The sequence below is a fragment of the Plecotus auritus genome, assembly GCF_963455305.1.
Source record: "Plecotus auritus genome assembly, chromosome: 6".
NCBI lineage: Eukaryota > Metazoa > Chordata > Mammalia > Chiroptera > Vespertilionidae > Plecotus > Plecotus auritus.
The window spans coordinates 114,422,637-114,964,111 of record NC_137773.1 but is presented as its reverse complement, the minus strand read 5'-3'; the positions used below and the strand labels follow the sequence as shown (position 1 = coordinate 114,964,111).

The window sequence follows — 541,475 nt, the reverse complement described above, 5'->3', positions numbered from 1 at the left end:
TTGGATAGTATAGATATTTTGATGATGTTAATTCTACCAATCCATGAACATGGTATATTCTTAACTTGTTTATGTCTTCCTCTATCTCTTTTTTCAACATTCTATATTTTTCTGAGTATAGGTCTTTTACCTCCTTCGTTAAGTTTATTCCTAAGTATCTTAATTTTCTTGTTGCAATTTTAAAAAATATTTTTATTAATTTCAGAGAGCAAGGGAGAGGGAGAGAGAGATAGAAACATCAATGATAAGAGAGAATTATAATTTTCATCTCTCTGATGATTAGTGACATTGAGCCTCCTGCACACTGCCCACTGGGGATTGAGCCCAAAACCCAGGCATGTGCCCTGACTGGGAATCGAACCATGACCCCCTGGTTCATAGGTCAAAGCTCAAACACTGAACCACATTGGTCAGGCTTTTGCTGTTGTTGTTAATCCTCACCATGTTAATCCTCAATATTTTTCTATTGATTTTTTTTTTAACAGTATAAGTAGTGACTTTATTTTTTTAATTATTTTGAATCAAAATGTCTTTTTTTTTAATTCTTTATTGTTTAAAGCAGCGGTTGCCAACCTTTCAGACCTCACAAACCACCAGTTGGCAACAGCTGGTTTAAAGTATTACATATAATATTACATATGTTTCCTTCCCCCCACCCCCCCCCAACCCCCATTTCCATTGATTTTTTTAGAGAGAATGGAAGGGAAAGGGAGAGACAGAGAGAGAGAAACATCGATGTGAGAGAGACACATTGATTGGTTGCCTCCTGCATGCGCCCTGACCTGGGCCGGGACCAAGCCTGCAAGCGAGGCATGTGCCTTTGACCAAAATCGAACCACGACCCATTAGTCTGCAGGCCAATGCTCTAACCACTGAGAAAACTGGCTAGGATGCAATTTTAAATGGGATTATTTTTTAATTTATCTTTCTGAGAATTCATTATTGGTGTATAAAAATGCCAGTGATGTCTGGGTGTTGATTTTGTATCCTGCTACATTACCAAAATCACTTATTAAATCTAGTAGTTTTTTGGTGGTGTCTTTAGGGTTTTCTAGGTACAATATCATGTCACCTGCGAATAATGACAGTTTTATATCCTCCTTTCCCATTTGGATGCCTTTTATTTTTTCTTCTTGTCTGACCGCTGTGGCTAGGACTTCCAGGACTATGTTGAACAGGGCAACTCTGTCCTGTTCCTATTCTTAGGGGAAAAGGTTTTAGTTTTTGCCCATTGAGTATGATGTTGGCTGTAGATTTATCATAAATGGCCTTTATCATGTTGAAATATGCTCCCTCTATTCCCTCTTTATTGAGAGTTTTTATCAAAAATGGAGCTGGGCCCTAACCAGTTTGGCTCAGTGGCTAGAGCGTCAGCCTGCAGACTCAAGGGTCCCAGGTTTGATTCCAGTCAGGGGCATGTACTTTGGTTGCAGGCACATACCCAGTAGGGAGTGTGCAGGAGGCAGCTGATCGATGTTTCTCTTTCATCAATGTTTCTGGCTCTCTATCCCTCTCTTTCTCTCTGTAAAAAATCAATAAAATATATATTTTAAAAAATGGAGCTGGGTTTTGTCAAATGCTTTTTCTGCATCTATTGATCATGTGATTTTTTTTGACTTTCGATTTGTTCATGTCATATATCACATTTATTGATTTGTGGATATTGTACCAGCCTTGCAACTGTGTAATAAATCCCACCTGCTCTTGGTGTATTATCTTTTTAATATATTGCTGGATCTGATTTGATATATTGTGAAGGATTTTAGCATCTATGTTCATCAGGATATTGGCCTGTAATTCCCTTTCTTTGTAGGGTCTTTATCTGGTTTTGGGATTAGGATAATGCTGGGCTCGTGAAAAGAGCTTGGAAGTGTTCCTTCCTCTTGGATGTTCTGGAATAGTTTGAGGAGGGTAGGTGTTAGTTCTTCTTTGAATGGTTGGTAAAACTCCTCTGTGAAGCCACTGGACCAGGGCTTTTGTTTGTTGGGAGTTTTTTTTATTCCTGCTTCTATTTCCTCAGTTGTTATTGGCCTATTCAGGTTTTCTGATTCTTCCTGTTTCAGTTTTGGGAGATTGCATTTTTCTAGGAATTTGTCCGTTTCATCCACATTGTCCAGCTTGTTGACACACAGTTGTTCATAGTATTTGCTTTCAGTCCTTTGTATTTCTGTGGTGTCAGTTGTTATTTTATCTCCTTTGCTTCAGATTTTATTTATTTGGGTCCTCTATCTGTGTTTCTTGATGAGTCTGGCTAATGGTTCATCAATCTTGTTTTATCTTTTTAAAGAACCAGGTCATGGTTTCAGTGGTCTTTGTATTGCTTTTTAAGTCTCTATGTCATTTATTTCTGCTCTGATCCTTATTATATCCTTCCTCCTACTCACACTGGGTTCTTGTTGCTCTCTTTCTGGTTCTTTAAGTTATAGGGTTAGTTTATTAGCAATTTTTCTTATTTGTTGAAGTAGGCCTGTAGTGCTATGAACTTCCCTCTCGTGACAACTTTTGCTGTGTCCCATAAGTTTTGGGTTGTAACTAAATTAACAATTAAAAAACAAGCCAGCCCAGCCTATGTGGCTCAGAGGTTGAGCATTGACCTATGAACCGGGAGGTCACAGTTCAATTCCTGGTCAGGGCACATGCTCAGGTTTTGGGGCCTGATCCCCAATAAGGGGTGTGCAGGTAGCAGCTGATCAATGATTCTCTCTCATCATTGATATTTCTATCTCTCTCTCCCTCTCCTTCCCTCTCTCTGAAAATCAATAAAAACATTTAAAAAAGATAAATGTTTTAAAAAACAAACAAACCAAAAACCACACACAAGCCACAAGTGTATAAAGGGAAAAGGTCGTTTTTTCACTCAGCTCCCTAAAGTCTCTGCCTCCCGGGGACAACCACACCTCCTCAGTGAAATGCCAGTGGTTCTGCTCCGGCTGGCAGAGGTTGGTGACAGGATGGCCGGTTGTCCAGCCTTGGGGAAAAGGCATCGCTCAGACCCATGCCGGGAGCACTCTGGTTCCCGGGAGGGAGTGAGACTCCACACCCCCACGCTGGTGCCCGCTGCCCCTCAGCAAAGCAGACCTCACGTTAATGGAGTTGATTTGTAAACAGCACCTCCTCCCCCCTCAGCTCCTTGGCCAGACTCCTGCTCTGCTCAATGCACAGATGCGGCTTTGAGCTGACTGGCCAGGCGGGTGAGCGGCCAGCCCAAGGAGGGAATTAATGAAGGGGCGAGTAATAAAAGAGCTTGGGACAGCCTAGCTAACTCACTCCAGCAGTAATTAACTTTCTTTTTTAGCTCATGAAGATAAATATGCCCGCGGCACTGGCCCAGTCTAGCTCTTCTTTATTAAAAAGGAGCCAGCAGAGGGGTTCACGGGGAGCCGAGGCTTAATCTGTTTTCCCCCAAGAAGAGCAATTTTAAATTACTCGTGGGATGTGTGGACAAACTGGAGATGCCCAGATCAGAGACTACTCAGGCGGAGGGAGGAGAGGCAGATGAGGACAGTCTCCGACTAACAGCAACAATCGTCCTCAGCCTGAAAGCAGCTTAAAGGGTCTTTTAAGGGTTTTTAAATCTTTTTTTAAAGTTTGCTCTTCTTCCCCCCAACACGATGAGCTCCTGCTGCACACAGCACACAGCACACAGCACCCAGCACACAGCACAAAGCGCACAGCACCCAGCACACAGCGCACAGTACCCAGCACACAGCACCCAGCACACCGCACCCAGCACACAGCACACATCACACAGCGCACAGCACCCAGCGCACAGCACACAGCACACAGCACCCAGTGCACAGCACCCAGCACACAGTACACAGTGCACAGCACACAGCACACAGTGCACAGCACCCAGCACACAGTACACAGTGCACAGTGCACAGCACACAGCACACAGTGCACAGCACCCAGCACACAGTACACAGTGCACAGCACCCAGCACACAGCACACAGTGCACAGCACCCAGCACACAGTACACAGTGCACAGCACCCAGCACACAGTACACAGTGCACAGCACACAGCACACAGCACACAGTGCACAGCACCCAGCACACAGTACACAGTGCACAGCACCCAGCACACAGCACACAGTGCACAGCACACAGCACACAGTGCACAGCACCCAGCGCACAGCACCCAGCGCACAGCACACCGCACCCAGCGCACAGCACACAGCACCCAGCGCACAGCACCCAGCACACAGCACACAGTGCACAGCACCCAGCGCACAGCACACCGCACCCAGCACACAGCACACAGCACCCAGCGCACAGCACACAGCACACAGCGCACAGTGCACAGCACACAGCGCACAGCACCCAGCGCACAGCACACAGCACACAGCGCACAGCGCACAGCACCCAGCGCACAGCACACAGCACCCAGCACACAGCGCACAGCACACAGCACCCAGCGCACAGCACACAGCACACAGCGCACAGTGCACAGCGCACAGCGCACAGCACCCAGCGCACAGCACACAGCACCCAGCACACAGTGCACAGCACACAGCACCCAGCGCACAGCGCACAGCACATAGCACACAGTGCACAGCACACAGCACCCAGCACACAGCGCACAGCACATAGCACACAGTGCACAGCACACAGCACCCAGCAAACAGCACACAGCACCCAGCGAACAGTGCACAGCGCACAGCACCAAGCGCACAGTGTACAGCGCACAGCACACAGCAAGCAGAGCACAGCACACAGCACACAGCAAGCAGAGCACAGTGCACAGCGCACAGCACACAGAACCCAGTGCACAGCACTCAGCACCCAGCACGCAGCACCCAGCGCACAGCACCCAGCGCACAGCACACAGCACCCAACGCACAGCACACAGTGCACAGTGCATAGCACGCAGCAGTGGGTTCCAGCACACGGGCCTCCGACGCCCATGTCCGTGGGGCAGGGACAGCTCCACTTTCTCACGCCGCCAGCTCCCAGGATTGGAGACTCGGTCATGAAGGCACCTGATGATGTGGCGCTTCCATCTCTTGTTGACACAGAGAAAAGGGGGACAGGGATGCAACCTGCTTTCAAAATAAAAACACTGGCCCTGGCCGGTTTGGCTCCATGGATAGAGGGTCAGCCTGCAGACTGAAAAGTCCCAGGTTCAATTCCTGGTCAGGGTACATGCCTGGGTTGCAGGCTCAATCCCCAGTGTAGGTCCTAGGCAGCATATCAATGATACACTCTCATCATTGATGTTTCTATCTATCTCTCTCTCCCTTCCTCTCTGAAATCAATAAAATATATTTTTTAAAAACAAAACAAAACAAAAACCCCACCTGTTAGTATATGAGGTACATAAGACAGTCAAGTTCATAGGCACAGAAGCACCACAGTTGCCACGGGCTGGAGGAGGGGACAGGTGATTGTTTTATGGGCACAGAGTGTCCATTTTGCAAGATGAAAAGTTCCAGAGATTGTGAATACACTTCATACACCTGGACCGTAAACTTAAAAATAATGAATGATGACTTCTTACAAATCACTTTAGGATGGCGATAGCCTTCGAGCATGAAACTTGTGTTGTGTGGCCAAAACATAAAGGGCGCTTATGACCGAGTCTTCACACTGTTCAGAGGTGAAGCCCTTAGTCAGTTCTAAGACTTTTTCTGCTACAAATATAATCCTCAGATAAATACGCATCCATATTAATTTGTGTGTGACCTTATGCACTGACAGTCATCAAATCTTAGTGGCTTTTATTTTTTTTTTTTATTGATTTTTCTGTTTTTAGAGAGAGAGGAAGAGAGAGGGAGAGAGAGATAGAAACACTGATGAGAGTATCATCGATCGGCTGCCTCTGCACTACTGGGGATTGAGCCCACAACCTGGGCATGTGCCCTGACCGAGAATCAAACTAGAGACCTCTTGGTTCCTAGGTCAACGCTCAATCACTGAGCCACACCAATTGGGCTCTTAGTGGCTTTTAACTCACACGTTTGTCCCCCTCGGGCAGCGCCCACGGGAAGCTGGGTGTCCCCAGGGCCACTGCTTCTCACAGGGTCACTCATAAGCCCACGCTGCTTTGATGCTCTGACTGAGGGGCTGGGCATGCCCAGTGGGTGAGAGCCTCCAACACAGGCGAGACTGTGGCCATCACACCAGCAGGTGCGATGAGGTTCAGTGGCGGCTAAGAGGAGGAGTCGCAGAGAATGTGCAGATGGGAATGATGAAGCATATCTCCCGGAACACACACGCGTGTTGCCTTGTGGGGGGGGGCGCTGTCAGGACAAGGTATGTTCTACTCCCACAGGGACGCATAGCTGACGGACAGCCTCCCACAGCCGCCAACGATACAGATTCTGGGGGACACAGTGAGGGTCCCTGGGTCGGGCCAGACCCGCCGTGTTCAGTTTTGCTCAGAGACTCCTAACCCTTCCAACATGCTGACAACATTTCTAAAATCCCAAATGGGCCATCAATACAGAAGCGTTGCAAAGCCCATGGATGCCCCCGCGTCCGAGATGCTGTAACAACCCTGGCCAGCTTGGCCCAGGGATAGAGGGTTGACTTGCAGGTGGGGTTTCAGTAGAAGTAAAAGGTTGTGCCAGGCCGGAGTTCAATGCTAGGGGTCTTAATCCAGCATCTAGAAGGGTTCAGGAATCTGGAGAAGGCGCTGTGTGTAAATTAATCAAGAGTCCAGAGATGAAACATAATTTTGGAAGGCATTTGGGGAGCCAGAGGAGCTTGGCTAAAGAAACCAAGTTCTTCCATCTCTCTGGACCCCTTGCTTTTTATTAACACAAATTGTCCTCAGACCAGGGTTTAGTATACAGAATCCATTGTCAGATTGGAGAAAAACTGCCTTTGGCTGTTCAGGTGTTTGGCCAGGAGGAGGCAATAACATGTAGATTGAAATGCCCTTAGCTGTCTGGCAGCAAGCAATCATTTATGCATCCTTTTCAGGTTTGGGGAAATGTCCTCAGCCATTTCCAGATGATTCAGCCCTGCTGACATGCTGGAATTGGCTTCCAGCAGGAGTTCCTCAGTGGTTGAACATTGACCTATGAACCAGGAGGTCATAGTTCAATTCCTGGTCAGGGCACATGCCTGGGTTGCAGGCTCCATCCCCTGTGGGGGGTGTGCAGGAGGCAGTTGATCCACGATTCCCTTTCATCATTGATGTTCCTATATCTCTCTCCCTCTCCCTTCCTCTCTGAAATCAATAAAGATGTATATTTTTTAAAAAGAAGCAAAGGTTGAAAAAATATAAAGTCAAATGAAAGTTCTCTCAGGAGCCCTCATTTTTAAACTATTTCCATGCACAGCCAGATCCGTGTCTAGTGGGAAGAAAGCAGTGATGGCGTCCAGGTTTCCCCCCAAACTCCGTAAGATACTGCACAGGGAGCCCATAGACACTGCACAGAAAGCCCGCAGACACTGCACAGAAAGCCCGCAGACACTGCACAGAAAGCCCGCAGACACAGCACAGGGAGCCACAGACACTGAAAGGGAGCCCACAGACACTGCACAGAAAGCCCACAGACACTGCACAGGGAGCCACAGACACTGCACAGGGAGCAAAAGACACTGCACAGGGGGCCTGTAGACACTGCACAGGGGGCCCGCAGACACTGCACAGGGAGCCCACAGACACTGCACAGAAAGCCCGCAGACACTGCACAGGGAGCCCGCAGACACTGCACAGGGAGCCCGCAGACACTGCACAGGGAGCCCACAGACACTGCACAGAAAGCCCGCAGACACTGCACAGGGAGCCCGCAGACACTGCACAGGGAGCCCACAGACACTGCACAGAAAGCCCGCAGACACTGCACAGGGAGCCCACAGACACTGCACAGAAAGCCCGCAGACACTGCACAGGGAGCCACAGACACTGCACAGAAAGCCCGCAGACACTGCACAGGGGGCCTGTAGACACTGCACAGGGAGCAAAAGACACTGCACAGGGGGCCTGTAGACACTGCACAGGGAGCCCACAGACACTGCACAGAAAGCCCGCAGACACTGCACAGGGAGCCACAGACACTGCACAGAAAGCCCGCAGACACTGCACAGGGAGCCACAGACACTGCACAGGGAGCAAAAGACACTGCACAGGGGGCCTGTAGACACTGCACAGGGGGCCCGCAGACACTGCACAGGGAGCCCACAGACACTGCACAGAAAGCCCGCAGACACTGCACAGGGAGCCCGCAGACACTGCACATGGGGCCCGCAGACACTGCACAGGGGGCCCGCAGACACAGCACAGGGGGCCCGTAGACACTGCACAGGGAGCCACAGACACTGCACAGGGGGCCCGCAGACACTGCACAGGGGGCCCCAGACACTGCACAGGGAGCCCACAGACACTGCACAGAAAGCCCGCAGACACTGCACAGGGAGCCCACAGACACTGCACAGGGGGCCCGCAGACACTGCACAGGGGGCCCGCAGACACAGCACAGGGGGCCCGTAGACACTGCACAGGGAGCCACAGACACTGCACAGGGGGCCCGCAGACACTGCACAGGGAGCCCCAGACACTGCACAGGGAGCTGCAGCCACATTTTAAAGGGAGGAGGCCCCTTGTGCACAGGAATTAGGCTTTATTGCCAACTGCTGCCATGGGAACCGCCCTAGGTCCAGGCTTATTTGCAAAGTCTGGTGTCTATTCTGCTTGGATCTCAGCACTTTTCCTCCCTTGTTTTTCCTCAAATAAACTAGGTGAGAGCTGCTGGTTCTTAGGATCTCCCTGAGCGCCCAGGTCCCTGGGGAGGAGGAGAGAGAGGGAAAGGGGGTGTGGTGGGAATCCTGCGAAAGGGCAGAGAAAGAAGACCCTGGAGACAGGGTTTGACCTGAATCCACCAGGATTGGGAGGCATTTATCCCTGAGCCCTTGAGCCCCTGGAGGACCGGCTGCCCAGCCCAGCTCGGATGTGTGTCCTTTGAAACAACTTTAACGTTTTGTCTCTTGGGCCCTGGCATTCGTGTTCCCTACAGTGACCGCTGGAAACGGGAATCCAACCAACATGAACCTCGGAAAGTGTGCTTCCATGGGGGGACGCGGGGGGGATGAGTCCTGGACCCCAAGTCCTTCTGTTTCTTAAGAAACGTGATGAGTTTCAGAGAAACCAAGATGGCGGCATAGGTAAACACCTAAACTGCTGCCTCTCACAACAATTTCAAAACTACAACTAAAAGACAGAACAGACACCATCCAGAACCACAGGAAAGCAGGCTGAGTGAAAATTCTACAACTAGAAGGAAGGAGAAAAGCTCACAGAGAATTGGAGGTACAGCAAAGGGGCTTTGTGCGCGCAGAGAGGAAGGGCAGCTGAGAGCCTGGCTGACTTCCTCTGGCGGAAGGGGGAAGGAAGCCTCCGACCGCACTGAACCCCAGTTCTGACTGCACTGAACCCCAGTTCCGGGCGAACCCCTGGGGACCCACGCTCTTGTGGGGGGAGTCTGGACTCTCGGGCGGAGACGCGGGAGCCGGGGAAGGCGGAGGACTGAAAGTGCACACTCGCGCGCGCGCTGGTGCGCACAAAGGCTGCGGGGGTTGCCACAGGCTTTCCCTAGTGGAGGGGAGTCAGAGGAGTCTGACTGCACTGAGCCCCAGTTCTGACTGAAGTGAACCCCAGTTCCAGGCGAGCCCCTGGGGACCCACGCTCTTGTGGGGGGAATCTGGACTCTCGGGCGGAGACTCGGGAGCCAGGGAAGGCGGAGGACTGAAAGCGCGCCCGCGCCGGTGCGCACAAGGGCTGCGGAGGTTGTCGCGGGCTTTCCCTGGTGGAGGGGAGTCAGAGGCTCCTGACGGCACTGTGCCCCAGTTCTGACTGCAGTGAACCCCGGTTCCAGGCGAGCCCCTGGGGACCCACGCTCTTGTGGGGGGAGTCTGGACTCTCAGGCAGAGACTGGAGCTGGGGAAGGCGGAGGACTGAAAGCGCACGTGTGCGGAGGGGCGGGGCTGACAGGAAGCCAAGACTGAGGCTCCACCCCATCCAAGCTGAGCACAGAGGCTATTGCAATTTGGCAAGTCTAATCCTATAGCGCTGTCTCCAGCACCGGGCTTCTCCCAGCATAGACACAGCTGATCCTTACAGCCAACTGACCCGGAGGTCAATTCTTCCCAGTGATACCAACAACAATAAAGACTTAATTACAACAAGGCTGTACACACAGTCCACAAAGGGGTGCACCAAGAGTGTCCACCTCAGGTTAACTGGAGAAGCAGACCCACTGGGCCATATTGGAAACCTAGCACAAATATCTACCTTACCAACTCAGGGAATCAATGAAAATGCGGGGTCAAAGAATCAGATCACAAACGAAAGAAATGGAGGAAAACAAACGACTGGATATAGAATTCAAAACCACCGTTATAAGACTTTTTAAGAATATCCTAGAAAAGGCCGATAAATATAACGAGACCCTCGAAGATATGAAAAAGGACCAACTAGAAATTAAACATACACTGACTGAAATAAAAAATATTATACAGAGACCCAGAAACAGAATAGAGGAACACAAGAATCAAGTCAAAGAATTGAAATACAAAGAAGCAAAGAACACTCAACCGAAAAAGCAAAAAGCAAAAAAAAAATCCAAAAAGTTGAAGATAATGTAAGAAGACTCTGGGACAACTTCAAGCGTACCAACATCAGAATTATGGGGGTGCCAGAAGAAGAGAGAGAGCAAGATACTGAAAACCTATTTGAAGAAATAATGACAGAAAACTTCCCACACCTGGTGAAAGAAATAGACTTACAAGTCCAGGAAGCCCACAGAACCCCAAACAAAAGGAATCCAAAGAGGACCACACCAAGACACATCATAATTAAAATGCCAAGAGCAAAAGACAAAGAGAGAATATTAAAAGCAGCAAGAGAAAAACAGTTAATTACCTACAAGGGAGCACCCATACGACTGTCAGCTGACTTCTCAACAGAAACTATGGAGGCCAGACGGGAGTGGCAAGAAATTTTCAATGTGATGAATAGCAAGAACCTACAACCAAGATTACTCTACCCAGCAAAGCTATCATTCAGAATTGAAGGGCAGATAAAGAGCTTCACAGATAAGAAAAAGCTGAAGGAGTTCATCACCACCAAACCAGTATTATATGAAATGCTGAAAGGTATTCTTAAAGAAGAGGAAGAAGAAAAAAGTAAAGAGAAAAATTATGAACAACAAATACATATCTATCAACGAGCGAACCTAAAAATCAAGTGAATTAAAAACCTGAGGAGCAGAATAATCTGGTGAATATAATAGAATCAGGGGCATAGAAAGGGAGTGGACTGATAATTCTCAGGGGGAAAGGGGTATGGGGGGTTCATGAAGAGAATGGACAAAAATCATACACCTATGGATGAGGACAGTGGGGGGGAGGTAAGGGCAGAAGGTGGGGTGGGAAAGGGGTGGAGGGGAGCTATGGGGGGAAAAAGGAGAAATAATTGTAATAATCTGAATAAAGATTTATTTAAAAAACAAAACAAAACAAAACAAAAAAACAAAAAAATAAAATAAAATAAAATCTACCCACAAAAAAAAAAAAAAAAGAAACGTCATGATTGGGAGACACTGGATACAAAGAGAACCAAGCGGTACAGTTACAGCCTTGAGCAGTGACAAGAAGGTGAGTACAAGGACCCCACCGGAGCCGTGTGTGCGCGGCGGCAAGGTGTGCGGGTGCCAGCGGGTACCTGCGCGGACGGCTTAGGGAGGGAGGGGGAAGGAGAGAGAGAGGAAGGCGGAGGGGGGAGGGGGAGGAAAGAGGAGGGGGAGGGATGGGGAGCCGCCGCCTCTCCTGTCCTCCCAGCGCTTGGTCCCGCAGGTGAGCGAGGAATTGGCACCTGTCAGGCCCTCCACCCCGTCCCGTGGATGCCCAAGCTGACGAGCCCCCAGCACTGCGTGGCTGTGAGGGCCCTGCCGCCGCCTCCCCCTCCGTGACCCGGCATCATGCGGACCACAGCCCTTCGCCGCCCGGTGTCCCACTCTGGCCCCAAACGACCGGGCCCCACTCCTGTCCTATGGGGACCCCTGAACCCGCTGAGGTGCATCCCTGGGACCTGGACCCCCCTGAGGACCGGATAGAGCAGCGGCGCACCTCGGAGCCGACACACGACAGCCCCGTCCGCTGGGAGGACCCAACCGGGAGAGGAGCTGGTGGGGCAAGGGGACGCCGCCTCCGGGCAGCCCCCCAGGATGCGCACCCGCAGACCTCGGCAGGACTCGGAGCTTCCGGAAGGGAGGGGACAGCCCGCCTCCGCGTGGGCCGCGCGCGCGACCCTTTGGGGAACTTTTCTTACATTAAAGCAGGTCCTTGAAGGAAAGGAAGCGCGTTGACCGCTCCAGGGTCCGCGCTGTGCCCGGAGCCCGCCGGAGCCGCGAAGGTGCGAACACCCACTTTTTAAGAATAAAGTGGGGGGACTGTTTCTCACACATGAGCCCCCGCGCGCGGGAGACCACGGACCGGACGCCCTGCCGCGCGCGGCCGGGGCGCGGGGCCGCGGTTTCCTTCCAGGACTCGGACGCCGGACCTTCAAGCTCCCTGGCGTGGGCACACCCAGGGCGCGGGGTTCATTTAATTGTGGGGCAGGGAGCCGGGAGGCGGTGCCGTCCGCGGGCCAAGTGTGTGCGCCTGAGCGACGCCTGCCTGGAGCCCGCTCGGAGGGTGCAGTCGAGCCCCGTCGGGCAAACTCCCCGCCGAGCCCGCTGGAGCCCGGCGCCGCCTCGCCGCTCCTCCCCGTCCCTCGGCGGCAGCCCCCGCGTGGACTCAGGTGAGATCCGCCGAGAGAGTGAGCGGCCCGGCCCGGTCTGGGCCTGAGACCCGGGACCCGTCCGCGCCGCGGGGACACTCGGCGCCGCGTTAGAAGCGAGTTCGCACCCGGACAGACCGGGGCAGGACGCCGCGGGGATCAGCGCCAGGGGAGGAAGAAGCCTCCTTCGTAGACGCTACCAGTGACCTCAACGGCACCGACTCGGCGTCCGTGAGGTGCAGGTCACAGGCGCCACCGGCTGCAGGTGCGTTTGGGAACCTACCTGCCTGGACGCTCCCTGGACGCGGCTCGGTCGTGGGGGTCACTGGGCCACCTCCCACCCCTAAACCCTCAGGGTCACCTGGAGGTTGTGGCCACAGACCTGGGCCTGGAACTTTCTTCCCAAGTTTCCAAAAGACGGAGCCGGAGCGTCAGCACGCGAGTCGCTGTGCAGCGTTAGAATGACGATGGAGTAACGCTCTCACTCCGGCTGCTCTGCTTGAGAGTCTGGCTTTTTAAATATGTCACGTAAATGTGAATAAAGGACAAAGGTCACTTTCTCTCCTGGCAGATAATAAGACCGCCTACGAATAGGACAATCAGTGGCTGAGCTTCGACCTAGGAACCAGGAGGCCACGGTTAGATTCCCAGTCAGGGCACAGGCCCAGGTTGTGGGCTCCATCCCCAGTGTGGGGCGTGCAGGAGGCAGCCGGTCCATGATTCTCTCTCATCATGGGTGTTTCTCTCTCTTCTCTCCCTCTCCTTCCTCTCTGACATCAATAGAAATATATTTAAAAAATAAATTAGAAGTGATTTTCCAACAGGTCCCTTAGGTCCAACCATGAAAACCAAGCAAACCATGAGTTGGTTCTTCCTTGGATAAAAATGGAGTTACTAGTACACACAACATTAAACAGTGTTTCCATGTGGGTGGAGAGGAGGGGTTTTGCAGAGACGTCCCAGGGAAAGTAAGGTCCCTTTGTGCAGAGGGGAGGGTGAGCCCAAACCAGAAGCAGATAGGAATGTATGGGGCAGCGGAGGCTTAACAGGCGACTTCCCTTTGCAGATGTGATTTATTGTAGCTGTGTTGCCATGGACACCCTCCCTCAGAGGGCTCAGACCTCCAATGTGGCCAGCCTTCCTTCACTGGCCATCTTTGACCCAAGGCCAGTCAAAGGTCATGTGTTCCTGCTTTGGGACTGAGGTGCTGGGCTTAGAGTTCTGTGTCCAGGAGTTTAGGAAGCCATTTCTGCCTTTGGAGACATGTCCACTCCGCAATTATTTTAACAAAGATGATTGGAAAGCCGAGTGGTTCTGGCAGCTCACGCTGAATATTTTCTTTGCTCTGGGAGTTCGCCTTTCAAACCAACAGGCTTGTTAAGATAGCTGATACTGCCACAGCTTCCAATAACGAATTTATAAATAGTCAGGTATTCCGGGTGCTGAGAGCCCTTGGAGAGCCCGAGGAGTCCCTCAGCTCAGGGACGATGGGGGAAGCCCAAAGAGTAACGTGAAGAGCCACATTTCCCCACACTCCACCAAGAAACCTCACCCTCACTGAGTTTTAAAGTCAGGGTTTGTGAACTTTGAAGCTTATTGTGACTTCATTATTTAAATTACCCCCCTTTTTACTTGTCTTGTTTACCCAAAAATTGCTTTCTTAAAAACCCAGTGTGTTGCCCTGAGAGTTGCACCCTTCAGTCAGTCAGTGTTTCAAACATAATCTAGGCTTTGTAGGCCCGATGTGTGTCATTGTATACACAGACGTGGTGGAAACACAAGGACTCACTTTGATATAGAAAATGTTCCAGAAAAATATAACGTACTCTTCTTAAAACCACACAAGCAAGAAAAAGTTACCACTCCGTAGACAAAGATTATGAAAATTACATATTTTATTTATAGTTTAATCGCAAGAACAATATTCTTGTTTTCCCCCCAAGAGGTAAATACTACCAGAATAAACTCTGTAGAATATACAAAAAATACATAATTTTCCATGAACAGTTTCTTTATAATAAATAGAAGGGAACGCGTGTGTGGCGACCCGAGGAGCTCAGTGCCGGCTTCAGGCCTCAGTCTGTGGGTTTATGTTTAATCTCTTCAAAGAGCAGGGAGTTCCCTCTCCCCTCAAAGGTCGCGATAAACAATGCACGAAGCGAGGCCCCCTTTGCCCTTTCCTCCGCGTTTTTTCCTTTCGGTGGAGAGTTCAGCCTAGATTTCCACGCTCGCATTCAGTCGGCACAAAGCCTACAAATTATACAATGACTTCTAACCTGGCCTCCAACTCAACGCCGTCTTCCCTTATAAATCATAAGGGACAGATGGCGACGTGGAGAAGCAAAAGGGAAGAGGACGGGACAATGGCGCTGGGACGAATCTGGCCGCAGAACAAAGTGCACGTCAGGCCAAGTTGGGTTTGACAGGCGAAGTTCCAGCAGCCCGGCGCAGGGAAGGCGGCAGATGCCGGGCCTGCGGGCCGCGGAGGATGGTTACCGGCGTCGCTCCCAGGCCTGGCGCTGCTCTCCCCTCGACATTAACATCTCTATGCGGACAACCGCGCCCCCTGGGACGCACTCCGACTGCGAGTCCTCGGCGCTCCGGGGTGGGAGGGGGGAACAGCCGCCACAGCCGCCTCCTCCCCGCGCCTTTCCGGCCCTAAGAAGCGCCCCCTCCCCGCGCCCACCATCCTCCGGACTTGGGCTCCGTCTCCGCTTCAATAACTCAGAGCCCATCTGGATAAAGGAAGTTCCTCTCTGGGGGCACCGACAGACCGCCGACCAGCCGGGCAGACGTCTGTGTCTGCCTAGGACTCGAGCGGATTTCCAGGGCCGGGAAGTGGGGCGGAGAGGGCGCTGCGTGATGGCGGGGTTTGCACCGCGAGCGAAGCTGGGCGCGCGGCCTAAGCGCACCCCCCGATCGCGGGGCGGCGAGGCGCGCAGCAGCGCTGGTCAGGCGGCGCCGGCGGCCAGCAATCTCGGTCCAAGCCAGCGGGGCTTGCGGGGGAGAAGGCGCAGCTGTACGGGGAGGTGCAAGCGGACGGCGCGGAGGAGGGCGGCGCGGGGCTGTCGGTGCCGCTCCACGTGGACGCGGGCGACGGGCTGTCCCCCACGCTGCCCAGGGCGCCGCCCGGGCTCGGCAGCGTGGGCTCGGGGCGCAGCGGGCCGGGCAGGCCCCCGCCGCAGTGGTCGGCCAGGCGCAGCGTCTCCGTGAGCGCCCAGATGTAGTTGTGCGCGAAGCGCAGCGTCTCGATCTTGGTGAGCTTGGCGTCCTCGGGGAACGTGGGCAGCACCTCGCGCAGCGCGTCCAGCGCCGCGTTCAGGTGGTGCATGCGGTTGCGCTCGCGGTTGTTGGCCTTCAGCCGGCGTGTCTTCTTGAGGCGCTGCGCTGTCTCGGCGGTCCGGGCGCCGCGGGGAGCGGCCCGCGCCCGGGAGGGACGCCGCCAGCACTCGTGCCCCAAGCCCGGAAGCCGCGTCCCCGGTGCTGCCCGGCGCGGCCCACATGCCCCACCCGGCGCGCCCGGCTCCCCGTGGTCCTCGTCCGCGCTGGACCGAGGTGGGGTCCGCGCCACCGCCGGGGAGGCCACGCCGAGCAGCGCCAGCGCGCCCGCCTCCTCTTTCATCTCCAAAGCCTCGGACTTGACGAACATCCTGCCGGAGGGAGCGGGAGGGAGACACCGAACTGTCTGTTACACAGAAGCCAGGGCACGTGCGTGGGGTCCCCGGGACGCGCGCCCGAGAGAAGCTCAGCTGGGGAGGACCCCCGTGCCCCGCGCGAGCACCCGCGGCCAGCCCTCAGGGCCCCGCGTCCGCCCGGGAAGAGGCAGAGTCACAGCCCCAAAGCTCGGCGCGGGCCCAGGGCGTGTGCGCACCGCGGGCTGCGGACCGAACCCCCCTCCGAGCTGGTCACTTACTCGGCTGGTTTTCCAGCGCGTGCGGCCCGGGAGGGTCCCGTGTATGCTCTCGGGGTGCGTGTCCGTCTGTCACTCAGCCCCCGCCCGGCACGCGACCCCCGGGCACTCTAGTTAAAGCGAAGCGGCTTGGGGTTCAGTGGCTGTGTGTCTGGCACACGACTCTCCTTAAAACCCTTTATATACCCCCCGGGAAACAATCGGATCGCCCCCGGCCGCCTCCCTTCTCTCCCCTTCCCCCTCCCGCCCCTCCCGCTTCTCCTTTCACTGCTTCATCCGCATTCAGTCCTTTCTCCCCGCGCCCCTCCCCTCCCCCGCCTGCCATCCATCCTTCTTTCCGACCCGCACCCCTCCATCTAATCAGCATAAAATGGTTTCAGAGCCCCCGCCAGAGCTCCGGGCTGCGGCGGGTCCGCGAGCGAAGACCCGGGGGTCGCCACCGCCTTGCGCCCTGATTGGCTCTCGCGCTCGGCCGGAGCGTGCCGCTAATTTATTAATGAATGGGGGGGCGCGGGCGCAGCTGGCCAATCCCGTCGCCCGGGACCTCGGGAGGCCAGCGAGCCACGCGCGCGGAGCTCGCTCCTTTTCAGCGGCTCCACGGGGGCCGGGCCCGGGGGCAGCGGGACTCCCCGATCCCTAGGCGAGGGTCCGCACCCCAGGAGAGCGGTCGGCCCTGGTGCCGTTTTAAGCATCACTCGGTTGTGGAGGAGCGGGGTCTGAGTAGCGCGCTGTGGGAACCGGGGTGCGCTGTGGGAACGTGTGGGGAGAGGGAGCACTGTGGGTTCATGGGGGCAGCGTGCCCGGCTCCTCAGAGACCAACGCCAGAGGGTGAAAGACATACGTGGCAGGATTCACAGAGGCGCCTCCCGAGAGGAGCTGGAGAGCGGAGAGCCGGAGGGGCTATCTCAGGGCGTGTGACAAACCGGATCCGGCCACGACACGGACCCTTTTCAGGGCGACCTCAGTAGCCGGCGGGGGGACAGCAGGAGGCAGCAGCCGAGCCCGGGAGCCGCCGACTCGCCTTCCGAAAGCGCGGGCCTGCGCTGACTTTCGGTTGACCCCTGCTCCGCGCTGGGGGCGTGGTGAGGACGTGAGGCACGTCCTCCCGGTTCTCCAGGCTTTTCAATAGGAAAAAAGGGCTCAAGGGCGCAGGGATCCCAGGAACTTGTTCCGAATTGTTCGCCCGCTCCTTGCTGCTCCGCCCGCGCTCACGCCCACCCTCCTGTCGACGGGGCTGACTTCGAGGGACCAAGCCAGGGGCCCCCAGAGGACTGTGCGGGCGGGTGGGAGACGCGCCGGGTGGGCCCGAGCCCCAGCTCGCCGGGCAGCCCCTAGAGGCCCCTCTGCAAACTAAATGGAGGCCGGGAGCACCTGGATGGTTAAGGGTTGAAAAGCGTCCCATTGGCTCTGTAGGCATTGGAGACACGGTGTGTTTCCGGAGGGAGAGGAAAGGTTTGATTTGTGTGGCGTTTTCTGCAGGGAGGTAACAGCAGGATTGGAAGGAGCAAAGTAAAAAGTGAAGATTAGAATCACCCGAAGCAGATCTCCAACCTCCAGACTTCCTTCTGTCTTTTTTTTTTTAATATGTTTTATTGATTTCAGAGAGGAAGGAGAGGGAGAGGGAGATAGAAACATCAGTGATGAGAGAGAATCATGGATTGGCTGCCTCCTGCACACCCCACACTTGGGCTGGAGCCTGCAACCCGGGCACGTGCCCTGACCGGGAATTGAACCGTGACCTCCTGGGTCATAGGTAGACGCTCAACCGCTGAGCCACACCTGCCAGGCCCTTCGGTCTTGAAATTATGTGAGAACTGCCAGGATCTCCACTTAGTTCCTGGATATTTGTGCTTTGCACCTCCCCTACCTTTTAAAACAAATTCCCTAAGTTTAAAAGCATTATTTCCCTACCCCCTCTGAATCCTTTCAGAACAGCTGATTTCATTGGTCAGCAGTGCAGGCATCTAAAAAGGAAGGAGAGACACGCCCAGTGTCCCCTCTCTCACTTCCCGGTCCGTCTGCATCGTGAACGTGAGTCAGAATTTCACAAAAGCCTCGAATCCAGGGCGAGACCAGACAGGGTGAGACACCAGAAGGGTCCACTGGGCGACATGCACACGTCAGCACTTCCTTTACAGGGGTGACCCCTCTGGACAGCCCCCCCAAAACCCTTTGGGGTCTTGGCTCCCAGGCAAAGATGGAAGGAGCACCTGGAATTGCACAGGACTTTGTGTTGATTTGAAGGAAACAGAAGGAGAAAGCGGGTTGTGAGGACATGCTAGGAGGAACCGTGCACATCTACCTCTCACCGCACGCAGCACAGAGCACTGTGGGTGCAGGTGGTGGGAGCACTAGGGTCGGCCGGGAGGTGTTGGCTGGTCTGATGTGGAGGCTTGAGGAACCCCATGGAGCCTCGTCCACCCGCAGGCACAGAGACGGAGCTGTCCGGAGGCTCAGCCGGAACACAGGGACCCTTAGTTGACTGTTAACACATTGGGGGCTCACCACCCCTGCGGGTTCCCTCTTCTCCCAGGACTGTATGTCCCAGGACTGTCTTTATGGTGCCCTGAAGGATGCGTGCTGTCCCTCTGAGGTCAATGGTGCACAGTTAAGTGTGTCCAGCAATGAACAGTGAAGTATTGTCCGGGTAAATCGCACGTTTCTGATTCCAGAGAGTTCCTTCGAATGGAACAAGTATGCCAAGAAACGTAAGATTTCAAACTTTGACATGAATCACTCTGTAAATATAAAGATATGGTGGAGCTTATAAGACGTTATTTTTTCAATAAGGCCTTCTTCGGGGGCTGCAGGGAAGGTTGCCTGGGAAGTACAGGCCTTTGAGAAACCACCCGAGACCACCTTGCATGTGAGTCTAAGAACTGTGGTTCTGTGTGTTGTAGCTTTTAAGAGAAGCATCACCTTTGATGCCAGGACACTTCGGGAAAACTTCCTGTGAAGGGTATTATTTTACAGGAGAAACGCTGCCATGAACAGGGTTAGAACCTAGTGCCCCAGGAATGCCGCTCACACAGCCCGAGTGCTGTGATCCTCAGCGATCCACTGGGTTTTGCTGAAAGAAGGCGATGGGCTTGCCGCCCGATGGGCAGGATCTGACCAGCGCCGTGCCCTGAGCTGGACTGTCCAGGCCCCTGTAACTGAAGTGAACTCAAGAGGCACTTGTGTGGTCCCCAGATTGTTCGGGCGCGAAGGGGCTGAACCCGGGAGGCGGGGCGGACCGGCTGCAGCCAGGGCGGTGACCAGGGCGCTCTGTCCACTGCGTAACCTGTCCCAAGGGGTCAAACTGCTCATCCCCAGCCCCTTGCACGGCGCGCTCCCCCTCTAAGGGAACAAAGGCGGGGCGGTGGTCGGAACAGGGAAGCCATGATTTACACCCCGGGGCTCCAGAGGGGCTGCGAGGGCACCTCGTAAAGTCTTTGTTGCTCTGAGAAGCCTGATTCTGCAGCAACCAGTCCTGCGGGTGGGTGTTGCTGCGGGGCCACCAGGACATGGCGCCCATACTTCACCTCACAGATGGCCAAGGAATCCGTCCAGGCAACAGGCTGGGCTGGTGCAGGTGCGGGGGGGGGGGGGAGGGGGCGGGGGGGGTGGGGGTGGTGGTGGTGGTGCGGGTGGCTTTATCCAGAAAGTACTGTGGTCCCGGAGCCAGTCCCCAGCCCCAAACCTGCAGGACGCGCCCTCCCAGGGCTTTGTGGCCTGAGTTCTGGCCCCTCGGATGGAGGGAGCAGAGGGGAGGGAGGGAGCAGAGGGGAGGGAGGGGCACTGAGGGGAGGGAGGGAAGCAGGGGGGAGGGAGGGGAGCTGAGGGGAAGAAGGGAGCAGAGGGGAGGGAGGGGCACTGAGGGGAGGGAGGGAAGCAGGGGGGAGGGAGGGGAGCAGAGGGGAGGGAGGGAGCAGAGGGGAGGGAGGGGCACTGAGGGGAGGGAGGGAAGCAGGGGGGAGGGAGGGGAGCTGAGGGGAGGAAGGGAAGCAGGGGGGAGGGAGGGAGCAGAGGGGAGGGAGGGGCACTGAGGGGAGGGAGGGAAGCAGGGGGGAGGGAGGAGAGCTGAGGGGAGGAAGGGAGCAGAGGGGAGGGAGGGGCACTGAGGGGAGGGAGGGAAGCAGGGGGGAGGGAGGGGAGCAGAGGGGAGGGAGGGAGCAGAGGGGAGGGAGGGGCACTGAGGGGAGGGAGGGAAGCAGGGGGGAGGGAGGGGAGCTGAGGGGAGGAAGGGAAGCAGGGGGGAGGGAGGGAGCAGAGGGAAGGGAGGGGTGCTGAGGGGAGTGAGGGAGCAGAGGGGAGGGAGGAGAGTTGAGGGGAGGAGGCGCAGGGGGGACACAGAGGCAGAGGCAGAGGTGGTGGCTGGTGGCTGGGCCAGTAGCCCGCCCCCGCCATGGGCCCGCTGGTGCTCCCCTCCCCCACGTGGGGACCTCCTTCTCAGGTGACAGGTGTGCTGGGACAGGAGACCCCTCTGCCCTCGGAGGGGATACCACCCCAGGGAGGCAGGAGGGACAAACGAGATTAGCGGAGGCCCAGCGACAAAGCCGAGGATTTAGGGACGTTAATCCGAGTCATCTCTCCCGGCCTGTAGGGACCACGCACAGGGCCTCTCTGCGGCTCACCCGGCATCCGGCGGGGGTGGAGGGAGGGTGGGGGGGATTACCTGAGTCCGGAAGTCCCGTGGGCACTGTCCCCTTTGCGCCCTAACGGGACAGCTGCCCCTCGTGTCCCCGGCAGCCCCTCCAGTGCCTTCACGCCCAGGACCTTCCTGCTGGCGCCGCGGTGACAGCGCGTGGTCCGCGGGGAAGGCCCATAGGAGCGGGCCTGTCCGGTGATGTCCCGCGTCCCCACAAGGTGACATCGCTGTGGACACGTGGGACTGTCCACGGAGAAGGCTGTGGACCTGCCCTTGGAGACAGGACGCCGGTCACTAGGGCTGACCCGCGGCTCCGATGGGCACCCCCACCGGGATGGGCGCAGTGGCTGCCACCCACCCGGGAGCCCACGCGTGATGGTGTCCGAGAACCGAGGTGGAGATGGGCGGCGTGAGCCCGGACAGGGCGGCCGCGCTTCCCTTGCGTGGCCCAAGGTGGCAACTGGTCCTGAACATTCGGGCACCTGGCAGCTGAGCGTGTCATCCTGTCGCTCCCAACACCAGCGCCTGTGCTGGGGCGCGGGGGGGGGGGGCGGGGGGGCCTAGGCAGTGGGGGTGCAAGAGCCGACGCCACTCCATCCGCGAGATGACGCCATCGCTGGCGTCACACTAGATGATGGCGAAATCGGGACACGGCACTGCTAGTGTGATGACGCAATCGCCGACAAGGACTGACTTGCGTGCCCAGCGCTGGCGGGGGGGCGGGGGTGACGTGTTCCCACGCAGGCGGGCCGAGCCTAAGGGAGGAGGCGGCAGTCCAGGGTCTCTAGGTGCTCCCTCACACCAGGAGGCCTGTGGCGAGTGCCCGCAGCCTAACACCTGGACAGCCCAGACCCCCCAGCCCTGGCGCCCAGACCTTTGCCCTGAGGGGGTTGCCCTTGGCCCAGGAGGGTGCCTACTTGGCCTGGCATTTTTGTTCTGCTAAGTGGCAGGCAACACCAGTCTCAGCGTGATGTCATGTGTGTCAGATGCAGGGCCTGCAGGGCGCACGCTGCCGGTCGCCTTAGGCCCTGCCCCCTGGCCCCAGACGCCACCCCCCACCCCCTTTTCCATTGCTTTCCCCCAAATTTTACTCTCCTCCACGTTCTCAGGCAAATTGTGCTTTCTTTCTTTCTTTTTCTATTTTTATTGATTTCAGAGAGGGAGAGAGAGAAACATCAATGATGAGAGAGTATCAGGGATCGGCTGCCTCCTGCACACCCCACACTGGGGATCAAGCCCGCAACCTGGGCACCTGCCCTTGACCGGAATCAACCCCCAGACCCTTCTGTCTACAGGACGATGCTCTATCTACTGAGCCACACTGACCAGGGCCTGTATTTCACTTTCTTGTCTGAATCTTCCTTTGGCCTCAGTCTCATGAAATTGGCATCAGCAATGCTTACTTTTCCCCATTCGTATGCTTGGAAACAAGTCATTTGTTCAACATAAGCTAAGTAAGGAGTAGCGTCTAATTAAAATAACAGCCTCCCCCAACTCAAAAGCTCAGTGCGTTTCCCTTCCTCAGAAAATAGGATGAAGGAAAACACGCCACAAAGAATTCTAAGCCAATAATAACCACACACACAGTCTGAGAGGAAGTCAGTCATGTCCCGGTTCCAGGCATCAGCCGAGGGAGAATCCTAGCAGTTCCCATCAGCTTGCTGGCCATTGGATTCTCTCTAACTCCGTGTTTAAGAGGAAGTAAATCCAGAACTCGGGACACGATGGCCTTCATCCCCATAGGGCACAGTCAACACTCAGGTCAGCGTGGCCGCTGCCAGGCAGGACGGGGCTGGACCCAGCTCTCACCTGTGCCACGTGCCCTGATAAGACTGTCCTTTGAAGAAGTGATTTCTTTTGCAGTTTTTCTCAGTTGTTTAGGCTGCAGGGACGGCCGGCGGCAGTGTCTGGAGCACGTGCAGATTCCTGATGAAAACGGAGGAAGCAGGGACTGCTTGGTGTGCAGGGAAGCAGACTGCAGGGGCAGGCGCTGAGCCAGGGCTGGGCCTGCGGGGAGCCATCCAGTTCGTTCAGTCCTCACTCGATCCCCAAGGATGACAGCCATTTCACAGATGAGGAAACCACTGCCCAAGGTCAGTGCTGACCAAGGTTGGGCTCCTGCTGGCATTCCTGTGCCCTTTTCTAGAGCAGTGTGTCGGCCCTCTGAAAAGGAAGACTCTCTGTGGCCCCTTCGTGCAGAGGCCACGATTGTTCCCCGAGACGTACAGACATGAGCCTGGTGTGAGCGCCTATGCTTCTCTCTCATGCAGCCATGAACACCAACAAAACGTACATGAACACAAACACAACTATGCATGAAGGCAATTCCATCCAAATTGATACTGAACTGAAGTGGTAGGTCATGCGCAAATGCAGGCACATCTATTCTAAATTACCTGGAGACACTCACGTCTGGGTACCTCTCACGTCACTGGGTACGGTGTGACTGCAGCCAGCACTTTGCTGTCAGATGCTGAGAAATCTACAGTGTCACTGGCTGTCATCAAGTGTCAACAAATGATGTACATATTAAGTTGCCTTTGTTTCCTTCTTATTTGCTTTTAAGTCACTACTTTCAGTCGTGATCAGAAACATTAAGTGCAAACAGGTCACAAATATCTCACGTGACCAGTGGCCACGGAGATCCCGTGTCCTCACAGACACCTGTGCTCAGGCCTATGGCTCCACACACGCTGGGAACACCCTGAAATGATGAAAATACCTCACCCGAGTCCAAGACATTCCAGGAAATGGGTTTCTCCTGACAGGACTGAATGGGGCCCCTCTGAGGACACAGCGAAGACGAGACGGCCCTTTTCCTACAGGACGGGCCCCCAGCTGTCAGCGGGGTGCTGCTGCCCAAGGGGAGGCTACAGCTCTCGTCTTGCCAGGAGTGGTCAGTACCCAGTTCTGATGATGAGGTGGGACAGAAGTGGTCTATACAATTGCAGTCTTTTTTGTTTTTAAAATTAAATATATTAGGGTGACATTGGTTAATAAAATTATGTAAGTTTCATGTGAACATTTCTATGATACATAATCTGTATATTGCATGGTGTGCCCACCACCCAGTCAGATCATCTGTCACCATATAGTTGGCCCCCTTCCCCCTCTCCAATTCCCACCCCCTTCCCTCTGGTAACCACCACACTGTTGTCTGTGTCTGGTCACACACATACACTCATCTACACACACACAACCTACACACACACACTCACCTACACATACACTCAGTCACACACACATACACACACTCAACTACATTCATACACACTCACCTATACATACACTCACATTCACACATACACACTCACCTATTCATACACATACACTCACCTATATACACTCACAGTCACACATACACACACTCACCTACACATACACTCACACACACACACTCACCTACATTCATACACATACACACTCACCTATACATACACTCAGTCACACACTCACCTACACATACACTCAGTCACACACACACTCTCACCTACATTCATACACATACACACTCACCTAGACATACACTCACAGTCACACACACACACACACTCACCTACACACACCTTCATTTACTGTAAAGTTGAACTAGCTTTGCCCAGTCAGAAAGGAACATAGTACGGAAAATCAATAATTAAGACTAAGAGAAGAGCTCACAAATGCCAACCTCACTAGTGTTTCAAGAGGAGCTCGCGGTGGCAGAGGCATTTGGTTGTGTTGTCCCTTTACTTTACAATGACAGTGTGCCAACATAAACCAAAAGCACAACTTGAAATACATTTCACTCATGACTAGTTGTAAAGCAGGCATTTCAAATCAGCGTTAAGCCAATGTTTTTAGAACAGTTATTTAATTTTCAGGATCCAGTATCTGTCAAGTAAATCACCAATTTCCGTTTAATTCTTGTTGAATGTGGAAGATTGAGTTAGCACCCAGCTATTCACAGCTGCCTTTACACTAGCAGCGGAGCAGGCACCACAGGGCTGGCTGTGCGTCTCCAGCTCACTCTTTCGTTCAAATAGTAAAGAATTCCCAAGCTTACATTTTATTATGAGTTTAGGTTCCATCTCAGATTTTAATTTGATTTTTCACAAGTAACTCCAAAGCTGAAATGCCTGTTCATGAGGAGAGGTTGGCTGAGAGCTGAGAAACATATTTTCTAATGGATTGTTGATGTGAAAAGAATCACCAGCTTAGCTATTAACACATTTCTGTTATCAGTTTTTCTTGCAATAACTAGCAAACTGGATCTTCTTGTAGAAAATGCAGACCTTCACACACTTCCAAAGGGAAGTCAGTAATGCCACTTCTCTAGTGAAATACACTTTCCAGGAAGGTGTATAGACTGTGCCAATGAATAGACAAGGGCTGGTTGTGAGGGAAGCTGTGGGAGTGTGGGTTGGGTCGGAGGCCCAGGCGTGGGGCTGCGGCTCACCTCCAGGTGCAGGCGGCGGGCGAGTTGTCAGCTGCTCTCCTGGCAGGTCAGGTGGGTCTCACTTCGATGTCTGACCTTGGCCTCATCGGTTATAGTGGATAAGTGCTGTCCTCCACCCTCGGGGAGAAGGCCTGGCTCCACCATCTCCGTCTTCCCCATTCACCCACACACTCACCTCGGCCTCTTTTCTGCAGGGCCTGATGTGGCCAGCATACCTGGCATCCTCAGCCCAGAAGCGATCCTGGCAATCAATGCTGTTCTGTTGATTAGGCTTTAGAACAACACTGGTTACACTAGAACTCACTCACCATAAATTACACAGCTAATGCCCCATGTCACTGCAGCGTCCGTTACAGCCCATGAGCACTCCAGGTGTCCACCGATGGGTGAGTGAATAAAGATGTGCATATACATTATATATGTACACACACACACAATGGACTATCACTCAGCTATAAAACAGAATGAAATCTTGCCATTTGTGACATGGATGAACCGTGAGGGCATTATACAAAGTGAAATAAGTCAGAGAAAGACAAATTCGTTTGACCTCACTTATATGTGGAATCTAAAACAAACAAAAACAAACACATAGACACAAAGAATGGTCTGGTGGTTGCCAGGGCTGGGGTAGAAATGGGTGAAGGGAAGGGGTCAAAGGGTAAAAAGAAAACACCTGAACGTCAACTTATCAAAAAAGAAAAAAAAAAGATTTTGCTTTAAAGAAGAAAAAATATGTACATATACTATAAATAGAAAGAAAAGTAGTAATTGTAAGACAGAGCCACTCCCAGGCCAAAATAGTCCTGTCCGCCTCTGAGCCCCTTACATGCCATAACATCTGTTCTCGGCAAAAACATCATTTGAAAAGATAGGAGTCCTCTAAAGATGTCAAGGTGTTCCTATGCAAAAGGCGTCGCCTCGCAGTGCCTGAGACACACGGGTGTTTGCAGCTCAGAGCTGACGCCCGCCCGGAAAGGTGGAGGGTCAGAAACTGAGGACGATAACGAGCTCCCCTGCCCCGCGCCCTGTGGGGGCCAAAACTCAGCTGGATGCTGACCCCTCTGGGTGCAGTTGCCTCTTTGGAAACAGGTGGGAGGCTGGGCCCGGCTACTCAGGACACGTGGCAACATCTGGGGACATTTGTAGGTGTCACAACGTGGGCAAGTACAGTGGCATCTAGTGGGCAGAGGCAGAGGTGCTGCGACGCCTCCCAAGGCCCAGGGCAGCCGCCCAGAGCTCTCCCGCCCAGTGTCAGACAGGACATAGCACCTCCCTTCGCAGCAGAGAGCACTCTTCTTGGAAACGGGGCAATGAGGCGCGTGGGTGAACTGATGACAGCACCACCAGTGTCATCAGACTGGACTCCGTTATCCAGCTGCACCTGAGAAGGAGCTCAAGTGTCATCAGATGTCAGGTGTGGCCAGGGATTCCTGGGGGGTCCCTCAGGCTGCTTCCTGTGATGCCACAGAAACACCCTCCTCTCCACATGCAGCCTCCAACCTATCCTGTCCAGACTCTGCTTGGGAAAAAGTACTGGAGATGCCAGGTGCTCCAACCGGCTAAGAACGAACTCAAAATTAAGAAATACATCGGGGAGGGGTTTGGGCAGCAGCACTCAGGACCCAGGATACATGAGTCCTCTGGACGCCAGCTCGTGGGAGCGGCTATGCAGCCACCCATCTGCTTGGGCGAGGGCTGCCAGAGCCAAGTGTCTGTCCCAGCAGACACACGCTTGGGACAAGGAGGGGGTTATGAAACAAGTCTTGTTTGTCGGATTTAAGTTTTCCCCAAACATAAAAGATGAGTTTTATAGAGGTTGATCATTTTTTTTTTAAATATATTTTATTGATTTTATACAGAGAGGAAGGGAGAGGGATAGAGAGTTAGAAACATCGATGAGAGAGAAACATCGATCAGCTGCCTCCTGCACACCCCCCACTGGGGATGTGTCCGCAACCAAGGCACGTGCCCTTGACCGGAATCAAACCTGGGACCCTTCAGTCTGCAAGCCAACGCTCTATCCACTGAGCCAAACCGGTTTCGGCTAGAGGTTGATCATTTTTATTGCAAAGTAATCCAAGTAGCAATTTTCTGCATCTTTACAATGAACACTGAGTCCCAACATTGGCTCAGTGGTTAGTGCTGGCATGCAGACTGAAGGGTCGCAGGCTGTATCCCCGGCCCTGGTCAACCAATCAATGTGTCTCTCTCACATCCATGTTTCTCTTGTCTCTCCCCCTCCCTTCCACTCTCCCTAAAAACCAATGGAAAACATATTCTTAGGTGAGGATTAACAAAAAATTAAAAAATGAATAGCTCTAGCCGGTTTGGCTCCGGGACTGGGTTCGATTCCAGTCAACGGCACGTACCTCAGTTGCAGGCTCTAACCCTGGCCCTGGTCGGGGTGCATGCAGGAGGCAACCAACCAATGTGGTCTCTCTCACGTCAATGTTTCTCTCAGTCTGTCTCCCTTCCCCTTTCTCTAAAAATCAATGGAGAAATTAATACTCTGGTGAGGATTAACATAAACAAGTAAATAAATCAAGACAAATTGTTTAATTTACGCACACACACATATATAGAACATAAGCATAGAAAAAGGATGGAGGCAATAAATTAGCAATGGTTTTCTGTAAGCAGACGAATTCTTTTTATAAGTATTTTTTAAAATCGACTATATACTATATATACCAATAACTATATTGGGCAAATAAATGCATAGGGAAAAGGCTAGGAGGAAATAAGCCCAAGGCAGGCATTCCTTCCTTCCTTCACTGTCCACCCCAGGGACACCCATGGCCTGGCCTGGGCGCTGCCTCTTCATGAGTGAACTCCATGCTTCTCCTTAGGGACATATCAAGCCACATCAAGAGCCCTGCTTGCTTATCGCGTAGCAGGCAACAGGTTCAGGCTGACGGAGCTATCACTCGGGAGGGTGCTGGCAGAACCAGGTACGTGTTCTCACAGGTGAGCCTGAGAACTTCGCTCACTTTTGAAGCAACATTGGAAAGCCACGAAGGCTTCCCCTGCCCCATGTAAAACTTATTTTTTAAGCAAATTCTTAATTTTTAGAAAAAAATGTTTATTATAAGCTTTTATATCACCATCAACAGCTTATCTTAGTGTAAGTAATGTAGACTCTTGCAGAGTATTTATGTGCATTTATCTAGTGTGACTTAAATACCATGAGTCTTTTTTGAGAATGGGTCTGGGGTAATAAAAACAATGTGAGTGAGGTGGGCCTGCGTCGCTAACACAGAGGCCCTACTCCAGGCCCATTCGTTCATGAACGAGACCCATCTTTACTTTTGTCTCTCCCACTGGCTTTCTTCTGCTTTTCTTCCGCAAGTTTCTCAGCATGCTCCTCCAGGAGCCGCCTCAGCTGCGGCTCGCACTGGCTGGCCTGCTGCAGTCCGTCCTCCCTCCCTACAAGGCACACGTGAGGCAGGTTACAGCAGCCCCAGCCTCAGCAACTCCCGCGAGGCAGGCGAGCTGCTCCCCCCAAACCCGTCAAGCACCAACCCCGAGGCCAGATTTCATTCCAAGGGCTCAGGTGACCCCTGTCCCAGCACCTTCGTGGCGCAACACCTACCTTGGCAGTGCTGGATCACGCGGCCCCACAGCCGGTTCCTCCTCAGGCAGGCCAGATGTCCCACGATCAGCAGATGCCGCCTCCCTCGGGTCAGGGCCACGTTCATGCGCTGCTCTGAGTCGATGAAGCCCACCTGCCTGGTGCGCACGCAAGACAGAACGACCACCTCCTTCTCAGCCCCCTGGAAGGCGTCCACGGTGGACACCTGCACGGCCGCGAGGTGCGAGCGGTCCAGGTCCACGGCCCCGAGCAGGTGGCACAGCTGTGGGGAGAGATGGGTCACGCATGCAGGAACCGTGGGGAAGCGGCCGAGCCCTCACAGCACGTTTTAACCAGAGTGGAAAGTTCACTGTCTTCTGTGATGTGCACAGATCTGCCTGGTTCTAAAATAAGTACATAACTAGATGACAACATAAATCATGAAACAATGAATAATGATTTATCTATTGCGGGGAGCTCATTTGGATATGCCAATTTCGGGTTGATAAACTAATAATGAAACATGAAAAGTACTAAAAAATTAAAACAAAAATGTTATAAGTAATGGACTCATATGTACATGATATCTGGTGTCTATCTTTTATTTACTGGTAAAAGGTAACAATAATGAGAGAACAGTTTGGGAAACAGAGATCCAATCCCATCTGTCCCAAAAACACAAAGCACACGCCACATTTCCTTCCCTCTAATTTTTTTATTTGCATTTTTGCCCTAACAGCTGTAAACGGAATTTTATTAAACCTTGTTAGGTTTACATTTAATTATACAGAAAAAAAGCCAGACAGACAAAACTCAGAATGCTTCTTTCTGAATGCATTAATTATGATCCCAAAAGATTTTCAAGCACCAAGTCAAATCCTTACAAATATAATATCAAACGCTGTGATAGAAAACGATAATATTTGGTACATGATGGGACGCAAACCTTGCCCAGCTGGGACTTGTACAGCGTTATCACCCCGATCATGGTGCCTGGGATTCCACCTGCAACCAGAGAGCGAATCAGCATCAGGGTAAAAGCGGCTTCCGCCTCATTATGAAAGCTGTTACCTCCTTCCACCTGGAATGAAAAACAGACCCAAAATTACATTTCCCAGAAAGGCGAGGAAAGACCGAGAAAATCACACCACCACAACCACAGATAACAGGACACAGGGCTGTGCTGGCTCCCGCCGGATGGCACGTGCCTGCTCCTGCCCCAGGACGTTGTAGAAGCACAGGGTGGGCAGCCAGGCGAGCAGCGGGCCCCTCTCAGCCTGCGAGACGCCGTTCCTGAGGCCGCCGCCGTAAAACAGGTCGTTAGCCACAGCAGCGATGGCCGGGTGGCAGCGGTACTGGGTTCTCAGCAGGACCGGCTTGTGGCCCTAAGAAGTTTAAATGAAGAAAAGTAAAAACTTAAAACAGCACTTTTTTCTTAAGGGAAAAAAAGATAATATTTTGAAAGTTAAAAGTATTGCCATATTGTGCTCTTACTAAATGAATCAGAAACATGATAGAGTAGACAGTAAATAAAATTTTTTAATTACTAAAAATATTCTCGTGGTCAATGACTACCACACCACAAAATCATAAAATATAAAACATGTCAAACCTTAGACTCATGATCTAACAAGCAGGGTGAGGAAATCTTCACCTCCGATCTGCCCTGCCCGCCATGAACCATCCCTTCGCTCAGCGGGTCCCCCTGCGGACACCACCCGCCCACGAGTCACTCAGCCTGTTACCCAATGGGCTACCACAGTGCCACGGGGCTCGTGCTCACGTCATCCCGATTTCCTAATAATGGCCCCAAAGCAATCTGCATATGCCACAGAGGAGCCATAAAGCGCATGTGTGTGCAGGAAAAAACACGGTGTACGTAGGGCTCGGATCGCAGTGGCAGGCATCCCTGGGGACTTGGGGCGTACTCTCTCGGATAAGGGGAGACCATAATGTAACAGTACGATATGTGCTACAATGTGGAGGAGCCTCAAGGACGTGCTGAGTGGAAGAAGCCAGACACAGGAAGTCACACGTGTATGGTTCAAGCTGCCTGGTGTGAGGGTGGTGAGTGTGAAACATGAAGCACCCAGAGTAGACAAGTCCACAGACAGAGCAGACAGTGGGGGCTGGGCAGGAGGGAGGCGGGAGGGAGGGAATGTGTTTGGGACCAGACAGAGGACTGGGAATGTAGTGAATGCCACTTAGGTTAATGTGGCTAATTCTATGTTATGTGAACGTCACCTCAGTTATAAATAGATAAATGATTCATTTGTTAAATTTTTAATGTGAAGTAGAGCTCTAAAAACAGGGCATGGATAATAGAGCATAGGTGTTTATTTTTATTTTAGAGTAAAAGCTATATACTTTCTTCCAACTACTAAAATATATAGGAAAAAGGCTCATTTTATAAAGGAGCACTTAAATTATGGGGTTCTACTTTTCTTTAGGATGAGTGCTTTATTTTTATTTCTAAATTTTTTTTATTGATTTTAGAGAGGAAGGGAGAGGGAGAGCAAGATAGAAGCATCAACGATGAAAGAGAATCATGGATCAGCTGCTTCCTGCACGCCCTCCACTGGGGATCAAGCCTGAAACCCGGGCATGTGTCCTGATGGGGAATCGAACCCTGACCTCCTGGTTCATAGGTCGACGCTCAACCACTGAGCTATGCCAGCTGGGTGAGATGAGTGCTTTCTAAACAACCAAGGTCTTCTTTCCTATCAGCCTACGCAGTTAGACCAGGATGGGATCATGCTGTGAGTCTGGCGGTAGTGCCTACCATTAAGCAGAGTCGATCAAACAGAGTTTGCTCTAACCCGTTTTCATGAGACGCATCCGATCCCTGGATAGTGGGGGGAAGCTGCTTGGGATCCCCAACGAGAACCAGCTTTTCACACTCAAACCTAAACACAGATCCAAAAGTTAGATGGAGCGACAGGAAGCACTGACATATACTGTTTTCTAAAATTCATTTCAAAGAATCCGAGGACCATGCCGCTCCAAGAACAAGGCTTCATGGTGCTAAGTGTATTCAAAGGCCCCGAGGCTATGAGTGAAGAAACCCTTTATATAACTTTATTTTCCCACATAAGCCCTACTTAGTGTACCCTCCTTTGCACAGAACCAGCATTTCATAGAACGCGCTCTGAGAAAACAGTGATTTCAGAATCTATAACTGTAGACTTAGGAGCTTTCCTTGGGAATAATCTGGTTTAAACTACTGCAAGGTGATATTAGGCTCTCGGGCTTAATGTCCTTCCAAATAGGAGTAAAGTGGGGAGATGGGAATGGGAGAGGGGATGCCCATGTTTTGTGGAAAACATGTGGTATTGTCAGTTACCAGAACCATGTATGTGGTCACTCAGATGACCACAGTCTGTCATACGTATTTGGTCTCACCCACAATTCCTGCTTGTGCCCTGGAAACCCTGGGAGTTTCCCAAGTGGTGAAAGGGATCAAGTTCCTTTGTTCTGTGTATAAGGCGACCTTAGCACAGCACCGAAGGCGGGGCTGGTTGCCAGGGGAACCCTGGGAATGGAGGGATGGAGCTTCCAGTCCCAGCCCCAACCCCCCACCCCCAGGGAGTTGACTGGATCCCCAGTGGTCATCGAGCTAATCAATCACGTGCAGGTGATGAGCCTCCATGGAAACAGGAGGGTTCGGAGCTGGGATGGTGAGCACAAAGGAGTGGGGAAGCAAGAGAGGGTGAACTGGGGATCAGGAGATAATATGTTTTTCTGAGTTCTGCAAATGCTCTGGCAAATTAATGGAACCCAAGAAAATCAAGGGAACCTCTGGTTTATGGCCAGTCGGTCAGAAGTTCAGGTACCAGCCTAGACCTGGGACCGGCATTGAGTTGGAGGGTCACTGGAACCTCCGTCTGCACCCAGTTGGTCAGCAGCCTAGGCCTTGCCCTGGCATCAGAAGTGGGTCTTGCAGGACAGCCCTCAACCTGCGGCTCTGACACTGCCTGCGGGTGATCATGTCAGAGCTGAGGGGAGGTTTTGGTTCTCCAGCTGGTGTTGGGAGGGCTGCTTGCTGGAGGGGTGGGGAACCCTCCCCCGTCCCGCACCATATAGGAACTGGGTATGGGAACCCCTATTTCAAAAACCTATATTCACATCCCAGCTCTATGACTCTCTATAAACACGGCAGGTTATCTAATGTGAGCATTAGCATTCATCAGTGACCTGGATGTGACCAGGCCTTGTATGGCTGTGGTGAGGACGTAATAAAGCACATGGATAATGTGTTAATATTCAGTAGGTGCTCCAAAGTGTGACTCCTCCACCCTCTATGCATGGCCTTAGCGCTCCTCTGTCCCTGGCTCCTGGTTGGGGAGACTAACTCATCCTCCTTCGTTCAGGACAGTCCCAGTGTAACAGTGAGAGGCCCTGGATGCAGGAACCTACTCATCCCGGCCAATTGTGATGCAGGAACCTGCCAATCCCGGCCAATTGCGACAACTGGGACCAACGCCCCCCTCACCTGGGGACAGGCCCGCTGAGTCCAAGTCCAGGCCTCCTCCCGCCACCTCGGGATTCGTGAGTGAGAGATGTTTTAAAAGCACCATGTTTCGGTGGCTGAGATAGTTTAGAAAATGTCAGTCTTCTACATTTTAAGACAAATTGTCATTTTTTATTTATTTTTATCTACTTGATATCCTTTCATAATCTAAAAACTATTTTCAGAAACTAAGCATGGGAGTGAGATGAAGAGAGGCAACTGAAGCAGAGCTGGGTTCTCAGATGGTGGCTAGAGGCACCTTCCACAGTGAGCAGCCCGGAGGTGCAGGGGCACTGGCTCGAGAGCCATCCTCTGGGAGCCTACATGCCCCCTAACAAAACACTGGTACATTAGCCCCCCAAATCCCCCTCCCCCCGGGGTTCTTTAAAACGTCAGTGTAGCACTTGAATTGCCAAGGATTTCCACCAGAGCCTGGGAGGAGTGGTGCTGAGCCGTGCCCGGCGGTTACCTGGCGATGGGGAGGAGAGAGGCGGGCTCTGTCATCTGGCTGCTCTCGTCCAGCACCACCACGGGGAACCGCAGGCCGGCCATGCAGGGGAACGGGCAGGCTGCGCAGGTGGCGCCCACCACGCGGACCTGGGCACAGGGATGTGAGCGTCATCAGCTACTTAGAAAACAAGAGGGCGTATTTACCAAAGAGCCTGCAGGTGGAATCAGAACTGAAGGTGGGAATCCCTGCAATCAGAGACCACAGGCCACTATGTCCACTCCCCACTGTCCCACCTGAGAAATGGGAACACAGGCACAGCTCCCAAAGCCACAGCTTATTGGCAGAATAAAGGCACACTCGGACACTCAGAAGGAAGCTGTTATAATACAGGATCTTAAATGTCAGGGATCACACACACTTTTTATCCTCTAGCTGAGGCTGAATAAACAGCACAGGCCGCGTTCTCCACGGATGCACTGGACACGCGGGCGAACGGACCTGCTCACGGTCAAGCACACTCCTAACTTGACTCACTAATAAGGAAAGGTCAGCTGACTCATTCCAACAACAGTATATTCCATGCACTGGTAGTTGTAAGTTTATTTGAATCTCACAGACTTAGATATTATACCAGAATACCATTATTCCCAAGGCAAAATGCCTGATAAAAGCTGGTATTTAATCTCTGGATCTAAATATAAAAAAGAGGAAAATCAATGAATTTTCTAATTGGATGTGGTCACTGGCCTCCATCAGCAGGAATAAAAGGAACCTGAGGTTTCTGTAAACTCAGACCAAAGTGAGGCTGGTCCCTCCCCCACCCCAGCAGGTCCCTCCCCTACCCAGCAGGTCCCTCCCTCACCCCAGCAGGTCCCTCCCCCACCCCAGCAGTCCCCTCCCCTACCCAGCAGTTCCCTCCCCCGCCCAGCAGTTCCCTCACCTGCCCAGCAGTTCCCTCACCTGCCCCAGGAGGGTCCTGTTGGTCCCCAGTTTATGCTGCTCGATGCTTCTCCTCACATAGACTCTTTCCATGGGAGTCAGGTCTTGTTTCATCAGCACATGGAGTTCCTTCAATTGCTCACTGGCATTTTCTGAACCAGCATGCAAGCTAAGAAAGAATGATATAAAATACCCTTCTTCATTCAATTTCCAAAACATTACAAAAAAGTGAAAAACAGATTTCCTAAGTTAACCAAGAAAAAGATAAAGCTTTCTCTCTTCTTCCTCAAAAAACATTTAAGGTATGAGTTATATAACATTACTGTGTTTCTGTGAGCACGCTGTGACTTTGGAATTATGATTTCTTACCTGTAAGGTAGGACCGGCTTGGCAATCTTTCTAACACTCCCCACTCGGACAAACTTTTCAAATCCAAGACTGAGAAGCCTTTAAACAAAACAAGGTAAAAGAGAATCTGGTTGTTTAGAAAGCAGAGTATAAAACAAAGTTTCATGTAATATTTATTAAAATTAATTCTGTGTAACAGCATCTTTTAGTTTTGTAATTCAATGTGAAATGCTTAAACTCAATGTAAATGCAATATGGCTGAAAGAGTTTTAATATAACGCATTCTACAGAGGACTTAAAACATGCATTCTTACGTATGAAGTGCAAGCTTGCTTGCACAGTATATTCCTATCTTTTATTCTAGGCCAAGGACTTTTTCCTCAGAGAAAATCAGAATCGGAGACAAAGATTTATGTTTGAGGATCTTTGTCACCATGTTATTTATAACTAGAGGCCTGGTGCACAAAATTCGAGCATGGTGTGTGTGTGTGTGTGTCCCTCAGCCCAGCCTGCACCCTCTCCAATCTAGGACCCCTTGAGGGATGTCCGACTGCCCGTTTAGGCCTGATCCCACTGGATCCCTCTCACAATCCAGGACTGCTGGCTCCCAACCACCTGCCTGCCTGCCAGCCTGATCGACACCTAACTGCTCCCCTGACGGCCCGATTGCCCCTAACTGCCCTCCCCTGCCAGCCTGATCGCCCACAACTGCCCTCCCCTGCTGGCCATCTTGTGGCAGCCATCTTGTGTCCACATGGGGGTAGCCATCTTGTGTGTTGGAGTGACAGTCAATTTGCATATTACCTCTTTATTATATAGGCCTAGTGGCCCTGTGCATGAAATTCGTGCACATTAAAAGGGAATTAGAGGAAATAATTTAATATTGCTATTTGCCCTTTCTCTATAATAGAAGTATCAGAGATGAAAGAAAATTAGTAAAATGTATACGAAAACCTTCCCCTGTCAGAGTCTGAGGCACACCACGGGACCCAGAGTCAAGTCCCTGCTCACCCACATGTGCCTCAAAATTGTGTGAGACCCAGACCCAGCAGGCCCCACCCCCATTGAGCTAGATCCAGACCCAACCAGTCCCATCCTTGTCAAGCCCCGCCGGGCAGAGGGCGTAGCCTCAGGTCCCCTGGCCCCGTGCCAGGATGGGGGGCGTGGCCTAAGGTCCCCCATCAAGCCCTGCCAGGTGGGGGACATGGACTGAGATCCCCTGTCAAGCCCTGCTGGGTGGGGGGCGCGGCCTGAGTTCCCCCGACCCAGCACTGGGGATGCACCTTGAGGTCCCCTGACAAGCCCTGCTGGGTGGAGAGCACAGCCTGAGGCCCCCTGTCAAGCCCCGCCAGGCAGGGGGGCACAGCCTCAGATCCCCTGGCCCGGTGCCAGCGGTGTGGCCTGAGGTCCCCCAGCCTGGTGCCAAGGTGGGGGACACAGCCTGAAGTCCCCTGTCAAGCCCCACCTGGTGTGGGGCGCAGCCTGAGGTCCCCTAGCCCAGCACCAGGACAGGAAGGAGACCTTGAGGTCCCCCATCAAGCCCTGCCGGGCGGGGGGCATGACTTCAGGTCCCCTGGCCTGGTGCTGGGGCGGGGGTTGCGGCCTGAGGTCCCCCAGCCCAGACCAGGGCGGGGGTGTGCCTTGAAGTCCCCCATCAAACCCTGCTGGATGGGGGGCATGGCCTGAGGTCCCCCATCAAGCCCTGTCAGGCAGGGGGGCACAGCCTCAGGTCCCCCTGCCCAGCACCGGGAGGGGGGCGCAGCCTCAGATCCCCCATCAAGCCCCACCGGCAGGGGAACGCGGTCTCAGGTCCCTCATCAAGCCCCGCTGGGCGGGGGGGCATGGCCTGAGTTCCCCCGACCCAGTACTGGGGGTGCACCTTGAGGTTCCCCTGTCAAGCCCCACTGGGTGGGGGGCACGGCCTGAGGTCCCCTATCAAGCCGTCAGGCAGGGGGAAACAGCCTCAGGTCCCCTGGCCTGGTGTTGGGGTGGAGGGCGTGGCCTGAGGTCCCCCGGCCTGGTGCCGGGGTCGGGGGCGCGGCCTGAAGTTCCCTGTCAAGCCCCTCCTGGTGGGGGATGTGGCCTGAGGTCCCCTGTCAAGCCCCATGGGGGCGGGGGAGGGTGTTGCCTCAGGTCCCTGCTGATTGCTCGTTAAGGCTCCTTATGGGAACTTGGCTTCAGCTGTGGGTGCAGCCATCTTTGTGACAGAGTGATGGTCAATTTGCATATTCCCTCTTTATTATATAGTATGGGGAATTACTTCTCCTAATCAAACTTTTCATTTAAGTTGAAATTCAGATGATTAAAGATGGGTGAACCGTATGTAATCTTTGTTTGGGTTTTCAATAGATTCTTAAACAACCACAAGCACTTTGCAGAACAGGCCGTGCTATTGCTTCCTCAGAGCCTCTCACTGAGCCAGAGGCATAACTCAAGCTGTTCAGCTCTGCAACATCTTGTTTGTACACCTGCATTTCAGTTGCTTCTGGTCTCAGACCCAGAGACGTAGGGCTTCCACTCACGGCACAGGCACTGCCTCCGAGTCCTATGGAGGGCAGGGGTGTCCCAAGGGAGCCCCCACATGCAGCAGCCTGGGCTGTCGGAGGAACAGGAGCATGGGGACCCACTAGTTTAGACGTGACAAGCAGTGGGCAGGCTCTCTGTCCTGAAGGGAGGCCCCAGCTCCTCAGTCAGGGTGCAGGCAACTGGCACGACCCTGAGCCGAGGCCTGTCTGGGGTTAGGAGGTCAGGGCCCCAAGTCCACCTCTCAGCCCATGTGCTTCCTGCTGTACTCAAGTTTTGGCACGGGTGGACATCCTATCCTTATGCCAAGGCTGTCAGGTCTGAAATCTGATTTCCTACAACTTACAAACGAGCAAGGTAGCCTGTTACTGTCTCATGGATATGGCTCGAGTCAGAGACAGAGGTCTCACATCTGGGCCCAAGGTAGATGGCCCCTCTCAACAACAGACCTCCACCACCAGCTCCTCATGCTCACGTGTCATACCCACCCGAGGAGTACTCTGTCCACAGCTACGTTAGTGGAAGAAGAAACCAGCACTTTCCACGGCCGTGCACTTCCCGCAGTGGGAGCGTCACTCTTTTCAAACAGCTGCACCAGAAACAGAATCACCACTGCCAGCAAGTAGCTCTTTCCTGCTCCAAAAACTCCTACTTGTTTGGAAGGAAGGGAAAAATAAAGGCGGAATCATAATTTCTGAAAGCACAAGAAATAATGTCACCATCTCCCTCTCTCCTTCATTTAATTAATTCATTAAAAAAACATGAACAGAGTGCCCAGTTTGTGCTCAGCACCAGGATAAATAGATGAATAACCCAAAGATCTCTTAGTGAGACCACAGTGTACTTAGGAAAACAGCCAGAGAAGAAACAGTAATGACATGACATGTGGGGGAAGAAGTGGCCAAAGGGGTCAAATGAGTGTGATGGGAGGAAACTGGACTCAGCACACAAATGTCAAGTGACAACCTGTACACCTGCACCTTATGTCATGCTATGAGTGTTGCCCCATGCATTTAATAATAAGTAGTTAACCTGGGAAGTAACACCATGACTGCATCAGAGAAGGAACACCTAATTTGGTGGAGGTGGGAACGCTTCCCACAAACAAGCAGAACTAAGTCGCCCAGAGTAAGACACGCAGACCCCAGAAGCCAAGGTCCTTTCAGCAGAGGCTGGAGAAGCTAACATGCCAGAGGCGAGGCTGAGAGGAAGGCGAGGGGCAAGTCCCAGAGTTCTGCTTGCTGTGGGTAAAAAATGAATTTTGTCCTGAAGACGGGGGAGTCCCTGAAGGATCTTAAGCAGGGGAACTGACTTACTCAGAGTGTTTTGGTAAAACTAGTTGAATGGAAATATGAAGTGTGAATCCTGAGAAAGAAAACAGCTACTAAGAAGTGCTCCTGGCGGCTGGCTCAAAAAAAGAAAAGGGAAAAAAAAGAGCTTTGCAGCCATTTCTACAGGGGCTTTCCTGAGCACTGCCCTTCAGGGAGCAGCCTGTCCTGGGCCCTGCAGCTGAGCCAGCCCTTATAAAGTACTTGGCTCTCCCCATCCAATCAGAGCTGAGCAACTCTGACCAACCAGTGTGGCTCTATTCTGACCAATCAGGACAGTGCCTTTTGGACCAGTCACACTTTGAGGATTTGAGTCCTCATTTGCATGAGAACGAACCAATCAGGGGTCCACAGAAGTCACTTCCCCTCTGGCTCTGGGAGCCCCTTTCCCTTTCCACCCAACACTGAACAGCGGCTCCCTGGCTGAGCCAGGACGTCTCAGAGCTGCTGAGCCAGAGGGCCTGGCCCAGGGCTGCCTCCGAGTCACTGTTCTCACAGCCCAGCTGTATCACCATTGAGCTGTTTTCCCTGAAGGAAGTTTCCTTCTCCACCGCATCCCAAAGTGGGGATTCCTGTTGGCACTGAATTGGTACCAATGACCATGGGTTGACAGAAGGGTAAAACTCAATTAGAGCAGTGTGAGGTGATCATGGCGATAACACATGCCCACTTTACCAGGTGCCTCCCACATGCCAGGACCGGCCCAAGACTTTATCTAAGTCAACACATCAGTCCTCCAACCAGATGAAACAGAGGCTCTTACTAACCCGTGTACAGAGTAGGAATTAAAGCCACGAGGTGAGTAACCTGCCCAAGATCGTAGCGCTAATAGATGATGGAGCTGGGATGGAGTCCAGGATTCCCGCTCCAGGGCCTGGTCTCACTTACTAGGAATGTGGAGGTAGGTGGAGGCTTGGATTGAGGGGTGCACATGATCTGATGGGAATCACCATAAAAGACAGAAACAACACATCTCAGCGACTCATCTGATGGGGAGGGATGAATAGGAAGGAGGGTTGAGAGAAAGTCACTTCATCAGCGAGAAAGACTCACTGAGGATGAATCCCAGGTGTCCAACTTGGTCAACAGGGTGAATGTGATACTAACCTTCAGAACAGGACAGAAAGTTGGATCACTTTGGGGTGCAGGTCTGAGAAGGGAAAGGGTTAAGCGAGGACAGAATCCAGATGGAGTGTTAGCTCTGAGGCAGAGAAAGTCAAGCTCCTCATGGGGACAAAGCCCAGAAACAAGAACAGGGCAAAGGTAGGTGCATAGGAGTCTGCTTTGAGCTGCATGTCCTGTTTCAGGGCTGGGGCAGGGGCCAGCATGGCCAGGAAGGAGGAAGGTTTGGGACAGTTGCTGGGAGGATGGGGAGTGAGCTGAGCAGGAGTTCATAACGGCTTTGCTCATCAAAACAGACGCCCACCATGACAGCCACACACTGGCATCGCTGTGACGGCTCCGGGCCGATGTCTGGGTCAAACTTGAATATGCCAGTGATGGGCACAGTGCTACTCATGCCCATGCTGCTCTTACAGCTTCTAAAGTGGGTCCAAACATCTCTTAAGAGTCCTCCTGGGATCGCATTTGACTAGGAAGGGACAGAGGAGCAGACCAAGTCACAGAGACTTGTATATGACCAAGGGCTGGTTGCAGGGGGTTCCATACAACCAGGTGTTGCCTGGCACCCTCCCCTGACCCTCACCGTGGACGATGGTGATAGGGAGGGTGCCGGGGGGCAACCCCTTCCCTTCCTCGGCAGGCCCGCGCGATGCCACCATGCATGCTATCTGGGTGAGAGCTGAAGCTTGGTCCTCGTTCAACTGGTATGCCTGGATGAACTCACTGGCTAACTGCAGGGCTGCTCCTGGGCCGGGCAACTCACAGTTTGTGTTGGTATTTGAGAAGGCCGGTGGGACAAATTTTCTTTTATCCACTCTCTTATTGCTAACTGTGGTTGACGAAGGCCTAGTAAAAAGGAGAAATAAAATCAAAGAAAAATGAGGGGCTTTTGAAACAGGGGAGTAGACCTGTTTATAACTTAACCTTCACTTTACCAGCACCTCAGAGAACGTCCTTTTATGAGCACAAAAGAGAAAAGAACAAACATTGTTGAATACCTACTACGTGCAGACACTATGCTGAGTATTGCACATATTCTTTATTGGGATCTTCACAACGCTAGGAAGCAGTTAATCTACCCAAATAGAGATACAAAAATATTAAATGTTTCTCCCCACAAGTACCCAGCTACTAAGTGGTGTATTGACACGGACCCCAGGCTTTATTATGCAAGCTGGCTCAGGAAATTAATACAGCCTCTACTTCAAGTAAAACTGTCAGAGATAAGTTGGCTTTAGTACTATAAAGACTGAGTTCATTTCAAAGTAGAAAAATAAAATATTGAAAGTACATGGATTTTTTTAAACCGAAGACTTCATTGTGGTAAGAAGAATGAAACCAAATAGACCATAACATTCCAAATTCAAAAATAGTTTTGTCATTTTAAGTAATTTAACAATATCACTACCAATTTTTTTAAAGAAGGCATGATACTTGAGAAATTAAAAATGAGATAAAGATTATGTCAAAAATAAAACTAGTACCAATGTACATTCTGGATTCAAACTGTAAATAATTATTGAAAAGTTTAGTCCGGCTGGTATAGCTCAGTGGTTGAGTCGACTCTGGGTCAGGGCACAGGCCCTGGTTGTGGGCTCATACCCAGTGTGGGGCGTGAAGGAGGCAGCAATCAATGTTTCTCTCTCATCATTGATGTTTCTCTCTCTTTCTCTCCCCGCCTCCATCTCCTCTCTGAAATCGATAAAAATATATATATATATAAAAAGATTTTTAATTGAATAAATCTGACATATAACATTGTAAATTTAAGGTGTATAACATGATACTTTGATAATGTAAAATTATTCTTTTAAATGTTAAATAATTTATGGAATAAAAATACATAAGAATAAAAAAATACTCAAATGATCCTTAAGAAATTATTCTGACATGGGAAAATAATTTGCAGTAGCATCTATTAGCCCAACCACAATGGGCGATAGAGGAACGGATGGTTGATGGGAAACAATGTGTGCCTCCCAGGCAGTCCTCTCATACTAGTATTCTCTGAGAGACAATTACAATTTTGTTGCAAAATGTACGGGATGTACTTTTCCTGGGTACCCACGCCCCACGGGGAAGGACTTACATGGCCAACAGGTGCTGCGTCAGAGGCAGGGTCGTGGGGTTAAAGTGCTCCTGCATGTTTCTCAGGGTGGTCAGCTCTGTGCTGGCATTGCAGACCCACAGCGCGTGGACTCCTGCTGCGGAGAGGGCATGGAGAGGAGCGTCAGTGCACACAACAAAGACCGTCAGCACCTTAGAGAGTGTCCACGCAGCTCAGAGCCGGTGCTGAACCAGTCCCAGGCTGCAACAAGCCCTCGGCACACGCGCTCCGTCCTGCCGTCTGCACAGGCACACTGTGTGTGGGTCCGTGACTGTACCCTGAGGGGCGTGGGCCACACACAGCAGTCGATGGACAGATTAACAGACACTGTGGAGTCACGTGGTTGACATGCACAGCTACCCAGTCAGCACCCCGCCCTGTCCCTGCAGCATCTGTGTCATTTCTGAGCACTTTGCTGCATTTCATCAGTTACTTCATAGAACTATATGGGAAGCAGGAAATTAGACACTGATATTGGTGAGGACTCTGAAGTGACCAATGTTCACTTCACTAGACAACTCCAGCTATCTACTCAGTTCCCACAGAAAATATGGAGTTAGCCTGGCCGACAGCTTAGGGCTTAGAGTGTCGGCCTGCGCACCAGAGCATCTTGGGTTCCATTCTCAGTCAAGGGCACGTACCTGGGTTGCAGGTTCCATCCCACCCCTGTGGGGTGGGTGCGGGCGGCAACCAATCGATGTGTCCCTCACATTGATGTTTCTCTCTCACTTTCCATCCCCCCCTTCCACTCTCTCCTCGGGTGAGGATTAACACACACACACACACACACACACAAGTTAAAACATATATGAAATACTTGAATGAGTCACTAAATGTTATGTCTTTAACTAGTGGCCCGGTGCACGAAATTCATGCACATTAAAAGGGGATTAATTAGAGGAAATAATTTAATATTGCTATTTGCCCTTTCTCTATAATAGAAGTGTCAGAGATAAAAGAAAATTAGTAAAATGTATATGAAAACCTTCCTCCTGTCAGAGTCTGGGACACACCACGGGACCCAGAGTCAAATCCCCGCCCACCCACATGCGCCTCAAAGTTGCGTGAGACCAAGACCCAGCCGCCCCCCATCATTGGGATAGATCCAGACCTGGCTAGTCCCACCCTTGTCAAGCCCCGCCGGGCAGGGAACGTAGCCTCAGGTCCCCTGGCCCAGCGCCAGGACGGGGGGGCATGGCCTGAGGTCCCCCAGCCCAGACCGGGGTGGGGGGGCATGCCTTGAGGTCCCCCATCAAGCCCCACCAGGTGTGGGACATGGCCTGAGATCCCCTGTCAAGCCCCGCTGGGTGGGGGGCATGGCCTGAGGTCCCCTGTCAAGCCTCGCCAGGCGGGGGAGGGGGGAGAGTGCAGTCTCAGGTCCCCCCTGGGCAGGGGGCTCGGCCTGAGTTCCCCCAACCCAGCACTGGGGGTGCACCTTGAGGTCCCCTGTCAAGCCCTGCCAGGCAGGGGGGCACAGCCTCAGGTCCCCTGGCTCAGTGCTGGGGTGGGGGTGCAGCCTGAGGTCCCCCGGCCTGGTGCCGGGGTCGGGGGGCGCAGCCTGAGGTCCCCTAGCCCAGCACCAGGGCGGGAAGCACACCTTGAGGTCCCCCGTCAAGCCCCGCTGGGTGGGGGGCGCAGCCTGAGGTCCCCCAGCCTGGCGCTGGAGCAGGGGGAGCAGCCTGAGGTCCCCTACCCCAGCACCAGGACAGGAAGTGCACCTTGAGGTCCCCTGTCAAGCCCTGCCGGGTGGGGGGTGTGGCCTAAAGTCCCCTGTCAAGCCCTGCCAGCCTGAGGTCCCCTGTCAAGCTGCACGGGGGCGGGAGAGGGCATAGCCTCAGGTCCCTGCTGATTGCTTGTTAAGGCTCCTATGAGAACTTGGCCTCAGCTGTGGGTGCAGCCATCTTTGTGACGAAGTGATGGTTAATTAGCATATTCCCTCTTTATTAGATAGGATTAGTCATGGGCCAAATCCCAGATGTCAGAAATTATCCCAGAGCAGCCAATGCAGGAGACGCCCAGGTTCACCAATGGGTGGCACTGGCCCTTCAGTGAATGAGGCTGACGGCCTGGCCTCACCAGGAGCTTCCCAGGGCCAATGGCAACATCCCTCCACATAAAACACCCTCTGCTCAACTGCTCTCAAAATTCCTTGCAAAATCTGAGAACTTCTTGATATGAAAGTAATTGATTTGTTTACAATGTGCCTGACTAGAATAAAGAACCAAGGGAATTAAGTAAACCAAGAGAATAAAATTTAATACAAGAAATTATTTGACAAAATTCTTATTTAAAAATCAGGTATATGTCGTGTAAATGCAACCTCAACAAAGTACCTCAGTGAGGGTCAGGGTGTTTGGGTGTCGATAGCCCTCTGGGGCTTGAACTGCAGAAACATTTACAGTGTCATCTGTCACACGTGTTTCCAGGGACACAACGCAGGAAGCAGAAGTGGGTACTTTTTCTTGGCTCTAATCAAAGAACCCACACAAGTCAGCACTCCAGCTCGCAGCGCGCTCACACCTGTCCTCTCTTTGGTAAACAAGGCGTGGCGATACTCACTGTCCGTGGGCCACCGGGAGGGGAAGAAGCCTTTCAGAGGAAGCAGCTCCACCTTGTTGGCAGACGACGGCCCGAAGAAAGTGCTGCAGGCAATGAACGTGTCCAGCTCGAAGTCCAGGGTTTTGGAGACCACCCACAGATCGTCTGAAAGCAGACATGGAGAGGACTCAGGACTATGCTCAATCCAGAACTACTTAGATTTCTTAGGTGCCTAGTCCTACACTATTTTTCAAAAAACAAAATTGGTTATTGTCATCTGCAAGATTCCACCCAAATGAGGACCTGAACATATACCACTTCTTTTCCATGTTTTTAACTAGATTACTTTCATGGTTTTAAAGTTATTATAAAAAAGTGTAAATAAAGCAGACAACATCTAACTCATCTCTTCTAGAACAGCCTTATAGCTACATCAGACTTTCTCCAGGTAGACTATTAGTCTAGAGCAGCGATTTTCAACCTTTTTCATCTTATGGCACACATAAACTAATTACTAAGATTCTGTGTGGCACACACAAAATATTTTTTGCTGATCTCACACAAAAAAATAGGTTACAATTTTAAATCACTCACACTGGATGGCTATTGTTGGTTGGCTGTTGTCAATTTTTATCTGACAATATGAGGGAGAAGAGGTCAGTGACCCTGACTCAATAGGCAGGAATGCATGTTTTAAACATTCTTGCGGCACACCGGTTGAAAACCGCTGGTCTAGAGAGATGCTCTGCGGTATAGTGGTTTCCATGCTCAGAAAAGGTTGGCAGTCCATGGGGATGGAATGCATTCTCTTCCCAGACTTCCGCTAGCCTGAGTCTGCAGAGAATGAACAGTTTGCCTTCTCTCTGTAGAGCCTGCCCACCCATCCCCAGAGCACACTGTGACCCTGCGGCCAGCAGGCCACTGCACGAACGTCTGAGCACAGTTTCTACCACCAGCAGAGTTAACGCTTGCAAAAAGTCAACTCTAGCCCTGGCCGGTGGCTCAGTTGGTTGAGCGTCACCCTGTGCACTGAAAGGTCAGGGCACACATCCAGGTAGCGGGTTCGATCCCCAATTGGAGTGCGCACGGGAGGCAACTGATGAATGTTTCTCTCTCACATCAATGTTTTTTTCCTCGCTCTCTATCTCAAAGCAATAAAAACATATTTTTTTAAAGAAAGTTAAAAAAGAGAGTCAACTTTATCTGTCTTTTTTTAAACTGCATTTGTTCTAAAACTTATTTATACCAGTTGTATCTGTTGTTATAATCATATAACTTAATCATGTATTATTTCAACCATTATGAATATGAAGAAAAAAACTGTTTTAAGAAAACCTAAGCGAACAATTTAGAAAGACTTAATTTAAAGGATTTGCTAAAGAAAGGGACCCAGCCCTAACTGGTTTGGCTCAGTGGATAGAGCGTCAGCCTGCGGACTGAAAGGTCCTGGGTTCGATTCCGATCAAGGGCATGTACCTTAGTTGCGGGCACATCCCCAGTAGGAGGTGTACAGGAGGCAGCTGACCGATGTTTCTCTCTCATCAGTGTTTCTAACTCTCTATCCCTCCCTCTTCCTCTCTGTAAAAAAGCAATAAAATATATTTAAAAAGAAAGGAAGAAATGAACCCAAAACACAAAAAACCACTTCTGACTCTAGTACAGAGGAGATCAGTGTAAAACATGAGAAAAGAGAGCAAATGTAAATTGCTCTCCACTCAGACTGCTTCCAAGGTGTCTGCATCCTTGCCCAGGTGGTGGGTCAGACGGCACGTTCGTGGGCGGTGCACTGTGGGGATGGTTTATACGAGAACAATGAACGGATCTCCAATCAAAAACCCACATTCTGAACAAAAGCCTTGACTGTCAAAATTTCATTAAATAAAAATGTTCATCTATTTTAAAATAAAATGCTTACTGTTCATATGCATTATTTATAATCCGGACTCTAAACAACTTCTACAATTAACTGATCCAGACGAGTCTCATCTGCCTCAGGAAAGACAGCTCGCGGGCACAGTCCCATCCAGGAAAGCCCAGCACACAGCAGCACACGCAAGGCTTGAAGGCCTGGGCTGAGACTGTGTTTAACTTGGCACTTTCCCAGTCTATCCAGCCACAGGCCCCCTTTTCTTTACATTAACTTATCAATGCCTCCTGAGAACTATTATTTTAGTCAATATGTTTAGGAAACTATTTTAGAAAAAGCTGAGCTACACTGCGGTATATTTTATACCTAACTAATTTAAAAGTATTTTCCAATTGAGGTAACATATCTAAACAATTTATTTCCATTTGCTAATATTTACTTTCTTCAACATTTGCCACAATTTGTAGAAAGATGTCTAATTCACGACAGCTGACAGGAGAAGTGTGTTCCCGCTCCGTTCTCCTACGTCCCACTGCAATGACCGTACAGACCAGGACCGCGCGGGAAGGCCACCCCCACTTCTAAGAAGGGAGATTCTTATGGAATGATAAAATCTACAAAGCTTGGAAACTACTAATCCCTGCAGATGATAGGGAGGAATACTGGGAGGAAAAAGAAAAGACAGAGAGAGAATTTTCTCAGGGGACTTCAGGAAACCCTCAAGCTCAGCAGCCACAGGAAGCTGTGGCTGTGGGTGTAGGAAGTGAGTGGGGCATCACTCCTGAGCCGCTGACTCCAGGGTCTGTCCTGAGATTGAAACTGGGCATGTGACCCTCAACACAGAGGCTCAGGGCCGACTCCAGGGGGCAGTGACCAGGGAGGGATCTGAGTGAGAAGGGGTGGCCACGTGCATGAGTACTGGGCACCATGACCAGGGAGCAGATCAGTCATCTGCAGGTTTCAATCGATGGGGGTTTGTTGTAAGGAAGACACAATAGCCTATGTTATATTCTGGGTCAACAGACACTGTAAATGTCAGGTAGGTATTATTATTATGATTCTCTGGACAGAGACGTTAAGTAAATTATCCACAGACAGAGGCCATAAACGGAGGCCTGGGACTGAGCCACCTCCCTGAGTCACGGGAGCACCGAGCCCGGCCGGCCTCCCCGGATGCACTGCCAGAGAACAGCTGAGATCCCAGGGGAGCAGGTCACAGGCCAAAACAATGAACCACTGAAGGGGCACAAGGACCTGAATAGAAAGCCCTGGGCCTCGGAGTCCTTCAGAAAAGGAGACACCAGACAGATGGACAAAGCAGGAAGTGAGCCTGGGGAAGAGGGGAAGTGAGGGAAGGTGCAGCAATGCAAATAGGAGCAAGAACCACTGAAAAGGAAATGAACAACAGTATTCGTGTGGGAAAATATGGTAATTAAAGTAATAATCAATGGGATAAAAAAAAGAATGGATACATTAGAAAAATAAGCAATTTAGAAGGAAGACAGAACAAAAACCCAGACAATGTAAAAGAAATGTGAAGAGATTTAGAGATTAGATTCAGAAGTGCTGACATCTGAATAATAAAAGTCCTAGTGAAATAAATAAAAAGAAGAGGGAAATTATCTGAAGAAATAATGGAGATCGGCATTTCCCGATAAGCACATGTCGATCAGGCCTTCCGCTGCACTTACGGTTCAATGATGATGCCATGAAGTGACTCAAAGGGGGTTGACTTTAAACACCTTTTAGAGAAAATCTGTAGTTCTGGGACTTGGAGAAAAAAGACCAGGGAGCCAAAATACCGGCAAAGAAACCAGGAAATAATTCAAAATAAAAATAGCCAAGATGCAGCCTGGACCCGAAGCCATGGCCATTCCAAATCCCCCACTTAAGCCTTGGACAGGACTCTGAGTTCCCTCTGAACCCCAGAAGGCACTGCTGACCCAAAATGGACATGTGGCATCACACAAAGAAGAGTCCAGCAGCTCACCGGGGTAACAGTGATGGAGAACTACCTGGAGGGGGAGGGTGTTGGTGACAGCGCAGAGGAAAGGCTAACCAGGCCTCCCTGCCTGAGGACAGTGACTGTGGTGACATCTTCACTGGGAACGTCAAACAGACATGAAAAAGGAAAGCAGTTGCCAGTCTTCGGTTTTGGAACAAAAATCCCCCTAAAAAGTGTTCCCTGAAGGAGACATACTTGAAACCCGTCAGGGTATAAGAAATGACCAAAACAAGCCAGTGAAGAAGCGAGGAAGTTTGAATCAGAGCTTTTCCACTCACCTGGATCTAAAAGCTCTGGAAGAAATCAGAGAACAGGCTCCAAAAACAAAACCCAGGTTTTCAGGAAAAGGAACCTCAACTCAAGCGTCAGCTTACCAAGAGCACAGAGGACCTGGACACTCAAAACAGACACAGCTCCTTCTGCCCTTCCTGGGGCCGGCAGGAGGCGGGAGGGATGGCATCAGAACTTGCTATGTTCCCAGGGAAAAGCCACATGTGATGACTGAACTTTACCATCTAAAAATTCTTTTTCTGCCTTTGTTTTTTTAACCAGCCCATTATTTAAACTCGTATTTGAATAAATCTCTTTTGAGGATAGAAATATTTTACTTTTTAAAGCTACTCATGTCTTAAAAATATATATTTAATTAATTTTAGAGAGGAGAGAAAAACATCAATGTGAGAGAAACACCTATCCGTTTTGTCTTCTGCACACAACCCACCACTGGGCACTGGGGATCGAACCCACAACCTGGGCATGTGCCCTGACCTGGAATCAAGGCAGTGCATGGGCCGACGCTCAACCAACTGAGCCACCTGGTCAGGCAAGCTTGTTGTCTGTTTCTTTTTTAAGTGTGTTCAAGTTAGGTTTACATAAATTTTCCATAAACCAACTACATAAATTTTTTCCATTTCCCTTTTTATTAAATTTATTGGAGTAGCATTGGTTACATAAATTGATTTTTAAAAATATGCCCAGACTGTTCCCTTTATAAAAAAATTGTAAGGTTATAATTCTTATTTCCTCATCTGTGCTTATCATGAAGTGAATTAGGTCTGTGTTTCTTTGCCTTGAAAATAAATGTTGAGATACATTTAAAATAATAATGGAATATGAAGAAATTGTAGCTATTTAAAATAGATCACCTTTGCTAAAAGTTGTTGTTAGCAAAACTAAGATTAAGATAATGTTTATTATGAGTATACAGATAATAAATTATACAACTAAATATTAATTTTTATTAAAGTTTTAAATATTTGTGATTTTGTACTTTTTGACAAAGGCCTCCCTGCCTGAGGACAGTGACTGTGGTGACATCTTCACTGGGAACATCAAACAGACATACTTGAAACCCGTCAGGGTATAAGAAATGACCAAAACAAGCCAGTGAAGAAGCGAGGAAGTTTGAATCAGAGCTTTTCCACTCACCTGGATCTAAAAGCTCTGGAAGAAATCAGAGAACAGGCTCCAAAAACAAAACCCAGGTTTTCAGGAAAAGGAACCTCAACTCAAGTGTCAGCTTACCAAGAGCACAGAGGACCTGGTAAAAGTGATCACTACTATTTTAGTTTTCCAGGACAATTTTGGATTTCTAAGTTATAGTCCAATTATTCAGGCAACATACATTGTTTAAATGTAGCAACACAACCAAAAATTGGTTTTATATTTCACTGTATATAAATATTTCTGTTAAATCAGAATGTACAACATCTAATTATGCGGCTACATGCACTTAGAGACATTTTGAGGAGCCATAGGTTGGGATTCAGGTGCACAAACTGTGTGTGGAGGGTGGGATGGGGGGAGGGCATGCCCACTGATAGCGGAGGTGGCTCACTGAGGCAGGGACTGCACTACGCATCCTAGTCCTGCTCATAAAAGGAAATAGGACTTTAATCCCTTCCAAAGTCACTTCCGCGGCTCTGCGGGAAATTAACGGTTCTGGTTAATTAAGTAAAAGTAACAAAATTGGAAAGATAGAGAGTTTACAGAGCCTGAGGCATCGACACGATCAGACCAACCTACCTTTGCTATAAGCCGAAGAACTTTCCTTCCGACTCAGCTTGAGATACAGTTTGCTTTTAGGTTCATTATACAATTCAGGATTTACGGTTGCAAACTTCTTTAGTTTGCCACACTGTTTTCTTTGAAAATCAAATCCTTTTCTGCAAAATGAGTAAAAAAGCAAAAATGAATTTGAATATTAAGGTACAAATTTTTTGTTGATTGAAATATAATTGGCACATACTTCATATTAGCTTCAGGGGTACAGCGCAGCAATTCTTATAGACAGTGACATGACAACTGTGGTAAGTCTAGATAACATATGTAGCTACACATTTTTTTCTTGTGATGAGAACTTTTAAGATTTATCCTCTTAGCAACTTTTAAACAGACTATATACAGTATTGCTAACCATAGTCACCATGCTGTACATGACACCCCCAGGACTAATTTATTTTATAACTGAAACTTGAAGGCACAATTCTTTTAAAATACAGTAGGCAAAGAACCAGGATGTATGTATGCTCATGTTCTTTCATACATACATACAAATAAAAACATACTGCGTCAAAGGAAGGAAACAGCAGCCCTCACAGAATTACCATTGTTTTACAAGAGACTGAGATAGAAAAAGCATCTCAGCAACTAAGGAGTGTGTAACTGTAAAATGGGAATAACAAGTTAACCCCTGATTTCCATGTCTTAGAGGTGAGTATGTTGACTGAATAGACACTCAAAGTGCTTAGCAGAGTGCCTGGCACATGGGAGCTCCCAGTGCACGCTGTTCTTACTAAGTTATCACGCACATGCTCAGTATAGCTCCCTTTGGGGCAGTCCTACTGCTATGAAACATATTTCCAAACGCAGCACTTGCTACCTGCAGTCTGGGCTGTGGCAGGCCACCACCTATGGCCGACCCTGCCCTCATCAAAACCATGCTGTGGCTGCTTCAGCAGGGTTTCCCTTGGGATTGGGATTATGTATAAAAATGATTAGAAAAATGGCATTCCTACAGTTACCTGGTATTGCTTGATGCAGAGAGGGGCCAACACAGCTTTAGGGCACTGTTCCCCTCAGCAGGAAACACGAGGTGTGCTTCTAGGTACCTTATCTCCTCAGCCTCTCTCAGAACTTAGGGGACTCCTTTCTGATTAATGAGACACTGTTTGTTATCAGAACACACCTCACCGAAAGCTGACATTCCTCATAGAGGTCTATGTTCTGGCTTCTTAGGTACAAGCCAATGCTCTTCACATCACTGAACACCAGGGCAGGTAGAGAGTCCTCCTGTGTGACGTGTCCTGGGGTCGCTTCTTCAAACCACTTAAAAAAGTTACACCTGTCAGCTCTGGGTGCATCACAGGTATAAAAGAGACGACCCTAAGGAGAAGATAATACAATTCAGTGAGAAAAAAATGTTTCTACTTTATACTGTTTTTTTAAAAGGAAAGTCCTTTTTAAAAAATTTATTGATTTGAGAGAGAGAGGAACGGGTGGGGGAGAGGAAGGAAGGGAAAGGGAGAGAGAGGGGGGAGGGGGGGGAGAGAGAGAGAGAGAGAGAGAGAGAGAGAGAGAGAGAGAGAGAGAGAACCGTCAACTTGTCTTCCACTTATTTATGCACTCACTGTTTGCTTCCTGCATGTGCCCTGACCCAGTATGGAGCTTGCAGCCTTGGCAAATTGGGATGACGATCTAACCAATGAGCAACCTGGCCAGGGCTTGTATTATGTTTGTTGAGACTTTTCACAAAGGTTGCTTGGCATTAATGCACTCCAATAAGTTAGTCATTACACAACTCAATCTTTTCATTAGTTTAAATAATAAATTAAAATTTAAAACCAGCTCGTTTTCCACTTGTTTTTTCCTTATCAAAAAGTTACATGTTATATTATTCTGAGAATATAAGCTTATTTGAAAAATAAAATGTACTTTTTTTCTGATTTAAAGTGATCACTACTGACAGCCAGCCTGTGAGCTGGCCAAGCGGCTACAGGTGTGGGAGCACCTGGCGCACTTCTCACAGCCTTTCCCGCTCACTGACCTGCACATGCGCACACGATACATGTGTGTAGATTGCTCTGCTCTTTAAAGTAAAACTCAGACCTAACCCTTATACCAACAACATACTACTAGTATGATAACTATGTCATCAAATAATATTTTAAAAAAATCAGTAACTCTATAGCATTTTATTCCATGGTTCTAATATTGTTTATGAACTCTTAGTTTTGACAACTATATTTAAACCAAGTTTACGTGCTCAGCATGCAGACAACGGAGGAAAACTTGTTACTGAGCGAGCCTGGTCTTACAACGAGAACGCACCACACACCGACACACAGACGTTTCAATGACGTCTCCCATTACTGTGCATATTTAGCAAAATAAACAAGTCGGGGTGTGTTCTGTCCCTCTGCCCTGTGGCAGCTGAGTTCCTTCCTCCCGACCTTCAGGCTCTCCCTGGGGCTGGGCGTGTTCCTCCTGCCTTACCTGCCATGGTGTAACCTTTCTTCCATCCCTCTCCACCCACCACTCAGCTTTCAGTTCCTCAGCGACCTGAAGGTGGACCTTCATTCATAGTTTTGTATCCCTGAGCACAGATCATCCTTCGATGTTATTATCGTTTGGGTTTGTTAGTTACCAAAGCCCAGGTGGAGGCTCCTGCACCTTTAAGGAGACAATGTTCATAGACAACAGGAGGGAAGAGGGAGCGAGACCTTGTTGGGACCCTCCTTCTTCACTATGACGAGCTTCGCAGGCCGCTGATGGCAGCAGGATGGCACACTGTTTCCCACAGTGCTCCCTCTCTCTCCGTGTGACGATGTGTAAAATGATATGTCGACTGTAGAAAGAGCTTTGTGCAGCCTCTGTGCCAACCCGCACAGCAGTATATTCAGATGTTCTACAAAAAGCAAGGTGGAAATTAATCACAAAACAACTGCATGTTTGCATCCCATAGTGCTGCTTGTTAAACTGGAAAAGAGCCTGTGAGCAGAGTAAACTATAACCTAACACTGAGCTTTAAAGGCACAGCTTGCCCTTGGACAGCAGAACGAGCCATCCAATCAGGCATCATACTTAAAACTTCCTCTTAACAAAACCACCTGTAACACTTGGAGTTTAAGAGAAAATAAAAAACTATAACTTGAAAAAGAGAATACTTTTTCCCATTTCTAAAACAATTTGGATCTGATATTAAGTTACTGTCAAACTCTGGAGTAAACATGGGAGATAACACACTCCAAGGGGAAAGTTTACCACAAAAGCTCACACCATATGACACTGCATAGTTCACAGCCACACAACCCAGCACAGAAAACAGAAAGGCAGCAGCCATACCTATGAGACAGGAGGTGAAGACCTGCTTGTAGTGAGCAGGAGACTGGAAGGTGGCGGGCACGCAAGTCTGCCTTCGGCGAAGAAGAGCAGACTTGATCTCCCGCCCACTGGGGAAGCACAGCTCAGAGACATTTATCTCCTGAAATGGAGTAACTCAGGTTAATACAACAACTAAAAAAAATGCTAATTACTAATGAGTAAGTTATTTCCTATAGATATGTTCAAGAAAATAAGCAATTTTTAAAACTTTTCCAGAAACCTTGAAAATAATTTCCTAAGTTTAAATGAGAAACCAGTATGGCGAGAATGGCCACGGGGGGTACTGTTACTGAATACGACTGACTTTTCTTGTAGGCCCCTCAGTAAGTTTTAAATAGTTTTTGCGAGGAAAAAGTTAGCAGATGTGAATGGATCACTATGTATCTCCATCTTTGCTACAATTGTAATAAGAATTGCTGCCTGGCTGGTGTGGCTCAGTGGTTGAGCTTCAACCCATGAACCAGGAGGTCATGATTCCTGAACAGGCCCATGCCTAGGTTTCGGGCTCAATCCCCAGTAGCAGGCATGCAGGGGGCAGCTGACAGATGTCTATCATCATTTATGTGTTTATCTCCCTCTCCCTCTCTCTTCCATCAATAAAGATATCTTAAAAAAAAAAAAAAAAAAGAATTGCTCACATGTGTGTGAGATGTACCTTTACCTCAATGATGATCTGATCAGTGAATGGAGCTAAAATAAAGTCACAGTATGGCAGTACCTTGGGTGGCGTGGAGCAGTCGGAGCTATGGTTAAGAACCCAGTGTGGCCCAGCCGGGTGTAGCTCAGTGGTTGAGCGTCGACCCAGGAACCAAGAGGTCACCGGTTCAATTCCTGGTCAGGGCATATGCCCAGGTTGCAGGCTCGATCCCCAGTGGGGTGGGGGGGGGGGGCAGTTGCAGGAGGCAGCCAATCAATGATTCTCTCTCATCATTGATGTTTCTATCTCTCCCTCTCTGAAATCAATAAAAATATATATATTTTTTTTTAAAAAAAGAACCCACTATGGCAGGGGTGGGCAAACTTTTTGACTCGAGGGCCACAATGGGTTCTTAAACTGGACCGGAGGGCCGGAACAAAAGCATGGATGGAGTGTTTGTGTGAACTAATATAAATTCAAAGTAAACATCATTACATAAAAGGGTACGGTCTTTTTTTTTTTATTTCAATAGTTTTATTCATTTCAAACATTTTAGCAAGAAGAATGTAAACACTAATTATTATAATTTGAAACTTCAAAAAATGGAGGAATCATAGCACAATAACATACCTTATATTGAAGATGGCAAAGGCAAAATAAAATTGCCTAACAAAGGAAAGGTACAAAAGCCTTTCAAATTAAACTTAAATATAATAAAATAATTTAAAACTAAAACAAATAGAAAAGAACAAAATGTGTAAACAGTAAATTAAACATTTTCTTTAGTGCAACTTCCAAATTATGCCCGGGACGTAGATGTAGATGGCAATGTAAACTAGGTTGAAAGGTTTTTGGTCTTTAAAACATCAACTTCAGTGGGAACAGTGTTGTTTGTCTCCTTTTTTAGCTAATGCATCAAAGTCTGGAGTTAGTTTTGTTGTGGCTATTCTCAGGATAGATCTGAGGTGTTTGTCAGTTAAGCCGGATCTGTGAGGGGCTTTGTTGATGTTCATGACGCTAAATGTCTGCTCACAAACATAGGTTGACCCAAACAGCACCAGTATCTTCTGTGCCATCCTCCGGATGTTTGGAAAAGTGGCTTCATTAAGTGAAGCATAAAAGTCTCTTAGTTCAAGAGAGCTGAATTTCTCCTTTAGGACAAAGTCAGACTGAAGATCGATGAGTTCCAGTTGCACCTCTTCTAGTGTTGTTTCAGGGTTTTGTGACAAAGGACAGGCCACCAGTTGAAGTGACTGGTCAATTTTTTCAACATCAGAAAACCGACGACAGAATTCTGCATGCAGGTCATCCAGTGATTTGCTGTATTTCTTCATGTTTTGGACGGTCTCCTTCTGTGTGGCTAGTGTGGCAAAATGAGTGAAGACTTTGTCTGAAATTTGTCTGGAAAAGAAAATCAGCTTCGATTTAAAGGCTTTCACATTAGTGTACATGTCATGTACATACTGATCTTTTCCCTGTAGCTTCACATTTAGCTCATTCAAATGTGAAAATATATCTACAGCAAATGCAAAGTCACACAGCCAATTCTTGTCACTCAGCTCAGTAAATTCATCAGACTTCCCCTTTAATTTCAAAAATGCACCAATCTCTTCTTTGAGCTCCCACACTCATTGGAAAACTTTGCCCAAACTCAACCAGCAGACACGAGAGTGGTAAAGTAAGACATGGTGATCCACATCAGTTTCCTCCAGAAACTTAATAAACTGACGGTGCTTAAGTCCCTTTGCTCAAATGAAATTAACAAGCTTTACAACTGGATTAACAACATGATTAAGTTGTAATATAGACTTGCACAATGATTCCTGGTGAATAATACAGTGAAGAAAAATAACATCTTGGTTAGGGTTCTCCCCTTTCACTTTATCCTGAATTCTTTTTAGCAGTCCAACATTTTTTCCAGTTAAATTTGGAGATCCATCTGTCGTGATATTAGCAAGTTTACTCCATGGTAGCTTCATTTTCTCGATGACAGTAGACACCTGGTCATACAAGTCCTCTCCCCGTGTTTTTCCTTTCAGTGGCTCCATGGCTAAAAACTCCTCCGTAATTTCAAAATTGTCACTAATCCCTTGGATAAAAATTAAGAGCTGAGCAGTGTCCTTTAGTCATTACTTTCATCCAATGCTAGTGAATAAAACTTAAAGAACTCTGCCTTACTATTTAACTTGCTGGCCAAGTCTTCATCAATCAGTTCCACTCGACGAGTCACTGTCCTGCGCGATAAGCTGAGTTTTTCAAACTTGCCTTTGCTCTCTGGACACAAGAGACCTGCTGTCTCTATCATACATTCTTTCAAAAACTTGCCTTCAGAGAGAGGTTTGCTAGCTTTTGCTAATTTGAATGATAGCATAAAACTTGCTTTGGTAGTTGTCTCTTGAATTGCAGTTTGTCTGTGAAAGACATTTTGCTGAGCCTGTAATTTAGCCATCAACCTCTGTGCAGTAGCCTCCCGTTCTTGAGGTGACTGCTTGCTAGCATAGTTGCCATGCTTTGTGGCAAAGTGACGGCTGAGATTGTACTCTTTAAAGACTGCAAGTGTTTCCTGGCATATCAGACATACCGGCATTGATCGGACTTCGGTGAAAAAATATTTTGTTGTCCACTCCCTCTTAAACACTCGGCATTCACTGTCCACTTTCCTTTTCTTTGGTCCACTCATGTTTAATACTGGGCTAAAACCAACCGTTCTCTTATTAAATTCTTTACTAAAATAAGACAGTAAAGTATAAAAACAAGTGATTAAATTTGCTCTACTATAACATTTTTGTCTTCTAAAAAATATATATATATAACAAAATCATCTGAAAAAGTTCAGACATGGGACAGAGGCACACCCTGACCATAGAGAACAACCCCTTTCCTCCATAGGAAACCTGTGTATCTTTCACACAGGCCCTTTGTTTATGGTAACACACATAGCTGCACATTGCTGTGTCTTCCAGACACACTTGTATGGGAGGTACTAGGGCAGTGCAAAACATGGGTAACCAGTAGTTACCACTAGCACTTCCGTTACTGGCAAAAAACAGCCGCAGTGCACATAGTGTGAAAGAGCCCTTATCAATGTCAGATTGCATCCACTGGACTCTATAAAAACAACCAAGTGCCACTTTTAAATGCCCATTGCAACAGTTTTTCTTATTAAAAGCTGGAAATGGCAGGATATTTATATATATATACCCCTACTGTGACAGCCTGGCAGAGCATTACAAAGGAGAAAACCCTTAGAGAGAAAAATGGCGGCGGAATAGACAGACGTGTTCCGAGCCTTGTCCCGGAGCAGAAAGAAAGAACAGCTGAGGGTCGCACTAGGAGTGTTTGTTGGCAAGTTGGGGGACAGCTGAACTCCAGAAGAAGGCGGGAGACTGCTAGACTGGGTTCCCCTGACCTGGCAGCTCCCACTGCGGCTGGGTCCCCTCCCGGAGCTGCGGGCTTGGACGCGGAGTCTGCGCCATCTTGGACCGGAAAGTGGAGCTTATCGGAAGCCTGAGAATCCACAACTGCGGCACCCACAGAACAGCTGCGAGCCCCAGAACAACGCTCCCCAATTGGCGCATACACACGGGTTCAGAGGAGCTCTACACTCCACCACGGAAAGGTCAGATTTCGCCTAGGATAAGGTGAGGTCTCTGGTCCCGGCGGCGCGAGAGAGGAACGCGCGTTTTGTGGGAGCTGGAGGACCAGGGAAGTCTGTGCCTAGAAAAATCCGTGGCTGCTGGGGCTGGCGTGATCTGTGAATGTGGAAGGGGGTCCTCAGAGCTGCTAACAGAAGGGCTCTCTAAAAAGCAACCCATTTTGATCTGACGTGCAGGGACACCCTAAGAATTTCAGGGGTGTGCTAGACTTACGCGCAGCCACGGAGTACGCACACTTGGGCTTTTTCCTCTTGAAATTCTTGCTTCTGATTACTAAGCCCAATACATAGGATAACCCACTTGGGGACACCCTGGGAGACTGCAGGGGAAAGTTGTTTTTCTGGAACCTGGGGATTGGAGCGGGGAGTGACCATCGGAGAGCCAGCTCTGAGGCAGCCCACTCCCACAAACCGGTAGTGAGTGCCACAGGGAAAGAAGGCTCTAACACTGCCTAGAGAGGCCATAGATAGACCCGGAAGTCAATCCAGAAACACTGCCACCCAGGGGCTGAATCACAAATTGACTCTTGTGTAATCAAAAATAAAGGAATACGAATTAAGACACACCGCCTGCTTAAAATCAGGACTGGCTTACATCACTGAAGAGCAGTGGAACGCAGGGAACTGCAATACTGTCCGGACTGAGAAACAGGCGCGCCAAACAGAACAACAGAGGAAGTGAATGACCTTCACTACTCCACATCTTATTTTTATTTTTTATTTTTTTTATTTTCATTTTTTGCATCTTTTACTCAAGAAACTAATTTTTTTTCTTTTTTCCTCACTTGATTTTACCTTTTTAATTATTACATTTTTATTTTCAATCCGTATTATTATTACTGCTATTTTATCTTTTTTTTTTTTTTAAGTGTCATTTTATTTTCTCTTCATTTTGTTTTGGGATTAATGTTCTACATTCTATTTTTATCGTTCCTTTAGCATCATTTTACTCTATCTCAACTCTACCTTTATGCCATCACTCTCTTCCTCACTTTTCCCTTTTCGGTGTCCTGTTTATCTTACCCATTTCCTGCTTTAGATTTTCCCTATTCTTTCTGTTTACCCCCGTTAAAATTTCACCCTACTTATATATCTAATCTCCAATCCCCTGCTCCAAGTCCATACACACCTCTCTCTTCGCTGTCTTAACTATCCAAAAATTGTTTTTCTCTCTGTCCTTTTGTTGTTGTTCGCTTGAATGTAGATCATATCGAATTTTTATGCTTTTTTGTGAGATTGTTTTGCTTATTCTTCTTTTGTTTATTTTTTTGTTTGTTTAGTGCTTCTGTTTTCCCTTGCCTCACTCAATATTAGTTGGTGTTGTAGTTTGTATTAATCCCCAGGTACTTGTTGCTGGCATTTGCTGGGATAAGTGATTGCTCTATTGGAGTTTTATCCCCAATATATATAGTCTGTTTCCCTTTCTCTCTTAGTCTCTTTCTTGTCTCTCTTATTTTTTTTATCTTCTTTTTTACCCTTTTCGCAATTTCATTTTGACATTCCTTTTTTTTTCTTCTTCTTTCTTTCTTTTTCCTCTTCTTCTTTCTCTCCTATCCCCTAATTTGCCTTTCTCTAGTGGTCACCTTTATTGGAGGTTATTAATATCGTGAATACATTTCTGTTCAGTGCCTTGTGTGTTGTACCTGGTAGTGCTGTATTTTGTGCCTTTAAATCAACGCAGGAGAGAGAGAACTACATAACCAGACACCCAGAGAAGAGAGACCATGGGGAGACAAAGACACAGCCCGCATATGAAAGAAAAGCAGGCATCACCAGAAAAGGAAGTAAACGAAATGGAGGCAAGCAACCTTCCAGAAAAAGAATTCAGAGAAATGGTCATAAGGTGGCTGAAAAGAATGGAAGACAAATTCGACAATATGAGCAAGAACCAAGAGGAAATGAAGAAGAACCAAGAAGAAATGAAAAATGACATCGCTGCTGTAAAGAACTCAATAGAAAGCATCAAGAGTAGACTAGAAGAAGCAGAGGACCGCATCAGTGAGCTAGAAGACAAGATGGAAAAAAATACCCAAGTAGAGCAACTTCTAGAAAAAAAAAATAAAAGGCAGGAGGAGAGCCTAAGGGAACTTTGGGACAACACGAAACAAAACAACATCCGCATAATAGGGGTTCCAGAAGGAAAGGAAGCTGAGCAAGGAATAGAAAACCTCTTTGAAGAAATAATGACAGAAAATTTCCCTGATATAGAGAAGAAAAAACCCACACAAATCCAAGAAGCTCGCAGAGTCCCAAGCAAAATGAACCCCAAAAGACCGACGCCAAGGCACATTATAATTAAATTGGCAAACACCAACGACAAAGTAAGAATCTTAAAAGCGGCAAGAGAGAGACAGAAAGTTACATACAAAGGAACCCCCATCAGACTAGCAACTGATTTCTCAACAGAAACTCATCAGGCCAGAAGGGAATGGAATGAAATATACAAAGTCATGCAAAGGAAGGGTCTGAATCCAAGAATACTGTACCCAGCAAGGCTATCAATCAAAATTGAAGGTGAAATCAGGAGCTTCACAGACAAAAAAGGACTAAGGGAATTTATTACCATCAAACCAGCAATGCAAGAAATGCTAAAGGGTCTACTGTAAAAAAAAAAAAAAGAAATAGGAAGCGAAGAAGGAACACAGGTGTAAAGAATAGGAATGGCGACAAATAAGTACCTATCAATAATGACTTTAAATGTAAACGGATTAAATGCCCCAATCAAAAGACATAGGGTAATGGATTGGATAAGAAAACATGACCCATATATCTGCTGTCTACAAGAAACCCACCTCAGAAAAAAAGACGCACACAGACTGAGGGTGAAGGGATGGAAAAAGGTTTTCCAGGCAAATGGAACTGAAAAAAAAGCTGGGGTAGCAATACTTATATCTGACAAATTAGATCTCAAGCTGAAGGACATAACAAGAGATAAGGAAGGCCACTTCATAATACTAAAGGGAGCAATCCAACAAGAAGAAATAACTCTGGTAAACATATATGCACCCAATACAGGAGCACCCAAATACATAAAAAAAAAGCTCCTGGAGGATATCAAGGGAGAGATTGACAGCAATACAATCATAGTAGGAGACTTTAATACACCACTATCACCATTGGACAAATCCTCTAAACAAAAAATCAGCAAAGAAACATCAATCCTAAATGACTCACTAGACCAGATGGAATTAATTGACATCTTCAGAACATTTCACCCCAAAGCCACAGAATATATATTCTTCTCAAGTGCACATGGGTCATTTTCAAAAATAGACCATATGTTGGGACATAGGCAAAGTCTCTTCAAATTCAAGAAGAAAGAAATCATATCAAGCATCTTCTCCAACCACAGTGGCATAAAACTGGAAATCAACTACAGTAAAAACAACCCAAATAAATCAAACACATGGAGGCTAAACAACATGCTATTAAACCATGACTGGGTTACCAGAGAGATCAAAGAAGAAATAAAAAACATCATGGCAACAAATGACAATGAAAACACAACAATCCAAAATCTATGGGACACAGCGAAAGCAGTCTTGAGAGGGAAGTTCATAGCTCTACAAGCCTACTGCAAAAAACAAGAAACAGGGGTAATAAATTACCTAACCCAACAACTCAAAGAGTTAGAAAAAGAGCAACAAGAAAAGCCCAGGGTAAGCAGAAGGAAGGAAATAATAAAGATCAGAGCAGAGATAAACGACATAGAGACCAAAGAAACAATACAAAAGATCAACAAAACCAAGAGCTGGTTCTTTGAAAGGATAAACAAGATTGATGAACCTCTAGCCAGGCTCACCAAGAAGCAAAGAGAGAGGACCCAAATAAACAAAATCAGAAATGAAAGAGGTGAAATAACAACAGATCACGCCGAAATACAAAGGATTGTTAAAAATTACTATGAACAACTCTATTCCAACAAACTGGACAACCTGGAGGAAATGGACATATTCCTAGAAAAATATAACCTTCCAAAACTCAATCAAGAAGAATCTAAACAGCTCAATATGCCAGTAACTATGGAAGAAATTGAAGCAGTCATCAAAGAGCTTCCGGCAAACAAAAGCCCGGGGCCAGACGGCTTCACAGGAGAGCTTTACCAAACATTCAAGGAAGAACTGAAACCTATCCTCCTCAGACTATTCCAAAACATTCAAGAGCAAGAAACACTTCCAAGCTCCTTCTATGAAGCCAGCATCACCCTAATACCAAAACCAGATAAAGACAACACAATGAAGGAGAATTACAGGCCAATATCCCTCGTGAATGTAGATGCCAAAATCCTCAACAAAATTCTAGCAAATCGGATCCAGCAGTACATCAGAAAGATCATACACCATGACCAAGTAGGGTTTATCCCAGGAATGCAAGGATGGTTCAATATCCGAAAATCAATAAATGTCATACATCACATAAAGAAATTGAAAGATAAAAATCACATAGTCATATCAATTGATGCAGAAAAAGCATTTGACAAAATCCAACACCCTTTCTTGATAAAAACTCTCAACAAGGTGGGAATAGAAGGATCATACCTCAACATAATAAAAGCTATATATGATAAACCCACAGCTAACATCTACTCAATGGGCAAAAACTAAAACCATTTCCCCTAAGAACAGGAACAAGACAAGGATGCCCACTCTCACCACTCCTGTTTGACATAGTACTGGAAGTATTAGCCATTGCAATTAGACAAGAAGAAGAAATAAAAGTCATCCAAATTGGAAAAGAAGAAGTAAAGCTGTCCTTATTTGCAGATGACATGATATTGTACATAAAAAACCCGAAAGACTCCATCAAAAAACTAACAGACTTAATAAATGAATTCGGCAATGTAGCAGGATACAAAATTAATGCCAAGAAATCTATGGCATTTCTACACAAAAACAGTGAACTTACAGAAAGAGAGACTAAAAAAGCAATCCCATTTTCCATTGCACCAAAAAAATTAAGATACTTAGGAATAAACCTAACCAAGGAGGTAAAAGACCTATATGCAGAAAACTACAGGACAGTGAAAAAAGAGATAGAGGAAGATGTAAACAGATGGAAGAACATACCATGTTCATGGATTGGTAGAATCAACATCATCAAAATGTCCATACTACCCAAAGCAATCTATAGATTCAATGCACTCCCCATTAAAATAACAACAGCATATTTCACAGACCTAGAAAGAACTCTCCAAAAATTCATCTGGAATAAAAAAAGACCCCGAATAGCCACAGCAATCCTGAGAAAGAAGAATAAAGTAGGAGGGATCTCAATACCAGATTTCAAGCTGTATTACAAAGCCACTGTCCTCAAAACAGCCTGGTACTGGCACAAGAACAGACATATAGATCAATGGAATAGAATAGAGAATCCAGATATCGACCCAAACCAATATGCGCAATTAATATTTGACAAAGGAGGCATGAGCATGCAATGGAGTCAAGACAGTCTCTTCAATAAATGGTGTTGGGAAAATTGGACAGATACATGCAAAAAAATGAAACTAGATTACCAACTTACACCACACACAAAAATAAACTCAAAATGGATACAGGACTTAAATATAAGACGGGAAACCATAAAAATACTAGAGGAATCCACAGGCAGCAAAATCTCAGACATATGCCAAAAGAACTTTTTCAGTGATACTGCCCCTAGGGCAATGGAAGCCAAAGAGAAAATAAACAAATGGGACTACATCAAAATAAAAAGCTTTTGCACAGCAAAAGAAACCATCAACAAAACAACAAGAAACCCCACTGCATGGGAGAACATATTTGCAAATGGTATCACTGATAAAGGTTTAATTTCCAACATCTACAGGCAGCTTATACAACTTAATAAAAGGAAGATAAATGATCCAATAAAAAAATGGGCAAAGGACCTAAATAGAATCTTTTCGAAAGAAGACAGAAGGAAGGCCAAGAGACACATGAAAACATGCTCAAAGTCACTAATTATCCGAGAGATGCAAATCAAAACGACAATGCGATACCATCTCACACCTATCAGAATGGCTATCATCAACAAATCAACAAACGACAAATGTTGGCGAGGATGCGGAGAAAAAGGAACCCTCGTGCACTGCTGGTGGGAATGCAGACTGGTGCAGCCACTGTGGAGAACAGTATGGAGTTTCCTCAAAAAACTGAAAATGGAACTCCCATTTGACCCAGTAATCCCACTCCTAGGAATATATCCTAAGAAACCAGAAACACCAATCAGAAAGGATATATGCACCCCTATGTTCATAGCAGCACAATTTACAATAGCTAAGATGTGGAAACAGCCTAGGTGCCCGTCAGCAGATGACTGGATCAGAAAACTATGGTACATCTACACAATGGAATACTATGCTGCCATAAAAAAGAAGGAATTACTACCATTTGTAGGCACCTGGATGGAATTAGAGAACATTATGCTAAGTGAAATAAGTCAGTCAATGAAAGAAAAATACCACATGATCTCACTCATTTGGTGATAATGAAAAACATTATAAACTGATGAACCAAAAGATAGTTACAGAGGCAGTAAAGCATCAAACAGACTGTCTAATTACAGCGGTAAGGTTAGGGAGAGGTGGGGGAAATAAGAGATCAACTGAAGGACTTGTATGCATGCATATAAGAGTAACCAACAGATGCAAAACATTGGGAGGGGAGGGCATGTATGGGAGTGGGGTGGGGGGACAATGGTAAGATATGTACACATATAATACCTTAATAAAAATTTGAAAAAAAAAAAAAAAAAAAACAAAGGAGAAAACCCAGCATCTGGTGATGTCCATAAGTATAAGACTTCAGGCTGTCATTACCAGGAAAGGGTTTCATCCAAGTATTAGATATGAACATTTGATTTTCAGTTTTTCATTTGTCCAATTACTTCTGAAACCCTGAAATTAAGCGATTTTGTAATAAAATCTTTAGTTCATCACATTTCTATACAATCTTTTTGTTCAACCCACTGAATTAGGGTTCGTTCACACTAGCCGTGCTGCCCTTGCAGTGTGGTGCAGTACTGCAATGCAGCGCAGCTAGGGTTAATGCAGGGTACACAGGTTTCCATCATGTTTGCGTTGATGCTAATGTGCAGTGGTGCATGTTAACACAAATGCCCTGTAGCACGCATTTTTACAGGCACAAGGGGGAGAAGCAAATGCAGCGCAAAATGCATTTGTTTTGCCGCTAACACATGCAGTTAGTGGCCACAGTAGCGTTACTGATACCACATCCGTATCAGCAAAAAAATGCAGCCGCAGCATGGCTAGTGTGACATGTCCTCTGTGTGTCTTTCTCCCTGCTGCGCGCGTCCACAGTGGGGAAAAATACTGCAGTGGATACAAGCCCTAAAAGCTGAAAGTCTTTGTTGTTTTATTAACAAGTCATTGTGATGTACAGAATGTGGGAACAGGAAAAAATTGTGTTTGAGTAGAGCTCTTAATCTTACCTCAGAAAGGCTCTAATACTGTGCTCTCCAGGGGCGTGTCTCCCTACATCACCACAATAACGTGTCTACGCATTCCCAGGGTGATGTCGGGAGACGCGTCCGCAGGCATTACAAGGAGCCTCTGGAAGATTGAGAGGTTGTTCCTTCTACTGAATGGGCGGATTTATATCAGAAGAAGGAGCTGCGGCCGTGTTTCCCGACGTTGCCATGTTAACACTGCTGCTGGTGAAGGAGCGGAGGGGAGAGCAAGAGAACCCTCCGCTCTTTTGGCTCCGCGGGCCGGATAGAACAGCCGAACGGGCCGGATCCGGCCTGAGGCCTAGTTTGCCCACAGCTGCACTATGGCTAAATGCTGTACCAGACGCTTCCCAATGTGGAACTTCACTCAACACTCACAACTACTAGGAAAGACCTTAAGTCATAGCAGATGTTATGGAAAACTCAAAAACACAAAGCCATCGGCTCCAAGAGTAAATCCTTTCTCTGTTGAAATTCAGACAATACCTACTGGGAGCACTAGGACATGTCCTCACCTGTAAGCCTGTGGCACACGCAGACTTTTCCCACACATCGGACGCAGACTCCAGCCTCAAAGACAGTGCTTTCCTTCTGCAAACAAAGTCCCGCGTGCCGATGCCCTGCCGCTGCTGCTGCCGCTGCCAGAGCTTGCCTCTCACCCTCTGCAGAGGCGTGGTGCCTGCAGAACTGTCCCCAGCATCGCTGCGTCTCTCACCTGCATCACCAAAACACATCCCCATGGCCGTGGCAGGGAAGCCGTCGGTGACACTCGCCTCAGGTTGGCTTGGAGTCAGCAAGGCACACTGGGGTGTGTTTTGGTATTTCAGCCACTTGCTTTGAGCAGACATTCGATGGAGAAGTGAAAGACCCCCTGGGGTCGCTTCCATGGACGCTTGACACAAAAGGATTTCACTCTGGTCCTCAGGCCCAGAGCTGGGAGGAAGAACGGCTGGCTCCTCACACAGGCTGAACAGGGGAGAACCAGGAGACGGCTGCCAGCCCCAGGTGGCGGCACAGGCCCCAGGGTCTCCGTCAGGTGGCCCAGCAGCTGGGGGCACAGTAAAGAAGGCAGCTCGGGCTCTACTGAATAAAGGAAGCCTTGGAAGGTGCTGGTTCTCCAGGGAACTGAATCTTTCCATTCCTGGAAAAAAGCCAATTATTTAAAAGTGTATTAAGTCATTGCCAAGGCTCTAAAAAATTGTGGGTATCTACACAAAACAGCAAAAAATACTAACTTGCCTTTTAAAAAAATCACATTTAATTTTATTTCTTTTTAAAATAAAATAAAATTTTAATGGTTTTAGTCTCAAGGAAAGATTTCAAAGATGAATTAAAAGACTCTGAACCTGGCTGGTATGGCTCAGTGGTTGAGCGTGGACCTATGAACCAGGAAGTCACGGTTCTATTTCCAGTCATGCATATGCCTGGGTTGCGGGTTCTATCCCCAGTGTGGGCGAGCAGGAGGGAGCTGATCTATGATTTTCTCTCATCGTTGGTGTTTCTGTCTCTCCCTATCCCTTCTTCTCTGAAATCAATAAAAATATATCTTAAAAACATATTTTAAGAAAAGACTAAAACTATTTTAAGGTTGATGAACTTGAAACTTTTTCTTTTTCCCTTCAGCTAACGATTTCCCCCCAATTAATACATTCTATTTACATGGCACTGAATTTTTCAGAGAACTTTCAGTCAAGGAAATCATCACCCATTTCACAGATGAGATAATTGAGGCCCAGAGGTAACACGACCAACTGGCACTCAGGATGAGAACCCAGACTAGACTGTCCTCAACTTTACATTCCTTCTCCGGAGACTGAAGTTTGGGATTCATTTATCCTTGTCACTGTAACTTCCTTTACATATTTATTACACTCACTAATTAATATGTTGACCGTAAGGGGAAAGATTTTTAGCTTTAGTTTGATCTATTGCAATGGTTCTCAACCTTTCTAATGCCGCGACCCTTTATTTATTTATTTATTTATTTTAAATATATTTTATTGATATTTTACAGAGAGGAAAGGAGAGGGATAGAGAGTTAGAAACATCAATGAGAGAGAGACATCGATCAGCTGCTTCCTGCACACCTCCTACTGGGGATGTGCCTGCAACCAAGGTACGTGCCCTTGACCGGAATCGAACCTGGGACCTTTCAGTCCGCAGGCTGACGCTCTATCCACTGAGCCAAACCGGTTATGGCATGCCGCGAACCTTTAATACAGTTCCTCATGTTGTGGTGACCCCCAACCATAAAATTATTTTCGTTGCTACTTCATAACTGTAATTTTGCTACTGTTATGAATCGTAAATATCTGTGTTTTCCGATGGTCTTAGGCGACCCTGCTAGCGGTTCTCAACCTGTGGGTCCTGACCCACAGGTTGAGAACTGCTGCTGTAGAGAATAATTTTATGGTTGGGGGTCACCACAACATGAGGAACTGTATTAAAGGGTCGCGGCATTAGAAAGGTTGAGAACCACTGATCTATTGGTATGTGATATGAGTTCGTGTTTTGGCAGATTTTGGCTGAGTGTTAGTAATAGAGCCCTGAAAATGTAAAAAGCAATAATGTGTTGAATAAATAAACAAATGAATAATGCTGTGTGAGAACATACAAGCTTGAAGTTTTACCAGATAGCGCTGTTTCCTATTTGATAATGTGCCTCCTTGGCAGTTCCTGTTTTTTGGAAATAAACTGGAGTTCACTTGGAAAGCTAGAAAAGCCAATGGTACTCTTTCAATAAGCCATCAAGCAACATGACGGAGAAGGTAAGACCAAGGAAAATGCAGAGGCTCCTGGTGTGACTATGGAGGCACCTGTCACTCTACTGCCACTCACCTGTCTCAGACGACTCTTCTGTACTGTTTGCTCTACCAGCCACACCCACAAAACCTGCTCCCAAACACCAAGGCACATTGCAAAGCTTTTTCATATCATCCACCCACGACAAAGTAACAGCCCATGACTGCACGCCTCACCCAGAACTTCAGGACCAGGAAGATGCACAGAGATCAAGGGAGAGGTCAGGGTGCGGGAACCAGGCTGGCACGCCAGGGCAGCAGCAGCTGGAGCACTGGCTGAGCCTGCCAGGACCCCAGAGCAGAGGAGGGAAGCCGTCATGCCGGGTAACTGATGGTATAGACCAGACACTCCCAAGGGGCCGCAGAGGGAGGGCTCTGGGTTACTGCTGGGGCTTCTGGGTGCCCAGGAGCTGAGAGGAACCAGCGCCAGAGGGAGGGGTGAGCCACCTGCCACAGGAGAGCCCCAAGGAAGGCAGGCAGGCGGGGAAGGCTTCAGGATGACATGGGATCTGGTTCAATGTGTTCTTAGTTGGTAACAATCTCTCAAATAGAAAGCTTCCTTTACACGGCAGATAGACATCAGAGCTTCTGGAACAACTCTGCAAGCGGAGGAAGGAAAGGCCACCTGGTGAAGGTCTTGCTTGCAGGGCCCCTTCAGGGACTTCTAGCAGGAAGGCCTCGTCTTGTGAGCCCAGAGAGAAAGCGGATGCGGGGCTTGGTGCTGAGCTCTCCTGTGCTTGCGGGGGCACCTGTCCAGAGAGAAACAAGGCTACAGACCAGAGGCCCGGACTGCACTCCCAGGCTGAACGAGCCAGTGATCCACACTGTGAGACGCTGCCTCGGCCACACCATGCAAACGGAGTGCAGTGGGCAGACTCTCCCGCGGGACAGGGCAGAAGAAACTCATCCAAATCAACCAGACTCTGGGGCCCAGTGAGAAAGGCCCCGAGGGCTGGGAACCCTGAAACCATGGATCACTAGTTCTGCTCTGAGACATGTTTATTACTACACAGTTTTTCTGGAAGCTCTGCAACTACTCCAAGAATGGAACATGCTGTAAGCAGACCCCAGGCCCACGGTGGCGGAGCCGACACAGCACGCTTTACGGTGCCTGGGACAGCCTGGCTTGCTGGCACCTGCTCCAGCACAGCTGGCACTCACTGCTCCTGAACACGCACATGCTGTTGTGGGCTCTGGGCCCTCAAAGGAGCCTACAGTGCAAAACTCAGATACTATCTGCAGAAAACCTTAGTTGACTTTTTTATGGTATCCAAACAGGTGACACTGTGATCGCAAAAAGCCCAAAACCAATACTTTGTAAGAGTGATTGGTTTGGAAGGAGACAAGTCAGAAAGTGCTGAACTGCACAATTCCACAGGCCCAGGGGCTATGGGCCTCTCCATTATGCCCTAGAGCAGTGGTCGGCAAACTGTGGCTCTGTTGACTAATGAGTTTGCAGACCACTGCCTTAGGGAAAAACACTTAAAAAACATTTTAATAATGTACTAATGTCTTTAACCTGAAGTCAAAACTTCTGGGTAAGGGTAATGTCTTAGCAGTGGTCGGCAAACTCATTAGTCAACAGAGCAGCAAACCGCAGCTCGCAAGCAGCATGTGGCTCACAAGCCGCAGTTTGCCGACCACTGACCTAGAGGAGATTCGACCTATGAGTGATTTGGCATTTCTTCTGATGGCCCTGAAGAAACAGTTCATTTATTTATTTTTTAATATATTTTTATTGATTTCAGAGAGGACGAGGGAGGAAGATAGAAACATCGATGAGAGGAAATCATGGATTGGCTACCTCCTGCACACCCCCTTCCCCGCAATGGGGCCAAGCCCGCAACCCGGACATGTGCCCTGATTGGGAATCGATCAGTGACCTCCTGGTTCATAGGCCAACGTTCAACCACTGAGCCATGCCAGTTGGGCATAAGGCCCCAGTTTCTGATGATTAGCACACATTTATTCTTTTCATTTCATTCCTGTCTCCTGTTCAAGTGAAACGATTGCCACTAAGACCATGTACTTAGTACTTACTAATACACTATTTGCTACTTAAAAAACACTACTAGAAAGTGAAATACAGAACGTAAAACCTGTTGGGTTTCCTTGAAACAAGACAGACTCTGACTTGAATTGACTGGGTCATGTCTGAGGATCAATGTCTAGCCTGAGGGGCTTAGGCCGAGACGTCCTGTCCGGAGCAGGAAGACCAAGGACTGAGCAGCTCCCATGACATCCTCAGGCCTAGAGCTGACCTATCGTTGACCTAAACTTCAAGGTACTGCTCCCAAATGAGTGACCTTTTTGGATATGTCCCAGACCTCAACAGTCATCTTCTTCACTGTTACTCTTTAGAAGTCTTTAATTTTGTTGTCGCTTTCAGAAATCAATCACCTTAAAAATCTAACATGGCTGATGTATGGCCCCCCCAAATTCATGTGGAAGCCAAGTACGTGTGCCTATATTTGGAAATAGGGCCTGTAAGAGGTAATAAAGCTAAATGAACTCACAGGCTAAGTGAGGGTCCCTGATCGGAGAGAATGAGTGCCTCCCCCAGCCCCCAGTCCACACACACAAGGAATGGCCGTGTGAGCGCACAGAGTGGGCAGCCACCTACGAGCCAGGAGGAGTCCTCAAGAGAAAACCAAATCAGCCAGAACCTGGAGCGTGGACTTCAGCCTCAGAAATGTGAGCAATAAATTTGTGTAAAACGCGCGGGCTGTGGCCCTCTGTGCAGCAGCCGGAGCTGACCAACATCCCTCCCCTTACTCACCTGGGAACCACCTCGGTCCCCACCTCTGGAGTCAGGAGTCTCTCTCCCTGTCTTCCCCCGACCCTCCACATCCAATCCAGCAGCATCCACACATCTCCTCCGAATGACACCTGTGTCCCTGTCAAGTCCTCTGCACGCTTCCTGATACAACCCGCACTTCAAGTCAGTCACCCAGGCTCCCTGCTCCCACTGCTCACCCATCAGATCCCCCACGGCATGTAAATCAAGTCCCAGGACTTTCTGCTGACACCCCTTCAGGGACAACCTCACACTGTTACCCTCACAGGCAGGACTTGGTATGTCTGGTCCTGCTCCTATTCCCAGTCGCCTCCCCTCTCACTCACCGTCCAGCTGGGGGCACCCACCCACCAATTCTGCAATCTCAGGGAAGCAGGAGGCCTTGTCCCCTAAAAGTGAGACAGGAAATCCCGCTTCTGGGATCATGTGACTAACAGAAGATGCCATGTGGGCATGTGTTCACGACAGCACATGGATGTTCACAACGACATGAGCCACCTGAGGCATGGATGAGCTAGGGGCATTCATACAATGGCACACGCGCCAGCCCCAGGAACGAGTAACTACACCCGCAGGCAACAGCAGCAATGGATTTCAAGACTGCCCGCTACTTATACACAACTTTAAAAGCAAAACTGGGAGAGGAGGCTGCTGGGAGGCTGGTCATGCTGTTTCCTAAGGGTGGATTCGCACTGAGATCATTCCTGAGCTGTGTGCTTATTCTGTACGTGTATGATGGTTAATAAAAAGGGAAATTTAAACATTTCTTTAACAGATACTGCTCAAATACACCCAGGCATGACTTCTAGCTGGTAGCAATGTGAGGGACTTGGTGTCATACTTGGGGGGGGAAATAGAAGAAAAAAAATCTTACCAGCTGCTAAACAAATGTAACCTGCCTGTACAATATTGTCATAAATTCCCAGTCTTCTCTGAAGTGAAAAGCGATCCTTTAAATTCCTGATCCTACAAAAGCAGTAAATCTTTCAAATAAAATATTTTTGCCCTATTTAGTTTGATTTGAGATGTTATGTTTCTTGTCAATTTACTAAATTCCTTTTCAATTTACAACTGTACAAAGATTTAAACATACTCCCTTTATAAAATTTAGCACTGACATATAGGAAATGATTTTGGGAGATGCAACTATAAAAAGTTTTTTACTGGGGCGGGGGGGGGGGGGGGCTAGAGGGAGTCAATGGGGGCAAAAGGAGAACATATGTAATACTTTCAACAATAAAGATTATAAAATTATAAAAACAAAAACCTTTTTACCTGCAAGAAGTCAACTTGCGCACAAGTGCGAGGCAGCTCGGTCGCCCAAGCACAGGCGTCGGCCGTGGAGCTGTTGTGCTCGGGGTGACCCGGGAACTGGCTACACCCCAGCGGCGGGCAGTGCCCTCGGACCATCACAGCACTGGTCGCAGATCCTTGCACTTGGTGCCCTTGGAACTCAACAGGCTACAGGGAAGTTAGTAACAACAGGCACATATGTTTCACAATGTAATTATACAGAGAAAACAATACCTAAGTCAGCTTTCTGTTAATATTATTTTTTTTAAAACATTTTATTGATTTTTTACAGAGAGGAAGGGAGAGGGAGAGAGTTAGAAACATCGATGAGAGAGAAACATCAATCAGCTGCCTCCTGCACACCCCCTACTGGAGATATGCCTGCAACCAAGGTACATGTCCTTGACCAGAATCGAACCTGGGACTCTTGAGTCCGCAGGCCGATGCTCTATCCACTGAGCCAAACCGGTTAGGGCTCTATTAATATTATTAATGTAAATAAGGACGCAAGGACTAATGCTCTTATCCTACGACTTGCTAAAGGTAACTGAAGTGCACTGATTTAACTGGGCTCCAGTTCAACAGCAACAAGTGTGTATTTTATTATGACACAGAACTGCACTCATAATGAGCTAACTGAGCCAGGAGCACACGGCTGCCCCTCTCTCTGCCCTTCACCACCCACTGCAGGACGTCCCACTGCAGACCTGCTGGTCACTATGGCAAGTTTTTGCTACCGGAACCAGCTCTGCTGGAAGCAACTGAGGACAGGCCCTTTGCTTCACTGGTGTCCATGAAGTCCTCATACCAAGCTTGGCAGAGGCAGCCAGCAAGAAAAACAACAACAGAAAGGGAAGGAACACAAGTAGCATTTTTCTTGAAGTTTTGTAAATATCAGGCTTCACTCCAAGGATCTGCCTCCCAAAGATTTATACCCTGCTCGGAGAGCAAAGACCTGATCGTGACCCCAACAGAGGCAGCAGGCTCTCAGGCTGCAGGGACAGCAGGGGGCGCCGCCCTGGGGGATGGCTCTCAGGCTGCAGCCTTCTCTGCTGCCCCCAGGAGGACCCTGGCGTTTTCACACCAGACCGAGCCTACCCAGAACTGGAAAAGTACTAGTAAGAAGGCTAATGGAGCCAAAGAAATGTACCTAGAGGACGAATTTATTTCTAACTGATAAATGAACAAAATGACCATGAGGCATATGAATATTCTCCTAGTTAAAAATGAATATTCTAAGTCACACATTTGTAAGGAAAATCAAATCTAAAATGTCCCAGGACTTTTGTTGAAAACATTACTCTGAATTTTATAAATACACATTCCAATGTATAAAGTCTGCTGTGCTGGGTGAAGGCACGTCTCCACAGCACACAGAGGCCTTGTTCTCTGGTGCCTGTGGCTCCCTCCCCTCCTGGAGTCGCTGGGTGTAGGAGTAGAGTCAGCTGGAGGCCAGGCGGGGATGCTGCCTCTCCAGCGTCCCCAGCGCTGGGCTATGGGCACCTGTGCTCCACGTCAGCCGTGTGGGCGCTACAGGTCACGGCTGTGAAGAACTGTCATTAACTGCACTTCACAGCCCTTCATGGCCAGCCCCTCGGGCCTCCTATGCACACGCATCAGTTAGGTCACTAGTAACACAGAGAGGGCTCAAGACTAAACACGGGTCAGAACCCTCCCGTTTCTCTTATTCTTAAACCCAGGGGTACTCATTACGCTCACCAACGTCTGCCTATGAAAACTCTAAAGATTGTGTAAAAAACCGCAGGAAAACACATTCAGTTAGAAAATCAATGTTCTTCACAAGTTTTACCTGAGGGTCCCAGATTGTTCTCTCTATTTGTGTAGGAGTAACAGCTGGAAAAATGGTCTCTTCTCCACGTCCCAAGGAAAATGATTAGAATAAAAGACCAGTAAGTGTGTTCATGAGTTTGGTGGGAAAATGCTCCAAAACTGTAAGTTAGGTTTGCCCTTTGAAATACACTTGTCATTTCTATCTTGCTTCTTCCTCTCTAGACATGTAACAAGCCACCCCTGGCAAAGGGGTGCTCTACAGAGGAGGTATCATGCTAATTAACCTTAAAACGCATGGGAAAATCCTGATTCTAAAACTTTAATTGAACCTTTAACACTAGAAAAAATTACTGGTTACAGTATAAATCAGTCATCAAACCTAAAGCTGATGTTAATGAGAATTATTTAATTCAAAGATTAGTATGAAATTAAAGGAGGAAAAACTATAAACAGTATAACAGTTTATTTAAAGAAGGAATCATCTAGCAACCAAAAAACACAAGATATTGGCAACATTTTAATTTCAAGATAGCTGTAGTGAGTGTAGTAAGAAAGTAATTACAGAAATAAAGATTAAAATTTTACTTTGAAAGACTGTAAGACCTTTCCCATGACTGTGAGATTACAACAGATTTCTAAAAAAAATAAAACATGCCCAGGTTTCTGGTTCGACCTCCAGTAGGGGGTGTGTAGGAGGCAGCCAACTGATGTTTCTCTCCTTTACTTTCCTCTCTCTCTAAAACCAAATATATATATATCTTAAATGGCAACCTATTCTGGAGGAAAATACAGTGATGGTGTTTATTTGCAGTTTATACTTGGTAATAACTGTCCTTGAAAAAATTTAAACCCTATTTTTTTCCAGTGGGAAAAAAAACCAACAGGAATGTGATCACTTGTAAGTTATATGATGCAATTGCTGACTGCCTATGATCCTATCATATATGGTGTTAAGTGACCAAGTCACCACAGCACAGATTTGTTTGTCCTGCTTGGTTTTAGGCAGCAGAGCTGTGAGTGCAGCTGTAACCGCCAATGACGATGTGTGGATCAGGTGATGCTTGTGTGTTTGCAAAATTAGCTTAATGAAAAAGACTGGCTATTTACCTAATCCTATAGACAACACGGGACATTTACACAAAAGACAGCAGGTTAAGCTAAGTGAGTATAACCGGTAACTACTTACAAGTAAGTTTGAAAACTGACAGTGTAAAAGACAAACATAAAATTATATGCCACGTCCACATGCACAAATGTAACTTTGGCAACATTGCATTTTATAAGTTAACTCGCCTGCAGAGACTGCAGTGGTCCACTTTGGTCAACGTCACTTTCTCTCATCATCATGGGAGCAGAACACTATTATAAGAGAAACCAAAGGCAACAGCAAGTTACAAACAGCACACCAACTTTAGACATAAAGGTGAGAACACCACAATAATCAAATGAATAAAAACTAAATTTGATTAAAGACTACTTTCACACTGCAAGAATTTTAAATGACTTCAACAGTACTGATGAATATGAAGTTAAATATTCATATTGTAAACAGTAAGTTTTTTAGACTTGACAATTTATATCAAGAACCTAGGAAAGTTGTTCTTAGTCTTTCAGGTTAGTTACACTTCTGGGAATCCAATCTCAGAAAATAACTTAAATGTAAACAGTGATTTGTGTGTAAAAACCTTTACTAAAGTAATGCTGTACATCAAGCATGTCAAACTCAAAGGCTAACATGGACCAAATAAACAAGGTTTAAGTTTGTATGGGCCGCAAAAAAGCAAAAGCTTCAATTTTCATAGAAACGTAGGTTTATTTCGATAGAGACATGCTGAATACAAAGGGCTGAAATAAATGAGTAATCGTTAACATAAAATAACATTTTAATAAAAATATTTTTTCTTGAACATTAATTTACCAGATACTGAATAAATGCACAAATTAATAAGTATAACGCAAATAAACCTATTTTTCTTGTTCCCCGAAAGAGAAATATTTCCTGTTGTGCACACCAAACAAGTCAGTACAAGACTAATGATGTGGCAACTGGCTGCTAAAATATTCGCTGCTAGTATTAGTGGAGAGAAATGGTGTGCCTGCGCATAAGGTGCACAAGGCAAATGAATGCAACATTATAGTAATCAGTCATTAGTAAACGTTGTAGTTCATTATTAATAATCCTATATAATAAAAGCCTAATATGCTGTGTCCAGTCATCTGTTCGACCAATCAAAGTATAATATGCTAATGATATGCTAAGGCTGCTCAACTGCTCATTATGAAGTTCACTGACCACCAGGGAGCAGACAGTCGACTGGTTAGCCAGTCACTATGACATGCACTGACCACCAGGGGGCAGACACTCCGACTGGTAGGTTAGCTTGCTGCTGGGGTATGGCTGATTGGGACTGAGCGCGAGGGGCCGGACACGCCCTAAAGCCCTCCTGCTGGCCAACCCCCGCATCCCTCCCTGGCTCCGATCGTGCACCAGTGGAGGAATCGGCCTAGCCTGCGCCCTCTCGTAATCCGGGACCCCTCAGGGGATGTCGGAGAGCCGGTTTCAGCCTGATCCTGCAGGCCAGGCCAAGGGACCCCGCTGGTGCACAAATTTGTGCACCAGGCCTCTAGTCCTATATAATAAAAGGCTAATATGCAAATTGACCAAACAGCAGATTAACAACCAGGGGGCAGACACTCAATGCAGGAGCTGCCCCCTGGTGGTCAGTGCGCTCCCACAGGGGGAGTGCCGCTCAGGCAGAAGCTGGGCTCACGGCTGGCGGAGCACAGCGATGGTGGTGGGAGCCTCTCCTGCCTTTGCAGCAGCACTAAGGATGTCCGACTGCTGGCTTAGGCCCATTCCCCAAGTCAGTCGGACATCCCCTGAGGGCTTCCAGACTGCAAGAGGGCACAGGCTGGGCTGAGGGATGCCCCTCTGAGTGCACGAATTTCGTGCACCAGGCCTATTATGTATAATAGGATATTGTAAAAATTAAGTTAAGAAATTTTCATTAAAACATTTCTTATATACTGTTATATTGGCTGGGCTGCAAAAATATTCGTTGTGGGCCGCATGCGGCCCATGGGCTGCGAGTTTGACATGCTTGCTATACATAATCAAAATGTTCAAAAATAGTGAACTGTTTGTCCAAAGCATAGAGTAACCACAGGATGAGATGCTAAATAACCTGTGAAAGATATTTATGGCCCTGGCCAGGTACCTCAGTTGGTTAGAGTGTTGTCCCAACACGCCTAGGTTTCAGGTTCACTCTCCGGTCAGGACACATACAGGAAACAACCAGTGAGTGCATGGGTAAGTGGAACAACAAATCATTTCTCTCTCTCTAAAATCAATCAATTAAAAATAAAATAAAAATTCTCTTTAAAGGAAGAAAGATATTTTTAAAGTTTTTAATAATGTGAGGATGGAAAGGATATAGAACTATATGTACAAATCAATCTAACCATATTTTTAAAAATAGGCCCCCAAAAAGCTGGAAATGTTAATAATTAACTCCGAATTTAAAAAAGGGAGGGAAATCCACATGAAAAGAAAAAAGACCAACATCATGAAAACTAGAGTAAAATACAAAACAGGGACAAGTGGAACATTTCACCTTTGTTCTCAATGTCTGCTCGGAAGAGCAGTGCCATGTAACGAAAAGAACTGTCCTCCAAAGGTGCTGAGGGTCCCCACTGAGAGCGCTGATCTAGATGACAAATCCCAGAACTTCGATTCATCCTAGCTAGTGCAGATACTTTTTTGTTACTGCCATGGTTCCCATAATAGTACTTTGGTTTCTGCAGATGTTTTACATTTGAGCGAAGTACAGCGTCACTCGACATGTCAGACACTGAGAAAACTAACTCAAGGTCAGATCTCACGTCATTTCTTTCAATGACATCACACCCATGTGAAGCTGGGTTTTAGGAAATTGCTATAAAAATCAGTTCCCATGCGGGAATCAATGTGGAGCAAGAAATCTAACCTGGTCCCAGGTTTGAGCAGCTGTGCAGTGCCCAAGTGCACACATTCCATTAGAAACTGTGTCTATTCAAAAATAAAACGCTTATGGTAATCAGTTCACAATGTACACATGTACCACATTATCTTGCATTCCTCCTACTAATGCAATGGTACATGTCAATCATACCTCAATAAAACATGGAAAAAGAAAAATGCCTACTGAGTTACTAGGACACCAACTATACAATAAGTGAACTGCTGGGTATTTCTTTTGGCCGAGGGATGAAAACATTATTACTGAGATACAAGGTGAGGTCATGAACCTAGCTTGGGATTCTCTGTATATTATAATCTCATTATAACTACAGAACATTCTATATAAAAATAAAATATGGTGATAGAAAAAGTAACGTACCAGTTGAGAATCCTGGTTCAGATGAGAAAACTGTGGAACAGCTGGCGAAACTACTGGAATCAATGGCTTCCCAGCTATAACAGACAATGCCCAATGATTTTACTCAACATACATACAGCAGTGCTCTAACATTTTTTTAAAACTTATTTCTAAAACTGAATGAAACAAGGAATAAAATTTAAATTTTAAGATGTGGCAAAATCTTGATAACTGTTAAAAAAAATCTTCAATGATTTTCTATGCCCTGTGTGCCAGGCATTGGACAAACAGTGTGACAAACAAGGTCCCTCAAAAAGGGAGGGACACAGAAAATAAGTAAACCAGGCAGTCAGACTGAAATACAAAGGTTCCCATCAATGAAGTATGAAAGCGGTTGTAGATAGATGATGGGAAGACCTCTCATGGGGAGTAACACTGCAGCTGAGACCCGAAGACATGAAAATGCCAGCTGTGCAGATGGGTATCTGCTTAAAAATGAAACTTTTTTCTTAAAATGTGCATACTCAATCACCTCAATTTCTATGAAATACACCAGGAAGACTATCATTTTAAAGTGTTTATCATTGTAAAAAAAACTCATAGCTATAACTTCATTTTTAGCCATGTTTCATTATTTTCCTGTTGAAAACATTAAGTGAAACAAATACATTAAATGAAACAAAAATAAGTGGATTTTAGAACTTGAAGCTATTTATTTAAAGAGCTTTAAAAAGGAACTAGACACCCCAATAGTGTTGCTTAGTTGGTTGAATGTCATCCTGTGAACCAAAAGGTTGCCAGTTCCATTCCCAGTCAGGGCACAGGCCTGGGTTTAGGGTTTGATCCTGGTCAGGGCTCATACAGAAAGGCAACCGATTAATGTTTCTCTCTCCCACCCATGTCTCTCTCTCTCTCTCTCTCTAAGCATGTCCTCAGGTGAGGATTTTTACTAGTAAAAAGGCAATGGATAAAAACTGTTTTTCCTTTACCAATTTCACCCAGGGAAAAAATTCTAAATTAGCATTTTGACTTCTTGTTTCAGCTCTTCTACTGTAAACAGCGTCTTTCTCCTGGTCTATTTTCCAATTTTTATCATAGTGCTGTTGGCTATGACTTCGATGTTAATGAATCAACAATGTAAATTATAGGGTCTTTAACACACTAACACAGGACTTTGTATTGATGGGCTCATGACAATGTTCTGACCTGAGGTGTGAAGGAACCTAAACCTGTATTTTCCCTGGAAGGCATGGCTCATCGGTCACTAAGTGTTTGCGGTGACTTTATGTAACATAACTACGCACATAAAGAGAATGACTGGGACCCTCTTTTCCACCTTAATGAGGAAAAAAGAGATTTCCCAAAATTAAATTCTCAAATTCTTAAATCTTCATAGTAGGAATTTATATCCTTATGGCATTATGTAATTGTATCTACCCATATTTATTTTTCAGGCTTTTTCCTGATTTTTAATTTTTTAGAAAACAAACTGCAATGATCATCATCAAATTTAACTACATTTTAAAGAAACATTTAGCAGTTGTAATAATTTATTCCTATTTTTCTCATCAATTCCTTGAACTAGCCAACTAAGAGTCAATTTTAACTTTTCTTTGAGTATCGTAAAGTACACCATTCACATTCAGGTGTACATAATATTTACTGTATTTACTAATGTTCTGTATTATTTCTTTTTTAAAATACTGTTGTTGGCAACATACCAAAAGCAAAGTAAAAAGACCAATGATATACTGAAAGAAAATATTTACAACATAGGTATATCACAGATAATGGGCTAATACATAATATATAAAGAACATGTGTAAATCAACGAGAAAAACCACCATTAAAAATCTGACAAGGGGTAAGACATGAAAAAAAAATATACAAATGCTGCTTACATATATGAAAAGTGGATCCATTTCCTTTGTAGTAATAGAAACACAAATGTAAATGCACTGAAATGCCACTTCTCACCCATTAAACTGGCAAGGCTATGGAGAAACAGACGCTGCCAGACATGCGGGGGGGGGGGGGGGGTGAGAAATGGTGTGATTGTGAAGTATTTATAGACATTTCCACCCAGCAACCCCACTGCTACGTATTTGCATACTTCCAACAATATGCAGAAATCCCACATACTTATATGGACACATAAGGTGACTTATTGTCACATTATTTGTGACAGAAAACACCAGAGACCGGTTGCATAAATGATGGCCCATCCACACAGGGGCCTCAGAGCTGTAAACAGAACGATGAGGCCTATGGATGCGTGACTTCCAGGAGGCACTGCCAGGTGAGAAGCAAGGTGCCTTCTGTTGAACAAGGGACAATAAGATCCTGTGGAGCTGTTTGTTTGCAAAAGGAAGCACGGGTATGACATAGAGGCTACCTACAGCAGCAGCACAGGAAGGGTGGAAGGCATAAGGAAGGAGCACACACCTTCATATGGCTTTGACTTTTGAACCAGGTCAATATTTTACATAGAAATAAAAATAAAGCAACAAGGATGGCCAAAAAAAACCCTCCTGCTGAATATAAACAATGAACTTAACTATATTTATATTGAGTAACATAATTACCCAGAAGAGAAAAAAGTAACCCAAGCAACTACTGAACATAATACTCAACTCTGCACTCACAGTAGAATATAGTCTAAAAACAAAAAACTGCAAAGGATTTTGTGCTGCAATGATACTGGTGTGGCAACCTGGAAGCCATTTGGTATAGAACTGTGGAAGTGAATAGACTGATGTGGCTGGGAACCTGGCCTTTTCTCACTGTGGGAACAATGGAACACATTATGGAATGGAGGAAAGAGAACCCTGAGGTGTAGAAGTGGAATTAGAGATAATCACTATAACCTCACAACTTTTTAAGAATAGTAGCTCCTGCCCTAACAGGTGTGGCTCAGTGGATAGAGCGTCGGCCTGCGGACTGAAGGGTCCCAGGTTCGATTCCGGTCAAGGGCATGTACCTTGGTTGCGGGCCCATCCCTAGTGGGGGGTGTGCAGGAGGCAGCTGATTGATGTTTCTCTCTCATCGATGTTTCTAACTCTCTATCCCTCTCCCTTCCTCTCTGTAAAAAATCAATAAAATAAAATAAAATAAAAAAAAGAATAGTAGCTCCTAGCACATGTCCAAAAATGTATGTCAGGAATGGCCTACAACACACACACATTTGCTTACATGTGTCTTCAGACATGCGGAGGACCCTTCTGGCGGAAACCGCACTGAGCGGGCTGAGGGAGTGTTATCCTCTCAGCCTATATTATCCTCTTTTGGAACGGTTTACCAAGGACATGTATTACCTATTTGAATACTATGTAATTCCTTAATGTAACCTCCAGAGCAAGGGTCTTCTCATCCTTTAAACTCTAAAGAGAACAATCCAAACCAGACATGCCATTCTAACCTTCAGGGCTGCTCTCTGGCATTGTCTCCAGTGTTCCTTGTTTAAAGGCAGAATTTTTCTTTTTCAACACTTCCAAGCCTTCTAAAGCTGTACTGTGTTCAGACAATGACTTTAAAAGGGAAATACTATTTACTAATCCAGAAAGTTCTGAAGAATTCCTAGGACGATTCCAGTACTGTCTGCTTGCTCCAGCAGTATCTACTTCAACATGGTCATGGGGTAAACTTGGAATCCCTCCCAAATCTTCAGATTCAGTATTATGTGCTCCTGTGTCTTTGGAAATAGGATGCTTTCTTCCCAGAGGGTAAAACAAAGAATTGGAAACGTGGGGGTTTGATTTATCAAGAGCAATACATTCGTCAAAGTGACTCTGACTGGCATTTAATCGTTGGATACTGTCGTCACTGCCAGAGGTTGACATTAAAACCTGTTCATCATTTGTATCTAAGTCACATCCCATAAAAAAAGGCTGAGATTGAGTCTGTTCTAAAAATAGGTTGCTTTCAGGAGTTTGGTTAGTGTCTATGTTTAAAAAATGAGGAATATATAAATTTGAATTTATACCTTTAGATTTATTCGGGAGTGAAGCAAAATCACAGTTACTTCTGACTTTTTGGATAGGGCTATTAACAGCTTCATTACCTGAATACACATCATCGGTCCACTCTACAGTGGAGTCACTACACCCGGCTACTTCATCTCCAGTGGGTCCAGCTGTACCACAAAGCTGTGATGGCAGGGTCTCTGGGGTAGGAAACGGCTCTGTAGGTTTACCTCCAATAGATGTTAAGAGAGGCAAGGGTGCACAGTCATCCTCCTCACAGCGCATACCCTCACATCTCCTCTGAACCCCTGAACTGCAGGCATCAGCCAAGGCCTCCCTTTCCCAATCCTCTGGGTCCTGGGACATTTTGTTGCTTTGCTGGGATTCCTCTTCCGTGTCACTGGTTTCAAAATTGTTCAGATTAAAATTTACCTCCAAAACTGGCTGTGTTACATTACTCCCGGGTCCATGAATACTAAGACTTTCACTGTCATTATTAGCCCTAGAAAACGTGTCAGGAACGGCTTCAGAGATCTTAGAGCTGTCACTCAGTGAAGATTCAAGTTGTAGACATTCGGATTCTGGCAGGTGAGACAATGCTTGTTTATACTCCCTTACTGGCGTCCCACATGTATCTATCTCCTGAACATTTTCTCTAGTAAGAACGAACCTTTTTATGTACATCTGGTCATTTTGATTAACAGGCATTTGAATATTTCCTTGCATGTCAGATCCTGACACTAAGCCATCCTTTCCCAAATTGCCACAGGTAACAGATAAGCTTTTACTGAATAAGGGAATTTCCAATTTTACTTCCTGATCCCAGGATGAATCAGCATCGTCTATCAGCTTTTCTCCATTAAAGTTTTCCACATTTTCAGCACCTGTTTCGAATAACTGGATCCTTTTTTGTCCCAAAAAGTCTCTCAGATTTAAATTGACGTCATCTCCCTGAGCCTGGGGCTTCCTTTCTAGCTCATCTCCAGCTACAGTAGAAGAATGAGCAGGTGAAGGCTGTGAGGATAAGTACACAGCCCACCAGCTGTCACTGCTCCCAGTGTTTTCTGATGGTCGTTGGCACTGTAAGCTTTCTGTTCTCCCCGCAGCACCCACTCCCTGTTCAACGAAGCACTTTGGTTTAGTAGGAATCTGTAAGCTTCCTTGTGGTTGTACTCGAGGGACATGTCCTGACATCTCAGCATCCACTTCCTCAGACATACTGGCTGGCTTGGACTTCAGAAGAGCTAGGATCTGTGCTTTGCTCCTGATGTTTTGTGCGACGCCTAAACAGCGAGGTGCCAAGCGATTTCCTTTTGTGGGCTCGTCAGGCAGTAAAGAAATGGTGGCCTTGACTGCAGAACTGACAGGAGAGCAAAGATGACCCTTCTCCCTCAGCCTCTCGGGGTCACTCCTGGAGGAGGGGGCAGAGCCAACGGGAGAAACCAGCGGGCCACTCCTCCCCCTGTCCTTGCGGACGACAATGTTCCTGAGGTCTGCTGGCACGCTGTTTACTTCTTTCCTGCCAGCAGCAGAAAACAGAGGAGTGCTCGAGAACGAAGAGAGAAGAGCAGGGCCAGGGGCTGCAGCCTCAAACGATGCGGCTGATTCGCCATTATCCGTAGTAACCATTTTCTTTGGCTCTTGCCGTGGACCTTGAAAACCCTAAAAATATTAAAACAATTATTAGCTGTTCTATTGCCTATAAAGAAAATGTGAAATGTACTGGCTGGAAAAAAAAAAAAAAAAGAAGAAAAATGAATGTGTATGTTTTGTAAGGTAAAGTAATAATTAATATATAAAATTCACAAAGTTGAAATGTAAACTCATTTTTATTAAGATTTTTCCTAATTAGGGTTTACTTTCTACCTAAGCATATACTATAAAGTACCAAACTAATGAGATTACAACAGCTTCAAAATTCACGACTTCTTGAAATGACTTACAGGTATATATTGACTTGTTATTTTCACAGAGAAACTTACAGTAAACTTCCTTTTCAAACCGGCAGGGTGACACCCGAGGGACCAGCTGCAGGGCATGGACCGCAGTGGACGGGGCCCTCGTGCTTCCTGAATGTCCTCCTGGCTAACAGCTGTGCTTCCAGCAGCTCTAGCCTCCTCCACTGTGATTAAGTATCGCTCACTTTCTAAGTCGTCTCCAGGTTTTACCTAGATGTTAAAGAATAAAAGTCAAAATCACACACACCTAATTATTTGATGGTCTATGAATTCTTGTAAGCTTATAGCACTAGTAAGACACAATGGATATTCCATAAAGTTATTGGATGACTCAATCAATAACAAATTCTTTACGTATTATTATGTACTAGTTAAGTACCAACACGCACAAAAAAGAACAATAATACAACAAAAGTTTCACTAATTCATTTATTCAACAAACATATTGGGGACCTAGGTGAGGTCCTTTGTTACTTGCTGGGGATTCAGACAGAAGCAAGAAAAATATGCCTCCAAGGACCTCTTTTAGAATCCATACAACTAAATGTAATTTTTAAAAATTAGAGCTTAATATCAATTATATATCTTTAAATATCACAAGTTAAATACTATTATAAATTAGTAGTTGCTTAAACAATTGTATCCCAAAAAAAGCATCTTAGTCACCTAAGTATAGCACTTGCCACCATCTCTGACAGCAGCATAAAAATAATCAACCTAGTTGATAAAAATCTGTGTATTATCACAGATAATGTGCTTAATTAGTGAAATTATTCTAAGTGAAATAATAACAATAGTTACCACCAATGAATCACCTATTAAAACAGTGCTTTTAGACCCTCTTTTGATAAATATAGAAATACCGTAAGCACTATTAGTGTCATATAAAATTTAAAAGTAGATTTAATACCATGGCCCAAACCAGCACAATAACAAGATGCATCTTAACACTTCAGAGTCATTGCACTAAACAGCTGGGCACCTTACATGAGCTCTTCCCAGTGCGCAGCCCAGCGTCTGCCCATGCCTGCGTGTCACAGCAGAGTCAGATGCACGACTGAGCTGCAGGAGTATCTGAAAGTGGGAAATGACCTGGAACGCACTATCTGCTATCCTTACTCATTGCACTAAAAATGCTTCTAGTTCCCCTCCCTTCTCCTCCAAGAGGGAAAAACACAGGATCAATGCATGAGACAAGATTTTAAATAGGAATAATTCCACAAAACAGTTCCCACTGTGGTTCTCTGCCTATCAAAATCACGTAATAGAGTCGGACTAAAGTCACACCTGGGCCCACCCAGCCCCACCACGGCCACGCTAATGTGGGCAAGCTACCTAAACTTCAGTGTGGCACTCCTAACCTGCAATCACAGGGCTATATAAACATCAAATCAGACATCTAAAAGCTTTTAGCACAGAATCTGGCTAATAATAAATGCTCAGTAAACACTACGAAGCACTTTGGTTTAGTAGGAATCTGTAAGCTTCCTTGTGGTTGTACTCGAGGGACATGTCCTGACATCTCAGCATCCACTTCCTCAGACATACTGGCTGGCTTGGACTTCAGAAGAGCTAGGGGCAATCAGGCTGGCAGGGGAACTAGCTATAATTATTAGTATTAGTATCTTGACTATACTTTTTAACATTCATAAAAAAATACTTAAAGAGATACCTTAAAACATAACTTAAAAATAAGTAGACAACCATGGCCAGGTAGCTCAGTTGGTTAGAGCATTATCCCGATACACCAAGGCTTCGGGTTCGATTCCCTGTCAGGGCACATATAAGAATCAACCAAAGAATGCATGAATGGTGGAACAATAGATCAACATTCTCTCTCCCTCCTTCCTCTTTCTAAAATCAATAAGTAAAAGTTAAAAAAAAATAAGAAAGACACATTAAAATACCTCAAGGCGCGTCAGAAATAAACTCTCCAAGCATTCTCCTTTGTCATCATATAAAATTGCCTATATTAAAACAAAATAAACGTTAAAATGGGGCACAACATAATTCTGCTTTTCTTAAACATCTTCAGTAGAAAATCTAAGACTGTTCTATAAGTAAACCATGTAAGGAAAGGATCGCCCAGACAATGTGGCTCAGTGGTTGTTAACATGTGACCCAGGAGATCATGGTTCGATTCTGGGTCAGGGCACATGCCCGGGTTGCGGGCTCCAACCCATGCGGGGCATGCAGGAAGAAGCAGGAAAGGATCATCCACTTTGTTAACTTGGGTTACAAAGTGTGCCTGTCTTAAATGTCCCCCACTCTGTGAAGAGAGCTTCAAAAGCACACACGAGAGAAACTAAAAAGTTAGTCCCTACCCAGATCTTGGGGTGGAACTGGGAAGCACACAGAAGAGGAATGTGAGAGACTGCTGCAGTCGAGGGGAGAGCAGGATGAAGACAAGGGCTTGCAGGAAGTCACTGTGTATGAGGTACTCATAGAACTTGTGCATGGGGACAAGGAGAAAAGGAAGCCAAGGAGATTTCTCCTTGTGTCTCTCTAGCCATTCACAGCAGTTTCTCCACTAGCCCTTTAAATATTGCTGTTTCCATCACTTTGGGAGTTTGACAGTTCTTTAAACAATTAAACACAGAGCAATTCCACACCTGGGTAGGTAGAGAAATGAAAATATGTTTTCAAATAACTTGCACAAAGATGTTCACAGCACAGGACGGGGGGTGTCCCTCAGCCCAGCCTGCACCCTCTCCAATCTGGGATCCCTCTCACAATCCAGGACTGCTGGCTCCCAACTGCTCGCCTGCCTGCCTTCCTGATTGCCCCTAACTGTTTCTGCCTGCCAGCCCGATCACCCCCTAACCACTCCCCTGCCAGACTGATTGATGCCTAACTGCTCCCCTGCCAGCCTGATTGCCCCTAACTGCCCTCCCCTGCAGGTCTGGTCACCCCAAACTACCCTCCCCTGCAGGCCTGGGTCCCTCCCAAATGCCCTTCCCTGCAGGCCCGGTTGCCCCCAACTTCCCTCCTCTGCCGACCTCGTCACCCCTACCTGCCCTTCCCTGCAGGCTTGATTGCCCCCAACTGCCCTCCCTTGCAGGCCTGGTCACTCCCTACTGCCCTCCCCTGCTGGCCTGATCACCCACAACTGCCCTCCCTTGCAGGCCTGGTCCCTCCCAACTGCCCTCCCCTGCTGGCCATCTTGTGGTGGCCATCTTGTATCCACATGGGGGCAGCCGTCTTGTGTGTTGGAATGACAGTCAATTTGCATATTACTCTTTTATTAGGTAGGATAGAGGCCTGGTGCATGGGTGGGGGCCAGCTGGTTTGCCCTTGAAGGGTGTCCTGGATCAGGGTGGGGGTTCCCTTGGGGCGTGGGGCAGCCTGGGCGAGGGGCCTGTGGTGGTTTGCAGGCCGGCCACGCCCCCCGGCGACCCAAGCGGAGGCCCTGGTATCTGGGATTTATTTATCTTCTATAATTGAAACTTTGTAGCCTTGAGCGGAAGCCAGGGCGGGTGGGAAGCTTGGCTTCCTCCATTGCTGAGGAAACCCAAGCCTCCTGCTCGCTCCGTGGCCGCAGCCATCTTGGTTGGGTTAATTTGCATACTTGCTCCTGATTGGCTGGTGGGTGTAGTAGAGGTGCAGTCAATTTGCATGTTTCTCTTTTATTGGTATAGATAGCCAAAAAGTGGAAACAACTCAAATGTATGTCAGCTGATGAATGGATAAGGAAAATGTGGAAAATCCATATAATAGAACATTACTCAGCATTAAAAAGGAATAAAGCATTGATACATAGTCAACATGGATGAACACTGAAGCATGACAACAAAAGAAGCTTGCAAAGGTCCGCATGGTCTGTGACTGCAGTCACATGACAGGCCCAAAATAGGTAAAGCTACCGGCAGTGAGTAAATCAGTGGTTGATTAGGGCTGGAGTCACTTACTGACTACCAATGGGTATGGGATTTTTTTTTTTTTTGGGGGGGGGGGTTTTTGACAAAAAATGCCCTAAAATTATATCATGATTGCAAAGCTCTCTGAATATACTTAGACCCATTGAATTGTCTACTCTAAATGGGTGAATTGAAAAGTGTGTGCCCCGGCTGGTGTGGCTCAATGGTTGTCAACCTATGAACCAGGAGGTCACAGTTTGATTCCCAGTCGGGGAACATGCCCAGGTTGTGGGCTCAATCCCCAGTGTGGGGCGTACAGGAGGCAGCCGATCAATGATTCTCTCTCTCATTCTTTCTATCTCGCTCTCTACCTCTCCTTCCTTTCTGAAATCAATAAAAATTTTTTAAAAAGAAAAGTGTGTGAATTATATGTCAGTAAAGCTGTTAAAAAAACTGGTGTTTCCAAGGGCTTTCTCCTCTCCCCTTTCCATGCTATACCCGCCCTGAACATCATCACCCACACACATCAGATGCTGCCACGTTTCTGCTAAATCCTCCCAGGGTCACCACAGCCCCCGCAGAATGAGAGAAGTCCTCACAATGGCCAGTAAAGCCCCCAGAGTTCCTTCTATGTCAGCCATGGGCAAACTACGGCCCGCGGGCCGGATCCAGCCCGTTCGGCTGTTCTATCCGGCCCACAGAGCCGAAAGAGCGAAGGGTTCCCTTGCTCTCCCCTCCGCTCCTTCACCAGCAGCAGTGTTAACATGGCAACGTCGGGAAACATGGCTGCAGCTCCTTCTTCTGAGTGGGTGGATTTATATCCGCCCATTCAGTAGAAGAAACAACCTCTCAATCTTCCAGAGGCTCCTTGTAATGCCCACAGATGCGTCCCCCGACATCACCCTGGGAATGCGTAGACACGTTATCGTGGTGAGGTAGGGAGACACGCCCCTGGAGAGCACAGTATCAGAGCATAGGCTAAAAAGGAGACCAACAACACTATTCCCACTGAAGTTGATGTTTTAAAGACCAAAAACCTTTCAACCCAGTCTACATTGCCATCTACATCTACATCCTGGGCATAATTTGGAAGTTGCACTAAAGAAAATGTTTAATTTACTGTCTACACATTTTGTTCTTTTCTATTTGTTTTAGTTTTAAATTATTTTATTATATTTAAGTTTAATTTGAAAGGCTTTTGTACCTTTCCTTTGTTAGGCAATTTTATTTTGCCTTTGCCATCTTCAATATAAGGTATGTTATTGTGCTATGATTCCTCCATTTTTTGAAGTTTCAAATTATAATAATTAGTGTTTACATTCTTCTTGCTAAAATGTTTGAAATGAATAAAACTATTGAAATAAAAAAAAAAAGACCGTACCCTTTTATGTAATGATGTTTACTTTGAATTTATATTAGTTCACACAAACACTCCATCCATGCTTTTGTTCCGGCCCTCCGGTCCAGTTTAAGAACCCACTGTGGCCCTCGAGTCAAAAAGTTTGCCCACCCCTGTTCTATGTCCATTTCGCCCTTGCTCCCCTACTCCTGGTGGTTTGCCTAACCCACTAGACATGCTGGTCCATCTCCTCCATGTGACTTCCACGAAGTCAGGGGTTTATCTTTGTTCCCTGCAGCATCCCTCAGAACAGTGTGTAACTCAGAACAGAAGCTCAAAAACTGTTGAATAAATGAACCAATGAATCCACTCCAGGAGCTGCAAGCATCACCCAAAAGCCACACACTCCCTTCAGCTGCCCGGACTCTCCTGAGTCCCAGGTCCCCAGGCCAATTACCTGAATGTTTCCATGACGGTGAAATTCAGTACGTTCAAAACAGAACTCAACATCTTCTGAGTTCCCTCCAAGCTGGCATTCTCTTTGGAGATACCCTAACTAGTACATTAATCATACAGAAACCGGAAACTAATTTTGGAGTCTCCTTACTTTCTGTTTCGAGACCTTAAGATTCTATGATCTTTTCCTAACTTCTTGCTAGTCACCTCTCTCTCACTGTCACTTAGTCAGACCCCATCACTTTCAGTCTATATTACTGCTGTCCCTTCACTACAACTGTTTCCCTAAGTCCAGTCTGACTTTCATCCTTCAGAACTTAAAAGTTCTGTTTGACACTGTTGCCAAAATAATTTCCTAAAATAAAATATGGTTGTCACTCTTCTACTGTTCTTCCCTACTCCTCGAGCTGCGCTGTCCGTCCATCATGATGTGGCTGCTGCCACTGCCCAACAAGGGCCTCACTCCAGCCACAACCTTTGCCTGTAGCTCCCCACACATTGCCTACTGGTCTGTACCTCCGTGTTGTAGCTACAGCACCATCTTCAGCCCCTCTTCCCTCAACCTATCAATTTTGTGTACAAGGCAAACCCTTCATCTGGAAAGACTTCTAAACCAGAGTCAGATTTTGATGTCCCTCCTTTGTAATCAGAGCCCTAAACATATATCTGTACATGGTATGATCCGTATGCTCTTAGATAAAAGTCCCCTAAAGATAAAAACTATAGTAACAGTTACCATCCAATGCATGCTTACAACGTGCCAGATACTTTGTTAGAGGTTTACATGTTTTCTCATTTAACCCTCTGGACAAGTTCACAAGGTATCACTGTCCCCATTTAGAAAGACACTAGAGGCCTGAGAAGCTAAATACTTGCCAAGGTTACACACCCACCAGGTGGAGAGCCAGGCCGCCAGCGAGGTCTGCCTGGCATGACAGCTCTTTACGCTGACTCCATGGCTGACCCCACTTTCCCCACCGCCCACCAGCAATATGCTTGCTGGGTGATGACGCCATTAATGGGAGACAGAAAGGTTTGGATAGACAGAGAAAAGGCATTATGAGAGCAAGAGAAGCATTGCAAGCAGTGGCTGAGGATAGACTGATATTATTACCTCTCCTGGGTCAGAGAATCTCTGGTGCTCCCTTGAATTCATCTTGTTTTCCTATAACCTACCAGTATGAGGTGTACAATGGACACAATAAACACATGTGACAACTGAAGATAAAGTTGGATACCACTAGCCTGACCTTAATAGTATGATTCTGTATCACAAGAAGACATGATGGATATTCAGAATCCAATTAGATATATATAAAAGGCTAGGCGACCGACTGTCCGTCCAACAGAGCGATCAGCCGGTACATATGACAAGCACTGGCAATTTAAAAATAAACAATGACTCGCGTATGGCGCCAATCATATGCGTGTGCTTCGATCTGTCATTGTCGATCATGAATTTGGTTGACACTTCTATTATAGAGAAAGAGCAAATAGTGATATTAAAATATTTCTTCTAATTAATTTCCTTTTAATGTGCATGAATCTGTGCACCAGGCCACTAGTTTTAATATAAGACTAAATCTGTAATATTTTGAAGACTTGACCCTAACCAAAAAGAAACAATTACACAGAATAACATCAAACAGTGAATGAATGTATTAGTTTATGATAAATGAATAAAAAAATGTAGGAGGGGGAAGGCTAAACATTCATCTATTTAAATGAGAAGAATTAGCCCTAACCGGTTTGGCTCAGTGGATAGAGCATCGGCCTGCGGACTGAAGGGTCCCAGGTTCAATTCCGGTCAAGGGCATGTACCTTGGTTGCGGGCACATCCCCAGTGGAGGGTGTGCAAGAGGCAGCTGATCGATGTTTCTCTCTCATCGATGTTTCTAACTGTCTATCTCTCTTCCTTCCTCTCTGTAAAAAATCAATAAAATATATTTTAAAAAATAAATAAATAAATAAATAAAAATAAATGAGAAGAATTAACCAATGTTACCCCAATAAATTCAATTAAAAAAATGATAATAACATGACTTGAACGTGGAGATGTCCACTATGGGACTGACCCTCTCCATAGGGCATGGCCTCGTACAGACTGCTGTTACTGAAACTAAACACAGCTTTGGATTCTGTCCTTGGCTGCTTTGCACTTACTTTGTTTCCTAGGTAAGCGATCTTCAAAATCCCATCTTGCCACACTTTTGACTTCTTCATCTTCTGATGAGTATACAGTACCTATTTCCAAGTATAAAGTGAAGAAATGATTTCTATCCTATATAATAAAGAGCTAATATGCAAATGGTCATCACACCCTCACGCCATCACACCATAACAGCTCAGACACTCAACACTGGGGAGAGAGGAATGGGGACCAGACAGACACAAATGAGTTCGCAATAGAGGAATGGGGACCAGCCAGGCTGTGGCCCGGGAGAGGGACAAGCTGCCCGCCCCACGGTCCCAGGCACCAACAGCTGCACCTGTGCCTACGGCCTGGGAGAGGGACAAGCCGCCCACCCTGTGGTCCCGGGCGCCTGAGGCTCGGGCAAAGCTGCCCGCCCATGGTCCCCTGCAGCTGTGGCCGGCCCAGGCGAAGCCAGCCTGGGTCCTGGGTGCCTGAGGCCGGCCAGAGGGAGGGAAGCCCGAGTCCCAGGTGCGGGATGAGGCAGAGGCGGTTAGGGGCGATCAGGCCAGCAGGGGAGCAGTTAGGGGCTATCAGGCCGGTAGGGGAGCAGTTAGGGGCAATCAGGCAGGCAGGCAGAGGTGGCTAGGGGTGATCAGGCAGGCAGTTAGGAGCCAGCGGTCCCAGATTGTGAGAGGCAGTCGGACATCCCCCGAGGGGTCCCAGATTGGAGAGGGTGCAGGCCAGGCTGAGGGGACACTCCCCGTGTACAAATTTCATGCACCAGGCCTCTAGTGTATATATATTAAACATTTCATATTTTATACCCTTCTACCAAAAAATATATTTAAGACATCTTTTACCAATATAAAAGCACAGACAGCACAATATTGTTATATTGTTAATATAACAATAACCAAAAAAATCCATTAAAAAAACAAACTAGGCAGTAAAAGGCAAGGGGGTGGAGAAAGGAGAAGCAAATTCTAAATAAAAACTGAAGTTAACTGGTAACAAAAGTAATTTGGAGCTTCTTAGTCATCAGTGGGAAAGGGAAAATGTGTTGGGTTACACAGCACTCATGATCTGTGCAGTTCTCCAAGTGTAGTCCAGAGACGCCTGGAGGTCCCCAAGACGCCTTACGGGTCTGTGAGGTCAGAACTATTGTCAAGAAGCTACTTGCCTTCTCTCTCTCATTCCTTCAGGGAAGCACAGTGGAGTTAAGTGCAGGTTATTTACGAGCAACAGTGTAAGATTCAATTTCAGATTTCATGCAGAAGCAGAGAATTAAATCCAATGTTAAAAGGACATGCAAAAAATGTACATCAATGCTACTCTTGTCAATGTTTCTTGGTTATTGTTTTGGAAAATATAGCTATTTTCTTTAAAAATGTAATTTATGTTAAATCGAATGAGTTTATTACTTTTAGTAAATGAGTATTTTTTAAACTTTCTGTTATAATTTCTAATATGAAAGACATCAATATAATCCCCATAATCAAAAATTATTTGGTTGGGGTCCTCAATAATTTTCAAGAATAGAAAAGGATCCTGAGACCAAACAATTTAAGACCACTAATGCACATAAGAGAGGCACGTCAGTTCTTTAAGAGAAAGATTATTTCCTGGTCCCAAGCTTCCTGAGATTTTGTTCCAAAGAACTTTGTATAACAAATGTGAATAGGTGACAAGAGATAGGGTTGCCAGTTAAAATACAGGGCAACACTTGAAACATACACACTTATACTAAAAAACTTTCACTGTTTATCTAAAATCCACATTTAACTGAATGTCCTGCTTTTAGGTTTTGGGTTTTTGGAGGGTTTGTTTGTTTGGGGGATTTTTGTGTTTTGTTTTGTTTTGTTTTGTTTCTCATCTGGCAACTCTAGCAACATTTGTAAAATGTGGCAGATAGAAAAAAATAGTGGTAAGACTTACAATAAATTCTTGGCTTTCCATTGTTTCTTCTGAAGTTATAAACCAGTCAGGTCCAGAAATAATCAGTGGTTATTCAACTATTTATAACACCTAAATTGAAAAATGAGAAAGAATATTCAACCCTGATGAAATGAATAAGTATCAAATACAATTTCCTCACAAACTCTTGACTCAAGAGAGGAATCCGAGTTCTAAGACTATGTAACTATCAAGGGAAACACAGGTGCAGTCCAATTACCTGCCACTGAGGACACGGTGATACCACACCGTGGGAAAGGAATGTGTCAGGTAAGAGGAACAAAGTAGAATATGTAAGTGATGAGTAGTCAGCACCAGTTCTCCCCAGTGCCTTACCATGTATCAGAAATGATTCCCCTGCCCCACTGGGTTCCTGATAGAATGAGCTTGGGTTTTTAGTTTCTGAATTGCTATGGTCACCACAAGAGGGCCCCCTTGTTTTTTACATTTTTCCTTTTACAACTTACAGTCAACATAGCAGTATCCAAGACCAGATATACATAATTCCTCTGCAAGGAAAAAGATCTTTTCAATGCCGTTGCAATGAGTTCTGTAATTATTCCATGCCTCGGGATAAAATTGTTATTGTGGGTAAATTTGGAAATCTAAAATCATTGCTGGCGAAAAAGTAAATAGAGATGATAAAAGAAAATGATTTTTTCCCTAAAGTCTTGGTTGCAAAGCCCTTACACCTGGACCAACAGCATCAGCATCAGCTGGAAACTAGTTAGAAATTCAAATTCTTGGGTTCCACCCGACTTACTAAACAGGAAGTGTGGGGTCAGGCCCCCGCAATGTCTCGAGAAGCCCTGTAGGTGCTAGTGATGCACGCTTGAGTTTGAGCACTGGCCCTAAAAGCCCTAGGAGGGGTTCCATAAAGCTGTGATCTGCAATTCTGGATTCCATTTCTCATTTACACATGTAAAACAGACCACCTACACATTACTTATAAATTAGATACATTTATTTAGCTCTTACTAGGTGCCAGAGTAAAATGAACTAAACACCATTCCTAACCTCAAGAAATCCAGCCAGTGTTGCTCAGTGGTCAGGCCCAGGCCCAGGTTGTGGACTAGATCCCGTGTGGGGCATGCAGAAGGCAGCCAATGAATAATTTTCTCTCATCATTGATGTTTCTATCTCTCTCTCCCTTCCTATCTGACATCAATAAAAACATAAACATTTTTTTAATGTGACAGGCGGGCAACCCTCTTGGGTCCCCTCCCTGCTGTAGGTAGCTTTTCTGAAATAAAACTTTGCTTTTGTTTAAAAAAAAAAAAAAAAGTGGCCCTGGCCTGTGTTGCTCAGTGGATAGAGCGTCAGCCTGTGGACTGAAGGGTCCTGGGTTTGAGTCCCGGGCAAGGGCACATGCCTGGGCTGCTGGCTCCATCCTCACTGTGGGGTGTGCAGGAGGCAGCCAATTGATGATTCTCTCTCATCACTGATCTTTCTATCTCTCCCTTTCTCTCTAAAATAAATAAAAATGTATTTTAAAAAATAAAATTCTATATAATAAAAGGCTAATATGCAAATTGTCCCCTCTACCTTAAGTTCGACCAGGGTGGGGCCCAGCCAACCAACTGCCCACAGCCCCTCCCCCCGGCTGGCCCTGCAGGGCCAAAGGGCTGGATGACCCCCCCCTCCCTGCATGAATTCATGCACTGGGTCTCTAGTAAAATAATAAATAAATAAATGTGACAAAAATGAGCATGGGGGCTAGGGCATCAAACAAGGCTCCCAGAACGCAATGTCAAGCTGTAGGCTGAAATCACCACTAACCAGGGAAGAGCAGGGCAGGTTTTTCCAAACAGGAATCAACACGGACAAGGCCCACCATTAAGGGTCAAGGGTAAGACACTAGCAGTGAGAGGAGACTGAGAAAGTGAGGAATAGGACTCAAAGGCCTGTCTGCTATTATGAGTGGCCTGGACTTCCCCTTGAAGACAGTAGGAGGCCCCGGCAGGGTTTTTGGAAGATGGCCGTCTGACTTCGGTTTTACAACTGCTGGGGGTTGGGGAGAAATGAAACAAACACTTCTCCATGGCCTCGTTCTCGGGACAGGACGCAGGCCTTTCAGAAATGTTACCCCCATATCCTGCATACTATGCAGGGGAGGTGCAGGAGGACCGTCCCGACAGTCCCCGGCTACCCACATCTGCCTGCCAGGCGACTTCAAGGCCGCCCCACCATTAATAAGTTTCCCAAGGGGTTAGGGGACCCATGTTCCCGGAGGACCACAGAAGTGAGAGCGCCCTGCACGCCCACGTGGCTGTGCTCTCAGGACATCTCGGCCACTGTTCCCGGCCGGGTTTGTGGTCTTCCTCCCCAACCTATAAACTGTCAGAGCCACGAACCCAATGTCCATCCCGCCGCCAGTGTGGCGCCATGGTTGAACTTCAACCTATGAACCAGGAGGTCACGGGTGGACTCCAGTCAGGGCACATGCTGGGGTTGCAGGCTCCATTCCCACTGGGGGGCGTGCAGGAGGCAGCCAATCCATGGGATCCATGGTTCTCTCTCATCACTGATGTTTCTCTCTCCCTCTCCCTTCGCCTCTGAAATCAATAAGAAATATATTTTTTAAAAACCCAAAAACTACAACTTTAAAAAAAAAAGCCACATCATAATAAGGAGAAAGCCCCATTTCATTGGCCGAGACCCTGTGTAATCGGTGACGGTGAAGACGGACCCTCCCACCTCAGACATCCGTGGGCTGCAGACCCGGGACCACCGGCCGCAGGGCGTCCTCACCGTCCGCTCGGGGGCGGCTCTCTCGTCCCTTCCCCAGTTCAGGGACGCCGGCTCGGCTCCGCGCCCTCAGTCCCGGAAAGCAGGGAACCGTTCACCTTTCCCAAGCCCGACGCAAAACCCGCTTCCAATTCTCCCGCCAAACGTCGTGACGTCGCTACCCCGGGACACCAATAGAGCCGGCCAAACGCTCCGCTCGCGCCGCGGACTCCGCCCGCCAATCAAACTCCTCATTGGCCGCGTGCCCCAAGGCCCCGCCCCGCGAGCCGCACGCCAGAGACGTAGCGACGCACTGCGCCTCGGAGCGTCTAGGAAGCGCCCGGAGAGCTGTGTCGCGCGTCCTATGACGCTTCACACCCACGACTGTGAGTTTCGGGAGACGGAAAGGGCTGGAGGACGCAGGCTCTGGCCTGTATTTTGGAGACTGAACCGAGTAAGTTCCGAGGGGACTTTGGGGCCGCCGGGGGGAGCTGAGGTCCGTGCGCCCTGCCTTCTGTCTCCCTCGTGCCCCGCCCCCTCCCCGCCTCCCCTCGAGCCCGTCAGTGCGCACGCGCGGAGTCGGTGCGGAAGGGCGGCCTCCGTGCGGAGGGGGGATGGTGGGGCACGCGGAAGTTACGTTGCGTCACGGACTTGAGCTTTGGGCGCTAGGATTATCGGGGGGGGGGGGTGGGGGGGGGGAACCCGTGTCTTCTAACCAAGTCCTTTTTTTTCCCAGGACCTGGGCCCTTGTCCTCATGAGCGCTGCGTGCGGGGCCGGGGACCCTCGCGCACCTGCTTGGGGAGCCGTAACGGGTCCGAGGGCGGCGCCCCGCGGGGCAGCCGCAGACCCGGGGGTGGGTCCAGGCCTTGGAAGCTGAGCTGAGGGTGAGAAGGCGGGTCACCGGGGCTCGGGGCCAGGGTTCTCAGCCTTTGAGCGCACCATCTCCCTTAAAAACCATCCAGGCCATGGATGGGCCTCCCCGGGGAAATGCTTGCAGGTGTCTATAAACACTGTGCACACAATTTGTCAGCAAAAATTGTGAGCCTTTGGAATGGCCTGGAGAGAAAAATGCTGGCTGTCTGGTCCAATGCTCTTCCCGGGCCTGGGTGCCTCGTTCTCCTTGGGCCGCTTTGCCGCTGGGTGACTTGTGGAAGACGGTAGCCACGAGTGGGCCTTGCAGCTAATTCTGCAGAATAAGCCCTGACCAGTTTCGCATCCATTAACTAACTTATTTCTGCCTTCAGATACACTGCTTATATTCGTGTATCTGGTTTTTTAATTTTCCTTTGAACTGGTTTTAACACTTAACTAGTTCCCTAGTTGATTACTTAAAAAATCGTGGACTCGTGTTCATTTTGTATGTGTACAAGACTAGTGACTACCTTTTCATTAAAATGTATCATGTAAGAAGTTCATGGGATTCCCAAGAATGCCTGAAATGCCTCAAATTCCAGCCATAACACGGACTGAAGGCGTGGGGGCTGGAGGCGATGTGGGGTGGGTTCCCCAGCTCCTTGAGCTGTGTACTGTCTCAGCCTCGAGCCTCTGTAACAAGAAGTTGGAGGAAACCGCTTGTGGGATTGTGAGGAGTTTATTCCTTGTTTAAAGCCTGTGTAGAAGCCAGTTAGCTGTCACTGCTTCATTTAACAGTTTTGGGAAAATACATATTCTGCTATAAGATGGTGCTAAGGAATTTCTAGTGAATGTTTTAACATCCAAGTCACACCGAGAAGTGCGTTTTAGTTGCACAGCTCCTGGGAAGAACGGACGCCGTTAGGATAGTTTATAAACTGTTACCGTGTTACAGTGACAGTGGTTGCGGAGAACACTGGATGCACATGAGAGCTGTTCCCCTGGACACATTGCTAGGACATGGGGAGACAGATTGCTAAATGATAAACGATAATGGTTCCATGTTTTTGAGCGTGTGCTATGTAGCAGCAATTTGAAGTGCTTTATGTACACTTTTTAAATACATTTTTATTGATTTCAGAGAGGAAGAGAGAGAGAGAGAGAGAAACATCAGTGATGAGAGGATCATTGATCAGGTGCCTCCTGCATGCCCCAACTGGGGATTGAGTCTGCAACCCAGGCATGTGCCCTTGACCAGAATTGAACCTGGGATCCTTCATTCTGCAGGCTGATGCACTATCCCAGTGGTCGGCAAACTCATTAGTCAACAGAGCCAAATATCAACAGTACAACAATTGAAATTTCTTTTGAGAGCCAAATTTTTTAAACTTAAACTTCTTCTAATGCCACTTCTTCAAAATAGACTCGCCCAGGACGTGGTATTTTGTGGAAGAGCCACACTCAAGGGGCCAAAGAGCCACATGTGGCTCGCGAGCCGCAGTTTGCCAACCACGGCTCTATCCACTGAGCCAAACTGGCTAGGGCACGTGTACACTATTTTGATTAATTTTCATAAAACCCTACTACATAGGTATGGTTTTTATCCACATTTTATATAGCTCATAGAGAGAGAGATGAGGTAACTTGCTCAGAATCCACACAACTAGTAAATAGTTTGGCTGATTAACTCAGCAGACTATGGATCCTTAAGTAAGAAGAACAGGCCTGAGTAGGAAAGATGATTTGGAATGGGATGGATGTGACAACACACCTGTTTGTTATCCCAGGATAATGAGCAAGTAGGCTTTGAGGATCAAGCAAGTCTGTGTAGCTTCTGGTCTTTCCCAGCCGTTGTGTAGGGACGGTAAATTGTACCAGGTTGTTGCCTTCTGTTTAATCCATAGCTTCCTCTAAAGTGAAGGCATATTTGTTTATCTACAGAGTACAATTGCAGGTATGTATTATGTACCCAGGCAAGAGTTTCTGACTTGATTCTCCAAGCCCCAATATGAATCCTTAGGAGAAGGAATGAAGGAGATTCTCTGGACTGAGATACGAGGATGGTGGGAAAAATCTGGTTTCTGGGAGAATTGTGACTTTCTGTGCTTGTGCAGATCTGTTGCTACTTCCTCAGATGGCAGCTTTGACAGCAGAGGAATTGGAGAGCTGGTGACCTGCCCTTTGTAATTTCTAGTTTGTTCAGAAAGGGAAGTTAGCCCTGGATCCTGCTGTAGTGATAAGCTCAGACTTCATTTGAATTTTACTTATAATTCTGCCCCCCACCCCTACAAAAAGAATTTGTAATGCTTAACACTTGACGGTTTGTAAAATCCTTTAAAATACATTATTATTCAACAGACGCATAGGTTGTGGCAAAGCTCAAGTCCCTGCCCTGACAGTGTTTTCAGTCTGTGGGAGACAGACAGAATTGTAATTCCAGGTGATGATAAGAGGAGACAGGATCGAAAGTGGTGACGGGTTGTGTTAGGGTTAAGGTTAGAAGGGAGGGAATATATTAGATTTGGTCGAAGAGAAAGTCTCTGAGCAGGTGACCTTTGCAGGGACCTGAATGAACCGGGAAGTAATACCTGTGGATGTGCAGGCCTTGAGTTGGGAATGGCCTTCGCCATTAAGCCCCATGTCCTGGTTGCCATGAGCCTGCTGGAAGCAGTTGTAAGAGATGAAGTTAGAGAGACACCCCCAGGGCAGATGGGCCTTGTAGGACACCGTAAGGGCTGTGGGTTTTATTCTGAGTGTGATCTGAAGTCTGGAGGATTTTGTGCAAGAGGTAGATATGCCCTGCTTTACATACTTAGATGCTTATTTTGGCTGTTGTCTGGTGGATCGGTGCTAATGGAGGAGGCAGAAGCAGGCCTTGGTTTAGGCGCCCTATGTAGTTCAGGCAGGGCACATGCTAGCTTGGCCCTGGTGGTCCTGATGCTGAGGAGTTGTCTGTTTGCTGTGAGGAGAATTAGGACAATTCAAGGGCTTTGCCCTCCTGCCGTTCTTACTTGGGTTTCTGAGGTATGGGACACTAGACAAAACAAAAGTTTGTTAAAACTTGAGTTTAATTTTTCCCATTTTAAATTTGAGATGTAGTTCGGATAAACAAGTAGAGACATCGCACAGACAGTTGAATATTAGAATGGGGAGCTCAGGGGAGAAGTAAGGGCTGGAGAATTTAGATTGTAAACTGTCAGCATAGAGTCAAGCATCTTAAAGCTGGGACCCTCTGAAAGGATTCCTGTGAGTCAGAAGGGAGCCCAACTGAACCAAGGGGGGCAGGGGGGAAGGTCCAGAAAAGGAAATTGAAGGTTGAAACCCTCCTCAAGCTGCATGAGGAAAGTGGCCTCAAGGGAATTCTCACCTCAAGCTGCTAAGTGTCAGACGGTGGATCTGATGTGTCTTCAGTGTCACCTGAATGGGCTCAGGTGAGATATCAGGTGAGGTACTAGGTGAGGGATGAGGTTGCAGTGCAGCACTAGGACACCTGATTGTTTCTGATAACTAGTTCTGACCTGGAGCTCCATTTTTGTGTGATGCTGGCATCATGTAAATTAATACTTACATGTCTGCGTTAAAATCCACACTTGGCTGACTGATCAGGAAGCCTGTTCTAAGAGTGCGAGTTCTCTCTTGTTGACCTTGGAGAATGAAGGGGGCTCTGCCTGCTGTCACTGCATCTGCTGCCCTCAGGGATAGGTTCTGGCTGAGACTGAGGCCAAAATGGGCTTCCATCTAGTGCAGGGGTGGGCAAACTCTTTGACTCGGGGGCCACAATGGGTTCTTAAACTGGACCGGAGGGCCGGAACAAAAGCATGGATGGAGTGTTTGTGTGAACTAATATAAATTCAAAGTAAAGGAGCAGATGGGAGAGCAAGAGAACCGGATAGAACAGCCGGATCCGGCCCACGGGCCGTAGTTTGCCCTCAGCTGATCTAGTGCCTCGTTTACTGAGCTTTACAGGAGGGCACAGAGGCAGCACATAGAGCAGGGGCAGTGTTTTTCCTGCCTCAGGGAGGCCTGCCGGCCCCAGCACTTCCCCAGTCCAGCACTGCACCCACATCCACTGGCCCTTACCTGCCACAGACCTGTGGCTTCCACAGATAAAGGCCAAAAGTGTTGAGGTGAAAGCTTTAGCCCCCCCTTTACCCTCCAATCTATTATGTCATTCTGTTCATGTAGGCCCAAGGCCTGCATGCCAGCTAAGAGGGGCTAAAGAGACGTGTGTCTTTAACTCTCCTGTTTCCAAGAAAACCATCTTAAGTGAGACTGGTTATTCTCAGGCAGGCCTGCATCATCCCAGACCCAATGGTAAGCCTTTGCTCGTGTGTTCATTTGTGTGCATGTACCTCTAGTGACTTCATTAAGAAGACAAAATTCAGTCTACGAACATTTGAGTGACTCTTATGTGCCAGGGACTGGGGATGGATGCATCAGTAACTAATACAAAAAGCACTGATTTCCTCCATCCCACACTCGAGGGAGGGTACAGAACAAACAAGTAAACTGGATGCAATGGGCAGTAAGGGTGGGGAGACAAACTGTCCAGAAATTTGTGGTTTTAAATATAGTTGTGGAAGGAGACCTCACTGAAGAGGTTTGAACAAGACTTCAGCAAGTGAGGGAGCAAGCCATGTTACCTAGGGGAGTGTTTCAGAGCAAGAGCAGCCAAGGACTGAGGCTGGAGCCCAGGGGGCAAAGGAGGCGGTCAGCATAACTTGAAAGGAGGGGTTTGAGAATTGGTGCCCAAGAAGTAAATACTGGAATGGGATGGTCACCTGAAAAGGGCTGATTCTACAGCTTACCTGGTAAGTTCTGCTTATAGTGAAGAGAAATAAACATTTTAAAAATTCAAAATCAGGAATCAACTATTTCATTGGAGGTTGTATTTAAAAATTAAATTTGAGGTCTCTTGAGATGAAATGTCTGAGTTCCTTAATCTTACACTTTCACTTAGTGACTTAAAAGTGTAGCTAAGTGATAAAGATTTTATATAGAATAATCTAGTCCTGCAGTTTAAAAGGCCTAAAAAGTAAAGGTATGACCTATGATGTCTGAAGCAAGATATTCTAAAGCTAAAAATTTTTAAATGAACTGCCAGCCAATGAAAGTTTATTCAACCGATTAACTTTTTATATTACCAGACTTACGTATTTACCTCTTTAATTCACAGGAATGGAAACTGAAAGAGGAAAACAAGAGAAGGCGATGGAAGAGGAAAGTACTGAAAAAAAAGAGGTAGAGAAAAAAAAGCGGTCTCGAGTAAAACAGGTGCTTGCAGATATCACCAAGCAAGTAGACTTCTGGTTTGGAGATGCAAATCTTCACAAGGATAGATTTCTTCGAGAGCAGATAGAAAAATCTAGAGATGGATGTAAGTTTGCTTCAGTATATAATGGAACCAATTTTCAGCTGTACTGCATTTGATGTACTAACTTGTTTACTTCTGAAATATTATGTATTTGTATTAATTGGTGTGTACCGTTTTTCTTACACTATTCTTCAGTATTACTGTTTTATGTATGGTGTATATACTATGCTATATACACTATATATATTTTTTAAAATATATTTTATTGATTTCAGAGAGGAGAGGGAGATAGAAACATCAGTGATGTGAGAATCACTGGCTGCCTCCTGCACGCCCCCCACTGGGGACCGAGCCCGCAACCCAGGCATGTGCCCTTGGCCAGAATCAAACCTGGGACCTTTCAGTCCTCAGACCGACGTTCTATCCACTGAGCCAAATCAGCTACGGCTATATATTTTAAACAGTGTGCACACTAGACTTGATTAAAAAGTGAGTGGAGATGGGGGAGGTACAGAGGGTGTGGACATGGACAGTGACTCGATTTGTGGAATTGTGCATCTACGATAAGGACTCTTAAGAAGTCATTCTAAAAAACCAATTAATTCACCCACTGAGTGTATTTCAGTGCTAAGATGGAGTGTATTTCAGTGCTGAGATGGACAGGCACTAGAGGCATGTCCCAAGAAAACAATTTACATATTACAAAATCGTAAACTTATTAGTTTTAAAAGGAGGTACATAAGAATTCAAATGGGACAGGGATTTTCAACCATGACTGTAACAGGAGCAGTTTGAAATTTCATTTATGCTCACTTTTACATTTTTATTAGATGTTGATATATCACTTCTGGTGTCTTTTAACAAAATGAAAAAATTGACCACTGACAAAAAGTTAATAGCCAGAGCACTGAAAAGTTCAGCTGTCGTAGAGGTAAGAGGTTGTTTTCTATCACATAAATTCCCACACAATCACACAAACTTCGCAGCTCACTAACTGTGTGCTTTGTAGCTGGACTTGGAAGGCACCAGGATCAGGAGGAAGCAGCCTCTGGGGGAGAGACCCAAGGATGAGGATGAGCGGACCGTATACGTGGTAAGCCTGTTCTGGAATACAAGTAAACACGTGGTGACCATGAGTAAGAATAGAGAATCATTATTAACAATGTAATTAATTTATTGTAGGAGTTACTTCCCAAAAATGTGAATCACAGCTGGATTGAGAGAGTGTTTGGGAAATGTGGCAATGTCCTTTACGTGAGTATCCCGCACTACAAGTCTACGGGAGACCCGAAGGGATTTGCCTTTGTGGAATTTGAGACAAAAGAACAGGCAGCAAAAGCTATTGAGGTAGGTCCAGAACCTAAAAAGAAAATAATTAGCAAAAGAAAATTATCACGCATTTTAATTAGACAAAATTTTTGCTGATTTCATTTCAGTTTCTTAACAACCCACCAGAGGAAGCACCAAGGAAACCTGGGATATTTCCTAAAACAGTGAAAAATAAGCCCATTCCTGCCCTGGGAGTAGCTGGTGAGTATTTAGGTAAACATATTGTAAGTGGGTGTACATGCAGTCAGGTGAAAACTGATGGTAGCATTGTTACAGAAGAAAAGAGAAAGAGAAAGAAGAAGAAAGGCCGGGTGAAGAAGGAAGACAGTGGCCAGGCCAAAGAGGCACACGTGGACACAGGCAAGGAGAGCAGCTCCTGTGAGGTGAAGGAACCCAGGACCACGTCGGACGGCTCCGAAGGGGAGGGCGCTGAACCCCAAAAGCCACCCTCAAAGAAAAAAAAAAAGCGGGTTAGAGCTGAAGCGGCCGGTTTACCTTCGGTGCGAGCAGAGAAGAGGAAGCGAAGTAGCTCCGAGGACGCAGGGTGCCCGGCTCCCAGGTCCAAAGTCAGGAAAACGGCCCAGAAATACAACCTGAAAAAAGCCTCCCAAGTGTCCAAAGAAAACAAAGGTATTTCTGGCTTTACTTAAGATTAGGGCTCGACAAATACAGTTGATTTTGACATCTGATTTCTGTGTTTTTCTTAAAGATGTAGAAGTCTCCACTGAAGAGGAAAAGGAAGCTGGAGATATAAAAGACGGATCACTCTTAAAAGCAAAGAGGAAGCACAAGAAAAAGCACAAGGAGAGGCACAAGATGGGAGAGGAGGTCATCCCCCTGCGCGTGCTGTCCAAGTGAGTGGGGCCGGTAGGTCGGAGCAGCCCAGGCCATCACCATTGCTAAAGTGCAATTCCAGTTTGTGTAACAGAGTTGCATATTAGCAACAGTCATGGCCTGCAGCCCAGGTCTGTGCACAGCAGGACTGATGGGTACAAAGCAACAACCACACTAAAACATGGAAGCACTTATTTCCATCTGTCAAGCAAATGCCTCCATGTTAAAGTGGTGGGTGTTCTTAAGAGATGTAATGGTTCCGCTCAAATACACCAGACTGCAGGTCAGGCTTGTGCGCTTGGGAAAATGCACAGCAAGACTTACCATCACTGAAACATGGAAGCACTTACTTTTTTGATTCCAAAGCAAGTACATCCACGTTTAAGTGGTGGGGAGCCCAGTCCTGGAGAACCTTGCAAACCTGACCTGGCTTTAACCTGTAAAGTAAGTCTAGAACACAGATTTAGGCCCCAAAACGGTGTGGGTTTGGAGACACCTCCACTGAAACATGGAAGCACTTACTTTTACTTTACACAGCAGGTGCCTCCAGGTTAAAGCAGAGGAGTCCCCGTGGCCTCTGGAAACAGACTAGGTTCCTGTGTGGCAGCGGAGGGATCATTGGACTCACTTCTACTAAAACATGGAAGCACTTACTATGTAGGCCACAGAGAGCATTTCCATGTTAAAGTGGAAGGGAGCCCCTGGACGCTAGGTGGGAACCAAGGAGGACAAAGCAAATGGCATACCTTTCAGAAGAAAGTTGTTCCCAAAGTCCTGTCCTCCTGGGAAGTCTAAAAGGACTTGGGACTCCTGTATTTATAGGATCCTTAGCTCTGAATTCCTTCTGCCTTTATCTTAGGGAATCATTAAGGGCCTTTTGTTATTCTAATGACTCAGCTTAGGAAGGTAGGATCCTGGGTGGGTTGGGACTTTTTTTTTTTTGAAGTATACAGATGCCAATGTTAACAGCTAAACCCATCACCAGCAGATCTCCTCCTCCTTAAACTCTGCTATCTGCGTGTTTGAGTGCGTAGATTAGGGCTAACAATGAGCGCTTCCAGGAGCCCAGAGGGCCATTGTGTTCCTCTCTGGAGGAGCTCAAGCTGTTTGAGGAAGCATCCACATGTTAAATGCATGTAAATAAGTTGCTTCCAGGGGGTGTTTTTTCCCTCTTAGAAATTCCTTTTCATTCTAGTAAATACTAAGGAATGTTATCTCTGAAATTGGGAGCAGTTTAACAAGTAATCCAAGTCATCTTTAAATTTCAGTCTATCCTTTTCCCCCAGAGACAACTGTTGTAGTAAATGTTATCAGTTAATTAATTCAAAACCTTCATTTCCAAAAGTTCAAATCATTGAAGTATACTCAGGAACTGACCTGGCAAATTGAAGCCTATCCATCTGGGTGCTGGCCTGGGCCCCTCCCTTTGCCTGCTTGCTGGGTGATGTGAACTCAGAATCATTGTGAGGGGACCTACTTAATCATCTGTTATTTCTAATGTACTTTTCTTTTATTACAGGAGTGAATGGATGGATTTGAAAAAAGAGTATTTAGCCCTGCAAAAAGCCAGTATGGCTTCTTTAAAAAAAACAATATCCCAAATAAAATCGGAGTCAGAAATGGAAATAGACCATGAAGTAACTAATAAGTCTGGACTGAAAAATGAAAAAAGTAAAATGATAGTTTTTGTAACATTATATTATATACTAAAATACTATTTCAGAGTTATAGGCTGAACTTTAATTTTTAGAAACTTAATTATACAATAATCATTACAGAAATTACGGATTTGGCAAGTTATTTGGATGTGAGACTTATTCTTGATATAAGAACATTTGAAGGGCTCATTTAAACAGTATGTTTTCTAATCAGTTATTTAAATTTTCTCTAGTTCTCATTGTTACTCAGATTTAGTAATGAGTGTCTACTTTATCTTAAGTTTGTAATTTAATTACAAAGGTTGTAATTTTACACTTGTAAATTCATTTCATAGTATTAACCACAAGCAGAAATAACACAAAATAAGATTCTTAGGAAATTTATATTAAGATATATGTTAAATTCCTATAATGAAAATTAATTTTCACATCTGAATTATTATATAGAAAATTCTGTAGTATTCCATGCCTGTTTATCTATCTACTTTTATTAGGTACTTTTTGGGGTTTTTTTGTTCAGGGAAAATGGGCATTTTGGGGGGAAGACGTTACAAGTGTTATAAAAGTAACAGTTTGCATTTACAGTAATTATAGTTTTGTATTTTATTTCATGGTAATCTGCAATAAGCAGTGTGATTTTTGTCCGGGAGGCCTATTCCGAGCCCCAATGATCTACAATGTATAACTTCCTTAGTTACATAAATTAGGTTACAATTAAGTTTTAAATTAAGTAAATTACTTTTTTTAAGTAGCCTAAGAAATAATGTCGGTGTAAAGAGGCCCAAGTGTTAAATGACTAAGTGTGATAGTTCTTTCTGGTCTTTTTCTACCCCATGAGCAGTGAGCAGTGAGGAGGGCCATCCCCCGGAGAAGGCCCAGGCGGCGGGGCCGCAATTCACGGCGGGCGTTATTGTGAAGATCGTCAGCCCGGAGCCTCTGCCCGGCAGGAAGCTCGTCAGGGTGAGCCTGAGCGTCCCGGCTGCTTGTACTCTTTCCTCCTCAGGACTCCCTGTGAAAATGTGTGGCATTTGGAAAACACAGCCAATCCAATTAGAGCCTGTTCCTCTGTGGTCAAGTCCTTGCAGGGTTTGATTCCAGAACGACTGAAATGTGACCGAAGCAGAATCCAAAGACTGAATTCTTGGGGGATGACAGTGCTGTGAGCACATCCTCCTGCAGGAGGCCTACAGTGTCTGTCTGTCCACGACGCCTCTGGCCGGTGGCTGTGGGCTGAGGAAGCCACTCTGTTCCTCCTTAACGGAGGGCGGGAGGCAGCAGACTTCCCTGTGCTCCTTTCTGGGGCTTTTTGTTTTCAGAGAAACGGGTTTTAGAAGAGTAGTGCCACATGTGCTGAAGATTCCATCAGCAATAGAGGGTCTGAAATTATTTTAAAATCCTAAGCCTCTGCTGTCAGATTTTGGAACAAACTAGAGAATTGGTGATTTGTTTTCATTGGCGCTCAGCTTTCAACAGACTCCTCAATTTTCTTTTGCCTGAAGTCAAAACTGTTTTGGAATAAAAGAGATAATATGTGTATTTTTTTTCTTTGCATGAATTTAGTTTATTTTTGTCTGTTAATGAATTGAAATTGAACATGTTTTTCTGAAAGAAATGTAGGGTGTTTTGAAAAAAAGCCTTTTCTTAATTTTGTGTTAACTTTTTTTAATATTTTCAATCCATGCCGATTGTTTAAGAAATTTGAAACAATTACAGAAAAGTGTAAAGTATTTTGAAAAACTACAGAAGTTTTGCATGCATGTGCAAATATACCCAGAGTTCTACATAATTTACATGGCAAATACTGTTTGACAGTCTGTCTCCTTTTTTCACTTTCTATGATTTACCTAACAGCCTTTTGTACACCAGTACAGCAATATTTCTCTCTTGTTCATAATGTTCTATTGGGAGGCAGTACCATATATTATTTACCCCTAGCCTGCCACCCAATTAGGTGAGACACTGTCTTTTCAAACCATGTAAAGCCTGCTGTAACATAGCAGACGTATTTACATTTTGACAATGACTTTCCTCCTCATACCAGTCACATTTTACCTGCATAACCTTTGAGGTTGCTCAATGTGATCAGGTGTAAACGCTTTCCTGAAATTCCGCAGCTCTCACTAACACGTAGGTGAGGTTCTCCCAGGCTGTGGATGAGGGTGCGGTCAGTCCCACGCGGATACTCCAGCTTGCAGAGCATTGTGGCAAAAGAGAACTTCACACACAGGGATAAGACTGAGCTTGGAGATGCTGCTGTGATTGGTGTGGCTGGTTTAGTTGGTTGGTTTTTCTATTAAGATTTAATAGAAAAATCACTTGGTTTGTTATTTGGAATGCATAGCATAAATTTATATCGATTGCAAATTCTTCATTTATGATCATTGAAATCATAAAATAACTATTAATCAAGTTCCTAGTTACTTACAGTTTGCTGGAACAAAACTGAACGAGGAGGATGGTGGCGGCAGTTTGTGCCTTGCCCAGTACGATTCCCAGGCTAATTGTCATTCTAAGGTTACCCTGACATTATGATGGCTATTTAGTAAATGTCTTTTGAAAGGTACTACTATAAACCCGTCACATAAATCAATCACGTGGCATACTATCATTGAAGAGTCAAACTTTTTCAACTTGAAACTGATTGTTTTTCTTGCTTAGTCTCTAAATTTAGTACTGTTAACTAAAGAAATGGGAAGAATTGACAAGTATATTGGTTCTCTTTTTTTTATTGAATTAGCAAACATTAAGTACCTCTTCTGTGATAGGCAGGATGATAGGGATGGGATGAGTTAAGACTTAGTTCCTATTTCTACAGACTCACAGGTTTTTATATATGTAAGCTTCATTATTAACTAATAAATTTTTCTCTTATTCTGTGATGAAGTAATATTTCCAGGAGTTTCTCAGTTCTGTGTAAATCAGACTTTAAAAATCCAACATCTAAAAGTAACCTAAATTACTTGTGGCTTGAATTTTTGGGTCAAAACTGAAAGGGACGAGATGTATAAGGCCCTGTTTTTGGCTGGGAATCCTTAGTTATTTGTTTAACTTCATGAATGGAGACTGATAAATTAAGACGTGGTAAAACATTCCTGCATAATCGCCTGTGTTTGCTGAGGAGCCTGCTGTGAATGCAGGAATCTTGTTAATTTGCCCTCCCAGCAGGCAAGGTGGGGAAACTTCTCCTGGATTTGGGTGACACAACTTGTTTAGCAGAGGTTATTTAGGTATTTCATCAAAGAGGAAGAGCTTTTGAGCTATATTTTCAAAGACCCACTCAGGAACCTAGAATTTGTGTAGGTTCACTGAAACTTTTTTTTGCATGAGTTGTTATAAGAAGTTGAATGTTTTCATATATATTTTAAGTCAGAAGTCATAAGTGTACCGGTGAGGGGTAACACACCTCTTCCCCAATCCATGGAGGCTCTTTCTATTTTGGTTTTAATCCCAGCCCTTATTCTGACTGCTCCCGGACAGGACACCCCTCTTGTTGATGGCGGGAGGGTGTGGTGCGCTCTGCTGCATGTCTGTGCTCCACAGACAGGTCTCCCCTCCGTGAGATGTGAAGGATGTGGTTGAGTAAGGGAAGATATGATTAGAGGCGATATTGAATGGGTTCTCAGGTGTGTCCGTGTTAGGTTTTTAAGAACATTTGTATATATTTCAGAAGAAATGTTAATGTAGGGTAGTTCTCATTTAAGCTTCAGATGGCATAACACATTCTGACATAGCCATGGGGAGCATGTTAGCCGCGGTGTGAGACGTTTTATTCATATTCCCTCTCTACTGTGCGGCAGGACACGCTGGCCACTGTCTCAGAAGTAGTGTATGTGGATTTGCTGGAAGGAGATACCGAGTGCCATGCCAGGTTTAAGTCTCCTGAGGATGCTCAAGCCGTCATGCACGCATGTGCAGAAATTAAAAAGAAGCACTGCTGGAAACTCGAGATTCTCTCTGGTAAAACTTCATAGACCTTCCTTTTCAACAAGCCGATTGGGGGTGACTGTGTGATGCTTTCTGAGTTTGGCTAATGAGACTAGTCTTTTTTGTGCTCTTACATGCATAAAGTTTAAAGCATTAAACTTTAGTTCTATTGAGAGCATAGTGCCCTGAGTGTGTTTCTCCTTTGTGCCCTTGTATGCAGAGCTCCATGTTCTGTGTTTTTCAGGTGACCATGAACAGAGGTACTGGCAGAAGATTCTGGTAGACAGGCAGGCCAAACTGAACCAGCCTCGCGAGAAGAAAAGAGGCACTGAGAAGGTAGCTGGCTGATTTTATTTAGTTTCGTTATTCTTTGCTTGGTCTTGGGGGGCTGAGGGGCAGCCTAAGCTTTTCCAAAGGCTGACTCACTTCTGAAAGTCATGTGCAGGAGTAAAATAGTGCTGGTTTTGCAGGAGGTGGCGGGTTTACGTGGCGTGCACTGAGCTTTAGGTTGAGAGGGAACACTTATTCTCTAGATTTTGAGATACACAAAATTAGAATTATTTTCCCCATGAGGGTGCATGGTTTTAATTTGGAGTCTTCCCTTTGGCCTTTCTCTTTGTTTAACTTGTGTGCTGACTTAAAGCAGTTCTGCTTCTGGCTGCTGGGTGGTAAGCGATTCTTTAAACATTCTCTTAAGGTAAAAAACATAATGTATATGGAGTGTGGTCTTTAAGGACAGGAGCCTCCAGAGATAAGAGTGAGAGCCTTTATACATGTCGTTCCCTAAAATGTGATAAGCTGTGTTACTTTTTCTCTGGATAGTCAAGTGATATAAACAACTTTAAATACCTTAAATAATTTAAAGCAAGCTTCTTATTCAGTAATTTTATTTTAAATGACACTGAGTAATTTATTAAATCATTATTGTTTCTAGTGAGATGTCAAGCTTATTATTTTAAAATAAATTATTATACATGTAAAGGTTAGTGCATCTTAAAGTGCTTAGAAAAGAACAGGGCACATAATAACTAAATTACTATTATCAAAATTTTTGAATGTATATTGTAAAAATCAGAAAAACCTACAAAGACGTACATTATTTTGTCATTGGTTAGCACTTGAGAAGTCATGCTTTCTGTACTCCAGGTTTGATGGCTTGGATTCGTATTTATAAAATTCTTTTTTCCTTAACCTTAAAACTCGAGTGTTTTTCAGCCTAGCATCGCCTGCATTCATTGGAATGTAGATGATTTGGGGGGAGGTGTCCCCTGGTCTTTGTGAATTCTGTCTCTCAAGGCAGAAGCTGCTCCGAGGGGGCCACCTTCCTTCCTGGGGGTGCTCAGCTCTGTGAGGTGTTAATTTGAAAGCCTGCTTGAGGCTATTTAAATGTTAAAGTAACTAATCCTGAACTCGGCACTGAAATGAAACCATTTTGTTAAATATTTATCTTCCAATTGGTGTGTCATTTTATTTAAATTTTATGTTTGTAGAACTAGGAATTAGTATTTTTTTTTTTTCCAGAAAGATCCCATTTTCCTAAGTTTGAGGCGAGGAAAAAGATTGACTCGGGCGTTTTGTGAATGGGCTTGGAGCCCAGCGAGGGCTGGCGCGGAGCATGGGCTCTTTTCCAACCTTCTTACCTGCTGCACCTTCAGGCCACATCCAGCTCCTGTCAGGGAAGCAGCCAGTGGGCTCTGTCCTAAGCAAAACAGGAGCCACACAAAGTCGCTGTTCAGAGGAGAGGCTACCAGCCGTGGGCAAACTACCGCCCGCGGGCTGGATCCGGCCCGTTCGGCTGTTCTATCCGGCCCGCGGAACCGAAAGAGCGGAGGGTTCTCTTGCTCTCCTCTCCGCTCCTTTACTTTGAATTTATATTAGTTCACACAAACACTCCATCCATGCTTTTGTTCCGGCCCTCCGGTCCAGTTTAGGAACCCATTGTGGCCCTCGAGTCAAAAAGTTTGCCCACCCCTGGCATGATTAGTTTGCCAGCCACCTTTTTTGGTCGTTCATTTCGTTAATATTTTCGAGTGCCCGTTGGTGTTAGCCACTCATGAGGACACACCACGAGTGGCTGCGTAGTGGGTGGCGACAGTGCTGTGCGGAGTAGACGAGGGCCTGCGTGGCTTCACACCCAGTGGGCTGGTCCCAGGCGTCTCTGCGGCCTCAGCAAAGGAAGCCGGGTTCCCAGGAGGCCTGGGGCAGTGCCGCTGGGGAGCTGGAGCAGGCCTCGGTCAGGGGAGCTGAGGGTTCAGAGAAGGTTTGCCAGACAGTGAGACAGAGACCTACTGACAGCCCAGGGTCTACAAGGGAGAGAAAAGCGCTACTGTGAATACTGGTCTTCATTTTCACATTATGGTGCAGACACTGGGGACAGTTTCCTAAGTCCTGGTCGGCATAGGTAAAGACAGGAGAAGAAGAGGTAAAGAAAATTTTACTTTCTACACATGGATTCCTACGAATAAGAGTCTAGTGCGGGGAAAGAAATGAAGAGCTCTCACAGGTCAGTGAGAGGCTAGAGAGAGCTGCCCACACAGCCTCCTCATTGCTGCCAGACATGCATGTGGGGGGGCCCATCACTTTGAGCACATGATACAAAGTGAGGCTTCTCTCCTTTCCCTTTAGCTTTTAGAGTATATTTTAATCTTTATTGTTGAAAGTATTACCTTTGTCCCCTTTTTTCCCCCATTAACCCTCTCCAACCTGCCCCCATCCCCCACTCCAGGCCTCACCGCCTAATTGTCCATGTCCATGGGTTATGGACATACATAAGAGGTCTTTGGTTGATTTCCTCCCACCCACTCACCCTCCCTATTTTAATTTTGTGTTGCTTTTTATCAAAATGGGTTTTTTCCTTACACAACTGGTATGTCAGACATCCAGCAGGTAAGAGCATAGTTCATAAATTCGTGAAGAACACCTGGGAGGGACAGTGTTTACATCTTGCCTCGCCTCAGGAGGAACAGGCTTTCAGGGTAACCTAAAAGCGACTTCCTGCCAATGGCCACATGTCACCAAACACTTCAAAGAAACTATGTTGTTGGTTGATTACTCATTAGAATCTGTGTTTTTATGAGAATAAGATTTTCATTTCTTCCAAAGCTAAATATTGTAAATGTTTTTATCAAGAAAGCTTTTGGGCCCTGTCCAGTACTGCTAAGTGGTTAGAGCATCGGACCGCACACAAAGGGTCAAGGGTTGGATTCCTGGTCCAGGGCATGCACTGTGTTCCAGGCTCAATCCCTGCCCTAGTCAGGCACATGTGGGGGCAGGCAGTTGATGTGTCTCTCACAGTGATGTTTCTCTCTCCCCCTCCCCCTTCCTCCCTTCTGCTCTTTCTAAAAGAAGTCAATGGCTGCCCTAGCCAGTTTGGCTCAGTGGATAGAAGTCAGCCTGTGAACTGAAAGGTTCCAGGTTCGATTCTGGTCAAGGGCACATGCCTGGGTTGTGGGCTCGATCCCCATTGGGGGACTTGCAGGAGGCAGCCAATCCATGATTCTCTCTCACCATGGATGTTTCTATCTCTCTCTCCCTCTCCCTTCCTCTCTGAAAGCAATAAAAATATTAAAAAGTCAATGGAAAAATCCTCTGGTGAGGATTGAAAAAGAAAGCTTTTGGAATATTTAGATATTTTAAATGATGTTCATGCCACATAACTTCATGCCTTCTTTGAAAATATTAATGTGTTTGTATTCTGTAGTAATAAGTACTTTCAGTAGCAGACGGTACTTGTGACATATATACATACATACATACATATATACATTTATTTATTTATTTATTTATTTATTTATTTATTTATTTATTTATTTATTTCCTCGTCCGAGGATGTTTTTATTGATTTTTTTTTTTTTTAAGAGAACGGAAGGGAGAAAGAGAGACAACAGTGTGAGAGAGAAACTTTGATTGGTTGCCCAGCCCTGACCAAGGATCGAACTCGCAGCCTGACTGGGAATTGAACCTGCAACCTTTGGGTATATGGGGTGACACTCCAACCAACTGAGCCTCCCAGCCAGGGCTGTGTTTGAGATTTTAGTTTCAAGTTTGTAAGCAAACCTTTGTGTAAGCACTCTGCTGGAAGTACGCCGTCTCGTTCCAGTAGCACATGATTCTCAAGCACGGTGTCGTGACTGACCATAGAGCCTATAAGGAGTGACTTAGTGGCCAGGACTGACACCGGGGGTAGGAAGCAGCCAGTAGGGTGGGTCCTGACCCGCAGGTAACAAAAGTGGCCTACACGGAGTGTGGCTCCTTTTAATTGAAAAATGTTTCGTAATCTGGAACTAAAGTGGGAGGGTTTTGGATAATTGAAAGATTGAGTACCTATTATACTATAAACCATACCTGATCATTCTTTCTGTGATTGATTTGGCCTAAGCCTAATTATCTCATTTGTCTTCCTCTCCCCCTTTTGGAAATATTTTATTCAAGCTGATGATAGTTGTGAAATTTTTTTAGACATAATTATATTTTGTTTGTTTTTAGGTATCCTGTACATTCTAATTTCTGATTTCTTTCTTCATAGTTAATCAGCAAAGCTGAAAAGATTAGACTCGAAAAGACTCAACAAGCAAGTAAACATATTAGATTTTCTCAATATAATTGAAAAAATTTTGGTTCACCTCTTAAGATTTTACTGGATGCTGGAGCTGTTGAAGAAATCCATTTTTATTATGCTAGGAATGCCTAATGAATGTTTTTTTTAAAACCCACATTTACCTAAAATAACTTGTTAATAAGATTTTTTTCTAGAGACAAGTACATTGTATACTAGCATTTTTTCATTAAACATTTTATTTGTTGAAATGCTTACATAAATCAACCCCATTGATTTAGTAAGTGCTTTGAACATTATCATTAATTTTTTTTATATTACTAAAACAATAACGTGCAGAAAAAATCAGTACTACATTAAGATATAGTTTAGAAAAAATGTGTAGGCTCTCACTGTACTTAACATTTTGTAGCTTTTTCCACTTCCAGTGTCCTGGGTGTCATGTCAGGCTGGTTTGTGCAGACAGATGTGTGATCTTTTTGTTCTGTGCACTGTTCTCTGCCCCTCTGTGTTCCTGCTGAACAGGCCACATGAACTGTTTCCAATTAAAATGCTAAATTTTAAAAGTACTGAGTTTGTATTCCATAAATGAAGACAAAAATAAAATGTTCAAACGCTATTAACTAACCAGTTAACTGCCACGCATCCAAAATGGAAACCATCCCCACACGCCAAGGTATTTTTAATTTAATTGCATCTGTAGACGCTGATGGCATTCAAAGGGTTATGAAAACACTGGGGGGGAAATGGAGGAATCTGCATGAGGCCTCACTGAGGGACTCCCAGGCTGGAGCGAGTCGCCCCCCCGCCCCAGGCCTTTGCCGGCTGCCTCTCCTGTCTCCCAGTCTCCCACCAAGTGTCAGGGCATGCCCTGCGCAGCCCGGTCTCACTCAGGCTGCTAACCCCGGTCTCCTCAGGCTGCTAACTCCGTCTCTTCGGCTCCATCCAGCGATGGCCCTCCATCTGGCTGCCTCACACAGGAGCCTGTGGTCAGAGCTCTGAGAACATGGGCCACCTCTTGTTGGGGCGACATTAGCTTTACTACCACAGAGAGGTGTCCTGGCAACTCACCCACTCGCCTCTCCATGAAGGAAAGCCAGCAGACACTCTGCTGGCTAAACACTGAAAACTGGCGATATACGCGCTCGTTGACCCAGAATAATCTAGTAAATGAATGTTTCAGGAGTTCAATTGCCCTTAGGAGAGTCTACAGAGACTGGAGAGCTTACCAAGTAAGATTTCTGAACCCTCCCTGCCGTTTTTACGGCAAGACAAGTCTCCGTGGGCCCAGGCTCCGGTCCCTCTCCTGGGGCTTGTGTCCCCGGGCAGAGGCAGTAAACAGAGATGAGTGAAAAGTACAGTTGTTAGATAAGTCCCAGGGACAAGCTAAACAGTGGAAGGTGAGAAGCCCCCCTCGCTTATGCTTTCATTTCTTTAATTCACTTAATTGAGGGAAACTAGCCCCTGCTGCAATTGGACACTGACAACACAGGCACTCTGAAAGCTGTGCCTGGAGTCCTAGTGAGGGGGAGGAGTCTGCAATTGCGGGAAGGAGATGCTGTGAGAATCCCAGGCGGCTCACGGACCTCAGGGGCAGCCGCAGTGAGCTCCATCCCCAGGAGGGGCTCCGGGGGACAGGCCTGTGTGGGTGTACTCAGGTCAGTGGTGGCAGGAGGGGTGCTCTGAACACTCACCAGGACTACAGTTGGGAGAGTCATTTACTTGAAAGGCGACCCTGTTGTCAGCTGAGCACTGACCCCCTAATTGCAAGGGAACAGCACGTGTGAAACACTAAAGGAAGCATGTGCTTGGCGTGTGTGTGTGTGACCCAGCAAAGAAGCTCTGCAGCTGGGGAGGCTGGTGAAAATGGAGCAGGAAAGATGAGAGATGGAACAGGTGCATCAGGATTAGAGAGAGAACATTTCAAATGTCAGGCTCATGAGCGTTTTAAAGGGAGATAGGCCCTGCTGGTGTGGCTCCGTGGTTGACCATCAACCTATGAACCAGGAGGTCAGGGTTCTATTCTGGTCAGGGCACATGCCCGGGTTGCAGCTCAATGCCCATTGTGGGGTGTGCAGGAGGCAGCGATCAAGGATTCTCATCACTGATGTTTCTCTCTCTCTCCCTCTCCTTCCTATCTGAAATAAAAACAACAACAACAAAAAAAAACAGCCCTGACTGGTTTGGCTCAGTGGATAGAGAGTTGGCCTGTGGACTGAAGGGTCCCAGGTTCGATTTTGGTCAAGGACATGTACCTTGGTTGCGGGCACATCCCCAGTAGGGAGTGTGCAGGAGGCAGCTGATTGATGTTTCTCTCTCATTGATGTTCCTAGCTCTCCATCCCTCTCCCTTCCTCTCTGTAAAAGTCAATAAAGCCGAAACCGGTTTGGCTCAGTGGATAGAGTGTCGGCCTGCGGACTGAAGGGTCCCGGGTTTGATTCCGGTCAAGGGCATGTACCTTGGTTGCGGGCACATCCCCAGTGGGAGGTGTGCAGGAGGCGGCTGATCGATGTTTCTCTCTCATCGATGTTTCTAGCTCTCTATCCCTCTCCCTTCCTCTCTGTAAAATATCAATAAAATATATTTTTAAAAAAAAAGTCAATAAAATATATTTTTTTTTAAAAAATATTTTTTTTAATATATGTCTATTGATTTCAGAGAGGAAGGGAGAGGGAGAGATAGAAACATCAATGATGAGAGAGCATCATGGATCAGCTGCCTCCTGCAAGTCCCCCACTGGGATCGAGCCCACAACCCGGGCATGTGCCCTTGACCGGAATCGAACCCGGGACCTTTCAGTTCGCAGGCCAATGTTCTATCCACTGAGCCAAACCGGCTAGAATCCCAAAAATATTTTAAAGGGAGATAGGAAGCACCAGTTTAATCAAGCCAACACCGATACGGCATCTGTTTAAGGAGAAGAAGGAAGAAGGTGTCTGAGAGAAGGTGAGAAACCTTCAGGAGAAGTGAGTCGCGAAAGGGGAGGAGAGGAGGGCGAGGCCCGGTTGGAAGGCTGATGCCCTCAGAGACGTGGGCACCAGTGGTGATGGGAGCAAAGAGTCAGGCCCCTGAGCATCGGTGCAGAACAGTGTGGAGAGGGGAAGAGGGCTGATCTTCAGGTGCGCTGTGGGATGGGGGGACAGGGAGTGTAAGCTTGTCAATAGCTAGTTTGGGGGTGGAGCTCTAAGGGAATGTCCTGTAACATTAAATAGGAACCACGATCAGACGCCCAAAACAGGGTGTGGGGTTCCCCAAAGCTGCCCTAGGAAGTCTGGAGAAGTGTGTCAGTCATCTACTTGTTCCTTTAAGTGCAAATGCACAGCTAAACCAAACAGCCTAGCTCATCACTGAGCTGCATAAAGCGTCAGGTCAGGTTTTAAATCCGCAAACAGCAGCTGTGCTAACAGCTACTGTCCAATGTCTTCCTGAAGTACATGTGCACTGAGAACTGGACTTCAGAGTTTCAGTGAAGATTTCACAAAAGCAACACACGTGGGTACCAGCACCCCCGTCAAGTAGCACATGACTGCCCTGGCAGGTGGCTCAGCTGGCTAGAGCGTTGTCCCGATACACCAAGATTGCGGGTTGAGCATTGACCTATGAGCCAGGAGGTCCTGGTTCAATTCCCAGGTCATGGCACATGCCTGCGTTGCAGGCTCGATCCACAGGGTGGGGCGTGCAGAAGGCAGCCCATCAATGATATTCTCTGTCATAACTCATCATTGATGTTTCTATTTCTCGTTCCTCCCTTCCTCTCTGAAATGAATAAAAATACATTTTAAAAAATAATCCTATCTTGCCCTAACCGGTTTGGCTCAGTGGATAGAGCGTCGGCCTGCAGACTGAAAGGTCCCAGGTTCGATTCCAGTCAGGGGCATGTACCTTGGTTGCTGGCACATCCCCAGTAGGAGATGTGCAGGAGGCAGCTGATCGGTGTTTCTCATCGATGTTTCTAACTATCCCTCTCCCTTCCTCTCTGTAAAAAATCAATAAAATATATTTTAAAAAATAAAAATAATAAAAAATAATTCTATCTAATAAAGAGGGAATATGCTAATTGACCATCACTCCATCACAAAGATGGTTGCACCCACAGCTGAGGCCAAATTCCCATAAGGAGCCTTAACAAGCAATCAGCAGGGAACTGAGGCTATGCCCTCCCCCACCCCCATGGGGCTTGACAGGGGACCTCAGGCCATGTCCCCTATCTGGCAGGGCTTGACAGGGGATCTCAGGCCGCACCCCACACCTGGCAGGGCTTGACGGGACCTCAGGCTGCCCTCCACACCCAGCAGGGCTTGACGGGACCTCAAGGTGCGCTTCCCGTCCTGATGCTGGACTAGGGGACCTCAAGCTGCTGCCCCCACCCCAGCGCCAGGCCAGGGGACCTCAGGCCACACCCCCTCCCCCAGCACCGGGCCAGGGGACCTGAGGCTGCACCCCCCTGCCTGGCGGGGCTTGACAGGGGACCTCAAGGTGCACCCCCAGTGCTGGGTCTGGGGAACTTAGGCCACTCCCCCACCCCAGTGGGGCTTGACAGAGGACCTGAGGCTGCAGCCCCTGCCAGTGGGGCTTGATGAGAGACCTGAGGCTGTGCCCCCCTCCCGGTGCCAGGCCGGGGGACCTGAGGCTGCGCACCCCCCCACCTGGCGGGGCTTGATGGGGGACCTCAGGCCATGTCCCCCTCCCAGCAGGGCTTGACAGGAGATCTCAGGCCATGTCCCCCACCTGGTGGGTCTTGACGGGGGACCTCAAGGCTCGCCCCCTGCCCCGGTCTGGGCTGGGGGACCTTAGGCCACGCCCCCCATCCTGGCGCTGGACCAAGGGACCTGAGGCTACGTCCACTGCCTGGTGGGGCTTGACAAGGATGGGACTGGCCAGGTCCGGATCTAGCCCAGTGGCGGGGGGGCCTGCCGGGTGTGGGTCTCACGCGATTTTGAGGCGCATGTGGGTGGGCGGGGACTTGACTCTGGGTCCCGTGGTGCACCCCAGATTCTGACAGGAGGAAGGTTTTCATATACATTTTACTAATTTTCTTTCATCTCTGACACTTCTATTATAGAGAAAGGGCAAATAGCAATATTAAATTATTTCCTCTAATTAATCCCCTTTTAATGTACACAAATTTCGTGCACCGGGCCACTAGTTAAAAATAAGTGTCCTGTGTGCGCCATAATAACATTGAATACATGTTAGAATAACACATAGGAAGTTGATCACAAGGACACGGTTGGTGAAGAACTAGAGTAAAGGTGGACACTTGCATGTCTTTCTGTCCTGCTTCGATGTTTTCCTGAACATGCATCTATTTAATTTTAAAAATGTGAACAGGAAGTTGAAGAACCCTTCAAATGCACTCTTTACGCTTCCTGGGAGCCCCTGGCTGACATCTGCAACAAGATGTTGGCCCTGGCGCTTACACTTCAGTTTTGAACAGTTCTAAACCTTCCAGGAGGAACCGGTGACCCACTTAAACTTGTTGGTTTAAGCTGTTAAAATTGCTGGTGTGGCTCAGTGGCTAGAGTGTCAGCCTGTGGGCTGAAGGGTCCCGGGTTCGATTCCGGCCAGGGCACATGCCTGGGTTTCGGACTCGATCCCCGGTGGGGGGCGTGCAGGAGGCAGCTGCTCAATGATTTTCTCTCATCTTTGATGTTTCTCTCTCTCTCTCCCTCTCCCTTCCTCTCTGAAATCAATAAAAATATATTTTTTAAAAACAGAATAAAATTGTGGGTTTAAACTTTGAATCTGATTATTCTCACAGTCGTCATGTTAAGCTCCTAGAATGGAACGGGCTGCTAGTTGGTATGCACACCTCTTAGCCAGGAAACCCCAGCGGCTCCGAAGGGAGTAATGAACAGAGCAGAGAGGAAAGGATGTTTGGGAGCTTCTGTTGCTGTTACTAAGGAAACCAGCTCTGTCTGCCCCATCTCTAGACTTGTTTAAAAAGCCAAAAAGTCTGATAAAAAGTAAGGAAGAATGTAAATAAAGGAATGAAATATTTTTAAATTATCTCAAGTACTGAAAAACGACTAAAATTTCTTTTTTTTTTAATATATTTTATTGATTTTTTACAGAGAGGAAGGAAGAGGGATAGAGTTAGAAACATCGATGAGAGAGAAACATCGATCAGCTGCCTCCTGCACACCCCCTACCAGGGATGTGCCCGCAACCAAGTTACGTGCCCTTGACCGGAATTGAACCTGGGACCTTTCAGTCCACAGGCTGACGCTCTATCCACTGAGCCAAACCGGTTTGGGCCTAAAATTTCAATTTAAAAATTGTTCCCATTGTTATATTTCTTTACATAAATAACAGGTTTTTAAGGAAAAAATTAGAAAATTCATAAGGACAAGAAAGAAAAGGAAGTCAGCAAATTTCTACGCATTCCACTATTTCATAACTTTTTCTATTTACTGAACAGTGTGCTATAAAGATTTTTCTGTCAATAATTACTGTCTTCTGCTGGAACCGGTTTGGCTCAGTGGATAGAGCGTCGGCCTGCGGACTGAAGGGTCCCGGGTTCGATTCCGGTCAAGGGCATGTACCTTGGTTGCGGGCACGTCCCCAGTGGGGGGTGTGCAGGAGGCAGCTGATCGATGTTTCTCTCTCATTGATGTTTCTAACTCTCTATCCCTCTCCCTTCCTCTCTGTAAAAAATCAATAAAATATATTTTAAAAAAAAATAATTACTGTCTTCCAGTCAGGTCCTTACTATGCACGAGAGGTAGTGCCTGACTTACCGCCTAGGACGTGTGTGCTATGTGTAATCTCTCGCCAATTGTCTCCCCGAAACAGCACCGTTGCTTTTAACAACCTTTGTGTTACCTGCTACCTTATCAATCGATCCATTGCTCAGCACTAAATTTCCTATTTTTCATCATTGTAAATATTTGTGTGGTTAGGATAAATTCCTAGGAGTGTTCCTGGCAGGACACGGGAAGGCCCGCGCATTCCTGAGTGAGGCCTGCGAAGTGGTTCTGAGAGCTTTTTGTGTTGTGTTGTGACTTTGGTCTCCTGTAACATTGCTCTAGTTGGCGCCAGGCTTGTCAAGAGCCTCCCTTGCTTTCAGGACCACGGCTGCCTAGACCAGCGCCAAAGGCAGAGGTGCATGGGCTGGACTGGGAGACTGGTCCCTGGGGCGGGGGAACCCAGGGCCTCAGTGGGCGTCACTGCTACCAGCAGGCTGACCTCTGTCACGAGCTGTGGTCGCCTGGTGCGGCTCTCCGTCCACCTGCAAAGTGAAATGGAAGAAACCGGAGGAAGGAGTGCCTCGTTCCTAAGGCACTCGGTTTTATTTTGTTTTTGTTGTTTTTTATTACATTTTGATAGATTTCAGAGAGAGGGGACGGGAGAGAGAGAGAGAAACATCAATGATGAGAGAGAATCGTGGATCGGCTGCCTCCTGCACATCCGCCACTGGGGATCAATCCCGCAACCCGGGAGTGTGCCCTGACCGGGAACCAACCGTGACCTCCTGGTTCATAGGCCAACGCTCAACCTGAGCCACGCCGGCTGGGCAGGAGCTCAGTTTTTCTTAGCTCTGAAACATGTCCTGGCCTGCAGCCCAGCTCCCTGCAGTTGCAGGGGTCTGCTGAGACCTGCCCCTCTCGGCGTGGGCTATCCTTACTCCTGCGCACTCCACACCGCACCCACCGCAGTCCCCCTGGGCCTCGGGACTGTTCTCTGCTTCTGGGGACACAGTTCGGTTGGATGTGCTGGCATTAGTCAGTTTCATCTGTCATCAGATTCTCCTAGAAGACTCTTAAAGAAGAGCTGCCTCCATTAATGTCAGTAACTAGATTCACCATGTCACCCTTGGGCCATCATCTCTATTGCATTCTTCTGTCCAAGCAGACGCACTGGGCCTGGCTCTGCAGGCCACCTGCCACTCATCGCCTTGTCCTCCTCACATGGAGAGTGCCTGGGGGTGGGACTTAACTTTGTCTATTGCACTAAAGTTTGTATAACATAGTGAATATCCATGTGTGTGTTTTTTGTTTTGTTTTTAATATGTTTACTGGACATAGACAATGAGTGAATCTGCAGTGTTCTCACTACACACCAAAAAAATAAAAAATTGGTACATATGTGAGATGATGGATGTGTTCATTTCACAGTGTATACATACAATAAATCCCATTGTGCACCCTTACAGAGGATTATAGAGTAAGCCTATTTTAATTACCTCAGGAATAAACTAGTTTTGATTACTTAAAAAACATTCATTTGGAGATTATTATGCTATAAGTGAAATAGGCCAGTCAGAGAAAGAAAGACAAATGCCACATGATCTCACTCAGATGTGGAATCTAATGAATAAAATAAACTGAGGAACAAAATAAAACTAGAGGCATGGGTACATGGGACAGACTGACAGAGGTCAGAGGGGAGGGAGTGGGGACTGGATGAAAGAAGGTGAAGGGATTAGCCAAAGAACACATATGCAGAATCCATGGACACAGACAACAGTGGCCAGAGAGGGAGGGGGGGCATGGCGGTGGCTGGGTAGAGGTGGGTAAAGGGGGGAAATTGGGGGGCATCTGTAATGTCAACAATAAAAAGAAATATCCATTTACATATCATTATGATATTGATTTCAAAGTATACTTACTTAGTGACAGCTTCTCACACTGTCACTATATCTTGAAGTAATGCCAAAGAGCGCATGCCCGAATAGAGACTGTAACTCTCCGCTGCCTTTAAGTCAGATGCTAGCTAATTTAAACATCTTTCCCCACTAATCTAATCAGTGAGGCCAAACCCTGTGCAGTCACATGCCAGCATGTTGACTGTAGACCTGGGGTCTTCTGGATATTTCTCCCCCTAGACAGCGAGCTTGGTAGACTAATCAGGGAACATTACATGAAGTTTATGACTCTGGACTCCAATCCATGTCCTGCTACTTGGTAGCTAAATGTTTTTGGTCAGACTGGCTGGTGTGGCTCAGCAGTTGAGCATTGACCTAGGAACCAGGAGGTAACGGTTCGATCCTGGTCAGGGCACATGCCTGGGTTGCGGGCTCGATCCCCAGTGTGGGGCCTGCAGGAGGCAGCTGATCAATGATTCTCTCATCATTGCTGTTGCTATCTCTCCCTCTCCCTTCCTCTTTGAAATCAATAAAAAAATATATTAAAAGTAAATGTTTTTTTTTATCAATTACTCCACCTATTTGTGCCTCGGTTTTCTGGACTGTAACATGGAGATTAGAAAAATGCCCATTTTTAGCCCTAACTGGTTTGGCTCAGTGGATAGAGCGTCGGCCTGCGGACTGAAGGGTCCCAGGTTCGATTCCGGTCAAGAGCATGTGCCTGGGTTGCGGGCACATCCCCAGTGGGAGGTGTACAGGAGGCAGCTGATCAATGTCTCTCTCTCATCGATGTTTCTAACTCTCTATCCCTCTCCCTTCCTCTCTGTGAAAAATCAATAAAATATAAAAGAAAAAGAAAAAAGAAAAATGCCCATTTTTAGAGGATGTGGGAGAATTCTTTAGTTACTAGGATGCTGGGCTCAGTTCAGTACCTGCGTGTGGCCAGGGCTTTGTAAAGGCTCATTACTCTGAGAATCAATATCGAATCCCTAATCCTTTTTTATTACATTTATCTACCTTAAAGGTATTAGTTTTACTTTGTAATTGCCAAAAACTAATAGATACTAGTAATTGGTGTTTATATAAACAATACAGCAGTCTTTTAGGAAGGATTGTGAGGGAAAGTGATGTTTCTATGACATAGCACTTGTGAAATTTATTTAAAATGTTTAAGAGAGCCCAGCCGGTGTGGCTCCGTGGTTAGCATTGACCTATGAACCAGGAGGTCACGGTTCGATTTCCGGTCAGGGCATATGCCCAGGTTGCTGGCTTAATCCTCAGTGTGGGGCATGCAGGAGGCAGCTGATCAATAATTCTCTCTCATCATTGATGATTCTCTCACTTCCTCTCTAAAATCAATTTAAAAATTTTTTAAAAAACAGCAACAAAATATGCCCAGATTTCTAAGGGCTGCTCCAGTGACAGGGAGAATGTGGGGCTAGTGGGGGGTGAGGGCTCAGCGAGGAGGGGCCACAGCTGGTGCCCGCAAAGCCCAGGAAACTGGAACTACCTGGCCGGAGTAGACCTGCTGCTCAGCCACAGGCTCTTCCCAGCACAGAGGAGGTGAGAATTGTTTATGCTATGAGGTCGGGAACAGGGCCAGAGGGTAAGCACACTAAGGGTTCAAACAGGAGAAGGACAGAGCAGCAGTGGCTATCACAGTCTCAGTCACAGTCGCTCTTGCTTTATGCGGCTTCGACGGCAGCAGCACAAACCTTGGGTGTCACTCCTAAATCGGTGCTCACTGGGCGTCCGCCATTTTTACTGTTCTCATCCCGTCACTGCCTCGGGCGTGTGTCCTGACCGGGAATCGAACCCTGAGCTCCTGGTTCATAGGTCAACGCTCAACCACTGAGCCGCGCTGGCCGGGCGGTGCATTTACTCAGGATGAAACTAAAAGGCTGTCAGGAGGGAAGCTGCCCAGCCAGGCTGAGGGCCTGGTGTGGGCGCCCCGTGTCCTGTGAGGACAGCACATCAGCACCCGACACGTGTCCCTGCAGCAGCTGGGGGGGCACACGGCCCAGACGGCCCGGTCACCATCACGGTCACTTCGGCCCTGCCTGTGACACCAGGCTGGATTTGGAAAGCAGGGTCCAGGTCACTTTAAATTCTCGTCATTCTATGGCAAGTGGAGACCTGCAGGTCTGAGTTTTGTAAACTCTCCTCCGTCAAGGTTGCTGGGACGCCTGCCCGTGCTCCTGCGGATGGGATCTGTCTGGCAGCCGCAGTCTGACTCTCACGGAGCGGGCGCTATATTTAGTCAGTCACTCCCTCTGCCTGTGAGTCTTTTTTTTCCCCTCTCTCTCTGCTACCCTGTGAGGAAGAGGATGGACATAGTGACATTAGTGGACAGAGGCCACAGAAGGGGGCAGTGCGGCATGGAAACGGATCGGTTAGTCCCTTAGGGGCCCGGAGGCAGTGGCCTGGACCATGTCGGGGAAGGAGCTGTTCTGGACCTGCAGACGGCGCCCGTGCCCGTCCCCGTCCCACCCCGCCCCCGTCCCCGAGGCTGGCCTTTCCGAGTCCAGGCTCTGTCCAGATGCTTTGCGGTGGTGTGTGCTTTTCTTAAAACACTTCCCGCCCGTCCGCATGCTCAGTGGTTGGGTGTCAACCTATGAACCAGGAGGTCACGGTTCAATTTCCAGCCAGGACACATGCCCGGGTTGTGGGCTCCATCCCCAGTGTGGGGCGTGCAGGAGGCAGCTGATCCATGATTCTCTCTCATCATGGATGTTTCTCTCTCTCCCTCTCCCGTCCTCTCTGAAATCAGTAAAAATATATTTAAAAAATGCTTGCCTGGATCCTCCATCACCAATGATGACGGGGATGATGCGTGTGGCAGGCACTCACTGTGCAGCTCTGGGGGCTGCGTATCGGTGACAATGGCAAACGCCTGCCCTTGCTGAGCTCACACTCTCCTAGTGAGGGAGGCATGTGAGCACAGGTACCGTGTAGGTGTGTGAACACATGTACCATGTTGGGTCAGGATACAGTCTGTGGAGAAAAATAAAGCCCAGAAGGGAGAAGGAGCTGGAGGGAGTAGGGTGTGTGCACATATTTTATTTTTTACTTTATTTAATATATTTCTATTGATTTCAGAGAGGAAGGGAGAGGGAGATAGAGAGAAACATCAATGATGAGAGAGCATCATCGATCGGCTGCCTCCTGCAGGCCCCACACTGGGGATCGAGGCCCCAACCCAGGCATGTGCCCTGACCGGGAATCGAACCTTGACCTCCTGGTTCATAGGTCGATGCTCACCCACTGAGTCATGCTAGCCGGGAGGCTGCACATATTTTATTTATTTATTTATTTATTTAAATATATTTTTATTGACTTTTTACAGAGAGGAAAGGAGAGGGATAGAGAGTTAGAAACATCGATGAGAGAGAAACATCAATCAGCTGCCTCCTGCACACTCCCTACTGAGGATGTGCCCGCAACCAAGGTACATGTCCTTGACCAGAATCAAACCTGGGACCCTTGAGTCTGCAGGCCGATGCTCTATCCACTGAGCAAACCAGTTAGGACAGCTGCACATATTTTAAATCGGGCACTTGGGATTGGGCTCACTGAGAAGATGGCACGTGAGCTGAAGGGCCTGAGTAGCGAGCCGTGCTGCCATCAAGCCCAGGAACAGCAGGTACAAAGGCCCCGGGGTGGGGTTGCCTCGGATGTTGAGGTGCAAGCATGCCGCACTGCTGGGGTGCAGCGAACATGGGGAAGAGAGGCAGGACGGGAGCCACGGGTGCCACTGAAGGTCCAAGGGCAGGGTCTGGGGGTCACCCTGAGAATTTTATTTTGATTCTGAGGGAGAGGAAAAGCTGCCCCCTGGAAGTGACCAGGCTCTGGGTGCCGAAGGTGGAGAGGAGTCATTCTCTTAGGCAGCCGGGCAGGACCCACACCTGCAGACCTGGCTCAGCCGGGCAGGACCCGCACCTGCAGGGCGGGCTCCACTGAGACAGCTGAGCTGGGTGGGGCACATCAGCCCAGGAATCTTTGGGGTCTGAGAAAATGTCTCATTTATTTTATTTGTTTGTTTGTTTTAAATATATAGATTTTTTTATTGACTTCAGAGAGGAAGGGAGAGGGAGAAAGAGATAGAAACATCAATGATGAGAGAGAGTCATGGATCGCCTGCCTCCTGCATGCCCCCCACTGGGGATCGAGCCGTCCTTGTGTATGGAGTCCAGGTCCCGGGTCATAGGCGCTCAGGAAAGTTCCGACCTCCTGCACCATTGCCTGCCCTGTGCTGATCTCCGCCAGGGACTCCCGTCTTTCCGGGAGCAGTCGGCTTCGCTGGGAATGGCCCCCAGGTCCCCTCATTCCCCCAGGTTAGGGCTCGAACACAAACATTAGAGGAGGTAAACCAAGATGTAGGTGCGACTCAGCATGTGAATATCTAATCAGGGTCCTCAAACTACGGCCCTCAGGCCACATGCGGCCCGCCGAGGACATTTATCCGGCCCGCCGGGAGCCGCTGCCTGTCCTGCTTAGCAGCCAACTCGTCCGGGGCCCGCAGTGCGCATAGGAATTTGTTCATAGTGTTTTTTTTTAAACTATAGTCCGGCCCTCCAACGGTCTGAGGGACAGTGAACTGGACCCCTGTTTAAAAAGTTTGAGGACCCCTGGTCTAAGTATTCAAAGACACACACACTGAAGCAATAATGAATGGTCTGCTTTTCTTTCGCTTTGGAAATTGGCGATTAAAAGAACTTACAACCCAGCACTGACGGGGCCCAGCAAGAAGCTGCCGGTCGGCAGGCACATCACTGAGTTGTCAAGGGAAATGTTTAATTTCTCAAAGAGCTTTCAAGAGAAATTATTCAAGAGAAATGTATTCTTTGGCCTAGATGCTCCATTTCTAGAATTTTTTCCTTCCAAAGAAAATAATCAGGTGTGTGGGCATCGTCCGTGGAAGTTGGTATGGTCACAAAATGAAGCAGTCAGGTTCATGAAAGGCCCAGGTGAGAACTTCCAACCACCTGCTGCGGGACGTGTTGAGGGGAACAGCCCCCCAGGGGTGAGGCCCGCTGTGCCCCTGCGCTTGGACCAGCTGTAAACCAGAGGGGAAGGCAGGGAAGCTGTGCACACATGTTCAACGTTTCCAGGCTTTAATGTCTTGGTGGAAACATTACTTTTTCATCATATTTTCTTCATTCTCTCAAAAGAAATTAAATGCATATTAGTTGTATAATCAGAAAACACATTCCTGAGAAATGTGCTGTTACATCCACGAGACGGAAGGTTGTCTCCCCGTCTCTGTCAGCCTGGGGGGTGCGCAGGGAAAGGATGGAGGGAGGAGGCCAAGTTCAGCCCGGCGGGCGTGGCTCAGAGGTTGAGTGTTGACCTTAAACCAGGAGGTCTGGGTTCTATTCCCGGTCAAGGGCACACACCCGGGTTGCAGGCTCAATCCTCAGTGTGGGGCGTGCAGGAGGCAGCTGATCCATGATTCTCTCTCATCATTGATGTTTCTCTCTCTCTCCCTCTCCCTTCCTCTCTTCCCAAAAAATCAATAAAAAATATATTAAAAAATAAAAGAGACCAAGTCCTGGCTCTCAGGCCACTGTCACGCCCAGGCCCTCTCAGACCCCCCTCCTCCCTCCCCACCTGTGTGACCTGGGACTCCCCTAGTCTGAGTTCCACGAGGGACAGCAGCCCCCGGGTCCCCACTTCCACTCCTGCCACTCCAGTCCCTCCCAGAGCAGAGCGGATGACTCAGCACTGCCCCCTCCCCCCATTAAGTTCTTGCGTGGCCTGAGGTGCCCCGGCCCCTCCTGCACCTCCCTCCTCTGCCCTGGCTGGCCCTGCAGGCACACGCGTGGGTCATGTGCGCCTCCCTCTGCTGGACACCCTTCCCCAGTGACTGCCAGGCTTGCGTGTCCTTCCGTCCGTCCCTGTCACCTGTCAGCCCAGGAGCCATCCCAGGTCCTCGGGTTAAAAATAGCAGCATCTCCATCTGTCACTCTGTCATTCTGTGTGTTTGTCCACTCGTCTTTCCTCAGAGCCCCTGCCTGACCCCTGAGATCACATGTACATGTCACGTCCCCCTCCCCTTCCGGCTGCAATGTGATCCCCATTAAAGCAGCCTGTGTGGTCTGTTCATCCTGACACAAAGGGATGTTCTGAAAATTAAAGACATTCTTTCAAAAGATTAATGCTATGCTCTCCCCTCGAGTTATCTCAACGACTAGAGAGAAGGGCGCCTTCAATCCATTTCCTCTTGAACTCGTTCTGAAAGCTGGGGGCTCGGCAATGTCCCTGTGTTGTAAGTAAATGTCAGCTGGGTGCCCTGAGAACTACGAGACACCCGGCGCGCAGGTAGCTTGTATCGGGACCAGAAGAGGAATGTTTTAAAATATATTTCTATTGATTTCAGAGACGAAAGGAGAGGGAGAGAGAGAAACATCAATGATGAAAGGGAATCATGGACCAGCTGCCTCCTGCACGCCCCTCACTGGGGCTTGAGCCCACCACCCGGGCATGTGCCCTGACTGGGGATCAAACTGTGGCCCCCTGGCTCATAGGTCGACGCTCAGCCACTGAGCCATGCTGGCCGGGCCAAAATAGGGCTATTAGACAGATTGCTTCTAAAACGTTGGGCTGCACTGGTTAACACTGGCTCTTACGACAAGTGGGGCAGCGTAGGAGGAGATGCGGCTGAGGTCCTATTTGCTGCTTCTTCTCTGGTTGCGGCTCTGACTGACCCCTGTGGGCCGGCGGGTCCAGCCTCCCTGCGGCAGCTGGTCCCCTATCGCCCGGGCTCAGGGCCCACAGAGCAGGCCCACCAGCTGCCTTGGGGGTCGAAGGACTGGCTGTCACAGTCGGTCACTGTGCCCATTCTGATGGCTCGGCTCCTCACTGCTGTCATCTCTGCCAAACCTCAGCTTCCTTGTCTGCAAAATGGGGGTAAATAGCAGCAGGTAACTGCTGACCTGCTGTGGAGATTAAGTCACATGATACCTGTAACGTGCTGAGCGCATTCTGAAATGGTACGCACACAGTCCCCATGTGCCTGTTCTCACGGAGATGCGGACCCATGAGGACAGCGTGTCCGGTGCTCGCCCAGCAAAGCCAGTGCACACAGGAAGAGCAAGCTCCCCTCGCAGCCATCAAGAAGCAGCAGTTAAGACAGTATGGTGTACTTCACCTACTAACTTGGGAAAGGCATTTTAAAGATCCATGTAGGCTTTCTAAAATATGCTGAAAAGGCTGCTCATACATACACTTGCTGCTGGTGGGAATATGATTTTGTAAAATCTCTTGTATTTATGTACCTAAAGCTTCAAAATGTCAATAAAGTACAGTTGACTCTTTTTAAAAATATATATTTATTGTTTTCAGAGAGGAAGGGAGAGAGAGAGAGAGAGACATCAATGATGAGAGAGAATCATGGATTGGCTGCCTCCTGCACGCCCCCTACTGGGGATCGAGCCCACAACCCCGGCATGTGCCCTGACCTGGGAACTGAACTGAACTGTGACCTCCTGGTTCATAGGCTGACGCTCAACCACTGAGCCATGCCAGCCGGCTACAGTTGACTCTTGAACAACATCAGAGCTAGAAGCACCGAACCCCCTCTCCCCCTGACACACAAAAATCCATGTGACTCCCCCAAAACTTAACTACGAAGAGCCCCCTGTTAACCAAAAGACCTACGGATAACAGCCAATGAGCACATACTTTGCACTCTGTACGAATTGTGTACCGTATTTTTACAATAAAGTAAGCTAGAGAAAAGAAAATCACAAGGAAGAGAAAATACATTTACAGTATTTATTTAAAAAATGATTTTTAATCCTCATGAGGATATTTTTCCATTGATTTTTAGGAAGAGTGGGAGAGGGAAAGACAGAGAGAAACATTGATGCACATCGATTGGTTGCCTGCTGCACACGCCCTGACCAAGGCCCAGGCCGGTATGTGCCCTTGACCGGAATCAAACCTGGGACCCTTCAGTCCACAGGCCGATGCTCTATCCACTGAGCCAAACTGGCTAGAGCTACAGAATTTATTTTAAAAAATCCATATAGAAGTGGACCCATGCAGTTCGAACCCGTGTTGCTCAGGGTCCGCCATCTGCATTGTGAAGGGCTGGGAATTCAGTCCACGGCCGTGAGGAAGGAGGTGCGGGTCATTCAACCCCAGGACCTCCACTACAGCGTCACCAGCACCGGTTGCTGTGACACAGACACTGGAAACCATCCGAAAGGCCAAAAACCAATAACCGAGTAAATACTAACTTACTCGTGCAGTAGGGTTCTATGCAGCCAAAAGAGGTGTCGTGGAATCACGTTTACTAAAAATATTTGTAGTATATGATTCAGTTAAATGAATCAGATGACTGCATTTTTTAATTTTTTAAAAAATAGTACAGCAATTTTATTTTTTATGTGTTTTTTTGTTCTTGTTTTTTTAGAGAGAGTGGAAAGGAGAGAGAGACACACAGAGAGAAACATCGATGTGAGAGAGACACATCGATTTGGTTGCCTCCTGCACATGCCAGGACCAGGGCTGAGGATCGAGCCTGCAACCGAGGTGCGTGCCCTTGACCGGAATCAAACCTGGGACCCTTCAGTCTGAGGGCCAACACTCTTTCCATGAGCCACACCAGCTAGGGCTGATAGCATTTTTTTTTAAAAAAAATAGAAAATACTTGGAAAACTAAACCAAGGTGTGCATAGGTCAGAGCCAGCTGACGGGTAATTTGAATGTTCCTCCTTGCTCATCGGTTTCAGTTCCTTTACGACTATCCTGTTCTCTGCACAGTGGAGAGGCCCAGAGCTGGGACCCTGGCTCGGTCTGTGTCGGTGCTGTATGTGGTCCGTGTCCGTGCTGTATGTGGTCCGTGTTCGTGCTGTATGTGGTCCATGTCCGTGCTGTATGTGGTCCATGTCCGTGCTGTATGTGGTCCATGTCTGTGCTGTATGTGGTCCGTGTCTGTGCTGTATGTGGTCTGGCCACCGTCAGCTGTGACCTTAGGAAGTTCCTTCTCTTCTCTGGACCTCACGGGTTCCTTCCAGGCGCCCCGAGGACACATGAGCTGGCGAGCCAGTGTTCCCTGACACTGTAATAATAATGGCTCACATCCACTGGCCACTTACTGGCCGATTGTTCTGATCTTTACACACGTCACCTTTTTTCATCTCTAACACCATCCTGTAAGGCAGGTACAGTTGATGTCTCTGTTTACAGGTGAAATCTCAGTAAAAGACATAATAAATATAACAATAATTATGATTATTTTAATTCTTCGGTTTGGAACTATCTATTTTTATTAACGTGAAAACATATCTGACCCGGCTGGTGTGCCTCAGTGGTTGAGCATCGACCTATGAACCAGGAGGTCACTGTTCGATTCCCAGTCAGGGCACATGCCCAGGTTGTGGGCTCGATCCCCAGCAGGGGGTGTAAAGGAGGTGGCCAGTCCATGATTTTCTCTCATTTGATGTTTCTATCTCTCTTTCCCCCTCCCTTTCTCTCTGTAGTCAATAAAAATATATATTTTTAAAATACATACCAACATCGTGGTGTTTTCTAACTTTATTCATTTTCTCCGGGAAAGACTGCTGGGCCTCACTCACCCAGGACTCTTTTCCTAAAGTTACACTCACACTCTGAAAGCCAAGGCTGGGCCACACTCACTTCACAGCCTTGACCTTCGGAGCAGGTGGCATTTGACCTCTCCCAATGTGTGGTGGTGTCTGGTAACACCGCTGAGTTGTTTATGGCTTTAAGATTCCGCCTGACACCCCGCAGCAAAAGGCCTGGCCGGAGGCATGCCCCCACTAGGCAAATCACCAGGAGTTTCTGGGAACAAAAATGTCAGTCTAAAGGTAGCCTACGTATGATCCCTTTCATATAACTTCTTCCTTTTTTTACTTTTCATCAAACACATGACTGACCCAGCTCATGGGCAGGCCCTGTGGCCATTCTGAGCAGGGGAGTGTCAGGCGTATTTTAGCAACACGGGACAGACCACAGACCGGGGTCCCAGGTGACCACGGGCCACCTGGAGGGCCTGGGGGTTGGGGCTGCTCCCTGTCCTGCCTGTGGTGGTGGGATCCACATGGTGAGAGCGTGTAGAATATTCACACACATGCACACCCTCACACATGCACACACAGGAGAGCACAGCGAACACGGGCAGCTGAAGGGGTGTGGGTTGTGTCTGTACCGGTCTCCTGGCGATGACGCTGTCCTGCAGCTTGGGAAGGTCACCCGGGCCCTGGGCCATGTGCACACAGGTCCTCGCCATTAAAAAAAAAAAAATGTTTTTATTGATTTTTTAGAGAGAGAGGGAGGGAGAGGGATAGAGAGATAACATCGATAAGAGAGAAACATCATCAATCAGCTGCCTCCTGCACGCCCCACACTGGGGATAGAGCCTGCAATCCGGGCACATGCCCTGACCGGGAGTTGAACCTGCGCCTCTTGGTTCCTGGGTCGATGCTCATCCACTGAACCCGCCTCGCTGGCCGGGCGGTCCTTGCCATCTTACTTGCTGCTGCTGCACCTGGCTCCAATTTTCTACACAAAACGTCAGTTTAATACAAAGTAATGTTGAGAAGCCGTAGTTTCATTACATCAATATAGGCTTCTCATAGTTCAATTTTTTACGTTTGTTACATGAGCTGTTTGTAGGTATGAAAATTCAAAAAGCAAAGTAGGTTTATATAGACCACTATGGAAACACTGGATTGTGGAGTGAGAAGCACCATGTAAAGTAGCAGGTATAACACACACCCCCTCCCACCTAGGGTGCTTAGTACAGCAGTGGAGACACGTGTGTGCTGAGTGGAGACCAGGACAGGGGACGGGGGAGGGGGCGCCCCATCACAGGTGTGGGAGGCCCTGCCCACAGCCACAGGTGAGGACCAGAGGGGAGGGAAAGAGGGGAGTTAGGACTGACTTTCCACTCTGTGCACTTCCCTCAACTTGGTATTTTTTTGTTGGTGGTGTTTTTGCTGTTTTGTTTTGTTTTGTTAATCCTCACCAGAGGATATTTTTCCATTGATTGGTAGAGAAAGTGGAAGGGAGAGGGAGAGACAAAGAGAGAGAAACATCGATGTGAGAGAGACACATCGATTGGTAGCCTCCTGCACACATCCCAACCAGGACCAGGGAACCTCCAACCGAAGTACATGCCTCGACTGTAATTGAACCCAGGACCCTTCAAGTCCTCAGTCCGACACTCTATCCACTGAGCCAAACCGGCTAGGGTTCAACTTGGTGTGTTGATGCCATGAGCACGTATGGCCTTTGTGTTAACATCTTACAACAAAGATCACAGCTGAATGCCCATTAAAATAGTAATAAGATACTGACATATATTCTAACTAGGAGAGTCCAAACCTCTGCAGTGGCTGCAAGTGATAAGGTCTCAGTGAGTCGTCAGCTAAAGCCCAGTGTGTCCTCAGAAGTGCCCTCTCTGTCCCCTATTATTTTGAAGGCGCCAAAAATTACAGGAAAGTAAAAAATTCTTTTTAAACTTCTTATGTAAAACCAAAAACACCCATTTCTAGTGTTGTCTGTTTTTTGTTTTTAATTTCCGGTGATTTCTTTAAATCTTAACAGTGATCCTTTCTTTATTGCCTGCGAATCGTGGAACATGGTCTGGGTCCTGGAGACAAAAGCAGGCATATGACCTGGTCCCTGACTCCAACCTGATAGATACCTGCTCAGTCAGGCAGCCACGGACTTGGCGATTGCAGATGGATGCTAGTGGATGACCGAGGAGGGGTGCCGGCGTGTAGAGAAACCGATGGTACTCTTGCTGGAAGCAGAAATAAACATGGGCGTTCAGGTTCATGTGGAGACAAGATCTCCATGTAATAGAAATTGGATCAAGAGCTGTGCGAGTGAGAAGAATATCTGCATTTCAGGCTACTGGTTTGTTTTCTGTAGCTGTTGTTGACTAGTTTTTTGTTTGTTTTTTATTGATTTCAGAGAGGAAGGGAGAGGAAGAGAGAGAGAGAAACATCAATGAAGAGAGAGAATCATGGATCGGCTGCCTCCTGCTGGCCCACACTAGGATCTAGCCTGCAACCCAGGCATGTGCCCTGACCAGGAATCGAACTGTGACCTCCTGGTTCTTAGTTCATTGCTCAACCACTGAGCCACACTGGCCAGGCTCAGTTGACTAGTTTTAAGATTGTTTTGGATTGTCCTAGCCATGTGGCTCAGCTGGTTAGAGCATTGTCCTGATGCACCAAGGTTGTAGGTTCGATCCCTGGTCAGGGCACATTTAAGAAGCAACCAGTGAATACATAAGTAAGTAGAACAACAAATTGATGTTTCTCTCTCATATTAAGTTTTTTAAAAAAGACTGTTTTGGATCTTAAGTATATTGTTTTAATATGTTTATTTGGGAACGGCCGATTCTCTGTAGAGATTTATCACCCTCTCTATTTTGCCTGGAAGCCTTGGAGGGCTGTTTTGTCATTGTTGTTAATCCTCACCCGAGGACATTTTTCCCATTGATTTTTAGAGAGAGTGGAAGGGAGAGGGAGAGACAGAGAAACATCTATGTGAAGAGAATCATCAATTGGTTGCCTCCTGCATGAGCCCTGACTGGCGCTGGGGATCGAGCCTGCGACCGAGGTACATGCCCCTGATCAGAGTCAAACCTGAGACCGTTCAGTCCTTGAGCTGACACTCTATCCACTGAGCCACACCGGCTAGGGCTTGGCAAGCCTTTTTCACCTCCGTTAGCACATAGTGTGGAGAGCAGGCCTAGGAGCCTGAGAGGAGGATCCCACGGAAACACCAATCATCCTGCAAAGCTCTCTCCTCTCGTGAATGAGGCTTCAGCTTCTTTTCCAGTTACATGGGGGTACCTGCAGGCTGGTTACAGACATTGGCAGGTCCGATGCTGAGGGCAGCAGTTCTGCACGTGGGTGCGCTGTGGGCCGTGGGCCGGGGGCTGCACTGTGTGGTCTGTGAGCTGTCACAGACTTGATCCTGGGGAATGTGCCCCTGACAGAGGCCAGAGGGCCTGAGTGAGGGCGCAGCAAACCCCCAACTTCAGCCATTTTTAAATGGAAACATTGACTCTGTGTCTGAGTTAGAGTCTTCAGTTCATTTGAGCAAACGGCAAAGCAGGTAGAGGGGAAGAAAGGTGTTTTTTGGTCAGAATCAGAACACACCTGTTATTTTTAAAAAGATCTTTCTTGTTGAAAGTATTACACATGTCCCCCTTTTTCTCCCATTGACCCCTTCTAGCCCGCCCTTCCCCACCCCAGGCCCTCACCACATTGTCTGTGTCCATGGGTGATGCATCTACGCATACAAGGTCTTTGGTTGATCTCTTCCCACCTGCCCACCCGCCCCTGCCTTCCCTCTGAGATTCCACAGTCTGTTCATGCTTCTATGTCTCTGAGTCTATTCTGCTCATCTACACTAATAAAAGAGTAAGATGCAAACTGACCATACCTTCATGATGCCCACCATCCAATCAGGAGTGAGTATGCAAATTAACCCAACAAAGATGGTGGGTTAATTTGCATACACAGGCGCCCAGCGGCCGGGGGCGTGGTGGGACGCTTGCATCATCACCATGGCGACAATGCAGGTGTCTGCACCGCCGCAGCCGCTCTTGGCCTCTGGGCAGCGTGGGAAGGTGGAAAGGTGGCTCCGGCCGGAGAGAAGGCAGTGTCAGCAGCCAGGGGAAGGAAGGCCCATTCTTGCACGAATCTTCATGCATCGGGCCTCTAGTCAGTTTATGTTGTTCATTAGATTCCACAAAGGAGTGAGGTTAAGTGACACTTGTCTTTCTCTGGCTGGCTGATTTCGCTGAGCCAGGTGACTTTTTTTTAAGGCCTGTATCATATCATTCACGGAAGGTGTGGACTAGGGCTTCCTGGCCCTGTGACTTGGGGCAGATCTGTCAGGTCCTGGGTCTCATTTCCTTAATCAAAGACCTACTCACAACACTCACAACTCCAGGGGTCATCCTGAGGGCCCATGTGTGACGGGAGCAGATGCCCACAAACAAGGGGGCATTCCCACTTTCAACTCGCCGAGCCCCCAGACAGAAGACACGTGATTTCTACCCTATTCAGACCACCCCCACTACCACCACACACACCTTTGCGCTTTATTTTATTTTTTTTAATATATTTTTATTGATTTCAGAGAGGAAGGGAGAGAGAGAGAGAGAGATAGAAACATCAGTGATGAGAGAGAATCATAGATCGGCCACCTCCTGCACGCCGCCCACTGAAGATGGAGCCTGCAACCTGGGCATGTGCCCTGACTGGGAATCCAACTGTGACCTCCTGGTTCATAGGTCAATGCTCAACCACTGAGCCCCACTGGCCGGAAAACCTGTGAGCTTTAGAGAGGTAACTTGGGAGAGGTTACAGATTACAGAGACAGAATCCAAAATCCAAGCCACTTTGTCACGGCCGAACATGCATGTTAGTTTTGGCCCCACACAGTCTCCAGGCACTGTGGCCAGGATGGGGCTGCGTCTCTCTGAATGGAAGACATGAGCAGCTGTAGACGGCTGACCCACTGGGGCACAAGGCTTTTGAAGCTTCATTGAATGACATGTTAATCAATGTGTGCTTCCAGTATATCTATTAACATAGTGTGGTGGGTATACTACTGAGGGAGTTTTGTGTATCAAAGAAAATATAGCCCTAGCCAGTTTGGCTCAGCGGATAGAGCATCGGCCTGTGGACTGAAGAGTCCCGGGTTTGAGTCCAGTCAAGGGCATGTACCTTGGTTGCAGGCTCCTCTCCGGCCCTGGTCGGCGTGCATTCAGGAGGCAACCAATCGATGTGTTTCTCTCACATTAATGTTTCTCTCTGTCTTTCCCTCTCTCTTCTACTCTCTCTAAAAATCAATGGGAAAATATCCTCAGGCGAGGATTAACAAAAAAATAAAAAAATCAATTGACACTGAAACAATTTCTTAAAAGGTTTTTTAAAAAAGAAAATATAAAGAGAAACCAAGATGGCGGCATAGGTAAGCACCTAAACTGCTGCCTCGCACAACAGTTTCAAAACTACAACTAAAAGACAGAACGGACACCATCCAGAACCACAGGACAGCTGGCTGAGTGAAAATTCTACAACTAGAAGGAAAGAGAAAAGCTCACAGAGAATTGGAGGTACGGCAAAGGGTCTTTGTGTGCACAGAGAGGAAGGGCGGCTGAGAGCCTGGCTGACTTTCTCTGGCGGAAGGGGGAAGGAAGCCCCCCACCGCACTGAACCCCAGTTCAGACTGCACTGAACCCCAGTTCCGGGCGAGCCCCTGGGGACCCACGCTCTTATGGGGGGAGTCTGGACTTTCAGGCGGAGACTTGGGAGCTGGGGAAGGCAGAGGTCTGAAGGCGCGCGCGTGCCAGTGCGCACAAAGGCTGCGGAGGTTGCCACAGGCTTTCCCTAGTGGAAGGGAGTCAGAGGCTCCTGACTGCACTGAGCCCCAGTTCTGACTGCACTGGACCCCAGTTCCAGGTGAGCCCCTGGGGACCCACGCTCTTGTGGGGGGAATCTGGACTCTCGGGCGAAGACTCGGGAGCCAGGGAAGGCAGAGGTCTGAAGGCGTGCGCGTGCGTGCAAGGGCAAGGCTGACTGGAAGCCAAGACTGTCTGCTCCGCCCTGAGACTCCACCCCATCCAAGCTGAGCACAGAGGCTATTGCAATTTGGCAAGTCTAATCCTATAAGGCTGTCTCCAGCACCGAACTTCTCCCAGCATAGACACAGCTGATCCTTACAGCCAACTGGCCTGGAGGTCAATTCCTCCCAGTGATACCAACAACAATCAAGACTTAATTACAACAAGGCTGTACACACAGTCCACAAAGGGGTGCAACGAGAGTGTCCACCTCAGGTTAACTGGGGAGGCCGACCCACTGGGCCATATAGGAAACCTAGCACACAAATCTATCCTACCAACTCAGGGAAGCAATGAAAATGAGGCGTCAAAGAAACAGATCACAAACGAAAGAAATGGAGGAAAACAAACGACTGGATATAGAATTCAAAACCACGGTTATAAGGCTTTTCAAGAATATCCTAGAAAAGGCCGATAAATATAACAAGACCCTCGAAGATATGAAAAAGGACCAACTAGAAATTAAACATACACTGACTGAAATAAAAAATATTATACAGAGACCAAAAAACAGATTAGAGGAACACAAGAATCAAGTCAAAGAATTGAAATACAAAGAAGCAAAACACACTCAACCGAAAAAGCAAAAAGCAAAAAAAAAATCCAAAAAGTTGAAGATAGTGTAAGAAGACTCTAAGACAACTTCAAGCGTACCAACATCAGAATTATGGGGGTGCCAGAAGAAGAGAGAGCGCAAGATACTGAAAACCTATTTGAAGAAATAATGACAGAAAACTTCCCCCACCTGGTGAAAGAAATAGACTTACAAGTCCAGGAAGCGCACAGAACCCCAAACAAAAGGAATCCAAAAAGGACCACACCAAGACACATCATAATTAAAATGCCAAGGGCAAAAGACAAAGAGAGAATATTAAAAGCAGCAAGAGAAAAACAGTTAATTACCTACAAGGGAGCACTCATACGATTGTCAGCTGATTTCTCAACAGAAACTATGCAGGCCAGACGGGAGTGGCAAGAAATTTTCAATGTGATGAATAGCAAGAACCTACAACCAAGATTACTCTACCCAGCAAAGCTATCATTCAGAATTGAAGGGCAGATAAAGAGCTTCACAGATAAGAAAAAGCTAAAGGAGTTCATCACCACCAAACCAGTATTATATGAAATGCTGAAAGGTATTCTTAAAGAAGAGGAAGAAGAAAAAAGTAAAGATAAAAATTATGAACAACAAATACATATCTATCAACAAGTGAACCTAAAAATCAAGTGAATTAAAAACCTGAGGAACAGAATAATCTGGTGAATATAATAGAATCAGGGGCATAGAAAGGGAGTGGACTGATAATTCTCAGGGGGAAAGGGTATGGGGGTGTTCAGGAAGAGACTGGACAAAAATCATACACCTATGGATGAGGACAGTGCGGGGGAGGTAAGGGCAGAAGGTGGGGTGGGAACCGGGTGGAGGGGAGCTATGGGGGGAAAAAGGAGAAACAATTGTAATAATCTGAATAAAGATTTATTTAAAAAAATAAAATAAAAAATAAAAAAAATTAAAAAAAAATAGAACTACCAAAAAAAAAAAAAGAAAGAAAAAATAATAAAAAGAAAAAGAAAATATAAGACATACACATTTATGTGTAAATTTCTGTTACTCTATAGGAAGTTATAACCTCTTGGAAGCAACAAAGCGTATACTTTTGAGAAGTGCAGGCTGTTTTCTGAGAATGTAAGGTGGAAATCCCGTGGTTTGCTTTCTTAGCTTCATATTTGATACAAATGACACAAACACACACCCAGCTTGGCGGCACCTCCCCACATCAGCTCCTGTGTCACAGGTTCTGACTCCGCATCTTAAAGTCCTCGCTTTACCAAGGGCGGGTTAAAGGTGCAGCGCGGCGCCAGGCCCTGGGCAGGCAGCACAAATAAAACCCGATCCTAACGCCGTGGCTCTGGGTCTGGGTGGGGAGGTCAGTGTGAAGCGCACAAACGACAGATGAGCAGGTGCTGAGCGAGAATCCGGAACATCGCTTTTGGGGGACAGAGAACAAAACCCGGTCTCTCTGGGGGATCGAAACAAGCGTCCTCAGATGCTGGTCGGTGACGACAGGTGAGCGCACGCTGGGCCGGTGGGAGCGGCCCTGGGAGGCCACGGTCCCAGCCACCCGGCTAGCGGGGCAGGGCCAGGGAGGGGAGCGCAGGGCACAGGCTTGAAGGCCGGTGGTGGGAAAGGTCAGGAAGGGTCCTGGAGGACAAGACACAGTTAACTAATGCCTGTATTTAGTTATTTATTTCTTTATTGATTAAGGTGTTACATATGTGTCCTTATCGCCCCATTGCCCCCCACCCCCCACTCATGTCCTCACCCCCCGCCCCCCTGGTGTCTGTGTCCATTGGTTAGGCTTACAGACAGTCCTCGGGTTACCTCGGACTCGACATACGTCGTCTCATGGTTATGTCGCCATCTCCCATTTATTTATAAAAAAAAGTTCCGTCATTTTGACGTATATACGTATGTGCTTTATGTTTTTTATTATTTATTTACCACAAGTAAAGGTCAGGAATTGTTATCTTTTACTTTTTTTTTTACTGTGTCACTTCATCACTGCTGTGTCTGTGCTCCATGTGAGTGACGGAGGCGCTTATGTAGGTGGGTTCCGAATGACGACTGAAGGAGAAAATCGCGTTATAGGAGCGGATCTCCGACGTCACCCGAGGACCTACTGCATATGCATGCAGACAAGCCCTTTGGTTGATCTCTCCCCTTGCCCCGACCCTCCCATGCCTTCCCCACCCTCCCATGCCTTCCCTCTGAGGTCCTGCTTCTCTGTAACTAACACCTTTTGTTATGAAAACCACCTTCAGAATGGCTTGCCGGGAGTGTTATTTGAATGGGAAAACCGCCTCGCTGTGGTTTGGCTGACTTGTTGATGTTTTTACTGTTATCAAAAGTGCTGCTGTGAAAACTCTTTGCTCATGTTCATGGTACTTTTCTTTTTTCTTTTTAATCTTTATTGTTCAGATTATTACAGAGGTCCCTCCCCCCCCCCCCCCCCCGCCCCATAGCTCCCCTTCTGCCTGGTCGGCCGGCATGGCTCAGTGGCTGAGAGTCGACCGAGGGACCAAGAGGTCAGGGTTCGATTCCCGGTCAGGACACATGCCCAGGTTGTGGGCTGGATCCTCAGTGGGGGGCGTGCAGGAGGCAGCCGATCCATGATGTTTCTCTCTCACTGGTGTTTCTATCTCTCTCTCCCTCTCCCTTCCTCTCGTGGTAAAAATCAATAAAAACATATATATTTTTAAAAAGTCATATGCATCTTTAAGACTTCTTGTCTGGGTGACAGAACACCCTTCGGGTGTTGGCAGGGCAGCCGTGCACATCCCCACTCACAACGCCTGGCCGGCCTTCTTCCGGAAGCCCCGGATAATTGTCATGTCCTACCATCTCTGCTGGTTTGCAAGGGGAAGTGGTGTCTTGTCATTGGAATTTGCCTTTCTTTTCTTTCTGACGAGGCTGAACGTGTTTCCTCTGCTCACTGAAGTCACTGTCCTCCTGTGAGCTTCTGGAGGCCTCTTCTTGTGTTGTCTGTTGTGGAGTATTAACTCCCTTGGCCCATGGACGTGCATAAATGCTTTCTGTTTGGGTTGTTTAGCTTTTTAAAAATATATTCATTTTTTTTATTGATTTCAGAGAGGAAGGGAGAGGGAGAGAGAGAGATAGAAACATCAATGATGAGAGAGAGTCATTGATCAGCTGCCGCTTGCATGTCTCACACTGGAGATTGAGCCCGCAGCCCAGCCATGTGCCCTTGACCAGAATCAAACCAGGAATCTTGGTTCATAGGTCGATGTTCAATCACTGAGCCACACCAGCCAAGGTGAGCCATTTAGCTTTTAATTATTTTCTGTTTATACACACAAATATAAAAACACACACACACATATGTGTATAATACATTTTCATCCCTATATTATAATAGAGTGAGTTTTAATATAAAGTTTTATGATTTTATGTAGAACAACCGATCGGCCTTTTCCCCTTTTATCCTTTTATAGCCGTCAGCCTGAACAACATCTTCCCCAGCACAAGGAGGATAGTCAGTGGATAGAGCGTTGGCCTGTGGACTGAAGGGTCCTGGGTTCCATTCTGGTCAGGGCACATGCCTGGGTTTCGGGCTCGATCCCCAGTAGGGGATGTGCAGGAGGCAGCCGATCCATGATTCCCTCTCATCATTGATGTCTCTCTCCCTCTCCCTTCCTCTCTGAAATCAGAATATCTGTAGGATATTAGTAGGAAGCAGGGCTTTCTCTGCAGGCACAGGAGTGTGGCTTTTATCCTCAGGCAGCGTACAGCCTTTGGGCCATCGGAAGGACCCATTCTCTTCTTTTCCGGGCAGGCCTCTGGCTGAACTCCACAGGCTGCTCCAGGGTGGTCTGAGAGCCAGGGCACCTCGGAGATGAGACAGAGAAGCAGGGCGTTGCCGTTGCCATAGCAGCAGTTCCAAGGCTGAGGGCGTTGGGAGGTCAGACAACACCAGCCCCCCCACGGATGGGCCAGCGACCAGGATGCCAGGATTTATGGAAGTGGAAAGGGGTCGCGTCACACTTGCAGGATGTCTGTCTGTCTAGGTCAGTGGTTGGCAAACTGCGGCTCGCGAGCCACATGCGGCTCTTTGGCCCCTTGAGTGTGGCTCTTCCACCAAATACCACAGCCTGGGCGAGTCTATTTTGAAGAAGTGGTGTTAGAAGAAGTTTAAGTTTAAAAAATTTGGCTCTCAAAAGAAATTTCAATCATTGTACTGTTGATATTTGGCTCTGTTGACTAATGAGTTTGCCGACCACTGGTCTAGGCAAACCTAACGCTATGGATTGATCTGTTCATTTTGTTTGTTTGAATGAAGAGCTCAGAGGCCCTGGAGCTGGAGGCTGCAGTTTGGGTTCCTATAGGCACAGAGCATTTCCCTCAGCGCACCCTCACGCTGCCCTGACTTTCAGATAAAGGGTCCTTACAGCCCAACTACCTCCTGCTGTCAAGGTGGGTATTATCACAGACGGGGGCGCCTGGCTGCGTGCTGAGTGTCTGCAGTGCTTACGTGCGTGACCTCACTTCAAGGTCACACAGACCCTGGGAGGTAACTGCTATTATTATTTCCTTCCATTCCCCAGACAAGAAGACTAAAGCATAGAAGGTTAATGGCTCTCCAGGCAGTCACTGAAGTCACCACCATAACCTCCTGGGACATGGCCAACATCCAACCTCCCTGCCACGCTCCCCCTCCCAACCTCCCTGCCACATCCCCTCCATCCCAACCTCCCTGCCACATCCCTCCATCCCAACCTCCCTGCCACATCCCCTCCATCCCAACCTCCCTGCCACATCCCTCCATCCCAACCTCCCTGCCACATCCCCTCCATCCCAACCTCCTGGGACACTCCCCCCTCCCAACCTCCTGGGACACTCCCCCCTCCCAACCTCCTGGGACACTCCCCCTCCCAATCTCCTGGGACACTCCCCCTCTCAACCTCCTGGGACACCCCTCCATCCCAACCTCCCTGCCACACCCCCTCCATCCCAACCTCCCTGTCACACCCCCTCCATCCCAACCTCCTGGGACACCCCCTCCATCCCAACCTCCTGGGATAAGGCCTCCATAGAAAGTGTCCCTGTGGACACTGTTCCTGAATCAGGTCACATTCTGAGGTACTGGGGGACAGGGCTCAACATAGGAATTTTGGGGACACAGTTCTCCCCATAACACAGGTGCTCAGGGAGGCCTCACTGATAAGGTGGTGGGCACAGAAGCCTGAGGAGGTGAGGGAGTGACCTAGTCAGGTGCAGGGGGCGGGGTGGGGGGGTAGTGGTGGCCCAGGTGCAAGGACCTACAAGACCTGGAGGGCTCAGGGTGCAGAAACAAGGCCAGTGGCCTTGGTGGCCCTGGGTGTGAGCCAGGGATGCTGGGCATGAGGCTCCTTGGTGGTGGGAGGATGGTCACATGGGCTTCGTGTCAGGGAAAGGCCCCGACCTTCCTCAGGAGCAGGAGGGAGGAAGGCACACGCCCAGGCAGGTGGGAGGGGTGGCGGCTTGGGCTCGAGGAACAGGAATGAGTGGCCAAGTGGCTGGATTCTGTAGGAAGGTGGAGCCAACAGGACATGCTCTTGGATCAAAAGTGAGATGCAGCAAAGATTAAGAATATCCCCGAGGTGTGGCTCCATGGTTGAGCATCGACCTGTGAACCAGGAGGTCACAGTTCAATTCTCCGTCAGGGCACATGCCTGGATCCCTGATGGGGCAGCCAATCGATGATTCTCTCTCATCATTGATTTTTCTATCTCCCTCTCCCTCTCCCTTCCTCTCTGCACCCAGCCGTGGTCTCTCTACCTGCATCCCAGAGACCTAACGGTGCCCATAGGCTCACGCTGTGCCAATCGATCCTCACACAGACCTGGGTTGCAAGGCCTGGCTGAGCCTCCCCTAAGTGCTCATGGGGGACAGAGGACACTGCCCCGTGAGGACAGGCATCTCCACTTTGTCACATGCAGAGGGTGGGAGGGGGCTCCCCAAGCACCAAAGCCACAGACACGGCCAGTCGGACAGGGCCTAGGTCCCCCTGCAGTTCACACCACATTCACCGAATAACCAATTCCAAGGGTGCGTGCTGAAGGGTGTGCATGGAGGAGTGAGTGTGGGTGGAGGGGTGAGTATGCATGGAGGAGTGAGTGTGCACAGGAGTGAGTGTGCATGGAGGAGTGAGTGTGCGCAGGAGTGAGTGTGCACAGGAGTGAGTATGGATGGAGGAGTGTGCACAAGAGCATGTGTGAATGGAGGAGTGAGTGTGGATGGAGGAGTTAATGTGCACAGGAGTGAGTGTGGATGGAGGAGTGAGTGTGACTGGAGGGATGCGTGTGCACGGAGGAGACAGAGTGCACGGAGCGAGTGCGTTGCGGGTGCGCGGAGCCCCCCCGCCTCCCCGCGCGGGCGCGCCTGGAGCGGTCGGTGCGCGGGCGTCCCGGGCGGGGCAGCACCAAGAGCCGCCTTCCCGGCCAGTCTCGCGTCTGACCACAGAGCCTGGAGGTCCTTGGACGGCTCCTCCGCAGGAGGCAGGGGCGCAGGAAGCTTCGCCGGACCGCCGCCGCGCCCTCGCCCGCGGCGCAGGAGGAAGAGCGCGCCAGGAAGCCCCGGGAAGGGCGCAGCAGGATGGCGTCGTCCCCGGCCCCGGCCCGCACCCCGCCGAGCCCCCCGCGGATGCGTCAGGTGGGTGCGCAGTGCGGCCGTGTTCTCCCGCCGTGTTCTCCCCAGGGCGCCCGCGGGGGACAGACCCAGAACCGAGCTCGAGGGCGGCGGGAGCCTCTGCGCCCCTCGTACAGCTCACACTCACCCAGACACACGCTTACACACAGGCTCAGACACACTCACACTCAGACACGGTCATGCATACACACACACACAGGCAGACACACGGTCACACCCAGGGACACACGTTAGCGGCGCGCCAGGTGTACACCCCGCTGTCACGTGACCACTGTGAGCGGCTCTGTTACCAGGAGCCCAGGGTGTCCTGGGGGACACGCACCCCTGACCCAGTGCCCCCACCCCCACCCCCACCCCAGGGCGTGGAGGGGACCCTGGCAGCATCACTTCCCACCAGCGGGAGAGGGGGAACCTCTGGACAGAACCGCACCCACCGCGGCAGCGCCGCCTCTGCGGGGACGTGTTCCCACGCTGCAGGGGCGCGGTGTTTGGCGTGGGAATCCGCCCTGTTTCTGTGTGTAACGTGACCGCAGCGGAGACCCTGCCCGGCTGGGCTGTGGGTCCGGTGTGTCCGGCAGAGTTGGTTTTCTGCCGCCACCAAGAGGAACCGCCGCATTGGCCATTAGGGTCCCCCTGGGACGCAGGCTCAGCGGGCCCTGTTGGTAGTGGAGGGGTGACCTGCTCCAGGACTGACCGAAGGGGCGGCACCCTCGGAGGGCTGGGCTCTTCTGGGAAACAGGCACCGCGGGTGGTGAGCCCTGGGGCAGGAGACAGTGCTGCAGCGTGGCCTCGCTCTGGGGTGTGGGAATCCCAGGGGCTCTGACTTCAGAGTTCATGAACACGGGACAGGAAAGTGTGTGGACATAGCCAGGTCTCTGACACATTTGGATTTTAATATGCATAGGCCGTGCTTTTTTAGGGACAGCCTTGGCCGATGTGCGTTTTTTATGCAGACTGAAAATTAATGTGTACTTAAAAAAAACATGGCACTTTGTGTCCCAAAGAAATGGGTTAGGATTTTAATTCTTTATAAAATCTAGGACTAATTTTATGACAATGCATTTTTAGTTGCACTCAGCTGTTTTCCCCCTGAAGCAGTGTGGTGGCAGGCATCATTCAATCTGTGTCTGTGATATTTATGCACCTAAGAAGGAAAGTGAGATTATTGCTATTTTCAATATAAGAGAAATCACATGCTATGCAAAAAAAAATCATTTTTATATCTAATTGGCCACGTATGTATGTATGTATGTGTGTGTGTACATGGACTTACAGGAGCATGGAAGAAGTAAATGAAACTATGTGGATTTAAATAGAATACATGCACTCACACATACCCGAGGCACCTCATTCTATATTTAGATACTTCCATTGATCTCAGCAGCAGGGTGTGAAATCAGTTACTAGAAAATATTTGCAGGAAAGTCACGGTGCTGTGCTGAGTGGGTACTATTTAAAGGCCCGCAGAAATAGAAGCGTCCAATGTGACCCGGGTCCTCGGCTCAGACTGCATGTATACGACCTTCCAGGGCCTCCCTGTCAGGGCTTGGCGCATCGATTAGATAGGATGTGGAAATAGGTTGCTGGGATTGCTGGTCACGCTGGTCAGCCCCATTCATCCAGGCGGGGGCTGGGCGGGGGGGGGGGGGGTAAGAGCACTGACAATTCACCTTGCCTGCAAGTGATTTTGAGCAAATTAGAAGTGAAAGGAAAAAAAAAGCGGGGGGTGGGGGAGCGGAATAAGAGTGAAGTGGTGAAATATTGAGGGCCCAGTCACTGTGTATTTTAAAAGGGATCACAGTTTCCAGACGTGTTTCTCTGGTTCTTTAATCATACTTTTTCAAGTCAATAATGGGTTGACTCAGAATTGAATTAAAATAGGAACTGGTTTTCTTTTTCTTTGTAAAACATGGTTGAGAGAAAAAGTATAATTGAAAAAGTGCAGGTCCAAGGGAGCGAAAGATTTTAATTAAAGACATTACATGGATTTTAACAACAGAAACATTTATTGGTCATAATTTTAATTCTATGTGGAAATTTTTTATTTTTTTGTTAATCCTCACCCGAGGATATTTTTTCCATTCATTTTTAGACAGAGTGGAAGGTAAGAGGAGAGAGAGAGAGAAAGAGAGAGAAACATTGATGTGAGAGATGTGAGAGAGTCACATCGATTGGTTGTCTCCCACACGTGTCCTGATAGGCCAGGGATTGAGCCTGCAACCAAGGATTGAACCCACGACCCTTCAGTCCTAGGGCCGACGCTCTATCCACTGAGCCCAACCAGCTAGGGCTATATATGGAAATTTAGGAATAAAAATATTAGAAAGGCTTTTGGTGACTATAAATATAATTAGTTGATAAATTAGTATATTTGACTGCTAATTTTCATGAAAAGATGCTATGTGAAGATTCATTTACTCAACATAAAGTAATGTTTCATGCCCTAAAGCAAAGAAATGAAGTGGATAAAAATCTTACCCATGAGCAGTGTAGGTATTTTTAATGAAGACAAGTAGTAAAGTATTTGAAGTTTGAATTGTCATAGGATCCTTTCCACATTATTTTCCCCACGGTATTTATTTTCCAGCTTTATGTTTTGATTATTCCTATAATAACAAGTCTGAAAAGTTTGCATAGACCTAAAAAGTCACTGTGTGACTGAATTTATGTTTGCATCTGTTTGCTATATTTCTGATATATCTGCAACATTTTAATTACCTAATATGTTATTAGAATACATATCACAAACTCTACATATTATTTTTAAAACTAGATCTTTTGGACAAAGATTTTTTTAATAAGCTTTTGAAAAGTGCTGGTAATACAGCTTAACATGCTATCATAGTCCAGGCCCACTTAGTGTGGCTAAAACCTAGGTTTCCAACTCTTTTTAAGAAAAGGTGTATTTCTTTGTTTTCTAAAAAAAGATGATAAAGGTCCAGAAGTTTGCTGACATTTTTAAGCATTTAAGTCAAACCAGTTACCAAAGTAGAAAGGCAAATTTTCAGGGTTTCAGCCTGTGCTTATTCATTGTCTGACTTTGTGAAAGAAAATATTAAGAAATGGCAGTTCTGCCCGGCTGGCATGCGGCCGTCGTGACTCAGCAGTTGAGTGCCAACCTGTGAACCAGGAGGTCACGGTTTGATTCCCGGTCAGGGCACATGACTGGGTTGCAAGCTTGATCCCCAGTGTGGTGTGTGTAGGAGGCAGCCGATCCATGATTCTCTCTCATCATTGATGTTTCTCTCTCTCCCTCTCGCTTCCTCTCTGAAATAAAAAAGAAAAAAATAGGATAATTTACTCTGACAGTAAAGGGATGGGAGAAAAAGGCAATAAATGGATGTAACAATGCATCGGCATAATTGGTTTAGATTTTTAAATTTATGTTTAATTTACAGACAGTAAAATTCACTGACACAGTGTGAAAAATCCTGTGCATCTGCCGGGCACTGAGCAGTCCCTCCCAAACACGCCCCCCTTCACCCCATTCCTCCTTCCCCCAAATACCCGGGGCTAATGCATTGGAGAGAATCATTGATGGGCTGCCTCCTGCATGCCCCACATGGGGGATGGATCCTGCAACCCGGGCATGTGCTCTGACCCGGAATCGAACTCGGGCCCCTTCAGTTTGCAGGCCAACGCTCTGTCCACTGAGCCAAACCTGCTAGGGCCAGAATATAACCTTTGGAAGTGGACTTTTCTCACTCAGCATAATGCCTTTAGTATCCTTCTAGTTCCCACATGCCAGGATTTCATCCCTGCTGTGTGAGCTGTGTCATCACGTGGGCGGACAGACTACTGCTTAGCCAGTCAGACGAAGGCCGATCCCAGGCTGAAGCAATTGTGACCAAAGCTGCTGTTGAACATTTGCTACAGGTTTTGGGTGGACGTGGGTTTTCATTTCTCTGGGGCATGTACCTGGGCATTACGGGTGCTGGTCACAGGTGAGTGCTCGTGATTCTCATCCTCCCAGCAGCGCCTGAGAGGTCCTGCCGCGGCCTCACCTGCTCTTGCTGTTGTGGGTGGTTGTTCTGGTTTCTGGTGCTCATAGGTGTGCAGAGGTATCTCCTTGGGTTTTTAATATGTATTTCCCTCATAAACAATGACGGCAAACACTTTTTGTGGGCTTATTTGCCATCCTTACATGTTCTTTGTTCACGCGTCCCAATATTTTGTCCATCTTTCATTTATTTATTTGAAAAATGTATTTTTATTGATTTCAGAGAGGAAGGGAGAGGGAGATTGAAACATCAATGATGAGAGAGACTCACTGATCGGCTGCCTGCTGAACGCCCCACACTGGGGATGGAGCCCACAACCTGGGCATGTGCCCTGACCAGGAATTGAACCTTGACCTCCTGGTTCATAGGTCAACACTCAGCCCCTGAGCCACACTGGCCGGGCTGTTTTGGCCATCTTTTAAATTGGATTGTTGTGTTCTAATTGTTGAGTTTAGAGAGCTGTTTGTATATTCTGGATGCAAGTTCTTTGTTAGTTGTGTGATTGGAAAATACTTTCTCTTAGTCCATTTCTTGTTCAGTCTCCTTACAGTGTCTGACTCAGAGCAAAGGTGGTTCCTTTTGATCAAGTCCAGTTACCAGTTTTGTTTCTGTTATAGGTTGTGCTTTTATTATCTTTAAGAACTGTTTCCCTGAGCCCAAAGTCACAGTTTCCCATGTTTTCTTTTAAACGTTTTATAGTTTTGACATTTTACATTCTAGTCAATCAACCGTTTTGAGTTGGTATTTGTGGTGCATACATCCTTTGTTGTAAATCACTCTGCTTTGCCTATTAAATTGTGTTTGAATCTTTATTCAGAAATCAGTGGGGGGAAATCAATGGACATATTGGCACAAGTTCATTTCTGGGCTCTATTCTCTGGAGTTAGGTATTTGGAGTTTTTCAGATTTTAGGAAAGCCTATGTGTTATGTAGATTTCAAGACAGTTGTAATGATAGTAATATGCCTTTGGCTTTGTTTAAAAAATATTTACCTAATTTTCAGTCTAAACATCATGCAGAGGTGGAGGCAAGACCTCATGTCCAGGGTCGAAGCCTTTGTGAAAGTGGGATGTTTCCAAGAAAACCAAGAAGACAGGTGGAGAGAGACAGGATTCTGTCACACGGCGCCCCTGCCCCACGGCGTCCCTGCCCCGGGGGCCACGGCTTACAGCACAGTTTCTCCTCGGCTGCGCTGGGCCTGGGCCTGAGGTGGGAGCAAACAGGGCCTCAGCTCCTTCACGGCTCCAGAGGATGCACAGGGCCTGTTCCATAATGTTGTCACACGGGGGGGGGGGGGGGGTAGGGGGGGTGCAGCCCCGAGGGAGCAATGACCTGTGCCTGGTGGCACCTGCGGCCTTGCTTTCAGCAGTCTGTGTACCTGGCTTGTGTGGCAAGGACCTGTCATATAGTCCCAGGGGCTGGGCAGGAGGTGACCCGGGGCAGGAGGTGACCTGGGCTGGGCAGGAGGTGACTTGGGCTGGCCTGGAGGTGACCCGGGGCAGGAGGTGACCCGTACTGGGCAGGAGGTGACCCGGGACAGGAGGTGACCCAAGGTTGGAGGTGACCCGGGGCAGGAGGTGACCCGTGCTGGGCAGGAGGTGACCCGTGCCGGGCAGAAGGTGACTCGGGCTGGCCTGGAGGTGACCTGGGGCAGGAGATGACCTGGGGCAGGAGGTGACCCATGCTGGGCAGGAGGTGACCTGGGCTGAAGGTGACCCGGGGCAGGAGGTGACCCGTGCTGGGCAGGAGGTGACCCGTGCTGGGCAGGAGGTGACCTGGGGCTGGAGGTGACCTGGGGCAGGAGGTGACTCGTGCTGGGCAGGAGGTGACCTGTGCTGGGCAGGAGGTGACCTGGGGCAGGAGGTGACCTGTGGCAGGAGGTGACCCGGGGCAGGAGGTGACCCGGGGCAGGAGGTGACCCAGGGCAGGAGGTGACTTGTACTGTGCAAGAGGTGACCCGGGCTGGGCAGGAGGTAACCCGTGGCAGGAGGTGACCCAGGGCAGGAGGTGACTTGTACTATGCAGGAGGTGACCCGGGCTGGGCAGGAGGTGACCCGGGGAAGGAGGTGACCTGGGGCAGGAGGTGACTCGTGCTGGGCAGGAGGTGACCTGTGCTGGGCAGGAGGTGACCTGGGGCAGGAGGTGACCTGTGGCAGGAGGTGACCCGGGGCAGGAGGTGACCCGGGGCAGGAGGTGACCCAGGGCAGGAGGTGACTTGTACTGTGCAAGAGGTGACCCGGGCTGGGCAGGAGGTAACCCGTGGCAGGAGGTGACCCAGGGCAGGAGGTGACTTGTACTATGCAGGAGGTGACCCGGGCTGGGCAGGAGGTGACCCGGGGCAGGAGGTAACCTGAGGCTGGAAGTGACCCGGGGCAGGAGGTGACCTGTGACAGGAGGTGACCCGGGGCAGGAGGTGGCCCGGGACAGGAGGTGACTTGTGCTGTGCAGGAGGTGACCCGGGCTGGGCAGGAGGTGACCCGGGGAAGGAGGTGACCTGGGGCAGGAGGTGACTCGTGCTGGGCAGGAGGTGACCTGTGCTGGGCAGGAGGTGACCTGGGGCAGGAGGTGACCCGTGGCAGAAGGCGGCCCGGGGCAGGAGGTGACCCAGGGCAGGAGGTGACTTGTACTGTGCAGGAGGTGACCCGGGCTGGGCAGGAGGTAACCCGTGGCAGGAGGTGACCCAGGGCAGGAGGTGACTTGTACTATGCAGGAGGTGACCGGGGCTGGGCAGGAGTTGACCCGGGGCAGTAGGTGACTTGTACTATGCAGGAGGTGACCCGGGCTGGGCAGGAGGTGACCCGGGGAAGGAGGTGACCTGGGCTGGGCAGTAGGTGACCCGTGCTGGGCAGGAGGTGACCCGGGCTGGCCTGGAGGTGACCCGGGGCAGGAGGTGACCTGTGCTGGGCAGGAGGTGACCCGGGCTGGGTAGGAGGTGACCCGGGGCAGGAGGTGACCTGGGTTGGGCAGGAGGTGACCCGGGCTGGGCAGGAGGTGACCTGGGGCTGGAGGTGACCTGGGGCAGGAGGTGACCCGGGCTGGGTAGGAGGTGACCCGGGGCAGGAGGTGACCTGGGTTGGGCAGGAGGTGACCCGGGCTGGGCAGGAGGTGACCTGGGGCTGGAGGTGACCTGGGGCAGGAGGTGACCCATGGCAGGAGGTGACCCAGGGCAGGAGGTGACCCGTGCTGGGCAGGAGGTGACCCAGGTTGGCCTGGAGCGGCTGAGGTTTGCTCAGCTCCAGGGTGGTGCCCAGTGCTGGCTGGGACACTGCATGGACACTGGTCCTCACAGCAGGGGGACTGACTTCTAAGATTCACGCAGGAACAATGGCACCTCTGTGACCTCGCCCTGGAAGTCACACAGGGTCATGGAGGTCACGGAGGTTCACCCAGATTTGGGCAGGGCAGGGTGGGGACCCAGACCCCAGGTGTCTGTGGAGCGATGTCAGCTTCACTGTGTAAGAATAGCACCTGGGCCCAGCAGTGTGGCTCAGTGGGTGAGCGTCGATCTATGAACCAGGAGGTCAGGGTTCGATTCCCAGTCAGGGCACAGGCCTGGGTTGTGGGCTCCGTCCCTGGTGGCAGGAGCAGCTGATCCATGATTCTCTCTCATCATTCATGTTTCTATCTCTGTCTCTCTCCCTTCCTCTCTGAAATCAATCGAAATATATTAAAAAACAAACAAAAACAAAAGAAGACCAGCATGCGGGATGTGATACTGGGTGCCCCCACAGTGGTGGGGCAGATACGCCCAGGCCGGCTGGTGCCGGGGCAGTGCGGACGTGACAGGGCCTCACCAAGCAGGCGTTTCCCAGGGCTGTCTCCCCACTGAGTCTCTGTGACCCCTTGATGCCGCCACCGTCCCTGCCTGCCTGGCTGTCAGGCTGTGGCCCTGGACCTGGGTTCTGCCCTCCCAGTGCAGAGGCTGTTCTGGCTTTGGAGCCGCCACCCTGGGCCTCGCTGGCCACAGCTATGCTGCTGCATGAGGGTGCAGGTGAGGGTGGGGGTGAGGGTGGGAGTGAGGGTGGGGGTGAGGATGCAGGGTGAGGGTGGGGGTGAGGTTTGGGGTGAGGGTGGGGGTGAGGTTTGGGGTGAGGGCGCATGGAGCCAGCACCTCTTCCCGGGAACTGAGCTCCAAGCGGGCAGCACCCAGAATGTCCCGCTCGGGGCCTGCTGTGCGCCTGGGCTGGGCCGCCTCTCCTGCCTCCTGCCCGCTGTCCTCCGGGTCTGGGTTGAGGCCAGGTGCCGCTGCTGTAGCTGCCCGTGGGGAAGGGGTGCAGCCAGGACTTGGCAGTGGAGGCTGCGTGTCCACGTGTCCTGCGCACAGTCTGCCCAGAGGGAGCGTGTAAAGAGGCCGAGATGGGGAAGTCCCGGTGAGGAGGCAGGAGGGTCAAGGGTGGTGGGTCCTAGCTGGTGTGGCTCAGTGGATAGGGCATCGGCCTGTGGGCTGAAGGGTCCCAGGTTTGATTCTGGTCAAGGGCACATGCCCGGGTTGCGGGCTGGATCCCTGGTGGGGGCATGCAGGAGGCAGCCAATCAATGATTCTCTCTCATCATTGATGTTTCTATCTCCCTTTTCCTCTCCCTTCCTCTCTGAAATCAACAACAACAACAAAAATTTTTTACAGTAACTTTAGGCAACATTGCTCTTTCCATCCACTTTGCAACGTAAAGTCTAAGGAAATCGGCGTGTTTGCGGCACATACAGCTGCTCTGTGCGCTGCGGGTGTCCATGGCACCAGCACCCACATGGCAGAGATTTTATTTTTTAAAATTAATTAATTATTTTAAATATTTTTTTTTTTATTGATTTCAGAGAGGAAGGGAGAGAGATAGAAACATCAATGATGAGAGAGAATCATTGATTGGCTGCCTCCTGCACGCCCCCTCCTGGGGGTCAAGCACAGGGAATCAAACCCTGGACCCGCACCCTAGCCCGTTTGGCTTAGTGGAGTGTCAGCCTACAGACTGAAGGGTCCCAGCTTCCATTGGTGTGCAGGAGGCAGCCAATCAATGATTCTCCCTCATCATTGATTGTTTTTATCTCTCTCTTCCTCTCCTTCTCTCTGAAATCAATAAAAAACAAAACAAAAACAAAAAGCACCACAAAAAAAAACCAAACCCAGGACCCTTCAGTCTCTAGGCTGATGCTCTATCCACGGAGCCATACCGGCTTGGGCAGAAGTCGGATATTTTAAAGGACTCGAGGCGGCTTTTTCTGGGCAAAGCATTCTCTGGGCAGGTGCGGATCCTGGGAAGGTCCGGGGGTGGGGGGGTGGATTAAGGGTCTTAGCAAGTGGGATGTGGTCTAAGCTAAAGGGAGTGTCCGTTGTGACGTGGCCTAAAGTCAGTTCCCAGTGGAGGGTATCGATTCAATTACTTGATCAGACCTCCAGCGAGTGCTGTGCACAGCTGTATCCCCTTTTTGTGGAATTAAAGTTTTGTGTTCCTCACGCGGGCTCTGATGACAGCTGTGTTCCCATGCTCTGGTTGTTCACGGCCCTGTAGCGGTCAAAGCTCTCCGACGCGCCTTCCCGTCTGCAGGCAGCTGTTTGTCTCAGTGTATCGCGGCCGTAATGGACCAGAGCTGCCAGCCTCCAGCGCTAAAAGCCGGGCCCCAGAAATGCAGTCTTTTTCAAACACATTAACGGGTTCCACTCTGTGGTGGTGAGTGTGGGAGGGTCATGCCTTCTGCCCATGGGAGCCTGGGCTTGTCTGGCCTGTCTGGCCTGTGTCTGACTGGGCCACAGGCTGGGCTTAAAGAACAGACAGAAACCCTCCCATAGGCTCCACGGACTCTGCCTCTCTCTTCCAAGGTCTGTCTTCACTTTAATGTCATGAGGTTATTTTACTCCACGGTCAGGCTGGTGCCACTAGCTTCCTGCCCCGCTTAACGGGGTCACAGCTCTTGCTCTCATCTTTGTCCACAGGATAAATGTGTGGCCCAGAATCACAGTCTTTAATGGAACTCTACCTCACACACACTCACACACACACTCACGCTCACACACACGCTCACACACACACTCACACACTCAGACGCTCACACACACACACACTCACACTCACACACTCACTCTCACACACACACACACTCTCACACACATTCTCACACACACACTCACACACACACTCACTCACACTCTCACACTCACACTCACTCACACACTCACATACACACACACTCACACACACATACACTCATGCTCACACACACACTCAGACGCTCTCACACACACACTCACACACACGCTCACACACGCACACACTCTCACACATACACTCACATACAACTCACACACGCGCTCACACACACACACTCAGATACTCACACACACACACACGCTCACACATACACACACACAAACGCTCACACACACTCACACTCTCACACACACGCTCACACACACACTCACACACACACTCTCATACACACATACACACACGCTCACACACACGCTCACACATACTCGCACTCACATACACATTCACACTCACACACACGCTCACACACATGCTCACACGCTCACACACACACTTGCACACACACACACGCTCACACACACTCACACACACACACACACGCTCACACACAGACACACATGCTCACACACACACTCACACACGCTCACACACACTCACGCACACACACACTCTCACACTTACACGCTCACACACACTCACAACACACACTCTCACACATTCATACACACACGCACAGACACACACACAGACACACTCACACATGCTCACACACACTCACGCACACATACGCTCACACACTCACACTCTCACACACACGCTCACACACACGCTCACACACACGCTCACACACACTCACACACTTGCACACACACACTCACACATTCACACACACATGCACACACACTCTCACACACACACTCTCACATACACACTCTCACACACACTCACAAACACACACTCATACACACACTACTTAGGCTGTTTTTCAAGTGATTGAGTCTTTTTTTAAAAATACATTTTTATTGATTTTAGAGAGGAAGGGAGAGGGAGAGAGACAGAAATATCAATGATGAGAGAGGATCATGAATCAGCTGCCTCCTGCATGCCCCACACTGGGGATCAAGCCCGCAACCCGGGCCTGTGCTCTTGTCTGGAATTGAACTGTGACCTCCTGGTTCACAGGTCAATGCTCAACCACTGAGCCACGCCAGCCAGGCAAGTGCTTGAGTCTTAAAGACACATGTTTACCCAGCAAGGAGGCCAAAGAGATTGGCCCAGGACTGTGGGTTCCATGGCTAAGGGACCGAAGCTTCCAAGATCCTCCTGCTTTGCTGCCCTCGAGTGTTGGCTGAGTCATCCCTCTTGGTCACAAGGTGGCTGCCAGGCCCCTACCATCATGACTTCATGTAAATGTTGTCCAAAGCAGAAGCGAGGTTAGGGGGAGGGTGTCCGGGAGGCCAGGTCTTTCCTCTTTATCAAGAGGAAACTCCTTCGGAGACTCGATCTTGCAAAAGCCTCCTTTCATGTCGTTGTTAGAACTGGGTCATGTACCCCCAAGAGAGCGCCCTGGGATGAAGAACAAGGGGTGTGCTGGGCCTGGGTAGTTGTCATCTCACCAAAGTGGTGGGTAGGGTTAGAGAGAGGCGTTGGGGAGCCAACACTGCCTCCTACACCTTCGAGCTGGAACTCAACATCCAGGTCCCATGGCCCTGGGGTTAGTTTATGGGATGCTTACCTCCATTGGTTAAAGACTGAGCTTACCTTCATTTTACCCAGCTCAACTCAAGGAAAGTCGTTTTCTGTGTTGAGGTGTCTCTGTGAAGGCTAGAAGCTTGGTGGTTGATGTTTCCATGGTGATCAATGCAGTACAGTACAGGCAGTCCTCGGGTTACGTCGCACTCGACATAGTCGTCTCGTGGTTACGTCGCCATCTCCCATTTATATATAAAAAAAAGTTCCGTCATTTCGACATCTGTACATATGTGCTTTATGTTTTTTATTTATTTATCACAGTAAAGGTCAGGAATTGTTATCTTTTACATTTTTTTTACTGTTTCACTTCATCACTGCTGTGTGTGTGCTCCATGTGAGTGATGGAGGCGCTTATGTAGGTGGGTTCCGACTGGCAGCGAAAATCGCGTTACATCGTGCCTAGGAACAGATCTCCCACGTAACCCGAGGACCTACTGTATTGTCTAAGGGTGTTTAGGACGCGGGTTAGATGGTGCTCACGGGAACAACACACAAGCCTTGACAGATGCTGAGAATGTGTGTGAGGATGTTATTCCTCAGCTGACATGCTGTATGCACCATATTACTGAGCTCACATCTGGGTTTACATGTTAAAATGTCGCCCATGTAGACCAGGCTCTGAACTGTACACTCAGAGTCCTAAGGGATCTGTTACAGGTCGCCTATGTAATAATTCCTACAACAACGTTCTCTTACCTTTCCATTTGCATAAACAGTTCTGCTAAGATCAGAGAACCTTTACAGCCATAGCTTGTCCCGCAGTATTTGCTGGGCACCTGTCGGTGGCAGGATCTGGGGACACAAAGGTGACAAAGGAAGTCCTTGCTTCACGGAGCTCATGTTCCAGTAAGTGGGTGAGTGGTGGCACAAGGGCAGCTAAATAGCCACATCAGACGGCGATTTAAGAAAAATTGAATTTATTTATTTATTTATTTTCATTATTGGTTTCAAAGAGGGAGAGGGAGATAGAAACATCAGTGATGAGAGAGAATCATGGATCTGCTGCCTCCTGCACGCCCCACACTGGAGATAGAGCCTGCACCCCGGGCCTGTGCCCTGACCAGGAATCGAACCCTGACCTGCTGGTTCATAGGTTGATGCTCAACCATTGAGCCACACCGGCCGGGCTGTTCTGTGTGTTTTACCACACTTTGAAAGTGTAAGTAAGCGATCAGGGTGAGGAGAAGGCAGGTGCGGGAGCATGGGGAGTGTGGCTTGCTGGCTTCCCTCCCCTGGCCCAGATGCCCTCCCCGGGGTGGGGCAGCTGAGCCGAGGCCTGGCGTCTGGAAAGCGGGAGCCAGGAAGAGCAGCGCCAGCAAATGTTCCAGCAGAGGAGACAGTGGGGCCAGTGCCCTGGGCTCTGGACCGGGGAGGCCAGGGAGGCAGCCGTGGTGCCCAGAGAGGGGCGGGCGGTCATGTTTCCGGATGTAGGAACGCATCTTGGCGGGAATACACACGGGCAGGGTTTCTCTGTGCTGCCAGCAGTGCCAGTCGTTTGAAAGCAGGTGGTTCCATTGACCTGAGTCCCACACGTGGCCACTCTCAGACCCGCTGCAGGCGACGGGGTCCCACTCTCGGACCCATTGAAGGTAACGGGCGCAGGCAGCCCCTGCACTGGACTCAGCATGCCCCCTCCCACTTTCCCCATCTCGCCTTCTCGTAAAGGAACATTTCCCCCCAAATTCCAAGTCCCAGAATGAGCAGTGTATCTATCTCCTCAGAGTCAGAAACGAAGTTCACGTGGGGAACTTCATTCTTGTGAAGGTAAATGAAAAGGCTCGGCAATCAGAGTGGAGGTCTTCCTGGTTTCAGAACCTGGTGATTTGCTGGGAAACATACGCTGAGAGCGCTTTCCCAGCATTTGTGCAGATTCAGCTGCAGCTCACGATGGACCTTGAGTATAACACCGAGTGACACGTGTATGGCCAGCGTGTGGTAGTTGTGTGCGCAGTACAGATGCTTGCTGTGAATGCTGTTCTAGGAGCTGTCACACCCACATGTGTTCATGGATCGAAAGAAACACCCCCCCGTCCCCCCCCCCCCCGCCCACCGCCTAGTGATGCATCTGTGTGAAGGGGAGAGTGCATCACATTTAGTCTCAGGGACCAGGGTCACGTCCCCGTTATATCATCCCTGGAGGGAGACTCTCTGGAAGGTGACAGGTCCCCTCTGAGCCCGTGTCTTCACCTGGAAATCACATCCCCAGGATGGGGATCCAGACACTCAAGGAAAGCAGGCGGGGGCACCCAGCCAGCGGCTGTGAAAGCGAACAGAACATTGCTGTCGTGAATAATCCCACTCCCATCGAGGCCTCCATGCGCCCACAGTGGCCACTCTCCCGGGAGGGTCGGGAGACTGATGGGGTGGAGGCCAGAGAATTGGTAGTGAAGTGGCATTTGCGGGCAGACGATGGGCTGTATGTTCACGGGGGACGGGGGGAGGGCGTTGGGGGAGGGCGCGTGGCCCCCACCATGCACTTAGTTATTCTGAAAATATATGTGAGCATTCCAAAACCAGAGGACATGCTGTCATGTATATGAGATTAGCATGCATAGTGTGCTGGCTAAAAGATACGGATGCTCTTCCTCCTGCCTCCTCAGCGCTTCGGCTGGTCAGTCCCACATAACAGGCAGCCCCACAGGACGGAGCATCAAAGCTGAGGACATGCCTGGGGAGTCCACACAGACAGGATAAACCCAAGAAAATTCCTAAGACACCAGGCACCTCGGGCAGCTATGGGAGACATTTGGGACAAAAGGAAGAGAGGAAGGGGGTGGGGTGGGAGATCTCAGAGGTGAGAACAGGCGATTCACAGGCGGTTGAGGAAGAGCACGGGTGACAGGAACCCCCCTGGGTGACTCAGAGACTCTGGGACCCAGGGGGCACCCAGCCCCAGGCCCCAACCTCCAGGTTCCAGCCCCCCAAGGCCCCCTCTGGTCTGAACCCTCTGGTGACCATACTGAGTCCTAGTGAGGCCGAGGCTGAGGCTGCCTCTCAGTCTCCTTCCTGCACGGGTCTCCCTGCGTCTCGGCTGGGAAGTGGGAAGGTCCGAGGTTGTTTCTGAGTCTGTTGTTTCTTAGGGACCAGCTTGAAATGTACACCCCAAAGGCCAGCTCCAGCCTTGAGTTCACCCCGCAGTCTCCACCCACAGCAGACAGTGGGTCTGCTGTGTGGACCCCAGAGAACCTGGCCCCTCCGCTTCTGAGTGGCACCCACTGCTGCCGCCTAACCGGAAGGGGAGGAAGGAGGTGGTTTGCTGATATCTAACACCGCTTCCAGGCGAGAAGTCCTTCTGGAGGCTGGTGCCCTGAGGCCTAGCCTCCTCGCCCACTGCGCACCCCAGGACAGAGCCGCGAGTCCGTGTTCCCTCCAGGGCCCAGCGAGCTGTGAGACCAGCAGCTCCCGGGCTGTGTGAACCCACTCTACGAGCTCTGACGCCTGCTCGGGCTGTGCACCCGTGCACCCTGGCTTGCAGCTCAAATCAGGCTCCTGTGGGATGAGTCCATGACATTTTCCTCGAAGCTGTTCAGTAATTCAGTTCACTCAGCAGGGCTCATACTACAGGCACAGGTCATATACATTGGAGGTGGAAAGAAATTGGAGCCCTGGCTGGTGTGCTCAGTGGATAGAGCATTGGCCTGCGGATTGAAGGGTCCCAGGTTCGATTCCTGGTCAGGGCACATGCCCGGGTTGCAGGCTTGATCCCCAATGTGGGGCGAGCAGGAGGCAGCCTATCAATGATTTTCTCTGATCATTGATGTTTCTCTCTCCCCCTCTCCCTTGCTCTCTGAAATCAATAAAAAAAAATAAATAAGAAAAATAAATAAATAAAAATTAAAAAGAAAGAAATTGGAGACAGACCAGTGATATGACGTGATGTGACGTGAGTGTGAACATACGGGTTTGCTAGTGTATGCACAGAGCACTTGTGGGAGGAATTGGAAGAAGCTGGTCACATGGTTTTGAGGAGTCAGATTGTTACAGAAAACCAAAGAAGAACAAAGCAATACTTAGAGAGATGGAGTTACATTTATTACGCGCGGGTCCAGAGGAAAATGTCTCTCAAATTCTGGGCCCCAACATGCAGGAATTTTCCCTATTTATATGTTTTTACCTTCTTTGTCTCCCAAATATGGGGTGTTTCCGGCCCCTTTTGCAAGTTCTTAAAGAGCCCGTATGTGCTGGGGCCTTGAGACCTCAACCAGAGGCCTGGCCTGGTGCCAGCACTGATAACCTTGTCTGGGGAAGGTTTAGTGGCCTCTCTGAAGTGGGAGTGGTCTTAGCAAGCAAGAATTTACAGAAGCCAAATAGCAGGGTTAAAATTTCAAACAGCAGTATTTATATAAGATGGATACTTCATTCCCCACTGGTTTTATGTACATGAGTCAAATCATTGACTCTTAGTCATTGTAGTTATATTTACCCCTGAGGACTATAATCTTAATTTTCTGCCTAATAAAGTTAGTGGGCCTGCTTATAAGATAAGGGCCCGGAATGAGGGCAAGGAGTAGTCTTTAGAGAGTCCGAAGAGTCCTGGACTCTCAATTTTTCCTGGGCTGTCTTAAGCCAGTGTAATGAAGCCACATTGGGATTCCATTGACCTTGACTGCCGTGGAGGTGGTCCTTTCCAGGTAGGAGTCAGTCCTTGGGTGGCAAATTTCTTTACCCAAACAGAGTCACCAGGGTGGAAGGGATGAACCAGATCAGAAGTTGGTACAGGCAGAGCATCTCAGATGTGCTTCTGGATTGCTTCCTGGGTAGACTGTAAAGCCTGTAAGAACTTGAATAAAGACTGGTTATGGATTTTAGCTTTTTCTAGATTGGGTAGGTCAGGATCTGGAAGAGTCACTAGAATCTGTAGAGGCCCCGCTGGTTTTAGGGCAGCCTCCTGGGCAGCTTCATCTGTGGCCCGGTTCCCTCTTGCTTCTGTGGAGAACCCTTACCTTGTTGTAAATGCATACCTGCTATCAGTATAAATTGTTACTGATTTTTCTTTTGTCTAACAGAGAGCCTGAAACTGGGTGACTCAAGTGTTTGACATCCAGTGCTCTAGTGTGTTCTGGAGTAAAACCTCGACCTCATGTGGGGCAGTTAGGATTAGTTACTGCCCTAGGGTTAACTTATTTGCTTTTTTAATAAGCATAGCTGTGGCTGCTACCGCCTAGAGGCAAGTAGGTCACCCAAATGCAAAGAGGTCAAGTCTTTTGGACAAATAGGCTACCAGCCTTTTCTAGGGGCTGAGACTTTGTGAGTACCTCTTTGCCTATGCCCCTTGTCTCTCATACGTAGAGGTGGAAAGACTTAGTTACATCCTGTAGCGCTAGTTGGCCCATTGTCCCTGCCCTGCTCATGTCTATCTAACTGCCTAATATATTACCTCAAGGATCCTGGCTCTGAATTCTTTTAGGGAAAATGGACGTTGAATTTCTTCTGTAGCTGCTTCGTGCTGAGGAGGGATGGAGTTTTCTCTCAGAGCCAAGAGATCCTTGCTGTCTGTCACAGGGACATTGAGGCCCGGGCCCAGAAGGAGGTGGGCTTGTGACCTGGCAGAGACAAACTGTAACAAATGGTCCAGTGGAAGGGAAAGAAAACATTTCAGTTTTAATGACCTCTATTGAAATAGAATTTTTCTCCTCAAAATTACCTCTATGTTTATCAAAAGAGCCAGATAAAGACTAATTTACCTATTGTATTTAATTTGGCCTGATTGTTTGCATAAACACAACAAGAATGGTAACTGACTACCTTTGCGGGAATTTCATGATTGAATCTTATTGTGCCCCGTAGGGCCAGGAAGCCAAGCCATCCAGCTGCCGTCCGGCCTGCCTGCAGTATCTGCTGAGTTAGGTGAATCCCTCACCTGCAGCGACTCCACCTGGGCCCAAGCCCTAGGTTTTAAGGCCCATCTCAGTAGCCCTCCTACTTGTCACGGCCTAGAGTGTGTGGGGTTCTGCAGGGACGCAGAGCCGTCCTTATTGCTCCCCTTGTACTCTGACCAACCACCAGTGATGGTAGGGTATAGGCCTGACGCTCCAGCGCCAGCCATTTTCAGGGCTCCCAAGCAGGATACCAGGCTTTTCCTTGGCACTCTTATTGGCTTCAAGTCTTCAGAGTTCAGACAGGGCTCTTTAAAACATGAAACTCCAGTCAAAGTTTCTGGTCAATAAAACCACTATTAGAAACCGGTCTTATTGAATTTATGCAGAGAAATGTATTGCCATGATTTATTAAGCATTGACAAATTTCAGAGGAATTATATAAGGAGAAAAATATACTGACCTGCTTTAAGATCTTCTGATTCTCCTTGTTAGTCCTTTCTATGGATTCTTCAGAGTAATATAACTGTCTTCAAATGACAAGGAGAAATTCAAAATGTGTCTATATTCAAGTAGACAATTATAGCTGTCCTTGTAGTAGGGTTCCCCCTACTTAACTTGTCCTTAAAATTTCATATGGTCTCTGGGAGGGGTGACATGCCCTCTGAGAAGGGACTAAGGGAGCTTTATTGCTTTACAGGGTCTCACATGTCACAGGACCTCACGGGGTCTGTAATTCCTATAACAAAGGGCTGATACTCACTACTTCCCTCTGTTCCAAACAGGCCTTCCCCAGTTTCCTAAAGTTGAGGTTTGTGCCACCCCTGACATGGGCATGGTCACACAGGCCTGCAAGATAGTAACATTGGCACGTGGCCACCTTGGGTAGCCAATCTTCTGCTACCATATATGACATATGGTAGGGCTATACAAATATTTTAGGGAGGTGACTAAAGTCTATTCTTGACCTTCCTACACAAAGCAAAATTGTCCTTGTCTTTCTGGAGTCATGTCCATGAAATCACAGGTATCATCTAAATCTATTATACAGCTTTCTGCAGGCCACTGTCAGGGCTATGCATGGTGGCCAGTTCTTCTTTCTAGCCACAAACACAGCCTGTCTAATTTCCCTAAATTTTATTTTGGCACGGGAGAAAGTTGTTTTGCTGTAAACAGGTAGCTTAACCCCTACATATCTGGGCTTGGACATCTGCCTAGAAAGCCATAATTTATAAGTTTAACATGTGGCATTAGGTCCTTCTAACCCAACAGGGTCTCTGCCATCCCTCAGTCAGACTCCTCCTCTCTTGGAGAATCTCAAAGTCCTGAAGGCTCTCCGGTCCAGGGAGAATGCCTTTCCTTTGCTCTTTGACTTTAAGCTGCCAGTCCAAAACAGCCAGAGTTGCAGTTAGAAACAGCTTTGCACATTGCAAAGTGCTTCTGTGGCAGTGGCTTGGGTATTAGACCCCTTGTCTTCCCGCCAGTCCCCTTTGTGGCAGAGCAGGGACCAGGCCTCTCCCAAGGGAGTGCACTGGAAAGGGATCTCAACCCCTCCTCTTCCAGCAGCAACAGGTAGTGAACCCTTTCAGTACATTTGCAAACAGGGAGCTTTCACTAGCTCTGTCTGCTGCTTTTACAGATCCCGGGCCTGCTGCTCTATTCCTGGGGCTGCAGGAAGGCTAGTAGCAGTCACTGGCTTCTGGTTTAACTGCTGCAGCCAGCAAGCCAAAGGCCTAAGTCTTGTATTGCTTGTTGTAAAACACTCATTACTCACTGGGCAGCAGCGGGGCAGCTCTAGTGTCAGGTAAATGTCTGCTGTCCCCCACTTTTCTCGCTGCTGAGACTTCTTCCAGGGCCACTGCAGGCAACTCAGGCATCCAGCCCTCCTCACCCACTTCTTTCACCTGGCTCTCGGGGGTTGAGTCTGCCTAGCAACCAGTTTTAAGTCACCAGGGCAGCTAGATTAATTATGCTTGCAGAAAACTTGCGACCTTGAATCTAGTGAAGTTCTGATAAGACACCTGGACCATACCCCTACGCCAGCAGAACGGTCTGCAGCCAGTAAAATCAACAAAAACCTATCTCTCCCTGCTTCATAATTAACTGCCAACAACCCCCCCGCTCCTCCGTCCCGTCCCCCAGTCCAGTTGCTTGTCTCTCTTCCCAATTGTGAGTCAGAGGAAGACAATTCCTACAGAGGGGAGAAATAGAAACAGTGGGAGTTTCAGAGAAAACTACAGACTACCGCTGTAGTAGTCCTCCCTTTCCAAGGCTGAGGTCCGACCTGTGGAGAAAAATGACTCTTAGTCAGCTTGGAAAGATAGGGAGGAGGAAGATAAGGGTGTGTAGGGAGATTTCTTGCGAACTGAAAGCCTGGAAGGCCTCCTGAAAGAAAAGATCTTTATTCCAGTTACAGATGCTATTAGAATTGGGGGTCCATAGATAGTTAATAATAACTTCAGCCTTAGTTCCACCACAGGTGGCTCACATTGGATTATGATGTCACAGGCAGGGACAGGGCCTATAAATCTCTCCACGCTGCAGAGCTGTAAGCCCTGCCCCTGGAAGTCTCTGATCACCAAAAGAGATAAGAAAGCCATAAATAAAAGTTCTTTGTTCTTCGAAATGTCATAAATTTATACCTTTAAATTAACCCTAGGGGAGAAACCAAGATGGCGGCATAGGTAAGCACCTAAACTGCTGCCCCGCACAACAATTTCAAAACTACAACTAAAAGACAGAACGGACACCATCCAGAACCACCGGAAAGCTGGCTGAGTGGAAATTCTACAACTAGAAGGAAAGAGAAAAGCTCACAGAGAATTGGAGGTACAGCAAAGGGTCTTTGTGCTTGCAGAGAGGAAGGGTGGCAGAGAGCCTGGCTGACTTTCTCTGGCGGGAGGGGGAAGGAAGGCCCCGACTGCACTGAACCCCAGTTCCGACTGCACTGAACCCCAGTTCTGGGTGAAACCCCGTGGACCCAGGCTCATACAGGGGGAGTCTGGATTGTCAGATAGAGAGAAAGGCACCCGGAGACTCGGAGACCTGGGGGAGCCCCGGCAGGCAGGGGTCTGGAAGCGCGCACACCAATGTGCACAAAGACTGCGGAGGTTGCCACAGGCTTTCCCTAGCAGAAGGGAGCCGGAAGCTCCTGACTGCACTGGACCCCAGTTCTGACTGCACTGAACCCCAGTTCCAGGCGAGCCCCTGGGGACCCACGCTCTTACAGCAGGGAATCTGGACTCTCGGGCGGAGACTCGGGAGCCGGGGAAGGCAGAGGTCTGGAGGCGCGTGCACCAGAGCACACAAAGGCTGCGGAGGTTGCCACAGGCTTTCCCTAGCAGAAGGGGGTCAGAAGCTCCTGACTTCAGTGAACCCCAGTTCTGACTGCACTGATCCCCAGCTCCAGGCGAGTCCCTGGGGACCCACGCTCTTGTGGGGGGAATCTGGACTCTCGGGCGGAGACTCGGGAGCCAGGGAAGGCAGAGGTCTGGAGGCGCATGCGCACGAGGGCAAGGCTGACGGGAAGCCAAGACTGTCTGCTCTGCCCTGAGACTCCACCCCATCCAAGCTGAGCACAGAGGCTATTGCAATTTGGCAAGTCTAATCCTACAAGGCTGTCTCCAGCACCGAACTTCTCCCAGCATAGACACAGCTGATCCTCAGAGCCAACTGGCCTGGAGGTCAATTCCTCCCAGTGATACCAACCACAATCAAGACTTAACTACAACAAGGCTGTACACACAGTCCACAAAGGGGTGCACCAAGAGTATCCACCTCAGGTTAACTGGGGAGGCCGACCCACTGGGCCATAAAGGAAACCTAGCACACAAAGCTACCCTACCAACTCAGGGAAGCAGTGAAAATGCGGCGACAAAGAAACAGATCACAAACGAAAGAAATGGAGGAAAACAAACGACTGGATATAGAATTCAAAACTATAGTTATAAGGCTTTTCAAGAATATCCTAGAAAAGGCCAATAAATTTAGCGAGACCCTCGAAGATATGAAAAAGGACCAACTAGAAATTAAACATACACTGACTGAAATAAAAAAATATTATACAGAGATCCAACAACAGACTAGAGGAACACAAGAATCAAGTCAAAGAATTGAAATATAAAGAAGCAAAAAACACTCAACCGAAAAAGCAAAAAGAAAAAAAAATCCAAAAAGTTGAAGATAGTGTAAGAAGACTCTGGGACAACTTCAAGCGTACCGACATCAGAATTATGGGAGTGCCAGAAGAAGAGAGAGAGCAAGATACTGAAAACCTATTTGAAGAAATAATGACTGAAAACTTCCCCCACCTGGTGAAAGAAATAGACTTACAAGTCCAGGAAGCGCACAGAACCCCAAACAAAAGGAATCCAAAGAGGACCACACCAAGACACATCATAATTAAAATGCTAAGAGCAAAAGACAAAGAGAGAATCTTAAAAGCAGCAAGAGAAAAACAGTTAATTACCTACAAGGGAGCACCCATACGATTGTCAGCTGATTTCTCAACAGAAACTATGCAGGCCAGATGGGAGTGGCAAGAAATTTTCAATGTGATGAATAGCAAGAACCTACAACCAAGATTACTCTACCCAGCAAAGCTATCATTCAGAATTGAAGGGCAGATAAAGAGCTTCACAGATAAGAAAAAGCTAAAGGAGTTCATCACCACCAAACCAGTATTATATGAAATGCTGAAAGGTATTCTTAAAGAAGAGGAAGAAGAAAAAAGTAAAGATAAAAATTATGAACAACAAATACATATCTATCAACAAGTGAACCTAAAAATCAAGTGAATTAAAAACCTGAGGAATAGAATAATCTGGTGAATATAATAGAATCAGGGGCATAGAAAGGGAGTGGACTGATAATTCTCAGGGGGAAAGGGTATGGGGGTGTTCAGGAAGAGACTGGACAAAAATCATACACCTCTGGATGAGGACAGTGGCGGGGAGGTAAGGGGAGAAGGTGGGGTGGGAACCGGGTGGAGGGGAGCTATGGGGGGAAAAAGGAGAAACAATTGTAATAATCTGAATAAAGATTTCTTAAAAAAATAAAAATAAAAATAAATTAACCCTAGGACTTTAAAATTTCAATTTAATACAGCAAATTCACAAATCAGAGCAAACTGAAACCCTTACTTATACAAAATTAGAGAGAAATTTTTATTAGCTAAGTGGGCTGATTCCCTCCCACTGTGATAGAGAGCATACCATCTCTGAGAAAAATAACTCAGCAGCGCTGCTTAAGACGTTTGTAGACCATTACAGGTTCAGCCTTTAATAAATAAAACATTTTAGCCAGATGAATCAACAGAAATGCAGAATAAATCAAAGTAGCTTTCACTTCACACAGACCAGTTAATGAGCAGATAATTATTTCAAGACAGACAAACATCCATACTCACACTCTCTCAGTAGATTAGCCCAAACTGGAGCTGAGCAGATAAATGAAACAATGCCCAACTCCCCAGATGGGCATGGGGGCACTCCCGGCACCCATGCCCCAGAACAGAATTCTCAACCAACGTCTTGGTGAGAACCTATTGGAGGAGTTAAGACTGCGTCCAGTCCCCCTTCTCGGTAGCAAATTGGCTAGTCCCGCACAAACAAACAGCAGAGTGAACTCAATTCCTTAATCAAATCTGAATTCATTCACCTCCAGAGTCCCACATTTATATACTAGCTAGTCTGAGTTTTTGACTTCTACCAGATATTTACCCAGAGTTTAAACAGTCACCTGATTCCTGACTCCTGATTAATTTGCCTGAGGAAGCCGTATGGCTTCTGGGGAGGTGATCAAGCTCCCCCTTCCACTCACTTGGAGTGGGCTGAACTGACGGGGCCCCTACCTTACAGATTCTGTCGACAGGTCCAGAAGTGTCCATCCACTCTCTCCAGATGCCAGCCGGGTCCTGGGCTGAGGTCCGGGAGCGCCCGAGTCCCCTGGTTCAATTCTGCTAAATCAGCAGAGCGGCACCTCCCAGAGGCCCATCCGGCTCCCTGGACCCCAAACCTGGCCCATTCATCGGAGGCCAAAAGGCCAAGCACAGTTGTTCCTGGTCAGGGAACCAATAATGTTACAGAAAACCGAAGAAGAAAAATGCAATACTTAGAGAGATGGAGTTACATTTATTACGCGCGGGTCCAGAGGAAAATGTCTCTCAAATTCTGGGCCCCAACATGCAGGAATTTTCCATATTTATATGTTTTTACGTTCTTTGTCTCCCAAATATGGGGTGTTTCCGGCCCCTTTTGCAAGTTCTTAAAGAGCCCGTATGTGCTGGGGCCTTGAGACCACAACCAGAGGCCTGGCCTGGCGCCAGCATTGATAACCTTGTCTGGGGAAGGTTTAATGGCCTCTCTGAAGTGGGAGTAGTCTTAGCAAGCAAGAATTTACAGAAGCCAAATAGCAGGGTTAAAATTTCAAACAGCAGTATTTATATAAGATGGATGCTTCAAGATGGGACCAGGCGTTCAGGGTAAGGGCCGGGAGGGAAGATGGTAGGTAAGGAGGGGTGAGCCAGGTGGGCTGGATGAGAGCAAGACACGCGGCTGTACCGGCCAACCTAGAGCTGCCCTCCCCCGAACCCAGGAGCGGGACTAAGAGCAGACAGAGGGGCACCGGTGTGTGGCTGGCGCATCTTTGAAAGAGCCCATCGAGGCCAAGAGCAGGAAACACAAACCCCTTGATGAGTGAGCGTCTACGGACCATCTGGGACCCTCTCGCGGGCTGAGGGCGTTGTTACTGTCGCTGTAATAAATGCCGCTTCCGTTTTGCTTGCCCTCCCTTGTCCGTGAATTCATTCCTGGACTTCTCGAGATGACGAACCCAACAGCTCACACTCGCGACTCAGTTTCCCTCAGGGCGAGGAGGCCGAGCTACAGTCTCTCCGAGGAGATGCATGTTTTCTCCTTGGGGAGGGCAGCTCCGCTGGCTCGCTGCGGGAACCTGCAGGGAATACAAAGCACCCTCCTGTGCAGGCGCAGCGCTCCCGCTTCCTGGTGATGCTCAACCTCAGTGCACCGGCCTGCTCGGGGCCTTTCTGTCACTAGCCAAGGACGGGCCCTGAGCTAGCATGCCGGGAAGACCCTTGTTGTGGGCGCGTGGCACCAGGAGAGACAGCCACCTGCCCCACGCTGTGACCGCCCTGGGTGGTGCAGGCGTGTGGGGTGAGCAGAGGCTGAGAGGTGTATGTCCCCCTTAGTCAGGGGCTCCCATGGCTCTTCTTTCAGGACCCCAGGGCCACTCCTCTCTCTCCAACGTCGCTTACTGTACAGGCAGCTTCTCGCAGGCCACGGTTTTCCATTAAAGAAGGGGTTCGTGCTTATTGTTAAAACATAGACATGAAAACTAATAAAGAGGAGAACAAGTCTTCCATTGTTTTACTGTCTCACATCACTCCTGTTACTGTGGGACATTCATTTCCTTTTTAATTTTTTTTTTTTTTTAAAGAATGTTATTGATTTCAGAGAGGAAGGGAGAGGGAGAGAGAGAGAAACATCAATGATGAGAGAGAATCATGGATCGGCTGCCTCCTGCACACCCCACCCTGGGGATGGAGCCCGCACCTGGGCATGTGCCCTGACCAGAATCAAACCCTGACCTCCTGGTTCCGAGGTCAATGCTTAACCACTAAGCCCTGCCGGCCGGGTGGTGACAGTTCTTACTCTCTTGTGTTCCCTTCGCCGCACGTTCAAGGTAGATAACTGGTCTGGGCGTCATTTGCACGAAACGTTGACGTTTCAGAATAGGCATAAGTTCCAGGTATTGCCACACCTTTTCAGTTAATCGTGATATTTTACAATCACTTCCCTGACTTAACGTCACAGCTGCCAAATTTATCTCAAAGAAACAGAAAAGAGAACCATAATGAGCTGTGGTTTCCAGAGGAGGCTGCTGCATGGGGCCCAGGAGGTGTGTGGCTGCTCACGCATCCCCCTGTAAGGGTGGATTCCAGCTTCCAGCGGGGACGCTGGGAGGCCCCTGTCCTTCTGCAAGGCCTTGGGAGGGGAGGGCTGGTGACTGACGCCTACTCTTGTCACTGCCTTGGGGTGACATTAATGGCAGATGATTTCTCTTGGCTGGAGCCTCGGAGGAGTCCTGCAGAGCCAGAGAGAGACACACACACAGAGACACAGAGAGAGACACAGGCACAGAGAGACAGAGGCAGAGAGAGACAGAGAAAGACACAGAAAGAAAGAGACAAAAAGACAGACAGAGAGAGAGAGACAGAGGCAGCAGGGTGGCCCTCTGTTCTCAGCTCTGGGCTCTGAGACGCACTGTCCGGCTCACATTCCGGCAGGCGTCCTGCACGCTGGGCTGAGGACCTGTGACCTCAGATCCGAGTGTCTGTCTGTGGCACGTGCATCCCCGTGACACGTGGCTCACAGTGCTCTGCGTGCTGGGCTGCTGGTCATGTTCCTGTGAGACCTCCTGCTGGAAACAACCCCGACAACCCCACAGCCAGTCAGAGCCTTGCAGGCGGACCGTGCTCAGGCCCATGAACACGGGGTGATGACGCGTTCAGGGTGGATGGCGCAGGCGTCACTGCTCAGAACAACCACGGAGGGAAGGTGCTGCGGGTGCCTGTGGGGCAGCAGGTCCTCGTCCGGATGAGGCGCTGGTTTAAAGGGCTGCCGAGCAGTCATCTGCCTCCACAGTAGGAGGGATCCTGGCCCTACTTGGTGAGCTCAGTGGTTAGAGCTTCAGCCTGGGCACCAAAGGGTCATGGGTTCTATTCCTGGTCAAAGGACACGTACCTGGGTCATGGGTTTGCTCCCCGCTTCCTCAATGTGTCTCTCTCACATCAATGTTTCTCTCTCTCCTCCCACACCTCCCTCCCTTCCACTCTCTCTAAAAATCAATGGAAAAAACACCCTCTGGTGAGGATTAAAAAAATAGTAATCTATAATAATAAAAGTGTAATATGCAAATCAACTGAGGGACTGAACAGCAGAATGACCGTCCGGACGATCTTCCGGACAACCATGCTATGACATGCACTGGCACCAGGCCAGCCAAGGTGGGTGCGATGCGATTGGTTGGGCGGCCCACTATTGCCCCACGATTGCCCAGCAGAGGGAGGCCTAGGCCACCGACCAGCGGGGCGATCAATTGGGGAGCTCCATGATTGCCCCAAAGAGGGAGGCCCAGGCCACCGGCCTCTGCGGGTTGATCAATTGGGGGGTGGGGGAGGGGGGCTCCACAGAACCAGGGAACTGGGTATGTGGTGTGGACATGGGCGGGGGGTGGGGCCACGAGGCAGCCAGCTATGAGGGCCTCAGCAGCTGGAGCTACGGCAAGGCTGCCAGGGCTGCGAAGGCTGCGAAGGCCTGGGACTGCCAGGGCTGCAAAGGCCTGCCCTTGCGTGAATTTTGTGCACCGGCCCTCTAGTGCTATATAAATAAGTAAAAGGTATTCTGTGTGTGACTGACATCATCTGAACTCTGTGAAGAATCACTGGCTACGTGTGGAGGTGCGTGGATGAGGTGGATGGGCACGGATGGGGTAGGTGGGGTGTGAATGGGTGTGCATACTGCATGGTGGCCCCTCAGAGTGGGGGGCGGGGGTGAGTGTGTGTGGGACCCAGAGCTGACAGACTTCTGGTGACTTGGCTGCGGTGGGCAAGGGACCGAGAGCAGATGGAAGGTGGGAGGTTTGTCATTAATAATAGGTTGGATGGTTTGTTACTTTCTTCTTAATACTTCTGTGTTTCCCAAATCGCCATCTTGCATGAGTGGTGAGAAAGGAGTAGCAAATGTCATTTATGATGTTAAAAATGGTTATGAGCCCGGCCAGCGTGGCTCAGTGGCTGAGCGTTGACCTATGAACCAGGAGGTCGAGGTTCGATTCCCGGTCAGGGCACATGCCGGGTTGCAGGCTCCATCCCCAGTGTGGGGTGTGCAGGAGGCGGCCGATCCATGATTCTCTCTCATCGTTGATGTTTCTATCTCTCTCTCCCTCCCTCTCTGAAATCAATAAAATATATTTGAAAAGAAATAGTAACTGGCGTTCTCAGCCATTTAAAGAGAAAGGCAGGCCCAGGGCACTGCCCCCTGAGCCCTGAGCGCTCGTCCAGGAGGCCTGCTGGCAGAGGGACAGGAAGTCAGGGACTGTGGTCAGGTGCACCATCTTCCTCCAGAAACCGGGGGATCCACCGCTTCCCCAGCTTCCACTGCCAATGCCCCGGGCCCCTCACTGGAGCTGAATGAATCTTGGTGACTAGATACATGGAGACCTGTGTGCACGCGTGCGAGCCGATACCTAACATGTTCACGGTAAATAATGATGCGGACGTGCGGGTTAGGTGCTATCAGGAGGACAGCATCCCCCTCCCTGCGCTCACCTGGTCGTGTTTTCTGCGGACGTACGGGTAGGCAGTTCGACCTCCGCACGCACAGTCGCCGCTGGGCATGGGGGTTCTCTCTGGACCTAGCGGCCCAGGTGCGCTTCAGGCAGGGTTTTCTCTTTCGTGGTTTCATGTGTCCTTCTTCCCAGGGCCTCCTCATTCGCCTTGAATTAGAACCAGTGCCCAGTGAGCATCGATGCGCAGGCAGGACTGGGCATGCTGGGGACACTGGGTTTGTCAGGAAAGCAGTCAGACCTAGGGCTGGGGGAGGGGATGTGGGGCACCCCGAGACCCAGGGATGTGCCCTTTGTTTGTTTCCTGCATTGTTATTCCTCCCCTTCCTGTCAGCGCTGCAGAAGAGTTTATGGAGAAGGGTGCACTTCCTGGTCATGGCATGTGTCCTCACAGTGTGTCCCCCCCGGGATATATGGGAGGAAAATGCACGTCTTTGCTGCTCTGTTTGAGGGACAACAATGTCCTGGGCCTGGACGCTGAACACTCGGCCACTTTGCTGAGTAGGTTGCTATTTAGAGCAGAGAATGAGCCTTTAAGTAGGACGTTCCTATAGAAAATGAGGCATTGGTGTCCAGGCCCTGTCAGGTTTCCTCCCCGCGGGGTGGTCCGGCCCCGCTAGCGTCCCCTTTGCCTCCCTGGGCTGTTTCTGGAGTGGCCCTCACTCAGCGGCAGCGACCGGGGGTCTCTGTGAGTCTCAGCTTTGATCCTGTTATCTCCTCGTCTGAAATGTGGCCTGGCCTTTGGGATAAAGTCCACATTCCTCACCAGGCTGCTGGCCTCTGCAGGCTGCCCCTGAACAGGGCCACACAATTCTGGCTTCTCTTCCAAATCCCTTTGTTTGGATTCTGAGCCTCCCCGGTCCTGGCCAACAGGAGGGGGGGGGGGAGGGAGCTGCCTCTGCCCCTCCCCAGTCACCCGCTGAGCCCTTGCCGAGGGCCCCAGGCCAGGATCAGGTCTTTGTCTCATCCCCAACTTAAGGCCCACTGACCCCCCTCTGCTGACATCCCTGCCCCCCCACTGGCATCCCTGCCCCCACTGGCATCCCTCCCCCGCCACTGGCCGCCCGCCTACGGTCCAGGCACCAGCACCTGCAGCTGGCTACAGCCTGGTAGATGGAGAAGCCGCCCACCCCGCAGTCCCAGGCACCAGTACCTGCGGCTTGTTGTGGCCCGGAAGACGGAGAAGCTGTCCACCCCGAGGTCCCAGGTGCTAGCACTTGTGGCTGCAGCCCAGGTGAAGCCACCTGCCTGCCATTCCCTGCAGCTGCAGCCAGCCTGGGTGCCTATGGCTGACCAGAGGGAGGGAAGCCCGGATCCTGGGTACCTGTGGTCGGCTGGAGGAGGGAATCCTGGGTCCCGGATGCAGGGCTAAGGCAGAGGTGGTTAGGGGCAATAAAGCCAGCAGGGGAGCAGTTAGGGACAATCAGGCTGGCAGGCAGAAGAAGTTAGGGGCAATCAGGCAGGCAGGTGAGCGGTTAGGAGCCAGCAGTTCTGGATTGTGAGAGGGATATCCGACTGCTGTTATCCCCTGAGGGGTCCCAGATTTGAGAGGGTGCAGGCCGGGCTGAGGGACACCCTTCCCACTCCACCCCCCACCCCGCCCCTGTGCACGAATTTCGTGCACCGGGCCACTAGTCTTAAATAAAACCCCAGGTTGCAGGCTGGGTTTTCCCAGCCTCTTTTATTTTCCAAATGTTCACCCGCAACCTGCTCCTTTTTATTTTTATTTATTTATTTTAAATGGGGTTCACTGCTTGCCCCCATGGTCCAGGTTCAGAGGAGGGAGGAAAACACAGGGAAAGCTCGAACAAATGGGCATCAGCATCTGGCCAGTCAGCAGCCTGACCCCTCTGCTCCCCGCTCCCTTCTGCCCTGTTCCTGGGCTGGGCCGCACTGCCTCCCCACAGGGTGAGCTCAGGCCTCTGTCTGTGGCCAGCTCCCCTCTGACCAGGAGCCCCCCTCTTCCCAGAAGCGCCGTGTTCCCCTGCCTGGTGCTCTCCCTAGCCCCATGCACACAGACAGCTGCCTGATCTCCCCAGGGAGCAGCCCCCTTGCAGGGCTGGGCCCCCACAGCTGTTCTCAGACACTCAGAGTCGTGTTTGTTCTGGATATACTTTTATAATGAAACCTTTTCATTTTCATTCCGCTCGGATGCCATTATTCTTACTGGGAAATGCTGGTTTAACAACCTTTGCAGTTAGCTGATTGAAAACCCCTCTCAAAGCCTTGTCGTTACTGAGATGAATGGTTGTGACACAATAGTGTTCCAGGTAAATACGGGCCACTTGACTGACTAGGTTACTGTTCAGAGCAGAGAATGAGCATTTAGATCAAATAAAGTGGGATAATAGCACACATGTGGGGAGGGCTCCGTGAGGAGAGGGAGGGCAGCCCTGCAACCTCAGCAGACTTTGCAGCAAGTGTGAGTGTGTGTGTGTGAGAGTATGAGTGTGCACATGTATGTGAGTGTGTTTGAGTGTGAGAGAGTATGAGTGTGTGAATGTATGTGTGAGTGTGTTTGTGAGAAAGTGTGTGTGAGAGTATGAGTGTGTGAATGTATATGAATGTGTGTGAGTGAATGTGTGTGTGAGTATGTGAGTGAGTGTGTGAGTGTGTGAGTGTGAGTGAGTGAATGTGGTAGTGTGTGAGTGTGTGTGAGTGTGAGTGAGTGTGTGAATGTGGTAGTGAGTGTGTGTGAATGAGTGTGTGTGAATGTAGTGAGTGTGAGGTGTGAGTGTGTGAGTGTGAGTGTGTGTGTGTGTGAGTGTGTGTGAGTGTGGCAGTGAGTGTGTGTGAGTGTGGTAGTGTGTGAGTGTGTGTGAGTGTGGTAGTGTGAGTGTGGGTGAGTGTGGGTGAGTGTGTGAGTGTGGGTGTGTGAATGTGGTAGTGAGTGTGTGAGTGTGTATGAGTGAATGAATGTGCTAGTGTGAGTGTGAGTGTGTGAGTGTGTGAGTGTGTGTGAATGTGGTAGTGAGTGTGTGAGTGAGTGTGTGTGGTAGTGAGTGTGTGAGTGTGGTAGTAAGTGTGTGAGTGAGTGTGTGTGTGAGTGTGTGCGAGTGTGAGTGTGTGTGAGTGTGGTAGTGAGTGTGTAGGGGTGCAGGCTGAGCAGAGGCTTGATGAGGCTGGTGAGGCCTGTTTTGCCTTGATAGGAAGACTGGCTCCCTCCCTTGGACAACGGTGACCTGTGTACATGGAGTGGTGACATGACCAGATTTTCTTTGTTTGAAGAAAAACAAAGTAAAACTCAAGTTGAATAAAAATCCCCCAAATGAAATGCCAGATGACCCAAAGTTACATCACCACAGTCCATAGCAGATTTAGGGGCATTTGGTCCTGATCCCCATCCCCTGAGCCCGGAGAGGTGGGGCTGGCCGGCACCCATCAGCCCCTGCTGGGCAGGTCAGCAGCTCTGGAGGGGACCTGGCTGGAGGGGACATGGTTAGAGTGAGTGGGGACCTGGCTGGAGGGGGGCCTGGCTGGAGGGAGTCCTGGCTAGAGGGGGGCCTGGCTGGTGGTGGCCTGGCTGATGGGGGTCCTGGATGGTGGGGGGTCTGGCTGGAGGGGACCCAGCTGGTGGGGGGTCTGGCTAGAGGGGACCTGACTGGTGAGGGGCCTGGCTGGAGGGGACCTGACTGGAGGAGGGCCTGGCTGGAGGGGGCATGGCTGGAGGGGGGCCTGGTTGGAGGGGGGCCTGGTTGGAGGGGACCTGGCAGTCCCGCGGGGATAGGCGTGGGAAGGGTGTGGCTCCCACGGGCCCTCTTTGTCTGTTACACACTGTTATTTCCCCACCTCCTGTCAGTTCTGCAGACGAGTTTTACTGAGAAGGAAGCACTTCCTGTCACAGCACAGTGTGCCTCCTAGAGTGTCCCCACCGGAGCCTGGGAAAGGGAGATGCGGGTTTTCGCGGCTCTGCTCGCGAGAGACAAGGTCCTTATGTGCGCACTTGGCTGTCCCACTCTGCCACTCACACCCATGCGCGGCTGTGTCTTCTGTTTCCCATGGAACATTCAGGATGAAACGGCACAGACAGCTGCTCACTGGCTCCGGAGAACTAACTGCCTTGGGTGGCTCATCCTGCTTTTCGGGGTGTCTCCCTCACTCCCACTATTTCATGCTCAGGACGAGAGCCAGGACAGGATTGGGTTTCACTGTGCACCCTGAATGTCAGTACATGGTGCTGAGTAGTCCCCACAGTCAGGGAACAGCTCACACGTCTGCCTGCAGAGCCTGCGACAAAGAGAAACATCAATGTGAGAGAGACACATTGATTAGTTGCCTCCTGCATGAGCCCTGAGTGGGCCCGGGCTGGGGAGGAGCCTGCAACCGAGATCCATGTGCCCTTGACCAGAATCAAACCCAGGACCCTTCGGTCCGCAGGCCGACGTTCCATCCACTGAGCCAAACCAGCTAGGGCTCACTCGTTTTTGTCTTTGACAATCTGATGGTCAAAACACCCGTCACGGGATAAACACGTGTTCCTTCCCTTGTCACCCATGAGCTTCGAGTGCTTCCCTCTCCTGGCCTGTGAGGCTACTTGGCTCCAGCCTGCAGGTGTCCGTCCCTCTCTGGTGACTGGCGAGGTCCCCTGTGTCACCCGTGGCCACGCCTTTTCTCCCGGCTAGAGTGGGACCTTCACATTCCAGTGAGCATATTGTTTTACTTTATTCATAAGTTGGTGGTCAAAGTTATCAGCCTTTTCCTTCCTTCATTACTTCCTCCTGATTCTTAGAAAATTTACAGATATTTACACGACACACGTACATCAGGTAGGAATTTATCTATGAAAGGGAGAATACATTTGCTGTTTGCAAGACAGTATAAATCCTGTTCGCTTACCCTCCACCCCCACTCCTCACTTCAGCTATTTAAAGGAATCTACTGACTTTTCATTTTGCAGGGGCTGCGATGTCGAAAGTTCTTGGGTAAGATTCCACACGTTTGGGGTGACAGTGCAAAGGCCTGTGTGGCCAGCTTTTGTTGATCAATAAAATGCACCAAGCCCTGGCTGGTTTGGCTCAGTTGATAGAGCGTCGGCCTGTGGACCAAAGGGTCCTGGGTTCGATTCTGGTCAAGGGCACATGGACCTCGGTTGCAGGCTCATCCCGGGCCTGGGCCTTAGTTGGGGCTTGTGCAGGAGGCAACCAATGGATGTGTTTCTCTCACATCCATATTTCTCTCCATCTTTCCCTCTCTCTTTGGCTCTCTTTAAAAATCAATGGGAAAATATCCTCGGGTGAGGATTAACAACAACAACAACAAAAATAAAGTAAAAGTAAAATGTACCAGAATGAAGGGAACTGAAATGATATTGCTCTTAAGAGTCGTCTTCTAAATGTATTTAATTTAATCTAACTACTGTTATTGAATGGCAGCGTCCCTGTGTTTATGAATATTGGGATACTGAGCAGCAAAACAAAGCTGTGAGTGTCCACTACTCTGCCCAGTGGCCACGCCCTAGCTCTCCCCATGCGGAGTCCCATGGGGCGAACTCACGTCTGGTTCCCTTTTGGAGCCACTGTAGCTCCTGGCAAAGCCCTGCACCGACTCCTGGCTGAGAGCGCCTTTGCAGTTACTGTCCCAGACGCATCTTGACTTAACGTTTCTGGTTTACGTGGCTCCCTGCCACTGTCAAAGTTCAGGTTTTAAAATATCTAATGTTCTGTGTGAATATTTGAGAGAGAGAGATTCCTCAACGGGACTCCTGCATCTTGTGGATCTTTCGTTTCATCAGTCTGCTCTCTCCAGTCCCTTCCTGACTTGGAGCCGGGGCCTCAGCAAAGCAGGGCGTTCAGCTCCCACGACCCACAGGATGCGGCCCCGCCCCGTGGCTCAGGTCACGTCCAGGGGCTGCTACGTGGCTCCGTGCTTGGTGAACATCTTCTCATTTTCTTCTCACTTCTCCCAAAGAGGCCGGTGTTTTCATTCTCCTTTTACAGGTGAGAAAACAAGCCGCAGTCAGGTTTAGTAATCGCCCAGGACCACGGGGGACTCTTTTCTCTCACGTGATTGGGGTCAGACAGAGAAGACCCTAACGCGACCCGCCATCATCCTGAGCTCGGCCGCTGAGAGTCGGGCTCCCATATGCCCACCTTCCACCATCGGATTCTGACCGGAAGGCAGTGCTCAGGCCCACGGGACAAGCCCAGCTGGTTCCCCGTTGCTTCAAGGAAGGAGTTGCTGTGTTGCTGACAACAGCCATTAAGATGATAACGGCCAGTCACAACATCTGTGCTTTTGTTTTTTTCCAAATATATTTCAAAAGCCCGTTATTGTGTCTGACTTTAGCTAAAACTGGCTTTTTTGGCTCTTGCCTATGATACAGATAAAGGATGTTATGTGAGCCGTAGGGGAGGCCGTGTGGACGCAAGGCGGAGGGTCCCTGCCCACCCCCTGCGGCTTTCCACACGCAGTTCCCGGGGGAGCACGTGGGTTTCTGTAGGAGCTCCAACCTCATGGGGGCTCCACCGCTGAATAAGATGGTTTCTCTGAAGATCTGCCAAAATGGGACAAGCGCCTGGCACGTTTGTCTAGGGAAGGCCTTCATTTTGTAACTTCTGGTAGCTTTAAGTGCTGCATTAGTTACGTTGTACCCGCGGTCACAGCGAAGGCCTGGGGCAGCTGATGAAGGGATTCCTGCTATCTGACCACAAACACGGCCTGCCTTCGGTTTCTCTGCAAATGCCTCAGGCAGCCGGCTGTGAGCCGCGGAGGGTCTGCAGCCCTGTCCACACACCTAGAGCCCTCCATGGGCTGCAGGGTGTGTCCTGGTGGAGCACCAAGGATGCTCCCCAAAGGCAGTCACCAGAGCTCTGAGGCCGGAGCCGCAGAGGGGCTCCCAGGGGGGTGCAGCCCCCGAGGCCATGCATTCTTCACCCAGAGCTGGGGGGGGGGGGGACTTTCAAAGTGAGAAATTCTTTGTGTCTTTGAAACCAGGAAAATCAAAGGAATGTCTTTTAATCCGGCTTACACTGGGCCAGTGAGTGGCACTAATTAGGAACAAACACATTAGCACCAAAAGGAAATGATAATTAGAAGCGAAATCTTAATCTCGGGGACCCCAGGTGTGGGGGGGAGCTAAAGCCTGCCCCCCCCCCTTTCAATGTAAAAACCACATTCACACGTGCAGGGTGGTAAACAGCGGCGTATTTGCATGTGAAAATGTCCGGTTTGGCCGCGTGAAGGCCTTTTGTTGGGAAGAGGAAGGTGTTTGTTGTGAGGAGGGTGGGGGAGCAGGTCGCAGTGAAAGCACCACAGGAGGAGTGGACTGGTTTTTCCAACGAGAAGTTACGTATGGAATGCGGACAGTTGGATGGGCTGAATCTGCTCTGTGGTCGATGCCAAGGCAGGCCCTTAATTTCTGGCTTTTCAGCTGCCCTGGTGACACAGGATAAAGGCAGATGGAAGTGGGCAGCGGTGGGCAGGCACCAGCCCCTGGAGCAGATGCAGGAGGCTGCCCAGTGTGAGGGGCTCTCCAAGGCGGATGCGCGGCAGTCCATACAACCCAAGCTCAGGGGCTAGCTGCCTGTCTCAGGAAGGGCCGGCCCGAAGGGGGGTGGCCATTGGCTCCTTTGTGCACTGACAGCAGATGGCGATGGGCTTGGCGCCCTGGGGGCTGTGTTGTGTGGAGAGAGCTGTTGCACCCACTTCTGGGAAAGGCCTCCCAGCTGCCCCGGAGCTCGTGGAGGTTACAGGTGAGTGGGTGGGCACTGAGTGCCCCTCTAGAAGCCCCACTTGAAAGGGACACCCCAGCCCAGAACCAGTGTTTCATTAGTAGCCGAATGCCACCAAACTGGCCTGTTTACGAAGCATTCACCAAGTACTCGTTAGAGAGTGAGCAAGCACGGTCACAGTGGGCTTTATAGAGTGAATGTGCACAAATCAGAAGTAGACTCTGAGCCCAGCTGGTGTGGCTCAGTGGATAGACCATCGGCCTGCGGACTGAAGGGTCCCGGGTTCCATTCCCAGTCAGGGCACATGCCCGGGTTGTGGGCTCAATCCCCTGTGTGGGGCATGCTGGGGGCAGCCGATCCGTGATTCTCTTTCATCATGGATGTCTCTCTCTCTCCCTCTCCCTTCCTCTCTGAGATCAGTAAAAGTATTTTTAAAAAAGAAACAATCTCTGAGGCCCCCAGGGTCTGGCTGCGAGAAGGCCTTTTGTTGGGAGGATGAAGGTGGGGGAGGGTGGGGGAGCAGGTTGTAGTGAAAGCACCACACAAGGAGTGGACTGATTTGTCAAACGAGAAGTTACGTATTGAGCGCGGACAGTTGGACGGGCTAATTCTGCTCTGTGGTCGGTGTGGACAGAGGAGGCGAGGTTTTGTTTGCTGTGGGTTTTATTACCTGGGAGATTCAGACGTGGGGCCCAGGCTGCCGTGGAGGCAGGGCCCCCCGAGGGGTGTGAGTGGCCAGCGTCCTGACCGAGAGGCTAGCCCACCCACTGGTTCCTTGCCTGAAGCCCCCGTGTCCGGCTGCTTTGCCTCTGCCTGAAGCCCCGTAGGAGGGGGTTCCTCAGCACAGCCACTGGCTCCTGTGTCCACCCCTCTGCCTCAGGCGGGGCTGCGTCTCACAGGACTCGCCTGGCTGAGCCCTGAGGATGGGGACACAGGGCGGCCGTGGGGGGTGCAGGGCCCTGAAGCAGGGCGGCTGGAAAGGATGGGGCTGGAGAGGTGCGGGCTGTCTAGGCGCATGCACCGCAGATAATCAGCTCAGTGCATCGCAGTCCCGTGTACAGATACATCTTTAAATAAAGGCATCCTCCGTATGACGCCGCTTCCGTGTGGAATCTAAAAGGCAAAGTAAATGGACAGACTCACAGACACAGAGAACAGAGCGATGGGGGGGTGGGGTGTGGAAAAGGGGAAGGACTGAGGGGGACAGGTTGGGGGTTCCAGAACAGTCACGGGATGTTCGCACAGCGCAGGGAGCGCAGTCAGTATTATTATAGGAACACGCCTGGGGCCAGGCAGACACTGGAAATATCGGGGTGATCACTTCATGAGACATATAAATGTCTAATCTCTGAGTTGTACCCCTGAAACTAATATAATATTGTATGTCACCTGCAACTGGAAAAAAATATAAAAAAAGAAAATCCAAAAAGTAAATAAGCAAGGCCTGACCTTCAGTCCCGGTCCCTGTAACATGCCAGTGAAGAGTTCAAGTTTCTGTTGGAAAAGCTGTCTTGAGTGAGTTTGCACTTAGGTATCAAAACAGATCCATAAATATTTTTTAAAATATATTTTTATCGATTTCAAAGAGGAAGGGAGAGGGAGAGAGAAATACCAATAATGAGAGAGAATCATGGATCGGCTGCCTCCTGCACGCCCCCTACGGGGGATCAAGCCTACAACCCGGGCATGTGCCCTGACCAGAATCAAACCCGGGACCCTTCAGTCTACAGGCCAATGCTCTGTCCACTGAGCCTCACGGGCTCGGGTCAGACCCATAAATATTCATGGCAAGCAGTTGTTTATGGGCCCAAATAAACTTTGGAATCAGGGAGAAATGCTACATTCAGAAAATGTAGGGCAAAGCAGGGATGTTTGCTCTCAGGCGTTCCGGGCAGCTGGCCCTGCCTGCAGAGCCGGAGTGGACGGGCTGCTGCTGAATAGAGTCGCTGGATCGGAAGCGGATGCAGCAGTGTTTTCTGGGAAGCGCCGGGGGGTTCTGGGTGGGGGAGCCAGGGAACAAGGAAGCAAGGTTTTTTGTTGTTATTGTTAATCCTCACCCAAGGATATTTTTTTCCATTGATTTTTAGAGAGAGTGGAAGGGAGGGGGAGAGACAGAGAGAAACATTGATGTGAGAGAGACACATCGATTGGTTGCCTCGCGCACATGCCCTGACCAGGGCCGGGGATCGAGCCTGCAACTGAGGTACGTGCCCTTGACCGGAATCGAACCCAGGGCCCTTCAGTCTGTGGGTTGATGTTCTATCCACTGAGCCACACTGGCCAGAACAGGAATCAGGTTTTTTTAAAAAATATTTTTTTATTGATTTCAGAGAGACAGGAAGGGAGAGGGAGAGAGATAGAAACATCAATGATGAGAGAGAATCACTGATCATTTGCCTCCTGCAGGCCCCATACTGGGGATTGAGCCCGCAACCTGAGCATGTGCTCTGACCGGAATCGAATCCAGGACCCTTCAGTCTGCAGGCTGATGCTCTATCCACCAAGCCACACTGGCAAGAGCAGAAAGCAGCTTTTGACATTGAGATTTAGCCTCACCTATGAAAGGGGTTCATTTCAGGACGATTCAACTGTAGGCACCTTCTAACACGTTATTTTCTTCTATCATTTTTGACTTAGGAACTCAAAACAGATGTCCCAAACCGAGCTTTTTTATGACCTGGTGACCACGAGTGAGAAAGATCCAAACAGGTCATTAGTGAGCGAGTGAGTGCCTGCGCATGTCCAGGTGTGAGGGGCTGGCTTCTCCGGAGGGACGCTTTCTGTTACGGGAAGCAGGCATGGAGGGCAGCCCCCAGGTGAGGGAAGAGTCGTACCAGGGTGAATGTGAGGGAAGAGTCGTACCAGGGTGAATGTGAGGGAAGAGTCGTACCAGGGTGAGTGGTTGAGAAACCTTCAGTACCCCTTCCCATTCCAGGTGCTTGTGGTCCCTCAGAGAGAACAGAGAAAGGATGGGGCCTCCAGACAGCAGCTCCCCATGGGGGGCAGGTCCACTTTGTGATGTGCTGGTTTTGCCGTGTGTGTGTGTGTGTGTGTGTGTGTGTGTGTGTGTGTGGTGGTGCACGTGTCCTTGGGCCTGGAGATTTCTCTAAAGCACTTTCTGCCGCCTGCACCACGCAGGTCCCTGCAAACCTCACAGGTGAGCTCAGTCCAGGGAGGCCTGGAGCCGCACCTGCTCTGCCTGGGCTGTAGGAAAAGCTGGGGAGGCTGCGGGGACTAGGCTTGTTCAAGGTCACCGAGGACACACTGGAGACGTGAAGGCGGGGGTGGGACAGATGCCCGCTGGGGCTGCTGCTGAGAGGAGGGGCGAGGCTGTGCTGACCCTGGGCCCATCTCCCCTGTGCTGGTGCCCCTGGCCACCACGCACGCCAGCCTCCCGCGCCCTTAGGGTGAGGGGCAGGATGACGTCAGCCATCCAACAGGACGGAGCCCACACGGAGCTCAGTGGGTGGATGCATGAATGAGGGGTTGCTTCTCCCACGTGGATCTCTGCACCTGGCAAAGGGGCAGGTGCTGGGCGTGAGGTCCGCACGGGCATGAGAAGTCTTGGCTCTGGGGCCATTGACCTGCCGAAATAATCTTAAAGAGCACACGCCGCACGGCTGTCCCTGTCCTTTGTGCTGAGAGTAAAAGGGACTCCAGTTTCTGTCCTGGGGCAGCCAGCCCAGCGCGGCCCCCCACCCCAAGAGGGGCCCAGGACCCACTCCACTGCCCAGAACTGCAGGACTGGGCCCTCCTCATGCGTCCTTTCCCCAGGCCTCCTGTCCTCGGACCCAATCCCAGCCCGGCTCCCCTGCAGTGTCCCTGACATTCCCGCCCACGGCCACGGCTTCCTGCTTCAACTCCAATACAAAGTCTCAGAGCTGCCAGTCGGCAGCTCCTTCCTGGCCTCAGCAGGTTCCTCCCCGCGGGTTCTGCAGCGGGTGAACAGCCCAGCCGGGGCCGCCCTGGCTGTGAGCAGAGCCCGAGCTGGTGGCAGAGCTGCCAGATTCTTTTTTTTTTTTTTTTTAAATATATTTTATTGATTTTTTACAGAGAGGAAGAGAGAGGGATAGAGAGTTAGAAACATCGATGAGAGAGAAACATCAACCAGCTGCCTCCTGCACACCCCCCACTGGGGATGTGCCCGCAACCAAGGTACATGCCCTTGACCGAAATCGAACCCGGGACCTTTCAGTCCGCAGGCCGACGCTCTATCCACTGAGCCACACCTGTCAGGGCAGAGCTGCCAGATTCTGAGGACTTAAAGGCCAGGTGCTGGGCCCCGGCCACGGCCGCCTGCCCCGGCGTTTGGCATCCTGGATGCGACAGCTCTTCCCTGTCCTGTCCTTGCAGGCACGGCCCCCGCCTGCATCTCCTGGGGATGGGGGTGGGTGGGTGGGAGACAGGGACAGCAGGAGGGCGAGCAGAGCTGAGGCTGACCCTGGGCACTGGGCTGGAGACTGGGGACGGGGGTGTGAGAGTAAGAGCGAGGCATCCTCGGCTCCCTGTCTTCCCCTGGTCAGGCTGTCACCGCACAACTTTCATTCGACCGACTCCGGGTGTCCGACTCCGGGTGGCCACAGTGTTCCTTCCCTGGCGGCGGCTGCAGGGCGGGCCTGGGGCATCCGCATCCTCCCCACGCCTGGCCATCTTCGAAGCCCTTCCCAGCCCAACTCTCTGTGGTTGGAAGCAGAGGGAGCCTCAGCCTTGGCGCGTTGGGCCCATGCTTTGCTGTCGTTGGTGTGGTTGGTTTTCTGGCTGCACTATGGGAAACACTCAGCGTTCCCCCTGGTTAAAAGACTTCAGGTGAAAGTGTGCATTTCCAGCATCTCTAAGAACTCCCGGCGCCTAAGCCTGGCCTCCTCCAGGCGGCTGTGGGCTGGGGCCACAGTCTGTGGCCGTGGGCAGGCGTGCCACGGGGAAAGTCACAGGTCCAGGTCCCCCAGCCCACGCCGGCTTTCCTGTCTTCTGTTACCTCACGGCGCTGCTTAACCGTCAGTTTAAACTTATGCAGATGGAAAAGGATAAGATTAAGCCATGAGTGAGATTTGCTAAATGTTTGACGTTAACCTGTGCTCTATTTTGTGTTTAGTAACTCAAAATTGAGGGGGAAAATGTAAGAACTGACTCCCCGTGCCCCTGCCTCTGGGCGTGGGCGCCCCCTCGTGGCGGCAATGGGTAACACAGTCCATTGTCCGCAGATCCCCTGTCCTGGGGGAATATAACAGGCGACAAAGGAGTAGGAATTTGGATGAGATGGAGTAATAACTCCTAGAAACACCATTGTTCGGTGAACGTACATCTGAGGAAAATAATTGGGCTGAACCTATCAGATGGGGGGCGAGCTGCAGTTTGGAGGTAGGGGCAGGCAGGTATGAGGGATGCCATGGATGCTTTCTAGGAGCCCGACCTTCAGACAACTCCAGACAAGGGATACCAGGGCCCAGCACAGTGGAGCAATGATTCCCACAGCCTCCCTCACTCACAGATGTTAGGTAATTAGAGGATATTGCTGCATTGACGAGGTAACAAGTGCAGTGTCGTTCACTTGACCTTGGATCCTGGCATTAAAGGAGCAGAGTAAAGTCCTATGTTATGGGAGGTGGGGGCAGGTAGGTGTCTATGCTGGAGGTGGGGGCAGGTAGGTGTGTATGCTGGAGGTAGGGGCATGTAGGTGTGTATGCTGGAGTTAGGGGCAGGTAGGTGTGTATGTTGGAGGTAGTGGCAGGCAGGTGTGTATGCTGGAGTTAGGGGCAGGTAGGTGTTTATGCTGAAAGTGGGGGCAGGTAGGTGTGTATGCTGGAGGTAGGGGCAGGTAGGTGTGTATGCTGGAGGTGGGGGCGGGTAGGTGTGTATGCTGGAGGTAGGGGCAGGTAGGTGTGTATGCTGGAGGTAGGGGCAGGTAGGTGTGTATGCTGGAGATAGGGGAAGGTAGGTGTGTATGCTGGAGGTGGGGGCAAGAAGGTATGTATGCTGGAGGTAGGGGCAAGTAGGTGTGTATGCGGAGGTAGGGGCAGGTAGGTGTGTATGCTGGAGGTGTGGGCAGGTAGGTGTAAATGTTGGAGGTGGGGGCAGGTAGGTGTGTAAGCTGGAGTTAGGGGCAGGTAGGTGTGTATGCTGGAGGTGGGGGCAGGTAGGTGTGTATGCTGGAGGTGGGGGGAGGTAGGTGTGTATTCTGGAGATAGGGGCAGGTAGGTGTGTATTCTGGAGGAAGGGGCTGGTAGGTGTGTATGCTAGAGGTAGGGGCAGGTAGGTGTGTATGCTGGAGGTAGGGGCAGGTTGGTGTGTATGCTGGAGTTGGGGTCAGGTAAGTGTTGTATGCTGGAGGTAGGGCCATGTAGGTGTGTATGCTGGAGGTGGCAGCAGTTACGTGTGTAAGCTGGAGGTAGGTGTATCTGCTAGAGGTGGTGGCAGATAGGTGTGTATGCTCGAGGTGGGGGCAGGTAGGTGTGTATGTTGGGCCAGGTATGTGTATACAGTGGAGGTGGGGGCAGGTAGGTGTGTATTCTGGAGGTAGGGGCAGGTAGGTGTGTATGTTGGACGTGGGGGCAGGTATGTGTGTACAGTGTAGGTGGGGGCAGGTAGGTTTGTGTGCTGGAGTGGGGGCAGGTAGGTGTGTACAATGGAGGTAGGGGCTGGTCGGTGTGTATTCTGGAGGTGGAGGTAGGTAGGTGTGTATGCGGAGGTGGGGGCAGTTAGGTGTGTATGCTGGAGGTGGGGGCAGGTAGGTGTGTACAGTGGAGGTAGGGGCAGGTAGATGTGTATTCTGGAGGTGGGGGCCAGTACGTGTGTAAGCTGGAGGTAGGTGCAGGTAGGTGTGTCTACTGGAGGTGGAGGCAGGTAGGTGTGTATGCTCGAAGTGGGGGCAGGTAGGTGTGTATTCTGGAGTTAGGGGCATGTAGGTGTGTATGTTGGACGTGGGGGCAGGTAGGTGTGTACAGTGGAGGTAGGGGCAGGTAGGTGTGTATGCTGGAGGTAGGGGCAGGCAGGTGTGTATGCTGGAGTAGGGGCAGGTAGGTGTGTATGTTGGAGGTGGGGGCAGGTAGGTGTGTACAGTGGAAGTAGGGGCAGGTAGCTGTATATGCTGGAGGTGGGAGCAGGTAGGTTTAAACTGGATGTAGGGTTAAGTAGGTGTGTATGCTGGAGATAGGGGCAGGTAGGTGTGTATGCTGTAGTTAGGGGCAGGCAGGTGTGTATGCTGGAGTTAGGGGCAGGTAGGTGTTTATGCTGAAAGTGGGGCCAGGTAGGTGTGTATGCTGGAGGTAGGGGCAGGTACGTGTGTAAGCTGGACGTTGGGCATGTAGGTGTGTATGCTGGAGGTAGGGGCATGTAGGTGTGTACCCTGGAGGTGGGTAAGGTAGGTGTACATGTTGGAGGTGGGGGCAGGTAGGTGTGTATGCTGGAGGTGGGGGCAGGTAGGTGTGTGTGCTCGAGTTGGGGCAGGTAGGTGTGTATGTTGGAAGTAGGGGCAGGTAGGTGTGTATGCTGGAGATAGGGGAAGGTAGGTGTGTATTCTCGAGGAAGGGGCAGGTAGGCGTGTATGCTGGAGGTGTGGGCAGGTAGGTGTTTATGCTGGAAGTAGGGGCAGGTAGGTGTTTATGCTGGAGTTGGGGTCAGGTTGGTGTGTATGCTGGAGGTAGGGGCAGGTAGGTGTGTATGCTGATGGTAGGGGCATGTAGGTGTGTATGCTGGAGTTAGGGGCAGGCAGGTGTGTATGCTGGAGTTAGGGGCAGGTAGGTGTTTATGCTGAAAGTGGGGCCAGGTAGGTGTGTATGCTGGAGGTAGGGGCAGGTACGTGTGTAAGCTGGACGTTGGGCATGTAGGTGTGTATGCTGGAGGTAGGGGCATGTAGGTGTGTACCCTGGAGGTGGGTAAGGTAGGTGTACATGTTGGAGGTGGGGGCAGGTAGGTGTGTATGCTGGAGGTGGGGGCAGGTAGGTGTGTGTGCTCGAGTTGGGGCAGGTAGGTGTGTATGTTGGAAGTAGGGGCAGGTAGGTGTGTATGCTGGAGATAGGGGAAGGTAGGTGTGTATTCTCGAGGAAGGGGCAGGTAGGCGTGTATGCTGGAGGTGTGGGCAGGTAGGTGTTTATGCTGGAAGTAGGGGCAGGTAGGTGTTTATGCTGGAGTTGGGGTCAGGTTGGTGTGTATGCTGGAGGTAGGGGCAGGCAGGTGTGTATGCTGGAGGTAGGGGCAGGTAGGTGTGTATGCTGATGGTAGGGGCAGGTAGGTGTGTATGTTGGAGGTAGGGGCAGGCAGGTGTGTATGCTGGAGTTAGGGGCAGGTAGGTGTGTATGCTGGATGTAGGGGCATGTAGGTTTGTATGCTGGAGGTAGGGGCAGGTAGGTGTTTATGCTGAAAGTGGGGTCAGGTAGGTGTGTGTGCTGGAGGTAGGGGCAGGTAGGTGTCTATGCTGGAGGTAGGGGCAGGTACGTGTGTAAGCTGGACTTTGGGCAGTAGGTGTGTATGCTGGAGGTAGGGACAGGTAGGTGTGTACCCTGGAGGTGGGGATAGGTAGTTGTATATGTTGGAGGTGGGGCAGGTAGGTGTGTATGCTGGAGGTTGAGGCAGGTAGGTGTGTGTGCTTGAGTTGGGGCAGGTAGGTGTGTATGTTGGAAGTAGGAGCAGGTAGGTGTGTATGCTGCAGGTTGGGGCAGGTAGGTGTGTATTCTCGAGGAAGGGGCAGGTAGGTGTGTATGCTGGAGGTGTGGGCAGGTAGGTATTTTGCTGGAAGTAGGGGCAGGTAGGTGTTTATGCTGGAGTTGGGGTCAGGTTGGTGTGTATGCTGGAGGTAGGGGCAGGTAGGTGTGTATGTTGGAGGTAGCGGCAGGTAGGTGTGTACAGTGGAGGTAGGGGCAGTTAGGTGTGTGTGCTGGAGTTGGGGGCAGGTAGATGTGTATGGTGGACGTGGGGCAGGTAGGTGTGTATGCTGGAGGTAGGGGCCTCCCTGTGCAGGGTGATCATGTGGTGATGATGGGGCCCCTGACCAATTGCATGGCATCTGCCTTGGCTGGTATGGCTCCAGTTGGTGTCATAGTGTGTTTGTCTGCAAGGTCGTCCGGACAGTCGTTTGGTCGATTTGCATATTACACTTTTATTATTATAGATTCGGACACTGACAATAGAGGGGTGAAGACCTGGGATGGGGGTGCAGGGTAGAAGTGAGTAATTCGGAAAAAACATACAATCAAAGGGGACATCGGTAATACTTTTTACAATAAGGAAAATAAAAGGGGTCCCTAGGTGGTGTGGCTGAGTGTATAGAGCCTTGGCCTGTAGACTGAAGGGTCCTGGGTTTGATCTCAGTCAGTTGCCCAGGTTGTGGGCTCGATCCCAGTAGGGAGTGTGCAGGAGGGAGCCCATCAATAATTCTCTCCCATCATTGATGTTTCTATCTCTCCCTTTCCCTTCCTCTCTGAGATCAATAAAAATATATTTACAAGAGAGAAGAAAAGAATTACCGTCCAGTCTTTATGAACCCGATACTATGCGTGTAGCACCCAGCTGCTCCCTGCAGACATGCCTCTCCGGGTCCTGTGAGGCCTTCGCTCTCATTGATGGAGACCTTCTATCGCAGGCGCTGGTTGACTGTCACTGCGAGATAGAGGTCCACGTGATTAATGCTTAAATCTCTCTCTTTACCATTTTTTTTCAGGGAGAAATTGGTGTCACCAGCACCTCAGAGAGTGGCGAATGTGTTTTCTTTTTTCTGTGTTGAGTGTTGTCGGGGTTTTCATGGGTTCAATGGCGTTCGTCCACTCAGTGTTCTGTCTGATGCTATGACAGACGGTGTTTACCAAGGAGGCGACGCAGTGTTTGGGCCCCCGGGTCCCTAATGTGACATGCACATGGCTCCATAACTCTGCTCAGCCCTCTCTCGGGACGTGGGCTTTTAGTGAAACCCAGCCCTGCTGGGGCCACGCTGTCCAGGGAGCATATGGGACCGAGACACAGATGCAGAGTCCACTGGTCCATCCCATTGCGTGAGGGCCCCGGCTGCAGACTCATGGAGAAGCGAGGAGCCCCGGGAGCCGCCAGCCCCACTTTTAGGTGCTGGTTGATGCTGAGTAGAGAGGACCGCGGCCGGCCCTGAGCCTGCCCAGATGACTCTGCAGGGAGAATAGGTGTTGTAGCTGCGTTTGGCCCGGGAACAGGCAGGTGCGTGGATGGAGCTGCCTGTGGGTCCCCAGGCCCTGCTTCGTGCGGAGCCCATGTCCTGGGCTCACCTCACACATTCAGGCCTCAGGTCTGACTCCGCATTTCCTCCCAGGCTGCTCCCCTCCCCACCCCCCCGCTCTTTCTAGTGGGAATGGCGTTTAGGGCTCAGAATGCGGACACCAGGAACACACTGGTTCTGGCTCTGTGCTGAGCTGTTGGGCACTCTGCATTGAGTGTGATGTTAAGCAGGTCCCACCACCTGTACGAGTCAGGATGGAGAAAGAGACTGACAGAGAGGAGCCAAGTGCGGTCTTGAAAGAACAAATTTACTTTCCTCCTATAGGCAGCGGCATGTGAGGCTCAGGTGGGAAGGCCGCTTGGTTCTGTGGTTATGGGGCCCGCCCCTTCCTTCCATACCCCTGCTCTGCGGGTGGGGGTCCTGCTGTGTGGTTGTCCCAGTGTGTGGGTGTCCCAGTGTGTGGGTGTCCCGCTGTGTGAGTGTCCCAGTGTGTGGGTGTCCTGCTGTGTGGGTGTCCCAGTGTGTGGGTGTCCCGCTGTGTGGGTGTCCTGCTGTGTGAGTGTCCCAGTATGTGGGTGTCCTGCTGTGTGAATGTCCCAGTGTGTGGGTGTCCCGCTGTGTGGGTGTCCCAGTGTGTGGGTATCCCGCTGTGTGAGTGTCCCAGTGTGTGGGTGTCCCACTGTGTGAGTGTCCCAGTGTGTGGGTGTCCTGCTGTGTGGGTGTCCCAGTGTGTGGGTGTCCCGCTGTGTGGTTGTCCTGCTGTGTGAGTGTCCCAGTATGTGGGTGTCCTGCTGTGTGAATGTCCCAGTGTGTGGGTGTCCCGCTGTGTGGGTGTCCCAGTGTGTGGGTGTCCCGCTGTGTGAGTGTCCCAGTGTGTGGGTGTCCCACTGTGTGAGTGTCCCAGTGTGTGGGTGTCCTGCTGTGTGGGTGTCCCAGTGTGTGGGTGTCCCGCTGTGTGGGTGTCCTGCTGTGTGAGTGTCCCAGTATGTGGGTGTCCCGCTGTGTGGGTGTCCTGCTGTGTGGTTGTCCTGCTGTGTGAGTGTCCCAGTGTGTGGGTGTCCTGCTGTGTGAGTGTCCCAGTGTGTGGGTGTCCCGCTGTGTGAGTGTCCCAGTGTGTGGGTGTCCTGCTGTGTGGGTGTCCCAGTGTGTGGGTGTCCCGCTGTGTGGGTGTCCTGCTGTGTGAGTGTCCCAGTATGTGGGTGTCCCGCTGTGTGGGTGTCCTGCTGTGTGGTTGTCCTGCTGTGTGAGTGTCCCAGTGTGTGGGTGTCCCAGTGTGTGGGTGTCCCAGTGTGTGGGTGTCCCACTGTGTGGGTGTCCCAGTGTGTGGGTGTCCCGCTGTGTGGGTGTCCTGCTGTGTGAGTGTCCCAGTGTGTGGGTGTCCCGCTGTGTGGGTGTCCCAGTGTGTGGGTGTCCCGCTGTGTGGGTGTCCCAGTGTGTGGGTATCCCGCTGTGTGAGTGTCCCAGTGTGTGGGTGTCCTGCTGTGTGGTTGTCCTGCTGTGTGAGTGTCCCAGTGTGTGGGTGTCCCAGTGTGTGGGTGTCCCGCTGTGTGGGTGTCCCAGTGTGTGGGTGTCCCGCTGTGTTGGTGTCCCACTGTGTGAGTGTCCCAGTGTGTGGGTGTCCCGCTGTGTGGGTGTCCCACTGTGTGAGTGTCCCAGTGTTTGGGTGTCCCGCTGTGTTGGTGTCCCACTGTGTGAGTGTCCCAGTGTGTGGGTGTCCCGCTGTGTGGGTGTCCCGCTGTGTGAGTGTCCCAGTGTGTGGGTGTCCCGCTGTGTTGGTGTCCCACTGTGTGAGTGTCCCAGTGTGTGGGTGTCCCGCTGTGTGGGTGTCCCGCTGTGTGAGTGTCCCAGTGTGTGGGTGTCCCGCTGTGTTGGTGTCCCACTGTGTGAGTGTCCCAGTGTGTGGGTGTCCCGCTGTGTGGGTGTCCCACTGTGTGAGTGTCCCAGTGTTTGGGTGTCCTAGTGTGTGGGTGTCTCGCTAGTGGGGGTCCCACTGTGTGGGGGTCTTGCTGTGTGAGCGTCCCAGTGTGTGGGTATCCCAGTGTGTGAGCATCACAGTGTGTGGGTGTCCCAGTGTGTGTGGGTCCCGTCTGGGGGTCCCAATGTGTGTGGGTCCCGCTGTGTGGGGGTCACAGTGTGTGTGGGGTCCCAATGTGTGTGGGTCCCACTTTGTGGGGGGGTCACAGTGATCTGTGCTCAGCAGAGAGGAAAGAATCGGGGTGAACATCTTTTAGGCAGAGAGGGTGTGGAGCTGAGGGTGGTGGGAGGCTGGGCGGCACCCCAGGATGGGCAGCAGAAGCCCAGTAAAGGAGGCAGGCCCTGCCTCTGGTCCGAGCTCCATCCTGACCTGGTCGTCTGTCCTAGGGGTGTGTCCGTCACAGGAAATAGTGTCCGTTACCTGTAGTGCAGCCAGGAGCCCTGGCCAGTATGTTCCTTCCCGGAGAAGAACTGTGGGGACACCACACACTGTGGTTGAGGGTCTGCGGGCCGTGGCAGGAGTGAGAGGAGATGGGAAACCATGGGGGTGGTGTTTTTTTGGTTAATCCTCACCCGAGGAGACATTTCTTCCCTTTTGATGTTTAGAGAGAGTGGAAGGGACGGGGAGAGACAGAGAGAGACACACACACATCGATGTGAGAGAGAACCATCGATTGGTTGCCTCCCACATGTGCCCCGACCGAGGCCGGGGAGGAACCTGCAACCAAGCTTCATGCCCTTGACTGGAATCGAACCCACGACCCTTCAGTCCGAGGGCCGATAATCTAACCACTGAGCCATACCAACAGGAATGTGGAAGGTTGTAGGTGAAAGGGTCAGTGCTGTTGGGAGGACAGTGAGCGCCTGCCCCACAGGAGACCCTGATGGTGGCCACTGACCTGGGGCTCAGCGCCTGGTGGCCTCTCACTGCTCAGCCTTGCCCGGCCGTATGGGTAAGGAGCATGTCGTCCGAGAGGTCAGATCGCCCCCTTTCCTTTTCCTGCATAGAGAAACGGTGGCAGAGGGTCCAGGCTGTCCTAGCCGGGTTGGCTCAGTGGATAGAGCGTTGCCTGCAGACCAAAGGGTACCGGGTTCGATTCCGGTCAAAGGCACATACCTAGGTTGCAGGCTCCTCCCCGGCCCAGGCCCTGGTTGGGGCTCGTGCAGGAGGCAACCAGTTGATGTGTCCCTCTCACATCGATGTTTCTCTCTGTCTTCCCCTCTCTCTAAAAACCAAGGAAAAATATCCTCAGGTGAGGATTAACAAAAAAAAGGTCAGGGCCTTGGGACAGACAGATTCCTGGGGAAGGGTTATCTATTTTTATTAAAAAAATTTTTTTAAAGACAAATGTCTGTTGCAAACCCTTTTTAAAAATATTTTTTTATTGATTTCAGAGAGGAAGGGAGAGGGAGAGAGAGAAACATCAACGATGAGAGGGAATCATGGACCGGCTGCCTCCTGTACACCCCACACTGGGGATCGAGCCCACAACCCAGGTATGAGCCCTCACTGGGAATTGAACCGTGACCTCCTGGTTCATAGGTCGACACTCAACCACTGAGCCATGCTGGCTGGGTGGGAAGGTTATTTTAAAATGTTCAAAGTTAATTCTATTTATGAAGTAAAGGTGAGCAAAATGCCCACAACTCTAAACAAAAAGACATTTCTCAAGTAGAAAAGATAGTCTCCTGTCCTCGTTTATGAATGTGCTCTTTCCCATAGAATACCCATAGCCGCTGAAAACTGTTGGTTTTCCATCTTTTGCCTTTTTCCTTACATTTAAACTGGGTAGTGCTATTCTCTTACCCATATCCTATTAGTTGTGGAAATAGTACAAAGTAGTAATCATCTGTAGAATTATTTACCTAATAACCCAGGTGTCATCTGTATATATAAAAGCCAAAGCAACTGAACGACTGAACAACCGAACCATGGGTCGACTGGTCGCTATGATGCACACTGACCACCAGGTGGCAGATGCTCAATGCAAGAGCTGCCCCTGGTGGTCAGTGCCTCCCACAGCAAGAGCGCTGCTCAACGAGCTTACTGAACAGCAGTGGTGGCAGCAGCAGGTGCAGCGAACCCGGGATGAGTGGAGTGATGTGCAGCCTCCTCCCGGCCGCCTGCCACTTCACACACTACTACATCCCCACAGGCCGAATCTGCACCCCATCCCCATCTGGCAGCCTGTGGGGATCGGGCCAAAACTGGCAGTCTGACATCCCCCGAGGGGTCCCGGATTGCGAGAGGACTCAGGCCAGGCTGAGGGATCCCACTGGTACGTGAATCTGTGCACTGGGCCTCTAGTTTTACATAAGATATTGAAGTCAGCTGTTTGGTTCTGCATAAATTTGTGCTTATCAAGAAAGTGACCCGGTGGCTTGGGACTGACATTTCATACGCCATTCCGTGGGAAAACGGACTTCCATTGATCTCTGTTGGGAATAAAGTGTATAAAGAATGAAACTGAGCCCAGCTGGCGTGGCTCAGTGGTTGAGCGTCGACCTAGGAACCAGGAGGTCATGGTTCGATTCCCGTTCAGGGCACATGCCTGGGTTGTGGGCTCAGTCCCCAGTGTGGGGCGTGTAGGAGGCAGCCGATCAATGATTCTCTCTCATTGTTGATGTTTCTCTCTCCCTCTCCCTTCCTCTCTGAAATCAATAGAAATATATTTAAAAATAAAAGAATCAAACTGAGTCAGTTTGTTGGTTCTCACTGTGATGTGTAAGTCACTGGGCGTGACACCAAAATGCCCGTGGCCACTGGTGACGAGCTGCCTGCAGGTCTGTTCCGTGCAGACGCCTGGACCACGGCGGGTGAAGCCTTGTCGGGAAGCCGTGCAGACAGAGTAGACAAAGGAGGAGGATCGCATGTCTGGCCCTGCTGCCTCACCTGGCTATGAGGAGGCATCCTAAGAGCTTCATGGCTTGGGTTGTAACCTTGACGTTGATTACCACCCCTCAGGATGAAGTTAGGGTGAAGCGTGGTTTCGTTATGGGCCCCCAGACTCGGCATCACACACAGACCATGTTATAAGGGGTCTTGATGGAGGGATTGCCTCCCCAACTGTTCAAATAGCTGCTCGCAGGCGCCGAGTACAGGGTTGTGACGAAGGGGTGCGGTGTGCAGTCTGTCCGTCTGTGTCTGCTGGGCCTCTCAGCGTGTTGCTGGGCGTGGCCTTGCCTCCCTGTGAGCTGGGGCAGCGTGACTAACGCAAAGAGGTCCAGGAGGAACCCACGGGTGTTTTCTGATGTGAATGCGTGCACAGACACTGCAGGGGCATCACCCTGCACAGGGTGATGCATGCACAGGGCTGCAGGCAGCCTCCTCGCTGTCCTGAGTCCTGGATGGCTGGACGCCAGGTCCTTCCCACACGCCGGTCAGCATTGCTGCACAGCCAAGCGTTGTCCTTCCTCATTTTCCCTTATTTTGTTGTTGTTATTATTATTATTTAATCCTCACCTGAGGATATTTTCCCATTGATTTTTAGAGAGAGTGGAAGGCAAGTGGAGAGACAGAGAAAGAGAAACATCGATTGGTTGCCTCCCGCATGTGCCCCAACTGGTGCTAAGGATCGAGCTGCAACCCAGGTACGTGCCCTTGACTGGAAATGACCCTGTGACCCTTCAGTCCTGGGGCTGATGCTCTATCCACTGAGCCAAACTGGCCAGGGCTTATTATTATTTTTAAAATATATGTTTAGTGACTTCAGAGAGGAAGGGAGAGGGAGAGAGAGAGAAACCTCAATGATGAGAGAGAATCATTGACCGGCTGCCTCCTGCACACCCCTTACTGGGAATCGAGCCCACAATCTGGGCATGTGCCCTGACCGGGAATCGAACCGTGGTCGCCTGGTTCCTAGGTTGACACTCGACCACTGAGTTACGCCAGCTGGGCTCCCTTCTTTAAGAACACGAGAAATCGATAAAATAATATGTATGCGCCACAAAACCACAGTCCCTACTCGGTGCCACCTGCTTCCATCCAGCCCAAGGCTCCCACTGGCTGCAGCGCGCTCGCTGCGAGGGCAGGCGGGCGGGGGGCTGGCAGCGCGGGGACGGTGATGTCAGCCGGTCATGTGGTGCGCTGTGGGCAGCGGGACTGGCCGCCAGGAGCACATGCACTGCACCGCCGTCTCAGGCTGTAACTGGAAAGTCACTCGGCGGCCGGGCTGTGTCTCGGAGACATCAGCCCCTGGAGTGGGGGCTCCCTCTGTCCGGGCTCTGGGCCCCCCTGCGGCGTGGCTCAGGCGCGGGGCACACGGAGGCGCCGCTCCCGTAAGTGCTGGGCCCTGCTTGGGACTAGAAGCGGGAGGAGGTGCCCTGGCCGCGGGTCAGGAGCCTTTGTAAGGCTCGCCCCGAATCTGGGTGGGGCAGTGCTGCTCCCGCGTCCTGGGCTCCCACGTCCTGGGCTCCCGGCAGCGCCCACGCTGTCGCCCGGCCCTGGTTTTGGGTGTGATTCCGGCTCGTCCTCACGTGATGTGTCTGGGATTTGCATTTCTAGCTGTGGGCTCTAGGGCAGATCTGCCAGATGCGTTAGACGGGGTACCACAGACTCCCGGACCTGGCTGCTCTGTGAATGGTGACCCGGAGGGGCAGGGTAAGGCCCCCGTTCTGTCACAGACAGAGACAGTTCGTGCTGCCCTTCCCTCTGTCTGGGGCCCCGAGGGTGGGAGAGAAAGGGGGCAACCAGCTGCGAGGAGCGAGGTGCGCGCACATCGGGTCCTTTCTGGTAGATGCCACGCCTGCCCTTTAGGGGTCGCATGAGTCTGAGGTCGGCTCGGGTGGACAGGGACAGGAGCAGCGGAGGTGATGGAATTCGCTTTCCTGCTGGGAGGGTGGGGGGGCGGCGCTGCCCTCGGAGCCTGGAGCCCGCCTTGCTGTGTTTTTGCTCCTGAGGAGCCTGGTCCCCATCGCCCTCCCTCCCGCCCCCAGGGGGAAGGCTGGCGCTCCTCTCTGCCATGTTGAGGTGTGGCCTCTGCAGAGGGAGCACCGGCCACACCCCACCGGCCCTGGCACAGACACCAGGCTGACGACAGGCTGAGCCCATGGGTGTGGGAGGGGCTGGGAGGCAGGTGTGGGAGACAGGAGCTGCCTCGGCTTTCCTGGGAGCAAGGGCAGCTCTGGGCCCAGATGTTCCCACACGAGACAATGAGCGAACACCCAGCATCAGGCTACGCTCTGAGCCCAGGAAAACGGTCTTTTGTTTGCTGAATCTCAGGCTTTGGGGCAGGGCCTGACTCCAGAACGTTGGGGCGTGAAGGACACTGGCTGGGCAGGGCCAGGCCTCAGTCCCATGATTTCGGGGACAGACATGGAGCCGCGGCCCCACGTGGACAGGAGCCGCCCTACCCGCAGGGCCAGGCACCAAGTGTCCCCACATCAGATCCCCTCTGGCCAAGGCAGGGCCCCAGTGAACTGAACCACAGATACAGGCAGGTCCCGCTGCCAGCCCCCCCCAACTGTGGGGAGCTGGCTCTGAGCATGGCTCCATCTCGTCCCGTGTCATTGTCACCTCCCTCCCCACCTCGGAGGGGCCGGGATGTGCAGCTGTTGGGACTGGGGCCGCGCAGGGACATCAGAGTGCTTTTCTCGCTCTTCTTATTCCTCCTCCCCTCCCCACACCCCCCCACTCTGGCCCCAGGGAGGCCACACCCACTTTTGTGGCCACAGGCCAAAGCCCCATCTCCCCGTGGGGCCCCGAGCCACTTCCATGCCTGGGCACTGAGTCCTTGGCCATAACACCCAGGAGCCTTCCTCTCCCTGCCAGCACCCCACACCTGCTTTTTGGGGATACAGATGCCTGCTGTGGGGGTTCTAGGGTTCCAGTTCTTTAAAAATTAACACATGGCCGTGCACAGAAACGCAGACAGCTGCTCTCGGCCCGTCTTCCTCCCCCGGGCTGTGCCTGACCTGGGCCTGCTCTCGTCTGGCTGCTCTCAGTGGCTGTGGTCCCTGCAGAGGCCACCGTCCCAGACCCTGCGCTCGGGGGCCTCTGCAGCCAGGGGTGCTTCAGACAGACTGACAGCTCCTCCCCTTCTCACAGACAGGAAATAGGGCGCTGCCCATGTGATGAGGGACAGACCCCGGCTTCCCCTCGATGCACTGTGACCACGTAGCTCAGGGATCAGTGTTTCCCGCTCCAGGTCATGTGTTATTCAGCCGTGGCATCACAGGGTGGTAACGTCGCCCCCGTCCATTTCCTAAGAATATCTCGGAAGAGATGGTAAGTCCTTAAAAAGGAAATTAAGCCCTAGCTGGTGTGGCTCAGTGGGTAGAGTGTTGGCCTGGGGACTGAAGGGTCCCGGGTTCGATTCGGTCAAGGGCACGTACCTGTTGCCAGCTTGATCCCTGGCACTGGTCAGCGTATACAGGAGGCAACCAATCGATGTGTCTCTCTCACATTGATGTTTCTCTCTCTCTGTCCCTTCCCCTTCTTTTCCCTCTCTCTAAAAAAAAAAATCAATGGGAAAATATCCTCAGGTGAGGATTAAATAAAAGGAAACTAAGTCCCATTTCCTTAGGGGTGGGGCCCCGGGCGTAGGCGTGGTAGTCCCTTTCGAGACTCCCACACCATCCTCCCTCCTGCCTCCTGGGAGTGGGCGCCCTGGTCAGCGAAGGGCCCCGAGCTCCCTGACGGGGCTTCAAGCCCCATGAGAACGTGTCATGTAGAAGCTCCTCCAGCGTGGCGTGTTTCCTGCATCGTATTAAGGCTCTTTCTCTAGGCAGGCCCTGTCGCGGTGGCAGGGTTAAAACCATGCAATAGATGTTTAATTTAAATCCAGTTCCAGCTTAGCTACCTCTCTTTGGTTTAATGCTAGACCCCAACGAGATTTTCTTTTCTAAAATATTTTTATTAGTTTCAGAGAGGAAGGGAGAGGAAGAGAGAGATAGAAACATCAATGATGAGAGAGAATCATGGATTAGCTGCCTCCTGCACGCCCCACACTGGGGATTGAGCCTGGCAACCTGGGCATGTGCCCCGACCGGGAATTGAACTGTGACCTCCTGGTTCATAGGTCAAAGCTCAACCCCTGAGCCAAGCGGCTGGACTCCAAAAGAGATTTTCAAAAGAATACTTGTTGCTGAATGATCAGTGACACTTGCTTGTTGTGGGTGTGGGGGAGTCTGAGGTCAGTGCTGCCCCATCCTGCACGGGATCACAACCTCACCTGCAAGTCGGCCACCTGATCTTGCCCAGGGTGGGATTGACATGTTTGTTTGGGACCAACATAAATGAATAAATGTCCCATGTGATGCATCTATGCCAGTGCTGCTGGCAAGAGCAATGGACGCACACGATCCTGGGTGCTGTCAGTCACAGTGTTGGAGACCTTGATGGTGAGACGATGTCCCTCCTCTGCTTCAATTCCCAGTGGGCAGGCGTCCATGGCCGCTGGCCGGGAGGCAGCCTTGCCTCTGGACACTGCATGGCAGGGACGCACTGGGACACTTCGGGTCTGGATGCCATGAGGGCTTCAGCGAGAATAATGGAGCCCTGTTCCCAGGAGCCTCTCTGTCCGGCGCGGACACAGACGCTGTGTGTATGACATTGCTACGCGGTGACATCTTCCAGGGCCCCGAGCGGATGGTTTCCTTCACGCTCCAGGTTACGGATGGGAATGGAAACCAGGTGCTCAGTGGTTCAGGCCCCTCTATGGAGAGACAGAGGCTCCAGGCACAGACACAGCCTCTGGAAAAAGCTGTCACTAAGGAAATGCTAACCCGGGGTTCATGGAGCCTCCGTGGCGACCAACTGCTGTCCCCTTGCAAATGTCACCCTTCAGATCTCGGGTGCCTTTATGGGCTCCATCAGGCAGAAAGCACAGCAAATATCTATCGCTTTTTTAAAAATATGTATTTCTTTATTGATTTCAGAGAGGAAGGGAGAGGGAGAGAGAGATAGAAACATCAATGATGAGAGAATCATTGATCAGCTGCCTCTTGCACACCCTCTACTGGGGATCGAGCCTGCAACCTGGCCATGTGCCCTTGGCTGGAATCGAATCCGGGACCCTTCAGTGTGCAGGCCGAGACACTGAGCCAAATCGGCCAGGGCAGCAAATCTCTCTTGTTGTAAATGAATCAACAGACATAGTTAACACTGAGGTGATCACAGCCAGAGCCAAAGTACTCAGGGCTGTCCCAGCACAGTGGGCTCCTGGCCTCCATCAGGACTTCTAGCCCGGCCGTGGGCATCACCCATGGACCAGGTCACGGTTTGATTCCCGTCAGGGCACATGCCCAGGTTGTGGGCTCCATTCCCAGTGTGGGGCATGCAGGAGGCAGCCGATCCATGATTTGCTCTCATCACTAATGTGTGTCTCTCTCTCCTTCTCCCTTCCCCTCTGAGATCTATGTATATACTAGAGGCCTGGTGCATGAAATTTGTCCTCAGCATAGCCTGCACCCTCTCCAATCTGGGACCCCTCGAGGGATGTCCGACTGCCCGTTTAGGCCCAATCCTACCGCTGGACTGCTGGCTCCCAACTGCTCGCCTGCCTGCCTTCCTGATTGCCCCTAACTGCTTCTGCCTGCCAGTCTTATCACCCTCTAACCACTCCCCTGCCAGCCTGATTGATGCCTAACTGCTCCCCTGCCAGCCTGTTTGCCCCTAACTGCCCTCCCCTGCAGGCCTGGTCACCCCTAACTGCCCTCCCCTGCAGGCCTGGTCCCCCACAACTGCTCTCCCCTGCAGGCCTGGGTCCCCCCCAACTTCCCTCCTCTGCCGGCCTGGTCACCCCTAACTGCCCTCCCCTGCAGGCTTGATCGCCCCCAACTGCCCTCCCTTGCAGGCCTGGCCCCTCTCTACTGCCCTCCCCTGCTGGACTGATCGCCCACAACTGCCCTCCCTTACAGGCCTGGTCCCTCTCAAATGCCCTCCCCTGCTGGCCATCTTGTGGTGGCCATCTTGTGTCCACATGGGGGCAGCCATCTTTGACGACATGGGGGCAGCCATCTTGTGTGTTGGAGTGACAGTCAATTTGCATATTACTCCTTTATTAGGTAGGATAGAGGCCTGGTGCATGCCAGCTGGTTTGCCCTGAAGGGTGTCCTGGATCAGGGTGGGGGTTCCCTTGGGGCGTGGGGCAGCCTCAGCGAGGGGCCTGTGGTGGTTTGCAGGCTGGCCACGCCCCCTGGCGACCCAAGCGGAGGCCCTGGTATCTGGGATTTATTTATCTTCTATAATTGAAACTTTGTAGCCTTGAGCGGAGGCCTGTGCCGGCCAGGGTGTGCAGAAAGCTTGGCTTCCTCCATTGCTGGGGAAACCCAAGCCTCCTCTGCTCGCTCTGTGGCCGCAGCCATTTTGGTTGGGTTAATTTGCATACTTGCTCCTGATTGACTGGTGGGCGTGGCTTGTGGGTGTAGCGGAGTGATAGCTAATTTGCATATTATTCTTTTATTAGTTAGAATATGTGTATTTTTAAAGGCCTTCCTCCAGGTAATCACATCACTCAGTGCTCTAGTAAAAATATTTCCCGGGACACAGTTGCTGAAAGTCTGCATTTCCTCCCGGTGCCTCCCTTCCGCACCCAACCCGGAAGGTCACCTGTCACTGACCCCCAGCTTCTCCAGGCCCCCAGGGAACAGCCAGCTCCCCCGTCTCCACAGGATGCCACTCGGTCACAAAACTGCGTCCACCTGGCAGCCCTGATGGCTGCAGATGGAGCGAGTGTCTGCGACATTCACGTAGGGTCTCTGACGTTTCAAAACAGTACATTGTGGAAAATCAACAAAAACACAGAAAACCACCTCTAAGTGAGCCACCTGGAGCTGCGTGCGCCTTGGTTTCAGCAAAGTGATTTTTCAGATCCGGGCCGGAGCCACACGGGCTGCTGTTGTCGGGGATCCTCGGGGGGACCCTTCACCGAGGGCAAGAGGACACAGCTCCAGAGTCTCCGTGGTCAGAGTCCTTCTCACCAGCTTTCGGAGCAGCGACCTCAGCTCCTAGCTCTCCCCAAAGCTTCGCCTCTTTGGGTCTTAGAATAAAGGGAACATCGAACTATCCCCACCGAGGAACGAAGCTGAGTTAAAAAGTAGGTTTTGGCCCTGGCCGGTGTGGCTCAGTGGTAGAGCATCGGTCTAGGGCAGGTGCCTGGGTTGCATGTTCAGTTCCTGGCCCTGGTCGGGGAGCGTTCGGGAGGCAGCCAATCATCTCTCTCTCTCTCTCTCTCTCTCTCTCTCTCTCTCTTCCCCTCCCCCCGCTTCCACTCTCTCTAAAAAAAGTCAATGGCAAAAATATCCTCGGGTGAGGATTAACAACAACAACAACAAAAAGTAGATTTTGCATTATTTACAGTCACATGCTTATTTTGTTTTGCCCAGAAAAGATTATTGTTTTTCCATATTGTACATTTTATGCTTACCCAAACTTTATTTATGAAAGCATATTCCCTCTAGATATTAAGTTCCCTGTAGAATAATGCTGCAGCATCTTAAACACCTCGTACTGATAGTGTATGGTGTTCAATTTCAGAATAAATTCCGTGAGAACATTTGGCCCAGATGTTACTAAAAATAAATGTTGCTCTAACATTTCACACAGGGAACGACATCCCACGGTTATCATGCTTGCTTCGTTTTCCACTGTGAGTGAGAAGAAGAAATTTATTAAAAAACATTTAAAAAGGAGATGTTGGCGGAAAACGGGACATCTTTAATAATACCAACAATAAAAAATAAACTTAAAAAGTAAGAAAAGGAGGGCGTTGGTGCGTTAGCAGCTCCCAAAAGGCTGCCTCAGCTACATCTAAATTGTTGCCGTAAAGAGACAGCAGTGTGCTTGTGTGAGGCATGAGTCTGCCTGAATCATGTGACATTTAATTTGGACAAAAGACTGTCCCCTGGAGTGTCAGTTGGTCAGTGCTTGGCAGGCGGGCAGGAAGGACAGGGAAGGCCAAGGCCATGGCTGCGAGGAGGGCTCCATGGAGGCGGCAGGCGGTTTTGAAAGGCCAGCTCTTCCAAAGAAGAAGACAGAAATAGGGCAGTGTGGGGCAGAACAAGCCAATCTGAGGTGGGAGGTCAGGGGAGGTGGTGGTGGCCGCAGGGGCACTCTGTCAGACCACAGTCCCCCCAGAACCCCAGAACGCAGGCTTGGCTGGCTTGCTGGAGAGTTCTGGCTTTGGACACCTCCAGGCAGTTCTCCAGGTGAAATCCGGTAGGACACCCTTGTCAGGTTAATCTTAGCCCCCAGTGACCATCACAGTTGGTTGGTTTTGGTGATACTGGATATATCCAGGGGGCAGCCCATTTTTCCCTTTTAATTTCTGGATGATTTCTGTTGTTGAATATACAGTATACTGCCCCCAATTCAAAGGATACATAATCATAAAGAAGTCTCGCTTCTTCCCTAACCAGTTGCAGCATTCCCAACGTACCAGTCTTGTGTCTCACTTACTGTGTCCTGGGTGTTGTTCCATATCAATACATACATAGTTGCCTTATTCTTTAAACACATGTTTTCCTAGAAGAAATTTCAGACGAGAGAACCAAGACAGTGGCATAAACGTGCGGTAGTAGGTAAGGGGAGATGGTGGTGGCTGCAGGCACAAAGCCCCCCGTGGGACGTTTTTTTCAAGCCAGGCTTCAGACGTTTCTAAAATCAGTGCGCTGTCTTCTTTACTTCCCTAGTTGTAGGACTTCTATTCAGCCAGATTTCAGGTGGTTCTGAATGATGGTTGTTCTGGATTTTAATTGTAATTTTGATGTGGTTGTGGGAGACAGTGAGTACCATGTATGTAGGAGGGGTGGAGGCACAGAATGGGCTGGTTTGGCATCCATGTGTGGTGTTTTTTCAATTGGGAGGGAGATCTTGGCTGCAGAGGCCTCCTGTGAGGAACAAGGGGTCCCAGCCTAGGATTCCAGAGCTGAGAAGAGAAGTCCCCATAACTTTAGGATGTAAAAACCAGCAGGGATTGTGGCTGAGTGACACGGAGGCTGTCGGAGTCCCAGATGTTCCTCTTAAAGGGCCAGTGTACGGACTTATAAGTCCTGCTTCCTCTGAGCTCCAGTGCTGGGCGGGGACATATGGGGAGGAACTGGATTGTCTGGCATTGGGGCAGGAACTTGGGAGGCAGCTTTCTCCCAGATGTGGGGGCTCACAGGAGTCATTGTTCCTGTGCTGAGACCTCCCCCATCGCAGAGCTGACTGGCAGCCATCTCTGAGTCTCCATAAGCCTGGCTCACATGGCTTGCTCTGCCCTGGTGATTCCCAGAGAACTCGCCCCATCCAATTTTCAGCCCTACCCACACTGTTTGCAGCAGCATTTCCATACGAATGGCCTGTCCTGACTGAGGCTTCAGATTTTTCTAAAATCTCTCAAACAAGCAGCAGCTGGTGACAGCATGCCCCATATATATCAATGAGAGGCCCAACACAGCTTGGCCTCACCTGGGCACTTCCAGGCCCAACACAAGTGGCAGCCACCTGCAGGTCGCTCTGTGGTTCCTGCCAGATTGCCCCAGGCAGTGGATGACTTTGTATTTCCCTGGAGGCCCCAGAGCCAGTGCACCTGGTGGACAGCTTCAGACCATAGCAGATTACAACTTTACATACCCACAAGCAACACACTCAAGGGGCAGACTCAGTGAGCACCAAAGCCCCACTGAAGCAAGTCCAGCTCCATAGGGGAGTCTCCTGCACAGCAGCTCTCCCACTGTAGTCACAGCTGGTCCTTACAGCCAGTTGGCCTGGAGGTCAATTCCTCTCAGTGATGCCAACAACAATCAACGCTCAACGACAAGACTGTGCACACAGCCCACACACTGGGGAACCTAGAGTGCCCAGCTCAGGTGACTGGGGAGGCTGAGCCACTGGGCCCTACAGGGCACCTACTACACAAGGCACTCTACCAATTCTAGGAGACATACAGCTCTACCTAATTCATAGACACAAACACAAGGAAGCAGCCAAGATGTGGAGACAAAGAAACAAGTCACAAATGAAAGAAATGGCAGCAAGCAAACTACTGGATACAGAGTTCAAAATCATGGTTATAAGATTCCTCAAGGATCTTAATGAGGGCTTCAAGGGACTCAATGAGAGCTTCAAGGGACTTAGTGAGATTTACAAGAATATTGGTGAGAATTTTAAAAACATGAAAAAGGACCAGTCAGAAATTAAACATACACTGAGATAAAGAATCATTTACAGGGGTTCAGCAGTAGAGTAGAGTATTCCAAGAATCAAATCAGTGATTTAGAATACGAGGAAGCAAAAAACAGTCAATCAGAAGAGCAAAAAGAAAAAAAATAATCCAAAAATATGAAGATAGTGTAAGGAGCCTCTGGGACAACTTTAAGCATACCAATATTCTCATCATGGGAGTGCTAGAAGGAGGAGAGAGAGAGAAGATATTGAAAACCTGTTTGAAGAAATAATGACAAAAAACCTCCCCTACCTGGTGAAAGAAATAGACTTACAAGTCCTGGAAGCACAGAGAACCCAAACAAGAGGAACCCAAAGAGGCCCACACCAAGTGTGGGGACCCTATTCAGAGTATGCCAGATGCCCCAGGCCACTCTGAGCATGGGAATCTTAATTAAAGCGCTCAGGGTCACTTTGCTATATGCAGGTGCAAGGATGCAGCAACCTATGTAATGCGTAGGCGTGCCCTTCTGTAACCCAAGTGATTGAGGCCATTATGTGGAAAGAGGCCTCTTTTGTCTAAGTTGTATAAAGTCGTTACTGACCAGCAGGCATGGCTGCTTGGTGAGGCTGTAGGTACAGAGGCTACTGCATTTATGGGAAAGATGTGTTACTGACCAGCCAGCAGCATGTGGCTGCTCAGATGATGTCTGTGGGTCCAGAGGCTGCTCCTATGTAAGGCAGGCTGCTGTTATGTAAGGCTGCTGCTGCTGTGTGGGAAAGATGACTTGTTACCGAGCTGGTGTGCGGCTGCCTGCTGTGTGGGACTTTGCTTTGAAGCACTGTTTTGTCTAGTGGCTCCTTGTCAGCGATGGCTACTTGGCCACTGGCTCCTACAATAGAGATTCTCATACACCCACCACTTCTCATGGTTTCTCCATCTACCACCTGGCGCCCAAGAAGGTCCAGCCCCTGGCAGAGGGGCTCGGACCTGACAGTTGGCATAGTAGGGCAGGACCAGGACTTATATTTCCAACAACGATGCAGCGAGTGGAAGATAAAGGAGGAACTGAGTTCCCCACAGTTAGTACAGAGAGTAGGGTTCGGGGAGGAACTTGCTCCCACACTTGGCCAAGTTGGCAGGATGGAACAGTGAGTGCTCCCACACCAAGACACATCCTAATTAAAATGCCAAGGGATAAAGACAGAGAATCTGAAAAGCAGCAAGAGAAAAGCAGTTAGTTACCTACAAGGGAGTGCCCATACGACTGTCAGCTGATTTCTCAACGGAAACTTTGCAGGCCAGAAGGGAGTGGCAAGAAATATTCAAAGTGATGAGTAGCAAGAACCTACAACCAAGATTACTCTACCCAGCAATGCTATCATTTAGAATAGAGGGTCAGATAAAGAGCTTCACAGAGAAGAAAAAGCTAAAGGAGTTCATCATCACCAAACCAGTATTACATGAAATGTTGAAGGTATTCTTTTTTTTAAAAACAGTATTTTTCTGTTTTTGTTTGTTTTATTTTATTGATTTTTTACAGAGAGGAAGGGAGAGGGATAGAGAGTTAGAAACATGGATGAGAGAGAAACATTGATCAGCTGCCTCCTGCACACCTCCTACTGGGGATGTGCCCACAACCAAGGTACATGCCCTTGACTGGAATCGAACCTGGGACCTTTAAGTCCGCAGGCTGACACTCTATTCACTGAGCCAAACTGGCCAGGGCTGAAGGTATTCTTTAAGAAGAGGAAGAAGAAAAAGAAGAAAAAAAAAAGATAAAAAATATGAACAATAAAATGGAAATAAATACATATCTACCAACAATTGAATCTAAAAATCAAAATAAACAAATAAGAAATCAAATAAAATAAACTGATGAGCCCAGCTGGTGTGGCTCAGTGGTTGAGTGTTGACCTATGAACCAGGAGGTCACAGTATCCCCAGTAAGGGGTGTGCAGGAAGCAGTTGATCAATGATTCTCGTCATTGATGTTTCTATCTCTCTCTCCCTCTCCCTTCCTATCTGAAATCAATAAAAATATACTCAAAAAAATAAACTGATGAATAAAATGGAACCAGAAGCATGAAAACATGGAACTGATGAATCTCAGAGGGAAGGGGGGCAGAGGGTGGGAAGAGATCAACCAAAGATCTTATATGCATACTAGAGGCCTGGTGCATGACATTTGTACACTGGAGGAGGGGGGGCAAGTCCCTCTGCCTGGCCTGCATCCTTTTGCAGTACAGGACCCCTAGGGGGACGTCCACCTGCTGCTGCTGCGCTTGCCAGCCATGAGCCCGGCTTCTGGCTGAGCGGCACTCCCCCTGTGGGAGCACACTGACCACCAGGGGGCAGCTCCTGCATTGAGTGTCTGCCCCTGGTGGTCAGTGCATGTCATAGCAACCGGTCGTTCCACTGTTTGGTCGATTTGCACATTAGCCTTTTATTATATAGGATATGCATCACCTATGGACACAGACAATAGGGTGGTGAAGGCTTGGGGTGGGGCGGGAACTGGGTGGATGGGGGTAATGGGGGGGAAGGGGGGACATCTGTAATACTCTCAAGAATAAAGATTTTTAAAAAATTTCAAACAGGCACATAATTGCCATGAACCCCATGTATCTATTACTCAGCTTCATCCTCCATGTCAATCTTTTGACAATCTTGCTGTACATGAGGTAACACTGAGGAGTTTCTTTCACTTTGTTAGGTGTGATCGTGGCCCAGTGATTATGTAAAAAATGTTCTCATCATTAAAAGGTGCAAGATGATATATTTATGAGTGAAATGTTTGTTTGCGACCAATTTTAAAATACACCAAAAAAAAAAAAAAAGTATGTGTGGGAGGAATAGCTTGAACCAAGATTGGCAAAATGTTGGACTTGGAGAAGTGCGGACTCATGATCATATTTCTCTGCTGTTGTGCATGTTGGGAAATCTCCATAATAATCCATTTGCTAATCTGGTTTTGTCTATAGTTCTCCCCTTTTCTTTGGAGCATTTTAAAATGGATTCTACCGTGTTTCCCCAAAAATAAGACAGTGTCTTATATTAATTTTTGCTCCCAAAGACGCGCTAGGTCTTATTTTCAGGGGATGTCTTATTTTTCCATGAAGAAGAATACGGTACACATTTATTGTTAAATGAAAATAAAGGAAATTTATTACCTGTATACAGTACGGTAGTACGGTAGTTGTCAACACAAACCAGACAAACTGAATCCTACAGTATCAAGAATTTACTCATTTATTCAATGACAATCATGTCATCATCTTCTGGAACATCATCATAACAATCCAATTCCTGAATTTCCTGGTGAATTTCTTGTGACTCCATTTCTTTCAGAATCAGTGGACCAAATCTCTCATGTTTAGCAATAGCACTGTCTTTAAATGAGTACTTCTTGTCAAGGTAGCCTGCTCGCAGTGCATTTGCAATGCAACTGTCAGTGATTTTCTCCCATGAATTCTTCACCCAAGTCACAACTTATTGCAGTTTAGGTTTCACAAAGTTTCCATGCTGATTTCTCTCCATTCTATTTTCAATGTAGTCATTAATTTCCATGCGCAATTTGTCTTTGAATGGCTTGTTTATTGCAATATCAAGAGTCTGGAGATAGGCCATCATTCCTGCGGGAATCATTATCTGATCTATTTTTCTTTCGTGAAGGAATGTCTTCATGTCTTTAGTGTGGTGAGTGCTGGCTGCATCCCAGACTAGCAGACCTCTTTGGCTCCCTCGCATAACAAGCGGCAGCATTAAATCGACCCACTTCCTTATAACTGCTTGTGTGGCCCAGGCTTTTTCAGTTTCAAGAATAAAAACGCCCAAAACACGTTCAATCTTTTCCTTCTTGCCCTTAGAAATGATTAAAGGTGGGATTTTAGTGCCATCCAGACGAATTGCCAAAATACAGGAAACACGTGCACTTTCGTAAGCAGTGGAGGGAATGTACGCTAAGGAGGCACCCCACTGTTCAATTGTTATTTGAGATGATTGGCCCATAAACACTGCAGTTTCATCCATAGCAATCATGTTGGAAAGATTGTATTTAGAGAAGTCAGCATCATCAATAAAGGACTTGAATGCAAGTGCTCCCTTAATAACTTGAGTATCTTCCAACCTAAACAATGTTGTAGATCTTCTTAAAGACAGTTCACTTCGCTGAAGGAAATTATCCAGCCAGTGTTGTGATGCTTTGAAGTCTCCAGGGCTATGTCAAACTGTGGTGCCATTGCAAGGGCAAATTCTTGAATCTAAGCCCTATTCACAACCAAAGCCTTTGCTCTCCTGTCAACAACCCATTCACAGATCAGGTCTTCCAGCTCGGAAAATAATGGTTGCCGACCTGATCCACACTTGCACTTTTTAGCATTTCCCTTGTCCACTTGTTCAATGAGGTTACCATAATCTGCTCGCCATTTTCGGACCAATCGGATACTCAACATCTTCTCTTTGCAGAAAGCAGTAAGATTTTGGCCCCAAGAGTCTTCCACGATTCCTTTCTTGTACTCCATGGAGTAGCTTTTTCTTTTTGCGCTCATTTCTACCGTAGGGGTAAAAAAAAAAGGAATTGGGGTATCAAGGTGGGGGGAGGGGAATCACTCAAAATGACTCAGGGGGGATCAGAGGGGGGAATCAAAATGGCACAGGAGAATCAGAGGGGGGATTACCATTTCAGTAACCCCTTTTGATCCTCCTGTGTCATTTTGATTGTTCCCTCTGATCCTCCTGTGTCATTTTGATTGCCCCCTCTGATCCTCCTGTGTCATTTTAAGTGATCCCCCTCCCCCCACCCCTGTGCCACTGAACACCTTCACCAGACATCCCCCCTACCCCTTTATCAGACATTTACCCCCTGGGGCCTGCCTGGGGGACTGTCACTGGGCTTGCTGGGGCCTGGATCTGGGCTGGAGCAGGGTCTGCCACTGACTGAGAACCTTCAGTCATCATGAAGGCGGCCGCGAGCATCAGGTAGTGTCACCAGAGACAGACCAGCACTCACCACCTTCGCCGCGTCCCGTCCGCTCTAATCCTCCTGTTCTTCTACACGCATCTGCGAAAGTCTCCTCCTCTCTCCCGCCCCGCGCTCACCGCTCACTCTGACCTCCGCTCCGCCTCCACACAGCAGTGACGTCAGGACTCCACGTAACGTCACTGGTTGCTAGACACCAGTCGGGGCGGCCCTAGCGACCAGTTTACGGTAAATTAATTTTCATTCTGAGACAGAGCCTGGGGGCCTTATTTTTGGGGGATGCCTTATATTTCACTCAGAAGGAAACCTGTAAGTAGGTCTTATTTTCGGAGGATGTTTTATTTTCGGGGGAACATGGTAGCTCTCATGTAATTTCACCCATAAGTATTTCAGGGTGTCTGTCCAGAACATGGGAATTTAAAAACCACTTCAGTGCCAAGATCACATCTCAGAAAATGAACAGTCATTCCTAATAAAACCCCACGTCCAGTCTATTGTCCAGTTTCCCTAAAAATTGTCTTTTTCTAGTTGTGTTTGAATCGGGAGGCAAACGAGGTCCACATACAGCATCCATTCAAACGCTTTTAAACGTGAGTAATTCTCTTTCTTTAATAAGGAGCCATTTATTCGTGGGAGGAATGAGGTTATTTGTCCTGTAAAAGCCCGCCTTCTGGACCCAACCGTGTGCTCCAGGGCTGTCCCTTGCATTCCTCTGTCTCTGGGTCTGAAGCTCCCTCAGGCCTCCTTGCTCCCTCCTTGCTGAGGGTGCCGCCCAAGCAGCCCCGCGTCTCGGTCCCTGAGTGACTCTGAGATGAGCAGCGGGCTTGGCTGGCGTCTGCCGATCTGCTCACTGGTTTTCCATCAACATCTCCCAAATGCTGCTGGCACCAGTGCGGGGGCCCATTACTCCATTAGGGCTGCGCAGTGATGTCTGACTTCTGTTCCTTCGGTATTCATCGCCGGGGCTTGCTCCACGCGCACTTCCTCCCCTCCGTTCTTTGACAGCCTGAGGACAGCTGGTTTCTTGTTCATGTAACTGGTCCCAGCTTTATGGATGGTTAGAGGGTTTCTTTTGCTGTTTTTTTTGGTTGACATTTTTTCGGACTGTATTTCCTCAGATACTGATATGGAATTTTAAGAGAGGTATATTTTAATAGGGAAGTTGGATTTCTTTTACTTTCTGCATGTTGGTTTAGTGTAAACCTGAGAGTTAGAGTGAGATGGATATACACACACACACACACATATATATATACATATATATATGTATGTATATATATATATATTAATATATTTTTATTGATTTCAGAGAGGAAGGGAGAGGGAGAGGGAGGGAGAGAGAGAGAGAGAGAGAGAGAGAGAGAGAGAGAGAGAGAGAGAGAGAAACATCAATGATGAGAGAGAATCAAGGGTTGGCTGCCTCCTGCACGCTCCACACATGGGGTATCAAGCCCGAAACCCGAGCCTGTGCCCTGACTGGGAATCGAACTGTGACCTCCTGGTTCATAGCTCAACGCTCAACCACTGAGGTATGCCTGCTGGCAAGATGGACTTATATTTTATCCCTGGACCACTTATCAATCCCAGTCCTGGGGCAAATGGCCTGTCCTTTCTGAGCCTTGTCCTCTTCCTTCCTGTGCTGGGAATAAGAGATCCAATTGCTCCATTGTTTGGAGGGTTAGATAAACCAGCCTGTGCAGTGCTTGCTGCCGTGTGTCCCCCACCGGCGAGGGCTCGGCCAGAGCAGCCCCGGTGTTGGAGGGCTTGGCCAGCGGCTCCACCCAGCACGCAGCATCTGCCAAGTGGATACTCAGCAAACGGCAGCTCTTCTCCTGCCTCACTCTCCCCATCAGAGCAGGGGTGGGGTCTGTTCCCTTTACGGGACTGTTTGCAGGAATAGAGAGAAGAGAGAAGCGGGCCCCGGCTGCCCAGGCCTCCCTGGGCGATGTGTTCTGTCTCGGCGAACACACTGGTGCGGGGCTGCAGGCGGGGTCCCATCTCGGTCTCTAGGCCTCGCTGTGCACAGACCTGCCTGCCTCCCTGGCCCTCCATCCAGCAAGGACATGGGGGCCTGTCCTCACCCTGCCTCCCGCCTCCTCTGCTTCCCAGCTCGGCTTTAGGGTTAGAAAGGCACCCTGGGTAACCTAGTCTGTGTTACTTCCTGTGCTGCCCCAACTCCGTGTGGGGCTTGGAAGACGGCCCTCCCTCGCTGCCTGGGGTGGAGGCTGGGCCTCCCCTTGCTGCCCAGGGTGGAGGCCGGATGCTTGGTTTGTACAGATGAACCCATAGCCCCTCTGTCCTCAGGCCGCTGTGTGACAAACCACACACACACACAGACACACAAATACACACAACCTGTGTGTTCGGAAGCAGAACGACTTCCCATTTTCCTGGGTTTGATTCCTGTTCCCACAGCGCATGTCTGAAGGCTTCCATCTTGCTGTTCAGAATTATGGGTAATTATGAACAAATTCAAAAATGTTAGCAAAAACACCCCCTTTCAACCATGTCCGAGCTTCGGACACCAAGAGTGACCTGACTTCGTTACTTTCAGTAGCGAGCTCAGCTGTGCACGGCATAGTGGGTGCAGACGTCGGCCTGCGAACGGGCCTGGGGTGCCTGGCATCGGAAGGAAATCGGTGACCTGCAAGGTCACTTTCTTTATTTCTGTAAAATGAGAGTAAGAGGCCTGCCACCCCTAGAACCTTGCCCGAGGGGCCACACCCACACTCCCCTGCTCCTGGTGGCAGGTGCTGCCTGAAGGCTGGGCCTCCCATCAGTGATGCCCTGCCCAGCTGTGTCCGCACCCGAGCTTCTCCGAGGGCCTGGGTGAGGCGTGGACTTCCATCGGTCAGCAGTACTGCAGACCCCACTGGACAGCCAGACCCAAATTGTTCATGTGAGCTGATTCTTTCCCATTAAAGATCACATGTGCTTCCTATAAAAAATTCAGTAGGAGACAAGTTTGAAGTGAACGGTGAATGACCCTCACCCCAAATTATTTTCAGTGTCAACAGAGAGCTGGTGCTTCTCTTAAAAGAACACCCTGCCCCGGCTGGTGTAGCTCAGTGGGTTGCACTGAGAGGTTGCAGGTGCGATCCCCCGTCAGGGCACATGCCTGGGTTGTGGATCCGATCCCCATCAGGGGATGCGCAGGAGGCAGCCCATCGATGGTTCTGTCTTTCTCTCCCTCTCCCTTCCTCTCTCTCTCAAATCAATAAAAACATATTAAATATTCATAGGCCATTAAACCTTATGCATTTGCCTGGAGAGGCGCTGATCTGGTGCTAAACTGGCTGGGAGCCAGTTGGTTATTGACTTCCCACGTCTGGACTATTGTGATGTCAGTTGCTCATGGGAAATAGAATATTCCTTCAAGTAGCACCAGAGAGACCCTCCTCGCATAGTCTCTCAGGACGCGATGGTGGTACATGAAGAAGTGCGTTCAACTGGTCTTCACCACGCATTCCAGAGAGAGGTTTCTGACATTGCCCGGTGTGCCTGCCCGCCCCCTGGCATGGCCCGCGTGAGGAAGGGGTGCGCCTGGCTGGGTGGATGCGGTTCACGAAACCCGTCGTGCTAATAGGTTGCAAAGGAGCCGGTGGATGTGTTTGTGGAGTTTGTCCGTAGCAATTAGTCTGGGTGTGACATTTCACCGCAGGTGAGAGGAGAGGGTGTGGAATCCTGCGGAACCGATGCCGCATCGCTAGAGCCAGACACTGCTTCAGTCCGGGTGTCAGTCCTCTGGGGACGGGACCCCGGGACTGAGGGCGGCGCTGACTTCCTGATCTTGCCTCTTCTCTGTGAATACACCTGCAGGATCAGCACGCAGGGCTCAGCATCAAACCAAGGGGATTCGATTAGATCAGTGGTCGGCAAACTCATTAGTCAACAGAGCCAAATATCAACAGTACAACGATTGAAATTTCTTTTGAGAGCCACATTTTTTAAACTTCAACTTCTTCTAACGCCACTTCTTCAAAATAGACTCGCCCAGGTCGTGGTATTTTGTGGAAGAGCTACACTCAAGGGGCCAAAGAGCCGCATGTGGCTTGCGAGCCGCGGTTTGCTGACCACTGGGTTAGACGGAGACCGTCTTTCTTCCCGAGGCTGCAGTTTCGGAAGGAAGCTCTCTCGTGAGAACTCACAGGCGCCAATTATCCCAGAAAGTGATGACAGGGAGGCCGGGAGCATAGACGCTGAGCCAGGCTTGTGCGGCCGGCTGGATGGCGGTGTCTCCGCTGCGGGCCAGGCCTGTGTGTCCTCTGGGGAGTGAGCCGGCGCTGCAGACTCTGTGCCTGGGCGGTCTGTGCTGCCATCACCGGCCCAGGCACCCGTCAGTCAGAAATACCTGTCAACCTGCAAAAATCTGCTGGACAGTTTACAAAAATGTGGATTCCTAAGAGTTATTTTTTTAAATTTTTTATTTTTTTGGTTAATCCTCACCTGAGGATATTTTTTTCATTGATTTTTAGAGAGTGGGAGGGAGTGGGAGAGACAGAGAGAGAAACATCAATGTGAGAGAGACACATCGATTGGTTGCCTCCTGCACGTGCTCCGATCAGGGCCAGGGATCTAATCTGCAACCGAGGTACGTGCCCTTGACCGGAATTGAACCCAGGATCCTTTAGTTTGCAGAGCGACGCTCCATCCACTGAGCCAAACCAGCTAGGGCCCCAAAGAGTTATTTTTAAAAAATGTTTTCATTGAATTTTAGAGAGGAAGGGAGAGGGAGAGAGAGAAGTAAATATCAATTCAAGTGAGAAACATCAATCAGTTGTAATCAGTTGCCTCCTGCACGCCCCGCACTGGGGATGGAGCCTGCAACCCAGGCATATGCCCTGACTGGGACTTGAACCAGCGACCTGCCGGCTGGGCTAAAGAATTTTAATTGATTTTTAGAGAGAGAGAAAGGAGAGGAAGAGAGAAACATCGAAGTGAGAGGGAAACATCGATTGGCTGCCTCCTGCACACCCCCTATCAAATTCTACCCCAAACTCACCACTTCTTGTGTGTGAGCATGTCCTTTGAGTTTAGTTTGAAAATCTCTGGCCAACAGGGTTTTAATTTGATGGCTTGCTGGTGATTAGAAGGCCCTTCCCAGCCCATTCCAGCCAGCTTTCCCAAACTCATCTTCAGCTGCATCTGCATGTGGTCCCCACTCATCATAGGCGGGACTCCTGCTGCCCGAGCACTGTCCCCACTTGACTGCTGGCTGGGAAGGGCCGAGCCTGGAGCAGGTCGCTGGGATGAAGAGCTGGTCTGAGCCTTCGGTTCCTCATTGGAAAAGTGGATTTAAAAGATAATTGCCCGGCTGGCGTGGCTTGGTGATTAAGCATCGACCTATGAACCAGGTCAAGGTTCAATTCCCGGTCAGGGCACATGCCTGGGTTGCAAGCTCAATCCCCAGGGGTGGCGGCGTGCAAGAGGCAGCTGATCCACCGTTCTCTCTCATCATTGATGTTTCTCTCTCTCTCTCTCTCTCTCTCTCTCTCTCTCTCTCTCTCTCTCTCTCTTTCTCTCTCTCTCTTCCTCTCTGAAATCAATAATAAAAATACATTTTTTAAAAAAGAGAATTGGTGTCAAGTGCACGGGACAGAGCAGCGCCTCAGGGTTGGTCCTCCCGCCCTCTCAGGTCACTCGTAGGTGGTGTCACTTCTGCCGTTTCTGTGGCCCCACAAGAAGGAGCAGTTGTCCTGGCCTGCATTCGTGTCACCCGAGAGCTCGTATTGTGATCTCTGTGCACGTGAGCGGTTGCCCTGCCCACGGCCCACGGCCCACGGCCCACGGCCCTGAGCTCCGAGCGGGGCAGCCATGGTGCCTGGCAAAGCAGACACGGAGCACATGCCCTTGGTGTCGAGTTGCACAGGAATGAACTGAATAGGTTCACAGAAAATAGAGGTCCCGCTGCTCCCTTCGGTGGGACCCGCCCTCCCGTGAGGAGCGGAGCGAGGCTGGCCATGCACGGCTGTTCTGCCATAAAAGGCACCGTCTTCTTTCCGAACATGGAGTCGCCACTGCCGGCCAGGAGTCCCCACACTGCAGTCACCCCGAGGGTTTGTTCTGGCTTCAGAGGGTGGGGTGTTGCTTCAACCCTCAGTGAACGTGGAGGGGTTTTCAGGGGCGTCTGCTAAAGGGGGGCTCACTCCCAAAAAAGTGACGGGGAGACACATGGGCGTCCCCCGGCACTCACAGCTGACAACGTCGTCCGTGGTTGTCACAGAGCCGTGGGCACCAGGGGACGGGCTCAGCGCAGCGTCAGCTACCCTCCAGCAGTGAGCACACTCCTCCCCTCCTCTTCTTCTTTAAAACAAGAGCTCACTGCATTTAGAGCCAGAGGAAAGGAGAAGAGAGAGACATTGATGTGAGTGCACAACAACCATCGCTGCCTCCTGCACACCCCACACGGGATCAAGCCGGCGACCCTTCGGTGCATGGGATGACGCCCAACCAACTGGGCCACCCTGTCCGGGGCTCCAGACTTCCCTTTAATGTGGTAAAAACCATGTAGCATTAAATTTACCATTGTAGCCATTTTTAAGCATTTATTTATTTATTTAAAAATATATATTTTTATTGATTTCAGAGAGGAAGGGAGAGGGAGAGAGAGAAACATCAATGATGAGAAAGAAACATGGATTGTCTGCCTCCTGCATGCCCCGCACAGGGATCAAGCCCGCAACCTGGGCATGTGCCCTGACCCAGAATCGAACCCGAGACCCTTCAGTCTGCAGACCGACGCTCCATCCACTGAGCCACACCAGCTAGGAATTAAGCAGATAGTTCAGTAGTGTCTACTGTATTCCCATTATTTTCATCTTGTAACACTGAGACTCGGTTTCCACTGAACACTGATGCCTCCTTCCCCTCCCCCTGCCCTGGGCGACCACCTTCTGACTGCCTTTTTCTGATTTCGACGACTTTGGAGAGACGTTTCCTCGGAGTGGAATCCTGTGTATTTGACCTTTCATCCCGGGCTTACTTTGCTCTGCACGATGGCCTTGAGGTTCCTCCTGCTGCAGCATGTGGCAGGAGTCCCTTCTCTGTAAAGGCTGCATCATATCCCACGTGTGTGCAGACCACCCTCTGTACCATCACCGTCCATGCACCTCTGGCCATTGTGATGAACGCTCCGATGGACAAGAGTGTGCCGATATCTGTCCAGGCCCCTTCTTTGAGTTCTTTCTGATAAATACCCAGAGTAGCCTGCTGGGTCGTATGCTAGTTCTACCTTTTCATCTTTGAGGTCCACAGAGGTGGCACCATGTACATTCCCGCCAGTGGGCAGAGTGCAACTCCATTCTCACCAACACCCACAATATGTTTCATTGATTTTTAGAGAGGAAGGGAGAGGAATAGGGAGATAGGAATACCGAGGAGAGAGGAACATCATCGATCCTGCACACCCCGCACTGGGGACCGAGCCCGCAACCCACGCATGTGCCCTGACTGGGACTCGAACCAGCGACCTCTTGGTTCCTGGGTCAGTGCTCAACTCCTGAGCCAGAGCGGCTGGTTTTTCTGTCCCTTTGAGGTGGCTGTGCTGAGAGTGGCGTCTCACCTGGTTCTGATTTGCATTTTCCTGGTGATTAGGGATCCTAAGAACTTTTTAAGTCCTTTGTCCGTTTAAGTTGGATTTTGTTGCTGTTCAGTTGCATCAGCTCCTTCTGTGCTTTGGACATCAGCCTCGTCGCAAATAAGATTTATGCTTGTTCCTGCCCGTTCTGTTGGCTGCTTCTTTGCCCTGTTGGGGGTTTCCTGGACGCGCGGAAGTGTCACAGTTTGACGAGGCCCATGGGCCTGTTGTCCATTCGGTTGCTGTCATCTCCAACGTCTGTGCTCACTTTAAATATCACTCATCTCCGTGCCTTGCCGGTGTGAAACCCTGGAATCACCTTCCTGTCTTCTCCTCATTCCTCCAGTGAGTGGCTGCCTAAGACCATTTGCCTCCATAGTGGTTCTTGTGTTGATTCCCTCGAGCATCAATCCGCTCATTGGTCCCTTCATTCGCGCTCTCTCCATCGTGCACCCCCGGTCCATCCCTTGGGCCTCGCTTCCCCCTGGGGTAGGGTTCACCCTCCTGGCTGGTTAGCGGGCTGACCCTCACTGATGCTCCGGAAGGAGCCCGTGTCCAGTGTGGATCCATTCGGAGTCCTCAGTGTCCCCATTGCTGTCCAGAAATGTCTAATTTTTCTGACTCTGGCTCTACCTGCCTTTCTGGTTTTAGCCTTTGCTTCTCCCATCCCCTCCCAGACGAGCTGATGGGACCTTCCCTCCCAGTGCCGGCAGTTCCTGACTTCCCGTGTGGTCCTGTTTCGTGGAGCGTGCAGGATGCTAGTCCCCGTCTCTCTCCGTATCACCTGCTCCTCGTCCCTATGCTCACTTCCCGGGAGCTCAGTCTCGCTCTGGGCATGAAAATGTCTTGAACCAGCCCTTTGTCTGTGTGGTTTCCACGCCTGGAGAGTATGACGGAGGCTCAGGGGACCCAGGACTAGTGTTGCCCTCCACCCCTGGGGTCTGAGCAGTGGGAGAGCAGGCCAGGAGGAAGGGGAGGGCCCAATGCCATCGTTATTAGGAGCAGAGCTGAACGGGAACATGGGGCTGGCATTTCTGAGAGGTCGCTGTCCTGATGCTGAATCTGAAATTAGCAGGTCAACGCTGAGAGCAGGCGGGCCAGAGCGGGAGGTCCTTCCCACTGGCAGCCACACCTAGAGGTGGAGAGAGAAGGAGGGAGAGTGTGGCCCCTGTCAGCTTGGCTCCAGTTCCCGTCGGCGCCTGTGGGCAGTGGGCAGGGGCGCTGTTACATCCGTCCCTACGGAGGGGGTGTCGGCGTGGGAACAACATCCCTCCTCCCTCTGCTTTTCCCATATTTCCTGTTGGGACCCTCTGTATGTGTCTCCATATCTCCTTGTTAGGGATTTCTGTATGAATAGGTGTTTTCGCGCATCCTCGTTAAAGTCCTATGTGCTCTCCATTGGATAGTAGAGCCCTGCGGTGGGTATTGAGGGCCGGGAGGGCATGGAGTACTGATGGAGCACCTCAGTGTCCCATGGGGGCCCCATCGAGGAAGCAGCAGGAGACACAAGCAGGCATCGGGAGAAAAGACGTCGTCATCTGGGCTCATGAATTTTAAAAGAAAATGCTTGGGTGCATGTCATATTTAAAGCCATTTGTGGACCCCTCTTCTTGGAAAATGGAGTTATTTATTTATAATGACTCCACCGTGTGCTGACGTGGTCCTGGTGAGCTGCACTGATTTGAGGCCTGGAGGGGGCCAGTCGGTGCTGGAGGTCGCGGGGCCTGGAGGGGGCCAACCGGCCCTGGAAGTCGCGGGGCTGGAGGGGGCCAGCTGGCCCTGGAGGTCGAGGGGCCTGGAGGGGGCCAGTCAGCGCTGAAGATCACCGCTAGTACCTGGGCTCCAGACACGCTGGAAAGGAGCAGCTTCGCTCATACCCACACGCCCGTTTCCCCCATAAACACAGAGCAAGAGGCCGGCTCGCTGTGGGAACAGGGAAATCTAGGAGAAACGGGTGATTTCTGCCTTCACAGGACTTTGGGATTCAGGAGAAGGTGCCATTTCTAGGAATGGCCACAAGATGGTGCAGAAATAAACACTCTAAACTACAGTTTCATGCATTTGCTCCTTCAGTAAACAAGCATGTTTTAATCCTCACCTGAGGATATTTTCCTGTTCATTTTTAGAGAGAGTGGATGGGGAGAGACAGAGAGAGAAACATCGATGTGAGAGAGACACATGGATTGGTTGCCTCCCGTGCGCGCCCCTACCAGGGCTGGTGAACCTGCAACTGAGCTACGTGCCCTTGACCGGAATCGAACCCCGGGACCCTTCAGTCTGCAGGCCGACGCTCTAACTACTGAGCAACCGGCTAGGGCTGTTTCACTTTTTTAGCAGCCGAAAGAGAGAGTTGGTCTGTCCAGTGAGATCAGTTCTGAGCTACTTTTGAACATGATCCTCTTCCCTGGGACTGTGCAGCCGAGGCTGATGGGAGCATCGTCCTTGGGGGTGAATGCTGACGGGGCAGTGTGTGCGAGTCCCAGGGGTGCGCGTGGGATTTGTAATAAGCACAGAAACAAAGTGAGTGGGGCAGTGCTTACAGGTTCTGGGTTGAGTCTACACCCTTGAGAAGGGTTATTTCTCTTCAAACTAGAAGGCAATAAAATTAATCAAGTACCCAATATGAGGTCTTATGGCTTACATATACTAATAAAGGCCTAGGTGGCCCTTGCACCCTCGCGCCCTCACATCATCACAAGATGGCCGCCCCCATGTTGTCAAAAGATGACCGTCCTCATGTCGTCACAAGATGGCCATCACAAGATGGCTGCCACAAGATGGCCAGCAGGGGAGGGCAGTTGGGGGCTATCAGGCCGGCAGGGGAGCAGTTAGGCGTCTATCAGGCTGGCTGGGGAGTGGTTAGGGGGCAATCAGGCTGGCAGGCAGGTGAGTGGTTAGGAGCCAGCAGTCCCGGATTGTGAGAGGGATGTCGGTTTAGGCTTGATCCCAGTGTCATAGCGACTGGTTGTTCCACCATTTGGTTGATTTGGAGAGGGTGCAGGCTGGGCTGAGGGACACCCCCCCCCAGTGCATGAATTTTGTACACCGGGCCTCTAGTCGATATGTAAAAGGCTAATATGCAAAGTGTCCCCTTGGGAGTTCGACTGGGAGACCAGGAGTTCGATGGTTCGCTATGACATGCGCTGACCACCAGGGGGTGGCGCAGAATGAAAGAAGGTCCCGGCCAGCAGCCGGTAGCCAGGGAAGGGAGGCCCCAGCTGGCAGATGGAAGGCCCTGATTGGCCCTGATCACCGGCCAGGCCTAGGGATTCTACCCATGCACAAATTTCATGCACCAGACCTCTAGTAATTGTATAATTGTACTAGAGTCCTGGTGCATGAAATTTGTGCACTTGGGGGGGGTTCCTCAGCCTGGCCTGCCCCCTCTTACAGTCTGGGAGCCCTCGGGGGATGTCTGACTGACAGCTTAAACCTGCTCTACACGTGGAGCAGGCCTAAGTCAACAGTCAGACATCCTTAGCACTGCCATGGAGGCAGGAGAGGCTCCTACTACCGCCGTTGTGCTTGCAAGCCCTGAGCCTGGTTTCTGGCTGAGCGCACTGACCACCAGGGGGCAGCTCCTGTGTTGAGCATCTGCCCTCTGGTGGTCAGTGAGTGTCATAGCGACTGGTCGTTCCACTGTTTGGTTGATTTGCATATTAGCCTTTTATTTCATAGGATTGCTAGTTTTTATGTAAGATGTATAAATTTGATAGCCTGAGGTTTCAGCATTATGCTAAAGGTTATAAAATCTTGTGGGGTTTTTTTATACTCTTACATAATTTTGGAGAAAACACCTACCTTTAGGGTGTCTTTATATTTTTTGATGTGGTGATCATTATAACCGGTCAATTCCATTATGAGGAAAACAATGAAATATTTATAAATAAAAGGTCAAACATTAAATGATAGCCCAGCCAGCGTGGCTCAGTGGTTGAGCGTCGACCTATGAACCAGGAGGTCACAGTTTGATTCCCGGTCAGGGCACATGCCCGGGTTGTGGGCTCGATCCCCAGTGTGGGGCATGCAGGAGGCAGCCGATCCATGATTCTCTCTCATCATTGATGTTTCTATCTCTCTCTCTTTCTCCCCTTCTCTCTGAAATCAATGAAAATAAATAAATAAAAATTAAATGATAAAATAATTATTCAAAGAACTAATAAAAGACAGCACTGTCCTGGGCTGCAGGGCCTTACATTTACGTGGGAAGCCGTCTACATGTGGCGTTGGGCAGAGCAGTGTGGGCAGTTTCTTTAGCCGGGCCTTGGTTCCAGGGGATGCTGGCCTCACAGAGTGCGTGTGGCAGTGTCCCCTCCTCCTCTGTTTTGTGGCAGCGTCTTTGAAGGACTGATGCACATTCTTCTTTAAACATTCGGAGGAGTTTCCAGTGACACCACCTGGCCCCGGCTGTTCTTGGCGTGAAGTGTTTCGATTCCTGACTCAGTCTCATTCGTTGCTATACATCTATTTAGATTTTCTGTTTCTTCTTGAGTCATTTTAGTAGTTTGTGTCTTCCTAGGAATGCTTCCATTTCGCCTCGGTTCTCCAAGATGTCGGCGTACAGGTGTCCTTACTCTCCCTCATATCCCTTGTTCATTCCATGCAGCCTTGGCAGTGATGTCACATCTTTCATGCCTGGATTTAGTAATCTGAGTCCTCGTGGGCTCTGTTTTAATCCATCTAATTAAAGGTTTGTCAATTTGTTGATCTTTTCAAAGAACCAGCTTTTGGTTTTGCTGATTTTTTCTATTTTGTTTATTTATGCTCTAACCTGTACTACTTCCTTCCTTCTGTTTGCTTTGGATTTAGTTTATTCTTTTTCTTTTCTAGTTTCTTAAGGCAAAAAGTCAGGGTATTGATTTGAAATCTTTTTTTTCCTAACACGTTCACAACTCTACATTTCCCCCTCTGTCATCACCGCCCGTGAGTGTTGGTGTGTTATATTTCCACTTAATTCATCTCAAAGTAGTAGCTAATTTCCCTTGTAATTTCCCCTTTGAGCCTTTGATGATTAGAAGTGTCTTTTTTAATTTCCACATATTTTTGCATTTCCAATGTTCTCTTCTCTTATTGTTTTTACACTTCATTCCACTGTAGTTGGAGAATGCACTTTACATGACACTATGAACTGCAGTGAATATTGAGAGAGATGACCTACATAACAAAAGCAGCTTGAGGGCCTCAGTAACTTTCAGGAAAGTGAACCTGTCTTGGGACCCACATGATTCATAACCGGGGACCTGGAGGCTGAAAGGTGTGGCCTCGACAGAAACTGATGGTTATGGACGACGGGGACAGCCGTGCACACTCCCCTCGTCAGTGGGGAGTAGGGAGGTTTTCAGAACGGATGAGAATTCCAGGATCTCCCGCACCCCCAGCACAGAACAACACCTTGCACTTAGTAGGCCAACAGCTACTTGTTGGATGCTAGTCTGCAGTGTGATGGAGACACTGAGTGACCAGAGGTAGGAAGGGAGGTTGCTTTTAGAGTTTTAGGCAAGAGGTGCTTGATGACTGAGGGCCATTCTGAGAACGGATGGGTCAGTCGCCAATGACTTTGAATTTCTGTGTTTATCTTGGGAGCAAGTGGGGACTATTCCCTGGGAATTGGGGATTTTGTGTTTCTCTAGAACATTCGATGTCTTGCCAACAGTTAAGTGGTCTCTTGAATGAGCATAATCAGTCCTTGGCCAGTGTTGTGTTCCGGGTACTTAGACTAAATAGGAAATCAATGTGCCCACTGAGCACTGAGCAGCATAGAGGCCCCCCCCGCCCCCCCGACCACCACCAGTGACAGTCACAGTGTCCGTCTCTCAGAGAGAGAGGCCTGCCCGGGTCTCGATGAGCTTCGAGATGGATCCACGTAAATCATTACAGTTTTGCATAGATTGTGGGCTATTTTGAGAACCGCATATCAATCAGGATTCCAGTAGGAAATAGCTGGCCCACTCCAAACAGGGTCAACTAGGGAGGTTTATTTATGTTGAAACTATGTACAGACACGCAGAGAGGAGAAGGAGCCCGGGGATCGGAGGTTTTCTAAAGCAGGGAAAAGTGTGTGTGAGTATGTGTGTGTGTGTGTGTGTGAGAGAGAGTGTATGTGTGAGTGTGTATGAGTGTCTGAGAGTGTGCGTGTGTGTGTGAGTGTGTATGAGAGTGTGTGTGTGAGTGTGTGTGTGTATGAGAGTGTGTGAGTGTGTGAATGTGAGTGTGTAAGTGTGTGTGAGTGTATGTGTGAGTGCGTATGAGTGTGTGAATGTGTGTGAGTGTGTGAGTGTGAATGTGTGTGTGAGAGTGTGAGTGTGTGTGTGAGAGTGTGTGTGAATGTGTGTGAGAGTGTGTGAATGTGAGTGTGTATGTGAGTGTGTGTGTGAGAGTGTGTGTGAGTGTATGAGAGTGTGTTTGAGTGTGTGAATGTGAGTGTGTGTGAGTGTATGTGTTTGTATGAGTGTGTGAGTGTGTGTGTGTGAGTGTGTGTGAGTGTATGAGAGTGTGTTTGAGTGTGTGAATGTGAGTGTGTGTGAGTGTATGTGTGTGTATGAGTGTGTGAGTGTGTGAATGTGTGTGTGAGTGTGTATGAGAGTGTATTTGAGTGTGTGAATGTGAGAGTGTGTGTGTGAGTGTGTGTGTGTGTGAATGTGAGTGTGTGTGAGAGTGTGTGTGTGAGTGTATGTGTGAGTGTGTATGAGTGTGTGAGAGTGTATGTGTGTATGAGTGTGTGAGAGTGTGTGAGTGTATGTGTGAGTGTGTATGTGTGTGAGAGTGTATGTGTGTATGAGTGTGAGTGTGTGTGAGTGTGTAAATGTGAATGTGTGAGTGTGTGTGTGTGTGTGTGAGTGAGTGTGCATGTAAGAGTGAGAGTGTGTGTGTGAATGTGAGTGTGTGAGCGTGTGTGTGAGAGTGTGTGTGTGAGTGTCTGAGTGTGTGTGAGAGTGAGTGTGCATGTAAGAGTGAGAGTGTGTGTGTGTGAATGTGAGTGTGTGTGAGAGCGTGTGTGTGAGAGTGTGTGTGAGTGTGTGTGGGAATGTGAGTGTGTGTGAGTGAGTGTGAGAGTGTTTATGTGTGAGTGTGTGTGTGTGAGTGTAAGTGTGTGTGTGAGTATGTGTGTGAGCGTGTGTGTGTGAGTGTGTGTGAATGTGAGTGTGTGTGAGAGTGTGTATGAGAGTGTGTGTGTGAATGTGAGTGTGTGTGTGTGTGTGAGATGCAGGGCTCAGGTGCAGGCTTTGGCTTTGAGGGGAGAGTCCCACTTCCCCCACCAGCAGGGCAGGGTTAACTGGACAGCATAGGTGGATGCGCTGGGGCCAGAGGTGATGGGCAATGGGTGCCACGTGGCTGGGATGAGGAGTGGGTCTCACGGGGCCCAGCCTGCTGTCGGGGATGGAGGATGTACCTCATCCTCCAACAAGGCCCCTCCGGAGGCTGATGAAGTGCGGTCCTACCTGGTCCCTCTCACCTCCACTTGAACCCTAGGTGAGGGGAGAAGGCACAGCACAGTCTTTCCCTAGAAACAGCTCCCACTGTTTGTTTCTTGTCCCAGAAGCTGATTGTTAAAAATTAGATGGACAGAGTAACCACTGTCACTATGCTTAGCGTACAGAAGTAGCTACTTACTATTTTGCTATAAAGGAATTCTCCTTCTCCTTCAGAAGCGTGACACACTAGGCATGTGAAGTCTCATGTTGCTCACAGCCGTGTGGGGAGGAGGCTGTCAAAGATGTTCTGTAGCACAATTGTAAGCCATGGAATTGCCTTCTGCTGCTTCATGGCCGTTTGCAGGTGTCAGCTGCTGTGAATGAAGACTTTTTTCTCTAAACTTTTAAAAAAAACATATTTTTATTGATTTTTAGAGAGGGCGAGGGAGAGGGAGAGAGAGAGAGAAACATCAGTGATGAGAGAGAATCATGCATTGGCTGCCTCCTTCATGCCTCACACTGGGGATTGAGCCCGCAACCCAGGTGTGTGCCCTGACCGGGAATCAAATCGGTGCCCTTTGGTTCATGGGTTGATGCTCAGCCAATGAGCCATGCCAGCTGGGCATTTTTCGCTAAGCGTTTGAACCTTGAGTTGTTTTCATAGTTCCACATTTAAGAAAAAATATACTGAAGTAATTTCCAGCAACGCTAGGGTCAAGATGGTCAGTTTACAAAGGAAGAAAATATGAAATCCGTTTTTAGTTGAAAAATTCATTAGTAGTTTAAAATGTATTTTCCACCTCAAATTCTGAGTGATGTTTACTCTGTGGAGTGGCTGGGACGCTGATCTGAGGCCTGGGCTGGGGCAGCTGGTCGTGGTTTGGAAAATAGGAATGTTGTTCAGGCCCAGACCAAAGGGTGCCCCTCTGACTGTGCCGTGGGCATGGGACACTGTCCACATCAGAGTGAAGCAGCGATGCCAGGCCTCACACATCAATAAGGAAATATTACAAAGCAACACAGACACCCCGGCTGCCCCGGGTTCATCACTCAGCATAGGCCGACTATGTATTATATAGTTTTAGGAGCCCCAAGAACATGAAAACTATTTCTAAATAAACTCCGTGAAAATAACAGTGTTGTACGGAAGATGAAGACCTTTCTTAGCTTGTGACAGAGTCCAGCAGGAGCCGGGACCTCAGGCTGGGCTCTGCACCCCCTGCCCTGGAGGGCGGGGGGAGGTCACGCACTGGGAATGCCTGGCCTGTGTCCTGTCTGCTCAGTCATGTGCTTCCTCCTGCCTGTATGTTGTTATAATTGTGCAGCTTGATTACATGCTACACAGGCAGGTGAAACATCGGACAGTTATTTCATGAGAAAGGGAATGCTTTGCAAAGAGCATTAAAGGAGAGGTGGGGTGGGGGGAGCGGGGGCAGGGAACGGAAAGATGAGGGAGAAATTCTTCCGCAATCTTGAAGGCTCTGCACTCAGATCACCTCACCTTTGGTGTGGCACCTGCCCCCACGTGCAGACGCCGAATTTGAAATGCACCCTCCACAGGGGAGGGTGGGGTTTATGCCCAAGAGAGGGTGTGGGACACCGTGTGCCGGACGCGCTGCAGACAAGGGCCTGGGCATCACCCATTGAGACAGTGAACAGAGGCCCTTTCAGTTACATAACACATCTAAGTTCTCTACACATCTTTGTACATGACTGTCCCTTCCAACTTTTTCAATTTGTCACTAGCACCGGGGCCTGGCTGCTCTAGATTAGGAGAGATAAGGAGTGAGCTTACACTTTGGGTATTTTTCAACAGAGATTAAAAAAAAACTGACTCAGCCAGGCTGGCATGGCTCAGTGGTTGAGCGTCGACCTATGAACCAGGAGGTCCTGGTTCGATTCCTGGTCAGGGCACATGCTCAGGTTGCAGGCCCGATCCCCAGTGTGGAGCGTGCAGGAGGAAGCCGACCCATGATTCTCTCTCATCATTGATGTTTCTATCTCTCTCCCTCTCCCTTCCTCTCTGAAATCAATAAAAATATATTTTAAAAAATAAAAATAAAAAAATGACTCCATCAGGGTGCAAGCACATTTGGTCTCATTTCATAAATGCCCCTGAGGGACTCTGGGAATGACTGAGACCTATCAGTAAGTAATTATAGGAAAACTTGAAATTCTGATAAGAAGCTTTGCAAAACAGTCATAGGCAGCAATAGAAACTTGTAGCCTTGAAGGTTCTCCCTAGAGTCTTACCACAAAATTGGCCCACACTGCCTGTTTTGATTTAACCTATGAAATGTGTTGGCCCTGGGGTGATAGATGAGCTGGAGTTTGGTGTTTTAGACCAAGGGCTGGCGACTCCTGTGTGAAGAGCCGACAGAACCTCCTTGTCTCTGTGGGCCTGGGGGTCCTGCTGAACCCGCTCCTGCGCCGAGAGCAGAGATAGCGTGGGAATGAGCAACGTGGTTGGGCTCCGATGCAGCCTTAGCTGTGGGCACTGAGGTGGGAACTTCAAATGGTTTTCACATGTCACGAAATAAACGTTTCAACCATCTGCAGGTTAGACACCGCATTAGGTCACTTCCGTAGGACCCGAGGCAGGTGGCCGGCGCAGGTGTTTGCGGCCCCGAGGGATGGCTGTCCGGGTCCTTCCTCCCAGTTGGGTGTCCCAGAATCATGGAGCACGCAGTTGAGCATTAGCCCACCCAGGTCTGCCTTGGTCCATCTCCTGTTCTGCTTTTGAACCCAACATCAGCTCAATTCCTTCCTGTCCCTCATAGCCTCCCAGCTTCCCATTCCTTCCAGTACCTCCGTCTCCTTCGCACGACGCGTGAGAGTCATCCTTTAGCTCAGGCCTCGGAGCTCTGGTTCTTCAGGTCATAACTCCTGGAGCAGAGACGATGTCTCCTCCGCCCTCTGCATCCCCTCGGCTTCATCCAGCACAGAGAAGGGCAAATGCTCATTAGATTGCTTGGCATGTTTGCTGTCCAAATTCAGTCTTTATTATCTGATTACATTTTTTTCTAATCCTCACTTGATATTTTTTCCATTGATTTTAAAAAAATGTTTTTATTATTTCAGAGAGGAAGGGAGGGAGAGAGAGAGAACATCAATGATGAGAGAGAATCATTGATCGGCTGCCTCCTGCATGTCCCCTACTGGGGATGGAGCCCACAACCCGGGCAAGTGCCCTTGACTGGAATCGAACCTGGGACCCTTCAGTCTGCAGGCCGATGCTCTACCCACTGAGCAAAAACAGCCAGGGCTCCACTGATTTTAGAGAGAGTGGAAGAGAGAGGGAGAGACAGAGAGAAATATCGATGGGAGAGAAGCACATTGAGGGGTTGCCTCCTGCACACGCCCCGACCAGGGCCCTCCCATGTTTTGGTTAATATGCACTACGTCCTTCCAGATCCCATTCATATAGTCGGACTTTTCCAAGGGGCTTCCTGGGATCCTGCCAACATGAAACAATTCATGTCTCTTTTGGCTTCTCATTGGCAATGTCTCCCCCATGATACCTAATCGCATTAGCGTTATTGCCATTCATCGTCTGCCTCCCTGGTTGAGGTCAGGGGTTGTCCTTTCTTGTCTGTCCACCCACCAGGGTCACACGCGGGCATCAGTACTTCCTTGGACTGTGAGTGGAAGATGGGTGTGCTCTGTGTTTTCCTGTGGTTATAAAACAGTCACGGAAAGCCCAGCCAGTGTGGCTCAGTGGTTGAGCATCGGCCTATGAACCAGGAGGTCACCAGTTTGATCCCCGGTCAGGGCACAGGCCCCGGTTGCAGCTCGATCCCCAGTGTGAGACGTGCAAGAGGCAGCTGATCCATGATTCTCTCTCATCATTGATGTTTCTCTCTCTCTCTCTTCCTCTCTGAAATCAATAAAATATATTTAAGAAAACAACACTTATTGAAAGTTTTGTGTTCACTCATGTACACGTATGTATGAGTGGAAAATCCTCCCCAGGGTCATCACGGAGCGTGAGTTTTCATCGAGGGTCCACAGCTTAGCAAGTTGGTCTGCCTCCTTTGTGTACATGGAAAAATGGGTTACTATTGTTTTTATTTTAGAATATTCCATATAAATTTATCTTTTCCACTAGACTGTGAATTCCTTGAGAATAGAATTTATTTTGTGTCCCTGTTATTTTCAACAATTCTTGGCATATTGCAAATGCTCGGTAAATATTTATTAAATGTCTGACATCGATTGGTACTTGGCCCAGTGTTGGTAAATACGATACACATTCTACCATTTCACGATAATTTACTTCAAAGCATTTGAGTGTATCAAGAAAAGCCTTCACTTTTGAATAATTTTTCTCAGAAATTATAATGTCATGTAAAGCCTATTAACTAAAATCTATATTTTACAAAAATTAAGATTATTATTATTATTTTTTACTTGTTAGTTTCTTTCTTTTTTCCAAACATTGACAGACTTTATTGGGGGGGGGGGTGGGGATTCCCACCTGGGATCCGACCTTTTAAATAAAAAAGTGCCTAGAAAAGAAGGGATTTAGAAAGTTTTGTACACTAACTACACTGGGCCCCCAGGGCATGAAGGGGGCAATGGCTGAGTGGGCTGGAGGTGGGGGGGCAGGCCCTTGCCACCCGCATGCCCACGTTCACCCTGGACATGAGGGTGAGATGCTTGGGGGGACTAGGAGCCCCCAGACCAGGGGCAAGATGGCAGCGGGAGGTGTGGGCCGCCACAGCTTCCATCAAGGACCCGCTGGTAGCGCTGGGGCCGCAGTTGCCTGGCAGCTTGCTGCTGGCCTCCTCAGTGGGGAACTCGTCTCCATAGCGGAGCTCCTTGCCATGCGGGGCGCCGGGCAGAGATGGCATGCGCTCTGCCCTCCCTGGGGTATCCAAGAGAAGCAGGTGGGCTCACACGGTGCTGATAAAGCGGGGCATTGCCATGAGTGGTGGCATCCACCCGGTCAGGCACCCAGAAGAGCATGTAGCACCTAACACCCTCCCGTCGTAGACCACCCCCCACCACCACCGCCTGCCAGTCAGCGCAGAGCACAGTGCCAGCGCATGCAGTGACCGTCTGGCCAGCATGGTGTCCACTTCTTTCAGGACGGTCTTCGCTGCAGATGTTACTGCTGTGTATACATATCATGCTGACCGTAATGCTGTGCTCCCTTTGACAACAGCTCACAAGTTGAGAAGATTGCAGGGGAGCATTGTGTCGTTTTATAGGGGGTGGGCGTGGCTAACAATGTCTGGCGTCATCACGCTCTCACGCTGACCTGGGACCTGAGACCACGTCATCGGTAGAGGTGATGAAGTGAGCCCCAAGAAGCCAGAGGCTCCGCAGTTAGCATAAGTTATTCCAAATAATCAACAAAACGCTTTGCAAACAGAAAATATGAGGTTGGGGTGTTGTTTTGTTTTTTTTGCATACTGAAAATAAACAAAAGATTTGCATGTTAAAATAAAAGTAAGATAAATACTCAATATCAAACCATGTTTTTTGAAAGTTTTAGCAATGGCCCAGCTGGCGTGGCTTAGTGGTTGAGCATTGACCTATGAACCAGGAGGTCAGGGTTCGATTCCTGGTCAGGGCACATGCCTGGGTTGCCGGCTCGATCCCTAGTGTGAGGCGTGCAGGAGGCAGCTGATCCATGATTCTCTCTCATCATTGATGTTTCTCTCTCTCTCTCTCCCTCTCTCTTTCTCTCTGACATCAATGAAAAAATGATTTAAAAAAAGAAAGAAAGCTTTAGCCATGTAAATAGCTCTAAATTATTTTAAGTTTGGTGTTTTCTTTGGACCCTATGGAAAGGGAGTCCTGTCTGTTTTCTAGCCTCTCCTCTGCCCTGCCCCCCCCCCCACCCCTAAAGAAACGGGAATGCTCGGAGCTCCATGCGCCCCTGTTCCGCAGGCTCCATGGGGCTGGGCGGATTCGGGCTAACCCGCAGCTGCAGTGGGATGAGTGCTGTTGGTCCCATCAAATGGCAAAGCCTCCTGACAGGAGAGGCGGGTGTCCGCTGTCATGGCACCAGCACTGTGATGTCAGGACAGCGAACAAAGAAGAGGGTGAGTCGGCTGGGAAGGGGACCAGGGCACAGACCGCACCCGCATGGTCGCAGGACTGCGTAAATGTACCCACTGGGAACGTCACGGGGTCACGAAACCGTGAATTGCAGTTTCTTACTCCCCTGGAGATGACATGCTTCTCTTCTCCTTAAAAATATCAGCTGATGAGGTTTCCTTCAGATGAACATTCCATCCTGTGCTTTACGCTTGTTTAATAGAAACTGGTTCAGTTCCAAGTCCTTGAATTCCACCAGTGCCGTTTCTCTCCCAGGGTTAAACTTCAAATTCCCTCAGGTACTGTGCCCACCAGGAAGCGTCTCTTGTTTTTTAAATTAAATACATTTTTACTAGAGGCCTGTGCACAAAATCCGTGCACTGGGGGTGGGCGGGTTCCTCAGCCCAGCCTGTGCCCACTTGCAGTCCAGGAGCCCTCCGGGGATGTCCGACTGATGGCTGCTGCAGAGGCGGGAGAGGCTCCCACCACTGCCGCTGTGCTCGCCAGCCGTGAGCCCGGCTTCTGGCTGAGCAGTGCTCCCCCTGTGGGAGCACACTGACCACCAGGGGGTAGCTCCTGCGTTGAGCATCTGCCCCCTGGTGGTCAGTGTGCGTCATAGCGACCGGTTATTCCTCTGTTCAGTCGATTTGCATATTAGCCTTTTATTATATAGGATTGATTTCAGAGAGGAATGGAAAGGGAGAGAGAGATAGAAACGTTAATGATGAGAGAGAATCATGGATCAGCTGCCTCCTGCACGCCCCACAGTGGGGATGGAGCCTGCAACCCGGGCCTGTGCCCTGACCAGGAATCGAACTGTGACATCCTGGCTCCTAGGTCGATGCTCAACCACTGAGCCACACCGGCCGGGCACTGTTTTAAATGTATTTCTGCTTTTATAGTTTGTTAAGTGAAAACACCTCACCATTAGCCTCCTGGCTCATTACTAAGCTGTGAGAAAGGTGTTTAGGAGATGAAGTCAATGCTGCAGGCAGCTTGGGGAACGTGGAGCCTGTAAGATTTGGTGGTTGGTAATACATGCAGGCCCCTCGTTCTTTCTCACTTCTTCTTCCTCAGAACGCCATGCGAGGAGGGACTGTGGGGGGTGGGCTTCGTCCCGCCTGCCACTCTGCCTTTTCTGTCCTCTGCCTCCGGGGGAGTCTCACCATCGGGCCCCTTGGTCTCTGGGGTCCCAGGTTCTAGAATGAAGCCGGGTGCTGCTGCCTGGGGCAGGGCCACCTGCAGTGACTGGAGAGCGGGCTGCAGACACCGTGGGCCATCTGCAGGCACGGGGGCTGTTCGTCCATCCCTACAGTGCAGCCACTGTGGAGGAGTCGGGGTGACCCCCGTGGGCCTGGTGACCCAGGCGCCTCCCGGAGGCTGTCTGATCCTCCATGAACTTGTTCAGCACAGACATCACACACAGGAGCAGAGAGCCGTGTCCGGAGGATGGCAGGATGGCTGCTTTTGGGAGACCTTCTCCTGTCCCGCGTGGGAAGTTATCATTCCAGGGACTTTCCCATGGCATTGTGCTTACTCTTCAGCACAGGCCCGGGGTGGGGGGTGGACTGAGGGCACTGGCTTGGTGACACCCGTCCGTAACCAGGAGCAGAGCCGGGCCTTGACCACGGCCTTGGACTCCTAGCTGTTGGTTTTCCTACCTGTCCTCGCCCCTGCCCGGTGAATGCTGCAGCGTTCGTTTCTGTCCCCTGAGCTGACAGCGTGTGCTGCGCCCGCCCGCCCAGCCGCGTTCAGACAGCGGTGCCCTTTAATTGGAACAGGTGACAGTGTGATCTGTTCTTCACAGAGCCCGCCTCCGATAGCGAAAGGGGTGCTAGGAGTTATTCTGGGAAAACCAGAACCATCCCACGCCAATTAGGATGTAGCTCTGCCCCGATTATGAAAAGATAAACAAGCAGCATAAGCACAGAGCCCGCATGGCTTGCTCCGGCGGCGGAGCTAAGCTCCCGCCCTGAGTCTAGGTCTCAGCCAAATCACTTCTGTCAAAACGCCTGGCCACTGCATTTGTTTCCCCAGTGTGGAAAAGGAGTAATATCGTTAGGACCTAGTTGATGGGGCCGCTGTGTGTGTTTCCTGTGGCTGTGCGTGGGTATCACCGAAGCTGAGCCAGGGCCTGTCTGTGTTTTGCTGTCACAGAGCAAGGAGGCGATCTCTGCCTATGGCGCCCAGGGCTCATCTGAAGAGAACACAGCCTTTCCAGGCCTTGGAATTAAAGCGACCGAGCTCGGGAGTTTTACACACACATGTCTATTCATGAACATGTGAGGGTGATGCCCCGGGACCCGCCTGTGCCGCCAGGAGATGGGGCGTGGGGACAGCGGGGTGACGGTGAGGGCGGCAGTGGGGGTCAGAGTGGAGGCCAGTGTGGGCATGGGGTGGGGCAGTTCTGGGAAGTTCCGGGCACTGAGCCTTTCCTGCTCCCGGGCGGGAGGAAGGCGTGGAGATGAGGACACACGTGGTGTCTCACGAAGGTTTCCCTGAGATGGCATGTCGGGGAGAGAACCAGCCCTGGCGTGGCAGGGACTCTGCCCTGGAAACCCGACAACCTTCACTAACTTGACTGACTTGCTTCCCTCAGATACGCTAGTTCTGGTCGGTGGCTGTGCCTCGGAACGTGAACTTCAGTTTCTCAGCTGTAACATGGAACAGCCCGGCCAGCACGGCTCAGTGGTTGAGCGTTGACCTATGAACCAGGAGGTCACGGTTCGATTCCCGATCGATTCCCATTGTCCTATGAACCAGGTTGTGGGCTCCATCCCCAGTGTGGGGCGTGCAGGAGGCAGCCGATCCATGATTCTCTCTCATTATTGATTTTTCTATCTCTCTCTCTCTTTCCCTTCCTCTCTCCGAAATAAAAAAATATATAACGAAATAAAAAAATATATATATATTTTTAAAAGTTCACAGTCTTACAGATGATACTGGGAGAACCACCTCAGCCAGTTCCCCTGTATCGGCCAGGACACCAGTGTAGGGATGCCCAGCCATCGGCTTGCAACCCTGTTGGGTTTGAGTCCTTCTTGTTCTCACGACCACGCAGGGCCTCAGCGTCAGCCAGTGCCTGTCCACGTCCTAATCTGTCTGGAAGCGTGATAAAAAGTCACATGGACTGGAGTTTGGCTGAGTGACACCAGCGGCCAAATCCTATCTCGTGACACATGGTCCAAGGATGACCAGCACTTAGTGAAACTTGGTGGGATGTCACAAGGCTTTGGCAAGAAACAGGTGTCTAATCTCCCGATAGCAAGTGAAACGTCAAGCACCCAGTCTCTTGAAGGAGGTAGGAAGGTAGGATGGAAGGGAAGACTTGGAGGTGGCAGATCCCAGCTTGGAGCTCCCAAAGCTGGGACACGGTGCTTAACCTTCAAGATTATCCCCTGATCACATGCTGAGTGAGAAAAGTCAGTCGGAGAAAGACAAGTACCACACGATCTCACTCATATGTGGACTCTAATGAACAAAATAAACTGATGAACAGAGTGGATCCAGAGACATGGAAGAAGGGAACAGAGTGCAGAATCTCGGAGGAAGGTGGGGAGGGTGGGTGGGAGGTAACCAACCAAAGACCTTGTGTGTCTATATGCATAACCCATGGACACAGACACTAGGGTGGTGAAGGCCTGGGGTGGGGCGGTAGCGGTTGGAGGGAGTCAGTGGAGGAAAAGGGGGACATATGTAATATTTTCAACAATAAAGATCTATAATAATAAAAGTATAATATGCAAATCGACCAAATGACCAAACAGCAGAATGACCGTCCAGACAACCTCTGGACAACCACGTTATGACACCCACTGGCACCAGGCCGGCCAAGGCAAGTGCGATGTGATTGGTTGGGGGGGCCCCGCCATCACCCCATGATCACCCTGCAGAGGGAGGCCCAGGCCACTGGCCAGCCAGGTGATCGATCAATCAGGGGGCTCCACAATTGCCCCAAAGAGGGAGGCCCAGGCTACCCAGTGGCGGCAGCACTGTGGTGGGTGGGCGGGGCCTCCCTCTGTGGGGGTGATCAATGGTGGGCTCCTGGACTGTGAGAGGGTGCAGGCCGGGCTGAGGGACGCCCCCCACTCCCTAGTGCATGAATTTTGTGCACCGGGCCTCTAGTTTATAAAAAAAAAAAAAGAAAAAAAGATTTTCCTGTGATCAGAGAAATGCCAGAAACTTCTGAAAGCCTGTGAACTTTCTAGAGAGAATAAACTCAATGAGGACGTGCAGGGCTGGACAGTGTTTGTGCATCAGTGAGATAGGGGACCCGGAAGAAGTCCTGTTGGCAGATGTGGCAAAAGGTATGAAACAGTCATGAGCTTGGCAAGCGTGTGCATGGGACTGCACATGGAAGCAGCGCTTATCTGGTGGAAGAGCAGCAGATTTGAGGATGAGCTGGGCAGCACATGGACAGGTGTTGGGTTCACTTTGTGTCCAATTTGTTTGTAGACTGAAGGCAGTAAATCTGCTCAGGCGCGAATGAACAAACAAATGGCTGCTGAGCTTGCAGTGACCTCGGCCATCTCAACTGCTAGTATTGCTCCAAGTTCCTTATATTTTCACTAGAGGCCTGGTACACAAAATTCGTGCACTCGCCGGGACTGCCCTCTCACAGTCCGGGAGCCCTCAGGGGATGTCCGACTGACGGACATCCTTAGCCCTGCCACAGAGGTGGGAGAGGCTCCTGCCACTGCCACTGCGCTCACCAGCCGTGAGCCTGGTTTCTGGCTGAGCGGTGCTCGCCCTGTGGGAGTGCACTGACCCCCAGGGGGCAGCTCCTGCGTTGAGTGTCTGCCCCCTGGTGGTCAGTGCGTGTCATAGTGACCGGTCGTTCTGCTGTTCGGTCAATTTGCGTATTAGCCTTTTATTATATAGGATAATTTCTTCCATCTGTTCCTCTTAGACATACTGTTTTTCTCTCTTTTCACCTACTCTATTTTGCCTACTTTTCTGAGCTCTTAAAAATATTTAAATATTTTTTGTCTTCCTCTTTTGTGTTTATGATAGTGATAATTTTCTTTTTTTTAAATATTTTTTTATTGATTTCAGAGAGGAAGGGAGAGGGAGAGAGAGATAGAAACATCAGTGATGAGATTCATTGATCGGCTGCCTCCTGCACACCCCACACAAGGATGCAGTCTGCAACCGGGCATGTGCCCGGACCGGGAATTGAACCTTGACCTCCTGGTTCATAGGTCGTTGCTCAACCACTCAGCCACACCGGTCGGATGACAATTTTCTTTTAAGTTATGCATCAGTGCCTAGTAAAAACCCATTTTTAGTAGAAATGTGGCAACTGTTGCTGATGATACCTTGAAATGACTTCAGACTCACATGATCTTTTTTCTTCTTTCAGGTAAGTGACTGAATGGGGACATGAAGAGCTGATAATTCAGATGACAACCATGTTGCAAAAGGTACTGTGCGTTTAGTATCGTGGTGACAGGGATCTGATGAAAGGACACAGAGGTCGGGATGTAGCTAAGCACTATTTTGGTAAAAACAGGTGTGGTTTGTGTGTGTGTGTGTGTGTGTGTGTGTGTGTGTGTGTATAAACAGATTTAAAGATGTTATAGCTTTAAGAATAATTAGGAGAAATGTAATAAATGATGGAACTTTCTGTAGTCTAGGAAGTCATCTGGGAATGGAAAGAGAAATTGAGCACCTTGTCAACGTATTCACTGGGGGGCAGAGGGAGGTGGGGAGGAGTTGGGGAGCAGACAGAGTGGACGCCTTGGTGTTTGGGTTTAGGGGTCCATTTTCTCTAAAGGGCTTATGGTTTGTTTTCTGAGACCAAAAACATCATCTCAGAGTTACTCATAACGCTGATTCCTGCAAGCTCGTCAGTGTACCGCAATTTGATCCTGGATAATCCAATAGATTGTATCCGTGTGGAGAATCCCCCTGATTCTATTTATATAGAGTGTCCCCCCAAAAATGTGTACCCACTTTGAATGATTATAAAGTCACTGTTTATTAACATACAGTTCATTTTCAAAATTTAAAAGAATCTACAGAAATGAATAATATTTTTGTCAACGCCTGTTTTCAACCTGATGACCATTCTGGTCCAGGGACTGCTGATAATGTGAAGCAATGGAATTGCAAACATCAAGAATCATTTCTGTAGGTATTTCTCTCTTTCCGCATCCAGCGCGGCTAGAGAGCGGGTCCAGTTCCTGAGTAGGGGCGGCTGGGGATTGATAAATAAAAGAAAGAGACAAGACACAGAGATAGAAGGAAAAAGCTGGGACCGGTTGGGACCACCGTCCTCTTCTGATGGAGAGACAGGGATCCAGAGCCAATCCAGCAAGTTTATTTTATATCCAAAATACCAGGAAGTTTCACCAAAAGGTCAAGACAAGAGGAGATTATTTGCATTCTTGAGTAGGCCCTGAGCATTCCTGGTGCTAGGTTGGATTTAGATATCAAAACCACTTCCCCACACCACGGGCTGAAATGAAGGTCAAGCTGACAACACCCTTGCCCTTTTGGCAAGGCGTGTTCCCAGGGCGTGGCTTTGCCTGTCGCCTTGGGTTCAGCTGACAATAATTAAATAATGCCCATGTGCCTTCCCAGGCGCTGTCTACACATTTCGTTCAGTATCTGTGCGCCCTCAATTCATCACCTGTTGCCGGTTTTGTACCATAAACGTTACGTTTTGTGTATCCCCATGAAAACGTCTAGTGTATAAATCTTCTTTGTTCAAAGCTCAGTCTGGCTGGAAAGGAAGGAGCATCAGGTGAGCCGCCAGCTGTTCACGTGTGGCTACCTGTTTAGGGGACACCCTGCATAAACACTTTCACATGCGGGGAGGGAGGGAAGAAGGAAATGTTCAACTCACAGAAATAAAAGAACATTAGGATCTAGATATCAATCATGCATGTGGCTTGTGGAAATCTGATTTTTTTAAAGCTGTAAATCTTGCCTAGAAGGGTCTTTTGTAGAAGAAATCTTTAATTCCTGTAGAAACCAGTGTGCCTGGTGATGGGGAAACAGCTGTGTTGTGACCCGTTAGATGAGCTCATGGCACCCTTAACCTTGGGGGTCACACTGAGACCGTGACATCTGAGATGATCAAATCCCAGGTTGTGCTTGAACTGAGGAGCAATCCGCTCCCACGAACAGAGACATACGTGAGTACTGGAAGAGGAACAGTCAACTCTACTTGTTCATAAAATTACAATACTTAAAAATGCTCTAACTCTGTCTAGAAATTGCCTCAAGGCCCTCCAGTCCTCGCAGTGAGTGCAGGTGAGCCAGGTGGCTCTCCGTCAGGGGTGACTGTCAGGGCTGGCGGTGCCCCTAGACCAGGAATTGGATGTTTCCAGGACAAAAGCAGCCCTGCTGGAAGGAGGGGTGGAGGGGACAGGGCGGTTCTGAGGAGGCGCAGGGGAGGGCGAAGCACTGCTGAGAGGTGCAGTCTCCCCACAGGGGCGGGGGTGGGGGGGCTGCAGGCCCACACCCTCCATGAGCCGTGTCCTGAGTGATTTTTAAGTCAGAGCAGCCCAGGAAGGTGGAACTCTGACGGGATTTTATATCCATGCATGGAGGCTCCCAGAGGTTACGTCTTATGTCCGACCCACGTAAATTCCCAGCCCACAGGGTGGAGCCACGTCCAGGTCCAGTCACTGCTGTTCATGGCCACGGTGGCCGGGGTGGCAGGCCCATGGCCGGCTGGTACTACACATGGGTGTAGTTGTGGGGGCGACATTCAAACCTTGTGAGTCCAAGAAGAGGGCGGGTCCCAGGCCCGAGAGGCCACACAGAAGTCACCGCCTCCAGGTCCCCCGGGGGCCGGTGGCTCTCATGGCCCCCACAGTCCTCCCCTAAATGCCGCACTGCCCGAAGCCTGTCTGCAGGGCACGGGCCCCATGGGCTTAGGCGGCCAAGCGCTTTCCGGTGGAGGCTGGGCGGGGGCAGCCCTGGCCGCTGAGGACTCCCCGTGGGCCCATGGACCGATACCAGGGCCTTTCCTCCGAGGACTCATTTCCTGGGGACGGAGGAGGAGTTCTGGGCTCTGCCCTGACACCCCGCTCCGCGCCGTCCCTGCAGGTACAGGGAGGCTCCGTGTCCTGGGCGGGATTGCTGTTCTGTGTGTGGAGAGGCGTAGAGGGTAAGTGAAGGGGTACCATGACAGCGTGTGAGCCAGAGAGAAAGTTGTCCTGAGTTTCCTAAAGTGTTTTTGAGGCTTGTTAAACGTAGGGGTATGAGGAGAAGACAGCAGGGACACGCTTTTCAGATGTGGGGAAATGGGTAGGTGCTAGGAAGTATGTGTATTTTTGTCGGCCTGTGATGTCAAACATTTTTAGACTTTGGTGGTGCGCATTTCTTGTCTTTTTGTGTACACCTAAAGCAATATTTGAGACATTGCCTACAGTGATGGGATTTTGACCCTTTATTCTGACCAAATATTATCACCTAACTTGCTGACATTCAGATAACTCAATCTCTCGAACTCCGTGTTTTCTGCAGTACGATTTCCTGAGAAACATGTCTAATTGGGAGTAGTGATAGAAGATGCTAGATTAGATTTGTTCCTATTACTCCATCTACATGTTACTGACCACCCGTCAGGACTGGAGCTCTCAGGCCTCTGTCTCAGCTGATTTAGCAGAGGCCTCGGCCTCATGGTGCTGTAATTGTGATCCAGCGCGTGCGGCTGCAGAAAACAACCTCCTTTTGTTCTGTCTTCCTGTTTTGCTTTGGGTGGAAGCTGCGTACAGTTGCCATAAAACCCCTTTCTCCTCTCACTATAGAAAAGGAGAAAATGAAACTCAATAAACCAAAAATAAAGGAAAGTGAAAATTCAGGGACACGGACAGCGGGAAGGCCGGGTGGGGGAGGTTAAAGGTGGGTGAACGGTGATGGACAGAGGCCTGACTTGGGTGCTGAACACATGGTGCAGCGTGCAGATGACATGTTGTAGAACTGTAACTGGACAGCCAAGGGGTCCGGCGCCTGTTCAGCAGAGACGGGGTTGGATCCTATGTGAGCGTTTATTCCAGTCCTGCCGGCAGCAGGGGGAGCAGCAGATCACCCACAAACATCTGCTCTTGCCCTGCCCTCCCCCCACCCCCGTCATATGCCAGCTGCTTATATGGGGTAGAAGGATGAAGATTACGCGGGGAATTAGGCAAAAGGGTATGCCAAAGGGGCAGTTTACAGGTAATGGGGGCTGGGGTTTGCAAAGGCTGCAGGTATGCAAAGGCTGGGGGTCTTCAAAGGGCTGGCAGCTCTGGTTTCTGCAACAAGGTTGTTGATCTTTCCATGATAACAGGCAGCTCCCAGCTGAGGCCGCATTTCCAGGTGAGTTCCAGGGCCCACCTGCTCCTGGTGAAGTAGGAGATAGATAGCCACTGAAGGGTTCGAGCTGGGAAGTGACAGGATCCCAATTCATTTAACTGCTCTCTGAACTCGGGAATGGCCACTTTTGGAAGTCAGTAACTTCCCCATGTCTCTGACTTGATCAAGTTCACTTACACCTCAGAGTTCCTCTTTTGTCTGGAGGAGCTGCCAGTGTGAGGGGCTGGGAAGGGCTGGGTAAAGTAGTGATGGTCGGAGATCTTGCTTTTCGTTGCTCACCTGTTTCCGAGGCCGGCTCCGTGGGAGCTGGGAGGACCCACACAGAGAGGCTCTGTCTTTACCTCAGCTCTTCCCTCTGCAGTGGGGTGTGGTGAGGTCAGATTTGCTGGGTTTCCTGTAGAAGCGGTTGTACCGTTACTGCCATGCCCTGCTCAGAGCTCCCACTCCTGACCCCAGTGGGCCGAGGGGTCCTGGTCCCACAGTCCCAGGGCTCAGGAGCCTTAGCAGCTGGGGGTGGACCTGGTCACAGACACATGGAGGAGAAGGGGCCACGGACAGACGGACAGACGGTAGGGGGGGAGGGGGGTGGTTCTGGGAAAAGACTGCCTGCTGCTTCCTGCTGGGGCCTGTGGGAGTGTTTGTTCTCTCTTTGTAAAGGAGGAGAATAAAGTATCCACTCATATTGCAGAGTTTAAAATCATCCATGAATGAATCCTTTAAAGCAGTTGGAAAGATGTAAGCCCTAATTTAAAAATTCCAAATACTATTTACTAATTTCAAAAAGCATCTATTTTCCCTTGACAGAAATTCGTCGTTAGAACCACAGAGCGACATGTGCCCCAAAGAGCACTTTCCCAGTCTGTCAGTCACTGATTTCCAGGGGACCCTCTGGGGTGAGGAAGGTGAAGGGACCAATACTCTGCCCCCAGAAGCTGATTTTGGGGATGTTGGCTTTAAGCTGTTCAGTAAGAAACAACTGACCGAAACCTCTTACCCTCCCCATCTCCTGCCCAAGAGATTCAGCTGAGAGAAACCCGTGCAGGAAGGAGACCTGAGGAGGCAGCCTGGGCCCCATTAGAATTCAGTGTGGTCACCAGAGGGTTCGGGCGGGGCCTGGGGCCTGGGGCCGGGGGCGGGGCCTAGAGGTCAGGGCCGGGCCTGGGGGCGGGGTGCCCCTCGTCCCAGAGTCTCCCAGTCGCAGCGGTGGGAGGGGGCAGCGGGATTTCCCTGCCACCTGTGCTTGCTTCTGCTCTTCCTCAATCACCTGAGAATCGCCCTTCTCACTTCTGAGATCGCCTACCCCATTTCCTCCCTTTCTCCTTTGTCCCAAAATGTCTCACATGCCCAATGTTGCCTCGTGTCTTTGGAATTACCATTGTTTTTCCTGTCTCTGTGGATTCCCCAAGCGCTTGCATTCAACCTTGACTTTCTCCTGTGGATCTGTCTCTTAGTTTGGTGACTAGAGCAGCCAGAGAGCGTAGAGGTGGGAGGGAAAGTAGTAGTAGTTTAGCCCCCACACAGGGCAAGTGACTCCTGATATTTTTCTGATGAGAAGCCGGGGTTCATGGCGATGCGGTGGGGGGACTGTCCCTGATCACTCATCGCGAGGCAGGGGAAGGTGAGCGCATCCCTGCCTGCTCCCAGCCTCCGGTCCTGTCACTGCACCGCCCTCTGCGTTTCTCTGGCTGACACCACACCGCGTCTTTCCAGGCCTCTCTCTTCGGTGGGTGCCGAGCTGCACCCCCGGCTGGGGGAGGACCTGGGCAGCTCAGACATTCAGACTGGTCACGTGAGAAAGGGCGACCCAGCAAGCTCGGCTCTTCTCTCGTCTCATCTGTTTGTATGTTTTCTGTTTTTCTCAAAATGGCATCGTGTAAGCTGTGTTTTGGTCACGGAAAAAGCAAGTGAGAAACAAAACCAAAGGAAACCAAAAGCATACATTCCCATGAAAACAGGGAGGTTACTTTTCATTTTGGTCTATGAGACAATGCCACCTGGTGGACCTTTTCCAGATAGCGGAGCTAAGAAAGGAAAACCAGAGACAAGATAGAGATGGAAATGCTGAAAGAGAAAGCAAAGAAAGGGGAGATGCAGGTCACGGGACCTGTTTACCGCCCTCCAGTCGCCAGTGTAGAGTCAGCATCTCTAAGCGGAACATTCACTGAATGTGAGCCCCCTACGTTTTCTGTTCCATTCACAGCTCTGTCCCCCAAACTCACCACATGGCAGGAGCTCAGGAAATATTTATTAAGTGAACTAATTGTTAAAGTTGACTTATTATTTATTTAAATATATTTTTTTATTGATTTCAGAGAGGAAAGGAGAGGGAGAGAGAGACAAAAACATCAATGATGAGAGAGAATCATGGATTGGCTGCTTCCTGCATGCCCCACACTGGGGATGGAGCCCACAACCCCTGGCATGTGCCCTGACCAGGAATCCAACTGTGACCTCCTGGTTCATAGGTCAACACTCAACCACTGAGACACACCGCCGGGAAAAATGACTTATTTTTTAAATTGGAAATATTATTTACATAGTTCCTTTTGCTGCAGAATTCTCTGTAGGTCCTGTTGGAAAGCAGTGTTATTTGTTCTATGGAGTTCTGTGTCCTGGCTCCTCCTGTAAAGTCACTTCCCTCATATTTGGTGGAAATGAAAAAATAAAAAATCTGTTCCCAAACCTAAATAAGCCTTTGGAGATACTCTCATGGCCAAGTTTGTTAAATTTTATTGTAAATAGCAAGCTAGTGGGCAAACCTACCCAGTCAAACTCAGAAGAGACTGAATTTTAAAAATCACCAGGGAACAGCCCACTCTTTAAAACAAAATTTATTTTAAAATTGGATATTCATTAAAATGACTCAAAATTCCAGAAGTACAGCAAAGGCATCCCGTGAGAATTCTCCCTCCCCCTCTTTGTCCTCCGGCCACCAAGTCCCTCAGCTGCCAGTGTCCCCACTGCCCCACCGCAGCTCCTCCTAAGACTTCTTACCCATCGTCTGCAAGAAAACGTGCCATTCTGGAAAATCGTACCCATTATTATAAGGAACAAGATTTGATGCAAAAGCTAGAGTTGCCTCCACATTTATAATATGCTTTTTGGTAACTAACAACAGCAGTGTTTCCCTGTGTGTGTAAATGGCACTTCTCAGCTTTGCTAAGTTCTTGCTGCTTTGTAACACGCCTGCACTTGCGTGGAAGTTATCTGCACGGATTCTCGGACACTGCTGGCACAGTTCTCTGGTTGTTGGCGTTCCCTGACTATCTCGTTTCCTCAGTAATTTGCTGGAATCATATTAGCGGCAAGAGAAACACAATTAGGGGGATTTCACCCCGTAAATGTCATTTGTCTGGTGCCAGGCAAGTGTCTGCCTAATGACTTTATGTTGCTATTAAGAAGATAATAGGGAGACACAAGATGCATACTCATTTGACAAGTCATTCTTCTTTTTGTGTGTGTGTGATTTAAAAAAAAAAATGTTTATTGATTTCAGAGAGGAAGGAAGAGGAAGAGAGAAAGAGAAACATCAATGATGAGAGAGAATCATTGATGGGCTGCCTCCTGTCCGCCCCACACTGGGGATGGAGCCCACAGACCTGGCATGTGCCCTGACTGGGAATTGAACCGTGACCTCCTAGTTCATAGGTCGATGCTCAACCACGGAGCCACGCCGGCCGGGTGACAAGTCATTTTTAAATACTCCTGTGAACCCAAAAAGAAGCCAGAGACATTGCCTCATGATTATGAGGGTCCCTTGTGGGACCCGTTCTGCCACAAAGGAGGCGGTGACAGTGAAAATGTGGCTCCGTCTGAACAAGCACAGGGAATGTCTGTTTACTTTCTAAAAATGACTGACACCAGATCCCTTTGCGTTTGCTCATGACGAGAAGTGACGCCGTTAGCATTTCAGAGACTCCGCTGGGGTGCACAGGGTCAGAACCCATCAGTGCCGGGCGCTGGTGGGGCCCTGGGACACGTGCTCAGGGGAGAAACTGTCGCAAGACGTCATGGAGCACAACAGCTCTTGAATCGTGACTATGACGCCAGCTCAGTGCCCACGTCGCACATAAAAGCAGCCCAAAGCGAAGGAGCCTCGTGGATACCTTGAACATTCTTTGGTTAGTTTTTTAATGGAAAGCAGCATTTTTAGTTCAGACAACTGTGCAAACCCAGCGCGTGACATTAATGGAGTTCTGACCCTGTGCACCCCCAGCCTTTGGGAGCCTCTGAAATGCTAGTGGCATCACTTCTCGTTATGAGGCCCACTGATTTGTCCCTGGGGCATCATCTGTCTTGGATGCTCCCGTCCCAGCTGGGATCCTCTGAGAAATGGCCAGCTGCCCCCCATTCTCCTCCCCATCTCCCCCCACCCCACACCCCCTGTTGTCTGTAAGATTCCAACATTTTAAAAGGCTGGGCAAACATGTACTGAAATGTTGCCAGGGGAGTTTGCTTCTTTATCATGGAAGTTACGAAATGTCCCTGTGAGTTGCTCATCTTCCTCGTTTTAAAGAATGCCCTTGAAATCACAGGGCAGAAGAGTAGTTAGTAATGTGGGAGAGTGTGTGTCTCTTGCCGAGTGAAAAGCATATTAAACAAGAACATATTAGAGCATTATTGGCAAAGAACATGAACTGTAGTCACCTAATTTGGTTACAAAGGAAACATATATAATATATAGACATAGAAAAAATATATATACACACAGGAAAAAAAGAACTATGGATAGAAGTTTTGCTGTGCCTCAGTTTCTTCATTTAAAAAATTAGGATGTGATTAAATAAAGTCATACTTATAAAATGCTAGGCCATGTCAGGCATAAATAGCGTTGTTTTAGTGCTTTGCTAGTGCTGTATAGATTGTTATTATACACATTTATTTTCTTTTGTTTCCTTACTTTTCTTCACCAGTTTTCTGTAATCAACATGTTAATTTCATGATGGTTATTTAGAAATATATTACCTACTTCTAGAATTTCTTTAGTTCCTAAACTCTGCTGCCCGTGTGCCTGGAGGACACAGGTGTGGTGACATCTCCCTGTGTGGGTGGACACGCGCCCCGAGTCTGTCTGCCTGCGCCTGGCGGCCTCCAGTGCCCCTCTGGGCTTTGGAAATGCTTATTGGATGAATGAAAGGTCAGGATACGGTCACTTGGTACTTTGTGGTTTAGTGTGTTGTGTCATTTATTTTTAATTAAAAATATTTTTATTGATTTCAGAGAGGAAGGGAGAGGGAGAGAGAGGTAGAAACATCAGTAATGAGAGAGAATCAAGGATCGGCCACCTCTTACGCACCCCACACTGGGGATGGAGCCTGCAGCCCAGGAATGTGCCCTGACCGGGAATCGAACCATGACCTCCTGGTTCACAGGTTGATGCTCAACCACTGAGCCACTCCAACCGGGCTGTTGTGTCATTTATTGATCTGTCCCCATTTTACAGACTAGGAAACTGAGCCATCTCATCACCAGCGAGGCCGCAGTGGGCCAGTATAAGAGCCCAGCGATCCCCTGACTGACGGCGCTGCCTCCCACGCGAGCAAAGTGAGGGGAAAGGGCCACAGTAACAGGGGTGGAGTCACACCAACTATACACGCATTTCTGAAGTCTTTTTGGGATTTTTAAGAACGAAGCTGTGGAGGGGACAGACGTAGGGGGTCCCGGGGTTGTGCAGACCGGTTTCTTTCCCCGTGACCTTCCGCTCAGGCCACTCTGACCTGTATCAACGCTAACCTGCTGTTTATTCGCTCACCTCTATGTTCCCTTCTATTCAGAAAATAAAACTAAGAAGATGTTTTCCATGAATTTCTCGCTTGATATCGCCATCATTTTTGGGAGAGGGGGAGTGTTTTACACCAACAATAATCTAAAGAATTAGCAACAGGACAAGGTTATGCCTGACGTGTTGGTGGGTAAGCCTGGTAACCATTGGTAAAGACTCGATCTTCTGCTGAGGGGGTGGTAGAGTCTCCATCACAGGTGGGCCTGGCTAGGCACAGGTGTAGGCGGGGCGGGGCTTCAGCGGGGCAGGGCTTTGGCGGGGGTGGGGCTTAGGCAGGGGCGGGGCTTCGGCGGGTGGGGGATTGACTGCTCTGAACTCCAAGAGGAAACTGGGAAGTGGTGGTTAGTGGGGAACTCGCTCACAGTAAATGGGAAGCCCCTCCCACCCACCTGCCACTTGCTGTAGCGCAGCATCAATGAACAGGTCACTCTTACAGTTGAACAACTGCTGGAAAATCCGAGGAGCTGGGAGCACCAGGCTCCTGTCTCCGCTCCTGGGTGCCCAGGCGAAGGGCCCATTGCCGGGGGGTCTGACCCGGCCTCCAGTGCTGGTTTTGCTGCCTCCTCATTTTCACAATGCAGGCGTCAGCCATGGAGGTCGCTTCCAGCTCAAATCCCGATTTCACTGTATATCAAAAGGTGTGTGTTTGTATGTGTGTGTGTGCGTGTATCTTTGTGTGTGTCTGTGTGTGTACACAAAATGATGTCAGGATTGCTGAGGTCTCTCAAAAATAATCATAAAACGAAGTCTATAATTCTTTTCCCCCGCTCCCCCTTGTTTTGCTGTAAACATTTGTGGGATGGAGCCGGGTGGTGGGAGGAGGAGCTTGCTGTGAGAGACTGTAATTCAATTTACTCTCTGGCATCCGTGGTAACAATCTTTAACTAGGGAGGCAGAGCTGGCATTCAGAGCTGGTTTGCACGTCAGATGGAATTGAGACAACGTTGGGTCATTGCTAGGACATGTGAATGGGGCTTGGTGGCCCCGAAGGAGAGAATCGTAGGGACAGGATTTCATGAAGCTCACTAACTGGTGATATAAGCCCCCAATTTTAATGAGAAATTTTGCTTTCAGTCTTAGGGTTTGTTCTGAGTTAAGCAAGAAATGACTAGAATTATTGATTCTATTTTCCTAACCCGAGACCCGGAGGAGATCTGGGGGATTTGGAGTGCAGCCGCAGGGGGAGGTGGCGAGATGGCGCAGGGAAAGTTAGAACCGCATTGCTTCCAGAACATTAGACATACATAGTTAACACGGATGCTATGCTGATGAAGTCCAAAATATCACTGTATCTAATGGAAAAAAGGTGCAATTCACAGTCATTAGCCGAAGAGCTGCTGGGAGCGTGGGCGCAGGTGGGCGCCTCCCTTGGGCTATGGGTCACCTGCAGCAAGTGAACACCTGGAAAGTCCCCCTCACACCGCTGCCTGGAGCCTGGGCTCCTGCCGGGCAGCTGCTGGGAGGTGGGAGGTGTGGCAGCAGGTAGATGAGCCCAGTAACGCTGTCACCACAGGACCCCACACGAGGGGCACCCTCTCTGGCTTCCTGGAGAACACCTTGTGGCACATAGAACCTGCGATGCCTCTGGACCTGGCGACAAGGTGGACATTTCCGGTCCCGAGGAGCTGAAGGCATGGCCCCGGCCCCAGCGTTCATCGTAGCGCAAGCATTTCCTGGGGCCCCTGGCACCCAAGATGGTCACTTTCTCAGCACTCAGAGTCAGGAAGATGGGTCGCGCAGGTGTCGGGGAAGGGGGTGTCCCTGGCCACCTGTTCCCTAAAACTCAGCACCCGGAGAAACCAAGTACACCCACACCTTGTCTGTTTCCCACCTGTGGTTCATGTTTGCAAGAACCTAACTGTTTGAGCTCTATTTTAGTACCGCAGACAAAAATAAGTCTGAGATGGATTAAAAGTTAAGTAATTCCACAATTTGGAATTTACCCTAAGGAAATTATTGGACAAGTAAACAAGGATGAATGCATGTGGTTGTTTATCAAAGTATTGTTCTTGAGAGGGAAGAGTTATCAGCAAGTGGAATGCCCATTAATAAGGAGAAATTGACATGTTATTGTTCCAAACAACCAAGTATTATGCAGCCACTAAAAGTGATGGCATACAATCTAGGCACAAGGAAGTTGTGATACAAAAGGAAAAAATCTTATAATAATAAAAGCATAATATGCTAATTAGACCGGACATCCTTCCAGACGTCCTTCTGGATGACCTTCCAGACGAAGCCTGTGCTGCAAGGGAAGCCCGGGTCCTGGGTGCCAGAGGGAAGTCAATGCCGGCAGCCAGGGGGGAAGGAAGGCCTATTCGTGCACAAATTTCTTGCATTGGGCCTCTAGTAAAGTTGTAAAGAAGTATGTATGATATAATCCCGTTTTTGCAAAATGCCTCCAAGGATATTCACAAAGAAACCCACAGTACTTCATTTTTGAGTCATTTTATGGGTCATTTTATTCCATTTATATGCCCTTGCTCATTTTCTAAACTTTTTATACTGAACATGGCTTGTTTTTATAATTAGCTTGTTTACAAGACAGCTCTTTAAAAGGCCATGATTTTCTTTTCTAATGTGATTTATGGAATTAAATGATAGGAAGACAGGTGAAGTAGTTTCTATGTAAATTGCTTTTCCTTCTGGTTTGTTTTTCTGTGATTTTCTCATCCTTGTTACTGCCACCTAGTGGTTGACAATCCGTTTCCTCTTTCACTGTTTCAGATTATATCCACCAAAGGTAGCTCTTTCTATGTAAGAGTTTAAACAAACACTAGTGATACACTGGTAAATATTTAACAGCTGGCTCTGCACAAATTATATGTTTATAAATTTCCGGTAAATTTTACTTATATAAAGGATGCACACAGTTTATGTAAAGGCAGCACAATTGACAAGGAAGCACTCTTTACTTAGGTTATATATACCTAATGTATTACCACAAACGCTCTCATCGATTTCTGCTGAGTCCATGTGTCCGTAACCAGCCTGTGGCTGAAGCTGAACTGTGATTTGACACATGGAATTTTATCCCATTTCATGGACTCTTTTCTCAGTTTTCATTCAATCTGTTATATTTTTATTGAATTTACTAGAGGCCCGGTGCACAAAATTCATGCACGGTTGGGGGGAAGCCCTCGCCCAGCCTGCACCCTCTCCAATCTGGGACCCCTTGAGGGATGTCCGACTGCCTATTTAGGGATTGAGCCTAAACGGGCAGTTGGACATCCCTCTCACAATTCAGGACTGCTGGCTCCCAACTGCTCGCCTGCCTCTGCCTGATTGCCCCTAACTGCTTCTGCCTGCCAGCTTGATCACCCCCTAACCACTCCACTGCCAGCCTGATCACCCTTAACCACTCCACTGCCAGCCTGATCGATGCCTAACTGCTCCCCGGCCAGCCCGATTGCCCATAACTGCCCTACCCTGCCAGCCTGGTCACCCCTAACTGCCCTCCCCTGCAGGCCTGGCCCCCCCAACTGCCCTCCCCTGCTGGCCTGGTCCCACCCCAACTGTCCTCCCCTGCAGGCCTGGGTCCCCCCCAACTGTCCTCCCCTGCAGGCCTGGTCCCACCCCAACTGTCCTCCCCTGCAGGCCTGGGTTCCCCCTAACTGCCCTCCCTGCTTGCCTGATCCCCCCCAACTGTCCTCCCCTGCAGGCCTGGCTTCCTGCCAACTTCCCTCCCCTGCAGTCCTGGTATCTCCCAGCTGCCCTCCCTTGCTGGCCTGGTCTTCCCCAACTGCCCTCCTCTGCCAGCCTGGTCACCCCCAACTGCCCACAATTGCCCTCCCCTGCCAGCCATCTTGTGGTGGCCATCTTGTGTCCACATGGGGCAGCCATCTTTGACCACATGGGGGAGGCCATCTTGTGTCTTGGAGTAATGGTCAATTTGCATATTACTCTTTTATTAGATAGGATTGGGGGTGGCATCCTATATAATAAAAGGCTAATATGCAAATAGACTGAAAAATGGAATGACCCATTGCTATGATGTGCACTGACCACCAGAGGACAGACACTCAACACAGGAGCTGCCCCCTGGTGGTCAATGCGCTCCCATAGGGGGAGTGCCGCTCAGCCAGAAGCCCTTGGCTGGGCTCACGGCTGGCAAGCGCAGCGGCAGTGGCAGGAGCCTCTCCCACCTCCCTGGCAATGCTAAGAATGTCCAACTGACAGCTTAGGCCCACGGGGAGCGGGCCTAAGCCATCAGTCGGACATCGCCCAAGGGCTCCTGGACTGCGAGAGGGCGCAGTCCGGGCTGAGGGACCCCCAAGTGCACGAATTTCGTGCACCAGTGTTCTAGTTGGCTAATAATATTATATAGGTTGCAAGTGTACAATTCTATAATACATCATCTGTATATTGTATTGTGTGTTCACCAGCCAAGTCAAGTCTCTTTTTAAAAAAAAATATGTTGCCTGGCCAGCGTGGCTCCGTGGTTGAGTGTCAAACAATGAAGGAGGTCATGATTGGATTGGATTCCCGGTCAGGGCACATGCCCAGGTTGCAGGCTCCATCCCCAGTGTGGGGCGTGTAGGAGGTGGCCAATTGATGATTCTCTCTCATCATTGATGTTTCTCTCTCTCTCCCTCTCCCTTCCTCTCTGAAATCAATAAACATATTTTTTAAAAATATGTTTTTAATAATTTTAGAGAGAGAGAATGAAGAGGGAGAGAGAAAACAAGTATCGCTATGAGAGCTTCTCTAGGGACGGTCACCCCAGTGTCAGGTACCTCAGTTTCCCAGCAAGGGTCTTTATGTCCTAAGCCCCAGGACATGTCATTTCCCTCCTCCCTTTTAAACCGTCAAATCCCCTCCCCCGCAACCTTCCTCCCTGACTCCCCGTTGAACTCTCTAAGCTGCTTGTACAAGTTCACACTCTGCAGTGAGGGCATGGGGGTGAAGGGTGAGGTGGCCCATGAACTTGGGTGGGGAGGGCCTGGAGGAGGTGGAGGGCTGGTGTGTGGCTTCGGTGGCAGGATGTGTCCACAGCGAGTGTCGGGTGGTGTCACGGTCATTCACACATATACCTTCCTTCTTTAGACTTTTCATATGAGTAGGGCAGTGGAGAGTTGAGGCTATTTTCTCTGGAATATGTGTTTTTCTTGTTCTTTTTAAAATCCCGTGACCAGATGCAATTTGAGCAAAGTCTAGCAACCAGGAGTGGGGGACACTTACTCCCTTTATAGGTGACATACTACTGTAGGTGTGGAGAAGGGACATGATGGCCTCAGATTTAAACATATGCATGGAAAACTCATGCACAGAAACTGAGATAATAAATGTCCTGATGCTTTAAAAAAAGAAATGCACACACAGAGCACAGGCCCTCGTATACTCACAGCGTATGGATAAGTAGATGCCGCATGTTTATGCAGGAGGTCCGGCCCTGGCCCGTGGCCTTCTCCCTCCCGTGGGCCTGCCTCACTGGCTGGGCTCTGTGTTGTTTCCCTAAAGGAGCCGGTTGGCCGCCGTCACCGCACTGAGGCCAGGCGGCCCTCGTCCAGCGGCTCCTCGCAGCCTGGTGGCAGGCCCGTGCCCAGCCGTGGGAGTCACTGGGCTCTGCACAAGGCGGATGCGGGACCAGTTCTGGCTGCCATGGACCTGGGTGCCAACCAGGCATTTGTCTTATGGCCACATGTGTCGTTGGGGGAGGGGGGGCGCGGGGTGGTCACTGTCCCTGTGACAGGACGGATCCCCGAGAGTGAGAGGCATTTTGTCACAGTTGCAAGAAAGCCCAGCACCCCGCTGGCTGTGAGTCATTCAAGCAGACCCATTGGCCTCGTCTCCGATGCTCTGAGCATCTGATTCTCTCTGCAGCATCCGGCAGCCTGTGGTGGGCGGTGTCCCTGAAAACAACTCAAATCCAGTCCTGGAGAGAGCCCCGGCCCGGTGGCCCCTCTGCTGGGGCTGCTCTGAGCTGGTGGGGGTGCGCTCGGTGCTGTGAGCACTTGCATGAGCCGCTCAGTCTGCAGAGAGCCCCCCAGGGCTGCTCAGGGGGGTCATTAGCGGGGACACAATGGCTGGGATGTGAAAGCAGCACAGATTTCACAAGAAAACATTTCCCTGAGAGGGGGACCCTGTGATCCCCGTGCCCCATCTGAGTGCTGAGGGGTTGCCCACCTGAGTGCTGTGGACTGTGAGGCGTTTGGAAGGTGGGGAGGGGGTGGGTAGGAGGAGGGAGGGACCCGCTGGCCCTGCCTGTCTTTCCCAGGGACACACAAGTCGCCAGGATGAGGCTCCCGGCAGGGGCTGCAGGCTGAGCGCACGCCCTCAGGTGAGAGGACTGCTCTCGTGGGGAGGGCAGTGGCGTGTACTGCCATAGAGTGGTCCGGCCGCCTGAGCAGAGAGCAGAATGGTTTGTGATCTGTGCACAGAGTCCCTCTTCCAGCCTGGTTACTGACGACAGGGGCTGTCTTATGCTCAATATGAAGAAAGCAACAAAACTCACCATGGCAACCAGACCCACAGGCATCTCAGCCACCCCAACTAGACCAGCAGCACCCGTCATGCCATTTCTGTCATGGGGGCTGAGCTGCATTTTCAGTCATTTTAAAAGTCAAAATTCTCTTTTATGATCTTGAAGAAAAACTGTCCTGCTGACTTGTAAAGTGATAGGCATTTCTGAATATGTCGGGTTTATTTCCTCACATCATTGAATATTTCATTGTCCTCAACACCTTAGATTCTTTCTTATGTCCTAATTCACATGTACATATTACAAAGTAAGTCTTCAGAGTGACAAAAAGGACAGTTCCTTTAGCACGTGGGTGCGTTAAATCTCTATTTGACGTGCATGGACTTCGAGCACCATGTGCAAAGGGTGGAAATATGGGCTAGACAGGCACCAGACTCCTGTACAACTGTGTCCCCTGCGGCTCCCCCGCTTTCTGCGTATTGAATGTAGAGAACCGAAGCGGTCGGCGGCCGCGGCTGGGCTCAGGGGCAGTGAAGAGCTGGCTTCTTTCTGCCCTCTCATCATGCTCATGGGGTTGAGTAGATGCTTCAGGACTTTTCTGGACCTCACTGTCACCATTCAAAAGCCCAGCTATTTTATGATAGACATACCGAAGTCCATGAAGACAAAGTCAGCTTAAAAGAATGTATCTAGCCCGGCCAGTGTGGCTCAGTGGTTGAGCGTCGACCTATGAACCAGGAGGTCACAGTTTGATTCCCGATCAGGGCACATGCCCCAGTTGCAGGTTCAGTCCCCAGTAGGAGGTGTGCCAGAGCCAGCCAATCAATGATTCTCTCTCATCGTTGATGTTTCTGTCTCTCTCTCCCTCTCCCTTCCTCTCTGAAATCAATAAAAATATATAAACAACAACAGCAACACAGAAGCCCGGATATTTCACTATAGATGTACGGAAGTCCATGAGGACACAATCAGCTTAAAAAATGCGTCTATATTTTGACAGAGCTGCTCCCTGGGGACCCGCGGGATTGATTGCTAGTGTCTGAGCCTCGGCTCGGGGTCTGCAGGCATCATCTCCGTAGCAGCCAATGGCCTCGACTCATTACTCAGCACTTGGCAGACCTTCCCACTCCTTAGGTTTCCCCTCTCCCCCCCAAGACAGGATGGGAGAGCAGAGCCCCGGGCACCGATCAAGGAAACACCTGCCCCGGTGCACAGGCCCAGAGGCTGGGGCCGAGCCTGTGCGGCACAGCCTCTGTTTGTCACTGAGCCACAGTTGCGTTTAGAGAAACATGTCTGGACAAACCATTCCGAGGTATTTTAATATTTTAAACAGTAGAAGCTTCATCTCTATAAAATAAAACGGAGAGAACTTGACGTGCTGGGTTTGGAGGAGGCGTGTGCTTTAGGGACCCATGGCTGGGCCATGGTCCAACCCGAGAAAGCTAGCCCACAGGGGGTTCTCGCCATGAACCCCCAACACGGCTGATGCGGTAGAACGGTACCTGCAGACACAGTGACTGGTTAACTTGGGGCGTCTCTTAGTGTTTCTTCTTGTTCAGCAGTAACAGCTAAAGTATGCACAATGGCTCGCAGTCTCCCATCTGCCTTCACCTACCTCGCGTGACTAGGATGTGACAGAACCTCCACAGGTGAGCAGGACTGTGACCTTAGCCTGTTGTGTGCACGAGGGCAGGTAGTGGACGAGGAGAAGGTGAGGGACTTTCTTCTACTCATAGCTCTATTTTATTTATTTATTTATTTATTTATTTATTATTTTTTATTTTTTTAAATAAATCTTTATTGTTCAGATTATTACAGGTGTTCCTCTTTTTTCCCCCCATAGCTCCCCTCCACCTGATTCCCCACCCCACCCCCACCCCATGCCCTTACTCCCCGCCACTGTCTTCATCCATAGGTGTAAGATTTTTGTCCAATCTCTTCCCACACCCCTCACACCCTCTTCCACTTGAGAATTGTCAGTCCACTCCCTTTCTATGTCCCTGATTCTATTATATTCATCAGTCCATTCTGTTCATCAGATTTTTTATTCACTTGATTTTTAGATTCACTTGTTGGTAGGTATGTATTTGTTGTCATTTTGTTGTTCATAATTTTTATCTTTACCTTTTTCTTCTTCTTCCTCTTCTTAAAGAATACCCTTCAGCATTTCATATAATTCTGGTTTGGTGGTGATGAACTCCTTTAGCTTTTTCTTGTCTGTGAAGCTCTTTATCTGACCTTCAATTCTGAATGATAGCTTTGCTGGTAGAGTAATCTTGGTTGTAAGTTCTTGCTATTCATCACTTTGAATATTTCTTGCCACTCCCTTCTGGCCTGCATAGTTTCTGTTGAGAAATCTGCTGACAGTCATATGGGTACTCCCTTGTAGATAACTGTTTTTCTCTTGCTGCTTTCAAGATTCTCTCTTTGTCTTATGCTCTTGGCATTTTAATTATGATGTGTCTTGGTGTGGTCCTCTTTGGATTCCTCTTGTCTGGGGTTCTCTGCGCTTCCTGGACTTGTAAGTCTATTTCTTTCACCAGGTAGGGAAAGTTTTCTGTCATTATTTCTTCTAATAGGTTTTCAATATTTTGCTGTCTCTCTTCTCCTGACACCCCAATAATTCGGATGTTGGTATGCTTAAAGTTGTCCCAGAGGCTTCTTACACTATCTTCATATTTTTGAATTATTTTTTCTTTTTGTTTTTCTGGTTGGATGTTTTTTGTTTCCTCATATTTCAGATCTTTGGTTTGATTCTTGGGGTCCTTTGATCTACAGTTGAATTTCTGTATATTCTTTATTTCAGACAGTGTATGCTTAATTTCTGACTGGTCCTTTTCCATTTTTTTGGCATTCTCATTAAGGTCTTTGAAGGTCTCACTAAGCTTCTCGGAGGTCTCATCAAGTTTCTTGGTGGTTTTTAGAAGATTCTTGAGTAACCTTATAAATGTGGTTTTGAACTCTATGTCCAGTTGTTTGCTTTCCTCCATTTCTTTCATTCGTGACATGTTTCTTTGTCTCCACATTTTGCTGCTTCCCTGTATTGATGGAGTGGTTTTCTGTGGTAGGTGACCAGTGGTTCAGCCTATCACCTGAGGTGGACACTCTTGGTGCACCCCTTTGTGGGCTGAGTGCAAAGTCTTGGTGTAGTTAAGCCTTGATTGCTGTTGGTACACTGTGAGGAATTGACCTCCAGGCCAATTGGCTGTGAGGACCAGCTGTGTCTATAATGAAAGAACTGCTGTGCTGGAGACACGTTTATGGGGCAGGACTTGCTTCAGTGGGGCTTTGGTGCTCACTGAGTCTGCCTCTTGAATGTGTCACTTATGGATGTAAGGAGTTGAAATCTGGTGTTGTCTCACACTGACCACTAGATACACTAGCTTCTGGATCTCCAATGGGGTGCAGGTCAGCTACTGTCTGAGGCCACCCAGCAGGAGCTACAGCGAGAACTACAGTTTTTTCCTCTTTGCTTGGGGTTTGGAGGTTTTGGAGCTGTCTGACCAGAGCTGCAGTTTGTTAGGTTAAGCTGCTATAGGGCAGACCATTTATATGCAAAAGCCACTGTGTGGAGCTTGGGTGGGTTTGTAGATTGTGCCGGGCGGGGTCTCAGGGAGTCACTAGGCTAGGGCGTGGCAAACAGCGATGGCTGCCAGTCAGCCGTCTCTGCATCTCTGTGTTTCCAAGTCCCCGTGTTTCCAAGTCCCTGCGTCCCGGGCCCCAGCACAGTAAACAATGATTGCTGCGTGCACCTCTGCAAGAAAGCCACCCTCACTTTCTGACCCAATGGCAAACAGTCCAGCTCCTCCCTGTAGGAGTTTGGGTCCCCAGCGTCTCCCCAGAAACTGGAGTTCAGAGTAATTGGCAGCTTGTCTCCCTTCGGGTTGAAAAAAGCAGTGCACCCAGTTGCCTGCTGCCAGCCCAATTCGCGCGCCTCCGTACCTCAACTTTTCAGTGCTTGTGCACGTCTCAATGCTCTTTTCTCCTTCCTTCTAGTTGTAGAACTTCCACTCAGCCAGCTTTCCCATGGTTCTGGGTGATAGACATTTTGTCTTTTAGTTGTAGTTTTGAAATTGTTGTGTGAGGCAGCAGTTTAGGTGTTTACCTATACTGCCATCTTGGTTCAGATCCTATTTTTATCTCTTAAAAACCTTTATTGTTGGAAGTATTATCTATGTCCCCTTTCCCCCTAATTGATGCTTTCTAGCCCACCCCTGCCCCCGCCACAGGCCCTCACCACCCCATTATGTGTGTCCATGGGTTATGCATATATGTATGCACACAATGTCTTTGTTTGATCTCTTCCCACCCACTCACCCTCCCCCGCCTTCCATCTGAGATCCACAGTCTGGTCCATGCTTTTATGTCTCTGGATCTATTTTGTTCATCAGAGTCCACATGTGAGTGAGGCCATGTGATACTTGTCTTTCTCTGCCTGGCATATTTCACTCAGCATGATGCTCTCCGGGTCCACCACCCAGAGCTCTAACCAGGGACCGGGTGTAAGCTTTCCTGGGTCACCCGAGCAGTGCAAACACCCTGTGCAGACATTCTGCATCACTCTGCAGGCCACACAGGTCACCTGGAGGAGGCGCCTGCTGCTCTGCCCATAGGGACAGAGCCACCTCAGTGTGCAGGTGTGTCCCCATGCTGTGTGGTCTGAAAGCAGGTAGAGGCCCGCACCAAGGCCAGAGCCCGCCCCAGAGAGCTGCTCTCTAAGTGAGAAACTGAGACCCACAGAGGGGACCAGGTTCCCATTAAGGATTCTTAATAGTAGAGAAACTCACAAATAACTTCAATGGGACAATTATGTGTTAATATTGATGGAAAGGCAGTCTGCAGACACGAACACATGAAAACACAGGCATCTTCCTGATTCGCCGAGTCCTCGGAGCCGTAACCTGGCCCCATAGAACCCTCTGCGTGTGTGGCGGTGTTGCATGCGCACCAGCGCGGTTGGTTCTAGGGGCAGATGAGCCCGCACCCCCGAAGATGCAGCCGCCTGAGCTGCGTGTCCTCACACCTTTCCTAGAGGGTGTCTCTGGGTTAGCAGAGCTTAGACACAGCGGGACAGACCTTCACAGACCGTTTCAGGACATGCTTGCAGCCTGTGGTGCATCTCGCCTGCTCCCCAGACGACGCACGTGCTTCCTGGGAAAAGTGTAGTTTAATGGGAGTGGGAAGAGGCCGGGAGCTGATGGTCTGATGGAGACAGATGGGGTGAGAATAGTCTGCCTGGTTCTGCACTTGGAAATAAGCAGGGCCTTCAAGACAGTGGGTTATAGGGAAGCACACATGTGTGTGAACATACACATACATGTACACACGCGAACACATAGGCACACACAAACATGTGCACACATGTATTCACACACACGAGGACATGCACACACCACACATGAGCACACACACACACATCCCTGTGCACACACAAATATGTGTGTGCACTCAGACACACCGAACATGTACACACATGTATTCACACACACGAACACACATGAGCACACAAACGCACACACACCTGCGCACACACACAAGCATTAGCATGCACTCACACACACATGAGCCTATGCACACAGCACACACATTGGAGCACACACAAACCTGTGCACACACATACAAGCATGAGCGTGCACTCACACACATTCACACACATGCTCACACACTTTTGTTACTTTGGACAGTTATGACTGTCTCCTTCCAAGTTGAAATGGAAAATTAACATTTAATTCCATGTCTCAATAGGTGTTGTTGCAAGGACGATAGCTTAGCAAACTGAATGAATACTTTTCTAAAATAACATAGATTTTACATGAAAATGGTAGCTCTGCGGCCACAGAAGGCCGGCTTGATCAGAATCCATGAGCTGAGACTGACATGTTAGAGGGCCCGGCACCCTGAGTTTCTCATGGCCTTAGAGAGCCTGGTGTTCACGAATCATTGCCTTTTCCAGGGTAAAGGGGTGTGTTGCCAGGGGGCAAACTGGCTGCTTCCTGCCCCCTGGTGGGCGCAGGTCCCTCACTCGTGGGCCCTGGGGTACCGTTCAGATGAGCTTTTGTGCCCAGATGAGTGATGGTTGTTAACCCCGTGACACTCCATGTCGTTTGCCAGAAGTGTCGCCTTTCATCCCGCTCAGTGGCAGGAGGTAGTCATCTGCCTGTGCCAGACCCTTCCAGGCCAACGTCTGGGGGACGATTAGTGAGCGAGAAAGTACCCACCAGCCCGTCTGGAGGCTGCGCTGGGCGTCGTGTTTCGTCTCAACTGCTGCATGTTCGAGACGTTTTGTGAGTGGGCTGTTCCCAAGCTGTCAGAAGAGCACGAGCCTCCGAATGCAGACTCTGTTGTTTCCCACCTTAAAAAGGGTCTCTGTTTATAACCTTCCAAGGTCTGTCACACCCAAACGTGTCGGCAGGTCCGGACTCCGGCGTGGCCAAGCCTGTGTTCAGCTTTCAGGGTCCTCTGGCACCCGCTGCACTCTGCCTTACCCAAAGGCCACGTGGGTTCCTGTGTTTCCTCTCCTCTCCCCACCCAGGACTCATCCCAAGCCTTCGGCCTGTGGTCTTCTGGGAGATACCTCTTTACCCTTCAGTGGCACCTCCCGTGGCAAGCTTGTACAGACCTTTATGACACACTTCGCATTATATGTTAGTGGTTTCAGTTGCCTGGATGATGTATTATTGGTGTTTGAGCTCTTCAAGTGTGGGGTTCTGATCTTGCAATTCTTTTTATTTTATTTTAATTTTTATTGATTTTAGAGAGGAAGGGAGAGGGAGAGAGAGATAGAAACATCAATCATGAGAGAGAATCATTGATCGGCTGCTTCCTGCACGCCCCCTTCTGGAGATCGAGCCCGCAACTCAGGCATGTGCCCTGACCAGGAATTGAACCTTGGACCCTTCAGTCTGCAGGCCAACACTCTATCCACTGAGCCAAACCGGCCAGGACTGATCTTGCAATTCTTTGTTCTTGGGAATAAGTGAGATAATATACGAGAGCTTTTATGACAGCATTTCACGTCTGGAAAGAAGGCGAGCAAACGGGGAGGCACACTATGCGTCACATGGGAAAATGCAACTCAGGCACATGTTCCTATGTTAGTCTATGCCTTTAACATGACCCCCAAATAATTACTGATTTTTTTTCTTAGCTACACAAATTGAATCTAACATTCAAATGGAAAAACAAGGAATCAAAAAGCGACCAAAAGTGCTAGAAAGGAGACTAATTTGTGGGGAGTACAGCACACTACCCCCTCAAAGCCGCCACGTGTACAGTTTAATTCTCACACTTCAGGGAGTTTCATCCTGACAGCGTCATGCCAACCCCACCGACTTAGCAAGCTTCCCCTTTTTACTGATTTCAGAGAGGAAGGAAGAAAGACAGGAACATCAATGATGAGAATCATACATCAGCTGCCTCCTGTACATCCCTACTGGGGATCAAGCCTGCAACCCTGGCATGTGCCCTGACCGGGAATGGAACTGTGACCTCCTGGGTCATCGGTCGGCACTCAACCACTGAGCCACGCTGACTGGGCTCCTTTTTTTTCCTGAATGGAACTTTCTTGTTTTTTTATTTTGAATAAAATTTTTAAATTTTATTTGTTAATTACAGTTCACATTCAATATTATTCTGTATTAGTTTCAGGCGTACGTCCTGGTGGTTAGAAAATTGTGTATTTTACAGAGTAGTCCCCCCCCCCCCCCCCGGTGCGTCCAGGACCCACCTGGCCCCACGCATAGTTGTCACAATGTTACTGACTGTGCACCCCTGGGCCTATCGTAACCACCAACCTGTACTTCTCAGTCCCTCCACCTTCCATCTAGCCCCCCACACCTCCCACCTGGCAGCCATCAGTCTGTTCTCTGTGTCTACAAGTCTGTTTCAGTTTTATTTGTTTGTTTATTTTGTTCTTATTTTTCAATTTTATCTTCATTGTTTAAAGTATTCCAGATGTCCCCCTTCCCCCCCATTGATGCCCTTTAAACTCCCGTCCCCTCTCCAGGCCTTCACCCCACTATTGTCTGTGTCCATAGGTTGTGGATATATGCATACATGGTCTTTGGTTGATCTCTCCCCGCTGCCCCCTCTGAGGACCCTCCGTCTATTCCATGCTTCCATGTCTCTGGATCTATTTTGTTGGCCAGTTTATTTTGTTCTTTAGATTCCTCACGAGTGAGACCATGTTATTTTAGTTTTAGTTAGGACTGGGGTTCTTAGGAAATGTAACCTCACACCAGAAAGGATGTTGTGACCTCTGAGGATAAGCCACCGCAGCCCACAGTTCTGAGAATCCCTTACACAAACACACACTAGCATGGCTGTGAGCTTTCCGTGTGATTCACGCTCCGGGTAAAGCGGGGCCCCTGAAGCAGCCTTTGGGGTTTGGCGTTGTGATGTGAGTTAAGAAGAAGTACAGTGAAACTCTATCCATATACTACTTGGAGAACATAGAGGGGACTGATGGGGCCAAATGGCCTTTTTGTTTTGCATCATCAACGGGATAGTTTTGCTACCCAGCATCCCCAGCCCTCCCTTACCTAGAGTCAGCCCGTTCCCCCCATCCCTCGATCGCCCTCCCCCCCACTCACTGTGCTGAATGTGGATGGTGGCGCTGGGCTCTGGTCCGGCAGTGCTGGGGGAGTGGTCCGGATGGTTCCACGATGTAGCCTGTCCTTAGGCAATGGCCAAGAGCCCGCTGACAGGGGCGAGCACAGCAGAGAGCAGCTATGGGCCTCAGCTGCCTCTCGGGCTGCAGAGAACATGCAGTCTGTCCGGAGCGGCTGTCTTAAATGACAGTGTGGCACCCCTGCCGCAGGCGTGCCCGGGGCGGGGGTGGGGAGGGCGGGGGTGTTCTTCCGGGCAGCTGTGCTGTCCTGCTGGTCGGGGTTTGCTTGTTTGATGTTTGCTTGGGTTTTGGAGCCGCAGAGTGAGCCAGCACCAGGACTCAGCGACAGAGTCGGGGGTTTCTCTAAGGGACGGCAAAGCCATGCTTCTCTTTGGTTTAAATGTGCCCCAAAGTGTGAAACCGTTTTAAATACCCACTAGGGGTTTTTACATTTTATGTGCTTCTTCATTTTCTGGATCCTTCTTAGTAGAAGTACTTCCCCATTGAAAGCAGGGGGCCGCGCTCTGGCCGGTTTGGCTCAGTTCCATAGAGTGAGGGCCTGTGGACTTAAGGGTCCCGGGTTCAATTCCCCTGACCCGGACTGAAGGGTCCTGGGTTCAATTCCCGGTCAGAGCACATGCCTGGGTTGTGTGGGCTCGATCCTCAGTAGGGGGCATGCAGGAGGCAGCCGATCAATGATTCTCATCATTGATGTTTCTATCTCTCTCTCTCCCTCTCCCTTCCTCTCTGAAATAAAAAAAAACATATAAAAATAAATAAATAAATAAAGCGGTGGGCCAGGCTGTTCATGTGAAAACAGCTCAGTGCCTAGAAAACAGGGCGTCCCAAGTCTGCCACCACCAGGAGGGTCAGGCCACTCCCCGACACCTTCTGGGGCATGGAGAGTGTTGGTGTGATGCCCAGTGGCTCTAGGGACAGCGGCTGGTCAGGGATGCAGGGTGCACCTGGGCTCAGGGCAGGTGGACTCAGTGCAACGCTCACCTGGAAGCAGGCACACGCCTCTAATCCACATCCTGTCCTCATAAACGAACCCCAAGTTTTTGTTAGATTTCGTGTTTCCCAAGGCCCATTGTTGGGAGCGACCATACGCACACACACGCACACACACACATGCACACACGCGCACACGCGCGCACACGTGTGCATGATGCGGGTGGTCAGTCAGGAGAGCACCTCACATACCCGCCCTGGTGAAGGGCAGCGTTGGCCCTGGGCCTCTGCCGGGCTGGCCTGGACTGTCCCTGGTATTTGCCATTTCCTCACCTGTGAGCTCCCGAGGGCCCAGGCTGGAGGAAGTACTGAGGGCGTGCTTTGTGACAGTGTGTGCCTTGAGAGAAGTGTTGGTGGACGGTGAATATTCTAATCACTGATATGCTAGCCACTGAAAACTTGTTCCCTCTATCACAAAAGGAACACAATTTTCTCAGGAAATTTCAAAAGTAAAAACAATCGCCCAAAGGGGAAAAACATGCCTGCTGCCCGGCTGGCGAGGCTTAGTGGTTGAGTGTTGACCTATGAACCAGGAGGTCACAGTTCGATTCCCGTCAGGGCACATGCCCAGGTTGCAGTCTGGACCCCCAGTGTGGGGCGTGCAGGAGGCAGCCGATCTATGATTCTCTCTCATCAACGTTTCCATCTATCTCTCTCTCCCTTCCTTTCTCTTAAAAAAAAAAAAAATCAATTAAAAAAACATGCTGCTTACACCAGATTGTTAATATTGGGTCTTTTTCCATCTCCACTGCACATATAGTTACAAACATTCATTCATTCACTCATTCAACAGGATATGCTGAGCACATATGAGGTGCCAAGAACACAGCATGAACAGGACAATGAGGGCCGGTCACTAGCTGTGCAGGTGGAGGAGTGGAGGTCATTGTGGCTGAGGTCAGGGAGCAGGGAGTGACGTGTGGGTGACCAAGGGGGATTGCGGCATCCTCCTGAGACACGGGAGCTGGGCGCCTGAAGGATGAGAAGGGACAAGCATGCTAGCATCCTGGATAGAGAACTCCAGAGGGAAATCCGGCTCTACATGCCATTTCCCAATAAATAGAAACATCCCCAATTCTTACTGAACAACTCTCGTGGTGACCTTGTAGAATTCAGAATTTAAAAAAAAATTTTTTATTGATTTCAGAGAGGAGGGGAGAGGGGGAGAGATAGAAACATCAGTGATGAGAGAGAATCATGGATCGACTGCCTCCTGCACGCCCCACACTGGGGATCAAGCCCACAACCCAGGCATGTGCCCTGACCGGGAACCAACCCTGACCTCCTGGTTCATAGGTCGATGCTCAACCGCGAGTCATGACAGCTGGGCTAGAATTCGGAATGTTTTGACCTTTTGAAACATAACATGGTTAAATGTAGATGTTAGACAGCTGTGAGGTATAAGGATAATCACGCTGCCTGAGAAAATACTCTCCCTGCCAATTACTTTTGGGGTCAAATGAGTTCTGGTCCGATTACGATTTTCTGCCAAATAAGTTACGTATAAACTCTTGATTTTTTGCACTTTTTAGGTTCCAGCACTGTAGGTAAGGGACTGTGGAGCAGTGTTCCAGGGCACACAACACCATGATCACTGGTTAGGGCCACACTTTTATACAGTTAGACTCTGTCCATGTGAGCTACCTGTTGTTTAGACTGAACGCTAGAATGGACGTTCCTGTAGCCATGTGCTTGTGCTCATGGACAATCGCTTTCTTAGGCCGCATTGAATTGTTATGTAAGGGATGTGCAAGCAATTTCAATGCAGGTTTTTAAAACATAGGACACACACACACACACATATATATAGAGGCGCGGTGCACGAGAATCATGCACTGCGAAGTGGGGGGGGGGTTGTCCCTCAGCCCAGCCTGCATCCTCTCCAATTTGGTGCCCCTGGGGGGATGTCCGACTGCCAGTTTAGGCCTGATCCCACAGAGATCGGGCCTAAACCGGCAGTCGGACATCCCTCTCACAATCCGGGATTGCTGGCTCCCAACTGCTTGCCTGCCTGCCTGCCTGATTGCCCCTAACTGCTTCTGCCTGCCAGCCTGATCACACCCTAACCACTCCCCTGCAGGCCTGATCAACACCTAACTGCTCCCCTGCCAGCCTGATTGCCCCCAACTGCCCTCCCCTGCAGACCTGGTCTCCCCCAACTGCTCTCCCCTGCCAGCCTGATTGCCCCCAACTGCCCTCCCCTGCAGACCTGGTCTCCCCCAACTGCTCTCCCCTGGATCCTGGTTGCCCCTAACTGCCCTCCCCTGCAGACCTGGTCTCCCCCAACTGCTCTCCCCTGCCATCCTGGTTGCCCCTAACTGCCCTCCCCTGCAGGCCTGGTTTCCCCCAACTGCCCTCCCTGCAGGCCTGGTATCCCCCAACTCCCCTACCCTGCAGGCCTGGTTTCCCCCAACTGCCCTCCCCTACAGACCTGATCCCCCCAACTGCCCTCCCCTGCAGGCCTGGTTGCCCCCAACTGCCCTCCCCTGCAGGCCTGGTCGCCCCCAACTGCTATCCCCTGCCGGCCATCTTGTGGTGGCCATCTTGTGACCACATGGGGGCGGCCATCTTGTGCGAGGGTGTGGTGGTCAATTTGCATATTACCTCTTTATTATATAGGATATATATATATATATATATATATATATATATATATATATATACTTTCGTCCCTCAGTACAGCCTGTGCTCTCTCACAGTCCAGGACCCCTGAGGGGTCCTTAGCGCTGCTGCGGAGGCAGGAGAGGGTCCTGCCACTGCAGCTATGCTCACCAGCCATGAACCCGGCTTCTGGCTGAATGGAACTCCCCTTGTGCGAACCCACTGAACACCAGGGGGTAGCTCCTGCGTTGAGTGTCTGTTCCCTGGGGGTCAGTGCATGTCATAGCGACCAGTCGTTCTGCTGTTCAGTTGATTTGCATATTAGGGTTTTATTATATAGGATATTTTAAATCCTCACTTAAGGATATTTTTCCATTGATTTTTAGGGAGGGTGGAAGAGAGAGGGAAAGGCAGAGAGAAACATTGATGTGAGAGAAACACATCGATTGATTGTTGACTGCACGCTCCCCAACCAGGGCAGGGGCTGGGAGGAGCCTGCAACTGAGGTCTGTGCCCTTGACCAGAATCAAACCTGGACCTTTCAGTCTGCAGGCTGATGCTTTATCCACTGAGCCACACTGGCCAGAGCTAGATTTGATATTTTAAAGTAATTTATCAAAATTGGAGGCCTCTGCAGAGGGTGACCTAAGGCTGCCCCTAGCGAGAGTAACTATTTACATGCTACCCTATCCATGGCTCAGATTTAATAACTTTGAGAGGCACTGACCACAGAGAGCCGTATTTTTGCTGCTGGCTGCTTTTGCCTTCATTCCTTCCCTCCCCTGCCCCCATCTGCACCAGAAGCCGCTGGCCTGGGACCCCTAGGGTGCACTGGGGGGCGGAGAATGTGATTGGCTTCTTTGTCTTCCACATCAGACCAGAATGACCCCGGATCCGGGCAGATAGAAAGAGCCCTTTATTTAACCAGAGGAGCAGGTCATGCTGCAGCTTGGTGGTCAGCCTGGGGTAGCTTTGTCTCTAGACTCCCCTGCCCTGCCCTGCCCTGCCCTGCCAGACCCTGCCCTTCAGAGCCAAGCCTCAGGGTCCTTGGAGTTGGCCTGGCTGCCCATGCGGGACCCAGCAGCCACGCCGCTGCTGGGACCTTATAGCTGAGCACCCCTCCTAGAGGTGCCCAGGGTGCACCTGAGCGATGCCCTTCCTGGTGCCGGCTTTAGAATCAAAAGCCAAATCGTGAGAAACGTGAGATTTCCTCGTTACCTGCGTTACTCATTGTAAACAATGTGCAATTTGTCTGACAGAGATGTCAGCCTTGGCCATGCATGAGTGATATTTGGGGATTCTGCCATTGTTGACGAATTCTCGGAGAGACAGATAAAACCCATTTGTACTCCCAGCCACGCAGGGTACCCTTGCGTGTGTGTCTGCCGCGTACACGCAGGACGTGCCCGAGGCCCAGGGCATGTCATTAACACACGACCCACGGGATCTCGCAAGCTTGCACCCACACACATCGGTTGGTGAGATCTGTATATGTTAGAAATTGGAATGTCAACATTATTCTTCTTGGAATAAATGAAGGGACCCTGTGGGTGTGAGTTGTGGCTGGTTGCTAAGAATAGCTCATCAGGTTGCTATAGCAACAGTGTTGCTGGGACTTGAAAGTTTCCCAGCAATTGGCTGAATTCCAGAGGAAAGGCCCGTTTCTCTCGGTGGCATTTGGAGTGATCCCGGCCGGCCCAGGCAGGGACCCCACACTCCGGGAGGGAATGGGACCCCATGCCCACACTCCAGTCACGACTGGTTCAGCGTGTGTGATCCAGGGTACCAGGCGGTACTCAGTGGACACACTTAATTCAAGGTCACGCCCGTCGGACTTGGTCAAGGGCCGGCAAGCAGCCAGACACCAGTTACCACACACTGATTACTTGAAAGGAAAGTATTAGCTCATGTTTCTGTCAAACATCAGAACCCTCAGGAAAATTAATCAGGACTCAGGACTCAGGGAAATTAATCAATGTTTGCATCTCTCTTCTCCAAAATGAAAACTGTATTTTTTCTAATTTTACTTACTAATTATACTTAGTGCAGAGTTCTTATCTAAAATGCAGACAGTTTGCCCTGGCCGGTTGCTCAGTGGTTAGAGCACCTGCCCGGGACTAAAGGGTTCTAGGTTTGACTCCAGTTAACAGCATGTATCTCTGCAGGCTCTGTCCCCAGCCTGGTCACTTGGGGAGGCGACCAAATGATGTGTTTCTCACATCAATGTTTTTCTCTCTGTCTCTCCCCCTCCCTTCCATTCCCTCTAATAAGAAAAAAAAATCAAAGGAAAAAATATCATCAGGTGAGGATTAATAAATAATAAGTAAATAAATGAAATACAATGCAGACAGTTTAGTTTACAAGCATATCAAACCCAAAGGCTACCACGGGCCAAATAAACCAGGTGTAAGTATGTGTGAACCACAAAAAAACAAGAGCTTCCATTTTCATAGAAACAGGTTTATTTCGATAGCGACATGCTGAATACAAAGGGGTGAAATAAATGAGTCACCGTCAACACAAAATAATATAACATTTTAATAAAAATTATTTTTTTCTTGAACATTAACTTACCAGACACTGAATAAGCACAAATTAATAAGCATAATGCAAATAAATCCATTTTTCTCGTTCCCTGAAAGTGAAATATTTCCTGTTGCTCACACCAAACAAGTCAGTACAAGACTAATAACGTGGCCATCGGCTGCTAAAATATTCGCTGCTGGTATTAGTGGAGAGAAATGGTGTGCCTGCGTGTAGGCACATAAGGGAAATGAATGCAACACGATTATAGTAATTAGTCATTAGTGAATGTTGCAGTTCATTATTAATAATAGGAGCCCAGTGCACAAATTTATGCACCTTGAAAGGAACTGTGGGCCATGAGGCTGCGGTGGGCACAGGAGTGGGTCTTGGCCTGTCCTCCATGCCCCCGCCTGGCCCCTCCCACCATGGCTCCCAGTCCCCTGTCTGCCAGCAGCCCCACTCCTGCCACAGGCTATCGGCCCTGATCACCCCTCAGGAGCAGGGGGAGGTGGAGAAGCCCTGAGGGGCGATCGGGGCTGGCAGCTGCCGCTCGCACCTGCTGACAGCAGGTCTGAGCGCCCAGCAGGGCCATGGCACATGGGAGCAAAGAATTTTCAGTAACCACCAGAGGCTCTCCCTGATAATAGCAACCGGCATCCTGCCTTGGTCTGGCGACCCCGCTCACCTGCTCCACCATCCCGCTGTGGCCAATACCTGCCATGTTCTATGCTCTGCCGCCTGCTACAGATGCCCGCCATGTTCCACGTGCACCCCCTGGTGGTCAGCACACATCATAGCAACCAGTTGTTCGGTTGTTCACTTGTTCTGCCATTCATCTATTTGCATATTAGGGTTTTATATATATATAAAAAAGCCTAATATGCTAAGTGTCCAGTTGTCCGTTCAACCAATGAAAGTGTAATATGGTAATGATTTGCTAAGACTGCTCAACTGCTTGCTATGACGTGCACTGGCCACCAAGGGGCAGACAGTCGACCAGTTGACCAGTCACTATGATGTGCCCTAACCACCAGGGGGAAGACGCTCTGACCAGTAGGTGAGCTTGCTGCTGGGGTATGGCTGATTGGGACTGAGCAAGACGGGCTGGGCATGCCCTGGAGCCCTCCTGTGGTCGCTCCCCAGCTGGCCAACCCCCATGTCCCTTCCCAGCCCTGATGGTGCACCAGTGGGGTCCCTCGGCCTGGCCTGCGCCCTCTTGCAATCTGGGACCCCTTGGGGGATGTTGGAGAGCTGGTTTCGGCCCGATCCCACAGGCCAGGTCGAGGGACCCCACTGATGCACAAATTCGTGCACCAGGTCTCCAGTGTATAACAGGATATTGTAAAAATTAAGTTATGAAATTTTTATTAAACATTTCTTATATACTGTTATGTTGGCTGGGTCACAAAAGTATTCGTTGTGGGCTGCATGTGGCCCGTGGGCCGCGAATTTGACATGCTTGCTTTAGAAACATGAAGTTGAGAGTTAAGAATCCCCCTGAGCCACTTGTAGCATCTGGTAAAAATCATGAGTCTGCTAAAGGAAGAGATAAAGTGCATGTTTCCCGGCCCGTGGGCCTTTGTACGGTCACCTGTCGCGGGGGTTTTAAATGTTAAAACTGCCTTCCTGCTCACTCTGCTGTGCGTGTGTCCCTTTCCCTTCTCAAGGACAGGGCACATGGGAATGGCCAGGCTCCATCCGAGCGAGAGCCTCTGTGCTTCGTGAGTATCAGCGCCCACGCGGGAGGGATGACACAGGTTTGGTTTAAAGATTTGGTGAGCCACCATCTCAATGGAACTCAAAGCTGGTGTTTTTCTTGTTTGAGTCATTAAATTTTGGGAAGAGATTGTGTGACTCCTTTCACCTTGGTAAAGTAGATGAAAAGAAAAACAATGCCCCCCTCTTCCTTCTCCCTCCCCCTCTTCCTCTCCCTCCTCCCACCCTTCTCCTCTCCTCTCCTCCTTCCCCTCTCCCTTCCTCTCCCTCTCTCTCAAAATCAATGAAAATAAACCCTTGGGTGAGGATTAAAACATTTAACGTGTCTCACAGGCTTTGCAGCTAAGTCTTCTCTCTGAGACAGAAACCTGTGCTCTGGCCGCTCAACGAGGAGCCGAGCTGAGCCAGGGTTGCAGGAATGAGAGCTGGTCATGCTCCGAGGACCCTGGGACTTAGGGGGGCTCTCTGAGAGTTCGCAGCAGCCAACATCTCCTAGAACCCGTGGGATGGGGTTCCAGTCTAACCTTTGACTTGAGCCTCTCACTGGCCCACAGATTTTTGTTTTTAAATAAATTTTTATTGATTTTTAGAGAGAGAGGAAGTGAGAGGGAGAGAGAGAGAGAGAGAGAGAGAGAGAGAGAGAGAAACATGGATGAGAGAGGAAGTCACTGAGAGCATTGAGCCGGCTACCCGGGCATATGCTCTAACCAGGAATCAAACCAGCGACCTCTTAGTTCCTAGGTCAGTGCTCACCCGTGGAGCCACACCATCCGGGCTGGCACGCGGATTTCCAGGTGACCTTGTCACGCTCTGGCTGGGTCAGTCCTGAGCGGGTCAGAGCCGTGGGTGACCATCCCTCAAAACCCCAGCTTGCAGGTAAATGCAAGGTGTCACAACTGCGATGCATGTGTGACTTGGCAGCAAAACCACTAAGGACCCATGGTGTGAAGAAGGAATGTCAGAGGAGTTGACCACATTTTCTCAGGAGAAGAGCCTACGAGGATGGAAGATAAAGAAAGTCAGAATGTGGAGTTTGTGCCCGGCCAGTGTGGCTCAGTGGTTGAGCATCGACCTATGAACCAGGAGGTCACAGTTCCATTCCTGGTCAGGGCACATGCCTGAGTTGTGTGCAGGCTTGACCCCTAGTGGGGGGCATGTAGGAGGCAGCCAATCCATGATTCTCTCTCATCATTGATGTTTCTCTCTCTTTCTCCCTCTCCCTTCCACTCTGAGATCAATCTTACCTAATAATAGACAAACATGTAAATTGACCATACCTCTGCTACGCTGCCAGCCAATCAGAAGTGATATGCAAATTAACCCAACAAAGATGGTGGTTAGTTTGCATACACAGGCGCTGAGTGACGGGGCGTTCTGCCCCAACCCCGGTCTCTCACGGCCTCTGGGCAGCGTGGGAAGGTGGGGCCGGAGTGGAAAGAGGCAGCTCCCAGAGCGGAAAGAGGTGGCTCCTGGAGTGGAAAGGGGCTGGGCCGGAGTGGAAAGGTGGTGCCGGCATCCAGGCTAAGGAAAGCCCATTCTAGCACGAATCTTCGTGCGTCAGGCTTCTAGTAAAAATATATTTTAAGAAAAAGAATGTGGAGTTTGGGCATCGGGTCTGAAGGGCACTTTCTTGGGCTGGACGCACTGAGATGGTTTGGGGGCCACAGGCAGGGCTAACCGATGAGGAATGGCCTGTGCCTGCTTCAGCCTGGTGTCCCCTGCTGTCCTCCACCCCCTGAGATCTGGGCTGTCTCTCCAGGTTGTCCCTCAGCTTCTTCAGCCACCAGTGGGCCCTGTGTCCTCTCAGACCGTCCTGAGGGCCACTCTGTGGGTGCCACACCCTTGGCACATGCCCCTTTCCTTGGGATGTGCATGAACAGAGGTGGGTTTCTTGCAAGGGTGTCGTTTCTTGTATTCATTCTACAATTCTCTGTGATTATTTTTCTTTTCATCTAAGTTGACACATAAATCTAAGGTGAACATGAATCTCCTAAAATATTTGGCTTCTCCCCAAATTAACCAGATGAGGGGACTGTGTGGCTTCCTTACTCTGGGCATTTATGCTAGGATTTCAAGCTTTAAAAAAAAAAAAAAAAAAAAAAAAAAAAAAAATATATATATATATATATATATATATATATATATATATATATATATATAGTTGATTTCAGAGAGGAGAGGGGGAGAGAGAGAGAAACATCAATGATGAGAGAGAATCATGGATCGGCTGCCTCCTGCACACCCCACACTGGGGATAGAGCCCACAACCCAGGCATGTGCCCTGACCAGGATTTCAAGCTTTTGATCTGAGGCAGCGATTAAAGGTGTGTGTGCATTTAAAGTTGTATGTGCTGCAGATTCTGTATATAAAAGAGCTAATTAATAGCCTACTGCCAGGAGGTTTAAAAAAATTAAATATACCAGTTAAAGATGTTTTGTATTTCTCAAAAACATTTAAAGTTCTCGCCAGCTGTCTGTGACTGCATGTGACCTGTGAAAGGAGGCAGAGCACGACAGCCACGCTGCACGTGAGGCTGTGAGCACACGTGTGGTCTCTAAAGTCAGCCCTGGAAATAGAAGCCAGTCCTTCCAAGCAAAACACTGTCAGTTCAGTGCTGTTATTTGAACTTGTACAGCCTTTGGTGTTTTGGACAGAAATACATCAGGTGCAACAAAACACACACTAGTCCAGAAAAAAAAAAAAACCATGCTTGCGTTTGGTGACTGAGTAAACACAACTGTTTTGTCCATGTTAATATTTAAATATTTAAAGGACAAATTCAGTCCTATATAATAAAAGGCTAATATGCAAATAGACTGACCTATAGAATGATGGGTCTCTATGACGCGCACTGACCACCAGGGGGCAGGTGCTCAACTTGCGAGCCCAGCTGTGGTGGCGGGAGCCTCTCCCGCTTCCACGGTAGGGCTAAGGATATCCAACTGACATCTTAGGCCTAAGCCGTCAGTTGGACATCCCCCGAGGACTCCCGGACTGCGAGAGGGCACAGGCCAGGCTGAGGGACTCCCCCAGAGTGCACGAATTTTGTGCACCAGGCCTCTAGTATTAAAAATAAATTAAAAGGTATAGTATTTATGAGCACAGATTAACAATGCTTTGAGCAGAAAAATCCCGTTTATATGCATGAGAAAACTGTAACGGTTTTGCTCCTCCCTTTGCTCATTCCCATGGCTCTGCTGGGTCTCAGAGGGAGAGCTTCAGGGCCTCTGTCTTCCCACAAATCACCAGCCCTCCGGTCAGCCCAAGGGAGCCCCCTGGGACCTGGGGGCAGTGCCGGGGGGAGCACTGTGTGTCTGTCTGCCGTGGAGGGACCATCTGCAGGTCCCAGCTCTGCCTCCGTCTAGGCTGGGAACTCGGTCTGTGTACTTGGCATATCGGAGCCTCAGCTCTGTATCAGGGATGTGAGGATAAGAATAGAACCAGCCAGTTGGGTATAACAGAAAAGACTCAGGCAAAGCTCAGGTCTGGCTCTTAGTAACGTCCATGTAAAAACAGTCAAACCTGTTAAAGAATTTTGTGCGTTTGTTTGAGCCAAACTGCTGACAATTTCCGGGAAGCAGCACCTCAACAGATTGGGATAGTGCTCCAGAGAATGGTGGTTTTTCACCCTGTTTTATACATGACAGTCAAAGGAGGAGACATAAGTGGGTCACAGGAAATCCATTGGTGATAGATTAGGGAGGCGGGAGAAAGAAAGCCGGGAAACCTCTGGGATTGGATAAAAGGTAAAATGATGGACACACGCTTCTTTTACTTAGGTGGGGGCAGGGTAGTTAACAGCCAACAACTCAATAAAATGAGGGGATCTGTGGTCTCTGCAGAGCGGTGCCTGAACTTTGAGGGGCCCAGAAAAAAGGAAATTACTTTGACCTTACAACGATATGTTACCGTAGATGCAAAAAGACAATAAGTTCAGTTAAGGTAAAGGTTGACCTTATCAGTGAAGTTACCAGCCCAGGATGTGACTGTACCCATCACTGCTTTTAGGGAAGGTGCTAATTTCAGACCCTCCTTTGTGGTGACTTTAGGTCTCTGAGTTTGCAAAGCCGCCACCGCCCAGGCCTTCCCTGAGCTAGTCAGGTCAGCATGTGGCCCCTTTTCATCCGCAGTAAACATTGCATCAGTAGGTACCTATTATTATGAGGCATTTCATTCCAAAGCATTTTCAACAGGTTTGTGGTGCAGAAAGTGACATTAATGGATAATCTCTGTCTAGAAAACCTCCAGGGGATCCCGGTCAGACCCCCTGCACGCTGGCTGTAGAAGAGTCATTAGTGTCTCTGAGTCCCAGCTCACTTACCTGGGAAGTGGAGGTGGTGATGGCTTACGTCGATCCTGTGCCTTCCACACCGGGTGCATCCTCCCGGCTGCCTTGTGTGGTAGCGGCTATTGTGACATTTCACAGGGGAGACCCCAATACAGAGAGGACCTGGCTCATGGAAGGAGCCATATGAGCACCTACTATGTGCAGACACTGTTCCCAGTGCTGGAGATGAGCCATGAGCAGCTAGGCAGGTAGGGCCCCAGGCCTGCGCTCTGACTGGGAAGGGAGTAAGCCCGATTTTTAATAATAAAAGTGTAATATGCAAATCGACCAAATGACCGAACAGCAGGATGACCGTCTGAATGACCTTCCGGACAACCACACTATCACAGGCACTGGCGCCAAGCCAGCCAAGGCGGGTGCAATGCGATTGGTCGGCGGGCCCTGCCATTGCCCCACAATTGCCCTGCAGAAGGAGGCCCAGGCCACCTTCTGTGGGGTGATCGATGGGGGGGCTCCTTGATCTATCGCCCCCAAAGGGAGGCCCAGGCCACCGGCCAGCGATGCTGTGGTGGGTGTGCAGGGCCGGCCAGCGATCGCCCCGTAGAGGGAGGCCCAGGCCAGCCAAGCTACTGCACCCCACGCCTGTCGCCGCAGAGGGAGGTGACCGGTGGCAGGGGAAGGGGGAAAGCACTGCACAGATGGCAAGCAGTGGCAGTGGCGGGCGGGGGGAGGCGTAGCTGCCAGCAGCTGGGGGAAGGAAAGCCCCGATAAGCCCTGATAGCTGGCCAGGCCTAGGGACCCTACTCAAGGGGTCTCAAATTGTGAGAGGGTACAGGCCAGGCTGAGAGACCGAATTTCGTGCACCAGCCTCTAGTCTTTAAATAAGCAGGTGGATCCCATGTTGGAGTGATAAGAGCAAAGAAGAAAAGTAAAAAAAGAAAAAGCAGTTCAGTGTGTAGGAAAATCCTATATAATAATAGGGTAATATGCAAATCGACCGAATGGCCTAAGGACTGGTCTCTATGACGTGCACTGACCACCAAGGGGCAGACGCTCCTGCCGGCCAACCTCTTGGTCCTTCCCCGCAGCCGGCAGGCTCTGATCGCCAATAGGGAATGGGGAACCAGGGGTGGGTGGTGGCAGAGGGTTGGGCTGGCTGCTGGCCACCAGGGAAGATGGCCCTGATTGCAGGCCAGGCCTAGGGACCAGACACGTGCACTAATTTTGTGTGCCAGGCCTCTAGTTTATAATGTTTAGCTCTGGTCACCAGGGATGGCCTCACAGAAAAAGGCAACCTTTTGGGGCTGAAACCTGAAAGGGGTGAGGCAGTGAACTCGGCGGGGGGGGGGGGGGGGGGGGCGGGAAGCGGCATTTGTGTTCCCACGAGCTCCCTTGCTGCTGGGCTCTTGGGAAAATCGAGTGGAATAATGTGCTAGAGGTGGCAAACAGCCAGGCACTGGATCAAGTAGGCGATGTTATCACTGTGCAGAGAGGAAGAGGATAGTCTACCAGGTTTTCTCCACCGTTTTCCCATCTCTTGTTTCCTCAAGGTACATGCATCTTCCAGAAATGTCCCCCACAGAGTAATTCACCTCGCAAGGCCTGTCCGCGTAGACACGGCGCCTCTCTCGGCTCCTCAGGGACACTCGCCCCTGCATTTCCATGGCTCCCGAGGAAATCCCAGGACAGCTCTGACCCAGGGTGGGCCACTCAGGCAGGCGATCAAACGCTTCTTGATTTCTGCGGCAGAGGATTTGGGGCATCAGATGTTCCCTCGCCCTCTTGCTGACAGCAGCTTCACCTGGCACAGCTCTCTCTCTGTCAGAGACTTTCCCAGCCCCCTAATCACTGGGTGCGGGAACTTTTCCCTCACCGGAAGGGGTGCAGGGTGGGTGGTCAGTCGGTGCTGGGGATCTTGGGCATTTGCCAACACACACAAGGTGCCGGCCAGCATTTTTAGCAAGTCAGCAGCGCTGCTCCATCGTTTGTGAAATGATGTTTTACTAGATTGCCGACTGAGGCCCGAGAGAGACGGCGTTGCCTCTGTTCAGATCCCCTCCTGCTCCTCCTCGTGCTGGGCGCCTCTCACCCGTGTCCTATGGGCGCTCGGCCCTGGGACAGGCGCACTTCCCGGCGAGGCCCCCCCCCCCCCGCCCCCGCACGGATCTTCCTGGGCAGTGACCGCTGCTCTGAGGCTGACCCAGGCCTCGCTTGGCTGGCTGCGCCCTGTCCCGTCCCGTCCTGAAGGTGGGCCAGGCCTGCCAGGCCCTGGTTGCATGTGGCCTTGAGGGCGTGTGTCATTCAGGTAGAGCTGACCTTGAAGGAGAAAAGCACAAACTAAAATGGTGCCTGTGCGGCCTCCTCTCGGGGCTGCCCCTGACCCACTTCCCTGGAGGGTGTCCAGGTGGCTCGTCCCGGGGAGCGGCCTATTAGTCTCCCTGGGGAATTCGCCACTTTCCCTCCTCCTGCCTCTTCCCCACGGGAGCAGGGTGGCTGGGTGTGAAGAGGTTGCGCCTTTGGAGCAGCGAAAGCCACGGGGAAAAGGGCGAGTTCTCCTTCCAGAACCTGAGTGTGTGGGAAAGTAATGAGTGCAGGATGGAGCTTGGAGGAGTCTGTCCATAATTCTAGGGGTGTCTCATGTTTAAGCACACCTCAGATGTGGGGGAGACAGAAAGTGGGGTGAATCTGTCCAGAAACGTGAAAGAACAGAGTCTGGTCAGAACCCTAGTCTCATGATTTCTCTGTCACTGACTCCCCAGTCACCTAACCAGGCAGGACCCCCTCAGTCCCCGAGGCTCTCCTCGGCCCTGGTCACACCTCCCCTGCCCCCTCGGCTGCCTGGACGCCCACCCTGGGGGTGGCAAGCCCCTCTCCTCTCAGGCTCTGCACAAGGCCAGTTGCTCGGAGACACTGTGTGAGGTCTCATCAAGGCGGCCCCACTGTCTCTGTGGCCCGGGGGCCCCTCTGGGCACACCCCATCTTCACGGGTGAAGGTGACCTGTCTCCTCCCACAACCACATGAGTTCTGAGAGAAGGGGGCCCTGGCACCCAGAGGTGCTGAATAGCTAATTGGGGGAAAGTCAATAAACTCCTTTCACGAGAAGATAGTTTGAAAGCTGTCAGTGAGGGTGACAGATACAGTCCCTTCCGTCATGGAACTTTTAAGTATCTATTTCACCAGCCGGCGTGGCTCAGTGGGTGAGCATTGGCCTAGGAACCAGGAGGTCACGATTCGATTCGCGGTCAGGGCACATTCCCGGGTTGTAGGCTTGATTCCCAGTGTGGGGTGTGCAGGAGGCAGCCGATTCATTATTCTCTCTCATTATTGATGTTTCTCTCTTCCTCCCTCTCTGAAATCAATAACAATATATTAAAAAATGTATTTGTTTTGTGTAAAGAGCAGACTTCGATTTAAACCTCTTTTTCACCTAAATTTTAGCTGAGAACATTTGTTCACATCAGGTTTAAAGAGACCAGGAAATGAGAATAGAAACAACAAAAAAGGTAAATGTAAAGGAATTCTTTAATTTGTTAAGCATGGAATCGTGTATTTATAGCAAGAAGTCTCCTTGGCCGTGAGGCAGGGTGACATGGGCAGGATATGCTCATGAATGGGTTTTAGTGAAAAATGACAAACGTGACCCCAGCCATTCTCTGACACACAGGGGCATGGCCTGCAGGGCAGCCATAGGGCCCCCTATCCCCTTTCCCACTAAAATGTTTTGGTTTGTCAATTTGCCAAATAAAGAAAACAGTTTTAAAAGGACACAGAAAGCCCAGCCAGTGTGGCTCAGTGGTTGAGCATCAACCTATGAACCAGGAAGTCACGGTTTGATTCCCGGTCAGGGCACATGCCTGGGTTGTGGGTTCAATCCCCAATTGGGGGCATTCAGGAGGCAGGTAATCAATGATTCTTTCTCATCATTGATGTTCCTCTCTCTCTCTCTCTCTCTCTCTCTCTCTCTCCCTCCCTTCCTCTCTGAAATCAATTAAAATATATTTTAAAAAAAAGACGCAGAAATTTTCCTTGATCTACAAAAATAAACCATTGAAACAATAAAAGGAGGGAAAAAAAATCAAAGACACTCAGGGACTCCTCCTCCTGCCCTCCCACCTGACATAGGGCTGTGGCGATGGTCACATGTGGCTGGGTGCCCAGACCAGACTTCTGAGAGACCAGCTGGCTTGTGTCTTAAGGACTCGAATGACATCATCAAATTTAAATCCATCCCACTTCCCAGCCTTGCAAAGAGCATGCAGTGAGTGAGTGGGCAAGTAGCTGATGGAGGCTGGAAAATAGCTTGTCTTTGTTTATTATTATTATTACTAGAGGCCTGGTGCACGAATTAGTGCACCAGTGGGGTCCTGTGGCCTGGCCTGTGGGATCTGGTTGAAGCCGGATCTCCGACATCCCCTGAGGGGTCCCAGATTGTGAGAGGGCGCAGGTCAGGCCAAGGGATCCCACCAGTGCGTGACCGGGGGCAGGGGAGGGACGCAGGAGGTTGGCCAGCTGGGGAGGGACCACAGGAGGGCTCCAGGGTGTGTCCGGCCCATCTCACTCAGTCCTGATTGGCCAGACCCCAGCAGCAAGCTAACCTACTGGTCGGAGCATCTGCCCCCTGGTGGTCAGTGCATTTCATAGCTGGTGGTTGAGCAACCTTAGCATATCATTAGCATATTACCCTTTGATTGGTTGAATGGCTGGCCAGATGACTGGACACTTATTATATTAGGTTTTTATTATATAGGATTATTATTGTTTTAATCCTCACCTGCGGATATTTTTCCCATTGATTTTTTAGAGAGAGTGGAAGGGAGGAGAGGAGGGGAAGAAAGGGAGAGAAAGGAGGGGGAGCGAGAGCGAGAGCGAGAGTGAGAGAGAGAGAGAGAGAGAGAGAGAGAGAGAAACATCGTTGTGACAGAGATGTCGATTGGTTGCCTCCTGCACGTGCCCCAACCAGGGACTGGGATTTAACCTGCAACCCAGGTACCTGCCCTTGACTGAGGGGAATCAGACCTGAGGTTCATGGCAGATGCTCTAACCACTGAGCACACAGGACTCATCCTTGTTTTTTTTTTTTTAAAGCAGTTTAGAGTCCCTTCAACATTATGAGTGAGGCAGAGATTTCCCCTACACCCCCTTCCTTTATATCTATAGCAAATTTCATCGTGCTAATTTTTAAAAATCATAGTCCAGGTTAGTTTTGTACCTCTGTTTTGTCACATACAATTGATTTATTACTCCTGAACTCTTCTTTCATTATTATTCAAAAGCTAAAATTCTGAACATCATCATCTGTTCTTTCTCATTCTTACATGCATCACCCTTGTACGAAGGACGCTGAATATTTCTCACACTCTTTTCTAGCCTTTTCCTTCGATCTTTCCTGCCCCTTCCCAGCTTTTCCTAACTCACAGCCAGGATGCAGCCTGAGATGCCACTGTACTCACGCAACGTGTTTTAGAACAAGGCAGCCTGTGTAAGGCCACCCGTGGACGCCCTCGCACCACCCGGCCGCAGGACTGGGGTGTTGGGGTCTGTAGATGCACTGCCACCGCCCATACTCCATGACCTCCTGACCGGCCATCTCCACTTTATACAAACAAATGTGTATTTCCCTTCTTTGTGCCTTTGTGGACACTCTCCAGACTCCTGGTGTGTGAACTTCCTTCTATTCAAAACCTGGCGAGGAGGCCACCTGTGACTCTTCCCAGGGCTTCTCCTCCGTCACGCGACACGCCTTGTCCATGGACGACCGCATGCGGGCGAGCAGCAGTGCCCCGTGCTCCCTAGGTCCTCAGTGGGCAGGGCTCCTCGCTCCTTCCCTCTGTGGATCTGTAAATACACATGGCGAAGGGGCCAGGGGCTGGGAGCAGGCCCCTGGGACAGAGGGTCAGGGATGGCTGTATGGAGGAGCTTTGGAGCCATGTGCTGGTCTGGGTGGAGCCATGGATGGACACGTGGCTTTCCTGGAAAATGGTGCCTAGGGGACCCCTAAGTAGATTATGTCGCCTTTGTAAAGTCTGATGTATGAAATGTAGGGTATGCATTAGAACAGGAGCCCCATACACCAAAAGGTTTCGGGTTTGATCCTGGTCCATGTACATACGGGAGACAACCGATTGATTTTCTCTCTCACCTCTCTCTCTCTCTCTTTCTCTCTCTAAATCAACAAACCTATCTCTGGTTGAGGATTAAAAACCAGAATAGGAACCTGCAGGTGAAGTGACAGCGTGAGGCTGGCCGGGCACGAGGAGCTGCCCGGTTCCTGGTCATTTGCACGGTGACATTTGATGGGCGCAGAGTGAAATGAATTTCTCAAGGGCACAGCCCCACGAACACCGGCGCTGTGCTCAGCTGCCCCCGGGACCAGGTGTGCGAGGGCCGGCACCTGCCTTCAGCTCCGCTCGTGGCGGGAGGAGTGGGGCTCGGGTTCCTATGAAGTCAGAGTCAGGATCTGATACACATCTCCTTACTTTTTAAAGTCCCTTCTACCTGAAACAAAACAAAACTGTGTGGGACCCAGGCCGCCAAGGTGTGTCCCGAGGCAAAGAACAGTGACCAACAGCTGGAGGGTGGGCTGGTGCTGCAGGGATCCGTGGGAAGGATGAGTCCTGCAGTAGGAGGACAGGAAAGAATCAGCCTGGGGAGGAAGCGACGGGATTGCTGAGCAGGGGTTATTGGAAACCTGGGAAGGGGGGCTGCAGCAGCGGTTGGGGCGCGGCCAGACGGGAGGGCAGGGAGTCAGAGGTGAGAAGCTGAAGCTCCCGGCGGCCACTTCCCTCCACTCGCTCGGATGCAAGGAGCACGGGGACCAGGGTGGCAGTGGGGGGCCTGCTGGTTTCGGGGAGACCACGTGGTGGAGATGGGGAGTGCCTGCACGTCCTTGTCGCTGGTCCCTTGGAAAGTAAGTGATGCTTGTTCTGACTTGCATGTCCGGAGGCAGATGGATCCCGTCCAGCGTGAGCAGCTGCGACATACACTTGCTCCGTAGCTCTGGGCAGGGTGGTGCATGAGACCACGCATCCTGAGGGGACGCTCCGAGTGTATTCGAGGTCTGGCGCCTGCAGGGCCCCACGGGCTGTCTGTCCTGTGTGTGCAGGTCAGTCCCGATGCCGCTGTCTCCAGACCCTAGGTCTTGGCTCCTTGGCAGTGGGTGGCACCTCAGGACCAGGTGGGGCCAAGCTGAGCCACAGTGACCTCGGGTGACCTTTGCTGACGGTGCCAAACCTGATGACGCGTGTTCACAGCAGCCCTTCTACAGTGCCGCGTCCGCCCCTTCCCGGGCCCGGGACCAAGCGCTCACAGCTACATCCCGTGTCCCCGGATGTCTTACGGCCAGTTCCTTTATTTCTGCTGAGTGGATGGCGCACTGCCATGTTCACAGATTTTAAAATTCTTGTTAGCCTATTGTTTGCTGAAAATTAAGCATCAATACTCTGTTGGGAGGTACATGGGAGGTAAATAGAAATCTTTCTGTCTTTTTTTTTTTAAATTCCCCGAAAAACTACAGAAACAGTTCCTGGAGGTGGGGGGGCGGGTGCTGGGGGGGAGGAGGAGACTTGGGATAAAGTGTTTGATTTCTGTGCGTGCAGGCACAGCTTCGTTGCTGTTACAAATAACAAAAATCTGATGGTGAAAAAGTGCATTCCTCCAACTTGTCCACTTATTTCAAATTCACTCTGATGCAGGTGTTTCTCCTCCTCAGGTAAAGCTGAGCACAGGTGAGGGACCCCAGCACCCCTCTACGCCCTGGGCTTGGGCATGGTGGGGGGCACACAGGGTGCTGTCTCCATGTGTCCAGCAGGAACTGGGCCTGGCTGGGTCGGGGAGAGCAGGGGCCCGTCATGGAGCGGGCAGCTGGCCCAGCAGGACGGGCTTCTCAGGAGGACAGGACCCGAGGACCCACAGGAGGGTCCCTGCCTGATGGAGCAGAGACGGAGCTGGACCCCAGAGCTCCAGACACCCATGCTCAGGACACATTGCTTCTCAGGCCCTGCCTCCTGGGCTCTGTGAGGACAAAAGAGGGCAGAGGAGGACAGGTGGGGACAGGTGAGGGCTGGAGAAGACTGGCAGCCCCCGAGGCTGACTCTCTAGCAGCGAGGCAGAGCTGAGCCACCTAGCTTTACCCAGGGCTATTTTATTTGACGTTTCAGGGCATTACCTGGGCATCGAAGGCCAATGCAGATTAAGCAGACAACTGGCCGTGTGGCCGCTGCCAGGAGAAGTGGACTGTGACCTTGAGAGGAGGGAGGTCCAGTGGGGTTTGTTGTTGGAAAAGTTTCCAGATCAATCTGGACTCAAGGTTGGAAGATTTTAGGGAAAAGGAAGAAAATAAGAATAGGTATTTTTAAAAATTATGTTTTAAGAAAATACTTTTATTGATTTCAGAGAGGAAGGGAGAGGGAGAGAGAGAGAGAAACACCAATGATGAGAGAGAATCATAGATCAGCTGCTTCCTGCAGGCCCCCCACTGGGATCAAGCCCCCAACCTGGGCCTGTGCCCTGACTGGGAATTGCACCGTAGTCTCCTGAGTCCTAGGTTGATGCTCAACCATTGAGCCCTGCTTGCAGGATAAGAATAGGTTTTTGTTTTGTTTTTTAAATCCTCACCCAAGGATATTTTCCCATTGATTTTTAGAGAGAGTGGAAGAGAGAGGGAAAGACACAGAGAGAAATATCGATGTGAGAGGAGGAGCCTGCAACTGAGGTACATGCCCTTGACCAGAATCGAACCCGGGACCCTTCAGTCTGCAGGCTGACGCTCTATCCACTGAACCAAACGACTAGGGCAAGAATAGGCATTTCTTTACCTGGGAATTACTCACTGACCAACCCAGACAGGTCTTGGTGTTCCTCCTAGGAGCTCCGGTAGTTTTTCCTGAACAAAAAATGTGGTCCCATTGTATTTTGATTTTTCTATCTCCTTTTATAGACTACCTTGACGGCAAGAATGTATAGACGAGGGACTGGAAGAAGAGAAGGGAAGAGTGGCTCATTTGTCAAGCCTAGTAGATTTTTTATTTCTGTCCAAACTAGTGGGTACAATTCTCTAGGATTTGTACAAGTGCCAAAATGGTTTTCCAGTCTAAATAATAACTGTCAGCATTTCTGTTTTCCGTCATTATTTTCCAGCTTCATTGGTTGACCTTGAGAAATGTTAGGTTCTGTAGGCTCATATGTTTTCCAATGTCTTTGTTTTCTAGTGGAAAAAAATAAAAGGTTATTGAAAATTGAGTCAACTACATTCCATTCTGTTTGTTACTGAGTCACTTGGCCATTTAATCTGCTCATTCAAGTCTCTTTGACTCATGTTTCCCCTTTAAAATGGAGGTTCATCGATTCACAGACTTGTCACAGTATAAAAAAAGAAATAGGAAATTATCTGTGAGGAAAGTAAGACAGTTATTACACGGTGGGAGAGAAACAGGGAGGCCGGGTGGATGATTTGATTGGCTGGGTGGGACTGAGACCACACGTACTGACATCCATCCTTGCTGTGTGCTGTAGTAATTCTGGCAAAACCACAGACGATGTGTGAAACCTTCTAAATGTCTATAATGGAGCGAACTGTTAGAACTTAACTGCACAGACATGTATGCGTGACTGCAGGGAGTTTTCAGGAATTCCCATGGAGTGTCCACTTAAATGTAGACGCCATGAAGGGCAGGGTGGCATTTATCTCAGCTGAAGGATAATGTGTACTTTTTGAAACTTTCTGTTGAAGAGAGGTTTTTCTGTGGGTTTCTTACATTTCTGTACATCTTGCAAGCTGGGCACTGACTGTCTTTGCTCCAGACTATTTTTTTAAAATGTTGTAGCAAGCAGCTTTGGAAGATAGAGGAGCAGAGATGAGGCACCCTTGCTCTCCAGTGTAACAAAGATGATGGCTCTGTCTAGAGCAAAGTCCAGATATGTTTACTGCTTGCTCTAAAAGAGTCAGTTTCCCTAAGCTCAGGGTGCCTCTCTCTATATTGCCTGCTATAAAAGAGTCAGGTTCCCTAAGCTTGGGGTGCCTCTCTCTATACTGCCTGATTTAAAAGAGTCAGGTTCCTTAAGCTCAGGGTGCCTCTCTCTATACTGCCTGCTATAAAAGTCAGGCTCCCTAAACTCGGGGTGCCTCTCTATATACAACCCTCTGAGTGTGAAGCATCCACCTGGACCATACTCATCAAGCCTGTGAGGACAAGGAGTAAGGGAACCTGATGCAAGCATGCCAAAGCCCGTGCTGCCTGCTGTGCTCTGAGTAATAACCAACCGTCTTCGTCTCTGACCCAGAAGTCTCGTGGCTTCTGCCAGCATCCAGGAAACTAGCACTCTCACTGGTTAGCATGCAAGTTGGATCTCAGATCCATCATAGTTCTGGATACTTTCTAGGTGGATAAGTTACTGGGCCCAGGAAGAATCTGATAATTGACTAGGCACAAAGGACATTGAAAAGGTTATCTATCCACTTTTCTTAGTTAGATTCCTGTAGTTGTAGGTAGAACAGCCTGAGATCCAAGTGTAGCATGAACACCCTGGGCCTGCGGGCAGGATGGTGAGCTAGCTTTCACCCTCACCCACTCCAGCCTGCACAGCATGGAATAGATTATTGCTGCTATCATCTAAACACTTTTGTAAAATAACAGGATGGAAAGTTATTTCTTGGATACTTACGCAGGATGAAAGCTCCAGCAGACGGCATGCAGTGATTTGTATGGACAGTGGAGGGACCAGCATGGACGGGTTGACCACCTGGGTTCCTGAATTCTGCGTGGTGCACGATGCACTTCCGTGAGCAGCGCTATTCTCCCCATTGGAGTTTGGAGACGCGCTTTCCAGGTCTGAGTATCACCATATTATCAAGGCCAAGGGGCAATGTGTTCTCAGCAGCTAAGCAGATTAAATAATTAACAAAGAGGCCGGGCCGGCATGGCTCAGTGGGTGAGCGTCGACCTAGGAACCAGGAGTCAGGGTTCGATTCCCATCAGGGCACATGCCCGGGTTGTGGGCTCGATCCCCAGTGTGGGACATGCAGGAGACAGCTGATCAATGAGTCTCTCTCATTACTGATGTTTCTCTCTTTCTCCCTCTCCCTTCCTCTCTGAAATCAATATATATATATATATATATATATATAATATATTTTATTGATTTTTTACAGAGAGGAAGGGAGAGGGATAGAGAGTTAGAAACATCGATGAGAGAGAAACATCGATCAGCTGCCTCCCGCACACCCCCCACCAGGGATGTGCCCACAACCAAGGTACATGCCCTTGACCGAAATTGAACCTGGGACCCTTCAGTCCGTAGGCTGATGCTCTATCCACTGAGCCAAACCGGCTAGGGCAATAAAAATATATTTAAAAAAAAGACTTACATTCCTGTGGCTCTTACACACTCGGCCTCTGGGTTACTGAGTACTGATCAATTGACACACCCTTTCTCTTCAGAGTTTAACGAAAAAACACGTCGCCACTTATTTTCAAGCCGGCTTTCTCATGAACATGTCTATGGAGCACAGTTACATTTTACCAGGAAGCTATGCCTGTTGGGGACGCAGCCTGCCTGGCCGTGCATTTGCACCTGCAGGAACCCCAATCCCAATCCCTGTTTCCAGGGACTCATGTTGCCAAGACAGCGCTCAGCTGCGCCGCAGAGTGAGCGCGACACCGTGCAGGGAGCGCCCACGCTCATTCTCCCACGGAGCTCCACGTTCGACCGCAAACTTTGCTGGCGCGTGTGTGAAGTGGGACTATAATTAATCAGCATGTTAATGCTAGTATGTGTGAGCGGGCGGACTCTGCACCCCAGTGTTGCCGTAAGCACCTCGCGTGAGCCTGGCCACAGGGCGAGGAGCCACTCTCAGTGTCACTGCTGCCCGCTGTCCGAGGTCTGTGTTGGGAAGCAGGGGAGAAGGGAATGCGGGTCTTGAGCACTGGACACACCCTGTTTCCAGGAGAAGTGGGGGCCTCCTTCCCAGCCCTCCTGGGGGGTGTGGGGCCAGGGGCCCAACTTCTCGCTCAAGAGCTGAAGGCTCCCTGCCTCCAGTGGCAGTAGATGAGATCTGACCTAGGACTTTTAAGCAGCCGTGGCAAGGTCACTCCGGATCACAGCTGCCCAGCGAGGGGCACAGGCCCTGGCCTGGCCTCCCTCTGCCCCCAAGTAGCCTGGGACCCTGGGACAGCCTCTCATTTCTGGTCTTGTTCTCTTGTTGGTGAAACAAAATGGATTTCAACTATTTCCCTGGAGGCCTCTTTCCTCTTCGTGGGGACCAGGCTTCCGTGGGGACGAGGCGGGGGCCTCCCCTCGGCCAGCCTTCTTCTCGTGCCCCTCCTCCCAGGGCTGGAGAATGGACAGTGCGCGAGGTGACAGACGGATGGGGTCTCTTCAGGTTCAGGGCATGTTCAGGAATGTTAGTTTCTCCTGAGGCATTGTGTCTGTTCTGGTTTATGTACCTGTAGGAAGAACATTACATGCAGGCCTGAGGGTGGGAATGTGTGCAAGTCTGCGCAGGTGTATGTGCACATTCTGTGAGCAGGTCTGTGTGTACATTCCGTGTGCAGGTCTGTGAGCAGGTCTGTGTGCAGGTCTGTGAGCAGGTCTGTGTGCAGGTCTGTGTGCAGGTCTGTGAGCAGGTCTGTGTGTACATTCTTTGTGCAGGTCTGTGTGCAGGTCTGTGAGCAGGTCTGTGTGTACATTCTTTGTGCAGGTCTGTGTGCAGGTCTGTGAGCAGGTCTGTGAGCAGGTCTGTGTGCAGGTCTGTGAGCAGGTCTGTGTGTACATTCTGTGAGCAGGTCTGTGTGTACATTCTGTGTGCACATTCTGTGAGCAGGTCTGTGTGTACATTCTTTGTGCAGGTCTGTGTGCAGGTCTGTGTGCAGGTCTGTGAGCAGGTCTGTGTGTACATTCTGTGAGCAGGTCTGTGAGCAGGTCTGTGTGTAGGTCTGTGTGCAGGTCTGTGAGCAGGTCTGTGTGCACATTCTGTGTGCAGGTCTGTGAGCAGGTCTGTGTGCGGGTCTGTGAGCAGGTCTGTGTGCACATTCTGTGAGCAGGTCTGTGTGCAGGTCTGTGTGCAGGTCTGTGAGCAGGTCTGTGTGCAGGTCTGTGAGCAGGTCTGTGTGCAGGTCTGTGAGCAGGTCTGTGAGCAGGTCTGTGTGCAGGTCTGTGAGCAGGTCTGTGTGCAGGTCTGTGAGCAGGTCTGTGAGCAGGTCTGTGAGCAGGTCTGTGTGCAGGTCTGTGAGCAGGTCTGTGTGCAGGTCTGTGAGCAGGTCTGTGTGCAGGTCTGTGAGCAGGTCTGTGAGCAGGTCTGTGAGCAGGTCTGTGTGCGGGTCTGTGAGCAGGTCTGTGTGCACATTCTGTGTGCAGGTCTGTGTGCAGGTCTGTGTGCAGGTCTGTGAGCAGGTCTGTGTGCAGGTCTGTGAGCAGGTCTGTGAGCAGGTCTGTGAGCAGGTCTGTGTGTACATTCTGTGTGCAGGTCTGTGAGCAGGTCTGTGTGTACATTCTGTGAGCAGGTCTGTGTGCAGGTCTGTGAGCAGGTCTGTGTGTACATTCTGTGTGCAGGTCTGTGAGCAGGTCTATGAGCAGGTCTGTGTGCAGGTCTGTGAGCAGGTCTGTGTGCAGGTCTGTGAGCAGGTCTGTGAGCAGGTCTGTGTGCAGGTCTGTGAGCAGGTCTGTGTGCAGGTCTGTGAGCAGGTCTGTGTGCAGGTCTGTGTGCAGGTCTGTGAGCAGGTCTGTGTGCACATTCTGTGTGCAGGTCTGTGTGCAGGTCTGTGTGTACATTCTGTGAGCAGGTCTGTGTGCAGGTCTGTGAGCAGGTCTGTGAGCAGGTCTGTGAGCAGGTCTATGAGCAGGTCTGTGTGCAGGTCTGTGAGCAGGTCTGTGTGCAGGTCTGTGAGCAGGTCTGTGTGCAGGTCTGTGTGTACATTCTGTGTGCAGGTCTATGAGCAGGTCTGTGTGCAGGTCTGTGAGCAGGTCTGTGTGCAGGTCTGTGAGCAGGTCTGTGTGCAGGTCTGTGTGTACATTCTGTGTGCAGGTCTATGAGCAGGTCTGTGTGCAGGTCTGTGAGCAGGTCTGTGTGCAGGTCTGTGAGCAGGTCTGTGTGCAGGTCTGTGAGCAGGTCTGTGTGCAGGTCTGTGAGCAGGTCTGTGAGCAGGTCTGTGTGCAGGTCTGTGAGCAGGTCTGTGAGCAGGTCTGTGAGCAGATCTGTGTGCAGGTGTTTGAGATGGTCTATGTGTGGAATGAGAGCTGATTGAATGGAAAGTGTGTCAGAAAGCAAACAGCTGAGTCCCTCAATCATTTGCGTCCCTGGCATTCTCTTTTTAAGGCTTCCTGCATTGTATTGGGCTGGGTGATAATTGGCGGAATTGGTTTTAACCGTGCAGTCAGATAAACAGTTGTGGCAGCTGCTGCCATGGCAACGTCACTGCGCACGCCTCCGAACCCCCTCCCCACCCCCTTGCTCGCTCCAGTGCTTGCACACTCGCTCCCGGCGGTGCAGGCGGCAGGCTGCATGGCAGAGCTGTTTGTTCTACCGACTGTTCACAATGATCAATGAGGATGCAGCTCAGAAAAGCAACAGTGGTGAGAAGTTCAATGGCAGTAGTCAGAGGAGAAAAAGACCCAAAAAGGTACATGGCCAGGGTGTGGGTGCCTGCATGTAGGAGTGTGTGTGTGTGTGTGTGTGTGTGTGTGTGTGTGTGTGTGTGTATGTGTGTGAGAGAGAGCAGATGGCTGTGGCTGTAGGAACCGGGGAGGCTCTGAGCAGCTGTGGCCGATGGCAGGCAGTGCTGCTTTCTCAAGGGGCAGGTGCAGGCGGCTGCTTTCTGAGCTGGGAGAGGAGCCTGGGGTCTCTGTGGACCCTGATGGGAGCCATGGGTGAACAACAAGGTGTGTCCGGCGCCAGCGCGCATTATGGAGGTGGTGACCAGGGAGTGATGCGTCCGGCGCTGCTGGGCACAGAGAGAGTCATTTTGTTGTTAGAACGAGGGACTTTAAAGGGAAGGACAAGCACGGTGCACTGTGAAGCGCGAGGAAGATGGGCAGATGTGTTTGCTCAGCGAGGATCTTGAGATGGCGAGCCAGCAGGCGCCTTGGTGTGGCACCCGCTGCATTCTTCCCGGAGGGAAGGCTGTGGCAGGAGACACGGGGACCCCAGCGTGGGGTGGGGTGTTGCTTTGCTTTGCTCCACTCCTTCACCGCTTTCCCAGACATGGGCGTGGTCGATGTCTCAGATCCAGATGAACCGTTAAAGGGGTGTGGGAGGTGGGAGGGGTGTGGGGCTTTTGTACTCAGGTGTGTTCCCACACCCTCATCTTCATGGAGAGGAAGCCGCGAGAGGAGAGGCCCGGAGGTGCACACTCGCCAGCCCGCCTCTGTCTGGGGCCGACTCCTCGAGCCCTGCGACCTCTGGCTCTGAGCCCCTCCTGTAAAGATGCCTTTTCAATAAATTTGCCTAAAATCCCTTTCCTCCCCGAGCTGCAGCAGGGGCAGGGTAAGATATGATTCTGATGCGCATGGTGCCAGGAGGGTGGCCTGGCTTTCCCTCGAGCCGAGAGGAAATTAGAGTGAATTAGACAGCCCTTTTCGGTCTTGACGGTGTGGACCCTGCATTGTGCTCCACAGCTGTTGGCCTCCGGTGCCCGTCTCATAACCGAACATCCACTAACGAGAAACCTCTAGTGTTTCAAAGATCCCTGTGTCCTATGGTGCCCTGTCAGTTGGCAAAAATAAGCCTGCCCACGTACGAACATGTTAATAACATGTGAGGACAGCGATGTGATCTGAGGAAACACAGGATGGTGGGCGGCAGGGCCAGGGTGTGCTTTTGTACCCAAGGTTCTGCCCCACCCTCACCCTCAGGGAATTTGCATAGTGTCAGCTGATTGATCAACACTTTAAAACAAGGAAAACAAAGAGAGAGAGGGAGCAAGGGGCAAAAAGGAGGCAGGCATTTCTTGGCTGCGTTCACAGAATCATCTCAAAATGCTCTTCTTCTCACAGATGGCCAGGGCCAGGTGCCTCTGCAGCCTGAGCTGAGCCACACAGGAGACAGGACTGAAGCCGCGGGAGGACAGAGGGCTCACAGGGGGCAGAGCGCTTATGTCAGACCGGGATGCTTTTCAGCCTCATTTTCTCAAACATGTTTATTTTAGGAATAAATTTTTTTCTGAGATGCAGTCAAAATGAAAACAATGGCAGGTTTTGAGTGCGTGTGTGTTTGTGTACAATCAGAGGCAATTATTATAATTCAGTGACATTTGCGTGTTCAAAGTAATTTCACCTGAAAGGAACACAAACACACACACACACACACACACACACACACACATGCACACACACACTCATGTCTACACTTACCCGCTTGTCAAGACACACTGAATTTCAATCTTGGCTTATCCTATAATATTATGGCTAATATTTTAATATTATAATAATGTATTATAATTATTATAATGTGGGGAGCATATCAGTTAATTTCTCTGACCCAGGTCCTCACCTGTAAGGTGTGAATACTTCCTTGTACATGCCTTTTGGCATCTTGTGAGGAAGAGAAATAGCATGTGTAAAATTCCTGGAGTAGTATTCAATATGTAGTTGATGGCAATACGTTTTAGGTGTTGTTACTACTCCCTTATATGGAAATATCTATTGGAATAAACCCTGTAGAAGGAGAGTCTTTATAGTGTTGTTTTTTTAAAAGTATTTTTTACTAGAGGCCCGGTGCATGAAATTCGTGCATGGGGGGTGGTGTCCCTCAGCCCAGCCTGCACCTCTCCAATCCAGGACCGCTCGGGGGATGTTCAACTGCCTGTCGGACATCCCTCTCACAATCCAGGATCGCTGGCTCCTAACTGCTCACTTGCCTGTCTGCCTGATTGCCCCTAACTGCCCCCCTGCCAACCTGATCACCCCTCACTGCCTCTACCTGCTGGCCTGGTCACCCCTAACTGTCCCCTTGCCAGCCTGGTTGTCCATTATTGCCCCCTCTGCCGACCTGGTCACCCCTTACTGCCCCCCCTGCTGGTCTGGTTGCCCCCAACTACACCCCTGCTGGCCTGGTCGCCCCCAACTGCTTCCCCACTGGCCTGGTCACCCCTAACTGCCCCCCCTGCTGGCCTGGTCGCCCCTCACTGCCCCCCCCCACTGGCCTGGTTGCCCCCAACTGCCCCCTTGCTGGCCTGGTCGCCCCCAACTGCCCCCCCCCACCAGCCTGGTTGCCCCCAACTACCCCCTGCAGGCCTGGTCACCCCACGCAGCCTGCTCTTCAGTAGTTTGGTCATCCCTCACTAACCCCCCTTCCGGCCTGGTCGCCCCACGCAGCCTGCTGTTCAGTCGTCCATATGGTTGTTTCACTCATGACAGCCCCTGGCTTTTTATATATTAGGATAATGGCTCCTGGTACATTAATATAACTGTTTGTCACATTTCTTTAAAAAATAATTAGGCTGAAAAGAAAAAGAAATATAATTTCAATACTTTCACATTTAACTTTAAAGTTTGAGCATTTTATCCACTTTTTAATTGTCATACCACCTAAATATTAGAAAGTAAGACTAAAATTTTTTATTTTAAACATTTTAAAATGTTAGTTACTTCTTCAAAGAATAGATAGACTCTATAATTACCTTTTTAAATTTTGTTCCATCCTATTATGGATGTAGGGGAATTAAACTGATAGGTTATCATTGCTGAACTCACTTTAGGCAAATTAAGGTGTTTTTAAAAAATATATATTTTTATTGATTTCAGAGAGAAAGGGAGAGGGAGAGAGATAGAACATCAATGATGAGAGAGAATCATTGATTGGCTGCCTCCTGCATGCCCCACACTGGGGATGGAGCCTGCAACCTGGGCATGTGCCCTTGACTGGACTCGAACACAGGACCCTTCAGTCCACAGGCCAATGCTCTATCCATTGAGTCAAACGGGCTAGGGCTAGAATTAAGGTTTTTAATCTGTGTTGGCTACTCTTGTGCCCTGACTTGGAGCAGACTAAGGTATAAATACACTGACAGCTTAAAAAAAATCTTTATTGTTAAACGAATTACATATGCTGGCAGCTCTCGCTCCTGCCTGTGGTCTGTCCAGGCCCCGCTGGTGCAGAAGCAGAGCCACCGTCTGTGTGTCTCTGCGGGTGCGGACGGACTCACAGCAGCGAATACGCTGACCACCTCATTCCCATCACCGGGGAGGGCACCCTTGGGATTACTATCAAATGAGAAAATCTTTTGATAGGAAAAAATGCATGAACTCGAGACTAAGTAAATAGGATAGGTATTCCTGTCCTTTCAAGTTCATTAATACCTGCCAACCATTTAAGGAGGGTCCATTTAAAAAATACATGTTTTTATTGATTTAGGGAGAGAGAAACATCAGTGGTGAGAGAGAGAGAAACATTGATCAGCTGCCTCCTGCACGCCCCCTACTGGGGATCAAGCTTGCAACCTGGGCGTGTGCCCTGACGGGCACATGGGACAGCACTCAACCACTGAGCCACACTGGCCAGAGCTAGGGAGGGTCCGTTTTTTAAAAGGAGACAATAAAACATGTTCTGGTTAATGACACAGGTCACTCTAGAGGCTGAGCTTCCACCGAGTTGTCAGACCTGGTTTTATTCGTGTTTCCCTGTTCACTCACAGACAACCACCTTCTTCTACCTGCTAATTTGTGTTTGTTCCCATTAAGACAAAGACCTTAATCTTTAACATTTGCTTAATGAGCTTCAATGTCTAAGAATGAGCTTATTTACTGCGTTTAATTGTGTTTTCTCCTCGCACAGAGGGGAGCTCCATTAATGCAATGGGTCTGGGCAGGTTTGCTGGATGCGTGGCTCCGTATAGGCTGGTGTGGCCTCGTTGGCCTGGACATCCATGGCCCAGACCTCCGTAGAGTTTGTAATCTGGCTGAGCAGACATTTCTGGCCAAAAGTAAAAGTAGTGAGCAATCCTGAGAATATTATGATATTACATAATACTTACCAGTGATAAAAGTGTTTAAGTATGGCTGTGCATGGCCAAATGTAAATTCCACAGGAGCCAGGAGATGGGGAGAGGTCAGTGTGGTTCTGTTAGGACATTTAGCCCGACCAGTAGGCCAGCAGTGGCCTGAGCCCCAGACAAGGTGAAGGAAGGGGAACCAGTGTCTAGGGGCAGCATCTGCCGTGTTCCTACAAGTTTCAGGAAAGCAAGGAGACCGGGGCGGACCTGGGTATGGCTCAGTCGTCAGCCACGTGGTTGAGCTCTCCCCAACTTGTCCTGTTTTTGAGCCTTGTCAGGCCCAGGCTGAGGTTTGGGGTCATCTTGTTTGGGGGATTCAGAGCACATACCTCCCTAGTCACTCGTGCTATCTGTGAAATCCTGACCCCTGTGTATTCATATGTACAAATTATTCCTCTGGTCAATAGTAAATTCCAGTACACAGGCCTGCAGGTTTACAAGGCGTCTAGACAGACGCTGTTTGACATAAACCAAATAGGCCTGGACCGTGTGGCTCAGCGGTTGAGCGTCGACCTATGAACCAGGAGGTCAGCGTTGGATTTCCAGTCAGGGCACATGCCCGGGTTGCAGGCTCGATCCCCAGTGTGGGGCATGCAGGAGGCGGCCAATCCATGATTCTCTCTCATCAATGTTGTTTCTATCTCTCTCCCCCTCCCTTTCCCTCTCTCTAAAACCAATAAAAACATATAAACAAATAAATAAACTGCAGATTAACCTCGGCCTTTACCTGGGGAGATGGCGATGGGACAGGCCAGGGCTGCGTCCTTAGGGCACGCACACGGGAGCTGCGCACACTCACCCCAGGAACGTGGCTTCCCAGTGGTCGCTAACCTCAGGGTCTCAGGTGCGGCTCTATGCTGCCGACTTTCCAGTTTGTTGGACCTTCAGATCCTTAGTGTGAAGCTCATGACCTCCTCCTCCTTCCCCCTGCGGGTCTGTCCACAGGTTTCCGCATGGGGACTGCCGTGTCACTGGCAGCAGAGTGGCTCCGTCAGTCACGTAACCTCCGGCTGCCTTGGACTTCCGTTCCATAAAATAAGGGCAGTTACAGCCACGGCTCTTCAGAGAGTGCGCAGGTTAATGAGAAGTGGGGGCTGAGACGGGGGGTGTTAGAAGTAAAACTATGGAAACAAATCAGTGTCAGGATCTGGGTTGATTTGGGAAGTTTGCAGGAGTTAAAAGGAAAGGTGGACCATTCTAAAATGTTTCACCAAATACTAGCAAGTGTTTCATCAAATACTGTGCCTTTTTATACACATTTTAATGTAAAAATTCACCATCCTGATGATCTTTAACAACATTTTTAATCATAAATGTTTCTTTGTGGCCAATTGAGGGTGAGGGTATTCTACCTTAAAAACAACAGTGAAATGTTTTTAAAAATCAAAACCGTGTAGCAGTTATATATGAGAAACCTGGTATTTTCTGTGCCAAAATTCTAGTTCTCTTCAGGTTAATGCTTGTCCCCCAAATTCCTTTTCTCAGGTTCTAGATGTTTGACCTGAATTCAGCAGGATGCTACTGCCTCATTATCACCATTGCCTGGGGAGGAGTGATGGCAATAAAGAGAAAGACACACATTTACAATAAAAATCAGGAAGGAAAATAAAAATCCAGGACACATACAGACACTTGGCATCAGTAGTTTAGAGATGCCATTCGAACTGATGTGGCTCTGTGGTTGAGCATCAACCTATGAACCAGGAAGTCATGGTTCAATTCCCAGTCAGGGCACAATGCCCAGGTTGTAGGCTCCATCTCAGTGTGGGGTGTGCAGGAGGCAGCTGATCAATGTTTCTCTCTCATCATTGATGGCTCTCTCTTTCTCTCCCTCTCCCTTCCTCTCTGAAATCACTAGGAATATATTTTAGAAACAGAAAGATATCTTTTGAACTCTTGGAGCCGATCCCCGTTTGCTCATTAAAATCTGTAGAAATATTGGCTGTCATTTCCTCACGGTCAGTCAGTCCTGTGTGAGGTGGGCCCCACTGGCATGGCTGTGTAGTGTTTCCCATGGAGTGGACACAGGGAGTCACTTCAGTGTCTCCGAAGTCGGTCACATTCAGAGGACCAGGTCTGTGCATGGATTTGCGATGTTTGTGCTGTTGTCATGAACTGCACAAAATATCTCTCTATATATAAAATCTATATATATAAAAGGCTAATATGCTAAGTGTCCAACCGTTTGACCAGTAGCTATGATGCACACTGACCACCAGGGGGCAGACGCTCAATGCACAGGCATGGAAACATGGAACAGACTGATGAATCTCAGAGGGAAGGGGGAGGGGGCCAGGAAGAGATTAACCAAAGATCTTATATGCATACTAGAGGCCTGGTGCATGGATTCGTGCACCAGTGGGGTCCCTTGTCCTGGCCTGTGGGGATCAGGCCGAAACTGGCAGTATGACATCCCTTGAGGGGTCCTGGATTGCAAGAGGGTGCAGGCCAGGCTGAGGAACCCCACCAGTGCACGAATTCATGCACTGGGCCTCTAGTATTTAATAATTGTCTATGCCACTTAACATGACCCTCCTCCCATGTCCTCATTTGTGTACATAACGTCAATCAAACTCATATTTAAACAGCCAATGAATAGACTTCATCTGTGGCCTGTGGGACCATTCTGTGCCCCCTCAGTGAGAGGATAGGGCCGTGACCACAGTGTGTCCTCATAGATTCTTCCTGTGTCTGTCCTCAGACATGGCTGTAGCCACATGGGTGTGTGCCCATGACAGGTCAGGTGGGATGACTGTTGTAAGTCTGAGGAAGGAATGCGGGTCAGCCCATCAGGCTGGCTGTTGGCCTGTCTGGGTCCTGCAGGTGCTGGCAGAAGTACTGTGCCCCAAGTGTGGCAGGGAGGATGAGCAAGTGGCACCTGTGGCTTCTCCCCTACCCGCTCCTGAAGGCAGGAACGTTTGGGATTTAGGAGGACAGACATGCCCCCAGGGTCACCACCAGGCGGGCTGCCTGTGGTGGTTGGGTCATTTTGAGCCAATCTGATGCTGGAGTGGAATTTCCGTTGCAGAGTTTGCCCCTGTGGTGTGGAGGGGAGCTTGGTCTCCCAGGGAGACCCCATGAACAATGAAACACTTGGCGGAGGGCAATGACGGACATGTATGCGATTCTCTTATGGGAGTTTTGTGTCTGTGTTTTGAGGATCAGAGAGGGCAGCACCTTCCTGTAGCCTGTGATTTGCAGTAGAGACTACGAAAGGCCTTGTGTACATGGCCCATTCCTTTCACAATTTCAGCCAGTTCTGAAAACTGCATGTGAGGGGCGTTAACTGAATGTTCACAAGGCGCATGCCACCAGACTCAGCTCTGAGGCAGCGCAGCCGTGGGAGGGGCTGTGGGAGGGGTGGCGCCAGGTTTTGGATTGGATTCCTCAGCTCTTCAGGGCAGAGGCTAATCCAGCCGCCACCATCCCCACACATCACTGCCCCCACTCACCCACAGACACACTGAGTCTCTTCATTTAGTTTCAAAGGCATGACTTCATTCTTAACCTCAGAGAGCAGCTGAGCAAACAGACACACTTGTAAAACCTAAGAAATTCCTATTCCAATGACACATCCTGTGCCCAGATCATCCCCTGATCACTCGTCCCCCCACCCCCCACAACGTGAGCAGGAATCCTGGCTCCGTGTGGGGATACCTGTGAGCAGTGGTGACAGGCACACCACGGAAGTGAAATGGAGCTCCCCTAATGGGGAAGAGTCCTAAATCACCCTCGTTTGATTAAGTTATGTTCTGTCCAAGAAGCTGAGCGATGTAACTAGAAAAGCTCTTCATTGGGAACAAGAGTTCAGCTCAGGATTCTGCAGGCGTAAGAGTGAAAAGCAGCAGTTACTGTGTTTACACTGAGCGTGGGGGCAGCATTGGGTGCTGGCGTGGTGCTGGTTCTGCCCAGGTGGCTGGCCCGTGGCTGGGGTGCTGCCCAGGTGGCTGGCCCGTGGGGTGCTGCCCGGGTGACTGGCCCGTGGCTGGGGTGCTGCCCAGGTGGCTGGCCCGTGGCTGGGGTGCTGCCCAGGTGACTGGCTCGTGGCTGGGGTGCTGCCCAGGTAACTGGCCCGTGGCTGGGGTGCTGCCCAGGTGACTGGCCCGTGGCTGGGGTGCTGCCCAGGTGGCTGGCTCGTGGCTGGGGTGCTGCCCAGGTGGCTGGCCCGTGGCTGGGATGCTGCCCAGGTGACTGGCTCGTGGCTGGGGTGCTGCCCAGGTGGCTGGCCCGTGGCTGGGGTGCTGCCCAGGTGGCTGGCCCGTGGCTGGGGTGCTGCCCAGGTGGCTGGCTCGTGGCTGGGGTGCTGCCCAGGTGGCTGGCTCGTGGCTGGGGTGCTGCCCAGGTGGCTGGCCCGTGGCTGGGGTGCTGCCCAGGTGGCTGGCTCGTGGCTGGGGTGCTGCCCAGGTGGCTGGCCTGTGGCTGGGGTGCTGTACAGGTGACTGGCCCGTGGCTGGGGTGCTGTACAGGTGACTGGCTCGTGGCTGGGGTGCTGCCCAGGTGGCTGGCCCGTGGCTGGGGTGCTGCCCAGGTGGCTGGCCCGTGGCTGGGGTGCTGCCCAGGTGGCTGGTCCGTGGCTGGGGTGCTGCCCAGGTGACTGGCCCGTGGCTGGGGTGCTGCCCAGGGGACTGGCCCGTGGCTGGGGTGCTGCCCAGGTGGCTGGCTCGTGGCTGGGGTGCTGTACAGGTGACTGGCCCGTGGCTGGGGTGCTGCCCAGGTGACTGGCTCATGGCTGGGGTGCTGCCCAGGTGGCTGGCTCGTGGCTGGGGTGCTGTACAGGTGAGCTGGTTGCACCTCCACAGCAGCCTCAGAGCTGTGCTGTGCTGTCCTCACAGTGGAGACAAAGAAGGCGTCACGGGGGGGTGAAGAGCTGCCCTGGTTGGATCGCAGTTACTACGTGCTGGACGAGGTGTTTCCCAGGTCAGTCCACCCGCCTGTCTCCACCCCAGTGCTATGTGGACAGAACCACCTTTAAACAGTTAACATGGGGTCAAGAAGGAAAGACATAGCGGTTTCCTCGTGTCCAATCCCACTGCACCACTGTGCCTTCACTCTCTGGTCAATGAATCTAAAAAGCTATTCTGAGGGATTGTTTTTCAAATATAGTTCAAACCAGAAGTGTGATCCACACAGGAAGATGCTGTGTCACTGACTAACACTGCCAGATGTGCTCCTGCTCGGTCGGCAGCTGTGAGCGCTCGTCTAGCGCCTGACGCTGGAGAATGAGCGTCGCGGCTGGCGTTTCTGTCTGCACTTCCACTGGTTTGTTGCCGCCTCTTCCATGTCAGTGGTGTGTGTTCGTGAGTCCATGCTGCTTGTCCTAATTCATCTACCATGTGCTCCCCAATCTCATCACCAGCAGGGCCCTCCCCAGTTGCTGGAGAGCTGGGGCGGGGGGCGGGGGGGAGGCTGTCACCTGGGCAGCCAGGTCCTCAGCTGCTGCCCTGGAGGAGCCTGACCCTGAAACTACTTCTGAGGCCCGCGCCTTCCAGGCCTGGTTGTGAAGGCAGCAGCCGCAGGCTATGTGGTTTGGGAACTTCCTCTTATTATTGATCAGATCAAGAACTGCTGTTGGAACAAAGCTCTGAGTCATGGGCCGGTGTGGCTCAAGGTTGAGCGTCGACCTATGAACCAGGAGATCACGGTTCAATTCCCGGTCAGGGAACATGCCTGGGTTGCGGGCTCAATCCCCAGTGTGGGGCATGCAGGAGGCAGCTGGTCCATGATTCTCTCTCATCATTGATGTTTCTCTCTCCCTCTCCCTCTCCCTTCCTCTCTGAAATCAGTAAACATATATTAAATAAAAGTGCAGTTCCTCTCCTTATGGCTTTGTTCCAATAATACTGTTTGAGGAGGATGGATTTCTAAAAGCTCATTTACAATTTGTCCACACACGAAGACAATTGGTTTTCTCTTTGCAGAGCAATTGAATTTTTTTTCAAAAAGGATGTTGGGAGGGTCTTGTGGGTGGCCGCGGAAGTCAGGAGTTAGGAGAAATTGTCCCCACACCCACCTGCACGTTTAGGTGTGCTGTGTTTCGGACGTGATGCTGCTGGAAATGCCCGAGGAACTTCGGGGTTTGAAAAGTGGTTGTAACCAGGGTCTGACTCACAGTCTCAGGGGTGTTTGGGGCGTCGGCAGGGCTGCTATGGTCAGTTTCTGTAACGAGGTCTCCTCATTCCGAAGGCCTGGGCCGTGCCATGCACAGATTTAAATTCCTGTCTAAAACTGGGCCATCAATTTAGAAGCCGACAGTTGAATTTCCAAATATCCAAATGGGCTCCACCCCCCGCCTCCCCTCCCCCCCGCGTCGCCCCCCCAATTAGGTTTGGCCGCTTCACCTGCATGTCTGTCTCCGAGGGCAGCCTCATGCCCAGCCCAGGAGCCAGGGGTCCCAGGGAGACCCATGGGGTGGCTGAATCGATCATTCAAATCTAACAGGCCTTTCAATGTCAAACATTAAAATGAAGTCAAATTAGTGTGCACTTTGGAGTGTTTGCTCTTTGGAACGGTTCCTCAAGGGCATTTCCAGGTGATCCATGGGCAGGGAATCTGGCTCTTGCATGCGTTCCATTGCCATCGATACATTCCTTGTATATTTCTACCTGACACAGACCACCCAGTGACAGTCCGTTTTCTAACCAACCAGACGGGCCTTATGTTAGAGGTCACTTAGGGAGCAGCCAGAGTCGGGCAAGGAGAAGCAGCGTGGGAGCTGGTGCGAGAGGCGACCCGCCCTGGCGCTCTGTGGCTGGTGGCACCAGCGCTAGGCAGAGCCAATAGGGAAGGAGGCACAGGTCAGAGGGAAGGCACTGGGGCCCAACTTCACATGGAGGCTTGGGGTTCCTGTGGGGCGTGCCGATGGGAGAGCCCAGCAGGCACTGGAGGTGCGACTCCTGGAGGAAAGGTCAGGGGAGAGATGAACGAGGAACCATGGTCATGGTGACGGTGTAACCTTGGGAAGTGATGGAATCGCTTGCAGGTGAGGGCAGAGTCCTGGAGCAACAGGCAGTCACAGGGGCAGGGAAGAAGGGTTCTAGGGATGGAAGCACTGGAAGGAGAACAGGCCGTGTTTTGCCTCCAGGGCTAACGTCCCCGCATGGACCGCCAGGTGCAGGTTCCATCCACGGTCCTGTGAGTGGTCAGCTGGATGGAGGTGCTCTCTGTCGCCTGGTCCCAGGGTGAGTGGTCAGCTGGATGGAGCTCTCTCTCTGTTGCCTGGCCCCAGAGTGAGTGAGTGGTCAGCTGGATGGAGCATGCTCTTTGTCCGCCTGGTCCCAGGGTCCGGGTGTCTCCGGACACTCAGCAATGCCAGTTGGCTTTCTGAGCATGCTGCTGTGAGGCTCTCCAGTTGAAAGAGGTGATTTGCACAACTATTCCCAAAGAAGACCAAACAAACGGTCTCTCACCATCTCATTTTGTGACGTTTTCTTTGGTTTTCCCCTTAATGTTAGAAAGATAGGAACTTTGTAGCCACATCTTTGTAATGAACAACACATCTGCTAACAGTTGCCCATGATTCCACCTGCACAGTGAGTCGTGAAGATCCACCAACCAGAGGCCAGCAGTTGTGTCTGCTGGGCCTGTGGCAAGTGCGATGCCGGAAATCACCTGGAGAATATAGACTTGTTACTTTTAAGTCATTTGCATACTGGCTGTCGCCAGGAGTCCTTTAAGCATGTGTTACCCTTGTTTGCTTCTATCAATCGGTGTCTCCTAAAGACTTTGTAAAACTTAAACTTTACAAAATATAATGAAAAGCAAAAAACAAAAAAACAAAAATAACACCACTTTGGTAATGGAGTAGGTAAGTGCCTCCTGAACCAGATGTGTTTTCCAGGTCCTAGATGCAGATCGGGGGCATCACTTGAGGGTAGAGAGAATAGTCAGCGTGATTCACACAACTGTGTATGCATATTACAGAGGCAATGACAGTTTTACAGTAAACATAGATGCTTATAATGAACTAGAGCCCCGGTGCATGGATTCGTGCAGCGGGGAGGGGCCTCCCAGCCTGGCCTATGCCCTCTGGCAATCCGGGATCCCCCAAAGGATGTAGCAGTGTGCCAAGCCGCAGGCAGCCAAGGAGGAGCCCAAGCCAGGGCCAGGTGCCTCGCCAATGCATGCTGTGGTGGCGGTAGAGGCTCCCGACACTGCAGCAGCTGCGCTCGCAAGCCGTGAGCTCGGCTTCTGGCTGAGCGGCACTCCCCCTGTCAGAGCGCACTGACCACCAGCAGGCAGCTCTTGCGTTGAGCATCTGCCCCCTGGTAGTCAGTGAGCATCCTAGTGACTGGTTGTAACGGTCGCTGAGGCTTTTATCTATATACTAGAGGCCCGGTGCATGAAATGCATGCAAGGGGCTTGACCCTTGCAGCCACGGTGGCTGACTTAGCCCTCACGGCCCCGGCTTCGTCTGGAAGGTCATCTGGAAGATCGTTTGGCTGTCTGGTATAATTAGCATATTACACTTTTATTATTATAGACTAGGGGCGCAGTGCACGAATTCGTGCACCTTGAAAGGAACTGTGGGCTGTGGGGCTGTGGTGGGCAGAGGGGCGGGTCTCAGCCCATCCTCTGTGCCCCTGCCCAGCCCCTCCTACTGCAGACCCTGGTCCCCTGTCTGCCAGGAGCCCTGCTCCCGCCACCACCGCTTCCATGTGATGACAGCGCGGAGCAATTGGGGCCGGTGCTGTCAGCAGGTGTGAGCAGCGGCTGCTGCCCTGATCACCCCTCAGGAGCAGGGGGAGGTGGAGAAGCCCTGAGGGGCGATCTGGGCTGGCAGCTGCCACTTGCACCCACTGATGGCACTGAGCAATCGGGACCGGCTCTGGGCGCCAGCAGCGAGTGCAAGCGGCAGCTCCAGAGCTGGCTGTGGGTGTGAGCAGGGCCGGCAGTGGGTTTGAGCAGTGGCTCCGGTGCCAGCAGCAGGTACGAGCGGTGGCTGCTGACCCAGATCACCCCTCAGGAGTAGGGGGAGGTGGAGAAGCCCTGAGGGGCGATCGGGGCCAGCAGCCACCGCTCGCACCCACTGATGGTGCTGAGTGATCGCCAGGTGGGACCACGGCTTGCAGGAGCAAAGAACTTTCAGTAACCACCAGAGGCTCGCCCCAGTGACAGTGACCTGCACCCCGCCTTGGTCTGGCGTCCCTGCTCACCTGCTCCACCATCCTGCAGCGGCTGACACCTGCCATGTTCCGCACTCTGCCGCCTGCTGTCGATGCCCGCCATGTTCTGCGTGAGCCCCCTTGTGGTCAGCGCACATCATAGCGACCGCTTGTTTCGTTGTTTCGTGGTTCCGCCATTTGGTCTATTTGCATATTAGTGGTTTATATAGATAGATAGATAACACATGGCCAGATAGGTTTAGGGAAACACGAAGAAGATGTCAAATCAAGGAAGGGGCATCCGACTCAGCAGGTGAAGAAAATTGGACGTGGAGCTCCGAGTCCTGGGGAGAGATGAGCTATCACAGAAGAGCGGGGACCAGAAGGGAGGCGCACACTGGCCAGGGTGGTGAGCAGGGTTGGAGAATGAAGGAGAGAAGTTATGCCCAGTCAGCCAGCAGTTTGCTCTAACGCAGCTGCCATCTGGAGAGCAGAGCTGAAATTTGCCGGCACACCTTCCAGTGAGCCAAGGTGGAGCAGGCTGCCTCCTGCCCCCGCAGGGCTCCCACGGGTGGTGAGTGCAGAGCAGAACTCACCTGGGTGGAGAAGACGCACTTCTGTACAGGGAGGGGCTAGACTTGCAGTCAACGCTCAGGGTGCCTGCAGAAGACTGTGGGGCCCCTGTTCAGAGTACGCAAGATGCAGAATACGCTGGATGTTCAAGGCCACTCTGAGCATGGGAATCTTCATCAGGATATCCAAGGACTATCTGCAGGTGCAAGAGCAAGGCCACAGTCATCTGTATGTACACTGTGCAAGCATGATCTTCTATAACCCAAAAGACTGAGTTCAGCATTTGGAAAGAAGCCTTTTGTCTAAGTCGTGTAAGGTATGTTTCTGACCAGCCGGCAGCGCGACTGCCTGGTGAGGCTGCTCCTATGCAAGGCTGCTGTTATGCGAGGCTGTTGTTATGTGGGGCTGCATTATGGGGAAGATGTGTTACTGGCCAGCAGGCTGTGGCTGTGGGTTCAGAGGCTGCTGCTGCTGTGTGGGAAAGATGACTTGTTACCGAGCTGGTGTGCAGCTGCCTGCTGTGTGGGACTTTGCTTTGAAGCACTGTTTTGTCTAGTGGCTCCTTGTCAGCGATGGCTACTTGGCCACTGGCTCCTACAATAGAGATTCTCATACACCCACCACTTCTCATGGTTTCTCCGTCTACCACCTGGTGCCCAAGAAGGTCCAGCCCCTGGTAGAGGGGCTTGGACCCGACAGTTGGCGTAGTAGGGCAGGACCAGGACCTGTACTTCCAACAATGATGTGGCGAGCAGGGTTTGAGGAGGAACCTGCTTAACACTTGGCACTGTGGGCAGGATTCCGAAGTGTGTGCGGGTTCGAGGAGCGAGAGCTCCCACAGAGAACTACAGGCTGCAGACAACCTGTAAAAGTCCAGGAATGCATCTGGCGTTTGGCACAACTGTAGGCTATTGCCAACTGAGTATTTTGCGACCAAGTGAAACTGAATAGATGAGACCAGAGCTGCTCATCTCTTTGCTGCATCATCCTTTATGCTCAACTTTTCCATTAAAGGGTCATGTTCGGGGCAGTGTGGGCCTTGTTCCCTTACGTGGAGTATCCAGTGTGTAAGTTATCACTTGACCTTGGCCTCGGCGCCTGCCCTCCTCCTGCTCCGGCCTCCCCAGGGGCTGCATGACATCCCCAGAGCTGCTGCCCACACCCCCCGTCCCTCTGCTTGGCCCTGGCCAGCTCCCCTCCCTTCAGCTCTGACTTGGATGTAGGGGTGCAACCTCTCACAGCACTGGGACTGGTCCCCTCGCCCTCTGGGCCTCCCCCTCACCCCAAGCCCAGGCATATGTCTGCTCAGCGTGGGGTTCCCTCGGGTGTGCCTCTCAGCCATCACCTGCTTGTCCATGTGGCTCCCCATCTTGGGGCCACGCAGGGAAGTGGCTCACGAATTCTCCTCTCAAGGCTCTCGCTTGGAGACTAGGCCTCACACCCTCCCAAGCAGCAGCCATTGCCATGCCTGGTCCTGGAAGGCTGTCCCTTCGGGAGGAAGTGGGTCCCTGTCCTTCATAACCCTCCGTGCTGTCTTTCTAGAAAGCCAAGTTGTCACTTCATTTTAAAAAGCTCGGCATCGTAAAAGCCCATGAAGCTCTGAGCTCTGATTAGAGGTGGGTGGTGGCTGTCCTGGCCCATGACCACCGGGCATTGCACACCCGCGGATTAACTGGTATAAATGTCATTGGCCCGTGTTTGATTTCTTTTCTTCTAATTTTGACTCAATTTAGTGATTCTCAGTTTGGAAGTTTGAATTCCAACAAAAATGCACCTACTTTAATTTTCTCGTTTGGGTTCCTCAGGAAAGTTCTACATTTGCATGGAAGACAGACTTGCCACTTGCCCTGGCCTTGTGGTCTGTCTGTGCAGTCTTTTCTGTTTTTTTAATCCTCACCCAAGGATATGTTTTTATTGATTTTTAGAGAGAGAGGAAGGGAGGGAGAAAGAGAGAGGGAGAGAGAGAGAGAGAGAGAGAGAGAGAGAGAGAGATGTAAGAGAGGAACATGGATCAGCTGCCTCCCACACACACCTGGACCAGGATCAAACCCGAAACCGCGGTTTGTGTCCAGACCAGGAATTGCACCCGAAACCTCTTGGTGTGCGGGAGGGCGCACCAACCACTGAGCACCGGCCAGGGCAGCACCATCTTTTTAACCAGCCAACCAGACACTCTGTTTTATGGGGAGCAGCCATCTGGCTCAGCCTGAGCTGCAGGCCTTTCCCTGCACCAGCCCCCCGCCCCCCGCCCCCTTTGTGGAATGTTCCAACTTCACTCACCACGGCCCCTGAATCACTGAGTGTTTGAAAACCGTGGGACACTAATGAAGTTAACATGTGGTGCGTGCTGTTCCCATCCATCCTGCCTAGGTTTGTGCTAAGACAGGAAGGCCTTGGGATGTTGGAAATGTTTATGTTTAGCCCTGGCCGGCTTGGTTCGTGGATAGAGCGTCGGCCTGCGGACCAAAGGGTCCCAGGTTCGATTCCGGTCAAGGGCACATATCTCGGTTGCAGGCTTCTCCCTGGCCCGGGCCCTGGTTGGGGCTCGTGCAGGAGGCAACCCATCGATGTGTTTCTCTCTCATCAATGTTTCCCTCTCTTTGTCTTCCCCTTTCTCTTCCCCTCTCTTTAAAAATCAAGGAAAAATATCCTCAGGTGAGGATTAACAAAACAAAAAACAAACAAACCAAAAAGAGTTCCTTCAAAAACCCGTTTGCCCGCGCTGTGAGTGAGGCGGGTGCTGAGTGTGTGTAGACAGCAGTGTTTCTGGTGGGACTGTCCCGTGGAGAATCTCTGACAGTTGCTCGTGCGCTCCGTGGATCTGACTCTGCCTTTTAATTCTTAGAGTTGGCCCAAGACGTGGCACATAAGTGTCACCCCGCTAATTGGTTTTTTAATTCACGAGTAAATGAACCCTCACCTATAACTGAGTATAGACACTGTGGCTCTTTCCTAACTCACTGAAGAATCCAGGAGCAGACGTCCCCGGAGGCCACCCCCACGCCAGCCTGGCTCCCGGAGCAGGTGACAGAAGGCGCTGTCCCCGAGGGCGGTGCGCAGACCCTGGCCAGAGCGGGGCCGAGCCCCATGGCGTTCCCCTCTGTGGTCAGTTAGCCTCCAGACTCCAGCCTCCCGTTTCCAGGAGGCTCTCTGTCAGGAATTGGAGAGAGAAAAGAAGAGAGAGAAGCAACCAATGGCCGTGTTTTCTGAAGCAGCGTGGCCTCTGCTGGCCGTGAGCAGCTGTCACGCCACGGAAACCATGGCCCCGGCACCCAGCCGCCCCGCTAGCATGCGGGAGGCTCTGATTGATGTCCTGTGATAGCAGCGAGTGTGCCCGCCAGGTGCCAGCGGTCCTCGCGGTGCGCTTGCTACTGGACATTCCAGGGACGATCACGTGCTGTTCCGAGAGAGAGAAAGAGAGAGAGAGAGGTGGGGTGGGGGTGGGGGTGGGGAGGTGCTTTTCTGAGAAAAGGAGAGTTGCCTGATGGAAAATCCTCATTGGCAGAGCGAGCGCGAGGGCGTGGGAGGGAGAACCAGCGACCCCCGCGGGCTTTACGCAGGTCAGGCCTCTCGCCGACCGAGTCTCGTTAGAGAGCGTGGGGGAAGAGTCAGCGCCTGCTGTTGGGCATGCGTGTCTTCCCATGTGCAGATTCTAAGGTCGAGTCTAATGTGTGCATGAGGGACCTGCTGGGCCAGGGCCTGGGTGGATAGTGACTGCATGGAATTGATCACACAGCTGTGCACGTGTGTGGACAAGACCCGTGTGCACCCCACGAGCTTCCACAGAGAGTGCCCCTTCACAGCAGCTGCACCAGGGCCCCCCCGAACCCCCCCCTGAAACCGCCCCCCCCCCCTCGAAGTCCCCCAGCACTGAGATGCTGCCCCACGCCCCAGAGCTTTTACTTTGATTGCTCTGGGGTGGGCTTGTGGCCTCAGGACTTTTGCAAACTTCTCCTCACATGCATCACGTGCAGCATTTACAGGAGCAGAGAAAGCCTGCCCGCTCGCTTCCCTGACATGGCATAGCCACAGGAGAGGAAATGCGGCTGCTTAAGTTCCTTTTAAAAAAATGTAACATGGAAGATTCTCATTGTGTGACGTTAGGAGAAAAGAAGCAGCACATAAGAAAGTTAATTTTGAAAATGATAAACATGCACATATAAAAATTTGGATGGAAACCTCAAAATGTTACCGTGGTCCTATCTGGAGTGTGAAACCCTAGGTCATTTTAATTTGTTTTTATTCATAGCTTTCTGTAGCTTCCAAAGTCTTTTCTTTCTTTGAATTTTTTAAAATATATTTTTATTGATTTCAGAGAGGAAGGGAGAGAGAGATAGAAGCATCAATGATGAGAGAGAATCATGGATCAGCTGCCTTCTTCAGGCCCCCCAATGGGGATCGAGCCCGAAACCCAGGCATGTGCCCTGACCAGGAATCGAACCTGGGACCCTTCAGTCTGCAGGCTGATGCTCAGTCACTGAGCCACACCAGCAAGGGCCCAAAATCTTTTCAATGAGTTTATGTTCCTTTTATAATCAGGAAAACATTTTAGAGAAATGTAAAATTAAAAAAAAAAAAGAAATTAAAAGCCTGGTTGTCTTAAGGGTAGTTCTGCTTAAGAAACAGGTAAATGGGCCAGAGAAACCTTTATTGTCTGGGACCACCTGGCCAGTCTCTTCATGGTCACTTGGAGGGGCGCGGCCCGTCCTGCTGCTGGGGCTAACGGAACTGCCCATCGAGCTCCAGCCGTCCCGTGGGGCTGCGCTCACTCGCTTCTGAGCACGGTTCCCTTGTACGCAGGCCACCTATCAAAGCCAGCGGGGGTCCCCCTCACCACACCCCATGCGGCAGCCCCAGCCACCAGCCACGCTGCCCCCACACCACACCCCATGCGGCAGCCCCAGCCACCAGCCACGCTGCCCCCACACCACACCCCATGCGGCAGCCCCAGCCACCAGCCACGCTGCCCCCACACCACACCACATGCGGCAGCCCCAGCCACCAGCCACGCTGCCCCCACACCACACCACATGCGGCAGCCCCAGCCACCAGCCACGCTGCCCCCACACCACACCCCATGCGGCAGCCCCAGCCACCAGCCACGCTGCCCCCACACCACACCACACGCAGCAGCCCCAGCCACCAGCCACGCTGCCCCCATACCACACCCCACGCGGCAGCCCCAGCCGACAAGCCACGCAGCCGCCAGCTGGGCATCTTGATGTGGCCGCACAGGAGGCAGACGCCACTTGGGACGGTTCGCCTGCCTCTGCTCCTGGGATGAGGGATGGAGACGGCCACGTCTTACCGTCTCACCGGGCAACTGTTGCAAACTCAAGGTGCTCAGTTTGTCTTTCACAGAGGAGTCCTGATGGTGTCCTCACCTCGTCTCCACAAAGCACGCGAGGCTCCGGGGAGAAGAGAGCTGGCAGAGGTGGTCACCTGTCACGTCCTTCTCAGGTGCACGGTGATCCCAGTGAGGCCGCCCACCTTGCCCCTTCCTGCCGCTAGGTAGGCGACCCTGATGCGGAGCTGCCCTGTGCTACATGCTGTCACCACTCAGAGTGCCCCATGCCAGTGGCACGAGCTGGGACGTCACGGCAGGAGCGGCCCCTCCGTGAGCAGGAGGTGCTGAACGTCGTTGGCGACACGCGTCTGTGGGCCTGGCTGCTGCGGGTCGTGGGTGGGTGGCCGCAGGGCCGTCTGGTGAGCAGGTTGCCAGAGCTGTGTCACTGATGACTCGGGGTTGCGCCTGCTGGGGGCACAGGCTGGACACAGAGTGACGACAGTTTATATTGTAAAATTAAGCTTAAACCTCATAGCGTTATTAGCACTTATTTCTTTTGCTTTCAAAATGTTGACTGATTTTGCCCGGCCAGCGTGGCTCAGTGATTGAGCATGGACCTATGAACCAGGAGGTCAGGGTTCGATTCCTGGTCAGGGCACATGTCCGGGTTGCTGGCTCCGTCCCCAGTGGGGGGCGTGCAGGAGGCAGCCGATCCATGATTCTCTCTCATCACTGATGTTTCTCTCTCTCACTGCCCCTCCCTTCCTCTCTGAAATCAATAACAATATATTAAAAATAAAAAATAAAAATCGGGAGTGATGGATGGAAGTGAGCAGCTCTGCGAGGCCTTGCGATGGCTGGAGGGGAACCCCTTCTACCCCGAGGGCCCTGTGAGGCGGGCCCTCCCGCAGTTTCGAGAGCATTCGCTCCATGGATGGACGTAGACTAGACAGACAGCACGGAGGTGCCAATCAGCGTGCAAGGCCACGTTATCCATGGAGCTGTGACCAGTGTCCAGGTGACCAGGAACTGTGAGTGACAGCTCGTGGGAAAACCACTTCACACCTGTGAGCCTCACCGGCCAGGCCCAGAGTCACCGTGAGCGTGTGCAGGGCCCTGCGATCCCTTCCCAGGAAAGCAGGGAATTCTGCTACTGGAAAAGCGTGTCACCTCTGTGACAGCTCGGCCTGTGGTGGGTTTCCTCAATCTGCGCCCCATCACCCGTCAGGTAGCGAGCAGCCACTGCAGGTTTTGTTCTCTTTTCTTGCTTTTGTCCCTGTAGCGGTGTCCTTGGGACCAGGCTCCCTGGAACAGAAGGGCAGAAGGAGATGTGAATGGAGGTGGAGCCAGGATGCTGGTGGGGGAGAGGGGGGAAGAGCAGCGATGCGAGGGAGGGGGGCAGAGGGAGGGACACGGGAACCCTCAGGGGCGCTGTGGGAACGCCACACTGTCCCTGTCAGGGCATGGGCAGTGCAGGCAGGTTGTGCAGGTGGGAAAGGAGGGCTGATTTAAAATGGAAGAAGCATGATCGAGAGGTAATTGAACGCGTTCGGGGCGACTGTGTTGGAACCGGAGGCGCTGTGGTCTCATCAAGCGGAATCCTGTTCAAGTGGTTACGGAGATGTCAGATTTCAGGAGTTCAGAGCAGGTTCCCGCCCCCCCGCCTCTGGTGATTACTTTTACGAAATGGGATAAACCTCTTTCTGTAGAGGCTTACACTGCTGTGCACAGAGATCATCTGTGTAGAGGGTGCACGCCACACACCAGCCTGGGCTCTGATGACTTGACATGTGAACCATCCGTGATGCCGGGCCAGACATCTGGGATTGAGAATAATGTCCTGGTGGCAAATTACAAGGTACAGCTGAGTCCTCAAGCCGCGGAGCCCACCAGCCGCACTCTGAGAAAGAGCAGGTGTTGTTAGCGCCCCCTTCGGGCAAGGACTATGAGTGAGGAGAGTTTGAATGAGCAGCGTGAAGGCCTGTGAGGTTAGACGAGGAGAACTGGACTCTGAGCGGGAATCTAACTGACCTCCTGGTTCATAGGTCGATGCTCAACCACTGAGCCACGCTGGCCCGCCTGCTTTTTTGCTTTTAAAAACTACTATTTTATTGCAAACACAACACAAAATGAAAGGAAAATGGGGAAAATGTTGGCAAAGTCATATTTATATTTCATTCTTTGCTTATATTCATGGATTTTTTCTGTAGTTGCAAGCCAGTTGAACTCAAGCACTCATCATTCATTTATTCAACACTGTCAGGTGCCCCCCTACGTCAGGCCCTGTTCTGGGGCCAGGGAGACACCCCTGGTCGGCAAGGCCGCGCTGGCCTCCTGAAGCTGCGGGGTGGCGGGTGCCTTCCCTGAGTGGGCCGAGTTGATCCCAATGACTCGGGGACGGGGACAGGACCACTGAGAACCACCAGTCAGCTGCCCCTGAGGCTCTCGTGGCCACGGGGAGCTTTGCTGAGTCATGGCAGCTGGAGCTGGTGGAGTCTGGGCACGGGGCCCGTTGCCAGGGCAGCGGTGGCCCCAGGGGCATGGGCGGGTCACCGGCAGCTCCACAGGCGCCTCGCTGGCGTCCAGGGCCTTCTGTTGGTGTTGGTGACAGTCCCAGCTAACTGGGCGGGGACACGCGGAGCCGCGGGCCTGGTGTCTTAGAGCAAACATGTCCTGTGAACGTAGCATCAGGCGGGCCGAGTCCTGGCCGCATCCTAATGGGGCCTCACCTGCGCGACGTGGAAGGTTTCAGAGCCCAGCGTCCTCGCCAGCAGTCCCGTGGGGCTCAGAGCTTGCTCGCAGCCTGGTTTAATTTAATTTATTTTATTTTTAAAAATATATTTTTATTGATTTTAGAGAAGAAGGGAGAAGGAGAGATAGAAACATCAATGATGAGAGAGAACCATGGATCGGCTGCCTCCTGCATGCCCCCCACTGGGGATGGAGTCCGAAACCTGGGCATGTGCCCTGACCGGGAATCGAACCCTGACCTCCTGGTTCATAGGTCAACGCTCAACCACCGAGCCGCATGGTCGGGCTGCAGTCTGGTTCTAATGGGCTCCATGTGACAAAGCTCCGTGCCTCAGACGCCGATCCTGACAAGATGTTATCTAGAATAGGACGTTGTGTCTCCCAGAGACAGGGAAATTGAGGCTCGGGGTTGCAGGACCAGAGCATGGCCTGGGGCCCAGCCTTTCTGGCCGCGTGGTCGTGGTCCCACCTGCCAGGAGTCCCGCTCAGGCCTACACATCACTGACCTTTCTGGGCCGTCCTTTTGCTCGTGTGTGGCCAGCCGCACAGTGCGGAGTGGTTCAAAGCAAGCCACTCCTACCGACGCTCGCTCAGACCACAGTGGGCGCAGCCAGGGGCCCCCACAGTGGTCTCAGCAGGACCCAGCAGGTGAAAAGGAAGCGGGGGTCTCCTCAGGCGTTGGCCCCAGGGTCACCTCCCTTGCCCTGTCAGTTATGAAGGTCACCACCAGCCCAGACCCACAGTGGGAAATAGATGTTACCTCCTGATGGCAGGACCTGCAAAGATTTCAAGAGCAACTTTAATTGGGCCGTGTTTTTTCTGCTTTTGATTCTCAGTGTGCTACATTAGAGGCCCGGTGCACAAATACGTGCACCAGTGGGGTCCCTCAGCCTGGCCTGTGGGATCAGGCAGAAACAGCTCTCTGACATCCCCTGAGGGGTCCCGGATTGTGAGAGGGCACAGGCCAGGCTGAGGGACCCCACCAGTGCACAATCAAGGCCAGGGTAGGATGTGGGAGGTTGGCCAGCCAGGGAGGGACCGCGGGAGGGCTCCAGGGCGTGTCTGGCCTGGCTGGACTCCAGCAGCAAGCTAACCTACCGGTTGGAGTGTCTGTCCCCTTGTGGTCAGTGCACGTCACAGCAACTGGTCAACCCATCGATTGTCTGGCCCCTGGCAGCAAGCTAACCTACTGGTTAGAGCAGGGGTGGGCAAACTTTTTGACTCGAGGGCCACAATAGGTTCTTAAACTGGACCGGAGGGCTGGAACAAAAGCATGGATGGAGTGTTTGTGTGAACTCATATAAATTCAAAGTAAAGGAGCGGAGGGGAGAGCAAGAGAACCCTCCACTCTTTCGGCTCTGCGGGCCGGATAGAACAGCCGAACGGGCCGGATCCGGCCCGTGGGCCGTAGTTTGCCCACGGCTGGGTTAGAGCGTCTGCCCCCCGGTGGTCAGTGCACTTCATAGCAAGCGGTTGAGTGACCTTAGCATATCATTAGCATATTACGCTTTGATTGGTTGAACAGCCGACCTGGCAACTGGACACTTAGCATATTAGGCTTTTATTATATAGGATTACTACCGAGTCACTGAAGAATGTTCAGAAATGAACCTTTAGGTTCTTAAACATGTCTCCTGATTTTGCCCTGATTACCACTGGGAAGGGGATAATGAGCATAAAGTTACCTAAAAACCTGTAGGTAGAGCCCTCGCGACCTCAGGGGTTGTTACCATTTTACAAGATGCTGGGGTTGACGGGTGACATAGAGGACAGATGTCAGGGCATAGAGTGTTCTCCCAGACTCATGGTTTGAGAAATGCACTAAGATGCGTAGTTGGGCCAAGTGGTTCGCTGTTGTGTGTGTAGAATTGGGCAGTGAGTAGAGCTGTGTGAAGCCAGCCCTGCCCTCCGTGAGCAGCTCATAGTATGAGGGTCGACGCCCTCTGGTGCAGGCATGTCAGGGACGAGGGGCGATCTCGGCTGACACAGGGATGCCTGTGGACTCAAAGGAGTTTCCCCAAAACGAGATTCCTCCATCTAATCCCCTCTTTCTAAGAATTATCCTCATCTTGACTATGACTTTCATAAAAATCCCCAGTCACACATAAGCTACCGTTTTATGTCATAAGTTATTCCCCTCATAAAATCTAATTTCTTTTGGCATCGCAAAAATCTCATATTATTGTGGTGTGAGTTCCAAACAGACAAGCTAAAGGCGCTACCACAGTGACACCCTTCTGGGCTTCATTTCCAAGGGAGGAACGGGTCAGATTTTAGGAATTTATTAAGGAAGAGGCTCTTAAAAATTAACCCTGGGTGATCGGTTTTTAAATGACTCTGGTCACTGTCATTAAAAGGTTTTTGTTTGTTTGGTTTTATATACTAGTATGTAGTATATTTAATAATAGGACTGAAGCCACAGGCATATTCTGTTTAGCTCACATGTTTTTAAAAATGTTTTTTTATTGATATTGGAGAGAGAGACCAATCAGCTGCCTCCTACACACTTCCTACTGGAGATCAAGCCTGCAATCTGGGCATGTGCCCTGCCTAGGAATCAAACCAATGACCTTGTGGCATATGGGACGACCTTCAACTAACTGAGCCACACTGGCCAGGGCAGCTCACATAATGTTTTAAAAATTGAATTAGTTGCCAACATTGTGTATTAGAAAGTTTTATATAAAAGTCTGAAATTCCAGCATTTCTATAAAAGTCAGAATATCTGAGCATATTGGGCCAGTGATTCCACTGTAACATATGGTTTGCAGCTGAATAGGAGGTCCCATGTGCCCCTGTGCCCACACCCCACTCGCCTGCTTCCTGGGCCAGGCATTTGAGCTTGAGAGGCGACAGAATTATGGCTGAAGGACCCAGCCTCTCCTCTAACCTTTAATAATCAGATTATTTGGGGCTACTACTGGGCATATTACTGGTGCCTCAATCTCAAAGGGCAGAGATTCCCGGGTGTCCCAGCCCGGCCCTGAGCACCAGGCACGGAGCCTGCCTGACTCTGAGCCTGGTCACAAACCCACTTTTGGCAGAAATCCCCCAGCACAGATGGCACCTGCGATGGAAGAACACTCCTGCCCGGCCAGCACGGCCTGTGCTCCTCACGTCTCTCCACACTCCTGTGAGGCTGCAAAGACGGGAGGAGAATTACGATCCCACATGGCTTTGAAAGCTGGATTCAGGGATTTAGGCAAACTAGATCAGAGTCAGGTCCTTTGATCGCAGGGGCACAGTCACTGTAAGATGGGACGGCGCGGGCTTTGCGGTGTGGTCGTGATTAAATTTTCTTGACTATAGTTATGATTCTCATGACATTTGGCAATTTTATGGTTGATTGAAAAGCAAATTACCAAATGCCTGTCGTCCAACTTTCTGAAACAAAGAAATAAAATGGGTCTACAGGAATAATTTTGAAAATCATCAAAATTAGTTGTTAATAACCGTAGTTGACATTATTAACGAGGCGCAGCAAGGTGATAAATGTGCCCAAGTGCACAGAGCAGAGGGCATGTCTTCCTGGCGTCTTGTTCCCCAGGCTGCTTTAGCCCCTCGCCGCTGCCCTTGGCCTCTCACAGCCCCGCACACAGCCCCGCACACAGCCCCGCACACAGCCCCGCAAGCAGAGGCCTCTTTACAGATAGTCGCACTGTGCGGGGCCTGGGGTTTGGGACACTGCATGAAACCGAATGACTTAAAAACAATCCTAGGGCCCTTGCCGGGTTGGCTCAGTGGATAGACTGTCGGCCTGCGGATTGAAGGGTCCTGGGTTCAGTTGTGGTTAAGGGCATGTACTTTGGTTTCAGGCTCAACCACCAGTAGGGGCCATGCAGGAGGCAGCTGATTGATGTTTCTCTCTCCTTCCCTCTATTTCTAAAATCAATTTTTAGAAAATGTGGCCATGTGCACAGATGGAAAAGGCTGGAACGTTGGCATTCGTGAGGACTGGCATGTGGCTCCGGGGTCACAATCCGTGTGGTCAGCATGGTCAGTGTGGTCAGCATGGTCAGTTTCATCAGGGTGTGAACTGCCCGCCACGCTTGGCTGAGGCTGGAGCTCAGTGAGCACAGGAGACAGTGAGCAGGGAAGAGATGTGCAGGGGACAGTGTGGACGTCCTTGCAGTTCACGCGTGTTTCCAACCCGCAGCGTGGGCACCACCTAGGACTGTGTGAGAAAGGCAGTCTCAGGTGCAGGGGTTCACACGTAAACTTGGGTTCACACACACACTCGGGTTCATACGCACACACTCGGGTTTACACACACTCGGGTTCACATGCGCACACTTGGGTTTACACACACACTCGGGTTCATGCACACACTCGGGTTCACACACACACACTCGGGTTCACACACACACTCGGGTTCACACGCACACTCGGTTCATACACACACACTCGGGTTCACACACACACACTCGGGTTCACACACACATTCGGGTTAAAGCTGCAGGGCTGCTGTGGCAGAGCGTGGCCAGATTCAGCTGTGCCTCTTGGTAAATCAGCGATTATGTTTGTATTCGTTTTCTCCACTCCTTGCCTCTTGCTGTATGTTGATTCTGGGCACATGAATTCTGGAATCTTCACTTAATTGTCTCTAAAACAGGGGTGATACAAATGCCTACCTGACACCTTTGTGAGAGGTAAGTGAGGTGACACAGTGAAGTGTATGGGATAGCATCTGCATAGGGTGTGGTTCACACACACTCACACGCTCACACACATGCTCACATGCTCACATGCTCACACGCTCACATGCTCACACACTCACACACATGCTCACACACTCACACACAAACACACACACGTGCTCACACATGCTCACACACTCACATGCACACACACACATGCTCACACACACACACGCTCACACAAACTCATACACACTCACACACGCTCACACACGCTCACACACTCTCACATGCTCACACACGCTCACATGCTCACACACACTCACACGCTCACACACACTCACACACACACATGCTCACACGCTCACATGCTCACACACACATGCTCACATGCTCACACGCTCACGCTCACAGAGATTGGCTCAATTACCGCTTCCTTAGGGACTGGATTGTGTTATTGATGACATGGCCCTCAGGATAGGAAATTTCTAATACACATAAATGTCCTTTTTATTGCACATTTTCAACCTTATTAGGTAATGCAAAACAGTTTTCCTAAGTGGTTGTACCGATGTCAATATGATTTTAAAAACTGGAAAGCTAAAAGGAGAACAGTTTTCCACGACAGGCGGTAAAGGGCCCCAAGGAGAAGCCCTGAAGTGGGCGTTTGCCGGGGTCCGGCCCGGCCCGGCCTCCGCTCCCACGGGGACTGTGAGAGCACCACGTGCTGTACATGCTCCTGGCGCGTTTTACAGGTTTCACAGAGCCAGTGCGACCCGGCGGCCACGCAGGCTATCTCCACACCAAGAACACTGAGGGCTCAGAGGACTGCGTGCTGGCACTCTGTTGGGGACTTTCTGAAGCTTCAGAAAAACGTGTTTATATTTGTTTCAGCCACAACTAGATGCTCTCATCATCTGTGTCTAACCCCCAGCCCGTGATTTCTACAAGAAACAATTTGCTATTTGAAAATCGGCCCCTCGTCATGGTGCCAGTACATTTATGGCAGCTCACATAAGAGTCTCTGTCCTCTGTCCTGCCACTTCCAGTCCGGGCCCTGCGGGCACACACTGAGCCCCGCAGGCTGCCGCGTGTGTGCTGGAGGAGAGACTGCTTCCCCGATGGCTCTCTCCTAGAAGCTCACAGCCATGCCTTCTTCCTGTGGGTGGTGGTTCATAGCAAAGCCCCTCTGTATGACAACCAGGAATCTCCGTGTTGAGCTTTCACTGTGACTCTTCTATGTCCCCAAATCATGGCTCCCCGAGCCGGGGTGTGGGCCCAGGGCAGCATGAAGCCCTCACAAAGGAGAGGGCCCCAGAGTGCCCCCCGGTACTGCTGCTCCTCTCTCAGTTAGTGACGGTGCATTTCCCTGGGGACATAAGGCCCACATGGAACAAATATTTAAATGGAATGAGATGAAGTGAATGCAAGTTCCAGGAGGTCATTTTTTCTGCTTATTTTCCTACATCTGCAAGCGGCTTCCATTGTAATGCTTGGTGATTTTTTTTTAAAGAACCGTTTCTTAAAGACCACAGAAATGCTATTTTGCTTCCTCAGATTTATAAGTACTTTTCTTATCAATATATCTGAGACAAAGGTCTGAAATCACTAGAAAAGAAATAGTCTTGAGGGAACCATGTTGAAATAAGGTTTAAAAATGTGGACATTCACCTGCAGGTGATGGATTCAAAACCAGTAAGTACCCAGGTCACAGAACAGGGGGTTTCTGTCATTGATGTATTAGCAGCTTGAAAAGACATAATTGACACAGGTATTTAGCGTACAGATTGCTGTGGTTTATAATTTCATAAATGCTGACAGGTGTATAAACCATAAACCCATCCCCACAATCAAGATAATCAGCATATTTAGTTATTGTTGGATTGAGAGAGGTGTTTTTTTTTTTAATTTTTATTGATTTCAAAGAGGAAGGGAGAGGGAGCGAGAAATAGAAACATCAGTGATGAGAGAGCATCATGAATCGGCTGCCTTCTGCACGCTCCACACTGGGGATCGAACCCACAACCCGGGCCTGTGCCCTGACCAGGAATCGAACCGTGACCTCCTAGTTCATAGGTCGATGCTCAGCCACTGAGTCATGTTGGCTGGGCGATAGAGGTGTTTAATTGAAATATCAGAACCAGATTCGATATATCCTCCAGCAAAGATTTTACCATCATGTTGAATTTTAAACATAAAATTAGATTTGTGTACATTTATGTGTCTTTAGTCACAAACATGGTGTCTGAAACTGTAGTTGAGGTTTTTTTTAAAAATTAAGTTGTGGCCGGAATTCGCGCTGTGGCGGGGCGGCCTCTAGTGGTGTCTTTGGAGATTGCAGCGATACCGCTGCAAAGCCACCGGTGCACAGTAGGGAGCGCAGCGGCGCCGCAGCCCAGTCTGCACCTGCGCTCGGGCTGCGGAACGCAGACAGGCGGGGCCGCAGGTGTGGGTGGAGCTGCTTCCCTCCGCCCTGGATTCAGGGTGCAGTGAGGCTGTGCAGTCATCCTTCCTCGCGGCCTCTCGGAAGGAGACTCCCCTGACTTTCATTGTCTAAGTGAAGAGACTTCTGTCCCCTCTCCGCTATGCTGACTCTTATTCAAAATACTGGTCTGAGAATGGGAGACAGCAGAGTTTATTCTTGTATTATTATTAATATCGTAGTGTTTTCCATATAAACAGCCGCAAACCTGCTTTTGTCCCGCCCTGTGTATCTTTATTGTATCACCTTCCAGGACCCCACCAGCTGATCCCGGGCAAACCGGTGGCCTCTCTGTGGGAAACATGAGCTCCTTTCATTCCCCATCCGCGTGGCCATGCCTCCTTTTCATCTTGTTCGGATTTGCTCCGAGCGAGTCCCTCTCTCTCTGCTGAGCTAGAATTTCCGTCTGATGGGACGGATGTCCATCCTGTGACCTCTGCACCAAATTGTGTCAGATCTCGGGCTTGGATGATGGTACCCGCACCCCCAAATCTGCCCACAGGAACGTGCATTTATCTGCCCACAGGAAGGTGCATTTATTACTTTTCTCCTAATCCAAAGGGAAAATAAATGGGAATTGGTTCGATTAGATCACTTTCAGCGCTCCCTGCTCCGGGAAGCATTGTATGGATGAAAACTGTCTAGTTTTTGCCTCAGGCTGATCCTGGTTGAAGGGGTGTTAATGTTTAGATACAATCTAGAGATGTTGCAGACACAGATTCCGGGAAGGAGGTCGGCCACTGGGCATATCTGAGCCCTGCGAATTATTTTAGCTTTTAGCCAGCAAACTTTGGAGTTTGGGTTAGCCATTTGCTTGGGGAAAACACAATAGTGTCGAAAGTTTGCTCTTTCATGGACACTTAATACGTATTTACAAGTAGGATTTGACTAACGTGATAACTGAAGCCTAACATAGCCTAATGATTGACAAGTGTCCTTGGGCAAACTATGTTTCAGAACTTGCATCTCCTTCTCTATTTGCCTGTATGCATTGAATCTATTTTGAAAAATTAGAAAATACGAATGAAACAAAATTGATGAGACTGTAGCCAAGCTAACCAAGAAAAGAAACAGAGGCAACGCAGATGACTAGTATCAGAAATTAACGAGAGACGGTCAGTACCACTCCCATGGGCAGGAAAAGACAATAAAGAAATATTCAGAACAAGTTAGAGTAAATGAATCAATTTCCTGAAAAACATAATCTACCTACTGTCATAAGGGGGAGCTTGATGATCTGAACAAGCCTATTTCTAGTAAAGAAATAATTGAATCAGTACTTAATAAGCTTCCAATAAAAAAATATCAGGGCCAGATGGGTTCACTGATAAATTCTGCCAAATACTTAAGGAAGAAATAATGTCAATTCCTTATAATCTCTTCTAGAAAGTAGAAAGAAAAAGAACAATTGCTAAATGTTTCTGTCAGGCCCTACTAGCAAAACCAGATAAACACATGACAAGAAAGGAAAACTATGGACCAATATCTGCCATGAAAACATGTGAAAGTCTGTAATAAAATATTAGCAAGTAGAATGTGTGGATGAAAGGAGCCACATGCTAACCTGACAAGCTCAAGGGAGGCCTGCGTTGGCAATCTTGCAAACTCAGAGACCTAAAAAACCACAAAAGATGGTCTGAAAATTAAATATTTAACTACAAACAGGTTATGGTGGGCAGTCATGTCCTAGGCCGATATTTTCCCTGACAAAGATCAACTTAGATCTTTACTTAGCCCATTTGTCTTTTTGCCTCTAACATATCTATGAGATGTCTGGGTAACTTGTAACTTCCCTTTTTCTGGAGCCCCTGGGGCACAACCAGATGTGGTGGGCGCCAGGACAGATACCACAAATTCCTTCATTATCATGTTTATTGTTCCTGCACCTACCTAAGTATGTGTCCATCATTTTACTTTTTATCCAATCCCAGGGGTTCTCCCCCCTCCCCCCACCGCTTTGCTTTATCCCACCTCCTTAATCCATCACCAATGAATTTCATGTAACCCACCTATGTCCCTCCTTTGATTGCAATGTATAAATACAAATGTAACCCGCCATTCTCCGGAGCATTATCTTAACTCGTTGAGGTTCTGCTTCCCGGCATATGTCGACAGTTTGGCTCAAATAAACTCACAAAAATTCTTTACAGGTTTCAATGCTTTTTTTTTACGTTAACAAATGCAACAACATATAAAAAATTATATACTATGACTCTGTGACTGCATGGGATTTATCCCAGGTCTACAAGATTGGTTCAACATTCAAAATCAATAAAAATAATCCATTATATCAATAAGCCAGGTCAAAGAAAAATTATATGATTATGTCAATAGATATAGGAAAACATTTGACAAAATCCAACACCAAGTTTTGATTAAAAAAAAATTTATTGATTTTTAGAGAGAGGGAGAGGAAGGGAGAGGGAGAAACATGGATGTGAGAGCACATCAATCAGCTGCCTCCTGCCCGCCCCCTACTGGGGATCAAGCCCACAATCTGGGCATGTGCCCCGACTGGAATCAGACCAGTAACCCTTCAGTGCATGGGCCAAAACCCAAGCAACTGAGCCACTCAGGCCAGAGCTCAAGTTTTTATTTTTTAAAAATTCAGCAAGCTAAGAAAGAACATCTACACCACACCTACCTGGTATAGCTAATATCATGCTTAATGGTGAGAAACTAGATGCTTTTCCCCCTAAGATTGGGACAAGGCAGGGATGCCCCCTCTCATCACTCCTGCCCCACATGACATGGGCAGCTTAGCCGATGCAGTAAGAAAAGGAAGTATACATACTGGGAAGAAGGAAAGAAAGTTGTTTATAAATGACATGATGATCTATGTAGAAAATACGGAATCATCATCAACAACAAAAACCCTGTGGAACTAAAAAGTGATGACAGTAGGCCACAGGATACAAAGTTCATGTGCAGAAGTCCATCACTTTCTGTATAAAGTTGAAGAACAGCCCGGCCGGTGTGGCTCAGTGGTTGAGCGTCAACCTCTGAACCTGGAGGTCAGGGTTCAATTCCCAGTCAGGGTACATGGCCAGGTTGCAGGCTCGATCCCCAGTAGGGGGTGTGCAGGAGGCAGCTGATCAATGATTCTCTCTCATCACTGATGTTTCTATCTCTCCCTCTCACTGAAATCAAGAAAAATATATTAAAAATAAATAAAATTGCAATTTCAAGTTAAAAACACAAACAGGAACAAGAACTGAATGAGGTCTGTAAAAGTCTAGTGAAAGGACCAAGAAGATCCAAATGAATTGAGGACTATTCCTTGTTCATGGACAGGACGACGGAACATTGTTGAGATGTGTTATGGGGCGACCCGCAAGAGACGACCACCAGAGACTGAGATCAAAATTTATGAGCTGGCCAGCGACTACAGTTGCAGCACTTCACCGCGGTAAAGGCCGAACTGCAGTGCAGACCACAGGTGTTACAGCAAATTTATACTGGGGAACCACAAGAGGGAGTTAGGATAGTTACAATGACAACCCAAAGGTTACAAAAGCCATTTCAGCTGTTTCCAAGAAACTCAGGGCACAGGTGCAACGCCTGGGCACGCTTGGCCGGAGCATGAACCACCACCTCCCTCCAAACTCCAACTGACCTATTGTTCGGTGACATACTGCACCTCCCTCTGTCTTAAGGCATCCTGCCTCCTGGCAATGGGGGGGCTGTGCAATGTTTGCGGCCCAGAACATTCCCTACTGGTCTTTATGGTGAATCAAATCGTTGATTCAGATTCCTCCCCTCCTTCCCCGGGGATTTGCTGGTGATGGGTGTGGAGGACCATGAGCTTTACAGCCTGTATTCTTCGTGCCTCTTCACCCAGACTAGGTCGCCAGGAGCACACACAGGTGGGCTATCCGGGTCCGGTGGGTGGGCTTCCTGGTGTGCTGCCCTGACGATTCGCCTTGCAGCCGCTGTGCTGCTCTGGAGCGCCTGCAAAGACTTGAGGAGATTTCTATTAGATAACACAGCTAGCTCTTCCTCCCTCAGCCTCGGGAGAAGAGGTGGCGGATGGCCAAACATGATTTCAAAAGGAGTCAGCCCTTTTACATATGGGGCGCAGCGAGCCCTGAGTAGGGCAAAGGGGAGGAGACTTACCCAGTTCTCGCCAGTCTCTAATTTTAGTTTAGTTAGGGTTTCCTTAAGTGTCCGATTTATTCTCTCTATCTGTCTAGAACTCTGAGGTCTATAAACACAATGTAATTTCCATGTGACCTTAAGGGCCTTAACTAAAGATTGGGTTACCTTAGCGATGAACGCTGGGCCATTGTCGGACCCCATGAATAAAGGCAGGCCAAACCGGGGGAGAATTTCAGAGAGGAGTTTCTTAACTACTACCTGTGCTGTTTCAGCCCTGGTCGGGTATGCCTCTGGCCAACCGGAGAAAGTGTCCACAAATACTAGGAGATATCGGTATCCTCCCAATCCTGGGCAATTCAGTAAAGTCGACTTCCCAATGTTCACCAGGGCTTGAACCTCGAAACCGGGTTCCTGGCAGAGCGGTTATCGGAGGTCCTGGGTTCACTTGTGCGCAGATCTGGCATCTCCTGGCTATATCCTCTTCCTCGGGGGTGTACCTGGGGTTGGGCTCCAGATCCTGAGTAGGTATGGCTGCCAGCACTTCTAGGGGCCCTACTGGTCTTTTTGCAGTCTCTTTAGCCATTTTGTCGGCAAATTAGTTCCCTTTCGTCACAGGGGAATTGTCCTTTTGATGCCCTTTGCAGTGGATGACTGCAACTTCTTTAGGGCCCCAAATGGCTGAAAGAAGGTTTAGTATCTCTGGAGCATTTTTAATATCCTTCCCCCCTGAGGTTAGGAGGCCCCTCTCCTGATATAAGGCTCCATGTATATGCACTGTGGCAAAGGCATATCTACTGTCTTGTAGATATTGATTCTCTTGTCCTTTCCCCACCATAATGCCTGGGTGAGGGTTATGAGTTCTGCCTTCTGTGCTGAAGTCCCATGTCCTAGGGATTGTGCCCATATGACTCTTTCTTGTGTAACTACAGCTGCCCCGGCATACCTGACACCGTCCTCCACAAAGCTGCTCCCATCAGTGAACAGGGTCTCCTCAGGTCTGGAGATGGGCTGGTCTGTTAGGTCGGCCCTCAAGGAGGTTAGGGTAGTCAGGGTCTCTTCACAGTCGTGGAGGGGAGTTTCAGCTCCCTCATCGGGGAGGAGAGTGGCTGGGTTTAGGGCTGTAGTCTTCAAGAAGCTTACCCTCGGGGGGTCAAGCAGGAGCACCTGGTACTGGGTAATACGAGCATTTGATAACCAGCGCTCAGGTGGGCTGTGCAGTAGGGTTTCTACTGCGTGGGGCACAACCACTTATAAGTCTTGGCCAAAAGTCAGTTTAGAGGCTTCCTTAACCAGTATGGCCGTGGCTGCTATAGCCTTCAGACAACCCGGCCATCCTGCGGCCACTGGGTCCAACCTCTTAGACAAGTAGGCAACTGGCCTCTTCCAGGGCCCCAGACTTTGTGTTAGTACCCCTTTGGCCACTAACACCGGGACTGCCTTATTCCCTGGCCGCTCAGGACACTCCCATTTCCAGTGTCCTTCTTTCTTACTGTAGGCACACTGGTTTTTCCCCAGCAAGGTCTTTTGGTTCTGTCCTCTCTTCTCTCATTCTTTTCTTTCCGTCCCTCTTTGCTGTCCCTTCACTTCATTTATGGCTAACAGGGGTGGGCAAACTTTTTGACTCGAGGGCCACAATGGGTTCTTAAACTGGACCGGAGGGCCGGAACAAAAGCATGGATGGAGTGTTTGTGTGAACTAATATAAATTCAAAGTAAAGGAGCGGAGGGGAGAGCAAGAGAACCAGATAGAACAGCCGGATCCGGCCCGCGGGCCGTAGTTTGCCCAAGGCTGGGCTAGAAGGACCTTTGCCATTCTGGCGTTTAGGTTAGCAGTCTGATCTCGGTTGTTAAAGACCTTCTGGGCAACCTCGACCAGTTCTGAAAGTGACTTCCCCTCAAAGCCTTCTAACTTCTGTAATTTTTTTCTAATATCTGGGGCCGACTGGGACACAAACGCTACATTGATAGCCCGCCGATTCTCTGGGGCATCAGGGTCTATTGGGGTGTACACCCGATATGCCTCACAGAGCCTCTCGAGGAAGGCGGTGGGGCTCTCGTTTGGTGCCTGGACTGTTTCTGTTACCTTGGAAAGGTTGGTGGGCTTCCGAGCTGCCGCTCGGATGCCCCTCAGGAGAGTCTGGTGATACCTGTCGAGAGCCTCCCTTCCCCGATCAGTGTTGTGATCCCATTGTGGCCTTCCGGATGGAAGAACAGCCTCGATCCTCCCTGGGTCTGTGGTGGGTTGGCCAACTTCCTCCCTTCCCCTTTCACTCTTCTGAGGTGAAAAGGGTCTGAAGTAGCTGCTGGCAGTCGTCCCAGGTCGGCTGGTGGGTGAAAAAGATCGACTCTAGGAGCAAAATCAAACCTGGGGGATTCTGGGAGAACGATGGGTTTTGGTTCTTCCAGTTGTATAGGTCACTGGTTGAAAATGGGACATAGACCATAAAAGGCTGACCATCAGGTCCTAAATCAGGGGGACTCGCCTGGCGTAGAGGGAACATGAGAGCAGGGCTGCCGAGACCCGTCTCTCTCTCTCCTCTGCTGGTCAGGTCCGGTGGGCCATAAGGGGTCCCGGTCCGGGTGTGGGGCGGACTGAAAGGGTTGAGGACAGAGTCTGAGTGGGAGGCCAACTGTCCGGGCCCCCCAGGGGCCATGGACTTGGGTCCGGATCTTTTCTCTCTCCGGGTGGAAGCACCTGCGGGAGCGCAGGGTAGAGGGGTGCCGCCGGGGTCGGGTTCCCAGGGGCTCCTCCTGTCTGTCCCGTTGATAATGGTGCTGAAGGCGGCGGGGCAACAGAACTAGGAGGCATTTGTGAGGGTATTGGGGCCTCCCGCGAGGCAGAGGGGCCCACCACCGGTTGGGGCTCCAGAGGGGGAGGCCGGCGGTCAGGGACCCTGTCCTCCGGATCATTTGGTAAGACCTTAGGGTCTACCTTCTTGTCTCCTTTTGGGGGATGAGCCAATAAAACGGTCTGTCTCTGTCCCAATTTCCTTTCTTGGCCCTGGCAATTTTTTCAACCACCGGGGTTTTTCAGTGAGGATGTCAATCCAAATTTGAATATAAGGGATTTGGTCAGGGTGACCTGGACGGCCATAAAACCCTATAAGCCGTTCCTAAGTCACAGGTCCCGGTGGACAGACACCTAACCCCAAATGTGGGCCATTCTAATTTACACAATCTCTGCAAATCAAAACCATTAACCGACGTCCCGTAGTCTCCTCCGTGCCATTTGAAGTCCTGAAAATTCTTAAGAAAACATTGTAAGGGGGTAGACGTAGATGACTGGCCCTGACCCATTTAACAAAGACAAGGACAACAAAGACAAGACAAACCAGACACGTGTACCCTAAGGACACACGTAACAGGGACCCCAGAGGCTGTCGCGCCGGGTGTCCGGACTCGGAGGCTCCGCTGCGTCCAGCCCTCCGGCAGTCCACCAGGGGAACATTCCACAAACAGAAACCAGGTGCTTACCTCCCCACTGGAGGTCCAGGTGGCTCTCACTTTCGGATTGCGAATTTTGGAGGAGACACTCCGCCTCCCTGGAACCCGGGATGGAGACTGGAGTGTCCTCACCTGGGGCGTCCACCGGCAACGTGGCCGGAGTGTATCTCGCTGGGGCCTCCAAATGTTATGGGGCGACCTGCAAGAGACGACCACCAGAGACCGAGATCAAAATTTATGAGCCTTTATTAAGCTGGCCAGCGACTACAGTTGCAGCACTTCACTGCGGTAAAGGCCAAACTGCAGTGCAGACCACAGGTGTTACAGCAAGTTTATACTTGGGAACCACAAGAGGGAGTTAGGACAGTTACAAGGACAACCCAAACGTTACAAAAGCCATTTCAGCTGTTTCTAAGAAACTCAGGGCACAGGTGCAATGCCTGGGCACGCTTGGCCGGAGCGTGAACCACCACTTCCCTCCAAACTCCAACTGACCCATTGTTCGGTGACCTACTGCACCTCCCTCTGTCTTAAGGCATCCTGCCTCCTGGCAATGGGGGGGCTGTGCAATGTTTGCGGCCCAGAACAGGTGCACTGTCCCCCAGTTGGAACTGCAGATTCAGCACAATCCCAATCAAACCCAGCAAGATGCTGCGGATATGGACAAGCTGATTCTAGAGTTACACAGAGAGGCGGGAGGCCCGGAGAGGCCAGCACCACACTGAGGCAGATGACTGTGGAGGGCGGGCACTGCCCAGCCTGAAGGCTTCACACTGAGCTCCAGTGGTGACTGAGAGCCGTGCTGCTGGAAGAGCAGGCACATGGGTCGGGGGAACAGAGCAGAGAGCCCAGAAATAGGTTGATGCCAGTGCCGTCAACTGCTCTTCAACCAAAGGCAGCAGCAGAGCAGCGGAGCAGAGAGTCTCAACAGCTGGTGCGGGGAGGACTGGGCATCCGTCCGCCCTCAGAACAGTGAGTCGGGAGAGTGGGAAACTTCTTTCACAAAAGTTAACTCAAAGAATCAAGACTTAAGTGCAAAGTAACGACAGCGCTTCTAGAAGACAGCCTGGGGAAACCAGGTGGCCTTGGGTTTGAGGGCGACTTTATAGATATGACACCAAAAGCATGGTCTGTGACAGCAAAGCTGGTAAGTTGGACTTTATTAAAATTTAATTTTTCTGCTCTACAAAAGCTACTATTATGAGGGTGAAAAGGCACAAACCAGGAGAGAAATCTTTGCAAAAAAATCATCCTCGATAAAAGAGCTTGTAACTAAAATATATAGAGAACTATTGAAACTCAGTCATAAGAAAACAACTTAAAAATAGGCAAATGATCTGAACAGACTCATCAAAGCAGATACAGAGGTGGCAAATGAGCCTGTGAAGCTGTTGACATGCCTTGTCCCTAGGGAATTGCACATTAAATTAAAGTGACAGCGAGTCGCCCCCACACACACCCTGGTGCAGGCTGGGCCCCGGCCCTGGTTGGGGTGCTTACGGAGGCCACCCATCCATGTGCCTCTCGCATCCATATGTCTGTCTCTACCCCGCCTTCCCCTCTAAAACATGGAAGCACATCCTCAGGTGAGGATTAGCAACCACAAAGAGGGTGTGGCCGGGGAGCGAGCAGGGAGAAGGAGCAGGGCGAGGGGACATTTGTACGGGTTCTTCCCGAAATTAGAAAAATCAGCAACAAGATGTGTCCAACACAGCCGCGCGGAGCCTGCTCCCCACGCCACGGACTCGCAGGCAGAGCTCCCGTGGGCTACGTGAACGCGGCCGTGTGGCGGGACAGATGCTGGGACGGGCGATGTCAGCCTGGCCTCACGCTCTCACCCTCTTCCACTCCATTTCCTGTGACTTTCCGGTCAGAAGAGACTCGGCACGGAAGGTTAAGAGACAAATGCCTCCACGCCGGGCATGGCCCGCTGGCTCGGCGCCCCAACGACTGCTTTCCAGGCGGCTGTTTGCTGCCCGGGGGGGGGGGGGGGGGGGGGCCTGCACGGAAAACGGCCTGCACAACGGGGCCGAGGGGGCTGCCGGACGGCCCTCCCCGCGGCCAGGCTCTCTCCGCAGAACCCGATCCCCGCGAATGGCCGAGCCGCTGCGCAGGGGGGCGGGCAACGGGCTCCCCCTCTGGGAGCACGGGCCTCGGCGGCGCTGCTGGGGGTCCGCCTCCCTGTCACCGCGCGGAGGACGGAGCCGCACGTCTGTCTCCAAGGCTCATAGGACCCGCGCATCCGCTGTGGGCACTCAGCACGCCCAGCAACGGGTTGCTGTGCACCGAATGCTTGTTCAAATAGAAAACAGGAGGAGGGGGTTCAAGCTTCGTTGGATAAGGAAGGACAATGAAAATATTAGTCGTCATGTTGTCCCCTGCCCCTCCCCTCCCCACCTCCTCCCCCTCCCGCTCCCACTCCCTCCGCCCCTTCCCTCCCCACTCCCTCCCTCTCCCCGCCCCCCTTTCCGCCCCCTCCCCGCCCTTCCCTGCCTCCCCCATCTCCAAAGGGAGCCGCACGCAGACTGGGCGGCACTTGGAAGGATCTAGGGTCTCCAAACCCGGGGCTCACAGGGTTGGATGACCTTAGAGACAGGTGACCTTCACCTCCTCTGCTGACGCCATCATTTCCCGCCTGGTCCCTCTGTCCCTTCCCGCTTGGGGTTCCTGTCCCTGGTGAAAGGCTACAGTCCTTTCTTCAGAAATTAAATTCTATTTTTTAGTGATTCTGATGGAGGCTTGGGAATTTGGGGCTGGGCATGAGGAAGAAAAACAAAGCAGGGATTCGCCTTTATAAAAATGTTTGCAAATCTCATTATTACAAAAGTGTCACCAGTCCAGACAATTGTTAGAAGACTGGAACTGTGAAAAGCTGTGGAATGGGGAAGGAGCGCCGGAGAAGGCAGGATCTAAATGAGGGGGGAAGGGAAGCTGTGATTCTCGGTTAGTGAGGGCGCATGAAGGACAGGGTGCGCCCCCCCCCTCGCCCCGACCCTGCACCTAAGGACAACGACCCAGGAAGCAGGTGATCTCCAATCCCTCCAGAGGCCCAGAGCCAGGGCAGGGCAGCTGTTGGCTGCCCCAGAAGTCAGCTCTTCTCCCTCCACCCCCCCCCCCCGTGGGAATTCGGGGCAGGGGTCTGTACAGTGACAAGATGGGGTGTTGATAATAGGCAAGGCTCGTCAGTAAGTGGCACCCCTCAAGTCCCAGGCAGTGACCAACCTAGATTGTTGAGATGAATGATTTTGTTACTCTTTTTGTTACTAAAATTTCAGAATACTTATGTTAGGTAAATTTATCGGAATTTTACAGTTGCGTATCTCAAAATGTTTAACAGAATGGTAATATTTTAATTATATTGTCTGATTTTCAAAATAGAATTGTCATTAAATCAGAGAACTATAAATCCTAGTGTAAGAAAAAATTTTTTTTAATTTTACATTTTGATGTCAAAGCATAAACCCAGTTGTCTACACTGAGATGCAGAAGTGAGCTGGTGCTGCGGGGGAGTTAGAGAATCCTTGATCCCTTTCATCTTGGGACAAGATGAGCAGAATTTGGCCGGAGCCGGTTTGGCTCAGTGGATGGAGCGTCGGCCTGCGGACTGAGGGGTCCCGGGTTCGATTCCGGTCAGGGGCATGTGCCTTGGTTGCGGGCGCGTCCCCAGTGGGGTGTGTGCGGGAGGCAGCTGATCGATGTTTCTCTCTCATCGATGTTTCTAGCTCTCTATCCCTCTCCCTTCCTCTCTGTGGAAAATCAATAAAATATATTAAAAAAAAAAAAAAAAAGATGAGCAGAATTTGGACGTGGGGGTCACGTGACCTGTGCCTTGGGTGTGCGGAGCTGAGGAGCTGGATGGGCAAATCTTTTTAGGAGGTCAAGTGGCCGAAGTCAGGCACATGCAGATGGGAAGCAGAAATGGGGAAGAAGCGATTCCCAGTGGTGCAGGCAGCCGGGTTTGAAAGGTTAGATATGAGAAATAAAAGGAACCCCAGAGCGCTCCGAGACCCTAGGGACTATGTCAAGACTCACTCATGTTAACCTTTACTATTGACACATCCAAATTATTTTCCAAATGGATTTGATGTAAGCATGAAAGTTCACATGTGGAATAATTGTTATAAGGAGGAGAAACCAAGATGGCGGCATAGATGAACACCTAAACTGCTGCCTCGCACAACAATTTCAAAACTACAGCTAAAAGACGGAACGGACATCATCCAGAACCACAGGAAAGCTGGCTGAGTGGAAATTCTACAACTAGAAGGAAAGAGAGGGGCACATGGAGACTCAGAGGAGCTGCAAAAGGCTGAGGTACAGAGACACGCGCGTGGAGAGGATGGGCAGCTGAGTGACTGGCTAGCTTTCTCTAGCAGGAGAGAGATGGAAGCTCCCGACTGCACTGAACCCCAGTTCCAGGCGAGACCCTGGGGTCCCAGACACATATGGGGGGGAGTCTGGACTGTCGGGAAAAGAGGAACACACGGAAACTCAGGGGAGCCGCGAAAGGCAGAGGTCTGGGGCGCGCGCGCAAGTGCACGCAGAGAGGACTGACTGCTGAGTGTGCCGCTGGCTTTCTCTAGCGGGAGGAAGGCGGGAGCTCCCAACTGCGCTGAACTCCAGTTCCGGGTGAGAATCTGGGAATCCAGATTCATTGGGGGAGAAACTGGACTGTCTGGCAGTGGGCGAAACTCGAGGGCGGCTTTCTCTCAGAGGTGCTTGCAGCGATTACCGAGGGACACTGAGACCCAGGGGCCTCATAGGGCAGGGCCGACGGGAAGCCAAGGCTGTCTGCTCAGCCCTGAGACTCCGCCCCATCCAAGCTGAGCACAGAGGCCTTTGCAGTTTTGCAAGTCTTGTCTCATAAGGCTGTCTCCAGCACAGAAGTTCTCCCAGCGTAGACAGAGCTGATCCTCACAGCCAATTGGCCTGGAGGTCAATTCCTCCCAGTGATACCAACAACAATCAAGACTTAACTACAACAAGGCTGTACACACAGTCCACAAAGGGGTGCACCAAGAGTGTCCACCTCAGTTAACTGGGGAGGCTGAGCCACTGGGCCCTATAGGACACCTAGCACACAAAGCTACTCTACCAACTCGGGGAAGCAATGAAAATGCAGAGACAAAGAAACAGGTCACAAACGAAAGAAATGGAGGAAAGCAAACAACTGGATATAGAGTTCAAAACCACAGTTATAAGGTTTTTCAAGAATTTCCTAGAAAAGGCCGATAAACTTAGTGAGACCCTTGAGGATATGAAAAAGGACCAACTAGAAATTAAACATACATTGACTGAAATAAAAAATATTATACAGAGACCTAACAGCAGACTGGAGGAACGCAAGAATCAAGTCAAAGATTTGAAATACAAAGAAGCAAAAAACACTCAATCGGAAAAGCAAAAAGAAAAAAGAATCCAAAAATATTAAGATAGTGTAAGGAGCCTCTGGGACAACTTCAAGCATACCAACATCAGAATTATGGGGGTGCTAGAAGAAGAGAGAGAGCAAGATACTGAAAACCTATTGGAAGAAATAATGACAGAAAACTTCCCTCACCTGGTGAAAGAAATAGACTTACGAGTCCAGGAAGCACACAGAACCCCAAACAAAAGGAATCCAAAGAGGACCACACCAAGACACATCATAATTAAAATGCCAAGAGCAAAAGACAAAGAGAGAATCTTAAAAGCAGCAAGAGAAAAACAGTTACCTACAAGGGAGCACCCATATGACTGTCAGCGGATTTCTCAACAGAAACTATGCAGGCCATAAGGGAGTGGCAAGAAATATTCAAAGTGATGAATAGCAAGAACCTACAACCAAGATTACTCTACCAGCAAAGCTATCATTCAGAATTGAAGGTCAGATAAAGAGCTTCACAGACAAGAAAAAGCTAAAGGAGTTCATCACCACCAAACCAGTATTATATGAAATGCTGAAAGGTATTCTTAAAGAAGAGGAAGAAGAAAAAAGTAAAGATAAAAATTATGAACTACAAATACATATCTATCAACAAGTGAATCTAAAAATCAAGTGAATAAAAAATCTGATGAACAGAATAAACTGGTGAATATAATAGAATCAGGGACATAGAAAGGGAGTGGACTGATAATTCTCAGGGTTAAAGGGGTGTGGGGAGTGCGGGAAGAGACTGGACAAAAATCGTACACCTATGGATGAGGACAGTGGGGGGGGGCGGTAAGGGCAGAGGGTGGGGTGGGAACCGGGTGGAGGGGAGCTATGGGGGGAAAAAAGAGGAACAATTGTAATAATCTGAACAATAAAGATTTATTAAATTAAAAAAATTGATATAAGGATTATGCTGTTCTAGAACCTGATGTGTTTCAGGAACAGCACATCCAAATCCTATATAGTAAAAGGGCAATATGCAAATTGACCAAATGGCGGAATGACCGGTCAGCAGGGGGCACCAGGCCAGCCAAGGCGCATGCCAGTGGGCAGAGGGAGGGGATGGTGATCATCGGGAGGTGGTGGCGATCAGCGGCGGTGGAGGGGCAATCGGGGGGCAGGGCCGGCCACTCCCAGGCCGTGCCAGCCCCTGATCCACCTGCCCAGTTACCTCTCACAGAGGGAGGCCAGTTGGACATCCCCTGAGGGCTCCCAGACTGTGAGAGGGCACAGTCCCCCCGCCCCCCCAGTGCATGAATTTTGGTGCACTGGTCCTCTAGTTAGGACATAATATTTGGGAGTAATTCTGCACTCACACTTTGAAATGTTTTTACTTTGAGCAAAAAGCGGGCCATATTGTATCACTCACGCGTGTGCAAAACTAGATCTGACTTAATGTCTATTAATATACAGCTCGGGGCTGCATCAACAAATAAGTTTCAGTTAGTCATACATGTATTGATCTGACCTAGACTTAGATTCAGACAAACCTCAGGCAAGGATTTGACAACCGAGAACCTACAAAGATCTCACTGGTGCTCTAATTGTACTTGTGTTGTTTGTTTCATTGCTACTGTTGTTTTATAGAAAACGTGCGCAGCATTTTAACTTATCCTCTGCACTAGGTTCTTCTCGTTTATTGCTGCATGCCTTGCAGGATGGATGTTCCCTGTCACTCTTCTGCAAGACAGGAAAATAACACTAAACAAAACAAGGTGTGAGGAGCAAACACGAGGGCAGCTCCCTCACCGGAGTCCAACTGAGCTCCAGAGCAACCGGCTGTAACCTCCATCCGCCAGCAGAGGACGCCCACACGCCGCTCATTTATGCGAACACACAGGACAACGCATTGATCTGGTTTCAGTTTTCTGTTTTTTTGCTATTTTTAAGCTGCAGATCCTTTTCTTGAAATGGAGTCTCTGATGTGTAGGGGTCCCCCGGGGCCACGCAGCTATCACTGCAGAAACCTGGCGAGGCTGGAGGTCGGTCAAAACTTCTCTGGGGTTTGTCCAAAAATACTCTCCCACCTCCAGAGGCAGCGCCTCCGGCTGGAGTTGTGAATATTCCTGCTGAGAAACCGGGTGCTGACGCCGCAGGAAATGCGTCAGCAGCGTGGTCCCAGGCCCACGGCTGTCTGCAGTGTGGCTGTGAGCACCGTGGGTGCCCACGTGTGTGCATGTGTGCTTGTGTCAGGGGTGCGCGTGTGTGTGAGGGGTGTGTGTGTGCACGAACATGTGTGTGAGGGGTGTGTGTGCATGTGTGTGTGCACGTGTCTTATTTGTTTCTGTTTTGTTTCAGGAAAGACAGCATTTTCTCTCCAATCCTATGAGTGGGAAAGGCATTCATTTCGACACATTTCTCCACTGTATTTCATAGGTGAGCCAGCTGTGGGCTGGCTGTGTGCGTCTGCATTTTCCCCTGGAACAGGGCCAGCCTTGCCCTTTGCTGAAATCGGGTTTTAGAGATTAATTCTGAGAGCGAGAGTATCCGCCACCTGGCAATGTCACTGCTCTGGTGACACTTCGATTTGCAGCGGGACGGGCACAGAGCCCCCTCCTGGGCTGCGCCCCAGTAGCTAAGGGGCACTTGTTCTCTGTTTTGTTTTTCTTCTGAGTGGAGCTTTAGAGGTGCCTTTCTATTCCGACCTGGCCTCCGAGCCTTTGGTTCTGGTTTAGTTAAATAACGGGGCTTCTGAGGCGCTGGCCTCCTGAGGCAGATACTTTCTTGAGCACAGACGGTGTCTCAGTCTGCTCAAGCAGCTGGGACAGACCGGGGCTTATGGACAGCAGACATTTAATCTTGCAGCTCTGGGGTGGCAGCCGAGGTCAGGCCACGCTCGGTCAGGCCCTTGTACCGGTGGTGGGCCTCCGTGTCCACGCATGGTGGGCTTCCGTGTCCTCGAGTGGCGGGCTTTGTGTCCTCATGTGGCGGGCTTTGTGTACTCACGTGGTGGGCTTCCGTGTCCTCGCGTGGCGGGCTTCCGTGTCTTTGCGTGGTGGGCTTCCGTGTCTTTGCGTGGTGGGCTTCTGTGTCCCCACGTGGCATACAGAGGCAGGGAGCTCTGGTCTCTATAAGGCCCTCAGTGTCATCCATGACCTGCTCACCTCCAAAGGCCTATCTTGTAACCCCATCCCATGTGACACCAGGATTTCAACATGTGAATGTGGGGACACACGTTGCTCAGGGTCACTGACTCCACTCACCCCGGTGCCCAGGCTCCGTATTGGTTTCATCTGTGCCAAGTGGTCCCAGGAACTTTGAATGATCACCCACAGGGGATGCCCTCTCTTCCCACACTTTTTTTGGGGGGGATACTGTCCCATTTCCTGTCTGTCCCCTGTGTTTCTGTCTTAACACATTAGCCTGTTTTGTCTTCCGGACGGAAAGTATAGTGTCATTCACTGGTGACTGACCTGGCGCTTATCATTTTTCTTCCCTTTCATGCTTTTATGTTCATGCTTTGGTTTCTGTTCTCAGGAGATGATGCGTAGTTACTACTATTGAGCTTTGCCCATGTCCCCCACGTGCTGTTTCTCCTGCTTCTGTCAGAGACACTGTCACCCCACGTGTCCAGGAGCTAGTATCCCCACAGTCACGGAGCCCGAGACTCAGGACCTCTTCATACGAGGTGCTCAGGGTCAGAACGTTAGCAAACTGTGGTGTTCGATCAGGTCATAAGAAGATGGCTCAGTGGAGAGCTATGAGCTGTGAAACCCATACACCTTAAATGTTTCATGTGAACTCGAAACATGTACATTGAATTCCTTTACCAATGAGGTAAGGTCATTGACCTTTGTTGAAGGATTTTTTTTGTTCAAGAATTTTCCACTGTTCAGGCTTTTGCCTTGTCTTTTTTGAATAAACAATACCTACTCGTAGATATTGTCTCATCTGGGTGTTCCAGTTTGCTGTCTTTAAAAAAAAATACACATACACACACACACAAACACACACACACACACACACACACACACACACACACACACACACTCTAGAGGCCCGTTGCATGAAATTCATGCACAGGTAGGGACCTTAGGCCTGGCCGGCAATCAGAGCTGATCTGTGGGGTGACCGGTGGGGCGATTGGGGGCCTCCTCTGGCACCTGCCTTGGCTGGCCTGGCGTGGCCTGCTTGCTGGCCCTGACCCCACTGCCACTGGTCGCCTCTCTCTGCGGGGTGACCAGTGGGGCAATGGGGGGACCCCCACTGGCACCCACCTTGGCTGGCCTGGGGCCTGCGGGCTGGGGGCAGCTCCGTGTTGAGTGTCTGCCCCCTGGTGGTCATTACGCATCATAGTGAGTAGTCGTTCCACTGGTCCTTCCATGGTTCGGTCGATTTGCATATTAGGCTTTTATTATATAGGATAGTTTTATTGATTTCAGAGAGGAAGGGAGAGGGAGAGATAGAAACATCAACAATGAGAGAGAATCATTGATCAGTTGCCTCCTGCACGCACCACACTGGGGATCGAGCCCCCAACCTGGGCACGTGCCCTGACCAGGAATAGAACTGTGACCTCCTGGTTCATAGGTCGATGCTCAACCACTGAGCCAGGCTGGCTGGGCCAGTTTGGTGTCTTTTAATTGGAGTGAGAACTTAAAAAGACACTTGAGAAACCATTTGATTGTAGGATTTCTAGATGCTTCCGAAGCCACCTCCCCATCTTGCCGTTTGTGTCAGCCACACCTAGAACCCAAAGCAATGCCCTTTAGGCTTCGTGCTGTCAAGGACTTACAAGGCATCACATTAATTTTCCCGAGACAACTGTCTGCACCATATTCTGTCAGGGAGGACTTACCCAAAGTGTATGATGCAGCGACAAGAACAAGTGGGGTCAAAGGTCTCACGAGCGCCCCTGGCTCTGGGTGCCACAGCAGCCCTGGTTGGGGGGGTGGGGCGGCGGCGCAGGTGGTGGTGGCGCTGGGCAGCAGGCAGGTGGCATGGGAGACCCTCCGCTAAGTAACCGCGTGAAGGGGCCTTGACGCCGTCTTTTGAGGAAGGAGAAGAGAAAAACCAATCCACTTCCTGTGGAGACCTCGGGTGCGAGGCTGTGTGCCGGAGTCGGGACAGGGGCGTCTCTGTAGAAGGCTTTCTTTCAGAGTTAGCTGGGCTGAATGTTGCCTAAAGTTTCTACCTAAACCGTCAGCTTGTTTTTTTTGTGAAAAATAGTTTATTGCATGTTTCCAGTCACATCTCATTTATCTGTTAGATTTTGGTGACATTTATGAATCCTCAAATGTTGAAGGATGCATTTCTGTTTGAAGATTTATTACATCATCATCAATACTTTTATTAAGAAAAAGGACAGCATCCCGAAGTCCGACAGTGTGTGTTGGTTCTGTGATTCATTGGACACTTCTTTCGCTCATTTATCTGACACCGATTGTTGTCTGTTCTTCTGCAGCATAGTGGGGCTTGCTGGGGAGGGAGAGGAAAAACACGAAATAAGCCTGAGCTCAAACAGTTCAGGTATGAAACTTCCCAGCTCAACGACTCTACGTGGGGGAGCCAGAAAATACATACATTTTAATTATTATTTTAAATCCTCACCCAATGATATTTTTTCCATTGATTTTTTGAGAGAATGGAAGAGAGATGTAAAGACAGAGAGAAACACATCGATTGGTTGCCTCCTGTACAAGCCCTGACCAGGGCCTGGGCCAGGGAGAAGCCTGCAACTGAGATACGGGACCTTGACCAGAATCGAACCCGGGACCCTTCAGTCTGCAGGCCAATGCTCTAACCGTTGAGCCAGACCAGAGGGTTGAGCTATATTTTTAAATCCATCGTTGTTGGCCAGTGCCTTGCTCACGGTTCCGTTGTTTGATGTCTTCCCGCGCGTTTGCGTGTTCCGCTGGGACGCGGTAGCTGTGTTGTCTTTCACTGGGTGCTGTTTGAGCTGCTGGGAAATGACTTATGCAGGTCACCTGCGGCTGAGGCTGCGCTAGATCCCAAGGGAAACACGGCCACTGCTGCCGGCCTTGCTCACGGTGAGTCTGTTGAAACTCCAGGCCCTGAACCCCGGCTGTCACTCAGCCTAAGGGCTGGCTGTTTATTATTCCCACTCAGCCCGAGGGGGCAGCTTGCAGGTCTCAGGGGACAGGGGGCTGGGGCACCCACCAGCTTTGGAACCTGTGTGGACGCGGGTCTCTCATTCCCGCCTCTCGCTCTGGAGGTTTTCAAATGGAAGCTCAGAGTTGGCAGGGAACGCACTCAGGAGGCAAAGCTCTGTCTCTGCTCGCTTCTCCCCCGGGGGGCCGCTGCCTCCTGAGTGCGGCATTCCTGGAGCTGCTGTGGCCTTTCATCCCACGTTCCTGTGGGCGGGACCGGCTCCAGAGTGGAACCCACGCAGGGCTTCTGTTGGTGACGGACCTGACTTGGGAGTGACATCAGCACTGAAGAGGCTTAAGCCTTGCGAGAGTGGTTTCCAGAGCCGGTGGGTGTGATCCCCCTGTGGTCCCGTGTTTCTGGACTGTGGCGCCTGTGTGGGTGTGGAGCAGAGTGTGTCGTGCTAAAGCAAGAAGCACCGGGTGCCAAGCAGCAGCCTCGAGTTGTAGGTCAGCCACACTCTGGCTGCCAGGAGAGAACACCCTGTCTTTGGGGGAAGAAGGGACACGTCAGTGTGGGAGCAGTGAGTGGATGTGGCTGCCTCCCCGTGAGGCCGTGCGAGTCCACGTTTACACCGTCAGGGCTCGACTGACCACCCCAGGCGCACATAGCATCTTGCAGCTCCTCAGAGTCCAGCACCAACAATGCATCAACAGGGATGGCTTGTTGTTGTTGTTTTAATATATTTTATTGATTTATTAAGAGGAAAGGAGAGGGAGAGAGAGAAACATCCATGATGAGAGAGAATCATGGAAAGGCTGCCTCCTGCACGCCCCACATTGGGGGTCGAGCCCACACCCCAGGCATGTGCCCTGACCAGGAATTGAACCCTGACCTCCTGGTTCATAGGTCGATGCTCAACTCCTGAGCCACGCCGGCCGGGTGGGACTGTTTGTCGATGGTGCTATTGGGACAGCATGGCTCACAGGTCCGCTGTGCCCACTGCAGAGACGTGGCTGGCCCATGATGGTGCGTGGAGTTCCGGGGCATATTTGCCTGTGTTACAACAAGGGGTCCGGGCAGGAAGCCTGTAGCATCTCTCACTAATTTGATGTTTGACGTTCAGCAGACTCAGACGTCCTCTAAGGTTAGTTTACCTCTTTCTATTGTCAAGTTTGAAAAATACTGAGGTATTCTTGCTAATAATTTACAGGCCAGGAATACGGAGTTATGGAGCTGTCATTCCTGGTCCACAAAAGGTATAGACCATCCCCTCAGCCAGTTACACTCACACTTACGGGCTCCTAAGCCTTACTGATTTATATGCAGCATATGACTTAAATGTAAACCATTTCAAGAAAATGTAAGATACACGTGGCTTAAATGTGGACTCATAAAGAATTGCAATTAATGGTCGTTTCGCCCTGGGGTCAGAGGTGGAACACACCACCTGGGCATCGTCGCTGTGCCCACGTCACCTCCACAGAAACTTGTCAGCGGGAGGTCACTGCTGTGGTTTGCAGTGGTTTGCAGGCTCTGCCGCTATAGGACTGTCACTGCCTGTTCAGTTTCCTTTCCTGCCGGTTGGAAGCCTCCATAGGGGTCAGTGTCCGTGACCTTGTGGAGAGGAACTGGGCTCCCAGCTCAAGTGAGCACGGCTCCCCGGATCAGGGGTCCCAGCCTCTTCGTTGTGGCTGGTTCTCCCTGCCTGCCCGCTGGGTCTGCGGAGGGGACAGCTTGCTGTGCAGGGCGGGGCTGATGGCCGGGGCAGCTCGGTGATCGAACATGCCCTGACGGATCAGTGAGGGCTGGACACTGACCAAGCAAATGGCCAGCATCCCTCTGTCCCCAAGGGAGGGCGTCCTCTCTGAAGGGCACTCTACCCGCTGGCTCTCACATCTGAATCTGCACAGTGAGCCCTGGAGGCACACCCAGCCTGTCCCCTGGAGGCAGGGGCTCTGGTGGTGCCGCCAGCTGGTCCCAGTGGGAGGCCACGGGCACTGCCTCTGCTGGGGCGTGGGCGGCACGTGAATGGCCTGGAGCCCCTGGGACTGGGCCCTGGTGCCCTGTCTGTGCCGAGTGCAGCTGGTAAGTGCCCACTGCTCTTCCCGCTGAAAACCGACGCTGATTTTCCTTCCAAACAGAAAGGACAGGGACGTTCGCGCAGCCGGGGCCACGGGGAGGGCTGACTGTGAGGATCTGGCGGGGTGAGCTGTGAAGGCCTTACCCTGGGAGATGCTGGTTCCTGGAGCTCGGACGGATCCGAGCTGCCTCCCACCACGTGTGGGGCAGCATGTTCTCTGCTTGAGGACCAGGTGGCTGAAACCACGGGCTCACGAGGGCTCCTGGTTGCTTTGCTTTATGTGAAAATGCTCCTATGGCCCAAGTTTCCTGTGTGGGATGTGAGCAGGGGAGCCCCCGGCCCGGCAGGGAGTGGGGGCTGATGGGAGGTCCTGCCCCTGCAAACGGCCGGGGCCATCGGGCCCAACCCTGTGCCTCCCAGTGCCCTCAGCTGCGGAAGCACAGTGAATTTGCGTCTCTGTCGCATCCAAAGACACAGGAGAAAGCAGAAAGGGGTGTGTTGCTTTATGAAGACCTGGCAGCCACCTTGCTCTGTGGAATGTGCATGTTGTACTAACATCCAACAAACTCACACCCGACTCATTGCCTTTTCGTCACGAGACAAGAGGGACACAAAGAGCTTTCTCTCGTGCTGTTTGTAGAAAAATAAAGGGAGAGGACCTTCGGACTAAGACCCTGCTGGCCACGCCCAAGAACTGTTTGCAAAGTCACCCAATGGAAGGTTTAAAAATGCGTGCTTTTCCCGACATTAGAAAGCGTCCCTGCATGGACACTGTGCCACTTTGCAAGGAGGTCTGTGGGGCACATGAAAGGCTAACGAGATAAACCATTTTCTGGACAGTGTTCCTCTCTGGCTGTGCTCGTGATTCCCTCCCTTTGTGGCCCGTGCTGAGGAGAGAGGATCCTGACATAGGAACAGGCTTGGAGGGGCAGGCCGCCCTGAGTCACCCTCCCACAGGGAGACCAGGGAGGAGGCTCAGCCACAGTTCACTGGGACATCCACGGGTCTTGCTTGGTTGAAAACACTTTTTACAAAGTACTTAGAAGGAAAGAGAGTGCCTGGTGGTCGTCTTTGGTTTCCCCGGAACCACCTGGTTCCTGGCGACCGCTTGGACCCGCCACAGCTGAGGGAAGGTCCTAGAGAACGTCAGGGGCAGGTGTGATTGTTCTAGCGAGTGGCAGGCGGCCACCTGGTTCTGGACACACAGGAGCCCTCCCAGGCCCACGTGCTATCTTCCCAGGAAGCCTATGTGTGTTTCCTTGTAAATACGGACAAGATTTCCAGAGCGGGGGCGGAAAAGAGGGTGGTTTTTCCTTAGAAGTTGACTTCCCAGCTGCCCAGGCTAGAGAGGGCTATGACCCCCTCTGTCCTGTGGGCCAGAGGCGCCCCCTGTTGGCCACGCTTAGGGTGGTTCACCACTTTGATCTTTTTTTTTTAGTTAATATACTAGAGGCCTGGTGCATAGATTTGTGCACCAGTGGGTCCCTTGGCGTGGTCTGTGAGGATCAGGCTGAAACCGGCAGTCCAATACCGCCTGCCGCTCCTGCCTGCTGCTCTCACTCATCCTGGCCCTGCTGCACCTGCAGCTGCCACTGCTTGGCTTCTGGTGCCTGTGGGTCAGCTGAGGGGCACTCCCGCTGTGGGAGCACACTGACTACCAGGGGGCAGCTCCTGCATTGAGCATCTGCCCTCTGGTGGTCATTGCATGTCATAGCAACTGGTCAACCAGTGGTTTGGTCACTTAGCCTTTTATATATATAGATTTTTATTGATTTCAGAGAGGGAGAAGGAGAGAGAGATAGAAACATCAATGATGACAGAGAATCACTGATTGACTGCCTCCTGCACGCCCCACACTGGGGATCAAGCCCACAACCTGGGCATGTGCCCCATCGGGAATCAAACCCTGACCTCCTGGTTCACAGGTCGACTCTCTGAGCCACACCTGCCAGGCTTGACTGGCTTTGGATCAGATTGGTTCTCTCCTACCACTGAGTGCACCTGTTTCCTGTGGGGTATTTGCTTAACCTACTGCTTCCACCTTGTTTAGGTAAAAGAGAAAAATTCTACTTTATAATATAAGCTAAAACGTGTAGGGACCATGCCCAGCATGGAAAATGAGTGTTTTCCCTCCTAGGAGAGCTACTGTCTTATCTTCGTGTGGCACCCAAAACGCACCCTGACATCCTCCATGTGTCTGAGCAGGTGTGTCTCAGGGGTTGGGTTCCATCCAAAACCATCTTTTCTAAGAGTGCGTTGAATGTCACTTTACTTTTTTCTTAATGGGATACGTGTAGGAGGAGGTGGTGTATGGGGAGGGGCTCTCCCAGCCCACCCTGGCCCCGTGTCCTGACTGTCCAGAGCGTCCAGGGGTGTGTGATCAGGAAATGAGGGGCATCCCATCCGTCCGTGATAAAGCTGGTCAAGTCTGGGAATTTGGCAGGAAAGGGCGTGGGAATACTAGAAACCTCGCCTTCCTGGGCTCCCAGGTCCAGCCCCGTCTCCTTTCTCTGCGTCTCCCAGAGGGGACTTGCAGAAACCTCGCTGGGCGTTAATTTGGATTTAACAATACCCTGGGAATCCCTGAGTCCCCGCCTGCCTCCTGAGGATGCGTGGTTTTAGGCATCTCCTGCTCCCCCTCCCTCCCAGGCCTGTCCCTGCAGGATGGGCCCCCACCGGCCCCGCGTGGATCTGGAACCCGCCCGCCCACGCGCCCCGGGTCTGTGGCAGGTTTCCCGGCGGCGCCTCCTGAAGCCGCGTGATCCGTCCTTGCAGGCGCCTCGCACAGGCAGGGCCGGCGGCGGAGGCAGGGCTGTGCGCGCCCCGCACGGAGCCGCCGCGGGGAGGCCCGCAGTCTGCAGTCCGGGCCTGCGAGGCGGGGCTGCCGCAGTGACGCTCACGCGGGCCGCGCAGGAGCGCGCTCCGCCGGCCGTCCGCGGGGGAGCCGCTGCGCTCGCTGGGGCGCAAGCACCTGGAGGGGCAGGTGCTGTCGCTGCGGCCTGGGCGCTGCTGCCGCGGATGCTGCAGAGGCAGAGGCCGGACGCGCTGGGGGCGGAGCATCGCGGCGGCCACCGCCCGGGAAGCGCATCTGCGCGGCTGCCGCCACCTGGACCACAGGGACCGGGCGCTGAGCACCGCCCTGCTCCGCTGATCCCCCAGCAAAATGGCTCACGCTGCGGCTTCTATTAAAAAAGTTCGAGAGGCTGAACTGGAGGAGAAGGAGAAGATCCTTGAGAGGGAGAGGAAAAAGCAGCGGAAAAGCCCGCGGGAGCGCGCGGAGCGGAAAAGGAAGGTAGGAGGCGCGCTGACCTTCCCCGCTCGGCCCCTCGGCCCCGTAGGTCTGCAGGGCCCCGGCTACGCGTCGCCGCGGTCGGTCGGGCCTGGTCCGCGGCAGCGAGGCCGCGAGTGCAGCAGGCATGTGCCCCGGCTTCCCTGGCAAAGCAGAGGTGCCCCCCGCATCCCCTCCGTTATCTTCATTCAGCCTCGGGGCCCGCGGCTTCATTCTTGCGGGGGTCTGGGCACCCGCCGCAGGAGAAGGGGGTGCCGGGTCGGGGGAGGGCCCCCTGTCAGCCCCGCGCCTCCAGCTCGGGCTCATGGAGCTCTCTGCTTGGGAAGAGCAGCCTGTTTTAGTCATTTCCCCGACGCTGTTGTGTGTGAAGCTGCACTGAGGGTGCTGGGCGGCAAGCAGTGCCTCTAAGATTTTAACATTTCATTTGTAATTTTTCATTTTTTTGGTTTCCAGCATGACTCTCAGGATTTCTCTTTTCGGACGATAGCGTTACATGCCAGGACCAGGGTTAGAAGATGGGATGGTTGCTAGTCCCCTTTACATTCAGCTGTAGAATTATGGTCTCTTTTTAAATATTATTTTTCTTTCACATAGAGATAATCTTACAACTCGGTGGGCTGACATTTGCGTGAAGCCGGAAGCCTGGCTCCACGCAGGAAGCTCCCTGTGAAACGCCTTAATTAATGAAGTAGGTCAGGGCATCTTTCGGAGGATGCTGAGGGGCATATGGTGTTAGCGGAGCGGGAGCAGTGTTTGTACTCAAGCTGTTGCTAAGCGTTGCTCTCTCGCATGAGGGACCGGGTCTGTGTGCTCAACACTTCCTCTGCTCAGAGCCTGTGGTCCTTGTGTGCTAAAAGGGGGCTCCTTTTCTACTTGGGGGTCATCTGTGCCTTGTTTTTGGAAAGACACCTGAGGATCCCCCCATGGAGCTGAGTTCTCACTGACCAGGGACTCGGCACACATTGCCATGCCGCCACCCCTGAGGGCCAGTGACAGGCCCTAGGCCACGCACGTCATGCCTTAGCGAGCATTGTACTCTCCTGTTACACTGGCTGTCTGACCTCCAAGGCCTTGTTTCTGGGTGCATTTGTTCTTTCTTTTTTTGTTTTCTTTTGTTAACCCTCACCCGAAGATATTTTTCCATTGATTTTTGGAGAGAGTGGAAGAGAGAGGGAAGGACACAGAGAGAAATATCGATGTGAGAGAAACACATCGATTGGTTGCCTCTTGCATGCACCCTGACCAGGGCCCGGCTGGGGAGGAACCTGCAACGGAGGTATGTGCTCTAGACCAGAATCAAACGTGGGACCCTTCAGTTTGCAGACCGACGCTCTATCTACTGAGCCAAACCAGCCAGGGCTGTTTATTCTTTTCTGTGGTCTCAGAGGTCCTTGGACCTCTTCCCTGGCAGGGCTCTCTGCTTGCCAGGCCTCATTCTGGCTCCGATTTTCTCCCTGCCCACGGCTGCACGCACTTTCCCGGGTTGTACCACCTTCATCTCGTGTTCTCCACGCAGCCTGTCACTTCCTGGCCAGGACGCTGTCACGACCTAGTAACTTGCATCCCCAGAGGACCAGGCACACGCTGGGACGTCTCCTGCTCACCCTGGCCTGTTTCTCAGATCTGTACCCTTTTCTGTGCTGCATGACGATGGAAAACCTACGCTGTGACCATGGAAAAGTGCCAGTGGCTCGGATGCTGCATCGCTCTGAACAGAGTCCCACAGGGTAGGCGTGGCCATTGGTTAATCGTGTGGTCATGTGACAGGGTCCTCCCTGCTTCACATCTGGATGCTGTCCCTCGGCCAGACCCACGGGAAATGGGGGATCAGGGCGGATCACAGCACAGCTACTGCTTGTTCTTGTTCTGGTTTTCATACTCACCTGTGGGTGGTCCTCCCCTCCCACGGCAGAGGCAGGCACGCTGTGTGGGTGCTCACAGCTCGCGTAGGCTGAGCGTGGGGCTGGCTCTCAGCGGAACTGGGTTTATTTTCTAGATTCACATCCCTCCTCCCCTCGCCCCCCCCCCCCACGGCCACGGAGCCAGCTGTGAAATGTGGTTTGAGAGAAGAAAAAGGTGTCTCCTCATCATTCCTTAAGGTAGTTCGTGAGGAAATGGACACCGGATGGTGGCGGGTTAGTGGCTCTCTGGAGCTCCCTCCCAGAAAGTAACCGGAAGATTATTGTGCTGTGTGTCCTGGTGCCATTTTCTACTCATGGGCCCCTCAGCCATGCAGGTGCTGTGCATCACATAACGTGCACATTCATCTGTAATGTGTCCTTCAGACGAGCCTGCGTCCCCCAAAATTCAGGGAGGCCTGCCCCGCTGTAGATAAAAGCCAGCTGTAAAGCATAAAAAACAAAGAAGCTGATTTTGAAAACATTTTTCACTCAAGTGAAAATTATTAAGTAATAAAAACAAGTCAATTAAGTAGCCTCATATTTGGATTTATTTTTAATATTCTTATGTAGGCTTCCTGTTAATTAAAAATATATCTTTGCATTATGATCTTGTGCTCCTTTACATGTTTTAATAAATTTTAATTATTTGTGAACTTGAAACATGTTGCGAGCACGGCTGCAGTCCCTCTGCCCAGTCCTCCGGGCGTGGCTTTAAGTGGCCACAGTCACATCCTACGGGACCTGCTTTCAGTCGCATGAGAAGCAGACTTGATGGCAGGATAGTGCGTCCGGGCTCCTCAGTGCGCGCTGGACAGCTCACGTTGAGCTGGATGAGAACCCAATGTGTGCTGTGCTGTCCTACTCCTCGAGCTGGTCACAGTAAGCTGTGAGCAAATGGTCCACGGTGAAGATGAGTTGAAATGAACTAATCTAGCATTTATTTGCTTAAAAGACTCCATCGATGTTTTAGCTTTTCATAGGGAGAAGAGGCTGTTATTAGCTGACATTAATTTAAGTAATTTCTTTTTACGTCCAGATATCGTGTGTCCAGGGTAGGATCTAAGAGTTGTAGACTTGAGGATGCTGAAAGGAGCGGTTGACTTCATCAAATTTCTCACACGCTTGTGAGACTCATTGTAAAGAGAGATTTCAAGTAAAATGTTCTTTCCACAACCACATGCTATTTCTCAACTGCACTTTTTTTTTTTTAAATTTGGAAAATAAATAATTTTCAGGGGCTGGTTAAAAAACACACACACCCACACCCAAAATCCCATCCTTGAAAGCAAAGCATATCTTTAAATAATCTTCCTCATTTAAACAAAATGATCAGTTGTTTTCAAGTAAGTCGATATGTTCTCCATTTCTCAGCACGGACAACCCATTTTCCAAGACATCATAATGTCTGTGACACGCAGTGGGACTATCCCACATAAGAGGCCACGTGTACGACTTGTCCTTAGGACCCTAATACTTAAGAAACTTCCTACTAATTTAATTTTATGATGATGAAGCCCGCGCTCCTATTCCCTGTGAAAAGCTGATGATGTTATCAAGTACCAATGTGGCCCTGTGTCCACCCCTGATTCCATCCTGGGAGCAGCCCTGCCCATCACACGTTATGGAACTTGCTGAATCAGATGCAACTAGTTGGTGGCAGAGTTGGGATGGGAGCCCAGGCTCCAAAGTTCTTTGATGGAAAATAGGGGATGTGCATCCTTGGCCTGGTACCCACACTTAAGGTGGAGCCTAGTAACTCAACATTTAACTTGCCGATGCCTCACTTCTTCACCTGCAGCCACCTTCCTGCACCTAAAAGAATGTAGTTACTAAGAACAAAGTAGATGACATATCTGAGAGGAAGCTATATATACTTACGGTTGTGATTCTGTTGTAACTGCACCAAAATATTTCATGAGATTCCTTAGAAAATGAGCTATTAGAAGCCCGCATTTGCTTTTTAAATACAGCAATTGCCGTCAATGATGGACTGTGATTTTATCATCATTCTTTCCTATTTTTTTATTAGGACTTAAAAATGTGTTTGTATATCTGCATTTATGCAACCGACACAGAAAGGTGGTTTTGCGTGGGATAAAAGCAAACTTTCAAGTCCTTTTCATTGATTTTCATAGAGAAAGGTTCTGATCAGCTCTTTGCTTTTATGATGTTATTATTTTGGAGGGATTAAGGCTTATTATTTCTAGGACATCTTTGGGAGCCCCTCCCCCCATATTTTCCTGGTCTCTACTGCTTATTAAATTGATGACAATGAGAATACTTACTGAATATATACAATGGATTTATCACCAAGTTGCAAGGGGACATGGAGAGATGGAGATTTTTTAAAAATCCTCACATGAGGATATGCTTTTATGATTTAAGAGAAAGAAGAAGGGGAGTTGGAGGAGAGAGAGAGAGAGAAAGAGAGAGGGAGGGAGGGAGGGAGGGAATAAGGGGGGAAGAGAGAGAGAGAGAGAGAGAGGCATCGATTGATTACCTCCCATACACGCCCCAAACAGACAGGGATCAAACCTACAACCTGGCTATATGCCCTGTCTGGGAATTGAACCCGCCACCTTTTGGTGAACTGCATGATGCTCCAACCAAGAGCCGCCAGGCCCAGGCCGAGGTACAGATTTATAAAGTGATGGTAGTGGCACTCTTTTTGAAAACGGAAGGAAGTTTTATTTGCAAGTATGGAGAGGCACGTGCTGTCTAAGTGTTGAATCGTATTAAAGAATGAGTGGCAAATAGACCATACAGTGCTGGCCATGCCCACGTTACCTGGTGGCCTATGGGTGGCCCGTCGGGTGGGAGGAGCGTGGACAGCCCGGCGTCCGTCCGTCCATCCTGCCCGGAGTTTCTGGGCGCTCAGCAGCCTGATTCCGAAAAGAGCTCACACCAGGTTCTCAGCCCAGAACACGCACACAGATTTCTGGGCAGCAAACCAAATAGTGTTATCGTAAATACCACTCAGAACAGAACGAGTCGGCCTGTGTGACACATGCCTTCCAGACCCTCCACATGGAAAATCCCGGGAACGTTTTGAGAGCATCCAGTTGTCTTTCTGGAGCTCCTGTCACCCCGTCCACGTGGGAGCGCTTCCAGAACCCACGGCCATGGGAGGCCTGGGTGCCGCCCTCCGTGTAGACACTGGTCCTCATGAACCAGTGGCTACTGTGCATGGAGATGTCTGCATTTTGTTGATTTGCCTTCCCACTTGAGCAGAAATAAAAGGTTCCGACATACCTGTTTACATGTGGAGTCTGCCATAGAAACAGGATTTTTAATTTATATATAAATATATTTTTATTGATTTCAGACAAGAAGGGAGAGGGAGAGAGAGATAGAAGCATCAGTGATGAGAGAGAATCATTGATCGGCTGCCTCCTGCACACCCCACACTGGGGATCCAGCCTGCAACCTGGGCATGTGCCCTGACTGGGAATCAAACCTGAGACCCTTCAGTTTGCAGGCCGACACCCTATCCACTGAGCCACACCGGCTAGGGCAGAATCATGATTATTTAAAAACCCATTTTATTCTTCTTAACACTCCCTTCTATGTCCTTTTAACTCAACTCACAAACCCTGTCTTGGCATGAAACATCATTTTATACAAGCGACTTGCACTGTCAAGGGCACTCTGCCGGCGCAGGACGTCTGAGCTTTTATCAGGTTTGGATGATGAAGAAGCTCTTTCAACCACTGAGTGGGGGGCTAGCGACTAGCTTAGGGGACAGGCTGTCCAATGTGTGGGGCTGTGGCCCAAATAGTCCCAAGCATGTGGCTTGAGGTGGGTGTTGAAGGAGACTGATCAAAGGCAAATAGGATCTTAATTTTAAAGCTACAACCGAGTTTATTTTCGGAGTCTAAAATCTCTAAACACAACTCAGTGTAACTTTTTCCCTCCTTTTGTTTTATTAATCTGAGTTCATAGAAATGTTTTAATCTTTAAAAATCAAAAGTAATTCGTTAGTTACCGTTATTATCAAATTTTAACTTGATTAGTCACCTTATTCATCACTTTGGTAAAAACAATGCTATTTACAGCCCATTTTGACATCATGAAGAATACAGAAAATATTTTGTAGAAGTACTGTAGGAATCAGTGAAAACACAAGGAAATTAAGAATTCTACTCACACCATATTTAATGCTCTTTTTGTGTTTCTGTTTTTCTATGATGTCACCCTTTTTCATTTGTATTTCTCAAAATGATTTCTTCTTAACAAGGAAGACTTGCTTGTGCTTAGTGGTGGACACTGTCTATTAAGATAAAGAAGAGAACAGTGAAGCACTTCCGGAATTTTGGAGTTCTACCCGAACTGCTGGTGGGACCGGCAGCTCTTTGACCTGATCCTTTTGCTCCAGATCTGATGTGTGATTTTAAGTGTTTTTCATGGAAAATCTCATCCAAGCCATCTGGGTCCAGCCTGTTCATAGTATCAGAATCCTGGGGTGCACAGGAGAAAGTAGACTGGAATCTGTCTCTCCATCGTCTGTCTTGATTTATTTTATCTTATTTAAAAGCTTTTTACATTATAGCTGACATACAATCTTATATTAGTGTCAGGTGTACAACACAGTGAGTCAGCATTCATACACTGTACCACCTGGTTACCCGCTAAGTCTGTGACCGTCTGTCACATACACAGTTAGTGCCATATTGTTGCCTCTTTCCTGTGCTGAGCTTTCTATCCCTTGACCTGTTTTATACCTGAAGTTTATACTTTCAGTCCCGTCCCCTTTTCTCCCATCCCGCACCCCTCCCATCAGTGTGTTCTCCGTGTCTATGAGTTTGTTTCTGTCTTGTTTATTCCTTTGTTTTGCTCATTAGGGTCCACATATAAGTGAGATTACCCAGTATTTGTCTTTCCCTGTGTTACTTATTTCACTTAGCACAATGCCCTCTAGGTCCATCCAGGTCGTCACAATGACAAGATTTCATTCTTTTTTATGGCTAATCTTCCCCGGTATACATATACCCCACTTCACTCACTTGTTGTCTATTGGTGGGCACTTAGGTGCATCTGCTTTGTAAATAACGCTGCAGTGAATGGAGAGGTGCATGCATCTTTTTGAGTTAGTGTTTTTGTTTTCCTTGGATAAATACCAGAGGTGAAATTGCTGGGTCATATGGTAGTTCTATTTTTAATTTTTTGAGGAAACGCCATACTGTTCTCCACAGTGGCTGCACCAGTCTGCATTCCCACCAGCAGTGCAGCCTGCCAGCCTGATCACCCCCTAACCACTCCCCTGCCAGCCTGATTGATGCCTAACTGCTCCCCTGCCAGCCTGTTTGCCCCTAACTGCCCTCCCTTTTCTCCGCATCCTCGCCAGCACTTGTTTGTTGATTTATTGATGGTACCATTCTGACAGGTGTGAGGTGGGACCTCATTGTGGTTTTGATTTGTGTTTCCCTGGTGATTAGCGATGATGAACATCTTCTCGTGTGTGTGTGTGTGTGTGTGTGTGTGTGTGTGTGTGTGTGTGGCGGGGGGGGGGCATCTGTGTGTCTTCCTTGGAGAAAAGTCTATTCAGGTCCTTGGCCCATTTTTAAAGTGGGTTGTTTTAATTGTTTAATTTTGATATTGAGTTGTATGAATTCCTTATATATTTTGGATATTAATCTCTTATTGGATGTGTTGTTGGCTAATATCTTCCCTCATTCTGTAAATTGTCCTTTTGTTTTGTTAATGGTTTCCTTCGCTGTGCAGGAGCTTTTTAGTTCACTGTAATCCTGTTTGTTTACTTTTACTTTTGTTGCCTTTGCATGAGGAGAACTACCCGAAAACATATAAGACAGACGTCAAAGAGTTTACCGCCTAGGTTTTCTTCTAGGAGTTTTGTGGTTCCCGGTTTTACATTTAAGTGTTTAATCCATTTTGAGTTTATTTTTGCATATGGTGTAAGCAAAGAGTCTAGTGTCATTTTTTTCATGCATCTGCCCCATTTTCCCGACACCATTTATTAAGAGAGACTGTCTTGTCCCCGTTGTATGTTCTTGCCTCCATTGTCAGGTTACTTGGCCACATAGGCCTGGGTTTATTGGGCTGTCTATTCTGTTGCATTGATCTATGTGTTTATACTAGAGGCCCGGTGCACGAATTTGTGCATGGGTGTGGTCCCTTGGCCTGACCGGCGATCGAGGCCTATCGGGGGGGCCAGTTGGCAGTGGGGAGGGACCGCGGGAGGTTGGCCGGCTGGTCCCCCCATCAGGGCTGATCTGGGGGGCCAGGTGGGCCAGAGGGGGGAGGGGCCGTGAGAGGTTGGCCGGCCGGGCCCCCCATTGGGCTGATTGGGGGGGCTGAGCAGGTGAGGGGGGCCATGGGAGGTTGGCTAGCCAGGGGGGCGGGGCCGCGAGAAGTTGGCTGGCTGGGGGGAGGGGCAGTGGGAGGTTGGCTGTGGGAGTGCGCTGACCACCAGAGGGCAGCTCCTGCGTTGAGTGTCTGCCCCCTGGTGGTCAGTGCGCGCCATAGCGACTGGCCGATTGGTCATTCTGGTTTTTCAGTTGTAACAGTTGCTTAGGCTTTTATATATATACTAGAGGCCCGGTGCACGAAATTCGTGCACGGGGAGGGGGGGTGTCCCTCAGCCCTGCCTGCACCCTCTCCAATCTGGGATCCCTCTCACAATCCAGGACTGCTGGCTCCCAACTGCTCGCCTGCCTCCTTCCTGATTGCCCCTAACAGCTTCTGCCTGCCAGCCTGATCACCCCCTAACCACTCCCCTGCCAGCCTGATTTATGCCTAACTGCTCCCCTGCCAGCCTGTTTGCCCCTAACTGCCCTCCCCTGCAGGCCTGGTCACCCCTGACTGCCCTCCCCTTCAGGCCTGGTCTCCCGCAACTGCTCTCCCCTGCAGGCCTGGGTCACCCCCAACTGCCGTTCCCTGCCGACTTCATCACCCCCAACTTCCCTCCTTGCTGGCCTGGTTACCCCTAACTACCCTCCCCTGCTGGCCTGATCACCCACAACTGCCCTCCCTTGCAGGCCTGGTCCCTCCCAACTGCCCTCCCCTGCTGGCCATCTTGTGGTGGCCATCTTGTGTCCACATGGGGGCAGCCATCTTTAACCACATGGGGGCAGCCATCTTGTGTGTTGGAGTGATGGTCAATTTGCATATTACTCTTTTATTAGATAGGATATAGACATTTTTTAAAGCCCCCTGTGATTCCACCCAGAATTGGAGGACACTGGAGTAAATACTTCCACTTCCACCAGCCCCTGTGCCCTGTCTTTGCTTTTGGAGCGACAACAGATAGACTTCTAATGATGGTTATGACCCTAAGTTGCCGTTGAGAACATTTCCTGTGTGCAGATAAGAGACACTCCAGCAACATTTGAAAGTTAATGAGGCTAATTGGTCCACCTAATAGCAATTACTTCTGAGCAGGGAGAGTGGGAGGGTGTTTAGAGAGAAGCTCTAAGGCTTTGTGTTCTGCATCTGACTATTCTGCCCAAATGGAATGATCTTCAGGAACGAGGCGTGTGCGTGAGCTTCAGGTCCCTGGGCTCAGAGAGTCCCGAGAAGTCTCCAAGCTCAGTCCTCGAAGGAAGCCACCAGATGGTGGTTCACAGTCTGCTCTGTGTTGGGATAAATCCAGGGAGTGTCCGGGGATTGAACGGGTAGCTGAGCTGCCTTGGCGACCTCAAGCCTTTAGAGATGTGGGCACTGGGGAGCTAACACAAGTCAACAGCTATGTTTCTCATCCCCGGCTTGGGTAGATTTTTCTGTATCTTTTCAAAGTTTGATAAAATGACATGGATGTTGGTGAGGAAGAAGCAACAAGCAGCTCACCAAGCAGTTGTCTCCCCCAGTTCGCCAGATGTTCCTGTTCCATGTCTCTAACTCTCCACTTCCTACGGAGCCCGGGGTTTCATGTGTGTTTCGTCTTTTGCACGAATATTTTCCTGGCTGCTCTCTCACGCCCTCCCTGGCTCACGCAGCCCTCACAGCAGCCGGAAGGGCATCCCCATGGGTCACACGGGCTTCTGGGACCCTCAAGCACCTATTCCACCCATCCCTCACTGCCCAGTCACCTTCCCATGAGAGGCTCACTGTGGTGCGACGAAGCCTTTCTCCGGAGACACCCTTTCTGTGTGCACCGTTGCTGTGCTGCTCATAGCACAGGGCAGAGCAGGAGGGAGCAGTGCCTGTGGCATTGGGAGGAGAAGGTCATGGGGACAATTACAGACACGCTAACCTGGTCGTTACTTGGTGACGAGTGATATGCTATTTCCCATTCATACATGTTTCTTGGCTTTATATATGTACTAGTGCACATTGAAAGGCAATTCATTAGAAGGTGGCTGGTGGGGCGGGACTGGGTGAGATGGGCTGGACATACCCTGGAGCCAACCTCCCGTGGTCCCTCCCTGGCTGGCCACACCTGGGGTGGCGCCGTGGCTCAAAGGATGTCGGCGGAGTGAGCGGGGTCCCTCCGGCAGGTGGGGTCCCTCGGCTTAGCCGGCGGGGATTGGGCCGAAACCTGCAGTCTGACATCCCCTGAGGGGTCCTGGAGTGCGAGTGGGCACCTGCAAAGTTGCTGTCTACAGGTTGGGGAACACAAACCAAGTGTGCAGTAAACCAGATTCGGGGCTGACAGTGCCCTAGCAACAACATAACCCATGGCCGAAGGTGGAATCACGCAGCCTTGTGAGGAATCGGGCTCCCTCCTCTCTGGTTTCAGGGTGCGTCACCTGAGAACCACTGCTGCCAAGTCACTGCAGCTCAGCAGCTCCTGTGTTAAGTGTCTGCCCCCTAGTGGTCAGTGTGCGTCATAGCAACCGGTTGGACGGAGGGAGGGACACTTAGCACATTAGCCTTTTATATATACAGTTTTGCACAAAAACCTGTTCATTGCCAATTTTATATAACTCACTCCTTTATAGTTGGCTCAAAAAAAGGCCACGTTAAGACTGGCAGTGGCCTCTCTTTTTGTGTCTTGATGTGGATAATGATGGCTTTTCCAAGTGTCTATTTTTCCAAGGAGCTATTTAACCTTGAGGTTAAATTTTAAAAAGTACATTGACGTCACAAACATGAACGCAAATAATTTACTTTAGTTTTATTATTTTGCAGTCAGATCAAGTGTTACCTTTGCCCTGGAGCTCCGTTTAGCTGCCCACCTTCCCAGCCGCTCAGCCCGAGGCGGATGGACATGGGTTTGGTTGTGAAGAAGAGGCAGCGTAGTGGCGAGCACGGATTCATTCAATACGTGATATTTACACACAATTACCCAGCACTTTTAACGCCCAAAACACAAGTTCATGAGACCCGGGTTTAACTTTAAGCACTAACTGTGACCGGGCCTTGCTTTTTTGTCTGTAAGATGCTGAGGCCCTGCGAGCTGGAAGAATTGTTGGTGGGTGTGATTCGGCACTGTCTCTGCTTCTCTTCACCTTTATAAATGACTGAGGCAGTCCATGGAGTCTCTATGTTTTCCTTTATTTACTGTGACTGTTTCTGACCTGACATGGGGGTACCTTTGTGCAGGGAGCGCAGATCCCTGGGAATGGGCCCGTTCACAGATAGCAACAATACCTGGTATTCGGGCCATTCGGTTGGACTTGAGGCTGTCTGTTTTTGACAACATGATGCAAGTTTTCTTTACGAGGCCTTGAATCCGTACGCTTTTACCTGGTGGGAGAAATAGCGAAGGAAAGACTTGCTGTTGTGGAATTGGAATATTCTGGGCGATGCTGAAGCAGAACATGGAGGCGAGAGGCCTGCGGAGTGGTGCGGGGGTTTCTGTGTGTTTCAGATGCTAATTTGAGTCATTTTGCAGGAAGGAGTTTACTGTGGTTCCCTTACTCACTTTTTAAAATACTTTTATTGATTTCAGAGAGGAATGGAGAGGGAGAGGGAGAGAAACATCAATGATGAGAGAGAATCATGGATCGGCTATCTCCTGCATACCCCACATAGGGGATCGAGCCTGCAACCCGGGCCTGTGCCCTGACCGGGATAAGAACCGTGACCTCCTGGTTCATAGGTCGACGCTTGACCATGGAGCCACACCAGCCAGGTCCCTTATTTTCCATGAAGTCCTCTGTGTCCCACTGGCACCAGGACTCACAGCCCACAGAAACCCCAAAGTGTCCGTCACTTTGCAGATTGTCTGGGGGGGGGGGGCGGGGTTACACTTTCCTCCTGGTGTTTCCATGTAAAGGTACCCCAGCCACTCGCACTCAGTCCCTGCGCAGCGGGGTGACATGCAGCTTGAGGCTTCCAGGGTGGGGGGGTGGGGTAGGGGTTCCTCCTCTAACTGGGCCAGGTGCCGAATTAAACTGTGTCACACCCGCCAGCAACTGGGACCCATGAGGTGTAAGTGGGGCAGGTCACCTGGAGACAGAAACGCCTGTGAGGGTGGAGGCCTCTGAGGAGTTGTGAGCTTTGTTCTGTCCAGGGAGGTCGTTTAGGTCCTAAACTTTAGGAGACGTGGGCCTCATGATGCTGGGTGGGCGTGGGAGTGTGTGCGGGTGGGGAGACAGGTGGGCGCTGGGCGGGCGTGGGAGTGTGCGTGGTGGGGGAGCGCGAGCTGTTGGGCAGGGACCGAGGCAGGTGACAGGCCCCGGGCCGAGGCCACTCTGACCACAGACACGGTCACATCTTGGAGGGGCTTGCGCAGCATGAAGCAGCGCACTGACCGCCCATCACAGGCAGCATTTCGGGAGGCCCTGCTGCTGCCCTGGGAGGCTGCGCTGGAGGCGGGAGGCTTCGTGAGGCGATGAGATGAGAAGCCTTTGCCACCAGAGGAAGCTCGCGGGGGTGCGACCTCTGTGGCTGCGGTTGGCCTTCCCCTCAGGCCTTCTGAGTCTGGGTTCCCCGCAGGTTTGGGGGTGGGCGTGGGATGCTCAGGAAACAGCTTAGTCACCCCACCCACTGGACTTCAAACTTCTGTGAAACACGATCAAGCAAGAAACTCAGACAATCAGGCTTCCTGGTTTCGCCTGCGTCCCCACGGGGCAGCAGAAGCTCTTGCAGATCCTACTTGTTCATTCTCTTCTCTCTGTGCTGGGGGAGGCATTCCCAGGGGCCACCTCCCACGCGCGATCCTTCCTGCTTCCTGCGAGTGCAGAGCCGCCGGTCAGGTCACACGATGCTGGTAAAGACTTCAGATGGAGTGAAGACTTGCATTTCTCTCTGGGTGGGTAGTGACGGTTAGTGTCCCGGGAGAAGCCCAGAGAGACTCGACGGGCTGTGCTGGGCTTTCATCTCAGGCGTGCGGCCTTCATGCCACCTGCGAGGGGTAACCGGGCGGGGGGACAACACCCAGGGGACACCGAGGAGCCGAATAGCAGCAGGGCCGGGAGAGCAGTAGTCGAGAATGAAACTGACCACCCAGAGAGCCTGCGGAGGGAGGAGGGCTCAGTGGAACAACAATTAAGAGGCCGTGGCAGGTTCTGTGATGATGTAAGACTGGGAGGATGTGGGGATTGAGGTCATGGGCGGCAGGGCAGTAATCCGCAGTAATCCCAGAGGCAACACTTGGATTGGAGGAGCCGCACAGGGAACTGGGGCAGGATGGGGGAAGGCGCAGAGGGACTCGGTGCACTTCAGCGACATTCCACAATGGTGGTGTCTTGGACAGAAGCAACCGTTTTAGGCGTGAACACCTTCTCTCCCATGTGTCTTCGTGCGGGAGGCCTGACCTGCCCAGCGTCCTGCTGGGCTCCTCCGCCTTGGGTTTCCTTCCTGTAAATCAGGGTTAATAATAATTAACTCTAATAATTAACAATTAGATATCACAGAGTAGTTGTAAAGGTTAAAATGAAACCATGTTTGCCCGGCCATTGTGGCTCAGTGGTTGAGCATTGACCTATGAGCCAGGAGGTCAGGGTTCGATTCCCAGTCAGGCCACATTCCAGGGTTGTGGGCTCAATCCCCAGTGTGGGGTGTGCAGGAGGCAGCCAATGTATGACCCTCTCTTATCATTGACATTTCTATCTCTCCCTCTCCCTTTCTCTCGGAAATCAATAAAAACATCTATAATAATAAAAGCATAATATGCTAATTAGCCGGATGACCTTCTGGACGAAGCCAGGGCTGTGAGGGAAGCCAGGGTCCCGGGTGCCAGAGGGAAGCCTGTGCCAGCAGCCGGGGGAAGGAAGGCCTATTGCATGAATTTTGTGCATCGGGCCTTTATCCTAGCTAATAAAAGAGAAATATGCAAATTGACAATTATTCCAAGACACAAGATGGCCGCCCCCATGTGGCCAAAGATGGCTGCCCCCATGTGGACACAAGATGGCCGCCACAAGATGGCTGGCAGGGGAGGACAGTTAGGGAGGGGCCAGGCCTGCAGGTGAAGGCAGTTAGGGGTAACCAGTTAGGGGAGGGCAGTTGTGGGCAGTTGTGGGTGACCAGGCCAGCAAGGGAGGGCAGTTGGGGGGGACCAGGCCTACAGGGGAGTGCAGTTTTGGGGGGCCAGGCCTGCTGGGGAAGACAGTTGGAGGAGACCCAGGCCTGCAGTGGAGGGCAGTTAGGGGTGACCAGGCTGGCAGGGGAGGGCAGTTAGGGGTGACCAGGCCTGCAGGGGAGGGCAGTTAGGGGCAATCGGGCTGGCCAGGGAGCAGTTCGGCGTTGATCTGCCTGGCAGGGGAGTGGTTTGGGGGTGATCACGTTGGCAGGCAGAAGCAGTTAGGGGCAATCAGGCAGAGGCAGGCGAGCGGTTGGGAGCCAGCAGTCCTGGATTGTGAGAGGGATGTCCAACATCCCTCTCGGGGTCCCAGATTGGAGATGGTGCAGGCTGGGCTGAGGGACACGCCCAACCCCCGTGCATGAATTTTGTGCACCGGGCCTCTAGTATATATATATATATATAAAAAATAAAATGAAACCATGTTTGAAAGCACCAGACACATGAAAATATTAGTGATTATGCCACCAGATTCCTCTCTTTTGATGTGGGGAAGAAGGAAAGGAAATATATTAACCTACCCAAAGGTTTAGACATGTCTGAGCTCATCGTTTGTGGCAGGCTGGCAGGGAGGCATGGAGAAGTGCCGTGTGTGCGTGCGTGCTGGCTCTGGCCCGAGGCTGTGGCACAGCAAGCCTCGTGGAGAGGAGTAGTGTAGCCGAGGTCTCCTCCGAGTATCGCTTCCCAGGAGAAGGAACTGGAACTCCAGGGGAAATGACTGATTCAAGGAAGAAAGTGATGAAAAAGACAGTGTGGCAACCTGAAGGCACTGCCGTGACCTTCTACAGAGAAATTGGATCGACATAATAAAAATGAAAGGAATGTCCTGGCCGGTGTGGCTCAGTGGTTGGAGCGTCTGCCTGTGGACTGGAGGGTCGTGGGTTCCATTCCTGGTCTGGGGCACATACCTTGGTTGCAGTGGGTTGCAGGTTCCCCAGCCCCAGTAGGGGTGTGTGCGGAGACAACCAATTGATGTGTCTCTCTCACGTCAGTGTTTCTCTCTCTCTCTCTCTCTCCCCCCCTCCCTCTCCCTCTCTCTCCCCACCTCCTCCCTCCTTCAGGAGATGTTTAAAATTTTTTTAAATGAAAGGAATGAATTATAACTCAGAATAAAATAAATACATAGGAGTCCATAGTAACAGAAATAAATATTGAATAAAGAAATAAATAGGAAGGGAGAATTTCATTGAACAAATCTGGAAGAATTGTGTGAATTATAGTGGATCCACAGGCGCAGAATCAACAGCAATCTAGCCTGGGTTTAGCTCAACTATCAAAAGTTCTACAAGGGACCTGTTTTTGCTACGGAATTCAGTAAAAATTAACTGATTTGTGTCTAAGTCTTCATAGAGAGGAAACCCTGGAAGACACAATGACCGTGCATAGTTTCAAATAACTGCTCTCTCTCCCGACATACTCAGAAACGGAGGTTGTACTATGATATTTTAAATAATTTATTTTAAAGATATGATGGAGTTATTAATGCAAAACAGTTATTTTGATGTTTTGCTCTGAATGCATTTCCGTAGGGTTTTACATAAAGTAATGTTTACGGAGAAGGCGCTGGAGAATTTCTGTGGGACAGCGGGTGGTGGGCCCGCGTGGGCAGAGCAGGACTTGCTCATGATGGTGCTTCTCCACGATCTGGCGTGGGTGCTGTTGGCACTGAGGCAATAATCTTATTTTTCCGTCTTATTTCTGAGCACTTTCGGAGTAACATAGTAACTTAAAAGGTCCCTCTTTTGGTAAAGGGTGGAGGTATATTTATTTACTTGGTGACGTTACACATGTAATATATAAAATAGCAACAAAACGTGCTGAGACTTTTCCTCTTCCGCCTGGTGTACAAAGTCGCAATGTTACAGTGTTTGAGTGATGTGGGGATTGGCTCCTGGCTGCTCCTCGGTAACTGACACCCCACGGATCTGGGGGAACCCGGACACCATGCGTGTGGTGTCTGTTTCAGGGCTGACGACCTGTAACGGCTGTTGTTCTCTGCTGGGCGTGAGAGTAACTTTCTCTTTCACTCGCCACACCTGACTCTCTAAGGCGCTCAGGGGAGCGGCTGCCCTGTGGACGGTAGTGAATCACGCCTGGCCCTCCATGAAGCCCACAAGTCCCTGGCTAATGGCTCTGCGGATGGGCTGCCCCCTCGGTCAGCTTCTCCTTCCCACGCCCCCTCGCCCAGAGCTGGTTTGGTGAAGTGTGTGAGTGTGTACCGTGGGCTCACTCCTGATGCTCAGTCCTCAGTATTAACCGAATGCGTGACGCTGTTGTGAGAGGAGCGTGTGTTTGAACAGCCTCCTCTTGCATATGGGACCCTGAGGAGGGACTCCCAAGTACTTGTGCTCACACTGCGGGCAGGTCGTCCGGTGAGTGACCCCGTGGCCCAGTGGGGACTCATGGGGCCTCCCCGGGCGGGGCTTCAGTTCTCCCCGGACTCAGCCCGTGCACGTCGGGGTTTAGTGCACACGGCGAGGACACGTCCTACAAGAGTGGCCTGTGCACGTGTCCTGGGTCTGACCAGCGTGCTGGGCCCACAGTGACACGGATTTGCTTCCTGTGTCCTGTCCCCACTGCCTGGCACACCAAAGACGCCTGACTGATGCAAACATCAAATTCCTGTTGTTGGGCCCTAAACGCCAATGGTCTCGAGTCAGTCTTCTGATTCAGACCTGGAAGAGTGGTTGTTTGGGCAACACCTGGAGGCAGAACCGAGCAAGCCCCAGGGGCAGCATGTGACTGTGAGCGGCCCTTCTCAGTAGCATCGGCTGCCAGGAGAGTGCGGGCTGGGAAGGACAGGCAGCACATTTTCTGGAGAAATGGTTTTTATCTTCCTTTGTACAGTCTTATTTATTTGTTAGTTTGTTAATCCTCACCCAAGGATATTTTCCCCCATTGATTTTTTTAGAGAGAGTGGAAGGGAGGGGGAGAGATAGAGAGACACATGGATTGGTTGCTCCCACACGTGCCCTGACTGGTGCCATGGATCGAGCCTGCCACCCAGGTTCGTGCCCTTGACCAGAATCGAACCCGAGACCCTTCAATCCATGGGCCAACACTCTAACCACTGAGCAAAACTGGCGAGGACAGTACCATTCACATTTAAACGTTAATACACTGTGTCTGCATCTTTTTTTCTCTTTATTTTGTCATTATTTTTTCAAATATATTTTCTTGTTTCAGAGAGGAAGGGAGAGGGAGAGAGAGAAATATTGATGATGAGAGTCATTGGTCGGCTGCCTCCTGCACGCCCCACATTGGGGATTGAGCCTGCAACCCAGGCATGTGCCTTGACTGGGAATCTAACTGTGACCTCCTGGTTCATAGGTCGATGCTCAGCACTGAACCACGCCGGCCGGGCAGGGCCAGTGCGTTTTCATTAAAGATGGGGATCAGACCCCTCCGGGCAGTAGTGAGAGTGGGCCGTGCAGACCACAGCTCCAGGGCCGAGGCCTGTCCTGTCCTCTGAGCTCAGTTACCTTCAGTGCTGTGGGGCACACAGGTCAAGGTCGTGACCTCACAGAACAGCAGAGCACGAGGAAGTGTCTTGGGGCCACAGGAAACGTGAGTGCCGTCCTGAGCCGTTGCGGCTTCCAGAACAGGAGCTTATGGTGGTGGGTTTGGACAGGGGCTTCCTCGGAGCAGCTCATGTTGAGGTAGGTTCTTCTTTGAGGATCACCCTTGGAATTCTGCCGTAAGGTGCGACGAGTGTGCATATGGATGGATGGATGTATGCATGTGCATATGGGTCCATGTGCTATAATTCTCAAAAAAAGTTTTATTTCTGTTTTTAGGTATTTTGATAATGTCCTTTTTCTCCCTTGCATTTTCAATATGTTAAAGTTACAGGATTGCAGCTTTATTGCACTACTACTTCAAATGGCCATTTTACTCAGATTTAACAAAGGCAAGGGTCTTTTCCACAAGTATGTGAAGCTGAAAACAAATCCGATAAGTGAAGAGTATGGGCCTGGCCGGCGTGGCTCAGTGGTTGAGCATCGACATAAGAACCAGGAGCTCACAGTTTGATTCCCCCTCAGGGCACATGCCCGGGTTGCAGGCTCCATTCCCAGTGTGGGGCGTGCAGGAGGCAGCCGATCCATGATTCTCTCTCATCACTGATGTTTCCATCTCTCTCTCCCTCTCCCTTCCTCTCTGAAATCAATAAAAATATTTAAAAAGAGCATTGGGAATTCAGAGTATAGGATTGTTCTGACCAGGACTCCTGTTGCTGTAGCCGGCACCCGACGGCACTGGCCTATGGGCTGGGGGGCAGCATTCAGGAGGCCTCAGAGCTGGTCCGCGTGGCAGGGTGCCGTCCACGGCACAGGGCACGATCACACGGTCACTCTGGGTTTGTGGGCAGGGGCACCTGGTGCTGGGCAGTGCCAGCTGCTTTCAGCCCTTGGGAGTTGAGCAAAGACAACGTGGCATGGATTCTTGGCCAGCATGACCCCCCACCCCCGCCACCCCAAATACTGACTGTGAGGCAGAGAGAGCGTCAGTCTGGGGAAGGAGATGTCACGAACGTACCTGACGGGGTGGCCACAAGCCTCTCCCTGCAGCCCACCAGCCACAGAGGCCCTGAGAGCAGCCACGGGACTAAGTTTGGAAGTGATGACCCGAGGAGAATGAGGTTATGCTTTGGGGTGGCTTAGTGATTGGGTGCTCCTGGATGTAGGTGACGGAACCTGCTTCCAGATGGTGGGTGAGTGAGACAGGGGAGTGAGAGGACTTCTTTCTTAGGTGACCCCATCCTGAGCCACCGGTGGGCAGGAGCGGAGGCACTGACCCGTTGGTTCTGAAATTAGGGACAAAGGAGACAGCGCGTGGGGTGTCGGGTCCGGCCAGGCACCTGGGACTGAGGCAGCGACACATGAAGACTCGTGGGCTCTGTGGTGGCTTGATGTGATGAGTAATTCTGTCATTTGATCCTTGCGACGAGGCCGCTGTTTTAACCTCATTTTCAGGTGAGGAAAAGAAGCTTAGAAAGACTAATCCATTTGTCCCAGCAAATCAATACCTCTGGTGATAGACAGACAGACCCCGACGTCGGACTCCGAAGCCCACGTCTGTCCCTCTGCCCAGGCTGGGGTGCCTGCGGCACAGTGTCTGGCTTTGAAGGACTTTAAATGAAACTGTAAGCGGGTGACAGACCCCGCTCAGGACCATCCAGGCCACAGGGAGAGGCAGGGGAATGCCGAGGGAGCAGTTGGCAGACTCTGTGCTCTGGGGCTAGCGTCTTGCTCCTCAGCCCCTGTGGCTGGAACACTGATGTCTGATTCGCAGGTGATAACTCATTAGACGTCAGGGAATGTTCTAATCACACTTTGTCTCATTTTACTAATAACATGGGCCATGTTCTACTTGGTGGACTAAGAAGTGTATCACCATTTAATTTTATCCTAAATTCTTTCTAAAAAGAGAGCCCGCACAGCGATGGACTCGTGTCTCAGCCGCACCATAGGCAGACACGGTGGGAACCTCTCTCCTCGCGTGGGCAGGGGAGGGTGAGGGAGGAGAGAGGAAGCTGGAGGCCTCGAGCCTGCACGGCTCTGACTTCCCTTGTGACGCCAGAGGAAAAGGACTGAGATGCAGGGCCGTGTCCTGATGTGCACAACAGCATTCTAACAGTCCAGGGATCAGGGCTCCCAGGGTGGGGGCCTAGGAGACATAGTAGGGTTCACTCTGCAGCAGGGTCCCCATAATAAGATCCCAGGAAGGAGCCAGAATGGATAGAATTCCAGCTACTCAAAGCACCTGGACGCCAGCATGTCCAACACCCAAGGTAGCATCAGAGCAGGCGTGTCCTCCAGGTCTCCCAGGCATCTGTGGAGCGGGGGGATAGGCGAAGGGCTACCCAGGCCCCAAGCGGGTGGTTAATTTTTGTTGTTATTGTTAATCCTCACCTGAGGATATTTTTCCCATTGATTTTTAGAGACTATGAAAGAGAGAGAGAGAAACATTGATGTGAAGAGAGACCCATCGATAGGTTGCCTTCTCACATGCCCTGACCAGGGCCGGGGATTGAGCTTGTAAACGAGGTGCCCTTGACCAGAATCGAACCTGGGATCCTTCAGTCCACAGGCCGACGCTTTTTCCACTGAGCTAAACCGGCTAGGGCTGGGTGGTTAGCTTGAAGTCCGTTTACCACAGTGCATATGGGGGTGACTCTAGAAGCTCCCGGAAGTTTGGTTTTTTGCTGCAACCACAGAGAGAACCCAGGGACATCAGCACAAAGCAAACTGCAAAGCGAAGGTGGCTGAGGTGCGGTCGACTGAGGACACGGAGCGTGGGCAACGCGTGAGGGTCCCAAGGCTGTTTCTTCTCGCCGAACAAGAGCTCGCAGGTCCTTGATTCCTTCAGGAGATAGACAGTGACCTTCCCTCGCCCTATATAATCCTATCTAATAAAAGAGTAATATGCAAATTAACCATCACTCTGCTATACCCACCAGCCACGCCCACCAGCCACGCTCACCAGCCAATGAGGAGTGAATATGCAAATAAACCCAACCAAGATGGCTATAGAGAGCAGGAGGGAGGCTTGGGTTTCCCTGGCAATGGAGGAAGCCAAGCTTTCTGCCTGCCCTTGCCGGCCTAGGCCTCCACTCAAGGCTACAAAGTTTCAATGATAGAAGAAACATAACCCAAACAGAAAATGGCAGCAGCAATGGAGCTGGAAAGAGCAGGAGGCTAGGGTTGCCTGCGGCAATGGAGGAAGCCAAGCTTCTGCAGCCCTGGCTGGCCCAGGCCTCTGCTTAAAGCTACAAAGTTTCAATTATAGAAGATACGTAAATCCCCCAAAAAATGGCTGCTGCCACAGAGCAAGCAGAAGGCTTGGCTCTGCTCCAGGCTACAAAGTTTCAATTATAGAAGATAAATAAACCCCAGATACCAGGGCCTCCGCTTGGGTCGCCAGGGGGCATGGCCGGCCTGAAAACCACCACAGGCGCCTCGCCCAGGCCGCCCCATGCCCCAAGGGAACCCCACCCTGATCCGGGACACCCTTCAGGGCAAACCAGCTGGCCCCCACCCATGCACCAGGCCTCTGTCCTATCTAATAAAAGAGTAATATGCAGATTGACCATCACTCCAACACACAAGATGGCTGCCTCCATGTGGTCAAAGATCCTGCCCCCATGTGGACACAAGATGGCCACCACAAGATGGCCAGCAAGGGAGGGCAGTTGGGAGGGACCAGGCCTGCAAGGGAGGGCAGTTGTAGGCAATCAGCCAGCAGGGGAGGGTAGTTGGGAGGGACCAGGCCTGCAAGGGAGGGCAGTTGGAGGTGATCAAGTCTGCAGGGGAGGGCAGTTAGGGGTGACCAAGCCAGCAGAGGAGGGAAGTTGGGGGTGACCAGGCCTGCAGGGAAAAGCAGTTGGGAGGGACCCAGGCCTGCAGGGGAGAACAGTTGGGGGGGACCAGGCCTGCAGGGGAGGGCCATTAGGAGAGACCAGGCCTGCAGGGGAGGGCAGTTAGTGGCAAACAGGCTGGCAGGGGAGCAGTTAGGCATCAATCAGGCTGGCAGGGGAGTGGTTAGGGGGTGATCAGGCTGGCAGGCAGAAGCGGTTAGGGGCAATCAGGAAGGCAGGCAGGTGAGCAGTTGGGAGCCAGTAGTCCTGGATTGTGATAGGGATGTCCGACTGCCCGTTTAGGTCCGATCCCACTGGGATTGGGCTTAAATGCGTAGTCGGACATCCCTCGAGGGGTCCCAGATTGGAGAGGGTGCAGGCTGGGCTGAGGGACAGCCCCCACCCCCCATGCATGAATTTCGTGCACCGGGCTGCTAGTCCTATATAATAAAAGCCTAATATGCAAATTGTCCCCTCGGGCAGTGACGTGTGCTGACCACCAGGGGGCGGTGCAAAACATGGCGGGCGTGGGAGATGGGGCGCTGGCAGCGGGCGACAGTATGTGTGCTTCTGGCACCAATGGGCCCCGACGAGAGCAGGACCACGGCGGGATGGTGGGGCAGGTGAGCGGGTGGTGCCAGGCCAAGGTGGGTGCGAGCAGATAGCCCAGCTGACAGCGACCAGCGGCGGTGACAGCAGGGGGGCGGGGCTGCCGCCCAGCTCCCAGGTACTGAGGGAGAAAGGCAAATAGCAATATTAAAATATTTCTTCTAATTATTTTCCTTTCAATGTGCACAAATCTGTGCACTGGCCACTAGTCTTAGTAATAATTAGCTGAGCCACACCAGCTTCCAGAACAAAGCAAAGGAGACTCCTCATTGGAGATGGTTTCAACATTGGATCTCAAAGCAGCGAAGATCGAATGTTATTAAAATAGAAAGCGCACATGTCAGGCAAATTGACATTTTAAAATGTCAGTGGTTAATGGAGCTGGCATCACTTGTATCAATGATTCCTTTTTAGGATAAAATTAAATGGTGATGTGCTTCTTAATCAGCCAAACAGAACATGGCCTGGGTTCTTAGTAAAATGGGACGAAGTGTGATGAGAACTTTGCCCTGTCGCCCAATGAGTTACCACAGTGTGAGTTGGACGTCAGTGTTACAGCCACAGGGGCTAGGAACGGGTGATGCTAACTCAGCACCAGAGGTTATGGAGGGGAAGGCAAGGCCTTGAACTTGCGAGGTGCCCTTCCTTCAGGGCCTGTCCGAGTGGCTGTGTCTCCTTCTGGCCGCAGTGGGGGTCCCTTGAGCCGGGTTGGTGGTTTACGCTGGATGGGAGTGGGGCGCACTATTTCTGGGAGGTACCGCAGGCGCCTCTGCGAGGAGCTGTAGCATTTGGGAGTGTGCCGTGTTGGTTGTTGTCGACAGAAGGTTGGCATTTGCACTGAAGGTAGGACGTCTTCGAAGGAAAGATGCACATGAAGAAAGAGAGCAAATGCCAGAGAGGGGTGGGGTGAGTGGCAGCCCAGGTGCTGGCACTGGAGGGGAGCTGAGGGGAGGAGTTCCGTGACCCAGAGGCCAGGGCCTGCTGATCCTTCAGGTGGGAGGGAGCTGATGGGGAAGGACCAGAACAGTCCAGAGGGACGGCGGTGGGGAGGGCAAAGAGGTTCCCCACAGACCAGACTATGCTTCGGGCCCACCAGACCAGGCCACAGAGGTGTGTGTGTGTGTGTGTGTGTGTGTGTGTGTGTGTGTGTGTGTGTGAAGGGGGGGGGGAGTGCGTGTGTGTGAGAGAGGGTGTGTGTCTGTGTGTGTGTGAGGGGGGGGAGTGTGTGTGTGTGTGAATGAATGAGTGTTAAGTGTGTGCGTGTGAGAGAAAGTGTGTGTATATATGAGTATGAGTGAATGAGTGTAAATGTGTATCAGAAAGTGTGTGGGAGTGGGAGTGAATAAATGAGTGTGTGAGTGCATGTGTGAGTGAATGAGTGTGTCTGAGACAGAAAGCATGTGTGTGAGTGAATGAGTGTGAATGAATATGTGTGTGAGAAAGTGTGTGAGTGTGTGAGTGTGAGTGTGTGAGTGAACGAGTGTGTGTATATGAGTGTTTGAGTGAGTGAATGAGTGTGTGTGAGTGTATGTGTGAGGTGTGAGGGTGTGTGAGTGAACGAGTGTGTGTATATGAGTATGTGAGAGAGTGAGTGAATGAGTGTGAGTATATGTGTGAGTATGAGAGAGTGAGTGTGTGTGAGTGTATGTGTGAGTATATGTGTGTGTGTAGTGGGTGAGTGTGTGTGTGTGTGTGAGTGTATGTGTGAGTGGGTGGGTGGGTGAGTCTGTGTGAGTATATGTGTGAGTGTGTGAGTGGGTGTGAGTGTGAGTGAGTGTGTTGGGACGTGCACTACAGGAGAGGCGACTGGTGCCCCTGGGGACAGCGCCCGTTGCTCTGCACTAGCAGGGTGGCTCTGTGTGGGCACTGGGCCAGGCTGAAGCACCCCGCTATCGGTTGCCTGGTTTTAGCTCCTCAGCCGTCCTCTGGTTTGTGGTCCCGCCTGCTCTGGGGCCGCTTTGTTTTGTCTTTCATTCCTCCCACCCTCCGTGTGACCAGCAGGCGGTTCGGTACCTCGGCCATTTCATGCCTAGGCACGTTACCACCGGCGCTGACGTAGGGAAAGGAGCAGAGCCAGGGTGTGCGAGGGTGGCTGGCTGGGTGACCGAGGTCTCCGTGGCCAGAGGTTTGTCGAAGCGCTCGCATGTGCATCGGAAACTCTGCCTCTTCATTTGCATTCTGTGCCCGGGCCGGCGTACCGTGCTGGGTCAATGTTTATTGGGTGAATAACATCACGTTTGCCTGTTTTAATATGTTAGGGAGGACACGGTGTTGAGTTCCTCACTAACCAGTTGGGAGTGTCCATCGTTGGACTCTGTCAGCAGGACCAGGGACAGAGGGCAGTTAACTTAGTGTCTGTCCCCAGCAGCCTGTCCAGGAGGCGAAGGTCCTGCCAGGTAGAGAGAAGGTTCCAGTCTGGCTCTGGAGCAGCATTGGGAGATTGCTCACTGGCCAAGGGGCGAAGCCCTGAGCGTGTTTGTTTGTTTGTTTATTTATTTATTTATTTATTTTTGTTAATCCTCACTTGATATTTTTCCATTGATTTTTAGAGAGAGTGGAAGAGAGAGGGAAAGACAGAGAAATATCAATGTGAAAGAGACACACCGATTGGTTGCCTTCGCAGAAGCCCCGACCAGGGCCTGGGCCAGGGAGGACCCTGCAACCGAGGTACGTGCCCTTGACCAGAATCAAACCCAGGACCCTTTGGTCCACAGGCCAATGCTCTATCCACTGAGCCAAATCGGCAAGGGCGCCCTGAGCATGTTTAAATACTAGCTCTAAAGAACTAGTAGGAAGTGACATTTTTTATTAGAAACACTAGAGGCCTGGTGCATGAAAATTCATGCACCGGTGGGGTGGGGGGTCCTTCAGCCTGGCCTGCCCCCCTCACAGTCCAGGAGCCCTCAGGGGTGGGAGGTGACCCGGTGATCAGGGGAAGGCGATGCCCCCATCACACCTCTGCGGCTGCCACTGCCGGCAGCGCAAGCCTCAGCTGGCCCTGGTTACCTGAGCCTCGGGTGGCCCTGGGCAGCTGGGCAGCCGCCATCCGAGGCTTGCCTGTGCCTCGGGCCGACCCTGGGCAGCTGGGGAGCTGGGGGGGCTGGGGGACTCCGGAGATAGGCGTGTGCAGTGGCTGGACCCGCCTGGGGGCGGGCCCGGCCGTGCTGCATGCCTGCTGCTCCAGCGGGGTTGAGGGGACTGGGCGCCGCCATCTTGTGGCTGTGGGCACTGCCATCTTTGAGGGCATGGCAGTCAATTAGCGTATCCCCTCCTTATTGGCTGTGGGCGCCGCCATCTTTGTGAGGATGTGATGGTCAATTAGCATATTTCCTCTTCATTAGATAGGATTTTTAACAACTGCTCTTAAAGAAAACCCTCACGTTGTAGAGACAGACCTGTATTTTCTCATCATTTCTTCCCGGCAGGGGAGATAAACCAGATGCTGACCTCACAGATTAATTTATAAACTGATGACTCTCAAGATTAACACAAACTTTAGCATAAGCGACTGTTCACTGCAGCTCATCACTGTGCAGATGGGGATGGGAGGTTCGAGGCGGAGGCTGTGTGGTCTCCCTGGACCTTGCGCGGTGGGGCGTGGCGCAGGGACAGAACTGCATGGACACAAGCTTAGACGCATTGAATTAACGGTATTGATTTATAATATGTTTATTTTAATGTTCCCAGGGGTTTTGGTTGCCTGTGGAATTATTCCATCTTCAAAAAAAGAAGTAGGTCAGCCCAGCCAGCATGGCTCAGTGGTTGAGGATCGACCTATGAACCGGTTTGATTCCTGGTCAGGGCACATGCCTGGGTTGTGGGCTCAATCCCCAGTGCGGGGCGTGTAAGAGGCAGTCGATCCATGATTCTCTCTCATCATTCATGTTTTTGTCTCTCTCCCTCTCCGTCCTCTTTGAAATCAATAAAAATATTTTTTTTAAAAAAGAAGTAGGACATCATTAAAAACTTGAAAAAAATTCTCCCATTTTCCAGGGAGAACAGATGATATATAATCAGGATATGTGTCCCAGTACAAGTAATCCTATCTAATAAAGAGGGAATATGCTAATTGACCCTCATGACATCACAAAGATGACGGCGCCCATAGCCAATAAGGAGGGAATATGCTAATTGACTGCCCCCCCCTCAAAGATGGCAGCACCCACAGCCAATAAGGAGGGGATATGCTAATTGACTGCCACGCCCTCAAAGATGGTGATGCCCACAGCCACAAGATGGCGGCGCCCAGTCCCCTCAGCCCTGCCGGGGTGGCAGGCGCATGGCATGGTCAGGCCCTCCCCCAGGTGGGCCCGGCCTTGCTGTGCACCTGTCTCTGAGTCCCTAGTCCCTTCAGCCCCCCAGCCACCCAGGGCCGGCCCAAGGCACAGGCAAGCCTTGGATGGCGCCATCCAAGGCTCAGGTAACCCAGGCCAGCTGAGGCTTGCATTGCTGGGAGTGGCAACAGCAGAGGTGTGATGGGGCATCTCCTTCCCCTGATTGCCAGGTTGCCTCCCACCCCTGAGGGCTCCCGGACTGTGAGGGGAGCAGGCCGGGCTGAGGGACCCCCTCCCCAGTGCATGAATTTTCATGCACCGGGCCTCTAGTATGTGAATGATCACACCCTTTTATTTGTGCTCTAAAGGTGCAAAGAATACCTTTGCTCTGAAGAGATCTTGAAAGGGAGCCCACATGATCAGTTGGACAATGAAATTCAGGTTCTCTCTGGCCCTTGAAGTTTTTACAGTGTTTGAATGAGATTGAGTTTGGTCTGTGGTTTCATGATTGTAGTTAATTTAATTCTTTTAAAAAATACAAATTTTTATTGATATCAGAGAGGAAGGGAGAGAGAGATGGAAACATCAATGACAAGAGAGAATCATGGATCCGCTGCCTCCTGTATGCCTCGCACTGGGGATTGAGCCCACAACCCAGGCATGTGCCCTCGACTGGGAATTGAACCCAGGACCCTTCAGTCTGCTGGCTGATGCTCTACCCACTGAGCAACACCAGCTAGGGCCTGGCTTTTATTTTAAACTAGAGGCCCTGTGCACGGGATTCATGCACTGGTGGGGGGTGTGGCCTACGGGGATCAGCACACTGTGGGAACACCGCTCATCCCGGTCAGCTGAGTGGCTGTGGACCTGCCCCGTGAGTGGTTGCTCCTACTGTGGGAGTGCACTGACCACCAGGGGGCAGCTCCTGCATTGAGCGTCTGCCCCCTGGTGGTCAATGCACATCATAGCGACTGGTAGACTGGTCATTCTGGTTGTTCCGTCATTCGGTCACTGGGCTTTTATTATACAGGACTAGAGGCCTTGAGCCCAGCCTGCACCCTCTCCAATCTGGGACCCTTAGGGGGATGTCCGACTGCCGGTTTAGGCCCGATTGTGACCATCCCTCTCACAATCCAGGTCTGCTGGCTCCCAGCCGCTCACCTGCCTGCCAGCCTGATCACCCCCTACCACTCCCCTGCCAGCCTGATCAACGCCTAACTGCTCCCCTGCCGGCCTGATTGTCCCCAATTGCCCTCCCCTGCTGACCTGGTCACCCCCAATTGCCCTCCCCTGCAGGCCTGGTCGCCCTCAACTGCCCTCCCCTGCAGGCCTAGTCCCCTACAATTGCCCTCCCCTGCAGGCCTGGTCGCCCCCAACTGCCCTCCTCTGCAGGCCTGATTGCCCACAACTACCCTCCCCTGCCAGCCATCTTGTGGTGGCCATCTTTGACCACATGGGAGTGGCCATCTTGTGCGATGGTGTGAGGGTCAATTTGCATATTACCTCTTTATTATATAGGATACTTGGAGACCAATAGATTAAAAGATTTGAGTACATATGTGATTGCCTTGAACTGGGCTCTGTTTCACAAGTGAAGGAACCCTTTCAGTGATGACAAATGTATGAACACATTGAACCCTCATGTCATGCATCACACAGCAAGGTGGGGAAAAGGTGCTGTGTCTCTGGTCTCGAGGGTGCGTGTGCAAACCGAGACTATGATGTATCTAGCTCAGTGTCTGTGCATCACCCCAAGAAAACGTTGCCCACATGCTGAGTGCAGTGAGGCCTGAGGAGATGGGCAGGGCAGGGAGTTTTATTCTCTGTCTAGGCCATGGGTCATGCCTTTGGGCCAGTGGAGGGTCTCTCATTGCTTAGTAATGAGGGTCTCCCAGCTCAGCCTGCTGGGCGAGGTGGGCTGTGAATTCTTATTGGTCAGCACTCCTGTCCATCGTGTCGAGGCTGAGCGCTGTGGCTGAGTGCTGTGGTGTGGACACTGACCCGGTGGTCTGACCGCTGTGCGGGCACCTGGGGTCAGGGCTGGTCAGTCCCCCAGCCTCTGGGAGGCTCCCCAGAAAAGCTTCTGCTCTGGGCACTGGACCTTCCCGTCACTGACCAACAGGTGCGCTTCGGGACGTTCATTCAGAGTGCTTCTCAGGCGGCCCCGGTCACCTCCCGGCCATAGGTGGAAACTTACAGGAATGTGAGCACACGGAAACGGACCTGCATTTCCAATGGGAGCTATGAAGGCTGGACTGCAATGGGCCTCTCTGCTTTCTTAACTTTCATCACTGACCCGTCCACAAAGGACACTGGCGGGGAGCCCGCCCCACTGGCTATCCGTTTTCTGAGTTTTATGTAGGAGCACACAATGGCTACCTTGTTCTGTTCGTGCTGTGTTTCAAAGTCCAGCAAATCCGACAGGGCCTGCGTCCCTGGCCCCCACTGCTTGGCACACCCTCCTTCTCTTCCATGTCTGGTGGCTGCATTCCTCGAGTGCCCACCTTGGGCGGGTAGGGGTGCAGGACCCTTTAGAAAACTCCCGGCTGGTTAGCACTGCTGTTACAGAATGTCCTTCTTTAAAAACATGTTTTTATTGATTTTAAAGAGAGAGGAAGGGAGAGGGAGAGACAAATATCACTGAGAGAGAAACACCAATCGGCTGCCTCCTGCACACCCCCTGCTGGCGATTGAGTCTGCAACCCGGGCATGTGCCCTGACTGGGAATCAAACCAGTGACCTCCTGGTTCATAGGATGACGCTCAACCACTGAGCCATGCTGGCCAGGCCAGAACGTCCACCTGTAGACACTGGAGCTGGAGGCAGCTGTTGGAAGGAAGGAGATGCTGGGAGGAATGTGAGATCAAATTGGTTAACTGATGTTTGTGGGCACGAGAGTAGCTTGGTGGTTCGTTTGGGTTAATGTGTGCACGGCATAGATAGTAGAACTCATCGACACTGACCTCAGTTAGAAAGGGTTAGCTGCAGGGTGACCTTGGGAAAAGCTAGGGCACATCTATAAATTATGCAACAGCTTCCGGATTGATCAATTACATGACAGATCCAACTGGTTCATCACATGGTCAATTTCCAGCCAAAGAAATGACGGTGGACACACCACGCACAGGGAAGCACATGCTGCCCGGGACGGAGGTCCTGGCTTTGTTTCTACGGGTCAGTGGTTCTAGTCAGAAGGTTGTGTCCTTGGTCTCATGTGATTGGGCTGGAAACTTTCCCATGAGACAGGAGGAATGAAGTATTAGATTAATCAGATAAATACATTGCAGCCAAATCATCAGTCTTGAATTACGGCTGCCATGGGGGGCGGGGTTGTAATCTGCCAAGCAGGTTTCTAAATTCAGTCGAAGTAATGTGCATTGTGCACCTGGTGATGACCTTCAGGCGCCCTCAGAGGGTTGGCTGCGGGTCACGCTCACACTGACATTTTGTTTTTTTGTTTTTTTTTTGTGTTTTTTTTTTTAATTTATTTCTATTGAGTTCAGAGAGGAAGGGAGAAGTAGAGATAAAAATATCAATGATGAGAGAGAATCACTGATTGGCTGCCTCCTGCACGCCCCACACTGGGGATGGAGCTCAAAACCTGGGCATGTGCCCTGACCAGGAATCGAATCATGACCTCCTGGTTCATAGGCCCACGCTCAACCAGGAGCCGGCCGGGCTGGCACGTGACAGTTTAGACTTAGACGCCCGTCCTCACTTCCTCCACCCACGCCGGGCCTTCTTGAATAACCCTCCAGCTCCGAGAGAGGGAGACATGATCCTGTGATTTTGAGTGCAACCTTCTCTCCAAATTGCACTTTACAGACTTCTAGCAAAATAATTTTTTCAGAATTTTTAATATGACACGACTTGCCTTCAAGAATGAGGGAGAGGAAAGCCCCACCTGGCGTGTGCGGCCGTCCCCTGCCTGGCCGGCCCGAGGTAAGGGCTGGTGCCCAGCGGTGAGATGTGGGGCGGGTCACGGGCTGAGGCCGTGGACAACAGCGTGTCGTCCGTCCCATGGTCCCTCCTCTCGGTCCCAAGGCCCCAGAGCGTCCCCAGTGGCTCCCAGCACCCGGAGATCAGGACACAAGCACCCGCGGCCTTTCTTTTGTGTGATAACTAACTAGTAACTAGGTGGTCAGTGAGTCAGCACCTCAAGACCGGAAGGGGCCTCGCTGTATCCGGTCTAACCCCTTATTAAAAAAAAATTAATGCCCAGATTCGATCAAGTCCGCACCATCCACACGGGTGACAGTGGTAGAACTAAACCCGGGGCAGGAGCTGGTAGCCGGGAGTTTCTCCACTCCTCTGCAGGTTACACAAGAGCGAGGTGTGCTTCCTCCCTAAGTGTTAGTTTCTGCTGATGCTGTCATGGCTGCTGCTCGCGACGCAGCGGATTGAACTCCACTGCGGCTGGTCCCAAGCCTGCTGCCCTGGGGCCTTCGCACCTGCTCCCAGAGGACCCAGCACAGGGCGGGCCCTGCTCCCAGTCCTCCTGGCTTTGACGTGTGCTGGAGGTGAGGGGCGGTGATGCAGGTGAGGGAATAGCAGTAGTAAGAGTGGGGGGACTTGGGAAGGTATCACAAACATGTCACATCACTGGGGCCTCGAATTTCACCTCAATCATGCACGAAGTTCCAGCATCCTGCTCGGCGTGTGGGCCACGCGTGCACATACCTGCTCTCTGAGTGGCGTGTGCTGGTGGCTTTGAGCCTTTCTGAGGACAGTGGGTGCCTGGGAGGTCCCGGGTCAGGGCACGTGTGGGGCAGGGGTGCGGCCCGGCCTCGTTCACCTGGCCACTGGCTGATACACAGTCAGGTCCACAGGAGTCCCATCCCCCAGGCTCTGTGACAAGCCCACCTGGCGGCCATTCTATGAGCCACAGGGGAGGGCAGCTGGGAACGGTTTGACCACCACCTTGGGCCTGATCAGGCGGAGAGCCTGGGCTGGGAGGCTGTTCGTGGAGGTGGTTTCCAGCTCACTCGCGTCGCGTTAATAATCGGTCTGTCGGTTGGGAAGCAGAACATTCCGGCAACCCCAGGGGCAGGGCGTGTGCCCTCAGGCTCGCTCTGCCCATCTTGTACAGGCGTGAACCGTGCCGTGGGGGCAGTGCCCTTGGAGGGCCCCGGGCAGCCTGGGGGCAGGAATGTGGGTGGCTCACTCTCTGAGCAGAAAGAGAGACAACCATCACATGACCTCAATCATATGTGGAATCTAATGAACCAACAAATAAACTGATGATCAGAGGTAGACCCAGAGACATAGAAGCATGAACAGACTGAGGAACTTCAGAGGGAAGGCGGGGAGGGTGTGGCGGGGGGGTGTGGGGAGAGATCAACTAAAGACCTTGTGTGTATCTACGCATGACCCATGGACACAGACAATGGGGTGAGGGCCTGGTGGGGAGGGCTGGGAGAGGCTAACAGAAAAAGGAGACTTATGTAATACTTTCAACAATAAAGATTAAAAAACAAAGAAAATCTGAATTTCCATGTGCCCTTCACCTAAATAAAATAATTGTTAACATTTTCCTATAAAAAAAGAAAGCAAGTGCTCTCCTGGGAAGGACAGCTCCCTGTGGAGGGGGAGGGGGTCTGCTGTCCATCGGTGTTTGCCTCAGGGGCTGCAGGCCATCTTCCTAACAAACCTCTGCAGATTCTTTTACAGGGAAATCCGCCCCAGATGTTGTTACCATGTCTCAAAGGCTGAAAGGGGTGGTCATTGCAAACCTGCAAATAAAGTTTCGATTTGTCATCCTTAAAATTTAAAGCTTTTTATTTTTGTTAATCCTCCCCCGAGGATCTTCTTTCCATTGATTTTTTTGGGGGAAAGTCTTATGTGTGAGTGCAGTCATGACTAATGGAAACTGGACAGTCTATAAAGTTGGAAGCGTCCCTTCCAGTGCCACGGGAGCCCGTCGGTGGTGGTCCCGCGAGTCTTAAACCTGAGAAGGGGGCTGTGGTCACCTCTGAGCTTAAGCGATCACAGAGATGACTGCTCTGCTGGGGAACGGGGTCAGAGGGTCGCAGGGTCACGAGCAGATTTGGTTCGCTGTGAGGGGGCGGAGAGCGAGGGGGCCTTCTCTGGGTAACACCGATGCTCTCCTTAGAGACAGCCGCGCCGCTAGAATTGGAGTCCGTGTGTACAGCAGTGGCTCCCAGGGTGAAAAGCAAAACAACACCCCTCCCCCCGCACTGGCCTGCATAGCTGGCCGGGTGGGTGTAAAAATAGCCGCAGCCGGGCTGGAGGTGGGCGCTGAGCGCGGCCTGCAGTTGCTGGGTCCCCGTCCTCCTGGCACCAGCCGGTCGGCCATATGGGGAGACCCAGGAAGGGGTGTGTGGGGCTGTGGGGCAGCGGAGCCGGGGACCATCTGCAAGGACTGTCCCCCGGGGGGCCCAGGACCGAGCACGGGGGGCGGGGAGGGGCCCACTGACCCGGAGCTGTGCAGGAAGATGGGCAATGCTGCTCTCTGCCCCTCGTGCCACGCGAGCAAGAGCGTGAAGGCCCAGGGGCACTTGCAGGAGGCAGACAGAGCCCCTGACTACTATGGCTGCCCCAGCGAGGACGCCCCAGAGCTGGGGGCGCGGGTAAGTGCTGAGCAGACACAGAGGGCGATGAGTCAGAGGTCCTAGTGGACCTCATTGGTCAGATCCCTGCGCGTCCTGGGAGGAAGTAACCTGGTGTGATGTAGCAATCAGATCACCTGACGCGCTGAGTCAGCAGCTGGCTCTCCCCAGCACGCTGCTCAGCACCGCAGGTGTCCCTCCTGGTCGGCTTTCGCTGGGAAGTGATGTTTGGGGATAAGGTGAAGTTTTCTCCAAAGCTGAGCCTGCGTGTGACTGTGGACAGGTTTATACACGGACCCACGTTTCACTGTAGGTTCTGTGCCCTGTATGTATCATGCTGGTTCCCGCTGCTTTTCTGAGCACGTGCTCACTGGAAACCCCAGCCTCAGCCTGTAAGGACTTCTTTTTTTTTAATATATATATATTTTTTATTTCAGAGAGGAAGGGAGAGGGAGAGAGAGACAGAAACATCAATGATGAGAGAGAATCATGCATCGGCTGCCTCCTGCAGGCCCCCTACTGGGGATGGAGCCCACACCCTGGGCATGTGCCCTGACTGGGAATGGAGCCCTGACCTCCTGGTTCATAGGTCGATGCTCAGCCACTGAGCCACGCCGACTGGGCCATAAATACATCTAATATTTGATTAGCTCCAGTGAAAGGCCTTTACATATTGTCTGATCATGATGAGACTATTCTATGAAGAGGCTTAAATGTTGAGCAATCACATGTTGAAGTTAACTTTCAGATTTGAATAATTCAGAGTCAGGGTCTGTCCCTTAAATGGCTTCGAAGGCTTATTGCTGTGTGTTTTTTTTTACTGTCCGGCGAGGCCTGGACCTTCCTGAAACAGCTTGACTTTCCCGTTCGCTGGAGAGTGATGTGTGTCTTGTGATCCGCCAGGAGCTGGACTTTGGGCTCATTGCAGGTTACTTACTTTGGAGCGAAACCACGAGGCTTGGAGAGGGCCATGCTAGGCCAGGGGCTGAGTGTTCAGAGCATCCCTCCGGCTAGTAGAGAGGTCACAGCCAGCAGCCCACCTGGAGGCAGATGCAGTTCTGGGTCCTGGGGCGGTGGGGAGAGAAAGTGCACCCTAATTGCCAGCCCACCATGAGCAAGATGGGCAGCTGTGGGGGGCGCAGTGCGAGTCCAGCGGGGTGTCACGGCTGGGACGCAGCACGGACAGTGATGGGCCACCTCACAGGGACAGCACCACCTCCGGGTTGCAGACCACAGCTTGCAGCCCTGTGGACCGGCCGCAGAATCAGCCTTGGGGTCAACAGCAACACTGGCCTCTATCCGGGGAAAGCCCTCCGATCAGGGTGGGTTCAGGAGAGCCCATCTCGCTGTGGTGTGTGTATCAGAAGCTCCATGTCTTTGCCATGCCTGTGGAGTGCCCAGCACCTAGCAGAGGCTCAGTAAGCATTTCTGGGAAACACGAATACATTAACGACTAGGGAATCATCACGTAGCACATCGAGTTGTGGGCCTTTGCCGGCTGCAGGTGACCAGTCTCCCAAAGAGACCAGAGGTTCTGAGATTTAAACAGAGGTACAGGTGCAGAAGGCGTTACTAAAACCGCTTAAAGCACTTGGTGACTAAGATGCTTTCATTGTAACCTTCTGCTCAAAACAGGCATGCACCCACTGTGAGTGCTGTGGGTGGCACTTGCATGAAACATACCCTATATAATAATCCTATGTAATAAAGACGTAATATGCAAATTGACCATCACTCCAACACACAAGATGGCCACCCCCATGTGGACACAAGATGGCCAGCAGGGAAGGGCAGTTGGGAGGGACCAGGCCTGCAGGGGAGGACAGTTAGGGGTGACCAGGCCAGCAGAGGAGGGGAGTTGGGGGCGACCAGGCCTGCAGGGGAGGGCAGTTGGGGGCAACCAGGCCTGCAGGGGAGGGCAGTTGGGGGCAACCAGGCCTGCAGGGGAGGACAGTTAAGGGCGACCAGGCCAGCAGGGGATGGGAGTTAGGGGCAATTGGGCCAGTAGGGGAGCAGTTAGGTGTCGATCTGCCTGGTAGGGGAGTGGTTAGGGGGTGATCACGTTGGCAGGCAAAAGCAGTTAGGGGCAATCAGGCAGGCAGGCAGGTGAGCAGTTGGGAGCCAGCAGTCCTGGATTGTGATAGGGATGTCCGACTGCCCATTTAGGCCCAATCCTACCGGGGTCCCAGATTGGAGATGGTGCAGGCTGGGCTGAGGGACACCCCCCACCCCGGTGCACAAATTTTGTGCACCAGGCCTCTAGTTATTCTATAAAGGAACATATATTTCCTGGGATAATTATTCTCTATAGCAAGTTGTACATAAAATGCAATGGTGGCCCGGTCAGCATGACTCAGTGGTTGAGTGTTGACCTATGAACCAGGAAGTCATGGTTCAATTCCTGGTGAGGGCACATGCCTGGGTTGCGGGCTTGATCCCCAGTGTGGGTTGTGCAGGAGGCAGCTGATCAGTGATTCTCTCATCATTGACGTTTCTATCTCTCTCTCCCTCTCCCTTTCTTTCTAAAATTAATAAAAATACATTAAAAAAATAAAAAATAAAATAATATGCAATAGTGGCCTTTTAAAGAGATTCCGTGAAAGACTATGTTGTGAACACAGGAATAATCATCATACAAGCAATCAGTATCTGACATGCTAGCCATGACACTTTCTTACAATGAAGCTCATCCCGAGCAAACATAATTACTTATTTATTTGGATTGTGCAGGAGCTTTCATAGCCTTTCTTCTGCTCCGTTTAACGAGTTTAGTCCCACTCCGTCCAGCGGCTTGTCCAAGGTCACACGGGTGATGGAGTCAGGACCCCCCCTCCCCTGGGGCGAGCTGGCTTGGCATTGCTTCCTTCCCACACGGACCTGCTGTAATGCTCACCCACTTCCTGTGGCTGTTTTGGACTTAATGTGCTTTTAGCAGGTGAAACATGAAACCCATTTTGCCACAGGAAGTACCTGCTGCTGTTCTTGTGTCTTCGTTCCCAATGAAAGGTTTCTCCCTGCAATTGGGGGGGGGGGGGCATCATTATAGCACTTCGGATCATCAACACTGTAACTGTTGGACTTTTCAGAGCTCACATGCACCTCCTACTTGTGTGGGCTTCTGCGACTGTAAGGGCACATTTTTGTGCCTTTCCTTAAAATCCGTGTCTGAGAAGCGTAAGAATTACAGTGGTCCCTGAAGCTGAGTCATTTCTGTGTCTTTGAGCGAATGGACAGGTCCAGAGCTACGTGCAAGCAGGTGCCAGAGTAGAGGCTGTGAGCCGGGAGAGTGGTTTTGATGAAGTTTAAATGTTGCCAAAATCGCGTTTATTTTAAATGTTGGGTTTTTTTTTCCTCTTTACCACAGTTATGAATGAGATACTGGGCGACTCCTGGATTCTAGTGAAACAACTGCTCAGGAAACACATCCTGTCCTCAGTCTTGGAGTCTGATCGTTTGCCCAGAAACATAGAAAGCGGCCTCTCGGGGCAGAAGTGACGGGTGAAAACGAGGGGGGGAGATGGGTTAGGTTTGTGCTTCGTTTCTAGGTTGTTGGGCTGATGAGGGAGATCGGTGGCTGATGAGGGAGCCGTCTAGCAAAACACATGCTCGTAGGAAGGTTTGCGACGCTGTCCTTTCTGAAAACCACTTGTTGTCACGTCCAGTTTCCCCCCAGGTTTATAAAAGGAGAAGAGTGTTTTTATCAGAAATAAAAGACATTCAACAACTTCCTATGAAGAAGTTGTGTGCTTCACACATGCGTCCATGTATCTATGATGCATCGTTATTTCTTTTAAACAATGGCTCCTCAGTCCTGGGCAGTGGGCTCAGTGGTTAGAGTGTCAGCCCATTCCCTGGCCCAGGGCAGGGTGTATGCGAGAGGCAACCAGTTTATGTGTCTCTCTCACATCAATATTTCTCTCTCTCCCTTCCACTCTCTTTAAAAATCAATGGAAAAAGTATCTTCGGGTGAAGATTAACAAACAACCCTCCACAGTTTCCCACCTCATTTAATTTCTGCCCAGAGCGGTCGGCGGGGACACCTCCGTGGGGAGAGGCATGGCACCCCGGCTGCACCCCCCCTCCCCCGCTCACCCGTGTCTGCCTGCGGGGTGTTAGGACGTGTTCTTGTTTTTCTACCATCAGGTACCACGGGCAGGACTAGGTCGGGAAGAACTTAAGTGGGAATTTTCTTTCTCAGGGCTGTGGGGGGCGGGGGTCATGCCCAACCTGTGGCGACTGAACCTGTGGGCTTGGTGTGAGTCCTCGTCGCAGTCAGAACCCTGGGCAGCAGGGCCACCGGGTGGGGACGCTGGGCAGCAGAGCAGGGGAGGCTGGGGGACGTGTGTCTGTGACTTTCCCCGGAGCCTCAGTTTCCCCGTCCTGCACTTTCCTGTGGGCACCGCAGGAGACACCATCTCTTGTGAAAGCACGTAGCTTTTAACTTTTTTTGTGCGCCAAGGGGAAGCACGCGGGGAGGCCGCTGTGTTTCGCCACCATCCCGTCCCGGGTCCTCCCCTCTCTGTGGCTGGAGGCTGGCAGCCCGAGGGGGTCACCCCGAGCCCCATGCAAAGCTGTAATCAGACTGACGGTGTGGGTGGCAGGCGCCTGTGCCCTGCAAACCGTCACCACCAAGGCATGCGTCTTGAAGCCTAATTCTAATCTTGTTCTTGGGATCTGTGTTCTGGGACCATCTGCTTGCCTTCGCACTTGCGACATGAATGTATAGTGCGTTTCCTCACTTTGGGAAAACTGAGTCTCTTAGCGGGTTCTAGGCGAATCCGGCTGACGGGGCGGCCTGTACGGCTCAGCTGTTGGCGAGGCCTGGGCGGGCTCAGCCACTGCCTGTGCTCTGGGCCCTGGCCCTGGGACACTGGGACATTCTGGGTAAAAGCCCTCGGCTGGCTGCACCGCGACCTGCTTCTACTTGGTAGAAATTTTCTCAGAACAGAGAAAAGCAGTTTGAAAACTTGTGATATTCAACAGCAAAAGCAGCCCTGTATGCCACCCAGGCCTGGAGAAGGCTCTGAGAGGTCCCTCGGGTGCTCCTGGGGGTGGGGGTGGGGGCGCGGAATCCTCAGACACCCGGCCCCTTCACCCTGCACAGTGGGGGTGCCCATGATTCCTCCCCCCGGGGGCCAGGTGCTCCCTGTCTCTGCTTGTTCTTGTTGTTGTGTTTATAGAGGCCACGGAGCGACCTGGGTCTGGTTCCTGGCTTCCATCTGACCTGAATTTCCATGCAGAGAGACACCTGACTGGCCTAGTGGGGTGGGCGTGCCATGACCTCCCCACCCCGGGGAAGGCGTCTGGAAGAGTCTGTCTCCGCAGGTTGCCTCTCCAGTGCGTGGGCGGCTGGTAGAGGCGCGGGTGGTTGGTGGGGCCTCTGCTCAGCAAGTGCCGTGATTAGCGGATACCTGAGCCCGGGGTGCAACCGTGTCACACAAGCCCATGAACCAGCAGCTCACAGGTGGCGTTCGGGTGACTTGGCTCTGATGATCCGAGGCCGGGAAACGCGCTGAATCGCGGGTTCCCTCCCCCGACCCAAAGTGCTGTGGGTCCTGGCCTCTCTCAGCCTCCTCCTCGCCTGAGAAGTGACAGGGTTGCAATCGTCTCCTTCCTGGCATGTCACTGTGAGTGGAGTGATGGAACGTGGGACCCCTCGCTCCCACGGCCCTAGTGAGCGCGCAGTGAGTGTCCCTGTAACCGTCGAGCCTCGGACCCAAGCTGGAAGCATTTTCTAGGCAGTCTCCTCTTAACATGTGTTTAATTTATTTCCTAAATTATGCTTGGTGTATGATGTCCTATTAGTCTCAGGCACACACCCTAGCGATTAGACATTGACATACAGCACATAGATTTATTTTTAAAAACTACCTTTGGGAAATAGTATTGTCATACTTTCTCTCTGTGGCCTGCCTCGTGTTACTCATTTTTGTTGTTCTACGGTAAATAATGTGTCTTGTGAGGTGTTGACATCCACACAGGTTTAGGTTTCACTGTTGGGTGCTGTGGCCAGAAACCCGCAGGTGGGAAACCTCCCAGGAATTTAGGATTCACTGCAAACTGCAACATAACATCCCAGGTGGGCGCTTGTCCATGAATCACAGCTCGGTCACTGCGCGTCTCAGGTGTACCCAGGGGTGCTCGAGTGAGCTCGGGGGTGCTCAGGTGTGCTCCAGGGTGCTCAGGTGTGCTCGGGGGTGCTCAGGTGTGCTCGGGGTGCTCAGGTGTACTTGGGGGTGCTCAGGAGTGTTCAGTCACTGCTCAGGTGTGCTCGGGGGTGCTCAGTCACTGCTCAGGTGTGCTCGGGGGTGCTCAGGTGTGCTCCGGGGTGCTCAGGTGTGCTCGGAGGTTTTCGGGGGTGCTCAGTCACTGCTCAGGTGTGCTCGGGGGTGCTCAGGTGTACTAGGGGGTGCTCAGGTGTGCTCCGGGGTGCTCAGGTGTGCTCGGGGGTTCTCGGGGGTGCTCAGTCACTGCTCAGGTGTGCTCGGGGGTGCTCAGGTGTGCTCCGAGGTGCTCAGGTGTGCTCCGTGGTGCTCAGGTGTGCTCGGGGGTGCTCCGGGGTGCTCAGGTGTGCTCAGGGGTTCTCGGGGGTGCTCAGTCACTGCTCAGGTGTGCTCGGGGTGCTCAGTCACTGCTCAGGTGTGCTCGGGGGTGCTCAGGTGTGCTCCGGGGTGCTCAGGTGTGCTCGGGGGTGCTCAGGTGTGCTCAGGGGTTCTCGGGGGTGCTCAGTCACTGCTCAGGTGTGCTCCGGGGTGCTCAGGTGTGTTCAGGGGTGCTCAGGTGTGCTCGGGGTGCTCAGGTGTACTCGGGGGTGCTCAGGAGTGTTCAGTCACTGATCAGGTGTGCTCGGGGGTGCTCAGTCACTGCTCAGGTGTGCTCGGGGGTGCTCAGGTGTGCTCGGGGGGTCTCGGGGGTGCTCAGTCACTGCTCAGGTGTGCTCGGGGGTGCTCAGGTGTGCTAGGGGGTGCTCAGGTGTGCTCCGGGGTGCTCAGGTGTGCTCGGGGGTGCTCCGGGGTTCTCAGGTGTGCTCAGGGGTTCTCGGGGGTGCTCAGTCACTGCTCAGGTGTGCTCGGGGGTGCTCAGTCACTGCTCAGGTGTGCTCGGGGGTGCTCAGGTGTGCTTGGGGGTGCTCAGGTGTGCTTGGGCGTGCTCAGGTGTGCTCCGGGGTGCTCAGGTGTGCTCGGGGGTTCTCGGGGGTGCTCAGTCACTGCTCAGGTGTGCTCTGGGGTGCTCGGGGGTACGCAGTCATTGCTCAGGTGTGCTCAGGTGTACCCGGGGTGCTCAGTCACTGCTTAGGTGTGCCCCAGGAGTGCTCGGGGTTGTCATGGGCACAGCCCTGAGGGCGAAGGGGACGGTGGGCACTGGGCACACCCTGGTCCTGTCTAAAGAGCCGATCTGATCCCAGACACCAGACTTGGGCACTGTTACCTGGGCAGGGCACCCGAGACCGAAGAGCGAGGCCCGTGTGGCACGTGGGTGAACGTGAGGTGGTTTAGTCCTGGGTGTTTGGTCTCCACCTGTGAGTCCTGTAAGCCCAGGGCTTCTCGTGGGAGAAACCACTCGAGTCTCACTCTCCATGTCCCCATAGCCCCCATGAACCCAGCGAGGAAGTACGCCCGTTGTTGAGGGCGGCAGTGCCGGGCGGAGGGCCGCCTCACCCTGGGGCCCCCTTTTTAGCTGCCCCTGCTCTGGGGGCCGTGGGAATTGCACAGATGCATGAGGTTCTCGGGCCCCTGCTGGGTTCTGTCCCCTCCAGGACATCAGGCATGAGAGCCTGTGAGGGGCCCTCCCGGGGAGGGTGGGGGGAGGGGGAGGCCAGCGGTCCTTCTGGTCAGGGTGGAGGGGAGCGTGGGGAAGGCGAGGACCCAGAAAGCAGCCTCCCTGGGGACCAGCCTCCCCCGTTCAGGCGGGTGTGTGTCAGGGGCTAGAATTCTGTTTGATATTGAGAGAGAAGAAGGGAGAGGGAGAGAGGTAGAAACATCAGTGATGAGATAGGAACTTCATGGATCGGCTGCCTCCTGCACACCCCACACTGGGGATCGAGCCCGCCACTCGGGCACGTGCCCTGACCGGGAATCGAACCAGTGACCTCCTGGCTCCTGGGTTGATACTCAACCACTGAGCCACGCTGGCTGGGCTGAAATCAAATCTCGTTTTCCCCAAATCGCTGGGGATACAGCATTTCCATGGCCCAGGCCACACCTCTGAGGGCCGCCCTTGGGGCCTCTGCTCTTGGAGACCGGAAAGGTGGCCACTGGGTGACCACACCCAGACCCTCTGAAAGCCAGGCCGGGGCCGAGGATGAGGCAGCTGGTGGCTCTGAGTTTTTTAGGCCCCGATTCCGTCAGCTGGTTGCGAGGCTCCGCCTATAGCCTGGGCACCTGAGCCACACGGAGCAGCACAGGCATGGGGGCGCAGGGATCTGTCTTCACATGTGACCGGCATTTTCATGTCTACACCCTGACACCGCTGAGTGCGGGTCCCCGGACGCTGATGTCCTCGAACTCCCCAGGAATACCGGGAACCCCCCAGGAATACCAGGGAGGTCCCGCCCCATGCAGGGCCCCTGCTCTGTGCTGGGAACTGGGCGCAAAGACAAGGGCAGGGAGGCCTCCACGTGTAGGACCTTTGGTTGTTGATCTGGTCAGTGACTCACGCAGGGTCTTCTCCTTCTCCCGTAGTCGGACAGCAATGCCAGCTTCCTGCGTGCGGCCCGCGCCGGCAACCTGGACAAGGTGGTGGAGTTCCTGAAGGGCGGCGTGGACATCAACACTTGCAACCAGGTAGGAGCTCGGGGGAGCGGGCCCAGGACACGCCTGTAGACGTCGTCACGGCCCAGGCTGAGTTTCCTGTGGGGGCCCAGACCTACAGAGGCCATTTTCCCCCATCCGACGTCTGCGGCCTCAGACACGCGTATGTAGGCTGAGGCTGCTGGGAAAGGAGGTCAGAAGTGGTCATCGGCGGTCAGTCTGTCTGCGACCCGATCGGCCGTCTGGCTGGACACAGTGTGGATGCAGAATGATGTTCTCGTCCCATTCGGCACCAGCCAGTCATCAGGCTGGCTCTTTATTCCTCTGCTGCAGGCCTTGCACGCTCGGTCACGCTGCTGCCGATGGGGATAGAGAAAGAAGAGGGTAAAATAAACGTCCCTCCCCCAAATTGTTTTAAAATGTGGATTAGAGTGAGAGAGGCTGAAGCCATTGGCTGAAGTGACGTCTCTGAAATCTATCCATCGCGTCCCGTCGACAGGGCTGTAGACAAAGTCCCTGTTTGGGACGGTGCTGGGTCGCAGGGATGTGGAGGGTTCTGTGCTGACGTGGCCCGAGGTTTCCATGCTGGGAAGTTAAGGGTCGGTGCCTCCAGTGCTCTGTGGGGTGCGCTGAGCGTGGGTGATGCTGGTGTGTGCATGTGTGTGCACATGTGTATGTGTGTGCACGCCTGTGTGTGTGCCTGTGTATATGTGTGTCTGTGTATGTGTCTGTGTGTGTGCGTGCACACGCTTGGAAGAGCTGCTGGGGAGGGACAGTCCGGGCTGATTCTAAGTGAACGGAGGTGGTCTTCTCTGACTTACTGTGTGGCACGCACAGGCCCCGTTACTGGTCCTGGGGTCACTCCCATGGGGCCGAGGGGGCAGGGAGCTGGCGAGAGCCCTGGGTGGACGCTCAGCCTCCGCTGCTGCGCTCTCTGGGAGCTGCCATGTCCTTGGTCCCTGGTAGGAGGCCCGTGGGACCAGCAGTGCTTTTGTTTCCACGTGGGTAAGACCGAGCCCTGGGTCTCCCCAGCTCAGCACTGGCCCGGAACCGGCCCAAGTCCTTTGTCCCAAATATAAGATCATATCCTGTGTCTGCACCTCTTAATCATCTGATTTCCCACCATGAGTCTTATTGGCTATGTTTTCAGGGTCCTTTTGAACAAATAACTTGAACTTTAGGTACTAATTAGTTACTTTAATAGAGAAAGAGTATCCAAGTCCCCCGTGGGTATACAAACCACTTGCACAAATGCCTCGGGGATTGAGTACAGGATAGTTTATAACTTTCACATGCTACCTTAGATTTTTTTAAAGTATATTAAAAACATTCCCCAGTTTTAATGTTAATTCATTAACTTCCTCAATTTGCTAGAGAGTAAACAATGAAACCATCAATTCTTTTAGGTAAAAATTATTCTGAAAATGCCAGAAGGAGCCTGGGGAAGATAAAGTCACCTCCGTCACACTGAGCCCCGAGCCCCGAAGTATAACCTAAAGATTTAATTGTAGGAAAGATCTCAGGGTATTTTTAGAAAAAATAATTTCTCCGCAGAAAAGACTCAGTTTGCTTTATGACCAACAACATCTTGAGTCTCAGAGGTTGTTAGTGGCCTGACATAATTTCCTTACCATGGCCACAGTCGCCAGCGTGTTCCAGAAGAGAACGTGTGTGTGTGAGAGAAGGTAGCATGACATTATGCAACCACACACAATGGAGACCAGAGGCTCCAGTCCAAGCTCTTTCTCCACTTTCACAGAGTCATTATAACCCAGAAAGGAACCTTATTTTAAAAACTTAGATATTTCTATTGACTTCAGAGAGGAAGGGAGAGGGGGAGAGAGAAACATCAGTGATGAGAGAGAATCATGGATTGGCTGAGTCCTGCACACCCCACACTGGGGATTGGCCCACAAACTGAGCATGTGCCCTTGACTGGAATCAAACCCAGGACCCTTCAGTCCGCAGGCCAACACTCTATCCACTGAGCAACACCAGCCAGGGCCCAGAAAGTGACCTTCTAATCTCCAGCACAAGATAATAGGAATACGTTCTACCTCCCCTCCCTAGGTGCAGTGTAGGTTAAGTATGAAATATGAAAAAGGACTTTCTGTGGGATGCGTACCTCATTGCCATTACTGCATATAATTCACCAAAAATCAACAAGTTAAAATGGACCTCCACACAGAATGGGAGATTGCTCCTCGTCACCTGTGTTTGCTAGGATGACGTGAACTTGTCGTCTGGGGTTGGTCCTTGCTTATTGCTGTGCAGGAATGTACGTCAAGGAAGGAGCAGGGAACAAGTGATTCACATTAGCGAATTAGCTGCCATGTAGCAGCTTTCTGCTGAGGGCTTCACATGTGACCTTCCTGCAGAGACCAAGGCGGGGAGGGAGGCATCCGCCCGGGTTTACAACATAGACTCCAAGCCCGTGAGCAGTGAGGTGTCCCGGGTCCTGTCCGCTCCCCTGCCATGCTTCCTCCCACAGGAGAACACATCCGCCTGAGATGCCCGGGTCTGCCCTCAAAGTGTACAGTGGGGCCGCCTTCATGTTTAGACTCCAACCTCATTTTTTAACATATATTTCTACTGATTTCAGAGAGGAAGGGAGAGGGAGAGAGAGAGGAACATCCATGCTGAGAGAGAGGCATGGATCAGCTGCCTCCTGCACTGGGGATCGAGCCTGCACCTGGGCATGTGCCCTGACCGGGAATTGAACTGTGACCTCCTGGTTCATAGTCCTGGTTCATAGTCCTGGTTCATAGGTCAACGCTCAAGCACTGAGCCATGCTGGCCGGGTGCTCCAATATCATTTCTAATCTCCCATTGCTCATCTAAAATGAACTCGATTCACCTGTAGATGAGCGTGCTGGGTGGTAGAAGGGACTTTTAGGTCAGAGAGCGCCCCCACCGGGACTGCTCCAGCCCCCAAACCCACGACAGAACAGGAAATATTTCCCGAAGGGCAACGAGGCAGCTCTCAGCGAAAGGATGGCTACTTTTAACCAAGTGCAGGCTCAGAGCTCACTGGGCATGTGGAGGAGAAGGACAGTCACCCTGTTTTGCTGGTAAGCTGGAGATTGTGGGGGGCATGAGTGACGTCCTGTACTGCGCGGCATTTCTCAATGAAGGCGGGCGGGCGCACCGGCTCGCCAGAATACCGCCTGCGTGGGCGAGCCGAGGTTCCTAGACTGAAATGTGGGTGAAAATTTTTTTCTTTATAAAATTGCCTTATAGCTACTATGAGAATTTTGAAATTGAATCCAAAATTACCATTTGGTTTCAAATCACTTAAGGTTTATTGGAAAAATGCATAAATTTGGCACAAGACAATACATTTAACAAAAAATTTCACGTTTTCATTTTTCTTTTCCAAATGGTTACAAATCTGCTAAGTGTTACTTTCTTGAAAAGATTAAACTCTTATTAGCTCATTTCTTTCAGAAAGAGGGTGAGTGCTTGCATTTGCTGCCTATTTCCGAGTCTCGTGTACACGCGCCCTTCGTACTTGCTTAGTGGCCGCTCACAATCCAAGGCTGGCACAAGCAAGGCTAACGCCCAGACATGAAAGGCAGACTAACCTTTCCATAGGCAGTTGGTTGCACGTTGACAGTGAGCCAGTGACAGGTCACCACCAGCCCCGGTGCTCAGTCCGTCCCATGTTTAGACAATGTTCACTGTTGGAAGCATGTCCCGGATCCGCGGTGACCCGTGCAGAGGTGTCACTCATCACGTTGGGCCTGTCCCGGGTCTGACGCGAAAGGTTCGCAGTCCTTCAAGGGTCCTGGTTCTCAGCCTGACCTTTCACTGTGGCTGTGAAGGTGCAGGGCGGTCAGCCAGGTCCTGCTTTTCTTTCTCCAAGATGGACGGCAAGGCCCATGCTCCATTTCCCAGGAACATGGATGCTCCTGAATAGGAAGGGGCACCCACTGTGCCTTGATCACCTGTTCACAGCCATGACTCGGAGCTCAGGGCATGTCTGGAGGTCACGTTGGAAACGGTGCTGGAGCCCAGGTCCCGACCTTGTCCCTCCCCAGCTGTGTACCCCGGGCAGCTGGCTCCTCTGGACACGGTGTGCGCGGTGGTGGGAAGTGATCGCAGCAACACTGAGGTCAGCGGTTGTGTGGGATTACATTAGATTCCACCAAGTGCCCAGCAGAGAGGGCGTTCAGCCAGTGTTAGCAGGTGACGATCCTCACAGTAACGCCGCATTTTCACTTGGATTCTGACTGGCTTAGCACACGGCCAATGTGTCCGTGGGAGCTGGGCTCTGCTGGGAAGCGGCGGGTCCAGTAAAGGCAGGCCTGGGGTGAGGGTGGGAAGTGTGGGGACATGCTGGTGGGCGCTGCACGTTCTTACAGTTGCTCTGCTTTGTCAGTGGAATCTGAGTCAAGGTCATGAGCTGAGAGGATGGAGAGGTGATGGGGGCAGAAGAGAAGGTGTGAGGGAGCCCTCTGGGGAGTGGGAAGTGCTGGGCTACAGTGCAGGAATGGCAGGTGGTGCGGGGCTCCGCGGAGCACACCAGCTGGCTCGCTGGTTCTTCCATGGCCGCGTGCCGGCGGCGTCGGGCCCCGGAGTCAGTTCCTTGCAGCCGGGACTCTGGGTTAGCAATGGTGCCCGAGAGCACCTGCCCTGGGCAGGGGCGGGAGCGAAGGTGACCTTCATGTGGGGAATGCCCGCCCAGTGAGGGGCTGTGCACTGCAAAAGGTGAGCAGACCCAGGGGCGGGCTGAGGGCTGTGCCCTGGGACCAGGAGGGAGAGGACCCAGGGGCGGGCTGAGGGCTGTGCCCTGGGACCAGGAGGGAGAGGACCCAGGGGCGGGCTGAGGGCTGTGCCCTGGGACCAGGAGGGAGAGGACCCAGGGGCGGGCTGAGGGCTGTGCCCTGGGACCAGGAGGTTGGCAGGAAAGTGCATGGTGGTGAAGGGTCACTGCTGGGAGCCGAGGCCCTGGAGGGAGGTGCTGTCACTGAAGTGACTAGGTCTCCAGTCCCACAATGGAAGTGAGTGGTCGAGGCAGGAGAGGGAAGGGCCATCGGCTGAGAAGCAGGGGCCTGATGGTCGAGATTCGGGGGAACCACCTGCTACATGTTGGAGGAAGGGCCGTGAGCCAGACCCTAGAATCTTCTAGGGATGGGATGAGGCTGATGCCACCTGGGGCTTAGGAAACATCATCGACAGGAAGGACTCTTCTCCTCCCCATCGCCACTCTGCTTGCATCCCGGCATGCGTCTAAGATGGGAGTAAGTTCAGGAAATCCAAGTAAGCAACCGTACCCCGCCCCCCCAGGAGGAGCTGGAGAGCATCTGCTGTTACCTACTTGACCTGAAAGGACATCTGGTTTCCCCCAAGGTGCCCTCACATCCTGGGTATTGCCTAAACTTCCTTAGTTTTTATTCAGCCCAGAGCACGCATGCACACACACACACGCACAGATGCATACATAAACGCACAGGCACGCATGCACACACCAGAGATGCACACATAAGTGCACAGACACGTGTGCACACAGAGATGACACATAAACACACAGACTTGCACACACAGTTATGCACACATAAACACAGAGACACGTGTGTGTGTGCATGTGTGTATATGGAAGTTCTACCAAAAAATAAACCGAAAGCACCTGCCACCACATGCACCCTTTTTCCTTTGTTCTGTGTCCTGTTTAGAGATGTGCTGATGGGCGTGGAGCTGTTGCCTAGCCTTGATGACCCGCTTCTGCATCACCACCAACAGTCTGAAACACGGTTTTCCAGCTATTGGCCACCCATCGCGCCCCGTCCCTCTGATCTTGTTAGGGTTTTGGAGTTTCACTCTCTCTTCCCCAGGCTGACTCACCACCAGTCAAGGCCACTCTGTATCTGGGGGATTGCAGGATGGAAGCATTTGCTGGGCCTGGACAGGGGAGGGATGGCGGCCTCCGCGGTGCAGGGCGCAGGCCCCGCATGGACCCACGAGTGGCGCTTCGAGGTGGTCCTGTGCCACCTTTTCCCGATGAAATGACCATCGCACCACCACATGCCAGGCTCGCAGGGAATATGTGTAAATGGGTGGAGGCTTAGCAAGTACCTCATTACCAATTCATCGTGTGGGAATGAAGAAGAGAGCCTTGGCCACATGAGGACAACTCACTAATAAAACACGTTTCCTCGTGGCCACCTTAGCGTGGTTTACTTTGTTAAATCGGAAGCCCGTGGGAACCAGCCAGAGACCCCGAGACACCAGTTCAGTGGTGTCGGCGGAGGTGACAGGTGCGTGCCTTGCGGTTCCTGGTCTGCAGAAAGCAGAGGAAACCCTCGCTCCCACCGTGGTGCGTGCTCCGAGCTCGAGCGGCCACCAAGGGAGGCGGGCGGGTGCAGCTGGCTGGTTGGTATCCGGGCAGGACCTGGATTGGGGCTGTGCCCACAGGTCATTTTTGGTTTGCGTTTGCTTTTTCCCCTCCATTGTGTAGCTGAGTTCTTACCAATGTCACGGATGCCGATGGCACAGTGACGCAACCGACAGCATTTCATAAGGACCTGCATCTGCCTGTGGGCGTGGCTCCTGAGTGACCTTGGCCGTTCAGTGGCCCAGAGAGGGAGGTGGAGTCAGGGCCCGAGCTTCACTCTCCCTTCTCTCTCGTTACCATTCGGTGTGTATTACAAGACAGACTGGCGGACCCTTCACTCGACACGTAGGATTTACGGGTAGAGGAGCCGGAGGTTTAAAGCAACTGCAGGCAAGTGTCCGCCAGGGAACAGGTGCCTGTTGAGCACTTAATGATCAATATCTGGGCTCTTTGGGGACAGAAACCCTGTCATGTGCGCGTTGCTTCCCTGGAGAATGCGGCACCTGCAGCGGGTAACTGGGGGCGCTAGCAGATAGCAAAGCTGATAAGTCTGTATTGATTATGGGTTTGTATTAGGATGCAAAAGAGTTTAATAGATTTTGATGCAAACATTTAACCTTCACGTATGTTCCACTGTGTCCTAAGTGTGTTCCTCAGCTCATCCCGATGGACCACCCCACATCTTTTCTGGACGTGCCAGAACTGGAACTAACACTTGAGTGGCTCCGCAAAAAACTGTATGGGCTCCCTGTTCTACCTGAGGTTTCATATGATCCTAGAAAAGCAGTCGGTGGGCAAAAGAGCTCATAAAATCAGCAAGAGGAATGGTGCCTAGAGCTTATTGTGAATGAAGTCTGATTGTAAACAAAACGTTACAGTGTCGCTTTATAAAAATGTAAGAGAAGGAAAACCCTGCCCTTTAAGGTGATGAATGTGCACCTGGTGGTTTCAAAGCAGGACTGAGCCCTTGTTTTTTTTTTTACAATGTGGTATTTCACTTCCAAACGTGGTGGAGTCAGAGGCCCCGGCGCCTTGCTTGGGACTTGTGGACCTGCCAGCCCAGGTGGACTTTGCTCACATAAGAGCTCGATGAATATTTGCTGGTTGTTTCCGAGGACTCAGGTTCATACTGTGTTATTACATTAACCTCCGGAGGGCCAATGCCAGGGCTGGCTGGCTCCCATTTACGACCCGCAGAAGCGTTAGTGCAACCATATCAGCTCCTCCGAGTTAAGTACTGTGTTTGGCAAAGAAGACAAACAAATCACTTTATTTTTGAACCAAATATAAAGTCAGGGGAAAACCATTCCATGTAAGCCGTGCAATGACCGCAAACAGGGAATTTGCCGCAAAGCAACTTGTACCCGTGTCTGGCTCTCTACGCGCATGATGAGACGGCCGGCAGATGTCTGATTCATCGGATTCATTGGCGGCATCCATGCGTTTTCCAGAGTGCTGTGGCGAGTCACTGAGTCTTTAGGAACCTGGGTAGATGGGAGGGAGCCAGACATTACAGTACAATCAGAGATTATAACATACATTTAAGCTGAAAAAAGAATGCAAGACAAATTAGCGACATAGTATAGGCTCAGTGTCCTTTAAGTACAAGATGGGCTTTGCAAGGCTGTGTGAGCTTAGAAACTGTCCTTTAGCTCTTTTGTCATGTTTTATGAAAAGGACATTTCTCCCCCAGATGTTACAAAGTGAGGTTTATGTAAAGCTGTCTAGGGCTGACGTTTTATTTCTGGTTGGCACTATGAATGATGCGGAGCTGCGCTCTCTCTCACTCTTTTCAGTGTGAAAGGATTTGGATATCTTAGTTTTTTAAAGAAAAGTTTGTTTACATGATGTTACTGAATCCACCTTTCTAATGACTATGCATTTACTTCTTTGCCTCTGGATCAAACCACTGGAACGTGGTCTCTGAACTTAGCAGCATCAAGCTGATGCTCAGAGAGTGAACCCGGGCCAGGGATCAGTGGCCCCTCACCCCCCTGAGGCCATCTCTTCTCTTGCAGAATGGACTCAACGCCCTCCACCTGGCGGCCAAGGAGGGGCACGTGGGGCTGGTACAGGAGCTGCTGGGCAGAGGGTCAGCCGTGGACTCTGCCACCAAGGTAGGCACCCTGCTTGGGGAGCGGTGGGTCACAGGCCCCTTCCCCTGGCGCACACGGCAGGGCTGCTGGGACTCCAGGATTCTTAACAGGCAGAGCTGCAATCGAACCCCTTCCTAGGCAGCTCAGCAGAGTTTGGGTGATGGCATTTGGGGAAGTGTCAGGCCTGACGCTTAATTCTGTGGACCTGGTTTCCACTAGTTCAGCTTTTTCCTTTGCCTCACAGAGAGATGAGATTCATATAATTCTCTGTAGAAACAGAAGCACCTTCCCTAAGGTTAATTCATTTAAAATATAAATTGATGTGGTCAACATCTCAGTGAAAATGAACAAGTAGTTTTCATGCTTTAATGACATTGTTATATTTTTAATGTATCCATTTAACTGATGAGAGCATATCCAAAATGCTTTATGCTCTAATGGAAAAGAGCTTGAGGGCCATGGACTGATCACGGTAACATTAGGTCTTGCCCCGGGTGTAAGGAGAGTGGAAGCACTCACAGGCGTATGCAGAGGCTGGGACTAGGGATGTGCCTCCTTGCTGACTCTGCCTTTGCAGGGACATTGTGAGCCTGGCCACCGGGGAGTCATTTCAGAAACAACAGTTATTTTTAACAATGTCACCAGTGGTGACCCATCTTTGCCTTTAGAAGGTGGAATTTTAATTTGGCAGAAAACAGTAGCCAGTGAGAATTAAGCCTGCTGCTCGGCTGGAGTGTGAGCACAATGGTTGTGGGAGATGCAGAGAGAGTTTGGGGGTCGGGTTAGGGTAGGCGGAGGGGGAGGGGGAGGAGGAGGGTTAGGGTAGGGGTAGTGGTAAGAGGAGGGGAGGGGAAGAGTTAGGGGTGGGGAGGGGGAGGAGGAGGGTTAGGGTAGGGATAGTGGTAGGAGGAGGGGGAGGGGAAGGGCTAGGGGAGGGGGGAAGGGTTTGGGGAGGGGGAGGGTTAAGGGAAGGAGGAGTGGGAGGGAGAGGGGGAAGGAGACATGGAGTGTTAGGGTCTGAGATAGGGGGAGTGGTGTGGGGATAGGGCTGTGGGAGGGGCAAGGTCAGGGTTAGGCACTCAGGCCTCCATCCGGGGAGTTAGTTTGGACTGTCAGTGCCTCATGTGTTTGTGTCAAAATGCAGACGGGCCCAGCTCACAGCCTGGTATATGGAATTCCGGTGGAAATTTAAAGACAAAAGACTTCCAAAGGAGTCAAAATGTAGTTTCACTTTAGGGCCTAAAGTTTAGGCAATCCCTTTCTTACTTTGGACACAAAGAGAAAATTAGCATTTTTATTAACCTTTCTCTGGACCATGTCAAATACATGCTAAACACACATGTAAAGACTGTCATTGTGGATGTCTCTACAATTACTTACTTCTCCTGCATTGCCCATGTCAATGTAACATATTCGTTAAACCAGCTACTCCATGGCTGCGTGTGTGTTTATTATTAGTTTCTTTCTTCCCTTCCTTTATTGATATTTTAAAATAAAGGTTCCCTTTTAACCCTTGAGTGCAATCGTAAAGTTTTAGACCCAGAACAAGCTCTCCCGTAAAGGTCCTCATTTAACGAGGAGGCAGCCGAGCCTCACAGAACACTGTGTGGACCAATCAGCACCCCGCCTGTCCAGCTCTCCCAGCCCGGGGCTGAGGACAGAAGGGAGATGACCTCCCGAGGTCGGCCACGTCGTGAGGGTGCAGGTCCAGCCACCAGGGACAGGCAGCAACATGGGACAGCGTCACACTTTGATTTCTACTGCTGCTGGATGCGGTAACCTTTTCTGTTTTGTTTCTTCGAAACAGAAGGGAAACACGGCTCTTCACATCGCCTCGCTGGCAGGACAGGCGGAGGTCGTCAAAGTGCTGGTCAAGGAAGGAGCCAACATCAACGCGCAGTCCCAGGTACCGACCCGCCTCCTCGCTGACGGAAGGGGACTCGGGTTAGAAATGCTCTGTGGAATTGGCTGAATGCCTTTAGCCAGCTGTTGGGTAGAAAAATTTACTATAAATACTTCAGTTACTTGTTTTGGCCAAATAAATTTTTTAAATTATCTACTGATAGACACTTGGGCTATTTCCAAACCTTAGCTATTGTAAGTTGCACTGCTATGAACATAGGGGTGCATATATCCTTTCTGATTGGTGTTTCTAGTCTCTTGGGATATATGCCTAGAAGTGGGACCACTGGGTCAAATGGCAGTTCCATATTTAATTTTTTGGGGAAACACCATACTGCTCTCCACAGTGGCTGCACCAGTCTGCATTCCCACCAGCAATGCAGGAGGGTTCCCTTTTCTCCACATCCTCACCAGCACTTGTCGTTTGTTGATTTGTTGATGATAGCCATTCTGACAGGTGTGAGGTGGGACCTCATTGTTTGGCCAAATAATTTATTCACCCAGCTGTGACATTCCTTTCTCTCTTCTTTGTGGATGTAGCATGAGCTCCCTGTTAACATAACCAGGGCACAACCTGTCTTCGTTGCCTTTATGTGCATTATAAAGAAGATAAAGTGTTTTTCCACCGAATGGCAATGATGCCTGTGAAATAAGATCTTTTCATGCGAGTTCTGTGTTGCTCTAGAAAAGTATTTTCTCTCCTTCAATTACAAAAATCTCAGAAGATGAACATCCTGGCGCTGCATCTGTGGTCACTTTGGTGCTGTTACCAAAGTATGGCCTCAGGAAACACGCAGGGAGACAGGGACGTGGGAACCCAGCCTGGTGACACCCACAGGGACCCTCACCTTAGACAGGAAGTGCGGGTTCTCAAAAGGAAATGAAGAAAATCTGAAAAGAATAATCAAAACATATCGCATGATAAGCCTTGCTCCTCCGTACATATGTTCAGGTGGGAAGGGGAGGACAGGCTGCTTTGCCCACAGCTCTCCTCCTGGAGACGGATGTGTTTATGTAGAACTTGAGGGACACAGCGTGATCACCACATCCCCCCTCCTTTCTGTTCTTGAAGTGTTTAGCCCCTGATCACACGGCCACGCCAAAGCCCGCCAGCTCCACCCCATCTTTTCTGTGGGCTGAGCTGGCGGGTCCCCTGTGAGGGCCTCTGCACAGGGTATTCGGGTACCTGTGCTATTCATTCATGGGCCGTGTGGGCGTGGCTCTGGTCGCTACATGGCACCAGTTCTGGACCGTCAGTACTCAAGGGCAGAAGATGGAATTGCCCCTATTTCCTTCGATGTGGATTACAGGGAGGAATCTGTTGAAATTATGACAACCAGATATTATCTGTTCTTGCCTTTGTGATATCATACTATTTTAAATAACCCCATTTTCCCCCAGCAGCCTCGTTTTTTAGTTCAATACACGTCAGTGTTTTCACGTTTATGGAGAACATGGCATGCTCTAAAATCCTTATTAGATGGAAAAGCGTGTTAAATAGTGCCGTGTGCAAGGGCCCGTGGATTCTGCAGGTGGGTGGTGCCTGGGCATGGAGACCTGGACTGTGAATCCTGCTCCAGGAAGGGCCACCAGCATTTCTCTGGCAACGCGAGCCTCTTGCCTTAGAGCCCAGGTTTCCCACCCAAGCAGCGTGACACCTGTGGGTGGCACCCTCGTCACTGGACCCCGCCTTGTTCCTGGCTCCCAGCTGGGCGGGCCTGAGGGCTCCTTCCTCAGCGCCAGGCGGTGCTGACACTGGCCCAGGGGCCACAGCTTGAGAAGCTGCTCAGGAGGCTGCAAGGGAAAACTGGGCATAAGGCTCACCAGACACAGACGCGACAGCTGCAGGCCTGGGAGTATGTGCTCACGCTGTGTGGGAATGGACGCCATGGCCCCGGGTTCTGGACAGCAGTTCCCGGGCGTTAGTGCTGTAACATCCACATGAAGGGCTGCTGACTTCTTGCAAAATGCCTGTCGAACGTGGTGATTCCATAGATGGCAGTTAAGAGATGAAGAGTCTTTCCTTGTTCTGTGTCCAGTGCGCTCAATTGAAGACGATGCTATAGGGAATCTTGACAAATGGCTTCAGACTGAGTTTGTATTGTGGTAACGCTTTAGAGTGAGAGAAGTTAACAATTAAAATGTGGGACGGTTTCCTAAATGCCCGAGTCACTGGCGCAGCCTGGCGCTAGTTGCTGTATCGAAAACCCGCTTTTCTTTTCTGGAATCCTCTTCCCTTTCTAATGCTTACCCGCTTTGATATTTCAGTCCTGGACATTTTATTCCAAAATCCTTTCCTATCTATATAATGAAAGCCTAAGCGACCGAACGACCAGTCGACCAGTCACTATGACACGCACTGACCACCAGGGGGCAGACACTCAATGCAGGAGCTGCCCCCTGGTGGTCAGTGCGCTCCCACAGCCAACCTCCCACAGTCCCTCACCCCAGCTGGCCAGCCCCTATCAGCTCAATCGCCAGCCAGGCCGAGGGACCCTACCCATGCATGAATTCATGCACCAGGCCTCTAGTTTCTAATATAAACATGAGGAGGCTGCTTTTATTAACTTTCAGGTTGTCAGACCATGGCCATTCAGCCCATTACAAGGTTACACGGCATTGATTTCACTCCCAGGTGTCGGGGGGCAGGGACCCTGTGTGCAGTGGTCAGCACCTGGGCAGCAAGGCTTCCTGGGTCTGCTCTTTGCTGGCCCTCTCCTGGCCACGAAGAGTGTGAGCTGGGCCATGCAGCAGAGAGTGTACACAGCTGGCCCTGGGCCTGCCCCACGGATGGCTCCCATATGCCCACAGCGCCAGCCTTGGCTCTTGACACAAAACTCACAATAGAACGTTTCTGACACATGCACACACACACACACACACAATACATACACACATGCACACACGCACACACACACAGAGTGTAAAATGGGACTCATGTTCAGATTCCTAAAAAAGGTTTTGTTTTAGGCTTTTCCCCTCTGAATGGATACATGTCGAATTTCCCTCAATCAGGGTTTGGCCAATTCAGTTGGGAAAATTGCTGCTGCTACTCGGAGTCTCTGAAGCGTAGATGAAAACATGCACCTGTGCTTGACCAGGGATGAGAGAGGGTCGGGCGCTCCTGCTCTCCTTGGACGGGAAATCAGCCTGCGGGTGAGCGCAAGCCTGCAGGTGCCGCGCCCCGCTCCCCGGGAAACGGGATCTTTCTCCAGGTCTACGTCTCCGATCAGCTTGGAGAAATGAGGAGAATCCATGCATTTAAAATCTGGCATAGAATGGAATTCTTTCTCCTATCCCAGAATTCCAATAGTAAGATCATTGGTCTGTGAACACCCAGACACGTATCTGAAAAGCGTGATTCTATTTTCATTTGCAATAATAGAAAGCCACTTTTCAATCTTGAATGATAATGAATGCCCACATGTTGTCTTTGGGGACATATCTAGGGGCAGGTGGTGAGACAGGCTGCGAACTGCTTGTCCTTTTGTCCTGAAACTGGAAGGAATTAAGGTTGAACATTCTCAAAGTTGGATCTTGGTTTATCCCCCCTTTTTAAAATACATATTTTTTATTGATTTCAGAGAGGAAAGGAGAGGGGGATAGAAACATCAATGATGAGAGAGTATCATTGATCAGCTGCCTCCTGCAGGCCCCACCCTGGGGGTTGAACCGTGACCTCCTGGTTCATAGGTCAATGCTCAACCACTGAGCCAGGCCAGCCGTGCCACCCCCCTTTCTTACTCCCTTCACAAAACCATTCAAGTCTCGCATGACTGAAGGTAAAGGTGCTGAGTCTGAGTAAGGCGGCCTGTGGGGAGGAGAGTAGATGCTCACAACCTCTGTGGAGGCCCTTGCTTTCCTCTCTGAGTCGCACCAGAGGCTGGGCCGCTGGGCAGGGGGAGCAGCCCCCGGAGGTCTGTCTCTGACCTCATGCTTCACGGCAGGGGACACCCCTGGGAAGACCTCCCACAGGGCTCCTCCAGGCAAAGGTCACCAACAAAACAAATGTGGAAACAGGACACTAAGTCCAACCTGTGATAGGAAATTACTGGGAGCATCCCTCCTCCCCCGGGGGTGCCTGGGTGTCAGGGCTCGTGCTAACTTTCGCACAGGTACCAGGTCGGGCAGGGGCACCTGAGGGGTGATGACTCTGCTTCTCTCTCTCTCTCTCTCTCTCTCTCCTCATATACAATTTACCAAATTTATTTTTCCAGCTTTATTGAGGAATAATTGACAAAAAAGTGTATGATATTTAACGTAACAAACGATCTGGTACAGGTTGCATCCTGCATGGATTCCTCAGTCGGTTAACTCCCATCACTCCCGTCCTTTTCTTCTGTGAGAACATGGACGTTCTGGGCTCTCGGCCGTCCCTACACCCAGCACAGCATCAGCAGCGGCACTTGCTGCTGGACCTCAGACCCAGGCCTTCCTCATCTCCCCGCTGGGAGTCCACCTGTTCACCAGCCTCCCCCTGTCTCCCACCCCCCACCTCACACCCCCCACCGGAACCACCAGTCTGCTCTCCGTGCCTATGAGTTCAGATTGTCCATTTGTTAGACCCTCAGACGCCTGGTGTCATGCAGCGTTGGCCTCCTTGTCTGACTGTCATGTGGCCTTGCATCCTCCCTGTTCTCTCCTCACATCTGCGCCTGGATGTCCCTGTCGGTACAACAGGAGTCACCATGGCCCATAGACCTTAGGGTGATTGTGGGGATTGAAGGAGGCCACGCACTGTGCGAGGCCAGGCCAGCAACCTCAGCAGACAAGCCTCCTCCCGCGGTGCAATGTCTGATGGCAGCGCCAAACGATCTCATTTCACACATGAGGGTGTTTGCGGCTGAACAGCCTGGCTCCGTCCTGCGTGACTCAGTGAGCACTGACCTGCCACAACCAGAGACGCAGGGGGTTCTGTCAAGTGCGGGGACAACGCCTCCGAGCAGACGAGGCGTGATGCCCTTGCTATTAGACCTGTTAATACCTCGTCACTTGAAAGCACAGGAATCCGTCTCGCGGCCACAGCCACAGCTGTCCATGGTGCTGGTGGGCGTGGCGTTCACACACGGATGGCAGCGCCGGGTGTCTTAGGAAGACTGGTTCAGGCTGAGGGATGGGGTGCGCCGGGGTAACCTGAAACATGGAAAATCGGTCATAAGGACTGACGGTGGGGGTAGGGGGAACACAGTTTCCCGTTGTGTTTCTGATGGTCACCACACCCAGCCGTGACAGAATACCATCCAGTTTGCTGCTGGAGCACAGGGACTCGCGTGGCGGGCAGGGCCCAAGGCTCAGAATCAGTTCCACGTGGGTCCAGCCACAGCGCCACATTCCGTGGTGTGAGACTTAACGTGGCCTCCTCATCCTTGAGGCATATAGAGACCCACCTCTATTCCACCGGACTTTGCAGGTCAAACAGCAATGGAGAGGGTGTTCCTTTTCTCTCCTGTGACTGCATCCCTCAGCCCACTTGAGGAGAAGCTGGAAGAATTCTCATGTCCAAGAGAATGCGGGGACCTTGCCCTCCAGCTGCCATGCCAGCCGCTGTCACGCATCAGAGCCCTGCACATCCCGGGCGGCTTTAGAGGATGCAGACGCCCAGGTCAGAGCTGGTGTCTGAGGATCACGCCGGTCTGCTCAGCGGCCTGGATGGCTGAGTGTGAATGAAACAAGAGGACCTGGCAAACACTCATGAAGTCTTAGCTCCTAGAGAGATTTAGAACATGAATCATTTTGATGCCGTCAGTAGCCTGGTTCCTGCTGTCAGTAAAGGAGCAAAGGGGTGCCTAGAGAATATGGGCCATTTACACGGCTTTGCCAGGAAACCGCAGCTAACCCTCTCCAAGTCAGTTCTGCTGATCCTGGGGGAGGGGCCTGGACCACACACACAGCCATGTGATGTCAGGTGACGTGGGAAGATGCTCACCTATCAGTCACACCTGGGATCGAGTCAGTGGCCAGAAGAGGCATGGCCACTGTAAGGCCTGGAAATCTGAGATGCTTCACTCCTGAATAAAGGGGCCTCCTTGCCCCCTTCCCTTCTCTTGAGCTTTGGCCCTCTTGCTCCCTTTGGACTCCTGTTGGGGGGGCGTGCTCCCCGCACCCGCCGACGTGGCTCCTGGCCATGTAGACGCCACACCAGGGAACAGACGCTCTGCACACTGGCCCTGCTCTCAGCTCGGCCAGAGCCCCGTGCACATCCCCCAGGACGGGGTTAAGGGATGTGGGACTGTGGAAACAGATATAATTCCACGCAAACAAAAAGCATTCATTCTCCCGTGCGCGTCTTAGAAAATTCCTTTTCTGAAGATATCACAAGAAACCCACTCCCACTAGTGACGGAGAATGCCACCCACCTAATCCTTGGGCAACAATCTTAATGTCATTTAATGTGTAGCTATGATCCTTTAAAGGGAACCTTTGGAGAGAATAGGGTGGTGAAAATAAGCCAGAGTGTCATAACCTGGTAAAGAATCATCAAATCCCATCCTCGGGGAAGTCTGCGGCATTTTCCTTAGTAAAAGGCCTCCTTCACCGCCAGGCGAGTATGTCATTGCATCTGTGCACCAAGCACCCCGCACGGCTGCACAGGCTTTGTCTCTGTGACTATAATTAGTGCCATTGGATCTGCGCATTCTTTGTAGCTGTGCACTTAGGAGCTATTTAGGGAGGTAACTTGAATCATCCTGACCTTAAGGCTGGAGGTCATTGTGGGAACTTCCTGAGCTTGTCCCTCAGAAGGTGAGTGCAGAGGAGGAGGGTCGTGGTCCCAGGGTGGGTCGTGGGTCCCATGAGGCGGCAATGCCCATGAGTGCACTGGACCCACCAGCCCACAGTGCCCACCAGCCTGCATTGTCCACGAGGCGGCAGTGCCCACCAGCCCACAGTGCCCACCAGCCCACTGTGCCCACCAGCCCACTGTGTCCAAGAGCCCCAGTGCCCATGAGCCCGCTCAGCCCACCAGCCTGCTGAGCAGTTCTGCTCAGGGAAAACCTGAACCTGACACTGACATGCCTGCAAGAACCAGGCCTCTCAGGAGGGACTTCTCCTTCTGCGAGGTTCAGACCCGGGCTCTGCCAGCATCCCTTTACTGTTGGAACTGGTGTGCCACTGGTCCTGTGGGGCAAGTAGCAGGTAGAAACAGTGTTGCCGAGATTTGTGCTGTGTTTTAAACTCTCCTACACTGAGGCTGCTTCATCTAAGGAAATACACACGAGAACTCACTTCACTCACCTCTTCTTACCAATTGCAAATGCAACAAAGATGGGTAACGGAAGTGAATCCCACCGGATCTGTGCAGTTGCCGATGGCATGTCTTAGCTGGATGCTCACATGTTGTCCATGAATTGCAGCTTTCTATGCTCTCTGTCATGGCAAAAGGTCTTTGAATTATTTTAAAAACATGTTTAGCCCTGAAAAAAATGTTTTCAAGATGCTTTCTAGTGCCTGGCTGGTGTTGCTCAGTGGCTGAGCGTTGACCTATGAACCAGGAGGTCATGGTTTGATTCCTGGTCAGGGCACATGCCCAGGTTGGGGGCTCAATTATTTCTCATCATTGATGTTTCTCTCTCCCTCTCCCTCTCTCTCTCAAATCAATTTAAAGATACACACACACACACACACACACACACACACACTCTAGAGGCCCAGTGCACGAATTCGTGCACCAATGGGGTCCCTTGGCCTGGCTTGCAGGATTGGACTGAAACCAGTTCTCCAACATCCCTCAAGAAGTCCCGAATTGCAAGAGGGCACAGGCCAGGCCAAGGGGCCCCACTGGTGCACAATCGGGGCCAGGGAGTGACATGGGAGGTTGGCCAGCCGTGAAGGGACCATGGGAGGGCTCCAGGGCGTGTCCGGCCCATCTTGCCCAGTCCTGATCGACTGGACCCCAGTAGCAAGCTAACCTACTAGTCAGAGCGTCTGCCCCCTGGTGGTCAGTGCACGTCATAGCGAGCGGTTGAGCATCCTTAGCATATCATTAGCATATTATGCTTTGATTGGTTGAATGGCTGACCAGTCGACTGGACACTTAGCCTGTGTGTGTGTGTGTGTGTGTGTGTGTGTGTGTGTGTGTGTATACTGGACACTTAGCATGTGTGTGTGTGTAATCGATTGGTTGCCTCCTGTACACGCCCCAACCAGAGCCCAGGCCAGGGAGGAGCCTGCAACCGAGGTACATGCCCTTGACCAGAATCGAACCCAGGACTCTTGAGTTCCCAGGCCGATGCTCTATACACTGAGCCAAACTGGCTAGGGCAATAAAAACATATTTTTTTAAAAAGATGGTTTCGCGCATTGGCTCTGACCCACATTCGGTAATAACTAAACTGTGTACATTGAAGATCATGGTGGTCTGTTTAAATAGCTATGCACTGATAAATACAGAAGATAGTATATAAATACTATTTCATATACAGGGTGTCCCAGAAACATGTCTACATACTTTAACAGCTGATGGCTCTATTGATGTTTCTTTCCAGCCAGACTAAGCTTTAAACAAAGGAAATCCACCCTAAAATGAAAACCCCATTGAAGTGCAAACACTGCCTTTGTAATTGTGCAAAGTGTGTCTACATTCTGGGGGACACCCTGTGTTTGCCACGTGGTGAGAATTCTATGTATTATGAACATACAGATATTAAGATGCTCAATGTCTCTGGGTTAACGAGTGTGAGGAGATGAGACAGTGCCTCCCTGGGACCAAAATGAAGACAGGATTGAGGACACATTTCCCCATGTCCTTGCTCCCCATCCTTCAGGGCCTGAGTGTGGGCAGCGCTGGCCCTGCGCCTGGCAGCTCCGTGGCAGGGACACGTCTGCTCACCCACGAGAGGGGCTGCCCCTTCAGAACTTCACTCCCGGCCTCTCCTCCCTCGTCTGTGTTCCTGCCCGTTCACCTGTCAGGAATGACGAGCCACGTGTTGTCCTGTGTCCTCAGAACGGCTTCACGCCCCTGTACATGGCTGCCCAGGAGAACCACATCGAGGTCGTGAAGTACCTGCTGGAGAATGGCGCCAACCAGAGCACCGCCACCGAGGTGAGCCCCGCCCACAGGGCCTTTCTGTCCATGCTGTGCGGGCAGCGAGGCCGCCAGGACCCACAGCCGTGGCCCTGAGGGAGGACCCTGCACGCGGCTCAGTGAGCAGGTGCCCTGATTTGAAGCCCATGACGCTTTGTTCTTCCATCCTTCCACCGGCTGCTCTTCATCCTTCCCAGTCTCCCTGGGTGCCATGCAGCTCCAAACGTAGGCTGCCGTGTTTCCTCTCACAGTGCGACATGCTTCACTCCTCCATCTATTAAGAAATAGATTCATTTAACATCCCATTCTTACTGTGGTAGTGCATATGGAATATGATACATTTGATGAAAACAATTTCCACAAACACCAACAACAACGATTTTCAACCAGCGTGCCGTGAGAATTTTTAAAATACGTCATACCCAACCTTGTTTCCCTTAGATTGTCAAATTTAAAAAATGACAACAGCCAACACAACAATGTCCATCAGTGTAAATGAGTCAAAAGTATGCCTATTTTTGTTGGTCAGATCGGCCAAAAAAAATAGAACTTTTGGTGTGCCACCGAATATCAGTGCCATGAGGTGCAAAAGTTTAAAAACCTCTGGGCTACAGTTAGGATAGAAAATGGTGTTTCATGAAAATAGAAACCAAAAGAAAGCTGGGGTGGCTCCACCTGTATCAGACAAAACCAGACTTTAACACGACTGACAAAGGCGGAGCTGCGTTTACATCCTGATGGCAGGCGTAACCCCACAAGACGGTGGGACATTTGTGATATTCAGGCTCCCAACACAGGAGACCCTGAATGTATAAAGCAGATATTTTTAAAATAGACTTTTATTGATCTCAGAGAGGAAGGGAGAGGGAAAGAGAGAAACATTAGTGATGCGAGAGAATCATTGATGGGCTGCCTCCTGCACGCCCCACACTGGGGATGGAGCCTGCAACCCAGGCCTGTGCCCTGACCAGGAATTGAACCCTGACCTCCTGGTTCCTAGGTCAATGCTCCACCACATGCCGGCCGGGCTATAAAGCAAACATCAGCGGCCCTAAAGGGAGACACTGGCAGCAGCACAGTGCTAGTCCAGGGCTCACCCCTTACAGCAGCGAGGCAAGGGCCTGGCTCTCACCTCCTCCAGTCTCTGAGGAATGGTCCGCCCTGTTGCTCTGCTGTCCATCTAGTCGTTGCTTTACCCCTACGCTTCCCAAAGCTCAGGCCCTCTCTGTCCGCGTCCACAGGATGGCTTCACGCCGCTGGCGGTGGCGCTGCAGCAGGGCCACAACCAGGCAGTGGCTGTGCTCCTGGAGAATGACACCAAGGGCAAGGTGCGGCTGCCCGCTCTGCACATCGCCGCCCGCAAGGACGACACCAAGTCCGCGGCGCTGCTGCTGCAGAACGACCACAACGCGGACGTGCAGTCCAAGGTAAGGCCCCAGGGCCCTCACTGTGGCTCCTGGCTGCGGGCTCGGATGGAGAGCGTAGGCCCTGTGTAACACAGTCACTTTGCTCATCTAAAGGGATCACTGACTTTGAGGGGGATTTGGCAAAGAAGGGGACTGTCAGGTACCGTAACAGAAAAATTAAAAATAATGTTTTTTAGCCCTGGCCGGTTTTGCTCAGTGGATAGAGCATTGGCCCTTGGGCTGAAGGTTCCCAGGTTTAATTCCGGTCACGGGCACGCACCTCAGTTCCCCGGCCCTGGTCGGGGTGCATGCTGGAGGCAACCAGTCAATGTGTCTCTCTCACATCGATGTTTCTCTCCGTCTCTCCCTCTCCCTTCCTCTCTCTCTCTCAAAATCAATAGAAAAATACCCTCAGCTGAGGATTAACAAAAAAAGTAAATAAAAAATGTTTTTTAAAAAATGAGGTTCAGCTTTGTAGAAAGTTGCTTAATTTTTCCATTTCTAGTAAAAAAGAATAGAAACAAAGATGAGCGCGTGTCACGTGCTGGGCCAGCGGGCCTGTGCTGTGCACGGACTGTCTCCTAATTTGCAGTGTGCTAACATCTCCGCTCTTTCCCCCACACCCACCGCTTCAGATGATGGTGAATAGGACGACTGAGGTACAGTACCAGTTTATGCCAACATATGCCTTGTTTTTATTTCTTTTTTTAGTTTTGCCCAGTTAGAATAAATGCTCACTAACTTATACTAATGATTGGTACTTCCCTTATTAGGAAATTAATTTGGAAATGTTTTCCATAATTAAGGGACTGGATAATTCAAGTCATTGAATGTCACAAATATTTGAAGCGATGTTTACCCAGTGAAAGTATGAAATGGCTTGTGAGCGTGCAGCGAAACTCTTAAAGCAGGCCCCTCTGCGTGGGCGTGGCTGCGTTGCCGGTGAGCTGTGCCCTCTTAATGAGGGTCCCAGGCCCAAGCTTAGACAGTGACCTGGGCGGAGGCTTCCCTGCCCCGCCGCGTCCTGTCGTCTCACCACAGGTGCCTGATGGGCTTTACCACATTGTCCCTAGTCAGTGATGACAGTGACCACGTCCTGAGGGCACACACCTCATAATGCTACCTCCCAGTACCTGTCACGAGGCATCTATTTCCACAGAGCACAGGAAGTCACAGCGATACGCACAGCCTCAGGTTAGAAGCCTCAGTGTAGTGCATGTGTGCGTGCATGTGTGTGCGTATGCATGTGTGTGTATGCGTGTGTACACGTGTGTGTGTGTGTGTTTAGTGGCCTCTCCATGCCTGTGGCCACCCACTTCCTGGAGGCCCTAGCAAGCATTGTTGAAAGTACATTAGAAGCAGGAACCTGTCCCCAGTCCAGGGACCGGTATATAGATTTTCACTTAGACGGGCCTCTCGCGAGTGCTGGGCTGGAGACCAGCATCTACACACAGTATTACTGAGAGTAGTGTGTTTTAAGCCTAATACCTTGCTTAACCAAATGACCCATGGAAATGCAAATAAATTTGGGTTATCATATCTTTTCTCCTGTTCCATCTCTGTGCATGGAACTTAGGGCAGAGATTAAAAAAACACAAAAACCAAAAAGCACAGGCCCATCTGCTTGGTGAAGGGCTAAGATGGAGCTACCCAGATCGCTGTCTCAATGACTGGTTTAACACCTCTAACTGTTTAGGTGACTTTTTGGTGGTTGAGATGCATTTTTGAAGCCGTCCTGGCTCTAAGCGTGTGCTGAAAGGCACCATTAGGGAAGGTTCACACTGAGGCAGAAAGGGTCTGTGAGGACACGGAGTCTCAGAGGGGGTTTCCCTGGGCAACTGCGGGCGCCAAGCCCCCTCCACGTGGCTCAGGGACTCGTCCCGGCTGCAGGCAGGTGCCACAGCGCCAGCGAGGCCACCTCGGACAATAGGCCTGTTTAATTTTGCAAATGAGAAAAATAATATTCTATTTGAAGAATTTGGAAAAGATCCAGCAGCAATCACTACGTTTTGCTGTGATTACACTGTAACTGGAATAATAGGCACACACTCAGGATATTGTCTGGGTGACAGGATATATGAAGGTAAAAATGGAAAACATACATCCATTATTTCTTTAATTATAAGCACTTGGCACTTTATAAAAGCACAGCCAGGTTGCAGACTGATCCTTCCCTCTGTTTGACATGAATGTTTGGCCTCAAGTAGCCACAAAATAGCTAAGTCCGACCCCCTGTGGGTTTGGATGCAGAGCTACTGTTGCTCTTTGTGTCTTGCTTCTCTGCAGTCAGAAATTGTGTGCAGTTAGTGTGACCGAAGGCACGAATTCCTGTCCCTGAGGGGTCTAAGGCCTTATCTGGGCTATTTAAAAGGCAAAGTCGCAAAGTCTGTACGTCAACTGAACAGAAAAGTAATGGTCGTGATTCAGGTGACATTTCTTAAAAACAGTGCTATCCACATCCAAGTTCATCCTATCTAATAAAGAGGGAATATGCTAATTGACCCTCACGCCATAGCAGAGATGGTGGCGCCCACAGCCAATAAGGAGGGAATATGCTAATTGACTGCCGCACCCTCAAAGATGGCAGCACCCACAGCCAATAAGGAGGGAATATGCTAATTGACTGCCGCGCCCTCAAAGATGGCGGCACCCACAGCCAATAAGGAGGGAATATGCTAATTGACTGCCCCGCCCTCAAAGATGGTGGCGCCCACAGCCACAAGATGGCGGCGCCCAGTCCCCTCAGCCCCGCCAGGGCGCCTGCCTCCGGAGTCCCCCAGTCCTCTCAGCCCCCCAGCCGCCCAGGGCCGCCCGAGCCTCAGGTAACCAGGGCCAGCCGAGGCTTGCACTGCCGGCAGTGGCAGCAGCAGAGGTGTGATGGGGGCGTCGCCTTCCCCTGATCACCGGGTCGCCTCCCACCCCTGAGGGCTCCCGGACTGTGAGAGGGGGCAGGCTGGGCTGAGGGACTCTCCCTCCAGTGCATGAATTTTCATGCACCGGGCTTCTAGTTTCAAATAAAAGAGAACAATACTAGATAACCTCACACCTGAGGACTGAGACCCAGGTTACGGAACAGTCTTGATTGCTTCTGTAATCTTTTATTAAGTAATGAAATTATTAAAATTACAGAGCAAGGATAATACTGCTTTGCATACTTTAATAATAGAAATTGCTATGCTTCTTCTGTGAAAATGGCAAACCTTTCTAACTAATTTTTCATCAGAAATGAAAATATACTTTTCTTCCATTTAAGAGCTTAAGACATTTTAAAAAACGTTCTGACAGCAACAGTTCTCTAATGCCCGTCTAGCTTTTTTAACCTGCTTATTGTATTTTAGATCCATCTTAGTTTATTGATAAAATTTGGTTTAAATAATGCTCAAAATTAGGTTCAGCTAAATTTTTTAATTTTATATTCACGTTGACAGCAAGTATGTTGGTTAACTTTTGTGCGCTTTTTGAACTTTTTTCCTTACAACCACATGGTCTGACTGCCTGGCTGTTAGGGTGAGCTCCCATGACGTGTAGTCCTGAGGGTGACTGCACATCCTCGCAGCGTCAGCATGCCAACCCCTGATGTTCATCAGTTTCTTAAGAAACATTCATTTTGAGTTTTTCTCTGGAGAAAACATTTTAAACTCATAATTGTTATTCTCATGGCTAACACCTTATGTTGTTTAGTCATATCATTTTTCTCTAAAGCTAAATGAACCCAAGAAACCTGGTTTTGTATAAATGGCAAATCTCATAGGTGAATTGTGCAGGTAGTTAGAAATAACACCAAGCATGTGGGGGGCTTGCTGACCTCTTAGAGACTTAGTTATTCCCCTCCGAGCACTGACCAGGAGCCCACGGGAAGCGCCTGTGGCCTGGGCTGAGCTGCAGACACTGGCTAGAGTCTAGAGACAGTTACCCTTCAGTGTTTTGTTTTGTTTTGTTTTTTACCACATGTTTTCCTCATGCTCCTGTGATGGCACATGGGGAGGGATGGCCTGACCGACTGTGGTTCTCTCTGCTCCCCAGAGTGGCTTCACACCCCTGCACATCGCCGCCCACTACGGCAACGTCAACGTGGCCACCCTCCTGCTCAACCGGGGTGCCGCTGTGGACTTCACCGCCCGGGTACGGACAGAGCGGGTCCCCGTGCGGCCCAGGGCCCCAGGGAGGCCATCCCTTTCTCTCACCCACATCTGTGCCCGCGGTGGCCCGGGATCCCAGGGAGGCCATCCCTTTCTCTCACCCACATCTGTCCAGAGATAAGAGATTTTCATTTCTTCCTTCAAATCTCAGAAAGTCATCCCAACCCAACATGTGAAAAATAAGGACGCGCAAACCCACACCCACACAGGTGGTTGCAGGTCAGGGAGGCTGAGTGCTGGCGTCAGTGTGAGCGGTGAGACTTAAAGCTCACGCTGTGGGTCAAGGAGCAGCTTTCAGTCAATAGCTAATTAAGCTGTTAAAGCGTTAGGTATAAGGCACGTAAGTGCATTTATGCAACGTCTTCACGGGGATCGCAGGGCACAGTTTGACAGGGAATTGTTTCTAATGAATTGAGACTTTGCTTAGATGGAGTCTCCCTGGGACGCATGGAAAGACACCATGTTGAGCTGTAGGTTCCATGGAATCTTTATTGGAGGGATCCCCTCCTGTGACCATCGCACTCAGTTAACAAGGAAGGGCGGCGGCTCACTTGCACCATGCGGAGGGGAGCTCCATGCCGCACTCGCACGTGGAGCGGGAAGGGTGAGCCGAGGTGGACGGGAGCTGGTAAGATGAGGGACGGACGGGCTCAGTTTTGCCATGCTGGTTGTGAGCGAGCTTCAGGGACCAGGACGGGGCGTTTCCATCTGGAACTGAGTGTCCTCCCTGGGAATGCAAGCTCAGAGAAGCGGGGTCACTCTTATACGGGCCGGACACAGTGCGCAGGCAGGGGCCACGGTGCCAGGTCAGGCTGAGCAACGCTGAGCAGACTCCTAGGAAAACCGTCACCATAACTGTCATTCCATCTGTGCTCCAATGACAGCAACTAAGGAAGAGGAAGCAGAACGCTTTCCATGGGTTGCAGGAAGACACGGCCACACAGCAACCGCAAGAGACGCGCTGAGAATTCAGTGAGACTGGGATGCAGTAGGAAATAAAGCGGGACCCAGTGTGGCCAGGGGGGTTGGCCAGGGCCCAGGAGTGTCGCAGTCGGCCTGCGGGCTTCTGCAGCGCCAGGAACCTGTCATCACAGACATGTGCTTCCCACAGCCAGACGAGGGGTGTGCGTGGGGGTCCCGTGGCGGACACAGATCAGAGCGGCTGGGGTTGGAGAGGGGTCGGGTGGGACGCCTGTTCCCTCTGTGCACAGCCAGGAGCAGGTGGGGTGCTGCCCATGAGTCACCCACATCACACATGAGAGGCTGGGGAGGCCCCTGGGAATTGGGTGCCACATAGCAGTTGAGCAGCCTTCCTGGTGGGTGTGAGTCACATAAATAGCAAGGTGCAGGGATAAATATGCCTGAGGGAGAAGCAGAGCAACGGTGGCCTGAAACTAGAGACCTTACTAGGGAGGATGGTGGGAGGTCAAAGGAAGGAAAACTCGAGAGGACAGAAGAAACTGGAGGACAGAAGAAACCCTGCCCACTGTTAGAGGCAGGCAAGGGATGTGTTAAAGGTGACAAGACCAGGCTCAGGGTCCCCAGAGCAGTTCAGTGACGACCACGTAGAGATAAAGAGAACTATTCCTTCTTAAAAAATATTTGTTGTTGGAAGTATAACACATGTCCCCCTTCCTCCCCCATTGACCCCTTCTAGCCCGCCCCTGTCCCGCACGCCAGGCCTTCACCCCACTATTGTCTGTGTCCATGGGTTATGCATACATGCATACAAGGTCTTTGGTTGATCTCTTCCCACCCACTCACCCTCCCCTGCCTTCCCTCTGAGGTTCCAGAGTCGGTCTGAGCTTCTGTGTCTCTGGGTCTGTGGTCCATGTAAGGAGATAGAGGAGCACAAACAAGGAAACCCAGGAGGCCCCACCGGAAGACTCAGGGAACAGAGGGAAGTTCAGACCTAGACGAGGAGTGTGACTGCCAGAGACGGAGGAGGAGACCCGACCAGAAGAAGGCAGGGTGGGACGGTCAGCGGAGGTCTGCAGAAGACTGGAGCGTAACGAAGGCCTGTGAAGAAGCCTCTAAGGAAGATCCTAGAGTTCTAGAACGCCAAGTGAGAGCTGCCCTGAAAGTACTGGGGAGAGCTAACCACCAGGGCAGGTGGAGTACAGATAGAATGACTTAAGCCACAGAGATTAAACCTGTCAAAATCCTAACAAGAATATATCAACAAATATGGGAAAAACTCAAGAGCCTATAGGTTAGTAAGGTTCATTGTACATTCCAGTCTTTGGGGAAGGAAACCCAAGGGTGCATAACCCCAGGACCGTCGCCCCAATTTCCCACATGGGCGGGGTGAGGCTCAAGGTGCCATAGCCACGGCCTCTGCCTCACAACGGAGCGGGAGGAGCTGGTGGTGCCAGGGGATTCGGAAAAGCAAGAGGCCCTCAGACCTGACGGCCAGCATTCCCCGGATGATGGGTGCTGCAAGGAGCTTGGTCCATGGAAAGCGATGGCTGCTCTGAAGAACGGGCGCCCAGTACTGATTGTCCTATCGCATCAGCTGCCCTGGGAACAGGGACCATGGTCAGCACATGCCACGGATGCAGGACGGTTTCCTGTCAGCAAAGGCGTCAGACTCTGTTCAATCTGCACAAAGAGCGTGCGTGCCACACGAAAAATGGAGAGACTTGAGGGAGGAGTGAATTTTGGCGGAAGAGATAGTGACTGAAGCTCTGCAGGTGACACCATCTGATGGCCAAAGGAGCAATGATTCGAAACGACTTCTGAAAGTAAAGGACGAAAGTGGCCAAGCAGGACTGCGTCTGACCAACAAGAAGACAGGAATCACGACTGCAGGAGAAACGCACAACTTCAGCGTAGATGATGAAGACACGAGGCTCTCGCTGACCTTGGCTCATTCCTCAGGTCAAGTGCAGGCAGCAGCCAGCAAGTCAGGAGGCAGCTGAGGCTGGAAGGGCAGCCGGGGGAGAATCAGGAAATGTCACCAGGAGCCCAGACGGGCCACAGAGACCAAGGCCGAGACCTCCCACACCCTCGTCCTCCCAATTCCCACATGCTGATGATGGGGAAACTGGTTCATTTTTTTAATATGTATTTTTAATTGATTTCAGAGAGAGGGAGGGAGAGATAGAAACATCAATGATGAGAGAGAATTATGATCAGCTGCCTCCTGCATGCCCCTCACTGGGGATTGAGCCTGCAACCCGGGCATGTGCCCTGAGGGGGAATCGAACCATGACCTCCTGGTTTATAGGTCAACGCTCAACCACTGAGCCACACTGGCTGAACAAAACTGATTCATTTTAACCTGGTGCTGGAGGAGGGCTCTGCGAAGGCCCTGGAGCGCGAGAAAGGCGAATCGGCCTGAACGTAGCTGGGGCAGGTGACACACGGACGCTGTCCTACTTCAGACACCTCGTGAGGAGGCAGGGTCTTTGGAAAAGACAACGATGCTGGGAACAGAGGCAGCAGGAGAAGAGGAGCCCAAACAGGAGGTGGAGGGACTCACGAAGGAGCCACAGGCTGAGCCTCCAGGCTGCGCAGGGCTGTGAGGAGGGACACTGGACGGCACCCATTCACAGGTCCCCAGGAGTCAGAGCTAACTTAACAGCATGTAACACACACATATGTAATATGAATAACTAAATGCAGTATTAGAACTTCTGCAGAATTATGACATACAAAAAGTCAAGTACAGATCCTTGCCAAGTGATGTGTTCGCCAATGAAATAAACACAGTTCACATCTGTGGTGTTTCTGTCCTTGGACGTCTCCTGCACGGAACCCACGTTGCGTTCAGAGGTAATCATCCTGAAGGTGTTGAGAGCCACCTTCGACTGCTCGTGTTCTAATGTGAGCACAGGAAAGAAACCCTGAGACCCAGTCTCTTTGGATGTGTGGGGGCTGGAGAGAGGACGGACTTGGACTCGGGCTCAGTCCCAGGTAGAACCTGAAGTTGTGTTTCTGTTTCATAAAAGTGCCCCAGTGACAGTACGGTGCACCTTCTGTGCAGATTTGTAGCTGGTGACTTAGTTATGCAGCTTTATTCCACTTTTTATTCTCTTACTGTAGTGTTTTGTGGTTTGGGTGCCTTTCGTTCCTTAAAAATGGAAGCTGTTGAGATGTAGTGGCCTTGGGTCAGGTTCTCCTCAGGCCACTTCACCATGCCTGTGACAGGTGCTCCCACGCCCATACCGCGTGCTCCCTGCGCCCACACCAGCGTGCTCCCTGCGCCCACACCAGCGTGCTCCCTGCGCCCACACCAGCGTGCTCCCTGCGCCCACACCAGCGTGCTCCCTGCGCCCACACCAGCGTGCTCCCTGCGCCCATACCGCGTGCTCCCTGCGCCCACACCAGCGTGCTCCCTGCGCCCATACCGCGTGCTCCCTGCGCCCACACCAGCGTGCTCCCTGCGCCCACACCAGCGTGCTCCCTGCGCCCATACCGCGTGCTCCCTGCGCCCACACCAGCGTGCTCCCACGCCCATACCGCGTGCTCCCTGCGCCCACACCAGCGTGCTCCCTGCGCCCACACCAGCGTGCTCCCACGCCCATACCGCGTGCTCCCTGCGCCCACACCAGCGTGCTCCCTGCGCCCATACCGCGTGCTCCCTGCGCCCACACCAGCGTGCTCCCTGCGCCCACACCAGCGTGCTCCCTGCGCCCACACCAGCGTGCTCCCTGCGCCCACACCAGCGTGCTCCCTGCGCCCACACCAGCGTGCTCCCTGCGCCCACACCAGCGTGCTCCCTGCACCCACACCAGCGTGCTCCCTGCGCCCATACCGCGTGCTCCCTGCGCCCACACCAGCGTGCTCCCTGCGCCCATACCGCGTGCTCCCTGCGCCCACACCAGCGTGCTCCTTGCGCCCACACCAGCGTGCTCCCCGCGCCCACACTGCGTGCTCCGCCTCTCTCCCTGTAGAACGGGATCACCCCTCTGCACGTGGCCTCCAAACGGGGAAATACGAACATGGTGAAGCTCCTGCTGGACCGCGGAGGTCAGATTGACGCCAAAACCAGGGTGAGTGTCTGCCTTCTGCTTCCTGCTACCACAAGGTTCTGTGTTGTCCAGTGTTCGCCCCAACGTACCGGGCCCTGGACACACGACAACGCGGGTTTTCAGGGACATGGCTTTCTGGGCTTTTATTTAAGCCTCAGACAATATTTAAGGGTTCAAGTGGTAACATGAAATTACTATTTCTGTTAAGTGCCTAGAAAGCAGAGCCCCAACCCCAAGGAGGCGCCCCCAGCCCCTGCTCAGGAGTTTTCTGGGAACAAAGGTCACGGTTGGACCCACTCATCTCAAGTTTGGGTGGTGAGATCGAGCCGGGAGAGTGTGGCTTTTACATGCATCGTACAGGTCGAATGGCTTTTGCTTCTAATGCTGCGGGTCCCCAGTCATTTTCCTTCAGGTGGTGCTGAGCTGCCCCAGCAGGCGCTCTCTGTGCTTGTGGAGAAGACAGCCGCTCTCTGCGGCCCTGGAGTCGGGTCATCAGGGAGAGGGAGTGCCCTTTCTCTGTTCATGCCAACCTTGTTAAGTGAAATGAAATTCTGAGTTTTTATGCACTTTCAGCAACAGGCAGGAGATGGGCAGGAGGAGGCTGTCTCCACACTGCCCTCCTTCCCTAGAAACAGGAGGCGTGCATCAGTGGCTAAGCTAAGGCAGTTCTCTGACCTCTTACCCACCCGCTGAGCTGCCAGGACCCAGTCCGGGCAATGTGCTCTCCACAGTGCAACTCGCTTTACAAGAATGGGAACTGAGGCCTGGCCTGGCTCTTGCAGGACGGGCTGACGCCGCTGCACTGCGCAGCCCGGAGCGGGCACGACCCGGCGGTGGAGCTGCTGCTGGAGCGGGGGGCGCCCCTGCTGGCCAGGACCAAGGTGAGTCTGCACGGGCGGGCCCGGCACCCCTACACGCCTATTCTTCCTGAAACAGCATCCGCAAGCATCTCTTATCTCTTAGTATCTATATGCGAGGAGTGAGGAACATACGTCAAACTTTTTAAGTTACTTGAAATTGACTCATACACGCAGTAAGATGCAGTCCACACATGCCCGCAAGTTCTTTCTGTACTTTACCTGCTATTCCTACTGCAGGTGGAAACGTGAATATTACTGTGTTGTAAGTGAGGGAGAATAGTGTCCATACGTGAGATAATCTTACATTCTAGGCCACATTTTTATGAAACTCTGAGATGGCTAAATTACACGAAACATGATCTTTTAAAGCAGCAAAGTTAGCCTTCCAAGGCGAGCCTTCCAGCTCCCCAGACTTTGTCTCTCTGGCAGAGAGGTGGTGTGGAGGCTGCAGTGCCGTGGGGAGCGCAGGCTCGTAGGGCGTAGCACAGACGTAACCAGGCACACGCTCTCCAGGCAGCACAGCTCGTCTCTCATCCCTCAGCCTGCTCACCACAGGGAAACCCTTCCTTATGAGTAACACACGTGATGAGGTTGTCACTGTTCTATGTACAGTATATGGTTTATTACAGTGAAGTTCCCCACTTTGGGTGACCAGAAACGGTCCTGAGACAAATCGAACATAATCACACAGCTGTTTCATGGATGCGCAGCGACACTCAGATCCTTCCTGCAACGGAAACTCAGGCAAAGGATGTGTCTGACCTTCTCCCCCTATTTCACTGCCTCCAGCCCCTAGTCAGGCTTGGGATCAACCCATGCCATTATTAGGGTGAGCAATAAAAATAAGGCCGCTGACACAAGCACATATTTTTCAATGTGTACTGTATTTTAATTGAATTGAAATTCTTTGGAGCACAGACCACACATTTGAAATACGTATGGAATGAACTCAGCCTTTAAGGGTGTGCCCCAGGCCACGAAAGGTTGTCTCATCAGAGACAGGAGCTGAGCGAGAAGCAGGCGACTTGGTTATGTTCACCCTCACACCTGCACCGTGGGGTCGTGGGGTCGTGAGGTCATGGGGTGGTGGGGACCTGTCTTTGACATACGGCTCTGGGTAATGCAGAGATCGCTTAGGAAAGTTTCGTGGGGAAGAGATTGAAATTTAAATGGAAATTACAAAATTTCAGACTAGCCATGTTACAACCAGTAAAAAGCCTCTGGCAAGCTGAGGATAAGCAGCTGACAATATTCCACAAACTACAGAACAATCTTATTGACAGAGTCGGCCCATAATTGCATATCACTAATGAAGACGAGATTACCTAGGTGGCCTCCTTGTAAAATCAAATATCATTCTTACGTAAGGGTCCAGCACAAAGTGCCTGTGACTGAGTGGTTGCATTTATTTACCTGTTTGTTCGTTCATTCATTCATGCATTCATTCGTTTGTTCATTCACTCATTAATTCATTCATGCATGCATGCATGCATTCATTCACTCATTCGTTCATTCACTTACTCATTTGTTCATCATGCATCACCTAATTACCCTAGTGAGTAGCTACAGTGTGCCCGGCAGTGTCTAGTCAATAAGGAACTATCAAGATAAATAATATGCAGTCTATATCTTTAAGAAACTCAGAATTAAGTAAAAAGATAGAAAAGGAGATCATTACAAAAAGCAGAGCTCTGTGCAGGTTAGGGTAAGGAACAGGAAGGAAAAGAACTAACCTGGTGACACCTGGCAGGGGAGTAGAGGCGCCTTCTCCCAGTTCTTTCTCTTTCTGAGTCACTCCTGAGCCTCCGAGAGGGTCGCCTCTGTGTGGACAAGGCCCTGCAGTGTCCCTGGGACGTGAGTAGGCTCGAGGGGCGCTCAGTGCGTGTTTCTAAAAATGAACAAAGGATTAAATGGTGCACATTTTCTTTTCCACATTGTCATTATGTGGATTAAACAGCATTAAGACCGACAGAATGTCAGTGGATGGGCAGCACCCCAGTCCAGGCCTTGCAAGGCCCGAGTGCCTTTATCCACACATTTATGCATAAATCCCTCCTCATCTACTTGCCCTTCTGTCCTTAGTTCTTTTATGAATTTATAATTGCAAAACCAATAATTATGAGTAAAGAGTATTTCACAAAGAAGAAAATATTGGTAATTTAAAGTCACATATACTGCCGCACCCCACAAACCCCTACAATTGAACGTGGATGCATTTGTTCTTAGCTGTCACCCCCAATGTTGCAACCCCCTTCCCAGGGAGAGTAGGGTTGGGCCCGTGCTGGTCTCGGCTTCTGTGCACGTCATTGCTGCCAAACTGTGTATGTGGTCACCGTTATTTTCTAACGACCGCATGTACACTGATTACTAAGAAGAGGCAACAGTCCACGCTCTTTAATGAGAAAATGTTTTCTAATTTAGTTTCTTAATCGTACATCTTTGTCCTATAAGCTTATTTATTTAACTTTGAAAACTAAGAGCCTTACCGAGCCTGACCACTGGCAGCGAATCACCACGTTTGTGTTCCTATGTTGGCCTCTGAGAAGTGAGGCTAACATTGTTTTGGGCCATATCCATGATGATACATTTAGGTTTTCCTCTGATTTAAAAGTTAGGAGGTCACTGACCTCTGGCCCACATCTCCTCCCCTTTTCTAGCTCTTACCTGACTGCGTTTGCCACACCAGCTCATGTCCCAGGCAGAGAAAAGAGGTCCTAGTATCGTGGGAGCACAGAGCAGGGAGTCCGAGAGAGGCCCCAGTCCTGCTCCTCTCGGCCAAGCATCACCTGCTCTGTATTTACGTGTCACCTGGGAATTCTAATGCCTACTTTTCCCGGAGATCAAGAATGGAGTTTGCTGTGTTCCTGAGCCTGAGAGTGATGACTGACGGAGCGTGTTTGCTTTGTTTTGCTGCACAGAACGGGCTGTCCCCGCTGCACATGGCCGCGCAGGGCGACCACATGGACTGCGTCAAGCACCTGCTACAGCACAAGGCACCCGTAGACGATGTCACACTGGACTACCTGACGGCCCTGCACGTGGCTGCGCACTGCGGCCACTACCGCGTCACCAAGCTGCTTCTGGACAAGCGGGCCAACCCCAACGCTCGAGCCCTGGTAACCTGAGCAGCTGCCGCCTGGCGAGGCGGGTGGGAGGGCAGGCCCATGGCTGAGCGGCGTGCAGACTCAGTCCACATGGGCACCTGGCTCCATCCTGCCCTCACGGTTGCTGGGATGTGATCGTGGGCATGGAGAGGTTGATGAGAACACGAAGGCAGCGTGCCCATGGTTAACGAGTTGCAATAGAAAGGGCAGCTCTGGAGTGGTAACAATTTGAGCTGGAAAATAGAAGCTGACAGAGAGGGGATTATAAAGTGGGTTCAGACAGCTCTCTCGGGTCAGAATGAACGTGTGAGAAAGTTGAACCTTAGTCGTTCCTTTCTGGATGAGGCTGCGGTGGGCGCTGGTCGGACACGTCAGATGGTGTGATTGCAGCATGTGTGGAGTTCCCTGGACAGTCCCCCCGGACAGTCCTGCCTAGGCCACCAGCCAGGGGTGCGAGCCGGCTCGGGGCCTGACGCCAGGAGGCGGTTTGCACAAACCTCCCAGAAGCCGTCCCTGCACCTGGTGTCTTCCAGGGCCTAATGCTGAGAGACTCTTCCCGCGCCACCTTCCTTCTAACAGCCACTGGCCGAAGGCATGCACTAACTGTGTCTCGTCCCAACTCACACACTAGGAGCATACCTTTCTCTACGTTTACATGGTTCACGTCCGTCAAATCAGTCTGCACTCAATACTTGAGATGATAAGATGCCCTTAGAATGATCAAATAGGAAATCGTATTTCTGTTTAGAAATCTCCCATCAGAATCAGTGCATGCCTCCCTGCCTGGGAAGCAGATAGCCCTTTGGAGTTCTGTGTAACACGTGCGGAGGTATTTTCTCACAAGGAGGAAAATGCTCATTTTCAGCTGGAGAGTGGGCAGTGAGCTTATGTAATGTTGCGATTTAATATGAAGTCTTGTAAGTGCTGCATCTGCTTACGTCCAGCTCACCCACAGCCCATATGAGAAAATGCCTTCAGCCCTCGGAGGAGCAGGCGCTGGGTTAGCACGACCTCACGCCTCCCAAGAGTGGCAGGGCCAGAGAAACACTGGCTGGCACTGTCCCCACGGTCACCTGCAGGACACATACACCTGTCCCACGCTCAGAGACCCACATTCACATGGAAATACAATACTCAGTACAGCGCACAGGAGGAAGTTTGGGCTAGGGGACACATTTTTATTTTTTTATTTTTCTTAATATATATTTTTATGAATTTCAGAGAGGAAGGGAGAGGGAGAGACAATCATGGATCGGCTGCCTCCTGCACGCCCCACACTGGGGATCGAGCTCACAACCCAGGCATGTGCTCTGACGGGGAATCAAACCATGACCTCCTGGTTCATAGGTTGACACTCAACCACTGAGCCACGCCGGCCGGGCACATTTTTATATAATAGCCCCCAATTCCTGCACATGAGCTCAGTGTGAAAAGTTCAGAAGTGCCTTAAACATCTCCACATTCCTTTGCCTCTGAAGATCTCTCCTTCCCATTATTCCAGAAATTCTCCATACTTTTCTTAAAAATATTCATGAATTTAAGAATAATTTCATAAAGTAGATTTCATGAACCTATCTTATAACTTCTGCTAATATAACTTCTTATAAACATCCTATCTAATAAAGAGAGAATATGCTAATTGACCATCACTCCATCACAAAGATGGCTGCACCCACAGCTGAGGCCAAGTTCCCTTAAGGAGCCTTAACGAGCAATCAGCAGGGACCTGAGACTACGCCCTCCCCCGCACCCTGGGGCTTGACAGGGGACCTCAAGGTGTGCTTCCTGTCCTGGTGCTGGGCTAGGGGACCTCAGGCTGCTCCCCCAACTCCTGCACCAGGCTGGGGGACCTCAGGCCATGCCCCCCACCTGGTGAGGCTTGACAGGGGACTTCAAGCCGCGCTCCCCATCCCGGCACCAGGCTGGGGTACCTCAGACCACACCAACCACCCGGTGGGGCTTGATAGGGGACCTCAGGCCATACCCCCCACCCCAGCACCGGGCCAGGGGACCTGAGGCTGCACCCCCCTACCCAGCAGGGCTTGATGGGGGACCTCAAGGTGCACCCCCAGTGCTGGGTCAGGGGAACTCAGGCTGCGCCCCCACCCAGTGGGGCTTGATGGGGGACCTGAGGCTGTGCCCCCCTCCCGGTGCTGGGCTGGGGAACCTGAGGCTGCGCCCCCACCCCCCCGCCTGGCGGGGCTTGATGGGGGACCTCAGACCATGCCCCCCCACCCAGCAGGGCTTGCCAGGGGATCTCAGGCCATGTCCCCCTGTCCTGGCTCTGGGCCAGGAGACCTGAGGCTACACCCCCTGCCCAGCGGGGCTTGACAAGGGTGGGACTGGCTGGGTCTAGATCTAGCCCAGTGCAGGGGGGGGGGGGCAGCGGCCAAGTCTGGGTCTCATGTGATTTTGAGGTGCATGTGGGTGGGCGGGGACTTGAACCTGGGTCCCATGGTGAGCCCCAGACTCTGACAGGAGGAAGGTTTTCATATACATTTTACTAATTTTCTTTCATCTCTGACACTTCTATTATAGAGAAAGGGCAAATAGCAATATTAAATTATTTCCTCTAATTAATCCTCTTTTAATGTGCATGAATTTCGTGCACTGGGCCACTAGTTTTAATATAACATCAGGAGATAAAAAATTATCCGCATAAACCATGCTTTCTGCTCACTGGCGCCTCCTCTTGGAGAAAGTGGTAGCAGAGCTGAAGCATTGATTGCAGAGGCAGTCGTGGCCTTGCAATTTTTAAAAGTAAAACAGATGAAGGGTGTTTACGCCTAAAATGTGGCCTTTCATCGGGAAAAACGTGCTTATCTCCGAAGCATGTGACAGGATTCATGGCCCCCCTCGCATCTCATAGCCCCTGGTCCTTCTCTGACGAGTCGCCGTGTTGCTCTGGGCACTTGTTTCTGTGTCCACACAAGCAGGACTCCACGCAGATGCCCCCACGGGCACGCCCAGTGCTCACTAAAGGGGCAGAGCCCTCAGGACACAGCATGTGTGATGGTGCAGTAGGATGCCGTGTGATGCATGCCGTGCGTGAGAGTGGTTGCGCATGTCTCCCACTAACCGGTTGTCTTTTGCACAGAATGGCTTTACTCCACTGCACATTGCCTGCAAGAAAAACCGCATCAAAGTCATGGAGCTGCTGGTGAAATACGGGGCTTCCATCCAGGCGGTCACTGAGGTAGACATGGTCCCGGCTTGTCACGACCCCTCACTCCCCCACCTGCACCCCCTGCCCCTCACTAGGCTGCCGATGGAGAGCCGGGCGCGTGCAGCGGAGTAAAGCTGCTGTCGTGTTGCTTTGTTCTGTCTGCAGTCGGGCCTCACGCCTATACACGTGGCCGCCTTCATGGGCCACCTGAACATTGTGCTGCTGCTGCTGCAGAATGGCGCCTGCCCCGACGTCACTAACATTGTGAGTATGGCCGGCAGTGCTGTCTGCGTGTCCGTCTGCTCGTGGCTGCAGTGAGAGAGCCGGTGCGCGGCTGGTGCAGGGTGATTGTAGGACTGAGCCGAGTCTGTGGGGAGGGAGGGTCGCTGGTCTTAGACCTAGAGCATCCCCACACGGTGGATGCAGCCCATGCTTTGTCAGAGCTCAACTGACTGAGTGGCGGGGCAGTGAGCTCCGGGGGCCCGCTGCGCTGGCTGGACGGTCTCCCTGGTGATCTTGGTGCAAGTTCCAGGTCAGGACCCAGCCAGGCCAGTGCACTAACCAGAGAGAGGCTGGCGTGAGGCTGCTCTCGCTGTAGCCACTCCCCTGCCTCAGGGACGCAGGTTTCCCACCTGCTGCCCCGCTTGGACTTCTATCTTGATTTGATTTTGTTGGTAGAGGGTGCCCTCTCTGACCTGAGTAGTTACATCCAACTTCTCAACACACCTGGAAGCCACGCTGCCCCCAGACAGCTTGCTCTCTGCCAGGGAACGCGATACCCAGGACTCTCCCACCTTGGCTCAGCCTCTGTGTAGGTCCTTGTCTGGAGTCGCCCTTGAGACTCTGCGATCGCCGTGCGCGCACTCCCTTCCGGGGGCACAGGGCACCACTGTCCAGGGAGCTGTCGGCCCTGGGCTGCTGAGGATGTACACGGGCAGCAGAAACAGCTCTGCCCCCATGAGCATCTGTGCTTGTGGTTAAAACGGCCTGTTATCAAAGGCAGTGGGTCCAGAGAGTTGCTGGATGTTGGTGTCTCTGTCCCTGTGAGTTGTGAAATGACATTCATTCCCTTCCTTACGTGTTTCCTCTCATGTCCCGGGGGTTTGTGTTTGACAGTTTCTGTGCTGAAGTGCCTGGAGCGCGACAAAGTCCACGTGAAATACGTGTATTTTGATCTTAAATGTTACACAATAGTCCCTCTTCATATTACCAACAGTGGGAGCATAAAACCATCCCAAAATGGAAACATAAAAGCTACATTTACAACGGTCCTACGTTTCTGTGTATTTACTAACCTTCACTGTATTAAGGATAAGAGCAATTGCACAACAGGCCGCATCTGAGAACTTTGAGAAAGAAACACAATCCTTTCTCTGTTCAGAGAGGAGCCCCGCTCGCTTGTTAATGGAGACCCGTACAGAACACTCACTGAACAGGTCCTCTGTGCTCCCACTGGGCTGCGGGCTCCACATGTGTGTCCCAATACTGCAGGGTCACAGGAGAGATGACGATATTGTTAATGATCTCGTGACGATGATAACAATGCCAGCGCATCTATGAGATGTGTGACTGACACCTCCTGAGGCAATCTTTTATCTTGGGGAGACTTTTGCAAAATCATCAGAGAAAATCCCTCTGAAATGTTTGTGTGACTCTGTGCTTCTTCGCCGACCAGTTTCAAATAGTGCGGCAGTTACGGGTTCTCCATAGTCATGTCCTCTCCTCTGCAAAAACATGCTATGTAGGGACATGTAGCTTTCCACATAAAACAAACAAAACAACAACAATGTGGACATGTCTTAGGTTCTTAAAAACTTCCAAGTTTGGCAGCTGCTATATCACACTTTAACTCCCACCTGTTGGTCATTATGGAGGTCTTCAGTTGTTTCATCTTCTCACATGTCCATTACACTCTCTCCCTTCAGCTCCCTCCAAAGAAATGCTTGTGAGGCGGCTGCTGAGGGAACCCTCCCCTCGACTGGTTCCTAGGGTTCTGTTTGTTTTCACTCGGGTACGATGTGCTCTTCAGGGAGAAGATTCCAAGTGGGTAGGGTTGCAGGTAAAATACAGGACTGCCAGTTTGACTTGAATTTCAGGTAAACAACAAATAATTGCTTTTTTAAAAAAATGTGTTTTTATTGATTTTTTTTTAGAGAGAGAGAGAGAGGAAGGGAGAGAGAGAAACATTGATGTGAGAGAGAAACATTGATCAGCTGACTCCTGAACGCACCCCGACTGGGGATCAAGCTTGCAACCCAGCCATGTGCCCTGACTGGGAATCTAACCAGTGACCTTTTGGTGCATAGGACAATGCTGAGCCGCACCAGCCAGGGCCAATTCATTGTTTTAATATAAGTATGTCCCTCACATGTCTGAGACATACCATGCTGAAGTAATTATCCGTCCCTCATCTGGAGGTAAACCTGAATGGGCATCCTGTTGCTTTACTTGCCAACCCGGCAGCCCTGCGTGAGGAGGACTCGGCTTTTTCTCCCACAGCTGCCTGTGGCCTCGTCACTCTCGGGACGGGAGGTTTAGCTACGAGTCCCAGGTCCTGGGGGTGATGAGGTCACTGCGTGAAACTGTCTGCTTGCTGTGCCAGGCTGGGTCCCCTCCCGCCCGCCTGGAACCTCTGTGTGCTGCCTGAACCCGTGTTGCCCTGTTGGATGCCAGGCTGTCTGTCCCGCTCTGACGCTTCCGAGCTATGCAGTGAGTGATCACTGCAGCTGTCAGAAAAGTCAGCTTTAACACCCAGAAGAGGGGCATGACACTGAGCACCTGCTTCGGCAGTGAGCTCGCCCCTCTCTGCCAATCTTGATGTATCTGGGATTTCACTGCACTCAGTCCCTCAGCCATGCCTCCTTTCCACAACACTCACAAATGCACTCATGTCCAACCGGCCCTGGCCACTGGCTTCACAGGGGTCCAAGTCCATGCCTCACAAGGCTGTCCAGAGGATGGGGCCCTGTTAGCAGAGCAGTGGATCCCTGGCTGAGTTCACTCTGCATATTAGGGTGAAGAATCCCCCCCAATCCTTACAGTTCATCAACTTAAGATAAAGAAAACAGGTGTGTTGAACACCCTGAGGTGCACGAGAATCCACAGATGGAAGTTATGATTAAACTCTACACCCTCTCTCACTTTCTTATTTACACTTATGCCTAAATAAGGGTAATGCACTAGGAAAAGGTAAGGGAATGTACAGTAAAGGTCGGCTTCCCCAAAGCCATTAAGTATGAATCAAACACAACCACCATTGGCAGGGGCATGATTGTAGATGTCTGCCTAGATAGCTTGTCTTTGAATCTAACATTTAATACTTCAGAGTTTCTATATGAGTTTCAAATGTGTAAACACCATATAGGTCACTTCTTTTATTATAAAATGAGGGTATTGGAAATAGTAAGACTAGCATTTTCCATCTTGTCAGTAAACTGAAAAATCTCGGCTTATGAAGTGAACGTACACTCATTGTTGAGTAGGTGCTCTGGAGGCCTCTCTGGCTTAACTTCTGTTAAAGAAATCCAATTTTGTCCTTATGTCTACCAATTTTGTCTTTAGCAAAATGGCTGTGCTTTTATCTGACCTAGAAATAGGATGAAGATGGGAGGTGTGTGTATGTGTTTAACAGTTAGGAGAACTCAGCTTCATCTGTTTAGAGATAGGCTTGAAGTGACATAGAAAACAAATGAGAAATGATGGTTGTCCAGAGAGGAAAGGTCTCGCCGCACATCTGAAACCCGAAGACAGTGTTGCTGTCCCGATAGCACATTGTCTATAAAACAGGATGCTCCCAGCACACTTCCTCTCCACGGTCAAGTGTATCACCAGAACATGAGGGCATTGGAGGGCCAGGGAGCCATTCATAAAACAAAACATTAGAGTAGACATCCAGTTTAACGCTTTCAAAGACAACTCATTTGAAATGAATTCCCACAACTTTATAAGGAACAGAGTCTCCAGTTGGAATAGAACCTAAAGTTCGCCTTAAATCCTCTAGGTTGAAGGGTTTCCTGTGCAAGGAATGAGAAGAAAGTACTCCTCGGATTTGTCCGACTCCCCTCACCATGACCAACCTTGAGATCGGCTTAGTTACTTGGAGTGGCTTACTTTCCATGGTTACATCAGCCTTATTTCTAGGGCTGGCAACTCAGTGCTAACTTCTAGTTCAGTGTCGTGCTCTTTTATGACTGTAAAGTTGTCTAAACTTTATGGCCGCAAGTTTGCCGTGTGCAGAGCTGCAGGTGGTTTTAAAATATGCTCTTTAAAAAAAGGCAAAATCTTGCTTTTAGTCAGTAATGAACAGGTTTCCCAGTGGGAAAATTCTCTAACCTCTAAGCTGCCATTTCCTGATGAGTGTGGTGGTTGATAGGCTCAGGATTTGTGAGGCCCATACCCAGCCCTGCCCACCCACGGACGGCTCTGCCACCCCAGCAGGTTTCTCTAGTGACTTCTGTCATTAAATGGTTCATTACTAAAAGGCAGGGAACCGCCTGGCAGGTCAGATTTGGTACAAACAGTCACTATCTAGTCTCCTAACCCAGTCAGGTGAAAATTAGTAGTTTATTTCGGATATTAACTTTGAACTCTGGGAAGGAACGACGCATGTGTGGTGCAGATTGAGTGATGGTTGGAGTGTGCTGCCTTGACCTGCAGCATCTAGACTTTCATTAAAACGCGACCACATTGGTATCACATAGTGGAGTGTGATATGACAGAGTTTAGGTTTAAGAAAAGCAACGTCACATCACAAATTTAAATCCTGCCAGGTTGCTTACAACACTCAGCCCCTGTGTGTCCTGGGAATTTGGGTAAGTTCATTGGCTCATCATGGACTGAAAGAGCAAAGGAGTTGGTTTTATCCATATGAAGATAGAGAAGACACAAAGCCGTGGTTTCCCAGACTAAGTAACAGTGGAATGATTATGTCTTTTCATAGATTTCCTAAACTTTGGGTTTATTGCTGAGTGTCACAGGAAGGCATGTTTTATTCTTTGCCATCTGAGCATGGGCTTACTGACCCTGACGTCTTGTCTTGACAGCGTGGGGAGACAGCACTGCACATGGCGGCCCGGGCAGGCCAAGTGGAGGTGGTGCGATGTCTGCTGCGCAATGGCGCCCTTGTCGACGCCAGAGCCCGGGTAGGTGCTGGGGCTGGGCCCCTTCCTTACGGCCCCTCCCAGGGTAGGTGCTGGACCCAGGCCCCTCCCTCCAGGGGTGCAGGGGGGTACCCCCTCAGGACCCATACATCAGGCCAGAAGGAAGCGAGCAGCGAGTGCGGGCAGTGGGATGCCCCGTTTCAGAAGCGTTAGCATTTGGGGAAATGTGCAATTCGGTATCTAAGAAACGCAGCCCCCATCAGCAATTGAATAATGTTGCCTTGTGAGAGCCCTTGCACACATATCTGCTTGTTTCCACGCATTCAAAATCTGCTGCTGTGGAGGTATGCACACACCTCACCCATTTCTTCACACCAAAGTGAATGTTCACAGACAGGCCTTCCCTGTTACTTAGAAACAGGTTACAGTCAAGGGGGGCTGTGCTCCCCTGTGATGAGGTCACCCCTCCTTACTCTGGCTTTCCTTCTCTGTCTTCCCTCCACTGACAGCAACAGAAGAACCTGGGCCTAGGCACTGTTTGGTTGGATTTTCCTGTTTCTCATTGTTCCTAATCCCCCATCCCCTGCCAGGCTGATGTCCCTTCCTTAAATTTCCTTCTGATTGCTGCTGTCTCACCTTCTTCCTTACACTGGCCTCATCAGCAGTGTTTGTCCCTCTCTCTTCTGTGCTGTCCTGCTGTCACACCAGTGTCTCTGGGGTTCCCGGGGAACATTTAGTCACTTTCTCTTCTTTAAAGAAAAAACACACACACACACACTGAGTGGCCAGATTATTATGACCACCCCATCAGTGCTTTGTTGGGCCACCTTTTGCCTCTAGTACTGCGGCAGTCCTTCTTGGCATTGACTTGGCGATCAGGGGTGGGGCAGGCCGGGCGGGGGTGGGGGCTGCGGGCCTATCATGGTGGGGCAGGCTGATCGGGGGCGGGGGGGGTGGGGGCGGGAAGGGAGGGGGCATTTGGCCGGCACTCACTCTTGATCAGGGTGGGAGAGTATGATCAGGGACAGGCCGGCAGGGGGGAGGAGCTGCGAAGTTGGCCAGCTGGCCCCACCCCCTGATCGGCCAGTTCGCTGGCCACGGTGGGCTTCATAGTGACCGTTCCTTACTGTCATTATGGCCGTTATGGTTGCTGGCTTTTTATATATATAGATAACAAGGTTTTCCATTATCTCTCAAAATAAAAACTCATATTTTTCTATATTCAAATTTTAAAGTGTTCTATTTTTAATAGATATTTGCTCTTTTTCTGTATCTCTGCCAATTTTTTTTAGTATTTAACCTGTTATTATTGCCTTTTTGGTAACATCTGAAATCCTTCCTCAAAACCACTGGCCACGGGTTCTTTCCTTGGAAATATTGTAGCATTTATATCTGTCTGTCCTGGTTAGTAGCTGAGGGACCGTGGATAATCTTGGAGACTCATTTAATTCCTCTTAACCTTGTCCTCTGGAAAATGGTCTAATAGTAGATGCTGTGCCTCCTCTCGGGTCTGCTTTAAGGATAGGACAAGGTGCATCTCACAGGAAGCAGTTCATGGAGGGCACAGTTCCATGAAATGCCCGTTCTGCCCACGTCTCACCACCCTGAGGTCCACACAGTGCTGTCTCCTGTCTGCCCGTAGCTCCTCACTCACCTGGAAGGGGCTGCATCCTGTGAGCTCTGATTCCGTCTCTCCGTGTGTCCTCAGCTCCAGGGGCCGCCCAGCTCCTCCCTCCTCTTTAACTGACGTGCCCTTGGCTAGTGTACCAGACCTCATACCATCACTGAGACTACCAGCCCTTTCTTTTTACAAGAGAACAGTTTGGTCTGGTTCTCTTAACACTGCACCTGTTTCCCTGACTACACCTTAAGAGTCAGGGGTTTCTCCAGTCTCCTCAGCATGTCCTGCGTCCTTATACCAGCTCCGTCCTCGGCTTCCTGGGGGGGAGCACTTGGCTTGCATCAGCCCATTTCCTTCCTGCCAGAGCTCCCATTTGCATCGGGATGCCAGTCCTGGACCTGCACCGCGTCCTGGGACATTTCCACAGATCAGCTTACAATGTCCCCTCTATCCTCAGCCTCTCCTTAAAGCCAGGACCACGTGTGTCCTTGGCTTGCCATGCAGAGGGAGAGCCAGTTTCCCAGCATCTCTCGGGCTTTCTCTCTTGACCTGGTTCCCAGGCAATCAGCACTTCGCCTAGTGAAATCTCCGGATGGGAATCTAGGTCTTAGGGCTTCTGGGTGAAATTTTTTTCTTATTCAGAACCAAGAGTTGGTTTCTATTTAAATATGAATGAGGCTGAAGCCTGGCCTGTTGGTGTGCTTAGACAACCACAGCCAAGATGATGGAAGTACATACTTCAATTAATTAACCAATTAACTTATTTACTTATTTTATTGAATTTATTGGGATGACATTGATTAATAACATTACACGTTTCTGGTGTACAATTCTGAGACATCTGTATATTGTATTGTGTGCTCACCACACCAAGTCAGGTCTCCTTCCCTCACCATTTATCCCTCTTCACCCCCTTCTCTATCCCCTTCCCTTTATCAATAAAATCTAAGGAAGATTCTGTGACCAAACAGGTCACCTCCGTAGGAAAATATGGAATAACTGTGGTCAGGGTAGTAATAATTTCCTTCTGCCTAGGGGCTCCTAGGGGCTCCCAGAAAAAGAAAACCACGATGCAAATGACAGTGGCGGCATTAGGGCTACCCAGGCACTGACCTCTGACCTGCCTTGAGTTGTAGGAGGAACAGCTGGCATTGGGCTGCCTGGGCACTGACCTTTGACCTGCCTTGGGTTGCAGGAGGAGCAGACACCTCTGCACATTGCCTCGCGCCTGGGCAAGACGGAGATCGTGCAGCTGCTGCTCCAGCACATGGCGCACCCAGACGCGGCCACCACGAATGGGTACACGCCCCTACACATCTCCGCCCGGGAAGGCCAGGTGGACGTGGCCTCAGTCCTCCTGGAGGCAGGGGCTGCCCACTCCTTAGCTACCAAGGTAAGGGTGGCTGCGATGGCGGGAACCCACCAGGTCCCTCTTCTCTGCCACGGACACTGCCCAGAGGGTCGGTCTCTCTCAGGCCTGCGGGTTCTTGCTTTTTGTGTGTGTTGAGAGCCATTTCCTGAACGATCGGAGGGCACTGGGAGGGTCGTGTCATTTCTGCAATAGGAAGAGATTCCACCTTCTAGCTGAGGCCTGTGCTGTTTCCAGCGCAGCCACCTGGGACGTGAACTAAGGTTTCCATTGAGCCAGGTTACCTTCCCTCCCTTCCCATGATCAAATCTAGGCTGTGTTTCCAAAGAGGAAAAGAAATGAGACCCCCAAATGCACGGAGTTAGTGTAACTTGCGAGGGAGAGACGGTAGCATCAGGCTGGCAATCCCGTGTTGGCTGAGAGGGTTGGTGCCACCTGATGCTCAGGTCACTGTGCCTTGCGCGCTGGTCTCAGCTTCTGCCCACTCCTGCTGCCTGAGCTGGCCAGGCTGCACCCTGTGTGGAACTCAGTGTCTCACAGGCCTGCCCGCAGGAGAGCCACTTTCTTACTGTCACTGTCCCCTAACAAAGGAGATGGGTGCGGGAGCCTGGACGTACCTGCCTTCACACTGGGTGCTGGGCAGAGGAGTGTTTTCTCCTCGATACATCCGGTTGGAAATTCCCTGCTTGGATGTGACTTAGGAGAAAAGAGGAGCGGGCCCAGCTCATCGGAGTCAGAGATGGGACTAGTGCTGAGGGGTGGGGAACAGGCAGGGGACACCCACAGCAGGGCGTTGTCTGCAGGCTGAATAGCGCCCACGAGTGCAGAAGTGATGCGGGTTCTTAGAGAGACGTGTCTACGTGTTCGTGTTCGGCACCGATGGGCGTGGGCGCTGCCCCTGGGCGGAGGGTTTGCAGGGGGAGACCTGCTGAGCAGGTGAGCAGCCCTCGCGCCTGCGCAGGAGAAATGGCTAATTCTTCAAACCCAAAGAGTTGAAAGTGCTTTCAAAAAAATTTTTTTTAAATCAGAGACTAAGCAACATATACTAATAGAAATTATAACCTATGTTATAATAATATAATTATAACCAGGCTAGGTGACGGTCTCATCAGATGAGGTGGTAGTGGGATTCAGACACGGGTGTAGAGAGCAAAGCCCAGCCCTGGTCGGTGGAGATGGTTAGGATGCAACACTGAACCTGAAGCAATGGACCAGGCCGCTCGGTGGGTGCAGGGGTCAGACAGACGGGGTGTGGGGCCCTGCTGAGGGGTCCGTGGGGCCCGCCAGAGATGCCTTCCAGCTCCCGATGTGAGTCCACAGCGAAGACTCGGTGCAGTTTTGTCCCATCAGTTCCCACATTCCAGTGGCCGGGCCGCCCTTCCAGCCCGATTGAGGGCGTGCACCCTGAGCGAGGCCTGTCTCAGAGCTCCGAGCGCCTCCAGGCCACGGAGGGTGTTGGGGAGTGTTGGAGGAGATGTCGCTCTAAATGGACTGTGCGCTCTGGCAAGAACGAGGAAACCTCCCATATGTGTCTGTGGAAAAGCAGGGTTTACTCTCCAAGGCATTGTTAGCGCCACAGGTTCAAAAAGAAGCGAAGGAGAACGGCCTCCTTGGAAAAGCGTGAGTGGTGACCTGTGAAGGGGACCTGCTGCGTGAGGGGCTGTGCTGCGTGGGGGACGTGCTATGTGAGGGCCGTGCTGCGTGGGGGAGGAGCACAGAGGCCGGGACAAGCCGCACCCTCACCGCCCGGATCAGGCCCATCGCTGTGGACTGTTCAGGCTACCCTCGCCACGTGGTGCCAGGACAGCATGGGCAACATGTTTTGGCCACGACGATGGAGCGGAGGTCGTGGTGGGACCCTCCGACCTTCAGATCTGAGTTAGGGACACGTGGGAATTACAGAGACGGCGCTAGGCACACAGGCCTTGCGTCTGCACTAGAGACCGAGGGAGAAGGGGCCTAAGGCAGCGGGGTGTGTTTAATAGCCCGTGCCTGTCGGGGGCGGAGGGCCTTTCCCAGAGGAATTTCACGGTTTGCGGGGTGGGGTCGGGGGGGCTCCCGGGAAGAGGGGGGACAGTCGGACGTCAGGTGCTTTCCAACCGTGAGACTTTGTTCTATCAGCCATTTATCTTGCTATTACTGCAGGAAATACAAATCAATGGAATTACAAAAAAAAACTTTTTTACCATGGTCATTAAAGTATCCTAAAATTTAGATGAGGAAATTTGGAATTCAAGTCTTATAAAAAGGACAGAGAAGCATTGGAGAGAGCTGCTATTGTCTCAATCCTACTATTTTTATTTCTTTAATATACTTTATTGATTTCAGAGAGGAAGGGAGAGGGAGAGAGTGAATCATGGATTGGCTGCTCCTGCACACCCCTCACTGGGGACCGAGCCGCAACCCGGGTGCCCTCACCGGGAATGGAACCGTGACCTCCTGGTTCCTAGGTCAATGCTCAACCACTGGGCCACGCTGACCTCTACTAATGTCAGAGGGAGGGAAAGATGGGCTTTTTTCCACCCAAGTCTGAGCCTTCTGGCTCCCACGAGGGGCCCTTCCGCCCCCGCCCCCCACCAAGTCCCTTTGCGGCTCCAGCTCTCACAGTCCCCATCCTTCTGTTCCGCCTGAGAGGCTGGACCCTCACCGTGCCTTTTGTTCTCTGCCCTCGCCCTGTGGCTGGCGGCGGGTCTCATGCGGCCAGCGTTGCCCGATGTGGGAGTCACCATCGTTCGCTCCGTATGTTAAGAGCGAAAGGGCTTGTTCATGGTCAGGAAGATGAGCGCCTCTCCTCCTGTTCCCATTTCAGAAAGGTTTCACCCCGCTGCACGTGGCCGCCAAGTACGGCAGCCTGGACGTGGCCAAGCTGCTGCTGCACCGGCGGGTGGCGGCCGACTCCGCGGGGAAGGTATGCCCAGCGCGGCGGGCGGGACGGTCCACCCCTGTCCTCTCACCCGGGCTCAAGCATGTCCTCAGTCAGGGGAGCCCACTACAGCCACACCATGCCCCAGTGGTTCCAGCGGGTTCCATACCCTGCAGAGCACGGCCTTCCCAGTGTGGATGAGTCCCTGCAGGGCAGACCTTAGGCAGCTATTCGCTTTGGCCCCTCTGCTCCTGCTGCTGGTGTTCACTAATGCACTTGGACTTGCCCCCGGCACCCACGCCCCTGGTCACTCACCAGGAGCCCACCCCGCCCTTGCAGAACGGCCTGACCCCGCTGCATGTGGCCGCCCACTATGACCACCAGGAGGTGGCCGTGCTGCTGCTGGAGAGAGGCGCGTCCCCTCACGCCACTGCCAAGGTGAGGCGCGGGGCTGCCTGCCGCTGGGAACCACGGGCCTGGGCGGGGTTGGAACCTGGGGTGGAGTCGCCAGCCAGTCCTGTGGTGGCTTCTGAGTGAGTTAGAGTGCAAATGCCCAGCATGTCAGCAGTAGGTCGGAACAAGACCCTGAAGGAACTTCACGTGATTCTGCTGGTAACGCAACGTGCGTGAGTGGTGCTCGGTTCCAGAGCAGGTTCAAGGGCAGCCTGACCAGCTGGTCCAGGACAGTCCCCAGTGCAGAGGCTCGGAAACTGGGTTCTGCCAGGGAGGCTGAGGGTGGGGGGAGGGCTGGCCTGGGGAGAGAAGAGCAGGGGAGCCCTGGGACCCTCAGGTGTTAGGGTGGGGTGTGCACAGGGCACGGGCCCACTTCAGGCTGCTCTTCAGGAGGGACCATTGTCCAAAGGGTGGATTTGGAGGTTTGGGGTTCCTGTGTCCCTCCCTCTAACTACCCTGCGGTGCCCTGTGACACTGCCTTAAAGACTCCGGTGTTGTTGGGTGGGGACTTGCCATTTACCATACGCTGGCTTTTAGCTTTTCTGTCGACTGCCTCCAGAGATGTGCATCCATCTGGGCAGCTGCTAAGCTCACCCTCTGTTTCCTCTTACTTTGCAGAATGGCTACACTCCCCTACACATCGCTGCCAAGAAGAACCAGATGCAAATCGCATCCACGCTCCTCAGCTACGGGGCCGAGACGAACGTCGTGACCAAGCAGGGCGTGACCCCGCTGCACCTGGCCTCCCAGGAGGGGCATGCAGACATGGTCACCTCACTCCTGGACAAGGGTGCCAGTGTCCACACGTCAACCAAGGTATTCTGCTTTATCTCTGGTTTCGGTCATGAGCCTTTGGGATGAGTGTAAGGAGAAGCCGTCTGCGCGGATGTGAGCAGAAAGAAAGGTTGTAAGGGAGGCGGGCCTGTTACAGATTCCAGGGCAACTGAGGACTGGCCCATGGGGCTGGGAAACCACGGAGCCAGGACAGGTGCACAGACAAGGTGCATCCTCACACCCTACCTTTCCATGTGAGTCCGTTACAGTTCCATCCCTCTGGGAGCTGCCTTCTGTGCCCCTCTGAGAATGCGCTGTCACTTCCAGTGGCCCTGGGGTTCAGGCCATCAGTCCACACTCTGTCCTGCCTGGAGTCCTAATTCCAAAGCCCAGAGAAAGGTGACAGTGCCATCTGGGGCTATCTGCCAGCTGGTCCATGCCCACTGCCCATGTCACTCTCCAGCTGCTGAGCCTCAGAAGCTTCTATGAATGGGGGCAGGGACACAGTGGAACGCAGGTTCTGAGCCCACTTTACCTGGTGTGGGTGGTGGTCAGGGAATCGGTGTCTGTAATAAAGCACCCCGGTCATTTCAGCCTTTCCCAGAGAATGGCCTGTGGACACACATAGTAACTTCAATAGAATAAGAGTCAGGCCCTAGCCGGTTTGGCTCAGTGGATAGTGTTGGCCTGTGAACTGAAGGGTTCCAGGTTCAATTCCAATCAAGAACACCAACCTTGGTTTCAGGCTCGATCCCCACCTTGGTCAGGGCAAGTGTGGGAGGCAACCAGTCGATGTTTCTCTCTCCCTGTCTCTCTCTCTTCCTGCACTCTCTAAAAATCAGTAGGGAAATATCCTTGGGTGACGATTAACAACAACAATAGAATGAGAGTCAGGGAAAAGACACCATTCAGTATACAAACATGCTGACCTTACACGCACATGTTTGCCCCTGCATCTATTTGTGAGCTCCCTGTTATCCATGTATCTATCTTCATGTGTGTCTAGTCCACTGATGCCAGCTGCAACTGTAAAAGTATCTCAGGTAATAAGCAAAACCAATGACAAATTGTCCCATTGCTTTAGAAGAGCACACATCTTCTGTTTCTGTTTAAGACCAGCTGAAACCAATAAGTTCATATTCTCAGGAATAACCGTAATACAGCATTGACACAATATTCCTTGTCCAATCCCCATGTAATAACAAATGAACAAGCCCAGCCCTTAAATACAAGGCCTGTTCGCTATTCAGCTGGAGAAAGATCTTCTCTCTGTGTAATGGTTCCTCACGAGCCCATGGCTAGAGATCACAGATTTTGGAGACATGTCTTAGCTGCCTTAGCCTCACCTGGCTGTAGAGATAGGCCTGCTGATGTTAACTGGTGTGCACTGGGCGAGGGCTGCCGGCTCCAGGATGATCCCACTGCTTTGGTCTTAGCGGGAGAGAGACGGAGCAGATAGACTGCACTGAACAGGACACTATGGGGCAGAAACCGCCCACTGATATGTTCAAGTGCCGAGAAAACTTCCTGGCATGTGAATGGTACTAAAAAACACCTGTGACAGAGACTAGTGATTTAGGTTTTAAAGATGCTCTTTAGCCCGGCCAGCATGGCTCAGTGGTTGAGCATTGAGTTATGAACCAGGAGGTCATGACTCAATTCCCAGTTGGGGTACATGCATGGGTGGTGGGCTCAATCCTCAGTGTGGGGTGTGCAGGAGGCAGCTGATCAGTGATTCTCATCATTGATGATTCTAGCTCTCTCTTTCTCTTCCTCCTTCTCTGAAAAAAAAAAAAAGTTCTCTTTAAATTTCTATCTTCTTGATGGGAGCTACTTACCCCCATGTCGAGGCTGCCAGATTGTGGCAGAGACTGAATGAGCCTCTCCCCTCCCGTCCCTGGGCCCTGTCCCTTACTGGTTCTGAATGATGCTTCACTGGCGTATCCAGTTAATTAAAGCCATCACGGGTGCTCACGTGCCAGGCATTTATGTAAAACTGGCCAATTGATGATGCTGTGTATAAACGATGGGGCGACCTCTTATTTAGCACCTAGAGGACCCTAGACAGCAGTGCCCTGCCTTTGGGTGCTGGAAGAAACCATGCTTAGCTCATTCCTGTGACTATATTCTATGCACCTATGATGTTTTATTGATGGAAGGGCTGACTGTTGCAGTGCTTATAAAGTAGAAGTAGTGGTTGGTGGGTCAGTTATTTAAGTGAATAAATACTCAGCCAGAGGCACAGATGGGGCTGAAGGGAGTGTTGCTGGGAGCACCTTCGCTGACTTATTTTAACGTCGCGGGTCATGATGTAAGTGCCTAATATAGAAAACGATTGGCTGACAGTGTTGGGGAGCAGAGTACCTGCCTTGAATGGAAAGTCACCATAACTTAGGGGGTTTGTCTTCAATTTCAAAAGTTGTGGTTTCCAGGGAGAAGCTGTAATTACAGGACTTTTTTCAAGATGGGATATTACAGACAATCACATCTTCTCCACTATACCCTCTGCTTCCATTCTCTCTGCAGAGCGGACTCACAGCCTTGCACCTCGCAGCCCAGGAGGACAAAGTGAATGTTGCTGACATTCTCGTCAGGCACGGGGCGGACCAGGATGCCCACACGAAGGTACAAGGCTCCTGTCACTGTTGTGGTGGGTCCCGCCCTGGGTGACTCCCAGCCACCCCATTGGGGCACCCAAGTCCCTGCCCCCCTCCTCACAAGTCCGTCCTGCTCACACATTGTGATGGGCCTCCTGCTCCCAGAACCAAGTCTGGATGGAGAGAGGAGCAGAGATGCCAGTGCTGATCCCAGTGCTGCACCCACGCTGCCTACTCCCTGCTGCTCAGCCAGGCAGTGACCTGCTGTTGTCCTGCACCCACTCCCTCCATGCCCTTGGCTGATGTGGCTTTACCCTCTCTTTGCCATGAACCCCTCATTCCACCTCTGCTGCATTTTCCCGCATCCCCACCTGGCCCTCTCTGGCCTCATCTTTCCTACCTATTTTCAGATCCCACCATCTGTGCCCCTGTCTTAGCTCTTTTTCAGGTCAAGTCACACACATGCCTGGTCTCCTATGTTGGTGTGAAGTCCTATGTTCCCAATCTGCTCCCCCGTGTTTGTGTCCACAGGATGCACACCTAAGCAATATCTGAACAATCAGAGTGCCTCACACCCACTAAGGAATAGCTGTACAGTTGGATAGAGTGTGTCCCACCTGCTAAGTAATAGCTGTACAGTCAGATAGAGTGTGTAATATCTGCTAAGTAATAGCTGTAGAGTCAGATAGAGTGTGTTACACCCGCTAAGAAATAGCTGTACAGTCGGGTAGAGTGCCTCACACCGCTAAGTAATAGCTATAGAGTTGGATAGTGTGTCCCCCCCTCTAAGTAATAGCTATACAGTCGGATAGAGTGTGTCACACCCGCTAAGTAATAGCTATACAGTCGGATAGAGTGTGTCACACCCGCTAAGTAATAGCTGTACAGTCGGATAGAGTGTGTCACACCCGCTAAGTAATAGCTGTACAGTCAGATAGAGTGTGTCACACTCGCTAAGTAATAGCTGTAGCTGTACAGTCAGAGTGTGTCACACCCGCTAAGTAATAGCTGTACAGTTGGATAGAGTGTGTAACATCACTAGGTAATAGCTGTACAGTCAGATAGAGTGTGTCATATCTGCTAAGTAATAGTTATACAGTCAGATAGAGTGTCACACACCCACTAAGTAATAGCTGTATAGTCGGATAGTGTGTGTCACACCCACTAAGTAATAGCTGTACAGTCGGATAGAGTGTGTCACACCGCTAAGTAATAGCTGTGCAGTCGGATAGAGTGTGTCATACCCGCTAAGTAATAGCTGTACAGTTGGATAGAGTGTGTCACACCGCTAAGTAATAGCTGTACAGTTGGATAGAGTGTGTCATACCCGCTAAGAAATAGCTGTACAGTCGGATAGAGTGTGTCACACTCACTAAGTAATAGCTGTAGCTGTACAGTCAGATAGAGTGTGTCACACTGCTAAGTAATAGCTGTACAGTCGGATAGAGTGTGTCACACCCACTAAGTAATAGCTGTACAGTCAGATAGAGTGTCACACACCCGCTAAGTAATAGCTGTACAATTGGATAGAGCGTGTCACACCCGCTAAGTAATAGCTATACAGTCCGATAGAGTGTGTCACACCCGCTAAGTAATAGTTGTACAGTCAGATAGAGTGTGTCACACTCGCTAAGTAATAGCTGTAGCTGTACAGTCAGATAGAGTGTGTCACACTGCTAAGTAATAGCTGTACAGTCGGACAGAGTGTGTCACACCTGCTAAGTAATAGTTGTACAGTCAGATAGAGTGTCTCACACCCGCTAAGCAATATCTTTACAGTCAGGTAGAATGTCCTTTTGGGACTGAAACTCTGTCCTTCCCCCCCCCCCACACACACACAAGGTGTAATTAGTGAGTGGTCATTTGCTTGTTATTGATATTACAGCTCGGTTATACTCCTTTAATTGTGGCCTGTCACTATGGAAATGTGAAAATGGTCAACTTCCTTTTGAATCATGGAGCCAATGTCAATGCCAAAACCAAGGTAAATGCTGTTCTCATTTCATTTCTGTCACAAAAGTTTCAGCCACGTGGATGCTCTGTGTGCTCACTGTCATACCCATGTGCTTTTCTGTTAGTTTTTCTAAAGTGACTCTGAGCACACCATGCAGGTTGTGCAAGGGGCTGAGGCTTTTCTTTCTAATAATCCTGACAGCCTATAGGGTGGCCTCAGAGCTGGTGTAAGTTCAGGGAGCTGATGAGCTAGCACCTCACCGTAGGGCCCTGCTGGGATGCTGTGCCTCCAGTCTTGGCCCTCCCCAGCCCTCACCCAGGGAAGTACAGATGGGCCTAGACCCAGTGCCTTCCTCTTTTTAAAGGAATCCTCATGAAGGTGTGAGAGAGAGAGAAATATCAATGAGAGAGAAATATCTATCGGCTGCCTCCTCACGCCCTCTGCTGGGGATCAAAACCACAACCCGGGCATGTGCCCTGACTGGGCATTGAAGTGGGGACCTCTTGGTTCATGGGTTGATGGTCAGCCACTGAGTCACACTGGTCGGATACCACGTCTCTTTTACACTGAATTCATGTACCTGTTTGAGTCACAGAGCAGGAGGAGTAGAATCGGAACTCAGACCCAGGCACTCTGTGAGGCTCAGGCCCGGGCTCTTACCACTCGGAACCTCAGCAGCCTCACTCCTCCCCCTGACATTAGACCATGCTGCCTCCTTCTCCCACGTGTTCCTGACCTGGATCTAGTCACCTTCCCATTCTTTCCAGCCTCATAGTATGACCTGACCCAATGTAACTTCCAGGTGACACCCACACCTCCCTACAACTCATCACTGTTACTGTCTCCAATGCCTAGGACCCCATGTTGTTCACTGCCTTCCCTCTCCTAAGCTGCTCTCCTCCTTAAGTAATTAAATCTTACCTAAACCACACCCTCCATAATGCTTTCTTCAGAACTTTTCCCCCCCTTTTTCCTTTAATCCTTACCCAAGGACATGTTCTCATTGAATCAAAGAGAGAGAAAGGGAGAGGAAGAGAGAGAAACATCGATTGGTTGCCTCCCATACCTGCCCCGACCAGGAATTGAACCTCCATGACCCTTCTGTGCACAGCGCAATGCTCCAACCAGCTGAGCCCCAGCCGGGCAAACTCAGAACCTTTAGTCAGACTCCAGCAAGAACAGCCACTGCCTGTTCTGAGTTCTCCTGGACTTGAGACAAATGTAAAAGCTGCTGAACACTCCGGTGCTAACGCCACACGGGTTTGCTGGGTCAGCTCCACACAAAGCACTTGGGATGGTGCTTCCTGCTGGAGTCCAGGGATGCTCCTGAAAGGCACATGGCCGTGGCAGAGCCTGACTGACGCTCACCACACGTTGTTAAGTGTTGGTTCTTGAGTGGTTATAACACTGGGAAGCCAGGCATCCCACACTGAAGCATTTGCCTTCTGGGGTTTGATCTGCACTCAAATGGATTTTTGGTTGAGAGAAAAATCTCATTTTAACTTTTCAGGTTTTGTTTTTTTTTTAATCAACAATGTTGATTTTATTTGCTTTTGGAAGCAAATGTATCTTTTATGTATCTTCAGTGGGTAAACACACACCTTCAAAGGATGTTCTTTTAATAAACACAAGATTTTTTTCACATAGAATGACATTTTTATAGAAGGAAGTCTTTTTTTCATATCTCATGTGTAACCATAGTTACTAAAATTGTTTGGTTGCTATGAAAATACAAACCTAAGTATTGACTTTACTACTGAAACTTTCATGACTTGGTATAAAAATTTGGCAAAGTGAACTTGTTTTATGGAACTGTTAGTCACTTAGAATTGAACCCTGTAACATCAGCTTGAAGCAAACAGGTTGGATTAATTATACGATAATTTGCAAAGAGAGTTGAGAAGTCAGTGTGTAAGGCAAGCATGTCAAACTCAAAGACTAACATGGGCCAAATAAATGAGGCATGCGGCCTGCAAGTTTGACATGCTTGGTGTAAGGGCGTTTTCTTTGTGAATTAGACTCTTAAGGTCAAAGTCTCTGAGCAAGAAAGACAGTGTTTGCTAGCATTTTCCTGTCACTTCAGAGAAACGAAAGAAAAATGCCATGGACGGCATATCTGATTCTTCACAAAATTCGAAGTTTTGGCGTTTTCATTTGTAACTGGGTGGTGGGGGGTCAGGGGTGCTGGTTGTGAGGAGAAGTGCTGGGTCAGGGGCTCCCAGCAGGATGGGCCTAAGGTGGTGGGTGGATCTTCAGCCAAATGGTCTGCAAAGCCTGTGAGCTGCTCCCGAGTCCCTGGAAACCACCTCCAGGGGATGTTTTTCTGGCCACAGTGTCCACATTAGACCGTGTCCTGCAGTAAATGGGAGCTACCGAGGGCAAGAGCATGACTGTAGCGTCGTCATCTGGGGAGCACGGGGTCTCCTGTGCAGCCCAGGTGTGTCAGCAAGTGCTGCTGGGCCTGGCCAGGTGACGGGGCTCCGTGGGCACAACATTTGTAAACACGGTGGAAAGGAGGGTTATTTAGAAAAACTCACTTCTTCTAGGCTCCTCACGAGTCCACAGGTGATGTGATTTGAGAGCAGTGTCTCTGTGACCATTAAGTTTCCCTGGTTCCTGGGTCATTCTAGGGATGCACGGCCATGGCCACGCTCAGACCGTGTGTCACAGGCGTGGACACAGCCCCCAGACGGAAGGCCACACTGATGGGGGATGTGCAGGGACAGCAGGGGGGACCTGGCGTCCTGTGTGCACAGTAGACACTCATGTGGATGGAGAAGTGTGTTATGTGCTGGTCGTGAAGCAGCTGTGACACAATATTGCAGGGACGGATACTCTGACAGGTTCATGGTGTGATGGCTGCACAGCACACAGAGCCCGCACGGGTGGGTCTGACAGATGCGGAAGCTTTTGTCAGGTGATGCCAGTGGATAAGGGTAGCGCGGACACTGGTGGCCTGACCTTCTCCATGGGGTCTGGCTGCAGCGTGACCGTGAAGAAATTACTTCCCCCCGTTGTTCCCAGTTGTATCTCCCCTGACACAGGGACTGTCCCTTTACTCCGCCCGTGTCCCTGCACCAGCACGTCCAGGCAACCCCTGCTCACCTCACGCTCCTCCTCACTTTCTTGGAGGTGAGCCCAGGGCAGGTGGGGACAGAACCTAAATGTAAAGACCATGGATCAAAGTGGGCCTCCCATGTGCTCCCCCACCCCCTCAGGGGAAGGAACTTCCAGACTGAGGTCCATAAAGTGAGCCCTGAGTTACCTGATGGGAAAGCCGCGCCGGGCAGGGCACAGTGGCTGTGATGCTCGCAGCTCTCAGACGTCTTCTAGTCCTTTCTCCTGGGGCAGATGCCACCGCTGCTGCTCTCCCCGTGGCGTGGCCCTGGGCTCGCGTTTCCATGCTCACGGCTCGGAATAGTGTCAGAGACGCTGAGTCGCCTGTTTCCCTTTATTTACGGGCAGAAGGTGTGCGGGCGTGTGTGCTGCTGAGAGCGGGCTCCTGGGGCAGTCGCCCCCATACACAGCATTGTCATAAGTAAGATGCCTTGAACGCAGGCTAACCGGCTTCTCCTCCTCCTCCCGCCTCGGTCCCCGCCCCACAGAGTGGCTACACACCCCTGCACCAGGCCGCACAGCAGGGCCACACACACATCATCAATGTGCTGCTGCAGCACGGAGCACGGCCTGATGCCACCACCACGGTAAGGCCCTCCGCACCCCTGTCCCTCTGCCACGGCCAACGCCAGGGGTGGGGGGAGGGGACCCTCTGTTAGTGCCACTGAGTCACCTCCAACTCCTGGGGACCTGTGAATGGGTGCCGTCCAGTGTCCCTCCTCACAGCCCTGCGCAGCCTGGAGGCTCAGCCTGTGGCTCCTTCGTGAGTCCCTCCACCTCCTGTTTGGGCTCCTCTTCTCCTGCTGCCTCTGTTCCCAGCATCGCTGTCTTTTCCAAAGACCCTGCCTCCTCACGAGGTGTCTGAAGTAGGACAGCGTCCGTGTGTCACCTGCCCCAGCCGTGCTCAGGCTGAGCAGAACAGGGTGCCACAGTCCCCACCCCTCCTGAGATGGGCCTCCACCCTCAGGCCCCAGTACAGCGGACTCCCCTTGGGGGCTGGAGTGCTGGGCCCACCACTTCCTCTGGCTTAGACAGGCTCCTGGGGCAAGGGGCCATTGAGATATAAACTAGGTGGTATGATTCACCTTGGCTCCCCAGGCCTGCAAAGGAGCCTGCTGCTTGCTGGTGTCTGCGCACTGGGAGCGCGGACTGTGACCAGAGGCGGCCTGCCCTCTGGGAAGTGGCCTGCCCTTGGGGAGGCAGGCCCTCAGCCGGGCTGGGTCTGGAGGCCTCCCTTTCCCAGCACCATCCAGCCCCCAGAGCTGACCACGCAGGGGTTAAAGCCGCAAGTGCTTCTCATTAGGAGGAGGGGCAGATGCAGCTTGTTGTGTTTCCATGGTGACCTGCTCTCCAGGCTGGAGAAGTTAGCAAGACACATTCAGATGTGATGGTGAAAACGAATGATTTCCTCAGCTGCGCCTGGGCCTGGCCTGGCCTTGGAGGAGGCGCTGGCTCCTGGGGCGGTGAGCTCACTGGCTCCATCCTCTCTCTCCCCCCTGCCCCCCCTCCCCACAGAATGGCAACACGGCCCTGGCCATCGCTAAGCGGCTGGGCTACATCTCAGTGGTCGACACCCTGAAGGTTGTGACGGAGGAGGTCACCACCACCACGACAGTGAGTAAGGGGCCCACGGCTTCTGCTTGAGCTCGGCTTTCCCATCGCGCACTCTCCCCTCACCCCACATCCTGTGCCGCGGTCTCAACTTCTGAAGGTGAATCTGTGCAGCACACTGAGGGCCACACATGTGAGTGCACTCACGGCAGCGGCCAGAGCTCCTCAGTCTTGCACACCCATGTGAAGTGTGTGAGTGTGAGTGTGAGTTTACAGGGTCTAGTTGTTTTTTCCTGCTCCTCTGCCCTCGTGCTGAGGTTGGGTATGACCCCAGCTGCCAGCCGAGGGGCAGGACAGTCCCGGCAAACTTCTTTTCTGAGCAGAGGGGACGCAGCCCCAGGAAGGCCCTGATCCCTGCAGGGCTCACGGCTGGTCTGAAGGTTCCCCAGGAGAACCATTCTTCTCCACTTCCTCTCAGTCTTTGATTATGTTTCATTCAAAAAGAGTTAGTAGGGAAACGGTCTGTGTGTAGGGAAACAGAGTAGCTATGTAAAATGCTCACCGTTCCTCATTGACTCTGAGGGCAGGATGCATGGCCTCTGCCCACAGGGCTGGGGGGACGCAGAGCGGGGCGAGGGTCCTGGGGCCTGGGCCTGCGGAGCAGAGCTGGGGTGCCTCCCAGGGCTGTTCTCTTTGCATCGATTTGTTGGTGACTTTTCTGAAGCTGCAGACAACAGCTCAGTGGCTTATTTGGAAAGTGGACAAGTAGACAGTAGAGCACTGGGCCCTGCGGTAGGGAGGGTACGGTCAAACCTTGGCCATTACGTTCACTGAAGGAGGTTCCAACAACAGCCCAGGCTTAGACAATGGGTCAGGTGGGAGGTGGAAGGAAGGAGTGTGTTCCCGGGGCGGCAGCAGCCCCGTGACACATAGCAGTGGGTGAGCACAGCTGCTGGGACCCCGTCCTACGTGGGGGAAGTATGATTTATTCCTGGACCCAAGGCGATGTGTGCAGACGCAGAGGGTCGTGCCACTTGTTTTCTCGGGCAGTTTTAAAGCCTGTGGCCTGTGTGCCACAGTATTTTTAAAGATTTTTTTAATCCTCACCTGAGGATATGTTTTTATTGATTTTAGAGAAAGGGGAAGAGAGAGGGAGAGAGAGAGGGAGAGAGAGAGGGAGGGAAGGAGGGAATTATGGATGTGAGAGAGAGACACCGATCAGTTGCTTCCCATACTAGTATACACCCTGACCAGGGAGAAACCTGCAACCTATATGCCCTGCCTGGGAATCGAACCCACAACCTTTTGGTATACTGGAGGATGCTCCAACTAACTGAGCTACCCGGCCGGGCTGATTTTAGACATTCAAAGTGAAGCTTCTTCAAGAGATTATGTAGGAGAAACACAGGCCCGTTTCTGCTCACACTAGCCCCAAGTCACTCTGAGAGGTTGAATCTTAGTGGCTTTCTCTTGCTCTATGGTTTCTTAGACCAGGAGAGTCTCCCTCCGTAGTAGGGAGATTTTTGTCCTATTTGGCATCTTTGAAGCAACATGTTCATCACAGGTGGCCAAGCACGTCGTTCTTAAAACTCCTTTTCTGTGCACTTGGGTCATGTGTGTGCATCTTTATCAGGTTCCCACTGCGGGGTGGCGGCGGGGGGGAGGGCGGCGCTTGCATCCTTTTTGTATCTTGTGTTTTTTTTCCTCTTCCATTCACCTCATTAATCCACCTGAAGGGTTTCTGGGTAGAAACCAGTGCTGAGGAGTGGTCAGCAGTGAAAACATCACCTCCCCCAGCAGCAGCTCCAGGTGGTGGCCTGAAGGGTGGCACATCGGTTCTGTAAGAAAAAATTCTTCTTTAGCTCAACAAAACTGTGGGTCGGACGTGTCCACTGTCAGAGATGGCAGGCTCTACATGTCACTTAGAGTGAGGGACCCAAACTACACAGGCCACGTTTATCGCGAGGGCAGTCAGCTTTCAAAACACTGGCCACACAGGCTCTCAGACACCCTGTGAGCCAGACACACAGCCAGTCCCCACCCCTAGCTCTGGTGGCACTCGGATCCCCTGTGAACCGATAGACAGCCAGGTCCCCATACCCAGCTCGGGGGTTCTCAGATCCCCAGTGAGCCAGACAGACTGCCATTCCCCACACCTAACTCGGGGGGGCTCAGCACCCTGTGAGCCAGAGACACAGCCAGTCCCCACCCCCAGCTCTGGGGCATCCAGGCCTCAGAACTCTGTGGGCTGTGTTTCTCCTCTGTAACTGCTGTTCTCACACTGCCAAGCTGAGCGCTGCCGCAGCAAAACCACTGGACCCTCCAGGTGAGAAGCCAGCTGACAAATACAAGGTCCCTGGCATGCGCTCCAGTAAGAAGCCAAGGCCTGCACCAGCGGGGGTCAGCAAGGGTCAGCGGGGAAGTCTCTCCCTGGCTATGTGGTCTAATGCATCGGTTGCCAACCAGTGGTCTGCGGACCACTGATGGTCCTTGAGGCCCGAAAGGTTGGCGACTGCTGGTCTAATGTGCCTGCCTTTACTTCTGCCTCTCACAGTTAGTTCTTCTCTCATGGTTGCGAGTTATATTGTTTTCTGAAATGGAATCTGGGGTTAAGAATTGAAAAATGAACTTACTCCTTTCTGCTACGCGAGTCTTGCACATCTGCTCTTGCGGAAGAGATTTTCACTTCCTACTCCGCATAGCACAGCAGTGTCATTGATGATGCTAACACATAACAAAGCTCAGGAATTGCAGGGGTACATCTAGGGTTCAAGTTGAGTTTTTCAGATTCCAAAGTCCATGCTCTTAACCCTCCGGCATAACAGAGCTTGGCTTTGCTAAAAGTAGCTTAGCAAGAATTTTGTGAAAGAAAGTTTTTCACCTAATTTTCAATTTAAGAAAAACCCTCTTACCTGGCCCCTTTGTTTATGTTCATGGAAGCATCATATTCAGTATCATTTCCTAAAGTCCAGACTCACTAAAATAACAGAACCACTCACTGTGACAGGCAAATAGCACAAGACAATTTAATAATTACGTAAAATAAACAAAATTAAATTTTACGCTGTCACCTCTTAAATGGAATATTTGAACGACAGCTGCACAGCCGACTACACACATCACGCGTTGGATTCATAGGACGTGCCCTGGAGCAGCCACGTGGGTTTCTGAGCTGCTTTCCTCCGAGGTCTTTACCCAAAGCCCTTGTGCAGGGAGAGGCGTCAGGCAGCCGCTTGTGAAGGAAGAGTGGCGGCTGCACAAGTTTCGGAGGCGTTTGGAATCCTGGCTGTTTCTCTAACCTTTGTTCCACGAGACGCCGAGGGGCAGGGACAGCTCGCTCCCAGGTGGGTCACTGTGTGCAGGAAGGGGCATCGGGACCAGGGACCCCTGTGTCTGGCAGCGGAGCAGGAGGCAGTCTCCTGAGGTGGCTGGTAGAACCGTGAGATGGGACCCAGGTGGCCACTATGGATCAGCTGTCAACTCTACGTGTTATTTGCATAATTTTAAAGTGATCCACCCTCTTTTATGCTGTGTATAACCATTGATAGGTAGAGCCTAAAGAACGGAATAAGCCACCACCATGAAATGGCATTGTGTTGTCGTTTAAATATTGGGGAATTCTTTGAAAGCAGTTAAGATGCCAGTATTCCAAGTTCCACTTCTTCCCCAATGGGATCGCCGCCGCCGATGCCATGATGCATGCCCCCCGCGACAGCTTTCAAGGTGGAGTCAGGCGTTTTCTGGGAATCTAGTCCATTGCCTAGAAGGCTCAGTGTCTGTCTTGCACAAGGAGCATCACTCCTGCACTCTGTGCTATGTGCGCTCCGTAACATCCACATCTGTGACGTTTGCTTACCCCGTGTTCTATTATCTTAAAGCGACAGTACACTGAGAACAGAACCTTCTAAACTTTTCACATGATTTTTCCAGGTTGGTAACATCTATGTAGCAAAGCTTAAAGACCTACACAACCTGTTTACTGTGTCTCAGTGGCTTTTGGTGAAGACTACTCTCATTTAGAGAGATTCGTTTTTTTAAAGTTCCTGTAACGATGCCAGTTGATGTGTCTGAAACAGCTCCTGGCCCACAGTGGCCATTCGATGCTTCCTCGGTGCCTGAGTGACCAAACGCTCAGGCTCTTCAGCGTATGATTAACTTAGTACTGAGTTACAATAAAAACAGTTCATGCCAGCTGATGTTTATTGAGTACTAACATATGCCAGGCACTCTTCTTAGAGCTCTTGTATATATTATTTCGTTTAATCTTCGTAACTTGTGAGTAGTGTTATTATCACTATTCACAGATGAAGAAATTGAGGCACACAGAAGTAAGGGACTAGCAAGGCCTCATAGCTAACAATGGGGAAGTTCGAATTGGAGCCACTCATAGGCCAGGGCATGCAGAGAGGACCAGGGTCCCCCACTCTGGGCCCTCTGATCCCAGAAGACATGTTTTCTGCCCAATCTACGTCTTTCACGTGGTTTACTATGTCTTTTCCCCTGGCTTGGTTTTTAATAAATTGCATACGTTCATTGATCTTCTTTTTTTTAATATATTTTATTGGTTTTTTAAAGAGATGTCTCATAGAAACATCGATGAGAGAGAGACATCGATCAGCTGCCTCCTGCACACCCCCCACTGGGGATGTGCCTGCAACCAAGGTACCTGCCCTTGACTGGAATCGAATCTGGGACCCTTCAGTCCGCAGGCCGACGCTCTATCCACTGAGCCAAACCGGTTAGGACCATTGCTCTTTTTTAAGGCTTTTTTGGAGCTGTTACCTAGTTCAGTTCAGGGAAGCCCTGAGCATGGTGAGCCGCCTGCTCCGTACAATTGGCCATTTGTGCCACTGCGAACGAATTCGCTTTTCAAGTGGGAACTCACAGCAGTGAGCTTTCTCTGGTACAACCTCACGGACCTGTGGTCTTTTGTCCTCAGGAGGACATGGGTTTTCATGAGAGAAAACTAGAGAAAGAATTTCCAGACAGACAGGCCTTGGGCCGATGCTGAGTCTGGCTCCCCTGGCTCCTGGCATCTACTCTTAGAGTTTGTTTTCAAGCATTAATGATATTTCTCTTTGCAGACTATCACTGAGAAACACAAGCTGAATGTTCCTGAGACCATGACCGAGGTGCTTGACGTTTCTGACGAAGAGGGTGAGGCTTTCTCTGCATTCTTCTGTGGCATCTGTCCTGGTCCCGCCAGGAAGCTGTGCCATCGTCGGGGACTGAGCCGGGCAGTGGGTGTAGGCGCTAGCAGATTCACTATAAAGTCATGTGTTCCCCTTTGTTTCAATACATTGACTTTTGCCATTTGGGGAAGGAGGATTCCATTAGTATGTTTTCAACTGGTGTTATCCTTTTTGTCTTGTAAGTAACCGGCCTGGGAAGGGGAAAGGCTGGGAACTGGGCCATCTGTTAAAATATCTGCCTGATAGTACAGTTGTTAGCATATGTGGGGGTTTTTGTTGTTTGTTTTGTGTTTTTTTTAAATATATTTTTATTGATTTCAGAGGGAAAGGGAGAAGAAGGAGAGAGAAATAGAAACATTAACAATGAGAGAGAATCATTGGTTGGCTGCCTCTGCATTCATATGTGTGCACCACACTGGGTTTTGTGGGATCACTTTTTTCATTCATATCTTGAACAGCTCTTAAACAGTCTGGTGACCGCGTTATTGATGGGGAAGTACTTAGTGACTCAGGTACCTTCAGAGGAAACTGTTGGAGTGAAAGCTTTTCTTTGCTTTTAATTTTTCTTAACTGCATAGAAGCAACATGCTTAATATTTAAATCTGGGTGCCTAACACTAACCTGTTCCTTTTGAAACAGCATGTGTAATACAAGTGAGATGGTGTGAGATGGATGAGGTGGTGTGAGACGGGTGAGAATAGTGTGAGACGGGAAGGGGGTGTAAGACAGGTGAGATGGTGTGATACAGGTGAGGTGGTGTGAGACGGGGAGGGGGTGTGAGATGGGTGAGAATAGTTTGAGATGGGGAGGGGGTGTGAGACGGGTGAGATGGTGTGATATGGGTGAGGTGGTGTGACAGATGAGAAGGTGTGACATGGGTGAGATGATTGTGTGGTACAGGTGAGATTGTGCACTTGAGTGTGGATTTTACTAACTTGGAAGGTTAAGCCATGACTTGCTTCTGCTATTAGTGATTTTTCAACTATCATGGAAACTTACTAACATAGTTAAATTATGTAGTGACCACTGTATGAGTATTTTCTCCAAACTAATATTTCTTCTTAGAATACAAATTTAGGGAAACAGTAAGTCTTTGATAAGTTAACTTTGAGCTAGCAACAACTAAGTTAGTTTGCTTGAAGTGAATGTAGGCTAAATCATTATTGGGTGAAGATATGTTTTGATGTGGTGAAATGTATTAGACTAGTAGTAATGTGATCATTCTTAAGGCAGCTAGGATTAGGTTTAGATGACTTTCAGACCACCTGTGAAGGGACCACAAAGCATAGCGTATTCTATACGACAGACCTGCCTTCCCTGTCCCCTTCCCTTCTTCATCAATAGAGCAGACTGAGTCTTCCCACATGTTAACCAACTCACACATGTTTTTCTGAAAACAACTTAGGTTCTTTCCAAACCAGACAACACCTGTGTTTAGGTAAGCTAACTCTTAGAATGGATCCTGGAATCTTTTTCTCCCAGAATTAAATGAAAGGGACCCCAATTTATTTGACTCACAAAAGCACTGCTCGTCATGATTTACACGTTAACAAGAAGGGGGTAGTGGGACAAATGAAGTCTGCAGGCCTGTCCTAAATGTCTGAGCTGCTCGGCCTTATCACTGCGCTCAGACCCCGGCTTCCTTCCTGTGGCCGCCTCGCTCCCCAGCATGAACGTGTACTCTTGCCCAGTTATTCCACACAGCACCCTCAAAGGACCTGTGTTCCTCTTTCACTCACACACTGTTCTGGGGCCCCCCTGACCCTCACGCACTCGCTTCTCACCTGAACCCCCATCACACCTGCCACCAAAGCTGCACGCAGACAAGGTTCGCTGGAACCTCCTAAAGGATCACAACAGACTAGCACCAACTTGGTGGCTCATATGTATCCTGTCCCTGCTCTGGGGGCCAGCATCTGCGGGGGCCTGCGCTCCAAGGCTCCGAGGAGGACCCAGCCTGTGACTCCACTTCAGTGGCTGCAGCGACCACCCTGAGCCCTGCTGTCCCGTGTCTGCCTGTCCTCGGCCTCCTGTAAGGACATGCTCAGTGGTTCCTCAGCTCAGATCGCATCTCAGTGCTCACCTGATTACACCGACAAAGCCCCTGTGGCCAAACCAGCTGCCCTCCCGAGGCCCCCAGTGGACACCATCCTGAAGCAGCCTCTGCCCCCTCGGGCCTTGTGGTTCACAACGTCAAGCAACATCAGGGCATGTCCTGTGTGCCTGTCCATGTTGGTATATGTGGGGGAGTGGGGCGCGTTACTGTTGCAGCTTGTTGACTTAGCATCGGCTATGAATCAGCTGCCAGGACAGGGACATGAGGAAAAACACTAAACAAAGAATTACAACCAGGTGGTGATTTCTTCTCGGTAAGGAGTAGGAATGCAGGTCGGATACGGTTTCTCTGTGTTTTCATGCTCTTCAGCACACGTGCTCTGCGTGCCGCTGCTGTGCAGGGTTTCGGGATATAATGCTGTCCTCACACTCAGCAAGTAATTCTTCCCCCGCATGCTTCCAGGAGACGACACAATGACGGGGGACGGCGGGGAGTACCTGCGGCCCGAGGACCTAAAGGAGCTGGGTGACGACTCACTGCCCAGCAGCCAGTTCCTGGACGGGCTGAGTTACCTGCGCTACAGCCTGGAGGGCGGGCGCTCCGACAGGTACCAGCACGCTTGCACAGGGCATCGGCCAGCGGGGAGCCAGGACACTCTTGTTTTATAATAGAAAAGCAGGCTCCGTGCTGACACTCAGGAGGAAATCCCCCTCTTGGCATTAGCGGGTTCTCTGCTTCCTCACAACGTCAAGAAGGGAAACAGGCCTGGAGAGATTAAATATTTTGTAATTCAAGCAGCTAGTAAGGAGCAGAGACATTCCCTTTAAGTAGAGGTTTTAGTCACCAGCCACTACCCTCAGGTCCAGTAAAAAGGACAGTTTTGCCTTAGGGCCCTCTGAGTCCCCTGGGTGTCAGTGGAGTGCCGTCATTTCTGTGAGCAGAAGCTTGTCTGGAGGAAGGATCAAAAAGAGACACATGAAGAGGAAGAGGCAGGACAGAACCCCGAAGGGCCTGGACACCTCACGCGCTCTGAGCCGCATCTGGAGAAGCTGGTTTATAGACAGATCTGGGCAGTTTGTCGGACATTCTGAAATACCAGAGCAGTGCTGTTTTTTGGGTGCTACTATCCTACATTTGGCGGTTGTTAATTTCTGAGTAAGAACACGGCTCCCCATCAAAAGTAGGGCTGCCAATTTAGGGTGTGCATGTGGTCGACCCTAGAGCGCGCTCATTAATGTCTTTTGCGCATCAGTCATCTCAGTTCGCACTTGTCACCCTGGCATTTCTAAGCTGTGGCTGGCATATTTGGAGTCCAGGAAATGGATGCCCCAAAGGGGAGTCATTTCTAAATGGATAAAAAGAGAGTTTTCTTGGGCTTTTTCCTTGAGCACCAGTGCTGCGCATACCCGCCCCCCCCCCCCCCCCCCCCATTTTCTAAAACAGCTCAGGGTGCCTGTGACCTGCGTCCCCCTGGGCTGGCCTCGCCTGGGTGCTGCAGGTAAAGAAGTGACTAAGATACGACCAATGGCTGAATTCCTAGCCAGAGGGTGGGAGAGGCCAGCCAGGCTGGGGGTGCCAGGCGGCCCCTGGTGGCAGGGAGGGAGGGTGGGGAGGGCTTTGAGGTCTTACCAGAACCCAAGGCAGGGCTCCTGGTTGAGGAGGAACCATGTTCCCCAGTGGGTGCTGAGTGTGCACGTGAAAGAGGAGGTGACGTCTGCATGCCGGGGTCCCTCTGATGTGTGATAGGAGATGCATTCTACAGGGGTGGTGTCAGAGGACTCAGCAGGCAGCTGCTGCCGGTTCGAGCTGGTGTGAAGATTCGACTCTGAGCTCAGTGATCACAGTTGGGGAGTTGGAGACTGGCCAGCCCTGGTGGAGGTTTCAGGGTGGGCGAGCAGAGGAAGATGAGACTGAGTCCTGGGCTTCAGTGGCTGAGACAAAGGGTGTCCTGGGTCAGGCTGCCGGAGGGGACCCTCGGGAGGCTGGTGACGGGCCGTGCTCCATGTGACACACTGAGACATGCGGACATCAAGCTCTGAGATTCTTTAAAGACTTCAAGTTTTAACAAAGTGAGTTGTTTATGGCTGTGGCACATTCCTAATAGTCTATGGATAATCATGTTGCTGTCAGCTGGGAGGTCTTTCTTTTCAGCCTGGTCTTTTTTATTAAAAATAAGTGCTCGATTGGATCCCTTGTTCTCTGGAAGGACTCAGTTTGAGAAGGAAAGTAGAGCGATGCTTTCTGTAGGGCTCAAAGGCTGGCCGATCCTGCTCAGACTGACCCTGATCAGCAGGTCAGGATGGGGTGGGAGAGGGGCTGGTCTGGTCTTAGCCCCAGTTGCTTTTCCAGAGCACGAGGCTGCCACCTGCTGTCTCGGATGGAACTGCAGGCAGTGGCTCCTGTTCATGGTTGTCCTGTATGTTTCTTTCTTTGTTTTGCTTAGCCCGTGGTGGGCAAACTGCGGCTCGCGAGCCACATGCGGCTCTTTGGCCCCTTGAGTGTGGCTCTTCCACAAAATACCACGTGCAGGCGCGCACGTACAGTGCGATTGAAACTTCGTGGCCCATGCGCAGAAGTCGGTTTTCGGCTCTCAAAAGAAATTTCAATCGTTGTACTCTTGATATTTGGCTCTGTTGACTAATGAGTTTGCCGACCACTGGCTTAGACAATTCAATATGTTACCTTTGTCGGTAACCATTTTACCTTCTCGTTGTTTCTCTATTTGGTGTGCCTCCAATAGTACCGTGCCCAGGTAGGTGCCCGTAGTTGGCGGCATAACCCTCCCGGCCCATCCATTTCTCTGCTCCCTGCTTGACATGCTTGTGTGTGCTGTGTTCACAGGGGCGCTTCCATTCTGGAATCATGGATGTATTCTCTAATTAGGGTTTTTATGTATTGAGTAATTACTTGGGCTGAAAGGTACATATGTTAATAGAATGAAAACTAGAACAAGCTTGGCATGAATTCACCTGACACAGCGCCCCCTGTGGTTGGGAAGCAGTAGTGTGGCTCCCAGCAAGGAACCTAATTATCCCATGTGCAGTTGGAGATGATAGAAAAATTGTTGTGATGCCTAACATGTATGTGGGCGCACAGAAGACTAAAAGTAGATACACAATTTTGATGTGCGGCGAATAAGAACACAGTTGTTGACTGGGTTTTGCTTCCGTTTTATTTTATTAGTGCTTCACACTGAAAATGCTACCCAGATTCAGTGTAAAACACTACCCAGCAGTGAGCCACGGAAGCTTCTCCCTGGGTGAGAGCAAACACATGCACACTTTTCAATGTCTGCTTCTTCAGTGGGGCTTGAGGACACCATGCACTGAATGTCTAAGAAATATTAGTCATCACTACAGTTCTCAGTGAACTTAATGGATACAACCTAATGTGTGTCTATAAAGCAGCATACCAGAGTGAAGTATGCATTTTAGATCATAACAAGCCTTCAGCACATCTTAGCTGACCCACAGGTGGGAATGTCCACTCCTGTGGCTCCATGGTCTTGGAAACTCATCCAGTGAAGAGTGCGGCCTCTGACTTAATGCAAAAAAAATGGCCACCTCTTGCAAAACATTTTTAACTTGTTTGTAATGTTTCAGGTCAAATGAAGAGTTTCTGGGCCAAAGATGTGAATTATTCTAGACTCCTGTGCTGGTCATTTTTTCCTTCAGAGAGAATAATTCTCTGCTATTGGAATACTTAACATTATTTCACTTCAATATGTCTGTAACAAAATAGAACAAAAGAGCAATTAGAAGCCATAAGCATTGCCTAAGTAACTAATGAGCACTGTAGGATGCAGAGTGAGCTAGAATAAAATCTCACAGGTAGAGACATGTAGACAGATGGTTCCAGTGGATTCATTCTCCTTCCAACTGTTCCCCCTCTGTCTACATGCCCTAATTTCTCCTCGTGGTTGTGTTACCTCGTCTCTTCCTTTCCTTTCTTCTCTCTCCGTTTTCCTTTCCTGTTGGGGCTTCAGGAAAGACAAAAAAAATAACACCACCTCCCCTCTGTTCCTTGGGGTGCAAACCAGCGGGGAGATTGACCTTGGGTTAGGAAGGTGGGCACGGTGACTGCAGAATGTGGCTTCACATCCTAAGGGCCAAATGAGCCCCTTAATCCCTCACCGCTAAGATAGACAGCCAGACAGCCAGTGGTGGTGTGTCCTTGGGAGGGGAACCCAGTCCCAGCTGCCTCTGTCCACGTTGGACGATGGCAGCAGCCACGTCACTGGGTCTGATCGAGGCCCGTGTTTTACCGTGCAGTCTTCTCCTATCCCCGTTGACCTGTTGCCACTGTCCCAGGGCTGCATGTCAGGGCCAGTTCTACCTGGTGGTTGTGGGTCTGCCTGCTGTGAGGAGCAGGCTTCTGCCCTGTACCTGGGGCCCCTCTCACCTACATAAATCTAGTCCTTTAACCGTGGAAGTCACTGTCTGGGTCTTTGCATTCCAAAGCTGTGGAGAGAGATGATGGGTGAACAGATCAGAGCCCTGTGGAGCTCAGGGGCCTGGTACAGCACAGGGACGGCCCTGGCATTTCAGGAGGCTGCCCACCGTGTTGTCTCTCCCTTGGCCCACTTCTCACCAGAGCAAGGAGAGTTGAATGCAAAGCTTAAGTGTCTTTGCAGTTTAAAGCCAGGGGAAAAAAATTATTCAATTCCTTAAAGGAGACAAGATTGGCTGAAATGAAAGACCCTTTCCCCCCATAATTTAACCCCATCCCCTAATTCAAGGCCAGGCCAAGGTCACACAGTGCCCTGCACCCCATTATGGAAAGTGCACTGTTGAAATCCAAGGCACACCTATAAATGGGGCTGCCCTACCCCCAGGACAGACCCCCAGTGACCCCGTGATGCCCCTGCTTCCCTGGGCTGAGTCTAGACAAGGGGTGGGCAAACTTTTTGACTCGAGGGCCACAATGGGTTCTTAAACTGGACCGGAGGGCCGGAACAAAAGCATGGATGGAGTGTTTGTGTGAACTAATATAAATTCAAAGTAAAGGAGCAGAGGGGAGAGCAAGAGAACCGGATAGAACAGCCGGATCCGGCCCGCGGGCCGTAGTTTGCCCACGGCTGGTCTAGACCCTCTGTCTTCACCAGGAGCCTGGAAAACATAAGAGAATGACCTCCCACACTAGGCTTAGATTCCATCTTATTAGAAACACGCAGGTCCGTGTAGGTGTAAATGCTCCGGTCAGGCAGTCCACTCCTTGGATTTGTGTCACGTCACACCTGTAATACTCGGGGCATAAAGCCTGGAGTAGGGCAGGGGAGAAGGCCCCGTACCGCACTGCACGCACTACCTCCCAGCAACAGTTTCTCAGAGACAATAGGCTGGCTCAACTGACACTCGTAAAGGTCACAGTGTGTGGCTTACAAAATTAGGTATAGTTGCAAAATGAGAACAGTTGCTGCTGATAAATGGGCCAGCTTGACATTTAGTTCATAATTCCACACACCTCACAGCCACACCTGCCGGCTGGAGGGATGCACACCTTGGCTGCTGTAGATACTGCGGGACCATGGCTCAGTCCCCCTGTGGGCTTTGGCTGATGTTTTGAATGTAGATCTTTAAACTTGGGCTAACATGCATAAAATACACCTCACTGAAGTGTACAAGTGGGCTGGGAAGGAATGTAATTTCATCTATGAGAATGTCAGTTTTCACTCATCACATCTGAGCATATAGCTCAGAGCTTTGACATTCAGATCTCACAAAAGGTGAAGCCTTAGCTGTCCAGGCCTGAGCCCGTGTGAACCAGCCTCTCCCAGTCATTCGCTCGGCAGTTGCTTTGTGCTGGCTGACGTGTCTGGGTCTGGTCAGTGCTTAGAAATGCTTTCTGTGTGCCTGTGTCATCGCCACAGTGACCAGCACGCCTGTGACTTTGCACTCAGCACAGGACATGCGAGGGGTAGTGCTGGCCTCTGACGTGGCCGTGTGGGACACAGCCTAGGGGCTGCTTCCTCAGGAAGTCTGCATGCGGCTGGTCCCCCTTCCTGCCCCCCGGGGTCCCCGGCCCTCAGGGTCACCGCCGCGGTCAGGACGGGTGAGGGCACATGGAAACCTGCCTGTCACCCTGTTCTCACCATGGGCTGACTGTCCCCTAATATTTCCTAGTTGCAGGGAGATGAACATTTGGCTCAGATGTTAGAGATCAGCCCTAGAAGTTATTTCCTGCGTGAATTTCTTGTACCTGCGGCTAGTGAGCGCCAGTTGCGGGCCTCAAACCTTTCTGGGGAGAGCAGGAGTCAGATTAGGAGTGTCAGATTCTAACTCCTGGTTCCCTGGGGCCTCTACCATTGGGTGGCAGAGCCAGGCAGAGGGTGTGTTCCCGCAGGGTGATGGGGCCCAGTGGCACAGAGCCCACGTCCTCCCTTTACCGTGGTCTGTCCCCGGGAAGGTCCCGGCAGCTAACTGCACGCTCTCTTCGCTCTCTGCTCGGCTCGCCATGCCCTCCTCCCCGCCCTGCCCCACCGTGGGTGCGTGACCACGGCCTCTGCTCACCTGCCAGCCTCCGGTCCTTCAGTTCCGACAGGTCGCACACCCTGAGCCACGCCTCCTACCTGAGGGATAGCGCCATGATCGACGACACCGTTGTGATCCCCAGCCACCAGGTACGTGACTGCAGGCACACCTTGTTCACTCAGCAGGGCTTGGAGCATCACTGGATGCTGGAAATGTCCAGAGAAAGCCTTTTCATCTAAAAAAAAAAAAAAATCAAATGAGTTAGTTAATGGGCCAGGAGAAGAGATTTGAGTTTATTTTCCTAAAACATGGAAAATGTTCTTTAGATTTCTCAATAGCGGAGTTTTTCTAAAACAATGTACTGCTTGTTTCTCTGGCTATTGAGCTCCTCTGTGGAGATTAATTATGAAGACCGACTCCTCCAGAAGGTCTCCATTAGAGGGGTGGTATGGGGAGGTGTGTCCAAGGTCTGAGATGAAAGGCGCGGCTACCTACGTCTCTCCGTGTTAGATGGTTATATAGAGAAAAGATGTAGTTTATTAGGAAATATTGGCATTGGGTAGGATGTTATAGTTAGGGCTGGCTGGATAAACAGACACCCACCCTCTTCAAAGACAATGACAGTGATCTAACATCAATAACACAATCTAAGCGGGAATGTGTTACCAACACAACTGAGCGCCTCGGCCTCACATTTTTAAAGGGGCTTTTCCAGGCAATGCCACTGTCTGAGGTGCCCCTTTCAGAGGCGGGTACATTGTCATCGGAGTGAAGGGAGAGAGCCATGTCCCTGAGCCATGTCCTTTGTGTCCAGGTGTCAGCGCTCGCCAAGGAGGCGGAGAGGAACTCGTACCGCCTCAGCTGGGGCCCCGAGCACCTGGACAATGTGGCCCTTTCTTCCAGCCCCATCCACTCAGGGTGAGTTGCGGTGTTGTCTGTCCAGATCAGGGGAAGGGACGAGTGGACAGCAGCAGCTTTGTCCAGTGGCTGTAGCTGGCGGCCAGCTTACAAGGGACGTGACCTTCATTTAAACTTGTAAATAACACAGCTTTGTCCACCATGGACCCCGTCTGCGTGGACAAACCAGCAAAAAAGGTTTGAATTCCACATAGAAAAGCTGACATTTCAAAATAACTGGTAGCATTGCATCAAACAGCTTGCTCACTAACCAGCAGCTGCCAGGGCATCCTGGCTTTAAGAAATCTTGAAAGGAAGGGCAGGAGTATTTGCTTTCTGGACAGTTTTATTTACTAAGGTGAACTGACAAGGTAACAGATACCTCTCCTCACGTATGAGTGCACTGAAAGCGATGTGCCTGGGAGCTGGAGGCACACAGAAGGAGGAGTCCTGTGCAGGTGGCAGTAGGGAGACTAGAGGGCACCCATCAGCTCAGTCACCTGCCTGGGGCCAGCAGCCACTGAGAAATGCCGCCCTTCATATCAGCTCACTAAAAACGTAGGGCTTTGAGTTATAATAGTAAACATACAGAAAGATGTCCTGAAGGCATAAGAATTCAGTTACGTGGACCATAAATTCTATAAGGAGTTGTAAATGGTAACACTTCACAGTTGGATTTTCCCTCTCATTCTGTTACTTTTATTCATCTAGTAATTTCATAATTATATGTAAACTCTTAAAATATTTGCTCATTTAACCACTTTTAAAAGCCCTACCCATATGTTATCTAACTAAATAAAATATTTTGGCTTAAAGGATTCCAAATTCCTTATCCATAATGCCCAGCACAATTTGAATGGTGGGTCTTTCTTGTTGCCATTATTCTAAAATAGTCTCTTGCCAGGAAGGCATTCTGAGGCATTGTAGTTACAAAGTTTGCATCTCATAGTCGAAGCTTCTCCTAAAGAGTCATAGACTATAAAACTAGGTACGTAGAAATAGAAAATAATCAAATTACTCTTTTCCTTGTTAAAAAAGCATAAGCAGGTTCCTAATGCAAGATATGCAAGGGAATAAAAAACAAATTAAACCTCATCCCAGTTTACTTACATATTCTAAGTATAAAATGAGATCATTAACATCTGACCTATTAATTATTCAAAAAGCGTAACATTGCATTTTGCTACCAACTTTCTGAACAATGATGAGAAGAAGAAAGGAGGTTGGCCCTGGAATGTGAAGGTGGTAGGTTGAATCCCAGAACCAGCGCAGCCCAGGCCATACCCAGCCCAGGGAGCGAAGGGTTATTTTAAGCACAATGTAATGTACTACTTTTTTAAAATATATTTTTATTGATTTCAGAGAGGAAGGGAGAGGGGGAGAGAGAGAGAGTGAGAGACATCAATGATGAAAGAGAACCATTGACCAACTGTCTCCTGCACGCCTCCTACTGGGGATCAAGCCTGAAAACCGGGCATGTGCCCTGACCAGGAATCAAATCATGACCTCCTGGTTCATAGGTCGTCGCTCAGCCACTGAGCTACGCCGGCCAGGCACAATGTAATTTACTAGTAATGGCCGAATTTACAAAAGAGTAAAAAACTAGAGCCTCAGTGGTTAAAGATTTATCACTTAGTAAGATAAGGGTCTTTAATCTTGGTCTCTAATAAACCAGTTCTTCTGTGAACTTGAAAGGTGATCACTGACCATATATTCTAAACTCTGGCTGGGCATTAGAATCACCCGTGAGCCTTCACATGCTGATATCCAGGCCCCACCCAGTCGCAGCGGCATCTCTGTGGAGTGATTTCTACAAGTGTCTGTATCCAGACATGTGTTTTACACAAACTGTGAGAAAGGACCATCTTGACCTAACAAAGCTCATTATTATGGAGACCTAGATAATTAACCTGTACAAATTCCTGACACATTGCTGAATTCTGCGAAGTACCACACCTTGTGCCAGGCACTAAGGAAAATAGTTAAGTAGGATTGCCCTGCCTTGAAGAAACGCACCCATGTGTTATTTGAAGTTGGAAGACAGTCTGTGGAAGGAAGAATGTGATGTTCTCTTTGGAGGCACCCCTGCCTCACATGACGTGGGGCACGTTAGGTAGACTGTCAGAGTTTCCCTTCACTTACCTGGAAGATGCATGTTGTTATGGATCCCACAGGGGAACTTTAGGGGGTACATAGTTCTTATATAATTAGCATTTTGTCTAGAAAGAATAGGACTCAATAGATCCTCATTAGTATTTACACAATTCCCATACACCTTCCAGATCACTCACAAATCCCAAACCAGTTAAGCAAAATGTATTCCAAATGAAGGACCGCCCCAAGCGGTCCTGTTCCTGGTGTGATGTGGAGCTCACTGTTTCTGTTGCCAGGTGACCAGGCATCTAGTAAGGCCTGTGCTGTGGCATTTGAACAAACACACAGCACAGGACTTGGACCCACAGGGTTTCCACTGAACGCTCATTGCTGCTGCTCCTGGTGTTTAAAAGCTATCACCATATTAATGTACACCAATAGCATTCATGATATCGTATCATGTAACGTTGGTTTCTTACAGTTTTGTGTGTTTTTTTGGTGGGTTTCTTTTTTTGTCGCTGTTAATCCTTACCCAAGTATATTTTTTCATTGATATCCATTGATTTTTAGAGAGAGTGGAAGGGAGCAGGAGAGACAGAGAAACACAGATATGAGAGAAACACATTGATTGGCTGCCTCCTGCACACACCAGGGCCGGGGATCAAGCCTGCAACCCAGGTACATGCCCTTGACCAGAACTGAACCCAGGACCCTTCAGTCTGGGGGCCGATACTCTGTCCACAGAGCCACACTGGCCAGGGTGATTGCGTACAGTTTCATTCATTTCACACCGGGTTCCTGAGTTGTTGTTTTCACATCTACTTTTCAAGGAACTGAGATTCTTGGGTGAATTGTTAAGCCACTTCCATTCTGCCCAAAAAGTTATAAAAGAAATGTTTTTGACAGAGGAAGTAATAAAGGGAGCTTTTCTGTGCACTGCGGCTTGCAGTTTGTGTGGTTCCTGTGGAGTCCACAAAGGGCTCTAGGTCAGTGGTCGGCAAACTCATTAGTCAACAGAGCCAAATATCAACAGTACAACGATTGAAATTTCTTTTGAGAGCCAAATTTTTTAAACTTAAACTTCTTCTAACGCCACTTCTTCAAAATAGACTCGCCCAGGCCGTGGTATTTTGTGGAAGAGCCACACTCAAGGGGCCAAAGAGCCGCATGTGGCTTGCGAGCCGCGGTTTGCCGACCACTGCTCTAGGGTAATGGAAGACACAGCTGCACCCATAGGCCATGTTGGCATCTCCTTCCGCCTCTGCCTGTCTCTAGTGGCTCGTGTCCACGGCCACCCAAGAGGAGGTGTTGGTGGCTAAAACCATCTGACTGCCCAACACATAGCCAGTCGCTGGTAAAGGCAAGGCTGCAGTAAGATTTCTGTTGTTGCTCCTTAAAGAGTTGGTTACTGAGTCAGGATCTGGCCAGCAGGTATTGCTAGCATCCCAGGGATGTCACCTGGCAGAATCTTGGGCGCGAACCTGAATTCACGGCTCTTCTCATTTCAGAAGTGCTCAGTGAGTGAGCCTCCTGCTTAGTAACGGCCAGCTTTGTGATCCATTTTAATATGATTCTGAAGGCCTTTATTGTTAGATTTCAATAATAGCTACATGCCAACAGTTAAGTGTCAATTCATCATGTTATCCTGCAAGATATTATAGCAACTAGAAGTCCATTAATAAATTGGTTTTTTTCATAAAAACATGTTGAAGACCATTTTGCCATGAATCTAAAACTGCCTAGAAATAAAGCCCATTAAAAAGCATGTGAAGACATCAGCTCAGGAGAGTGGATAGTTAAATCCCAGGAGCCGAGACTGCTTCTCCTTTGACAACATTAATATTTAAGTGTGAAGAGCAGTTAATTTGGTGGTTCACATATTTTAAATACCCTAGCTTTTTTAAGGTACATGAAGGTCAATTCTTTTGGATGAAGAAAATGATTTTTAAGTAGTCACACAACTGTTTTGTAAGATGGCTTTTTGGTCCCATAAACGTGTCCTTTTGTACATCAGACACCAGTGAGCCAGAGGCAGAGAAAATGCCTGGGGTGTGGGGCAGCCCCAGCCCCAGCAGCGAGCAGGGTAAGCCCCAAGCAGGGGGCGCCCCAAGCAGCAGCCCTGAGCAGGGGGCATCCTGAGCAGCCCCGCCCCCCCCCCCCCCCCCAGCAGGCTGGCAGCCCCGAGCAGGGCCCCCAGCAAGCTGTCACCCTTGAACGAGTGCTTAGACTTGCATAGTTTCCATTCCCTGCCAGTAGGTAATTCACGTACCTTCTCTGGCTTATCATTGAAGCCAGTCTTCAAATTGTGCCTTTTCTGTTCACATTTCTTCCGCAGTGGCCCCAAGGGCATTGCCATGACTTAGGAAGCATTGAAATGGGACGAAAAGCTTCGGAGATGAAACGTGTCCACCAATCCCAGACTTTGTCCCTCTCATTTGAATGCCTTTGATGGTGTGTGGTCTCCTGGACACTTGGCCTTGCGCAGGGCCCCCATGGCCAGTGCTAAGCAGGGAGCGGGGCTGCAGGGGTGCCCACCCCGGCCCCTCGGCATGTGGGCAGAGTGATGCCTCATGACTGTTTCCATCTCTTCTGGATGGAGACTCTGGTGGTGTATGACAGTGTATTACAGTTGAAAGTCGCCTCTGATTCCTTCTTGATGTTCGCCACTCCTTCTCTGTGCTAAAGTGTCTGTTCTGTTGCAGCCGCACCTCTCCATGTCTCGACCGTGACAACAGCAGGTGACTGTGAATCGCCCCTCCTGCCCGTCTCCCCGTCCCCCAGGGTGCTTCAGTGCGCACACCTCCCAGGGACGCAGGGGCAGCCGTGTCTCCAGGCCGTGCCCTGGCTGAGGGCCCCTTTTTCTGCAATGGAGAGAACGTGGGCATTTGTTATTTCATTGGAGATCAGCTGGGATTGGGTCAAAATTAATGCAGATCTCCTGGGAAAGGCTCCTTGGCTGAGGCTCTCCACATCTTAGCTCCTTTTGTGAGAAAAAGTGCTACATGAAGCTGAAAAATTATTCCTAGCAATTATACAAATTGGTTGACCTGTTTTAAAGTCATAGGAAAGATTATGATTTTAAGTGCCACGCAGCAGAGGTTTTTAAAAACTGTTTCCTAGGTGAACCAAAGGCTGAAAGTTGGTTAATGGTACATTTCACTAGGATGCTGCTTTAAATGCAGCTTCTGAGAGCTTGGAATTGTGCTGTCAATGAGTCGAGTCAGTGTTCCCAAACATCCCTCATCCTGTGTTAGTCCAACACATTTATTTCTGAAGGTTCTTAGACTGCCGATCAGGGCATTTTTGTTACACAGTCATCGTCGTCACACTGCAGACGGTCCACAAATCAGACAGTTTCATAGATCCCATTTTGAAAATTGTATAGCCATCCCTTTAGTTTTTCGGAAACACTAAATGTGATGTTTCTACGCATGAACATTGCGAGTGATTAATGATTGGTGATTTTGATAAATCTGAGCCACTTCAGAGACACTTTCCATCATGTTCAGTGTATGAGAGTTGGGGTACAGGAGGGCTTGGAGGGAGAGCAGGGGAGAGAGCTCGCCAAGTTGCCACATCTGTTCTCACCAGAATCAGGTCGAATTGACAGGCCTCCTGCTGGGTGTGCCTGGCTCACTGAAGCACCCTGATGACTTTTTCTTCCTATTTTCACCCAATGACTAACTGAATGCTGCACCTTCCTCCCCACCCCGCCCTCGTGGTCCTGGGTGCATTGAAAGGGAACCGAAGCCTTGGTGACTTTGGGGTGGAGGTGTGTTCATCAGCAGGCAGAGCCCTGTTTTCTGTCCGAAGCATGTATCTGTTTAGCTAATCAAGTCGCCTATTTGTAGGCAAGTCATCTGCATAATAATGGTGGGTTGCTTTTGCTTTCCTCCCTTTTAAATTGTGATAACACTATCTCACAATTTAGAAAAAATCTCAGTAAGAATTTCTAATTTGCATGATTGCTGAATTTCATCTAAAGTAAGATATGCAATTTAAGCCGAGTGTCACGTGATTTCTTTTGTCTGTAGAGTCTTAAAGTCGATGCTCAGTGCAATATGCGCACATTTTCTGCAAAACCGCTCGTTTACTGGGTTAACCACGGTGCAAGCATGATGCCTATTTCCCAGAGTGACAGCAGTTTATCTTCCAAGTAGGAATTCTTCCGGAGCACCTGAAATAGGGCCTTTCAGGGGTATCCTACCTGGTTACCAGTAACCAGCACACACAAGTAACACAGGAGACCCACTGTGGCTTGTTTGGTGAAAGTCTCATTTTATGGGTGAGGAAACTGAAACCTAAAGACAGGAGTGACTTGCCTGGGGTCCCAGCAGTACGTCCCGGCCAGGACAGATCAGTGGTGGCTCTGAGAGCGACACAGAGGCAGGGGTGCCTGCTCTGTGACATTGTTTTACATTTTATTTAAACAGTGGCGTTCATAAACTAGTAGAAACGGCATTGTCATACTAACTGTTTCAGCCAAGTTCCGGGTTCACTGTGGGTATTCAGAAAATGTCAGTTCCTCCATTTGTTTCTTGGTGTTGTACTGTACTGTAAATTTAAAGACACTCTGACTATATAACATGTGGGCGTAGGGTAAGGGAGGTGGTGGCACCAGCATTCAGGCCTCCATGTCTCTGCCCACGCGACTCAGTCCGCACTCCCCTGTCGGGCAGCTGCGAGCCCCTGGTTCACAGATGGGACTCTCGCACACCAGCCCTGCACATATTCAGCTGTGCTTGCACTGCGCACCAAGCACCGCCAGTCCTTCGCGGCACTATCTCGCCCAGGTTTCACCTCCTGAAGATAGGAGGAATGTATACTTACTTTATCAAGTCTAGTACCATCACCGCACGGCCATACCTACATCCTTTCCCTCTTCCTGCGGCACAAAAAGTACACTCTCTTCCAACCCGCTCTGTGGTTGAAAGTGTTTTACACAGCACAGCATCCACTCATTCGACTCCCAATCCAAGTAGGGACACCTTTTGATAATGTGACATTTTTAAGGAAAATGCTTACCCAATGTTCTGTCATGAACTGTTGGGACTAAGTGATTAGCATGCTGACTTTTATCTGAAACACTTTCCATCACTACCTAATAGAACTTGAACTACTGTCTCACTTAGTCCCTCTCACTTTAAAGACTGCTTTTTGTTTACAAGTCTACACTAGGCTTTGTTATTAGCTATTCATCCTGTCATCACATTACTCGAGATGGGTTTTTGCTCTCCTACAAGCTGAAATGCCTGCGTGTAGTTGCTTGAAGGAGTTCTGACTGGATTGGTTGTCCAGAGACCAAAGAGTTAAACAACTACCTTTGCCATCTTCTCTGGTTGTTAGACATAACTGCGGACAACGTCTCACAACTTGCTCTTCGCACTGCCCCACTCATTCACTTGTTCAGCAGTTACCTGTCACCTCTACACACTGTGCCGGGACTGGGCACCCAGGCCGCTGCCACCATGGCCCTTGGTGGCTCCTTCCCCGTTACCAGGGAAGTCAGCGAAACCTCTGGGGACATCAGGCGCAGTCGTCACAGCTCTGCTGTCTGTGTCCTCAGTTGCCAGCGGGTGGCTGGCCCTCAGTGGGAGGGTGACACGTGGCAGGAGAGGAACATGGAGCTGGAAACTGGAGCAAAGGAGAACAAGAGGGTTTCACAGGAGTAGCCGATGACACAGAGACAGCTATCGGATATACTGAGACCTGGTTCCAGTCAGGAATGTGGCCCTTCATCCCTTGGGTAGAGAGTCCCCAGTAGGGGACGCTCCGTATGGTCCAAGATGCACATGAGTGGAGGCTGGAGCCATCCCGATGGACAGGTCCAAACACAGTATGTGCCTGAGCGGACATTGCCCGAGGGCCTCCGACAGGTGCAGACAGTGCGGAATCCTGCAGGGGCAGGCTCGTGGGCCGCAGGGGTTCCTTGGGGGTCTGAGCCCCGTCTCCCTCAGTGGTGACAGTAATCAAAAGATGAGTAAACTAGGGAACGTCAGAAACAGTGTAGTGAGTGTGCAGCAGTGCTGGTTGGAACTTTAGCTTTTCTCGGGGTTCATAAATGTCAACATAAATGTAGAACAATAAAAAGCACAGAATAGAAAGGAAACCTTGAGATTCATCAGTGTTAACTAGCTCTTCCATTCTTTTGAGCAACAGTACATTTTTAAAAACAGAAAACATTTTTTGAGAATTTATACTTAAATTTATACTTAGTGGTAAGAAAAGCAGCTGACCTTTTCTCACTTGCATTTTGATCAAGATCAGAAACATCCACATTCGGTCCTGCACTGTGGATTGTTCTCCCAGGCTGGCTGGCGCTGGGTCTGGGCTGGCCATGCTTGGGGCACGGCTGTGGCCTTGCTGTCCCTGCACGCCTGCTGACAGGCCCTGGGCTGCCCGTCCCTTCTGTGCTGACTCCAACGGGACTTCTATTTAGCCACGTGCGTGACGAGCTCCGTGTCTGCTGTGAGGAGGGTGCTAAGCTCTTTTTCTCCACTCGTCTAACAGCAGATGCACTGTGTTTCTGTCCCACCATTTCTTGGATTGACTGTGTCCCAGTGTTTGGGTTGCAGTCATGGACTCGGTGCCGGTGTGGGGGTCTGGCATGGTGTGCTGGCTGAGCCTAATTCACTGGGGGCTGCTTTCCTCTTTCTGTTTTGGTATGAGAGCCTTGCAGATGCAATGGAAATGCTGGTCAGGTTGCCTCATTTCTGCCTCTTGACCAAGCGAGTCCCCACTGCATGCACCCACCCCTTCCGAAAGAAGCCCTTCCAGTTAGACCAGCCCTTTCCTTGGCACACAGACACGTGGACCAGATTGTCCATAAACCTCGAGCTTGGCAGAAACAGAGCAAAAGGAATAGGGATGCCTCTACGTTTCTAAATTACTAGCTGTGGTTTTCCACATTCAGTTTACTGTAATTTTGGGACATTCACAATGCCCAGACACCCTTCCTCGGCAGGGCCCGCCCATCCACATGGAGCTGATGCCTGTGCCCCAGTGAATTCTGGGAGAGGCGGGGCCTCTTAAGTCATAGATTATATTAAAACAAGCTGGACACGATGTAACTTTGAAAAGTCCAGTGGAATTAACTTGACAACTGCTCCGTCCCACCCTGACTTCACTGTGGGTTTTCAGGACATGCAGGAGGAAGTTCTGTGACAAAGGGGGACCTTCAGAGTCTTCATTTAATTCCATGCCACTCTCTGTGTCAATTGGATATATTTTAAATTTATAATCCACACACTGTCAACAAAAGGTAGCAGAAATTGTCTTAGGTTACAGATAAAAACAGTACAAAAATTAAAACAACACAGAAATCAAGGCATTGGTATAAAGTGAGATAACATTTAAGGACCAGTTTTCCCCCACCATGCATATAAATACCAGATATTTGAGAACCAAGCATTTTGGACAGAAATTAACTGGCCAGGACTTGTGCACCTGCCTCCAGCCTTGCAAACGTGTCTAACCTCTGCTTCCCTTTTCAGCTTCCTGGTCAGCTTCATGGTGGACGCCCGCGGGGGCGCCATGCGCGGCTGCAGACACCACGGGCTCCGCATCATCATCCCGCCAAGGAAGTGCACGGCCCCCACACGGGTCACCTGCCGCCTGGTGAAACGCCACCGCCTGGCAACCATGCCCCCAATGGTGGAGGGAGAAGGCCTGGCCAGCCGCCTGATCGAAGTCGGACCCTCTGGCGCCCAGTTCCTGGGGTAAGGGTCTCCGCTAAGCCTCCCACTTAGTCACCCCTGCGCTAGCGTCTCACCTGGCGCCACTGGGATGGATGCACAAAGGTATGTCCAATGCTTTCAATGAAGATTGGCCCTTGTGACATTTTTTAAAATCTATTTTTATTGATTTCAGAGAGGAAGGGAGAGGGAGAGAGAGAGATGGAAACATCAATGATGAGAGAGAATCATTGATCGCCTGCCTCCAGCATGCCCCACACTGGGGATCAAGCCCACAACTGGGACATGTACCCTGACTGGGAATCGAACTGTGACCTCCTGGTTTATAGGTCGACGCTCAACCACTGAGCCACACCGGCTGGGCTCCTGTGACATTTAAGTAGCACTGATGCTGCATTCCTCCCCCACGCCTCTTCCTTTATGAGCATCCGTGAGCTCAGCAGTCAGCTTACTCTTACTCTTTCTCTTTGGATGTGATTACAGCTGCTAGACTCCCAGTGTGAATCATTTTTTCAGCCAATGGTAGGTATTATTTTTCCCTCTGAGACTGAAGTGGCAGAGTCCTAAGAAAAACTCCTCCTCTATTCCAAACATGAACTTGAGGTCCCGAGTCCTGAGAACCCTCTGCACTTGGGAAGAAGTGTTGCCAGTAGTCAGTGTGTGATTTGCCTTCTCTGCTCCCAACTGCTAACCTTGAGGCTTACACTCACACTGGCAGCCTGTTTGGTCACAGTTTTCCTTAAGATGGTGAAGTCCGGGCTCACTGCTGCCAGCCTCATTTTAGCAATTTTGAGCAGAAATTAGCATTTCTTCTTTCTTCTGTGTGTTTGAGCGGCTGCTATTGTATTGAGTGGTATTTCAACAAGCCAAGAAATGCGTGGCTTCTGCTGAAAACCGACCAAAGGATAAGGTTGTGGAGGGGGACAAGTTTCAAAATGTTTTGAAACAAATCAATTGTTTTTAAGTCTCCTCATAGCAAGTCTTTGTGCTCGAAAGTGGGGCCCACATCCTGTTGCCCAGGAGCTTCTGTTCTGCTAGCATCACACTGGGAGAGCTGCTCGAGCTAGAACTAGGAATCAGTCTAAAGCCTCATAACTTGGAGGAAGCTGTTCACAGGTTGCTCCAAACTGCGTTCACGCCGGAGGGGGCGTGCCCATATTCCTGGTTCCAGAAGCCTCCTCCCTCATCCCTCAGGCAGACCTGAGACACAGGAGGAGCCTGTGGGGCTCTGAGTGGGGCACGTCCGCGACCCCTTCCCCTCCTGTCCAGGCCCCCCTCCCTCCCTCATGCTCAGGCCGCCTGGGCTTTGTAACAGTCTCCACATCTGTGCAGGAATATCCATGGAAACATCAGCCTCTCTGCAGAGTCCGAGTTTTCATTATATTTCCAGCAGCCTGGGCAGCATATTTTTCCTTCCACGGCTCGCGCCCTGGCAGGACCTCACCAGGGATAGGCCATCCCCATGTGCTGTCCCCATGTGCCACCCCCGTGCCTCCATTGGGCACGCTGGGCGTCAGCGCCTCACTCCCTGTGGCCAATGGAGGGGACAGAACCAAAGCAGACCTCCCGGTGGATGAGCGGGCGGTGCTGGGGCGTGGACGCCACACCTGAAGCTTACCTGTGTTCTCTCTTTCACTGCTGCTTTGGATGTGCTCAGTAAACTCCACCTGCCAGCGGCTCCCCCCCCACTTAATGAGGGAGAAAGCTTGGTCAGCCGCATCCTTCAGCTGGGGCCTCCTGGAACCAAGTTCCTTGGGTAGGAGCGACTTAAAACCAATCGATGGCTGCTGGCCCCATTCTCCTCTTCCTGCAATATGATTTCTCTTTTTGTCATTGTGCCCATGACATGTCCCTCTCTATGATTTATACTCTGTACGAACTCTCTCTAGTGGACCATTTCTGACCCTGTGGTGTGTGACTTTTGTTTCGAGTGATGTTTTGTACCTTTCCCCTTAAAGTGCTGTGACCTTCCTTTTCGTTTAAAGCATGAGATCTGCCTAGTCGTACTCTGTGCTGGCTGCGGTGTTGTGATGGGAAATTTGGAGTCTGTCTCAAAGCAACCTGGACCGGAGACCCAGAGCCTCCACGACTCTTGAGAGTGGCTGTGCCCTGGAAGCGAGGGCTGTGCATGCTCGGACCTGAGCCCAATAGGCATCACACACACCGTTGGGGGGCTCAGCGAGGGCCACCGTGTGCAATGCCTACTGCACCCTCGAATGGGGGAGCCTCGGCAGACCCCACATGCATGTCTCCGTAGTTTCCACGCAGTCAGCTTCTCTTGACATCTCATTTAGACACATCAGTTCACACAGCACCAAGCCATCCCCCTCCTAAGCCATTGTCACGTCGCACCTCGTTGAGTACGTCCTAGGCAGTTGGTGCACGTCATAGATATGCATGTCCGTTTCTTTACATTTCTCTGAGGAGAAGTTCCAGAATGCCACGTGCACTCACAAGGAAACACCAGGGCTCCAGGTAGCAGTGTGTCCCCGGGATGGGAGCCCTGAGGTGGAGTGCTACTGTGCAGCCAGCCGTTAGCCAGTGTCTCTGTCCCCAGAGAGTGAGGAATCCAGGTCACTTTGCAACAGACAGTCGGGAAGCGTGTGGTGTGTGGCTGGTTGCCGCCCACACTGCTTGCTCTGCTTGCTGCCAGGCCCGTCATCGTGGAGATCCCGCACTTTGCTGCCCTGCGAGGGAAGGAGAGGGAGCTGGTGGTGCTACGCAGCGAGAACGGGGACAGCTGGAAGGAGCACTGCTGTGAGCACACGGAGGACGAGCTCAACGAGATCCTCAATGGCATGGACGAGGGTGCGTGGGGGCACTTCTTCCTGAGGACCCAGGGCTGCATGTGTGCACACGTGTGTGCGCATGTGTGCGCGTGCGCGTGCATGCATGTCTGCGTGTGTGTGTGCACGTGGTGCACAAGTGTCTGTGTGTGATTCTGGCCCAGCAGGTACCAGTGTGTTCCAGTGATGATGAGTCGACGTACAGTGCATTTGCCTGGTCTCCTGTTGTTAGGAAAATAAAATCCCAATCCCAGTGACCCTGTTAGTCTAGGTTTTCTCCTTTAAGCTAGTCTGGTTTTCCTGTCCTGCCCCATGTGTGTGCACTAAGTTTGTGAAAAGCCTGTGACCCCATCTGCTGATGGTGGGGGACATGTTGGGCAAGTTCCTGGTTTCAGGGGAATTCAAACCCTGGATTCACGATCATCCATTATGGCCCCTTTCTATACTCACAGTGACTTCTCAGACACAGTCCCTCCGGGAGTGACCCCGCACACCATCCTGGCAGGACAGATTTCCTTCCCGTACACTTCCTGGGAAATAAAAAGCACATTTCTTCTTACAACATAGAAACTGGGTCTTGAGCTAACTTTGACGCTGGCAAAGGAGAGGCCTGCGGGACCCATCTCCTCTGCAGCTGGTGAAAGTGGAATAAACCAGGGATAGAGCAGGTGGTTTGTTATAGCCCCGCCCTACCCACCCTGAGACCCTACAGGCCCCGCAGGGGGACCCAGTGCTGCCAGAGGAGAGGGGCACGCTGCTCTGGTGGAAGTACTGCCCTGAGGAGGCACTGACCTTGACCATGTGTGCTGTCATCCACAGTGCTGGACAGCGCTGAGGACCTGGACCGTAAGCGCATCTGCCGCATCGTCACGCGTGACTTCCCGCAGTACTTCGCTGTGGTATCCCGCGTCAAGCAGGACAGCCACCTGATCGGGCCTGAGGGCGGCGTGCTGAGCAGCACAGTGGTCCCGCAGGTGCAGGCAGTGTTCCCCGAGGGTGCGCTGACCAAGCGGATCCGTGTGGGACTGCAGGTGCGATGCTATGTGCATGCGTGGCCAGGGGCACCTTGCGGGGAGGGAGGACTGGCTGTGGGAATGGGGTGGGCCCATGCAGACATGGTCACATCGCACTGGAGAGCAGGGGCTGCCACAGCACATAGCAGGTCTCTTACTGGAGGGCTGAGTAACTGCTACCTCAGTCCTATGCTGGAAGCCACTATGCTGATCAATGGGACAAAAAGTAACGCTTTCAAAGATATTTGATGTGAAGCACAGTGGTCTATTGACTGTGTGCTTTTCTTGGAAAAGGCGCAGCCTGTGCATGGCGAGCTGGTTAAGAAGATCCTTGGGAATAAAGCGACCTTCAGCCCGATCGTCACCTTGGAGCCCAGACGAAGGAAGTTCCACAAGCCGATCACCATGACCATCCCCATCCCCAAAGCCGCCAGCGATGTCATGCTGAATGGTTTTGGGGGAGATGCTCCAACCTTGAGACTTCTGTGCAGCATAACAGGTGAGGCGCCCTCGATGATGTGAGTAGAAAGCTCTGGAAGGAGAAACCTATATGGTTGTAAATGTTAAGCGACTTTGTCATAAGGTGCCTGCAGGGGCCTGTGTTGATTCAGGAGGAGCATCCTAAGTAGGGAACGGAAGGTGGCAGGAGATGAGCCGACCTGCTGATAAAGCCGCATGGCCCTGAGAAATGCTCACGTGTCGTCACTCTGTCACGCGGCCCTGTGACCACACTTAGCCCCATTCCACTGAAAAGGAAACCAGGCTCTGAGATTCTATGACTTGCCCGAGATTATACCACAGGCTTGTGCAGAGCTGGGGTTCCAACCTAAGCCCACACACCTGTCAGCCTTCACCAAAGACATCGTACATCATCCTGCACCATTGCACCCAGCAGGTCAGATCTGTCCTCTGTCTAGGAGTCGGTTCTGTCATCACTGGCCTGTTGAACAGCCTTGAGAAAACAGAGAAAAGGTTTTTCAAGACTCACTGAACATGGTCTTTTCCATTGGAAGTTGTGATAATGTTCAGACAACTATCAACCTCCAGAAAGACACTCCCAGCTACTGGTTGTCTTGGCCCCATAATACATAGTGGGAGGTAAAAATCCACACGCATCATTGGGCTGGAAATGTTTCTCTTTCTCAGCACCATGAGCTCCTGGTGCTCAGCAGTGCCGCCCTGTTCTCAGGAGTCAGTTGCTGCTCGCCCACGGGTGTGAGGAGGTTCTCACTTCTCCTTCGCAGTTGTGTTCTCCCTTATTTTGCTCTCTCTCCAATTCTCCCTCCTTATTAATGCTTTTCCTATATGCACCATGGCAAGCCATTGCGATTACCCCATACACTTAATAAATGCAAAATGCAAAATATGTGGACTAGCAGGAACCCAGGGGATCATGCTTCAGTCATGACCTCATTCCCGTCCCACATTCCTGGGTGAGTTTCCCACAGTTTTTAGTCCACGTGCATACAGTTAGCCCTTTGTCACTTGAGACGTAGTGCGTGGAGGTGAAACAGGTAAGATATAACGTGCAAGCATGCCCTGCCCTGGCCAGGGGTCAAGCGAGTGACCACGTGGCTGAGTTACCGTCTGCCTGATTAGGCCTTCCTCGGGCCTTCATCCACCTGTCCACCGCCTGCAGCGTTCATTAAGCTCTTAATGTTTTCCAAGTATTTTTTTACAACCTTCCATTGCAAATTGAGAGAAAATTTTATCTTAAGAAAATAATTGCATAAAGTATGAAGTTCAGGAGCAAAAGACTACCTGGATTTTTCATTATTTTAACAAAACCTTCAGCTCCATGGTCAGTTAAAGGATCTTTTAAAGTCATCAACCCTATACAATTCAAATTGATCTTTAGGGCCTACCAATTACAATAACAGGCTCAGAAAGTCCGGTAGAGGATAGAACCCCTAAACATTTGAAGCAGTGACTCCAATAACCTTTAAGCTCATTCCTGGGAGGTGCTGTCAGCGGCTGCTTCTCTGTGTTGCCTTTCAGCTTCCGCAGGCAAGCACAGGGAACCACAGACTCGCTTGACAATCCAGAGTCTGAAGTGTTGCCTAATTTTTTCAACAATCCTATTGTTTCAGGTGGGACCACTCCTGCACAGTGGGAAGACATCACAGGAACCACGCCATTAACATTTGTCAATGAGTGTGTTTCCTTCACCACCAACGTGTCTGCCAGGTACGTCCAGCCCTCAGACCAACCCAAGGCCATACTGGCCTCACCCCCTAGGGATTTTGCTTTGTTTTCTTTTGTTTCTATGTTCTTCAAAAGTTAATTTTTCTGGTTGGTTTTAAATACAATCTGTATTAACTTTTGCATTTTAAACTGGACCTGCTTGCCAGCAAATTGAATAGTGATGATACAGTACAAAGTTCAACCAGTCGGGTTAAAATCTAAGGACAGCAAGTGATTGGCTGCTTTGACTGTGGGACCTTGCCTCCCGTAGCTGCCACCACCAATTGTTCCAGTCCCAGAGGCCTTAGGGAAGATAGATTTCCTGCTGATCAGCACATCCCGAACTGCTTCCCAACAGAATATCAAAGAGTCCGAGTGCACATGCATGTGCAGATGGGTTCGAGGTTTAGGTGACTCTAGGAGGCCTGACACATGCATGTATGTGCCTCACATCCTCACAGCACTGACGCTGTCCAGTCTTATTTCATGTGCTCACTAACTCCTTTTATCATTAGCTCCCGTGTGTGACCTGTAAGGGAATGCTGGGCGCTTTCCCATGCATTTGATTTCATCACTACAATGACTTGGTACTGTGTCCATTTTATAGATGGGAAAACTGAGCCTGAGAGGGTTAGAGCTTAAACTCCTGTCCAAGGGACAGAGGAGAAGGGCACACATGGGCAGCAGCTGGGGTGCTGGCCCAGCTGTAGCTCCAGAGATGACAAATGCTGAGGAGAGGGTTACCAGGGGCCCTGCCGGGTGCGGGGTGTGCACGTCGGGGCAGAGAGGGCGCCTGAGGGGAGGTGCCTCCTGAGACATGCAGGAGCCTGACAGGCAGGAGAGAGGCAAGAGAGAGGACCATGGACAAGACAAAGCAGGGTGGGGGCGAGCAGCAGACATCTGAGGTTGGAGGTCAGACCAGAGCTGCAACGTGGATGACGGCAGTGCTGAGGGAGGCCTGCTTGGGAGGCCAGGCAGCTCCTGTGTTCCCCATTTCACCCCCAGACAACGGAGGGAGCAGTGAGCACACCGTAAGTGAGTTCAGAGCAAAGAGGAAAGTGATACCAAGCATCCACCAGGCGCCAGTGGCCGAGCTGAACCCTGAGAACATTACACTAAAGGAAGTAGCCGGATATTCGCGCATGCAAGGTCCCCAGAATAGGCGAGTTCACGGAGACAGAGGGGAAATTAGCAGTCAGGGTTTGTGGGTACCTTGTTCTGTTTGGAATGATGGAAAGTTGCAGAAATGGTCAGTGGTGATGGCAGCCCAGGGTAAATGTACATCATGCCAATGCCATGTACACTTAGATGTGGCTAGCATGGTGAGTTTTATGTTACATATATCTCATCAAAAGCTAATAAAAAGGAGAGAGATGGATGAGGGACAGGAAGGAATCGGTGACTAGGGAAAGGTAACCTCTGGCATGGAAAGATGGCGAGAAGGAGTCGAGGGAAGGAGGCAGTAATAGGTGGAGTGAGGTTTCAGGGCAACAGGATATGGATAATGCTTTGCATCTGGCGGCCTCAGCTTTCTCAACAGAATGGTCCCTCCTCAGGCAGGGGCGGGGAGGGGGCGGCTTGGGAAGGTACGGGGGCGGGGGGCGGTCGGGGAATGCTGAGCAGGCTCAGCAACCTCAGTGCCCTGAGCAGTGACACTGAGGGGGCGTGGCCAGGCCGTATCACAGGCCCCATGAGGCCACCAGCCATGAAAGAACCACAGAGCAGTGACTTTCTCTGGGAGCCACGCTTAACAATGCCCTCGAGTTCTACCTTGAAAGCAGATTTCCAGATGGTTGGATTGATCCACCTCGGTGACGGAGAGGGTTTTGGAAAAGAGTAAGGAGATGAGGCAACGCTGGGTAGATTTTATTGAGAAGAGTTTCAGTAAATGAGAGGAAGATTGGGGGAGTCAAGGGGAATGGGGGCTCCCCCATGAGGACCCATTGCGATGGCCCCAGGCTCCCTCCATGGATGGTGCTGGGACTCGGGGGCAGATTTCAGAAGCTGGACCCTGGGAAGTGTTCCCAAGAAAGGAAATCACAAATATGGGTCCGGTGGTTGGTGGTGCACACCTGGTCCTCAGTGCCCTCCTGCCTCGCTCCGCCCTCCTGCTCGCTCTGCCCGCCTGTCTCTCATAGTCTCCCACCTCCCTCTGTTTCTAGGAATCACTTAATGACTTTGATCATATTGAAGGAACTGAGGTTTTTTTTCAACTGGTGTCCATTAATTCAATTTTTTTCAAAGATTTTTAAAAAACTGTTTTAATTGATTTCAGAGAGGAAGGGAGAGAGAGAGAGAGAGAGAGAGAGAGAGAATCATCTATGATGAGAGAATCATTGATCGGCTGCCTCCTGCACGCTCCACACCAGGGATCGAGCCCCAAAACCCCGGGCATGTGCTCTGACCAGGAATTGAATTGTGACCTCCTGGTTCACAGGTTGACGCTAAGCCACTGAGCCATACCGGCTGGGCTGGTATCCATTAGTTTTATTTTATTATTTTTTTAAGTAAATCTTTATTGTTCAGATTATTACAGGTGTTCCTCTTTTTTCCCCCCATAGCTCCCCTCCACCTGATTCCCCACCCCACCCCATGCCCTTACTCCCCGCTACTGTCTTCATCCATAGGTGTAAGATTTTTGTCCGATCTCTTCCCGCACCCCTCACACCCCCTTCCCCCTGAGAATTGTCAGTCCACTCCCTTTCTATGTCCCTGATTCTATATTCACCAGTCCATACTGTTCATCAGATTTTTTATTCACTTGATTTTTAGATTCACTTGTTGGTAGGTATGTATTTGATGTCATTTTGTTGTTCATAATTTTTATCTTTACCTTTTTCTTCTTCTTCCTCTTCTTAAAGAATACCCTTCAGCATTTCATGTAATCCTGGTTTGGTGGTGATGAACTCCTTTAGCTTTTTCTTGTCTGTGAAGCTCTTTATCTGACCTTCAACTCTGAATGATAGCTTTGCTGGGTAGAGTAATCTTGGTTGTAGGTTCTTGCTGTTCATCACTTTGAATATTTCTTGCCACTCCCTTCTGGCCTGCATAGTTTCTGTTGAGAAATCAGCTGACAGTCGTATGGGTACTCCCTTGTAGGTAACTAACCTTTTTTTCTTGCTGCTTTCAAGATTCTCTCTTTGTCTTTTGCCCTTGGTATTTTAATTATGATGTGTCTTGGTGTGGTCCTCTTTGGATTCCTCTTGTATGGGGTTCTGTGTGCTTCCTGAACTTGTAAGTCTATTTCTTTCACCAGGTAGGGAAAGTGTTCTGTCATTATTTCTTCTAATAGGTTTTCAATATTTTGCTCTCTCTCTTCTTCTGGCACCCCAAAAATTCGGATGTTGGTACACTTAAAGTTGTCCCAGAGGCTCCTTACACTATCTTCATATTTTTGGATTCTTTTTTCTTTTTGTTTTTCTGGTTGGGTGTTTTTTGTTTCCTCATATTTCAGATCTTTGGTTTGATTCTTGGGGTACGTTGATATACAGTTGAGTTTCTGTATATTTTTTTTATTTTAGACAGTGTATGCTTAATTTCTGACTGGTCCTTTTCCATTTTTTTTGGCATTCTCATTAAGATCCTTTAAAGGTCTCACTAAGTTCCTCAGAGGTTTTTAGAAGATTCTTGAGTAACCTTATAAATGTGGTTCTGAACTCTATGTCGTCCAGTAGTTTGCTTTCCTCCATTTCTTTCATTCATGACATGTTTCTTTGTCTCCGCATTTTGGCTGCTTCCCTGTGTTGATGGAGTGGCTTTGTGTGGTAGGTGACCTATAGGGGCCAGTAGCTCAGCCTCCCCAATCACCTGAGGTGGACGCTCTTAGTATACCCCTTTGTGGGCTGAGTGCAAAGTCTTGGTGTAGTTAAGCCTTGATTGCTGTTGGTACACTGGGAGGAATTGACCTCCAGGCCAATTGGCTGTGAGGACCCGCTGTGTCTATAATGGAAGAACTGCTGCGCTGGAGACACGCTTATGGTGCAGGCCTTGTTTCAGTGGGGCTTTGGTGCTCACTGAGTCTGCCTCTTGAATGTGTCACTTATGGATGTGAGGAGTTGAAATCTGGTGTCTCACACTAACCACTAGATACACTGGCTTCTGGATCTCCAATGGGGTGCAGGTCAGCTACTGTCTGAGGTCACCCAGGAGGAGCTACAGCGAGAACTACAGTTTTCTCCTCTTTGCTTGGGGTTTGGAGGTTTTGGAGCTGTCTTGACCTGGGCTGCAAGTTTGTTAGGTTAAGCTGCAATAAGGCAGGCCATTCATGTGCTAAAGCCGCTGCTTGGAGCTTGGGTGGGTTTGTAGGTTGTGCGGGCGGGGTCTCAGGGCATCACTAGGCTAGGGCATGGCAAACAGCGATGGCTGCCAGTTAGCCGGCTCTGCGTCTCTGACCGCGTCCCCACATCCCGCACCCCAGCACAGTAAACATTCCTGCGCGCAGCTCTGCAAACAAGCTACCCTCACTTTCCAACCCGATGGCAGACAGTCCAGCTTCTCCCCGTAGGAGTTTGGGTCCCCTGCGTGTCCCCAGAAACTGGATTTCAGAGTAATTGGGGGCTTGTCTCCCTTCGGGTTGAAAAAAGCAACGCCTGCCACCAGCCCGGATCGTGTGCCTCCATACCTCAGCTTTTCAACGCTTGTGCACGTCTCAATGCTCTTTTCTCTTTCCTTCTAGTTGTAGAACTTCCACTCAGCCAGCTTTCCCGTGGTTCTGGGTGATAGACGTTTTGTCTTTTAGTTGTAGTTTTGAAATTGTTGTGTGCGGCAGCAGTTTAGGTGTTTACCTACACCGCCATCTTGGTGTCCATTAGTTTTACATGCCTGACTTAAAATCCTTTGCAGGTTCTGGCTGATCGATTGTCGGCAAATCCAGGAATCCGTCACTTTCGCCTCCCAAGTGTACAGGGAGATCATCTGCGTCCCATACATGGCCAAGTTCGTGGTGTTCGCCAAGTCGCACGACCCCATCGAGGCGCGGCTGCGGTGCTTCTGCATGACTGACGACAAGGTGGACAAGACGCTGGAGCAGCAGGAGCACTTTGCGGAGGTGGCCCGCAGCCGGGACGTGGAGGTGCGGGTTCCGAAGCAACGCATGGACACGTCGTCTATGCCTTTCTTCAAAGATTATATGTAAAATAGTGGTTAATAAATAGAACCGTAAATTTAAAAAAAGACCAGTCCTCATCCAGATCAGTTAGAAGGTCAAGGTCCAAAAGCAGCTCGTTTTAGTCCATCTGGGCCAGTTCTGTTGGATAGTCTCAGCATCCATCCTGAGAGGAGGCGGTAAAGGCTCTCTTACTGAGCATCACAGCGGGGAAGGAGGACTCATCCATGAAGTATGTAAGCGGTGGTAACAGTTTAGAATGCTTATCTTTCCTCATTCTGAGTAATTTTTAGTAGTAAAGACAGCAGTCAGGAAGTGTATCCTTGGTATAAATGTGAACATGAGCTACCCAGGCCTTTCTGTGTTACTCCTGCTTATTTCAGGCTTCTTCATCAGCGTGGGTGTGGATGGTGAGGTCAAGTAATGTGACTCATTGGATGTAAAAACGACCCAATCAGAAGATTGACTTTAGGATTTAAAGCTCTGTCAGTTTGGGAGTAATGTGATGCGATGTTAGAAACAAGGGCATCAGCATCAGAGGCCATCACACACCTGCAGGTCCCCTTAGGACATACTTTGTCCCCGGGGGGATAGGACATAGCAATTGAGTGATGGTTGTAGGTAGGTTTTAACATTCCAACTAGTATCACCACTTCTTTATGTAAATAACAAGTAATAACTACACTTATTATAGTCTGTGCTGCTTCTCTCTGCTTCACCAGGTGCTAGAAGGAAAACCCATCTACGTTGATTGTTTTGGCAATCTCGTGCCATTAACCAAGAGTGGCCAACATCATATATTCAGTTTTTTTGCCTTTAAAGAAAACAGACTTCCTCTCTTTGTCAAGGTAATTATCTATTGTATATGGAATTTTTATGCACATTTTATTCTACATCAAGTAAGGATTTAACTTCCTTTAGAAGGAGAGAATATTTGGTTTTCAATAATTTCTAGAGATTATTTAAACCCATATCCATAAAATTTTAAAGTTCTGGAAAACCAACCATTTTCATTTTTGAAGTTCAAATTCAACTTTAAGACTATGTTTAAGGACTAACAGCCAATTCATTAATTAGAAAAACTGGCTTTTCTTTTTCAAATTTTAAAGGAAAGTCTCTTTTTAAAGTATTGTTCCTTTTAAATCTTTGTGCTTATGTGTTTTAAATGTGTGAATTTCACCAATGAGGAGAGCAGAGGGCTCTCAAAAGGCCTAGGAGCCCACTCAACCTAATGCGAGATGACCCAGGCAGCACTATCACTGGGCGTCCTTCACACAGGCATTCAACCAACACTGCGGAGACACCTCAGTGCATCACAGAACTCCCTGTCTGTTTCAGACCATTCATCCCAAGCAGGAATTTGGTGATGATAATTACATCTCCCCTGGATTCCACGCCTAAGGAGGGACAAGCACGTATAAATGAGAGGCTTGTGAAGTAGAAAGGAAGTAATGATTCCGTTCTGCACCATCTCTCACACTCACTGTCCCATTGCCCATGAAGCATTGCACTTCTCTGGAGGTCCTGATGCCCCACCCACACAGGATAGGGCTGGGCTCCCTCAGCTTTTCCGCAGTCCAGCCTCAGGCGACTGATTCCCAAGCAGTTCATCATCACTGACCCTTTTATTACCAAACCCCTCATGGTTTCTCCCAGCACAAATCTGTTCAGCTGCTTAATGTTTTTAAAATACTTTTTTATTGATTTCAGAGAGGAAGGGAGAGGGAGAGAGAGATGGAAACATCAATGATGAGAATCATTAATCAGCTGCCTCCTGCATGCCCCCTACTGAGGATCGAGCACGAAACCCAGGCATGTGCCCTGACCCAGAATCGAACCATGACCTCCTGGTTCATAGGTTGATGTTCAACCACTGAGCCATGCAGGCCGGGCAACCTGCTTAATTTTTTAGAGCGATTGAGTTCTCCCAAGTTCTCTGCTGAGCCTCTCATGGTGACGTTGCTGGTCACCAGTTTTGCCTGATTAAAGCTGTCCTAACAGGCCACTCCATGGAGCAGTAACTGCTGAGGGCGGCAGAGCCACTGAACACAAACGGCTGTGTGATTGAACTAATATTTGATACCATTAATGTGCAAACATCATTTATAAACAACCCAATACAAAAATGGGTAGAAGACCTGAATAGACATTTCTCTGAGGAAGGTGTCCAGATGGCCAGTAAGCCCATGAAAAGATGCCTAGCAAAGTCATATTCCAACCATAGTGAGATACTGCTCTGTACCCATTAGAATAGCTGTTACCAAACAAAAACAAAAACACGGAAACTAGCATTGGTGAGGCTGTGTGAAAACTGCGGCCGATGCATTGCTGGCGGGAAATCACATGATGCAGCCCCGTGGAAAACAGTCCACCGTACTCAGAGCATGAGATCATGGCGACCACAGGATTCAGGGATTATATTCCTAGGTCTAGGCCCCAAAAAACTGAAGGCAGGTACTCGGTTACTTTCCCGCTGACATTCACAAAAGCATTGTTCACCCAAACATGGAAACATCTCGAATATCCATTTGCCTATGAATGGATAAACAAAGAGGGGTCTATACATGCCATGGAATACTATTCAGCCTTAAAAGGCAATGAAATCCTGACACATGCTACAACATGGATGGGCCTCGAAGACATGTTGGGTGAAATTAACCAGGCACAAAGGACTGACACGGTCTAAGTCCATCTCTCCAAGGTCCCAAGAAGAGGCAGGTGGAATTGAGTCCCTGGGGGCTGGGCAGAGGAGGTGGGGCAGTCCCGAGGGGACAGGTGCAGAGTTTGTACGTGGGGTGGTAAGCATGCTGCAAAATAGTGACGATTGCACAGCTTTGTGAGTGCCTAATGCCACTGAGCTGCACGCTTAAAAACGGTAAGTGGGAAAATGGAAAAGGTAAATTTTGTTATGTATATTTTACCACAATTTTTTAAAAAGCTGAATGATTTTTTAAAAAATAATTGTAAATTGTAAAAGGACATGGAGAAAAGAGCAGCCTTGAACCCTTACTCAGCATTCTCAAATGCATTGTCTGTCCCCCAGTTCTTTGGGGGAATCATCTCCTTAAAGAAGCCACATGCGTCCTGTGTGGTGACACGCATGCCTTTCTCATTCAAGGTACGAGACACGACTCAGGAACCATGCGGACGACTATCATTTATGAAGGAGCCGAAATCCACGCGAGGCCTGGTGCACCAAGCCATCTGCAACTTAAACATCACCCTGCCTGTCTACATCAAGGTATCACAGAGGCCGCTGCGTGCAGTTTGGGGGGGGATCATCTGCCTTCCATAACCATGCACAAGCAGAGGCATCACATGCTCCCACATGTAGCAGTCATTTTGGATTCCCTGTCAATTCGTGATTTTCCATGGAAGTCAGAAAAAAAGGAGTTCTACCTTATTTCATATCTAGTTCATTGTGATGAAAAATTTCTATGAACGCATATTGGATACGGAAAACAGAAACTTTTAATTTAAGATTTAACTTTTTAGACTAGTTTTTAAAAAGCAAATAACTGACTTTGTCTTCGTTATTGCTGTTATGTGCCCTCTTGGGACCACGCTGGGGCCTCTGGTACCCAAACCTTCTGGGCCCATTAGCTTTGGTTCTCCACCAGCTCATAGGTGGGTTCTAAATATTGCATGCAGAGCAACCTCATGACATTTCATCTTGTTGCCAAAATAATTACCTGTTCATTATATTTTTATTTTTTAAATATATTTTTATTGATTTCAGAGAGGAAGGGAGAGGGAAAGAGAGAGAGAAACATCAGTGATGAGAGAGAATTCATGGATTGGCTGCCTCCTGCACACCCCACACAAGAGATTGAGCCCAAAACCTGAGCATGTGCCCTGACTGGGAATCGAACATGTGACCTCCTGGTTCATAGGTCAACCACTGAGCCACACCAGTCAGGCATTACCTGTCCATTTTATAACCTGTAATGTTTAGAACTATCAAATTAGTTTTTCAACTATTTTAACATGATTAGTATACAAAATATTTCCATGTTCCAAGGAGCAGATTTGAAACATTGTTGAAAAGGAAACATTCATTAATTCCTGCCCCAGGTCCAGCTACATCTGGGTATAACTCTCCAGGCAAGCCTCTTCCAGGTGCAGATTATCTGTGATTACTCTTGCTTATATAGAAACTAGAAGCCAAAATTCATGCACTCGGGGGCAGGAGTGGGGGGTCCTTCAGCCTGGACTACTCCCTCTCACAGTCCAGGAGCCCTCAGGGAATGTCCAACTGACAGCTTAGGCCCGCTTCCCGGGGAGCGGGCCTAAGCCGTCAGTTGGACATCCTTAGTGCTTCCATGGAGGTGGGAGAGGCTCCCGCCACCGCCGCTATGCTCGCCAGCTGTGAGCCCGGCTTCTGGCTGAGCAGCGTTCCCCCTGTGGGAGCACACTGACCACCAGGGGGCAGCTCCTGCATTGAGCATCTGCCCCCTGGTGGTCAGTGTGCGTCATAGTGACTGGTTGTTCCACCATTTGGTCGATTTGCATATTAGCCTTTTATTATATAGGATATTCTTGATTACTCTGACATTCATAAAAGCATCATTTTGTGATGACAACTGAATGAATTCTATGTTGGCGATAACTTTTTTTTATTTAAAAATATTTTAACCAGTAGCCCTTCCTCATGGAAAGCCCACCCAGCCATGCCCAGTAGGCTGCAGCCACTTGTCAGTCAGTGTGTCCCAGAGGTGGGGACAGGGTGCAGAGTGACGGTGAGCCCTGGTGGAGGGAAATATATTTAAAGTCCTCAAAACAAGCACTCCACAAAACAAGCACTGCCTATACTGCTTTTTACCCACCGGTCTGTTTTTGGTAACGAATAATTCCTGTAAGGAGAGATCAGTCACGTAGAAAAGCTCATGGCATCGTGTGCAGCATTGCAACTTCTTATTTGATAAAAATAAATAAATCTGATTTTCCTATGAAGATAATGAGCTCTGGCTCTGAGGTGTGCTATGAAGAAAGCATTTACTTTATTTATTTTAATATTTTTATTGATTTTTTTAGAGAGAGAGGCAAGGAGAGAAAGAAATATCTATTGGCTGCCTCCTGCATGCCCCCTACTGGGGATTGAGCCCAAAAACCTGGGCATGTGCCCTGACCAGAATGGAACCTGCAACCTTTTGGTGCACGGAACGACGCCCCACCAACTGAGTCATGGCAAGGGCTCACTTACTTACTTTCACATATTCCAGGTCAGATGCAGGTGTTGATGCTGTAATGGTCCAAGGTGGCTTTCCGTTTAGCAGTAACGCAAAACAAAAGTATAAAGAGCCAGACAGCTGTGCGTCAGAATCTCCTGGTGTTTATAGCCCTAGAACTCCGACATGCTGCCCGTGTGTCAGGATGTTCGTCAGACGCTGCTTTGTGGTTCTCAGCCTGTCCAGCCAGTAGTGTGCCCTCCAACCCAATAAATGTCCAACTTTGAGGCTGCCGGTGACGAAGCGTCTGAAATGAGTATCTTTGTAATTTTGGTTCCTTTGTGTCTTGAGTCTCCAGACTTGTGCATTTAAATCAGCCCTTTTTAACTTGGGTGCCTATCTCCTGTGAACGGTTAGAAAATGTCAGAGTGCCCTGACTGAATGCCTCCTGTCCATGCCGGGCGGGGTCTTAACCTTTTCTCCTAAACTCTCTGCTCTTTTCCATCCCGCGTCATGTCTGGCGAAGGAGTCCGAGTCAGATCAGGAGCAGGAGGAAGAGGTAATTGTGTGACCCTGTCACTTGTTAAGGGCTGTGTGGTTGCCTGACCCCATCAGAGCACCGGTGACCTGTGTTCTCGGGCTGTGCGCCCACCGCTCTGAGCCAGCATGAGGACAGGTGTGCTTCTCTGGGAAACGTTGCCCTGTCTTTGCCATAATACCTATTTCTCTACCCACTGCTGAAGACCACACCATTATCTCGGTGGTTCTCCAAGGCTGCTGGCAGATGCCTGGAGGTCAAACTCCTTGTGGTGATAGCCCGGGGCCGTTACTTGCCTCTAACCGGCAGGTCCCCACAGCTGCCAGGTGGTTTCCAGGGCTGCCTTACCTGAGATGCCACCCGCTCAGACACTCCAGGACGTGTGCTTGGTACACGTGTCCTTGGGTCCCAGCATTTCCTCAGCTTCATTTTTGTAACACATGTGCCTTTATCTGAGTCAGGCACTGACCAAAGCTCCTCAGGCTCCTTGGTCATTTGTAAGAGTTAAAGGGGTCTTAAGGCCAGAAAGTTTGAGAACCACTGAGACCAAAACTAGGGAACATGTAGTTCACCCATCAGATGATGACAATGCCAGGGGCAGGGAGTGCGCGCGAGCCTGTGGGTGGCTCCTCCCGGTGCCCCAGCAAAGCAGGTCTATGCCTCCCACCACAGGAGAGGCAGTGCAGCTCAGAGACCGTGAAGGAGTAGCCATTTCAGTCACACCTGCTCCTACAGTTCAAGCTGGTGTATGTGTCCCTTGTAGAAACCTGAAAACGCCCCAGCGTTACCATAGAAATGAAAGAGACCACTGGGGAAGCCTTATACTTACCAAGGAACATAAGGGTCCTGTCTCTAAGATAGACAAGTGCAGTTGTTAGTAGTTGCACATAAATGTTTTCATATATACTAGTTTTATTTTTAATTTATTCTGATGGATTCGAAATGCAAAAATAGGAAGAAAAATGTAATACATGCCCTTGTCCCCACCCGCTGAACATGTAAGGCCTTATCGGTCTAGAGAAGCCCTAACTCCGCTTTTTTCATGGACACTCTGGCTGCAGGCAGGGCGGGAGGGGGTTACAGTCACCAGACACACAGGAGCCTGTGGACAGACTGAGGTCTTCTCCCTCGACTGTCCAGTTACTCTGTCTCCCATCCACATTCTTCCCGTGCCTGGTGACTCGGCCCCAGAGCTGGTGGGAGGAGGCTGCACGCCCTCCAGCCGAGCAGTGCAGTTAGGCGCCACCTAGCCACCCTCCGATGAGCTTTTCCCACACTGGACAGTTCCTATTGACTAGTCTCAGGACCTGTTCGGGCGGTCAGTGCATTCTGTCCAGGAATTGTCCTTCTGGCTTGTAATGAGTGACAGGGGCACTGTGTCCGTGGAACATGCCACCTGGCATGCGATTTGTGCTCCACTAAGTGGACACGTTGATTGCCTGTTTCCCTCTCTCCCTGGCCTTTTCCTGATAAAGGTGCATTTCTGACCCAAGTGCACCCTGGGTCCCATCTTCCCTGGAAAAACGTGAGAAAGGGCTTCCCATCCACGGTATCTAGATGAGATTAGTTCTTTCAAAGCTTGGATAAGAATCAAGGAAACTGTCATGAGGAAGTGCAGCCAAGGCTCTGTGCCCAGTGCACAGGGTCCCCCATGCACGGGGTCCCCACGCGTGTGATTATGACTTGGAGCTCAGAGCTGGGGCAGGGAGGGAGATGGGGAGAGACAAGACGCTGTTGTAACCATTCAATTTATATGTGTTTTCTTTCAGATTGATGTGACATCGGAAAAAAGTAAGATTTTTAAAAACTTAACTTTGTTTGAAAGCTGACTCAAGACATGTGAGCTAGTGGCCGTTACTAACCACTATAATCATTATGTATTATATTCTGAGTCATCATTAACATACATTTAGAAAAGCAGTTTGGCCAGTTAAATGATAGAGACATCTAACTGTGACCTAATTAGCGGAGAAGCACCGTGGTTCTCCGCTTACACGTTCATTCTCTGTAACACCCTGCTCCCTGCTGCGCCTGCTTGTTGGAGGCCCGCCCTGTCTGTCCCTCTGTTACCGCACCATCATCACCTTAGCTTTACCACCGACACGACAGCATCACTCTATGTCAGCCAGCACTGACCCCCTGAGAGCTCCTGATTCTGTGGCCACACCTGCAAAAGTGATGCTGTCTCACAGCTCACCGCTCCTCTCCGCCTCTCCCCCCCCCCCCCCCCCCCACTGTGGTGAAGCAGCTGAACGCCTGTTGTAGGGCTGGGCCCGCACTCTTGTGAGAGCTTTCCAGGAAAAGAGCCATGGGTTCAAACCGTAAAACCTCCCGGGGATTTCTAATCACAAAGCTGTGTTATGATGGAGCTCTTTTCACACAAGGATGCGGGTCCCCAAACCACCCGAGTGCAGAGAGAAGCGGTGTTCGGGCCTGCGCCCAGCCCTTGTGCCTCGCCGGAGCTGCAGCACGCCAGCCTTGTAGGTCGCCAACCTTTTCTGGCAGTTTGGGCTTCTTGTGCGGAAGAACCTAAATTTTTTAGTTTTTTAATATATTTTTATTGATTTCAGAGAGGAAGGGAGAGGGAGAGAGAGAAACATCAATGATGAGAGAGAACCATTGATTAGTTCTGCACACCCCTACTGGAGATGGAGCCCACAACCCGGGCATGTGCCTGACCAGGAATCAAACCCTGACCTGGTTCATAGGTTGACGCTCAACCACTGAGCCACGCTAGCTGGGCAATTTTTTAGGTTTTATTTATGTATTTATTTTTGCTTTTCTCCCCCATATGCTTCAGAAGAAAATCTATTTTTTTTAATGTTCATTCATTTTAAGATTCATTTTGATTAGCTACATTTCGGGGTGGTGTTTCTAAGAGGAGAAAACCTAGAGCCCTATTAATGTGGTCATCTGGCCCCAAGCAATGGCCTGAGGGCTTTTAAACAGTTATTTGAACATACAATGTAATTTACTGCTGACTTACAGAACTGCTTTTCATCGAGTCTCCTCACCCTTGTGTTAAATCAGTATTTGGGACTAGGAGACTTGAAATTCTGAATGTTTTCATTGGCTTATATTTGAGCAAATCTATATTGATACAGATTATTTTAATATATTTTTATAAATGTGTATTCACAGAGACTATCTCCTCAACAAATGCTGATTTTTTTCAAGAGAAGGCACTTTTCATTTGTTAAAAAGATGATAGGTTATATTGCCTTCATTAATTTTTTGTTTTTAAAATACATTTTAACTGATTTTAGAGAGCAAGGGAGAAGGAGAGAGAGAAACACAATGATGAGAGAGAATCATGGATCGGCTGCCTCCTGCACGCCCCACACTGGGAACCGAGCCCACAACCCGGGCTTGTGCCCTGACCGGGAATGGAACCGTGACCTCTTGGTTTATAGGTCGAGGCTCAACCCCTGAGCCACGCGAGCCAGGCAGTTTCCTTTTAAAGATATTTCACTTTGCTCTCCCACTTTACTATTCAGAACCACTGTGTCCATTTAAACGGCCAGTTTCTTTGTTTCTTGGATACAAACTGGGGATTAAAATTGAAACCAAGCATTGGGCTCAATCGTGATGAAGAAAAGCTATGACATTGCTGTAAAGCCTGTGCCCTCCCCGGCCCCCTCAGTGTTGTTACTGTTTCAAGTTTTCAAATATAGACTGATGTTTAGTTTTATTTTAGTTTAAAGATGGTTATTAAATAATATGCACCTGGGTATAAAATAGTGTCCCTGGAAGGCGCAGAGGAAGGGCCATCCTGGGCCATCCATGAGCAGGCTCTGAGCGGCTCCCCCTGCCTGGGCACCACCAGCCTCACCAGCAGCAAGTGCTTGGGCGGTGGGCGGTGACAGAGCTTCCCCACAGTGGGTCCAGCTGTCTGTCTCTTGCTGACCACCTCCTGCCTGCCTCCCCTCTTACCCACCTCCGCTTTGCATGGAAATAACTTGGCTTACACAGCTGTGCGTGTCCGTGTGCGTGTCTCCGACTGGGGTTACTATGCATCACGTTTTAACTTTGGACTCACACAGATGTTTCCTCACCATGGTTGTTTTTGTGGTTTTTCTTTCTTTTCCTTTCTTCCCCTCCTTGGTCTGTCCTGTAAGTGTCTAAACAAGGAGGCGGCTCTGAAGAAAGGGCCAGGCCTCTCCGCCCCAGACCGTGTCTCACTGTTAGGTGTGCATTTCCTTAGCTGAAAAGCCGGTTTGCAGCGGATTCAGAGACACGGGGTATAGTCATTGTGTGGCCAAACGGAGCAAGTTTCAGACTTTGTGCATTCAGAGGCGCACACTGAGCATGAGAGTGCACCGAGTTTGCTACCAACTGGCTTTCTGCCAGAGGAAATGAACTCTGCAGTTCCTGATGCTGCTTTCCTTCCTCCTGTTTATTTTTCTTTCCACATCCATCTGTGCCATCTGGACAATCTTGAGATGCCTCCATGTGCTGTCCCTACCTGTCTTTGTTGGTTTGTGACGCTGTCGGCGTGTGTGCCGATGGCTGGTTTCAGCACTGTTGTAAGTGTGGGTGTGCTGCAAGTGAGAAGTGAAGCAAGTTATTTCCTGCTCATTTTCCTTTTCAGTACCCCTTAGCCTTGCTTTGCTTTGTCTCCTGAGACCTCGTGGATCCGCCACCCCACCCATTTTATTGTCCCTCCCACCATGCCAGGAAGACCCTGTGTCCTTGGTCCTGGTTACATTTGCCAATTTCTTGTCTGATTTCCATTTTACTTCCAATGCTTTCCATGCATATCCAAGATGATGAGACAGAGTCGACAGAAACATCTGTCCTGAAAAGCCAGCTGGTCACTGAGGCCCCAGCCCTGGCGAGCCCGGACCTGCTCTCGGAAGTCTCTGAGATGAAGCAGGGCCTGCTGAAGATGAGTGCCCTGCTGACCACAGATGCAGCCGACAGGGCGGGGCCACTCAGGGACAAGGAGCCGGCTGGGCCCGCCCAGGAGGAGCCAGGGGAGCCCTTTGAAATCGTGGAGAAAGTGAAGGAGGACTTAGAGAAGGTGAACGAGATCCTGAGGAGGGGGTGCTCGGAGGGGGAAGGCCGTGAGCCGGGGCCCCAGCTGGAGAGGGAGCTGCCGGACGAGGAGTGGGTAGTTGTCAGTGACGAGGAGATAGCAGAGGCCAAGCAGAGGGCACCCCTGGAGGTCCTCGAGGTCCCGTGTGTGGAAGTTAGACTAGCGAGGGAGACCCCAGCTCAGGGACAGAAGGATGCCACGGGGCTGGTAAACTACCTCATTGAGGACCTGAGCTCCTACGTGGCCTCTCCCAAAGGGGCCCCGCAGCCAGGGCACCGTGTGGCCGGGGACCGGCATGCTAGGAGCCAAGGGAAGGATGTTCCCCGAGATGGGACGCAGAGGACGCAGAAAGAGCACAAGCCGGGCCTGGGCATGAAGAAGCCAGTGCGAAGGAAGCTGGCAGAAAACCTGGAGCAGAAAGAGGAGGGTTCCCAGGCCGGCACAGTGGAGCTGGGGCTGAGAAAGGGCCGTTCAGAGGAATCCATGGCGGAGGACACGGAGTTAGCTCCTGAGCCGCTGCCCGTGGGAAAGGCCACGTCTCCGCTGGTGGAAGAGACACCCATCGGCTCCATCAAGGACAAAGTGAAGGCCCTTCAGAAGCGGGTGGAAGATGAGCAGAAAGGTCGAAGCAAATTGCCCATCAGAGTCAAGGGCAGAGAGGAGGTGCCCCGGAGGGCCAGCCCCAGGCTGCCACCAGCCGCCTCACCCCCCCTGAAGTCCGACAGGCGGGCACCTGCCCCCCCATCCTCCAAGGCAGACAGACACTCTTCCCTCACCGCCTCCGCCAAGTCTGACAGGCATCCTCCCACATCACCACCGAGTAAAACAGACAAACACTCGCCCGTGTCTCCCTCAACAAAAAACGACAGACACTCGCCTGTGTCTCCCTCAACGAAAACTGACAGACACTCACCCGTGTCTCCTTCAGTGAAAAATGACAGACACTCACCCACCTCTTCCGCAACAAAAACCGACAGACACTCCCCTGCATCCTTGTCAGGTAAAAACGGGAAACGCTCACCTGTGTCACCTTCAGGTAGAACAGACAGACACCCACCTGTGTCGCCATCAGGAAGGACGGATAAACATCCACCTGCATCGCCTGGGCGGACAGACAAGCGCCTGCCCATGTCACCAGCAGCCAGAACGGAAAAGCACCCACCAGGGCCAGCCCCTGGGAAAGCTGAGAAGCGCCTCTTGGTGTCCCCGTCTGGGAAAACAGCAAAGGCAGCCCCCGTGTCCCCCACCTCAAGAACCGAGCGCATTGAGGAGACCATGTCTGTCCGGGAGTTGATGCAGGCCTTTCAGTCAGGTCAGGACCCGTCCAAACACAAGGCTGGACTCTTTGAGCACAAATCCCCCAAACCAAAGCAGCCGCAGGAAAAGGGCAAGGCTCGGGCAGAGAAAGAAAAGGGGCAGGTGCCAGCCCAGAGAGAGACACAGAAAACTGAGAGTCTGCCCCCCCAGTCAGGCCAGAGGTTCCTGGGAGTTGTGTCCACAGGTGCCTCAGGGCCGAGAGAAGATGCCACTGGAGGGAAGGAGCTGGTGTCTGGCCACAGGGTGCCGCCACCTGTGGGGCAGGCCCTCGGGGAGGAGCTGGATGAGCGGGGCAATGGGGACCCCCAGATCAGCCCCGACCGCAGAACCTCCACTGACTTCTCAGAGGTTATTAAGCAGGAGCTGGAGGACAATGCTCGGTACCAGCAGTTCTGCCACCGGGAGGAGCCGGAGCCGGCGGAGGTGCAGTTGGTCCTGGAGCAGGTGCTCACCAGCCCCTTCCCCAGGGCCTTCCAGCCGGAGCCAGATAGCGGAGAACTGCTCCCGGGCCTGGCCTTCCGCCTGGACGGCAGCTGGGAGAACCTGCGGCAGGAGGGGGCAATGGGGTCCCCTTGTGGCAGCCTGATGGAGGGGACCCCCCAGGCCAGCTCAGAGGAGAGCTACAAGCACGAGGGCCTGGCCGAGACCCCTGAGACCAGCCCAGAGAGCCTTTCTTTCTCACCAAAGCAGAGCCAGGAGCAACTTGGGGAGCCCAGTGAAACCACCCCCTTAGAAACAGACATTCATTCGGGTGAAGAACGGTCCTCCACTAAAGACACTCCCGATGGTGCTGGAGAGCCTAGAGTGGCTGTCAACAGGGGCTCTGAGCCCACGGCCAGGGGTGTGAAGGAGGCCACCCCGGACCTTCCCAGAGAGACGGGCCCCACCCCCGGGGGTGGCGACCTGGGCTGCTGTGCTGTGTCCCCCGCGAAGAAGGTGCCTGTCCGTCTGACTGAGGACATGCCCTATGAGGACGGTCCACCTGCCCACGAGACACGAACTGAGCCCCGAGCTCAGAGACCCACAAGCCCCAAGCCCTCACCGCCTGAAGCCCCTGTGAGGACTGGCCAGGCCCAGGCAGCCCCCCGCAGCCCCCCAGGCCTGGAGCTGCCCCTCCGTCAGCCAGACACTGAGGTCCTCAGCCCCGGGGCCGACGAGTCCCTGGCGGTGAGCCACCAGGACTCCCTGGAGGCCAGCCCTGTGCTGGAGGACAACTCCTCCCACAAAACCCCAGACTCCCTGGAGCCTAGCCCCCTCCGGGAGTCTCCATGCCGGGACTCCCTGGAGGGCAGCCCCGTGGAGCCAAAGGTGAAGGCTGGCGTCTTCCCCGGCCACTCTCCTCTCCCGGCCGCTGTTACCAGAGCAGAGCTCCTCGCCGAGGGGGCCTCTGTGCGGGCCCGGCTGCTCCGCGACCCTGACGGTAGCGCCGAGGACGACAGTCTTGAGCAGACATCCCTTGTGGAGAGCTCAGGGAAGAGCCCCCTGTCCCCCGACACCCCCAGCTCCGAAGAAATCAGCTACGAGGTCACCCCCAAGGCCTCAGATGCAAGCCTCCCCAAACCAGCTGTGATTCATGAATGCGCCGAGGAGGACATGGAAAACGGGGAGAGAAAGAGGTTCACGCCTGAGGAGGAGATGTTTAAAATGGTCGCCAAGATCAAGACCTTTGACGAGCTTGAGTTAGAAGCCAAGCAGAAGAGGGGCCACCGGAGAGAGCCCGAGCCCGAGGGCTCTTCCTCCTCCTCCCTGCCCGACACTGAGCGTCCGGCTGATGTGGGCGGGCCGCTGCATGGGCAGCACACGGAGGACAGGCGTGATGTCCCTGTGGTGGTGACTGCCACCAGCAGAACGACATCTTCCTCCTCAGAGAGCGAGCCGGAGCTGAGGCTGCCGAGAGCAGGTGCTGACCCGGGCCTGCTCCTAGAGCCAGTCATCCATGTGCAGCCGCCGTCCCCACTCCCGTCCAGCGTGGACTCCAGCTCCAGCCCCGAGGAAATGCCCTTCCAACTGACGGCCTCCAAGCAGTACACATTTAGGGTGAGCGAGGATGCTGAGGGGCCCGGGGAGTCAGGAGAAGCGTGCACATCTCATCTGCCTGAAGGCAGCCAGGTGGGTCCCCCCGGGGGCCAGGACCTGGTTTCCGATGGCCTGAACAGAGATGCTGACCAACCCCAACTCTGCACGGGCCTTGGGTGTGAAGCGGGGAGCCCAGGCAGCTTGGCCTCACCCAGCCCCTCAGGTCCCAGTGGCGCTCCCCATGCTGAGGTCTGCGAGGAGCTGGCTGGCTGGAAGGAGCCATCAGCCCCGCAGGCCCTGGAGGAGAAGGACTCAGAAGGAGAGGAGCGCCACGTGTCTGCAGTAGCATCTCCAGGAGCTGTGCTCCCCAGCGAAGGCTCTTCATCTCTGCCCCCTGGGCCTGGTGGTCCACCATCTGAAGGAAAAGGGTCAGATGAAGACATCGTCTCTGCATCTCCCACCACAGAAACAGAGGCCACAGGACCCGGCCACACTCCCAAGAGGCTCCCCAGGGCCTGTCCCATGCTCACCGCCGTCATCACCACTCACACAGATACACTGTCCACGGACAGTCCAGGTTCTGACCGAGCCGAGACTGAGGACATCTGTGACCTTCAGATCACCAGCCCGTATGAAAACGTTCCTCCCCAGTCTTTTTTCTCCAGCAAAGAAAGCAAAACCCAGACAGAGGCGAGACACATGAGTTTTCACTCGGCAGAAGTGTATTCTCTGACCATCATGTCCTCTGCGGAAGGTGTGGCGGAGGCCAGCTCCTCCCATGCAGCTGTGTCAAGCAGAGAGTTCAGTTTTGAGGGCCAGAGCATGGAGGTGGAATCCACGCAAGAAAGCACCTCGTGGGAGACGCAGTCGGATGGCGCCCCTGTGTCCATAGGGCCCCTGCGGCCCTGCACCTCTGCGGTCCCCGGCGAGCATGTGAGCACAGTTGTCATCACCACCAGCCACGTGGACTCCGATTCCTGGAGCGAGATCCGTGAGGATGATGAAGCCTTCGAGGCCCGCGTGAAGGAGGAGGAGCAGAAGGTGTTCGGTCTGATGGCAGAAAGGCAATCCCAGGGCACCACCCCAGACACCACGCCTGCCCGGACCCCCACCGAAGAGGGGACCCCAACCGGTGACCAGAACCCGTTCCTGTTTCAGGAGGGCAAGTTGTTTGAGATGACCCGGAGCGGCGCCATCGACATGACCAAGAGGTCCTATGCGGATGACGGTTTTCACTTCTTCCAAATTGGGCAGGAGTCCAGGGAGGAGACCATCTCTGAGGACGTGGCAGGAGGTGGGGCTGCCGCCGAGCCCTCAGTGCCAGAGATACCGGCTCCGTCACTGGCACTTTCAGAATCAAAAGACACAGATGAGGCTGACTTGCTCCCCGATGACCTGAGTGAGGAGGGAGAGGGAACCCCGGCTTCGGATGGTCACTTTCGCTCCCCAACAGGGATCCCAGCCTCTGTGGACATGTTGGTTGCCTCTCTGGGCGCCGAGGACCTGCCCCCTGTGACCGGGGGCGTCATGCCTCCTCTGCCTGCTGTCCAGGTCCTGACAGACGTCGCCACAGTCACTGGGTCCGGATTCTCAGGACAGGACAGTGGCTCTCCTGACTCCTCCCCAGAGGAGCAGAAGTCAGTCATTGAGATCCCCACGGCAGCCACAGAGAGCGTGCCTCCTTCTGAGAGCCAGTCCCAGGTCCTGGTCAGGCCCAGGCCCCCTGCCATCCCCGCCCCGACCCCTGCAGAGGAGAGCCTGCTGCCCAGCCCAAGCGAAGAGAGGAGAGAGCAGGAGACAAAGCCCAAGTCTAAAATCCCCGTGAAGGCACTTCCCCAAGCAGCTGGGCTGCAGCCTTTGCATCTGAACTCCTCTCTGCAGAAGATAGGGCCGCCTCAGGGACAGGATGCGCCAGGCAGGGCTGCAGATGACAGGGCCACCTCTGAATCAGATGCCAATCCTTTGGACTCAAAGACCAAAAGTCCAGCAAAAGCTCCAAGCTGTGCTGAGGCCGAAGCAGAAAGCGGGGAGTGGGCAGAGGAGTTCCCGCTTGAGTCAGAGGCCGCAGCCTCGAGACCCAAGGTGTTTGCCTCCCGCCTGCCGGTGAAGAGCAGAGGTGCCCCATCTTCCTACAGGGGTGCCCCAAGCCCCACCCGGGAGAGCAGGGAGCACTTCCTTGACCTTTACAGGGACTCCATAGAATTCCTCGAGGAAATTAGCAATGAGGCGTCCAAGCTAGTGGACAGACTCAGCCAGGCAGAGAGGGAGCAGGAGGCAGTCTCCGATGACGAGAGCAGTAGTGCCCTGGACGCCTCGGTGATCGAGAGCCTGCCACCTGCCGAGCCCGAGCGCTTGGGCCCTGAGGACATCTTTGACACCAGGCCCATCTGGGATGAGTCCATTGAGACTCTGATTGAGCGCATCCCCGATGAGAGTGGCCATGACCCCACTGAAGGTATTGCCCTCCGGGGCTCCCTGGGCCCCGCATGTCATGAGCCCCGTGTTGCTGTGCCATTTGTCTGTTTCCTTTGGTGGTTCGAGTCTCATTTTCTTTAAGCTTTCTGCAGTGGCTCCTGTGTTTGTGTGAGCCCTTGGTGTTGTGTGCTTTCTCTGTACGCTCTTGTCTGTGAAAACAATCTCAAGATTGAGCCATGAGAATGCTTATGGGAACGTGACCACATGGGCCATGGCCATACCTTGTCCAGCCGCTGCACGCAAGCCGCACCCGCAGGGAGTTTTGTTGCTCTGCAGGGCCGGGCCCAGCCCCCAGCCAAGCACTCCTGCTCTTGCACCGAAGTGTACTGGGTTTGTTTTGTATTATTCGGATCCGTGGCTTTTCTAACCTTTTTGTACTTGAAAATAATTGACACTTAATTTTTGTCATCATTAGGATGGCCTTTGCTCAAGAGGATTTCACATAGGAAATTACAATTTTGTGGATCTGTTTTTGATTCAGAGAGGTTGGATTTCAGACACCACTGGTCACATTTTCACAAACCAACATAAGGTAAACGGTGCTTCTCGTTGATGCAGCCACGATTGGAAGCAGCAGACAACAAAACTCCAGCTGTGCATGACTTAGTGGACTGTGAGGGGCCGATGGTTCTGAGTTATAACCATGGAAACCATAGATGGTGCTGAGAAGTGGCCCCAGAGCTTCCGGAATCTCTGCAATAAAGACTAGGACTCTTAAATTTGTGTGATAGGGAGTGTTACAACACCATGATCTAAAATGCTGCCCATCCGTTAATGGGGGTTAAACATGAATGGAACATCATAGTTTGTGGGGGTAATGTAAGAGCTTACTTATGGGTAAGCAGACAAAAACTTTGCCCAAAAGACATACATGCAAACATGTCCCTCACTGCTCTCCCCCAGGGTCACCAAGGCCAAGGCAGGTGTGGTTTCTGGCCAGACAAGTCTCGGTCTCTTGTGACCCTTGGGTGGGAGGGACCTGTGCTGCCGGAAGCAAGGGGAGGCCCTGACCAGTCACTCCATGCCTGCAGCCCAGTTACGAGCTTGTGGGCATCGGCAAGGGAGGTGATTGTTTTCTGGTGGGCAGTGTTCTTGGGTCATTGGAAAGGGGAGCCTGACGATGGCTAGAAATCACAGCTTACAGCATCAGTGCAGGGACTGGTCTTGATTGAAGAGATTGGAAGCACGTGGTTTCCATGATGTCTCAGATTTCCTCCCCATTCCATTCCAGAAACCAGGCAAACACACACTTCACGTGATGTAAAGGGTAATAGCGTGATTGTGCGACCATCGACTATTTGCACAAGTGACTTCCTCTCTGTGGATGGTCAGTGCGGGGGTCCTCTCCCGGCACAGACAGCCATGGCCATTCTGTTCTTGACCTTGTGCAGATCAGCAGGATGCACAGGAGCGGATGGAGGAGCGGCTGGCCTACATCGCCGACCACCTGGGCTTCAGCTGGACAGGTAACACGAGCGGCCCACTTTCCAATAAAGCCTGCTTGTTGTGAATGACAGGGTTGCATCAGCCAAGTGTCATGAACAATGAGAAAGGTCTCCTTTTTCTTCCCTTGAGGAAGACCCGGAGGAACAGCGAAAGAATACACTGCAGATTAGGAAACCGGGGCGCTCGTGAACCCGTCCTGGGAACTGGGGCAGGCCTCTCACCGCCTCTAGTACTCAGGACAATAGGAGGTTATGGGAGATTCTAAGAATGTACCAGCCCCACAACACTCCTTTGGGAACTGTGGGTACCTAAACTTTGGGGAGATGGCTGATTTTCAAAACCATTGCTAGCTGTCATCCTACTGTTTCATGTGAGACTTACCAGGGCTCCTTGTTTTAGACGCTGTCTCTCAGGGGTCTTTGTGGAGAACAGTGCTGACGTTGGCTTTGGATGAATGCTGAGATGCATGTGGCTAAGATGCATGGACTCTGAGAAATAGGAATGCTTGAGAGTAGGAATTAAAATACATGTTCAATAACTTACTGAGGAAAAGTGAATTCTAAGCTCCATGTGATTTACAAATCAGGGTTCCCTCTCACCTCACCTGGGCTGGACACGTTAAAGCTAGATGGTCAGCCTCTGGCTTTCTTTTATTTCTTTTCCTTTTTTCGGTCTGACTTCCTCTTGTATCACCTGTGACTACCTGATTGAAACAAATGTTTGTTTTTAAGTTTCTTAAAGATTTGGTGATGAATAGGAGTCCAAAATCCCCATACCAAAGATAATCAATAAGGTGCAATAAATGCCTTGAAGCAGGAAGAATAGCCATTTTCTTTAAAAATTGATCAACACCATCCAGAACTGAAATATCATTGCTGACATGTACACATAGGATCTGTTTGACATTGAAATTGGGACTCAAAAGAACTGTTGGCCCAGAAAGAAACTCACTACAGACTGATTCATTTGCTTCTTAGCATAACCATTATTGCTTGTCTTATTTTCAGTTCTTATAAGTGTATTTCTAGTATCACAAGATCTCACTCATCTAGGGGAAATAATGAACAACATAAACTGATGAACAAAAACAGACCCGGAGACAGGGAAGCATCGATCAGACTGTCAAACCTCAGGGAAGGTTGGGGAGAGTGGGGGTAAGGAGGAGAAATCAACCAAAGGACTTGTATGCATGCATATAAGCCTAACCAGTGGTCACGGACAACAGGGGGGTGGGGGCATGCGTGGGGAGGGGTTCAGGAGGGGAATGGGGGATGAGCACAAATATGTGATACCTTAATCAATAAAGAAATTTTAAAAATAAGTAAATTATGTTTCTTCCTCCCCCAGCTTCATCCCCCTACCCCCACCCCAGAAAAAAAAGAAAAATAGTGTTTCTAGTTTCTGAGCTTCTAAAATATTTTGTTTTCTCTCCGTGTTTTGAGATGTAAACAAAGGATTTCTGCTATACATAGGTGCGTTCTTTCAAAAATGGGTATTTGTATTCCAATTACAAATAAAAGTAATAGTTAAGAGCTAAAAAAAAAATAAAAATAAAAATTGATAAAATTTATTTAATTGAGGAATTCAGAGGAAGGAAGGACAGCAAATATCCCTGGTTGACTTATTGAGTAGGTAACATTCAGAATTACTTTATTTTGTTTTCTTCTTCTTCTTTTTTTGTTGTTGTTGTTAATCCTCACCAGAGGATATTTTTCCATTGATTTTGGAGAGAGAGGGAGGGAGGGAGTGGGGAGAGAGAGAGAGGGAAACATGGATGTGAGAGAGACACAGTTGCTTGCCTCCCGCAAGCAGCGGACTGGGACCAGGGATCAAACCTGCAACCCACGTAGGTGCCCTTGAGTAGGAATCGAACCTGTGACCCTTTGGTCCATGGGCCAACACTCTAACCACTGAGCAACACCAGCCAGGGCTATTTTGTTTCTTAGATTTATATGTACATACATATTAAATGTAATATCGTTAGACATATTGAAAAGTAAGACCCTACAACCATACACGGTGGTATGAAAATGAAAAGTAAAAAAGTCTCTTACCTACATCTGGTCCTCTGACCTCATGCCCCAAAGGTCACTGCTGGGACATCTTCATGCATTCAGAAAACATGCAGTGCTCACATGTATGCCTCTTAAAAAGAAGCAAATTTTACTTAAATCGCATAAATATCCATCATCAGAGATGAGCATCCAGCTCGTCCTTTTAAATGACCATTTAATTCTGCTGTGGAGGTGCCGTAACTGCCAGTGGTCTTCACTGCTGGGCATGTGGTTGTGTTTTGCTAATGTGATCAGTATGTGTGCACTGGGATATTTTTGTGAGCATAGCTGGAGGGCACATGCTGGGAGCAGAATTGTTGGGTAAAGGGTGTGTGTGTGTGTATGAATGTATTTCCACTGATTTCAGAGGGAAGGGAGAGATAGAAATGTCAGTGATGAGACAGAATCATTGATGGGCTGCCTCCTGCATGCGCACCCCGCCCCCGCCCCACACATACACCCACTGAGGATCCAGCCTGCAACCCAGGTATGTGCCCTGACCGGGAATTAAACCGTGATCTGCTGGTTCATAGGTCAATGCCCAATCAGCTGGGCTACATTTTTAATTCTGAAAGATATTGGCACATTGCCCTTCCAAGCAGACCTCTCATTTGCACATGCACACCTCACAGAGCACAGGCATCCACGCAGAATGTCAGTATAGACCAGGGCAAGTCTTCCTAGACCGTTACTTACACGACATCAAATCAGAGAAAAGAATTTATTCAGCCGCCGTCATGCAGCCACAACCAGTGTTTACCCAAGTGAAATGCTGAGAACAGGAATTATAGTGCTTAAGACGTCTGTCACCGAATGATGACAAGGGTGAGAAATGGTCCATGTCTCCTGTTTCAGTGGGTTATTTCCCATTGTGTTGGTTAAGAGTAAGAGTCGGTACTAATGGTCTCATGTGCATTTTGGAATTAAACGGGACCACATTACACTTACTTTTTCACCATAGCCTCAAACCTACTATTTCTACCAGGACGGTGAACAATTCTAGATGCAGCTTTAAGGAAAGTCTATAACTAGCGTTAGAAGAGCAAAGGTGTGTGTGCCTCATGCTCCTGCGTGGGGACAGTGGTCCTGTCACGTGCAGTATGGAGAGAGCCCCCTGCCCAGAACCCGGCAGGCGTAGGGGCGCTAGCTCTGAGACAGCGGCATCTCTTCCAGAATTGGCCAGAGAGCTGGACTTCTCTGAGGAGCAGATCCACCAGATTCGGGTGGAGAACCCCAACTCCCTGCAGGACCAGAGTCACGCGCTGCTGAAGTATTGGCTGGAGCGGGACGGGAAGCTCGCCACTGGTAGGTGGGCTCGGGCAGGACAGGCTGGGGGTGCAGCAGGACATGTCCCACACATGCCTTCTTGCCCTTCAGTCGGGTCACATGATAGGTGCGGAGTACGGCTGCCACCCACAAGAACATGCGCAACGTTTCTAAAATCTCCTAAGACCCCTGCACTGGGTTCCTGTGGCCAGCACCACTGGACCGGGGCGGGGGGCACGGGGTGGGAGAGCGTGGCAACCCAGGCTGCTAGCAGGGATATTACTTGTTAAAATATACTCTATTGATTACAGAGAGAAAGGCAATGGAGAGAGAGAGAGAGAGAGAGAGAAACATCAATGATGAGAGAGAATCATTGATAGGCTGCCTCCTGCACGCCCTACACTGTGGATCGAGCTCACAACCCAGGCATGTGCCCTGACCGGGAATCGAACCATGACCTCCTGGTTCCTAGGTCGATGCTCAACCACTGAGCAACACCAGCCGGGCAGGAATGTTATTAAAGTCCTGCATTTTCTAAACACCTAAACATTAACAGTTGTGTTAATGTTTATGTTTTATTGGTAGTGACTACCTCCTGCTCCTCCTTCCTGTACTGCTAAATAACTTACATGGGTGGGGGGTGTGAAGCAGATACTCTCCCAGTGCTGTGTGTGACCATCTGACCTCGGCGATCACATACACTTCCCACCCTCACTTGTCTCAGGGGCCGCTTCCCGGAGCGTCTCCAGAGCTCCAGCCAGAGTCCCCCTTATTCACCTCCATCTCCGTGTACCTCCACTTCTCACCATCTGGGTGCCTTTGCAGGACTTCACCAACAAAAAGAGAGGGAACCAGTTCCCTCGGGCGGACTTGACTTTCAGAGAGCCAGCAAACGCTTTTCTTGTGATGAGTATATCCCATGCCATAGGTGGGATGTGCTTATACTGAAAAAGTCTTTGGTTTTTATCTTAAGTTCAGAATTGACAGGGGGTCCTGTCCTTTACCTGGCAGTTCTGTGAGGGCTGTGCCCAGGCTGGCTCACACATTTTCTGCTTATCTGTTGTTTATCTTTTTGCTTATTTTTACAAATAACTTTATTTGGGCTTGCTGTTTCCTGTACAAATACCAACATTTTAGTAAGACAGCTAAATGAAGGTTGTTTTTAAAAGAGCAAACTCACATGCAATACATGCTTTTCTTTCCTATCCCAGACACCAGTCTCATTGAATGCCTCACCAAGATCAACCGCATGGACATTGTGCATCTCCTAGAGACCAACACGGAGCCACTCCTGGAACGCGCCAGCCATAGCTACGCCGAGATAGAGCAGACTATCACGCTGGACCACAGCGAAGGTCAGGCAGTGTGCGTGTGTGCCTGCGTGTGCCTGCGTGTGCCTGCATGACTAATTCAAGCAGCTGGGCTACTCTCTTGTCTAAGGGAGGGGCTCGCTGTGGGTGCTGACATGTTCTCCTTGCTGCCCTGAGGCCTCCCTGCCCATTGGAAGGTGCCCATGCTATTCATTCCTTGTTAATTCATTAGAGTCTCAGCTTGGCTATAAGGCAACACAAACTGTGGCTTAAAGCAGATGTTTTCCTCTGTCCTGGAGACAGGAAGTCCGGGGGGATGCCTCCTCCCGCTGTGCCCCCCTCACCCTTCTCAGGCAGGAACCCCCTCAGGCTCACCTCAGCACCCCCTCCCTCCCAACAGCCACCTGCTGGCCACCACCTTGGGACTGGGTTTCAACATGGCTTTTAAGGAGACAGACATTCTGTCCACCAGGCTGTAGACTGGGATGACACCTCAGTGCTTCACCTCAGTTCCACGTCTTTCCCACCAGCTCAGCTGCCACATCTATGCTGTGCCCACGAGACTGTGCCAGTCTCCGTGGACCCACGACTGCCCTCTCCTGGAGAAGCGCTACCCTGACTTCATCTTCTGCTCCTCCAGACCAACCATGATTCAGACCCACTAGGACCTCTGGCATCAAAGTCCCTAGTTTATTCACATCTCTAGGCAGCTCACTCTGCCCCCCTCTCCTCTCTTTCCACCCTCTCTCTGCCACCGCTCCTCTCTGTCCCCCTCTCTTCTCTGCCCCCTATCCTCTCTGTCTTCCCTCTCCTCTCAGCCCCCCCCCCGCCTCTCTGTCCCCCTCTCTTCTCTGCATGCTCTCCTCTCTGCCCCCCTCTCCTCTCTTTCCACCCTCTCCTCTCTGCCCCCCCTACTCTCTGCGCCCCTCCTCTCTGTCCCCCTCCTCTCTGTCCCCCTCTCTTCTCTGCCCCCTCTCCTCTCCGTCCTCCCTCTCCTCTCTGCCCCCTCTCCTCTCTGTCCTCCCTCTCCTCTCGGCCCCCTCTCCTCTCTGCCCTCCCTCTCCTCTCTGCCCCCTCTCCTCTCTGCCCCCTCTCTTCTTTGTCCTCCCTCTCCTCTCGGCCCCCTCTCCTCTCTGCCCTCCCTCTCCTCTCTGCCCCCTCTCCTCTCTGCCCCCTCTCTTCTTTGTCCTCCCTCTCCTCTCTGCCTGCTCTCCTCTCTGTCCTCCCTCTCCTCTCTGCCCCCCTCTCCTCTCTGTCCTCCCTCTCCTCTCTGCCCCCCTCTCCTCTCTGCCCTCCCTCTCCTCTCTGCCCCCTCTCCTCTCTGCCCCCTCTCTTCTTTGTCCTCCCTCTCCTCACTGCCTCCTCTCCTCTCTGCCCTCCCTCTCCTCTCTGCCCCCTCTCCTCTCCGTCCTCCCTCTCCTCTCTGCCCCCTCTCCTCTCCGTCCTCCCTCTCCTCTCTGCCCCCTCTCCTCTCTGCCCTCCCTCTCCTCTCTGCCCCCCTCTCCTCTCTGTCCTCCCTCTCCTCTCTGCCCTCCCTCTCCTCTCTGCCCCCCTCTCCTCTCTGTCCTCCCTCTCCTCTCTGCCCCCGTCTCCTCTCAGCCCTTCCTCTCCTCTCTGCCTCCCTCTCCTCTCTGCCCTCCCTCTCCTCTCTGCACCCCTCTCCTCTCTGCCCTCCCTCTCCTCTCTGCCCTCCCTCTCCTCTCTGCCCCCTCTCCTCTCTGCCCCCTCTCTTCTTTGTGCTCCCTCTCCTCTCTGCCTCCTCTACTCTGTCCTCCCTCTCCTCTCTGCCCCCTCTCCTCTCCGTCCTCCCTCTCCTCTCTGCCCCCTCTCCTCTCCGTCCTCCCTCTCCTCTCTGCCCCCTCTCCTCTCTGTCCTCCCTCTCCTCTCTGTCCTCCCTCTCCTCTCTGTCCTCCCTCTCCTCTCTGCCCCCTCTCCTCTCTGCCCCCCTCTCCTCTCTGCCCTCCCTCTCCTCTCTGCCCTCCCTCTCCTCTCTGTCCTCCCTCTCCTCTCTGCCCCCTCTCCTCTCTGCCCCCCTCTCCTCTCTGCCCTCCCTCTCATCTCTGCCCTCCCTCTCCTCTCTGCCCCCCTCTCCTCTCTGTCCTCCCTCTCCTCTCTGCCCTCTCTTCTTTGTCCTCCCTCTCCTCTCTGCCTCCTCTCCTCTCTGTCCTCCCTCTCCTCTCTGCCCTCCCTCTCCTCTCTGCCCCCTCTCCTCTCTGCCCCCTCTATGTCCCCCCTCTCCTCTCTGCCCCCTCTCCTCTCTGCCCCCTCTCTGCCCTCCCTCTCCTCTCTGCCCCCTCTCCTCTTTGCCCCCTCTCTGTCCCCCCTCTCCTCTCTGCCCCCTCTCCTCTCTGCCCTCCCTCTCCTCTCTGCCCCCTCTCCTCTCTGCCCCCTCTCTGCCCCCTCTCCTCTCTGCCCCCTCTCCTCTCTGCCCCCTCTCCTCTCTGCCCCCTCTCTGCCCCCTCTCCTCTCTGCCCCCTCTCCTCTCTGCCCCCTCTCCTCTCTGCCCCCTCTCTGCCTCCTCTCCTCTCTACCCTCCCTCTCCTCTCTGCCCCCTCTCATCTCTGCCCCCTCTCTGTCCCCCCTCTCCTCTCTGCCCCCACTCCTCTCTGCCCCCTCTCCTCTCTGCCCTCCCTCTCCTCTCTGCCCCCTCTCCTCTCTGCCCCCCTTCCTCTCTGCCCCCCTCTTCTCAGTCCTCCCTCTCCTCTCTGCACCCTATCCTCTCTGCCCCCTCTCCTCTCTGCCCCCTCTCCTCTCTGCCCCCCACTCCTCTCTGCCCCCTCTCCTCACTGCCCCCTCTCCTCTCTGCCCCCCACTCCTCTCTGCCCCCTCTCCTCTCTGCCCCCTCTCCTCTCTGCCCCCTCACCTCTCTGCCCCCTCTCCTCTCTGCCCCCCACTCCTCTCTGCCCCCTCTCCTCTCTGCCCCCCTCCTCTCTGCCCCCCCTCCTCTCTGCCCCCCTCTTCTCAGTCCTCCCTCTCCTCTCTGCCCCCTCTCCTCTCTGCCCCCTCTCCTCTCTGCCCTCCCTCTCCTCTCTGCCCCCGTCTCCTCTCAGCCCTTCCTCTCCTCTCTGCCCCCCTCTCCTCTCTGCCCTCCCTCTCCTCTCTGCCCCCCTCTCCTCTCTGCCCTCCCTCTCCTCTCTGCCCTCCCTCTCCTCTCTGCCCCCTCTCCTCACTGCCCCCTCTCTTCTTTGTCCTCCCTCTCCTCTCTGCCTCCTCTCCTCTCTGTCCTCCCTCTCCTCTCTGCCCCCTCTCCTCTCTGCCCCCTCTCCTCTCTGCCCTCCCTCTCCTCTCTGCCCCCGTCTCCTCTCAGCCCTTCCTCTCCTCTCTGCCCTCCCACTCCTCACTGTCCTCCCTCTCCTCTCTGCCCCCTCTCCTCTCTGCCCCCTCTATGTCCCCCCTCTCCTCTCTGCCCCCTCTCCTCTCTGCCCCCTCTCTGCCCTCCCTCTCCTCTCTGCCCCCTCTCCTCTTTGCCCCCTCTCTGTCCCCCCTCTCCTCTCTGCCCCCTCTCCTCTCTGCCCTCCCTCTCCTCTCTGCCCCCTCTCCTCTCTGCCCCCTCTCTGCCCCCTCTCCTCTCTGCCCCCTCTCCTCTCTGCCCCCTCTCCTCTCTGCCCCCTCTCTGCCCCCTCTCCTCTCTGCCCCCTCTCCTCTCTGCCCCCTCTCCTCTCTGCCCCCTCTCTGCCTCCTCTCCTCTCTACCCTCCCTCTCCTCTCTGCCCCCTCTCATCTCTGCCCCCTCTCTGTCCCCCCTCTCCTCTCTGCCCCCACTCCTCTCTGCCCCCTCTCCTCTCTGCCCTCCCTCTCCTCTCTGCCCCCTCTCCTCTCTGCCCCCCTTCCTCTCTGCCCCCCTCTTCTCAGTCCTCCCTCTCCTCTCTGCACCCTATCCTCTCTGCCCCCTCTCCTCTCTGCCCCCTCTCCTCTCTGCCCCCCACTCCTCTCTGCCCCCTCTCCTCACTGCCCCCTCTCCTCTCTGCCCCCCACTCCTCTCTGCCCCCTCTCCTCTCTGCCCCCTCTCCTCTCTGCCCCCTCACCTCTCTGCCCCCTCTCCTCTCTGCCCCCCACTCCTCTCTGCCCCCTCTCCTCTCTGCCCCCCTCCTCTCTGCCCCCCCTCCTCTCTGCCCCCCTCTTCTCAGTCCTCCCTCTCCTCTCTGCCCCCTCTCCTCTCTGCCCCCTCTCCTCTCTGCCCTCCCTCTCCTCTCTGCCCCCGTCTCCTCTCAGCCCTTCCTCTCCTCTCTGCCCCCCTCTCCTCTCTGCCCCCTCTCCTCACTGCCCCCTCTCTTCTTTGTCCTCCCTCTCCTCTCTGCCTCCTCTCCTCTCTGTCCTCCCTCTCCTCTCTGCCCCCTCTCCTCTCTGCCCCCTCTCCTCTCTGCCCTCCCTCTCCTCTCTGCCCCCGTCTCCTCTCAGCCCTTCCTCTCCTCTCTGCCCTCCCACTCCTCTCTGTCCTCCCTCTCCTCTCTGCCCCCTCTCCTCTCTGCCCCCTCTATGTCCCCCCTCTCCTCTCTGCCCCCTCTCCTCTCTGCCCCCTCTCTGCCCTCCCTCTCCTCTCTGCCCCCTCTCCTCTTTGCCCCCTCTCTGTCCCCCCTCTCCTCTCTGCCCCCTCTCCTCTCTGCCCTCCCTCTCCTCTCTGCCCCCTCTCCTCTCTGCCCCCTCTCTGCCCCCTCTCCTCTCTGCCCCCTCTCCTCTCTGCCCCCTCTCCTCTCTGCCCCCTCTCTGCCCCCTCTCCTCTCTGCCCCCTCTCCTCTCTGCCCCCTCTCCTCTCTGCCCCCTCTCTGCCTCCTCTCCTCTCTACCCTCCCTCTCCTCTCTGCCCCCTCTCATCTCTGCCCCCTCTCTGTCCCCCCTCTCCTCTCTGCCCCCACTCCTCTCTGCCCCCTCTCCTCTCTGCCCTCCCTCTCCTCTCTGCCCCCTCTCCTCTCTGCCCCCCTTCCTCTCTGCCCCCCTCTTCTCAGTCCTCCCTCTCCTCTCTGCACCCTATCCTCTCTGCCCCCTCTCCTCTCTGCCCCCTCTCCTCTCTGCCCCCCACTCCTCTCTGCCCCCTCTCCTCACTGCCCCCTCTCCTCTCTGCCCCCCACTCCTCTCTGCCCCCTCTCCTCTCTGCCCCCTCTCCTCTCTGCCCCCTCACCTCTCTGCCCCCTCTCCTCTCTGCCCCCCACTCCTCTCTGCCCCCTCTCCTCTCTGCCCCCCTCCTCTCTGCCCCCCCTCCTCTCTGCCCCCCTCTTCTCAGTCCTCCCTCTCCTCTCTGCCCCCTCTCCTCTCTGCCCCCTCTCCTCTCTGCCCTCCCTCTCCTCTCTGCCCCCGTCTCCTCTCAGCCCTTCCTCTCCTCTCTGCCCCCCTCTCCTCTCTGCCCTCCCTCTCCTCTCTGCCCCCCTCTCCTCTCTGCCCTCCCTCTCCTCTCTGCCCTCCCTCTCCTCTCTGCCCCCTCTCCTCACTGCCCCCTCTCTTCTTTGTCCTCCCTCTCCTCTCTGCCTCCTCTCCTCTCTGTCCTCCCTCTCCTCTCTGCCCCCTCTCCTCTCTGCCCCCTCTCCTCTCTGCCCTCCCTCTCCTCTCTGCCCCCGTCTCCTCTCAGCCCTTCCTCTCCTCTCTGCCCTCCCACTCCTCTCTGTCCTCCCTCTCCTCTCTGCCCCCTCTCCTCTCTGCCCCCCTCTCCTCTCTGCCCTCCCTCTCCTCTCTGCCCTACCCTCTCCTCTCTGCCCCCCTCTCCTCTCTGTCCTCCCTCTCCTCTCTGCCCCCTCTCTTCTTTGTCCTCCCTCTCCTCTCTGCCTCCTCTCCTCTCTGTCCTGCCTCTCCTCTCTGCCCTCCCTCTCCTCTCTGCCCCCTCTCCTCTCTGCCCCCTCTATGTCCCCCCTCTCCTCTCTGCCCCCACTCCTCTCTGCCCCCTCTCCTCTCTGCCCTCCCTCTCCTCTCTGCCCCCTCTCCTCTCTGCCCCCCTTCCTCTCTGCCCCCCTCTTCTCAGTCCTCCCTCTCCTCTCTGCACCCTATCCTCTCTGCCCCCTCTCCTCTCTGCCCCCTCTCCTCTCTGCCCCCCACTCCTCTCTGCCCCCTCTCCTCACTGCCCCCTCTCCTCTCTGCCCCCCACTCCTCTCTGCCCCCTCTCCTCTCTGCCCCCTCTCCTCTCTGCCCCCTCACCTCTCTGCCCCCTCTCCTCTCTGCCCCCCACTCCTCTCTGCCCCCTCTCCTCTCTGCCCCCCTCCTCTCTGCCCCCCCTCCTCTCTGCCCCCCTCTTCTCAGTCCTCCCTCTCCTCTCTGCCCCCTCTCCTCTCTGCCCCCTCTCCTCTCTGCCCTCCCTCTCCTCTCTGCCCCCGTCTCCTCTCAGCCCTTCCTCTCCTCTCTGCCCCCCTCTCCTCTCTGCCCTCCCTCTCCTCTCTGCCCCCCTCTCCTCTCTGCCCTCCCTCTCCTCTCTGCCCTCCCTCTCCTCTCTGCCCCCTCTCCTCACTGCCCCCTCTCTTCTTTGTCCTCCCTCTCCTCTCTGCCTCCTCTCCTCTCTGTCCTCCCTCTCCTCTCTGCCCCCTCTCCTCTCTGCCCCCTCTCCTCTCTGCCCTCCCTCTCCTCTCTGCCCCCGTCTCCTCTCAGCCCTTCCTCTCCTCTCTGCCCTCCCACTCCTCTCTGTCCTCCCTCTCCTCTCTGCCCCCTCTCCTCTCTGCCCCCTCTATGTCCCCCCTCTCCTCTCTGCCCCCTCTCCTCTCTGCCCCCTCTCTGCCCTCCCTCTCCTCTCTGTCCTCCCTCTCCTCTCTGCCCCCTCTCTTCTTTGTCCTCCCTCTCCTCTCTGCCTCCTCTCCTCTCTGTCCTGCCTCTCCTCTCTGCCCTCCCTCTCCTCTCTGCCCCCTCTCCTCTCTGCCCCCTCTATGTCCCCCCTCTCCTCTCTGCCCCCTCTCCTCTCTGCCCCCTCTCTGCCCTCCCTCTCCTCTCTGCCCCCTCTCCTCTCTGCCCCCTCTCTGTCCCCCCTCTCCTCTCTGCCCCCTCTCCTCTCTGCCCCCTCTCCTCTCTGCCCTCCCTCTCCTCTCTGCCCCCTCTCCTCTCTGCCCCCTCTCCTCTCTGCCCTCCTCTCCTCTCTGCCCCCTCTCCTCTCTGCCCCCTCTCTGCCCCCTCTCCTCTCTGCCCCCTCTCCTCTCTGCCCCCTCTCTGCCCCCTCTTCTCTCTGCCCTCCCTCTCCTCTCTGCCCCCTCTCCTCTCTGCCCCCTCTCTGTCCCCCCTCTCCTCTCTGCCCCCACTCCTCTCTGCCCCCTCTCCTCTCTGCCCTCCCTCTCCTCTCTGCCCCCTCTCCTCTCTGCCCCCCTCTTCTCAGTCCTCCCTCTCCTCTCTGCACCCTATCCTCTCTGCCCCCTCTCCTCTCTGACCCCTCTCCTCTCTGCCCCCCACTCCTCTCTGCCCCCTCTCCTCACTGCCCCCTCTCCTCTCTGCCCCCCACTCCTCTCTGCCCCCTCTCCTCTCTGCCCCCTCTCCTCTCTGCCCCCCACTCCTCTCTGCCCCCTCTCCTCTCTGCCCCCCCTCCTCTCTGCCCCCCCTCCTCTCTGCCCCCCTCTTCTCAGTCCTTCCTCTCCTCTCTGCCCCATCTCCTCTCTGCCCCCTCTCCTCTCTGCCCCCTCTCCTCTCTGCCCCCCACTCCTCTCTGCCCCCTCTCCTCTCTGCCCCCTCTCCTCTCTGCCCCCCACTCCTCTCTGCCCCCTCTCCTCTCTGTCCCCTCTCCTCTCTGCCCCCCACTTCTCTCTGCCCCCCCCACTCCTCTCTGCCCCCTCTCCTCTCTGCCCCCTCTCCTCTCTGTCCTCCCTCTCCTCTCTGCCCCCTCTCCTCTCTGCCCCCCACTCCTCTCTGCCCCCCTCTCCTCTCTGTCCTTCCTCTCCTCTCTGCCCCCTCTCCTCTCTGCCCCCCACTCCTCTCTGCCCCCTCTCCTCTCTGTCCCCTCTCCTCTCTGCCCCCCACTCCTCTCTGCCCCCCCTCTCCTCTCTGCCCCCTCTCCTCTCTGCCCCCTCTCCTCTCTGTCCCCTCTCCTCTCTGCCCCCCACTCCTCTCTGCCCCCCCTCTCCTCTCTGCCCCCTCTCCTCTCTGCCCCCCACTCCTCTCTGCCCCCTCTCCTCTCTGTCCCCTCTCCTCTCTGCCCCCCACTCCTCTCTGCCCCCCCACTCCTCTCTGCCCCCTCTCCTCTCTGCCCCCTCTCCTCTCTGTCCTCCCTCTCCTCTCTGCCCCCTCTCCTCTCTGTCCCCTCTCCTCTCTGCCCCCCACTCCTCTCTGCCCCCCTCTGCTCTCTGCCCCCTCTCCTCTCTGCCCCCCACTCCTCTCTGCCCCCTCTCCTCTCTGTCCCCTCTCCTCTCTGCGCCCCACTCCTCTCTGCCCCCCCACTCCTCTCTGCCCCCTCTCCTCTCTGTCCCCTCTCCTCTCTGTCCTCCCTCTCCTCTCTGCCCCCTCTCCTCTCTGCCCCCTCTCCTCTCTGCCCCCTCTCTTCTTTGTCCTCCCTCTCCTCTCTGCCTCCTCTCCTCTCTATCCTCCCTCTCCTCTCTGCCCCCTCTCCTCTCCGTCCTCCCTCTCCTCTCTGTCCTCCCTCTCCTCTCTGCCCCCGTCTCCTCTCTGCCCTTCCTCTCCTCTCTGCCCCCCTCTCCTCTCTGCCCCCCACTCCTCTCTGCCCCCCCACTCCTCTCTGCCCCCTCTCCTCTCTGTCCCCTCTCCTCTCTGCCCCCTCTCCTCTCTGCCCCCCACTCCTCTCTGTCCTCCCTCTCCTCTCTGCCCCCCTCTTCTCAGTCCTCCCTCTCCTCTCTGCACCCTATCCTCTCTGCCCCGCTCTCCTCTCTGCCCCCTCTCCTCTCTGCCCCCCACTCCTCTCTGCCCTCCCTCTCCTCTCTGCCCCCCTCTCCTCTCTCCCCCCCACTCCTCTCTGTCCTCCCTCTCCTCTCTGCCCCCCTCTCCTCTCTGCCCCACTCTCCTCTCTGCCCCCTCTCCTCTCTGCCCCCCACTCCTCTCTGCCCCCCTCTCCTCTCTGCCCCCTCTCTCTGCCCCCTCTCCTCTCTGTCTTACCTCTCTTCTCTTTCCTCCCTCTCTTCTCAGTCTCACAGCTTCTCTTCTCCTTCATGCTGCCAACATGGCTCCTTACTTATTCTGAGCTGAGAATCAGGCTTTGTATTTCTTAAAAAGAGTAGGAACAATCGGCCCAGCCAACATGACTTAGGGGTTGAGTGTTGAACTTTAAACCAGGAGTTCACGGTTCAATCCCGGTCAGGGCATATGTCCAGATTGCGGGCTCGATCACCAGTAGGGGGCTTGCAGGAGGCAGCCGATCCAGGATTCTCTCTCCTCATTGATGTTTCTCTCTCTCCCTCTCCCTTCCTTTCTGAGATCAATAAAAGTTTATTTTTGGGAAATAGGACCAAACACAAGCAGACACTCATGTTCCGTCACCCCATCTCCTGCCTGCATGACCTCAGGCCTGCCGGCCCCCGTTCTGGGTTTGGCTACCACCCTGGTCTTTTGTCCAGTTAAGAGTGTCACTCCTATAGGCACCCCGGCTCCCAGCCGGACGTGCCGCACTGTGCCTGTGTGATTGCTGTTTCTCCGCCCATCTTATAGGCGATCTCTTCACAAGAGCAAATGCCCCTGAATCTGCTCCCCGCTTGTCACCCCCAGTCACTCTCGGGGCGCCTCCAAACAGATGTGGCCGCCCGCGTGGCCTGTGCCTCATTGCTATGCGCGGTGAATCCTGTGGCTCGCGGTGCTTCTCCTGCTTCACCTTTAGTCACTTCTGATGCACAGAACCAACCCCTTCTTCCTAAAACGCGTTCTTCACCCCCTGTCCCTGTGCTCTGCTCCTGCTTTCCCTGCCTTTCCACAGGCATTCCTGCTCAGTTCTTTGGCAGCTCTCACATTGCAGGGGTTTCAGTGACGGTGAACATACCCCCGCCCCCCCCCCCCAACCCGGTTCAGGCTGCCCTCTGTCCCTGCGTGGCCAGTCCTCCCTTCTCAGCCCCATGGGTGTCTGTGCAGATGCGTTCCCAGGCCCCCTCTGGGCCTCTCCCCACTGCCTTCCCTCCGAGTCCTGTGAGCAAGGGCTTCTTGGCTCCTTCCTGGCTCTGTCAGGTGCTTAGTGAATAAGTGGGTGAGGGCCGTCACGCCTCTGCCTCAGCCTCCCAGAGCTCTCGTGTGAGCCTGGGTGTCCTGAGAGCCCCGAGCCTGGCAGGGGCCTTGTGCAGAGTGGGTCCACAAGTGGGCGCCCGAGCACTCGCAGCCCGGAGTGACCTGCAGAGCGTTCTGGCTGCTGCTGCTGCTCATGCTCACTCCTCACTCCCTCTGCTCCACGTCACCGCCAGCAGCTCATAGTTCCCGCCCTCCGTCTCCTCCCCTGGGCCCTTCCCTGTGGCCCAGCCTCTGCGTGGCCATGGACTCTCCCTGCCCAGGCCCCACAGGACCTGCACCTCAAAGGCAGGCAGAGTCTGGGTCAGCTTTGGCGCTGTGGACCCCCCCTCCAAGGACGGGCACGTGGGGTCACTCAGGAAGGCCTGTCCGACGTGGCTGGGTGTCACGGCGCTCCTGGCCCGCTGTCCTCCGCAGGGTTCTCGGTGCTGCAAGACGAGCTGCCCGCGCGGCACCAGCAGGCCCATGAGCACGCAGCGTCCAGAGAAGGCGAGGCCTGTGGTCACCCCCCCATCGTCTCTGACGAAGACCTCTCCGTCGGCTACTCCACGTTCCAGGATGGCACCTCCAGGACGGACGGGGACAGCCCCACTGGGGAGCGCCTCCCCCAGGAGCGGGTGCACGGGGTCCTGGCGGGGATAGGGACGCCCAAGGAGCTGGCTCCGGAGCCGCAGCAGCAGTGCTGGTGAGTGTCCTGGGAGCAGCGTGTGACCAGGGGCTGAGTGCAGGCGTCATCCTTCCTAACGACCCCGGCCAGGGCTGCAGAGAAGCAGCACAGCATGTGTGAGACCGTTGTGGCGTGGCGTGGGCACATCTGCCTGCTCTGTGTCTGGCCCGAGTCCGTGTTCACCTCTGCAGTTAGGATAATTACGTGCTCCTAATTCATGTCCTGGTGGAAGGTCGAGGGCACGCCTGGGAAAGCGTGGCTTACACTGGGATTCCTTCCGTGGGAGTGCATGGTGGCCCGGGGTGGCGGGCTGGTGGGGAGTTGGGGGGGCTCCCTGGTTCCCGCACAGCTGGGTGGCTGAGGCGGCAGCACAGACACTCATAGGAGGGAGGATGGCAGGCAAGGGCCGCAGAGCACGGCGTCATGGCCATGAAGGCCGGGGACGTGTCTAAAGGACATGAGCATCTGGAAGGAGAAAGCAGAGCAGGCTGGCCCCTCCGCAGGCCGAGACAGCGGCCCGGGCCCCACGTGGGCAATGGCGGTCTCTTCTCCGGAGGAGCCACTGTCCAGCAGGCATCGGGACGAGCACAAAGCAGGGGTGAGGAGGAGGCAGGAGAGGGGAGCGAGCCCAGGCCGGGCGCAGAGGCAGAGTACGCGGCACACATTTAAAAGGAGCCGAAAAAGCAGAGAACCTTCTCACTGGAAATGGAGACGACTGAGGTCACATCAGAGTCACGCCCCTCCAGGCAATAGAAAAAGCTTCCACGTCAACAGATCTTTCTGTCAAGTCGTAGTTTCCCAGAAGTAAGAACCTTTCTGCATTTATCATCCCGGTATCCATGTTCACATGGGGTGTATTAATTGCTTTTCACAAATTTTGCCAAATTTTGATTCTTGCTTCACAAGCCTTATTATCTACAGATCTCTGTAAGGGAGACCTTCTCGACTCTTCACTCTCACCTCCAGTTAGCAAAGGAAGGATAAATGATGGCGTCTGTGCTGGGAGGGATGAGGAGATGGTGACTCGTGTCAGCCTGCGTGTACCTTTAGAAAACATCTTTCCCAGCCATGCTGCATCCATGAGCTATCATTCTACACTGCCCATTACGGGGGGTTTTTATTCAAATTTCATTTCTAATGCACTAAACCTATTTGACCTTCATGACTATGAAGGCAGATCCATGTTTCCCTCTGAGGCCCTTGCCTCATCGGGCAGGGGGCACCTGCTTGCTGTAACCTGGCCTTCCCTTTCAGTGTGACAACCACGTGGACACCAGGGTCAGACACAGAAAAGGCCACGGCAGGCCCTGGCTCTCCCAGCAGGACCCCCGAGGAGCACAGGCCCCACCTGCCGCCCCCGCCGCCCTGGGAGCGGGCAGACTCGCCCCTTGTGCAGGAGCCTGAGGAGCCTGCGGAGCTCAGGGGGGCCGGCTCTCCAAGGAAGAACAGCCTAGTGATCGTGGAGTCGGCCGATGAGCAGCCACCGGCCTTCGAGAGCCTCGATGAAGACTCAGCATTTCAAAAGGTAAGGAGCCCTCTGCCCTTCCCGCCACGTGGACAGCCTCTCCTGGCTATTCACTGAGGCGGATGTTCTCACTGCAAAGCTACCAGGTGAGGGAGCCTGGACCATGTGCACCCTCCATCCTTTTTAAAGTCTGGGGTCCAGTGAGGAGAAACCATGACCTGGGTCCAATTCTCGCCCATTCACTATATGCCCACGTTTTATCACTGGAAACCCTTTTGCTGAGAAAAAAGAACCCCAGCCGAAACCACATCCCTGATGCGGCTTTTCACGTTTAGCGGCCTGGGACCCGCTGTGACAGGTGTGGGACAGACTGGGCCCGGGGTGTGGGTATAGGGATGGCTTGGCAAAGGGGCTTCCCACCCAAATGCATTGCTGCTGCCAGATGTCAGCTGCATCCCTTCCCCTCAGAGTGGGGAGTGGAGACCTGTAGGAATTCACTTAAACCATTTATTCCCCACGTGAGGTCTGAATGGCTCCTATCCCTCACTACTCCCTGGAGGTCCCTCCCCACAGAATCCTGAACTTGGGGGGCCGAGGGAGAAGCTGCATTTTCAGCAACTCCAGGCGTTCTCCTACACAAAGTGTGAATCTCTTTGAGTTTAACTTAATTTAATGCAAATTAAATTAGGTGTTATTTCTCCTTTTAGAATTCAAAAAAATTCTATATGTCCAAGTGTTTTTAAAGCATCCATGCCTGTCTTAGTGGGAAAGAATGAGTTAGAAAAAAGAATTAAAACTTTTTTGGGAAAAGGTAATAATTCAACATGTCTTTGAGCTGAAGAGCTGCATTTATTGGTTTATTTTACTACTAGAGGCCTGGTGCATGACATTCATGCACTGGCAGGGGGGTTTGTGCTCTCTCGCATTCCAGGACCCTCGGGGGTCCTTAGCGCTGCTTTGGAGGCAGGAAAGGCTCCTGCCACCTCCACTGAGCTCGCCAGCCGTGAGCCCGGCTTCTGGCTAAGAAGCACTTCCCCTGTGGGAGAGCACTGACCACCAGGTGGCAGCTCCTACGTTGAGCATCTGCTCCCTGGTGGTCAGTGCGCATCATAGCAACCGGTCATTCCACCGGTCAACTTGCATATTAGCCAACTTGCATATGTTGAGGACATGTAGCTGTTTTCTTTCTCCTTGAGAAACATTCCACAGGGAGAGATTTGGCGTGTGGCTCCCAGGACGTATGTTGTAACCTGAGGCCATGTCTGGCTCCGTCCTGGCTGGACTCTGCAAGTGAGTGTGGCACCCCAGGCCCCAGCAGGCACATCCCTGCCTGGACGAGGCACAGGGAACCTGGTCCATGGGAGCATCTGCACCAGCAGCAGACATGGCGAGACCACAGGGCAGTCATTCCAGCCGCAGCCTGAGAGCCGGGGGGGGGGGGGGGGGGCATGGGGAGGGGAAAGGGGGGGTCTGTGCCCACACCTGTTTTAGCAGGAGCGAGAATCCTGGCCGGGTGAGAAGCACTGGTTTCACCGCAGGTCCTGGCCCAGGGACTCGGTCACACTGGATGCCAGGGTTTCTTTTCGCTCGCTACACAAGAAACCGTGTTCTCTGTGAAGCCTGAGCTTCATGCCCAGGTGTCTGTGCCCTTTGGCTCAGCCCCAGAGCACAGTGAACAAAACCTCCAGGAACACGCGTGAGCTCATGCCAGGCCCGTGGCAAAGGCGTCCCCTGGGGCAATAACACCTACCTCCCACTTGCAGGAGCTCATGGCCGAGCTGGGTGGGCTGGAAGCCAGCTCTGATGAGGAGGCACTGGTCACCACCAGGGTTGTCCGCCGGCGGGTGATCATTCAGGTACCAGCTGCTCAGGCCGCACGTCTGGGACAGTGACCACACACGGCCGCCCAGAGCAGCGGGCTACATGTGCTGGGCGGCCTCGGGAGCAGCCACATGACAGTTCCGAGTGTTGTTGCCGAGGAATGCAAGTGGCTGCTCCCGAGGCAACAGCGGGGACGCTGTGACGTCTGTAGCCCACCCTCCTCGCCTGCGTGCCGTCTCTGTCCATGTGTCTGCATGTTGAGCTGACCTTGGTCGGAGCTCCCTGAGCATGGGGTCACCTACTTTTCTCTCTGCAAACCTCTGTGTCGGGGCCTGGCCCTGTGGTAACGCTTCTCTGCCTCAGCTAACTGTCTAACATGCGTGCCCTCTGGCCTGGGAGCCGGTGGTCCCCTGCCAGGGCCACCGCTGATATGGGCCTGTCTCTGCAGGGAGACGACATGCCTGACTTGCCCCCAGAAACGGTCACGGAGGAGACCTACGTGGATGAGCACGGGCACACAGTGGTGAAGAAGGTATGTCCCCGTGTCCTCAGGCGACATCCTGCCCACGGTCCTCAGGCCCGTCCTGTTGCTCAAGGACAAGACACAGGGTGCCGTCCCTTCCAGGTCACCAGGAAAGTCATCCGGCGGTTTGTGTCCTCGGACGGCACCGAGCAGGAGGAGGTCACTGTGCAAGGGCCGCCCCAGGAGCCCGTCCGCATCGAGGACGGGGACGGCTACTCTAAGGTCATAAAGCGTGTGGTGCTGAGGAGCAACACTGAGCAGTCGGAGGTGAGGCCACCGAGGCTGAGGCTGACGGCCAACCACGTTGGGAAGTGTGGGCATGTGGTGTGGACTTGTGGGTGTGTGACTTGGAGAGTAATGTGGGTGTATGACATGGATGTATGGCGTGGAGAGTAATGTGGATGTATGAAGTGGGTGTGTGGCGTGGCATGTGACAGATCTATGACATGGGCATGTCACACGGAGTGTGACACAGATGTATGACGTGGAGTGTGACACAGATGTATGACATGGAGTGTGACACAGATGTATGACGTGGAGTGTGACACAGATGTATGACGTGGGGTGTGACGTGGGGTGCGAGTGGGACCTGGCCAAGGGGATGGCTCCTCACGCAGGCCTTGGCGGCACTCACTCTCCTCCACGGTGAGCCAGAGCTTCAAGCAGTCGCCAGGGCATGTGTGCCTACATGCACTGCCTTGCTCCTCTTGCCCTGTGCCCTGTTCGGTCCATAGCAGCCACAGCAGGACCACAGCAGGCCCGCAGGGCTGGCTTGTTTGCTGGGGGCAGTGTGCAGAGAGGCCTGTGTGCGGTGCCCACAGCAGACACTGCGTCTCTGAGCCCAGCCAGGACCTGGACAGCCCGCCTGCCCTCAAAGGGGCCCCTTCTCTCTGACACACCTGTGCCGTCCTGCTCTGCTTCCTCCACACGCTCCCCCTCTGTCGAGATGCATGGGAGGTGCTCTGGAGTTGGGCCTGCAGCTCCTGGCATCCCAGAGCATTCCTCCTGGGCCGCTTGACTGCCAGGATGCAGAGCCACCATGTCCACGGGGGCAGAGCCGGCACGGGGGGTGGGTCCCCACTGCACGTCTCACTGGGCTCCTGACAGGTCTCTGAGGGACTCACTAGGTGTTAGATGGCTGAGGATGCAGAGCCATTGCATTCACCATCAATGGTTACGGGATTTATTCCTAGCTGCTTCTCGCCAAAGTTCCGTTTTCCGGAGTCCTATGGAAATTCTGCAGCCTTTGTGGGTTAGTTTCGTCGTAGACAAACGCCCTGCTGTTACCTTGGTGTCAGAAACTGCATTTGGGTCCCTTGCCCGTTAGGTGGCCGTGTCCGAGCCCAGCGCCCTGTGCGAGGCCTCGCAGTTCCAGGCGGAGCCCGTGGAGGGCCGCCGAGTCAGCAAAGTCGTCAAAACAACAGTGGTGCGTGGAGAGAGGATGGAGAAGCATCTGGGGGACCCCCGTGTCGCCCCTGACCTTCCCTCGGCCAAAGACGACTTCGAGCAGGTACAGGAGCAGCCCCCCCGTGGCCGTGGCCGTGCCTTGAGTGTGTCTGAAAAGAAAGGGCTTGTCCGTGTGTCCTTGCTCGTATGTCCTCTCGGGCACAGGACAGGCCCAGAGAGCACAGCCCTGATTCTGGCCTGTGCAGTGAAGGTCTCCGCAGCCTCGGGGACTCGTCCACTACCTTCAGAGCTTTTCACAGCCTGATGATGGGTCACACCACTGAGTCAGCATCCGTCTCCTGAGCTCGTGGGCTACACAGACATGACGTGTCCCTTATACCCGTCAGTGACATGTTCTCCACACCCATCAGTGACGTGCCCTCCCCCATGCCCGTCAGTGACGTGCCCTCCCCCGCGCCCGTCAGTGATGTGCACGCGTTGAATGTGACGTGGCCTCATGCTTGCAGTGTGCCTGGAGACTGCCTGGAAGGGCCAGGGCAGGGAGGCCAGCCTCTTCAAACGCTGTACTTCCCATATGACAGCCCGTGACCTGGGTGCTCGGTGGTCACTGTGTCCTTAGTCTCCACTATGGAGGGAAGGAGTGGGGAGGAGAGGAGAGGGGAGAGGTGGGGTAAGATGGGGAGGGGAGGGGTAAGGTGAGGAAGGGTAAGGTGGGGAGGGGAGGGGTGAGGAGGGGCGGAATGAGGAGGGGAGGGGTGAGGAGAGCAGGCAGCTAGGCCGCAGCAGAATGCTGGTGAAGCCTTTGTGAAGGAAGGTGGTGAAGCTCCCGCATGGGGGGCGGGGGGTTAAGTGTAACTTGTGCTCATCTGCTCCTGAGAGTGTTTCATTTCCCTGAAGTTCCACGTGTCTCTGTTCCACGGGCTGCTGACTGCAGGGAGCCTCGGTGCTCCAGTCCGTGTGGGCGACGTCTCCATGTCTCCCCCTCAGGCTCTGAGCTACACAGGCAGTCACGAGCAAGTCCACGCTCCCAGCCTAGTAGAGGAGGAAGTCCTGAGAGAGGACGGATCAGTCGTTAAAAGGTTTGGGTTAGCACGGGGTGCTGCCTGCCAACTAACCCTTTTTCAACTTAAGAAAACAAAAACGGGGCTCCACCCCCCAAAGCCTCCCGGGTCAGGGAGTCAGTGGGGACACCAGGTGTGAGGGCAGTGGAAGCCTGGCCCCACGCCACCCCTGCTCCGTCGAGGCCAGCAGGGGGTGTCCCCGTGCCGACAGGTCGGGGGCATGGGAGAGCCTGGCAGTGGCTTGTAGGCTGCTTGCTGTGACGCTGCCTGCAGCTCGGTCTCAGTCATCGCCCCGTAACAAGCACGTGCTGTGTGTGAAGCTGGTCCCTGGTTCTGCATGCGGTGCCCTGGCCTGAGTGCCTGGCGATGCTGAAGCAGGCGCCTCAGCTCGGAAGTGTGAGCAGCCGTGTGTGCCCATGTGTGCCATGTGCGCCTGTGGACAGGCCTCACTGCGCGGCACGCGTGTGGCGTCCTCACGACTTGCCTTGGGCTCTGCCCACGCCTCCACGCAGCCCTGTGAGCATTGATCACGTGGCCTCGGTTCGCAGCACAAAGTCACTGTGGGCACAAGTCCTGCTGTGCGTCTCCCTTCACAGCACAGAAGAGGAATGCTGTCATTTAGGGGCAAACGTGACAGCTAGTGAGGTGAAGGGCTCTGTTGGGTTCTCCTTCAAGCACATGAAAAGCAGCTGCAGGGAGAGCTGATGCGTGTGATGCTCACACAGCTCACGGTGCCCCTGCAACACAGAGGACGCCCCTATGTCCGCACTCTCGGTGCTTATGGGCCATCCAGAGGAGCCCGTAGCACACAGCCTGCTTCATGAGGGCCCCCCTGGGCTTGGGTTCCAGACCAGCTCCTCCTAAGTCCTCGCTGCAGCTTGTGGGTCCACCAGGATGCCGACAGCCTGTCGGACCTGGGTCCTGACTCAGTTGTGTGCGTTCACTTCATCCAGATGCCCCCCTTGGCCCCGGGACACACAGGTGAATCCGTCTCCCACCAGGGGACACGCACGAGGTCATAGCACCTTCATCCCAGGTGCCGCACCAACCTCCAGGGAACAGCCTGTGATGGACACTCGTCCCCAGCACCAAAGCCACAACGGCCTCTGCAAGCTCCTGGCAGAAAGAGTCAGATAGTTGCCTTTTTGGAGAAAAAGAAATGCAGGTGCTGAATAGTCAGGGGATCGTGTGGTCTCCACCTTTGGGACCTGATGCGGCCTTTTTATCAGGGACCAATCGAAGGTACTCGCAGATGCAAACCGCTCCTGTCATGTTGGAGGAGGGGGCGGCGAGAGGCCCAGGGAGCCCCAAGCTCCAGGTGGTCTTAGCAGACGCATCGAGGTGTCAGGCAGGTGCTGAGAACGTAGCAGAGGGCACTGGACACTGGGAATCTGTAAGACAGTGCTGGTGACGCCCACCAACCAGCCACCCCACACAGTCCCTGTGAGGCCTGTGAGCAGGGCGTACCCGCCTCTAGGCGCGGGGCCTTGGACCTGGCCCCGCCGGACCTTCCTGTATGGTTTTATTTGGAGCATTGCTTAAATTCTCTGAGACCCAGTTTCCTAATTTGTCACTGTAATAATAGCACCTGGCACATGAAACACGCTCAGACACACTGTGGGGTGCAGACGTACATTTATTTACACATAGACCGTGAGGCCTGGCACATGAAACAACGCTCCAGGCATATGCTATGGGGTGCAGACATGCATTTACATGTAGACGGTAAGGCCTGAGACGGAACTGGTCACGACGGCATAGTTTTCACTCTCGGAGTCGGGACAAGAATAGCAGCCACCGCAGCAGCACATCACAGCCCCTGTTAGGTTAGGCCCGAAGCTAAGGAGCTTTAAATGCATTTAACGTCGTTTTTCCAGGCCTGTCTACGTGGGGTCACTCTCGGGATGAGCCTCACCCCTGAGCCAGTGCGGAGTGATGGGCGGTGGGTCCGCAGAGCAGTGGGGCCTAACCCTGTGTTGTCTGCCTCCCAGGACGACGCTCCATAAGGCCCGCACGCAGAAGCGGGCCGTGGTGAGGGACCGGCATGGGAAGCGCGTGCACCTGGATTCCCTGGAGGATGTGCCCGAGGCCCTGCAGCAGGATGACCTCCAGCGCGACCTCCAGCAGCTCCTGCGGCACTTCTGCAGGGACGACCTGGAGCGGGAGGCCCAGTGAGACCCCGCGCTCACACCAGACCCCTCAGCCCACGGCTCCGTTTGTCAGAGCACCTGCCTGCTGTGCCCCCACATCTCCACGCTGAGCACACGCTGCCCTGGTTAGTGTCCCCCTTAACTGTAAGCTACTTTGTGACCAAAGAGAGCCTCCTTCCCCCGGTGCTGGGTCCCGACTTCCTGGCATCCGGGCTGCCTTGGGAACTGGCGCTCGTTGTCCTCCGCTTCGCCTAGCTCCACGGGAGCCTTCGACCCTGGGCTCCCGCAGACTTTCCCGTGACGGCAGGCGACAGGCGTCCTGCAAGGGCGTCTGGGTACACTGTACATAGAAAACGCTCAGATGAGCACACGTTAGGTGAGAGCCACTGCCTGGCGTCACCCATGGGCACCGGGGATCCAGGGGCCCTAGAAATGGCTGGACACGGCAAGTTAAGGGGTTGCAGACACAACCGAAGGATAACACGCCCGCTGCAGGAGAGGCACTTCTGACCACCCGTCCTGACTCCAGCGCAGCCATTGCCTGGGAGCCACCCCAGGCCCGCGGCCCCCAGGGCAGGCAGGGAGCCGGGCATCCAGGTGCTAGCAGCTGCCCGGGGCCTTCTAGCGTCTTCAGGTCTTTGATTTCGGACACGTTGGCAGGGTATCGACAAGCTGTAACAGCTGTGGTCTCCAGATCTCATTGCTGCTTAGCCAACCGCGCTGTCTTACCCGTGGCCCCTCCTCCGGCCGCGGCTCTGTAGATACGACATTGGGAACAGGATCTGCCCAGACACACACGATCAGACTCCTCGCCGTGGAGGAGTGGCTCCCCCTCCTCTTTCTCCAGGTTCCCTATCCACTGACACCTGCATGCAGCATCTGAAACCCTTCCCAGTCGGACCCTCTTCCAGGGGAGGTGACCGTTCCATTTCCCTCCCCCAGAGCCAGCTTGTCTCACTCTTCAGCGAGGGCTGTGGGCTGGCAAGAGAGAGGGAGACATCCTTACCAGTTCTGATTTGGTTAAAAGGTTGCGTTTATTTATTTGAAATCCAAACTCCCTTGGGAACCAGGGGGTGCATGTGTGTGCCTCCCTGGGTGTGCGTTTCAGAGGGCGGGCTGCACCCTGGCAACCCCTGCCCCATCGTCATCCCCTCGCGTATTGCAAGTATATTCCTATATACAGACACATCTCTGGATCAGTTATTTATTAAAGAAAAGTATATCCCACGGAGATGACGTTTAAAACCAACCCGGGCTCTGTCCTCACGGATGGAGCCCTTCCCTACTCCAGCTGGCCTTCTCCTGTCGTGCAGAAGTGAGCCACTGCTCCCAAGGTCACGACAAGGACACACAGTCCACTGCGTTGTTTAGGGAGCATCCCCACCAGGGGTTTCCTGGGTAGGAGTGTCACGAGCCAGGCCCAACCCCAGTGCCAGCACGTAGGGCCTCCAGGCAGGAAGGAAGCATTGCTCTGTGGCAGCCGAAACGCGGGAGGCCCGCGGCGAGATGTGGAGACACGGCCGCCTTCAGACCCTCACTGAGCGGAGGAAGCATTTCTGTTGTGTGACTTGCAGTGCAGGTGGCGTCTGTGGCAGCATCACAGTCCTTCACCTTTGTTTTGAATTTTGCTGTGTGATCAGAAACCTTGAATACTGTGAGAAGAAGTGACTTTTCAGTTGACGAATCAGCATCTTGTTCCCATGGTGATAACCCTAATTGAATATATCTCTGAGGGCATGTATCCGTTAATGGGGAAAGTACCACACTAACCACACATAGCTGCAAACCGTGTACAATGGCTGATTAACCTAAATAAAACGTACAAGTGTCAGCGGGCTGCAGTGCTTGGTGTCTTCACCCTGAGCTCTGGCTTCAGGAGAGAAGCCGCGACCTGTGAGGCAGATGAGGGAGCATCAGAGAGGCAGGGAGAGGGAGAGAGAAACATCAATGAGAGAATCATCGGCTGCCTCCTGCACGCCCCACATTGAGGATCGAGCCCACAACCCTGGCACGTGCCCCGACCGGGAGTGGAACCCAGACAACCTGGTTCCTGTGCAGACGCTCAACCTCTGAGCCCCGCGGGCTGACTTTGCTGCTGTTTTACCTCACAGCTGCCTGTGTCATTGCCTGCAGCAGCTAAGCCCAGGAACTGGGCCCCTGCCCTGAGGCTCTGTGGGTGTTGTTATACAAAAGGAGAAAACCAAGGGTTTCTCTTGGGGATCCCTGGTGACTGAGAAATTGGAATTGGGGTCGAGGGGTTGCAGGTGGGTCAGCTCTGTCCTGAGGCCCTGGCTCTCAGGACACACCTCCATGTGCCTCCCAGTTTATTTCTCCATCTTTCAAGTCTGGCTACAAACAAAGAACCTAGAAACTTAAAGTATTAGAAACTGCGGGATATGGCAAAGCAGAGGTCACAGGAAACCCCGGCTTCGAGCCAGGGCCCTGATTCTCGGCCAGATGGCCAGACGGCCAGATAGGAAGTGTGTGTGGAGTGTCCGGCGAGCGAGCAAGCGGTTGCTGTTTGGGATGAACACAAACCTGCAAGAACCGACTTACTAATCGGAGGAGAAAACATGAAAGCTCCACGGCTGCCTGTGGGTGGTGGCCCTGGGGAACCAGGCGTGGGGGAGGCAGCGGCGCCCTGTGTGGACCGTGTGGTCCTGGGATGTGTGTCTGTCTGCCCGGCTCTGGCAGGGAGCCAGGACCTGGAGTTTCTGAGCCCTCCGGGCAGCAGGCTGCAGGCCCCGGAAGGGAAATGTGTCTCCTTATCCCTGACCAGCCCCTCCCTCCGCACCTGGTCTCTGGGAGGCACCTGAGGAGGGGCCTGGGCAGGAGATCCTTTCCCACCCCTGACCTGGGGGAGAGGGGCAGGGGCCAGGGGGATCCGTCCTCAGCGCCCAGTGGGCTCATCGGTCCTGCCTGTGGGGTATAGCCCAGAAGGGAGGGTGCGAGAGCTCAGAGAGGGACGCAGGGGCACGGGAGCCCGCCCTTCCCACCTGCCTGTTCCTGCGTGACGCCTTTCACGGTGCATGTGATGTGGGAAGTTACATGTTTCAGTTCTGTGAGGGGTTCTAACAAATTCCTGGAACCCACGGAGCAGGCTGCAGGGACCTGACTCATGCCAGGTGGGCAGCACAGGCTTGGGACTGGTGTCCGAGGGTGGCTGTCGGGGCGAGCCCCGCACCTGGGAGCCTGAGCTGATCGGAGGAAACCCAGCTGGTGGTGGGGACACACACACACTGAGATAGGGGCCAAACTCCTTCAGGGCGATCATCAGGGAGGAAGCAGTTCTAAGAAGATGTGACCTAATTGTATGTAAGTAAGCGTAGAAATCGGAATAAAAGATGATTTTGTTTAAATGGGAATTAATGAAAACTAGCACAGAAGTGAGAGTAAAGGTACCCCCCACCTGTGACGGTTAATTCTGTGTGTCAGTCTGGCTGGGCCCAGGGACACCCCGCTGAGGGGGGACCCCACCATAGGGCAGGTGTGGGGGAGGGCGCCGCCCACTCAGGCGCAAGCCTGAACAAGACGCCCCTCTTCTCCTGCCTGTGGACGTGGACGTCGGAGGCCTCCCAGGGGACAAGGTGGGGCTTCTGGGTCTCCGTGACCCTATGAAATGTGGGGTTTGGGAGCAGATTCTGCCTGTAGGTTTTTGCCTCACAAAGTTTGAAGAATAAACTTGTTAGTAAAAGGGTGGATATTTATTGGAAGCAAATACAAATGCCCACATGGGGAGGGGCTCCCAAGGGGGTCACCCACGGAGCCCCTTGGAGGCTTTAAAGGCAGAAGTTCTTGGTCCACGCTCCCCTTCCCACTTTATGGCCCCAGCTGTCCCAGTGGGTCATGCTTGTGCAGGCTGTCAGCTTTAAAGTCCACATCCTGCCTGGTGTCCCCCCTCTCTCCTTTATCTTGTGCCTCCCCCGTTCTCTGGGAGAGTGTCTCCCTCCCCCGTGCCCTCCCCCCTCCTCTGGGAGAGTGTCTCCCTCCCCCGTGCCCTCCCCCCTCCTCTGGGAGAGTGTCTCCCTCCCCCGTGCCCTCCCCCCTCCTCTGGGAGAGTGTCTCCCTCCCCCGTGCCCTCCCCCCTCCTCTGGGAGAGTGTCTCCCTCCCCCGTGCCCTCCCCCCTCCTCTGGGAGAGTGTCTCCCTCCCCCGTGCCCTCCCCCCTCCTCTGGGAGAGTGTCTCCCTCCCCCGTGCCCTCCCCCCTCCTCTGGGAGAGTGTCTCCCTCCCCCGTGCCCTCCCCCCTCCTCTGGGAGAGTGTGAGAAGCATTTTGGCAGCTTGGAGCTGTTTCTGCCTTCACACATGCATTCTATCCCATGGACGCCCCTTATTCCCTACAACGGCCTGTCCTGTTGCTAAAATTCCTTCATGGGAACCCCTCCCTCACGCGAACCTGCTCCCATCTGCCCTCGTTCTTCCCGGGCACTCACTGATGGCAGCAGCCATAGCCTGGGGCTGGGAGGTTGTGACCTCACCCAGACTCACCCCCAGGGGCCGGGGTGCTGCGCAGGTGGCTAGGAAGCTTCAATAAACAGGAATTCCAAAGTCTCAGGGCTGCCCCGGGCCCAGGAGAACAGACACGTTCCCAACGTTTTTTCCAGGAAGCAAAAGGACAAAATGCACCCAAAATATTTAAAATGACAATTAAAACTGAGACTAGTACCACTAAGGAATAGCCAGGCAAAATCACAAAACAACAGTGGGGTTCGGCACATGTTTTAAAAGATATTTTTATTGATTTTTGAAGGAAGCGGAAGGGACATGAACATCGACCAGCTGCCCTACCCCCCACCCCCAATGGGGAATCGAACCAGCTGCATTTGGTGCCGGGACAAAGCCCAGCCCGTGCGCCTCCGGCCAGGGCGCACACATAAGACACACAGCCACGCCCTGTTGCTGGCTGCTGTCACGCTCCACGCTGCAGCCAGGGGCAGGTGCACAGGGTTCCCACTGGCCGCCAAGAGGCTTTTGGGAAAATGTCTCTCTGAAATGGATGCCCTTTTATTTAAAAAAGCACATGGAATCACTGTCCTCAAAATCCTTGAACCTCCACAGCCTTCTGCATGGGGGGCAGGGGGGCTTCCCGGCGGGGGGGGGAACCCCTGCTTGAGGGCACAGGTCTGCGGTCCTGCCTCCTCGCTCTCTGAGAGGCACTGTCCACACCCCGACTGCAAAGATGCTGGAGGCTTTCCAGCTCCATGGAGACCAGAGTCGCTAGAGCCTGCTCTGGCCCTGATGTCCCCTCTGTCTCCATCTTCCCAGACAGATCCCAGGCCCCGCCCTGCAAAAGTGGAGAGGTGTCGGGCAGCTGTGGGGAGGGCGGGGAGCAGGGGCCGGGGGTGGGGGTAGGGAGGGTGTGGGGCTGGTGGGTGTGGGGCTGGCGGGCGTGGGGAGGGGGCCTGAGGGTGGGGGTGGGGAGGGTGTGGGGCTGGCAGGCGTGGGGAAGGGGGCAGGAGGTGGGGGTGGCGAGGGGGGCAGGCGGGCGTGGGGGTTCAGCAGTAGCCCATCTTTGGATACGAGATGGCCAAGATATTTGACTTGAGGTAAGCACAACTGAAGCATGTCCTTGGAGACGTCTGTCCCGTTATGGCTAGCTGCTGCAGGAGGTGGAGTGTGTCCCTTTGAGAGTCTAGTAATGTCCTAGAGCATACAAGACATCATCCACATTCTGGATTAGAGTGGAATCTCTAGGAACTTTCACATCATTTCGATCAGCTTCTAATCTCTGGGAGAAATAGGCGGGACTTCCTGCATGTCCCTGGGGCATCACAGTCCAAGTGAATTGTCCATCTTCCCAGGTGAAGGCAGAGATACTGACTGTCCTCTCCTGGAATGCTGCAAAAGGCTCTTCGTTAATCTATTCCTGAGCCCTGGCTGGTTCGCTCAGTGAATAGAGCATCGGCCTGCCACCTGAAAGGTCCCAGGTTCAATTCCAGTTGAGGGCATGTGTGCCGCCGCATGGGCACAGCCAAGGGGAACCTGAGAAGGGGCGGTGAAGGATTAGAAAAGACAGACAAGAGAAGAAAGCTGGGTCTCGGTGGGACGCTGCCCTCTCTCGTGGAGAGACAGCGCCACGGACTACAAGCCGTGTCTTTCTTTTATAGCAGATGCCACGAGGCAAAGTAAGGGTGTGGTCAAGATGTTTACAATGTTCTTGTGGGTTTCGATCTTACTCAATTACATGCACCTGAACTCTATCAAGCCCACATCACTCAGGCACTTGGGGCCACGTGTTTGGACCATAGGTTCAAGCTTACAGCTCCAGCTGTTGGCTATCATGGTGCTGGGAGGCTCTGCCCTCCAGGCTGGGACTTGCATGTGGCCATGAGAGGACTGTGCCCTCTCATTAATCTGAGGCTTGAACCTGTCCAAACACTGGAGCCGAGTCCCACATATCTCCCTTCCCTTTTGTTTTTAAACACGCCTATTTACATTATCAAAAAACTCTAAACAAATTTTTCAGCATAATCAAAACATCAAAACAAACTTCTGGCTATTAACAAAACCATAAACACAGCAATGTTAATACAGCAACAAGAGAGAATGAAAGTCTAGCTTTTAAACAATAACAAAGCAATGTCAATGCAAAACCAAACTACAGAACTAATGTTTTCAGAACTATTTCTTCAAAGTAAAAGTTCCTTTTGCTGCTGAAGTATATCTTACTCAGAGTCCTCAGATTGGGCTGTGCAAGACTTTAAGAGAGTAACTGCCACTCCGATTTTCTACCATCTGCTTGGCCTCAGTCGTCATTTTCTTCAGCTGACTCCACGTTGGCACCTTGGTCCCTTGCGTAGTAAGATGCCGCTGATGCAAAGATATCATCGATGCAGGCTGGTCCCTGGATCAGGCTGCTTGGACGGTTGACCTTGGGACTGAGTCGGCACCAGTCCCATTCAAATCAGTCCGTCCTCACTGGTGGAAGTCCGGTCCCTTCCTCAGCTCCTTTCTCTAGCCGCTGCTGCATGGAAACGAGCAGCCCTTGTCCTGCAGTACCGAAAACTGGCAGCTCACCAGCCCCAAAGTCCCAGGGAGCCATCAGGTTGCACAAGAAAGAAATAACCAAAGCCCAGAACAATGCGACTACCACAAGAGCTTACACTCCAGGTCAGAAATAAAAGTCACTTCTTCAAACAACATCAACCACAGCCATTTTTTTGTTGTACAGTAACTTAACAAAACCTAAGAGATTTCTACCCAATTTTCTACCTCCTATTTCTTTATCTTCTATCCTATAATTTCTATCTTATTTTCTGTCTTACCTATCTTTAGCTTAACAAAACCTAAGAGATCTTATTTTCTACTTTATTTTATTCTCTACCTATTTCTACCTTCTATTTCTACCACTTATTTCTTGCTGCTTATTTCTCTATTTTCTCTTATGCTTTACAGATCTGTTTTTAATTTAAAAGTGCTTCAGTAAGCATTGTTTTTAGGGATCCTCTTCTTTTTATGCTTTTCTACCTTATTATCTATTTTCTACTTATTTTCTCCTCAAGAAATTTAAAAATGTTTCTACTAAGCATTGTTTTTAGGGATCCCTTCCTAGGATCCTGACTCTCCCAAGTTTTACACCGAGCTGTTACCACACCTTGGCTCCCCTACTTTCTGGGCGCACATGCCTTGGGGTGAGGCCTCCTTTCACCTAACAATTGTAGTTCCCCCGAACTCAGTCCCTGTTCGGGCACCACTTGTGCTGCGCCGGCACGGCCAAGGGTGAACCTGAGTGGGGCGGCTGAAAGGCTTAGAAAAGACAGACAAGAGAATGAAAGCTGGTTCTCGGTGGGACGCTGCTTCCTGAGAGGCAGTGCCATGGACTACAAGCCATGTCTTTATTTTATAGCAGATGCCAGGAGGCAAAGTAAAGGCATCGTCAAGATGTTTACAACATTCTCATGTGTTTCGATCCTACTCAATTACATGCACCTGATCAAGCTTTGTTTACTTGCAGCTAATATCACTTAGGCATGTGGGGCCACGTGTTCAGACCACAGGTTCAAGCTTACAACTACAGCTGTTGGCTATAATTGTGCTGGGTGGGTTCTGCCCTCCAAGCTGGGACTTGCACATGGCCATGAGAGGACTGTGCCCTCTCATTAGTCTGAGGCTTGAACCTGTCCAAACACTGGAGCCACGCCCCACAGGCATATTCCCGGGTTGTGGGCTTGATCCCCAGTGGGGGGTGTGCAGAGACAGCCAATCCATGATTCTCTCTCATCATGGATGTTTCTGTCTCTCCCTCTTCCTTCCTCTCTGAAAATATATTTTTAAAAAATCTATTGCTGAAAAATATTGGCAGGTCACAGGAATGGCTGCTAATAAGGTATGTGGATTTGGAAATACAGGATGTCTGGGAATAATGGTCCTATTTACAGCTCTGAGATCCTGTACAAATCTCCATCCTTCCCCATTTGGTTTCTTTACTGGAAGGCTAGGAGAATTACAGTGGCTTGTAGATGGAATTATAAGTCCTCTTTTTAAGTAATCCTATATAATAAAAGGCTAATATGCAATTTGTCCCCTCCGGAGTTCAACCCACTGGGAGTTGGACTGCTCACTATGACATATGCTGACCACCAGGGGGCAGCGTGGAATGAAGGAACTGGCAGCCAGGGGAAGGAAGGCCAGGCTTTCATGCACCACGCCTCTAGTCTATATATATAAAAGCCTAAGTGACTGGCCAACTGTCCGGTAGCTATGATGCACTCTGACCACCAGCGGGCAGACACTCAGTGCAGGAGCAGAACCACAGGCATGGAAACATGGATCAGACTGATGAATCTCAGAGGGAAGTGGGTAGCGGGGAGAGAGGAAGACGGGATGAGATTAACCAAAGATCTTATATGCATACTAGAGGCCCGTTGCAGGAAGATTCCTGCAATAGGGCTTCCTGCTGCAGTCTGCTTCCCTCCCTTCTCCCCTGCCCTGCCTGCTTCCCTCCCTTCTCCCCTGCCCCACTTGCTTGCTTCTCCGCAGCTCCGCTCCCTTCTGCAATGCTTGGCTTCCTTCTACACTGTCTTCAGTCTTTGCTCTGAGAAGAGCCGTGAATTCAGGTTCGCGCCCAAGATTCTGCCAGGTGACATCCCTGGGATGCTAGCAATACCTGCTGGCCAGATCCTGACTCAGTAACCAACTCTTTAAGGAGCAACAATAGAAATCTTACTGCAGCCTTGCCTTTACCAGCGACTGGCTATGTGTTGGGCAGTCAGATGGTTTTAGCCGCCATCACCTCCTCTTAGGTGGCCATGGACACGAGCCACTAGTGACAGGCAGAGGCGGAAGGAGATGCCAACATGGCCTATGGGTGCAGCTGTGTCTTCCATTACCCTAGAGCAGTGGTCGGCAAACTGTGGCTCGCAAGCCACATGCGGCTCTTTGGCCCCTTGAGTGTGGCTCTTCCACAAAATACCACGGCCTGGGCGAGTCTATTTTGAAGAAGTGGCGTTAAAAGAAGTTTAAGTTTAAAAAATTTGGCTCTCAAAAGAAATTTCAATCGTTGTACTGTTGATATTTGGCTCTGTTGACTAATGAGTTTGCCGACCACTGCCCTAGTGGAAAGGGGACAGGCTCTGATTTTAAAACAGCTGTCAGTTGGTTGGGTACCCCTACCTACTGTTGGCACACAAGCTTGACTCAGAGGGAGAGGGAGACTTGGCTGGGTAGGGTTAAGAACGGGTAAAGTGGCCCTGGTCTCCCCAAGAGCTTCAGTAACTTTCCCCTTAGAATCATGTCCATTTCTCTGAAAGTATGAGTGAGAAGGGGAGATACCCTCTCACAGTCCTCAGAGCATCCCTATGTTCGCTTCTGTCTATTTTCTCTTTGTAAATACCATTACAATCTTTCTAAGAGTGACCTGGCTTTTTATAGTAAAAACAGACTCCTTTCTCTCCTTTTCAAAGAGATTTCTGAGTAGAATTGATTTGGTAGCTTAATTGTTGGAGCTGTAAATTCATACTTTGGGCAGCTTTATCTTTCTCCCTCTTTTAAATAGTTTTAGTTGATCAGCCAGAATACCCAGTTCATCAGAATGGGTAGTCTGCCAGTTTAATTTATGTTACTTAAACAAAGTTACAAGCTCTTCATCTAGTCCTTCCAATAATTCCGAATTTAGTAAGGGATCATTTTGATGATCCTTGAAACTGTCTGGAGACAGACCTGAGTACTGTTTGGAAGTTTTTCAAAACATTCGAAGGAATCAAGCACTGGCTCATCAGGCTTCCTTTTCCATTGCTAGGTCTTGGTCCAGTCCGTTTTCTGAGGAAAAATCTCTGCTATCCTATCTAATAAAGAGGGAATATGCAAATTGACCATCACACCCTCACAAAGATGGTAGTGCCCACAGCCACAAGATGGTGGCACCCAGTCCCCTCAGCCCTGCTGGAGTCCCCCAGTCCTGGGGGGCGGCAGGTGGGTGGAGCAGCTGGACCCGCCCCCAGGCGGGTCCAGCTGCACCATTGCCTGCTGCTGGAGTCCCCCAGTCCTTTTAGTCCCGCCAGCAGCAAGCAGGCAAGCAGGCCCCGCAGAGAGCAGAGAACCCCGGGGAGCGAGCCTAAGCTGTCAGTAGGACATCCCCTGAGGGCTCCCAGATTGGAGAGGGTACAGGTTGGGCTGAGGGAGCACCCCCCTGTGCATGAATTTTGTGCACCGGGCCTCTAGTAACTTGGTAAAGCTGATAGGTTAATTCCCTGCATTTCCCCCTTTCTGTCTCTCTTTTTTAGTATTTTTTTAAAGATATGTTTTTTATTGATTTCATAGGAAGGGAGAGAGAGCTAGAAACATCAAGGATGAGATTCATGGATCGGCTGCCTCCTACACACCCCACACTGGGCATCGAGCCCACATGTGCCCTGGGCATGTGCCCTGACTGGGAATCGAACTGTGATCTCCTGGTTCATAGGTCGACAGAACCACTGAGCCATGCCAGCCAGGCTATCTCTCTTTGTTTTAAGAAATCCTCTACAGGAGTATGCCAAGGAACCTTGTTCAGCCATTCTGTTGCCTTGCTCTCAGAAACCAGTGGGTGTATTCATTGGAAAAGGTCAGAATAGCCAGGATCACATGTTCTAACAATTAAATCAAATTCCTTTGCAAAGCCTTCAAGGTCCTGCAGAGGGTCAGGGAAATCTTTAGTTAGGTTGCTTAATTCTGTTCCAGTCCAAGGAACATACACAATTGCTGGCCCCCCTCTACCTGAGACAGGCTTTCCGGAAAGGAGCTGCTAGAACTGAATGATCTTCCTCTGCGTTTGCATCATCCTTCCCCCAGGTCAGCAGGGAGTGGTGGTGGAGGGGACGCAGGAGAAGGAAGAGGCGAGGTAGAGGGCAAGTCTGCACAAGGAAGCTCCGAGAGCAAAGGTGCAGCAGACGAGCGGAGCGGTGGGGTCTTGGCACTTGCTTGCTTCAGAACCTTCCTTAGTTCAGAAACACGCTCTCTCTAAAATTTTATTACTAAATTCCTGTAGGGAAGACATTTTATCTAGAAGCTTCTAACTTTCAATTAAGCCCAGTGTCCCACTCTAGCCAGTTTGGCTCAGTGGATAGAGCGTCACGCTGGGAGTGGAGGATCTCAGGTTCGATCCTGGTCACGGCCATGTGTCTCTCTGTTCAGGCTTGGTGCCCAGCTCTGGTCGGGGAGCATGCAGAAGGCAAGCAATATATGTGTCTCTTCCACATCGATGTTCCTCTCTAGCTCTCCCTTTCCCTTCCACTCTCTCTCAGAAAACAAACAAACAAAAAAAGGAAAAATATCCTCGGTGAGGATTAACAACAACAACAAAGTTAAGCTTCCCATTCATTCATTTAATTTTAGAGCCGGCTTTTTCTAGTACTTGGAGGTGTCATAAGTTCCCCACTTTGGCCATTTCAAGCTGATATCACTTTTAGTTAAATTGTCCCATTTCTGTAGACATTTGCCAGTTGAAATTCCATATGAATTGTACATGTTCCCTGTGGGAGTATTAATAGGGAATTGGGATTCTTGGGGTTTATTGACCTTGGAGGTGCAATTTCCATTTTTAATTTTAGTCTTTCTTTGGATGTCTGCAGAGTCTGAGCAAATTCTCTAGGGAGGCTGTGTAGTAGGTCAAAGTGTGCTGCTTATGGTGGGCTCCACGAGGCTCTCCGCCCTCGAGTTGCATTCAACCCTCTTGTGTGCCTTGGTTTCTCACCCGCTGTCTAGCACACCCAGCAGGGCTCAGGGCTCAGGGCTCAGGGCGTGGGCAGACCACGCCTTGTGGGCGCCCCCCTCCCCTCACCCCATGGGCCTGTTAGTTTAATTACAGTTGAGCTGGAACTTCCTTGTGGGGCTCCTGCGTGCTGTGAGGAATGACCTCTGACACCTCCACAAAGGTCCTTCGTCCCCTAAAAACACCTGAGGTTCCCAAGATTCCGGCTGGAGGGAGGATGTGCCCTTTTAGCTTTGGAGCTCAACAAGTTCAACTCTCATTCACACGGCGAGGGTTTTTTCACTCAGATTTTCAGAAAGCAATTCCAATCAAAAAGCCGAAATCAAAACCAGCCACCCGTTTCAACTCCTGTGCTTCAGCGCCACCTGGAGGATTTAAAAATACAGCTCAGAGCTGTGCTGGGCGTGGATCAGCAGTTCAGCATCTACCCAGGAACCAAGAGGTCACAGGTTCGATTCCCTGTCAGGGCACATGCTGGGGTGGGGTGGGGGGTGCGGGCTCTATCCCCAGTGGGGGGTGTGTGCAGGAGGCAGCCGATGGATGATTCTCTCTCTCTCCCCCTCCCTTCTCTGAAATCAATAAAAATATATTTAAAAAATAAAAATACAGCTCAGATAAAGTCAGACCCTCTATCAAAAGCAAGGGAAGGTCCTGGATCCAAGAGACAACTCACCCACGTTCACTCAATGGGCAGGGAACCGGTGGGCTCAACGGGCCCCTTGCAGGAGCCTCGCACTGGGTCTGGGACCACAGGGAGGTCCTGGGTGAGCCAAGTAATGTCAATGCAAGAAAAATGAAAACCTGTGAAGAATTTTTTGAGTTTATTTGAGCCAAACTGTTGACAAATGCCGAAAAGCAAAATCTCAATGGATTGAGATGATGCTCCAGAGAATGGCGGTTTTTCACCCTGTTTGACACATGAGGTCACCTGAAGTCCATTGGTGATAGACTAGGGAGGCAAGAGAAAGCAAAGTGGGGGTGGGGGGGACAACAACCTTTGGGATTGGATGGAGAGTAAAATGATAGACATATACTTTCTTACCCAGGTGGGTGCAGGGCAGTTAACAGTCAGCACCCCAAGAACAATGAGGGGTCTGTGGTCTCCGCAGAGCGGTGCCTGCGCTTTGAGGGTTCAGCAAAAGGGAAATCGCTTTCACATTTCAAGGATAAGTTATTACAGACCATGAGCTCAGTTACGGTACAGATAAACTCAGGCTGGGACTACCCACCATCACTGCTTTTAGTAAAAAAAAAAAAAAAAAAAAAAAAAGGTTTTCATTTCAGTCCATCTTCGTGGTCACTTTAGGTCTCTGGGTGCAAGGCTGCCACGCTGACCCCTGAGCTGTCAGGTTAGCGTGTGGCCCCTTTCAAATTTTTTTAAAAATATATTTTATTGATTTTTTTACAGAAAGGAAGGGAGGGGGATAGAGAGTTAGAAACATCGATGAGAGAGAAACATCGATCAGCTGCCTCCTGCACATTCCCACCGGGTATGTCCTTTCAACCAAGGTACATGCCCCTGACCAGAATCAAACCCGGGACCCTTGAGTCTGCAGGCCGACACTCTATCCACTGAGCCAAACTGGTCAGGGTTAGTGTGTGGCCCCTTTCGTCCGCAGGGGCCTGTCCCAGGGCCAGACATGCCAGTCTGTGTCAGGGCCCTGCGTCTGGCTCTGGCATCTGACAACCTTCGGCCATTGGCTCCAACTCAATACCAACAGGAGTCCCCAAGCTGGGGTGCAGTGAGGCAGCCCTGGGGCGAGTTCCCTCCCATCTGGACAGCTCAGCTCAGCTCTGCTGCCCTCCGGACTCCCAGTCTGGTCCTGTCATGTCTACATGGCTCTGCTCCTGTGGGCACCTTCGTCTGTGTAGTGCAGGTGGGAGGCAGGCCGTGCAAGCTTCTCTTTTAAGTGTGGGTTGCATGGGAACCTTTGTAGAACTGGCTGCCAGGCTCTTTAAAAAAGCTTTAAAAATGGAGCGCGTTTTCCACTGAAGCCCTTCGCAATCGGCATCTCCCTTCTCAGCATGCACACGTTTCTGCCTCGCATGGAAGAGGCACAGGTTTACTGCTGCGAGGAGCGAGAGCCCAGCGAGCAGTGGAGTCGTTAGAGAGTGTCAGCCCCAAGACCGAAGGGCCACTGGTTTGATTCCCAGGCAAGGGCAGGGCAAGGGCACGGTCCTTAGTTGCAGGTTGCTCCCAACCCTGGTCAGGGTGCCTGCAGGAGCAAACCAATCCATGTGTCTCTCTCACTTCGATGTTTCTCTCTCTTCGCCCCCTCCTCCTCCTTCCCTCCCACTCTGTCTGAAAACCAATGGGAAAAAACTCTCCTCAGCTGAGCACTGAAAATGAAGTGAGAGGACACATGGAGATGAATGTTTATTGATTGATTGATTTGAGAGAGAGAGAGATGGATTTGTTGTTGCACTTACTGGTTGATTCTTGTATGTGCTCTGACTGAGGATCAGTCCAAATCAGGACTAAGCTCTAAGCAGCTGAGCGACTGGCCGGGACTGAAGGTGATTTTTTTTTTTTTAAATCTAGGCTACAACAGTTTTTTTCTTTTTTAAATATATTTTTATTGATTTCAGATGGAAGGGAAAGAGAGAGAAACATCAATGTTGAGAGAGAATCATTGATCGGCTGCCTCCTGCACGCCCCACACTGGGGACTGAGCCCACAACCCAGGCCCTAACTGGGAATCAACTGTGACCTCCTGGTTCATAGGTCAACGCTCAACCACTGAGCCACACCGCTCGGGTTCCAACCAGCTTTTGAGGAGCAGAGAGAATATCTGGGAAAGAAGGTGCTGGAGACCTGGAAGCAAACTTCCATTCAGACTGGTCTGAGGGCAAGTTCCTGGTCTGAGGGCAGGTGGATGTGGGGGGGCTCCTGGCTCTCACACTTTAGAAGGAGGGTCTGCAGGGGCTTTCAAAGGTTAAGTTCAGGTGGATGCACAGAAATGGTGCTCAGCTGGCTTAAGGCAAGAGAAGCCCCCATGGAAGGAGTGTCGTGCATGTTCCTCAGTCAGGAACTTACAAACAGTCCCGAGTGGGTACTCTCCCAGGCCCCTCTTTCGTATCCACACCGCATACCCTCCTTGTCCAGGAGGGAGTCTGTTCAAATTTTACCTGTGTTTAGGGGGTGTTTGTTTAGAGCTCTTTGTGTATTTTGAGCAGAAATCTTTTATCCAATGTGTGTTTTGGAAAGATTTTTCTCCCAGTGTGTGGCCTGTTTTGTTTTATTCTCCAAACAAATTCTTTTACAGAGCGTTTTTCCAATTTTATAAAGTCTATATTATTGAATTTTGTAAATTAAAATTTATGTCCAGCACAGCTGGCATGGCTCAGTGGTTGTGGGCTCCATCCCCAGTGGGGGTGTTTGTGGGTGTGCAGGAGGCAACCCATCAATGATTCTCATCATTGATGTTTCTCTCTCTCTCCCCCTTCCCTTCCTCTCTGAAATCAATAAAAATATTTTAGAAAAAGAAAATTTATGTCCACCACTACACAACTGTGTTTATGTAAATGACCTACTGAACCCTAAAGGAGTAGAATGGCCAGGGCATCTTGAGGCCGGAGGCGGTGCCAGGTTGGAGGGGAGAGGCAGGACTAGGCAAAAGGTGGGCGGGGCTCGGGCCTTAGGTAACCTGTGAGCCTGCACCCTGAGCTGAGGGGCGGGGCAGAAGGTGCCACTTGGGGCCTGTGAGGGGAGCAGTGCTGGAGGATGAGCTGAGGCTTGGCTGGCAGGAGGGGTGAGGCGGCCTGGTGCACAGCAGGTGAGCATTGGGCGGGATGGGAGGTGGGGGTAGGGAGCAGCCAGTGAGAGCAGAAAAGGTCTCTGTGGGACTGCTCGTCTGTGATGATATAGATGATACTACGTTGCTAGACAACTTTGGCAAAGCAACATCAGTCTATGGTTCTCTCCAAGAACATGTTTGTCTTCCGCTTGTCCAGGTGTCTTTCTGTGGGTGGGACTGTAACCTTCATCCTGCAGGGCCTTCTGTTGCTTTCCTGGCTGTTGGGCCTTTTCATTGGTTACACCTTTAACTCACCGCGGACCCAGCTGAGTAGAAACCCGTGTAACACGTGTGGACGGTTCGGGAACCACTTCAAAGGCTCCCTGTCGCTGAAGCTCAAACGGAAAGTCCGTAACGTGAAGGTTTATGCAGGGGTCCTCAAACTTTTTAAACAGGGGCCAGTTCACTGTCCCTCAGACCGTTGGAGGCCGGACTATAGTTTAAAAAAAAAACTATGAACAAATTTCTATGCGCACTGCGGTCCCGGGACGAGTCGGCTGCTAAGCAGGACAGGCAGCGGCACCCGGCGGGCCAGATAAATGTCCTCGGCAGGCCGCATGTGGCCCGCGGGCTGTAGTTTGAGGACCCCTGGATTGTATTTGCAGCCTAAAATGTGTAATATTTTTTCAAACTTCCAGTTTGAAAATGACGTGGCTCATGTTGCACAGACAGTTTCCCCAAGCGGAGTGTGCTCTTGGAGCTCAGCGTTCCAGTCGGGTCATCTGTGACTGGCTGTACTAATTTGTATGGTAACTTCATTTATTTTCTTAATCCTCACACGGTACATATTAATTCTTTATTGTTGAAAGTATTACATATATCCCCTTTCCCCCATTGACCCCCTCAGCCAACCCCCACCCCCTGATTTGAGAGAGAGAGAAAGAGACCTCAATTTCCATGAGAAACACGAATTGTTTGTCTCCATGTGCACCTGACTGGGAATCAAACCTGCAACCTGCTTGGTGTAGAGGAGGGTGATCCAGCCAGGTGAGCCGCCTGGCCGGGTTGAGAGTCACTCAGCTGCAGGTCTTTAACTGGAGAGAAAGTGTGGTGTGAACACACAGGGCGCTCCGCAGGCACCAGCTCACGCATTGGGTGGCTCTGCTTCTTGTTGCATTGTTTCCGCTTGTGCCTTATCTCATCTCACCGTGTTTGTACAGTAACGTTTGCGGTTGCCTATGAGAAGGCCTGTGTGGAAATGAACATGAGGCCTCGTTTTAAAATTTTTGAGCCCAGTTATCCCCCAGGAGCCCTCACAGTAGGTCCCTTTTTTCTTGGGATCCACACACTTGTTATCTGCTCTGTGAGCTGCAGGGGGAGCCCTGGGGGTCAGGGACGAGGAGCGAGCCGGCGGGAATTTTCTGTCCGGGCTCCAACCAGCTACTGAGAAGAAGAGGGGTGTGTGGGGAGTAAACAGTAGACCTGGGGCAGCATTCCCATCCTGGCTGGAGTCCCGCATGTGAGGGGCAGACCACGTGTTTGGCTGAGAGGCTAGAAGAGAGCGGGAGGTGAATTCTCCATCCCAACCTCAGGCGTGTGAGAGGCAGGGAGGTCGTTTGGGGAAGGGGTGCCGGGAGACCTGGAGTTGAGTTATCCCCCCTCCACATGCCTTTGAGGGGCTCTTGGGGTAACTGGCCAGGAAAGCCTTGAGCAAAACTCTGCCTCTGGCTCTGGTCACCTTGTGTGCTTACAGCGCTTGCCTGGCAAAGGAGGAAGACCTGGAGCTGAATTTTCCATCCCTGCTTGAGCCAGGATGTGATGGGAAGAGGACACGAGGAGTGGCCAGGGCACACGAGGGCCAGCAGAGCCCTGTGCTTTATCCTGGCTCCGGCCCAGCACCTAACCGGCCGCTGGCACCTGTGGGAACAGGTGAGGCAAGACCTGGAGCCAATTTTTTCTTCCCGGCTCCACCAGGTCTGTGATGGGCCAGGGTGTCCTGAGGTGAAGGCCTGGGTGCCATTTCTCCATCCTGTCCAGGCAGCATGAGATGTGGGGGGTGCCTGGGGCGGGGGTGCACTGGAGCCAGCTGGAGGCCTGTGGGCACGTTCTCCAGCTGTTTGCAAGTCATGCTTCCTCAGGACCCTTTCCTGGGGGGCGCTCCGGGTTCCGGTGGGACCCCTTTTTGTGATCACCTCCTCCGGGCAGGATTCGGGGTACACTCCTTCCAAATAGACGAGTTAATGGCTCAGCTAGAAGGTGCAGTGATGGGCCCAAACCCAGTGGAAGGCTGCAAGGTCAAGGTGTCTTCTCCCAGGGCTAGGAGAGTGCGCTGGTTACAAGCATAAAGCCGGGGGGAGGGGGGGGATGCCCACGTTTTGTGGAAAACTGCGGTATTGTAAGTTACTAGAACCATGTATGTGGTCAGATGACCACAGTCTGTTAGTCACACGTATTTGGTCTCGCCCAAAATTTCTGCTTGTGCCCGGGAAAACCCTGGGAGTTTCCCAAGAGGGGAAAGGGATCAAGGTCCTTTGTTCTGTGTATAAGGCGACCTTAGCACAGCACCGAAGGCGGGGCTGGTTGCCAGGGGAACCCTGGGATTGGAGGGATGGAGCTTCCAGTCCCAGCCCCAACCCCCCACCCCCAGGGAGTTGACTGGATCCCCAGTGGTCTGCGAGCTAATCCATCACGTGCAAATGATAAGCCTCCATGAAAACAGGAGGGTTGGAGCTGGGGTGGTGAGGCAGAGGAGTGGGGAGTGAGAGAGGGGTGTCCACGCCTCGTCCAGCACCGAGGCCTCCTGCTCCGGCGATGGCCTCTCAGTGCACCCGGAGGGACCGCGGCCCCTCAGCTCCGAGCTGGGCAGGCAGAGTCCGGGGCTCCCTGCGCGCCCCCGCCTGGCCACCGCCCTGAGCACACGCAGGCGCCTTGTCCGGGCGGGGTCTCCGCGTTTGGGGCGCAGCAGGTTTCGGGTGAGGAAGTCAGGGAGCCTCCGGTGCTTTCACGCGTGGGACTGGGGGCGGGAGGGCGGGGCTGTGGCCTGAGAAACGCCTCCTGCGGGTCCCAGGGCAGGAGCTCCAGCCGCAGCCTGAGCGGACCTTCCCAGACGCTAGGAAATGCGGCAGCCAAGGTCTGCGTGGACCAGACTCCTGCGCAGCCCCCCACCTCCCCTCTGTCCTGCATGGTCCTGGTT

The 541,475-nt window shown here is 51.1% G+C and overlaps 4 protein-coding genes and 1 long non-coding RNA gene across 52 annotated transcripts; 2 read left to right on the top strand and 3 right to left on the bottom strand.

Moving 5' to 3' along the window:
- Positions 1-15,627: 15,627 nt before the first annotated feature.
- On the bottom strand, positions 15,628-16,374 carry NEUROG2 (neurogenin 2; the record flags this gene model as incomplete). The annotated part of the gene is made up of 1 exon (XM_080675494.1): positions 15,628-16,374. The coding sequence occupies one exon, from the start codon at positions 16,372-16,374 to the stop codon at positions 15,628-15,630; it is 747 nt and encodes a 248-aa protein (XP_080531620.1).
- Positions 16,375-28,986: 12,612 nt separating this feature from the next.
- Positions 28,987-94,852, bottom strand: ZGRF1 (zinc finger GRF-type containing 1; the record flags this gene model as incomplete). Its single annotated transcript, XM_080675493.1, has 25 exons — positions 28,987-29,129; positions 29,296-29,557; positions 30,221-30,355; positions 30,483-30,659; positions 32,057-32,180; positions 34,254-34,381; positions 35,196-35,343; positions 35,544-35,621; positions 38,534-38,693; positions 41,079-41,341; positions 42,585-42,699; positions 45,162-45,305; positions 51,038-51,177; positions 52,200-52,396; positions 53,734-53,918; positions 54,356-54,494; positions 66,666-67,042; positions 72,075-72,137; positions 73,047-73,209; positions 83,303-83,654; positions 84,708-84,814; positions 85,135-85,320; positions 87,018-87,077; positions 92,926-93,006; positions 94,832-94,852. The coding sequence occupies 25 exons, from the start codon at positions 94,850-94,852 to the stop codon at positions 28,987-28,989; spliced, it is 3,948 nt and encodes a 1,315-aa protein (XP_080531619.1).
- Positions 94,853-97,853: 3,001 nt separating this feature from the next.
- LARP7 (La ribonucleoprotein 7, transcriptional regulator) lies at positions 97,854-116,668 on the top strand. 6 transcript variants are annotated; one of them, XM_080671873.1, is made up of 14 exons: positions 97,873-98,030; positions 102,615-102,743; positions 103,606-103,806; positions 104,574-104,674; positions 104,753-104,836; positions 104,926-105,090; positions 105,180-105,273; positions 105,352-105,702; positions 105,782-105,926; positions 107,426-107,577; positions 108,406-108,524; positions 111,362-111,521; positions 111,733-111,824; positions 116,014-116,668. In XM_080671873.1, exons 3-14 carry the CDS (start codon positions 103,608-103,610, stop codon positions 116,092-116,094), a joined length of 1,743 nt encoding a protein of 580 aa, XP_080527999.1. In that variant the 5' UTR covers positions 97,873-98,030; positions 102,615-102,743; positions 103,606-103,607; the 3' UTR covers positions 116,095-116,668. The 6 variants fall into 6 exon arrangements, with proteins under 6 accessions (XP_080528000.1, XP_080527999.1, XP_080527997.1 ...); XM_080671871.1 differs by lacking the exon at positions 102,615-102,743 and adding an exon at positions 98,313-98,461 and having other exon boundaries at positions 105,349-105,702; XM_080671875.1 differs by having other exon boundaries at positions 97,899-98,030; positions 105,349-105,702.
- Positions 116,669-147,192: 30,524 nt separating this feature from the next.
- On the top strand, positions 147,193-524,190 carry ANK2 (ankyrin 2). 43 transcript variants are annotated; one of them, XM_080676447.1, is made up of 50 exons: positions 199,285-199,473; positions 239,663-239,723; positions 386,571-386,672; positions 394,992-395,090; positions 396,877-396,975; positions 405,913-406,011; positions 407,235-407,420; positions 408,035-408,058; positions 411,423-411,521; positions 416,437-416,535; positions 417,297-417,395; positions 420,293-420,490; positions 423,576-423,674; positions 423,810-423,908; positions 428,687-428,785; positions 431,560-431,757; positions 434,543-434,641; positions 434,936-435,034; positions 435,668-435,865; positions 438,350-438,448; positions 440,306-440,404; positions 443,980-444,078; positions 445,007-445,105; positions 450,127-450,199; positions 452,753-452,897; positions 458,807-458,909; positions 459,575-459,678; positions 464,454-464,489; positions 469,245-469,469; positions 471,103-471,201; positions 472,099-472,253; positions 473,051-473,262; positions 473,539-473,743; positions 475,335-475,431; positions 480,271-480,499; positions 481,255-481,380; positions 483,651-483,773; positions 486,227-486,259; positions 488,008-488,029; positions 491,005-497,064; positions 498,476-498,550; positions 501,758-501,889; positions 503,062-503,205; positions 513,683-513,950; positions 515,187-515,457; positions 517,161-517,253; positions 517,667-517,750; positions 517,844-518,008; positions 519,069-519,251; positions 522,201-524,190. In XM_080676447.1, the coding sequence occupies exons 2-50, from the start codon at positions 239,703-239,705 to the stop codon at positions 522,213-522,215; spliced, it is 11,889 nt and encodes a 3,962-aa protein (XP_080532573.1). In that variant the 5' UTR covers positions 199,285-199,473; positions 239,663-239,702; the 3' UTR covers positions 522,216-524,190. The 43 variants fall into 43 exon arrangements, with proteins under 43 accessions (XP_080532611.1, XP_080532586.1, XP_080532594.1 ...); XM_080676472.1 differs by lacking the exons at positions 199,285-199,473; positions 239,663-239,723 and adding exons at positions 344,347-344,755; positions 520,136-520,227; XM_080676456.1 differs by lacking the exons at positions 199,285-199,473; positions 239,663-239,723 and adding exons at positions 344,347-344,755; positions 455,031-455,042 and having other exon boundaries at positions 458,822-458,909.
- LOC308252213 lies at positions 406,115-430,457 on the bottom strand. Its single transcript, XR_013960993.1, has 3 exons — positions 430,398-430,457; positions 419,108-419,262; positions 406,115-406,267 (listed from the first exon to the last, which is right to left on the bottom strand). It is a non-coding gene; the product is annotated as an uncharacterized lncRNA (long non-coding RNA).
- Positions 524,191-541,475: the final 17,285 nt, after the last annotated feature.

Coding starts and splice junctions, on each gene's coding strand:
- LARP7 (XM_080671874.1), top strand. CDS start 103,608: ATGGAAACTGAAAGAGGAAAACAAGAGAAGGCGATGGAAGAGGAAAGT. Junction 104,675..104,752: donor AAAGTTCAGCTGTCGTAGAG/GTAAGAGGTTGT, acceptor TGTGCTTTGTAG/CTGGACTTGGAAGGCACCAG. Junction 111,825..116,013: donor AGAAAAGAGGCACTGAGAAG/GTAGCTGGCTGA, acceptor CTTTCTTCATAG/TTAATCAGCAAAGCTGAAAA.
- ANK2 (XM_080676472.1), top strand. CDS start 344,627: ATGGCTCACGCTGCGGCTTCTATTAAAAAAGTTCGAGAGGCTGAACTG. Junction 396,976..405,912: donor ACATCAACGCGCAGTCCCAG/GTACCGACCCGC, acceptor CTGTGTCCTCAG/AACGGCTTCACGCCCCTGTA. Junction 480,500..481,254: donor CCCGCAGCCGGGACGTGGAG/GTGCGGGTTCCG, acceptor CTGCTTCACCAG/GTGCTAGAAGGAAAACCCAT.